Raw genomic sequence first — 429,359 nt, forward strand, 5'->3', positions numbered from 1 at the left:
GAGTTCTGGCCTTTGGTAGGGAGTGGCAGCCACTTCAGTGACGTGGAATAAATCCTACCTCACCACCTCCTTCCAGAACTTGTCTCCTTGCTCTGCCTGCCATGGGCCAAATGCAACCAGAAGCCACATGGTCGATGCAATGCAGCCCCTGGGGCCACCTTCCCAGGGAACAGAGACTAGAGGGCAGACTGTGCACCTGGAGGGATGAAGAGGAGATCCAGCACAACCTGTCTTCGTGTGTTGCCTCATTCTCGCCCACCCCCCACATTTCTAAAGCCTAATTCTGACAATTTCTTGCTCATCTTTTTAAAATCCAACCAGGTTCCCTATTATTCTTGGGATAAGATCAGCAGTTTTATAATAGCTCACAAGAGCTGGTTGTTAGCTTCTCTTTCCAATTCTCCATCCAGTGACAAGTGATGTCAAGCTTGAAATTCGCTATGGGGAAGTATTTACACCATGGAATTGACAGAAGTTACTCATCAGGGTATGTTTTTTCTTTCTTTCATAGAGTTGCACATATGAGGAGGATAAAGGCATTTTACTTAAAAACTTGTCTTATGAACTCAGGAAATGTTCTCTTTAGAAAGAGAAACCACCATTTCCATTGAAAAAATCTTAGAAAACAATGCCCAACTCAGTACCAACGAGCACCCCGGCCCCTGGGCACCCAGACCATATTCTCTCCACACCATTTCCCAGAGAGAAACCAGGGCTCCTTGGAGAAATGATCGACTCCAGGTCTCGGGTGAGAAATGTAATGAGGGTGAAACATCACATGCCAGAGAGCGAGGAAGCTACCAAATACAGCTAGGGTCATCTCCAATGACTCAATCATCACTGTGAAGGTACTTCTACTGCCCAAAAGGGACAATTTGAACATAAAAAAAAAAAATCTACAGTAGCCCTGGCTGGTGTGGGTCAGTGGGTTGGGCATTGTCCTGCAAACTGAAAGGTCACCGGTTCAATTTCCAGTCAGGGTACATGCCTGGGTTGCAGGCCAGGTCCCTGGTTGGAGGTATGCAATAGGGAACTGATGCTTCCTCCCTCCCCCTCTCTCTAAAAATAAATAAAACTTTAAAAAAATCTACAGTGGATTGAAAGACATCAAATATATTAAAAATCCAGTCACATTAAAAACAACCACCTCATTGGCCACCTTTCTCAGGTGTTAGGTCACCATACTGCTCTGAAAACTGGCAAATAAAAAGAAGCACACATCTTTTCTTACATGAATGTTCTTTAGCATAACCAAACAGTTGATGACAAGAAACTTTTTAGAAGCTAACTGAGAACGGAGGAACGATAGACTTAGAATATCACTGTTTTGCAAACCCTGATGAAATAAGCAATCTCAGCAGTCATTGGTGGCTGCTGAACTCACGGAATCTGCGATGAAAAGCTGACAAAGGGAATCTTTCTAACAAAGGGGTAGAGCTGGCAACATCTGGACACAACGACCAGACTGTTGTACATCAGAAAGAGATAAGACCCTGATGTGATGTAATAGGAATTCCAAAATAGACTTGCCAAAAGGTTGAAACTGTCCAATCCACAAAAACGTAAGAAGAAACCTAGAATGTAAAAATTCTACAGGATCAACATCAAATAAATTGCACAATGAAAAAAAAGGAGAATTTATAGCTTAAGGGAGTTAAGAGGCCTATCAATTAGATGTAATGGGTGGACCTCATTTGCCACCTGATTCAAACACATGAATTATTTAAGCAATTATATGATGACTGGGGAAATGTAAACACTGCATGTTTGACGGTTTAAAATTATTTTTCAGGTATGATTATGGTTTCGGGATTTTTTTTTAAAAGTCCTCATCCTACGGAAAGAGTGGGATTTCTCACCTGCTCCTACGGACACACTGAGTCGTGGCCGCGCACTGTGAGGCGCTCGGCGGCAGCATCCCTGCTCTGCCCTGCGGATGCCAGGAGCATCCCCTTCACCGGAGGGGACAACAAAAAATATCTCCAAACACTGCCAAACGCCTCCTGGGGGGCACAACTGCTCCCTGTTGAGAAAAATACTTAAGTATTAATGGTTGAAATACTACATCTGGGATTTGTCAAAATAACCAGGCACGGGGGGTGGGTAGGAGGGAGGTGCTGTGTGGAGATGATAGTTTGTGTGTTCCCGGTTTATAAATTAGAAGTGTTTTGTAATGAAGATGTTTAATATCTGTAGTGCAAAAGGAGCATTCCAGTATTTCTATTTTCCCAAAGCATCTTTCACATATTGGGTTAAACAAAGTTGACTCTAAAAGTCAAAAGGTTATGATTGGTCATAAAAAAATGGGTGACTGCTGTAACAAAACACCTCCCATTCCCGTATGCTCATTTACTACAACTGCAAAGTTCCTCAGTTTGCATTTATAAAAATGGAAACTAGGAAGAGTTGGTTGTGAGCCTCATGTCATTCTAGCAAGTAGTAACATTTATCCGTAAGTTTCTTAAACCTTCATTTTAAAAAACCTTCATTTATCTCATTAAAAAATGCATTTCAAATCTTTTAGAATTCTTTGTCAAGACAATACATTACATTGCTTTGATGGAATACGTACTAACAATAATTATGATGCAAAATATCTTCCTGGACTGAGTTAAACAGCCTTATGGTCACAGGAAACAAAAGTTTGTAGCACATAATTGTAACAGGATGACTGAAAGTTAAGACGTATGCTTAAAATATTACATGAGGATAAAATTCTGAGGAAAGTGGACCAGAAACATGAGTTTGAAGAGAAAAAAAGATGTCAAGTTTCCAAGTGACAAAGACTTTTTGCTCAGGTACATTTTACAATGCATGGAGGGGGTCAGGTCTCATTGGATTCCTTCATAAGTGAGGTTGTTTTTATCTCAAAATTCACAATATTTTAGCAAGTACATTTTACAATTTCAACATAAAAAACCAAAATTAGAGGCCATGGTTAAAATGGTGGTGGTGGTTCTCCCAGGTTCCTTTTGCGCTTACCCGGGCCTGGACGTGGGAGCAGCCATGCTGTGCCTTCCCACCAGGGGCAGGGGACCCTCCCTGTCCACTCATCTCTCCAGGCCCTGTCTCGCCTTCCTCCTATTTTCCCTTTGTTCCGATTTCCGTTATTTAACATCGGGAGGCCTTAATAAACACCCTTCTAACTCCACTGCCTTCTTTGCAGGACAAGGTAGAGCACAAAGTGTTAACATACAGTTTATTTCAGGTTGCAGGAACACACCTACCAGGCAGCATCACCCCCGTTTCCGAAGGGGGAAACCGAGGCTCAGAGGTATAATTTCCCACAAGGGCCCACTGCCAGGAAAATGCACATTGTCACCATCTTGCTCTTCCTCAGAGGGCCATGGGGTCATCCCCGGACATTCACACAGACCATCACATCCAAGTTTTCTCTTATGCTTCCTTGAGAATTATTCCGTTTCCCCTTATTTCATATTGTCATTTAACATTAAATGCTGCTGCAATTTAAAACTTTCAGCCACTGGCCAATCAGTACTCAGCTATGCTATGATTGTTCTCCACATCCCCTATTTCTTTTTATGTTGAGGTTACTTCAAGCATATTACATTTAAAAAGGCTACTACTCACGTGTTCTAAATCTCTCTGAGGTAACTCAGTGATTTGGTAGCTCAGTTGTGTTTGCTCCTTCAAAAGACTATAAAGGGTTGCTTTCAATTATTGCGTCTCACTCTAATCAACACTGTTTAGCAGGAACTGCAAACAATGAAACTGAGAAAAATAAACACAAACACAGACAAAAGACCTTTTATTTCATACAAAGAGATACAAAGGCAATTGTGTGCTGTGACAATCTGATGGGCAGTCCAAATTCTTGGAAGGTGTAAATTCACGGTCAATGTCACGATGGCTGGTGGAGGAGAAGGTCAAAAAGGAGGAGAGAGACCAGACAGAGAATGCTACAGCTAATAAATAAAAATAATGGCTACATGCTTGCAATGCACTTGGGTTCATCCAGGTTTTCTCAATGGCACTAAAACCATAATTCCATATACAGTTACCATCTAAATTCTTGAAGTGCATTTTGTATTAAAAGTTGTGACAAGGGAACTACAAAGTTTACACATAATTGCAAAGACACGTAATATCAAAGGCTTGTAAACTTGGCTCAGTGTCTGTCATGGATGTGCCCTTTGGGGCCAAATGAGCCTGGGATGAGTATCCTCTTTGAATGTAAACGGATCGACACTTTGGTTGGTCCCAGTTTTTGAGATGATGCTACCTGTCAGAGCATCTTCTTTTAATCTGAGGAAAATATTTACTAAAAAAATTATCTGAAAAATACGACAGGAAGCGGGTCAGGGTGTGGAGACTCCTTCCACGGCACCCGCCACCTTCCTTCCTCGCCACCTGCGGGCTGCCGGGGGTGCGTGAAGACACACCCAGCATACATCCGCAACCCGGCCCTGACCACGGTCCATGGGACAGCCTATCATGAGAAACACGTCTCTAATACTTCCATCTGTAAGAGGGACACATCACATAATTTGTTATCGACAAAACAGTTTATTGGCTTTAAATATACATTGGTAAAGTTTTAATTGTTAGTTTACTTTGTGAAGTTTTATGACTTATGATCATAGAATACTGAACCAAAACATCAGAGACAATGGAGGCTCAGTAGCATGATTTAATACATTTTCCTGGATAAACAAAAAAAAATTTTTTTTTAAGTATGTGACTTTTTTATCTGAGAATAAAAACGTCCTAAAAATTTAATGTTTAGAATTGAATTGTTTTTTACTAAACCCAGAAAACTGGAGTTCACAAAATAAAAGCAGGGTGTGGGCTGTGAAAGAAAAAAAAAAGAAATGGAAAAAAATAGATTTGAGTATCAAGTGTAACATCAGTTGGCTGAGTACTTAAAATAATTTTTTTCAGTATATTTAAAACAGGATTATCTCTCTGCAACTCTGCAGACACATCCTAGTGTTCTAGCTATAAGAAAGTATTAAGATTTCAGATATACAGATATGCCAATTTTTAAAAACCTTTTCTTACAGTACTGTAAAGACTTTGAAGCATTATATAAATCTTTAAAATTCCTATCACCCACACTTTAAGAAATAAATCTACACTTTAATAAGGCACTCTTGAGATACCAGTTTTGAAAAAATTACATCCTATGCTAGGCTAACGCATTTCTTTGCCACAGGGACGGAGGGGGTGGCTTCGTGATCTACTCAGCCGCTGTGCACCAACGCCAACACGCAGGTGCCTCGGACAGCCTCAACTTACCTAAATGGCTGAATGTTAATCAACGGGACCCTCCCATCCACTGACTCCCATCCACAGAATTGTCAAAATCTAATGGTGAAGCTGAAGAACATCATTTCCCTTTTCTGGAACACAAAAAGCTTCCTTTAAACACAGAACAGTGACCTCTATTAGCTCCTGCCCATAAAGGGAAACAGAGGGAGGGGGACCAATAATGCCCCCATCCTTCAATTTGACTGACATAGAAGGAACTTCACTTTTAAATGACAACCTAATAGCGATAGGTAACCTGACCTTTTTATTGTGTCTTTTATATATTTATGTTTTTGGTGCTGATAGCTTCCCCTTTATATCACAAGACTTCAAACCCTGCCATCACTACTGCTGATTAAAACCAGCACCAAAGCTTACAGTATAGTAACGCAACCTCTAAGCTCAAAACAACACAAAGATTTTAGTCAAGTGCCCATTCTTTCCTAAGTGCAAGGAGAAAACAAAGGAACAGAAGGGTCACACTAAGCCCGAAAAACAATTTCACTATTAAAAAAGGGGGGCTGTGAATGTCCAGTCAGAGAGGGGGGAGTTGGAAAGGTGAACCTGGGAGTGTGGCAGGGTGAGGCGCCACTGGGGCGGGGCCTTGGCTTCCAACGGGTGAAGAGGGGCCCAGGAAGCAGGAGTGAGGTGCTTCTTCCGTCACCCTCCGGGGCCGGCGGCAAAGGATCGCTACTTCCCGTAGAACTTCTTGTTGAGAAGGAAGATCAGGAGGTTGACGTTTACTTTAGCTCTGTCAAATAATTTCATGACTGCAACTCCTTCGTATTGCAGCTGCAGCAGGTCCTGTTCCGAAAAACATTTTGACAGTTAATCAACTCTGTGGGACAAGAGAAGGAAGGACACGTGTGGACAGGGTCCAGAGGGAAGGAGGTGTTCCTCGTGGGCCTGGGGTGATGCGGGCTGACACGGAGCCGCCGCAGCACGCCGCCCTGCGAGCATCAGCAAAGCGCACATTGGTCAAATGAATTTTCTGGTACGTTTGGAGTTAAGAAGTCACGTATGTGGCTCATACCAAAATACACAAAAACATGCAAAGAGAAAGCAGCATGTTCAGTCATCACACACAAGCACAACTTTATTTCACAAGCATGTCTCCAGTTCGTGTAAGTGATGGCTCAGGCTGGAGAAGGGGAGGGTGTTTCGATCCCTGATGAAACCCACAAATCACTGAAAACAGGACACGGCCAGCAATGTGGACTCAACAACACGGACCAGGGCTCAATTTCTGTTTCACAAGAAAGATCTTTTATACGCTGAAGGCAAGGGAAAGAGAGAGGGCAGGGTGTTTATTAGGTGTCTGCCATGTGCTCGACATCATGTCAGCACATTATACAGTGTCTTTTTAAGTCTGACAAAAATCCCCTGAGGGGTGATCATCTCAAGTTTAAAGATGAGGCCAAGGGATGGTGAATGACGTGACCTACAGTTCTGAGCTGGGCGTGCTGACTCGGGACCTGCCTACTCGGCCGCTGCTGTCCCACCACCCTCCATCCCCCACCATCCAATCACACTCAGGAAGCCTGCTTGGCCTCAACTTCTGAAGAACAGTGGTGAGAAAGTAAGAGTCAACAGGCTTGAAAGGGCCCCAGAAGTTCAACCGGTTCCTCTTTTAAGGAAAACCCTAGCAGCTCCATGAAGACCAGGCCCCGGGCGCGTTGCCTGTACCTCGTGCCTGCAGTTACCCCCCTTTTCATGAATTTGTACCCAGAGGAACACATGACCTGAGGCAGACTGGTCAGTCTGTACGAATTTGGGGAAACGGGGGTGGGGAGGGACGGGACACACTAACAGGATCTTTTTGTGTAAGCACTTGAGTTAGCTGTGGCATCAGAAAACCATTTCGCATCTGCTCTGCTAACATGTTCTGAGGGTCTGCGAATCACTGAGAAGGGCACAAAACAACACTGGGTGTTTGCAGGTGCTCACAGCTTGTGGGGGGTGAGAGGAAACCAAGCCAGCACCTACAGGACCAGAGGCTCCTCTGAGGGCTGTGGGGCAAAGAGGAAACTCACCGTGGCCCGGCTGACCCCAGGCTCTAGGGGCGGCACCACAATGAACGAAGGAAGAAGAGGCGGGAGGGAAGGGATGGCTCCTGGCTGGAGGACAGCAGCCTGTGCAAAAGTGGAAGTGCATGTGCCAGGAAGGCAGCCCAGCAGGGCAAGCAGCACAAGGGATGGACGGGAACCGACTCTGAGGCCTGCGTGCACAGCTGCACATTCCCCGGGCCCCCTCCCAGTGCCCTGCTGTGTCTGAATGCCTAACATTCAGAGATAACTGCAGAATGAAAATTAGGAATGATTACATTGTAAAACAATTCACCGCAGCGTTCCGTTTGACTCTACAATGGGATTCAGCTCACAAAGATGCAGTTTATGCACACCTGTCAGAAATGGTCCTTTAAGCACCTACACCGAATCGAAATTTTAAAAGAAGGATGTCAAGCTACTGAGCAGGCTTACAATTCTGTACAGTCAGGACTTGTACTTGAGCCTTCTGTTCAAGCCCAAGGTATAAGCTCAGTTTCGTGGTATCACGAAGCGGGAGCTTCAAGTCACTGCTCTTGGAAGGTTCCCACACCTTGGAGCATACAGACCAAAGCAGACGCCCAGACGCGGGACACAGCCCTCTCCCCACAGCGTGGCGCCCTACCCCCCCCCCCCCCCACCCCGTCACTACACACAGGCAGCTCTTCCCACGTGGGTCTCTTTCCTGTCTATTCTCTGACCTGGACAAGAGCACGACCACCCCAGACACAGTGCTTTCGCTTCCACCTGGCGCAGACCCACCTGATAATGCAACATAAACGTCTCCATCTGAACGCCCATGAATTTGGCTTTCACTTCAAAGTCTCCAACTTCTTCTGTTGGACTTATTTCAAAGATAACGTTTTTAAACCTGTTGAAACAGGACATCATAAGGGTGTGATTTTTTTCATGGTCTCATAAAAGTATCCTGAAGGCAAAAAGGAGATGAACAGTACCCCACCCCCACGCCCACCCCCGAGCGCTCGCTTTCTCTGGCAGAGGGGCCACTGAGGAACGTCACCAACGGCCTCCGCAGGGATGCTGTCAGAGGACCTCTCCTGGCTCCATGCGGCCACCACCGAACCCTGGGTAAGAGGAGAATCAGGAGCAATCCAGGCTGAAGGAGAGGGTGTCCAGAGTGGGTGTCAGAACGCATGCATGCGTAAAGACCGGAAGAAGTGAGTAAATCAACACAAGGGGGTCGGAACAAAAGGAACTAAAAGGTTTTCTGGAAGGAACGGGTGCTACCACCATAAAGGCACTGAGTGCCAGCACAGACACACTACCAGTGCCAAATACACTTAAGATATCATTCATTCTCAACATGCTACGTGGCCATAAATTTTATGGCACCAGAAGAAGGTGGGACAGTGCCGTTTTCCAAGCGATCAAAGCGTGTCACTCCAGATTTCCAGAACTTACCCAGGGAGCAACCTTATCTATTCTGAACTGCGCTGAGAGCCACAAAAGACACAGAAGCAGCAGTGAGAAGCTCAGAGTCATGAATCCGTGCGCTGAATGTGAGCATTTCACTTAACAGGAGACCCTCACACAGTGTTCCCTAAAGACAGCTATTTTCTGTAATAAATAATTCTATTTTAACCGACTTCATTTGTTATTTGGTTTCTAAGTCCACAGTAGCAAATTAAAAAAAGGAAGAGAAGCAAATAATGGTAGGCACTTGAATAGCAGTAGAAAATGATTACAAAATAAGAGATAATAAATATTATGAAACTAATTTGAAAAATGCATAAAGTGCTCAACCAAAAAAAAAACAACAACAAAAAAACCCCCCCAAAAGACCATGATCCCCAACTGAAACAATGGCCAGAGAAAATACAGATAATGAGCCGCATTTCTCTCTCTGTCACACACACACACACACACCCCAACCAGAATTTAAAGACATGCAAAATTTAAAAATGAGATACCTTTTTTAAAATGTTCAACTTAAAAACATCAAAACTTATTATTCAACGATAGAAAGAAAGTAGCGAACTAAGTAGGTACACACTTCAGACACTGTTGGAAAATATTTTAGCAATACACATAAAATTTTTTTTTTAATATCCCACTAATGTGGAAAACAATACAGCAGTTCCTCAACAAATCAAAAGCAACGATCTAAGGACCCAGCAATGCCTCTCCTGGGTGTGCGTCTGACAGAACTGGAAGCAGGACCTCGAAGAGGCGTCTGCGCATCCATGCTCACCGCAGCATCATCCACAGCAGCCACGAGGTAGAAGCAACCCAAGTGTCCACCGATGCGTGAGTGGATAAACAAAGGGGGTCATCCACAAAACAGAGCGGCATTCCGCCCATGTTACAACACGGATGACCTGTGGACATCATGCTATGTGACACAAGCCAGTCAGAACGGTGGCTGCCAGGGGCCGAGAAAGGGGAATGCGTGTGGATGAATGGGTACAGAGCTCCAAGTCTATAAGATGTCTTTGTTTAGAAGCAGAAGAAATGGCAGAAACGGCTTCCTGCTGTGAAGGGGAAAATTAAAATGGTATCCGCATGGCAGGGGTGCAAACGAGGAAAAGAAATACTCCCTGTGGGTAACAGACCACAAACTCTGGTTATCAGGTCTAACTCTGCACAAGAAAATGGATAAATAGATAGAAAAATAGAAAAATGATCATCCAGCCAAGAGAAATAAAGGCAGCAACAGAAAGATGTGATAAAGGCAGTGTTAAAAAAAAATCCACATACAAAACAAAGTAAAAAAGTAAATACTCACTGATTCGCTTGTAGTTCCTCAATTTCCAGAAGAACTCCTTTTTCGTGTAGTCTTGCTGCCGTATATTTCAGAGAAATCTTTTTGCTTTTCTTTCCTTTCATTTCCCTAGGCTTCTTGGAGACCCTGTAAAAATGATGTCATGTCACTTTCTATAAATAACAATCTCCCTCAATTCTGTTGGCAATTCGAGGATATGAGGTCAGAAAATGAACTTCCCATACACGAGGGTAACACACCGATTCTAAAATGGTGTGTTACCATTTAATCAAATTAAATGTCAGGATTTGCTTAGGCAATGTTGTTGCAAACCAGGGGAAGATTACCAAATCGATTTTGTCTTTAAATTACATTTGAGAACCCCTCATGAATTTGACAGTGTCTTAATCTTTCTACGTCTCTCACAGAACCTAAGCCCCTACCAGGAAGCATGGGGCCTGTGACCCCAGCCTGAGGTCTCTAGTGAACCCTGGGGGAGTCACTGAAAGTCCCTCGGCTGTGCAGGGAAAAAATGGAGATATCTCAAACTAATTCTTTTTGAGAGCTTAAGCCAGCATAGCGATTACAGAGGAATGGGAGCAAGGACAAGAAACAGACGTTAGGAGCAATTGGGATAATTGAGGCAAGAAGTGACAATAAAAGTAAGCAAAGGAAAAACAGAGATAAATGGAAACCAGGGATTTGGGACTCCAGGGTTGGGGGTGGGTCTCAAGAAACGGGGCAGAAATGCTGGTAGGAGTGCGAAAGGGAACCATCCCTACGGAAGGCAACAGAAATATCTGCCCCAGTTACAACTGCACAACACTTCTGACCCAGCAATTCTACTTCTAGGAATTTATCTTTAAAAATATGCCCACATTGAGAAAATGACATATGAACAAGAGGCTATTTGCTGCAGAATTTTTTATAGTAAATAACGGGAAATAACAGAAATGCCCAACAATGGAGAGCTTATTGAATCAGTTGTTCTACCCATCCACACAATGGAATACTACGCAGGCATTAAAAAGAAGTGACAACCTAGCTCTCTGTCTCAGCAGGCCTAGAAGCAGTGACGACTCCATAGCAATGTACCCACTTGGTGCCCAGATCTTGGTTTCTAAATACCATTCTTCATCAAAGGCAATCAGGAAGGTTTGGAAAAACAGCTAATTCTAAGCCTGCGGCAGCAGGGAGAACAAGAAAGTACAAGTTGAACCAGAAGCATCTTGGTACTATGAATAATGAGGGCATGTTGAAAGGACACAGGAGCCAGCCCTGCAAGCTGGGTGAAATGGACCTGATTTCTGAGAGAGAGAGAGACAGTGGATTCTGTGGCAAAATGTTAAAAACAGGCGAATTTAGGCAAAGGGTATATGGGTGTTTATTGTTCTATTCATTCAACTTTTCTGAGGTTTGAAAATTCTTAAAACGAAAAGTCAGGAACAAAAACCAAACTAATCTGCAAGGGGAATCCATACTTACCGCCCCACCTCCCTGGGTTTTCAGTCCCCTGCCCTATAGAACAGGCAGACTCGTGGTTCCCGGCCTGTGCCAGACTTTCCTCAGTGGCCAGGGAAATCAGGGGCTGGCTTTGTCTATTTAATATTCCCGGTGTGACTTTGAGGCACAGCCAGGTTTTGGGACCACTAGATAATCTCCACCATGATTGTTTAATTTCTAGGACCAGGACAGTGTTTTGGAGTAAGGAATGCTTAGACGTAAGTACCCGTGAGGTCCCCCACACAGCGCTCATTTGCATCACGCAACGACAAGTGGGACCAGGAACCCGCACAGACGACCAGAAGCAAAATGAAGAGCTAATGCGATGAAGAGGTCCAGTGTGTCTTAAGTAAAAAGTTCCCATGTCGCTTCAGTTGCCTCTGCTTCTTTCCCCCCCGTCACACGGCTTCGTTGAAAGCAATACTCACTTGCCCTTGCTGGCCAGGTTATCCAGGCAGGTTTTGATATAGCTTTTATAGTAATCCACCTGCTCTCCATAGAAAGTGGCCTTGGAGTTCAGGGCAGCGTATGTTTGCTGCAGTTTTACCAGCTCGGCCTTCCTCCTCTGCCGGTACCTCCGCTGATTCCGGATATCCTGGGACACGATGATCAAAGTGAGGAAAATAACGACAGATGTCACATGCTTCCTGAATCATTAACACGAGAACCCAGCAGTGCTTCATTTCACCCTGGTGACCACCCATTCTTCACAGGCAGGACGAATTCATGTTCAATAATTAACAGAGAAATTCAGATCTCTCTATTTCCCCCCCATTTTATTTCTTACAGGTAGGGAACTGTGTTACTTTTATAGACTTCCTTCCAAATTTCCTTGCAAAGCTGGTTTAACTCTTAAACATGTTGTCAGAAGAGGGAGAAAATGATAAGGATTTGAGGATCAACTAATGTGAACTTATATTACATAGAAATCATGAAAAAGACCCGGAAAATTCCAGAGAGACCAAAGACAAATTAAATCGAGACACAGGAAGTTCTAGTTCTGTCTTCTTGCTATTAATTTAGGCTCTGAAATAAGTTATCACGGGGCGGGCAAGTGCTCATGTTAGAAGAATCAGACGCGAGTCTTCAGAGGAAAGGACATTAGTTTGCCCGTGAACTGAAGGCGTGTGGTCCTCTGAGTAGTTAGTGTCTCTCTACAAGCCTCTGAGAGAGCTGTGAACACGGCCGGGCCACCAGCGCCCCCCAGTGTCGTACCTTGGCAATGTCGTTGATCAGCTCCTGGTATCTGTTCTTTGGGTTCACGGTCCCAAGCTCCGTTAGCTTCTTCAAGCCCGACTGGATCTTTTCCTTCTTCTCCTCCAGAGTGAGGTTGCTGTCTTCCTTCACAAATTTTGACTTTTTCATCTTGTCAGGAGTTTTGGCATCACGGATAGCACGCCTCTGCATGGCCCGCTGATGCTCTGTTTCCTACAGGAAAGAAAAAGAAAGAAGCTCCTGGTAAATCCAGCACACCAATCCCAAACCGGAATTCACGCAGCATATCCGCACCTGAATTGACACAGCTCCCAAACCGCAGTCTGGGAACAAAGGGAAACAACTTCGCCAACAGCAGACAGACAAACCGCACGAAGCAGAGGCAGAACTTTTAATCACCTGGCTTCTCAGGGCTTCTCTTAAATTCTCAGGTATGATTAGGAGACTGGGCTCTACTGGCTATAAAATCCCTCGTTTTTTCCCTATCACATTTTGGAACATGAAAGACACTTAATTTTATTTGAAACACAGCTCGCAAAAGTGTTACAACTCCACCAATGTAGCACCAGTGCCCAGTAACTTTTTGCTGATACTTTTGCCACCTTCTCCAGGCTGAATCATACTCAGGCCTCCTCTCTGCTTCCAAATAAGCTGCTAATGCCGGTAGCCCGAATATACAAACACGTTCCCTTAATTCTTCTGTCTTTCCCAGTCGATACCCAACGTTTGCCAGTATGTTCCTCCCGACACATGATCCACCCCTGCTGTTCAATTCACTCAGCACTTTCATCTTTATCTCTTTGCCGGGGGGGCTTCTGCGCCTGCCACTCTCATCCCAATGACCACCCCCCACCCCAAATCGGGGCCTTTTCTCAGGGTTGCCTTGCTCATCTCTGCATTTTGCTCTTGCCCTGAGCATGGCTTTGGTACCTGCAAATGGCCTGTGGTCATTTTTCTGTAACATTCCCTCTCAGGGCTTCAGAGACCACCTGTGCTGAGGGATCCCAAGCCTCTGCCTCTAAGGCTCCAGGGCCATACTTGGAACTGTCTGCACTGGGGCGCTCCAGCGGGGGTGGCTGGGCCTCCTCGAAGACGGGAGCATTTCCCTCCCCACGTTGCCTGTGCTCCCCCTGGCGTCAAGGCAACTCTGCGCCACGGAAGGCAAAGAGTGTGAACTCTGGAGCCAGACAACGGGGTCCCAGTCTGGTTCTGCTGCTACAAGCAGATGACCAGGGCAGGTTAATCACCTCACAGGGTCTCAGCCTCATTGCCTGTAAGGTGAGGATGAGGGGACTCGCCTCGCAGGGAAGGTGCGAGGATTAAATGGAAGAGCATTGCTGACAGCACCAAACCAGCATCGAGTTCTCGGTAAAGACGCACCCCCACAACTTGTAACTTCCTTGCAGGTTACATAGGTCGCAGTTACTGGTTATGTCTCTTTGCCTCTTTTCTTGCCCCTGATACGCATCTATCTATTCAGCAATCAGTCACAGCTTCTAAAAGCGGAAAATCCACTTAAAACTGTCATTTTTAAACAGTCCTCTGTGCAGCCCGAAGGGACTCCCACAGGGGCCCCAGTCCTGCTGCTGTCAGAGTAGCTCCTGCTCTGCCTGCTTTATGTGTATGGCTTCCAAGTCAACTGCCACTTCATGGAAAGGATTCTTGCGTTCAAAATCTGAGGACAAATCACGTGACCTACTTTTCTCATTTCACGAGAACGTGAAGCAGGAGTCTTAACCTTGAAGTGATTCATCCACGTCTCACCGCGGTGCCGCCTCCCCACCCAGCTGGGCCTGGGACCTTATCACTCGCGGAGATGACCCATGCCCATCTGCTCTGATGGCACCACCAAACCAATCAGCATCAAACGGTCCCCGGGGTCACAAAGGCTCTTTAGCCCTGACCTCTCCAGTGCCAAGCTTGTGCCCAGGGCTGAGGTTCTGCATGGTCTGTTGTCGGGGGTTAGCTACTCACCTTCACCCAGGCCTTCGCTCAGAGACATGGCCTGGTCCCGTCACCCCGTCCCTCCTCCGTGCCTCTGGCTACAGGCCCCTCTGGTGCCACATCCCATCCATTCTTTCTAAGTGTGGTTCAAGCCCCACTTCTTCCTGCTGCTTTGCCCCTCACTGGCCTCCTTCCTGAACTTTTGGCATTTTTACAGCCAATACTACAGTTAAACTTTAAAGGTTTCCTCATTGTTTCTGGCGCATGTATCACATTTCCCCGACCAGATCAGGAATTTGTTGAGTTTAGGAGCCACATCCTGTGCTTTTATTCTGTCTACCAAGGCCCTTAAAGTTGTAACCACATAAAATTCAATAAATCACCGGGCAAACACACTGATTCTGCCCCGGGTTAAATTAAAATACATGCACACTGCATGTAAACGTCACTCAGCAAGCCTGAACCGCCTTCATCCTCGGGGCTGCCCCCAGGTTACCGCCTCTCATTACCTGTGGCCCCTGCCCCGCATCACAGGAGCATCTGTGCACCTCATTACATTGCACGTCACACCTCCACATTTTACCTGTTCACTGGTGGCTGGTGTTTCTAGGATTTCAGTCAAGGTCTCTCCTGGCTGGAACCGGATAACATCCACAATTAAACGTTTTGTGCTGAAAGGAAATGGAGGAAACATGTAAATATTTATTACCAGGTATTCTTCTTCCTCTCGATGGACGTAAGCAGCAGTGGTACAAACGCCACTTCCCAGAGGTCCCACTGGGCAGCTGCTAGCACCAGGCAGCCAGGCCCCAGACTCATTTCTACATATCAGAGCGCAGGTGCCAGGGCCAGGATTTCCAAGATGTAAATTTCACTTCAGCATCTTATTGGCAAAAAGGCAGATAAGTCCTACGGCACGTGTGACACGTGGAGTGACCACCAGTATGACAGGCTTACCAGGCCAAGGTGACCGTTTCAGGAATGGACAGAGACTCATTCACCAAGGCCAAGGGATCATTGGTGTTCACTTTCTCCAGCCTTCCCACACTCAATACTCACTTCAGTAAGATGGTCCGAGCGTCCATTTCTGCATTCTCATCCCCAGGCACGTCAAACTTGTTGGTCAGTGTGAGAGACACTTCCGTCTTAGCCAGCGCCTCCTTATTTGGGTCATTTAAATTGCCAGCGCCTTCCCCTAAAGTTTCGGGAGGGTAGAAAGAATGAGTGTCATAAAGGCAGGGGACAGGGAGAGGAGATACAGACACAAGTAGAAGGTCACCTAAGTCTAAGGAGATACTTGACCAAGCCGACATGTGCATGTGGCAAGGACACCGCTTACTGAGCAACAGAGGAAAATACACGCCAAACGATAAAGGTGAAGGATCCATCACGAAATAATTTCACAGATGTTTGATGATCATTTCAACACTGCATTAGAATTCTCTCTCTGTTCATTTCCTTTACAGGACTTAAAGCTTCTAATTAAATGATCACGTGTATACACATTTACAATGACCTCTTCCCCTGGCTGGTGTGGCTCAGTGCAATGAGTGCTGGCCTGCAAACCAAAAGGTCTCTGGTTCGATTCCCGGTCAGGGCACATGCCTGGGATGTAGGCCAGGTCCCCAGTTGGGGGTATGTAAGACGCAACTCATCGATGTATCTCTAGCACACCGATGTTTCCCTCCCTTTCTCCCTCCTGCCCCCTTCTCTAAAAATAAATAAATAAAATCCTCCACTAGACATCAGCTCCTCACAGACAGGGCATGTGGATTTTCTTCCCTGATACATATCCAAGCTCATCAATCAGTGCAGACACAGTGAAGTAACCATTACAACCCTCCTCTGTCAGAGGTTCCTCCTCCCTCTGGGCGTGCGGTCAGAACAGTACCTATCAGGGACTCTATGGTGGGCACCTCGCCGAGGTCATCCAGCAGCTCGTGGATCGGGTCGTTGTGCTCCGGGGCAATGGCATCCTGGTGATCTAGCAGCAGCTGCACCAAACACCGAGGGATCAGTTCCCTGCACATGCTCAGCCCGTCCCTCCCGTCCCCACCCGCACTGCCCAAGGGCACAGAAGGTTAGAGAACAGCGCTCCAGCATCCAAAGAACCAACCAGCCAATCCTCCGCAAACCCACCCGAATCAGCAGCACAGAGAGCACCCCGCTTTGCATGTGTTGGACAGCTTACGATATGTGGACAGAAAATGATGGTACTCTCAACCCTACGGGTACGAGCAATTTAAATGTACTGCACGGGAGAGAGAACAAGGAAGCCCACAGACTCCCATATCTAAACCCACCAGTGTGCCCTCCGACCAGTCCAGACAGCTCGCAGCTGCACCCGCCCTTACTGCTCCCAGCATGCAGTGCCTGCTGTTCAGAGAGCAGGGCGCCCCGTCGGGGCTGCTGTGATCCGGGAGGCACACCGAGCAAAGCCTCTATGATGCTATGATGCCAAGTGACAGCCTTGGAAGTGATGATGCCTATCATTTCATTTATGTTTTACATGCTTCCTCATTTCCTGTTCTATATGTCACCAAGAGGGGAAAGGACTAAATCACAAAGTATTTGGGAAAAAAGGGAATACACAAGGGAAAAGAACTCTAAGGCGACACAGAGGAAAAAGCTGACATTCTATTTACGTGAGGAAAATAACCCCAAGGAAAGAGCGGTAAAAGCCGGGGTGAAAAGAAGAAAAGGCTGCACTCCGTCGGGGCCCCAGGGCAGGGCTCGCAATGGAGGTTCAGGTGTCCCGCGTGGGGACTCTGGCCCAGGAGGCCTGCACGGGGCTCAGCAGCTTCATTTTTAACAACCAGCCCAGAAGACTGTGCTGCAGGTGGCCTGGGTCACTCTGAGACACGCGGTGCACACTGTTAAGAACAAGCAGCAGGCGGATGTGAAGGCAGTGAGATCAAAGGAAGGTGAGTAATCGTGCTTCGAGAGATAGGAAGGCGCAGCCAGAGAAGGCTGTCCAGGGCAGAGCCCTGACATTAAGTAATTAAAGGAAAAGACTGACCGTGTGGGTGTTGATGATTTCACCGATGGAAATGTAGATCACGGGCTTGGTGAGGGTCACGAGATCCGAGTACTCGTCCACATTAAATTTATCCTGCAGCTCCGGGACATCGCAAGCAGTTTGGAAAAACCGCCTGGAGAGAAACACAAGAGCCAGAGCCCAACGCGTGTGAGAAGCTGGCGAGTGCACATCCCACAAACCGCTGGAGCAATGTGTTCAAGCAGAAGCCAGTGCAGACAGTTGACTCCAAAGACAAGTGCTGCAGGTCTGCCATGCCGGAGGGCCTTGGGTCGCTGGCTCTATCTAGGATCCTCTCTCCCAGCGCCGCCCCCCACCCCATGTTAGCTCCACCACAAGAACCTGCCCACCAAACACCTGCATCATAACAGAAGGAGAACCAAGTCCATTCCTGACAGGGTGCCTTGAACTCCCAAGCGCACATTTTATGTACAGATTACTGAAAGTGCTCTCTGACTCTCCCCCGGTTACAACGTGACACGGGCCTGAGGCAGGACCACTGCTTTCCTGTGCGTGCCGTCTCGTCCACAGCAACGGAGTTCTGAGCACAACAAACAGGGACCCTACAACACGGCAGCCCCGTGAGAGCAAGGCGTGGCTCTCTGTCCCATCTTTGCCCTCAGCGATGGAAGCACACCTGCAGGGCCCTTCCAGTCCCTGATCCCTCTCCCCTTACCTGAATTTCTGGTAGGACTGGGAAAGGTACTCGTTAATGATGCTTAAGTGAGCATTATCTCCCAGAAACATCTTATTGGAAGCGGCGTGCTGCAGCATCTTGGCGATGGAGCCCAGATTTCGGCGCTGGTCTGTGGTGAGCTGGCCCCCAGCCGACAGATCGATGATGTCAAAGGCATCGGGGGCAACAATGGCCGGATTCATGTAGCGATAGTAAAGCAAATTACCAATAATCTGGGAACAGATGAGAAGGAAAGATGGGTGTTAAAAGCCACCCCACCAAGGAAGCCGCAGATGATTCTGCAATAGCCAAGAAAACCAGAAAACACAGACCTGTGAGTAGAAAAATAAACACTGCACGCACAGACACACATGCAGACATGCACGCACACCTTCTCTCAAGGTCTGAACCCAAAATGGCCAGACGCCCCTTGTCTGGATGCAGAAAGGAAGGAAGCAAGAACAGAACTGGAAACCGCTACGGTAACAGCACAGACTCAGAAGGCAAAAATGAGACTTGGAGTCTGGTCCTGCGCACATTAGGGCATCCTCTGCTCACACACCATGGCAGCAAATAAGCCTGTTGCCATGTACACCATTCGCTTCCCTGTGGGCGGGCTTTCACTCTAAGAAGCTAACAAATACAGTTAAAATAAACCCTTAAACATGGCCTAATTAGCATACTCTGTCCAACCCCCAGCGTCCTCATGCTGCACACTCCCAAGGTATCCAAGTTCATGCATCTGAAATTAAAGTCACTCAACACACAACTCTTCCACAGAGAATGCAAGGACAGTCACGGCATTCTCCCTAGAGCATCATTCAAAACAAAAAAATTAATTCACCTGAACAGAAAGTCTAGAATCGAGGCCTCACTGTAGGAAAGCACAGAACTACGAGAGAGAAGAAAAAAGTGTTCAGATTAAGAGGAAAAAAAAAAAATAGAAAGGAGCATAGCCAAGTGAGACAGTTACCAGCGACAGCCTTAGCAGAAACCGTTGGGCTTGCTCCCATTCACCCGGCCACCAGCAGAGGGAGCAACTGTCCAGCGAAAAGACAGGACTCAGAAATGTATCTCAAGACAGGAAAAACAACACAAAGACTTGGTGGATATGGGCCATTCAAATGCTATAGAAACTCAGGGAGGTGTCATTTACTATTTACAGTGGCTTTCAAAATCTCCCCACCAATGGCGAGCTACTGCCGGCATCTACGTTTAGGTATCACTAAATGGTCTATGGTCAGGCCTGGGTTTGTAACTTTTTCCTGAGTTCTACTAGAAGGCAAGGCTGTGCCAGCCTGCAGAGGCTTACCTTCAGCAGCTCGTCCTCACCAGCATCGGGGAACTTCTCATGCAGTGAGTCCTTCAGCACTTTGGCGATGAAGCGCATCCCATAGCTGTGAGACGGACAAACCCGTGAGAAGGGCCGGGGGAGCAAGAGGGCACTGACACAGGGCTCTTAGCGGGGTCCCAATGGGCGCACTCACGGGATTTTGTCCACAGAACTGATGATGGCCGAGAGGAACTTGTCGGTCACAGCCCGCATGTTCCTGATGGAGTTGTCTAGCCGCGTCTTAACCTCTTCGTGGGCCAGAGCCTGCTCAGGAGTCACATCATAGGGGAGTTTGCTGGGAAAGCAGAAATGACCCTCAGTAATGTCAGACCGAAAGCCAGGGACTGCCTGAGGCAGGGCTCTGTCTTTCACAGACAGAAAGACCCAGAGAGATTAGGCAACTTGTCATGTTCGCTGGGCTGGTGAACAGTGGGGCAGCACTTGAACTCAGGTCTTCAACTGTGAATTGGGTGCCTTGAATTATGTGCCAGGCACCACGATGGGCACTTGGGATAAGAGGTAAGAGACAGGATGGCTTCCTGAGTCTCTTACTATGGTGGTGGAAGAGACACACAAACAGGTATTTATTTAAAATGTATTGTGCCATAAGTAAGAGGCTGACCACAAGAGCTGTGGGGCCACAGAAAGGGCTTCGCCTTAGACTGGAGGAATCAAGGAAGGCTTCCAGAAGCAAGGAACATTTGAACTCAGGAACAAGGATGGAGGGTCTTCTAGGAAGGAAGATCAAATGCAAAGAAAATGAGGCATAGAAACAAGGGTGGGAAAGGAAGCAGGGCCAGGTCCTGCAGGGCCCTGTGTAGGATACTAAGCAGTGTGGACTGCCCTAGATGCCGGGGAGAGCCATGAAAAGACAGCAGATCGGAGATCTGGTGAGGGTTGCTCTGGCTCGCCATGAGGAATGACGTACAGAAGGACAGCCAGTGATGAAGGAGACAGGAGACTAGTGCCTCAGCCAGGTCAAGGAGTGATGAGGGCATGAACAAGCAGGTAGGGGTGGGGACCAGGGAGACAGAGCAGAGAGATACTAAGGCAACCCAATCACTGGACTAGGTGGCCCTGTGGGTACTGAGGAGGGAGGTGACAGTTACAGGAATTGAAGCAAATGAGCTGACAAGCTCACTCAAAGACAGGGCACCGAGCAAGAAGAAACTGGAAGGAGAGTAGTGGACATGCTAGAATGTGGGCCTAGGCTCCATCAGGAAGGAAAGAAGACAGAGAGAGGAAAGCCAGACATCAAAGGCGGGGTCAGGGTCTGGTACTTTCAATGAGGCCAGAAGGCAGTAATGATGATCTCAGATGATCTGGGGGGCCTAAATCTAATCACAGTGTCCTAATAGGAGAGAGCAGACGGAGATGTGGCACACACAGGAGAGGAGACAGGGTGACCGCAGGGACAGAGACTGGAGTGATTCAGCCCCAAGTCAACGAGTGCCGACAGCCACCAGAAGCTGGAAGAGGCAAGGAACGAATTCCCCACTGAGCCTCTAGAGGGAGCCCGGAGGCTTGTGCTCATCTGTAAGCGGACCAATAGGAAACCAGGAAACCGACTCAAGAAGTCAGGGATACCACTCTGTCCATTATACCCTCACTGATTCACAAGTACCCTCACTGATTCACAAGCATGGGGAGACTATGAAAACAAGAATTCCACCAAAAGCAACAACAGAGAAAGGCTTGCTGTAAGACAAAAAGGCATCTGAGCTACGCAGAGCGCTCAGTGACGGCAACGACTGTGAGTTACTGGTCCGTGGACCACATCTGGAGCAGCACTGGTACAGAGAGCTACTCCTCCTGTCTTGTCCATTTCAGTTCCCTACACAAAGCCTCAGGAAAATGTTCCTCAGCTTCTAACTCTGCTTTCATTTCTGTACAACAATAAGCTACAAAGAGGCCAAGGAGCTGTTTCACTCATTATTGTATTATTGTTACGTGCATCTAACACAGTGCCTGGCACACAGTAAGTCAGAGCTCCATGAATACGTGCTACGTAAGTGAACATATTAGCAGGTCAACAATTTGAAAAAGAGGTTTCTTAAGGAAAAACTATTTGAACAATTATTAGTTTGTAAATCAAACGTCAACTGCTTTAAAGAAGAGAGAAAAAATAAATAAAAACGTGACAGAAAAGGGGGTTGTGGTGGCCGTACCTTGCCTCTCCCGTCTGAGACTCCATCTGATTAACCCACGATTTGTAAATGTCCACGGGGTCGGTTTTGATGTTGAGAGATTTGTCATCCATAATCTCCTTCACAACGGGGGCCAAGATCTGTCTCAGGGCATTCTGACCCCGAGCGCCACGGTTGAAACTTACAACCATCTTAATGACTGTAGGATTTCCTGTCACGATCTCTTGAATCTGGTCTACTTTTGACCTATAAAACATCAGAAGCAAACTCAGTTTACACTAGTCACAGAATATATGAGTTTAGAGATTCTTCCTATTTAATCCCCGGACACAGAAACAGCGGGAGGGAAGAAGGCACTTGTTCTTTCTCCGCAAAACGTGCCAACCCAGAATCTCAGATGATCTGGGGGACCTAAATCTAATCTAAAACGTGCCAAACGTGCTGAACCCAGAACGCCTTCGGCTGCTGCAAACTCAATCGTGGGAGTGCGAGCAGCTCCTTTATTAGATAGAAGTGTGGAATCTTGGTGTTCAGATCAACTTCTTAAAAATTGTATCTTAATATGGAAATGTTCCTAAAATTAATTCAGCAAATGTATTATTTCAGCACATCCCCAGAAGCAGCAATGCTGCAGTTAGTAATTTAATGAGTAGATGCTTCTTTCAAGTACTTCACACAAGTCGTCACAGCATTAACCGAGATGACTAAAAGGTAGGGCAGCCTGACTCTCCCACTCTGAGCCTCTGGCAGCGGGCAGCCCCTCCCTACTTGATTTCCTCCTGCAGCGCAGTCTTGAAGAGCCGCAGCAGCAGGTACTCCTCTCGCTGGTTGGATGCATAGTTGTAGAGGGTGAAGATCACAGAGTCCATAAACTTGGTGGACTTGTTTTGGGGCATCTGAAAAATCAGCTTGGCCAGATAGGTAGGGTTGGTCTGAAATAAAACCAAGGGAGAAGTCATTTCGAGATAATGTAAAGGCTGGAAAAAATATTCAAGGGTTTTTTTAAGTTGAAGGATTAGAATGCATATAAGTAAGGAAATAAAGAAAATGTCAAGAAAGACAGAGAGATAAGACAGCCCTTTGCCCCTCCTCAGTGGAAATCAGAAAGAGCTCCACAGAGATTTGCAGGTGATGTTTTCTTATGCAAAGTAACTGAGCTGTTCAGTCAGTTCCATCAACACCACTTCCGGGAGCCACTTGCCTGCAATAAATAAAACAGGTGCTGATAAGCTTCCAGCTTCTCTCGCTTTTCCTTGCTCAAAGCCTTGAGGCCTCCCTTCTGTTTATTGAGCATCATCATATCAGACAACTGTTCCTTATTCTTTTTGGTCAGTTTTTTACTGTGGGAAACCACATCCTGTAACAGAAAACAACACACAAATCAGAAAGCTCTCAAAGCCGGAACCCTGGGCACAGTGGAAAGGCCTTCCGCTGCACTGGTGGGTCCCAGCGCACACAAGGGACTCACTGCCCCATGTCCCGCTCTCGGTGCACCTCAAGTGCGGTCCCGTGAAGACCCTGACCCATAAAAACACCTGCTGAGCCCGGAAACCAGCACCTAGGAATCTATCTGGAAAGCGAAGCCTCAAATATGATAAAAGCTACATATCCACTGAGACATTAACTGCTGTGTTCTTTGTAATAACAAAAACTTGTCAAGCAGTTGCAAACCAAAAGAGGTCAATTACAGTGTACCTTCTGATGAACTATAATGCTGCCATTAAAAATAATATTTATGACTATATTTACCATATGGAAAATATTTTATCCTTTAATATTAAATTAAAATGTAGTATGCAAAATAATTGTGGGGTGGTGGAATTATGGGATGGTTTTTATCTTCTTTTCTCTATTTAAAAGTTTGCTATTAAGTATTTCATTTTTTTATATAACTTTTGAAAAACTTATGGCATTCGCTGAGAAGAAAGCCAGCCTCCACCCTCCCCACGAGTCAGCAGGGGAACCCCGCAGCCCCGCCGGGCTCTGGACGGTACCTGCAATGTAATTTTGTTTTTAACTAGCAGTCCGATTTTGATGTCCATGAGATTGAGGTCATTCTCCAGCTGCTGGTTGGAACGAATGAGGGTAATGACCTCTTCCCGCATCTTCATAAGATCCAGCTCCTCCTGAAAATCCTGGTCACTTTGGTCGAGCAGGTGCACAAATTTCCGGACCACGATCATTGGAGGATCCTCGGCATTAACTGACAAGAAGAAAGCACGTGTCAGACAAAGAACGAGCTTCCTGGGAAAAGCTCTAAGTCTCGAGACGCTGCCTGGAAGAAGCTGCCGCATTTGCAGATGCTTGTTCATTTTTGAGATGTGCAGACAACCGCCACATGCAGCCCTCCCAGCCACGCTGTTGCTGTTGGGACAGAGGCCAACGCACGAGGGAAAGGACACATCGCCGCAGGTCAGCAAAGCAGGTTACATTGCAAGCAGCACCCGCCCCCAAGCCTTGCCTGCAGGACAGAAAAGAGATCCGGGAGAAGACCCAGAACCCGACGGCCTCAACTCCTTCTCCGCTGAGCCACAGCTACTCACTGAGAGTCTTGTAGTCGTCACGAGCTTTGTTCGCCCGAATAAAAGCCTGAATTTTGATAATGTCATTTATCTAAGGAACAAAGAAGAAGAAATTCTTTTGGTCATTCCTCCACCCAAAATATAGCAAAACAGATTCTACCGGCCCTTATTACCAAAAAGTACTCACGTGGTCTCGGAAATACTGCAGGCGGTCTCTATAGCGCTTTCTAGCTTGATGCATCCTCGCCAGGGACTGAATCTGTGGGAAAAGGACCCCAGAAATTATAAAATCCTTCACCTCAACCCTGGTCATGCTTGTACCCCATGCTGAGAGACCCTGCCGTACCTTCACTACTTCATCTTTATGGGCACGCAGGTACGCTAGGCGATCCTGATAGGCCTTCTTCTGCTTGTATCCTCTCCACTGTGACTGAAACCATCAAATGTGATAGTGGACCCGTTATTTCCAAGGATCAGAGGACGTTGGAAAGTCTCCTCTTCATATACCATCCAAGTGCAATTCATGGCAAAGCTTGAAAGAGGACCTTGTCCTCCAGTGACGGGAAAGTAGGCGGGGGCTGTGCCACCACCAGCAGAGCGCACTGGCCACCTCCCCGTCCCCGCCAGCGCTTCCACCCTTTAGAAATGCCTCCACACAGCTTTTTGCTGGCCCTGTACAGCTGAGGAAGAGAGGCTCCTTCTGACAGAGGAGCAAACAGAGAAAGGCCCACCACTCCCTGGCAGTGGTGGGGCCGTCATTCCTCGCTCAGGATTCTTTCCGGGACATTGGGCTACCCCACCTGAAAAGCTGCCCCTGGGTTGACAGCTCACCACTAAAGGCCAGAGTAAGCACACTCTGATTACAGGGGGAGGGAAGAGGAAACACTGTCAGAAGAAGGGTGGGACTTCAGAAGGAAAAAACATCCAGTCGTAAGAGCTGCCTGTTTATTCCCCCTGCTCTAGGTGCCCACCTGCTGTCTGGGCCCTAGGCCCTGACATACCTGAATGCAGGTGATGGCAGGAATTTGCTTCTTCAGGAAGTTCATCCTGGACCGGAACTCCTGGCGGACTAGATAGCCGCGGCAGCGGGCCTGCAGCCTGGTGATCAAGGCTTCGTTGGCCAGCCAAAGCTGCTCTCGGTTATAGGCAGCTGTCACCCCGGAGATGGAACTCTGAAAGAGCACGTGGCCACATGGGAGGATGTGCACAGGCGAGAAGAGACACAGGTCTTAACACAGTGTCGTCCACAGTGCACGCACTAGCCCTCACTGCTTTCTCAGCCCATACCTGACCTTTGAGCGACAGGCATGACTTCAGGCCCGTTTTTCACAGCCAGGTAGTTCTCACACCCCAAAACGCCACAGCCAGAAACTTGATCTTTTATCTCCTATGTACCCACTCATCTATCTGCCCAACACTGACGGTACCAGGGACCATGCCTGGGCCGTCACTGACAGAAGACAGAGTGACAGAGGCCACCAAAAGGCTGACTACCAAGTCCCAGAAGCCCTGGCATGCCGCCATGGAGGACACTACAGGGAAATGTCCGGGCTGCACACACAGCCTGAACATACGGGTTATGACCTACTGCAGTGCAGCTTGGAGTTTGTGGAATAGTCAGAAAAGAGGTTGAAAATGTAAAAATTGGGAGAGATTAGCAGTTAGAGCAACTTTTCATTTTTGTTTTCTGGGTCATCCGACTTTATAACAGGCATACAATGTACCTAACTTAATTCTACAATCCTGATGTTTTCCTAGTTTAGGCCTTAGTCCCTCTCCCAACCACTACAAAAATAGTTACTCTAAAACAGCTGATCATGCAGCCTTAACTTCAGTTTTGGGCTCCTGACCACACGCCCTCCCCTCCTCACTAACATTAGCTCTAACACACTTTCTTTCAGCTTCCTCTTACGCGAAGAAAGGGGACCTACCTGGATCTCTTCCCGTGCGAGGTGCAGAGAATTTTGCACAAAGCCTGGGGGCTCATCCCATCCTCCTTCCTGAGTCTCCAGGTTGTGGTAATAATAATATCCACCTTTCACCCAGTGCTTCACCCACTTGCTGTTGTTATCGCCTGGCAGACAAGGAAGGGAAGGTTCCAGAGACCCAGAGCCGCACCCCCCACGCTCACACGCCCACTCCGACAGGATGGTTCCGATGAGGCTGACAATCTAAATGAAGCCCACTGTACACACCTGCGCCTGCGATCTATGGGAACAAAGGGGCACCCTAGTATCCTCACAAATGATGGCTTTGTGGTGCTGCCTGTAGCTCGCTCGCATCTACATTACAAAAAGAAAATACCTACAAGGTCCAATTGTAGAACAAACTTTGATTAGCTTTGTTCCTTCCAAAGCCAACATCTATTACTTCGCGTATCAGAACACTACTTTTCGATTTAAAAAAATCTGCAACCATTTCACCTAATTAATAAAAAAAGGCCATATAAAGGGATGAAAAATTTTTGTTTCCCTCCTTTCGCAGATAAACTACTTTTATCTACCTAGAGGCTTAGAAACCACAGGAGCTACTGACACCCTATGAAAGATAAACAGTCAAATATCTTGATCCTTCCTGCATTTTCATAAAATTGACCTTTTTAAATATAGTTGCCCACAAGGGGAAAAAGTATATTTTCAAAAGTAGGGATATTATTGTCTCCTCATGGTATTTAAAAGCCGCCCAAATACCGTACTTCTGTATGAAAGTGTCTTTCCCAACATGTTACCCTTTCATCTACATCGGTCCCCTTGCACGCTCAAGTTCTCAGCTTCAGGGCACACATTTATGCCCCTGTGACTCACCCGCTGCCAGCTTTCTCTTCTTGGCTTCAGCCAGGTCGCTCAGGTACGTCTCCCCACACTCTGGGATCACCCCGTACAGGCCGACATCCGGGGACCGGAGGGCACTCAGTGTTCTGCTAACATCACTGCTCTCCACGGCCTCGTTGATGGCAAAGATTCCTAAGGCAACTATCGTGGAAGACAACCGTTACTGGAATAGCTAAGGAAGAACCTAAACTTGTACACTGGTTCACCTAACTACGCCTACTGCCCAGCTGTTCCCCTGCCCCGTCTCCATCTCCGTCTGGCTGAGGGACGAAGGCCGCGACCTAGAGCAGCTTGCCACCCCCGCCCTCCACTGGAACAGAAGTGAAGCTGCCGGTACGTACACCTCTGGGCCTCCTGGGTGTCTTTGTTGGACTGCCAGATTCCACCTTGAATTTCATCCAACCACAACACAGCTGACTCGTCCTGGGTTTCCTACAATCATGAAAAGCGAAGTAATAATAAGAAGCATGAAATCAGGGCACATGTGACAGAGGAGCTTCTGAGAATCAACCGGACACAGAGGGGGTTTCAAACACACAAGACACATGGAACAGTCACGTGGAAGAAGCCAGGCCTCAAAAAACTGGTGAAAGGTTACGAGAAACTCCTCAAATAAAGCGATAAATACATGAAGAGGAATTCAGGTGGTTCAGGGGGTCAAGAGCAGCCAGAAGGGACAAAAGGACCAGCCTGGGAAGGAACCCGGGAAATGTAAGGAAATTTCTGTGTAACCATTAGCTGACCACCAGCTAACCCACAGGCACTCCAGTGGACACACATGAGGAAGAGTAAAGGATATAAGAACAAGGTCTCACCAGAGAATTATCAACAAAGAGACAGAAATCGTGTTTGGAAAAGAAGGATCAAATGAAATTTTGGAGTTGTGAAGTACAGTGGCTGAAATGAAAAAATTCCCAGAGGGACACAGCAGAGGTGAGAAAACTGAAATGATCCAGCCTGAGGAACAGTAAGAAAAGAGAATGAAGAAAAACGAACGAAGCCCCAGAGACCTGAGACACCATCGATGACACCATATCGGCATAATGGGGTTCCCAGAAGTCAAGAAGGAGAAAGAGGCAGGAAGATGACTTGAAGAAAATTTGAAGAGAACTGTAACAAATATAGAGATGGAATAGTAATCGAAAGATATCCTACAAAAAAATAAAACCAAAAACACAGGACCATATGGCTTCACTGGTGAATTCTACCAAATATTTGAAGGAAAATTAAGACCAGTCCTTTACAAACTCTTCTAAAACACAGAGGAGGAAGGAAAACTTCCCAATTCATTCTGTGAGGCCAGTAGAACCCTGACACCAAATCAGACACAAAGAGAACTATGGACCAACTTTAAGATCTTTTGCTGGCTAAATTTGGAACTCAGATGATTATTTTTAAAACCACTTCCAAGATGGCCCAGAGAAACTTAGAAGCTGAGCTGAGGCCTTAAAAAAGGTGATTCCATCGAACATGCAGTCAACCCTGCAGGGCCTGGCGGTGTTAGGCAAATTTCCCTCTCACTCCCCCCTTCCTTAGCCTGCGATGAACTCTGAGAAGCTATTCCACAGCAAAAGGAAATGCTTCAAACTCTAGTCACATCCTCTAACAGCTTAACTCCCATGACGCACCGAAAGGAACCATCGGTCGGAGCAGGAGTACGGGCAGGTACCGGTCCACCCTCCATCCACTTTCCTTTTTTAGACAAGGGACCAGCCTAGTCTGTTCGCCCAAAGCCTACTATCCCCTGTCCATCAAACTGAGGACTCCGGCAGGACTTATATGGCAGCAGCAACAAACACTGCCACCGGGGGCCTCTGCAGAGTCACAGCTGCCAGGCCCCCGTCTGATGCTCTGAGTCAGCAGAAAGAATATAAATCTCAGGAATCTGTGTTTTTAAAGTGACCTTTTCAAGTGCTCTAATGGTTGGCCAAGTTTGGGGAGCACTGAGCCCACTGATGCCAAGTTGGTTACCAGAGACGGAGACCTGCGCTGACAGCTCCCCCACAGCCAAGAACCTCCCACCCACGTGAGTGGGTCAGCTCATCTCTCTGTCACAAATCCCTAGCTACGAAACAGAGGAGTCGTGAGTCCCCCCTCCCCACAGGATCGCACTCACACGCCCCTTCTCTGAAGCCTGGTACTCGCTATGTTTACATGATGGGAACACGGTAACGTCAACGACTCTGATAACAAGGGAACAGAAGGAGATGTATCACAGTTGTTACCCGTAATTCCTCTATCTGCACTGTGGGTGTCAAGGCCTTGAACACAGTAGCCCTGGCCTGTGTTTCTGCCTTTGGATTTCCAGAAAGAACCTGACTCCCTGAATTAAGAATTTCTTTCAGCTCCCCTTCTTGCTACAAGAACCTCACTGTAAGGATCTTTTAAGTATATTAAAAAAAAAAAAACCACACTGATTCCTCCCTATCTAATTGCTGTTGGTTAAGAAGAACTTAAAAGCAGATTAATCATAATTAGAAAAACAGAGGTATTTACCCTTTCATCACACAACTAACACCTGAGGGCCTACTACACACACACTAACTTCCGACTCAGCAGCAGCATAAAAAAAAGGTATAAATCATGTCCATTTCCTCAACAAACTAGCTGAGAAGCAAGACAAACTTTCTCAAAGATGGCTTTCTGCTGCAGTGACGTGTTCACAGCGGCACTTTTCCCAACAGCCGAACAGTGGAAACAACCCACGTGTCCATCAACTCACAAATGGGATAAAACTCCACATGACGGAATATTCTTCGACAATAAAAAGAAGTGAAGTGCGGACACATGAAACAACTTGGGTAAAGCAAGCCCAGGGACAGACACCGCTCTCACAGGGCCACCTACTGCACGAATCCACTTGTAGGGAATGTCCGGAGCCGGCAAAGACGGCGGCCTGGGGCAGCCTGGGGCTGTGGGGACCAGGGCCCTGAGCAGAGATGGCCACGGGCACCAAGCTGCTCTTGGGGCTGACAGAAATGTTCTAAAAATAACTGTTGGTTATTTTCAGACACTTAGATATTTTAGTTATTTAGATATTTAGATACTGTTGGTGGCACAATTCTGTGAACAGACTAAAAATCAGTGAATTGTATACTTTAAAACGGTCACTTGTATTCTATGTGAATACCTCAATAAACCTGTTATAAAAAAGTTTTGTGAAATGACCTACTAAAGCTTATATGTATTACATTGTATTTCAGATATGTATTCCCTATGACCCACACATTTCCCTTCTAAATATATATCTACTAGAAATGCATGTATATTTCCCAAAGCCATGTACTAGAATACTCACAGAAGCACTATTTGCAATAGCCAAAAAGTGGGAAACAACCAGAATCTCACCAACACTAGAAGAATATACAGCCACACAATGGAACAGTACACGACAATGACAAAGAAGGAACAAACACATGGGCAAATTCCACCAACATTAACATTGGGCCAAAGAAGCCAGGCACAGAAGAGCACGTGATGTGTGACCTCACTGACCACAGGTCAGAAGGAGGCAGAAATCACCTGTGGTGTCAGAAGCAGGATGGCTTTTACTGACAGAGGGGGAGGGGCTTGAGCATGGTAGGGTGTATGAGGAGGGTTCTGTTAATGTTTTTTATTTCTTTTACTTTTTAAAAAATGTACTGACTTGAAAGAGAGAGAGAGAGAGAGACGTCAATTTGTCGTTCTGTGTATTTATGTATTCACGGGTTGCTTCCTGCATGTGTGCTGACCGGGGATGGAACCCGCAACCTTGGTGTAGCAGGATGATGCTCTAACCAGCGGAGCTACCTGGCCAGGGCAATGGTTAATGCTTTTCACAATCTGCGCACCAATTACAGTGTCTTACGCATCTTTTGAATCTTATATTTCAATACAGAATTTACTTAGCAACATAAAGACGTGTCGACAACAATTACAACAAAAAACCAAAATGTGTAAAGCAGCGAAGCTTGCAGAAGGCAGAGCGCTGCACTCCAGGGTGCCCTGGAAGAGTCGCTGAGCAAATCAGGGGAGACGCCCCTCCTGTGTCTCGGAGCTCGGTTCTTCAGGGCGCAGAAACGCACCATTGCTACGCCACTCACCTGGGCCTTCTCCCTCTTCGCGCGGATCAGCGTGTCTTGGTAGTGCTGGGCCACTTCTGCCAGGACGCCCTCCAGCTTGGCGGCAGGGATCTGCAGGGCCTGCAGGGTCTTCTGGGCATCTCCTTCATCCAGGGCTTCATTAATCAACCCGATGGCTAAAATCCCTAACGGTGAAGAAACAAAGGTCACTTGTTTCATCGAGAAATTCTATAACCAAATCAACCTTTAAACATGCAAAGGAAGCATAAATCCACCCACAGGCATTGCCATGATTCAAACTATAATTTGTCATCCGTAATACTGAGCAGCACTGACTTTTTAAAATTTAGTGTTTGTTTCATTCAAAGTAAACACCTTTATACCCATATTCCTATGGAAAGCTCAAGCCCTCCAGTTTTACTTGTAATGGCTCTAACTTACAAGCATGAACATTTTGATGAAATTGGCTTTATGGTATACTTTTCAGATCTACCTCAATGTGTAATCAAACTATTCTTGATTTATAAAGAGTCAGAATTCAAAGGATCTTAAAAAGTCACCTAATTCAGTATTATCCTGGGAAAGACGATAAGGCTTAGGGGTTTCTCTCCCAAGGTCACACAGCAGACAAGTGGCAGACGGAGGACCCAGCCTGGGCTCTCCTCTCCAAGGCAAGGCTCTTTCCGCTAAGTCAGTTGAATGTTTCTCACAGGAAACATAAACTAAACTAGAAATGCTCAAGCCCACAGTATCTCAGTCAGCTGTGCTACCTTTGTAAGAATTATACTGTGTAATAAAAACGTTGGCTGGTCTTTGTCTCTAGTTCCTGAGAAAAAGCCTCTGAACCCCTGGAACTTCCCGAGTGAGAGGATTACACCATTACTCATGGTGCACCCCTTGGCAGGGTCGGGGTGCAGGCTGGCCGCGCCGCAACGACCTGCCAGCGACTAGAAGCCTGGGGCTCTGAGCCATGTGCTGGGTAAGCCCAGTCTCCCCATCTCCAGGGAGGGGAGATGGTCTGGAAATCAAGTTCAATCAATGGCCAGTGACACAATCAATCATTTGTGTGTAACGACGCCCCAATAAAAACTCTGGATACCCCAGGTCCGGTGCTTTCTCCTGGCTGTGACACATGAGGACGTGCGGGAGGGAGGCACAGAGGACACCCTGTGGATCTGTTCCTTTGGCTCGTCCCAATTCATATCCTTTATAATAAAACTATAATCATAAGTATAGCACTTTCCTGAGTTCTGTGAGTCAATCTAGAAAATTACTGAACCTGAGTGGGTAGGGGAAACGCTGAATTTATAGCATGTTGTTCAGAAGTGGGGTGGCCTGAGAGCTCCGGCGCTTGCTTCCAGCTGACGTCTGAAGTGGCAGGAGCCCCAAGAGCACCAGTGTGACGTGACCCAACTCCAGGGGGTTACTGTCAGAATGATCTGACATAACAGAATTTAAAAATAATAGGTCACATTCAATCTATCTCCTGAAAACTTTAGTTATTATCTGCATACCTAATTATAGCAGTTGCCTGGTGTTTTGAAAATAATAGCCAACCTCAGCTTTTTGAGTTTTATATATATATACAGATATAAAATTTCCATTTTCAAAACTCCCTCCAGGGGTAGTTAGTGTCTAGAACCAGCCCCGGCAATCACACCACCTTCCACTGAGACGCTTGGGGAGTGGGAGTGGGTCACTCACTCTCGTGCTCCTCCTGCACCACCAGATTCACGTGGTCCACGCAGGCCTGGATGTCATTCCATGTAATAAATTCGTTGTTCTCCATGTGTGCCTGAGCTTTCAGCTTCATCAGCTCATCGAGATACCTGGCCCAGACGCCCAACAAAAACGACAGTGAAGTGCAGCATGAGAAAAGAAATGAGGAGAGTGGGGGCAAAGTACCCAAGAACCCAGATGGTCAAAGTATTCACTCCCTGGGTTGATACATTCTAGAGGCCAGCATTGGGACTGAGGAGCTACCGCAAACAAAATGTGAAAATGTAAGGTTATCCGCTATTCCTAACAGTCTCTAAATTCCAGGTAAGACCAATTCTAGAATCAGAAAGAGGCAGCAACTCAAGCAGTTCCTCTAAAGACAAGAACACAAGGCCATAGATCAGCTAGGAAACGCAGACGGAATGGCAGATCAACATGTCATCACTTGGCGGCTCTTACTGAAAGTGCTGATTTCAGCAAGAATTATCAATTGGGGTTAAAAATATTAAGTCAGTGGTTAATGGGGAACTGGACATTTTGATGGGGCGCAAGGTGCAAAAAGAGACTATGGTCTGGTGAGGGATAAACACAGGTGTCAGTGGGAGGGATAAGCAGTCTCCCTAATCCAAGGATCAGCCTTACTATCCTTGATGGCAGACAGATTTCATATGAGCATCGATGGGAAAGCATGAGCTACGCATCAACAAAAACGTTCAAATGAATCTTTAAAGCCTTTGGACCTAATTTCCAGTTTATAGGAATAAGACAAGTATTAGGAAACAGCCAGAAGCAGGACATGGGACATTTTGTGGGACCAGTGACCCCATCTCTTTAACAAGTCAGTGTCATGAAGAAAGGGACAGTTCTGGATTAAAAGATACCAAAGGGACACAGCAGACAGATGGAACGCATGGTCCTGGACCGGATCCTGTGTGGCTGAACCAGCTGAAGAGGGTCCTGGAACAAGGGAGGAGGTGTGGATGTAGAGGACACTGAAGAAGCATCTCTGCTTTTGTCGGGATATAAACGAGTGTTCTTCTGGCTACACAGCACACATCCTCACTGTTTTAGATAAACGTACTTCTCTATTTCGGAGTGGAATGACACAGTATCTGCTAATTTACTATAATCTTTCAGGATAAAAAAGTATAAAATGAACAAAAATAGGCAAAGGAAAAAGATGACCCCGTGAGAGCCACAGTGCCCGTGCAGAAAAGAGGAGAGTGGGCACATGAGAGCGGGGACAGCCACGAGGGCTTCGAGCACCCCCCCCCGGGGGGTTCCCCACCTCTGACAGTTCTCCTCCTCGATGTTGGTCAGGCCCGTGACCGAGCTGCTCAGCTGCTTCCACACCGTGTTCATGTCCCCCGACTCCAGCGCCCTGTTGATGAGGGCCACCGACGACAACATCTCCACTGCAACGGAGAGCTCGGGGTGCGTGAGGCTATGCTGGACACACGGGATGGGGACCACAGTGAGGAGAGCCATGCGGGCGCACCGCGGGGGTTAGACATTGGAGAAAACTACAAGGCGTCTAAGTTCCTGGTTAAAGTTAAAGAACTTGGTGCCCCTAACCACACCTCCAAGTGGGTGTTCCACCCCCTCCCACCGAGTTGTGCCCCAGACCAGACGGGCCCCGACAGCTCACTTCAGGGCTCTGCTGCTGCAGGGTGGCCAGCTCCTTCTGGTACAGGTCAGCAGCGAACGGGTACACCTGGGGCAGCTGGGCTTCGGGGTTCATTAGTTCCAGAACAGTCTTCTCAGCAACACCCTTCTGGATGGCAGCATTGATTGCTGCCACTGCTGCCAGCCCTGGCAGAGAACGGGGTCAGAAACTCAGTTGGCTGAGAGCTGTGAGGGGAAGGAGCCACCAGCTGTCCCAGAACAAAGTTACACTCTGTGGATACACTGTTAGCCATGCTGCCTAAAGTGCTGGCTTCTTTGTGGGAGGGTGAGCTGCATGGTATACACACTGTAGAGCAATAAACCTGTTTAAAAAGCCTCCTCATCTCCTCTCCCATACCTTCTCTCCAATCCAAATCACCTACAGCCACGCTACTCTACACCTGGACACCTCTTCCCTCCCCTGAGGCCAGCAAGTAAGGCACCAGCTTCTTCAGCTGCCATTCAGAGCTTCCCATACTCTTCTCGAGACTTTTGCCTTACACAACCCAGCACAAAACATCTAAAGAAACTTTATTCTAACCACTGTCCCTTCTATACACCTTCCACCTTCGGGCACTCTGCTCACGCTTGCTTTCCCCGTTGCCCATATTAAGAACATCCCTCTCTCTCCTTTCACCATCCGAACCTCACCAATCACTCCCTGATGTCTCGCTGGCTCCAGATGTTTCCCTAACCAGCCACAAGGCTTACTAGCCAAAGGGAGCCACTGGCAGGAGAAGCCCCACCGCCAAAGACGCATGCTGGTGGGTTCTGGTGAGGAGGCTTGGGAGGCGTGACGGGTAACAGGCTCCAATCTCAGACCCCCGGTTACATGAAGCCACTTTCCTCCCCTCCTTAGTGTTCCCAGATACGCTGCTAGGGACCCGTACTTCTCTGATACTGCTGGGCGGCACTGTTGGCGGCATCCACGGCGGCCTGGAGCTCCTCCTTCTGCAGGGGCTCAGCCTGACCACCCTGAGGGAAGCAAAGAGCATGTATGTCAAGCCAACTCCCACCTCTGCCTCGGGGCCTGAAGGTCTCCAGCCTCCATAGCAGTCACTTGGGACAGAAGGCCACCAGCAGAAGTGGCAGCCCTGGCCACGTCCAGGGTGGAGGGACCTTCTGGACACCAGCACATTTAAAGAAATGTTTTGAGAGAAGCAACAAAATGCCGTTAGCTAGGAACTATTATAAAGAACACATGGACAAAATCGGGGGAGATGGTGGGGGTGGGGGAGGGAGGTGGGTTCAGCTGGGTGGGGGGAGGGAAGGGGAGAAAAGGCATACAACTGTAATTGAATAACAATAAAAAATAAATTAAAAAAAAATGCCATGAGATAAAATGTTTACAGGATCACTAGCACATGATGCTACTCACTCTGGCCAATACATGCTGGGAATTAGTAAAATGTATACTTGCCCATATTTAGACAAAAAAGACCCTCATATTTGTTCTGATCAATCCCACAGAGCCTACTCCTGCACAGGGAGGACCACCCAGTGCCGGCCACAGGGCACTAGCGAGGGCTGGATATTTAAAGGGGAAATTCCTGAAGTGAGAACATAAAAAGCTCAGGTTTCCTCCAAAGGCTTTCAGTTGGGGGACTCAGGGGAGTGCTTCAGATGAAGGGTGGTTAGATGGGGAGGGCGGGTATTATTTATTTTAAAAGAGGACTTACAGCTCTAAAACCAAACAGAACTAAAGACAATGTGTACTTCACTGGAGGATATTTTAAAGTCCTAATTTATACGTAGGAGGAAAAGTTACACTAAAACAGAAAGTCTCATAAGTATACACGAAACGACAGTGCGTGATGTAAATGGGCGCGTAAACCCTTGCAGGCGGGACCCGGGTTCTCTTCACCTGTCGCTTCTGCTGCCGGTCACTCAGGAGCTGCTTGAGGTACCAGTCGCTGTTCTTCTCCTGCAGCCCTCGAAGGCCCAGCGCAGGGGACTGCAGGACCCTGAACAAGCCCAGGGCGGACCCCTTGTCCAAAGCCAGGTCCACGTTTGCTAACGCGGAAAACGCTGTGGAGGAAAAGGGCAAGCCTGAAAGAAAACGCCGGTGAGGCTGTAACCTAGGCTGCGTTTCCTTCCCCACCAACCCCGGTTCAGGCGGGGAGACAAAGATCAGGCCGCCTGTACCGTGGACCGCCACAGAAGCCTAAGGCCTGGGGATCGTACAGGCACCTTCAAGCCATCAAGTCCCCAGGGGCTCCTGCCAGGCTGGTCACCAGGTTTAACAGATTCCTGGGCCATGCCCGGGACTACCAAAGAGCTTCCAGATGTAGACAGCGGGCCCCAACATGGGGAGCCAAGTGCGAGGCACCAATCTAGACCAATACGCACCTAAACTCCCTCTAAGATGCCAGGTTGTTGTCTAGATTAAACTACTCAGCAAGAGCATGTGTCTCCCACAGAAATGCACCCCACCTCCAGACAATTCGGTCTCAGAGAGCATTGTTAGGGGGGATGACGAGCGTGGAGCGGGGGGTCTAGACTTCGGGTGCTGAGCACCCAGTGGAGTGTACAGATGTCATATTACAATGTTGTACACCTGAAACTTACACAATGTGATTAACCAGTTATTACTCCAATACATTTAATGACAACATCTAAAAATTGTAAAAAATTGTTGACGCTGTCACCCTAGAGGACACCTGAGGACAGACAGGCCCGCCCCCTGACAGTCCACTCCGGGCTGGAGCGCCTCTGTGCCCTTAGCCTCTTCTCACAAAGCAGCATGCCGCCTCCCTCACGGTCCTGGAGTGTCCTGAAGGCACCCCACTCAGCGCAGTCAGGGCCCGACCCCACGGACGGTCTGGCCCTGGTGAATTCCAGGTACTGTCTACTTCCTCTTGCCAGTCCCTGCCTCCAACCTGAGGTCACACACACAGGACTTTAATATACTGTGGGAGGGTGAGAACGGGGAACTGAACCTGCCACCCTTTGGTAGCTCCAAGCTACTGCGCCACCTGGCCAGGGCTGAGACCAAATGAGGTTTTGAGTTCTTCTCCGCTCCAGAGCCAGACTCTTACTGAGTCACGAAATGAACAAAATGAATACAGCAGACGATTAGGCAAGTGAGTTTCTGTAGAGTCACACGCATACAATTCTGCATAAAAAGGGGACAAAATGGTAAGGGGAAAAACACAATAAAGATAAAAAAAAAGCTCTGCATAAAAGACTCCACGGGCGGGAGACCTGCACGTGGCGTGTCAGGTCAGAAGGGACCAACGCAGGCTGTTTAGCAGAGGAGCGACAACATGAAAACGATGCGTTCAAGAAAGTAATTTCTCAAAAGTGTTTTAACACATATATACAAAAATCATTGTGAATGGTATGATCTCACTTTTGTTTAAAATACTCTGAAAGGGATATGCATAAAAAAATCAGTAGAGGTTATTTCTTCATAGACAGGGGTCTGATGTCTCTGTTTATTGCTTACCTCTGGATAATTTGGACTAATCGTCAAAAGAAAAACAAAGCTACTGTTACACTACTTTAAAAATAGAAAAAATAAAATTCCTGTTCAGATTTTTTTAAAGTGTGTAACAGGGTGAAAGAGTGAAATAAGCCAAAAAGACCAGCCCAGAAGCCGCAGCCCTGAGGGTAGACGGAGGAGGGAGGGCTGCCTGAGGCCACGGGCGCTCCAGAAGATGTTTGAACGTAAAACAGCCAAACAGAGCAACACCCCATTATTCTGTGTCATCCCCTTAGGTACCTGACGCAGGGCCACACTTACTGTTCACTTTGTTTATATTGCCTTGAATTTCAGCCTGAGTGAGCAGCTCCTCATAAACATCCCTTTCTCTCTCCGAGTTGTCTGTCTAGAAATGAATTAAAAGTGTGATCAGATTAGCTCAGGTCTCTAAGGAGACTTTGGAAATACACGTGAGCTTCTCCCCCACAGTAACAGAACCAAGAGCAAGTCAAGGTGTGACTTAAAATCCTTAGTCAAGAACAAAGTGGAGTGCCACACGGCTGTAACTAAGACAAAAAAACCAGGTACACTTCCGAAGGACAAGCCCCGGGTTCTCCCGCCGGGGCAAGGAAGGAAGCACCGGTGGACCCTGCCTGGCCTCCCACTGGGCAGAACTGCACGCAGGGACCAGCTCGCAGAGCCTCTCACTGGTTTGCATCAAATTTAAGGAGGAAGTAGAAGTCACAGTGCAATCTAAAGCCAAAAGACTAACTATATCCTGTGTAATTCCACTTAATTTATATGAATTTCTCGAAAAAGAAAACTATAGTGATAAGAACAGATTGTTAGCTGACTGGGTTCAGGGGTGAAGAGAGGGGGACAGACTGCAAAGGGGGGCCTGGAACTTTGGGAATAACGGTTACAGAACCACAAATGCTTGTCAAAACTCCTCAAACCATACACTTAAAGGGTGAGTGTTACCGTACATAAATAAATAACGGAGGTTCTATTTTTACCCTGTTTTTAGCATTTGTCATCTTGTCGTGCTTGGCCTGATAGAGGACATCCTGGTAAGTGGACGCCAAGGACTCTTCGAGATTTACGAGCATGGCGTTGGGGTTTTTCAAAGCTGCAAATGTGTCAGCTGGAATCCTACGGTCCACAGCTTCGTTAATAGCTATTACGGCAGCATGCACTAAAAATAAATTCAAAACACACCGCTGAGGTTATACAGAATAAAGAATACACATTACACATACAAAAAAACCCACACTGCAGCACACTATTGCAGAGAGGAGCTGGTTTTCACAGCGCAATAGCGGCTGGGGTGGGAGGAGTAGCTCCCTGGGGCCTGGAAGCCTCAGGCCCTCCTTAGCACATGCAAAGCCGAAGCTCCATATTCCAGATGCCAGGTCGGCAAACTAATGGGAAATACTCATCAGAGAGCCCTGCAAGGAGCTTTTGCCATGGAAATGCTCACCCTTCATCATCATGTAAATGCCATAAAAATAATAATCATCTCAAAGAGACACTGAAATGTAGAACTCACTTTCTTTTTTTTTTTGATATATTTATTGATTATGCTATTACAGTTGTCCCATTTCCGCCCCTTCACTCAACTCCATCCTGCCCACCCTCTCCCTCCCACATTCCCCCCTATAGTTCATGTCCATGGGTCATACTTATAAGTTCTTTGGCTTCTACATTTCCTACACTATTCTTACCCTCCCCCTGTCTATTTTCCACCTATCATTTATGCTATTTATTCTCTGTACCTTTCCCCCCTCTCTCCCCCTCCCAATCCCCTATTGATAACCCTCCATGTGATCTCCATTTCTGTGGTTCTGTTTCTGTTCTAGTTGTTTGCTTAGTTTTCTTTTGTTTTGGTTTTAGGTGTGTTTGTTAATAACTGTGAGTTTGCTGTCATTTTTACTGTTCCTATTTTTGATCTTCTTTTTCTTAGATAAGTCCCTCTAACATTTCATATAACAATGGCTTGGTGATGATGAACTCCTTTAACTTGACCTTATCTGAGAAGCACTTTATCTGCCCTTTCATTCTAAATGATAGCTTTGCTGGATACAGTAATCTTGGATGTAGGCCCTTGCCTTTCATGACCTGGAATACTTCTTGCCAGCCCCTTCTTGCCTGTAAGGTCTCTTTGGAGAAATCAGCTGACAGTCTTATGGGAACCCCTTTGTAGGTAACTGTGTCCTTTTTTCTTGCTGCTTCTAAGATTCTCTCCTTCTGTGTAATCTTGGCTAATGTAATGATGATGTGCCTTGGTGTGTTCCTCCTTGGGTCCAGCTTCTTTGGGACTCTCTGAGCTTCCTGGACTTCCTGGAAGTCTATTTCCTTTGCCAGACTGGGGAAGTTCTCCTTCATTATTTGTTCAAATAAGTTTTCAATTTTTTAGAACTCACTTTCTAAGTGTTTGAATTATAATCAAAATCAATCACTTATTTCCAAGTAATTATGGCATAAAAAAGATTATAGCAGTGTTTAAAACTAGATGTACCGACCCAAACTTGCTAGCAAAACTCCTAATGTCCAGGGTCATCATCAGAGTATTAACTATTGGGAATGGTAGCAATGACCCCGTATGAACCCCTCAAATTTCTCTCTTACATGCAGCTTCATCCACTGAGAGCTCGTTAGCCAGGATGCCCCCGATCTTGCTGAAGGCGGGCATCTGGATCCCGTACTTCTCCAGCTCAATCTTCATGTTGTTGATTTCTTCCTCTACAGGAAGAAATGAGACCAAAGTAAGCACCTTTCCCTAACTCAGAGAGAGAAGGAGATTCCTCAGCTACAAAACCCGAGATAAAATGGCACCTGCCCCTCCGGCTGTTAAAAGGATTTAATGAGCTAGTACACACTAGCCCTGAACACAGCAGCTGGTACATAACGTGTGCTCAGTAGACGTTAACTATCACTGCTGTTTTCAGGAGCCTCAAAAATAACTACAGCATGAGAAGAGCCCCACAGAAACCAGGCTTTCAAAACGGCTGCCTATGGCATTTCCCACAGTGAATGTGTGGATGGAGCCGCATCACAGGAAGCTCAACCAGGAGTCAGTGACACGCCAGCAGGCTATCTCAGTCTTTAGAATCCAAATCACTAGCTCCGGTTTCATTGCTAAGGCAGGAAACCAAATGATAAAGAAAACAACCACAACCGGTAAGGTCAGGCCCTTCCCCCAGGCCTGCTGAACAACTTCCCTGGAAGGAAAAATATCACAGATAAAAAGATTTATCACCATTTTCACAGTTCCCAGGCCTATAAAATATCACCAGGGTGAAACATCGGACTCTGTCTCTGTCTCATCCCTCACCAATATCTCCACTGTCCTTTCCCTGCCCGCAGGCCCCCATCTCTTCAAGCATCCGACTACAGCAAACACTCAGAGTTAGCTAAATAAACTAAGTTTTAATACTAAATAAGCTAAATTTTTGCCTTGGCCGGGTAGCTCAGTTGGTTAAACCGTTTTCCTGATAGACCAAGATTACAGGTTCGATACTGGTTGGGACACAGACAAGAAGCACAAATAAGTGGGACAACAGATATTTCTGTCTGTCTATCTTTTCCTTCCTCTCTCTAAAATCAGTTTTTAAAAGTAAGCTAAATTTTTTAATGAATGTAAATTTTTTTAAAAAATTACAAAATTATCATCTTTGCCACATCTCACCCCCACACCCCCTTGCTTTGCCCACAATAGCAGCTACTCTCCGGAGGGGAGAGGGAGAGGCTGCCATAGTGTTTTTTTCACAGTGCATGAACACTTAATGTTACATGTTACTACTATAGATTTTCTTTTATATTATGTGTTAACATTATTCCCAATTTAGACATAAGAAAACTGAGACTCACTAATTTTACGCTCTGTCGTAACTGACAGAATAGAGCCTGAAATTCCAAGTTTCGTGTTCTTTCCCCCACACCAGGGAAGCGAGTTATGTATACTTCTTTCACCTCTGCTGCCATGGTATTTTTCAAGCACTACGTCACTAAGATTGATTTGTTGACTCTCCAGGCTATTTCCACATAAACTGAGTATTTCCTGCCGGGCTTGTCACTCCTTACCAGTGAAGTCAACCTTTCCATACAGGTCTTGAATCTGAGGAGCCAGGCCTAGTTTGAACAGGTACAAACTAGAAGACAAAATATGCAAAAGATTTAGACCTCTCAGCCATATCTAGCTGCTTCTGCTGCTCTTAAAGGAGAAAACCAACATAAAGAACAAGAAGCAGCTCTAGCTTGTGTGGCTCAGTGGATTGAGCGCCAGCCGGTGAACTAAAAGGTCTCTGACTAGATTCCCAGTCAGGGCACATGCCTGGGTTCCAGGCCAGGACCCAAGTTGGGGAAGTGCGAGAGGCAACCACACATTGATGTCTCTCTCCCTCCCTTCCCCTCTCTCTAAAAATAAACAAATAAAATCTGAAAATAATAATAATACTTAAAAATAATAATCTTAAAAAAAGAACACAAATATTCTGAACACAGAGACTCCCAGTACAATACAATATTCCCCTTTGCAGCTACAATACGTTACCTCACATCCTTATTTCAGTTTTACACAACAACATTGTCCTCAAAGTCATATAATGTAATGGAGAAAGTACTGGGCTGGGATTCAGTAGACACAAGTTCAATTTCAACTTCCAGTATGAATCCAGTGTGTGATTAAATGTTTGAAGTAACATTTTAGAAAAGTCTCATGAAAATTATTCAGATGAAAAATTTAAAGTGAATTTATATTACTGATGGAAAGTTTCGGGTTATTTTAGAGTTTTCAATTGAGTACATAGTATATACTTCCCTCTTTAAGTGAAAATCTAATAGACTCTAAGGTTCTCGAATGCAGGGACAATAAGTAGGAGTCTTGTTTGCCAGTGTCTACTCAGAGCCTCGCATATGTTAGTGACATTAATCACTGTCTCAGAGGTGGCTGGTGAATGAGCGTCTAGGCCTGAGTTAGGATGACTGGATTGGAAGGCCCTGCAGATCAGATTCAATACATTAGACATCGGAAGGGCACTCTACGGATGGACGTGAGCAGACACTGACAGCCGAGCAATGAGGGAGGGTATAAAAAGTATCTTAAGAAAAAATTGAAAAAGTGTCACAGAAACAAACCATAGAAACTCAATCAAGTAGTCTACAATTTTTGCAGATAACCTGTAAACCTCAGTATTATGTAAACACAAATATGTATAACACATATATTCACACAACTGACCAGAACTTAAATTGTATAAAAAATATATATACAGTCTAGCCACCCCCCCCCCAATGTTCTGAACACATATCCGAATTTATGCATCCACAGTTGCTAACAATTTTCTCTGCTAAGTACAAGTGCAAATCATGGTGTGATTAAGTGCTTTTCTTTAGAGTAAAACGCTGAAGACAGAACCTACACAAGAGTTCCTTTCTCACAAGGTTTTGTATCTATTCAATAAGTTTTCTGAAGCAGAACAGCTACGTCTTCTCCACGAATTTCTTCCTCTTTTATTCCTACTTTATTTAAAACAGGGAAGTGGCCGTCTGATCTGATTTTGCCAACAAATGACTTTGAGCTAAACTTAAAACTTAATTTTCAGAGCTTTTAGGTTTCTTTTGAATTTAGGATAAAGATTTGTGGGTCTATTTAATCCCAAAGTCAGTTCTTAGAAAAATAATACACCAGGGAACATTGAAATAAAGAGTATCTATCTGTTAGGAATAATGGAGAACTGGGGTTCTTATCGGGGAGTGGTATGTCACCCACCGGCATCCTGTGGCATTACTGAAGTGCGAGGACCAACTCTGGAATAGTGCCATCAAGACTTAACAAGGAGGGGGCGGGCAGAGAGGGAGAACATGGGGAGGTGAGGCTTCAGTGTTCCTGCTGATCCAAAAGGGAGCTGGTGCCTCATTGGGTACAGTGAGGTGGGAACCTGCCTCTAAAAAGATTGGCTTTTATGGCAGAGAGGCTCCAGGTACACACACTTCATACATATTCTCAAGTGCTGCCAACCCCCGCTTCACCAAAAACACTGTTAACGGAGGAGAGAAATCAGAAATCGTCGAGCTGAACACAGTGCTCTGCGTATACTTTCTAAGCCCAGAGTGCATACTGAAGAGAAACGGAAAACAATAGCTGACTTCCTTTCTCTCTCTGACTCCGTCACCAGAAAGGCACAGCTAACTCTTCGGCTCCATTTCCGAGACTGCAAGGACCTGGGACCCAGGTCACGCTGCAGGGACGAGTGACTGCAGAGAGGAACCTGGCCAGCTCAGCCTCTGCACTGCCAAGTGCAGGGACCCATCGTGGCTGCAGCCGCCCAAGGTTATCCACACAGACAGACCGCTGCGAGAACCGATTTTATCGGAATTATTCTGATTTTGGCTCCGACACATACTTTCCAATTGCTACAATCTGAAAATCCCCCTAGGTATCACCCATTCCTCAAACTTTTTAAAGAATTCTCCTGTTACCATTGTTTGTCCAACATCCTGCTATGTGCCCTGGAGGGGAAAATGTAAGACCTGACCTCTGTCTCTAAGAGGCTAATAATGCAACAGGGAGAAAAGGTTAAACACATGGAAGAAACAACATATAACTAAAAAACCAAAACTAATAAGACGAACAAGAAACACAGCCAAAGGCATGAACCGGAGTCACTGGTATCACAGAGCCTCACCCAGCCGGTGGGAATGGGGCTGCAACTGCACTGGCTCCGCCAAGAGCAACAAGGTCTCTGATGAGGGAAAGTGCCACTTCCTTTCTACATTTATTTATAGGGCAGAAAATATCCTCTGGAGCTGAAAGAGGGGGGTAGGAAAATTTGTCACAATGTATGATTTAGACACACATTCGTGGTTTACCAACTATGTGCCAGGTACCTAAGTGCTAGAGACAGAAAGATACGGGAAGAATAAAGGAAATCGTTCTTGCCTCCAAGGGGCCCACAAAAAGCAAGTTCTGTGTAAGAAGAAGCAACCAGAGTACAATGTAACAAGCACTACACTTGAAGTAAGAGGAGCACAAAGACGGGAAGTAGCTAATTCTGCCTGAAACATAAAAAGTTACAAAAATGTATCAATGGAGAGGAGTGCTCTGAGCTAGCAGGAGAAAGGGCCTTGGGGCAAAGGCCCCAGCTTGGAGCCGGGGGTAAGAACACTAGAGCACAGCTGCGGAGGAGGGAATCGCTAGAGGTGAGGCTGGAAGGAGCGGTCAAAATATTTTACGGAGGGTCTGATGTGAGCAGGGCTGTTTTGGAAAGATAGCTCAGGGGACAGCATGGCAGAAGGCCCAGAAGGAAGGGAGCCTACAGGGGGAAACGCCTAGAAAGGAAGTTAATACATTAGTCCACAGAAGAGATTCCCTAGTTAGTCCTCAGTTGTATTTTTCCTTTGTGGGTTTCACATGGCTTCCAGGGAAATCGAGGCTCTGGCACGAGTCTGATCACACCGAAGGGAACAGGCTTCTTATGGGTCAGTATTACACATGCATTGGTATCAATATAATTAACACTAAGCACACAGACAGGATGCGACACAGAATGGGAAGCCCTAGCAAGAAATCTCACGCTCGGTCCTGCCCGCTCGTCAGTCCACGGCTACCAAGTAGATGCTAGATGCGGACGCTCTGCAATGCTATTGCTAACACCCACTCCCATCCCACCCCTCCCCCTCCACAGACGGCCCTCTTCTGTCCAATTCCGTACTTTGTCGATTCTAAGAATCAGGAATCTAAAATGAAGACATCTTCCAAGTTTACTATAAAATTGTGGAAAAAGTATACTTTGTGTCCGTTCCTATTTATTTGTGTTGTCATAAAAATTATTTAATGAACAAATGGCTTGGTGAGGATGCAGATAACTAAATGAATTATAAATCAACCACTTGGTATTTAATGGTATGATTTGAAGATGTTGACAAAATTGGATCGAACTACCAGAGTATCAAGACAGTCTATTTCGTAATTCAGCTTATCGGCTTGAAACAGAACGGTAAACCATAACATTTTTCAAATGTAAATGCTTTGTATAAGTTTAAGAGATGTTTAGTTACAAAGAACGAGCCTGTGCTGTGCATCTGCGTGCAGGGTGAATTCTACCAGGGAAACGTACTACCTGAGCGCGTGGATGCAGTAGATGCACCTCGGCATGTTCTTGCGGTCGTAGATGTCTGTCGTCTCCGGGTAAAAGATCTGAGGAGAAACAAGAGGCTGAGTAAGGTGTCCGTCCACTGGTTTTCTGTTGATCTTTTCACCAAGCATCAGTAACATGAATAATACACTGGACAATTTGAAAACACTGTTGCATTCAGCAAATAACGTCACTGGGGTGAGAAGCCATTTCGTCCTAAGTCACGCACGGGATAAAGTGCCAGAGTGCACAGTGAAAAACACTACCTGAAAAAGCCTTCTTCGGTCAACCCACCGAACCTGCGCTGGTGCGTGAAAGTGACTGACTTACTACAGACTCAGACGAAGGCAAATCAAAGCCAAGGTCTAGTCCCGTTTAAAACACTGGCTTTGAAGGACTGCAGTCTTGCTGGTTACTAGCTACCATGCCCAGACTGAGCAGTAATTCCACAATGAACATTGAGTAAGTGCTTCAGTCTATGCAAACCGCTACATTTAGACATTGGAAAACACTCCAGAGTATTAACATGTGTTAATGCTTGGGGGAACCAGAAAGATACACAGGTGGAGTAGCCAGAATAGAGGACGAGCAGGGCAAGGACTGTGGGAGCGGGGTGATTTCCCTTCGTAGCCCTTAGTACAACTCATCAGTTATGGGGGTTAACATCTGTCTGACTCTCCCCACAGACTATAAGCCACATGAAGGCAGAGGCCAGGTCTGAGTAGCTCACTTCTATATATTCAATGCCAAGCCCAAAGCCAAGGTCATGGAAGGAGCACTATGTCTGATGAATTTATGAATGAGGGCCAATGGAAACAGAGTAGGTTTGGATTGGGACATCCTTGAATTTCAAAACCTATTCCCATGGTAACGAGGTGCCACACAATTCATTCTGTAATTTAGAGGGAAAGAAGGAATACCAATGGATTGGAGAGGTCAAAACCGTATTATGAGGCAATTAGTAGGATTCTGACAAGGCAGTGGGAGAGAACTGCAGCCCTCAACAGCCTGTGCTTGATTCTGTGTTTTTAGGCTCTTCCCACAGTAGCCCTTCCCACGTGGCTCTCCACCACAAAGAACCTCCCTCCTTGAGAAGCAGGATATATCAGAACCATCCTTTTAAAAATTCTTTATGTATTTATTTGTATAGAGAGGGAAGGGAGGGAGAAAGAGATAGAGAGAAACATCCATGTGACAGACAAACAGCAATTGGTTGCCTCTAGTACATGCCTCAAGCGGGGACTGAACCCACAACCCAGGCACGTGCCCAGACTGGGGAATCACGCCGGGGGGCCTTTCACTTTGCGGACCGATGCCCAACCCACTGAGCCACACCAGTCAGGGGAGAATCATCTTTTGTGATACATTTTCCAACTATCTACATGCTCCCTTCCCAAGACAGAGCTGTCCTCTCCCGAAAGGTGAAAGTCACAGTCACAGTGAGCCAGCCTCCCCGAAAACAGTAGGGAATACACTTTAGACCGTAATAGAAAAATAAGGTTGGTAGGTAGGATGGAATCAGATTACGAGGACCTTGAAAGTCAGACAAGTTTGAACTTGATATGCAGGCCACAGAGAAGTCCTAACTCTGGAGCCAAGGATTGAAAACAGAGCCTCAGCGCCTCAGGAAGACTGACTGCAGACCAGACACAGGGTACAGTGAGTAGCGGGGAGACAGAAGCTAAGGAGGTGGGCTGACAGGCCGGGTGGACAGATAAAGGAGGTGCTCCAAAGAAATGAGGAAGGCTTGGGGAGTAACTCCATTTAAGGCACCAAGGAAACTCCCCGGTTCTGAGACGGGACAGCGGGAGAATGGTAACCAGGCTCCACCTACTACAGAGGAGGGGACGTTAACGTAATGGAAAAGGCAGGTTTAGTTTGAGAAACAAGAAATTGTGGGTGATAGGAAGCTATCGCAGGAGAAATGTCCAGTTGAAGATACTGTTTATCTTAAAAGAGTTTTCAAAATATCTGAAATCTTGAGAATCAGAGAAGGTAGCCAAAATAAGGATTGTATCTTAAGGAATGCCCACCACCAGGATATGGAAGGCAGAACAGAGGGCTTCTGGGGCAGACTGGAAACAATTTAAAAAATTAAACTCGAAATAACTAAATATTTCATGGAGGAGGCGGTCAACCAGTTATAATAAACAGTCAAAAAGGGTAAGAGCCAAAAAACTATCACAGTGAGTTTCTCCTATTAACTAGTATGTACCATACAAAGAGATTAGGGAAGCCATCCCAATAAATTCTATATACGTATTGTTGATTACATGTCATACATTACATTATGGCCAACACCAGGCTGGGTGCCTTTAGCCTACATTACTCAAAAGTCTGCGGGACCTGAGTCATGGAGGGTGGACGTTGCAAAACAGAGCCCTGAAAACCTGTTGTCCCTGAAAGCCTTGGGAACCCCTTATGTGTTGCAACTGTGGCCCAGGGCAATTCACTCCCGTTAGTAAACAAAAATGCCAAGCAAATTCCATCATTAAAAAAGCATTTTATAGTAACAATACTACTAGCGATGGCAAATATCAACAAAGCTCTTAGAACCATTTAGAAGAGGTTCAATGGTCACTGCCCAGTGGGCAGACCACGGGAAAAACAGGAAGAGGAAGTTGCAGGTGCCAAGTAGCCATCACAACTTGACGTATTGCATTTCCTGACATTTGTGGGGCCTAATTCTCAAACCTACCAGAGCAAGGAAGAAAATGCTAACACTTTGCTCTGGAAAAAAAAGAGGGGGGGGGCGGTGATAAAAGCCTGTCTTCTACAGAGACTCAGCTCTGGACTCAGTCCCCCTCACCACACAGACGTGCAACAAGCTCGGTCCTGCGCACACCGACCGGCCTGTCACTCCCCAGCGCTTTCGGCCACTTCCCAACTCCTGACATCTCTCACTTTTCCTTTCTGACGAGGTCGGGCACGTTCAGGGCGGCATGGCTGTGACACGATTTTGTTGTCTTCATCTTCCTTTTTTGGTTACAAAAATTCACAGTCTATAGTAAAGTATGAAGCAAAAAAACCCCCACCCCCTAATCTCATCCCACAGCCATGAAAACCGCATCTCCTTACAGATTTCCCCAAGAATACCCACTTTATTTTTACACAAAAATAGTGATCGCATCGTAGTTGAAACACAAATTTGTACAACCTTGGCCTATTGTGTTTTCTCCACTGAGCACTCAGAGACAGCGTCCCTTGTCCCGACGGGAGATGCCAGCCTTTTCAGTGGCTGTGCCACCCCTGACCGGCGGCGGCACGACGAAGACCCCTCATGAAGGAGCATGTGGCTTGCTGTCCGTTTTTCTGCCGTAGGCAAGGCTGAAAACCGCTCGCCTCTACATCTCCCTTTTTGGGCTTGTCTGAGCTTTGGGTGGGGCGATAAATTCCTAGAAGTGTGATTCTCGGGACAAAGGTAGGAGGCGGGTGGTGGGGAAAGGCGTCCGTGCCTGTGAGAACGATAACCCAGCTCGGCCTGTGCCACTGCGTGGGGGGCGCTGGCAGCCAGAGGAGGTGGCCGCACTCAGAGCTACACAAAGTAAACCCCCGAGCTAGGCACTCGAGGACACGCTCTCCCGTTGTCAACACTGCAGCCACCATGCCACGCTCACCGAGCTGCACACACTGCGTACAGACATCAATGACACCTCAGTAAAGCTGGGGAAACCCTGCGGCCGTCACCAAAACTACACGGGAGTAAATGTCATTCTCTTGCCTTGATAATTTGAAATACAAAATGACCCTTCATACTCCGTACAAATGTGGCTTTCTGAAGCTGGAAGATGACATTTCTAAAGCACTCCTTTATATTTCCTAAAGTCAAATTTTGATGTAACAACTCTGTGAATAATAATTTTTAAAAAAATGACTGAATTGTCAACTTTAAAATGGTGAATTTAATGGTATGTGAATTTCAGTGTAAGTCTAAAACTTGAAGTAAAAGGCATCACAGGGAATTTCTCTAGGGTGAGGTGAAGCAGGGATGAGGAATATGAAAGAAAAAGAAGAAAAACTATTTTCTAAAAGAAACAAGAAATCTTAAGTACTTTTTAAAAAAACAGTCACCACAGATTCAGTTGAAAGTAAAGAACGCTTTCACGGGCAGAAGGAGAACCTTAGGCCCACACAGTCCCAGCGGAGCCAGAACCGGGCCTGGCGTGGCACGCACCTTGGGCAAGCCGATGTCGTCCATGGCGTTCAGCCACTGAATCACGTTGTCCGTGTGCCGGAAGTGCAGGCCAGTCGCCTGGAAGGAATAAGAGAGGGTGAGGCACAGTTGGCAAGAGTGACATAGAAGCTAAATAAAAACTCTCTGAAAAAGTTTCCCTGTGAGAATTCCTAAGGTCCCCTAAAATCCGATGTCTGTCTACAGCATTATGCTCACGTTCCAAACCCAAAAAGCCAGGCCCACAGCATCGCTCCCATCACTTAGGACCGATCCGGAGGGTCTCCCTCCATCTAGCGCGCGACACAGAACGTGGTCTTCAGAACTCAGTCGTCTTGGGTTCTGTTTCTTGCTTGTCCATCTACTAGTGGACTCACCCTCCTGAGTCCAAGGGTCCACCTGTAACACCCACTTTACCTGTCTGTTGTAAAGACTAAATGAGAAAACATACACAAAGCCCTCGGCGTGGTGTCTCCAGATGATACAAAGTGATACATGTGATTAATAAACCTAAACATCAGGGTCTGCATGCGACAGAAACAAACAGTCCCCTCTAAACCTCTATGTCTGGCATTTTTTAGGAGCATTTACCCTCAAGCGGGGCTGAGGCGGGACTATGGTTTCATTGTTGCTGCGGTCTCCACTCTTCCTTCACGTCCAGCTATTCTGTCCCAGCTTTTCCAGACTCTGACAGCACAGCTCCAGAGCTGTCTTCAGAATAACTGCTCATTTAAAAGTCAATATGAAGTATTTGCTTTTTGATAATGAAAGTTTCTGTTTGAGATTTTAATTTGGCTTAGGGTCTATACCTTCCTTGTTTTCCTTTAATTTTAAACATAAAAGTCTCTTTTGATTGTATCTTCATCCTTAGCTCATTCTGAGTTCTGGCCAAATACTTATAATCGACCCCTGTAATATTTGCTCCTGGCTTTGCAGTCTCCCACTGTCTTTTAACAGGCACCCTTTTTCAATGAGAGCTCAATGGGAAAGCTCCCCACAGAGGCCTGCGGACAACAGATTTAGGTCCCTGTCAACCTAACTAAGCAGTCTCCTTTTCCAGGGCCTTGGGCCACACCAGCCAAACCCTGCCACTTATCTCAGTGTTCTGAAACCGGATCGTTTTCCCCTTTTATCTCGAATTCTCATATCACAGGATGATCTTTTTTCCTAAAATTGCTTTCAATTTGCCAACAAATCTCAGTGCATGGTTAAAATTAGATTTAAAGTAATAGTTCCTCTAGTTACTTCCTCTACCTTCTAAGAAATAAAAAGTTTCACTAAGGACCATGTTGATACCCACCACCATAAGAAATGTGCCAGAAATACAGACGGCGAATATTCTTTTACTTCCATATCCTCACTTTGTGCTATTTTCCCCACTCAGCCGGTGGAGAAAATACACCTATTTCTCAGTGAGTCTTACGCACGATAAAGAGCGCCAACCTTCTCTCTTAAGTGTGCAAACAGTTAAGCAGCAAGCAAGGAAGGACTCACCTTGTACCTAGTCTGCTCCCGGTCGTAGATTTTCTTCAGGGACACCACTTTGGGAGAGAAGAAGTTTCCTAGCTTGGCAAGGTAGACCCCATTCCGAAGCCCCTCCTCCAGCTCTGTGGTGGGAGGCAGGTCTTCCCCGAGACAGGCTTCCATCCACCTGCACAAAGGGAGAAGGGACTTGAGAAAAGGCAGGAAGGTCTGAAGCGTTCCTTAGAAAATTCAAGCTTCATTTCCATTCTCCTTGGAGAAGCTTAAGATGACCACAAGCAACAGTCTTTTAAGATCCAGTTTCACACGTATCCTTGAATGTAGGAAAACTCCTGAGCCACCTTCGTCTCTACCCTACTCTCTGCTCCTGAGCAGCGGAGCCGCTGGCTCCCCAGGGCCCGGCTGCCCCGTGAACCTCGGATCCTTTCCCTCGGTCCTTAGGTTGCTCCTTAGGAGTTCCTCAGACAAACTATTTGTGACTGAAGCCATCATCTCAACTGTTTGGATATTTAAGTTTATTGCTGAAGTTCTCTTCTGGTTTTGTAGTTCAGAACCCACAGTGAATTTCTTGGTCCAAGGTTTTATGGTTGCTTTGGGCTGCCAAAATAATCAATTATCTCAGCTAAAATAGCGAAGGTGACTCTAATGGGAGGGATAAAAATGAATCAAGTGTTTTTCAGAGGACAGGAGGTTGGAAAGGGAAAAGAAAAACTGTACTTCTCCCCACGAACACCTCTCACAAGATTTCAGGGAAGCCCCCCCCCCCAAAACAAATCACAGAGTTTAATTGCATGCGTTTTCTACAAACGGAAAGGTATGTAACTGAAAGTTATTCAGGGCAATGGTTTTAAACCATTTTTTGAATCATAGAAACCTTTAAACATCTAAAAAATGCTATAGATCCTCCCCCAGAAAAAATATACAGATACTTAAAATATATATTTCAGAGATTTCACTCACACCCAGATTAAAACCTCTAATTTAAAATTTTTCTATTCAAATTTTACAAGGCTGATGTTAGAAAAACAACAATTTCCCTGTTTTTGTCAAGTTCTACAGAATAGTCCCTCAACCTCATTTTCTAATCCATTCTGCTTTCAAAGCAGGAAGCCCGCTATCTGACGCATAGCAGATTCTTGAATAAACACTGCCTGGATATAGGAAAGGACCAGAGAATTTGGGGCTACTTCCTAAATTCAACGATAGTAAATGAAATTTTGTCTTCTGACTTTTCTTTCAGGTAGAACTTAAATGCTGGGAGGTGGGAGGGGAACAAATGAGTTTTCCAGAAGCGACACGACAGTAACTGAATCAGATAGCAGTGTGGGACCATCACAAACCCTCCCCACACTTCTGGGAGGGCCTGCAGACCAGCGGGTGATGTGGAGGCCACGCAGGCTGTCAGTGGGGAACATCAGTGGGGGTTGCAGTCTCACAGCAAATGTCGAACAATAACCCCTCGGATACTTTCCTGCTGAAAGGACAAAGGGAACAGCTCCTGGCAGCCCTGGCTCTCAGGAGGGGGGGGGCAGGGGTGGGGAACGGTCTAACTCGTGATCTCAAGGGCAGGAGCAAACCTGGGGTGACGCTAGCGTAAGTCAGCAACAGATCTTTATGAAACAGTATGAGGAAAAGATTACTTTTCTTCTCAAAATGAGGTGAACGCATAGGGAAGGCGATGAAGGAACACCACAGGAAGAGACTCTGCCTTGGACCAGAGCCAGTGTCCGAGGCTGTGCAGGCTTTCCGCTCTTCTGGGTTTACTCGGTAAATATCCAAGTGGAAGGAGGGACCCACAACATCTCCTGCCAGCCTCTGCCTGTGCCTCCCCCAGTCTAACTGCCACAGGACAGGCCTGATGACGAGCTACAGGAGGACGGTCACTACGGTGGAGCAGAACACCCTACGCATCACACAAGTGTGAAGCCAGAAGAGAAGCCGACTGCAGTGGAAGCGGTGAGCAGAGTCAAAGGGGCCAGAGGAAACGAACAGGCAGGCCAGGCCATCAGCAATGAGACCAGCGGCAACAAGTGTTGGGGAGAAGTGGAGAAAAGGGAACCCTCGTGCACTATCAGGGGGCATGTAAATTAGTGCAGTGACTATGAAGGAAACATGGAGGTTCCTCAAAAATTTAAAAAAGAACTGCTGTAGGATCCCGCCTTTCCACTTCTGGGTATGCAGCCAAGGGAAAAGAAAGGAACTCTGGGTCCCAAAGGTGGATCTGAACTCCCATGTCCGTTGCAGCATTATTCACAATAGCCGAGATATGGAAACAGCCTGACTGTCCATCAGCATGTAAATGGGTAAAGGAGATGTGGTGTGTGAATGTGTCTGTGTGTGTATGTGAAATATCATTCAGCCATGAGGAAGAAGAAGATCCTGCCACTTGGACAAATACTGCATGGTATCACTTATATGTGGAATCTTAACCCCCCCCCACCCTCACACTTCACAGAAACAGCAGAAAAACCTCAACTGTGTAAAACACAGTTACTACAGTGGATAACACTGTACTGTGTAACTGAAATTTGCCGAGAGTAGAACACAAATGTTCTCACCAAAATAAATGAGTTCGCAAGGTGCTGGATATGTTAATTAACTAGACGGTCCTTTCACAATGTATGTGTGTAACAAACCATGACAATGTGCACTTAGAATACCCTGCAGTTTTGTGTGTTAATTCCCGACAAAGCTGAAACAAAAAATAAAACAATCTGCACAAAAGAACAATCATTGGCCAGCACCACGTTTTACCGAGTCTCATGGGTTTTTTGGGGGGGGATTTATTTTTTTTTCTCGTTATTCAAGTACAGTTTTCTGCCCCTCCCCGCCAAGTCTCATGTTTAACGCTGCCTTAACCACCCTCACAGAATCTCACGGTCGGAAAGCTCACTGAAGCCCTGCTCGTCCACACCGACTGCTCCACTCCCCTGGCACCTCCCACTCCCCTCGCACTTTAACGCACCAGTGCTCCCAAAACATCTCAGGCAAACCGCGACCCAGGCTCAGCACTGCCACTGCGGGCAGGTCAAGTGCACGAGAACCGCTGGGAGGCTTGTCTGCAAGGCTGTGACACCTTCCATTCACCCCAGTCATGGGGGCACTGAGGGTTTTCAAAAGGGGGATGACCTGAGCAGATCCATGTGTCAGAACATCATTCTGACAACAAGGTGGGTTTGCACACTTTGCTGCAAATACCAATGTTTCTCCAAGTACAAATGTTCTAACAAATAAGTCTCTGAAAAAAAAAAAGAAAGGTCTGAGAACATCCTACCAAGCGGTGATGGGACATCAGCATACTCCACCCGGGATCGGGACTCTCAGCCACGGCCGCAGCAAAGCTCACAGTTCTTTTTTTCTTTTTTTTGAGACCCGGGTCCCCACGCCGGAGGATAGAACTGGCAGACTGGAAACCGTCAGCACCGAAGACGTGACGCCGAGAGGCTGGAACCCTTTCCCTCTCCCTCCGTGCATTACGGGGACCAGGACCGCACACCCGGCCCCTGCCAAGAAGAGGAGGGTCAAGATTCCCATTTCTTACAGCAATTCTCAGAAGAGTGGGAGCGAATGAGAGAGGAGTTCTTAGTCCTTCCTCTCACAACAAGGGAGAGAAGCTTTCAATATTTTATCCTCCTCGATGGCTGGTTTTACATGTAAGTAACACTAAAAAAACCCTCCAACACCACGTGACAGATACTAAGCTAAATCCTTGGCGTGATTTATCTGACCTGACACCTACAAAACCCCCACAAGGGAAGTAGTATTATGGGATCCTACAACTAATCTGTCCAAAAACACCAATCTGTTTTGCAGGTGGCTGAGCTCACTCTTGAACCCAAGTTGGTGTGATTCTGAAGGTGCAATGCCATTGCTACAACACGCTGCCGCCTTCACAAAGGACAGCTACCACCTAGTGAACACCCATGGACCAGGGCTCCATCCTGCAGCTGGACCCCGGAGGCCCCGCGCACCACAGACCAGAGCCTGCTGTACCGAGCACCAAGGGACCGCACAGTGAAGAATGCACCCCGGGAGGGGGCACAAGTAGCGTGACAATGAGTGCTTACACACAATCGCCTACCTGTCGTATAATCACACAGTTCTCGTAAATCATCCTTATCCATCTTTCACATGTAGACTATTTTTATAAAGCTTTGTTTTACACATAGTTTAAATCAATTTACCCTCCCCCCCCAAATCATCTACTCTGACAGCTACATATCCGTTCAGGAAACATTTTTAATGGACCGCTCTGGGAAATACATACTAAAGGCGCTGAACACCTGTCCCCACCCTTGCGGAGGTCACCTTCTTGGAACAGAGATGCTTAACCAACTGGCTGCAGTAGTGAAGCAGGGTGCAGCCAAGAGGAGGGCCCCAAGAAGGGATTTGTAATGGGGTCCAGGACTCGGGGTGTCCAGGAAATATTAGAAAAATGTGTGTAGGATGTCCTCACCCCCACAGGCCTGAGCCAGGGGGGATAGGACACATGGAACAGGGCCATTCAGAGCTGTTTTGGGTAGCAAGAGCTTTGCAGCTAACCCCTGGCACAGTCATTTAACATATCTATAACCTTTAACTGGTTTCATGGATGTGTTAAGTAGCTGTGGCCATGCTTTGAGCCATGGGAATGGGACCAAATTCCACCCAAGATGGGACTGGGAAGCAACTCCCCCTGGTTACAGGGCCTGTGGGAGAGCTTGGAGATGATTGGCTCCATACCAGGGGGCCACACCTGCCCAGACTTACTATGGCAGCCCAGTAAAGCTGGAAGAATACGGGGATGCTGGCAGGTGTAACTGACTGTAGGAGGAGTCAGAAATGGGGCTGCAAAGGAAGATGGGCACTGGGATTTAAACCTAGGCACGGCAGCCATAGAAGGAGAGTGGAGAGAACCATGAGGTTCTGAGGGGAAAGGAAGAGGGCCATGAGGTTCTGAAGTAAAAGGAAGAGGAGGGCCACGAGGATCTGGACTAAATAGGAAGGACCACGCGGTTCTGAGGGGAAAGGAAGAGGACCACGCGGTTCTGAAATGGGGAAAAGGACCACACGGTTCTGAAGGAGAGTAGAGAGGACCACGAGGTTTTGGAGTGCTGCTTCTTGCCACTCGGCTTAGGCAGCAGGAGAGACTTTGCTGGGAAGAAAAGGGGAGAAAGGACTCTTTCTGGTGGCCGTGAGAAGGTGCCGCATGGCTTTGGATTAACTGGAGATTGCAGCAGCCACACAGCTGATGGTGCCGGGAGCCTGAATCACGGACTTCTACTTCTTTTCCTGAGACACGATACCCCGGACTGGGCACAGGGAGAGGGAAGGACTGTGCATCTGTGGGTATTCTAGAGGACTTTAGTACCTTATTGAAGTCATTAAGCCATTACTCTAAGTCTGTGTAACTTTTAAATAAACAATTCCTTTCCTTTTCACCAGTCTCTGGCATTGAGAGACGTCTTTTCCTCTGGCGGCGGGCATTGCAAACCTAACAGGTGGGTGTGGGGGGGGGAGGAACCTCCAGAGACAGAAAGGGGGGAATCCTTTCTGTAATAATTTATCATGAACCACCACCCCCCTTGCTCTGTAACAGTAGGAGATGACATCTGAACTTTGTAAGATCAGCTGTATTCAGGGGTGAAAACTGTGAAGAGGAGACAGTTAAGATAAAGGAAACAGCTTAAACAAAGCGCAAAAAGGCATGAAACCGAATGGCAAACTGAGGGAATGACAAAGCCCGTGCTGGGGCACTCAGGGAGATGTGTCTGGAACACTATTTAATCCACAGGCAGTGGGGACCCTGCCGTGTTCAGACAGAACAGTAACCGGGACAACAGCGCGGAAGGATTCAAGACGGAAATATTGGGTGACTATTTCAGGAATCCAGGTGAGAGAGGATAAGGCCTTTAACTAGGGTAAGGTTGGAAACAGAGAGAAAATGATGACTCATTACAAAGGAAGAACCTCTGCCGGTTCGCGAGATCCCTTGAGGGTGGGGTGAGCAGGGTGCAGGGCGGGGGAGGGCTTCACAGAGAACTCAAGGACGAAGCAAAGTTAGCTCCTGACCTCACGTGCTGCCACTGACATTAAACCTCCAAAGCATTAGAGATTTTAAAAATAAAAAAATAAAAGGAGGGGAAAAATATAGATGAATGGTTGTACAATCTTGAAATGGGAAATGTCTTTCCAAACAAGACTGTGGAAGCAGAAATCATGAAGGAAGAGGGGGAAAAAAATTGCTACACAAAAAGCAGTTAAACTTCTATAAGGCAATTTTAAAACAAAAAAGAAAAAGAAACAATTAAATGGAAAGATAAACTGGGGGGAAATTTGTAACACATAACAAGTAACTAATAATTTCCTATAATCTTTGTAATGTATACATAGATTTTAAATGCTTGAAATAAATAAAATGACAAATATTTCCCCAGGAAAAAAAAATGGGTTAGAAACACAAAAAGTTCACAAAAGAATACAAATGGCCAGTAATTACAGGAAAAAAATTCTTAAACTCATTACTAATCAAAGATATGCAAATTAAAGAAACAGTAACGCCATTTTTAGCTGTCAGACTGGCAAAGATAAAAAAGAACGACAGCAACTTAGTACTGTCCGTGGTAGTATTGTCTGTGGGGAAGCTCCACATTCTCACACGTTCCAGAAGAAAATCTGGCAAGGCGTACCCTCCATAGTAAACTTGCAGAAACTTCTATAAAAGGAAAAAAGCTGCTTTATTTTTAAACGATGATTTGGTGACTTGTGGCTGGATGAGTAAATAAAAGATGATGCCATGAAGCAAGGCTGGGGACACCAGGAGTCGCGGGCCAGAAGGACAACAAATTCGTGCCTGAAACCTCTCAGGCTGATCCTCAGGGCAGCTGGCACTGTGCCTCCGGCGGGACCAGGGTGGAAACCCAGGTGTGAAGAATGGCCCCACGGGCGTGGCTGGGCTCCCTGGAGAAGGAGGCTGTGCAGAAACAAAAATGGTCAAGGACTGCGCCTCAGAAAAGGACCTTTAGGAGACAAATAGGACAGAGAAAGAACAGTCACTATAGTAAGTGGAATGGAAACCATGAGAGAACCACATGATGGCAACCAAGAAGGAAAACGCTTCAAGAAGCTGGACGAGGTCACCAAGTTCAAATGTTGCCGACAGAAGCAGTGGCACCCTGGGTGGCAAAGAGAAAAGATTGTGGCAGTAAGGAAGAAGGTCACCCGCGACCCCACTAAGGGGAGTCTCGGTGCGGTGAGGCAGGAGGAGGCAGGTTACTATAACTAGAGAAGCAACTAGGAGTGGAGAAGTGGAGACAGCAAATGCAGACTTCTTTTCAAGAGGTTCAAAACAGAAAGAAAGGGTTCATCTGAGAAGACGGCATGTCCAAGGAAGGAGTGTCTGTCCGTCTGTCGACCTGTCTCTCTCTCTCCTTCTCTTATGACCGAAAAAGAGACACTAATTTGCAGCCTGTGAGGAAAGAACAAGCGAAGGAGGAGGGGCTGAAGACACGACCAATAAAGAACAGAAGGAAGTGAGGTTCTACAGCTAGCTGTGGAAAGGAACATGCCCACTTCTTCCCTGAGAAAAGAGGGAAGGAAATGAGAATGAGCAAGAATGCCATTTATCTAACTAACCTCTCTGAACTTCAGTTTTCCATCTATAAAACGGGATTAGGAACAGCACCTGTTCTCGTGAGATTGTTGTAAAGTGAGCTAATGCTCACAAGCACTGGCAGGCTCTGAATAACCACAGCTATGTGTTTGTGTCCGTATGTGTGAGTATGCGTGTGAGATAGCTAGATCCTAGAAACGAAACCTGCTTCAAGAGCCTGACGCCCAGGACCTTGCGTAACAATACCTGTCTACCTTGTCCTACTGACATTTGTCCAAGGCAGAATATATGTGTGGCCCTACCCATTCCACCACTCAGCAGGACAGGGGAATGGCTATGTGGAGAACTCCACTGTAGTAACCCCCAAACAAGCCCAGACCAAGAGCACACGGAGAAAGGCATCCGAGCGTGAACTGGGGTCTGTGAAGAGGAAATCCGTTGAACAAGTTCTGCAGAGCACATGACCTCAGTGGTTTCCAGCTCTGTGCAATACAGAAGGGGAACCTACCAATGCCGGAACTGACTACTCCAAACCACTGACATTCGGTTCCCCCAGGAACAGCCGCCCTGCCACCACACCCAGCAGGCACAGCAAAGGCCCCCAAATGCCAGGGCTCCTCACTGCTGCAGCCTCCCCCAAGTGGGGCCATCTTTCCTCGCAATTAGGATTCCACTTCGCCATGAACACCTCTGAGCACCATCTAGGCACGGGAAACAGCGTAGCAATTTCATTAGTGTGGTAAGAGCAAGTCTGGACAGAAAGGAATGCAGAGCATTCAGTAAAGGATTCCTTGCCATCTGAAGAGGGAGGGGCACTAGGGCTGGTTTCCCAGAGAAAATGGCACTGAGGTCTTGAAGGGCTCTGTGTGTGCATGTGTGTGCGTGTGATGGGGGAGACCATGTCCGAGGGAGGAGAGTGTGCAGACCCTCCAAAGGATGTGAAGCACAAATAACATGATGGAATCTGACTTGGGCAGGCACTCCGAGCAGGCTGGGCTAGGAGGAGGGGCCAGGAGGAGCTGAGAAAGTACTGAATGCAGTGATCCCGGTAAGAAAGAATACAGGCTTGCTTCCCAAGCCATGCAAGCAAAATGAGAAAGCTTATTATCTGCTTTTTAAATAAACTTCTGAGTATAAATTAAACCAATCTGATCAGCTATAGGAACAAGTGGAAAACAAAAGGAAACTCTTCTTAAGTAACTTATTTAACCTCTGTGCGTCTTGATACCGAATGCAGACCCATCCCTGAGCAAACCACTGAACTCTTTGAACTGGACACAGTATGTCAAGTCCACTGGCCAAAATTAAACATCCAATTGTTACCGCATTCCCAAAGAGGCCACTGGAATGATGGAAGCTAGATGATGATGACAGTTGTGCCGCTCGGCAAATTTACTAAAAATCATTAAATTGTATAATAAAGATGGGAGAATTTCATAGAAAGTAAATCATAGTTCAGTGAAGTTTCTAAAAAGTCCCCAGGCTAGAGGTCAACTCCTCACTCCCTGACCAAGCCTTCAGATGCAGAGCCTGATGAGACATCACCACGTTGGAGCGATCTTTCCATGTATAAGACCTTTTAACCTCAAAGGACAAACAAACAAACAAACAAACCCTTCAAACTGTGTTAAACCTCAGTGATAGCTCACATCTCAGCAGTTACACCCTAATCACTGCTGGTTCTGAGAGGGAAACAAAACAAACCGGTCCTGAGTCCCCTGAAAGGAGAAGATAGGGCTGCACTCTCTGCATGCAAAGCCATCCTCTGAGTTACCGCCCAGGGCAGCTGCAGCAGCTGCTGGAGCCAGGGGGACAGGCAGAGCCTGCAGAGCGAGTGTCACCTCGAGAATTTACCTTTCAGATCTGGTGCTCGGTAAGAACACGCAGGGAGAGGTTAACTGCGACACTCATCACAGAGAGTCTGTGCCCTCAGAGGCTCACAGTGCTCAGGGAGGAGAAACATACAGGCGCTTACTGTAAGAAGCTGTAATACAGATACACCTGCGCGTGGGGGGGCGGGGGGCTACAGAAACAAGAGACGAGCCTCCAACTCAGACCTGGGGGAAGGGCGGGGTCTAGGAAAGCTTTTTGGAAGAGGTGCTAACCGAATTTATTTTCCCAGATAGGTAACATATTTATCTACCCAGGTCAAAATTCAAAAAGTATAAAAAGGAAGAAAATTTCATGACGTGAACAGACAAGAGTGTGTCATATGCTGCTGATATTAGGAAAGAAAGTGCTGAAAACTTTCCAGTGGGTGCAGTAATTAGGTCATGAGTGAGCTGAGCAGGAGACACTTCGGTGGGGGAAAGGAGGGCCCGTGAATCACTCCCACACTAGGTGAGGCAAAGCAGCGAGGGTACAGGGAGTGAAGACGAGTTTTCCTTGACGGAAAAAAGAAGAGACAGTAATCACAGTGAGGTCTAGTATTAAGAGTGTATCTTGAAGTGTGTGTGTGGGGGGAGCATGTTTCTGTGCTAAGGAGAGATAATTGGAAGAAAAAAGTGGAATAGGGGCATGAGGAGAAAAGAAGGCAGAGCCCAGACTGCAGACAGAGGGGAGATCCTTCTCCCATTGCTACAGGGAAGGAGGCCAAGATGGCACAGGAAATTATCTGGGACAAATCTGTTAGACCAGAAAAACTGAGATCGTTTGCAGAGAACATAGAAGTTCATCAAGCTGTAAACATGGGCAGCTAGGGATGGAGATGCCTACTGAGAATCAAAATTTGGTTAAAAGTTTTGATCAGTCTCACCCATCTCTGACAATTGAAATGTTACCTTCAAAAATCACTTCCTCCATGAACTCTTCCATGATCTACCACTGGAAATGATCTCTCCTTCCTCCAGACTTCCTCTAACTTTTCCTATGGCACTTTGTACTTCCCTCCTTCTCTCTCTCTCTCTCTCTCTCTCTCTCAGATTTTATGTATTTGTTTTTAGAGAGAGGGGAAGGGAGGGAGAAAGAGAGGAAGAAGAGACAGGACCAAACTGTATCTTTGTGTCTCTTTACCTCTTAATACAGTTATTTAAATACAGAGGAGTAGAACCCTTTTCTGATTTATCCTGGAAGCTCTGGTGCTCTGCAAATAACTGTGGAATGACACAAACTGTCCCTGGCCTCCACCATGACCAAACAATAAAAAAGAAAGACATGCCCCTAACCTGTCGGCACCATGCCCCTGAAATCCTCTTCAGCACCACAATCCCCACACTTTGCACCAATTCAACTGCTCAGTATTCCCAAGCATCGACTTTGTGGAAGGAGGTGTGGTCAGATCCCAAGTAGAAAAAGACCTTCTCGACCCTGAAGGAACGCGGAAGAATAAGGCAAACACCCCTGCAGCTAGGCTTTCCCTTCTCCCCCGCACCTTTCCACTTATCTTGCCAAACCCAGTCATAAAATAATCTTTCCTCACCTAAACTCTCACACTTCCACTGCAGCATTTCCTTAGCAACCATTTATTGCTGGTGACATTAGCTACACTTTCATCCTCTGATGCTGAGTAACTTCTCAAGCGGACCCGCGTCGTCTGCCCAATCACTCTGTAAGGCCCCTAAAGGCGGGACTGGGCCACACTTTCGTACTTTGGCATCTTCTCCAGTTCCACCAGAAAGTCTTCAACAGTGGAGGAGCTCAACACTGGTTTTTACCTGTTTTATTTCATTGAAAGTGTTTTCTCCAACCTTTTTGGCCATGTCAGGAAAGAGAGAGAGAGAAAGAGGGAGAGGGAGATGAGAGGGAGGAGGGGAGAGAGAGAGAAAGAGCAATGGAATATCATCAAACCATTCATAATACTTTATAAGGACAACACAGGAAATGAAAATAAAAATTGTTTGAAGTAACATGAGTAAGTACTGAGGTTAGAACATAATCTTCCATTAACTATTATACAGTCTATGCTTGAAAATCTGCAACATGGGTTTTGCAAAGCAAATTCCCTTTTGCAAAGGGAATTTTTTATTTTAGGAATTTCTTATTGTTATAAAGTTCTTCCTCATATTATGCACATTTCCGCTGCCTAGCTCTGTTCCTCTGACACCACACATGATAAACTGAGGCCCTCTCTTCCAGGTTCCAGGAGTTTTTTTAATAATGTAGGCACTGTGTTAACAGTTGAATGAACTCTTATACCGGACGATGGCTTCAACTGAGATTCTATGTTTCTGCGTTCCCTCTCAATCTCGTTTCCGTATTACGTAATCCCAGTCCTTTCAATCACCCCACTTCCGTCAGAATGTACAGACCCTTGCTGACCCTGGGCATGCTCTGGTGCTGCGGCCATAGCCAACCCAACTGGTGGGCCAGCCCCACTGGCTGGGAGCAGCCCCACAGGCTCTGTGTTGAAAGTGCCTGCCGTGGGAGTGTGAGATTCCCACGGCACACCTCCCCTCCCTGCTCCAGATGATCGAGGTCCCTTTTAAAGCATGGCCTCCAGCTGAAGACAACATCAGGGGCCTCTGATCAGCCCACAGGACAAGGGAAGCATCTCTTCCTTTGTTGCATTCTCCGCATTTGTACTGAGGAGTGAACACACGCACATCGCAGATTTGCTTCATTGTCTTTTAAGTTCCCGCTAATCTTACTTCTTGAGGAACCATCCCTCAACGACAGTCCAAGCCTGGGTTGGATCAATACATCACTGATGCGTCCTTACATCCCACTAAAAATGCTTTATGTGGAACAGGCCCCACAGAGCTTCCTTTGAATTAAAAGCCTAGTAGCTCCTTTTTCTATCGAGATAAAATTCATATAACGGAAATTCGCCATTTTTAACCATTTTAAAGTATGAAATTCATTTATTTTCAGTATCTGCACAATGACATGCTGCCACCACAAGTCTCTAACTCCCAGGAATTTTCACACCGCCCCCCCCCCCCCAGCAGTCAGTTCCCATCCAGCAGCTCTTTTTGAATACAGTTTATTCGGCTGGTGACAAATCTTAATTACATGGCACTCTAGCCCGCTGGGTGTATGCAAAAGTATCATAGGACATACTTTCACGGGCCTTACTGAAATCTAGACCTGAGACTCCAGCGCTTCTCTAACTCACCCATCTGGCCACCCTGTCCAAAGGAAACGATGCCAACGTGGCAGGGCCTTCGCAGGGAGTCCCGCTTGGCTCCGAAGCATCACTTCTCACAAGGGCCCATAAGAAATCCACTTAATAACATGCAATGAAATGTTCCCAGAGACCGACCAGTTCACTAGACTATAGAATCTGCGATTATCTTCTTTTCCTTTTTAATAATAGGTACATTTGCACTCACTTTAAATATATATATATATATCCCTGTTCTTCACCATGACGTTAAGATTTGGCAACAGTTCAGCAATCATACCCATCCAATTACTACAATAATGGCTTTCATTTAAGCTCTACAAGCCAAGAACATGAGAACCCAATGGCGAATGGAAAGGAACTACAGATAAAACATAAAACAGTTGAGAATTGAACAGGAACATGTCCCACATTCTTACTTGAAACAGTCCCTGAAATCCATTATTCTGACGAAGAAGAATGTTTCCCAAACCAGTGTGCCCTGGAACACCAGTACTAGGGAAGACGATCTGGGAGAAGAGTCGGACAGGATATGAGGTTTGCGGAGTATCGATTACACTCCCGTCATCCTCAGAGACTCAGAACTTACAGCCTATAATAAAGAATCTAAATAATCCGTCAGTGAAGCAATCTGCTTAACTCAATTTAATCCAGTATTTCTGATACCTGTTTGACCACTAAACTCTTTCTTCCTTTCAAGTCAAGCACTCATTAATAGAATAAGCCTCAAAAACACTGATGCAGAAAGTCAGCCACGCAGTTTTCAAATCCCAAGCTGCACGTACCCTCCTTTAACAAAAAGAGTAAGTTGTGTTAGTAGTGAGTGCTGTTCCTCTCTTCACAGTACACGCATCAAAGCGGTTAATCTAACACCTGTTCTCTCAGCGCCAACTTCACTGCATATTATTAATCTTTGCAACATCACAACACATCTTACTTGAAAGCATTCTGAAAAATTCTAGCCAATTTCTCTAAAAGGAAATTTAAGCCATATGTTACAAAAATCTCCAGAGTTGAAACGGCCTTGTTCTGGAAAAAAAAAAAAATTAAGGTCTCATTGGATAGACTACAGAGTATGGCGAGCTCCAGAGCATGTTCACAGGACAACCGCTGCTAACGTCCAATATTTAAGATGCTCTCCAGGCCTGGCTGGGTGGCTTAGGTGGTTAGAGTGTCGTCTGAATGCACCAAGGTTACGGGTTGGATGCCTGGTCAGGGCACTTACAAGAATCAACCAACGAATGCATAAACAAGTGGAACAACAAATTGATGTTTCTCTCTCTCTCTCTCTCAAATCAATAAAAATAAATAAGGTATCCAAATATTATTGAGATAAAAAAATAAAGTAGAATCTCTACCTCATTCCTCACACCAACATAAATTCCAAATGGATCAAAGGGTCAAATGTTAAAACTCTTTATATAGTAAAAACACCAGAAGTACAGGGGAATGTTTTTGTAAAATCTCAGTATAGATTAGAACTCTCTAAAAGTAGCATAAAGTCCAAAAGCTAAAAATATAAAATATGTTTTAAAACTCTAAGCAATTTTGAATACTTTAAAGTCAAAAGTTACAGAACAAACTGGGGTAACTGTCTCACACATACGGCATCCAAAGGGTCGATCTCCATAGAGAAAGACCTCTTTCAAGTCAACGAGGAAAGACCAAAAGCCCATAGGAAAATGAGCACAGGATTCTGCCAAAACTGACAGAAAGGGAAATACAGATGGCTTTTAATCACATGCAAAGATGCTCAGCTTCACTCAAAATTAAATAACCTAAAAATAAAGCTATAACAAAAAACTATTTTCACCTATGAAATTCACAATTAAAAAAAAAAAAAAACCCAAAGCCAGATTCTCCGATTGATGACATCACGGAGAAAGCAGCGCTCGTGTATTACTGAGGGACATGTCAACTAGCACTACTACCCACGCAGACTGCAAACTGGCCACAGTTATCAACACCAGATGCACAGATTCCCTTTGACTTGGAAATTCCACTTGTAGAAATTGACCCTGCAAGAACGCTCTCAAGTGCAAGTACAAAGTTGCTAGCTACACACTATCCATCAGAGCAAAAGCTGGGGGCGGGGAGAGGATGCAACTGTGAGGAAACAAACGAGGCGCTATGAATGAGGTAAGACAAGGCAGAGTGGACAGAGTGCTACCAGTTCTAACGAGCAAATCAAAGTGACCTGCATGTGTGTGCACGGACCAGCTCCCACAGGGCGCAGACCATGACGGTGGCTGCACCTGGGGCAACTGGGTGGCTGGGACACAGGACTGAGGAGACGGACTTCTCTCACTGTACATCCCAGCACAGCTTCTGCATTAAGTATCAGGCCCATGTATTATCTTATTTTTTTAAATGATTACAAAAAAGTTTTACTTTAAAAAAAATAAAACTACACCCTGGCTAGTGTGGCTCAGTGGACTGAGAGCCAGACTGAAAACCAAAGGGTCGCCAGTTCGATTCCTAGTCGGGGCACATGCCTGGGTTGCGGGCCAGGTCCCCGTAGGAGGCGCTCTGGAAGCAACCACACACTGACATCTTTCTCCCTCTCTAAAAATAAATAAATGAAACCTTAAAAAATAAAAAAATAATAAAAATAAGAAAATTAAGACTAAATCTGCCTAAAAACAGTTTGTGGGAATTCTCAAGTTTTTAAAGAACAAACCCCCAAGTCAAGCCATTGCCGAGCAACTACTTTTCAAAGTATCAATGGTTAAGAAGCACTGTCCAAAGTAATGATGTAACAATATGTCTTCAAGGCAGAAAAACATTTTGTTGTAATAGTCACGCAAGTAAGTTAGGTTACTTTTGCTTCCTTGTACATGTTTTAAAGGTCATCTGAGATGTTATTGCTAATAAAATGATCTACATTGGGAGACTTCCCATTTAAATTTTATTTTTATATAATTTTCTACTTTTTTAAAGATTTTTACTTATTTATTTTTAGAGAGACGGCAAGGGGGAACAAAAAGAGGGGGAGAAACATTGATGTGAGAAACATCCACCACTTGCCTCTTGCCAACCAGAGGACAGAACCCACAGCTCAGGCACGTGCCCTGACTGGGAGTCAAACTGGGGACCTTTCGCTTTGTTGGGCGACGCCCAGGGCTACTGAGCCACACTGGTCAGGGCTCATTTTCCACCTTTAATGATCAGCTTTTCTTTCTTACTTTTTTATGGAACGCTTCACGAATCTGCGTGCCGTCCTCGCGCGGGGCCATGCCGGTCTCCTCTACGTTGTTCCCGTTGCAGCGCGTGCTGCCCACGCAAGCACATTTCCCTCTTTTTACTTTTCTAATTTTGCCCCGTTCTCTCTTTGTATACTTCAATGCCTTCTGTTCAGTTTTTAGGAACACTCATTAATCCTACTCAAGAAAAAGACTTTTAGACTTTTATGTTGCTAATTAATGATCCCTGGCAACAGACTGGTAAGTTCTGCCTTATGGATAAATACCTAGCACAGTAACAGTGTTTCCTTCTACCACAAACGTCTCACAGCTTTTTCTGAAAACCAGCATTCTCTCAGCCACCAAACATCTGTCCTAAGAGAAGCCAAGCCCTGGGCTGGCAGCTGCCTCTCCAGTGCTCCCTTCTGCTTTTCGTTATGATTTCCAATGAGTCAACAGGAAGGTATTCTGAGTAAAGGAGAAATAAAGGCCTTCAGACAGCCTTTCCTCCACCCATAACACGAAAAAACACAGTTCTCGCCAAATGATCCAAGGCAATTTCCAATCCAATTTGCCACTCCTGTCTGCATGAGGTCATTATTCAAAAAAAAAAAAAAATCAGCAATTGGGAAGAAGGAAAGCCTTTCTAAACTGAATCAAAAGCAGATCCCAGGGTATGAAAAGGAAACCGATGTGGAGCTCTCTGGCCTCCGCAGAGTCACTGTGTATAACTACATAACCTCCACTGCATCACTTCCACTCCCAGGGAGACCCACCCGTGAGCAGGAGTTAGGTCAAAAAAGTTAAATATACACATTTATCACAGGCCAATTATCATGTTTCTAGACACCTATAAAAACCACATAACTGAGATACTGTGTTTTACAGTATTTCTTATAAGCATGGATGCACAAATCTTTCACCTATCAACAAATACTGAACAGCTACTCGGGCAGGTCTATCACTGTCTTCAGCTCTGCAGGGAGGAAAAAAAGTGTAAGACAGAGTCCAACAGTCTACATACAGACACACACAAAAATACACGAAAACCGAGACTTGCCCTCATGCAGTCGGAGGGGCAGGGGAAAGCCCGTCTGGGCCGGCAGAGGGACAGTACCAGCCGCTGGTGTCAGCCAGGCCTGGGCCGGAGTTCCACCGACAGCTGTCTGACCACAGACAAGTGATACTAACTCCTATTTTCCCTCTTTGAAATAAAAACACCTGCCTCACAGCGAGGTATGTAAAGCACTACAGCATCGTTCTGTGTAATCACTGGTAGCTGGGGCTGCTGTCACTAGCATTTTCACAGAAGCAGCAGCAGTAGGGCGGAGGGCTTGGGAGTCCTCGCCAAGCCTGAGATCTGCACCCACCACTGACTACATGGGCGAGTCCAGCTCCCTGAGCTTTGCTTTCTTTTCTGCTAAATGTAGGTGAGAATAAGCCCCTCCTGGGGGCTTCCAGAATAGCTACCGAGACAATGCATATAAAGCGCTTAGCCCTGTGCCTAGCACATAGTAAGTGCTCAATAAATGGTACCGATGATGGCAGACGGGGACATTTGATGCGGGGGCAAATGGCAGGGTTGGGTTTTGGGGTTTGGAGGGGCTTTTTTGGCATCCTTGTAGCTGTTGCAAAGGTACTTGAAGAATTAGGGTTTCTAAAATAAAATACCTGCCCTGGCTGGTGTGGCTCAGTGATTGAGCACCAGCCTCCAAACTGAGGGGTTGCCCGTTTGGTTCTGGGTCAGGGCACATGCCTGGGTTGCAAGCCAGGTCCCCAGTTGGGTGTGCAAGAGGCAACAGATCTATGTATCTCTTCCACATGAATGTTTCTCTCCCTCTCCTTCTCCCTCCCTTTCCCTCTCTCTAAAAGTAAATACAGACAAATCTTTAAAATAAAATGCCGTATTGAAAAATAACAAATTAATTTTTCCCAACATAGATTTATCAGCAAAAAATTTCTTTAAAACATTCAAGCTTAAGCAAGTAAACTCTTTAAAATAAACCATTAACCAGATCTTTCATTTGTATGTTTAACATTCTTTGATTCGCATGCTGGAAAGGCACAGGTGTCAAGCAGGTTACCAAGAGCTCTTCCAGGAGAAAAATCAAGAAGCAGCGTCCTGACTTGGGCAGGTAGGCAAGGGCACCTCTGCAGAAGTAGCACTTCACTCAGCTTCCTCAATGATAGTCTCCTGGCAACCAAGTCACACATTAAACAAACAGCCCCAGTACTGTGAATCACTTCCGGACTGTCTCCCTCTGCCTGCCAGCCTTTCTTACAAATACTTCCTGTGAACGGGTTTCTTTAGCAGCCCCAACTGGAAGCCACCAGGGGCCCATCGAAATACCACAGGGCTTAAAAATGTTCAACAGTTCCTGCTACCAACAGGTATCCCCGAATTGCTTAACTGTGAAGCAGAAGGAATTTTGCAGAAATCAGAGAGACAGGGCACCATGCAAAGCCATAAAATTAAGTCCCTAGAACATGCCAACTTAGGCCCTAAAATATATTTTTCACTCTGTTTTCACATGCATAATTGTTGCTCTGACCCCTAAGGACAAAAGAATTACATCTATGCTAAATTAGCTCAGATTAATGGCTCACTTAGTCTAATCAGACTTTCCCCACCTCGACAGGTAGACAAATCATGCACTCAAGCTGGCCAGTTAACACTGTTCCCAGGGGTCCCACTGACTCCAAGACTTACTGAAAATATGGGGAGTTGGTCAAGTATTAAACCCAATTCTCCCGGCTACCAGCTCCTTTTTTCCACCTGAAAAGGACCGTATATGTGTCACACTATTCTTCATGAGCTAATCACAGATCACTTAATCTATTATCAAGAGTAGAGAGGGGGGAAAAGTTAATAGTTAATAGTCCAAAATGAAAACTGCAGTAGGACAAATCAACCAGCATAAACAGAACCAGTGAAAAAGATCAAGAGAGAAGAAAATTAAGTCAGTAAAGCTGAAGATGTATGTGAGACACCTGAATGCTGATTTAACTAAGATTAAAAAAAAAAAATGAGGAACAGCCATAAAACAGACTGTGCTGATCTGACCTAAGAACAGGCAGAACTAATGAATCAGAACCAATTAATTATTCAAGGTGTAGCAGACAAGTTCTTAGAGCTAAAATAAACAGAAAAGATACTATATATAATTTGGGGAAACCTCAAGAAATGAGAATTGTACAAGTTTCAAATCATGAAAAAGTATAAAAAGAAGCAACTTGCCATGGAGCTAAAAACAAGCTAGGTTCACATGTTATTTCTCAATAACGACAGTAAGAAAATGAAGTGATACAGGCATTTTCTCTAGAAAGATGAAGCACAGTGCACCGTAACTAACCAAAGCATCCAGAAGTAGAACTGGATATAACTTGCCGTCTGAGGAGGCAGACATCAACTGCTCATAGGTAGTAATAACATTGTTCTTAAATGATATCAGAATAATTTACAAATACCATGAGAATTAAAGACTTAGATTCTTAAAAAAAATTAAATCACTATATCCAGGAAAAGGTAACAGCAAATAAAACTTCAAAATTTAGCAAATCTTTACAGAAAATAAACTATCTACACTTTGAATTTATAGAAGAAATTATAAACAGAAAGATTAACATTTAAACACCAATAAACTTTAAAAAACTATAGAGTGAATAAAAGCATAAAATGGAAAATGAAGGGAAAATATTTGTAGCAAATATGACTGAAGGTTGCCATTCATATTCCTTTTTTAAACTGAGGTATTCGTGATATTTAGCATTATATTAGTTTCATGGGTACAACATGATTCAATATTTGTATGTCCTGCAAACCAATCACCACAGTAAGTCAAGTTAACATGTGTCCCCACACATGGTTACAAATAAAAAATTTTGATGAGGACTTTTAAGATATACTGTCTTTGCAACTTTCCAATGTGCAATCCAGTGTCATTAACTGCAGGACATCCGCACTGTAAGAGCACTCACGAAGGCTACATCAGGACCCGGAGAGCAGAGACAGACAACCATCCACAATTTGCAAGCTAAATAAAACTGGTAAACAAATATGTGGGGAAATATTGAACCTTTCCAGCAATCAAAGCAGTATAGCATTAAACTGGAATAAATAAATTATGAACATTATGTTCCCACTGGAAACGGTCATTAAAATGACACTTTAGCAATGTTAAAAACCTGAATTTCTGATTACAGCAATCTAAAAATTATGTACTTAGATAGTTTTTCCCTTTTCTTAATTCCTTTTTTCTTTATTATAAAATTCATAATCGGCCCTGGCTGGGTAGCTCAGTGGGTTAGAGAATCATCCCAACACACCAAGGTTGCAGGTTGGATGCCCAGTCAGGCCACATACAAGAATCAACCAATGAAGGCAGAGATGAGTGGAACAACAAAGCAATGTTTCTCTCTCACAAATCCATAAAAAATTTTTTTAAATTTTCATAATCGTTGCACAAAGCATTTTAAATAAACAGAAGGGCATTAAATAAGAAGAGTGGGTCACACCGTCCACCCACACTGTACACCCTAGAGGCAGTCTCTCTCTGTGGCATTTCCTTTTTAAGACAAAAGCCTTAGAGTCTGAAGTGAAAACACAAGGGCTACCAACCTTCAGGACCTTGAAAGTGCCCAGAAAATTGCCCAGAAAAGTTTATTAACACGTCATCATCTTGATAGTAAATCAGCTTTTGCCCTCAAGGACCAGGATAAAGAACACATTCATTGAATGACTACTGTATTGTAGACACCGGGTCAGGCAACTCCTCACAGCAACTCCTAAAATGCATAGTGTGTCCATTCTGCAAAGGACAAATTTAGACTCACTCCCTGAGGTAAAGTGACTTGCAAAACCAGACTCAGAACTCACACCTGCCAAAACCGAAAGTCCTCATTCTTTTCACGTCACGTATCATTGGAGTCAAGATTTTCAAAGACATTTTCATCAGACTTTTTCAAGTTCTCCTTTACTTAATTATTAGCATTATGGGATTAGAGTCATATGACTTTTGTTAGTAATAATGATAGCTACTAACTAGCTAGCTGACTGCTAATGTTTACCAGATTACTGTCCACAATTTGTAAGTGTAAATTTTGCTATCTGTTACTAAGGGTAAACAAAGCTTTTGGGGGCGGCACTAGGAACTAACTTCTTCCCATCTGTAACATTGTTACTGCGGGAAAGTGCTCTTGGTTTGAATCACTTTATAACAAATACACTTTTACAGGCAACCCACTTCTTACCAAGGAGTCTGTCTAAGGCAGTTGCACTAAGTTTCAAAAAAGAGAATAGAGGTTTTTATTTCTGTCACCATTGCAAGAGTTAAGAATAATCCCACCCCACACTTCCTCCTTCGCCAATTATGAATGCACCGATGCATCCAGCTGGCTGTCCCAACGTGCCACTAAGTAGCCAAGTGCCATGTAGCCCCTTAATCACACTGGGTCTCCCCAGACAATTAAAGTAGTTCTCTCATCTATAAAAAGAACTTGAGTCACCTCCTAAAAATGATCCCCCTCAATGTTTAAGTGATATTCCTCCACTGGAAAATTCTAGAAGTTGCTGGGCAAGCTTCCTAGTCACCTCACCTATCCATTTTATTTTCTCGCCTCTTCAGTGTCTTTAACTCCCATTTCCAGGATCACAGTGGGCCAGCCTGGATCTGTTCAGATGCCCCGGGAACTGTGGCCCCACTTGGACAGGAGATCTGAAGAGCCCATCCGGGAGAATGTTCCATGCCAACAACAAGGACATGTGCACAAAAGAGAATTTGTTCTTAAGACCTGATTTCTTTCCAAGACTCTTTTTCAACTCCCCTAAATTACAGAAGCTAAAGTGCTTCTATTCAGTGCTAAGCTCTTGTTAACGCTGTGTAGATTCTGACAGTCACTAGCCAGTCACAGCCCTTCCTTGCCCTTCTACAAGGGAGGGCGTGCCCTGCCCCTGGCACTGGGGTTTGGAGACTGAGCAGGAGGAAGGTGGCCCACGACAGGCTAACTGGGAGAGTGCAGGAATCAACCTGCTTCCTGCGCCCCATAACCTAACAGAGTTCAATCCCGCCTCCAGTACTACTCTCCTTCCCTTTAGGTTGCCCTACCTGATATATGCCCTTCCTTGGTTTTTGTCACCTGATCTATTTTTTTCTGATTTAGTACTTCTGCCTGTGCAAGAATATCTGCTATACCTCATGTATTTAAATCTTGCCTTCTTCATTCGAGTGAAAATGCCATTCATCGCTATTACTTCTTAACCAAAACAAATGTAAAGCCCATTTAGAATAGGCAAAAGATAAAAGCAAGCCCATATTTAAGCACAAACAAGTAATTTAAGATGTCTCCCTTTATAAAGTCCTTGATCTGCTCTGTAGCTCTTAGCAAACAGCCATATATCCTTAGATGGTATTTCATTAGAGCAGCAACTTATTTTCCACATTGAAGCTACTCTCCAAACGGTAAAGGAAAGCAGAAACTCCGTATTTTCTATTTCCCAACCACTCCCAGTGCACGCATTTAAGGAATCTCTCCTAAATTTTCCCAGTTAACTTTCTGGGGAAATACCCACACCCACAACACGCTCTCATGTGTCTACACACTTACACATACTGTCTCCACACATTCCCACTCACTCTCTGCACACTCTCCTCTTCCTACTGAAGAGCTCTGTCACAGGTACAGGAGAAAACAGAGTGTCCTAAGCAACACAATGGGGCCACTGTGCTACAAGGTGGAGCTTTCAGTGGGAGGAGTAGCAGTCTTATAAATAGAACTAAAGTGGGGAAACTTTTCTCCCTGGGATCTCTCAGATCTTTCTTCCTGGCCTTGGAGCTGGTGTAAATTCCAGACCTTGAGCCTCCTCCAATGCAGGAGGGGTGAAGGTCAGAAGGAAACAGGGTGGGGCCAATCCAAAAAGGCAAATCGGGCTTGTGCTGGTGGGGAAAGAAGGTCCCAGCAGCACAGAAGGTACAGCCCAGCTCTGCGAGGTAGGAGACTCCCCGGGAACTGAAGCACCAGGCTCAAGAGGAAGAGCATGTGACCTGTCTGCGCTGCACTTTGAGCACTTTCTTGGGGGTGGCAGCAGCCTCCGCAGCAGGTGGCCCCGAGGGACCCAGTCCTCTTTCCTCAGCATGACATTCCCAGGCTTCTTTTCCTAACCCTGATGAGTTGTAAAATGTAAACAGGTGCTTCCGAAATCAATTTCTAATCAAAGCTTTAAACAAAAAAGATCACCATGTCCAGGTTTTGTATGATTGCCCCAATAAAATTAAGCCAGCACATTTCCACAATGTCAGGCCAGCAGGCAGAGTATACCAGGGCAAATATGCCACTATTACATCCTCCCTTATAATCAAAGCATAAAAAATAAATACTATCACAAATGTCTCATTGGGTTAGTCACCTCGTAAGTATGCAAAAACACCCAACTGAAAAACATTCTAGGGGCTCGTGGCCCCCTGGGTGGGTTTTAAAGGAAATGGGCACCTCCCCAGACTGGAAAAGACACCTGACAAATGAAATACCTTGCTAGGGCAGCAACTGAAAAAGAAATGTGATTATAAAAGCATCATTTTATTCAGGCTATAATATCCCAGCATCGAAATGAGATGGTTGAACTAGATTAGTGGTGGCAAGAGCGTGTCAGCCAAGATACCCTCTGTAGCAAGGGAAGTTCCCTGCAGAAACCCAATATTAAAACAGAAGCAGAATGGGGTGGGGTGGAGGGATGGGGAGAAAAGGCATACAACTGTAATTGAATAACAATAAAAATTAAAAAAAAAAAAAAACAGAAGTAGAACTGCTCGGGATGAGGGAAGGAAGGTGAGCTGAGGCTCCCCCTGCTCATCTCTGAGGCTTCACAGAGCACAGACTGGTCTCTCAGACCAGTTGCATCTTCAAATTCCTTGATGTTCCGAAACTAGATCTTGTCCAGAATTGAAGGAGCAGAGGACTTCATATTTTTGTTCAAGGGGCCCTTACAACCTTTGTATAAGAACCAGCTGCTTCTATAATAACATATCTGTCTGCTGCCTAACCCTCCATTTAGAACAACAGTTGTCCCCACCTAAATCATCGCTAATCCCACCTCACCCCTCCCCCAGTCTCCTGAAAGGGCTTCAAGCCCAGAAAACCCTGGATGCGGGAGGACAAGGAGTCAGTGGTAGCCCCAGGGACAGGAAGAAGGGGAATGGAACCAGGGAGGGGCACAGCGGGAACTCCACTGTGTCTTCTTGAGAGGAAAGGGAAAGATCTGAAGGGCTAAAGTTCCTCCTGAAATACACGGATGTGTACTGTATTGTTCTTAAACTTTCCTGTAGCATTTTAATATTTTGAGAATTTTTTTCAAAACTTGTTTATCAGTAACATTTAAAACCTCCATGATTTTTATTAGACTGTGGATCACAGATACCTTTCATTTTCCCTCGCTGGCCTTTCCCACCAAAGTTCACTTATGGGAAACCCGATCTGTAATTTAGTACATCTATCTCCCCTGGGCCATTCGGGAATACAGAATCAGAACAACAGAAATGAACACGGCACATCGACACTCTAAGCCCGCAAGGTCTTCACACATCTGAAAAAGGAAAAGAGCAGCTACACACTCACTTCACAGGGAATGCAGAGGACACTGCCTTGCGAAGCTGTCTCTGAATACTGCCAAATGGGTGGACCCATACCCGCTGCACTTCCAAGGAGAGAAGGAGCCCAGTTCATATATAAATCAAAACCAGTGAAACATTAAAAGCAAGAACTTTAAACTCTAAAAATGTTATTTCTTGCCCATAGCTGGTAGTGCCCTAAACATGCAGCATAAAGCAGAACACAAATGCAGACATGTCTCAGTACACAGAAATGACCATCAGGGTCTCAAGAATAAAGTGCCATCACGATTACCTGCTCCCATGAGTAAACACCCTACCCACACTCATTCCTTCAAATCCCCAGCTTCCCTCAGGCACATCTACAACCTACTCAGAGAGACCTCCATCAGTATTCATGCCGCATGGGCCCCCTTCATCCAATCTCCTTCCCAGACCACCGACCATTACCTCTTTGCTTCTTCCAAATGACAGAGGTATTCGTAAGCCACATTCTGACGTCTCCTTTCATCCATCTCCTCTGCAGTGAGTCTCTCATTATCCAGGACAGCTAAAAGTTGGAAGATTGTGAACAAGAGATTCTGTCACCTTTCTGAGCAATACGAGACATCGAATTCCTGCTTTGCACCTAAGAGTCAGGGTGATCTGCAGGTGTGTGGCTAGCCAGGACTGAAAGGACTTCCCTAAAACAGGAACTATGGGGTTTCAGCCATGCCCGTCTCACCTTTTTTTTTTTTTTTTTTTGAAGTATGATAACATGAATATGTACTATATTTTAGCTTAGCTTGAAAAATAATGACATGAGATTTGGGGCCAAAACTCCATCTGCCAGACTCTTTCTAAATACAGAGCTGATCAGGCTGTGTCCCTCTTTTATTAATAACCAGAGTCAGCAGTCTGTCCAGTCACTGAGAACAAAGTGGCAGGAACTGTGCTACGCATTTTACATGCACTCTCACTGAAGCCCCATAACAATCGTGACTATTAATCACATTTTACAGGTGAGGAAATTGAGGCAGGGTGACCTTAGACCCACAGTGAGTAAGCAAGCGGCGGGGCCTGGATTCACACCTAGGCAGCCCATGTCAAAAGCCTGTGAGCCTGACCTCAAAGCAATTGCCCTCCTGCATGGGCACCCAGGGGATGGAACCGATTCCTAACTCCTTGGGATGGCATTCAAGGCCTTTCCCAATTTAGCTCCAACTACTTTTGGAAACTCTCCTCCCTCCCACCCCCGGGCACTCCACACCGCAATTCCCGGCGCCTTTCTGCCGTCGTTCAACACCGTGGTTCATACTCTCCCCACTTCGAGTCACCTCTCCGGCCCCGCCCTGCCCCACCAAACTTGACCTCATACTTCAAGCCTCTGTTCAAATGTCACTACTGTGGGTCCCCTCTTTCCTCAAGCCTGTCCTCAACCATGGTGCTGTTTGTTTATGCTGAATTTGTTCACACTTCTTTTATCTTTATTGCACCTTATCATCATTGGAGTGTACACCTGTGTGTGTGTGTCTCTCTCTCTCTCATTAAAACGTTCTTTGAAGGAAGGGCCTGGTCTTACTCACTTTTAATTTCACAGACGTGACACACCACCACTAATATAACTGTTGATGAGTGAAATTACCCTGAAAACACAACATTACTCCCAGAATATAAAAGAAATCGAAAACCTCAAGACTTCCAAGGACTCTCCTTCGGCCAGTACTAACTACACTGCCTGCACTTCAATGACGTCCCAGGGACAGCTACAGAAATGAGGAAGTCAGAGGGGTTTTCTGTTTGTTTTTTGGAATTTTTTTTTGCTGTTTTAGTTTTTATTTCTGAAATCCTGTCGAGGGAACTGAGACGGAAAAAGCTGAAGTGACTTGCCCAAGGCCGGGGAGGTCTGGACCCAGGGTCTCCCCCACCAGCAGCACAAGGGCAGCAGCTACCCTCCGAGAACGAGCGGAGCCCTCGCCTCGGGTCCCGGGACACGCCCTGCACGGTCCTCCTGCCACCTCACCCTAGGCCGGCCCCCTCAATCACGGCCGAGCTGGGCGGTGGGCGGCGCTGGGCGAGGCTCTCCAGCAGCAGCGCCCCGGCTAAAGCGTGGAGACCTCCTGGGTCCCCCTCGCCGCCTCGGAGACCGAGGGACGCGGGCTGGGAGCCTCGCCGCCCGCCACCCCTCCCGCCCACCGCCGCGGCTCTTCCGGGTCCGCGCGGCCCACAGCCGCCCTGCCCCACCCGCCCTGCCGACCCCCTCCCGGGAAAACGGCGCCTAGGAAGCAGAGAACCCAGCCCCGAAACCCCCGCGCTGCAGATCCCCGCACTCACAGCCATAGTGCGGCCGGGACACGCCCAGCCCGTCAACCTCGTCCGTGGCGGACATGGCGGCTGAGCCCAGGTCTCTGCAGAGGAAGCGGTGAGACCTTAGACGCGCGGGCGACGGAGGTGCCGCTCCTACAGAGTGCGCGGGCTGTCCGGGTCCCGAAGGCCCCGCCCAGTGGCCCCGCCCCGGCGGCCCCACCCTGCTGCGCAGATGGGAGCGGGCGGAAGGGGGCGGAGCCCGAACAGGCTTGTCCCGCCCCCAGCCCCGCCCCCCGAGCTCGCTAGGCAGCTTGGCACCGACTGGAGGCGGAAGAAAGGAGGCGGGGCCAGCGGCCAGTCCAGCTAGCGAACACCTCCTCAGGCAAGGAAGGCCCAGAAGCCTTAACCTTTCCGGCTCCCCCCTCATCCTCTCCTCGGACAAAAAGGTCGCCATTGTCAGCCGCCTGAAATAAAACCCGTGGACTCCTTCCCCTGCCTGCCGAGCTAAACTCTGCACCAAAGGGCTCAAGGAGGGCGTCCTTCGAAGTGGGTCAGGGTGTTCTTATTGGACGCCAGCAGGACCCACACTGTCATAAGGGACCGCAAAGTCTGGCAGTGTGGCCTCAGCTCTCTCCTAGATTCACCAGCAGTCGCCGGATTGGAACCTCTCGACCCTCCTAATATTTCAGAAGTGGATGCTAAAGCAGGAGATGTGTTTGTCCAAACGTCCTTCCATTAGATTCCCTTTCACTGGTCTTTGCAAGTTCTTTTTAGGGGAGACTCTGCCCCTTTGGGGCCTCTTCCCCTTGCACCTTGTCCGCTGCCCTTAAAATAATTGGCATTTGACAGAATTCTGTCCTCAGCCCTCTTCCGTTTCTTTCTTTGTGCACTCTTTCTTAGTAACTTTATCCACGCTCACCTTAAAGTGGTGAAGGGCCCTAAATACATCTCCAGACTAGACCCTCTAGAAGAAGTCCCCACTCAGCATTTTCAGCTGTGTAATGGGCATTTTCACCCATGAATCCCGCGCATACTTCAAATTTAACGTGCCCAGAGCTGACCCTGCTCCTGCTATAGCCTCTATATTTTACCCATCACTTTTCAGAAACTTTTAAGAATTTTGGGTCCCATTCACAAACTGAGTTAATTCAACATCTTCAAACATTTAAAGTCATGCCTATAAACTTACTAGATTTTCTTCTTAGTTTCTTCAATTGTCCGACCTAGAAACTTTTCAATGCTTAGTAACCCTTATAAATCAGATAAACTTACAAATACAGTGAATCTAAGTTCTCTTCGTCGGCCCAGTTCCATGTGTAAGCTTAGTAAGATTTCAACTCGAAATCTTAAGTCTAAAACTAACTCAAATATACATTTAAAATAAGAATTTTAAGGTTGTCACTCTTAATAAGCCAATTTTCTAATCATTGCAAGTGCATAAAGTGTGAAATATGAACATATTTCTTCTTAACCTCCATATATTAATCCCATCGTTCTTACCCCATTCACCCCTCCTGTACTTAATCTTAAAGAGTCTCTAAGTCAAAAGACACTAAACTGCTAAGGAAGCTTCCAACGTAATGAACTAAGGTTATTTTTTGTTACAGGTTTGTACAGACATAAGTCCTGCAGCTGCGGACTTGCAGAGCCATCCTTCTCGCTGTGCCAAATGTCATTTTGAGCCCCTTTTTATATTATGTCAGCTACTTCAAAACTCTCTCATCTGACCACTCTTAGAAATCTGCAAGTCCTACCTACCCAGTTTATCTTTGGTTTTATTTTATATTTCTTGCCTTTTAAGATATGTACAAATGTTTTTATTTTAATTCTAAAGATCTTTATAATAGTGCATGCTATCCAAATAAGTAAATATATTTTCTCTCAGACGGTAAAGGTTATGAACCTAATGGACTGTTGCATTCTTGCTTATTCCTAGGAGTCTACGGTTCTAACTGGTATTTGAATCAACATCCCATTGAGTTCCAGATATCTCCCATAGCTTTATCTGGTGGCCACAAATTGAGTCATTCTTCACAACTATAACAAGTAAATGTATAGAGTTTTCACTAGAGTAATACTTTTGTAGACTAATAGTTTAGTTTTTACTAGACTATAGTTTTGTATCTATCTTCTTATCTAAGCCTCATAATAAAACCTACAAAGTCAGAAGCCTCATTATCTCCAATTTACAGATGAGACCATAGAACACTAAATAATTCAACCGAAGCCACACAGCAAAAGGCGGAGCTGGCACTCAAACCCCAGTCTGTCTGACAGCAAAGCCCCCACGTCCGGTCAATAACCACATTCAGAGAAATGCACATGAAGACTATAACTGACCACTTACCACTTCTTGCCCGTCAGCGTTGCAACATTTTGTTTTGTTTTTTTAATTAGTACTATTGGCAAAGGGGTGAAAAATCAGTCACTGTCATGTCCTGCTGCTTGGGCTGTCAACTGACTCAGTCTTTCTGAAGTCCACCTTGGCATCACACAGTTCTCCTTCAAACAAGGAATTCCACCTGTTGGCATAGATCATAACAAAATTATTTTTCATCGTGAAAAAAATCAGTGATGAAGATACTCATTGGAAACGTCTTCGATGCCTGTCCCTGGGTTTTTAAATCAGTGACGGCACCTCCACACAGGCGATGATGGAGTATGGTGCTGGCCGGGCGCACTGGGTGCAGAAACAGGGACCCACTCATTTCAGCTCCAAAGGAAAAAGGGCCAGAAGGGAGGCATTTATGATAAATACATACGTGGGCCCAGAGCGGGAGAAAACAGGACTAGTGGAAGATTGAAGGCATGGGTTTGGATCGTCCTGCTGTGTATGGCTGCTTCTCCATGGATCTGCTCTACCCTCCTCTCTTCGACAACCAGCTTCCTCCATTCTAGTTGTTTCTGCTCCCTCACAACTCTAGCTCCTCTTCGTCTTGCTGTGGCCTTAATTCAAGGCCATGGACCCCTTACACCACCAGCTCCACTGAGAATGATCTCAATTGCCCAATTCCGTAACACAGGGTCATATGACCGACACGGCTCATTTTTGCACCCCATGGGCATGTCTGTGACTCAGATACCAGTCTTGGATCAGATACCAATCGGTTAGCTGAGTCAGGAGATGCAGCCGGTGAGGGACAACAAACTGTGAGACAGGCATTATACCCTTCAGTGGGGGGCTGGGTTGGCCAACAATGACCAGTATTTCTAATGTAGTGCCTAAGTAGAAATAATAAATTATGAACTAATGAACGTATTGTGATACCATGGGGTGCTGTAAAAGCGCATAGATACAGATGTGCAAAGGAAAAAAACCTGAAGCACATACGCCAATATATTCACAGTGGTTTCCCAAGCTGAGGAACCTAAAGTGGATTTCTGTGGGATTAGTTTGTTTATTTGCTTCTTTGTATTTACCAAGATTTCTAAAATGAGCTACTCGAAATACTATTTGTCAGCAAGTATAAAGTTAGCAAATATGAAATGAATAAATAAAACTAAATGGAAATAATGAGCTAACTGGTCATTCTGGGAGACAAAATTGATCCATGACCTCAAGAATTTACCAGACTCACGGAATGGAGCGATGTGAATAGGACAGCTTCAGGTAAGCACCGTGATACACATTTCTCTGGGCCTGGGACACCTTTTAGCCTCTTAACTGCCTGGGAAATTCCTAGTCAACTTGCCAGACCCAACTCAAATGTCACCTTCTTCCCCAGGCTGAATGAGTCACTTCCTCATTTATTTTCTAGGAGCACTTTAAAAACCCTATTTCTTCAAAAATAAGTCCAAGTTTTTTTGCATTGTAATACTTCTGAAATCGGGATAGGCCTTACAATCAGTATGAAAGAAACTGGCCAGATACCAGGTAGACGGAAAATCCAACGGAAAAATAACAACTGTCATTGCTTGCAGATGTGTGACTTGAATGAAATTCTCAGTAATGGTCAAAAAACTTTCAAAAAGCTTGTCTCCAACATCGATTTAGAGAAGGGACTAGTAATTCCAGTGATAAGCGTCTGCTGTTGTCTATTAAGTTTTTAAAAACATATGCACCTGATAAGATATTCTTAATGTCCCAAAAGGCTGTTGGCATTTGACGGTGCATCCCACAATCAAAGGTGTCTTCAATTACAGGAAGTGTGTGACCTCATACAACTCTATCGGAGCATTTACCTCATTGAATTACAATCAGCTATTTGCCTGTCCATCTTCTCAGACAGATCATTAACGCCTCACAGACAGAAAAGTGGGTAAATAAACTCAGTGTGAATCATTAACAAATGTAACACCCTTCCTGTTGGATGTTTAAGATTTGCTTCCTATGTATTTTATGTGGAAATTTTCCAGAAGGAAGGATTCCCTAGGACAAACGCTAGCACTTTTGACTGACTTGGTCTCTCGTCTTGAATGAGAAAAGGATAGAGCTTTGGATACCAGCACCTTGTGAAAGAGGCTGGGAAATCAGAGGCCTCCGATCAATGAGCCACATTCCGGGCAGCTTCTCAACATTCAAGAAGATCAAGTGTCAGGGTCCCTGAGGGGTAACTTTTCAGGGGATTGCAGCTATGCTGTGGCAGGCGTAATTCTAAAACGGCTACCCAAGATCCCCAATCCTTGGTCATTCAATCAAACACTAATTCCGGGTACTGTTTTGAAGGGTTCTTGACAATGTAATTAAGGGTACTAATCAGTTGACCTTAAGATAGAGATTACCTGGATAGTCACTTAAGCCCTTTAAAAGCAGAGAGTTTCTGCCCTGGCAGGTGTGGCTCCCTGGGTTGTACGTTGTCCCACAAACCAAAAGTTCCATAGTTCGATTCCCAGTCAGGGCACATGCCTGGGCTGTTAGCCAGGTTCCCGATTGAGGGTGTGCAAGAGGCAACTGATTAATGTTTTTCTCCTTAAAAATAAGTAAAATCTTTAAAAGCAGAGAGTTTTTCTCCAGCTGGTATCAGAACTGTGAATAAAAGAGACTCAAAACACTGGAAGAACTCAATGGGCCATTGCCTGTTTTAAAGATGGTGGGGGCACATGGAAAGGACCTTGAGGGGGTGAGAGCAACCCCTGCATGACAGCCAGCAAAGAAACAGGGACTTCAGTCTATAACAGCAAGGAACTTGATTCTGTCAATGACCTAAATGAGCTCAGAAGCAGCGTCTACCCCAGACCCTCAAGATAACAGCCCAATCCAGTAGCCACGTTGAGTTTCCCCTTGTAAGACGTGAGCAAAGAGTGCGGTTAAGCTTGCCTAGACTGCGGGAGAAAACTAATACATGTGTCCAAGGACATCTGGGTATATGGTGGGGCGGGGTGAGAGGGCTCACAGGTTAAGTGTGGTCAAATACCCTGCTGATAAAACTTTTGCATAAAAAAGAACTGTGACTAGCTGGGTGCCCTGCTCCTCTCAAATAGGACCAACTCCATCCACTCAGTGAGTCCCTTGAGCAGATGTAGCCAGGAATAAAGGGAGTACTCCATCTGCTCTATGAAATCTCCAATCTCATTTCTGTCTGTCCCTTGGCTAAACCCGGGCTAGACACAGAACAAAGCGGGCAACACACAGCACATTACTAACTACAATCCAGGGGGTCTCTGTTAAGCCCTGGTTTTCATCTTTAATGAACTTTAAGTGTTACCTACCACTGTGTAACTCCCCTTTGCTTCTTCACATGAAGAAAACCTACTTTGTCTCGTATTGCAACCATTGAGCTATCCTGGGTCTTTGTGAGCATAGTTCCTGCCAGCTGGTTTGTCTTTAGACGCCTCTTCAACCTCATCATTTTCCTGAAAGGAGCAAAAGTTTTTAAACTATCTATTCATAATTGCAGTCATGTGCCAACTGCTTACCACATTCAAGAATGGGCTAAATTCTCTCTATTGTCTCATTTAATCCTCACCATAGGAAGAAGATAGAATTATCCTCATTTTCTAAATGAGGAAACAGGAACAAAGAGGTTTGGTGTTTTGCTCAAGTCATAAGATGCAGAGTTAGGAGTCAGGCCTAGGGTTTTCTGATTCTGAAATCTCTGGCATCTCACTATTCAACACCCTATCCTAGTCTATAGTTAGCCTACCATCGAGAAGGTGTTCACTGACTTCTTGCACAGGCCAAAGTGCCTCTGAAAACCCTTCAACAAACATGTGTGAACACCTGTGTCTTGGTCTAAAGACCACTGATGACAGAGGCATGAAAGCTGTGGGAGGAAGCCAGGACGTCAGCCCGGAACGAGGATAAGGGATTGGTTTCCGCTCTGGGGTTAGAATAGGCCACAAGGCGCTAATGCAGACTCAAAGTCCCAGACAAAGGAGAAATGGACGGACCCATCAAGAGACACAGTTAGGAACCACGAGCCAGATCTAAGTGGGTAGAAAAGAGAGGCAGATGGGCAACAGAACACCAGATTCCTTCACGAGGCTGGGTCCTGAGCCGCACCTGCACCAGCCGGGCTCCCTCATGGCACGCATTTAAGCACCTGTGGAATGGCAATGCGTTACTAGCAACAATAGCCAACCTGTGCTTAGTACACCAATGACAGATTCAGAGCAGAAGCCGTGCGTAGGAATAAAAAGAAGCCTGTGGCTTCAGGATCCCCAGCAGGTCTCTTAAAGAATCTGATGGGCAGCTAAAACAGGTGGGATCAACCTGCCATCCTGGCTGCAGGGAGACATTTGCAGACTGGGCCCTCATTGTGGACAAAGCCTAGTATCTAGGGCAGAAGGCAGGTCAGACTGGGAGAAGCAGCAGGAAAGGAAAGCTGATGCCCATGTGAGGGTCTTAAATTCTGCATTAAAGAGATTCAATTCTCTTCTGTAGATGATAGGAAACTATTTAAGTCTTTAAAAGCAGGGGAGAGTTATAATTGGACACAACAAAGATTTAAGAAATGTTTGCTTTGCTCTAGGTACTAACAAGGCCATAAAGTTGAATTAAATATAGTCCCTGCCCTCTAGAATAGTACACAAGTGACTTTACAAGATGAAATAAAAAGTGTAATCTAAGATGTGCCATAGAAAAGGTTACAGAGATCCAAAGGGGATCCCATCTGCCTGATGGCAAAGATCCGGAAATATTCCACAGAGGGGGAGGCTTTCAAGGGGCCCTAAAGAATGAGTACTTTATGAACACAGAATTCCCTGAAGAGGTCAGATGAACAACCAACAAGCTTGTAAAAAGCTGTTCACCTTCCCTGACAATCAGAGAGATGCATATTAAAACCACAATGCAATGTCATTCATACCCTCAGATTGGAAAAATTTTGAAGTCTGACAAAACAAAAAGTTGACAGGAAGAATAATTAAGGGAATACCTACTGTGAGAATGGAAATCAGTACCATGACTTGGGAGAAGAATTTGGCACTAGGTAGTTAAAGATGCACTTGCCCTGGCTGGTGTGGCTCAGTGGATTGAGCTCTGGCCTGGGAACCAAAGGATCACCGGTTCCCTTCCCAGTCAGGGCACATGCCTGGGTCGTGGGCCAGGTCCCCAGTTGGGGGCACACGAGAGGCAACCACACATTGATCTTTCTCTCCCTTTCTTTCTCCCTCCTTTCCCCTCTCTCTAAAAAATAAATATATTTAAAAAATATATTTATAAAAGATGCACTTAACCTGTGACCTCAGCATTCCATTCCTAGGTATATGTACCTAGAGAAACTCCTACACGTGTGCAAACAGACATATCAAAATGTTTGTCGCAGAAATGCCTGTGACAGCAAAACCCAGAAATGATCTAAATGGGCTATCATCAGGAAAACAGATACATTTCACTGAGATTACACAGTGAATATTAAAGCAAAGAAATGAATGAAGTACGCCTACCAACATGGGTGACTCTCACAACTATAATACTGAGGGGGAGTGCAGAATACTTACCTTGATACCCATTCACAGACAGTTTAAACAAGTTTTTGCAAATCAATATTATACATGGCTTAGGGACCTATATCAATATCTCTTTATAAATATGTAGAGAGATAAAGCATAGATAAGCATGAAGGCCTGGGAGTGAGAACCACCGGACTCGGGAGGGTGGAATAAGGGCTGGGAAGGGGCTGCAATTGAGGAAGAATTCACAGGAACCTTTAAGTGTATGAGTAAAATTTACTTTATTTTTTTAAATGAAAGTGGAGTTGACACAACTTTATTTCTCAAGCTGAGTGGTAGATACATGGTTGTTCTTTGCACTCCCCTTTTACCTTCTGTATATCCTACATATTGGATTTTTTAAACGTTGAGTGGATACCGGTTCGGTAGGCAAACCTGAGGCCGGAAGTCATTTTAGAGAGAAGAGACTATCCTGGAGAGGGAGGCTGTGTCCGGGGAGCAGGTGTCATCATCTGCTGGGCACAGCAGAGGGTATTTTAGGGCATAAGAACAGCAACTGCATCCATATAACGTCCTGAGCTTCATAAATCACTTTCACGTTCACTAGCTCTTTTAATTATCAACTTGAGAGACCAATATTCTTGTTTTTGTTTTTTTTAAGATTTTATTTATTTGTTTTTAGAGAGAGGGGTAGGGAGAGAGGAAGAGAGGGACATCAACGCATGGTTGCCTCTTGCACACCCCGAACTGGGGACCTGGCCAGCAACCCAGGCATGTGCCCTGACTGGGAATCAAACCAGTGACCCTTCGGTTTGCACGCCAGCACTCAAACCACTGATCCACATCAGCCAGGGCATGTTTGTTTGTTTTTTAAATAGATAAGAAAACAGGTTCAGAAAAGTTACATGATATATTTATATTTTTGTTGGAAAATGTTTCCAAAGATAGACAGTAGATGGTAGCATTTAGCTCTGGAAGGCAGGATAATAGGTGATTTTTTTGTTGCTGTACTTTCTGATGTTTCTAAAACGAACATGTATTACTTATGAACTAAGAAAGTAACAAAGCAGCAGCGAGGGAAAGGGGATGGAGCAGGAGGAAATAAAGTAAGCAACTCCTCGAAGCCAGTCAATAAAGTTTCTGGATTCTGACTCTATGTTCTAAATGCACAAACGACAAACAGAAGAAAGTCAAGAAACAAGCTTACATATGAAAAAAAACATCCAACTCAGCAAATCACACAAACGCCATGAAAACAGTGTGCACAAACCCCGTCTCTGGCCCCGGCTGGTGCGGCTCGGTTGGTTGGAGCGTCGTCCTGCACACTGAAAGGTTAGGGGTTCAATACCCGGTGAGGGCTTCAAGGGTAGAAAAGTCTATTGTTTATGCGTCTACGTCCAGTTGGTATAAGCTGGAAAATAAATAAGTATAGCATAAAGCCTTTTTAAAAATCCTGTCTCTTAAATGAGCAAAACTTGATTTTGAGAATGAGGGGGTGGTAAAACTTGCAGTCCTTAGCCGCCAGCAGCATTGTAAGTTAGCACAATTGGCTCAGAAAAATGACTTAGCAGCAAGTAAACAGGAGCTATAAAAATGTTCACACCCTGTAGAAATAATCAAAATTGTGGGAAGATGTTTTTTCTGGGAGGAAAAGAAGAGGTATTTACAAGAGCCTTATTTTTTTTTCCTGCAAAGCTGTTTATTTTTTATTTATTTATTTTTAATAACACAAGAGCCTTATTAATGTAGCAAGGCGTCCTGCATTCGGACAGGTGGTCCAAGTTTGGCAGATTACAGAAGCCTGGGGCTGTAGTCTTCTGGACATTTATTTGTACTGTATAGGGGAGCGTTTGTTTCTTAGGACTCACATTTTGAGAACCACTGCACTGGATTAACCAAATTTGTTTTTTCTTGGTCAACTACCTAATATTCCTGTCAAAGAGCGAGCTTAGGGTATCAGCGAATTCCGTCCCCCTTGGGTTAAAGCCCGCAGACAGCATTCCACACGGAAGGGAACAAACTGGATTTCCAGGCTGATGTAATAATTTAGTCTGTGTGAACAGCTTCAGGCAACCACTTTTCTCTCTAGAGGGTTAAACACTGAGCGCCCTCTGTGACCCCTCCAATCCCCTGCATCGGCCCTTACCTGTCCACTCTAACTGCTCGAGTATCAGGGACCCCCAGCCCAGGATCCTGTAAAGCTCCTGGGAGCATAGGCTACATGCCTCCATCGTTTCCGAATTCGTGGTGGCTTGAAGGACATGAGGTAGGTCCTCCAGTCCTGCAGCATTTCAGAGACCACGACAAATTCCAGAGCGGGTCTGGGCCATGTTGATGAGGAGACCTGCAGCCAAAATCTGGCTCTTCGGGGAAACATGTGACCCACAATGAGTTGTTTGGCCTTTACAGGCCTTAGGTTTTCAACGGATGAAAAAATAAGTCCCTCATCGTGAGAGAGAACGAGACATCTAGAGAAATGTTATCCAGAGTTCCTTGGGAAAAAAAGACTTCAGCAACAGTGCTGTAACATCAAGCGTCACAGTGTAACAGGAAAGCGCTCGCGGCGCCCACGTAGGTATTCGACCCTGAAGAAGGTGGATGTGTGGCCCGAGCGAAGTGTTAGAGACAGGCCTCAAACAGCTCACCTTTTCAGTGATGTTCACATTCTTTTCAACACGCTGCCCTCCCTCAACGCATTTCAATTAAATACAGGAATGTACCAGTGGGTCATATGAATGACCCGCACAGGATCAGAGAGTTGCATTAACTTAAAAGGAAAAGGCAATGACCCAGCAAATTGGAAAAACAGGAGCTGTTTCCCACAGCTGAATGAATGCCAGGAAACATCCCTGCAATATTATTTACCGGTCTCAGTAGTTTTGTTTCCACAGCCTCACTACAGTCCTCTTCCAGGTCCCTCTTGCTTCTTCGTCGCCGGATATTTCCTGTGCCTGAGATGGCAGCAAACCACCAGGGGCAGGGCCTTGGACACTGCTGTACCAGAAAAGCTTCTGAAATTGTTTCAGCTTCTTAGTCACAAGACTGCAAATGTCCTCTGAGGTAATTCTGCCCTGCTACGGCAGTGACACATCTGGTGCCTGATGCCTGCATAGCACTTGGCTGGGAGAGAATTCTCCGTTTTATTAAATCCGTGTGCTCACACCCCAAATGTTCTAATGCCAGCCTAATTTCTTGCAAGTCCTGGGCTGCACTAATTAGCGCAGGAGTGCACTAATAAATTCCTTATTGAGTAATAAGTCTGATATAAGCAACCAACTTTGTATGGAGTATCTTTTAAGGAACAGACTCTGTACTGAGGGCTTTATATAAGATCTCAGATAGTAACCGTCATAGTGATCATCGGACCGGTTGGTTACTGAGCATCTGCGTTGTGCCCAGCACCACGACAGGCGGCTTACACGAGATCTCTAGGTGACCTTTAGCTGGCTTCTCTTTCAGTAACCAGGCATCAATCATGAAACTCCCATTTCCCTTGCTGAGAGTCTGTCGAAAACACTGGAGGGATGCCTTTTGTGTTCAAAACATTCTTTGGATCCTACGGTTTCATCCTCACCATAAAATACGGGGAAAAACAGAGTGAAGAGATCGGGGCCCCCGGGGAGCCGCCCAGGCCCAGGTTCGGGTTTTCTCTAAGTGGGATGCTTGGAGTCAGCAGCAATGGAAATTTGGGAGGGAGCAGGAGAACCACTGAAGATTACTTCCTAAATCAGATGAGTGTTTTGATGGCATAAAAGGTGTGCTTTCTGATGGAAGCTCCTGTCACACTTACTACAGTGAAAAGGTTTTTCTCCTGTATGTGTTCTATGGTGTGTCAGGAAATGCGAACGCTGGTGGAAGGTTTTGCCACACTCGGGACACCGATGGGGTCTGTCTCCCACGTGGATGCACCGATGCGTCAGGAAGTGGGAGCTCTGATTGAAGCTCTTCCCACACTCGCCACATCTGTAGGGTCTTTCTCCCGTGTGGATCCGCTGGTGCTTGAGGAGGGCAGAGCTGTCAGCGAAGCCTTTTCCACAGTTGTCACACTTAAAGGGCCTCTCGCCTGTGTGCATTCTCTCGTGCGTGACCAGGTGTGAGCTCTGACTGAAACTTTTGTGGCAGGAAGGACAACTGAAAGGCCTTTCTCTGGAGTGAGTACTCATGTGAGCTACAAAATGAGAACTATCTCTAAAGCCCTTCCCGCACTCTGGGCATGTAAAGGGCCGCTCCCCTGTGTGTGTTCGCCGGTGCTTTATCAAATCTGAGCTTTGGCTAAAACTCTCCCCGCAGCTGTCGCACCTGTAAGGCTTCACTCCCGTGTGTGTCCTCTGGTGGGTGATGAAATTTGAGCTTCGACTGAAGCTTTTATGACATCTGAGGCACGTGTAGGGCTTCTCTCCCGTGTGGGTTCTTTGGTGCATTATGAGGTGTGGCTTCCGTCCAAAAGTCTTCCCACACTCGGGGCACTCATACGGTCTCTCCCCGGTGTGGGTTCTCTGGTGTTTGATGAGCGTGGAGCTGTCTCTGAATTTCTTCTCACAGCCATTGCATTGGTAGGGTCTCTCTCCTGTGTGGGTTCTGTGATGGGTGACAAGGTCTGAACTCTGTTTGAAGCCTTTCCCGCACTCAATGCACTTATAAGGCCTCTCACCGGTGTGGGTTCTTAAGTGTTTTATGAGATAGGAACTCTGGTTGAAGCTTTTCCCACATTCGGCGCACACAGGCTTCATTCCTACATATCCGTCCAGGAGCTGGTTCAGACCTCTGTCCTGTGAGAAGGGCTCCCGATGGCCCTGTCCTGGGTGGCTGCCACGCTCTTCCAATTCAAGGTCCCTCTCCCAGGCTCCTCTCCAGCTGGGAGTATGAGCAATATTTTTATTGGCCCTTTCTGCGAACGTTCCACATTGTTCTGCTGTTTCAGAAATGTCCTCATGGAGCTTTTCTACCTGATTCTCAAAGTCTGAGAAATGAACAGAAGTTGACAGAGAATAAAGTTATCAGGGACGAACATCAGAAAACAGCAAGAAGGATTAAAATTAGTGTTTTTGCAACAGACTACACTTAATTTGACTACTTTGGTTTTCACTTTGTGAAAAGTTTATTGAAGGTCATTAGGCTTACAGGAAACATGAAGGGAAGTTTACATTCTTCAGGAGTAAGCCACATATTGTCAAAATCGGGCGAGAGATATTATAAGAGATATAGTCAAAACAAAAGTGAAATGCTTCCTTAAAAAGAGACTGTAGCTGGTCAATTACCGACTGCCCAGAACTCAAATTTAAACTTCTGATAGGAAGACAAAAGTCTAGGGCAGCACTCCCAATTCTTCTCCCACCAGGTGACACTCACATCTCACCTGGGTGACCTTCCCCTAGGATCTTCCTTGCCTCAGAAGTTTGGAGTGGTAGAACCCACGGCTCTTCTTTGTGTTCCAGCTGGGAGATGACACTTGGTCTAGAGATCCTGTATGGGAGATGAACACGGGATGTTAATCTGAGCCGCTCACACTAGTTCTGGCCAAAATTGAAGACCTCCTCCTTCCCTAGACAGAAGAGAACATCCAGAGAAACTCTTATATTTGTTTGGTCTCATTAAAAGAGCAGCCATGATAAAGTGATAAAAGAGGGTGATCTCCCCAAGAGGCTACAAAAAAGCCCTTTACTTCTTATCAACAAACAAACAAACAAACACCTGATTTGTCATTGAAAGTATAGAGTAAGTACAGTAACTCATCTCTGATGACACAAGGCTCAACCCACGGGAGAGATAACTTCATCAGACACCAAGTCACCATGACCCTAAGGAAGTTAATTATAATATTGGACTTTAAAATTTCCCCAGAAGGGCAGCAATAGATACAGCTATGACAGCGATTTTCAACTGCTGTGCCGCAAGAATTTTTATAACATGCAAATACCTGACTATTTAGTCAGGGGCACTGACCTACTGACCTCTTTTCCCTTAGATGTCAAGTAAAAATATGACAACAGCCAACACAACACTAGCTGTTTGGTGTGAATGAATTAAAATTATACCTATATTTTTTCAGATCGTCAAAAAATATACTTTTTGGTGGGCTGCAGAATTTTAGTAGTTAGTTTACATGTGCCGTGAGATGAAAAAGATTGAAAATCACTGAGCTATGAGAAAAAAGGTAGACAATTGTCAGGGGAAAAAAAATGAACATAGGACACGAATAGGCAATTCACACACACACAAAAGTAGCCTATAAATATACGGAAAACCTTTAATCATACTACTAACCAAAGAAATTAAAATTAGAACAATGATACACGTAGGCAATATAGCACAGAGGTAAAGAGTGCAGACTCAAGACTCACACTGCCTGCGTTTGGATCCTAACCCTGCCTCTTACCAGCTGTGTGACCTCAGCAAAGTTACTTAAACTCTATGTGTCTGTGTCTTTATCTATAAAATAGGGATAATGATAAGACCTATCTCACAGAGTTATAAGGATTAAGTGGTAAGTGCTCAATAAATGTTAGCTATCATCATTAATTAACCTAGACTTATATTAGAGTATGCACTATGATGGCAGAAATGGACACTTTCATATAATGCTTGTGGGAATAAATAAATTGATCTAATCTTTTTACAAGGCACTTGGAGAAAATATCAAATACCTTAGAAATGTACCTATTTTTTGACCTAGCATTTCTCATTCTGGGAATTCTAAGAAAGTGAAAACAAAAAGTTGTGTCATAGATAATACATACATCAAAGGGTATGGGGAAATATTAACAAGACAATGAAGATCAAAGACATCTGCAAACCATAAAGTGCCATGAGAAAGAAAGTCCTCTTTTTGCTGCCAGGGAGGCCATAGCTATTCTCACAGGGATCTGGAGCTCTCAGCCACCAGCATCCCCGGAGACCACTGAGACCTGGGCCTTCTTAAAATATATGTATTAAATCTAAAGGAGAGCAACACCCTTACCCTTTGAGAGCCCATTCTTCTAACTGTGCCAGGTGGTGTCCCTGAAGAGGATTCTCTAAGCAGTGCCCACTCTTCCCTGAAGTCGCCAGCCACATCATTAAGTGTCATTAGGTGCTAAAGCGAGAGACCTCGGTAAGTATCAGTAGCTCTCTGGATGTCCCCCCAACACACACAAAAGACACCCGCCAAGGATACCAGTGTGCTCCGACAAAGCCTGCCCCCCCCAACTCTAGTAGCTCTCAGAGAGATTCTGTCAACCACAGGTTTGCTTTTCTCATTCTCTTTTTACATAATCTCTCCCTTGGGCAACTTTCCTATTACTAGAGAGGCTTGCGCCTCTCAAACACACGAATAGAACCCTGCCTTTGGACACACTAACTTTTTGAGGAACACATTGTCCACAATAAACAAAGGAGAGGGTGTCCAGGTATAACTCGACTTCTGGAAAGGTTTAGATTCTCTCCAACTACATTTTCCTCAGCAATGAGCAAGTGCGGACCTAATTCTACTCATATTAGTTATGAGAACAGTTGACTTTTCCAGGCTTGTAGATTTGGTGTCAAACTCAAGGGACAGACCAAGCAAAACCCCAAAGAGAAATGCCCTGGGTACCATTCTATTTCAAGGTATTTTTTAATGATTATTTTTTAATTTGTTGATTGAGAGAGAGAGAGAGAGAAACATTGATTTGTTGTTCCACTTATTTATGTATTCATTGGCTGCTTCTTGTATGTGCCCTAAATCGGGGAGGGGGGGGAATGGAACCTTATTGGGAGGATGCTCTAACCAGCTGAGTCACCTGGCCAGGGCCCTATTTCAAGGTTTAAAGGTGTGAAAAATGAGATGTAAAAGGACATGGATTTTAAAAATAACAATAAAAAGATAGATAAGCTGTAAAATTAAGTAAACCTCAATGGGGATAATATATGATTATCTAATCACTATGCTGTACATCTGAAATGAATAAAAATACAAAAAGAAAAAGAAATTCAATGGGGATAAGCACAAAACAAACCCTAGGGGCTGAAGATGATCATTACTACATTAATAAAATTGACAGCAGTATCAAGAAAAAGTTCTTTTGGGGGAGATGACCAGATTACTGGATGGCTCAGTAATTTATTCATTAAGTAATATATTGTAAGGCAGCAGGAGTTCCCAAGAAATAGAAGATAGACCCCCTCTCCCTTTAAAGAGTTTCCAGCAGAAGCAAACACAAAGCCTGCTACAAAGAATTTTTGGCGTTCCAGCGCAGGATGGACCAGATGGGGGCGAGGAAGTTTGACTCTTCCACACCTTTGCCTTCCCGATCAGAGCACCTAGAACTTCTAGAACACACACACGAACACTTCTCAGGGAAACATCCACTTACAGCCACTAAAACCCGTCGCAATACATGTCATCTGCCTGGCTTAAAACCTGCACGAACAAAAACACCATCACTAAGATGGAAACACTGGGCTGAGCTTTGAGCATGAATTTTATTTCTACGTCCATTACAAGACACAGCAGCAGGGCCCACCTGCAGGGCACAGCGGGAGTGAGGGGACCGAGTTCCCAGCGACGGTCACTGAAACCCTGTCTCCCACGCTGTCTCCAGCGCCCCCTGGAGAGGAGACCGCAAAGGCCCTAGAGCGCCTGGCGCTGGGCCTAAGTGCCACTGTGAGAAGCACCGGTTTGTCACTGGATTTACTAATAGGAACATGACCGCCCCGGTCGGCCGCCACCCATTCTCCCCCCTCGCCGCGCTGCAGGCCCTAATCGGGGTGTGGCGGTCAGAGGGTCACAGAGCTCAACTGCGACCCCGGAGACCACCACCAAGGAGCAAGGGAAAGGAGACGAGGGTCGCTATCCCGACGACAGCACAGAAAACCGCAGCTACCTCCGCCCACTCCTCAGCAGACCCGCGGGCTCCGCAAGGCGAGCGCGAGTACCGGGCAGAGACAGCGTCGGGGCTGCAAGGCGAGCCCCCTCCAGCTCCTCAGCAGCGCCCCGGCTGTCTCCCTCCCCGCACCCACTCGCCGCCCCAGGGCCCAGGAGGGGATGGAGCAGGGAGGAGAGTCTTCCACCGCCGAGCCGCTCCCGGCCCACCACACGAGCCGGTCCCCCCCTACTCAAATCCTAGCGGGATTCGTGACAGGACTGTGTACACACAGTTGGGGCTCTGAGCTCCAGGGCCAGCCGCCGGAAAACACCGCCCACGTCCTCCTGCCATTAGCTCTCAGCTTCCGCGACGAGAAATCTTCCCCATCCACAGGCTGAGCGAGCTTTCAATCACCGCACGGCCTTCTGGGAAACGTAGTCCCGAGCAAGCCCTCAAAAGATTCAGGGTCCCGGGACGCCCAGTTGCAATTGGTGACAAATGCTAAACCCAATTTCCCAGCTACCCGATTGCGGGAACCGCCTCTCCGGAGCAGAGAGTGGAATCAAAGACTGTACTCCCGGAGATGAATCTACACATGCGAACCTCCTAGCCTTTCCCGACAACCGCGGAGCAGCAGGGTACCAAAGGCGGCGTCTCCGGCTCTGGCACCCAGCCCCTTCCGGCGCGCGGAGCAACTCGCCGCTCTGACGGTGCAGAGCATCCTCCTACCGCCGCTTCCCCGCCCCACCTCCGGCGGCCGGAACGTGAAGAACGTCTTCCACTGCCGACTTCAAAGCCAAGTCAGACTGCGTATAAGAAACCCCAAGCAGAAACCGTTAGTGGAAGAGAGATGTTCTACTTCTTGTCATTAGTATCACAATTCCCAGGCTATCCCCTTTCCATTTGTTAATACACCTGTTGGTAGCCAGAGGAGGCAGGCGAAGGAGTCAAGAGTTCTAGTAGGAACCGTGTCCTTGCGGGTGCCCCAAAGTTCCTGTTCTTCAACTCTCTGATCTATCCAGTGTTTCATTCCCCAAGCTGGGGCTTCCCTGCCATCCACATCTGCAACGCTCAGGCTGGCCGAAGCGGTCCCCACACTGCCTAGCTAAAGGGGCCTGTCCAGCCAGCACAGTTCCCAGACCAGCTCCATCCGCCTTTCTCTTTGCTCCCCGTTGTCCTGGTTCCACCACCTGACTGGCCTGGGGAGTGGCGAGGAGACTGGAAAGACCCAGGAGGGACACAAACGTTCGGGCCTCTCTGCGCTGGGCTACCCCACCTAGAGGAGATTCTTCCCCTTCTCCTGTTCTTCCTTGAGGCCTGCCCCATATCCTTACAGATGCATAGGAACTTTCACATCGCTAGGGAAATTTCTTATCTTCACAAATGTTTTAGGTCATCTGAGAACTTATTGCTAGAAATGAATGAAAATAGTGTTCGACCTTCAGGAATTCCCCAACAGCTCACTGGCTCCTTAAGTTTTAAAGCCTTGAGAAGACTCTAAGGTGGCAAAACAAGCAAAGAAACAAACAACAACAACACCCAGAAAGACCGCAGTGTATGCACTCTACCTTGTTTTATTGGAAATTTGGCAATGTAAATAAATTTATTATATTTTCTAAGCACAAGAAGTAATTCTATCTTTTCTTTCTTTTTAAAAGAAAGGGTTTATTAGGTCATTGCTAGGATACGGAAGGAGAAGAGGAGGGGGAGGAGGAGGGAAGGTGAGAGAGAAAGAGGAAGGAAGGAAGGAAGGAAGGAAGGAAGGAAGGCAGGCAGGCATATTGGGGTATGGAGTCAAAAATTACCAGTATCATGATTCAGTTGGAAAAAGAACATGTACCAATTCTAGCTTTTCCTGATGATTCATAATTATGAACTGTCAGTCCTGTCCTAACCCTTTTAAGTAAATTCAGTTTAACTTTAAAAATAAACTGTTTGCTGAATGAATCCAGACCATCAGCTATTAACTCATGCCTTGAATATGGGCAATGCTTAAAGATAATGTTTTAGGCCCTGGCCAGGTGGCTCAGTTGGTTAGAGCATCATCCCCAATATGCCAACATAGTGGTTGGATACCCCCAGTCAGGGCACAAACAAGAATCAACCAGTGAAGGCATAAACGGGTGGGACAACAAATCCATGTCTCTGTCTCTCTCTCTCCCTCCCTCCTTTCCTTTCCCTCTCTCTTCCTCTCTGGGAGTCCTTGGGACTTTGACAGTCCTTGGGAACTGTCAAAGGATTCTGCATTAGCTGATGCTGTGGGAGTGGAATTTTTCCTGCAAGGCACTTAACAGGCCAATGTCTAAAGGTCTAAAGGAACGGACTACAGCGTCAGAATGATTTGAACGTGCAGAGAATGACATCTTGTGGTGGATAGGAGCAATTGCAGAAAGAGCCACAGTTCAGAGCTTAAGAGGAACGCTTTGGGCTTTTCTCCCCAGGTGTGAAGGTCCACAGGGCAGCTTTGGGTGTTACATAAACCCCAGGGTCCTGGTCAGTCCAGGAGAACTGACAGCTCCAAAAAGGTTATTAGCTAATTCAGTAGTTAGAAGCTAGAGCTACTTTTAGTTTCCTTTATTTTGGAAAAAACGTTAAAGGCATCCTGATGTTGTGGTACAATTCACATTAGCTACACTCATGTGCATAGAAAAAAGAATGCAAGAAAACCCACCACAACAGTAAGAGAGATTATATTTGGGTACTGAAGTTTTACATAGATTTTTGTTATCTTTTAAAGTTTTCTGTATTTTCCATAATTTTGACTATAGCATATGTGTATATTATTACCTTGCTTTTTTTGTTTTGTGTGCAGATTTTTATGCGGACATAGATTTTTGATTCCTCTGGGTACATGCCAAGGAGTATGACTGCTGGATCGTATGGTAGGAGTATGTCTACATTTTTAAGAAACCACCAAACTGTCTTGTAAAAGAGCCTGTAGTATTTTGCATTCCCACCAGCAATGGCTGGGACTTCCTGTTGCTCCATACCTTCATTAGTGCTTTTTTTCTAACACCAAACGTTTTCAGATGGCCCTGGATGGTGTGGCTCAGTGGATTGAGTGCTGGCCTCCGGAACCAAAGGGTCTCAGGTTCAATTCCCAGTCAGGGCGCATGCCTGGGTTGCAGGCCTGGACCCCAGTAGGGGGCTCACGACATGCAACTACATATTGATGTTTCTCTCCCTCTCTTTTCCCGCCCTTCCCCTCTCTAAATATAAATAAATAAAATCTTTTAAAATGTTTTCAGATGAAATATCACAAAATTCTTCAACTCCATTATTATTATATTTTAGAAAAATAAATGCATGCACATGGGAAAACATTAAAAACTTTAGGAAACTATAAAATTAAAAGTAAAAAAAGTCCCCATCCTGGTTTTCAGTCCCTCTTTGTATAGCTAATCACCATTCACACTTTCTTGTGTATGCAACAAGAAAAGTTTATTAGGTGTCTCTTAGCATATATGTTAAATGTTTCTTCCCTTTACATTTTTTCACAAAATGCATGATACTGTCAGGATGGGTGGGGTAGGACAAAAATGGCAGCCGAACTACAACCCGGAAGAGACGGCTAACGTCAAACCAGGGAACCACCAATGATGGATGGTAGCTTTGTTCCAGGAGACCAATCCCTAGCCCCCACGTAGAGAGCCAACCAGAATTTGGTGCATAAAACCCCGCCATATTCCCTGCTTTGGCACGATTTCCCTAGGGCCACTCGCCACTCTGTGGACTGGGGAACCTCGCCCAGGTGCACAAACCCCAATAAAGCTCTGTGATGCCTAATTTTGTGGCTGATTGCCATTTCTTCCTCAGCGGAGCCTAAGAAAACCTTTCAGATACTATATGTACATTGTTTTGGACCTTGCTTTTTTCACCCATCTGGAGATTTTTCTCTATTAGCATATAGACATCAACCTCATTTTTAAAAAAGCTAACAGGATTCCAAGGGTAGATGTTCCAAACACTTTCTATATTTGCTTTGATTTGCATTTTAAAAATCATTACTGTGGTTGAGCTTCTCTCCTTCTTTCTCTCTGTCTCTCTCTCTGTGACCTACTCCTTCTTATCCTTCAGCCATTTTTCTATTGAGTTTTTGGTCTTTTTTTTTTTTTGCTCACTGGGATAAACCCATAGTAAATTAGAAATTGGCCCCTGGTTTGTAACATGTATTACAAATATTTCCCCCATTTTGTCATTTCTTTCTTTCTTTTTTCTTTTTCTTTTTTTTTTACCTCACTTAGGGTCTATTCTGGTATGCAGACATTTTTAATTTTGTGTCTTCAAATTTATCTTTATTTTTCTTGCTGACTTCTGAGTTCATTGGTTTTATAATTAAAAAAAATTCAAGTTGGTCGTGAGAAAGAGGGAGAAAGAGAGAGAGAGAAAGAGAGAGAGAGAGAGATCAAATGCACAGCAGTAAAAGCCCATTAGGGGAAAGTCCATGGCACCAAACCACCCCCAGGGGACTGTCTCTACCTCCCTGGCCATAGATCTCAGGAAACTTCATAGTGAGTGGCTTCAGTGTGTAAAGGAATAGCTTAGGAGCAGCACCCTGGTTTGACAACTCAGTTAGGGAACTTATCTTGAAGCCTCGTTTGCACGCCACCTGTATTGCAAACTTTTACTGAAGCTTACAAGATTTTATTTTCTCTTTCCAGTGGTCAACTAACTAATCTAGTGATAATTTTCTTCCTGTGAACTAAGCAGCCTAAAGATTGTGTATGATCATGTGTATGCATGTATTTAAATTTCTTCCTTCTCTTTTTTTCCTTTGCTATCTTTATAATTTCTTTTAATTTGTGATAGCTTGGCAGACATTGAAATTTCTAGTGCTAGATCCCCTCTAAAACACACACTGTCTCAAGCCACCCCTGTGCCGCTGGGGCCTCACACTGGGGCCGCCTCCTGAGGCATTCTGTCCAGCCCGGAGCACCCTTGGTCTTCCCAGAAATACCCTTGTATAGAACAGTCCCGAATAGAGCGTGGGAACTGTCTAGAGGCTATAAATCCACTCTCCTCCTTCTTCTTGGCACGAAGGGGCTAGAGAAGCCCAGGCTAGCCCAGGACCTCTGAGAAAGAGAAAAGCTAGTGTCTCTTGGGGAGCAACACGAGGTCCAAAGGGCCTCCCTCTGTGACACTAAATAAGTACAAACCATTCATTTAAAAAAAAAAAAAAAGGAAAAGGAAAAGGTACTGGCCTTGAGGAGTAAAAAAAATTATCCTAAAAAAGAAAGTTCTGTTTTAGCTTCGTTTTACTCGGGGTGGGCATATGATTGAGGCTCAGGCCACCAAAGTCTGCCTCCCTGGTTTGGAACCCCAAGAGGAAGGCAGGCAAGCAGGCATCGCTGGAGCAGTACCAAGGTCCGGGTGGGCAGCCTGGGCTGTTTCTGCTCAGAGATTTCTGCTGTGGTTCTTGGGGCCTTATTCTGTTTCTTGGTTCCCAACTTCTCCAGCCTGATCCTTCAGCTCCCATGTACTCTGTGAGTTCCCTGATATTCTTAAAGGAAGTCCCGTTTTACTTAAGTTAGCCAGGGTAGTTCTCTGGAGCTTTTAACCATGATGCTCACTGGTAGAACAGAGCCACTGCCACCCCTCTGGTTTGGAGAAAAGAATCAACCACAGGAGCAAATGGCGCTGTGCTTCTAGGCTTGGCCGCTGACCTAGGCTGATCTTAGGGCACTGGCTTAGGGACCAGGTTATGGCAGGAATTGGTTTTAAGTGTGACTTACTGTCTATCTAAACCTGGGACAGTTGACACTGTCCAGGACCAACTTCCTTGAGAATCAGGCACAGGGCAGAGATGGCTGATACCCCAGGATTTTCCTGTGACAAGATAGTGACAGTTTCTTGTGGACCAGGGTTGGCTTGGGATGGATAGAAGCAGAGGTAAATGCACTCTTAGGCGGCTGGAAAGTTTCAGCTGTATCACCACCCCAAACCCAACCAAATATCTTTTCGCTTTTCTGTAAATTTACATCCCTATTGAGGATGAGAATGTGGAGAAACAAATCTTTGTTAATACATGATCATCCCCCAGAATTATCACACTCAAACATTTTGGATATCTTGCACTTCTGAAATGCTGACTTCTGGAGAGGTGATGGCGGGGAATTCTGCATTCAGGCGGCCAGCGTGGACTTCTCAGGCTAGCCTGGAGGTGGCGCTGTTTGCATGTGGTCCCTTTGGGCTAATCAATTAAGACACTACCAGGGACGAAGGAACAACAGCAGAACCTCACTTTGCATCTTTAAACTTGGATTGGTTAAAGGGGTTATAATTAGTGAAAAATGAGTGAAACTCAAATAATGTCTGGAGTGGTGCAGAAAACTTTCTAAGAATAGCACAAAACTCAGAAGCTATAAAAAGACAAGATTGACAAAATTGACGTCATAAAAATGTCAAAGTTCTATGTTTAAACAAAACAACAAAAAGCAAACAAAAAAACTGAGAAAAATCGTAGCAATTTCTGTGACAAACAAAGGAATCATTTTCTTAGCACACAAAAAGCTCTTACGGGTAAATTCGATATAAAAAATGGGAAGAAGATATAAACAGGCGGTGCATAGAAAAAAAGATTTAAATCACCAATAAACAAAATATTTCTCAAACATCCATGAAATGAAAATTAAATCTGCATGAAGTGAAACTTAAATGAAAATTAAAACAACACATGTAGTCATTTGTGTGTGCGTCCAAATATTGCTCTGTACAAACATACAGGATTGTTCTACCCCCGATCTTTTAAGAGTGTCTTTCTCTCCGCTCTTATATTTTCCCCCTTGGATTTCCAGGCAGTTACTTACGTGTTATCCAGCGTCGGGGAAGCCTCTTCTTCAAGAAAACCAAGCATGGGAACACCACGATAGAGGCCCACCTTCCACACTCGCCTTTCAGTGCTGAGCTTGACAACAGGGAGAGACGAAAAGTGTGCTGAGGCCGGAGTCTCCGCCTGGGGAGCTGCTGATGGAGACAGACGAAAGAATGGGAGTTCCTGGCAGAAGAGGCAAGACAGGTCTTTCCTTCAGGCACAGGAATACCGCGTGTAAAAACAAAGCTGTGTGCAAAGGCCAGGTGCACCTGCACGTAGAAGGAGGGGTGCTGGGCTGAGGCGAAAGGGGGCTTTTACTATGCAGATGGCTTTCCTCCTCCGGGGCTGCTTTTGGTCGTCTGAGGGGCCTAACAATAGCTGAAAAGGACCTTATAGTCCCTCCACCTAACTTTCACTTTTTTATAGACAAATATACAAAAACCTTAAAGAAATGTAATGACTGACCTGTTCCAGGTCACAGCTCTGGCCGACACTGGGGTCCTGATGGCCAGTCCTCAGCTTTTCTGCTCTGGCTCTCGGACTCTGCCCAGGCTATCAACCCTAAACTCCGCTCTCAGGCCCGCAACCCGGGTGGTCTGAATGGATGGACTACAACTCCCACAATGCCTTCAGTCCAGCCTCTTTCCCGCCGCGGGCTGGGAGCTGTATTCGCCAATAGAAAAGCAGAGCTCCAGGGGCCGTTCTCGGCAGCCAATGAGAGCGGTTGGGGGCGGGCCTCTACCGTCCATTGTTCTCGATGCCCCTCGGGCCAGAGCAGTCTGGACTCCGGAGGGGCAGGTCCCTGGCCGGGGTGCTTTTGCACGCGAAGCCGCCGCCGGAACAGTATCTGGCCTCCGGAGAGGTGAGCCTGGAGACACAGGCCTGGAGCCTCGCGGCCCACGGGAGTAGCGCGAGGCGTGGGAATAACGGGCCTGGAGCCGCTGCTGGAAGCCCGCTGGGGGAGGGGCGTCGGGGGCGCTGTCTGTGGCCCGGGGACCTCCGGGTTTACGCGCTGGTTCGCTCGGCGAACGCACCCAGGCGTTTCTCCCAGCGATGAGTTCCTAGCACATCCGACCGGAGGCACAGGGTTTGGACGGAAGCACACTGGACGACACCCGGCACAGCTCCCCATTTTACCCGTGGGGAAACTGAGCTTAGAGGGGGAGTGTCTTGCCCCGGGTCACTCAGAGAATTAGTTGCGTGCTAGGAAGAGTTTACCCGGGTTCCTGAGTGAGAGTTGTCGTCCCCATGTTTCTTCTAGGCGCCGTACAGACACACTGGGAACTTCGGTTTTCCCACTAGTATTTCTGTTTTGTTCTTTAAGTAAAGTTTTTCCTTTTGTCCCTTTCTTCCTTTCTTGTGGAGGGGGGACTGCTATCTGAATCTTTATGATACAGTAATGATTTTTAAAAATAAATTTTCATTGCTTTTATAGCATTTATAGTCTTTAAATAATTTGTAATTTCACTGCTCTCAACATGTAGTAGAATTTCCGTCCAGACCCCCTTTTTTCTTTCTCTCACGTATGTTCATTTTTAAAGGGAATTGGAGTCATAGTGTATCTATGGTTTTAAGGTCTTGCTGGTTTTGTTTTTATCCCTAATTTTCCTATTATGATGATTATCTTAAATCTTTAAGGATTAATGATCTTTGCCATCATGATTTTAAAATAGTTCAAAACATGTAGAGCACACAAATCTTAAATTTCATACATACGCTCTTGTGCAACTACTGCCAAACTAAGATACAGAACTGAGCCCCTTCTTGGTCATATGTAGCCATTTTCATATCAACATAGTTTTTAATACATTTTACTGTATGGGTGGATGTGCCATAATTTATTAACCATTCCCCTGCTGCTGGATTTGTAATGTATCGATTTTTTTTTTTCAATTAGAAAGAATCCTGTGTTAGGACGTCCTTGCAAATAAATTTCTCATTGCAAAGATGGTTATTTTAAAAGATAGATTCCTGAGTGGCCAAGGCTGAGTTGAAGAGTATGAACACTTTAAAACTGCATGCTTTGAAATATGATAATAACTCAGTTGAGATGTTACCTTGTTTCTAATGAGGCTCAAAGTCTCCTGACATCTGATCCATTGCTAATCCTTACTTAAGGTGTCCTCGTAAAATAGGAAGGATGGACGTTAGTACCTCTACTTAGTGGAGGTTGGAGAGGTTGAGTATGTCAGGTCAAGGTCACTGACTTAGGGCGGGAAAACTCAGTCCTGGATTCCTGCAAGGGCTTTGAATTTCTTGGACTCATGCTTCGGTCTTTTGGAAAGGAAAATGCGGTATATGTTGTGTTTATGATTCTTCTTAACTTCTCTTGCTATAGAGATAGGTTTTCAGGAATAAGCTATCTTTCCTTTAAGAGGGACAGGAAACGTGTGTTGCCTTGTGGATGTGCGAATCACTTGGTGGTCCGACCCGGGCGGGCTGGTGTCGAGTTAGATCATTTTAGGGCACTACACTTGCTGATTCTTGTTCTCTTTCTCATTTCTCCGCCAGGCTGCTTGTGGACATTTGAGGAGGGAGGTGTCTTCTCAGAGAGCGTGGCTGGAGAAGACTGAAGTTAAAGGCTAGAAGCCTGAGTGATTGCCCCAAGAAAGTGGGTGATGGCTGCGGAGGGGCCTAGAGTAGCCACTCCCCTGAGCCCTGTGGTCGAGGTACCTCAAGAGGAAGACGAACGGGAGGAGGAGGTCACCACCATGCTCCTGGAGGATGACTCTTGGGTACAGGAGGCTGTGCTGCAGGAGGAAGGCCCTGAGTCCGAGCCCTTCCTCCAGAGTGCTGACGCGGGTAGCCCCCGTGAAGAGGCAGTTGGGGGGCCGCAGGGTGCACTCGGCCGCCTTCGAGAGCTCTGCCGGCGCTGGCTGAGGCCAGAGGTGCACACCAAGGAACAGATGCTGACCGTGATGCCCAGAGAAATTCAGGCATGGCTGCAGGAGCACAGGCCCGAAAGCAGCGAGGAAGCAGTGGCTCTGATGGAAGACTTGACCCAGACCCTTCAGGATGGTGGTGAGACGCCGAAACTCTCAGGGAGAGGGTGGGGCCGCCCTCAGAGGTAGAGGAGGAGAAGGTGGTATCCAGGGCAGAGTCTGGGACCACCCCATGCCTCTACACTGTGGAAAACCAGCACACTGTCACCTATTTAAAGTTCCTGGGGTGCAGGGAATTGCGGTACAGGAGGGGCATAGAGGAGTGTTCTTGGAAGTGTATTTACATAGTACGCGTGGTTTCTACTTCTGTGTTCATCTGAAGTGTTAGGAAGCTGGTGGAGGTTTGGGGGAGGGGCTGAAGCCCCTGTAAATCACTCCTTGGCACCTTCACTTAGTTGTGCAATAAACATCCAAATATTAGAAGTCCTGGCAGTTAGAAAGAAACGAATCCTAGTTTTAGAAAAGGGATTATTTTTAGGAAGCTGAGATGAATGACGAGTACACCAGCGGATAAGATAAGTAGGGACTTTCTGCGGCACAAAGCCATGCTGGCCCTTAAACGAGGAATTACAAACTTGAGTTCTTTGCAACACTGAATTCACTGGTCCCCTGTGTTATTAATAAATGGTGGCATGCAGGCACGCCACTGAACTGTCTCCATCCTGCTCTTCACTTGTAAACTGGACTCCCCTGAGTCCTGGATACTCGCTTCCAGCCTACCCTTAGGACGGGCTCAGGGCCCACGGGCTGTGGCCTCTGTGCGCTGATGAGAACAGCAGAAGGAGAGGTCAGAGAGGCTTCGTGGAGGGCATGGACCTCGAGCAGAGTTGCAGGCAGGGGTAGAATTTAGAAAGGTGTGGGGCAGGCAGAGGGTGGCCTCCGAGAGCGGCTGTGCTAGGCAGAGGCTCGAAAGGGGGGACTGGCAGGGCCCGGTTTAGGGACGGTAGGGAAGGCTGGCGGATGGGAGTGGAAAGTGCGTGTTGAGGAAGTGGTGGGAAGTAGAGTTTGGGGGAAGGGTGGGTGGAGGCTTGGACTGTCTGTCATTGGCCTCGCAGGTTCTTGAACTGGGGCCTGAGGGGCAGGGGAGGAAGCCGAGTTTGGCAACAGGATGTGGGTTTGATTAGAGTAGGTAGAGGCTGGAGGCAGATCAGCCAGGAAGCCACTGAGACATCAGGTAAACTGGGGTTGGGCCAAGGCGGGGACCGCAGGGGCAGGGGAGGAGACTGGACACCAGTGAGAAAGAACTCAGTAATGAGAGCTAGCATTTATCGCTCCTTTTCTGTGGGGCAGACAGCGTGCCTAGCACATGGTATGTGAAGCTGACGGACATTACCACCTTGGGAGAAAGCGAAATTACCATCCCTTCATCACCCTTTGAGTTAAGTGGCAGAAGTTCAGAGACTCCCATGAGATCATGCAGCTAGTATGGGGCTGAGATTCGAACTCATGGCTCTGAGCATGGAACTCACATTCACCTCCTCTGTGATGCAAAGTGGTAGTTCCTGGGGACGGGGGTGGGTGTTGGAAAGGGGGCTGCAGAGGAGGCCTGAGACAGAGGTGACTAGCTCAGAGGCATCTAGTCTGGAGAAGCCGGAGAACTGGGAAGAGACTAACTGAAAAGGGCAGAGGTTGTGACAACCTTCAGGGACTTGGGAGATAGGAGGAAAGCCATCTTTTGGAGAAAGGGACTGCCATTGACGGCCTCCTATGAGCCCTGCAGTGGGCACCTTCCCTGTCCCTCACTAACAGTGCTGTGAGGCGGGCTGTCATTTTGCAGGTGAGGACAGGGAAGTGCAGCAAGGTCAGCCCTTACCTGAGGTCACACCATGGCTAAGTGGCAGAGCCAGGACTGAAACTCCAGTCTGTTTTCTCCCACATGTGTTGGGGGAGATCCTAGGTTTCATCTGAAGCAAAGTGCCTGCTTTTCTTTGGCCTTGAAAAGTAACTTTTAGCCCTGACTGGTGCGGCTCAGTGGGTTGGATTGGATGCAAACTGAAACGTCACTGGTTCGATTCCCGGTTAGGGCCCGTGTCTGGGTTGCCGGCCAGGTTCCTGATGGGGGTGTGCGAGAGGCAGCCCATCAATGCATCTCTCGCACATGGATGTTTCTCTCCCTTTCTCCCTCCCTGCCCTCTCTCTAAAAATAAGTAAAGTAAAATCTTTTTTTCTTAAAGTAACTTTTAATTTTTCTTTTCCTATTTAAAGAAACTCAAAAGCCTCTCATCCTGTTTAAACACTTGGTTTACCTGAGTCCTGACGGATGGGACTAGCCTGTACTGAGCTGCAGAATCTGCCATCAGACAGTGCAGGGAGGGAGGGGCTGAGGGCTGCAGAGAGGCCTGGGGGGAGGTTTGGTTGGGAGGTCACCCAGCAGAAGGTTAGGTCTCAGCAGGCGCTACAGGACCTCAGGCGATACAGGGCCTTCCTGCCCTAGTCTGTCCGGGACATTGGAGATGTTTGCCAGTCCTCCGCTTCTGTTTTTGAGGTCATCTTTGTTGGTGTATCTGTAAAAATGCTCCTGACCTTCCTCATGACTACGCAGAGGAAGCACACATCTACCCGGCAGGTGGGTTCGGACTGACGGGCAGGCACCGCTAGGTGCTCACAGTATCTCATTATCGCAATTGAAATTGGACCTCTGTTAACAGGTTAAGGGATAAAGCTCCTCTCTCTTGGTGCTGCCCACATTTTAGTCTCTGGGCCTAATTCAGGCTCTCGGATTCCACCTGAACTCATGTGGCAGCTCCAAAGGGGACCTGCCTTCAGCCTCTTTCATTACAGCTGCTCCACTCCTACCTTAGTGGCCGGTCATTCTCCTGCTTAAAAGTCTTCACGAGGTGCTGCGTGTCTCCAAAACTTCATTGAGCTCCGCAGTGTCTTTAAATCAGCTGGGACCTCCTTGTTCTGCGTGGAGCCCGTGGCCCTGTGAGACCTGGCTCGGGGGCCCTGCAGCCAACCGTGCTCTTGGCGCAGCTCCTGCTCTGTTCAGACCTGGTCTCGCAGTTTCGTGAACTTTCTAGTGCTTTCTAGTAATCACCCGTGCTCCTGAATTTTCACTTGGAATGGTTTTGTGCCGTCCCTGTGTGAGAACATCCTGGTCACCCTTGGGCTGTACACCGCTGGAGACCTGCTCCGCAAAGCTGTCCCCACTTGGGTCAGTTTTCCCCGTTCCCAGCCCCCCCCCCCTCCCCATGGGAGCGCCTGGGATCACCCCTGCTGGAAGTCTTCTGCCCAAGCATTTTGATTGGCCTTCTCTCCTGGCTTTTTATTGTATTCCATCTTGTTTTCTAGTTCTTTGAATACAGGTCTTATTTTTTTCTAGGAACCTATAAAATTCTGGAAGGGAAAGAACCTGTCTCTTTTTCTTTCTTTCTCTTATCTGTAGAGAAATGCAGATTGTCATCTTCAACTGTGCTCTGTCCCAGTAGGTGAACGGAACAGGCACAGCTGGGCTCCCCAGCCACCCGCAGCATCACCTGGCTTTCTGGCCCAAGCACGCCACAGTTCACCGACTTTGAACTTGCTGCCCCAGCAAAATGCTCCTGCTGGGAGGAACCTCCATACTGTTTTCCATAGTGACTGCACCAGCTTATTAAAGTACATTCCCACCAACCATGCATGAGAGTTGCCTTTTCTCCACATCCTTGCCAACACGTACTCTCCTGTAGTAATTTTATCCTCATGTTTATTTTGTACTATCAGTTCAGTTAGTAACTGAACTTAAACTTCAGTTACATGATTTGTCAATTTTAAATATCCTATATTCCATGTTCTTTCCCGAACCCCAGTGTTGATTAGAGTATCATTTCTACATTGCTGTGTACCATTTATAGTCTCTCTTTTTTTTTTAAATATATTTATTGATTATGCTATTACAGTTGTCCCATTCCCCCCCCAACTCCACTCCATCCTGCCCACCCCCTCCCTCCCACATTCCCCCTCTATAGTTCATGTCCATGTGTCATGTATATAAGTTCTTTGGCTTCTACATTTCCTACACTATTCTTACCCTCCCCCTGTCTATTTTCTACCTACCATTTATGCTACTTATTCTCTGTACCTTTCCCCCCTCTCCCCCTCCCACACCCCTCTTGACAACCCTCCATGTGATCTCCATTTCTGTGGTTCTGTTTCTGTTCTAGTTGTTTGCTTAGTTTTCTTTTGTTTTGGTTTTAGGTGTGGTCGTTAATAACTGTGAGTTTGCTGTCATTTTTTACTGTTCCTATTTTTGATCTTTTTCTTAGGTAACTCCCTTTAACATTTCATATAATAAGGGCTTGATGATGATGAACTTCTTTAACTTGACCTTATCTGAGAAGCACTTTATCTTCCCTTCCATTCTAAATGATAGCTCTGCTGGATACAGTAATCTTGGATGTAGGTCCTTGCGTTTAATCTTGGGTAATGTAATTAGGATGTGCCGTGGTGTGTTCCTCCTTGGGTCTAGCTTCTTTGGGACTCTCTGAGCTTCCTGGACTTCCTGGAAGTCTGTTTCCTTTGCCAGATTAGGGAAGTTCTCCTTCATTATTTGTTCAAATAAGTTTTCAATTTTTTGTTCTTCCTCTTCTCCTGGCACCCCTATAATTCGGATGTTGGAACGTTTCAAGATGTCCTGGAGGTTCCTAAGCCTCTCCTCATTTTTCCGAATTCTTGTTTCTTCATTCTTTTCTGGTTGGATGTTTCTTTCTTCCTTCTGGTCCACACCATTGATTTGAATCCCAGTTTCCTTCGCATCACTATTGGTTCCCTGTACATTTTCCTTTGTTTCTCTTAGCATAGGCTTCATTTTTTCATCTGTTTTTCGAACAGATTCAACCAAGTCTGTGAGCATATTGATAACCAGTGCTTTGAACTGTGCATCCGATAGGTTGGCTATCTCTTCCTCGCTTAGTTGTATTTTTTCTGAAGCTTTGAAGTGTTCTGTCATTTGGGCCATTTTTGTTGTTGTTGTTGTCTTGGGGTGTCTGTTACTTTAAGGGGCGGAGCCTTAGGTGTTCACCGGGGCAGGGTAATGCTGGTTGCTGTGCTGTGACGCTGTACGTGGGGGAGGGGCTGAGAGGGAGCAATGGCGCCGTTTCACTCTCCTCCAGATCTCAATCTTTCACTCAGCTACCCACAATCAAACTGGGCCCCTCTGGTGCTAGTTCCCGAGTGGGTGGGCTTGTGCACACTCTAGGCCCCTGTGGGTCTCTCCAACGACCTCTCCCATGAGGCTGGGAGTCTCTCCTGCTGCCGCCCCAACCCCCACGGGTGTTTTCAATCAAAGGTTTGAGGCTTTATTTCCCCAAGCTGTAGCCCTGGGTTGCGCGGTCTGCTTCGCTGCCCGCTGTTCGTCCGGTTTATCTATGTTCGAATGTGGAGCTGCGGTGTGCTACCTGCACTCTGCCTGCCCCGCTCTCCGCCACTCCGAGTCCGGCCCTCTCGGTTTATCTGCGCGAATGTGTGGCCGCAGGGTCTGCTAGTGGTCGGACTGCCTGCCCCGTTCGTCCCACACTCCGCCAGTCTCGGTCCTGCCACAGCCACGCGAGTCCTCTCCACCCAGGTGCCCGTCTCCGCGCCTCCTACCGGTCTAGATGAATGTTTATTTTTTATTTCCTTGGTGTCGGACCCCCTTGCCGTTCGATTCTCTGTCAGTTCTGGTTGTGCGAGGAGGCGCAGTGTGTCTACCTACGCCGCCATCTTGGTTCTCCCCTATAGTCTCTCTTAACACCCTCATTGCCACGGTCGTTTTAGGCTTCTGCTCTGAATTTGTATTATCAGGTGTTCACTTCCAATCTCTCTGCTGTCGAGTTCCCCTTCTCTTAGTCGACTGAAATTCATCTCCTGATGGTTTCTTCAGGAAGGGCTCCTAGGACCGATGTTCCACAAAATTGTGTATATTCAAAACTGTTCGCCTACAAACCTTATAGTGGAAGGACAGTTGTGTTGAACATGAAGTCCTCGGGCACTCATTTCCTTTTCTTGCATGCCGTGGAGCTGTTGCTGCAGCGTCTGCTGGCTTTGACTGCAGAGAAATCCGAGACCACTTGGTTCTCTTCCCCCGTGTAAGTGATCCGATGTTTTTGCCTTATTGCCCTCTGTGTCATTATTAACTGCGCTGGGTGGTTTTCCTTGGCACACAACATGCCTTTCAAGGGTTCTTACACCTTTATAGATTGAAGCGTTTGCTCTGGTCCCTTGGTTTAGTGTCCTTTTTTGAGAACTCTGGTTACTCTCCTGGAGTTGTTCTCCTTGTGTCTAACTTCTGCTTCTGTCATCCTCTCTCACCCTGTCCGCCCCTACGTTTTCAGTTCATTGCTTTCCTCACTCCATCCTTCCTCCGTTTCTGCACTGTCCAGGGTACCCGTTTTCCTTCGTGTTCCTCCCCATTTGCGTTCACTTCTCTGGATTTTTCCCTCCTTTCTTTAGTTTCGCCAGCTCACATTTCATTGTTTCACCGTCTCTTCCTCAAGTTCTACTCTAGGGTCTTTGTTCATAGAGGTGGTTGTTGCTTCATGTAGCTATTTTTATGGATGAAAAATGCTCCCTTTTCTTCATAATGATAATAATTCTCACGATTAATGACTGAGAGTCAGGCACTCACCCGTCTGTGCAGTTGTGGCTGTAGCCTCACCTCCTTTGCTTCTCTGTGTACCCCAAAGGCCCTGCTGCACTTGAAGGCAAGCCCTTACCTTCGGGAAGCGATTTTCTGGCTGAGCTTTTTGAGATCGCCTTCCCTGAGTCCCATCCCTCCCCCCACACACTCTGCATGCTAGTTCTCCTTCATCCGCCCGCACTGGCCTCTGCCCGGCCTCTGCTGTCTTTGGAAGCCCTTAACATGCATTAGTGTCTGCAAGTCAATTTTCTTCCTAGTCTCACTGAAACAAAGTTTGAGTGTTTGCTTGCTTTCCGCATTGCTTCTGAGCTCATCCCAGAACATACCAGGGCTTCTGATTTTCAGGCAGTGAAACCTTTAATGGCTAAGGTCCCTAACACAGAAAAGAACAGTTACTAAGAACATGAAAAAATGTTTTGGGTTGTGTGAGCTTGTAGGAAATAAATCAGGGCCTCAGCCTGGGGGCCCCAATCTGTAGAAGGGGTATGACAGCACAGCTCTGTGCGAGAAGCTTGTAAAACACTGCTACAAGAAACTGGGGAACCTGCGACCTGCTGGCCCTGGCCCTGCAGGAGCCTGCATGGCGCTCCTCATGCCTAGGTCCTGCCCCTGGAGACCTGGGGGAGGGGCCAGAGGGCAATCGTTCGAGCTCACGGATTACCCGTAGCATATGTTAGTGTGAGCACAAAATGTAGTTACATGCCTATTTGCAAGTTTAAATACAATCGTACGTTGACTAAAGGCACAATGGAACCCAGGTTTCACCTGAAAGATGCACATCAAGGCCCTGGCTGGGTAGTTCAGGTCAAGAGTGTTGTCCCAGTAGCCCAATGTTGTGGTTTCAATCCTGGGTCAGGGCACATACAAGAATCAGTCAATAAAAGCATAAATGGGTAGAACAACAAGTCAATGTTTCTCTTTCTCTTGAGTCAATAAAATTTTTAAAAATATTTTTTAACAGATGTGCATCAAATTTAATCATGCACATAAGTGGAAATTTACATTAAGTCATAGAAACTAATCACTGAATTGAGCATTACTATAAATAAACAGTTTATTAACTTTAATAATGGAAATGTCACTAGGACTTTGTGTAATTATTTTGCTAATTGTCTTCCCTGCTATGGACAGATTTGCTTTCTAAGGGGTCTGATGTTAGGTCTGAGGAATAAACAGGCTGTCGTGTTTATCAATAAATCATTGACTTACTTTTATATATGCTACAGACTAAAATAAAGGATTTAACATACCTTACAGATAGAGTGCACGAGGAAATTACAGTAGAAAAGAAAATAATGGGAGGGAAAAACGCAAGAACACAAGTTGCATGCTGTAAAGCATTCGGTGTTCTTACTCTGAGTTTTTGGCTCCAAACGTCTAGACTGGCAAGGCAGAGAGAGACAAAGCCACCCCACAAACTGGTTGCCTTCTGGTGTTTCCTCAGGAGGAGATTTCCTCCTTGGGCTCATCAACAGGACATTGTGGCAGAAACAAGAAACAATGTTGTCAGCAACTTCCTGGCAGCGTTAATGTTCCTGACATCCATTCAGTACTAAGGACACTCCTTGGAGTGCCCCTGTCGGCCAGGGCCATTGAACCAGCACACAGTTCAGTTCGCTGGGGTCGGAAAGTGTGGTCCAGGCTGTTTTCTGCTGCTCTGGCTTCATCCTGGGGTGGATGTGTCAGTCCCTGGTCTAAGGAAGGGCGTGTGATTTCTTTCTGTAGCTTTGGGTAGCAGAGCGTTTAACCGGCTCTGGACGGTAGATACTTTGTATTACTGGTGGGAGGTATGTCTGTGGGCTTTCGTAACTGCTCACCTCTCGTTTCCAGTCACCTGGGAGGTCACAAGGGTCCTTGTTGCAGGGGTCCTGGTCTCTGTCTCACAGGCCAATGAAGATTATAAATATGAGATATATTTTTAATGCATGAGATTACTACATAAGCTCCTTTTGAAAGGAGACTCAGCTTTAGAGAAATTTCTGTAACCAATAAAACCCTCATTCATCAAATTTAATTGAGCACCTACTAAGCAGGAGGTGGCACCATGGTGTGCACTGGGGGTCGTGTACCCCGTTCCTTTCCCTTGATTAGGATCCCCAAATTCCCACCTGCCCTCATTGCCCAGTGGAGGAACAAGTAGAGACAGAACCCACAGCTTTAAGCCTTAGACATCCTGGGTGATTAACAGAAAGTTTGAGACCAGTGAGAAGGAAATAAACCTGGTTTTTAAAAGTTTCAAGGATGCTTTCGCTTCCTCATTTTCACTAGCAGTTGAAATTTTCAAAATTTCTCCTTTGGTTTCCTTTTCTCATTGTTACAGGGAATTGAGTATAAACTGTATATTTTTCTTCATTATTCCAGATTTTGAGATCCAGAGTGAAAACGGGGAGAACTCCAATCAAGACATATTTGAGGACGGGGAGTCGCAGGAGATCTTCTCAGAAATGCCGGAGGGGGAAGGCACTAAGCAGTCTGACTGGGAAAGAGACTTTGAGAGAGGCTGTGGCTCCCGGGGACCCCGGAGAAAGGCCCCAAGTGAGGACCACGGTGGGGTGCCAGCGCAGCGCAGGGAGGCTGGGCAGCTCATCGGCCTTCAGGGCACCTACCTGGGCGAGAAGCCGTACGAGTGTCCCCAGTGTGGGAAGACCTTCAGCCGGAAATCCCACCTAATCACGCACGAGCGGACCCACACGGGGGAGAAATACTACAAATGTGACGAATGTGGGAAAAGCTTTAGTGACGGTTCAAACTTCAGTCGACACCAAACGACTCACACTGGGGAGAAACCTTATAAATGCAGGGATTGTGGGAAGAGCTTTAGCCGGAGCGCAAACCTCATAACCCACCAGAGGATCCACACGGGCGAAAAGCCCTTTCAGTGCGCTGAGTGTGGCAAGAGTTTCAGCAGGAGCCCCAACCTCATCGCTCACCAGCGAACCCACACAGGCGAGAAACCATACTCCTGCCCCGAGTGTGGCAAGAGCTTCGGCAATCGGTCCAGCCTTAATACACATCAGGGAATCCACACTGGAGAAAAGCCCTATGAATGTAAAGAGTGTGGCGAAAGCTTTAGTTACAACTCCAACCTGATCAGACACCAGAGGATCCACACCGGGGAGAAGCCGTACAAATGCCCTGACTGTGGGCAGAGGTTCAGCCAGAGCTCAGCCCTCATCACCCACCGGAGAACGCACACAGGGGAAAAGCCCTACCAGTGCAGCGAGTGTGGGAAAAGCTTCAGCCGCAGCTCCAATCTCGCCACGCACCGCAGAACCCACCTGGTGGAGAAGCCCTACAAGTGCGGGGAGTGCGGGAAGAGCTTCAGCCAGAGCTCCAGCCTGATAGCCCACCAGGGGATGCACACAGGCGAGAAGCCCTACGAGTGCCTGACCTGTGGGGAGAGCTTCAGCTGGAGCTCCAACCTCATCAAGCACCAGAGGATCCACACGGGGGAGAAACCCTACAAATGTGGCGAGTGTGGGAAGTGCTTCAGCCAGCGCTCCCAGCTGGTGGTGCACCAGCGGACCCACACGGGCGAGAAGCCCTACGAATGCCTCATGTGCGGCAAGAGCTTCAGCCGAGGCTCCATCCTGGTCATGCACCAGAGAGCCCACTTAGGGGACAAACCCTACAGATGCCCCGAATGTGGGAAGGGCTTTAGCTGGAATTCAGTTCTCATCATACACCAGCGAATCCACACAGGGGAGAAGCCCTACAAGTGCCCCGAGTGTGGCAAAGGCTTCAGCAACAGCTCCAATTTCATTACACACCAGAGAACTCACATGAAAGAGAAACTTTATTGATGTGGGAAGAGGGACAGTGAGGGGGCTAGCCCAGGAGAGGGACTTGTCACAGTGCAAGACAGCCTGGCCCACACTCCGTGGAGTCCTCAGAAATGCGGGAAACCTGCTGGCGCAGCCGGGTGCTCGGGCTGCTGCTGTGCTGGGCTGAAGTGCCTTCAGCCCACGCTGCCAGCATTCCAGGCCCTTGTCAGCACCAGCTCCTCTTCCCGGCTCTGTGCTGGGCTTTGATTTCAGGTCAAGGTGGGGAGGCTTCTCCAATTCTGAGTCACCACATGAGGGTCAAGTCCTTTTCTCTTTCTAGAAAGTGTCAGAAGCACCGACCATGGGGTAGGTCCTGAAACCGGTGTCCCACTGATAAGAGTCGGGCAGGGGCTGCCAGGGGAGGCATGAGTTTTTGTGGGGTTTGGTTTTCTGAGTGTGAAGGCGGAGAGCCCCAGCTGTGTGCCCCTGGGGGACGGCAGGTTCTCCCTCAGTGGGGTGAGGCAGCCCCACACCCTGCAGGGTGGGCTGGGTCTTCACCCCACAGGCACAGCGCTCCACACTTGGTGGTTCCCTATTCATTTTTTTTTAGTCTTACACATGCAGAGCTAGAATTCTGTCCGGTAGCTTTTGTATACTACGAAGGTTATTTTTAAGGAAGTGTTGATTTTGAGGACACATCCCCTGTCCCCAGGGGAGCTCTGGGCTTGAATCAGGGGTTGTCCTACAGAGGTCGCACTTGATTTCAGGGTGCCAGCAGGCCTTTGTTTGTGGGTCCTTGAGCCTTGAAGCAGTAAAGATGGTGATGAGAGCAGGTGAAGGGGTTTGCTATGGAAGAGAGCAGACAAGCATTTCTGGAAAATGTCAAACTGCCTCTTCCTACGCATGGGGCCTGTGCTCAGAATGGGCCTTGCTGCTTACAGGGTGGATGCTCGGTGTTCCCCAATAAAGTCAAGTCCCTTCTTTTCCCGACTCTGTTATTTATTTATTTACTACTTACTAGCATGTGTCAGTCAAAAAACCTGAACTTGACTGTCATTAACAAACCCACACCTCACTTCTCCACCATCCCACTTCCTGCTCCAGGCTGAAAATGGCCTAAGGCCTTCCGGGAGAAAAATCAGGTGCTTCAAAGAGCACACTTCTGGGTGAGCCTGGATCTGTGTGCGCCCAGTGCTCACACCTTCCCAGTGTCCTGTGCTAGCTCTGCCCAGTCTGTCAACCTAGACTTGGGGTGGCAGCTTTGGCTGAGGAGCCGGGTAGCCTCCTGACTATGCAGTCAACTAAATCACACATGAGGAGGAGGTGCCTGCCCTAGGCTGTGACCGCTGCTAAACCAAACCACTCTGGCTGTGAGATCCCCATCCCTGACTCCGTCCCTGTGCTAAGTACTCCAGGAAGTCCCGTGACCCATCTGTATCAAGTTTCACCAGAAGAAAGTTCCCCATCGATTGTCCATGAGGACTCCCTCCATGTCTGTGGCCCTGCCCACCACACCCTGCCCTCTCTAACGTCAGTGCCTGGCCTGGCACACAGCTCTCTCGCGTGAGTCTTCTATTTCTTACGTTCACACCCACACTGCGGTTCCCAACTCTGTCTCCAGCACCCAGCTCAGGGCTTGGGATGTGACAGGAGCTCGGTAAATTTTTGCGAACTGAGTTCTCTTCATGGAGATATAAAGTGCAAGAGGCAGGTGGGGTCCAAAATTCTGACCTGGAAAAGACTAGGTTTCCTACGCTTCCCCTTGGTAGGAAGACACGTGTAAGCTAGCTTTAACCTTGGTGCCCTCTCACCGAACTTGTGATCTTCTGCTATTGTGAAAGGAGACAAAGCCGATGACGTAAAACCACCAATATCCTAATGAAACAGCTTGTATTTCTGAGATGTCACAGATCATCAAAAGCCACTCCGCCAGGTAGTACTGCGGCAGGCCCGTGTCACAGAGGAGAGAACTGAACAGAGCCAGGACTCGGGTCCTGGTCTGTCCAGCTCCAACACGAGTGTCTTTGTCACAGTGTCATGCCAGCCTCCCAAGTGTACAGAGTGCTGGGAGCCACGCTGCATGGGGTGGGCTGCAGAGTCAGCGCACAGGGAAGAGTGACTGTGCATGGTCAACGTGACTCGGGGGCTGTCTCCCACAGTCGGGAAAGTGTCACTTGTGCCAAAAGCCTGTGGGGTTTGAAGCTGCTGGGAGCAGCAGCATACCACCACTCCCCAGTGCCCAGACCCGAGTAGCCACCAAATCTTTGTATCAAGCACCCTACCTGGTGGTTTTCCATATACTTCTCCTAGCTTCCTCAACAACCCCGCGAGGTAGTTACTACTATTCTCATTTTACCAATAAAGGAATAGGCTAATGAGCTGCTAAACCGGCCCAAGGCCCCTCAGCTGCTAACAGAGTCCTAAAGCGGTACCCTCATGGTTCGTACAGCAGCTCCCCTTCCCCGAGGGCGGGCAGGAGGATGCTGGCGTCAGCAAGAGGTGCGGAGGTCCACCCAGTCCCACACGTGCAGAGAGGCATCACTCGCTGCCGATAACAAGGTCCTTGGTTTGCTGGGGTGCCAGGTGTGGGTGGTGACCAGCGGAGCAGTGTCTGTCCTGTCGCCATTGAGGAAGATGTGACCTCTGTGAGTGAAGACAGGTTCTGCTCGGCCCTCCATTCCATCCCAAGACGTGATGTCATGGACCTGGACTGTCCCATCAAAACCTGAGGAAGGACAAGCAATGAGAAGACTGACACTGGATCTGAGGTGGCTGTTACAGTCTGCACCCTGGAACCAGGCAGGCGCCGGGGGAGGGGATCTAGCAGTGAACCAGAGCCCAGACGGTCACCCAGGCGCGGAACGCCTGCCCTCTGCCAGCAGCTGCCGACTCCAGCGGCAGGTGACGACGACAATCTGCTACACATCTGTCGCATGCCAGGCCCGAGGTTAATCCTGGACAAACGTTCTTTTAATTTTCACCACTGTATGAAGTAGGTACAAATATTCACCCCAGGAACCTGAGGCTGAAGAGACTTTTTCAAACCTTTCCCACTTGCCCCAAATTCTAGCCAATCTGAGTCTTTCTCAGAAGATGGCTTTGGCTCCCTCCTCACGGGGGAAGAGAAGCCTTTAGAGGAACATCCTCAGGCCCCCTGTGATCTAGCTTTATCCACACTCACACCACCCGGCTGACTTGTTAGAAGCCGGTCCCTGCACCCAGGCTCGGTGCTTCCACTCTTTCTGCATCCTGCCATTATCAGTGATCCTTTTTTGCTCTTTCAACCTCCCTCCCCCTCAGTGGATGCTTCCCACTGGCCTTTAGATGCCCTCATTAAAGACCCCCACTCAGCTAGACACTGCCAGGCCAGGCCCAGCAGCCTGCTGCCCGAGGGGCTTGCTATAACTCAAAAAGCAAGGAGACCAAGAGACACCCTTTTGACCCCACCACCTCATTCTGGTATAGCCCCAGTGTCTTCCCAGGCCTCTCGACCAGCCTCAGAACTGATCTGCTGCTGGGACAGGAAAGCCTGCTACCCGTGTATGAAGGTTTACCAGCCAGAATGGGGGAAGCCTGGCCCTGAAGAACCCGGAGAGTTAACTTGGAGAGACTCTGGGCACCCCAAGTCCCCTGAAAGAGAAAGCTCAAATAACAGATGCAACGTCCTGCTCAGCAGTACCTGAAACAGCCAAGCAGCTGTCCAGGCCTGGGGCCCAAGTCACCCGCAGCAGCTCCGGGTCGGGGCTGGGTGTGGACACCGGGCACTGGACTGAGCTCACAGGATGGCAGAGATCCCGGGGGTCCAGAAGACAGAGCTGCCCATCTGAGCAGAGGCTGGCGATGTGGGGCCCAGGGCCTGGGGCCTTGCCTCTGACTTCTGCACACCACCACCCTCCAGCAGGCCCAGCGCTCGGGCTGACAGTCTCAGCCGGTGCCCACTTCTGGCGGGTGTCAATGAGCCCCAGCCGGCCCGAGGTGCAGCAGAAGGCAAAGGTGTCTGCCCCCAGGACCTGCAGGCTACTTAGCTCCCCACTGTCACTGGCACCTGGAAGACAGAGGGTGGAAGAGAAAAGCTGCTGGAGTCACATGGGTCTGGCAATGTGGCAGGGCTGGCTGGTCACAAGTCCCTTCCTCTGGGGAACCTCCCCAGTCCCAGGCGGAAGGAACCATGTCTTCCCTCCCCTGTTCATCTCGCCATTCTACACAGCTAGGTGGGTGCTGGCCCTGGCACGGCCCTTCCAATCCTGGAGCGGGAGCCCCTTGAAGCCAGGGCTCGACTCTCATTCATCTCGTGCCTCCAACCTCATGGCTGGAGGGGCCGGCAAGGGGCCCAGTGCGGCCGTACCTGAGGCGTACGTGGTCTTCTGGGATTCCAGGTCCACAACCTTCAGGTCGCTGAGCCGCGCTCCGTGCAGGACTCTGGGTGCCCCTGATGGGAAGATGGAGACCCTAGGCCAGAGGCTCCCCTCTTTCTCATGCACAGCAATGGTGCTGACAGCTTTCATGACATCTAGGGGGAAGGGAGGCGGTGAAAATCCACAATGCTGACGAAGGCCTGAGTCATTGCATGGAGAACGCCAGCCAGCCTTCCCCCCACATTTGAAGGAAGAAAGGGGACTGGCAGTTGGCAAGACACGATGAGGAAACATAAACTCTGAGTTATGTTCACATTTTGAAACTGTTAGAAGCGCTACAATTTCTTCATAATTTGTCTTATGAACTGTTTTGCAAATGGGAGATAATGAATCACAGCCACCATCTCAAAAGCCCCAAAAGCAGTTCTGGCTTTTTATAGTTTTGTGGAGTTCAAAGAAAAGAAGAGAAAGGAAAGAATACACTGACGGTGTCGCTTACACCTTAAGTGAAAATAACAGGTACGGGGTTCATGAACTGGTATGAGTTCTTCAAAAACATATCCCATGACCTCGGCACTTTGCTGAAGCCTTGCAGGCGAAGGTTACGATGCAAACATCCTTGTCTTCAAACAAACTGGACAAGAAAGTACGCGTCCTTTTCACACTGAACAGAGACATGTGACCGCAAGCTGAATGAACCTTTAGTCTTCTTTGTTTGCCTCAGCCTGTTCAGGGGGCGGGCAGGCTGCCTCTGTGTCTGCAACTGCGGCTTCTCCTAGCAGATGCCATTTACAGCCTCGTTCAGAACAAGTGGGCTGCTGTCCGAACTACTTAACAGGGAGACGCCTATTTTGCTGCTCCAAGAGAGTGCTCATTATTTGGTTCCTACATTCTCTGAAAAAAAAGGGAGATCTATGTATTTTTTTAAATTCTAAAGGACAGGTAAGTCAGGATGTGAACAGAACAGATGGGAAAAGGAACACCAACAGGACTTGGGCAGCGAGCCCGTGAGTACGGCCCGCGAGGCAGTTCACAAGCAAGGAGTGCACAGAGGGAGCCGCCTGGGCTGCGCGAGAGTGCCCAGGGCCTCGGCCTTACTGTTCCCAGGCCTGCAGACCCTCGGTGCACCAAGTCGGACTTGCTCCACGAACCTACTCCCACCACAGCAGCTGCAGAGGGTCACAGCAGACACAAGAGCTGAGCCTCGGGACCAGAGTCTGTCTCCAGGAAGTGCCAATGCGGCTGTAACTCAACCCAACCCCAGAAGAGCTTTCTGACTCCCCTAGGCCACACCGAAGCAATGCAGCTCCTTCCTCCCTTCCCACTGCCTCTGAGGAGCCTGCAGCAGATCCCCCAGGACTGGCTGCTCTGAGCCAGGGCCTGGTCCCAGACGTGAGTTGTCTCCTGATGGGGGAAGGAGGAGGCCAAGGGGGAGGCTTCAAAGATGGATTTCAAAGATGCAGTAGAAAACAAGGGCTTTGGGGCCTCGTGACTAGAGAGCTGCTCTGCAATCACAACAGAAGAGAAACAAAGGCTGCCTCCTCCTCTCGCTCTAGTCACAGGCAAAATGCCCTCCTCTGGGAAAATGCACAGCCCGTTTACCAAAGCAGCCCCAAACCACACAGAGAAACCACCGATCAAGGCAAAAGACACAGGAAGGCAGCTCCGAGAACTTGGTGATAAAACAAATGAAGGTTGTGTCTGAAGATTAAACTAACACAGAACAGCTCAGCGTGGAGCAGGGCACCCCTCCAGGAGTCTGGACGGCTCCTGTACCTGCAATACTGAGCACAGGTACCCGGATCTCAGAAGCGCTGTCCCTGAGAAGGGCTGACCAGCCAAGGAGTCAAATAAGATGCTGAGAGCTGCCAGGGAAGAGGGGGCCATGCCAGACAGAATACTTAATGTCAAAGGGGAAGCAGCAGCTGTCTTGGAGCTGGGAGGAGGCCTCTGGTCCTGCCAGGGGCTGGGACAGCGGGAGGAGGCCTGGGCAGTGCAGCCTCCACAAGGTTCGCACTCTCCACCTAAGGCAGCTGTGAAAACGCACTCTGGGAACCTCCGTACTGAGCCCTCCCGTTCTGATGCCACGTGTATCACGCAGCCTGTGGTCAGGTTAGGTCTTATACGGGCAAAGAATAGGGACCCGGAACATCCCCCTGTTAGGGGCACTTATGTCTTCGCCATAAAGTGATACACTTCCATTCTGGTCTGCACGGCAGTCCTGTGGGCCTGATGAGTGCGTCTGCCCTGTGAACAGGCCAGATTTGTCTCAGACGTGCTGACAAAACCAGGTTTTCAGACACCGAAGCTGGGGGTCAAAACTGCACCTTGGAAAATTCTCCGAAATAACACCATGCTTTTAGGTTTCTAGGAAAACAGCTGGCTAGCTTTCCCCAGGCTCTAGAACATTCTGCACTAATATGGAGGGAAGTTGACCCTTTATCTGATTTCCTGCTCTCATATGAGTATCAGAGCAAGCCGCCTGGGAGGGGCTGCAGGCTCTGCAGGGACCCTGGTACCCTGGCCCTGGGCAGACCAAGGCAGCTGCGAGGCGTCTCCCAATGGACAGCAAGACCCCGCCCCCTCATCTTCAAACCGTGGCTGCGCCGCACAGCCTGCTTGTGCACCAAGGCCAAGTTCCTGGCGTAAGGACAGATACAAAGGTCGACGGAACAGAACGGAGAGCCCAGAAGGGAATCCCTCTGTTCGTGGCCAGCTGCTGTGCAACACAGGCGCCGAGGCGTCGGTGGAGGAAGGCTGGGCTTTCTGACAAACGGTTCTGGGGCCACCTTTACCTCATACCACACACAAAAGTTAACGCTAAAAAAGAGCACAGATTTAAATGTGGGGGCAAAAATATCAAAACTTTTGGGGAAAAAAACACAGGGGAAAATTGGTGAGTTAGGGAAAGATTTCTTAGCTATGTCACGAAAAACACAGTCCCTAACAAGGAACAGTGACAAATCAGACCTCATGGCCCCAGAACCTTGCCCAGTGCTTCATGTGGGAGGCACACAATGAATATTTGTTAACTAGAGGAGATGCTAGCTACTGCTGCGAATAACAGCAATTATTATAATAAACGTGCCCTTTCTTCAACAGATCTGCCTCCAGCAACCAGTTCCAGGCAAAGTGTGGGCACAGTGCACGCCGCTGGCCAGTGAAAACGCTGGCACCTTTCTTGGAGCCCCACGTCTATGCTGAGGTCAGCTATTACTACCGAACTATGGTCACTGCCTGGCAGGTTATGAGCAGACTCTGAAGTCCGACCTGAGTCTTGGTTCGGCTACCGTCCTTGTGAATACGAACAAGTTAGCCTCTCCAGGACGGACTCTGTCCTCGACTCAGGGGAATGTAATGAGATCTCGCACACGGAAAGCGCCCAGTCCAGTGCCTGGGGTGTGACACGCACCCAGGAACATCTTGGGTTACATATTACAGACTGTTGATTAATCTGAACAAGTATCTGTGAAAACGTACAAAGCGGGATATCAAAGGGCCCGGGACGGCACACTGTCTCAGCTGGGGAACCAGCAACTTCACCAGAGAGCTCTGAATAGGCATTTCACCAAAGAAAATGTACGAACTGCTAACAAGCACAAGAAAAGATGCTCCACAGTATTAGTCATGAAGAAAATATGAATGAAATCACAATGATATACAATTTCACACCCATTAGGATGGAGACATGGGAATCCTCATACACTGCTGGTGGGGATGTACATAATGCTACCATTTTGGAAAATGGTTTGGAAGTTTCTAAACATATCGAACATAAATTTACCGTATGACCCAGCAATTTCACTGTCTACCCAGGAGACGTGAAAACACATGTACGTCCACAGAGACTTATCAGTGAGCGTTCCGAGCAGCACTATTCATAGAGCTGAAAACCCGACCCATCAACTGGCGGACAAACAGATGAGTGTGGCACATGCGACAACAGAACAGCTCTCAGCCACAAAAGGGAACAAGCTGCTGATACACGCTGTGACGGGTATGACATGCAGACCTCGAAACATCATGCTAAGTGAGAGAAGTCAGATATGACACCACATGCTGCGTGATTCCACTGACATGAAAGGGCATTTACAGAGACAGCCGGTAGACGAGTGGTTGCCCGGGGCAGGGTGTGGGCATGAGATCAGCAGTAAAGGGCATAATGGACCTTCCTGGAAGTTATGAAAATGTTCTAAAAATTGATTTATAATGATGGTTGCACAACTTGTTAAACTTACTGAAAATCACTGAACGGCACACCAAAAATGGGTGAATCTCAGTAAAACTATGTACAAAACAATTACAACTGCCAGAAAGTGATGCAAGCACCTGGAAGTGATAGGGAAGTGACAAAAGGGAACGATACAGGAAGGTACACGGGGCCAGCGACCTCAAAGCGAAGGAGCACGCGACTGCCTTTCTGCGACAATGACTCTTGGAAAGGAGCCAAGCCCTGCGGCCACTTTCTGGGAAGCAGCCAAGTGAGGTGGTGTGGGGACCCGCCGGCAGGCAGAGAGTCAATCACCCGAGCTGGCCGACAAGCCTCTGACTGAAGAAGGGACGCAGGGGCTGGATCGGCACTGCGGGCCCCGGGACCTCAGGAGAGTGCCTTCTCTGAGGGAGCTGGGTCAGCCAAGCCTCCCGCTCACACCCGTTTTCCTGTCCTGAGACTACTGGGCCAGCAAAGAGGGGACCTCCTGCTGCCTGCGCCCCCTCCATAGCTCTGTCCTAGCCGCTGCCACTGTACCTGCTTGGGGAAGAGGCAGTTCACTACGTGCCCTGTGTACGACCTGGCTGGTAAGCTCAAATCCTGAAGCAAGTTACAGGAAGCTCCATTTGGGGCTCGTGTGCTACGCTGTGGTTGCGGATTCATTTCCGCCTGCATTAAAGTAGACACTGAACTTTAATTCCCACTTGGCTCTGGGTCTACTTCTTAATTGGCTCAGATTAGGGGATGGAGGTGTGTGTGCCAACCCGAACCAAGTCAAACCCACTCACCACTGTCCTCTGCGACCTGCCACACCTGCAGATGACAATCTGGAAGGCCACTGGTCACCAGCAACCTATTCAGGACAGATATGCAATCTCAGGTCAGACGGTGGGGAGCTCACCCACATACCCACCGGCCTTCCCCCTCTCCAGCCCGCTCAGCCTGGGGGTCCTGCACCCTCACCTGAGGAGAGTGCACTGCAGGAAGGGGCTGCCCAGACCGGTCACCTCACTCTGCTCCCGGGGCAGGGCCACAGCTGTGGGGAGTCACGGGACTGAGCCCGGCTTCCACGTGGCACGGAACGTCCTATAGAGGACGCCAGCATGGAGCCTGAGCACACAGTCCGGACCCAGACTCTCAGCCTCTGCCAACCGAGCTGTTAGCCCCCGTCACCTGCCATCAGCTCTCTGCGAACCTAACAGCATCCTTCCAGTCTCTGTCTATCTGGAGCGGCCCCAGAGATCTGTGGGTTACAGTAGTCGAAAGGTCTTCTGAGGGACCATGAAGCCACCAGGCAACAGATTCTCTGTATTCCAGTTTCTGTGTGTGTGTACTGAGTGGGGAGGGAGAGGGAGGTGACACAAGTAGAACACCCCTGACGTTTCCAGCCACTCCATCCTGAACAGAGGGTCCGGGTCACAAGCTGACCATACCTGGTGTCTGGCACGTGCTTCAGGTCAAAGACGGGCCTGTAGGAAAATCCTCCGTGGCATACCTTGAAATCTCTTTCTGGGAATAAGCCCTGAGATACAGAGGGGTGGCCAATCAGATGGAGCCTGCTCACCAAAGGAATGCTGCAGCCGAGCTCGTGGTAAGGAGCCAGATCCCAGCCTGGCGGGAAGCCAGGGAAGCCGCTCTGCTGGCAACAGATGCTTCTCCCTGTGGGGCCTCGTGTGCTGTGATTTGTCAGTGTTGGTCTCAGCTGCCTACACGGACAGCTTCCTTGCTTTCCTGCACATCCAAAACCTCCTTACCTTTCCCAGCCCCTTTTACTCTAGCACAAGTGTTACACTCCAGGCCTTCTAAGAGGAGTCACAGAGGCTTAACAGCGTCACAGAAAAAAAAAAAAGCTGGAAGTTATCAGCCAACTAACATATTCCCATTTCTCCTGCTACCTCCCATTGGAAGTCAGGTGGGTTCTTCTGGCAATAAAAGCATAGCTACCAATGATACTGCATTTACTATATCAGGCACTGTGTTTAGTGCTTTACCTACTTTATCTCATTGAATTCTTACAAACACCCTGTGGGATGTAGGTGTTAGAATTATCCCTATTCTAAAATGACAAAACTAAAGCACAGAGAATTTAAGCAAGTTTTCTAAGGTCACACAGGGTTGTACTGTGAATCTGAACCCAAGTCTGCCTACCAAGTCCATGCTCTTAGCCACTAGACTACTCTCTCTATGTAAGGAACTGGAGGCAGGGAAAAGGAAGTGGCACATGAGGAAAAAGGAAAACCCAGCGGTGAGGTGGGAGGTAAACCAGGTCTCCCATAAAGGCCCAGTCTGGGCTCAAGCTTGAGCGGTAGGGACGGGGAGATCAACGGCACTCAGTAGGAAACTTCCCCCAGGGCAACGGGAACCCGGCTGCCCTATCAGATGCGTGACAGTGATTTTATAGCAACACCAGGCAGCTACCAACTCTTTTCTTTTGACATACTCTCTTCTCTTGGCTTCTGAAACACTGACCTTTTCTGAGACTCCTCCTACTTTAAGTATTTCATTTTTAATTTTTGATCTAGAGCGAGAGGAAGGGGGCGAGAAGGAGAGGGAGAAAAACATTGACTGGCTGCCTTTCACCTGTACCCTAAGGGACCAAATCAGCAATCCAGGCATATGCCCTGATTGGGAACTGAACTGGCAACCTTTCAGTGCGAAGGAAGATGCCCAACCAAATGAGCCACACTGGCCCAGGCGCTCTCCTACTTTAAGATTATTCCTTCTTGGTATTCCTTGTGGGTTCCTCTTCCTCCGTCCGATCTGTCTGTAGCCATCTTCCCCTCATATTTCTTATACCTTACACGTTCATTCTTGGTCATTCTAAGGGTTTTAACCACCCTCTGTACCTTAATGGCTCCTTAAGTCTATTTTTGATAAACTAAAAGTGACCTCTTCCTCTAGTAGCCCTCTAAAAATCACAGGACATTCCTCAATACATATCTCTGTGCATTTTGCCTCCCTCTATCAGACCAGAAGGGCAGGCTCAGGGTTTGTCTCTCCGTCTCTCTCTTTCCAGTGTTCAGGACAATAGCTAGTCGACAATAGGAGTTCCATAAAGGTTTAATAGATGACTACAAGTAGACACATATACACAGCATTTGTATTTCAAGTTACCTGGTTTTCTTTTGCAGACAGTCTGAGAGGTAATATCAGATGAAGAATTTCATTTTTTTTTAGGCTTTCGTAGCCTGCAATAAAAACTCCTGGAAAAAGAAGCAGACGTAGCTGTGACAGATTGCTAGAAAGATTCTGGGCCATGGCTGGGTCTAGAAACTCCGCCAGGCCGGCTGAATTCCTTTGTTATTGATGAGCAGCTAAGTACTGGGGGATGGGACCGACCCCCGTCTTAGGAAGTGCTGGCAGGGCACGAAATTGCCCCGAGTGACCAAGAGGCTCTCAGAAGAGTGGGCTGGGTCCCTCTGGGCTGAGCTCCTGAGTCCCAGGCTGAGTGGGATCCCATTTCCTCACCTTTGTCACCAATCCATTCAAGGACTCGGGTGGCACCTGAGAGGTCGAATGCATGGAAATCCTGGTACCTGCATGATAGGGACACAAGGTCACACGGCGCAAAGCCCTTCACAGTTGTTAAAGAACTCTGACATGGTTCGGTGTTTGGGGACCCAGGCCAAACCCAGGATCAAATCTTGCTACACATTTTTCTCCCAGTGTGACTGGAACCAGGCCAGTCACGATTTCCCTGAGCCTGGGAACTCCCAAAGCACCCAGACTCCCCCAGGTGGATATGAGGAATCCATGAGATTATCTGGGGTTCAACTCGGAGGCTGGCGCAGAATAATCGCACCCTTATTACTACCCTCCACAAGCACTGTTCTTACTAGGACCTTACACCACTCGGCGCACACGAGAATGTGCCACTTCCAAAGACGGGAGCCGAGGCCCAGGCGGAGTCCTCGGTGCGGCCCCGCCCTGCCGCCCGGGCCCAGAACAGGATTCCCTACGTACTGCATCTCGCACCCGACTGCTCGCCAGCCCAGCGGCGCAACCGAGTGCCCCATCCCAGGCCCACACGACTTACAAGCGCAAGGATTCCACCAGCCAGTCTTCCGCAAGCTCCATGGCAACTTCCGCTTCCGGTACCCAACTTCCGTCTCGGAACCTTCCGGGGTGGAGCAGTCTTCTCGAGAGGACTGGGAGCGGCCTGCTCGGACGCAGGGGGAGTGGTCTCACGTCAGGGGGCGGGGCCTAGTCTTGCCGGAGCGCAGCCACCGACCTGCTATGTGCTCTCTGCCCGCCTAGGTTTGGGGTTCTCCCGGCAAAGGCTCCAGAAAAATGACGTAGAATTAGGAATTCCTAGGCTGTCAGCTCCGGGAGGGGCCTAAGGGACCAAACACCGACCTTTACGACCGGGTTATTTGAAGCTCAGATGGCCAGGGCCAGGTAAGATACAGGATGCTTGGTAAAATTCCAACGTTAGGTAAACTAGTAACTTTTTCCTAAAAGTATATCCATGCAATATTAGGCCATCTTATACGGAAAAACGATTGTTTATCTGAAATTCCAATTTAACTGGGTGTCCTGTACTTTTTGCTAACTCTGGCAATCCTACGGAAAGCCAGGGAAGAGTTGAGAGGGCAGCGGAGTTGGAGTCCCGCTGGGCTCTCACCCTCGTATGTGCCGGGGGTCCCCCTCACTTCCCTCAAAGCTTGGCATGATGAAATGAATGGGATAAGCAAAGCCCCCTGTAGTGTAGGCAACACCCTTTGATGGGCAAGGAAACATAAGACTTGCCTGTGCTGGTAGGTGGCAGAGGCCAGAGTAGAACCAATTGCCTGGCACGGGACTTGGCACTCAGCATGTGTTGAGTACCTGCTTGCCGAATGACCGGCCAGTAGTCGTCCTGGGTCAGTCCCTGGCTGGTGCCATGGACTGTTCTGGGTTTTTGGGAGCCAGCCCCATCTCACTTGAACACCCCATTGTCCAGACCCCTTTCCCTCCCATCCCCTCAAACATGCTGGAAGGAGAGGACCAGACGTTCTATGTAAAAAGCAGGGCTTTTTATTCACCACTTCAACAGGGACGCAAGAGATACAGCAGGAACGTAATTTGTGTGTGCATTGGTGATATTCCTGGTGACCTGACCAGAAATCACAGTAATGGAGTAACAGAGATTTGAGCCCAGGACTTACAACCAGATGGGGCCACTACCAGGATCCCATTCAGCACCTTCCTTGGGTGGGCACAATCTAAGCCACGTGGTCGCATCTTCCTCATTAATGGCATCACTTCTGCAGCACTCGCACCAGCAGCCTCCTGTACTGAAAGGGAACACAGAGGAATTGACCCTGGCGGAGGGGGCAACTGATAGGGGCATCCTGCCATTCCTAAGCTGGGCATCCACAGAGTCACATAGGGACAGATTGTCATCGGAGGCCCCCCTGCACCTCTCTCCCTGAGGAAGGGCCTGGAAGGGGTCGGGGCAGTGGTTTTCTCACAGTAACAGCCCCACCCGCACCGTCACGACAGTGAAGGGAGATCATGGAAATAAAGTCCACTCTGGTGCCTGGCCCTCTGCCAGGGTCAGTGTTCTCACTCCCCGACTCACTTCTGAAGCCCGTCCCCCAGGGCCACATACAGTGTCGTCTGAGATTTTCTAGATGGTCTGCATGTTTCAGGCTTTCAAGACCAACAGACCCAGAGGTGACATCGTCTCCCTTCAGACTCGGCCAGCTCTAGCTCTCAGCTGATCCTTTCATCTGAGGTCCCCAGGGGTGGGGTAGTTCTGGGCATTGGGAGGGTCAGGAGGGTTGACTGAGCTGGACATTCTCTATGGCATGCCCCTCCCTTCTTTCAAAATGTATGCACTCCATGCTCGGCACAGTGGGGGATGCAAAGGTGAGTCAGCAACAGGCACTGCCAGGGAGCTCACGCACTATACTGGCTCCCATTTACTAAGCACTCTCTATGCACTTGGCATCACACTAAGCACGACATGATCTCATTTAATGGGACATGGGCACTATTACCCCCATTTTATGAATGAGGAAGATGAGGCTTAGAAAGGTTAAGTGACATGTCTAAGGTCACACAGCTACTAAGAGCTAGGTTTTCAGCCTAACACACTGTCACCCCTATCTACCACCTCACTCTGCCTTCTGCACACAGCAGCAGAGTACCAGGGCCAGTGGGGTCCATCATGCCTGGCCGGGCAGGCACACCCTAAAGCCAGTGCTGGGCTGAGGGGCAGCCCTGGCTGAGAGCGGGGTGGGGCCTGGCTCGCCTGGGTGCGCGGGGGTGGGCCGCCGGGGCTTGTGCCAGGAGGTCTCCTCAGCAGGAGGGTCCTGAGCAGATCATGACTCAGCTGCAGTGTCTGATCCCTCGGGAAGACGTGGGGGGCTGTCCCCAGTAGGGGCAGGCTGGGGGGCTTCAGACTCTTCTTGCCCATGAAGTGACCTAGAAAGGAGGTGCCGAGGCACAAGGAAGTCAGGGAGCGAGGATCTTCTCAGAGTGGGAAAGCTCCAGGTCTCGCCCATCTTTTAGTTCTCATGGCAGGAATATATGCAACCTCTTTCTTCTTCACTGAGGAGCCATAAGGATCCCTGGCTGGTGGCCAAGCCTGCACCTCACCTTTTCCTGAACAGCTGGAGGGGGTGGAGAGGATGGCGCAGCTAGGGAGGCGGTGGGATGGGCCAGGGCCCACTTAGAGAGGGTGGAAAAGGGCAGAGAAGGAAGAGGGGTCTGGGAGGTGGAGGCGCAGGGAGAAGACACACAGAGGTTAGAGGGTCTTGCTTAAGGGCAGGGCCACCAGCTGGCAGGCAGGAGTAGGGTCCAGCCTCAGCTCTGCTTGAAACTGGCTGAGGGACCTTAGCCCCCTCGCTGACCTGTCTGGGTCTCAAGTTCCCCATCTACTAAATCAGATGAGTTCCAGGGTCCCCGCCCGCCCAAACACTCTGTCTGTGACAGAGGGGCAGCCAGAGAAAGAAAACGGGTTGAGAGCACAGTGGTGAGGGGCACCTGCCCAGGTCCCAAAGACTTACCGGTGGCCCAGAGGTTGCCCCGTGGGTGCACTCGGATTTTGCTGGCCCGGCTGCGGGGCTCGGGGAGATCCCAGCTGAGTGAGGCGGCGCTGGCCGTGAGCAGAGCGAAGAGCAGGATGCTGCCTAGCTGCCGAGCGCCCCACGCCCGCAGGGCCATGTCTGTGCCCAGGCTGCGCAGCCGCTCCGCTCTGTGTGAGCTGCGAGCCTTTCCTGCGGTGCCCGCCTTCTCGCTTTTAAACCCGCGCCCCAGGGCGGAGCCTGCCCTGGGAGCCGCCCCTGCTTTCCGCCCTGCCCTGCCAGCCCTTCCACAGGGTCCCCCACAACCTGCACACCCAGATTCCCGCTCCAGTGGGCAACGCTCCCGTGGGGTGTTCGGCCTTCCCCGCGCACGGCCCCCTCTAAGCCTCCTTTTGTAAGGGTAAGAGCGGGGCGAGGATGCTCCCCCAGCGTCACACCTACGTCCGAGCAGGCACAGACCAAGGTACTAGGGGGCCCCTCTCTCCCTCCCGCGGACTCAGGAGCTCCAGGTTAGCACTAGGCAGAAATCGCAGCAGGTGCTTGGGGCGGGGAAGTAGAGTGATGACGAGATAAGGTGCCCCACCCCATAGGGGCCCTGCTGGCCCCGCCAGGGCTGGTGGGAGGTGGCGGACCTCTGGGCCCCGGGAACCAGCACTCGACCAGGAGTCTACGTGCAAGCGGTGTGACACCCTGGAACCTCACTCTTCTTCGACAGAAGATGGGAATAACCACACTGCCCTATTTTTAATACTTTTACATTTTTAGTTTTCTGTTGCAGAAAGCAGCCGTCCTATAGCACTGCCCACTCACACTCAGCACTGCCTCCCCCAGGGGAGCAGCCCAGTCTTCCTGGGAAAGAACTTTTGAGTCAGTGGCATCGTTTTATGAGTAGGCACTCCAAAACAACACATTTCCTTTAGCTTAAATGTTTACTAATCCCCAAAGTTCAGGGCGCTCTGCTGGGCACTGAAGGAAGGGAAACACAGGTGAGTCTCACGGACAGACAGAGGGCACGGAGTGATGGCGGAGGGGTGGGGTGCAGGCCAACCCCTGGGCTCCAGATCCTGCCTTGGAACACCACATGCCACGGCTGTGATGGAGCCTGCTCGCCCCACCAATCACCACCCCAAGGGGAAGCGTATATGAGGAGCTGCCTCCCAGGAGCAGGACACACAGGACAAGGTCACTCCACTTCCGGCCCTGGCTTTCCCCCAACCGCATTGCTTCTCGTCTCCCCACTGGCATTTACACCTCTCTACATTCTCATCACTGCTCAGCCATGGTGTACAGATATAGCTCTCGTCACCTTCCCGTAACAGTCACCCCCTTGGTGACCCCCTCCTTCTCCTCTGCATCAGTCACACGCCCATCCTGTCTTCTCCAGTCCTCGGAAGCAGTAATTGGTGGGAGAACACAGGAGCTGGCCTTGAGTGCTGCCCCACTGAAACAACTGCGGGGATCTTTCTCAGGAGGTTTGCCTCTCCCTTCATAGCTGGAAACGGGCTCCAGATCAGGTCCTTGGTCCAGATACCACACTGGAATCAGACTCGGGTCTGTTGGGACCACTCTACCGGGGCAGGGCTGCTTTCCCTAAACCATACCCACTCCGTTTTACCATCCCAATTTTAAACACCAAGTTGGTTTAGATTTCGCAGGGGCAGAGGGAGCAGGTGCTGACTTTGGGTTTCACCTCCCTTCTGCAGGAACCTTGGGATGCTGCTCTGAGTAGGCCAAGCCTCCTCTGACACAGCCTGGGCTCACCGCTCCAACCGCAGCTCTGAGGCTGCCCCCACATGTCCCTGGGATCATTTTATCTGTCAGCCTAGCACAGGAAAGAGGAGCTCTGAGGACCCTGGAGAACGCAGCAGGGCAGCTGCTCCAGAGCCAGCTGTGAAACGCTCCTCAGGAATGAGAAGCATTAGGCACAGCAGAGAGGGTAGCTTGCCGGAGACAGCACTTAAGGGATCTCCCGGAGGTATAAGGCTCTGGGTTTAGGACAAGGACCTCAACTGCCTGTTCCCCAAGTTCACTGTGATGGCCAGGGAAGTCCGAAGGCCCCCATCCCTCCCACTGGGAAGACACAGCGAGGCACACGGCGGTGCATGCAGAAGCTCATCCGAGCTCACTGTTGACTCTCCCCAGGTTTGTACAACATTCAAGGACATCCATGGGAAATGTGGGGAAGATTCATAAGATAATCCAAAAGATGACTAAAGGAGGGAAAAATACATGACAAACACTGTTCTAAGTAACACCAACAAAACATTTAAACTGCACCCTGGCTGGCTAGCTTAGCTGGTTAGAGCATCATCCCAATGCGCCAAGATTGTGGGTTTGATCCTGGGTCAGGGCACATACAAGAATCAGCCAATAAATGCATAGATAAGTGGAACAACAAATCCATGTTTCTCTTCAAAGATTTCTTTAAAAAACACTATGTTTTTAAATCAAAGGATGCTTAAAATAAAGGACACGTATTACTGTTTGCTGTATTTTCATTAAATGAGAATCCATTACAAGTAACACCTTTCACAACCAAGTCTTTGTTGTTTTCCAAAAGCGCACACACAGTCCTGTGATCCCCAGCACTGCTCCGATGCACTGAGGACTAGTATTCCGTCCCTTTTACAGAGAAGCTAACTCATGCACAAAGCAAGTTAGTTTCACGGAAATTAAACAAATGGAGAAAACGAGAGTGTGGACTTCAAACAAATGAAAGGTACAGAGGACAAAAGAGAAAGTGAAAGCGGAAATTTAAATCCGACATCAATGAGCCTAGTACAAAGCAATGACAGAATAGGATGCTGTAAAACCACTCTGCTGGCTAACCTCCGGGGCGCTGGTGCCCTTCTGTGTGGCTGAGATATCTCAGTCTTTCTCTTCAGAATAAGGAAGGGGCTGTCACATCAGAAAAACAGCAGAATCTTTTTTAAGAGATGCAAAGGTAGGATCAGGGATATTTCATACAATTTCCCCAAATAGGAAGGAACACAAATCATAAGGAAATACTTCAGAAACTGAAATGGTCAAAATACAATTTTTTAAAAAAAGGGCATCCTATACCTGTTGCGACAGCATGGATGGAGCTGGAGAGCATTATGCTAAGTGAAATGAGCCAGGCGGTGAGGGACAAATACCATATGATCTCACCATTAACTGGAACATAATCAACAAAAGAAAAAAGCAAACAGAATATAACCAGAGACAATGAAGTTAAGAACAATCTAACAATAGCCAGAGGGGAGTGGGGAGGGGACAGTGGGGAGAGGGGATTACAGGAACTACTATAAAGGACATATGGACAAAAACAAGGGGGATGGGGGAGGCGAGGGGAGGGAGGTTGGTTCGGGCTGGGGTGGGGTGGAAGGGTGGGGAGAAAAGGCAGACAACTGTAATTGAAAAACAATAAAATAATTTTTAAATTGACAAAAAAAAAAAAAAAAGGCCACCTCCACTGACATCCAATGAGAATGTGATGACAACCCCACAGTGGCTAAGAAAGCTCAGCTGCTCCCAGGGCGACCTCAGGGCAGCAGCTGAGGCCGTGCGGAAGCGAGAGGCCTGGGCCGGCCTGAATGATTAGTTGGGTGTTAACAGTCGTGTAGAGCAGGGGGCATTTCAGTAACTGAAATAAATACTCTTGAAACGTCAAAGAGGTTTAACTGCTTGGAAATCTGCCTGAGAATCTCACTGTACCTAGGAGATTTACTAACCTGAGCAAATCCACAAAAGAACCACCCAGAGACTCTAAAGAACAATTCCCAAGGGCTTTGATATTATTGTGCAGTTTATTTCAAATAAAAGTCTCACCAGACTTTGCAAAGGCAGAAAATGGGTTACAGCTCAGCACTGTGACATGATCCTGCAACCGAATTCAAGTCCTGGCTTGTCATCCAGGAACTGGAAGGTGCTGGACAAATCTCTGAACTTCTGTTTTTTCTCTTTTGTAAAATGGAGCTTATTTTGAGGACTAGGTGAAAGAAAATAAAAACCCATATAAATTCAAAAGTACTTAGCACAGCACATGGCATTCTAAGTCCTCGATGTTGTTAGCTGAGTCCCAGGAAAAGCAAAAGCAAAGCCTGCAGTGAACCCCAAGCCCTCACAGGGCGGAAACCTTCCCTGGATAGTGGCAAAGGCGTGGTAGCGGCGGGGCAGTCCACGAAATGCCTGGGCAGAGTGCCTGTGCCACTGGGAGCTGCCTGACTCACTGAAACGCTAGCACAGCTCCGTCTACTTTTGACCAAGTGCAGGAAACACATTCTATACAAGGTTCTCTCTTTTCCACATAAATCGGTTGTCAGGAGGGCAGCTTCTATCAAACTCAATGCCAGCCGACTGGCTGACTTGCGTGATGTGCGTCCTGAGTGCAAGTCCTTTTAACTGGACTCCTGGAACCAAAGCTTACCAACCCACGTGAACAGGCCAGCTAGGGTGAGGGTTCAAGAGAAACGATTCTTAACCGAGAGTAGGTGGCATTCCAGAAACTCCTAGATTGGTAGAACAAGAATCTACAGCTTGAATGCCATATTCAATATGATAATATAACTCTATATGAGAGTAACTAATTTTTGTAATACCAAGTGCAGGAAAAGCAAGATAAAATATTCTCAGCTGGTGAGGGTAAGAGGTTGGATGTAACAGATCCACGGGAGATTTTATCAGAATGAAGAAGAGGCATGAGAGTTGTCCGTTTGTTCAAAGAGGCCATGAGTTGTAAAGATTAAGGAGCACTGTGTTACAGAAAAGCTAGTTGGAGACTCCAGGCCGATCACGCGACCAGCTGGTCTCCCGTGAGGCGGCTCTTGGCAGAAGCTGCCAAACTCACCCACGCTGAAGGCATGGGGGTTACTGAGTGGCGCCCTGGCGAGGAGGCCCTGGGAGGGAAACTTCTTTGTCCTCGGTTTCATTACCAGTAGTTGTCGTTTTGTCCCATTAGACCTATTCCATAAGGCACAGACACCATCCTGTCCCTGTTTACATGAACCCCATGCTGTATGTGTGGGGCTAAGAACCAACACACATGACAATCTTTTGATGCATCTATCACCTATTTTCTTTTCCTTTTCTCTTTCCACTTACTTCAATCCCAAATTCTTCAATTATTTTATACCTTATCACGTATCTTGTGTCGTACCTTTATTAGTCACTCCAAACCCCTTTTGAAACAATGCAAGGCACAGATAAATCTAAAACGTGCAGAGCAGTGCAATGGGGACCACGAGACGCACAAGGGTGCATCAGAGGCTGGCCTTGCCTTAACACATTCCGGGAACTGGTTAGGAGCAGGACACACATCCCGCGAGGCCACAGAGGAGCGTGAACAGAGCCAGGCAGCACCGAGCAGGACGTGAGCACACGGTCAGGAATAAAAACGCTCCTCTTCTGAGCTCCCTGTGCACCTCGCTACTGCCGCACCTAGGATCCCATGTGGGAAGGTTCTGTTTCACGTTGCCCCCGTTAAGGTGCTGAGTTCCTGGTGGAGGAGGAACCTGGCCTCACTCATCTTTGTATCCCCAGGGCCTAAAATCTGGCACAGAGTAGATGCTCAATAAGTGCCTGCTGGGTGAGAAAGCTTTCAGCAGGTGGGCAGTGGGCTGGCACTCCTGGCAGAGCAGCTGGCGTGAGTGAAGGCTGGGGGTCCACACAGTGAGGCCAATGGTGAGGGTACAAGAACGTGGCATCTGCTGAGAGCTGAGGCTGGAAAAATCCTGGGCGCTTGGAATGATACTTTGAAGGCAACGTCCTCACTATTTCTGTAACATTTTTTATTTATTGATTGTGAGAGAGAGAGAGAGACTTACTGTTCCAGTTATTTATAAATTCAATGGTTGGTTCTTGTACATGCCCCAAATGCGGAACGAACCCACAACCTGGGCATATCAGGACGATGCTCTAACCAACTGAGCTACCCCTCCAGGGCTCTTCACTACTTTTTGATTGCACCTGTGTATTCTAATCTCGCACACTTTTTGGTTACACAGAATTCTAGATCCAGACTCACCATAGGTGTATGTGAAGGGTCCTATTTGTTATTTTATTTCTAAAAGCCTATCTGCTACTGCTTATAGTCCTAGGAAGGGAGGACGGTGCCAAAGATATACCCAACCAGAAGACAGCCTGAGAAGGCGGGCTGACTGAGCATCGTGAGGATGGTGGGCAACCCATTCGGCTGCTAGAACCAGCTGGATCATTTCTGAAGCTCAGCGGAGTGACACACGTTATGGAAAGAGCTACCTCAAAGGCTGAGACAGCCCCCACACCATGTTCTAAGGGGTCACTTGGACTTGGAGACACACTTATGCAAACTACCAACATATGTACTCAAGAATAACAGAGGCTTTAGTCCAAGAGTAGGCTCTCCGGAAGCCTGAGACTCCCTAAGAACAGTGCCACTCACCGATACCGCTCCCACCGGGAAGAGGCACACAGAAGAGGCCAAGGACACCACACAAAAGAAGAAAACAGGGTGCACATTAACGATTCTGGGAAGGGAACATGCTGCTCAAATGGAACCATGGAGAGAGAAAGTTTGCAGATTCAAATTTGGCAAGACCAAGATAATGTACTTAGTAATTAACAGGGAAGTACAAATTGCTTTAATGGTTCATATGCTCTGCCCCAGAATAACAGTTCAATACTAATGCTAGCCTAAGTTATTGCAGCCTCTGGTTCCCAGGCATAGTTTTGTTGAACATTCAGTCCACGCCGCTAGATGCTGCAGGGAAAAGAGAGTCATCTCTACAAAATGGAACTCCGGCACTGGAGCAGCTTACCGTTGGAGAAGGGAACTTGAGGCTGTGCCCCAAAACTCACACAAGTAGCACTAGGCTGCAAATGCAGGGCGAGTGAGGGAGGCAGAACGATGACCTCCGAAGACAGGGAGACACAGAGAAGTGGAAACAAGAGTGTAAGTGGAGAAACGGTGGCACAGCACATGGGAGCTTCATGGTTGCTGAATTCAAAGTCTGAACTTCACATGTACATAATACTTATGGTAAACAAAATATATGGTCCAAAAGAAATACTTCTCAGAGTAAAGGGGGTTCTAAAATAAACAGGTGGACATGACCTAAAATAGGCAGAGACCGGCATGTTGCAGGGAAACTGGAAGATACAGTTGCTCTAGGGATAGGGAGCCAAGGAATGCGCTCCTGGATTCAGGTGACAGCAATGACAGCAGGAGGACAGAGGTAAATGCGGGACTTGTAAGGACTAATTTGGTGGGAAAATGAAAAACCCAGCTGTATACACCTTTGTGAGTGTAAGCTGAAAGATCAGCCAATCAAGTGCGAGTGCGCAGTGGGAGCAGAGAGGAGAGGAGGGACCGGACTGAGCCCAGGCATTTGCAAGCAGGTAGTGGGAGTAGCCAGAGTGGGTGAGCTCCAGCCAGGAGACAATCCCATTATCAAAACCTCATCTGAGGTTTTATCGAGTCTTACTCTTCGGTTCCCTAGGCTCACAATGATTAAGCGCTCCCAGATCTCAGAGAGCTTCTCATTCCATTAAGACATCAAATTAAACATCTCTGGCATTTACATTACATTTTCAAAGAGCTTTTAAAATACATTGTGTTACAAGTACAACATCCCAGTTTTACGCTATATGTTTTAGCACTAAACTAGATAATATAAAACCTGGGAACATAATACCTGTCTCCACAAAAAAATTTTATTTTTGGCTAATAGAGCAATTCAAATGTTTGTACACAATTTCTTTACTTTTTGGAGAAATTTAGCTGTTGATTCCAAGTAGAGCACCCAGGCAAAGGAGGAAAAACAGTAATGTCACAAAACTGAGTGTGAAAATATGCAAGTGGGAAACATATTAACGTTTTCCCTCCCAGGCAGTGTACGAGGAGGAGGACCCTGGGCAGCTGAGGGTGGAGGGACAAGGCCGCCATCACTGAGGCAAGATGGGATCTCTGAGACTCCCTGAGGCTGGTCTGCAAACAGAGCCAGGGCATTGATTCTGTGAGCGGTAAATCCCAACCCCTGCCCGCCAAGGAAAAGGGGGAGGGAGCGGCCACTCTCTGCCATCGACACATGGGGGCTATTCAGCATTCTCCTTGGCTCAGGAGAAAACAGAAGCCTCTCAGACAGGTTCAAGGAGGCACTTGTTAGCTGTGACTTGCCAAGTTTCACGCTCTGTTGGGATCATTAAGAGCCCATATCCAAAGCTTGAAGGCTGAAGCCTCAAAAGTGGGCTCCGGACGGCACTGCGCCGCACAGGGGCCCCACGGTCCCTCTTCTCATTCCACTAGCAGTACAGTATAAACTGAGGTCCACCTCAGGTGAACAAATACTAGAAACTGCACTTAGCCCCAAACAGAATACTTGTTTGAGATTTCAGATTAATACAAGAAGAGAACAAAGTATTCAAGAGTATTTTGTGCTTAAAACACATCAGCTTTCCCTACTTTTTTACTTCCCTCACTGCCTCAATAGTGAAAGAAAAACAGATCTGGGCTTTGCTTTCACCACCTGGAACCCGGCCTCCGAAGTCTGCCCAAGCAAAGCCAGGAACTCAAGAGGGCAGGTCCAGGCAGATGACAGCTCACAGAAAACGACTGGCCAGTGTGCCCTCCAGCACGCTCCGCAACCCTGCCCCAGGGCCAGGAGCACACACGCCGGGAGACAGGGCACAGTGTCTCAGGTGCAGAGGGGATGAGGCTGTAGCGCAGGGAGGCTCAGAGCCTCTCATCGGCTCTAGCTGGGTTTATACACATTTGAGTCACATCCTAGTGAAGAATCAACTTTGTGACTCAGACTTCCTATGAACACGACAGCTTCTTTGGCTTCACGAAAACAACAACAAAAAAATGCAACAAGCAAACAAAGAAACAGTTGATAGTGTGAGGACGACCTTCTCAGCTGAAGGACTATTCACATTGAAGCCTGTTTCTCCCCCGAGGGGCGCTGAGAACCAGCACGGAAGGCAAACTGCGTGAAACTTTCCCGGCAAACACAAGTCAGGGATAAAGGGTTCAATATGCAAAGTCTTTTATTTAAAATTTTGAAAAGTTAAGACTTCCGACCACCTCAGTCTATGCCATTCCCATCATGAGGAGGACTGGCGACTTCGAACTCGGGCAGAGCTGCGTGCTCCCTGACAGAACTCTGTAGGCACTTTAGAAGTGAAGCCTGGCTTCAAAATACAAACACTGGGGGCTTTGGCTCAACCTTTTAATATAAAAAATTCACCGATGTACAAAAATGCTGAAGTGTGACAATGACAACATGAAACCCTGTGATTGAGAGTCCCCTCAAGTGCACGCCGAGGTGCACACGCGCCCGCCCACAGATTCTGGCGTGGAAACAGAAACTAATGCAAACCAGCGCTACCAAAAAGGGCCAGCATGTGCGCTCCACTCCAACCCCAGACCAGCATCAACTCCAAACACCAGCAACGAAAAGGAGGGCATCTCCCAGGAACAGCAAGGCAGCTTCTTACTCACGATGGACCAGCACAAACAAACCCAGCAGAAAGAGGACGGCGTACTGCAAAAGAAAGATGGAGCGAGGTCAGAGGGGCCTCCCAAGCGCAAGGTCCTCAGAGTTAACAGGCCCGTGGCGTATTACTCACCTGTCCGCTTAGTCTTCTATCTTTGAAGTGGAATCCATTTAATAGTTTCCAAAATTTAGCAAAAGATCACTTTTCAATGAAACATAAAGCACAGGATCTTACCTTAAATTTAGGATAGTCATTCATGAGGATTGTCACAATCCCAATATATGGAACAAATCTAAACAAAGAAAAAATTGATCGTCAGAGAGCTTCCTAAGTGGTTACTGTCATTTACCGAACATTCTCAGTACCTTCCACAGAAAGGCATGTTCAGTCCACAAAGTCTGTTTGCATACGCTGCCGTCCTACCAGCGCCTTCCAACAGCCCGCAGGGAGGGAAGGCAGGGATGGCGTCACTTCATAGATGGGGCAACAGGCTCAGCCGACAGCCTGGGCTCCTGGGTGGTGGAACCTGTACCAGATCGCAGGTCTTGGGCCTGTCTGGTGACCCGTTCTACCTGCTGACTCAGTGCTGGGGGCAGGGCTATCACCACAACCTTCAGGGAGCTATCCATCTCGTTGGGGAGCCCAGGCAAACGGAGCCAGAAGGCTACAAGGCACTTCACGCTAAGTGTCCGAGAGTGGCTGTAAGAGCCCTGTCCCCATACTTAAGATTCCTCACCCTCTCACTCATTAACCACCTGCCATCTGGCTTTGGCTCTCTCACTCCTGCAACTTTTGGGAACAGCTGAAATCCCTCTACGCAGCAGACCGCCTCAGCTCCCACCTTCCTTTATTCCCCAGCTGTGGACTCCAATGACCACAAACTTGCCCTTGAAATCCCTTTCTCCTTGGTTCTGCCCCCCATGACTGACTTCTCCACCCACCTCTGGGCTGCTGCATCTTTGTGTTTTTCAATAGTGCTTTCTTTCCTCTTGCCCTTGACTTTGTCCCCTCAAACTAGGTAAAACCACCTGTTCGATAATCTCATAGCACCTGACATATGTCCTTTGAAGTCTTCACTCACAACTGAATGACACAGATGTATGACTAGCTGCACAGTGCCTGTCTGTCTTACTGGCCTCCAAGCTCTAGAAAGGCAAAACAGTGCCAATCTCGGTCCCCACTGAATCCTCAAGGCCAAACACAACACCTCGCACACAGTACGCATCCTGCAGGGACTGCCCAATTGAATGTTTGAGTGTCCAGGCCTCTTGTTTGCCCCTCGGGGATCTCATTTTCTCCCAGGACTTCAATTCTTCCCTCAATCCAAAAGACTCCTCAACATCCTAAGAACTCAGCGGAGAAAGAGGAAGTTAGCAGGGTACCACCGCTGTGGGAGGAAAACTGCACTGACTTGGGTGGACTGGGTGATACTGTCCTTGACTCTAGAGAGGCGAGGTTGAGCTGAAGGACAGAGTGACCTCCGCGTACTTCCAAACAACCCAGATACTTTTACTCTGAACATGCACAACCTCTGCACCATTCCAAAGGTGCACAAACAGAAATTACCTCCCATATAACACTTCCACCATCAGAGCCTCAGGCAAACCTGAAAAACAGAAATTTTGTCTTCCGTACATTTTACTGCCCTTTAAGAACTCCTCTTACTTCCTGTCTCCTGGCCTCACCCTGCCCTGCCCCCTCCCTCTGAACAGCATCACCCAGCCCGTCTCTCTCTCCCTGCTCATCCCCAAATTCCCATTCTGGAGGTGGAAGTTCCTTTAAACGTAGACCTCCTTGTCAGAATCACTTGGATAGCTTGTTAGAAGTGCAGGTCACTACATCGTCCCCAGATTTACTGAGTCAGAGCATCCCTGGAAGGCGTGGCCCAGCAGACGTCTCGGCACACTGTTGTACGAGCAGCACGGATGTAGCACGGGGCACGCATGGAACAGATATGTGCTGGCAGAGTGTCCTCCACAAGGCCTACCCTTTGGTTCCTACCCCTGGGACCTCTAAGAGCTGAAAATGATGGTCACCACTGGCAGGCACAGCTAAGAAAGGAGAGCAGGTAGATGTTCTCTATACCTTCAATACACATTTTTCTTTTTAATGTGGTAACTCTTTGATGTAATGTCTTTTGTCTCACTTATAACACCTTCACAAAGGCCACAGCACTCAATAAAGGTAAATCATCAAATTTAAGAATGTGAAGGCAAGTAAAATGCAGATTCAAAGATATAAAAGCATCTGTGATTTCTATTAAGACAGTACCATGCTGCTAATTCTGATCTGATGACCAGCCAGCAGCCACTCTCACGGGCAGAGCCTTCACCGTTCCCTCCTCACCACGACATTTGGCTCCTAGTAATCGCACAGTCTGTTTGAGGCACCCATGGACACACTCCCCCGAGGTTGGTTTCTCCTCGCCACCCTGAGTGCAAGGAAGCACCTCGATCTGCAGGAGCAATGTGAGCAAAACCTAAGACCCAGTCTGGCAGGCAGTGCAAAGTCACACAAAAGACTCAACGATCTCTTCCACCATCTCCCCCCAGGGACAGAGACAGCGGTGCTGCCATCCTCAGGCATCTTCACGCAAGCCAGGTGGCACTTTTCTAAAGTCTGCTAACGCAGAGCTGTTAAGCAGAAGGTTTAACATAAGTAAACCAGATGCTGTCCCCAACGCCACCTCCAACAGCAGCCTGGGCCCCATCAACGCCTAGAGGGCAGAGCGTGAGTGTGTGCGTGGCCTGGGTGCTCTGGTCAAAGTGCAGTTGAGGAGAGCTTGCAGCAGAAAACTCTTTTGTCAGATGTTAAAAGGGATCTATGTCTGCGAAGCTTGTACCCCAATACCCAACTTGGAAAGGATCATTGTTTCTATCCCAAAATAACCTGTTTCAAGTTAACTGAAGAGTACATTTCGAGCTCAATTACATCACTCCTCCCGTCCGTGTCCAAGCTCCACGCTCCCTGACCCACCAGCTCGCACTCTTTCCTCCTCCTGCTGCCAACTTGTCTTTGACCACGGGCCCTCCAGCGTTTTTGACTCCCTGAACTTAGAATCTCCCGTTACGTCGTAGTTGGTTCAGTGTTAGTTTTATTTTCTAAAATTGTTTTCCTTACATGTGACAACATGAATGAACCTTGAATATATTGTGCTACAAGGAAGAAGCCAGCCATAAAAGACCACACAGTGTAAGATTCTGTTTATATAAACTGTCCAGAGCAGGCAAGCATCCACAGAGACAGAAAGCAGATTTGGCGGTTGCCAGGCGCTGCAGGGCAAAGGAGACAGGGAGTGACTGCAAACGAGCAGCGAGTTTCCTTCCTGGGGTGTGGGAAGGTTCTGGAATTAGACCGTGAGGATGGCTGCACACACCTTGTGAATACGATAAAACCCCACAAACTGTACATTTTAAAATGGTGAGTTTTATGTTCCAATACATGTGAATTATATCTCAACAAACTTTTTTAATTTTAGTTTTTTAATTTTATTTACTTATTTTTAGACTAAGGGGAAGGGAGGGAGAAAGAGAGGGAGAAAAGCATCAATGTGTGGATGCTTCTCACACGCCCCCTACCAGGGACCTGGCCCACAACCCAGGCGTGTGCCTTGACTGGGAATCTAACCGGCGACCCTTTGGTTTGCAGGCTGGCACACTCAATTCACTGAGCCACACCAGCCACGGCTTTTTAAACTTGTTTTACTGAGGGTCTTTGGCCTCAGTGTAAAATTTTTTAGTGTACAAGCAGCTGTTTGAAAAAAATTTTTTTAAATGCACATTGACATTTGTACCACAACAGTTACAGAATGATCTGCAAGAAAGCTCTACCTCAAGGTCTGGGTACAGTCTGCCTTTGAAATATCAGTTTAGGGTTTTATAAATGCAATTTCCACAAACGGAGCTGATATGCCCATTACATGCCAAGGCTACGCAGTGGTACAATCAGCAGAAAGTGAATTTGCGGGGTGAACACCCCGTGCCCTGCTGCTCGTGCCCCGACAGCCGCACCCCAAGGACAGTCTCTCACGCCAGAGGGCACCGGGCCATCACAGTCTTTACTAAAAGCCACAGGAAGGTCCAAATCTTCAATGTGGATTTTAGAAACAACACTGTATGGAGTTTACAATTTTTCAAAAACTTGTCAGAAGACAAGTTATTTCAGTGCAAATCTCTCCCCTTTCACAGGCTGATGTGTCTGGTGTGAATGAATCAAAATTATACCTATTTTCTTTTGTCGGATTGGCAAAAAATCTATTTTTTGGTGTGCTGCAGAATTTTAGTGGTTAGTTTACATGCTGTGACAGGAACCACCTGAACCCACACTGTCCGTTCCAGGCCAGCGGTCCATCTGGGGAGCAAGGACCAGCCACTCCCCATTTTGGGGCTGCTGTGCCTATAATTTGGGTGTGGTGGCTAAGAAAGTGGCCTGTGGGGTCAGCCAGCCCCTTTCCATCAGTGCGACCTTAGAGAAGCAACCTAATTGCCTGCGTTCCCTCATCTATAGAATGGAAATATTAGGGTTGCTCTGAAGTTAAAAAGAAGTAATACTCGTCAGGCTAGCACAGAGTAAGTGGTAATGGATGTGAGTACGGTTAGCACTATTAATGACATGAAGGCAGTGTCAGCCCCAGACTCCTCATACCAGTCGCTGGCAATTCCTGGCCTCCACTGATTTGTTCTCCTGATAAAATCTGAAACAAACAGGCTTCATATAACTTTTAAATTTCATTTGACCTCAATAATTTCAAGACTAGAAATAAAACAGTACGAAATAAATTAACATTTTCAGTTGCTGCCTTGGTAAGCACTGGCAGACACAGATGTCGGGGTGCGGGACGGCACCCCGGGATGTGTCCTGACTGAGCTACATAAACAAATGAGTTCTCAGCACTGCCGCTCCCATCCCGTCCATCGTCCCATCCCGTCCATCGTCCCATCGTGGTAGTGTTGACCATACCTCCTTCCCCGCCCCCTGGCACAGTGAACCTGAAGTTTTAGATGCATTTTCAGAAGCACACTTTTTCAAAGCGCTCAGTGATCTGGCTGAGCCAGCACCCAACCCTCATGTTCACGAGTGCACGGTGAGACGCTAGGACCGAGCGGCCATGTTTCAAGGGGCGTGAAAAACTCAGCAAACGCCTCCCTCTGTACTTACCCCCTTGCTCTCCCCACGACATCTTTTTTCTCTAGCCAATGCTGTCCGTGCTTATAGAGGCCCCGGTCATCGACTGCATTATTGTCTCCTTTGGTCAAAAACTTGATATGCCCATTTTGCCTTAAAAGAGTAGGAGAAATCCATGTCATCAAATATCTTGATGTCATTTGAAAGCATAAATTTGTTAGCCAAAAATTCCTGTGGAACTGTGGTATTTTACATCACTGTTCCCAAGATCAAAATAATTATTTGTTTAGCTAAAAGGATGTTTATGGCTATGTAGTTTTATAACCAGGAAAAACTGGAAAAAAGCCAAAAGTCTAACATTCAGGAGCTGAGTGTACTAAGCAAGCATTAAGGACATGTTACAGAAGACTAATGACATGGGAAGATCATACAAATTGTACTAAGTGAAGGAAAGATTACAAAATAGCATGCAGCATAATCGTATATTTGTATTAAAATAAATACAAGCCACCAAGTTTTTTGAAATACAAAGCGCAAAGGAACACATTAAACTATCCCACAGGATGTAACAGGCAAAATGAAGGCTATGTGAAACTACAGAATGACCCAACTTCCTCAACCAGTAAGTTGCAAAGAACAAAAATAACTGGAAAAGTAATTTATCTACTAAATAAAAGACTATAAAAGCCATTATCGACCAATTGTACCCGAGGACCTTATCTGAATCTGGATTCAAACACACTGTTAAGAAAAAGCTCAGTGATTGATTACGTTTCACAGATATTTACTAAAATATTTACATATGACATGACATTTACCTATGATCTGATTCAAAACAATACAGGCAGAGGAGGGGAGAAAGCGGTGCTGCAGGTGAGACAGACCGGCCACAGATCAGTCGTTACTGGGCCTGAGTGACAGGTGCACGGGAGCTCGTTGTGCTGTCTCGTCTACTTTTTGCATGTTAGAAATTCTCCATATTTAAAAATTAGCAAAAATAATGCTAATTTTTAATCAGAAATGTACTTACTTATTCAGAAATGTCCTAGATTAATTCTTCTAAAGAAACATGAGGTTTTAGTAATTTTAAAATTTAATTGAAAGCAAAAGATATTTTACAGTTGATAAAAACTATCTTTAAATTGCCCTGGGTGCTGTGGCTCAGTGGATTGAGTGCTGGCCTACAAATCAAAAGGTTGCTGGTTCAATTCCCAGTCAGGGCACATGCCTGGGGTTTTTTGCCTGGGTTATGGGCCAGGTCCCCAGGTGGGGGTGTGCGAGAGGCAACTGATGGATGTATCTCTTGCACATCGATGTTTCTCTCCCTCTCTTACCCTCTCTCTAAAGATAAATAAATAAAATCTTTAAAAAGTTTTTTAAAAAAACTATCTTAAAATTAATTCAAGTGAGTTTGCATTACCCACTATACTAGAAAAAAGAAAATTAACTTCAGGCTCCTACTGACTAATATCCACTGAGAAGCTAAGCCAGGAACTGGCTCACTAGACACTAAATCTGCAGATGAAACTAAATTGAGAAGTGTTGCAAACACCAAAAGGAGCTAGGTGCCAACAGTCACATTAAAAATAAGATAGCAGTAAGAAAAAAATGCAGAGAAAAATAATCTGCAGCTGACAACTCAGTAAGTGAAAACGAATGTCTGAAAAATGATGGAAGGCGAAGAGGTCAGGGGCGGGGCCTGGTGGCTGCAAGCCTGCAGGTCAGGAGCTGCAGGAGGTGATAGTCACCTCAACCATGAGGACAACAGCACCCAGAGAGGCAGGAAAACGACATCGGATAGGAGAAGGAGACTGGGAAACGGAAAACACCCCAGGAAAGGAAAGGGATGCTACAGGAGACCTGGGCTGTCCCCTAAGGCTTGATTTGCCAACCAACCAACCAAACATACCCAATCCTTCCCCCTCCCCCGCCCCAACATAGTCAGGAGAGACCACTACAGGAAAAAGCATAGGTCTCCTTCCTCTACTTAATAGTGTAACCGATATTCTCTGGGGGCAGCCAGCTCCTACTAGACCTATTCCAGCACCTCACAACTCCTAGGCCCAAAATACCTACTGAGTGCTGTCCCCGGCTAGCACAGAGACCAAACCCCCGATACGGTCCACCTCTGCCTCTAAGGAGCTCAGCACGTGTACAATTCAATCTGCCATCACAACACTGTGATGCAGGAAGGAGGAAGTAAGCACTTTCTGGGTGACTGAATATAAACTGTGCAGTATGTTTATAAAACAAAAAGAATTATCCCAAATTTAACATTATCTCTGGGTGCTAGGATTACATGTAATTTTGTTTTCTGTATTTTCCAATTTTACGCAGCATCACGTGTAACAATACACATGTAATGAGAACGTTCGTAAGACGGAGATATACGAATAAAACAGCTTTGTGTGACGTGTACAGATTTACAATGGAACCTTATGTAAGGAGTGGGTGGAGGAGGAAAGGAGGCAAAAACAGAAGAGAGAGGTCAGCTGGACAATTCCTACCTCTATTCTCCGTAAAGCTCAGGATTTTATTTCTTCTGAAAGAAATGAACAATGCAAAAACGAGCCTGAAAGCATTCAAGACAGACTGACTAAAATACTTAATTCATTTTGCTTGTTATTTGGTCCCATATTTAAAAACAACGTTAATACCATTAAATCAGATGATTATTACAACCAGGTATCTTAGTTTCCCTGACAGAAAAAAGGAAATTGGAAACTTTGGAATATTAATAACAGTCCTGCAGGTTGAAGGCATCTCAAGAGTTGAAAATAAATCTACAAAAACTCCAGATTGCAAAGTATCATACATCTTAAAATATTCAAAATTCTGTTAAAAAATTACTTTCAAAATTTAAGGACCTGCAGTTGATATAACATGACCCTGCCCTGAAACAAGATGAAGTATTTTAAAATTAAAAAAAAAAAAAAAAAAAACGCTCCCTGGTTGCAAAGGATCACACATAAAAATGGACAATTTCTGTTTTCCCTGAAGCAGGGTCCGGGTTTAATTTGATTTTCTCTGATAAATGCAGGAGAAATTGGTTCTGCTTTGTTCACACAGGCAGGGCTGAGAACAAACAACACAAAATCACCTGAAGAATCTGGAAAATGCTACCCGTACTGAATAAACCTTCACAATTCCAAAAAAAATTCCAAAAAATTTAAGTCATTCCTTCCTAGTCAACAGTAGAATGCCATTTTCAAATTATCTCCTTCAAAATATATACTCGAGTCTGAAGAAAAAGAGCAGTCAGATCTCTATTTCACCAGCGAAGAAAACTCTTCTGAACTAGGATGCTCACGGGGATTTTCAAAGCGAGCACCAACAGTGGCTCCTCTCGCGGCGGGCACTGCGTCAGAGGGAGGGAAGAATAATATGGAATTTACTCGGGGCTTCCTCATACTCAGGAGCCTCGGTCACCTTCCTCCTTTCACTTCTCCTCTGGGTGTCCTCCAGGACACCTGCTTTATCCATGACTTCCTCTTGTCCTTCCTTTCTCCAAGGGTCCCTTAACTAGAAATACCATAGGTTTGAAGGGTGGGGCTGGGGACTATGTAGCTGGACAGAGAAGTACAGGTTTAGGACTCAGAGATCTCATAATGCCTTTTCCTAAACCTCTTTATATTAGAAATAAGGAAACCGAGGCCCAGAGAGATGAAGTTTTTTTGCTTATTCTCACGTTCTCCCTCCACCCCCAAAGGACTCTGAAGGTGTTTTCACACAGCCTTTCTAATTCTAAAACGCAAAAAGTCTATGCTTAAAAGAATAACTCAGATTTTAGAAATTTTCTTTGGAATTTGAAAAAGTTGGTAAATTTATTCTTATCTGAAATATCTGTTAGACTGCCTTAAAAGGTATTTTTTTGTTTTTGTTTTTAATATTTGGGCTTCCTCATTCATTATATCATAAGATTCTGTAATACCTGGGCTCTGACTGGTGTGGCACCTCCCCACAAACCGAAAGTTGGCTGGTGAGATTCCTGATCAGGACACGTGCCTGGGTTGTGGGCCAGGTCCCAGGCTGGGGGCATGCAAGGGGCAACCAATCAATGTTTCTCTTGCACATCAATGTTTCTTCCCCTCCCTTCCCCCCTCTCTTCCCCTCCTCTTTCTCCCTCCCTTCCCCCTTCTCTAAAATACATATAAATAAAATCTTAAAAAAACCCCAGAAGACTCTATTTGGGACCAACGTTTATGTCATTTGGGGGGGATTAGATGTATCACTCACACACACACAGTACAGCAAGCTGTTCCTATGGCCTTCGTCTACAATATGGACAACTGATGTCACAAAAAGTGAGGACTGCTCCTCCATCCCCTCAGAGGCACAGGAACCATCCTGGAAGGAAGGGGCGTGTGAGGTTATAGGAGCCGATCGTGAGGTGTGGTGTGTTAGGCCAAATGGTCCCGGTGCTTGACGTAACCAATGCTATTTGAACCACGTTGCTCTGAGTGACCGCCTGGCCCCCTATCTCTCGAAAGGAATGTTCTTACATAGATAAATAGGCCCATTAGTTGTTTATTGCTTTGGAATATACAGAGTTAATGGTCTGGTTGGGAAGCAGAAGAGAACCAAGAGAACCAAGAGAAAAGTCAGAAAAACCTCAGGGAAATAAATGAATTAATAAATAACAATTTAGTCTTCACATGTTCACCAAGCCTTCAGACATGCATAAAAACGAACTAGAAGAAGGACCTACGAGTTTCCCACCCTTTCTTAATTTTTAGGCTATCAAAATTAAATACTTGTAAACACCAAAACATACAAATATTTAAAAACAGGAAACATATAGTTTGCACGTACTTTTCATGAATCTTCAAGACTCGGTGAACTATAGGAATCTCTCTTCCTTCTATTCTAAAAACAACAATTTCTCCCACTCGTATGGGATCCTCAACTCGATTTGTCAGGAAGAGAAGGTCTCCTCTGTGAAATGCAGGTTCCATGCTGCCGCTGGGGGTGGGAGGGGAGAAGAACACAACAGCAAAGACAAAGTCTGAGATTAAATTTACTTCCAAAATTAGATAGTCAACAAAACAATCAAAAGTACCACCTTTGAAATATACTCAATACCTTAACAAATATACTAACAACAGAAATGTATGTTGTTCTGAAAATATGGTGTCTTCAGACTAATGAGTTATACAAGTTTTCTTCAGTTATTAGCATTCATTAAGTAGTTCCATTTCAAGCATTACCATTCAAAGGGGCTTAAATTTTTGAAAAGGGCAATGTTACTAATTCTTTAACCTTTCAAAATTTCAAGTGACAAACAGAATATTAAAGAATGAACTTTATAATCACTGCCCTTATTGTCACTTCATCGGAAAACGCTAAACATATTAAAATATTCAAATGAGCACCGGATCACCCACTCCTGCCATTTATAAAGATGCAGACCCAGATGACCTTATGATTCCCCGCCACGAGGAAGGGAGACAGCTCCTCAAGTCACAGAACAGTCAGCTACCAAGATAATGCTCGTGCTATCACTTTATTTATTTATTTTAAAAAGAGAAACAAGAAAGAAAACAGGGACAAGAACAGAGATCTTTGCCTAAAAGATTCAAAAATGAGCAAAGGATTCGATTCCACGGTAATTAGTGAGGACAGACTCCTTACCTCTGACCTGTTCTACCTGATACCGAGTGCATCAAAGGACCTCACTAATTAATGACCCTTTTCTTTCTATGAAGAAGAAGCCCATCAGTATTATTTTCAGGAACTCAAGCTCCAATTTTCAGTAACAACAGATTTAGTAAAAAGAAAATGGATAGATGGGGAATAAAAATCAAGACAGGAGGAGCAACAAAGCCCAAACACTTGTGCTTGAAGACTCTGGTCCCTCTGCGTAAGGAGACCAAGAGTTAGGAAGGCCTAACGCTACACGTCATGGAAATGTTCAAGGTGAAGTCTGAACCACGGGAGTCAAACAGAATCCACTCTCACTGTGCGCAATTGTTTCCGAGCCACTCTAGAATTTTAAACAGGAAGTTTCATACTAATATTTGAAGTTAAGAAATATCACTTTAGAAGCTATACAGTGTATAGACGACATTTAAATATTTATTGAACTAATAAGTAAAGTGGAACAGATGAGAAGGCAGACTGGGAGACCAGCTGTCCAGGCTATTGCTTATAACTGAACACTTTACAAATATTAAGTGTTATTTAAAAAATGGACACAGGAGAGGAAGGGGGGAAATACAGAGAAAAGAATGTAGATACAGAGTTACCTCAATTATGTAAGAAATAATATACATGAAAAAAGACCAAGATGTTAACAATGATGATCATCCCGGAACTATGGGCGACACAGTTTCACCTAGACTTTTATGCTTTCAATATTTCATATAATGAAAATATATTAACTTTTCCCCTGATTTAAAAAGCATTTTTTTTAAAGGTCACTCCAACAGCCCAGGCAGGAAATGACGAGGGCCTGAAATAGCACAGCAGCAGGGGGCAACCCGCCTGGGCAGAGCAGAGATGGGACAGAACAAATATGATGGCCAGCGGGCTGCGCCATGGTGACTCCTAGGCTTTCAACACCCAGCAGACGGCAGTGACAGCCGCAGAAAGAGAATAAAGAGCAGGTTTGTGAGAAAAGGTTAATTTCATTTTTATTCCATGGCTTTCAAGTGCCTGGTTGACACCCACACGAAGTCCAGGTTAGGGCGAAAACAAGTTTAGACTCAGGGAAGAAATGTAGATGAGAAATAAAAAGATTTAAGATTTCAGATAGGAAACCCTGGCTGGTATAGCTCAGTGGATTGAGTGCGGGCTGTGAACCAAAGGGTTGCCGGTTTGACTCCCAGTCAGGGCACATGCCTGGGTTGTGGGCCAGGTCTGCGGTGGGGCAACTACACATTAATGTTTCTCTCCTTCTCTTTCTCCCTCCCTTCCCCTCTCTCTAAAAATAAATAAATAAAATTAAAAATAAAAAAGATTTCAGATATGGATGGCAATTAAACAGAGATAAGTGAGAGGACCATTAAAGAAATAAACCAGGGAAGACTTTTTGAATGTTAAATAAAATTATTAGTAACCTTCTTAATATTATCTGATCAAATTATACTTTTAAATTTAAACATCAATCATGATAAATTTTGTAAGATATTATATATAAATCACTTAAATATTTTTAAATTGACTTCAGTTCTGTGAAGGGAAAATTTCTGAATGTCCCCTGAAACTGCAGTTAATAAAATAAATAAGAAGAAAGTATTTGTCCTTGTCCCAAATGGCCTCACAATAGCCCTAAGAGGGGCTTCTTAGCGGCCTTTCTCGAACGATAGCTCCTCCGTCCAGCGAAGACCAGACAGACCCCCTTCAGTCTGAGCTGGTCTCTTCTCATTGCTTTCCTTTATTCCACATCGGCAGTCAGAAAAGCTTAGTACAGAAATAATCTACCTACCAAATAACCTATCCAAACACCACTTTTAAACCCCAACTGATAATACAAATTTTCCAGCTGTAGCAAACGGTCTGTCTCTTCAGAACCACCAACGAGCAAGTCCTCAGTTGAATCCCCCACCCACCCCAACACCCGGGTTTACAGGTCATCAGACTGTCCTCAAACCTCTCTGCTGAAGGCAAGGCCACCTGAAGTAATCCTAGAGGAATCGCCCCAAGAAGCCTGCCTGGGTCCTCTCTACATGTTTCCCCACAGCGTCCCTTAGCACAGCTTCCCCTTCCCTTGCTGCTAGAGCTCCACACCTGGAGCTCTCCACTGAATTCGGACAGTCGGGAGCGCAGGACCAGGTGATGTTACACTGGAAAGGTCTTCTGGCCCCATCTAGTTCTAGCCTTCTTTCTTTTGGCCTTCGTTTTATAGATGAAACTGTGGGTCAGTGAGTACGTGATTCACCCAAGGTTGTCGTTAGACGTGAGAGAGACAGAGATTCAAGTCTCCATACTCCCAGAGCAGTACATTAAACGCCTTCCCTGCTAATAAGATCCATACGTTTCTTTGGATTGCTAAAATTACTGTTGCATTTGATTATTAATAAAAACAGAACTAAGGCACAAGTAAGACACTGGAGACTCAGTGCTTCCGACCACTTGTTGCTGCAAGTATATCTCATATGATAATGGGGGAGTCAAGTTCATCTTGTTAAAAGTAATGTACTATTAACCAGACTCAAGATAATGTTAATGATTTGGTTCATTTTATGTTTATATTCCATTAGCTCCAGAAAAGACTTGGGAGAGCTTATATAATTGAACCCAAATTAAGGCAGAACTATAATGATTCGATTATGTAACCAAGTGGTAATTCTCCAAAAATGAGTAAGCTAGGTTTTTAAAGCACTAAGAGCAGGAATCTAAGGAGGGAGAAGGAAGTACAGTGGAGGAAAAAAACTCAGTACTACGAGTATTTGTCACTTTAAGAGATGGCATTAGTACATTCAGTCTTCCTGAGGTCTATTTAAAGGTCAGCGGAAACGCGGAAATAAAGAGTGAGGCTTCTGCACTCAAACTGAAAACATGCTGCCCAAAGCTCCGGCAGTCGGGGTGCACTCCAGCTAACTAACAACTAAACACCCGCCCTGCTGTACCGAAGTCAAGAGTGTAAGAAGATATTTCAGAAAATAAAGTACATCTTAAGAGATGTGCTGAAAATAAAGCTCACAGAGTAAATGTTTTGAAGAGAGGTCACGAGCCCCTTTGGGGTCTGAATGTAAAGGGTCTGACATGTTGAGAGTTTCTCACAATTGAAAATAGTAACTAATGTTCTTCCAGGTCCTCCTCTGGGAAGGAGTGGTTTGGAGAGGGATGATACAACAGTTATTCAGTATCTCAGTTTCCCTCCCAAGCAGTGCCATGCAATCCATGCCTTGGAAAGAGCGACTCTTACCTGAGCACCACTACAATGGGACTTTCACTTCCGGTTATGACCATCAACCCCTTCCAGATCATTAGCGCCGAGGAGACGATCATCCCAAAATTTAGGACCTGATAATAGAGCTGTGAGAGCAAAGGAGGAGAGGTCAGCTGTGTGACTGTCCCTGCCCAGGAAAGCGAGTAAGAGCAGTGTCAGTGTCAAGGTTTCAAGGAGCACCACTAGGGCAGCTGTGGTTCTGAGACAGTCTTTCAACTTCTGTAATAATTACACCCTCGGCCTCCGGGAACATCACCCCTCTCTCACCCCAAGTACCGTGTTCCTTTTGGTTTGCTAAAGTGTGTTACACTTACACAGTTACTGCTTCCGAACCTTTCACGTAAGGTACTTCATTTGGACTTCACGGCCTTCAGCGTAGGTTTAATCACATTCATGACATTCCAGCCAATGGGAAAACCTAATCGCAAACTCTTCTAGTACCGCATGCCCTGCACTCTCGCCCCTGATATTCACGGGCTGTTTGATGGCTTTCAGTCCCACCCCTCAGTTTACAGCTGAGGGGGCAGTCGCAGAGAGAAGAAGGGACTTCACCAAAGTCACAGAGCTCGTCAGTCACATAGCTAGGACTTGAAGGCCAGCCTTCTTTCTGCCTTAATAAACTTCTACTACTTGACAAATGACAGAATTCTATGACCAGAGTAAGCAATACCAGAAAGGCATTTCCAGCGAGGGGAATGATGTGAGCTAATTGTGCTGGACTGAGGCTTGCTCGTGGGTTACCAACAGCGGGTGGCCATGACCTGATGGCCCTGGACAAAGTGAAGCATGTTCAGAACGGACAGTTGTTATGGCCCAACAAAGTCGCTGCTGGCCCCAGTGAGAATCTTAAATGGTAATGACAACAACCCTGAAGAGTCAAACAGGCATGATATTACCAGGAACAGTAAGACACATTTCGTTTTAAAAAATCTGGTAAACTGTTTTAAAATCTAACAAATGAAAACATATCTATACAACACAAGTACAGCAGCTTCATTCATAATAGCCTCAAGTGGCAAAGAAAAGTCCACCAACACACGAAATAAACAAACTGCCTTACTTCCATGTCATAGAATACCACTCAGGAAAAGCACGAACTACGAACACACACAGTGTACACGAATCTCAAAAATGCGCTGTTTAGGCCAAGTTGGAGTAACAGGGACCAAATTCACCTCCGTGCCTGAAATAACTGAAACACTGGATGAAAAAGATGAAACGATGGTTTTCAGAAACTGCACACAAGACTGTGATTACTCTGGAAGGAGAAACAAAGAAGGGAGGCCCCCTGAGTGCTCCCACTTACAGACTGGAGCGTTTCTGCAACAAGGGCAAAGGGGAAATGCAGACAGAGCCTGCAAGTCTCCGTGACCTGAGGATTAAGAACAGGGAATTTGGGGAGCAAGGGCAGCTAAGGACCCCGGGGCAGCCCAGAGTCAAGAGCTGCACGAAGGTCTGCGGAGGGTCCCTGCTCAAGTCCTCAGCTGAGATCCGATCGGCCACCATCCGCACAGGCATGTGAGGGAACCATCAAGGGCAGAAAAGAACCGTCTAAAAGGAGCAGATGGAATAATTTTCAACGCTCATATGGAGCAGGAATAGCTTGAGTTCTTGAAATAACAGCAGACTTCTTCGAAGTACTAAGAGAAAAACTATCAGCCTGAAATTCCACACCCTGAGAAATTTCTTTCAAAAACGAAGGCAAAATAAACCCTCTTTAAAGACACGAAAACTAAAATAATTCATCACGAGCAGACCTACAATACAAAAAAAAAAAAAAAAGTTTTTAAAAAGTCTTCCAGGCAAAAGGAAAAGATCAAATGAAATCTGGATTTACACTTAGAAATAAGCAGCATTAGGAATAGTATATGTCGGTAAATATAAAATATATTTTTTCTTATTTAAAGTTTGTGGGAAGCACCTAAAGCAGTAAGTAGAGGGAATTTTATAAGCAGTAAAAGGCCTCACATTACATGCCGTGTTTCTGTTTACACTCAGTTCAAATTATTTTGTAATTTCCCCTGTGATTCACCTTTGACCTATGGGTTATTTAGAAATGCACTATTTAATTTCCAAATATTTGTACATTTCCCAAAGTAAGCTTCCACCTTAAAACACTAGGAAAAGTGGCCCCGGCCAGGTACCTCAGTTGGTTAGAATGTAGTTCCCAATATGCCAAGGTTGCAGGTTCGATCCCTGGTCAGGGCACATACATGAAGCAACCAATGGCTGCATGAATAAGTGGAACAGCAAATCAATGTTCCCCTCTTTCTGTCTCTCAAAAAACAAAACAAAAAAAACTAGGAAAAGCAAATGAAAAAGTAACTCACAGAAATACTAAAAATAAGAAGAGAAATAATGAAACAGAAGACAAAAAATAAAGAAAATCAATCAAACCCCAAAATTGGTTCTTTGAGATCAATCAGCCAGACTAATCAGGAAGCACTGAGGGGGTGACATCAACAGAACGATGTATGTTAACTCGCGCTGATACACAAACATGAAAGGAATAGTAAGTGTTATGGATGTCATACCGATACATCACCAATTCCTTGAACGACACAAGCTACCAAAGCTCACTGAGGAAAAAATAGACAACCTGAACAGACCTACATCTATAAAGAAACTGAATCAATCTATCATTTAAAAACCTTCCCACAAGAAAAAACTCCAGGCTCAGATGGCACTCACTGGTGAATTCTACCAAGCAATTAGAAAAAATCATGAACAATTCTACATCAACTCTTCCAGAAAATTTTAGAAAACATAATACTTCCCAATTCATTCTATGCAGCCAGCATTACTGATACCCAAACCAGACAATGATGTTATAAGAAAACTAAACAACAGTCATCATGGCTATAGATACAAAAATTATTAGCAACATCTTAGCAAATCAGACCCAACGATATACGTAATACATTATGAGCAAGTAGGATTTATGGCAGGATAAAAAGTTGGCAACTTTAATATCCCTTTCCCAACAGCTGACAGGAGACAGACAGGCAGCGAGGACGTGGAAAACCATCAAACAAACAAGAGCTACAGAACACTCCCCTCACCACAGCAGAACACACGTGCCTGCCTGCCTTTTATTCAATTTATTGGGGTGACATTGGTTAATAAACATATAGGTTTCAGGGGTACAATTCTATAACACATCATCTGTATGTTGTACTGTGTGTTCACCACCCCAAGTCATACTCCTTCCATCACCATTTACACCCCTTCCACCTTCCTATCTACCCCCCCCCAATACACGCACTCTGTTCAAACACACAGGAAACATTCTCCAGAGGCCAGGTTCTAGGTCAGCAACAAAGGGTCTCAACTTTTAAATTATTGTAATCACACAAACTATGTTCTCCAACCGCAGTGGAATTAAATTAGAAATAAGCACCAGAAAGAAATTTGGGAAGCCCACAAATATTTGGAAATTAAACATTTTCCTAAGTTACCCATGGATCAAAGAGGGATCACAAGGGAAATTACAAAATATTTTGAACTGAGTGGCCACAAAAGCATATCAGAATTTATGGCATGCACCTGAAGCACTGCTCAGAGGGAATTTATAGCTTTAAACACATCTATTAGAAAAGACCTTAAAACAATAACCCTAGAGTCCACTTTAAGAAACTAGAAAAAATAGTTAACTAAACACAAAGAACCAAGGAAGAAAGGAAAGTCTAGGGCAGAAATCAGTGGAATAGAAAATAGATGAACAACGGAGGGAAAAAGCAATGAAAGCCAAATCCAGAGAGACGGAAAGTAGAGTGGTGGCCGCCAGGGCCGGCCAGAGGGGAGAAGGGGGGTTTTTAATGGGTATGGAGCTTTAGTTTTGCGAGACGAAGGCTTGAGGACTGGCTGCGCAGCAATGTGGTTGCACTTTCTACTACCGAACCCTACACTTAAAGCATGCTTCTGCCCTGGCCGGGGGCTCAGTTGGTTAGAGCACTGCCCCTGATACACCAAGGCTGCGGGTTCTACCCCCAGTCAGGACTCGTACAGTGATCCACCAATGGAAGCACAGGTCAGTCAAACAACAAATTGATGCTTCTTTCTTTCTCCCCCCTATCTCCCCCTTCCTCTCGCTCTAACACAAATTTTTTAAAAAAGTATGTAAGAACCACAGCAAGTAAATGCCTTAATTCTTACTACAGTGCTGTATTCTGTATTTTGCTCTAAGTTCCACAGGGTAAAGAATGATTTCTGGGTGTTTTCTGGGAGAAGAACGTATGTTTGGATGGCAAGCGTAGTTTATAACATAATTTTAGTTGTACTTTCCTGTGTGTGTCACGGAGACTGACGTTAGTATTTCTGCATCAACCCCTGACATTTCATCACTGAATGCTGACACCCTGTCAGAGATAAAGATGCTCCTGATCCCTAACAACACCAGATTAGTTTTCAAGAATCAGAGGAGGTAATGGGTCTGAGCACGGTGTTGCTCGCACCTCCTGTGTGCTGCACACTCAGTCACATTAGGTCCAAGTGTAAGGCCGATCTCCTAGGTTTCTGTTTGCTTGACTAAAGGGCCAACTTATTGCGCAAAAAAAAAAAAAAAAAAAAAAAAAAGTCACCAAAGATCCCCAAAATTCAATCAGATATCACTGCAACAGCAATAGCAATTAAGAGTTAAGTGATCCTAAGAGATAGGAAGATATAAAAAGAAAGATTCTGCCAAGTCCTGATGTCATTTGATTTAGGCACGAAGAATACAGTCAGAGCAAGCCCATCACAGGGCTCCAACGTGGCTCTAATCACCTCCTGGCCCCTATCTACTGGTCATTAAGAATTCTCAGAAAGCAGAGGAGACAAGCCCAAGAATTACATATGAAAGTAATATAAAAAGTATTTGGCATGACATATTTCCTTAGTGAGTAAACATTTTTTACCTTCCCCTCAAATAATTAAGAACAGAAAAAAATATGTGTAGTGTTAACATTTCAATGTTAAGGACTTTGTGCATATTTGGTATTTTAGTATTTGTAAAATTTAAGAGAATCTGGACTATTAAAGTAATAGGTCAGGTTTGTAATTCCAATTTACAATGTATAATCAATTGTTGTGGATGTATTATTTTAAGCAGAAACTATGTTACCTATATAGTGTTGAAACATTTGAGAGAACTTAAGAGCTCAGAATTTATAAAAATTACGTAAGTAATTTATTATTACCGAGGCAGTGAGAAATGGCAGGCTGCAAAAAGCCTGGGCCTTACAGCAAAGGCCTCTCTAGGCAAATGGGGAGCTGCTGAAGGTTTGAGGGAGAGAGAGGAGATTAATGTGGCAATATTGTATAGAATGCAATGAAGGTAGTGAAACACCTCATTTTTGAAAACTGTGAAACAAGCTTTGCGCAGTGGCAGTATCGTAGCCAATGAGGTTTATCCGAGGCGCGATTATTGCTAATTGAAAACTGTGAAACAGACCCCAAAAGATTACACTACATATAATAAAGTCTTGAGGAAGTCATTAAAAATCAATTATACCTCGAAGCTCAAAAGAATGCATACTCTGTGATTCCGTTTATATAAAATGCAAACCCATCTATAGTGACAAACAGCAAATCCGTGGCTGCCAAGTGCTGGAGGACAGACAGATGATGAAGGGGCTCAGGGATCTTGTAGGGGATCGAGCTCTTTATCAGGGTGTCCAGCCTGTGGCCCACATGCGGCCCAGGATGGCTATGAATACGGCCCAACACAAAATCCTACATTTACTTAAAACACTACTTGGTTTTATTACTAAATTTTATACTAAGCTGTATTACTTAGATATGTACATTTTTTGTATTAGTGATCACAAACTTGGGACCTGCTCGATGATGTTAAAAGATTATCAAAAGGGCCGCTGCATAATTAGGGTTATTATGTGAGGACTTTTTGCTTATCTGTGGTGATGGATATCACGAAAATTATGCATGGACCTTTTTTTTGCTCATCAGTTTCCGTTAGTGTTTGTGTATTTAATGTGTGGCCCAAGACAACTCTCCCTCTTCCGGTGTGGCCCAGAGACACCAAAAGGTTGGACACCCCTGCTCCGTATCTTGATTGTGATGGTTGTATGTAACTGTAAAAATTTATCAAGTCCTATACTTAAATGGATGGAGTTTATTGTACTAAACTATTCCTCTATGAACCTGATGAGAAAAAAAAAATTACAACTCAAACATATTAATCAGACATTTGATGATATGCATTTAGGCGTAAATGGAAAAGTTATGCAATGACAGCAATTTCAGAGAAGTACTGTAAAACCAAACTTCCAGTTTCCCTTTTTCTTGTGATGAGCTCTCAGTATCCATAGTCACTGCCAATTCTTTTTCCCAGAAGTTATGTACAGGTGAAACCTCAATTCACTATGTTCCCTCACCCCAGTCCCTCCCGTTTCCTCCTCACAGCCACTGGGAGGTTGTCCATTTTCTGAATCTGCATAATGGGAATAAGATTCCCTACCTCACAGCTACACAAAGCACTTTACACTCAGTAAGAGCTCAAAGTAGTTATGGTTTTGCCTTAACCATTTTCTACACATTTATGCCCCTTGAAGGCACAGCCTCTCTTATTTACCTTTGCATTTTCTCTCACTGTATCTAGCATATGGTACAATAAACAGTAGGGGGAAATACTTCTTCAGAGCAATGTTGGTGGCACCTACAAATTCAGATAGAGATGAAAAGACACTATACAACAAGCAAGATTCTCAAGTGTTATCTTAAAGACATGACCATTTTGTGCAATTTGAAAAGTGTGATCAGATATGACTGAAGGAATTAAGAAACCTAAGAGAAGCTGACACTGAGCTGAGCTAGCTGAAGTCTGAAGTAGACTAAGGGGAGGCTGCATTTCTACTTCCTTAAATCAGAAGTCCAAGAGAGAAATCTTTAATAGTGACATCAGGACAATTGTTAACAGCAAAATACCGTAAAAAAGGCCCGAGGCAAGAAAAGCAGGCTCTGCAGGCAGGCACACAGGAGATGAAAAGGAGCAACCTTTCCTACTGACTAAATAATCACAACAGCATTTCCAGTACCATTTGGTATACGATCTGTAAGTTCAAGATGGAGTAAGATTTAAGGACAAAATCAGCAGATCTGAACTTCAAGATTCCTGTGCCACTAATATTGGGCAGTATCCCCGAGGATTCGGAGGGCTGCCACCTTCATGCTAAATGGACTCGAGGGCAAGTATAGCATCTGTTCCAACTCCAGTCAGCGGTGGTCCAAGGAAAAGTCAGTGCAGGCCGCTGGGGCCCAACTGTACTGGAATGGTTGCGACCGGCAGAAAGCAGCAAGTGGGCTTCTGTGGGGCCTCCCAGAAGCAATGAACTAACTCTAGTCTCCGAAATCCCTCGAGAGCCGCTGCGACTGGAGAAACCCTGAGTTGGCCGCCTCACCGAGTCTAAAACAATAAGCAACCCCAACTCCCACTTACAAAGCGCCCTCCGGTTTCCATTAGACCCTCTGCCTCACTGGGGAGAATGGTAGGTGAAGACTTGACTTCTTGCTCCGCTCCTAGTAGGCCCAGAAGTAGCTACGGGCTAAAAATAATAAGGGGCGGACAAAGCGACCTCTGGCCTCATATTCCACAAAGAGACGGTCCAGGAGTCAGACTCGCTCATGCCCTCACACAGGGGTCCAGAGACCCGCAGGACCCCGCAAGGGCAGCGTCGAAAGAGCAGGGGCAGCGTCGAAAGGACAGGGGAGCTCGGAGAAACAGCGGACCGACAACCTCACCTGCCGCTTGTTCATCCGCCGCACATCGTCCAAAAAATCTAGAGACAGCATGGTGGGGCCGACGAGAGAGAGAGCGAGCCGTGGCAGAAAGGGGTGCACTGTGACCGGGAGGCGGAACGACTGACGCCGGGCCGAGCTCGCGATGGACACGACCCCGCGGTGCCCTCACTTCCGCTTCCGGGGCGGCAACCGACGCGGCCCGGCCCTTCGCTGCGGTGAGTGGACGAAGGGACTCACAACCTTCGAGATCCAGCCTCCCGGACAGGCCTCGCTGTAGAAGGGCTCTCCCGCTCCGAACCTCGCCTACCAAGAACCTGAAAACCGACGGGAACCCACTTCCGCCCTCGGCCCGCGGCCACTCAAGGCGGGATTATAGGGGAGGCCGTCCTGCAACTTCCGGAAGGCGGGCGTTTGTGCCTCGCCAATGGAGAGCTCAATCTCCGGCGTCTGAGGGCAGAAGTGGCCCCTGAGTGGCTGGCGCGGTTAAGGGGCGGGTCTGGGTGTGGCCCTAGAGGTGTGGCCTGATCTTGCGGTCTGGAGTGGGGCGAGTCACCTACACTAAGGGAAACTGACAGCTGAGGTGGTTTCGTAAGTGCTTTTCCCGTAAAGGTAAAGGGTGCGAGAGGCTTTGAAAGCACTACCTAAATCTCTCAAGTTTAAGAAACTCTTGGCTGGAGAGAAAAACCATTAGAAAGCTACCGAACCATGCAACAGTGTGATGACGACACTAGCGGAGCGAGTAATCAGGAAGTCCCTTTCTCCCTGAACTTGACCTCATTTACAGGATCTGACTGCCTCCTTGAACTCTACCTCCTGCACCTTGATGTGACTCTTCTCTCGCTGCCTTCGGTCATGCTATGCTATCAACAGCCTTTGCTGTGACTAGATGAAATTCCTAATATGCATCTAAGACAGGAAGGACAGAGCTGGTCTCTTGCTATTATTTGTATTCCTATCTTTGTCAAAATACTGTTTCTCTCACACTGGGGGACAAGCACTTCTTACTAACCTGTTTACCCCCAGTTTCTTACATGAAATAAACACTCAAAAAACGTTGTCAAACGAAGGAATGGAGGTCTTAAAACCCAGAAGGCCCAGCCCTCCCAGACAGATGCATCGAGCAAGACTAAGGATAGGACTATCCTCAGATCAGTAGGGATGGTGGCTGGCAGTGCTTGCTCAAGGCTGAAAGAGAATTTATCAAACTAAAAAGCAGAATAGCCATAGTCCTCAAAGAGCTTTCAGTATCTCTTGCAGCAGGGGAAAAAAAAAAAAAAGAGGTATCTTTATGAAAGGAGACAACAAATTAAGGTGTAACTGCTAGCCTATACATGCTATAGAAACTCAGAGAACGAATCTTCCAGGTATGGCCTTAGTCAAGCAGACGTCCGAGGGAAGCTGGGCCGCGGTTGGGCGAGCTTAGCATTATAAAAAAGGAAGCACAATGTCAAGCACAGATTAGAAATGGGGTTAAGTGTGGGAAGGTGGCTAATGCTCAGGTTTCATTTCTGGAAGTTTACAGTCTTGAGGACAAGATAGACTGCGCGAGAAATAATTGGAGTGAAAAGAATGCATTAGGAAGGAATAGGTCCGGGAAGGATTAATATAAACTGGGTAGATCTGGAAAGGCTTAATAAGGCTTCCCTGCAGTGCTGGGGAGGAAACAGTGTCACTCATGAAAATAATTCAGATATTTAGGACAGGTGATCCCAGACTACATAAAGACATAAAGCCTAAGGAATTAGATTTTCCAAATGTGGGGCTCTGACATGCTATTTTCTCTGCTCACTCGGCTGCCAATCTTCCCAACACAGAAGTCTTTTGGACTCCATCGGTCACAATGGCATGTCTGGTATTTCCCTTCATATACAGACCACTGGCCTGCCTAAAGGAGGCACCTTATTATAGAGATTAAGTCAGACCTACTCAGCTTTGAATCACAGATCAACCACTCACTAAGGTGTGTGATCTTGGGCCAATCAGTTAACTCTTTATCCTCAGTTTTCTGGTGTGTAAAGTGGGAATAAAAAGTAATTTATATCATTTGAACATTAAACAAGATAGTACACATTAATTCAGCAGCTGGCACAATGGATGACAAATGGTGAGTGAGCAATGTTATTGAAAACAACAAGTGGATTCAAACTGATATCCCAACACTGGGGGTTAAGAAAGTGGGTCATTATAGTTGAGCCCTGGTTAAGGCTGTGTCTACCAGCACAAAGTAGACTCCATTTTAAAAAATGCTACTCAAAATAACCATGATCTCCCCAGTTTCTCTTTGTCCTTCAGAATTAAGGAAGTGGTGGGTGGAAGGAGAAGGTCCCCTTATGACTGTGCTGGGAAAGGAAGTGGCCCAGGTGTAACAGGGCAGGCCACTGCACAGGCCACGCTGGAAGCTTAGCTCTTCCCTGGCACCGTCCCTCCAAAGGATCTCACCCACCCTGCCTCTCCTTGGTCGGTTAGGAGTGAAGGAGATGGGACTCTCTGCCTACCAACCCAATAGCTATGGACTTCGGAGACCATGGTTTTTTTACAATGCAGCAGCTCTAAAACAACTATGGGACATTTACACAGTGGAATACTACTCGGCTGTAAAAAAGAAAAATTTACCCTTTGAAGTAGTATGGATGGACATGGAGAACATTATGCTAAGTGAAATAAGCCAGTCGAAGAAAGACAAATACTCTCACTCGTGTGGAGTCTAATGAACACACGGAACTGCTGAGGAAAATGGGGACAGACTCAGCAGGATGACAGCTAGTGGGGGGAGGTGAGGGGATGGAGGGATTGAGCAAAAAGGAAAAAGGAATCATGGGCATGGACAAGTATGGTGATTGCTGGGGGGGAGGCGGATATAAGGGGACCAAAAGGTAATGTAAAAAATATGTAAGAAAGATTAAATAAAAATAAAAATAAAATGCAGCAGCTCTTTGTAACATGGGAAGAAATCTCATTCCCCCAAATCAAAGGTGTCTGCTATGCAGAGAGATTACTGGAGTCACTCAGGTCTCCCTGGAAGGTTGTTGGAGAGCTCTCTTTAAAAAGCCCCGGACAGCTGCAGAGGCAGCTGCGGGAGGGAAGCACCAGGGTTGCTTCTGGGTTGGAATGTGTGTATATGCGGTACGGGGTGAGAGGCACCAACTTCCTGTTTGGCCATTCTGATTTTGCTAAAAGAAGACAGGGGCCTTGCTGTTTGTTTTCTAAGTTCTCAGAGAGCAGAGAGCTATGTGGTGAATCTGGGAGTCCTGTGGGTGAAGGGCTGAGAGTAGAGGCAACCTCAGACTCTTCCCCCTGTAACTGGAGCTTCCACCATCGGTCACTGGTGACTTGCCTTTTGAACTTTTGCATCCCGGAGCTTAACGACAGGGGATTGGCCCCCATCGATAGCTTAAGGGGTCCTATGGGGAGCTGCTGCAGCAATGAATCACGCAGGAAATGTGGCTTGTGTGAATCTGGATTCAAACACGATGTTCTCTTAACGCAATCACATTCAAAGATGTGATCATTAGCGATCATTTGTATGTGCACTTAAATAATAAAAAACACTCACCTAAAGGCTACTATGGTGCTTGTGTTGAAAAGGTATGATTTGGCCACTGCCTGCCTGACCTTCCTCACCCTACAATCCTGGGCATGCGCAGCCTCAGGGTATGACAGAGGGGTCAATGACGGGAGCTCTGGGAGCAAATAGCTCTACCCCTTAGAAACTGGGATCCTAGACAAGTTACATTTCCTTTCTGTACCTCAGTTTCTTTATCTGTAAACAGGGCCTGTGGAATCTAGGGGTTTTTTATGGACATCAAGTGAGGTAAGAATGTAAACTACGAGAATAGAGCCTGACACTTAGTAAACAGTGGTTATTATTACATGAATGTCCTTCTGGGGAAGGATAGCAAAAAGCTAGGAAAATTCCTTGGCAAGTGAAATGGGGAAACTGAGACAGATAGCTGATTCAGACTGGCCGAATTCCCAGCATGACTAACCTGCCTCCTTCCCCCCATGGGTGACCACTCCTTTAAGCATTAAGCCATCAGGATGATGAAGTTCTGACCTACATCAAGTAATTTAGGAATAGAGCCTGGGATCTGTTGACCACAGAGACACAGGTTTGATCAAACCAGAGATAACACCTAGGCCTCAGGACCAGAAGCAACATCCAATGACCCCCTGCTCCAGCACTGGCCAATAAGTAGGGACCACGACTCTGAAAGGACACCCCTGGAAAGCTGATGACCATTCCATTGAGATCCTTCCCTGAGACCACTCCTAAAATTCCTGCCTTTAGAAAACAGATAAAAACCCTTAAGGCAAAGGACCCGGTGTACCCACGCTCTCCCTGGAGCAGGCCTGTGCCTCCCCGTTGTTTCCTAATGCATGTGTCTTCGCTTTCTTTCTGCAAAGGCCCTTCTTCTGCCTCTGTGACTTTCCTTCTAAAGGGCCAGGGCAGCCATACCTAGGCTCAGCCCTGTCGCTACGATCTTGCCTCTTCTGTCTTAAACCCTTTCTTTGCTTCACTGTCCCCAGCTTCAATAAATGTATTCTCAAAATCCCCTGAATTCACGTTATGAAATCTTTCCTGCAAGACATCAAGAACCGAGAGCCCACATTGCCACTAACACTTCCACCTGCTTAAGTGTTATCTTCCGTGTAAAGCCCACCCAGGTCTCCCCTGGGCAGAGCTCCCATCCCTTCACCAGGTCCACTTCTGTAGTTTGTATGTACTTTTGTAAGTCCTTTATCACATGGAACTTCAATCATGTTCGATTTTATGAATCTAATCGAATCATAAGGCATCAAGAGAGACTTGACGTAATCTGCAAAGAAGATGATCACTGTACAAGAGATTCTGGCTTTTATAAAGAACAGCCCTTTAACCCATGTGAGTCCGGAACTAGTGAACTAGTGAACCGAATGGTGAGGGAACATTTTTGGGGTGGAGTACTTCCTGTGCTGGGCCTGCCTATTCCAGATTTGTCAACATCCTGCCTTCCAACTCCCACCAGTAAGTAGGCTGCCAGGGAGTAGACAGACATACCAGCCTGACCTCTCATCCTGGAGGCCCCACAACACTGCTCTCAGTTCCACAAATGGCCTCCGAGCCTTCCCTCAAGCTGCTCTTTCTGCATCCAGCATTTTCCAGTCCTCCCTCCTTCCTTCCTCATTCTTTTAGTCAATCTTCATTCTCTTATCTCCCAAGATAGTGAAATTATTTTCCTAGGCAGCAGCTCAGGCCCTTATCCTGCCCTATCACACTTAACTACATTTTATTGTAATTACAGGTCTCTTTTTCGGCTAAATTGTAGGGTTTACAAGCCAGGAAATATGCCTGTAAAACTAGCCCGAGGCACAGTCCCTGCCGATAGTTGATGTTTAGTAACTGTTGTTAAGACAAAACAATGAGATAAATAAATAGAAGGAATGAATGTTCGGGAGCAGGCACCCGCATTCCATTCCCCTGCCTTTCTTATCTTCCCCGGGCATTCTGTGTGCCCTGGGGGAGAAAAAAAGCCATCTCTGGGCACAGTAAGAAAACGGACTGGGAGAGCTCGCTCGGAAACCTCTAACGGGTCAAACTGGAGGCTCTCAGAATATGAGTGTTTCCTCCCATTTCCTTCAAAATCCAGCCTTATCCAATTCAACATGTTTGAAAGAAAGAGAAAGGGAAAGAAAAAAAGAATACACAGACAAAACACTTTAACGCCAGCATGTTAAGTATGGTTTTCTCTGAGCCTGTGCTATCTGACACAGAAGCCAGGAGCCACAGGGGCCCCAGAGGTCCTGAAATGGGGCTCGCCGGATGGAGACGTGCTGTGAAACACACCCCAGATCTTGAACACTTAGTATGGAAAATGGAATGTAAACAACGGAATGATAATATTTTCATATATTGAGTTAATGAAAATATAAAATACATTCAATGTAACCTCACCTGTTCCTTTTCGGTATTCCATAGGACTAGGAGATCATTTAAAATTGGTTTCGTGGGCACGTAGAGGTTAGTGTGCCAGCTGGATGAGGTAGCTACCTCCTTTCTGCCTGGATCTGCTTTTTTTCCGTCTTTCCCTGGTTCAACTAGTCAACTAGATGCCCTTGGACCCTGGCATTTTCTCCGCTGTCCTCGGTGTGATCTGTGGGGGCCGGACTTTGGTGTGGCAACAGGGTCTGCCCGCTGCGTCCTGATCTTGGGTCCTGTTTGCCCAGTCACTCAGTGCAGCTCTCGCCTTCGCTCTCTGGCCTCCCCCTGCAATCTGACCTTAACACTCACTATCCAGTTCCCTTTGGCCTGTGGTTTGTTTTTTTCCCTCTGTGTTCATTGCATATGGGAGTTTGGCAAAAAGAGATGAGATTTGTTCTTTACGCAGATAGTTTGAACTAACCTACAGGAAAATATTGATAGATGAGAAATATACCACAAAATGTTTCCAGATGGTAATTATAGTAAACAACGTGTTAATATGTGCCAACTGGCTTCTCCTCCATTCCCTTGAATTAAAGGAAGGCTGATTTTCCCATGAAGCAACTGTTTGGGAAGAGGGCTGGGTGAATCAATTGGCCACACGAATGCCCTGAGTCTTCAGCTGGAACTTTCTGGACTATGTCCAATTGTCTCACTACAGAAAGGTCATCTCAGTTCTCTGGCCACAGTTTTCTTTCTTTCTTTTTTTACTTAAAGATTTTATTTATTTTTAGAAAGGGGAAGGGAGAAAGAGAGAAACATCAATGTGTGGTTGCCTCTGGAGTGCCCCCTACTGAGGACCTGGTTCGCATGTGCCCTGACTGGGAATCAAACCCGCGACCCTTTGGTTCACAGGCCGGCACTCAATCGACTAAGCCACATCAACCAGGGCCAGAGTTTTCTTCTATGTAAAGTGATGCTTTCTCAATTATGCCAACTTTAAAAGTTCACATGCTCATGCATGTGAGTTGGGAAGGAGAATAATTCTAAATAAATGCAGATCTTTAGCACAAACGTCTCTTCCAACTCTTTCTTCCTTCTCTCAGTGCCTGCAGAAGCATTCTTCCTCCTCCTTAGTTGTCCCAGCTTCTCTGCTTGTCTGTGGTACAGAAATGTATCTGTGAGGGGGGACCCCGAACAAACTGGAATTACTTTCTAGAGGGCGGGCCCCTTGTAGTCCAGGCTTCCCCTGCGATGTGAGTGTCCTAGGAACCCATCTGTGTCAGTGCACCAGCTGGTGGTGTTGTGAGAGGCTGCATTTGGCTTCAGTGAAATTTTTTTGAAGACTCTCTCAACGTGTTTGCCCATTTCATGATGGGTGATTTAGGAGTACACCTGCCCACACTGTGCTGAGTGTTCATCAGTTTTTGACCAAAAATGGCCATGACCCCCATGCCCCACCTCCCTCTTCACCTGATCTCTCCCCAAGTGACTTTTTTTGTGTGTTTGTTTCCCCAGATGAAAATAGCTCTCAAAGGGAAACGTTTTGCTGATGTGGAAGAGGTGAAACAAAAAACGGCAGAAGCACTAAAAGGCACCCCCACTGACAAGTTCAAACACTGTTTGGAGCCATGGACAAAGCATCTCTATAGGTGTGTTGCATCAGCTGGAGAGTACTTTGAAGGTGACTGAAGTTTAAACATGTGAGAATACACAACTTTTTATAAATAAATCCTGGGGTTTTTTTTTTTTGGTTCCCCCTCGTATATCTAGATCTCCTGGCTTTTAGGGAGAAGGATACCCCTCACTGGACCCAGTTACTCTCTCTGGTTAGTGTCTTTTCTCTTTCATTTCGCACGAGTGCGCTTGGGTGACACGTGGTTTACTGCGTCCCCATTCTTTCTCTGCCACGTGTCACCTGCTCTGACACTGTAGCGACCCTCAAGACAGGCTTCAGTAATGGCCAGCTCCTCGGCAAATCCAGCGGTCCCCATTCTTCCTGACTTCAGCAGCCCGGCACTTGCCGCTGCTTCTCGTGGCCCTTCTCCTCCTGTGGCTTCCACCCTGCCAGGAGTTGTCCAGGCGGGCAGGTCAGTATTCCTATGGATTTCCTAGCCCTGAACAATCCCTGGCAATCTTGTCTCCTTCTTCTAGTCACTATCCCCTCTTTAAAATGTATGTCACAACTTTTCGTCTCTCCTCAGGCCTCCCAGGAGCCACCGTGTCTTGCTCTTCCCCCACTGGTGACATTCTTTCTCACTTGCCTGTGGTTACTTCAGAGCCAGCACCTGCAGCCACACCACATTCAACTCCTCCCTGCCAGCTCACAAGCGGAAGTGGCTTCCCAGCCTAAGCCAAGCCCCTCCACCTTTGCCCTAAAACCCGCCCCTGCTGCCATCCGGGCACCTCCAGGGGAAAGACAGATCCTCAGTGCTGGGTCTTCATCCTCCCTGTCAGCATTTGCGATGTCTTCCATCTTAAAAAAAAAAAAATCTTCCTTGCCCTCACTTCCTCTCTCGTTACCGCCTTTTCCTCTTCTTCCATTTCAGCTAAAGTTCTTGTACTCAAGCCTATGGTCTCTGCTTCCTCCTCTTGCTTTCCACTCAGGTTTCTGCCTTAAGGCTCCACAGAGAGCTCCCTCCTTGTGCTTTTTGGGAATGTAGGATGCCCTTAAAGATTACTGTGGGGATATTACTGTCTCTGTAAAATAACTACAGAGTGCAAGTCGCTTTCTAGTAAGTTAGCCAAGCTCACCAGGCAAGGGTTTAAAATCAGACAGTTGAGCCCTGGCTGGTGTGGCTCAGAGGATTGAGTGCCGGTCCAGGTCCCCAGTGGCAGGCGCATGAGAGGCAACCACACATGGATGTTTCTTGCCCTCTCTTTCTCCTTCCTTTCCCCTCTCACTAAAAATAAATAAATAAAATCTTAAAAAAAAAAAAAAAAAAAAGCTGGTCTCAGAGTCTGGGCTCCTGGTCACCATGCCCTTCTGCCCCCTGCCCCCTGCTTCAGACTGAAAGGGCTTGTTCTCAGCACTCAGCACAGTGCCTCGCATACAGCTGGGCAGCAGTAACTGTGCCTGAATGAACGAGCACCTATTGCCACCAGGGTTCACATTCTTATTCTCACTCTCAGAGTGACTCACCGATCAACGGTTCTGAAAAAGTGCATGGGCTTCGGTGTGTGTCTATCTTTCTGAAAGAAGGTATCATTTTCATGAGTTTTTCACAGGAGTCTGTGTCCAAAAAAAAAAGTTAGTAAGTTCTTGATTCGTTCATTTTTCTGTCTTTGGTTTCATTTTCACCAACCTCCTTCCCGTACATCCTGTACATTGCCATTAGATACCTAGGTTGTCAATGTTTTGTTTTAATTCTGTAACTCATACAAAGGCAGAGACAAATGACTTCCTTCTACCTGAAAATTCCGACTGCCTTCCTGGCTGACGGCATCCGAGACAGAAATCACAAGCCTTCCTCAGCAGCCAACATGTTCAGTGATCCAGCCCCAGCATGTGGTACCAGCAACATCACCCGTTTTTCTCCTCTATTCCTCCGGTCTTCCTATATTTTCAAAACTTCTGTTGTAGTCCACCTTTCAGTATTTCATTCAATAATGTACGTATTCCGTTCCTGAACTAAGCCAGGCACTATGCCTGGGCCTGAGGACACAAAGATAAACACAGCACAGTTCTTACCCTTGGGAAACCATCAGTCCAGTTTGGGAGAGAGATGTGAAAACAAAATCTCCCCAAAGTGGGATGACAAACTATTCATGGAAGTTATTCCTGCTTACAGGCAGGATGGAGCCGAGAGTAAAGGAGGCTTCCTCTTTTGTTCTTTTCTTTTTTAAAAAAAGATTTTATTTATTTTTAGAGAGAGGGGAAGGGAGGCAGAAAGAGAGGGAGAGAAACATCGATCGGTTGCCTCGTGCCCCCCTCTGGGGCCTCGTCAGCAACCCAGGCATGTGCCCTGACCCGGAATTGAAGGGGCGACCTTTTGGTTTGTGGGACAACGCTCAACCCGCTGAGCCACTCTGGTCAGAGAGAGCATAGCGGGGGTGGAGGGTGGGGGGGCGTGTTATAAGCAGGGTGCTGGAGGCAGGCAGATGAGGACTTCAAGATCTTAGTCCAGGACAGAAATACTAAAGGCCTCATTGACGCAAGAGCCCTGGTGTGTGTGGGCCTGTGCGGCCTAAATCAAGAGAATTTTAAGTTGAATGGGCATAATTTTATTTCCCTGTTGTCCTGTGTTTTTCTTTATAGCATTTATCACCCTTGACACATTTACCTACCTGCTGTCTGTTTCTCCCACCAGCACGTAAACTCCAGAAAAAAGGGATGTTCATTTTGTTCCCTTGATTCTCAGGGCACACGACAGGTATTAAACAAGTATTTGCCCAAGGTCTGAAGTGTAGCTAGGAAGGAGAAATATAGGGTAATATTGAAATAGGGGGGAGGATTTCTAGTGTGCCGGTCTAAAGTAGCTGAGACATACCTCCTCTAATGTCTCCCAGAGCTCAGACTCTAGCTTAGCCTTTTATCGCAATAGGTTCCCTCTCCAGACCTCCTCCTTACCTCAGCCTGAGTTAACAATCTTTCCTGACCTTTACCGCCTGGCCTGCTCTCTGCTATCTCCACTTTGCATCTCTAAAAACCCTGGTTTCCCAGGTTGCCTGAAGGTCCTTGGTCAGGTGCCTGGACAGTTTCCACATTGTTATAAGATCGCATACCTGCTAGATATTTCTGCCTTTGTTCCTCCAGATTCACTCTCCACCCTTCTGCAGGACTGACCTTGAGGAACAGCATCATCTGAGCTCACTTGCCCTTAGTCTTCCTCTTGGGTTCAGCCACAGGAGGTCTGAGGGCAAGAGAGGGAGAGGTAGGGCTGTATTCCTCTAAGTTGCTATTGGCCCTCCCTCCCATTCAACTACTCCTCTCCCAGAGCACTGGTTTGTCTCTTTGCCGCTTCAGGCCTATGGCTGATAATGGCTCTCCTGCAGATGTTAGCCTCGGGGTGCTTCATTATCCGTTATGGGTGACCCTCACCCCCCAGGGCAACTTTGTATTCAGTCCAGTACACATTCTGAGCCAGCCACCTGTGTGCTCTGCTGCTGATCTTCGCTGATACAAGAACAAAAAAAGGCAGACTGTATCTTAAAAAAAAAAAAATTGAGATAGGAGCCACAAAATTTCCTTTTTTCAAGTGTAGGATCCAGTGGTTCTTAGTGAAGTTCAGCCAACTGTATCTTTTTTTCTCATTTAATATGTAATTACATGTTTTCCAAGTCACCAGTTGCCTGAGTTCTGATTGTTAAGTTGTACAATGTTGCACATCCTAAGTTACTTAATCATTCATAAGTTTCAGACTTTCATTATCACAAATAAGGCACTGGTAAATACTGTGCCCATTCTCTTTTGGGGAGGATTATTTCTCAAGGGAAAGTTTGTAGATACTGATGAGTCAAAAGGGAGTCACATCTCTATTAAGGCTCTTGAGAAGTACTGCTTTTTAAAAGGATTATATCAATTCACAGGCTACAGCTTTCTCTGAACTACCAACTACATCATCTCATTAGCACTGGGAAGTACTTAAGGTATATACATTCTGCTAAGGTGGTAGGTGGTATTACCACTTAAACTTCCTGGATAGCCAGTACTCATCTGAAACTATTTAAAGCCATTGCTAGCTAAATGGGAATGAAGGGGCAATGATTTTGAGGGGGTGGGGCGGAGAGAAGGTAAAGGGATTTGCTCCTCAATCTTCCTCCTTCTCCACCCAGTCTCTCCATCCTGTTTGCTCTCACTTTCTTCCTCTTCAAGGAGCTGTGCATCTTCAGGGCCTACCTAGCACAGTGCCTGGCAACAGCCTGAATATCCATCCATAAACACTTATAAAATGGATCAATCTTGGGAGAATGTTAAAATGTACGCACGCAGCGTCGGTCACACTAGTTTATGAGCATTAATGGTTTTCCTTTTAATGGACTCTCTGGAATCAGCGCTTTCCAGTCCCTGCCAGTGAGCATGCGCACTACCACCCATACCCTTCGGCGTGCTCGAGAGTAGCGGTTCATCGCGGGAACGCCTGCACATTTCTTCCTGCACACTAGGTTAGATGCCGAGCAAGAGTCTGCTGTGTTTGGTCCCAAACTTGCTTATGACAACTGTATGCCATAATAGAATTAATTTAATTAAAATTTACATAAACTGTTGAAACGTGAGCATGAAAAGAAACAGTTGTTGCTGTGAGATGTCAGTTGAATGCTTTGGAAATATTAACTAAAGACAAGTTGAAAATTACTATCGAACCAGATGCAGGTGAGATGATTAGAAAGATTTTTTTTCTTTTTTTAAAGATGGAGCCTCTTTTTTTTTTTTTTTTTAAATATATTTATTGATTATGCTATTACAGTTGTCCCATTTCTCCCCCCACTCCACTCCATCCTGCCCACCCCCCTCCCTCCCACACTCCCCCCCATAGTTCATGTCCATGGGTCATACTTATAAGTTCTTTGGCTTCTACATTTCCTACACTATTTTTACCCTCCCCCTGTCTATTTTCCACCTATCATCTATGCTACTTATTCTCTGTACCTTTACCCCCCTCTCCCCCTCCCACTCCCTTATTGACAACCCTCATGTTCTAGTTGTTTGCCTAGTTTGCTCTTGTTTTTGTTTTAGGTGTGGTCGTTAATAACTGTGAGTTTGCTGTCATTTTTACTGTTCCTATTTTTGATCTTCTTTTTCTTAGGTAACTCCCTTTAACATTTCATATAATAAGGGCTTGGTGATGATGAGCCTCTTCAACTTGACCTTATCTGAGAAGCACTTTATCCTCCCTTCCATTCTAAATGATAGCTTTGCTGGATACAGTAATCTTGGACGTAGGTCCTTGCGTTTAATCTTGGGTAATGTAATTATGATGTGCCTTGTAGTGTTCCTCCTTGGGTCCAGCTTCTTTGGGACTCTCTGAGCTTCCTGGACTTCCCGGAAGTCTATTTCCTTTGCCATATTAGGGAAGTTCTCCATTATTTGTTCAAATAAGTTTTCAATTTTTTGTTCTTCCTCTTCTCCTTCTGGCACCCCTATAATTCGGATGTTGGAACGTTTCAAGGTGTCCTGGAGGTTCCTAAGCCTCTCCTCATTTTTCCAAGTTCTTGTTTCTTCATTCTTTTCTGGTTGGATGTTTGTTTCTTCCTTCTGGTCCACACCGTTGATTTGAGTCCCAGTTTCCTTCTCATCACTATTGGTTCCCTGTACATTTTCCTTTGTTTCTCTTAGCATAGGCTTCATTTTTTCATCTGTTTTTCGAATAGATTCAACCAAGTCTGTGAGCATATTGATAACCAGTGCTTTGAACTGTGCATCCGATAGGTTGGCTATCTCTTCGTCGCTTAGTTGTATTTTTTCTGGAGCTTTGAAGTGTTCTGTCATTTGGGCCATTTTTTTTTTTTTTTTTTGTCTTGGCGCGTCTGTTACTTTAAGGGGCGGAGCCTTAGGTGTTCACCGGGGCGGGGTATTGCTGGTCGCTGTGCTGTGATGCTGTACGTGGGGGAGGGGCCGAGAGGGAGCAATGGCGCCCGCTTCACTCTCCACCGTATTTCAGTCTTTCACTCTGCTACCCACAATCAAACTGGGCCCCTCTGGTGCTGGTTCCCGAGTAAGTGGGCCTGTGCACACTCCAGGCCCCTGTGGGACTCTCCAACAACCTCTCCTGTGAGGCTGGGAGTCTCTCCTGCCGCCCCAACCCCCAGGGGTGCTTTCAATCAGAGGTTTGAGGCTTTATTTCCCCGAGCTGGAGCCCTGGGTTGCGCAGCGGTCTGCTTCTCTGCCCGCCGTTTGTCCGGTTTATCTGTGGGCGAATGTGGTGCCGCAAGGTGCTATCCGCCACTCTGCCTGCCCCACTCTCTGCCACTCTGAGTCCGGCCCTCTGGGTTTATCTGTGCAAATGTGGGACCGCAGGGTCTGCTAGTGGTCGGACTGCCTGCCCCGTTCGTCCCACACTCCGCCAGTCTCGGTCCTGCCACAGCCACGCGAGTCCTCTCCACCCCGGTGCCTGTCTCCGCCCCTCCTACCAGTCTGGATGAATGATTATTTTCTGTTTCCTTGGTGTTGGTCCCCCTTGCTGTTCGATTCTCTGTCAGTTCTGGTTGTGCGAAGAGGCGCAGTGTGTCTACCTACGCCGCCATCTTGGTTCTTCCTCAAGATGGAGCCTCTTGCTTATATTACTTTGCAAGAAGCTTTAAGTCCTCAGTCAACTTTAAAGAAATGACTTGGAAAGCAAAGAAAATACATCATGGGTATGATTTAAGTAAGAAAAAGAGCTTGAGAATTCTAACTAGTACTCTTGCTCATAGAAAAGGTTTGGCATGATATAGAAAATTTGGCAAGTGTGTTTTCCTGATAGTTTTTAAGTGAAAATAAAATGTTAAGATGTGTACATATAACTTTTTAAATAATTCACTGTTTTAAGCCCTGACTGGTGTGGCTCAGTGGATTGAGTGTGGGCCTGTGAACCAAAGGATCGCTGGATCAATTCCCAGTCAGGGCACATGCCTGGGTTGTGGGCCAGGTCTCCAGTAGGGGGTGCCCCAGAGGCAACCACACATTGATGTTTCTGTCCCTCTCTCCTTCCCTTCCCCTCTCTCTAAAAATAAATAAATAAAATCTTTTAAAAAAGTTCACTGCTTTAATATTAACTTTTAAAATTAACTGATCTACTTTGGGGCCAGATCTGATTTGCTTGGGCAGGGATCAATCTTATTTCCTAACCCTTTTGTTGTCAGAGGAGGGCAGGCAGGGGAAAAGTTGTCCCAGACCTTCCAGCAGGAGAAGACTTGCCTAACTGGTGAATTCAGATCTGCCCGCCCTCAGAACAACTGCAGTCTTCTCTACTTAGACCTAGTTAAAGTTGCTAGACGTTGGCAAGGGGGAGGTTGAAGTTTTCAGGGAGCTAATTTTAATTCAGGGAATATTAAACAGCCTACTGGTCGTCATCCAAGCCACATCCTTCAGCTTCACCTTATGTGTAATAAGGTTGATATTCTCGTCTTTTCATTGGCCCCAAACTTGTGAGAAAGGAGTGGTACTCACTGTCGCTGTAACACTCCAACAATGGTGGATAGGGCGGTCTCTATATACGATTGCAATCAAGACTCATTGTTCTCCCTTTTACTTCGGTCCGTGATTCTATCCGCTCAAACAAAACGTCGCCTCTGGTTTGCAGGTGGCAGTCTAGTCTCGTCCAAAGTCCGATCTGTATCTCACTCTGGAAGCCAGACAAAGAAGAAAACATTATAGCTCCTGTGAAAGACGGACATCAGGAAGTACTTACTGAGAAGGGAAGAGGCTCCTGCCAATCCGTCCATCCCTCCCCCACCACATCCTGAGAGCCTCACGTGTCCTGGTTTCGGGAACAGGCCAACTGGGCAGGCTTCAGAGCCCAGCCTGTGTGGCTATTTAAATGAGAAACTGCAAACACAGCAGGGAGTAGCCCAGTCTCTCCTCAATGGGCTTGCAGGCATTTTGTTACCTTCTAGCGGGTCATAAAAATCAATGGAGTAGGTCTTGACCAGTATTGAAAAAGAAATCCAAATAATAAAGTTGAAACTATCAGCAGGCAATGGGTGTGTACATGTCAAAACAAAAAAAAAATGTACACTAGAAGTACATGTGGTGTATTGTATGTTAACTGTGTTCCTCAATAAAGCAGTAAAAATGCCCCCCAAATCCTTCTTAAAATAAAGAGGAACTTGATGTAGGACAACAACCCATCAGCCTGCATTGCATAAAATAAGGGTGAGGGTAAAATAAGACGTTCAGGAAACTTCTCTCTCAGACATGTGTGCATTTGTGTACGTGTGTGCCTACATTCTGGGGGGAGAAATGGACTGTACTTCTTATGGAGGGCCACAGTCGAAGAAGCTTGCAGAGAATATTAGTCGGCTGCAGAAAAGGAAATCCAGCCACTTGCAACAACATGGATGGATTTTGAGGGCATTATGGCAAGTGACGTAAGTCAGACAAAGAAGACAAATACTATATGATTGCAGTTGTATGTGGAACCTTAAAAAAGCCAAGCTCATGGAAAGTTGGAAAAAAAAAAAAAATTGCAAAGCACTGGTTTAAGCTGCACATTTCTTCTTCATTTTTGCTCTTCGCTAATTTGCTCTGAAACTGCTGCCTTGTGACTAAAACTTGTAATTCACAACCAGAAAGGCCAATTCCCACTCTGTAAACAGCTGGAATGGAAAAACTAGTGCTCCCACCTTACTGCTCTGAGTGACTCCAATGTCCAAATACCAGGAAGATAGAAGGGCTGAGATCTAGAGTCTCCTGAAGTAAGAAGGGACATGAAAATTTACTTTAAAATTTACCTGCACAGCTCAAGTTCCAGTGGTTCTTCCCAGCTGGCAAATTACAAAGGGTTCAGGCTGGCATTCCAGGACCACAGCCCTAACTTACCTTTCCAGACTGACTCGCTTACTTACTCTTCTCCCTGTGCTCCATCCAAATTGACTTCTTGGTGTTCCCAGAACACTCCATCCACTTATTCTGTCCTTGATTGCACTGTACTTTATGCCTCGGGCAGCCCCTTCAACTGGCCTGTCTCAGCTTGCCACAGTCCCATCCATCCTTCAAAGGTCTCTGTTCCATTTCCTTGCTGGATTCCTAATATCTTTCTTTTAAACTCCAAAAGTATCTCTTAAAGAACTACTCTCTTGCACTGGCCAGACCGCTCAGTTGGTAAAAGCATTGTTCCAATGCACCAAGGTTGTGGGTTTGATCCCAGGTCAGGGTACAGGCAGGAGACAACTATGAATGCGTCAATAAGGGGAACAGCAAGTCGATGTTTCTCTCTCTCTTACTTTCCTTTCCTCTCTCTCTCTCTCTCTCAAGTCAATAAATAATAATTTAAAAAGAAATGCCTTTCTTAAAGATACTTTAATAATATACTTAAAAATACCATTTTCCTGACTTTAAGAAACATTAATGTACTGTAAAAATAAGAAAATACAAAAGTCACAGAAGAAAAAAAATCCCATTCTTTTAGGATATGTAGATGTATAGTTGTATATTACCAACTGGCATTCTATCACCTTAATCTGTTTCTCCAACATAACTTTTAATGGCTACAAATAAACTATAATTTATTTAACAATCATAACATTGGGCATTTTGCTTCCTTTCGCATACGGTGCCATATTTGGGGGGAGTATATCCATATTTGGGGGGAGTATGTACGGGGTAGGAGTAAGAGTACAGGGACAAATTTCCTAAAAGAGCACAGTGGGGTGTATTTTGGGAAATAGGAAGTTGGGGTCGGCGATAATTAGGAGAAGCGTAAGTTCCCCCAGGAATCTTTGGAGATATTTTGGTGGAATAGGGGTTTGAACCAACTGCACTTGTTTTAAAGGGCAACCCCAGCATTTCTATGGATGACTGGGGGCGGGGGGTGTCACCCAGGCAGGCATCCATGGAAACACGCAGGGCTCAGTAAGCAGACCTCCCAACCTCAAGACATGTCTATCTTTATGCATCCTTTAAGGCTCCTCGGAAGAGGTGTGCCTTTTCCCACCCATATATATGGCACCATTAATTATCCTATCTCTTATCTCTTATTCTCCTCTCTCAGCTCCTTGAAAGCTCTCCTCAAACTGAAACAAAACACCTGTCTCTTTTACTGTCACTACCCCTTGAGCTACAAGCCTGCTCCCCACCACCCCACCGCTCCCAAACTTCTGGAAAGAATCACCACAGTTACTGCCTTCAAGGCTTCAGCTGCGCGTACTCCTTACCCAAGTGCTCAACTCAGCTCAGGGGCGGAAACTCAGCTGCAGCCTCCAGCAAACGGGCTTCTCTTCCCTGCCGAGCGGTGGGTGCTCATTGCTCCACTCCAGGGCCTCGCCCCGCGTTCCCGCGCCCCGGCCTGGCTGCCGCCTCCTTGCCGCGCGTTCCCAGGTGCGCCTGCTTCTCGGAACGCCCTGCCCGTCACCCCGCCGGCCTAGGGGCGGCCGGTCACCTCGCGCATCCCTCGCTTCCCAGAACCCAGACCTCCAGGTGCGCGCCCGGGAGCACCCCCCCCCCCCCCCGCGCCAGGCCGTTCTCGGCCAGTCTGCCTCGGGCACTGCGACTCCCGGTGGCAGCGGCGGCAGTCCGGCGGGGTCCCTGCTCCCTGTCACGGCCGCCGGCCTTGGGCCCACCGCATCCGCGCTCCAGGGGCGCGGCGGCGGCGCACGCAGCTCGCGGCCCCCTAGCGGGCGACCTCCGCCGCGCCCCGGGCCCATGAGGCCTGCCCCGCGGGCGCGTCAGAGCCCGGCCGGACCAGGGCGCGGGGCGCCGGGCCGTGCAGGGTGCTCGCGGGTCCGGCGGGGCGCGGCCCTGCACCAGGGGCCCGGGCTCCAGCCGCGCTCGCCGCCGCGGGGCCCGCGCCGAGCAGCCCGACCCGGGCGGCAGGCGGAGGCCGGGCCGCGCCGGGGCAGCCCCTCCGCCGCACCGCGCTGGGTCGGTGCCCAAGTCCGAGTCGCCTTCCGCCCGCCGCCCCGCCCGCGGCCCCAGCCGGGTCCCGCCGCCAGCCCGGCTCCCGCCCCCGCTCCGCCCCCGGAGCCGCAGCCCCGCCCGCCACCGCCGTCGCCATGTTGTGGCTCCCGCAGCCGGCGCCGGGGACGCGCGCGGCCGAGCCCGGGGCCTGCCGCCGCCGCCGCCGCCGCCAGGTAGGCGCCCCCCGCGGGCCGGGCCGGGCGGGGTCGGGGCCGAGGCCGCCGCCGAGGCCGTCGGAGCGCGGGGCCGGGGCTGCGCGGGGCCGGGGCGAGCGCGCGCCCCGCGCCGCGGCCCGGCCCTGCAGCCGAGCGGACCCTCCCCGCTGCCCCAAGCGGAGCCGCTGCCCCGACCGCCGCCTGGCGGGCCCGTCCGCCTCTCCCACCCCGCCCCCGCGCCCCGCCGCCGCCGCCGCCGCCGCCGCTGCCTCGCCGCGCACGCTGCAGCCCGCCGCGTGCGGGGCCCCGGCCGCCCGGGCGCCGCTAACAGGGCACGTTCCCCGCCGGGACGCCCTGTCAGCCCGCCGTGCCCGCCGCCCGCGGAGCTGGCGCCGACAGGAGGCAGGCGCTTGGCGGAGCGACCCCGTCGGGCGCCCCGCGGTCCCTCCCCCACCGCCGCCCAAGTTCTGCGCCGGGGGAGGAGGGCTCGCGAGCGCGCAGGTACTCCTGCCCCGGAGCCGGGGGTCCTCCCAGGCTGGCCGGGCCTGTTGGAAATTGTCTCCGTGCGGAGGCTCTTCCTGCCAACCTGGGGGTGAGGCTCAATGTGACCCGCGCGAGGGCAGAGGCGCGTCTGCCGGGCAGATGGCCTCCTGGCCGCGGATCAGCGCGCGTGAGGGGGAGGGGTCCGCTGACCTTCGGTATGCCTGCTCCTGAGAACCCCGGGCCGCTGGGAGCTGCCCAGGAATTTTTTATCTTTTTATTTATTTATTTATTTTTTGAGTAGGCCAGAGGTGGCATTAAAAGTCCTGGATTGGAATAAATCCACAGGCCCCTCCAGGGAAGCCTGTGTGGCACCCAGGCCTTACCTAGAACAGGACGGGCAGCCAGAGACCTGGACTCGGGGCAAGACTGGTGCTGGGCCTGGGGCGGCCCTCTCGCCCTCACTTCTCGCTCACGCGGGGGCCGTGCTGCGCATCTGCTGGAGTGTGTGGTGTGGCCGAGCATACAGGATGTGCACAGACAGATGCCTGCCCTGGGCATGCTGGGTGGGAACCCAGGGGTCTGTTTCCTTCAACTCACAGGTCCCTTAGACAGTGAACGAGAAGAGGAAGTATGGTGTGTGTACACATCTCCACCATTTTCCAATGTTTTTTTTTTCCAGTTGGTCGTGGCTTTGATTCATTCAGTAAATTTTTACTGAGCACTTTCTATGTGCCAGGCACTGGCCTAGGTGTTGGGAATACCGCGGTAAACCAGCTCATAGCCCAGGGGGCCCGGTTCTGTAACAAACAAATAGTCTCAAAATTACATCCAACAAGTATTGATTAATAAGTATGTGCTAGGCATTGTGTTAGATGCTGTAAAGAAAGCAAACAGAAATTACTACCCTTCTGGCACTTTCATTTTCTTAGGTGGAAAGACAATACAATAAAATATGTAATCAAAGATAGAATCTGTTAAAGAAAAAAGTGCTAAGTGCTAAGGAGAAAAATAGGGAAGGAGGGTATGAGATTTCTGGTGGGGGCTTAAATTTACATTCAAATGCTGTGGGAAGGCCTCCGAAGAAGGTATCTTTTGGATGAAACTTGGAAGGAAGGGGTAAATGAACCATTTCGAATTGTGCAAGGAAAGAAAGAGGAAGCAGAGAGCGGTGGGAACGTGGAATGGGCCGCGATCTGGGTTAGGGGCTCGGAAGGAAGTGATGTTCAGGCTGAGACCTGGAGGAGGGTGAAGAGTTAACAGTGTGTAGAGCAGCCCGGAGCTGGCAAGTTGGAGGAAGTGAAAGAGGCCTGTGTGGCTGCCGGGGGAAAGGGAGAAGGGAGGTAAGTCTGTGGAGAGGTGGGTCAGGTCCCAGGGGGCCTTAGGGACACGCCTGCGTTTGCATTGTATCCCTGGCGTTATTAGGGACCTGGAAGGGTTTTAAGGACGTGACACGATGACATTTACATTTTAAAAGGTCTCTGGCATCTGGGAGGGAAATGTGCTTAGAGATAAGCAGGTAAGGCCAGGCTTTGGGCCCTGAGTGGCCTAACTACTTGCTCCACTTGGGAAAGTCTCAAGCAGTCTGGGGGGAGATCCTTTTCCTGCGTGAGTCTGTTCTGCCCAGCTTTTTGGAAGGGAAGGGAAGGGAAAGTATTTATGGAGCGTACGCTAGGCGGAGTGATTGATTTTAGAGACTTGGGCCTACGTTATATTTAGTCTAATCCAGGGGTGTCAAACTCATTTTCACCGGGGGCCAGCCACATCAGCCTGGTGATTGCCTTCAAAGGGCTGAATGGAATTTTAGGACTGTGTAAATGTAACTACTCCTTAAGAGTTAAGCAAGACCTCAGTGCTGCCGCGGGGTAAAAACAAGGTGCTGGGCCGGATAAAACCAGGTGGAGGGCCGGATTCAGCCCTCAGGCCTTGTGTTTGCCCCCTGTGGTCTAACCCTCTCTACACCTTGAGAGAAAAGGGTTGTCCTAACCCTGGACAGATACAAACCCAGGGCAGACAGAAAACAAGCCCAGAGGGGATAGCCAATTTATCTAAAGCCACCTTTGTAACCCAATCTGCATGCACACCCAGGTCTGCCTGATTTCCAGAGCCTAGTCACTCTAGAGCTGGGCTGCTGGAGTTTGCGTCTGGCTTCCTCAGCTTGCTAACTGAATGATCCTGAGTTTATTTTTTTTAACCTCTCTTGTGCCTCAGTTTCCTGTTTGGGAAAGCTTCCAGCTTTCCCCGGATTACCTAAAGGCAAGAAGGACCTAGCTCATAAGTTTGTCATGCAGATCACATTAATTAAGCCACGTAAACATTGTAGCAGTCACCTCAAATATTAGTTACTGTTATTATTTAAAAATTTCAAACACCCATGCTGCCTCTCAGCATACTGCAGTCATTTTGGATAAGGTTAAATATGTGGATAATTACATTTTTGAATTTTGTGAGACTTTTTCCCTCCTTTTCCCTCTAAATAACTTATTGCCGTGTTCCATGTGATCAATCATTCAACATTGATCTCCCATTTCATTCTTTATACTGCGCTAGGACCTATGGCTGCAGTGGACTTAAGAGGGTTCTAATGCACCTTTAGTTAGAGACCTGTTGGCAGAAGTAAGCACTAAAGGCCTGGAGAAGTAGGGAAGGCTTCAGGGAGGGGGTGACTTTTGAACTGGGCTTTGGAGGAAGAATAGGAATTTTATGGGCAAGATTGGGCAAAGGATGTTCTAGGTAGAGAGAACCATGTGTGAAAACATGGAGTCACCAGAGGCTTGCTTTGTCTGGCGATGAGGCTGGAGAGCTGAGTTGGAGCTGTGAAAAGCAGGTCAAGAAGTTTGGACTTTAGTCTGAAAACCACGGGGAGCTACCAGGGGAGCATCCAGTACTTAAAGCGATGGGTGTTGCAATTAGATAGCAGAGGGAAGATGTCATCCTGAAGGGTGGCTTCATTTTGCCAGGATCGCTACGCTTCAGGGTCTAGTTCTCAGTTCTGTAGGCCCAAAATTTAGCTTTTGGTAGGGCGTTCAGAACTGCTTGGGTCCCGGGAGACAGACTTACGAATCAAACTTGGAAGAAACTGATGTGTAAACTCAGGGTATTAACTGGCCATGAGAAATGAAACTGCAGAATGACAGATGTTTCTGTCCTCCGGCCATTGCCTCCCCACCCCCACCCCACTTCAGGCCAGGCCTGGGACACGCTAACAAACTCTTGCTCCTCAATTCCTGTTTGTTTTTCCCAGGCTCCATGAAAACTAACCCTTTCTGTTAACATAACTTTCCCCTCCTCAAGCTCTGTATACCGTAGTCAGCAATGATTATTAATTGATAGGATGAATGATTCTATATCGGCTGGGTGTTTGTGAAACTTAAGGAAGAGGAGGAATAACTTTTATTTAGAAATCAACTATTAGAAAAACGGGTTCCCTTGAATTGTGTTCCTGGAGGAGGTTTGCAGATTCTTATTTATTTATTTTTAATGGACTTTATTGGGATGACATTGTTTAATAAAATGATATGTCATAGGTTGCAGGTGCGCAAGTCTATAACACATCATCTGTACATTGTATTGTGTGTTTGCCACCCCGAGTGAGGTTTGCAGATTCTAAGCGGCATGGGTCATGTTGTGGCTGGGGGCAGGGGTTGTGGACAGATGCATTGGAAGTTGTTCTGGAAGCAGAAGCCTGTGAACTTGTGGAGGAGGTGGGGAGGCTGGTTTAGAATCTTCATCTTCCATACATGCTGGACACAGAAAAGTAAGTAGTGGGTCCTGCCCTCTGTTCAGCCTGGCGGTAGGTAGCGAGCTTCCTCGTTGGGTTGCAGTGTTCATGGGGTTCGAGCCCCTTCCATTCTTTCTGCTTCTGTGATGCCGGGAAGGGTGGTGGGCCTGCTAGAGTGCTGAATCTGTGTTTTTCTACAGGGAGAGACGAAATTCAAAGAGACCAACCTGGATTGTGGATTAATTACTTTTCTTTTACGACTTTAAAATGAGTCATACACTCCCCAAGAATATTCATGTAGAATGCTTAGCAATGGCAGACAGGTACACCAAGGAAATCAAAGTAGCTGGACCTGGAGCTCCTGCCAACATTTGCATATTTAGTGTTTGTATTAGACCTTTCTCTTGAGCTCTGTCTTTCTGTGTAGGTTTGTTTTTAACTTTTTCTTGTCCTGAAAGAATGGGAACACCCTGAACAGGAGGGAGTTCTGTGAGTGGAGCAGTTGCACGCACCCCCAAATCTCTGTGTTTCCATTTGTGGGCGTCCGGGCCGGTGTTCTCCCTCTCCCTCTCCGGGAGTGCAGGGCGCGATGCCCGTTAACTAATTACTTCTGAGAAGTGTTTTCAGGGGATGAGAGTGTTGCTTCTCCCAACCATTCCCTTTCATTTGACAGTGGGGAGGGCGTATGTGCGTGCTAAAATGTCATAGCTGATCCTTGTATGACTCAGAAAAGTTAATGAACACCTTTCAAGGTTGGCATCACCACGGAGTCATTCCTGAAACCTGCTAGCACCATAGGCTGCCCCTGTTCACTGTGTGACTTTTGGAAAATGCTTCTCCTTCTCCATGTCAGACGCTGAAGGTGCTGTACCAAGAGGTAATGGTGGCCCCCTTCCTCTCGTTAATGCACTCCAGGAGTTGGAAAGGATGATGAAGTCTTTATACGTGACAGGTTAACTCCTGGCCTCCCATGTGAGAGCGCCCCAATTATTGGAGCCCCCTGAAAATGTTCTGAGTAGCCCACAGGTGGCATTCAGGGTCTTTTGCAAGAGTAAAGCCACAGACCTACACCCCAGGTATAACTCAGGATGGCTCACTTCGCTGCAGAACAGAGTTCACCGAAAAGTTTCTCACCATTGGGGTGGTTTTTACTTTTTTAGTAATGTCTTTTTCCTGTCATAGGAGTTTTCTACAGGCTCATACATCATCTTTATGAAAACAAACCAGTAAGTGGTAAATCTGTCTTCATTTTAGAGTCAGACGTTGAATGCCCTACAGCTCAGAACTGTGTCCCTATAGAAGACATGCTGTCACAGCTGGCCACCCCAAGTTGGTCACATCTCCGAGAAGACGCCTCTGTTGGCTGTGCCCTAGACACAGCCCTTCTTCTAGGCAGGACAACTAGGCTAGGACTTCTGACTGCGGGGGGCCCTGTACCCGCCTGGGAGTCACTGACAGTAGAGTCTGTCGGGCTGCTGCTGCTTCTTTTCATTCAACCGTTGAACAGTTAAATTCACCCTCTGAATGACTTGGCTTCTAGCTTCATTTGTTGGGTGTTTTCTGTAAGAGTGCTTTTAAAGACAGCACTCCTTTTTGGGCGTGGTCCTGGGCTTGCTTCTGGGGACCACAGGGCCTGATGGGCACACGGACATGGAAGATGCTAGAGGCCTCGGTGTCACAACCCGGGGGCCATCAGACTCTGCAGATATGGGCTTCTTGTGTGTAAGCCTCATGGGCATTCCTGGGATTTGTCCCCTTTGGGGGCTCAGCCTTTCTTAGGGGTGAGGCGGGAGGTCATTCCTTCCTTATATCCATCCAATCTTTGGGCATGGGAACGCTTTGCCCACGTTGCCCTTGGCAAGCTGGACCTGACTGTGGACCAGCAAAGTGGCCTGGCCCCCCTGTGCCTGCCCTGGTTTGCCGCTGTTGACAGCGTTATTCTACTTGCTGCCAATTCAGTGTCTGAAGTTGAAGGTGTTCCTTCAGCAGGCCGATGAGCAGAGTGAGACCAGAGCGGGAGGGGGCTTGAAGGTAGGTGTCCGCTGTACCTCGAGCTTCTCTGTGCCGTCCCAGGGCCTGCAAACACCTCTGACTGAGGCGGTGCTTTGGCATTTTCGGGGAGAAAGGAGCTCAGGGGTGGGCAGTGAGCAGCTGTTCGGAGTTGTCTGGGGTCTGGCCCAGCCAAGGCTCGGTCTGTATGGGCAAGGGCTGCTCTCTGCCCTCGCCGGGGCAGACACATTCCCCAGACTGGCCCAGGACCAGCCAAAGCTGTCAGGGCTGCCTCGGTGTCTGGTACTGCAGTGGGCCTGCACATCTCCCGGCACTCGCGGATGTTTGACGTGTGACTAATGCCACGGTTACTCTCAACGAGAATGTTTACTTGCGTTTAAGATTCTGTGCAGCATGTTTGCAGTGGGGTCATCACCAGTCAATGATCCACAGTTGCTTGTGAAAGGTGCACCTTGGGCCCTCACCCCGCCCCGGCAGGTGACCGAGGAACGTAAAAGAATCACGCCAGACGAACTTTGCCCTCCAGGGGTCCCCCACAGAGAGCAATTAGAGCACACTCTGCTTCCGGACCAGAAGTGTCTTACCCTGGGGGGCTTTTCTGTCTGAGGGTGGCCATTACTTTCACACAGGCCGCCCCTGAGGCTGCCGGGGTTCCCTCTGGGGAATGTTCTCTGGTACCCAGAGTGGCTTGAGTGGCCATTTGGGAGGAGGGAGGTGGTGGCAATGATGTCATCTCATCTTCCCTTGTCTCCCTGTCACACTGCCCCTCTGAGCACCTGCCCCCTCAGGAGGAGGCAGCCACCTGTCCACACAATAGGATCCCCAGGGCCCAGCTCCATTCCTCCTGAGTCTAAGGCTTTTGCATTTCCACGCAGAGTCCCCTTTGAAGCTATTTACACCCCTCTGGAGAGGTCAGACTCTTAGCAGTTTATCACCAAACAGTCGCTTTAATTACCAGGAATTAATTAAGTCAACAGAGAGAAAGACAGGGACCCAGGAGGGCACTTGGGGGTGAGGGTGCCCAAAGGGACATAGTCCTGCCGGATAGGAGAGGAGTCAGTGGCTGCCCGTGGGTGCTGCTGAGCCCAGCCCTGGTCGCCCTGCGGGCCGGGCTGAGCATGCAGCACTGGTAAATGGGGCTTGGAGCTGGGGCGGCGGGGCAGGGGGTGGGGTGGCTTCGAGCAGAGTCTTACAGGGTTGGGGAGGTTGGGAGGTTGTTTCTGTGCTCACTTTAGGAATTTTTGGAGCATTCAGGAAGAAAACAAATCCCTCATAATTTTGTACCTACGGATGGACAGACAGCAACAGGGGAGGGAGGGATCTAGGCCTCAATGACGGAGGTTCTCAAAAGCCTGGCCGTAGGGTTGAGGCTCCTGTAGTAGGCTGTGGGAAGCTCTTTTAGGTTTGTAAACAGTGAGTGATGAGATTACGGAGAAGGCTGGTCTTAGGATGATGGTGGGGAGCCTGGAGGTGGCAGTGAGGAAAGAAGTAAGGAGGACAGGGACAGAGCCATGGAGTGGGACCGGCGACATCAACAAGATGTGGTTGAGGCCAGAGGCACCCCAGCCACTGTGCAGCCACCAGGGCGAAGGGTTCCAGGGCTCCCAGCCCGGTGGGGCTTAACGCCCTGTCCACAGCTTTGGGTGGGGTGCAAGGAGGAGGAAGGGAGGGCAGGGGCCTCCTCACTGGGCCCACGTCTCTGACTGCAACCCTGGCTAGGAGCCCGTCTGCTCTTCCTGGCCTGTCCAAAAGTAGCTGTGATCACTCCCGGGGCTTCCTCCTGAACCTCCACACATCCAGGGCGGCGTCTGAAATCCGTGTGTCCGACCACCTTTCAACCTCATTTTCTGTCACCCAAGTTTTATCTGTTTCTCACAAATCGTCTTTGACTCACAAACCCATTTGGATTGGTTTAGTTGACTGGAAATACTTATTATTTCTAAGTGGTTTCTGTTTCACTAGGCTTCTAGCCTGTTTTCAAAACAGCTTTTGCCAAGATGAGATTAGTGGAGAAGTGATTTTGGCATAATCAGCTTCTTATGGTCTTTTGGTACGAGGTATGTTTTGAGATTGGTGTTTCTGTTGTGTACATTTCTTTAAAAAATTTTTTTTTTGAAAATAATTTAAAAAAATATTTTATTTATTTTTTAGACAGAGGGTAAGGAAAGGAGAAAGAGAGGAAGAGAGGGAGAGAAACATCAGTATGTGGTTGCCTCTCATGTGCCCCCCACTGGGGATCTGGCCTGCAACCCAGGCATGTGCCCTGACTGGGAATCGAACCCGCGACCCTTTGCTTCGCAGGCTCGTGCTCAATCCACTGAACTACACCAGCCAGGGCTATTTCTTTTTTCTTTTCTTTTTTATTTTTTTAAAAGATTTTATTTATTTATTTTTAGACAGAGGGGAAGAGGGGAGGGAAAGAGAGGGAGAGAAACATCAATGTGTGGTTGACTCTCCCACTCCCTGTGCTGGGGACCTGGCCTACAACTCAGGCACGTGCCCTGACTGGGAATGGAACTGGCTACCCTTTGGTTTGCAGACTGGCATTCAATCCACTGAGCCACACCAGCCAGGGCCATTTCTATTTTTTTTTAATCCTCATCTGAGGACATATTCATTGATCTTTAGAGAGAAAGAGAAGAAGGCAGGGAGGGAGAGAGAGCAAGAGAGAAACATCAGTCAGTTGCCTCCTGTATGTGCTCTGACCAGGGATCAAATCTGCAACCTTTTGGTGTACAGGACAATGCTCCAACCAACCGAGCCACCCAGCCAGGACTAATGTATTCATTTCTAGAATAAATATTTGAGTGGCCGCTGGGGGCTGGGCACTTCTGAGGAACTGGGAATATGACAGGGAACAAAATAAAGAAAAATCCTACCTCCATGGAGCTCCTAGTCTAGTGCGTGCGGGCTTATAGACAGCAAGGAAAACACAAAGTATGACAAATGGAGAAAAGTATTTTGGAGAAAAACAAAGCAGGGACGGAGGACAGGGAGGCTCGGTGGGGAGGGAAGTCAGAGAAGTCTCGCTGATTTAAAGACGTTTGAGCGGAGATCTGAGGGAGGTGAGAGGGAGGTATGCAGATATCTGAGGGAGGAGCTTGAAGAATGCCAGAGAATGCTTGAGAGTTTATGGAACAGCAAGGAAGTCGGAGTGGCTGGGGCTGGGCGTGAGGAGAGGGAAGGTTGGGCGAGGGGGCTGGGCACCAGGGAGCCAGGAGCACTGCATGGGGCTGTGCAAGGCACAGCGGACCCCGCCTCATCTGGGGGGGTTGCCTGGGCTGCTGGGGGCGGAAGCAGCCGGGCTTAGCTCTCAGCTAAGAGTGGGCATCAGAGTGGGCATCATCTGAGAGCCTTTCCCAGGCCAGCTGCAGGGGGGCCCACCAGGACTCAGGGTCAGCTGGAGTTCACCATGCCCTTGTTCTCTGACCACCGGCCGGCTCTCAGGGCTTCTGACTCCTGGGGCTGCCCCATTCCCTAGCCAGGCCCCAGGTGGGCCCACAAGTCTGGGTCGTTTAGCTTTTTGGGTGATTTTTGAGGCCAGTTGTTTTCAACACCGGACAGCATCAGACACCTGGGTGATTTTTTAAAAAATGCCTGGCCCCCACCCCCAAAGATTCTGATTTAATTGGTGTAAGGTGGGGTTAGGCATTAGTATAGCTCCCAGAGGTGCATCCAGGGCTCGCATCGCTGGTCTGAGGGTTAAATAAGCCTCACACATGGTGTTTGGTGGAGAAATTCAGATGGGTGGGTGCCAGCAGGAGGCTTCAGCCCCTCGGAGAAGGCCGAAGCAGGGCCCCCCCCCCTCCCCCCGCTGGGAACAACAGGAGTCTTTCACAGTCCCGAGTACTCTGTTCACTGACGTGCTTTATCTCATTTGATTACCTCCCCTCTCTGGGCCTCCCTGTTCTCGGCACAGACTCCGTGACTTACATCTAATGGTTTCCTAGGGCCTCCTTGGGTCTGGCAGTTCTTAATCTTTCTGGTATTGGAAGAACCGCTAAGCTAGAACAGCGTTCTGGAACACTGTCTTCCAATCTTGCTCTTCAAACCCCCGGAGGTGTGTCCTAACTGTGGCAAAGGCCACAGCGACTGTCTCCACACCCCACGGCGGGAGAATGTGTGCCACCTGCCGCAGCAGCTTGGGACAGCGAGGGTGTTGGGAAATCTGAAGTGAACTCTGACCTCCTGGTTCAGAGTCTCCAGTGGGAGGGCTGCTCGGCCTCCAAGGCTGTGCAGGGGGGCCTGAGCGCTGGTCCTGGCTGAGCCACACCCTGGAGTCCCCTGTGAAGGGGGGATAGCGTTTTGCACACTCTAAGGAGACAGTTCGAATAACCAGCAGAAGGCAGTGGCCGCAGGAGCCAAGGTTAACCCTTAACAAATCACCAGCCTGGCTGTCTGGGAGGCTGAGAACTCACCTAGGACTGTGTTTCTGAGACCCCTCTGCCACCACGGCCCTTGGTCTCTGACTTTTGCCCTCATTTGCACAACATTGTGTCAGCTTGTTCGTTTGTATTTTGAAATGTGAAGGTTGAAATAAGAACAGGAAACACTTCAGGAGAAAATACGTGTTTTTCCTATTTTCTTTCTATAGAGTTGGGGTCAGGAGTTTTCATCCCTTCCCCTCTAGATTTTTCCTTTAATATTGTCTGTATCTCTATTTAGAATCCGAACTCAATGCTGGTCTGTCAAAGTTAAGACAAAAATGAGGTTGTCAGTGAGGAGTGCAGGGTGAGAGTGAGAGTGAGCAGAATTAGAAATGAAGCTTTTTATTCCATCATCAGTGGGTACATGTGCCCAACGGACTGTTAACCAGGCTCCCCACGCTGGCCGCGTAAATCAGAATCTCGGGGCTTGTGGCTGAGCTTCAACCATTTGCAAAGTGCCCAAGGGGGTTCTGATGTTCAGCTCTGGCTGGGGACCACCTAGCTTTAAAAATGGGTTCTGCCAGCTTTTTGCTCATCTTCTCTCTGCCTCACCTGCTCAGTGCTGTCCCTTCCCGACCTCTCCCCACCTGTGGGTTTCCCCTGTTCACCTGCCCCTTGGTCCCATGCGGCTCCTTGACCTGTGCTTCCTCTGCTTCAGTGGGCCTCTGCGCACTGGCGGGTGAGCTGTGTGCCACGGTGTTGGCCCTCATTTACCTGGTCCCTGTCCCTTGTGCATACTTCTGATCAGCCTGCCACTTAGAGGCTCAGTGGTCTGCTGGGACATGCCGAGAAACTGTGAGGTACAGCTTGCTGGCCACTGAGGTTGGTGGCCTCATAATGAACCAACACAGGCTTGCTACGTGGAGGGCATTGTAGCGAGATCCTTACAAATGTTAACTCGTTTAATCTCCGTAACACCTGTTTACATATTACGACACAGACACAGACATGAACAAACCTGCCTGAGGTCACATGGCTGGAAGGTAGTAGAACCGGGATTCAAACCCAGGTTGAGGCTGTGCTCTGAACCACCACACTGTGATGGGGAAGGAGGCAAGGCCTGGGGCTGGGGCGAGAGTCGTCTTTGACTGTTTTGAGGGCCTGCGTTGAATTTACGTTGGAGATTTTTCTCCGGGTTTGACTTACGCTGTTATTAGTACGATTATCCTCTTAACCTACTTTAACATTTACCTTCAAGGCTATTCAAACACTTTTCTCTCTTTCTTTCCTTAGGTGGTGTTTGGACATTAGACATGTGCCTCGGTGGAAGCTGTTCCTTTCTGCACAGCTCTGCGCCCCCAGCGAGGCTGCCCACGCCCTCGTTCTGAGAGCCTCCCCGAGGTACGGTGTCTAGGCTGAGCCGGGCCGGCCGTCAAAGGCTCAGAGTCTGGGCACCAATAACTTCTGTTGTTGTTGCTTTTCCTTGGTAGTTGTTATTTTAAATTATGGTAAAATACACACGACAACATCGACCCTTTTACCCTTTTTTAGTACTGTTCAGTGGGATTCACTACATTCACACCACCATCCACCTCCAGAACCTTTCATCTTCCCCAGCATAAACCCTGTGCCCACTAAACATTAACTCCCCCCGCCCCCAGTCCCTGGCAGCCACCCTTTACTTCCCTGTCTCTCCGAATCTGACCGCTCCAGCTACCTTATGTGAGTGGAATCCGATAGGATTTGTCCTTTTGTGACTGGCCTCTTTCCCTTAGCATAATGTCCTCAGGGTTTACCCACGTTTAGCCTGTGTCAGGTCTTTGCTCCTTTTCAAGGCTGAATAATATTCCATTGTCTATTTGTAGTGCACTGTGTCTGTCCACTCATTGGTTGATGGACAGTCTGGTCTGATTCCGCCTTTAGGCGATAGCGAATAATGCTGCTGTGAATATGGCAGTAAATACCTCTGAGACCCCACCTTCAGGCCTTTCGGGTCTGGCCCTGAGGCGGAATTGCTGGATCGTGGGGTAATTCTATGTTTCATTTTTCTGAGCAACCACCGTGCTGTTTCTCGTAGTGTTTACACCATTTAACATTCCCACCAGCCAAGAACAGGAATTCCAATTTCTCTACATCCTCACTGACACATGTTAGTTTCTGGGGTTTTTTTTTTTTTTTTTTTCCTTTTCTATTTTGGATACTAACAGTCATCCCAATGGGTACAACCTTGGTGCATGTTGTGTTTCAATGTGCAAATGTCGAGAAAATAATATGATAACCCTCCATGGACTCCTCACCCCGACCAGCGGTTCCAGCAGTTCGCGGCCAGTGCTGTCTCACTTCTGCACCCCCTCCCTGTTCTCTCCCTCTTGCCCTGTGTTGTTTTGAGGCAAATTCCAGGCATCACATAATTTTATCTGTAAACATTTCATCGTGTGTCTTGAAAATAGGAGGGCATGGATATTTCATTTTGTCTGGTGGCAGGAGGGCGTATAGGGATGTTCCTTTGGACACTTTGTTCCCGATCATTCCCAAGGGTCAGAAGGGACCTATGTAGTGGACACAGAGCTGGGCCCCTGTCACCACTCTGTGTGGTTGGTGAAAGGCTGCGGTGGCCGGGGCCCAGGTCTCCTGCAGAGCACCAACTGCCCCTCGGTCCAAGAAGCCATCATGGAAGAGGCCACCTAGATCTCAGCTGAGAGGGAGGTAGGTGAGAAGAGGGAGGAAGAGGGGGGTGAGGAAGAGCATGAGAGAGAGAACAAGGAGGGAAGGGCAGGCAGGCATGGAGGAAGGGATGGGAAGGAGAAGAGTGTGTGGACATGTGTGGAGAGAAGAGAAGGAGGGAAAGAGAAAGGGAGTGAGACACAGAACCCCTGGGAGAGAGAGCCTTTGCCAGCTCCTAACCTCCTGAAGTCATCTAAGGGAGCCACAGAGACACCCCAAGACTAATAGCTTGTTCCTCACGTCCCCCCAAACCTTTCGAGTTTGGATTCTTTGGGGGAGCATAGTTTGCCTGTGGTGGACAAGACTGGCGGCACCCTGGGAGTCACCAAACACACAGGTGCCAGTGATGGGGAAGGAGCGACTCACCCTGTGGGATAAAGCCCTGTTCCATTTTCTGGGGCCCTTTGGTCAGGGAGTGGAGGCGCGGTGCCCAGCAGGTCCGAGGCTGCTGGCTTCTTGCTGAAATTTGGGAGTCCTCACCACCCAGAGATGACACTTGTACAAAGTTCAGTGGGAGGGACTCCTCAAGGATGGTGTGTGAACAAGAGCTGTCCTGTGGCCCTTTCCATCGCAGTCTGTGGGTCTTGTTGCCCCCTAACAAGGTTCGGGGCCCAGTTAGTGCTGAGATCCGTTTGTTGGGAACGGAGGAAAAGGGGGCACTGGTTACAGTGTGTCCGTTTGTGTCTCAGTTCTCAGTGCAGTTGAAACTTTGTTGGCTATTCCTAGCTTCCGCTCCCAGCATCGCAGCATCTCACTCAGCTCTACAGTCCTGTGTAATCCCAGCTCCCTCCCGTCCTATCCCCTTTACTCCCTTTTTGTCTTTTTAAAAATAGATAACAGCTCTATTGAGACAATACTCACAGATGCACAGTTCGCTCATTTAAAGTGCACAGTGCAGGGGCCTGCAGTATTTTCACAGACCTGTGGCCCCGGCACCCCCTCTCTCCCCTGGCGTCACCCCGATCCCTTCTCAAGACAGATGGCCTTGTTGTGGGGACACTTTGCAGCAATAGAATGTTTCCCTCAGTTACCCCCCAGGAGCCAGGCTTCATAGACATTAAACGCTAAACACAAATAACAGTGCAAATTTGCCAACTGCTTGACTGGTAATAGACCTGCTTAGCAGTCGGTGAGTAGGCACGACCAGTCTTGGTTCTGGGCAGGTGAGTCTGTCAAGCTGCTCTCCCTTTCGGATGGTGGATTCCCGTCCAGCAAACACACTGGAGCCTATAAACAGGCAGTGAAGACACAGGTCCAGGAGGAGTGGAGGGGCAGAGGTTGATGGTGGGCATGGGGACTGGCAGCTTACGCACAGCAGTCACGGGAGCCTCACTGACAAAGTGGCATTTGAGTAAAGACTGGCAGGAGGCGAGGAGTGAGCCCCTGAGTCCCTGAGATCTTGGGGAGAACGTTCCCAGCAGAGGGCGTGAGACATGCGTGGGCTGTGAGCAAGGTGCCCAGCGTGCCTGGGGAGCTCAGCTGCTGTGGGAGGGCAGGAGGGCAGTTAACCGCCCCCCCCACGCCCCCGCAGGTGGGCCTTGGTAAAAGCTGGGTTTCACTCTGCGTGACGTGGGGGATAGTGTGGAACCACACGAGCTGACGGGTGACGGGCGGCACTTGGGCTGTTCTGTGGAGAATGGGTAGCAGAGGCAAAAGGGGGAGCGGGGAGGGCAGCTGGCAGGCGATCGCGGGGGTCAGGGGAGAGAAGGGGTGGCAGGGGCTGTTAGCAACGGCCCGCTTGGATATAGTTTGGGGTGGGTCCCCAGGATTTGCGTGCGGATCGGATGGGATGCTGGGTATGGAGGAGAGGGGAGTCAAGGATGCCCAGGTTTTGGCCCAAACCCCTGGAAGGATGGAGTTGCCACTTCCTGAAACAAAACAAGGAACCCGGGAAGGAAATCGAGGGCTAGATTTTGGACAGAGTGGGTTCAGATTGCCTGTCTCAGGAGATACCCACATCTGGACTCTCAGGGATACTAGCTAGTAATTTAGTAAGTGCCTGTGGAAGGGCTTATGAAATAGCAGAAGGCAGAAGGTTTTCCTGAAGCAACTATAGCAGAGGTAGAAAACCATGCCACACGGAGGCACAGGGGAAACAAGCACAAGGGAAGGTGAGGTGGCTTGTGGCCGGTGGGCAGGGCAGCTCTCCTCGCTTCCTCCCTGCAAGACGCCTGTGCCCTGGGTGAGCCTTCAGTGGTACTGCTGAGGCGTGGCCGCCGGGGTTTCCAGTGTGGTGGGGCAGGGACTCAGGAACAGGGCCTGGGTCGCCTTCTCCCCAGGTCCTCAGTGCCAGGCATTGGTCTTGGTGCTTGGTCACATCTGATGGGTGGCCCTCCGTTGCTGAGGCTCAGTTCTGCATGTGTAAGATGCAGAGGTCAGACTAGGTCAGTACACTAGGATCAGGTGGGAAGCTCAGACAAAAGCAGGGGTCCACCCCAGACCTGCTGGGTCAGAACTCTCAGGCTGTGCACTGGGTTGCTGTGCTTTAAAGCCACATGTTGTTCTTTTGCAGTCCATCCAGCAGCCATCTGCAGACGGGCACTTGGGAGCTGCCGGAGCAGATAACCCCTGAGGTCCCCTCCAGCTCCAACGTCCTGTGAGTCTGGTTAGAGGGCTTGTGGGATCACTCTGTTCTTGGGAAATGGGGCTTTTGGCTGGGGCGGAAGGGCCTGCCTGGGGAGAGGAGAAGCTGCCTCCGGGTGAAGGTCAAGGGCGCCTGGGGCAGGGGCATCAGCCAGGGCTGTAGGGAGGCATTAGGAATGGACCTGGGAGGGCTGGAGGCAGTGACAGCCAGCTGTGTTAGGTCCTGGAAATAGAGGTAAAGGGTATGATCCAAACTTTTGGAGAAAATCAAAGATGGATGGGAAGTGCTGCCACAGAGGAGGCAGGGAGGAGGGCAAGGCATGGGAGGGGAGGGCAGGGAGTCAAGGAGGGGCCCTGGGGCTGTGGAGGAACTCTCAGGAGGGAAGTTAGTGTCTGGGGCCAGTGGGGTGGGGTGTCAGATGATCAGGCCCAGACACAGAGGCATGAGAAAGGCCGAGAGAACCACCAAGGAGCGAGAGGGGCCTGGGAAGTGGCTGGAGGTGGGAGGTGGAGCGGACCCGCCCTGCCCTGTGGAGACCTGGAGCTCTGTGCTGAAGGTGAAGGTGACTGGGATTTTGAACAGGGACGTGTCTGGGACCATATCCGCAATCCTGGCATCTGTTGGAGCACCGTGCACATGGGAGAGGCTGAGACCAGATAGAGGAAGAGGCAGCAAAAGCACTGTAGTTTTGCCTGGGTCCATGTGCACCTGTTTTCTTGTCTGTTGCTGAGAATCTCTTTAAGCTGTGTTCTGCTCATGGTTAGAATACGAGCTGCCTCATGAAATGAAACTTCGGCCACTGAGCAACCCAGAACTCGGGTGACTTGGAGTCACTCAGACCTGGGAGCGGGCCCTCCAATGCATATGGTGGACGGAGGGACAGTGAGAGGGATGAAGGAGGGAGTCTGCTTAGGTTGTCTCCCCTCATTCGCCCAGCCCTGCAGCCTTGCCTGTTGAAGGACTGAGATCCTTCGAGTTACTTTAATTTTACCTATTAAACCAAGACCTGCCCCAAGTCTCCACACAGGTAATTGGTGAGAGCACAGGGGTGAAAGCCAGCTCCTGTGTTCCCAGTTCTTATTTTTTTAGCTCAGCCATTCCCAGTAGGGGGCTTCATTCTGGGTCCAGGGATGTGGGACTCCTTTTTTTTCCCTGTTGCCTCTGATCCAGCTACAGTTTCTCCCTTCTCCACCACCCTGGGATGCACTGTCTCTCTGAGCAGTGTTCCAGCCACATTCTACACAGAAGCCCCCGCAGGTCACAGGCTCTTTCCCCTCACAGTGTCCCGTCCCGCTGCCCAGTGGCCCTCCCTGGCAGCCTACTCACGCACTTGCTTCTGGTCCCAGCATCTGCTAAGTCATCGCTCTCTGTCTCTCTGTTCTGTCCTTCCTTCTTTCTTTTTTTCTTTCCTTTTTTCCTCCCTCCCTCCCTCTCTTCTCTCTCTCTATCTGTCTCTCACACTTCAGTCATTCTTTGATCTCTTGCCCCCGCTGTGCTCCTCGTTCTAAAATACAAGCTGAGAGGGAATTTTCATTAACCCATTTTTAAACCCTTGCCTGTGGAAACCTGATTCTATCACCGTGTCAGCCACAGTCAGTGGGGGGCCAGGGGAAGAGTCCCTCCATGGGTTATAAAACACACACACACGTCCATTCTTCTAGTGTTTTGCCAAGAGACGATCGCAAGTTCGAGGCCCCGCACCTCTGTTGTCTCGGCCCAGTGCAGCCTCTACTTTCACTGTGTAAATCCGGGCCGTGTACCCCCTTGTTTTCGTCAATGATAGGCTGACTGCACCTCAGATTTGTCTTAATGCTTTCAGGGTGCCTCTGCCCTCTCGATGTCCTGTTGCTGAACTTCTGTTAATCTGCTGTTTGTTGATGACCTTAATTAACACTGCAAAGAAAAACAGATGACCAAGTTCAATGTCACTTGAAAGTCAGCAGCTTTGATACCGAGGGAAAGGGAGCTCATTGGTGTAGTGGCCATTTCTTGTTTTCAGTTCCTCAGAGCCTTTTATTGTCTTTATTTCTAAATTTGAATAAGTGTGGACATTCCTACATTTATAGCTTTTACCTCCAACAACGTTAGTATATTTTCCGACTAATGGATGAAGTGATCTTATATTCGTCTACATCTTTTGTTTTAAACTTCAAAATGCTGCCCTCCCCTGTCTCGTATTTTGAAGTTTGATGAACAAACTTGGACTTCGGTTATGCCCCCTGGCCCCCAAATCTTCATCTCCGTGGGGTGAAACAGAGTGCGATTGGTGAAGGCTCTCATCAGAAAGCTCTTCATCTGCTTTCCAACCTCACGCCTTTCTCAGCCGCTCTGCCAGCTCTGGGGGGTCCTTCTCAAGGCGCGGGGACCCCACACCGCCCGGCGCCTTCAGCCAGGGACACCAAGTGGTTTGAACAAGGGCAGGGTCATGGGTTTTATGTTGTTTCCAGTGTCCTTTCTGGTGATGCCCACTGTTCTCTGGGCCTTTGGTGACAAAATGTGTAGCACGGTGCCTTCCGAAAATGGTCTAGGCTGATTACACTAGTTTTGTTGTAACTTCCTGTAATGATGGTCTTTGTCCTGTGCATTTCGATGTCCTTAGGATAAGTTTCTGGAAGTGGGATTATTGGGCCTTATGTATTGCTAACTTGCCCTGGGTTTTTTTGTTTTCTTTTTTTTTCAGGAGGTGGTTATAAAACATTTTTTTTACTTAAAAACAAGGCCTCTCTGGGGCTGTCCACATGGATATATGTGTTACACGTGACTGAGCCTAAGCGAAGGCATGAAACATGAGTGACATAAGATCATACTGGAGGGTGTTTTATAAGAAATAAACATTGCTGTTTGTAGCCACAGCGGTTCTCTGCTGAGGCTGCATCCTGGGAAAGGAAACGCCTTCGGGTCGGGAGAGCATCCATAGCAGCAGGCGGAGCGAGACGGACTTCTTGTGTTAAATGGCTCTCAGCACAGGCTATATCAATTTATGTTACTTTCAAAAGGCTTGCTTTGCCACATGTCTGCCAGCACTAAGGATTATCAGAAACCAGGGTGGATTTGGTAAGCCAAAAGTGGTTTCTCATGATTTTAATTTATATCTCTCTAATTTTATTGGTAGGCAGTTGGTTTTTATTGGTAGAGTTGTTCTCCACAGTTCCTTCCTCTGCTTTTGTAAGGGTTCATTTGGATGAATGTCTGTTTTCTACTTATAAGCAGTGTGACGCGTTAGAGCAAAGCGGGAAGAAATACACTTAGATGCCCTGTGAGGCCCTTAGTCACTGCTATCGATCGCTCGTGTTTGGGGCTTTCCTTACGAGGGCAAAATAGAAAACAGGACCGGATCTTTGGCTTTAAAAAGCATCATCTTTGGTATTTGAAATGAAAGGGGTAGAAATGTTTTTCCTGCTGCCGACAGTGAGTAGCCACCCCATTTACTAGCTCTCATTTTCCCAGCAAAAGATACCGTACCTGCCTCCAACTGTTCTGAGCCAAATCCCGAGCTTTCTCCATGTGGAGGACATTGCTTTCTTCTGATGTAATATTTCTCTGCTTGGAGAGTTAGACAATAGGAGGCTCCCCGCTACTTCCCCCACATACCACCACCAACCCCTCCTCCCCACACGCTTTTCCCAGCTCCTTAAAAGAGACAAATCTATTCTGCCTTCTCCTCAGTCATTTTTTCCCTAGACAGTTAAAAAAAAAAAAAAAAGGAGGGAGGTGGAATAAGCTTATAAGCAAACATCACACAGGTGTGCCCTTGGTATTGGGATGCCAAGATCTGTCACTGATATTTGGTGCCTTCCCCTCGGTTTGGGCTCCCGCTCCGCCTGCTGCAGTGCACGCTCGCTTCCTGTCCGAAGCGTCAGACTTCAGCCAGGTGTCCTGCCAGCTGTGTGTGGTGTAGCTACTTCACTTTAGTATTACCCACCATCGTTAGGGAGCTTTGCAATGGGGAGGGGGGTGGTAATTTTATTTTCTGTGAGAACTCCTAAGCAGATGAGGTGTGTGTTGTTGGTCGGAGGTTGGGAGGGGGAAGAAACCAAACCTGCAGGCCTGTTGGTCCCGTGGGGTGGTAACTGTTATCCCCCTGCCGTGCCACCTGCTTCCCTGTGGCTCTAAGTGGTTTTTTCCTTTATTTTTCCCCTTTTAAAACTATAAAAGCAGTCTCTCTGCACACACACACACAATTTTTTTGAAAAAAATAACCCACTAGTAATCCTACCACCCTGTGTAATAATAGTTCTCTGTCTTTTAATCTTGGCTCAAATGCAGTCTTAGATTTACAATTGTTACCATCTGACATGACAACACTTTGTGTTAGTTTTTTAAAAAAAATTTACCACTCTTAAGTAATCGTCCATGTTGCTATGCAGATTTCCTAAGTAGAATTTTAAAAAATTAAATGTATTGGGATAACATTGGTTAATAACATTTTATAAACTTGAGGTGTATAACTTTATGATGCGACATCTGTGCTTTGCATTGTGTGCTCACCACCCACGGTCTGGGCTCCTTCCGTCTCCATATATGTGACCCCATTTGCTCTCTCCATCCTCCCTGCTCCCCCCGCTCTGGCAGCCACCACTCTGTTGTCTGTGAGTGTGTTTGTTTGTTTGGTGCTTTTTGTTTTATATGCCGCGCAGAAGTGGGATTCTGTCATTCCTGCCCTTTTCTGTCCACCTTTCTGCACTCAGCGTACTGCTTGCTTTCACCGTCCATCGCGAATGGTGTTTCGTCTTTTTTATGGCTGAGTCCTGTTCCATTGTCTGGTCTTCTGTGGAAGGACACATAGCATAATCAGGATTTTTTTTAAAGGTTATGTTTAGAGAGAGGGGAAGGGAGGGAGAGAGGGAAACATCAGTGTGTGGTGGCCTCTCGTGCGCCCCCCTACTGGGGAACCTGGCCCACAACCTAGGCATGTGCCCTGACTGGGAATTGAACTTGCAACCCTTTGGTTCTCAGGCCAGCACTCAATCCACTGAGCCACACCAACCAGGGCTCATAGTTAGGGTTTTTCTGAGTGTATAACAGTCTTTCAGTTAGTCAACCACTCTCTATCCTTGGACATTTAAACTGCTTGAGTGTGTCTTTTGTGTTATTTTAATAATGCTGTATACTTCTGCCTATAGCTTTTGGGAATTTTTGTTTTTAGGATAAATTTCTGCCAGAGGGCTTCCTGGACCCAAGGATTTCCTGCTTGTCTGGTTTCTAGACAGCTACTATAGTGCTTTCTACAAGAATTGTGTCAGCCTGCCCTGGCCAGTGGCTCAGGTGGTTGGAGCATCATCCCGTGCACCGAGAGGTCACAGGTTCATCCTCAGTCGGGGTGCACATGGGAGGCAACCGGTCAATGTTTCTCTCTCACATGGACGTTTCTCTTTCTTTCCCTTCCTCTCTCTAAAAATCAATAAACATATCCTGGGGTGAGGATTAAAAAAAAAAGAAAAGAAAGGAAAAAAGAAAAAAGAAAAAGAATTGTGTCAGTCTGTGTCCACAAAGACTTTGAGTATAAACATGCTTTAAGAAGTACGTGAGCCAGTAAGGCTCTGGGACGTGGGGCAGGTGCAGGACTTGCGGGCTGGGCAAGGGAGGCAGTGGGTTTTCTTCCCCTGCCTGGAGGCCTGAGCTCGCCAGCTTTGTGTCTCACTGGGCGTGTGGGGGCGGTTTCCTACGCAAGGCCTGTTTCCAAGGGCTTTGGGTTTCCTCCACTGCCATAGGTCTGTGGCTCTGCTTTTCCAGATCATGGAATAAACTGGTAGATTTTCTTTTCTTTTCCTTTCTTTTCTTATTAAGTTAAAAAAAATTCAGGGCATCTCCAAAATGGTTCCCTGGCCGATTTGATAACCGTGCGTTTCTGTAAGGGTCCCCCTGCCCCTCAGGTTCAGTGGTCTATTCACCAAATCAATAAGAGTTTTAGGGTGAACATTAAGGAATCATGTAGATGCTGACTAGAATAAAAAAGCACCCAGGAGCTGATAAAATCTTCTAGAGTGTATGTATGAAACCGCATACATCCCGGCAATAGCACGTCATTTTGAAGTTGATTGAGTTTTATGCAGCCAAAAATGGGAAGTTATACAAAGTTAACGATTACTAAGAATTTATTAGCAGAACTTGTAGCCAGGTCACATATGTGAATCCGAAGTTTGCTAAGGAAAGGAGGTGCTGAGTCATGCATTTTTTTAAGGGGCCGAGTGAGCGATAGTTTGGCCTGTGCGCTGGACCCCAGAACAATGCAGCTCCCTGACAGATGGGGCGAGTGTGCTATGTCTGCGCCCGCTTTTTGGCTATGCAGCTAGCCGGGAATTTCTAAGTATGGAGGTTTAGGGCCTGCCAGGCCTACCACTACGTAGAAACTTTTCCCCCACTCCTCTCCCTACATCCCTAGCATTTTGGAAACCTGCTGGGGTGAAACACAAATGTGCAACCTCCAGTAGTGTAAGGCGTCGTGCGTGGGGGCGCGCTGGCTGAGTGTCGGCGTGAGAGGTGTGCAGTGAAGAGTGTGCCGGGCGGAGTCCAGCAGGAGCCTGGTGATCAGTTTCTGTTCTCTGTTTCTGTTCCAGCCCTTGCCAGCGTCCAGCCATGGGGGATATGAAAACTCCAGATTTCGATGACCTTCTGGCTGCCTTTGACATCCCAGACCCCACCAGCCTTGATGCGAAGGAGGCCATCCAGACCCCCAGCGAGGAGAATGAGAATGCCCTCAAACCTCCGGGCATGTGTATGGAAGAGAGCATGTCCTTGTCTCACCCAGGGTCGGCCTCAGATGTGCCGGCCGTGAGTGTCATCGTCAAGAACACCAGCCGCCAGGAGTCGTTTGAAGCGGAGAAAGACCACATCGCTCCCAGCCTCCTGCACAATGGGTTCCGGGGCTCGGACCTGCCTCCAGAAGCCCACAGCTTGGGCCACAACTGTGGGAAGTTCGATTCTGCCTTTATGAATGGAGACAGTGCCAGGAGTTTCCCGGGCAAGCTGGAGCCTTCCAAGTCAGAACCGCTGCCGACCTTTAACCAGTTCAGTCCCATCTCCAGCCCGGAGCCCGAGGATGGCATCAAAGACAACGGGTTTGGGCTAAAGCCCAAGCACTCGGACAGTTATTTCCCGCCCCCTCCTGTGTGCGGGGCTGTCGCGGGCCCCGTGCTAGAGGCTCTGGCTAAGTTTCCCGTCCCGGAGCTGCATATGTTCGATCACTTCTGTAAGAAAGAGCCCAAGCCAGAGCCCCTGCCCCTGGGCGGTCCACAGGAGCAGGAGCAAGGGGCACAGGAGGCGGGGGAGCCTCACAAGGAGCTGGATGCCCGCCGCTTCTTTGGGGAGCCTTTGGAGTTCAACAGCCACCCCAGCAACAGTGTTGCGGAGCCCAAGGGGCTCACGGCAGAGCGGGGAGCCTGCTCGTCCGTCCCCCCGAGGCAGCGCCTGAAGCCAGCTCATTCCAAGCTGTCCTCTTGCGTGGCGGCCCTGGTGGCCCTGCAGGCCAAACGCGTCGCCAGTGTCACCAGGGAGGAGCAGCCCGGCCACACCAAGGATCCCTCAGGGCCCATGAAAGAGGGCTCCAAGGGCAGCCCCAAAATGCCCAAGTCACCAAAGAGTCCCCGGAGCCCTCTGGAGGCCGCCCGGAAAAGCACCAAGCCATCGGACAGCCCTCGGAGCATCTGCAGCGACAGCAGCAGCAAAGGCTCCCCTTCCGTGGCTGCCAGCTCCCCGCCAGCAATTCCCAAAGTCAGAATCAAAACCATCAAGACGTCGTCGGGGCAGATCAAACGGACCGTCACAAGGATCCTGCCGGACCCTGATGACCCCGGTAAGTCCCCTGTGGGGTCACCTCTGGGGACCGCCACGGAGGCCCCAACAAGTGAGGCACTGGAGGAGGAAGCCAGCAGCGCCCTGCCTGCAGCGGAGCACTTTCCAGAGGGGGCCACCTGCGCAGGGAGCCCCCAGGGGGACAGGAAAGGGGCTGAGAGCGCGCCCAAGGCCAGTGAACCCGCGTCTCCCAGTGGCAGCTCTGGGTCCCGAGTCCCAAAGGCGGCGGCAGCCCCTGGCTCTCAGGCGGGCAAGAAGTCGCAGCAGAGCGCGGGGCTGCAGGCCTCCGCCCCGGCCTCTGCCAACCTCCTGCCCAAAGCCGTGCACCTGGCCAACCTGAACCTGGTCCCCCACAGCGTGGCCGCCTCCGTGACGGCCAAGTCCTCCGCGCAGAGGCGGAGCCAGCCACAACCCACGCAGATGTCAGTGCCCCTGGTGCACCAGGTGAAAAAGGCCGCCCCGCTGGTCGTGGAGGTCTTCAACAAGGTCCTCCACAGCTCCAACCCCGTGCCCCTCTATGCGCCAAATCTCAGCCCGCCCGCTGATAGCAGGATCCACGTGCCCGCCAGTGGCTACTGCTGCCTGGAGTGCGGGGACGCATTTGCCTTAGAGAAGAGCCTGAGCCAGCACTACGGCCGGCGCAGCGTCCACATCGAGGTGCTGTGCACTCTCTGCTCCCAGACGCTGCTCTTCTTCAACAAATGCAGCCTGCTGCGGCACGCCCGCGACCATAAGAGCAAGGGGCTCGTCATGCAGTGCTCGCAGTTGCTGGTGAAGCCCATCTCTGCGGACCAAATGTTCGCCGCGGCCCCCGCGAACTCCTCCGCCCCTGCAGTCCCGGCCCCTGTGCCCGCGCCCCCACCCTCTCCCAAACACGGCCCCACCATTCCAGCTCTGCCGCTCTACCCAGACCCCGTGAGGCTGATCCGGCACGGGGTCAAGTGTCTTGAATGTCACAAGCAGATACGCGACCACACGGTCATGGCCGCGCATTTCCAGAGGATGTCTGAGGAAACCGAGGGGCTGGTAAGTGACCCTTCCTGTGGCGGGTGCTGGGCGCCAGGCGCTGGTTCACTGGGCTCGGCGTTGGGCAGGGACTGAAAAGGTAATCGGTGGGGGTGGTGGAGGCAGTGCTGGCACCTTAGGAGAGGATGTTTGGCTTGATGCTTAGCGACCTGCTGGAATATATATAGTGGTTGGCGTTTACTGGGAAAAGCGTCCTGCCCACAACTGAGGGGAGCCCCTGAAGATTTAGTGAGTTTCTATGGACATGCTCCATCGTCCACTCAGCTCCCGCCCCAGTGTGCTTTTGGGGCCCCTTGTCCAGCCTGGGCTGGGTCCCTACTGGCTGCTGTCCTTCTCTCTGGCCGGTGTCAGCTCAGGCCTCACCTGTGCCAGGAGGACCGAGGCAGTGAGCCTGAAAACCTGCCTTGACTTCGATCTGCTCCACCCACAGTGGACACAGCTCTTTGTGCCGAGTCCCCTGGGGAGGCTGCCGCAGGCGGGGCGGAGGCAGGGCCAATGTGGAAAGAAGGAGAGCGCACGGATTGGTGGGCCCTTTCCTTCCTCCGTGTTCTCGCCCCTCCAGCAAAGCAGCCACGGGTGTCTGCTTCCCGCTCTTGGTTATGTTTGATGAGCTCTGGCTGTATTTAAAGGAGAAAAGGCGTCTGTGCCGAAAATACCTTTGGGCATCCTCTGTGGCAGTGGCTGTCTGTGTTAGCACGGTCCTGTGTCAAATCGGGGCTCCAGACAGGCCTCCAGAAGGCTCTCCTCTTCCTCCTCCTCCTCATTGTGGAAGGAGTCTTCATGAGCTCCCCGGCCCACCTGGTCCCCAGCCTCACCCAGCCTGGGCCGGCAGTGCAGCAGCTCCTTTCCTTCAGTTCGGGAGCGGCAGGGGCAGGGGGCTGCCCCCCTGGCCTGGGAAATGAGCTGAGCACATGCTGTGGGTACCCACAGCGTGTGTGGAGCCCTGTGCTGAGTGCCGGAGTGCCAGCAAGAGGGAGTTGCCTGCTTCCTGCTGGAGCTCAGGGTGGCACAGCCGGGGCAGGGCTCACCCCCACACAGCCTCCCTGTGTGCAGACGCAGCGTTGGGTTGTCAGAGCTTGTCCATGTAGTTGCAGAGGGTGCCTCAGAGGGACTAACTCATCGTGATGGCACAGGTGACCTTGGAGCCTGGCCAAGGGAGATGGCAGGGTGTTCAGGCAGAGGAACAACAGCATGTGGAAGTGCGGGGTGCATTTGGGGATGGGGAGTTGTCGGGAGCGGGGCCGCCTTAGAGAGTTGGGGTAGAGACGGGAGGAGGAATGGGTGGGACTGTGGGGCTTCTGCAGCTCCAGAAGGGGCCAGCAAGGTGCCACAGGGTCGCCCCTGTCTCTGTTTGTACTTTCCTGCTGATGAGTCCTGTGCGGCGTGGCCACTCCACCCCTCTCCTCTGGGGCCTCATGTACCAGCATGGCTGACTGGATCCCAGACCGCTGCTTCCGAGTCACACGCTCAGAACCACGGCTGGTGGAGGTCTGATGCCTGGGCCTCCGGGTCTGTTCCTACACCGTTCCTCACCCGTCTTCTAGAACGTGAGCCGATGCCTGGCTGTAGGATCCCAGGCTGGCACCTTTCCCAGCCCACATGTTGCCTATGTCATTCTCCTCTAGCCATGGCTGGACAGCAGGGAGGGAAGGCAGGGACAACCCAGGAGTGCTATCAGGCTTCTCAGTCTCGTCCTAATCCCTCAAAATCTCCTGCCCGGGAAAGTGGCCTTTGAGTCTCAGAGAAAGGGTAAGGCTGGAGCTGGGGGATCAAAACCTCACCCGGATGGCTGTTGGGCTTGGGTCTCCCCGGAATGGCACCCTGACTTCAGGTTACCCCCCAGGGCAGGGGGTGGACGGGTGGAGTGGGCCTCTGCCCCAGGGCAGGGACTGTAGGACCACAAGTTCGGGCCTTTGGTCTTTCCCTTGGGAGCCGGCCCCCCCCCCCCCCCCCACCGGATCGGCCTCCCTGGGCAGTGGCTGGAGGTGTCGGTCCTTCACCTGACCCTGTGGGGCTGGATGTCAGCACAGAGAGACTGTTTCTTCCTGTTCTTAATATCATTGTCATACCTCACAAAATTAGTAACAGTTCCGTAAGACGTCCTAATACAGGCCCATATTCAAATTTTCCCATTCATATCAAAAATCATCTTTGAATCAAGATCCAAACGTAGACCACACTTTACATGGGTTTGTTGAGTCTTCTAAGCTTCTCGTCCAGAGCAACCCCTCGTCCGGAGCAGCCCCTCGTCTCACCCCGCCCACTCAGATCCCCCTTTTGTCACTGGTTTGTTGCGGGAACTGGGTCACGTGTCCTGAGGATTTTTCCAGGGCCCTTCTGTGTTTGACTGATTACTTCCTGCAAATTTTGCAGGATCATTTTGAGTGCCCAGTTGCTTCTGCATACAATTAACTCGTTCTTCTAGAATCCTGCATTTTACCTGTAGCCCGGAAATTAGCAATAAAGACTTGATTAGCTTCAGGTTTGGTATGCAGGAGGCACAGTCCTGTGTTCTTCACATTTCGTGACATCAGGGAGGTGCAAAGTGCTTGACGGTCTCAGTTTTAGTGATGCCAGCCTTCTGTGGGAATTGAGACGGTGGCTTTCTGATCCCTTCATTGACAAGTTCCTATCTTTTACCCAATGATTTTCATATCCATTCATAATTGCTGCCTGAGTCAGTGACATTAAGAGTTGCAGAAGGGCGTTTTCCTAATTTTATTATTTCCTTTTGTCTATGAGCTGGGATTCTTTATAACTTATCTTTCCCTCCTCCCTGAGGGCTGTTTGGTTACCCTGAAAGATAGTTTATGTTGGAAAATGGGATGAATACATAGTTCGTTCCCCTTAGTGAGCAGTGAGTGGTTTTTCACGGTGGCTGTACCGATTTACAGTCCCCGCGACAGGGGCTTCACTTTTGCCTCATCCTCACCAACATCGTCATTTTCTGTTTTTATTAGTAGCCGTCCTACTGGGTGTCAGGTGACCCCCCCCCCATTATTTTAGTGTTATATGAACTCACTCATTTTTATGTATTCAGAATGCTTCTGTATTCAGTCCTTCTTTTTGATGTTCAAGTTATCCCATCGTTGGTCGCGGGGAGCTCCTTCAAGCTGACTCCCTTTGACACGAACACATTAAGCCTTGAGGCTCTTCCTTCCTTTCAGCCCTGACAAGAGGCCCTGGGTGCATTTCTTGGGCTAAACCTAGGATCTTCCATTTTCTCCAGGACCCAGGCTTCTTTCCGTGAGGAGTGGTATCTAGAGGCCCCGCTCTGCACACGGAGGCGCTCGGTGCTGCTGAGTGCGCTAACTTTGTTTCAAGGTATTTGCAGTGGCCAGAGCTAAGAAATACACATTTTTAAGAAGAGGAAAGAAAGGTCCTGAGTTTATCCTGGTATCCAAATGTAAGATGATAGAGTTTTTATGGAACTGATTTTATCCTGAAAGTCTTGGTTCCTGCGATTTTCCTACTACACACACACGTTCATAGTGTCAAAGGCAGTAATATCTGTAGCATTCGGGCGGCAGCACACGGGTGAGGGTGCACTTCTCGCCCTGACACCGCCTCACGTTAAGGATGTGTAGGTCACACTAGTGTGTTTGAAAGGCCACTGGGAGGAATTCTTTTTTTGTTTGTGGTTGCTATATAGTTACTCGATATGTAGTTAGTTATGTACTTGATATGTAGTTAGGGTACTTGTTTCTGTTTTTCAATTATTATGGAAGGCTTTTGTTTATTTCATGTCCTATCGTTTAAAAATTACTTAAAACACTTGATTCCCAAGGTAAAACTACATAGCGAGGTGTGTCCAGAGAAGCCCCGCCTCCGCCCCGTCCTTGCAGCCCGTTTGCTGCCCCCCTCCCCTCCTCGGGAGGCAGCCGTTTTTATTCACTTTTGGTTTATCACTGCCTTGCTCCTTTTTTTTGCACATAAAAGTGAATACGTGTGTGTGACAGTCTCCTTTTTCTTAGAAGACATACTCATTGACTGTTCTGCAACTAAAGTAATACTTAAAAAAAGTTATCATCATGGAAATGGCCCAGACACCATGTAAAAGTGGGGAGAATGGTCTCACGAACTCTCCTGTTACCGTCACCAACTCATGGCCCATCTTGTTCTGTGTATTTTCTTACCCCCCTCCTCCTCCAACAGACTGTTTTTAAACAAAGCCCAGCATCATCATATCTGTAGGTATTTCAGTATGTGCGTCTAAAAGATAAGCATTTCCCCTCTGAAATAGAGGCATAATATCATTACACCTCAAAATTAATAATTACTCATGATCAAATCTTTTTTTTTTAAGATTTTATTTATTTTTAGAGAGAGGGGAAGGGAGGGAGAAAGAAAGGGAGAGAAACATCAATGTGTGGTTGTGTCTTGAGTGCCCCCTACTGGGGACCTGGCCTGCAACCCAGGCATGTGCCCTGACTGGGAATCGAACCAGCGACTCTACTTTGCAGACCGGTGCTCAATCCACTGAGCTACACCAGCCAGGGCTCATGATCAAATCTTAATGTCAAGTGTCAAATGTCCCAATACTGTTTAGTTTTTTTTATGATATAGTTACTTTTTTTCTTTCAATTTTATTTTGTATTGGTTTCAAGTGTACATTTTAGTGATTAGACAATCATATACTTTATATAGTTTGCCAAGTTAGTGGTAGAAATAAGAATAATAATAATAAACTTAGTGTCTCATTCCTTTTTTACACTTGGCTTTCTTGAATCAGAATACAAATAAGTGTTACTTGGATTCTGATTGTTGAGAATTTCTTGTTGAAAATTTCTCTTCAATCTCTTTTAATCTATAACTTCCCCCTCCCTTTCTCTCTGTCTTTTTTTCCCTTGTAATGTGTTTATAGAGAAAACAGGGTTTGTCCTGTCGAGGCCCCATGTCCTGGACTTGGCTGATTAAAGCACAGACCCTTTCTTGTCCCCCTGACAGCTTGTCCCTCCACACAGCTGCTCTGACCCAGGTCAGGGCCCCTCCAGGTGTGGGTGCCAGCTTGGCCGCCTGTGGCTTCCCCCTCTGGCTGTCAGCACTCTGCCCGTTAGAGCGTCTGTAGGCCTGGCTGGAGGACTCGTGTTCCCTTGGTTCCACCCCCTACCCACCCAGGCTGAGGGAATGGGAACTGGCAAGGCCACACTGTCAGTCCCTCAGTCCTCACTTGGGGCTTCTGCAGCCAGTCCATCAGGGTAGGCTCAAGGCCCCCAGGAGGTTACTGACCCATCTGACTGCAGGTGTTGAGTGGGAGGAGCCACCTCTGTCCTGGTGGGTCCGGCGGTGAAGTGAGATCTTAGAATTCAAGAAGTGCCTTACAGAAGGAAAAGCTGGCCTCTGCTCAGCCAGGAAGAAGCACTCAGAGCCTGTGAGCAGATTAATCTTTGGGTAAACCGGATCAGGTCTGTCTCTGATTAAGAATGTGAGAGTTGAAGCTTGTGTGGTGAGGTCTAGGGCATCCCAGTGCCCTAAGACACTTGGAAGAGAGACTGGCCATGGGGGTGGTTCATCCTGACCCACATCCTGGGAGAGTCAGCCGCCTGCAACAGGAGAGCCACGGGCCCGCGGCACCCGCGTCAGCTGCTTTCTTGCTGCTCTTTCCTAGACTTGCCCGGTGTGCCAGATGCTGCTGCCCAACCAGTGCAGTTTCTGTGCGCACCAGCGGATCCACACGCACAAGTCCCCTTACTGCTGCCCAGAGTGCGGGGCCCTCTGTCGCTCGGCCTACTTCCAGACCCATGTGAAGGAGAACTGCCTGCACTATGCCCGCAAGGTGGGCTACAGGTGGGTGTTGCCCAGCTTGCTGTCCCGTCCTGTGCCTCCCAGTGGCCGGTCCTCCTCCTGGGCCAGCACTTGTTTCAGCTTGGGCGTGGTCTCCAGGGTCCTAGGCCCCAGCCTACTAAGGCAGGCACGTGGGTGGGTGGGTGGACGGACATGTTTATTTTCTAGAGAGCAAGAAGAGCAAGAGGGAGAAGAATGAGTTAAAAAGAATTAAACATTAGCAAAAATAGCTTTGAAGGGGGAGGATTTGGGGAGATTGGAGGGTCTGTAACATTCACTTTGTTAGCTTGTTTTTTTAAAACTATATACATTTAATTTGCTCACAAAGTTACTGTGTGGCCTACCAAATTTGAAGTACCATTACGCTAATAAAGTTACTAATTGCAGCACTTTGAAATGTTCTCCATTTTCATTAACCAGTGGAGCTGCCAGACTCCAAACTCAAAGGGCTCTAGTTGATTAATTTCTGTCCGTTTGTGAGAAGCAAGCAAAACCCGAGAATGGAAAAAATGATCAGCCTTATAGTAAAAACAAGAAAAGTTTATTGTAGATGGAATCTCCTCCATTGTGTCAAATGTATAGAAACAAGAAGTCATTTTCAGGAAAAAAGATCAAAATGGGGGGGGGAACTCCCCCCCAAGCTCATTGATCTCTGCCGTCCACATTGACCCGGTCAGGCCTCCGGCACCGATTTGCTGCATTTGGGAGTGTCTGTGTCTTCTCATGGTTTGCTTTCCCTTCTGAAACGTAATTCTGCCCAAATTTAGTAAGGTTTTCTTCCCTTTGGTATTTAAAAAAATTTATTGATTTAGGTCAGTGCCAGACACCAAAGATATAAAAATGATTAAGACACAGCCCCGGTACTCAAGGAGGCTGCGGTGTGGTAGGTTATAAACAAGTGCACAGTAAATGTGACTCCGAGTGGTAAGTCCTATAGTGGAGGAACGGTCAGGAAGGCTTCTTGGAGGAGATAGTAGGAGGTTTGGGCAGAAGAGAGAGAGAGAGGATATCTGGCACGGATACGGGCGGGTTACCAGCGGGCACAGAAGGGGTTCTGGGAAGATCCACCTTTCTGCAGAGGTGGATCAAGTGCATGGGGGAGTGGCAAGAAACGAGACGAAGTTGGTAGAGGCCGAAGTTGGTCAGGCCTTGCCTGACCTGGTATTCCTTTGTAGACATTCGGCCTTCATCCAGTGGACACTGAGGAGCTGCAGAAAGATTTGCGGCAGGGGCGGGTGGGGGGAGTGATTGGCAAGATTGTTTCTGGGAAGCAGACACTGTACGTGAAGGAGGGAGGAGACTGGAGGCTGGCTGAGAGGCAGGCCTGGCAGTCCAGGCCAGATGCTGAGGGCTTCTGCTTGGGCGTGGTCTTGGGATGGAGGTTGAGAGAGAGTGGAGAGAGATTCGGGAAGTGCAAGCATCAGGGCTCTAGGGTGGCTCACAGACAAGGGTGAGGAGGCGGAGGGGCTGGTCATGACTCCCAGGTTTCTGTCTTGGTGCAAACATTTCCAAATGTAGACGAGTTTCTTTGCATGTTATGGAGGACAGATAATCTAAGGGGCCTGAGAAACAAACCAACCCATGATGGGGTTGTATAAAGCCCTTGCCGCCATGTTGCATAAGGGCAGGCGTTGGCAGCCTTCCAGGCTACATTTTTAAAGCAGACACCTGACGAGTGTTTTTACAGTACCCTGGAACACTCGAAAATACCTTTGTGACTTAAGTGTGTGCTGCGTCTTCTAAGACCCACTCCGATCCAACAGACATTCGGGCAGCACTTCAATTTTTATCTTTGAATCTTAAATCCAAGAAATTTCCAATGCCACAGATGGATTGAAAGATTATTATTATTATTTTTTGCCTTCTAATTTATTTGACTTTCTTCTATAAGAAAAAAGAAACAGTCTCAAAAGCAATTTAGTTTCAAGCCTTTTTTTAAGGGATCTCAGCCAAAAATGTATTGTGATTCAGCCGTAGAGAGGTATTCCTGAAGATAATGGACATACAAATCTTCAGTTGATTGTGGCGCTCCAAAAACACACACACTAATACACTATTCATTACGGTTAAGATCTGCTGCTATTAATGTGTATTTTGGTAACAGCTTTATGCCGATATAATGTACATACCATACATTTCACCCATTTAAAGCATGCAGTCCAGTGGTTTTCAGTATATTCTGAGTTGTACAATCGCCACGAGCAATTTTAGAACACTTTCTGAAAAAAAAATTTTTAGAACAATTTCATCACCCCCGAAAAACTGCTATATTCACACCTTCCCATCTCCCCAGCCCATAAACAACCACTGGTTTACTCTCTGTGTCTTTTAGATTTGTCTCTTGGACATTTCCTATAAATGGATCATATAATATGTGCTCTCAGCATAATATTTTCAAGGTTCATCCATACTGTAATGGATGTCAGTTATTTCATTCCTTTTTCTGGCTGAACGACGTTGCATTGTATGTAAACACCGCCCACTGCTGATCCACGCATCAGTGGGCAGGCGCCTCTTGTCTACTGTGAAAAATGCTGCTGACGAATATTCACGGACGGGTTCTCATGTGGATAGATGTTTTCAGTTCTTGTGGGTACGTGCTTAGGAGTAGCATGCCTGGGTCGTACGGTAGCCGTAAGTTTAACTTTCTGAGCAACTGCCAGACTTTCCCCAGAGTGGTTGTGCCCCCGCTCCATTTATTTTCCCACCAGCAGTGGGGAGGGTCCTGAGTTCTCTACACCCTCGTCACCATTTTTTATGTCTGACTTTTGATTCTAGCCATCCTTGTGGGTGTGAGTGCTGTCTCATGATGGTTTTCATTTGCCTTTTCCTGATGGCTTATGGTGTTGAGCATCTTCTTATGTGTTTGGTTTTTTTTTTTTTTTTTTTGATATTTGTATATCTTTTTTGGAAAACATGCCTATTCAAATCTTTTGCCCATTTTTAAATTGGGTTATTTGTTGTTTTGTTATTAAGTGGTAAGGGTTCTTTATATATTCTGGATACCAGTCCCTTGTCAGATGTATGATCTGCAAATATTTTCTCCTGTTCTGCAGGTATTAATATTTTTAAATAAATCCTGAAAAGGTACCTATGTTCTGTTTCCTTGAGCTTTCCTACAGTTTTACAATATTACTTTGTTTTATGTTGTTTTTGCTTTTTCTTGAAGACAGTGTGTAAAGCCTGTACATTTCATATACGTTTTGCATTTTATGTGAAATGTATATATACATTTTACACATATAATTAGAATTGTATAAATTATTCTGCTTTTTGTTGATAATTTGGAGAGTGGCCAATGATGTCATAAGGGAACAAGTTTAGACTGTTCTAAATAATATGTTATTTTTTAATTATTCGTGATTATTAGCAAAATTGATTTTTTTTTTTTTTTTACTGCTCCTTATCTTTCCTAAAACTACACATCTCACAGCACGTGCTTCCATCACTGTCTGATTTCTCTTGGAAGACATCGGTACAGAGCTGTGTCCTGGGGCTGGATTTCTCTTCTGCACGGTTTTTGTCAGTGTGTAAACCCCGCTTGAGTCTGTCCTCTACCGAGGTGGCTCGGTGTGTATTCTTTGACCCCCTCACATTCTTTCAGTGTGCTTTCCTTGTACAGTGTGTCTACCAGGTAACTAGCATGTATTTTCCGTTGCATTTCTGAAGAGGGTATTTATATTGTTCCTACAGGAGTTTGGTCAAACTGCCCAGATAAGGCCACGGACTCACCTCACAAAACCAGGTGTGCGTGGCTACTGTGGGTGAATTTGGAAATATGTGGATTTTTTTTTTCTCCTCTTAATACCTTGTGGTATGGAAGGTACTCTGCTCTGTGTGCTAGAAGTCGGTCACTACTTTATTTCACGGGAGAGAAAATCTAAGGAAGTCAGTAGTTTGTATGGAGACTCTACAGCACATACAGAGTCAGTAACGAGTGTGCCTCCGAGTTCATTGCAAACAGCGCTCTGGGTCTGTGGGCTGCCCCTCGTTGCGCATGAGTCGGCAAAGGTGATTATGTGACCCCGTGTCCTCCAAACGCATACACACGAAAGGAAGAAAAACAAGAATGTCGGTCAGGGTTCCGTGATGATTTATGTGGATTGCGAAAATGGGCTAATCTAGTGACTTGAAGGGAAATACATGGAGTGAAAGAATTCTTCAGGGAAGGCGTGTCCTTCCTTTCGGTGCGGCCACAGCCTACCTGATGCCGAGGTTACAGGCAGCATCGCAACAAAAGGAAGAGCGGAGCTGTTTTCTCAGGTGTGGGCGGCCTGAGTGTGTTTTTGAGCAGGAGGAAGGCTGGAACACACGTGAGGGTCTTCGAAGCTGAGTGGATGCAGGGTCACGTACTGAAGAAAGGAAAGGCTGCACATGTAGAGAGAGATTTGAAGTTGAAAGAAGGAGTTCAACATGGCCTCGGCTGCAGAAAAATGGTTTCAGACGTTTATACATCATAAATAATGATATGAATAGGCACACATAGGGGAGAAACAGAAATAGAAGTGATCCACGGTCCCACCAAGGAGGCATCATGCCACTTAGGAGCGGCATGGTGCGGAGAGGCCCCAGCGATCGCATGCAGTGCAGCTGGCCCGGCGGCCACTTTACTTTGTTAATTTGAACATGAATAGCGACGTGGGCAGTGAGTGCCGTGCAGAGCGTTTCCACCCTCCCAGCAGATGCCACTGGACAGTGCTGCTCTGCAGTGTCTCTTCCTGGGCTCTGGGCCATTTATTTTAATGTGGCTGTTCCAGGGAGCACAGCATTTCCTCACGGTTCTTTACCCCGCAGCCGTCGCTTACTGAGCGCCAGCCTGAGGGAGGGCACAGCTTTCCACATCCTCCTGACGTTCCTCTTGGACTCCTGCGGTTGTACTGCGTGAAACGAAAACTGTTTGTGTCATTTTGGGGCCCCTCCCTTCCTTCTCCACCCCACCAACTTCTCTTAGCTGGCCTGAAGTTTTTGGTTTGCAGAAGAACATCCTCTGGCCGGTGAAGGGAGGGGCTCAGTTTCTCCCCGCTTTTCTACCAGGTGTGGCCTTGGGCTTGGGCAGCCCTGGGAGACCACGTTGTACCAGATGGCGGCAGGCAGGCTCTCAGGACTACAGACTGAGTGCTCGAGGGCGGGTCACGAGAGAGGCCTCTGTTCGTGCTCTCCAACTCTCCTTTTCCAGGCCCACCTCTGGGTCTGACCTCCACCCCCCACTCCCACTTCTGTCATTCAGGTGCATCCACTGTGGGGTCATCCACCTGACCTTGGCCTTGCTGAAAAGCCACATCCAGGAGAAACACTGCCAGGTTTTCCACAAATGTGCTTTCTGCCCCATGGCCTTCAAGACTGCCAGCAGCACCGTGGACCACAGCACCACACAGCACCCCGCCCAGCCCCCGAAACCCTCCCAGTGAGTGCAGCTTCAGGGCCAGCAGGCCTGTGGGGCAGAGTCAAGCGGCCCAGGTGCCATAGGGGGAGGTGTTGGGACAAACCAGGACCAGACTAGCAGCAGGGGTGTCTGGAGTCCCCCGAAGACATCCTGAGGCTGGGGAGTATCCACACTGGTTCAGAGAGAGCGGAGACAGGGGTGGAGGGCTGGTGGTTCTGCTGCAGAGCCCTGGCCACCTCACGCCCTGGGGCTTGTCTCACAGGCTCATGTATAAGTGCTCCTGTGAGATGGTCTTCCACAAGAAGAGGCAAATTCAGCAGCATTTTTACCAGGATGCCAGCAAGGCGCAGGTGGGCGTCTTCAAGTGCCCTGAGTGCCCGCTCTTGTTCCTGCAGAAGCCGGAGCTGATGCAGCATGTCAAGGTGGGCAGCCCGGGGGAGGAGGTCAGGAGGCGGGCACGCGCCTCGGACCGGGGGTCTGACTCTGTGCCTCTTTCCCCTCGCCCAGTCAGTAACCGCTCTCCCCATCCCCAGAGCGTCCACGGTGTTCCCCGCAATGTGGAGGAGCTGTCAAGCCTCCAGTCCTTAGTCGACACGTCCTCCAGCCATCCCAGTTCTCGAGTTTCCACTGAGCCCCCCACAACCAGCGTGGCTGCTCGAGGAAGCTCGCTGCCGTCGGGCCGCTGGGGCAGGTCTGAGGCCCATCGCAGGGCCGAGGGCAAGCCCCGGCTGAGGAGCACTGGCTGGACCTGCCAGGAGTGCCAGGAGTGGGTTCCCGACCGGGAGAGCTACGTGTCCCACATGAAAAAGAGCCACGGTCGGGTAGGTGCATCCTGGGCTCAAGGTGCCGCGCCACATCCTCTGGGCGACTCTCCTGTGGGCGCAGGGCCCCCTTCTGTGGCTGACCTCTGCGGGTTCCTGGCGCTTGGGGCAGGGTGGGTGCTGCAGATTTTGAGGTCTGTGCGGCATCCTCCTTCCTGCCTCTGTCCTCTGAGAAGGAAGGTGCACGCAGAACTATCTCACAGTGCTGACGCTTTGCTTTCCGTGCCACCTGCAGACGCTGAAGCGGTACCCGTGTCGGCAGTGCGAGCAGTCCTTCCACACCCCCAGCAGCCTGCGCAAACACATCCGCAACAACCATGACACCGTCAAGAAAGTCTACACGTGTGGGTGAGTCTCTGGAGAGGGGAATCCAGGAGGCCCGAAATCCAAAAACTGTCCGCAGCACGTCGGGGCATCTCTCTGCTCAGATCAGGGGTCGAAGGCAAGAGATGAGCAAGTTTCTAAGTGGAAAATGCTGTGGCTGGGTCAGAAATTAGGGCAGGTCAGAAACCAGCTTCCAGAATCTGGGCGCTCCCAGGCCCTCCCCCTTCCCACCTCCCTAACCCCAGGCTGCACTGCCCGCCCGTCAGTAGCAAAGGGCCCTGAGGTTCACGAGGAGGGGTAGTGTGACCATGAGCCCTCCGCCCCGGCACCGCCTGCCTGTGCTTCGACGCACACGCTGCCTCTCATGCCGAGCCCAGCCCAGCACTGGGGCCTCTAGGCAGTGATGTCAGGCAGTGGAGAGTAAGCTCATGACCGGGGCCCCGTATACGTGTTCTGACTTGCTGTTGTCGGTTGGGTTGCTGGCTAGATTTCTCTGGGGAGGACCCAGCACCCCCAGCCAGCCTGAGGACCATCCTGCCCGCTGTCCATCTGCATCAGGCTCTCTCCCCTGGAACCAGCAGCAGCGTCTACCTCTACCTCCTGCTAGGCCTGCTGGGCGCTGTGGCCCGTCCTCTGACACGACTGCTTCGGCTGTCCCTTTGCAGGTATTGTACAGAGGATGGACCCAGCTTTCCTCGGCCCTCCCTCTTGGAGAGCCACATCAGCCTTATGCATGGTATCAGAAACCCTGATTTGAGCCAGACGTCCAACATCAGACCTCCAGGCAGACATTCCCCTCAGGTGAGTGTGGGGCTCCTGCCCCGCGTAGCAGCGTGCTCAGTGAGGCCTGGAGCGGAGGGGCACTGGGAAGGCCACAGGGCACCTGTTTGTCACTGTGGCCATGCCACAACCCGCGGCAACAACTGTCCTCGGTGTAGGTGAGCCCTGGGGACCCCTGTGGAACTGCACTCAAGTGAAGGCCGGGGGCCGAGACCCGTGAGGCAGCCCGTCAGCCTCTTGTTTCTGCTGCTTCCCTGTCACTGTGAGCCCTTCCTTAGGGGCGGACTGCGCTCAGTGACAAGAGAGAGAGAGTCCCACGTACCTGTGTGCTTCTGCCTCAGTCCTGGCAGTGGGCGAGGGGGGCTGGCTGCCGGGTGGTGGTGGCCAGGCTTGGCTGACCCCCCACCACTAGCTATGGGAGGAGCCACACTCTGACCACTGCTTTCCTGCACCCTTGTCCTGTGCCCTCATCCTTGTGCCATGCCTGTTCCTGTTTCTGGGGAACTTTGGGAGCTGCCTGGCCTCCCTCCTCACTGTAGCTTCTTCTCCCCCCAATGCGAGGGGCCACTCCTCAGAGGGCCCTGGCGTGTCCGGGACATGCTGGGAGCTGTTGGAGTTCCAGGACGTTCTTTCTGGGCTCTTCAGAGAACGTGTCTCACTGGTCAGTGAAGGCCCTCTCACACCCGGCAGGCGGGGTGTCAACATCTGTCTGTGATTAAAATGCGCTCCCTCCTCTTCCCACCAAAAGTGCACACCCTTTGATGCAGCAAGAATCAGCTTCTTGGGTTTATCTGTCAGCTATCTTTGGCCTTGGGCACAAAGAAGTGAGTTCACAATGCTTACTGCAGCGCTGTGTGCGTGGCAAAGATGGAACTCGGCTAAGCGTCCACCAGTGGGGACTGTCCATCCCCACGGTGGGTTTGTGTGCCGCTGTTAGGGAGGCGCGGCTCTGGCTAAGCCTCACGGAGACAGGCGCCAGTCCTGTTGTGCCATGAAAGGGGCAGGGCAAAGAAAACTGCATGTTATCGTTTCGTAAAAGGAGGCAGTTTTATTTCTGTGCACACACACAGTATCTCTGGGGGGAGCCGCAGGGCCTGGGGGACACGGTGTTCGCCAGGGGCGTCGGCTGGAGGGATGTGATCTCCAGGCCCATTGTGTATCTTTGGAATGTTGTGCCACCAGCACACATTACATTACAAAAGCAAAAAACAAAACCAAAACGAAACAAAAAAATCCAACCCAAACCAACCAAAGCTAGACCAGCGGTCAGGGCTGAGGGACCCTGGCCTGCGTGGCGATTCTGCGAGGTCTTGGGTGGCACTGGTTGTGTCTGGGGGCTCCTGTCCCGGGCTCGGCTCGGCCTGGACTCGGCTCACGCTGTGTCCCCTTCAGGTGAACCATCTGAAGAGACGGGTCAGCGGGGCAGCGGATGCTCCAGGCACCAGCAACGGCGTGACTGTCTCCTCCATCAAGAGGCACAAGTCCCTTTTCCAGTGTGCAAAATGCAGCTTTGCCACAGACTCGGGGCTCGAGTTTCAGAGCCACATACCTCAGCACCAGACGGACAGCTCCACGGCCCAGTGTCCGCTCTGCGGCTTGTGCTACACCTCCGCCAGCTCCCTTGGCCGCCACCTCTTCATCGTCCACAAGGTGAGAGAGCAGGAGGATGAAGAGGAGGCGATGGAGGAGGCAGAGCCAGAGGAGGGCTCCGGGGAGGAGGTGTCCATGGACACCAGGGAGAACGGACTGGAAGAATGTACTGGCGAGCCTTTGTCAGGCGACCCCGAGGCCAGAAGATCACTGGGCCTGGTCCCTGAGGAGGACGGTGCCCAGGAGGCTCAGAGTCAACCACAGGCCTCTCGGGATCGGGACAGCCGTGTACCGTCCCCTCAGGTGTGACCGGAGGCTCGGCAGTGCGTGCGGTCAGGTGTGCCATGGCGTGCTGCTCTGGCTGTGTGGACGGTGGAAGAGAAGCCGCTCTGCCCGGCGTGAGTGTGGCAGAGAGGCTGGGCCCTGGAGCAGTGTCTGCCCCGAGCTGCAGGGAGCTGGGTGTGCCCCAGCCCCAGGAGATGTGGGTTGCCCAGGACGCTCACAGATCTGAATTTACTTCTGTTATTTATGGCTTTGTGCTGCTTCTCAGTACCCCAACTCCTGTCTGTGTCCATCCAACCCCAGCGCTGCCCACTGTGCTTGAAACCGCTCAGTGCTGCGCTCTTCTGGGAGGCTTCCCACTTGCTGCCTTAGCCAGGGGCCCCTCCGAGCTGTCTGGGAGGTCAGAGCCTGAGAAGGGGGGATGAGAGGGGCCGGTGCTCTCCCTCTTGGAGTGCTCTGCCTGGCCTGGCCTGGGTCACCTTGCCCTTCCCTCCTGTTTTCCCTGATTCTTTCCCTGCAAAACAGTCCCGGAGGGTTGATTGTCACACTGGCTCATCCCATCTGTGTGTGGGAAGCATCGGCAGCACACCCCTGTTTGGAGGCCGGGGAAGCAGAAGTGCACCCCGGCAGGCAGGCAGGCAGGCAGCGAGAGCAGACCCCTCAGAAGGAGCGTGAGTCCTGTCCTGCTGCTGTCCTGCCTTTCCTGACGGGACGGGTGTGGGGCACACAGATGCCGGGGTGTTTGTATTCTTCCTCTTGTGCCACTGGAGGCGGCCGCCCCAAGCAGGCAGCCCCATCCTCTTGGCTACACTCATGTTGCTCAGACTATATTTCAAATAAAAAATTCATACCATGCAGGTGGGCTCTTGTATTCCTCTTCAGGTGAGCCTGGCCCCACCCTGCTCCACCCAAGGGTCTTTCCCAGATGTCCCTCACTGTCCCGTTTCTGAGGGAGAACAGTGTTCCTGCTGTCCAAGGAAGGCCCTCTAGATTCTGGAGCCGGGGCTAGGAAACCAGGAGCCTGGGACGGCCGGATTCTCTAGACACATTCTGAAGGGGGAGGGATGTGCTCGGTGCTGGTCAGGGGTCACCTCCAGGATCTCCCCAGGGCTAGCGGCATCAGCTTCAGGGCTTATTGTCATTTTCTGGGCCCCACCATCTCCCCTCCAAATTGATTTTCATCCTTAAGGGAACCCTTTCCTGGAAGGAGGAATCCTATAGTTTTCTTGCAGTGTTCAAGAGGCCTTAGTATGATTGCCACCCTGGGAGCTTGGCTGTGACAGAACTGGGGCCAGATATTTGGGGCTGGGCTGTCTTTTCACTGGTGGCAGAGTTAGGGCCTAACCCATCACAAGGAGCAGTGTGGGGAGTGTCCTCTTGACCTCTGACCCATGGGGCTCCTGTAGCCCTGTCTGGGTGGGTTGGGGCTAGGCCCGACAGGATACAGAGCTGCTAAGATCTTCCCAGGGAGACAGTGAATATCAATTATAAATTATTAAGTCAGATAAGTATGCTTGACGTTTTCACAACTGAAAATAGAAACCATTTTCTTCCTCTGTGAAATGCCACATTTTTAGTGGAAACGCTAATGGCCCTGGGAAAGGTTAGCGCTTGCCTCAGCTTCAGAGAGACTGCAGTGCTTAATGGTTGCTATGCCTGGCGAGGCCACCATGCCTCTGCTCCTCAAGGAGGCCGGGAGGGTGAGCTGGGCCTGATGCCGGCTGCCTGCAAGGCCAGAGCTAGCCCCAACTTTGATGTCATCCCTTTCTTCACTCCAGTTGCAGGGTGCTCACCCTGCACCCTGGTTCTATTCCCAGGAAGAAATTAGGAGGCTGATAGAAGGGCTTGAAATGGATGGCTGAGTCTCTTCCTGCCCAGAAAGTGAGTGGTAACCTGAAGGAGGAGGAGGTGGTGACATCACAGGTGTGACCATAGGTCCTGGCCCCAGACCCGTCCCTCCTTCCTGGGAGTGGGGTGGAGTGGAAGGGATGCTGAGCCACTGATGGGAAATTGGGATGCAGCCTGGGGCCTGCCATTCAGCACCTCTGGACAAAGCCTCTAACTTCACTGGCCCTGCCCCTTCTAAAGAGAGGTGGTCATTCCCATCCAACTCGCAACTTGCTCCAGCTTTTGTGTCCTGATCAGTGTGGAAGCATTTTCTAGTTGGTGAGACACTAACGTGAAGGGTTTGTAACATGACTCCAGGGCGCACAGGGGAGAGGGCACCTCACCTGCCATTCACACTTGGATGCCAGTTACCATCCGCCTGGGACACCTGTCCATTATTTGGTAACCCTGACGACAAGAGCGCTGTCAGCCCTGCCCCTGATCTTACGAAATACTTCCCAGTGATTCTCATGTAGACCCCACAATGATCTCCCACTTGTCCTCCGTTGTACAGGGAGGAAAACTGAGGCTCGGAGCAGTTAAATCACCTGCTGGGCCACCTGTAAGCAGTGGTGCTGAGTCAGGCTTGTCCAGTTCTCAAGACCATGGTTTTGATCACTGTGCGGCCTTAGTCACCCAGCGGCTATGGCGGCGGCCAGCTCATCCAGACATCCACCTTCCTACCTCCCCTGTGGCTGGAGCACCAGGCTCTCTTTGGAGTCTGACTGTGCCTTGTCACCCCCAAGGCGGGCACCCGCACATCACCTTTGCCTGTGACAAAAGCACAGGCAGTGTCTCCATGACCTTTGCCTCTCATTTGGATTTAACTTCCCACATGAAGAGCGTCCTTTCCTGCGGGGGTGGGGGTGGGGGGGTTGAGGGGGAGGCAGCATCCCAGAAAAACCTGCCTGGCCTTCACAGGGAGCACGGTTCCCTGAGGGCCCAGGACCTTTTGATCTTTTTTTTAAGGTGTTTTCAAGGGTTGCGCTATCATTTGTTATCAGAAAATGCTTGCTGTAAGCACTTGTCTGCACATTAGCTGGAGTGCTCTCCTGATCAAGTTAAACAGATAAAATTCCCACCCTCACAGAAACTACAATTTACTATGTGCTGAGGCTTGACAAATGACTAGTATTTATTTTCCAACTTTATCTCTGTAAAATGATATGCCGCCTGACTAGCAGCTCATTGAGTGTGTAGAAAGAACTGTTCCCTTAACTTATGTAAACAGTCTGGGTTCTGAAAATTTAACACTTGTGGCTCAGCAAGTTCAACACACTTTGCTTTCCCCAAGACTGAGGACCCTACCCCCCAACCCCCTGTTCACCACTGCATATTCAGCACTAAGCACACCTTATTTTACTTGTTTTTTAGGTTTCTTTGTGTGTGTGTTTGAAAAATTAATACATATCCATGGTAAGACATCCAAATAATACAAGAGTATATATAATAAAAAAAACATAAGCGCCCTAATGGAGGTCAGCCTCCTGTTCCCCACCCCCTCTCCAGAGTCGATTGCTGTTATCTCTATCTTGTGTATCGTTTCTGAGCAATTCTATGCATTTACAACTTTATAAATATGTATATTTATATATCTATTTTTAATACAAATGATAGCATTCTATACACAGTGTTCTGAAGCTTGCTTTTTTCACTTGTTTCATGGAGGTGGTTCCAAATTCATCTGGGGGCCAGTCTCATTCTTTAACAGTCCCTGGCACAGACCCTTGCGTCCAGTGGTGGTTCACAGAGTGTTTGAGCAGATGAATGAATGAATGAGTGGAAGAATCAGATTTTCTCAGGATCTTCTAGATTCTAGAACATGCCGCTCCTTCTTCTCTAAGGGATTCAGGTCACTAGTGACCTTTTCTACCATTTGACAGCAGCCTTAGGAACTGGGAGCAGGGATCGCAGGTCCCAGGTCCCAAGCATGGGATTTCTTTGAGGTCCCTATTTAAAATTACTTTTTCCTATTGGAAATGACATAGAATTTTTAGAGGAATTAAAAAAAATGTATTTATAATTCCATCTTTGCAGTTTTCATTTCTGCATATCACTTTTCCATCCTTGTTCAATTTATAGCTGAATTTATGGTATGACAGTGGTTAACATCGAACATTTGTAAGTGACAAACATCATTCTCACATTCATTTTCTTACTTTGCCTCATAGTAAGCCTATGAGACAGATACTATTGTAATTCCTTCGGAGGTTCAGAGTGGTTGAGTAATTTCCCTAAAGCCATAGAGCAAGTGAGGGGCAGAGCTGGGACTCACACAGGTGTGAATGAGTTCCATTCACTGCACTGCCCTGGATTTTGTACCCTGCTTTTTCCTACTTGACATCATGTCTTGGACATTTTTGTGTTCCTCCACAGTCTTTTAATCATCATTTTTAATCATTGTAATCATTTTCAAATCAGCATAATTTACTTTCTTGTTTCCTGTTTACCTTGGAATGTCCCATTTCATCACTGTAGGGAATGGTGCAGAGCGTATAGCTTTTCAATTCTGCAGAAGTATTTCATCAGTATTGATCCCTACTTCTCTTGACTGAACTCACTGGCAGTATGATAGAATGATGAAATCAGATGCGAGGTTCCAGTCTGGGCTCTGTAACTAAGTCACTTGATCTCTCTTGGCCTTGGTTCTTGCATCTGTCAAACGAAGGTGGGGGGCATAAATCTCTGGGGATCTTGAGCCTGGCCAGATTTTATCTTACAGTTCTTGTGTATGTTTATGTCAAAATAGAGGACACCTTCTCAAAGGCAAGAACTCTTACTAAACTTCCTTTTATTTATTTATTTATTTATTGGCTTAGACATATCAAAAAATAGAAAAGACCCCTCCTACTCTGCCCCTCTCCTCTGCCCCCTCTCTCCAAGCCAGTATCCTATTTGCATTTATTTATATTTCCATTTGCATGAGATTTATGCCTTTTCAGATAGAGTTCTGGCTTTTTTTTTTAATGAGTGCCTACTTCTATGGGCTTTTGTCAAGCCTTTCCAAGTGTGAACTCTCTGTTTACTCGATGATTACCAAACATCTTCCAATCCTTCTGTTACCCAGGTCTCTTTTCAGTAGGGACCTAGGTCCAGATGAGTTATTGAGCTAGTTCAGGGTGTCATGCATCGGCCTTTCGAAATGCTCTGTTTTTAAAAACAACACTTACTATTGTTTGCAAGGTTAGTTTTTAGTGCATGGATACTAACAAATCAACAAACGTGGAATTGATTGCATAGAAAATGGGACAAAAGGACATGATAAAGCCATTTCAGTGAATTCTAACTGGGAAAAGCCCCCCACCCTAGAGAGTGCCCAAGCGACAGGGGATCGGCAGCACCATCTCGTTTTGTGGTGGGCATGTATTGTATGTATACAAGAGTCTAAAAGCTACTAGATCTTCTAAAACTTAATCCCATAGCCTTTGCTCTCTTTTCTCTGAAAATGGGGGGTCATTGATTTTGCCTTTGATGTTTGAAGAGAAGGATTAAACTGCTCTTCTCTTCGATCTGGCTCTCACTAAACTGGCAAGCTCCTCCGTTTCTAGGCCTCCCCTTTCAGGGACAGCCCAGGACCCACTGCATACACTTGCTATTTTCCTCTGGGGTTTTCTAGTCTTTAGACCAATTTGCTTGGAGTTTTGCCCTAAGACTGGTTGTGCATAGAGAGACAGGGCTGAATAGTTTTGGTATCTGAGGACGGTGGGTTCTGCCTTCTAGGAAGCTCTTTGCCTATGAAGAAGACTTCTTATTTCTACCCTAGGCTGGTTCTGGAGAGGGCTTTGAATAAGATTTTTAAATGGGGACAAGGAGAGGACATGTGGAGGGGGGAATGGAGGAGATGAGGGTTAGGAAAGGGTTAGAAAGTTGTGGAGAGACAGTGCTTGGCCTCTTGTCTCAGAAACTGGTGAACGATGGTTTTTCTGGGCCTTCGGACTCAGCCTCCTTTCCCCTAGGGTGCTGGGAAATGGAGGCTGAAGCGGTGAAGAAGGAGGTTCAGTTATTCCAGAAGCGTTTGTAAAGCCCCTATCTGTACTAGATAATGGAGGAAAGACACATACCCCGAGGACTTGTGGCCTCCCAGGCGACTGAGGTCACCCACAGGTGTGTGGGTTTTGTCCAAGTGCGGGATCCACAGCCCCAGGCTAGTCGAGGGTCAGTCGGGGCTGCTGCCGTGCAGTCCGTCCCTCCTGGCTCTCCCGGCCTCCAGTCTTGCACCCTCCACTCAGCTCCTGGGGACTCGGGCACCTTCCGCCTCACTCGCGCCCACAGGCTCAGCCTCCACGTCTGCAAAGTGGCCCCGGAGCAGAGCAGGAAGGCAGGTACCGCCCGAGCCCCGGAGCTGCGCCTCCGGCTACCAGGGTCCTCTGCGCCCCTGCCCCGACGTCGGGCGGCCCGGAGCGTGCACGCAGTGCGCACGCACGTCGGGCACGTTGCTGCGGGCGCCCAGGCGGACAGCGGTTGGCCCGTCAGGCAGGGCCCGGAGCCCTCGGTGTCTCAGAGGCCGCTGTGGGCCCGCAGGCCTGTGGGGGAGGGATAGCAGCAGGTGACAGCCGGCCCGGGCTATAAATAGGGGCGCGAGTCAGCCGGGCGGGAGCAGCGACCAGCGCTCAGGCAGGAGGGCGCGCAGGGCCTGGGCCAGGCGGCGGTGGGTCGGGCGGCAGCATGGGCTCGCGGAGGGTCCCCAGCGGAGCCTGGGGCGCAGGGGGACGGGCCGGGGCCCGGGGCTACCATGAGGACGACGGGCCCATGTGGACCCCCAGCCCCACCAGCCGCAGCTACCTGCTCAGCGTGCGGCCGGAGACCAGGTGAGTCGCGCCCTGGGGATCGGCGGGGGCGGGAGGACCGAGGCCACACAAGGCCTTCGGTGGGGTCCCGGCCTGTGGAGGCCCACCACGACCTTCACGTCCCTTCACGTCCCTCACGGTCCCTCACAGCCTGTGGGCCTCAGGCCTCGCGTTACTCGAGGTTGCCCAAGAGGAGAAAGGGCCTCCATGGGGCGATTTTGGAGGGGCCCAAAGGCTTCTTTATCTCTCCCGCCGCTCCCCCGCTCCAGGGCCCCTCGCCCGCCTGTGCTGGCTACTCCCAGGGCCTGGATGCCACAGTGAGCGATAAGAAAGCCAGAGCGCCTGAAATTCCTCCGGGCTGGAAGGGAGGGGAGAGCTATACCAGGTGGGGCGCGGGGGAGGAGTGGGACTTGGTGGAGCGGCCGGAGTGGGGCTCCTAGCTGGGGGCTCCACCACCGGGAGGAACTAAACCTGTACCAGGGAGGTTCTTCCTCTGGGCCCAGGACTCGGGTCTCCCTGGGATCTTTGTGGGGGCTGGTTTGGGGAAGGGAAGACGGGGTGGGATGGGGTGCTAGTTGGCCCTGTCTGAAGATTCCTAGTGTGTGGCTTTCAGGGAGCCAATTGCCCTGCCCAGTTTGGGGGAGCGGGCTGCCAAGGGAGGAGCTGAACTGATGTGCCCTTTACTCCTTCCTCTTCCAAGAGTTACAGAGGTGTGGGTACTTTGTTTTAGGACCTGAGTTGTCCCAAATATGGAGACGCACAGATAGACAGTAGAGAAGCAGACAGGCACTTGGAGGCACACAAGACACACAGGGCTGCGTGCATTGCCACGGCAGCTGGCATTTCCTGACCTCTCTGGGCAGCTCACTTTCCCTCCAACTCCCCAGCATATTTTCCAAAGGAAACTGTGACGGTTGGCTACTGGGATAGTGGTGGTGTCACAGCCACTTGGAGAAGCTGTCTGGATACCTCTTGTCCTCAGTTCCTAAAACAGCACAAAAATAGGCATCAAGAACATTTAGGAAAAGTCCCAGGCACTTCCTCGTGAATTGGCTGAGTTCTGTTGACCTTGGAGTCGGAAAAGTTCAAATGTAACCGGAACCTGTTTCTGCATAAAACTGGACAAATGGTGTCACATGTCTGGGGCAGGACTGAGGGCTTGTGTTAATGACTGAGTCAGACTGGACAAGGCCCCTGGCTGCCAGGAAAGAATGCCCCTCGCTCCCAACTACCAGCTCTATGAAAAAAATTGAAACAAAATTTGGCTATTTATTCCATCCAGTCTGTGGTGGAGCCCACTGCCTTGTAGGGGGAGCCTCACACTTGTCTCACACTTACCACAGGGACTTAGGTCTGAGTTTTGCCTCCCACATCTGGCCTTTGTCAATACCAGTGGAACACGTAGGCGAGAGAGCAGGGCCTTTCTTGGAGACAGCAGCAATGGAGGGTGGAAGACAGGGTGGCTTTAAAACCAGGCAGAATGGGGAGGGCCAGGGATCTGAGCTATTAGGAAAAAGACTGGAGAGCAGACGCTGTGTTCACTCTCCAGCTACCTGGCTGAGCAAGGCGTCTTGGCCCAGGTCTAGTGCCTTGCACACTTGCAGGTGGAAGGTGCGAACCTGTCATTTTCCTCTCTGAATTAGCTGATTCTCTCCCTCTGCTTCCCAGGGAAGAAATCTAGACCCAACAAAGGAAAAATCTCTCGATTCTGAGGAGAAAGGCAAAGGAAGTTCATGGTCAGGAAAGGTTGGAGTTGGCCAGTGCCTTGGAACCATGGGAGGTTCCTCCCATGCTGCCTCGGGAGGATTTTTAAAGCTCTGAGCAAAGGCAGCTGCATTCTTGCTTTCTTCTCTTCCGGAGCAGCAGTTCCTTCTGGGCGTGGGGCAGTACCCTTCCTGTTTGAAAGATGCACTTCCCTTCTTTCCCTCACTCCTGTCTTTCTGTCTCTTCATTCTTTCCATGACATATTTGTTGAATACCCACTGTATGCCTAGCACTGTGCTAGGGGCCGTAGAGGCTACAAAAAGAGCTAGATTTGAAGGCTGGGTGGTCAGGATTTAATTGAGCAGAAGGACAGAGGGAGGGCTTTCCAAACAGGCAGGACAAAAGTGAGGGCTCAGAGGCCAGGAGTGGATGTGTCATGCAAGTTAGGGACATGCCTGGTTACAGGTGAATGTTGGGAAGCAGAGAACCATGGTTCTAGTGGGGGCAGGAATAGATTGAGGGCCTTACCTGCCCAATCAAGGAGTAGAAACTCAGTATAACATACGGTGGGAGGACTGCAGCATTTTTTTCAGAGGAGGAGTGTGATATGAGGGGTGGAGGAGAAGGGGGTTGAGATGGTCATCAGACACGGAGCCATAAGGGTCTAGATCAGAACACGGTAGCGGGAGTCGAGAGAGAGGGAGAAAGAAGGGCCAAGAAGAGTTCATCAGCTGAACCTGGAGGCTGGTGGAGAGAGAGGCGTCCAGAATGGCAGGTTCAGAGCTTTGGAGTTGGGGCGAGTGCTGGTGGTATCCACGTAACCACTGGGGCAGAAGCCATGTTTTTGGCTAGAGGATGAGTTTAGTTTTTGGGTTTTGAAGAGAGAGGCTGTCAGTGGAGCTTTCCTGTGGTTAGAGATGTAGACCATGAGTGCCATCGAGCAGGCTGGGCTGCAGACAGTGAAGGGACAACTAGTCCCATGGTACGGACGGCGGCAAGGAGTGAGTGTGGGTGGGGTGGCCCCTGCCATCTCCCAAAGAGCTGTGGGATTTGGTGGCCCTAGACTCCACTGGGGGTATTTGTGTTAGGAAGGTGGAGGGAGGGGTAAAAGTTGGCTCATATCGAGTGGGCTGGATCTCCACTAAGGGGCAGCCCTAGGTGGGACCTCTCACCCTGCAGTGGCCTACACAGCCCCTAGCTAGTGTCCACTCTCAGCTGCCCCAGGGCAGAAGGGATGTCCAGGGCTCTAGGCATAACGGGCCTTGTGCTGGTCTGACCGAGCTGGGTGCCTCCTGGCTCCTGCTGAATTAACCGCTTTATTTTCTCTCCCTCTTCTTCACTGTCCCAGCTGGTGTGCCTTGTGTGGCCTCTTTAACCGAACTTTAACACATTAATGGGTGTTCTCCAAGCCACCTGTCTCCTTCCCAGCTTCTTAGAGGATTTCCAGAATGGGGGCTCTTTTCCCCCAAAAGGCTGAGAGTTGAAGCAGGAGCTGCCTGGAGGCTAGTGTGCTGCAGGCCCAGGAACCATGCCAGGCATCTGGAAGCCCCACTCTTGGGGGCAGTGACTGAATTGCCTGGGACACACCTTTCTCAAAGTGCAGCCCCAACGGACCTCCTTTCTGCCTAACCGTTTCCCTGGACTCTGCTGCATTTAACAAGCTCTTGGTTTCAGGCAGACTGGTGTGCAGTGGGGAGGCCACTTGCTAACCGGAGCAGGCCAACTAAGACAGCTGGTCCCTTTTAATAGAAAGGCCTCTGGGCCCCAAATGATGGCCGGTTAATACTTTGCAGACTTGTTGATTTCGCCTCCTCCTCCTTGCTTTTTGGGCCTAATGATTCCATTTGCTGTTTTTGCTTAGCTTATCAAGCAGCCGGTTGTCTCACCCCAGCTCTGGAAGGTAAATGCATATTGCATTACATTTCTCTGACTGCTTTTTTCTCGGGTATGGACGCTGAGGGGCCTTTGGGTGACTGCTTGTGCACTAACCAGGCTGCATGGGGTGAGGGGAGGGCTGGAGGGTGGGTGGCAGAGGGTGTGAGAGGCACTCACACGAACATGGGTCTCACAGGAGCCACACTCGATGCTTGCATGGACCATCTGAAAAGGGTGCAGGGGCCCAGAAATAGGCAAGGGTTCCAAGATGCCTGCACTGTGTCTCTGTGCCCCCAGGAGAGGCAGTGTGGGACCAGAACAGGTGACCTGCTTCTTGATCCTAGGTTTTCATGGTTTTTGTAACCCTATATCTAGGTGTGACACCTTATTGCCTATCTTCTAATCAGGACTATGGCCTGAAATTAATTTTCTTTAGTCCCTTATGTTATCCTGCCACCTCTCACGCTGAATTTTCCTTTCCTTGGACTCCTCTCCACCCCCACAGACTGTGATCTCTGTGAGGTCCGGGGACACTGTGTCAGTGTCTTCCTGCATTAGCTCGTTCTCTGAACCCACCACAGAGCCACGGCAGGGCCTGAGCAGGCCACAGATGAGTTTGCCCCGGGAATGACTGTCCTCTTGCGTCCCAGCTGGGGGCAGCTCTCTGTCGCTGGCTGAACTGACTATTATAGTCAAAGTTGGGAGCATTTCCTAGCTGGTCCTCATCTGAGACTGGTAGATTTGGGGAGTGTTGGCTATAGTTTCTTTACACAGACAAGGATTTCTGAGTAGCTACCTGGTTTCGATAGCTAATGATGTCTACGGAGGTGAGGAGCACCTACTGCGTAGGTTTCCTTTGATAGGGAGAAGAGTGCGGGACCTGCTTCTGGCTGGGAGAAGGACTATTGCCATTAGTTCAAAGGGGAACATTATCAGTGCTGAAAGACATGATCTTGGAAGTGCCTTTAAAGCAAGGCAAAATAGCCAAACCGAAGGGCACGGCTGGGTTCCTGTGGACATCACGTAAACCAGTGATCCTGGTGTTCTCTGGAGAGCACATGACTAGGCTGTGACAGCCTCGTGAGGTCACAGAGTTGGAAAGACTTGGAGGTGTCGGGCTGGGAACAGACCATTTCCAGATGTGAGGACTTCTTGGCTTTCCCGGGCACTGGAAGCAGGCAGCACACTGACTCCATCCCATGCCCCCATAGTTTGGGGGACGGGGACAGGAAGCACGTGGCGTTCGGTGGAACTGGACAGTGTCTGCAGTTACTGTTCCCCCGGCGTGCACCCCAGACCCACCCTTCCCGGAGGGCTCTCGTTCAGGCCTGCCTCTCAGTTACCGTGATTTTCCAATGTAAACCTCTTTTCTCACACAGCTTAGGACCTAGTGTGCGAAGGCAAGTGTTCTTCCCCATTCAAAACAGGTAATGAGATCAAACAGCTACCTGTTGCTGAATATCTAGCACGAGCACTTGTCTCTGCAAATTACCTTGAAGCTTGATTTCCATGGTTTCTCGCTTACCCAGTAGTTGAACTTGTTTTCTTAGACTTGCTCAAGCAGCTTAATCCCTAAGAGCCTAAACTGAGTATTAGATCCAGACTCACGACCGTGAGGAAGGTAGGGTTCAAACTAAGCACAGAGGATGTAATTAGGAATGTTTTGAATTAGTTGCAAAATCATGGAAGTGTCATTGCTTTTGGCATGGCAGCCTTCTCTGGAAGCAGCTGGTCAGGGTTTAGTCTTCCCCAAAGTCAGGGATTGCTGTTAGTGTCAGAGCAGCAAGGGGCGTTTCGGCGGTTACATCTCCTGAGTGGCAGGGTGGACGGTCCGGGTCCTGAAGGCCCCTCTGTTTCTGGGTGGATTAAGGGGAAAGGAAAAGACGTATATGGGCAGATGGATTGTAGGTGCAGGTGTCTCAGGGAACGTCCTCGAAGTCTAACAGCACACCTCACTCAAATGTTTGGTTATGGGAGAGGCCAAGGTCCCCTGTCTAGGTGGTCTTTGCCCTCCCTAAAGGCCCAGACATCGGCATTCCCGCTGAGAAGGCAGGTCTGCACCCTTGTTGGTCCAGAAGTCTTGATTCCAGATACTCTCCCTGAGATGCAGCCCACCTCCTCCAACTCAAGTCCAGAATGACATGCACAGCAACAACAAATTGAATTGGAAGGCGCAGAGCTGTAGTTTCTGTCTGCTTGTCCCATAGGCTCTCCATCTGCCCACTCCTGGCGAGGAGGTTGGGGGGAGACACGCACTGCCTGGGGGTGACCACCCCCTCCGAGACACAGAGAAAGGCAGCTTTGAGTGATTTGTCTTTCTCATCACAGTTGCCCCTGCTGCTCACGACAGGGTGTGTGAATTTGGAGGGGGGAGGGCTGGGCACGGCTTCTGCACCAAACAACCTGGCTGTGTGGTTACGCTTCATGCCTGGGGACGCACTGAGTCTCTGCTGGCCCACGAAGAGGTTTGGCACGGCGGTTTGCTTCCTGTGCCTGGGAAGGAGAGGACTGTAAATGCTGGGCAGTGTTGATGCGTCTGTGCTGGACTAAGTGTGCCTGCAGATGCCTCTGAATTCTGGGAGACGGACTGTCACAGGGAACTGAAAGTCCTGTTTGTAGTTGGCAGTCTTGCTGGCTGGGCTGGAGCCACCAGCCGTGTGTTCCTGTGAGCATGTGGTCTCCAGGAGCGGAGCAGGGGGCTGTGGCTGGCTGCCCGCAGCAGGTCCAGAGCCTTGTTTAGGGTTAGAATTCATGTGAGTCTCTCTTTTCCAATAGCCCTAGGAACTGGGGTCTAGACCTTGGTATTGGCTGGCTTATTCTTTGTCTGCTCTGGGTCTGTGCTCACAAATGCAGGGTCTTTTTATTTTCCGAGCCCAAGCTTTAGGATAGGCTCCTGAGCTCCTAGGACCTATGTATCCTTAAGGGTTGACCAGCTTTTCCCTCTTTGGCCTGCGTGGCGGCTCTGCTATGTGGGAGTCTCCCCCTTGAGGCTGGGTCTATCCACGCATGAGCTTCCCTGTAGAAGGTGGAGGGTGAAGCAAGTCCCCTAATAAAGTTGGGATTGGGACGCCAGGCTGGTGTCTGGGACACTCAGCAGTCTGGCCTCTGGTTAGCAGGCTTCCTATTGTGATGGGTCTGGGTCCGGGTTCCATCCAGCGCCTTGGTGCCTTGGCTGCCAACACCTGGCCAAGAGGCCTAGGCTTCCTTGAAGAAAGACTTGATCAGGTGCTGGCCATGGCCCCGGATGACAGATGGACACGGTAAGACTTAAGCTGCCTTGGACACACCAGGCTCTGGTATATTGGAGGGAAGGTTCTCTGAATAGTTCTTTGCCTTTCCTAGGAGCACCTTCTGCTCCATCATTGCTCAGCTAACAGAGGAGACCCAGCCATTGTTTGAGACCACGCTCAAGTCCCAGGCTGTGTCCGAGAACAGTGACGTCAGGTTCACCTGCATCATCACAGGTAATGTGGCCATCTCTCTGTTCCGTCCACAGAGCAGGGCCCGAGGGGGCTGTGGAGATGGGGCATGGAGGGGGTGGGCTGTGTGCACACTGTGGTCTTCGTTTTCTCTGCGGTTTCATTTCCCTGTGTGGGCTCCCATTCTGGAGCCACACACCCTGCTCCTCTTCCAAACCCGCCTTCAGTAAGGGCTCCTCACCCTCAGGCACATGCGCACGACTGATGACTCTGAGTTCCAAGAAACGGAGCCATTCTTTGAAAGACTTCTTTGAAGCCCTCTCTCCAAACCTCCCTATTTTACAAGTTGAGTAGTTGAGGCTGGGGAGTGTCAGGCCTGGAGACAGTGATGGACAGTGATTCTGACGGCAGGCCCTGGAGACAGACGGCCTGGCTTGGAGTGCTGGCCGGCCCCCTTTTCAGTTACGTGGTACGGAGTAGGTTAAATAACCTCTCAGTGCCTCATCTGTGAAGTGGGGATGATCATAGCATGAACTTCATAGGTTTATTGTGAAACTGAATGCACTTTACCTGCAGAGCATTTGGAATAGTACCTGGCACACAGTTAGTACCATAAAAGTGTTAGAAAATAAGCCAGTATCATTTGCATTTCATGGAGCTCCATGGTAGGGTTTGAAGCAGCGGGTTGGTAGGAGAGGAAGCAGAGTGATGCTCCTTGCAAGGGGTTGGTAGAGGACTGGAAAGCAGAACCAGGCATTGCCCCTCCCCTAGGCCTCCCTGCAGACCCTCCCATTGCACCAACCTGACCCACTTCAGGTTGTGCAGGACCCACCAAGGGATGCCTGCCCCTCCCAGCTGTGTAGCCAGTAGGTCAAGGGCTCCAGGTCAAGGTTCCCTCCACAAGTGCATATTTTGTATCAAGGGCATTGGTAGTTTCCAGCCGTGGCATGCCCTGATTCTGCTCCAGCCAGCTAAACCACTTCTCTGGGACTGGGTTCCCCTGGGCGGTTCTCGCCCGTACCCAGGACCCTCTGAGCTCCAGTCTGAGAACACTGTCCCTGCCAGGGGACACAGAGAGGTGCCTGTATCCCTCACCTTTCTACAGTGTAACACATTTTGCAATGTTTGTCTGTTTCCATCATCGTTGAAATTTTACACAACCCCATTAAGTGCTATTATTTGTTGAATTTTACAGAGAAGGGAACCAGAGTAGTTCCCACAGAGCTGGGGAGGAGGAGAGACCACTTTCACTCTGCAGCCTCAGATGCTGCCTGCGTACACCCGCACCTCCTGCCTTCCTGTGGCGCTGGCGGGTAGACCTGGCCGCATCACAGCTCCATGCTTCTGCATATGCTATTTTCCCCACATAGAGAGTCCTTAATCCTTCTTTTTAAAGAAAATTAAATTTTATTTTACCAAAATAAAACTAACACATACACATCATTTAACACTCCAAATTATACTAAAAGGCATATATCAAAATACAGCACTTACTCCTTCCTAGAAGCAACTGTTTTCATCTTTTAGCTGCTGCTTCTGGTGTGCGTACATTTCTGTAATACTGAGTAATGTGTGAATGCTGCTAACAACTTCTTCTTTTTTTTTTTTTTTAACATCCTCACCTGAGGATACGTCCATTGATTTTTAGGGAGAGAAAGAGAAAGACAGACATTGATGTGAGAAAGAAACATCAATCAATTGCCTCCCATACACTCTCTGAACAGGGATCGAACCTGCAACTTCGGTATGTGTCCTGACCAGGAGTCGAACCTGTGACTTTTCAATGTACGGAACAATGCTCTAACCAACTGAGCCACACTGGCCAGGGCAATACTACTAATTTTTGAGTCTTCAAGTTTAGATGCTACCTAGTCTTCTTTTTATGGTAGATGAGGAATTAGTTCTCTACCATAATTTTCTCTGCTACCCATATTTATTTCTTCAATATAGTTATATCATAATTTTTGCTCAAATCAATATTTACTTTGAACCTTATTGTACCTGTGCATTATTATTCACAACTGGCATTGTAGTATACTACGATTGTATTTCTTCTGTTTTTCCTGAAGTTAATACTCTATAGAAAGTACTAACTAGTTTAGTACTAACTAGTTTTTCATTTAATTAGTTCTTGGTATCTATTGCTGATTTTTCTTAGACCCTCTGATAGCCTTTTAATACAATTTTTTGCTAGGTCATTGCCATTGGTACTCTGTCAGTTACTTCCTTGGAGACATTCCTCTTGCAGATTTCTAGTCTTCTGTCTGAACTGGTGGCCTGTGAGGCCTGATCCACAGCTATCCTCCTGGGTCTTACCTTTGCCTTTTCCCTGGGCCGATGCAGATTCCTGGATCTCAAGTCTTCCTTTTTCTTGGTTTTCTGTACCGCTTCATCAAACAGCATCCTCCAGTAGTTTCTGCAGGGCCTGAGGGTGGTGCAACAGCAAGACTTGTGATGCCCACTCTCAACCTATCTCTGCTGAGTCATTCTGCTCCAATGTGACTTAGTTGCTCTGTGTCCAGTGTGCAGTTGACGTCCGAGGATCTCCCTTCACCGTTATCTGGTAGATTCCCTTTATTTCTCTCCTAGAATGGATCTCCTGTGTTTTGTATTCCACGTTTCTCTCTCTCTCTCGATTTACATTTTTGTTTCGGTAGTTTCTTAAGAAGAGTATATGGCAAGTAGATGTTAGACAACTTATGTCTGAAAATGTTGTTTTCTGTGTTTCACTCACGATAGTTTGGCTGGGTATAGAAGTTGAGGTTGAATTGACATTAATTTTCCTTCAGAATTTTGAAGAGATTGTTCCAGTGCCTTCTTGCTCCTAATGTCAGTGTTTGGAGCAGGAGAAGAGTTTGGTTCCAAATTCTTTGCATGAGACCATTCCCCCCTCTCTCTGGTGGCTTGTAAGGAAGCTCTGCTGTTTCACAGGGGCGTACCTTGATACGCGTCTCTCTTCCTCCTGGAGCGTGCCTGGGCACTTTCAGTCTGGAAACTGAACACCTTCAGTTCTGGGAAATTTGAGATTATTTTGATGTTGGTTCTTCCTCCTGTCTTCTCTGTTCTTTCTCGAACTCCTGCCCGTGTGGGCCTCTGCTCCCAAGGATTTACTGTCTTATTTTCTGATCCTTTCCTGCCCTTTCATCTATTTTCTTTCTGCTCTACTTTCTGGGATATTTCCTCACTGTTATCTTTCAAGTCTTCTAATTTTTAATTTCTAAGAGCTCTACTTAAGTCCTTTTCTATAGTATCCTGTTCTTTTCACAAATGTGATATCTTCTGTGTACTCTCTGAAACTAGTAATGATAATTTTCTAAAAAGTTTCCTTCTCCCTATGTAACTTGTGTTTTTTACCTTTGACTTTTTCTGTTTATTTTTGGTCCATAATCTTCTATTTACAAGCTTTCCTCAGATATCTAGTAAATGACTGGCAGAAAATGACTAAAAAGCTGATTGGAAGTTCTAAGCAAGTCGGAGGGCCCTGACAACTGGGATCTTCCCCGCGGAGTGATTTGGGTGGCCACTGTGGAGAAGTGCCAGTGTTTCTGTACTCCCTTCCTCTCGGACCTCACGATTCCCTAGCAAACAGTCCCCCAGCATCTTTTCTGGAGGGTAAAGGCTTTATGGGAAATACACAGATTAAAGGGTTGAGCGGGCTCTCTGCATAAAGCACTTATTTTCTATGTATGGTTACTACATTTTTCTGTTTTCTATAGATAGGTAATAGGCATGCCCTTAACTGGCTGACCCTCAGGGCAGAGTTTTATCTTTCTGGCTATAAACCTCACCTTTGACTGTGGTGGAGAAGCAGCTGTCACCCAGTGGTGCCAAGTGGGTGAGGGGACCCAGAGATCTGGTTGTTTTTCAAGCACCTTTTTACCTTTTCCCTCCTTCTTTACCCCCAGTCCTAGATGCCCCTAGTGGGCAGTTCTTACACCCTTTGGGGGTTTTCTGGTGTTTGAAGTGGGGTTCTCAGTTTTCCTCACTGCTGGCCTAGGGTTTGCTAAGGAGTTTCTCCTTGTCCCTCTGCTTTCCTGCTCTCCCACTGTTGTCGCCCCTGTCACTCTCCTCACCTGTTCTCCTCTTACTTGTGGTTTTATGTCTTTAATAAAAAACCTCACTAGTGTAGTCTTGGTGGTTTGGGGGAGAGAGTGAAAACACAGAGTCTGCTTATTTGGCCTTTTCACCTAGAAGCCCACTCCTTCTTTGCCTGGCAGATTCCTTCTCATCTTGCAAGGCCCAGCTCAGAGGGCTCGTCCTCCAGGGGGTCATCTTCAGTGTGTGCACGATGAGCTCTTGCCCTCTCCTCCGTGACACAGTGTGTTTGCACATCTCTCCCTCCACCAAGACTGTGGGGTCAGAGCACACGTCCGACACATGGTGCCTCTCGGGAGCCGGCACGAGGAAGGTGCTCAGTATGTTTGCCAAATGGCCGTGCTGTGAACAAAACCCGTATCTCTTCTGCTTTCCACGCTGCCTGTTCATTCCAGCTGCAGCTTCAGTGCCTTGGCAACAGCACCTGCTGCGGGGGCCTCAGGCCACTTGAGAGGTGCAGGCTCAGGGATGGCTCTCCCTTCCCCACTTTTGTCCTCTGCCCTTGTCGCCATGGACTCTGAGAGGAACACAGAGAACCTGACATGAGCCTGATTTACAGAACCTCGGGGTATTTTATCGAATACACCAATGTCATAATGGGAGTATGCATTTCCATTTCAAGCCCCAACCCAAAGGAGCAAACGTTTCTGCCCCCGAGTTGCCATGACACCCATTTCTCACACCAACCAGCCAGGGCCAGGGCTTGTGCACAGGAGCCCCTCCCCTGATGAGATCTACAGCCTGTCACCAGGCTGTCAGGTCGCTGCTGCGGCTCCACCTATCTCTGACCTCCGCATCCTTGTCCATTGCTGTGCCTAACCCCTCCTTCCCCCTCCTCACCTCCACACATATAAAAATCCTCAGGCTACCTGAGTTTTATGCAGCAGATTAGGAAAGAGTTCTCTGTGGCCACCATAGCACACTGTAAATAAGCCACTTCCCAGTAGCAAGGAGAAAAGAGAAAGAGTAGACTGGCTAGCAGAGGGGGAGGTGGGGGAAGGGTGATGCAGAACAATCAGAGCACACAGAGACCAGGTCGGAAATCGGCTCTCCATGCGGGGGGTGAGAGGGGGTGGGTAGGAGAGGCTAAAGAGACGATCAATGGTGGCGGGAGGAGACGTCACTTGGGGCGGTGAGCACACAGATGATGTGTACAGAACTGTACACCTGAAACTTATGTAATTTTATTAACCAATGGTACCCTGATAAATTCAGTAAAAAATTTTAAAGATTAAAAATAAAGAAAAGTAATTGGCTCTCCAGAGACTGGAAAGGTGGGTACTGGATGGATGGGTGGGTGAGACTGGGCTCTGGGTGAGACTGGCAGGGCAGTCCTGGCCCGTCTCCATGGAGACAGCAACCACACTTGCCTCTCTTCCTCCCACCCTGGCGGCAGCATTTCTTACACTGGGCTGTGATGAGTCAGCCCCCCCAGCACCCTGCCAGGAGCAGGGGATGCCTTCCTGGCGGGTCAGAACCTGGTCCAGGTGAAGGAGAGGCGTCTGTGCTGATTCCCTGCTGGCTGAGCTGTGAGGGATCCCCTTGGGGGTTCAGAGAGGAATAGTACGACCCTGAGGTTCTTCTCTCTCATATTGGACACGTGGGGGGATAGTGGACCTTGACTGGCCTTTTGGCTCCTATCTCCTCCAGGACCTCCTCAAGCCAGAGTGCTGCTGTCCTCCTTGAGGCTGCCCATTGCAGTCCAGCATGGAGGTCGCCTTCTACCTTCCCTTACCCTCCTCAGCACTGTTGTGGGTTCTGCGTTGGGGTGTGTTGTGTGTGTGTGTGTGCGCGCGTGTGCGCTCGCACATATATTGGGGCAGGAGGAGGAGGAAGTACCAGCAACAGGCCAGATGGATAGAGAGACTGAGCCTTTAGACAGAACCAAGTTCCTGAAGAAGCTTTTTAGAGACGTGAAGTGTAACTAATGACTGCTGTGTGTAAAAACTTGCGTGTTGGTCCCCAAATCCCCAGCAGGAAGGGCATTAGAAAAGGGAAAAGGAAACCAGGGCTGTGTCATGGGCCGGCTCTGTGACCCTGGGCACGTTCCTCAGTTTCTGGCAGCCTCATCTTCCTTTTGCACGAAATAGGGATTAAAATGCTGTCCTGTCTGTTTTGTAGAAGAGAGGGATTTGAATTTTGGCTCTTCTTCTTACCAGCTGGATGACTTTGGGTAGGAGTCTTCATTTCATGGGCTTTGATTTCCTCCTCCTCAAATTGGGAGTTAATAACATTCTTTGCAGGATTTTTGTGAGGATTACATGAGATACTACACAGAAAATGTGCAGCTCAGTGTTTGGCACATGATGAGTCTCCAGGAAGTGTTAGCAATTGTTTTCACAGGATTGTCACGAGGGCCAGAGGGAATTCTCTATTTGAAAGCCCTTTGGAAACTCTAGATTTCCATTCATCATGATGTTTCTCTGGAATCTGAGCTTCTCCAGACCCGGAATGGTCGGGACGAGGCTGCCTGTCTCCAAGTCGGGTTCCAGCCTCAGGCCTACTGGCCGTGAGGCAGAGAGTGCAGGGGGCAACAGGGAAGGGGACAGCCGTAGGCTCCCGGGCCGAGTGTGTGCGTGTGCATGTCTGCCTGTGGGTGCACACTGGGGCGAGCATGTGTGTACGGCAGGGAGTGAAGGGCCCCTCCCACGTTTGTTGCTTTAGAATACAGTCATAACATCCCGGGACAGGGCCATGTTCTCTCCCCAAATAAAGTGGTTTCCAGAACCCGCTGCTGCCACAGAGCCCTAAGCTGTCAGGCCCCGACTTTGTGGTACCAGTGGGTGGCGTGGGGTTCACTCAGTGACCTCTTCTTTCCCCACCCCTGCCCCCTTGCTCCAGCCTGGTGAGCCTCAGATGCCCCGGAGGCTGAGGCCCTGCGGGGCAGGTCATGGGGCAGGGAGGCTCTGAGCTGGGCGGGCGTTGCAGGGGTGAGATCATCCCACAGGGCGGTGAGGACACCTGCGCTGGTCCTGGCCGCACACACAGTGATGTAACCAGGGGCTTTAGCTCACAGTGGAAACATGGGGTTCGCTTTACAGTCAGGCTGCCCAGACTTTGTCCCTGGCCGTCCCGACTGCGGCCTTGACTCTCTTGCTCCCTGCTTCTGTACACAGTTCCCCCCACTGCCACACGCTGCTGTTGTGTTCCTTCACCAGGCATGCCCTTCCCGCCGCCTCTGCTTTGCTTGTGCGCTCCTTCCCATCCTTCCTCATGCACTCACTCACCCAGCCGGTCTCTTCAGTCACCACAGTGTGTCAAGCACTGTCTTAGGGGGCGGGGTGTAGCAGTAAGGAAGGCACAGTTTCTGCCCACAGAGGACGTAAGTCAGGGAGGGGAGGCAGACGAGGAAGTGGTCCACTACAGTGCTGTGAAGGGCCAGTGCAGGCACTGAACCCCCATTCTCTGGCCCACACTTCAGGGCCAGTTCAGAAGCCACTCCTGCCATGAAGCCTCTCCTGACTCCCCAGCCAGGGGTGCTTGCTCCCTTCCCTGCACCCCGAGCACTTGGTGCATTGCTTCATTCATTCATCTATAAATACTCAATGAGCGTGATTCCATACCGGGCACTATTCTAGGGACTGACGACACAGTAGTGAAGAACGCAGATAAGTCATGCAGCTGGTATCTCCATGGGCAGCTGGCGAGGATGGGCATAAACTAACAAACTCACGGTGTATAACGTGTCAGGTAGCCATGCATTCTGTGAGAATAAACATGGCATGGGGATTAAGAAGTGCAGGGAGGGAAGACTTCTCTGAGGAGGTGATGCGAGGACAGACAGGGAGTTGCAGTGTGACGTTCACATGGTGTGTGAGAGCTGAGCCCGCAGGGTCCGCAGCTCGGTGCAACAAGCAAGGCGGAGAGTGGCAGGAGGGGAGGCCATTGAGCTAATGGGGCCCCCAGACCAGGAGGCCTTAATGAAATGGAGCTATTGAGGTGTTTTGAGTAGAGGAGCCCCTTGGCCTGCTTTACTTAAAAAGCTTCCCTCTGGCTGCTTTGCTGAGAATGGGCTGAAGAGGCCAGGATGGGAGCAGCGAGACCAGAGAGGAGGTTATTGCAGAAATGCAGGTGTGAGCTGATGGGGATAGACCAAATTGGCAGTGGGAATGGCAAGAAGTGACCCATCCTGGATGTGTTCTGAAGGGAGGGCCCTCAGGGTTGTCCGATGGAGTGGACGTGAGGAAAGGAAGGAGCAGAGATTACCTCCGTGTTTTCACCAGAGCCAAAGGAGAAGGATGACGTTTCCATTTACGGAGCTGTGTGCGAACTGGCTTGGGAGAGAGAACAAGGAGCTCCGTTTGGGCCATGTTAATTGCAATACCTGTTAGACCTCCAAGGGGATGCCAAATCCACAGTCAGAAACAAGAACCAGGCATCGGGGAGAGGGCTGGACTGCAGATGTGAACATGGGATGGGATTAGATGCCCTAGGTTGTATGCAGGAAGAAGGGAAAATGGTTTGAAGGCCTGAGCCCTGGGGCATCTCTCATCTACAGGCCTAGGTGGTGAGGATGAAAGAGATTAGGAACAATGGCCAGTGAGGCAGGAAGAGCTCGCCAAAAGGAGTGGTGTCCAGGAGCGAGTGAGGAAGAGGTCTCAGGAAGGGCCGGGGGTGGGGGGTCAATGTGACAGATCGGGAGGGTAAGACGTAAGAATAGGCAGTGATTTTGCACCTTTGGAGGCACAGGTGCCCTGGACCGGAGCAGTTCTTGGGCAGTGGTGGGTACAAAAGCCTGCTTGAAAGAGAGGAACTAAGACAAAGGAGTACAGACAAGTTTTTTTGAGTTTATTCTGTGAGAGCGAGAACAGAGAAATGGATGCAGGGGCTAGAAGGGGACTGGGGTCAAATGGAGTCTCTTTAGAAAAGGGGATGGTGCAGCAGGCAGGCCTGTGTGCAATGGCGATGAGGAAACAGAGGAGCAGCTTGCTGGTGCAGGACAGAGCAGCCACAGCTGTTGGAGAGGCATCCGCATGAGACAGGAGGAGGTGTGCTCCAGTGTGGGGGCTTCCGGGAGGCATCAGGGCAGGTTATCTGTAGACAGTAGGGCAGGGGGAGCAGGTGTGCACAGAGGCAGGTATGTCCCTCCCTTGTGTGGGGACCTATCTTACCTTTTTTGCTGAGCAATAATAGTTTGGCTGGGAGCAGAGACCCTGCCCATCAAGCTTCTTGCTTGGCAGTCAGCACACACTGAATATATATAATTGAGGGGACGTATGTTAGGAGTCTCAGTTTCCTAATAAATGTTGCAAATCAGTTGGAGTTAGTCAAATTCATTGGTGAGGCTAGACAGGCTTTTTATGGAATTGACAGGAGTACGGCTGTGCCCAGGCAAGGAATGGAGCCAGGGTTTGGAAGGACGCTAGGGCTGTCTCTGGCTTCCAGCTCATTTTCTATCCTGAACACCGACTTTATTTTTTCCATCTTCCCACAGACCAGCTTTGTCTGCTTTTCAGTCCATGTGGCAGAACATGGTTGTGCCCCTCTGAAGTTATATTTCCAGACACAAGGGTGGACTGTGTCTGCGTTCTAATTCCCAAATCCTAGATCAATGATCGGATTAGCTGACTGGGTGTCTATTACTGGACCACTCAGCTTTGTGGCCAGGGAGGCAGGGACGTGTGACTCTTAACAGTTAGAATCTCTTCTGTGGGTCGTGCTGGAAGTCCCCCAGGGGCAGGGCCTGGGAAGACACTTCAGTCAGCCTCACAGCAGTGGATGGGTGGGTGTTTTAGCTGTGCCATCAAATACTAACTCAGGTCCTGAGAATGAAAGGAGGGGGCTCTTGCCAGTGGTGTTGGTTTTGGGGGACACCCAGTGGATAGAGCTGTCAGTACAGTTGAGGGTATAAAACAGGCCATGGAAGAAAGGAAGCTTATTGCTACCAGCCAAGGCTTTCTAGAAACTTCTTGCTTCTCTTCTTACTGGGAAGCTAGGAAGTTTCTCCTCCATATCTCCCTCCCAGCTGCTGAGGAGGAGCGTTCTCATCTGAGCCCCTTCGCAGCCCGCTCTCCTGGGGCCGGGGGGCCAGGCCAGTCTCTTCAGGTGGTTTTCAGGGAGCCACGGCATCCTGTTCTCACCGCTCTTTTGGAACTGGTCTTCCTGCAACCCAGTCTCCTGCTTCCTTCTTAGGGTACCCAGAGCCAGAGGTGACCTGGTACAAGGATGACATGGAGCTGGACCGCTACTGCGGCTTGCCAAAGTATGAGATCACTCATCAGGGCAACCGCCACTCACTGCAGCTGTACAGGTAAGAGAGGCGGGGCTGCCCCGCTCCACCTGCCCTCCTGAGTGTTTTGTGGCCCAGGCCTGCCCTCAGAAATGGAGTCATCTGCATGAGGGTGCCCAGGCAGACCCTAGGGGTGGAGGGTGGGGCTCTGTTGCTGAGTTCAACCACCTGGTAGACTGTGTCTGCCCACCCGTGTCTGAGATCTCCTGAGGCCAGGGTGGGGGAATCTGTGACAGCCAGAGAGCCGACTGCAACCGCAAGAGGTCCGGACCCACAGAAACATTTTCCGTGAGGTCAGCTGCCAAAAAAAGCTCCTGTGTCATCCTTCCCAAGGGGCTGTATGGGTCACCTGCTTCTGAAGGAAGCTCTCCTGTGCTCATCTAATCCCCCCTGGAACAGTAAGATCTTGGTCAGCTCCCACCCCCTTGCTGGCCTCAGTTTCCCCTACTGTAGTGGACAGTGTGGGGTGTGGTGCTGTCTGAGCGGGGCGTGGCCCTCAGGGCAGGACATGTTGAGACTGGGGCAGCTTACTCAATTATGACAGGCTCTGGCTATGTGGAGTGGGGGAAGGGTTGGCATTGCATGCTCCTGCCTCCAGGTGTCAAGAAGAAGATGCTGCCATCTACCAGGCCTCTGCCCGGAACACCAAGGGCATTGTGTCCTGCTCGGGGGTCCTAGAGGTGGGCACCATGACTGAGTATAAGATCCACCAGCGCTGGTTCGCCAAGCTGAAACGCAAGGCTGCGGCAAAGATGCGAGAGATTGAGCAGAGCTGGAAGCATGGGAAGGAAGCAACGGGAGAGGCTGACACCCTGCGCAAGCTTAGCCCCGACCGCTTCCAGCGAAAGCGGAGGCTGAGCGGGGCCGAGGTTCCTGTCCCCTCGGTCCCCACCAAGGAGGCTGAGGGCAGGACCTCAGCCGCTTGGCAGGAGAGGGAGACTGAGCCTGGTCAGCACCCAGGTCTAGGCCTGGTTGACAGTTTTTCCCCTGGAGAGGTGACCACCAATGGGGATGCTGCCCCTGAGAATGGGGAGGATGGGGGTCATGGCCTATTGACCTACATCTGTGAGGCCATGGAGCTGGGGCCTCAGAGAGCCCCCCAGAAGGAGTCTGGGGCCAAAAAGAAGAAGAAAGCCGAAGAACCTAAGCCTGGCCTGCAGAAGCCAGAGTTAGAGAGGGCAGCTCGAGGCCACCTCTCTGAAAACTGTGTTCCCAGTTCAGACAAGCCTGACCCCTGCGGGACAGAGGGGCCCATGGGTGTGGAGCGAATCCAGACTTGGCCCAGAGATCGGGCACCCGGGTCTTCGGGAATAGATGCCACCAGGGAGCTGGGGTCTGCCGTATGCTCTGCAGGCCAGCCCCAGAAGGCCCCGGCCCCGGCCCCCGGCCCAGGCCCAGGTCAGGATGTCTACTTCTCCCTGAAGGACATGTATCTGGAGAGCACCCGAGCAGCCAGGCCTCAGGGGGGCGATGGGTGCCACACACAGGGTGGCAGGGCACCTGGGGAGATGCCCTCAGGGGAGGTGCCCAGTGAAGCAAAAGGTGAGAGGGGGCCTGCTGCCCCTGGCCAGCACGTGCCCTCGGCCCCTCAGCCAACGAGGCCTTTCAACAGGAAGAGATTTGCCCCTCCAAAGCCCAAAGCAGAGCCCACCACCAACGGCAAGCCTGATTCTTCCCTGAGTCAAGCTCCAGAACCCAGAGCCCAGAGCTTAGGAAAGGCTCCACCTCAGGTTTCTGCCCAGGTGCCTACACCCCCTTCCCGGCGGAAACACAGAACGTGCGACAGCCCCTTGCAAGAGCAAACAGGCCGCAGGACCCCAGGAGAGGCAAGTGTGGGTACTCGGGGCCTGGGGGTTGCTCTGGGAAGCTGACTTCATGGAAACTCTTGCTGCAGCAGCGCGGCAGCCAGTGAGCAGTGGGGTATTTATAGCAGGGGTGGGGTGGGGTGGGGTGGAGTGCCAGCCTGGAGCAGGGACCACAGGCCTGGCCCTTGCCCCAGCCAGTCTCCTGAAGCCAGGCGTGTGGGCAGCCCAGTCTCACTGTGACCGTCTCCTCTGACAGTGTGGGAGTTCACAGCCAAGGGCCCGTGCCCCAGAGGGAGGTGGAAGAGGACAATGCCATTTAGAGGAGGAGAAGCCAATGGAGAGTTGTCTGGGAGCTTTCCTAAGGCAGCCGTGTCATGGGGGAGACGCAGCAGGATTGTGTGCCGTGTGCCGAGGGTCTCGACTGGGACGCTCGTTAGAAGATTTAAAAACTATAAAATGCCCAGGAAATTCTGGTTGAATGTGGGTTTTTACCTGAGATTTTGGAGTCAGATGTACCTGTGTGCAAGTCTGACTGTCCTTAACATTGTGTGATCTTGGGCAAGTCGTAAATCAGAAAAATAGTAAAAGCTACTTCACGGAGCTGTGGCAAGAAGTAGAGTGCTCAGCACAGGGCCCGGTGCTTATTAACAACTAAAGAAATGGCAGTGGGTAAAGGCACACTATGGTGGGCTGTTTTGCCTTGGAACGGGAGTGTCATCGCTCCTGGGGATCAGGCAGCCAACAGGGGTAAAGGTGATGTTCTGTGTGGAGTTGGGTTGAGAGTCTCCCCTCCTCAAAGAAAGAGGCTGATGGGTGATGGCCTGAAGGAGTTTGATGGGGGTGGATGGCGAAGGTGGACAGAAGGGAAGGGGTTTGTCCCGTTGGGTCTCTGTTCCGTGGTTCAGGGGGCAGAAGGCAGGAAGTGTCTCACAGGAGTTCAGGGAGACAGTGTTCGGTAGTGGGGCAGAAAGAAGACAGCAGTATTTTTTATGAAGGGCAGAAAGGAAGCGTTTCAGGAGTGGAGGTGGGGTGGGTAAGAGAGATGGAACATACTGATACTGAGACATTACTGGGTGTTTATCTGAAATTCAGATGTGACCAGTGTCCTGTATTTCTTTTTGCTCAATCTGGCAGCCCTGAGCAGAGAGGCATTTTGGCGGGAACTAAGCTAAGACTGTTTTTTGGAGGGAGCAGGAGCCTGGGCCCCAGGGAATGGGAGGAGCCCCTGAAAGCCACGTGTCACAGGGGTTGGGCAGAGGACAGAGGGCTTCTTGGAACTTCGAGGGACTCACGTGAGGGACAGCCTGCTCTAGCACCTCGTGGAGGGTGAAGGGACAGGCATACTTCATGGACAGCAGCGAGGGACTGCCTTTCCCATGGAGAGACCTCTGGGGAAGGAGGGAGAGAGCAGTTTCCAGGGTAAATAGGGGGAATGGTTTTATTTCAGTGGGTGCTGAGGTCAGTCTGTGTGGACAGTCGTTCAGAGGGCTTTCGAGTGGGGCCAACCTCCAACCAGAGTCTCTGGGATCTGCTCACCACCCTCACACTGGGTCTTGAGACTTCAGCAGCTGGTGTGAGCCCTGGTGGCCCGATGGGGCTGCTGCGTGGCCCTGACAGCCTGCAGGCTGGGCAGCAGGGGCCCACTGTAGAAGTGACTCTCACGGGCCCCTGGGGAGCTCCTGTCTGGAGCGACCAGGCTGGCAGCCAGGTGTGGGCGTGCATCTGGCTTCTCCTCCCGCAGGGGTTGCGGCGCACCCTAGCAGCATCCTGGCAGGGTCCCCCTTGCCTGTCAGAGGTGAGGGGAGAGGGCTCTGGCCATGCCAGCATTGGGAGAGGCTGCCAACAGTGGTTCTGCTGTTCCTGAAAAAGGGTGTGTGTGGCTTTAAAAAAATTTTCTTGTACTTAAATAAATGTGAAGTACACATGTGAAAAAATATATTTCACATCTGTGTACATTTTGAAGCTGTAGCTTTTTGGTGGCTGAATTTGACTGGTTTTTCATATTCTCATAGTAACAAATCATTTTCTACTATTAAAAAATTATTTTAAAAATTTTAATTCCATTACCATTTATCCCTCTTATAACCCTCACCCTCCCACAATCACTACACGGTTGTCCATGCCCCTGAGCCCTTTTTCCTTTTTGCTCAATCCCTCCACCCTCTAATTGTTCCCCACCCCCACCCCGAGCTGTCACCTGCTCTCCGTCTATGAGTCTGTCTGTATTATGCTTGTTAATTCAGTTTGTTCATTAGATTCCACACCTGAGTGGAATATGGTATTTGTCTTTCTCTGACTGGCTTATTTCACTTAGCATAATGGTTTCCAGGTCCATCCATGCTGTCACAAGGGGTAAAACTTTCTTCTTTTTTCACGGTCGAGTCGTAGTCTACTGTGTAAACATCCCATAGTTGTTTAATTGACTCATCTACTGATGGACACTTGGGCCGCTTCCGTGTCTCGGAAATTATAAATAACGCTGCAATGAACATAGGCTTCTGTTCCCAAATCTTTTTTTTAAATACCTTGTTTTTGGATTATGAAAGAAATACATGGCTATAAGAGCAAAGATGGGGTAAAGCCCTAAAAATTCAAAGGAGAAAATTAAAATTCATCTATAATTCCAACATACAGAAGAGACGTCTTGGTCTGTCTACCAGTCTTTTTGCATATGTAATTTTATTAGTTTTTAAATTTAAGTTGTGCTGTTACTCTGATTCAGTTTTTGTTCTGCTTTCTCTGCTTCTCATTAGTTCATGAGCATTTTCTCATGGTTCCTAAAAAGTATCTGAAACACTTTATTTTTAATGGTTTTATGTGGCCATGGTATGCATGTTTTAACCATTTCTTCTGTAGTGTTTATGCTTTCCTTCCCTATTCTAAGGTTAAATATTAATCCACATATTAAAATAATTTTTATTGTTTGAGTTGCTTTATTTGACTTTTAATTCAATCTGAAATTGATTTGGGTGTATAGTAAAGGTGCAAAGGTGACTCAGACCAGGTCCTTGATCTCTGAGAACTTAGGGGGAAGACAGAAAGACGGGGTGGAAAGTTAAACTACCGAAGCATCTCACAGAGAACCAATGAGGTTCGCCCAGGCTCATGTAATTTTTATTTCTAAGAAATACATGGCATTCCCGCCCCTATCTCCACGCAGTTCAGGTGCAGGCACACACATGCCAGAGAGTTAGTGGTTGTAGAAGCACAGGAAGCATTCAGTCATACCATGTAGTGCTGAGCCCCAGCTCCGGCCCCGGGCCTGTGCTGGGCCCTCTGTGCAGGCAAAGGGCTCGCAGGTCGGCAGGCGACACGTAGCCACGTGGAACAAGTAACTGCCACCAAGAATGAGGTGATGATGGAATGGGGTACGTTGGCTCTGGGTGCATGGGGTGGGAAGCCACTAATGTTTTGGGGGTGGGGGGAGGAGTGAACTCAGAAGTCTTCATAGAAGGAAAGAAACTTGAATGAGGTCTTCAGCGAAGCGGAGGAGCCCTCCAGGTGGGCGAGGAGAAGGGTGGGAATGTCCAGTGGGGAAAAGCAAAGTGGTTGTAAAATAGCACAGTAGTTGCTGCAGTGAGTGAGTGCGGGTGGAGGGACCCAAGAGGTGAACCTGGAGAGACAGACCTGGGACCTTGCTAAAGGACAGGCCTCATTGACTATAGAAGCGTTTACTTATTTCCATTTTTAATTGGATTTCATTGAGTAGGTGTCATATGTGTGTGGTATAAAACTGAGAAAGTATCAAAGGTATTAGAGAATATTAATTCTTCCCTCATTCCCTTGCCCACCACCCAGTTCCTCTTCCCGAAGCCAGTTTCCATAACTGGTATCTCGGACATCTTTCCAGAGCTATTTTCTGTGCACTTAGAAATATGTTATGTTTTTGTGTATTTTCTACATGAAAGTGGCGGATGATACTTTCTATCTTGTACTTGCTTTTTTATTTGTACGTTTTATTTATTTATTTGGAATAGGGCTGTATCATAATTTATTGGATCAGTCTTGTGTTGATGGAATTCAGATAACTGCTAGTCTTCTGTTACTGCAAACTACGCCGCAGTGAATACCCTGTGCATAAGTCCATTTGCATGTGAAAGGGTATCTGTAGGATAAGCCTGGGAAGGGAGTTGTTGGTCAAAGAGCAGAAGTATTTTGGTTTCACAGTTTTGCATAAAGCCAAACTGCTATGTTCAGAGGCTGTGTCCATGCCTGTGTCCCCCTGCCGGGCCCACAGAGACTGTTCTGGAACTTTCTGCTCTTTCAGGCGAGGGCTTTCATGCTTCCTCCTGTAAGTGATGATAAACCACCGGGAGGTTGTCTGTCCGGGGAGTGTCAGCATCAGATGTGTTTTGGAAAGATCACTTGGGCTGCAGTGAGGATATGAATTTAGCAGAGGTGATGAGTAGAGCCCTGGGTACCAATTAGGAGGCTTTGCAGTAGTCCGGGCAAGAAAGGATTGCCGGCAGTGCGGATTAGCTTGCTGGCAGAGGAGACAGAGAGAGGCCACGGGGTTGGATGCTGAGGATGTGGGCGTGGTTGCACTGGGGGGCGGACCGCCTGGGGCGAACCGCCTGGGGCGAGGGAGTGAGGATAGCGGTAGCCAAAAGCTCTGCTTTCAAGCGCCTTCTGTGCAAAGTCAGAATTTTCTTGTAAATTTATAGATTTCATGTCCATGTTACTATTTCCTAATCCTAGAATATCAGAAGTTAAAAGAGGGTTCTCATATGTTACTAATTGCTGTGTGTCGGCCCCAAGGCCTTTACGTCTGTTAGTATCTTGCTGGCTGTAAGAGTGGTTGGAGAAACATTTTTATTAAAATTCTTTGGTCAGTTGGACTTAGATTTGGTGGCTCCTGATATTTTCCAAACTCATCTATTTTTCCCTGCCCATACCATTGATTCAAAGTTCTGTATTCAGTGAGGTAACTTTAAATTCTCTAATTAATTTAAATATATTTGAATTATGTATTTTTAAAAGTCATTATTATATAATCTGTTCGCTTTGGTTTTGTATGTGGTCCTTTTGATACTTAGAAGTATTTGTGTATAGCAATTTATAATTTAAATTTTATGTGATACTAAATTACCTATTCATCCAGTGTCTTTTAATGTTTTATGAATGAGCACCTGCCTTCTGTGTCTTCCGCTTGGTTCCCACCCAGCCCTCCAGCAATGCACAGCTTTCGCAGGTGGGGTTTGGGGCCTGTGAGCCCGGGGGAGTCCTGTATGCACTGGAGCTGTGTTGCTGCGCGTTCGGAGACCTGCTGAGCAGTCTCACTGTCTGTCTCCCCCTCGCGGCCCCTCAGTCGCGTGTGTCTGCTTTCGACAGCCCTGACCCATTGTTTGAAACTGTGAGTTTTATTTGCCTCTAGTCTCAGTAGGAGTGGAGTTTGCTTTTTTCTTGTTTACCTTGTTGGTTTTGATTACATTTAGGAGGAAAGAGACGAATGACTGTATTGTACCACTATGTTTAGATAGTAAGTCCTTTGATTGTAATTTAAGTGGGTGGCACCACAGTATAACAGCAAAGAGCATGGGATTTGGAGCTGGACACACGTGGCTCCTAGACTACACCTGCCACTTACTATCCGATAACAGACAAATCAGACCATCAGTGCTTCCATCTCTTAAGATGGAGACATTCTCACAACTATTTCGTATTGTTGTAAAGAGTGAGGTTATATATAGCTCTCCATCCTCGCTTCACCCATAATTCTCTCCAGGGCAATGGGTACCCCCAGAGAGGGACACATCAACTGCTCGGGAGCCCCGGGGCAATGACACTGTCCTCACAAGGCCGGGGTGTGGGGCAGGATAGCACATGAGCAGGGTCTCTCAGGAAAGGCAGGATTTCTTCAGGGACAGGGGAGAAGGGCCGGGACTGGACCTGGATGCTAAGTACTCACTGGTCTAGATTCTGGGGTCGGGGGTAGGAGTGGGAAGCTTTGGCACTTTGTCACATGTCCTTTGTCTCCTAAACACCTGCCAGCCCCAGATGCCAGGTGGTAGGACTCCCATCCAGGCCATTCTGGATGGTGTCAGAGGAGGCTGGGATGCCAGGCTGGAGACAGATGCTGAGGCACATGAGTTAAGTTCTTGCTTTTGTCCACGTGTTCTCAGGTCCTGGAGTCCCAGGTGACCGTGGCTTCTACCGTATTGGCCAGTGGCAGTGCTGAGGTAGCCTCTGCCGGCGGCAGCACCCCCAGAAGTCAGAGTGTCATTGAGCCCATGGATACAGAAACCCAGGAGAGTAGAACGTATGCTGACCGGAGACACGAAGGCAAGAAGAACACAGAGGCGGATGGGAAGATGCAGGTGGATGGGAGGACACGGAGAGATGGAACACAAACAACCACGAGGACACAGGCAGACAGGAAGACACAGATGGACATTGTGACACAGGAAAGTGAGGGAGAAGAGTCAGTCAGGAGTTCCCAGGAGGGTGTGGTAAGGCAGGGAAGGTCAGAGATGTGGGTGGAAAGGATGCAGGAAGAAAGGAAGACCCAGGCAGGTGAGAAGACCCAGGAGAACAGAAGGATACAGGAAGACCAGGGAACACAGGCAGAGGGGAGTATTCCCACAGCTGCTCAGGTTCCGTCAGAGAGGAAGTCAGGGGGCAGCCTTAGCCCACGGCCCTGGGCCCCTGAGCTCTCACCTTCAGAGGATCTTAGGTCTCCTCCGATTATGGAGGGTTTTGAGCAGACCCCAAAAGGGTCCTCTGTCCCAGGGAAACCCAGTTTCATGCTCAGGTCTGAGAAGGCAGCAGTCACAGCCTCTGGTAACCAGGAGCAAACTCTGCTGCGTCCCCTATCAGGGGGCCCCACGCTGCCTGCACAGCTGCTTCCTGAAGGTAGTTTGGAGCAGACAGGAGGAGAGAGATGTTGGGTGCCAGAGTGGTCAGACCCGGTCAAGGACACGCCACCAATGAGCCTGTCCCAGGGCCCCGTGCAGGAGCAGCCTGGAGAAGTACTGTCTGTGGGCCTGGGGAGCTGTCCTCCCGCTGGCCTGAGCCTGGAGGTGCCCACTCCTTCTTCTCCTGGGACTGGCCTGACGGATAGCCCACAGCAGGGGCTGCCTAGCACCCCCAATTCCCAGCACACAGGTACAGCTGCCTTCTTGCCCTCTGGGGACCCAGCCTTGCTGAGCTCTGCTCCCGCACTGCACACGAGGCCGGGGACCCCTGCCCAGAGCCACCCACTGGAACCCACAGCAGCTGGCAATGAGGGGGCCTGTGCCAAGATGCCAGATGAGGAAGGGACGCCCTCAGGCCTCCGGAGATGTGACCCTGGCCTCATAGACTCCCTGAAGAACTACTTGCTTCTGCTGCTGAAGCTATCCAGCACAGGGATGAGCGGAGAGGGCACAGAGTCCCGGGGGGGAGCTGCGCCCGGGGGTCCGGAACCCTCGGCCACACTGGCCCCCACTGTGGGAGTGGCTGGCCTGAGTCCGCGGACGTCACGACGCATCTTGGAGCATGTAGAGAATGACCATCTGGTGCAGAGTGCACAGAACCTGCTGCTCAGCCCCTGTACTACCCGCCGCATCACTGGCCTCCTGGACCAGGAGGTGGAGGCTGGCCGGCAGGCCCTGGCTGCTGCTCGGAGCCATGGTCCCAGCCCCCTCAATGTTCCCACCATAGTGGTGGGTGAGGAGGAGGGCCCTGGGCTGGCCTCAGAAGCATCCAGGAAGGGTGAGAGAGAGGTTCCCTTTGAGGGGCCTAGCCTCCTAGAAACCTCCCAGGAGAGCAGTGTAGGGGGTCTGCTGGGAGAGGCAGGTGGGCAGGCAGCCTCTGGTCAGGGACCTCTGTCTGCAGAGAGCACAACCCAGGGACCCTTCCGGGAGGAGGGGTTCCCACAGGAGGCGCCACCAGGGCTTCCCGCAGCTACCCCTGAGGAGCTGGCTCTGGGTGCCCGGAGGAAGAGGTTCCTCCCTAAGGTCAGAGCAGCAGGGGATGGGGAGGCAGCCAAGCCTGAAGAAAGGGAGAGCCCCACGGTTTCTCCCCGGGGACCCAGGAAGGGCCTTTCACCTGGGTCCCCCGGGACTCCAGGGCGGGAGAGACGCTCTCCTACCCAGGGCCGAAAGGCAGGCCTGCTGGAGGTGCCACGGGCAGAGGAGGAGCAGGCAGCTGGAGACCTGGGCTCCAGCCCCAAGGCCAGCGGGCTGGATGCAGAACTGGCCCTGGATGAAGGCAAGCAGGAAACCGCAGACAAGTCAAAGAAAGCCAAAGACCTGCTAAAAGGTGAGCAGTGATGAGGACAGGGTGCAGCTTCCCAGAGAGGGCTGCACAGCAGAGGACATTCCTGCTGTGGTCAGTCAGTGTGGCACAGGCCCATTAGGGGTTCGCTGAGAGCCTTGTGGAGCTATTCTTGTGTCACAATCCCACGCGCTTAAGAATCAGGAAGGCCTGCTTCTGTCGGAGTTGGTAATGGCGCCAACTGTTTAACATTGCGAGGGTTAAATAAGACAGAATAAAGCAAGTGCTTAGCACAGGAATTGGCTTCAACAGTGTCCTGCTACCTTTGTCTTTGTCACCACCATAAGCCTGTCTTTGCAGATGCATCCCACGAGTAGAGTTGTGGGGATGGGCCTCAAATGCAGGTTCCTGGAGTGGGGCCTGGCATGCAGACAGGACCGCTGACCTCTCCTGACCACTGTGTGTGTCCTCAGCTGGAAGGCTTCCCTCAGCCTGGGGAGGGGGTGTGGCAGCGGGTTCTTTCTAGCTGGGATGTGTGCTTTGGGGGTCAGGGTAGACACATCAGAGATACAGGTGGGGCACAGTGGAGGGCCGAGAGGAGTGGATTTGTGCGGAGGCCTGAGTCCTGTTGTCCCACAGCCTGCTCCCCCAGGGACACCCAGGGAAGCACGGGTCAGGCCAGAGAGGGCCCAGATGGAGCAGAAGGACTCAGTCCTCTTACCCGGGCCCCTGCTCCCAGCCCCACAGGTGATTCGCAAGATTCGGGTGGAGCAGTTTCCTGATGCCTCGGGCAGCCTGAAGCTCTGGTGCCAGTTTTTCAACATTCTTAGTGACTCGGTTCTGACCTGGGCCAAGGATCAGCGCCCATTGGGCGAGGTGGCCAGGAGGTAAGCTGTCAGAAGGCCGCCTCCCCTGACCTGGCGCCTCATTAACAGCAATCGTAATGTCGGGCTCCATCCCAGCACTTTGGGTCTGTCACTTGTTTAATCCCCACTGTGACCCTACGAGAGATTATAGCATTTCACGGTAGACAGGAGGAAATCGAGGCTTCGAGGTGTTGCGTCCCTTGCCCAAAGTCACATAGCTACTGAGTGTCAGGACTGTGAACCAGACCTGTGTGGTCCAGCACCAGCTCTTGGCCTTGCTGCCTGCCCCAGGGCTCCCAGCAGCCTCTGCAAGCCGGCTCTGAGGAGCCTCGAGCCCTCGTTCTGGCCCTGGCTCTGCTGAGATGACGGCCTTCACAGGAAGGGTGTCCCCTCTCTGCAGCGCAGGGGATGAGGGGCCGGCAGCCTTGGCCATCGTGCAGGCATCCCCCGTGGACTGTGGCGTGTACCGCTGCACCATCCAGAACGAGCACGGCTTGGCCTCCACGGACTTCTGCCTGAGCCCTGAGGGTGAGTGTACCCAGCCTCTGCCTGGCCTCGCTCCTGAGGGAGGGCAGTGGTCATCTGCAGAGATGTCACTCCCTCTGGGCAGACCACTTGAGGCAGCTGCTTTCTCTTTTTTCTCTCTGCACAGTGTTGTCAGGATTCATATCCAGAGAAGAAGGTGAAGGTATGGAGCCCTTTGGGCGAAGAGTGGGTGGCCTTCATCCCTGCCTGGCCATCTGTTGATGGACCTTCTCCAAGGACTTGGAATCTGTTCCAAATGCCACGTTCACCTCCCCAGACAACTGCCTTTGCCTCCTAGTTCAGGACGCTGTTTCAGAGGGTGGTGGGGCAAGAGGTGGCTAAGGGGGCCCGTTTCTCAAGGAGCCCGTTCAGCTTATGCCCTTTGCCTGTGTCCGAGTGCTTGACCAAGGGCAGGACGGGCTTCCAGGGGACACCTTCCCTGCCAGCTCCCTCCCAGTGTTTCTCACAGTGCTCTGCACATTAGGTTCCCACGGGGGCCCTGCTGAAAATGGGGTTTCTGAGGCCCTACTGCCAATCTCCCTACTCACTGTCTCTGGGGAAAGACCTAGGAAAAGCGCATTTCCAGTGGGCTGCCTGGTGACGGTGATGCAGCCCATCACTTGATGAGTGTCTTCAAGGTCCACACATCCGAGGAAGAGTGTGTTGCTCCTACAGAGATGTGCTCAGGATTAGGGCTGTGAAGGCAGCCGGTGATGGAAGGGTTCCTAGAGTTCCTCGGCCAACTAACGCACTAACTCCTCCCTCTATGCACTCATTTAATCACTCCTCATGTAACCAGTACTCTCTGCTGAGTACTGGTCATATTCCATCAACATCATATCTAACCTCGTACCTAAAAGCTCAGTACAGGCCTACCTTCCTTTACTGCACTTCAAAGATGTTGCCTTTTTTGCATCTTGAAGGCAGGAGTCTCCACTAGCAAAAAGGTGGCGGCCCCCCTTTGTGCGGTACTCCCTCTGTTGTGGCGGTCTGGCACTGGACCCACAGCATCTCTGAGGTGTACCTGTAATAATTCTTTAATATTATCAGATATCCAACCCCATTTTCCCAGCTGTCTCATAAGCTTTGGTGTATTTGACTTAGAAACCACTCATGGCTTTGGGCTGCCGTATCTCACAAGTCTCTCTGATGTGTAAGTTTTTCCGCCCACATCTGTTTTCCCTCCTTGTCATTTATTTGTTGAAGTTGCTCGCCGTGTAGAATTTCTTGCATTCTAGATTGTGTTGACTGTGCAGTCATTCAATGTGTTCCTCTACCCCAGTGCTTCCTCTGGACTGCCATTCAGACCACGAGGCCCAGACAGACGCAGGCGTTGCACTTGTAGGCAAGGCCCCGCTCACGGGCGCAGTGTGTTTTTTTTGCATCCTCTCTGGAGTCCCGTAACATCTGATTGTTTTACTTTTAGTGACGTGAAGACTGATCATCAGGTCCCTTCAGGTGATTTCTGCCTGATTCATCCCGTTTAAAAGTTTAAAACGCTGTATCTGATACACCCATGTTGTTACTCGGGGTTTTAACTGTCACTGATTATTGTCTAAATCCATTATTTCATTAGCTTTTGCAACATGGAGTATTTTAATTCTATCCTTTTTTCTTCATTCATTTGTCGAATTCCTACTGCAAAGGAGCAATGGTTGTTTGGTTACTCTGAGTTGGTGCCCTAGCATCTTCCAAAGGTCACCAAGGAGGCTCGGTTTTTTTGTAGGGATGGGAGGTCAATTACAGTTATGAACGTAGGGATTTTTGACATGTTTGATATGTTTAATACATTGCAGAAATAACTGTTTCTGTGGTGAGGTGATCTGATCTTGGCCAGTGGAAGCCCTGTCAGAAGGTTGGCTCCTGTGTCCTGGCGACAAATCTCCACTCAGTTTTAATAGCTTCTTTCCCTTCTGTCTCAGGTCTGTTTAGTGGGCTTCCTGCCCTACACCCAGAATCAGCCCTTTCTTCAGGGAGCCCCGGCTCCTTGTAGTGGGAAATGGTATTTAGTGATCACAGTCGGAACACTGAGGGGCGCCCTGCTACGGGACTGGCCCTGCACACTTTTTGTTTGAGTCAAATATGTTGGTTGAGATGGAATCATTTATTCATCTGATCAAAATGAATTCTAAAGCAAAGTAATCCATTGTTGCCACTCCCACAGAAACCCCTGCTGTCCACAGGCACTGACCACGTTCTCTCTGCGAGGGGCGCTCACAAGCACTGTCACAACAGGCATGCGTCAGATACAGTTGTCCCCCCTCAGGAGCTCACACTCTGCTAGGGGGCCCACGGTGTGCACCAGACAGCAGTAATGGACGGAGCGAGCACACGGGGGTGCGGGGGAGGCCACCCCAGCCTCTTCCTGCCCTGCACACCCCAGTCAGGGAGGGGGGTTTCTGGTTCTCCACATATGTCTTGTTTCCCTTCAGTTGGAGAGGAGATTGAGATGACTCCCATGGTGTTTGCCAAGGGTCTGGCTGACTCTGGCTGCTGGGGGGACAAGCTCTTTGGGCGCCTGGTGAGTGAGGAGCTACGAGAGGGAGGACATGGGCACGGCCTTCGGAAGGCTTCCCAGGCCAAGGTCATCTATGGGCTTGAGCCCATCTTCGAGTCGGGCCGCACGTGCGTCATCAAGGTGTCTAGCCTACTGGTGTTTGGGCCCAGCAGTGAGACGGCCCTCCTGGGCAGGAACTACGACGTCACAATTCAGGTACTGTGTCCCATCCCTGTTCCCACCCTTGCACTCTCCCACCTCCTCCCCCTTCCCAACCTGGGTCCTGTTGGGAAGCCAGTACAGAGGCAGAAGCCATCAGCCTCAACCTTGTTGAGGATCCTGGGCGGTCCTTGAGGGGAGCCTGAGGCATAGCCCAGGTGACAGCTAGGGGCCCATAGTTTCCAGACTACAGTTTTGCAGCAGAAACCTTTCCCACTACCCTCAAACATATCTGGCACAGAAGCCTTCTGTGTGAGGTGAGGGGAGTGCATGTGGGCGAGCAGGTCCATGCCCCACCCGTCAGCGGCCCCCTTGCTGTCCACAGTGTGGCCCTGGGCACTGGCACTTACCCCAGGGTTCCCTGCAGGCCTCTTGCCAGGGCCTCTCCCCCCTAGCTGGGCCAGAGAGAGGACGGCAGGCTTTCTTGCTGATCAGTTTGGGTTGTCTATAATCTGTAGGGTTGCAAGATCCAGAACATGAGTCGGGAGTACTGCAAAATCTTTGCGGCTGAAGCCCGGGCGGTGCCTGGCTTTGGGGAGGTGCCTGAGTAAGTGCACAGGGCTGGGGGGAGCCATGACTTCACAGCCCCTCAGGGGAGGCCTAAGCCATGGCTGCGTGCAGAAGGGCCCACGGCTAACCTATGTGCTCAGCTCAATGGTCCTACAAAGACCATAAATGAGGATTCCCTACCTGCTTCAGGAAGGCCTCTGCCCTGGTCTTCAGTCTTCCCTCACACACCACAGATCCCTACGCCTTCGCCCAGTCTCTGCTAATGGCAGAGTGTAGGCCAGCAGGTTCTGGGCCCTCTAGAGGTCATGGGCTGGGCTCAGCTTCTCGGCACACGGCTCAGGACTCCACTGTGGTGGCGGCAGCAGTCAGTGTAGGGCCTGTAGCAGTCAGCGCTAAGCAGGAACTGTTTCCGCTGTGACACCGGAACGCCTGCTCTTGAAGACTGGGGTCTGGCTGGCACTGAGCCACAGTCTGGCTGAATCCTCTCTTGAGGGCTCCTTTCTGCTCCTCCCCCAAGCTCGGAGTCCTCCTGGGGCCATAGCATGGTTCAGGTCTACCCCCAGCCTCAGAATGGACAGGGCTCCGAAGCCAGAGACCTCTGTCTCCTTTCCCGAGCTTCCCTCCCTTGCTGTCTTTCAGTCCCAGAGCTGGGGGTTCTTTCTGGGAAGGGCCCTCCTTTTAGATCCAAGAGTATAGAATTGAGAGGGAGGGGGAGCTCTCTGCCACCCTGCTTCCTGCTCACTGCAGGGTGGCACTGTGTTTAGGATCATCCCACTATACCTGATCTACCGGCCTGCGAACACTATCCCCTACGCTACGCTGGAGGAGGACCTGGGCAAGCCCCTGGAGCCCTACTGTTCCCGGGACTGGGGCTCTGCCGCGGCGCCAGCACCAGGCAGTTCAGAGGCCGTGCAGAAATGCCAGGCCTTCCAGCACTGGCTGTATCTGTGGACGAATGGCAGCTTCCTGGTCACGGATCTGGCAGGTAGGAGGGTGCACACATGCGTGCGTGTTTATGTGTGTGAGGACAGGCGCAAGGCAGAGGACAGGCTCGTGTGCTGGTCTGTAGCCTACTTTCGTGTCTACTCCTGTTCACAATAACCTGTGGAGTGGATCAGACAGGCATGGTTGTGTGTGCAGCCCTAGTGCACACTGGGGCCTCCTGTGGCCTAGTCGGAACCGCAGCTGCACTAGAAGGCACGCACACCAGGCTCCACGTGACTCCTCGCAGTGCTCGCCCTCTTCCTGCGCACGCAGAGGCCAGTCTCACCCAGTGTCACGTTCCTGCTGGTCCACCCTGATTTCCCTCCCTTTCCACCTCCTCCCTCTTGCCCAAACAGACTCATCTGTTTAGAGGAAGGAGAAAGCTTTAGCTCAGACCCAGAGGCCAGCCCAGCTTGTGACCCGGTCTGACCCAGCAGGGGCAGGGTTGCATGGCCGGAGGAGTTTTGGATTTAGGAATAAGAAAAATTGAACTTCTCCTTTGACTCGTAGTGCCCAGTGCTCCATTACTGAATGAATGAGTACATGTGACTTTGCTCAAGTCACTGAGCTCCGAGACTAGCTCCTCACCTGTAAAAGTGGGAATGTTATCACTACTCTTAATACAGAAGTGCCCACGCTCCCTGCGAGACAGGCCGGTGGGGACGACCCTGTGAAGGGAGGCCTGAAGGTGTGCCCTCAAACCTGCAACTTTCTGCCCAAAGGGAAGCCTGTCTTGGACACACGGGGGCCCTAGAACCAACCCAGGCTGCCATCAACTCAACTCCCAATGTTCTGTCCTTTCAGGGGTTGACTGGAAGATGACCGATGTGCAGATCGCCACCAAGCTGCGAGGGTGAGTACATCGCAAGGACAGAGTGCCTTCTGAGAGTCCCCCAGGGTCTAACGTGTCAAGGTTCTCCTGGTTCTTCATCCCTGAGGTGCTGGGCCTGGGACCAGGTGGTCCCAGTTGCACCTGCGGGGTTGCCGATGCCCACACACAGGGTCACCTGCCGTTCTGGACTCTGCCTGTACCTGCTCCTCTTCCTTCCCACTCACAATGCAGATGAGCGTGGGTGCCGTGAGCAGAGTGATGCCCTGAGGTCTGCTCTAATTTATATTAAAAAGGCAGATTGTCCTCGTACCAATTAGTGCCCCACATGATGAATTCCCTGGGCCAGGGTGTAATGAGACCTCAGTTCAAAATTGAGGCTTCAGATCCTGCCACCTGAGGTGGCACCAGGAAGAATCCCCAGCACTCCTAGGTAGGGCAGTCTGTCCCGTGGCCACGATGCCCTGGCCATGGCCATCCCAAGCTGGTCCTCCAGGATCTTCAGTCTGGTTGGACTCCCACTCAGCTCTCCCTGTTTGGCTGCAGATACCAAGGCCTCAAGGAGAGCTGTTTCCCGGCCCTGCTGGACCAGTTCGCCTCCTCCCACCAGTGCAGCACCTTCTGTGAGATGCTGGGGCTGAAACCCCTCAAGGGCCCTGAGGCTGCCCCCTCCCAAGCCAGGGCCAAAGGCTCCAAGAGTCCATCTGCTGGCAGGAAGGGCTCCCAACTGAGTCCTCAGCCCCAGAAGAAAGGCCTCCCCAGTCCCCAGGGCATCCGGAAGAGTGCCCCAGGCTCCAAGGCCACTCCTCAGGCCTCAGGGGCAGTCGCCACCCAGTTACTGGGACAGCCTCCCACCCAAGAGGGGAGCTCGAAGGCCCAGGGCACACGGTAGCCCCTGCGAGAGGCTGGGGGCCTTCACCCAGCAGCAGACCAACAAGGAAGCAGCTCTAACTGATGGAGACTTTCCCAATGCAGACCGACCAGGAAGGTGCACTGAGCAGGTAGCCCTTGGGGGCCTCTCAGCGTAGCCTCTCAGTCAGCTCCTCACCAGATGGCTCTGGTGCATGGCACACAGCCCAGTGGCCTCTTCTGGTGCCATGTCACCCAGGGCTCCCAGGCCCCACTCCCAGTGCCCCCGGGAGCTGAGGACCTCCTTGAAGTTTACACTGGCCACTGCTGGAGGCTCCCCACGTCCTCTGCATGAGTTTTGCACCCCGACCCTTTGCCCCAGCCAGACCCTGCCATGAACGGTGTCGCCTGGGGCGTGGAGGCCAGCACTCACCCCCTGCCTTTGCTCCACCCCAGTCTCTCCCTGACCACAGGGCTCTGGGCTTCCTCTGCTGTGTGACTCTCAGGGTGTCTCCTCCTTCAGGCTACTTCGCCTCATTTATCCCAGCTTAGCCTGCAACTAACCTGCCCCGGAGCCCCACTTGGGGCCTGTTCTGACCTTGTGTGGTGGTCTTTGATGACACGTGTTCTTGTTTTTCCTTTTTTTTCCTTCCCTCATCTCTCAGGCACTCACTTGCCTGCTTCTCATGCTGTCTTGCACCCCATCCCCTATCCCTGGCATGGAACCCAGTTGCAGACTGCTGCCCGCCCTTTACAACTCCGCTTGTCCCCTTGCCTGATAGCTTTCCTAGCCTGGCCCACCACCCTACCCCCCAGGACCCAGGTGAAGAGCAGACCCTCTGGCCTCTAGTCCCCCCAAGTCCACTCCTTCCCTACTTTTCCACACCCTCCTCCCGTGAGGTGAGAACTGGCACGAGGGTGGTCAGCAGCTGGGGCCAGAGGGAGAGTGTGGACTTTGAGGGACTGTATGCTCCATACTGATGGTGGTGTCTCGTGTGAAGTTCGCGTCTCCTCCTTGCTGGGATGGAGGGTGGGAGTTTGGGAAGGATGCCAGCCATCTGCCCACTGCAATGGAGGGCTGTTTCTGTGCCTGGGACTCAGTACCCCTGTCCCCAAGCATAACTCTCAACCTGATTCTCTAGTTCCAGGACCTAGTATGTGAGCTCCCAAGGAATTGCTGTGCTTGGCCCAGGACCCTGTGCCCTTCCTGGGAGCCCCTCCTGGAGGCCCTGGATATGGGGTGCGTGGGGGGTCTGGAGCTAGCCTGCTCCCCTTGGAATTCAATAAAGGCAGCAACTGTGTTTCCTGCTCACCCTTGTCTGATGTGGTTGTAGGTGTGTGGGCTCCGGGTCCCCTCTCCCAAGGCTGGTTTTCCGAAGCGACCTACAGTCCCTGGGCACACTGGAGAAATGAATCCGTGTTTTGTTCCTGCATTGACATTCAGTCTCAGCCTTCTGTGGCCACAGATAGACAGCCTGTGCTTCTTGTACAACTGGGCTGATGGCTGTGCCCCTTAGCAGGATGACCGTGGACTTGGGGCCAGGCTGGCATCGCTCCTTCATTTGGGAGAGGAACACAGAGAAGGAGCTCAGGAGGGTAAAGCTGAGCTGCGGTTGGGGGTGAAAGTTGTAGGATGTGGTCTCAAAAGAGATCTTTTCCATTAGGTTTCTCATCCCTCTTTTATCACAATCCCATTTTGCAATCTTGAAACTTGTGGATTCGCTGGTAAAAATTAACCATTTTCAACCCAAATTATATAACCTAGCAAGAAAGTAAGCATAGATAACAGCTACCACCTGTTTCTATACCAGGTCATGAGAACTAGTGTTCACGTCTAGGGGTTTTTGTCTGTCTGAGGGGCCCAGATCTTCAGTTCTGAAGTCCAGCTCCTTAGTGGTCCCGTGCTCCTCTGTAGCAGCTTTCCCCGGTAGAGCTGATCATCCAAGCTATGCCCGTTGCCTCTTGGTGTAAGGAGCCTGAAATGGCCAGGTGCCTCAGCGTCCCGTCTCCTTGAATCATCACTGTGATTTTAGAGGGAGCATTGGCTCGGGGACTGAAACCTCTCTCCCAGCCTGGTCCCGAGCCTCAGGTCCGAGGAGAGTTCTGAGAGGTAGCGATAACAGACCCCTCTCTACTCTGCTTCCCTGCCCATAGGAGAAACAGCACCATGAGTTGCTTGCCAGTTCAGAGCTGGTGCTACATCCTGCGGGCCTGGCCCAGCCATGAGAGGGATGGTGTGTCGGCTGGGGCCATTGTTGAGTTTTTGACAAACCATCTCGTTGCGCTGTCAGGCTGACAGCGTCTGCACCGGGGGTCCTGACAAGATGAGTTACAGCCAGGGTTACCAGCCCGTTAGTTTAGCTGCACTGTCAAGCGCACTCTTTGGTGATGTTTTCAGCATTTCGTCATTCTGTAGATGTTGGTGGTGGGTCAGGTGTGACGGGTGAGGAAAGCACGTCCAGATCCAGACGGGCCCGTGGTGGTCAGGACAAACTCCTCCTGCCCTCTTCAAGCTGTGGCTGTAGATTGAGGGGAGCTCGGCAGGAGGGCAGGAGGGGTCTTATGGGAGCGTGAGTAGGCAGCCCACGTGCACAGCTTTCGTGGCCACCTGGTGTGCTGCAGCCAAGCACTCAGGCTCTCCCAGAGCCCCAAGGCCAGCCAGAGGGCCACGGCTCAAAAGGATGATAGCTTTTGGCCAGAGAATCACTTGGTTCCAAACCCTGGGTTCCCCTGTTTCTAGTCAGTACTGGCCACAAGCTTCATACCGCACTCGCTCTGCCACTGGCTCTATCTAAGTGGCCCCCAGTGCGCCTCAGACGCACAGAGACCTCGAGCACTGTGGACCTTGCCAGGCCATGTGGCCTGGTAGCAGAGCCATTTCTGCTATAGGCCTTCCCTGCTGGACAGCCTTCATTTGCTCTAGGCCCAACCCAAAGCCGGTGGCCTTTCTAGGTCACTCAGTAAATGGCTTGGAGCAAGATACCCCTGGGTGACATTTTTTTTTATAACCAGAATTGGGCCTTAGTGGTAAAGGATTCAAAATGCAATAATTCATTTTACATTATGGAGGAAATATTCTGACCTGAACAGACCCCTTGAACTCGGGGAACTTTATTGGGGGTAAGCCTTCGCATTTTAATCTGATTTATCTCCTACCTCTGACTCACATGTGCCTCACTAAGGCATCTAGGGAAACAGGTGACCTCCAGGCCCTGTCAGCACGATGCTGTCAGTGTGCTGGAACGTTGTGGCAGGGAGGTCAAGGTCCCTGTGAGCCAGATTCCGTGTGTTTAAGCCAGGACAGCTGTGGAGCACTGCGTCCCCACCAGGTGAAAGTGACGTGCTTCTGATGCTCTTTGTTCATCAAAATAGAAAAAAATGAATTCACTAGGTCAAAGGATTTATGCCAGATACCAGGAGATGGATGCATTTGCTTCAGCAAGAAGACCACCTCCGGAACAGCACCTGCAGCCGGAGTCACTTCCAAAGGTTTCCATCAGTCCAGAGGCCTCCCAGTGTCCTGCACTGGCCACGCTGCACTGTAGTAGGAAGCACTATCACTTCCCTGTCAAGCCTTTGGAGGCAACACTACTGTCTGCAATTTCCCCAGGAGTGTGGTATTACTCTCCATTTACCATTTGCTGGAGAGGGGGAATTCTGATGGCTTGTACTCGTCCTGTCCTATTAGAGTCACGCTTAGCCCACAAATCAGAGAGTCAGCATGGGGTTCATGCCTATTTCCAAATACATCCATTTCCACTATACACTTAAAATAATCCCCGGTTGGCTTTGAGATTCCTCTGGGCCGACGGTAGCATAAAATTCGGCCCACGAATCATCCTCACTGAGTGGCAGACCCCATGCTTTTCTCTTGTTCCCAGAAACTGGGCTTGGCTTGGAGCCGGTGTCCTAGAGAGGACCCCCCTCTCCTCCAGTTTGGGTGTGTGCCCTTTCCTCCCGTAGTTCCCAGATCCCTTTGGAAAAGGCTGCAAGGAAGGTTTACAATGGGCCTCTAAGCGTTAAAACAAGGTTTTTCTTAAAGGTACTTGACTTCCTTTCTGTTGACGGTCTGGGAATGAAGTGGGAGATTTTGACTCTCGGAGCATCCTGAGACGGCCCTGTTTGCCCACCCAGGCCATTTAGTCCCAGTGATGACTAGGCGCTGTCTTAGGGGATGTCTGGTCTCTCTCATCCCTGGGGCCTAGGGGTTGGTTCGCACGGCCGGAGGTCTGGTGTTCGTGCCCTGTGCGTTGTCATGACCCCCCTCCTCTGTTTTCTCTCTCTGTCTCTGCTGCTGAGGTCAAGGGCTCGTTTTCATGGCGGCTCTCCCCGCCAGCACCCCAGGCCTGGAGAGGAAAGCCCGCAGAGCTTTGCCGATGCATTTCTCTTTGCCAGCAGCACGCCCACCGGGGCAGAGAGAGGGTGGATGGACTGCATGCATGCCAGGACCCAATAAAGCATTCTTGTCTCCTGAGCCTGTGAGTGCCTGCTTTTCTTGGATTTTTGGCCTTTTGATATAATTTAGCATGGTCAACATTTCGTTCAGATTTGTATCATTCAACCTGCCCCGCCCCCGCCAAAAAAAACAGTAAAAAATGTATCCGGCTGTTTGAGCTTCCACTTCTAATATAAAATCTCTGGCGAATGAGCCTGTGAACAAATACAACCTGCACCAAAATTATGTTCTGCTACTTGCGTCAAATAGCCTTAAAAGAGTTTCCATGAGTTTCCTTGTGTTTTCCAACAATGTATCTACTTTGTACCGTTTCTTCTGGGGTAACTCTCCTTTTTCCTGCTCTGATTCTGCCTCTCATCCCCTGGGTATGTTGAACGTGGATTCTGGTGCCTAGCAGATCAACAGTGTAGTGTGGGGTGGTGCCTGGGTCTCACCTTTGTCACTCGGTGCTGCAGACACACCTGAGCTGACCGAACTCAGGGAGACCCATTCATTAAACTTACAAGAAAATGGAATTTGTACACCAAGTCCCGCCACCTTGCTAATTTTTAGTGAGAAATGGAGCCATCTGGGAAACTGGGCACTAGTGTTCACCTGTCAAGTAAACTTGTCCCTTCTTTCCGGAAAGGAAAAGTTTCAGGGAAGCCAAGTTGTGAGAAAGTTGTTTGGTGAGCTCCGAACAAGTCAGACAAAGCTCAGTTCAAATCCAGCATTACTGGCCATGTGCACTTGAGCTTGTTGCTTAACCTCTCTGAACTGAGATGCCTCATTTTTTAAAAAAATCCTTTCACCGATAGTTACAGATCGCCTATTGTATGCGGTAATTACAAGTCCTCGGTACATAATAGTGAACAAAACAGACGTAAACGCCTCCCTCATAGCACTTGGTCCAGCGGGGGAGACAAACATTAAACAAACACGCCAGTTAGTGTATAATGGCAAACACAGTATTCAGTGCTACGGAGCAGAAGAATGGGAGAGAACACCAGCAGGGCGTGGGACCTACATTAGGCTGGGGTGGGGGGTTCTTAGGAGCTAGTCTAAGATTGTGTGACACTTGAGTGAGGACCTGAAAGATGCTGGTCAGAGGAAGGGGACGAGAGTGCCAGGCAGAGCAGAGTCCGAGAGTTGTTCATGGCCAGGCTACAGTAGAGGGGCTGGAGGCCTGCTTGTGGGCAGTGCGTGTGGTGGGCAAGCGCACTGTGGCGCTGCAATAGGAGGTTCAGTGAGGGACGGGCCAGGCGTGGGGGCCCCTCTGCACTGAGCCCTGAGAGCAGTGGTGTGTCAGTTAGGATCGGCCACAACTGGAGATTGTAGAGACACCCTCGGATGGCGTGGTCCTAACCAAGGGAAAGGTTCTTGGTCCTCGGGGAGAAGTCCCTAGGCAGTAGGAGCGCTGGATGGGAGTGATCCAGGGTGGGCGTGGCCCCTCCAGGATGTCGTTGGAACCGAAGCTCCTCTCTGCTCTGTCCTGTCAACCCAAGCCAGAGTCGTGATTGATCCCGGGCGCAACGTCATGAGTACAAAACTGAAATAATACAATTGTCAAACCTCAGACAGCTACATTTTTGTTGTATGTAGTGGAGTCCACAGATAATGTCTAGAGTTAAAAATAAAAAATAGTATCTATACTTATATTGCTGTGTCATCTGTCTGTTTGTCTGTCCTTCTATCCATTCATCCATCCATCCACCCATTCATCTGTCCATCTGTCTTGCATTTGTCTGTTTATTTGTAGAGGTTGCTGCCAGAAGTGAGGAACAAGAACAGCTTGTTTGTAGTTGTCGGGGTGGCGGTTGGGGAATGGGACTGCTCTCTAGCTTCGCCAGCCCCGGTCTCTCTGAGACCACCCAGTGGTGAGCTTCCTCTAAGTTTCCGTTGCTGCTCACTCACTTGGGTGTTTCTTCGAACCGGCCCACAGAGAGACCCAACTCCTTTGGCTTCAGGAACTGCCTATTGGTGATTGGGTTGTATCCCATTCAACTGGGCAAATTTGAGCCCCATCGTTAAATTGCAAGGGCAAATATGAGACTGAGGGAACTCAGCCAGATGAGACAGTCTGTCTTCAGGAGGCTGTGGTTGGATGACTGGAGCCGGCTCTGGTCAGGGGGTGCCTACTGACACCCAAAGGTCCTGGAACCCATGAGGTACTGTCCTCACACCTCAGAGCTGACGCGGTTCAGAGATGGCTCTTTCCTATTATTTCCAAAGGGCTTCGAGGGGCAGCAGCTACCAGACCCTGAGTCTCAGGGGACAGGCCACACATGAGGAAGACCCTGGCAGCGCACACCTGGATGGTAGAGTTCCAACAGCCAACAGGACAGGACTGTATGGATTCATGGGCCAAGGTAATGGTCTAGTCAGCTCCTCTGGCTGCTGGTTTTCAACGATGCCAGGAGTACATCCAGGCCCGGGATGGGACATGTGCTTGTGGGTCAAACCGCCTGGCACTTCTTTCTTTTTGTTTTTCTCTTTCTTTCCTTTTTTTTTTTTGCGAGAAAGCTCAATAATCAGAGGCTGTATGACATGTAAGGATTCAACACTGGGTAAATACAGAAGGGAAAGCCTTTCAATTGGAAATACTTCACCTGTTCATACAGCAACATTTAGCAGTGTGCCATTTTGACATTTAGAAGTCAATAGAAATAGTGCTACTCTTGTATCCATTGGTTTCCAGTGGCAGACAGTGCAGCAACAATGCCTCCGGTTTTCAGTTCCTCTTGGATGACATTTATTAGCAGAGGGAAACCTGATGCTTTAGCAGAAATTTGGCAGCCCAGGAAGTGCACCAACTGCTCCAAAGTATCACTCATACTTGAGAAACAATGCTTTCAGCTGACCTTTTGACCAGTGACCCGGCGCACACGCCAACAGTTTCGTCGAGAGAGGATTGACTCTTAGAAATTGTCCAACAAAGACTGCTCTGTTCATTTGCTCATGCATAGCACACACTAGTGCCACAGGACCCACGTCACTGGTGACGGTAGCTACAGGAGCTCTGCTAGGTCTTCGTTACTAACCGATTCTCGCTTCTGCTTATGAATCCTGTTGCCGGAACTTGATGCCACGGCCCGACCTGGCAGCCCGAATCTCTCATCATCTCCTCATGAACAGCACAAACCAGCTTATCAGCTCAGGTGCTGTCACCTGTGGATGCATTTCAAGAGCCTCTTCAAAACCTTCACAGCCAGTCAATAAGCTGCACGAGCAGGAAGGCACCCCCTCCAAGGCTGGTCCTAGCTCCGTGTCTATAGTTGTCTCCAGAGCGGGCTGCTGAGATACTCACTCCTGAGCCAGGGTCTGCTACCAGCAGTGGGTGGGGGTCGTCGTCCAGGTCAAAGGGCGTCTTTTGGCGTAGCTTAGGTTCTGAGGCCTCAGAAAAACGATAGGCCTCTGCTTGTCCATTGACACAGAATCCGCGTGTAGCCAACCCTTTACAAGACAGTTAAGGTCATCCATCTGTGCAGGTGGAGGTTTCCAATTGTGCAGAAATGTTTTTTACAAATTTGTAAGCATCCCTCCTGTAGCGCATAACATCATGTGTGATGTTGAGAAGTTTTGTTTTTGGTTTTTTTTTTAATGTCTTCCCATTTGGATAAAAGTAGGCATGTCCTGGGTTGGAAATCTGATAAAGTGCAGCTTCCCTCTCCAGCCAGAATGTGTTTAATCTTCAGGTCAAGGTGTCCCTCCCCAGTACCAGTGGATCCATACACTATACTAGTTAGAAGTCAGACATTTCCGATGCTTCCTAAGCTCTCAACTTCTTGTTCCTCCTCTGCTGGGATAGCAGTAGGTTCAAGATATGAGAGCTTCACCAGAGTTCCCCCATTGTCTGTGCCAAACCACAAGAAAGATGATTTCTTGGCATCCTTGATCCTCATGGCAACAGCCTGAGGGTGGGGGGCAGCCTGGGGTTCGGTATACAGAGGGTGCTGGCAGCTCTGGAGGTGGCTGGGCCCAGCCAGGAGGGGCAGGCCTAGAGTAGGGTGGTGGCATCTGAAGCAAGGCTGGCCGAGGGGGTGCCCTGCCCCCAAGGGGTGGCCAGGACCAAGTGAGCTGGGACAGGCTGTTGGCCTTGCTGCTCTGGTACCACCCCTACCCCTGCAGCTGTTTCAAACTAAAAGCCTGGGGTCCCCTGCTGCTGCTGCAGCCCTGACTGACATTTCCAATCAAATGAAACGCCCTGGGTTCACACTAAACCTCTTCGGTTCCACACCCCTCCCCTCCAGCCCATGAGAGTTCTCATTGGAACAGGCTGTGGACAAACCCAGAGTTCTCTCTCTCATTCCCCTGAAATGCACAGAGTCATAGTATCCAGGATGTCAGGGAGTCTGACCACAGAAGATAATTCACAGCCATCATGTCTTAAGTGTGGGCCCAGAATCCGTCCTGCTCGCCAAGCTGCAGGTAAAGTGGACCAATGGGGTGGACAGTGGACAGCTCAAGTGTCAGCTCACGTCTAGATCTCCCAAACATGAACATTCAGCACAGCGGCCCGTGCTCCTACCTCAGCCCGTTCAACTTCTCCCTAGTGCTCCATTTATGATGCTGGACTCCCCAGCACACACCTCTGCAGAGGACAGGCTCTTATGCAGGTTATTCAGGATACTGCGGTAAAACTCCGAGCCCAGCTTGGCATACACCAAGCTCCCAGCTGTGCCATAGTTGTCACTGTCTCCTGGAACTACAGGACCCATCTCGGGGCCCACTCACATACCACTCTTCTCCAAGTTGGGAGACACTGGTGTTTCTGCTCTCACTCAAGATGAGGTGGCTAGCAAACACCTCTCTCCCCCACCCTTGAAAGTCATCTTCCCAGCTCTCATGCTGTGTGAAACAGCACCGCCTCCCAACCCACAAGCTGGCCAGTGGTGACCTCCTGCATGGCGCCAGGTTCTCCACGAGCCTCCACTGTCATGGGACTAAAGGGAATTAGACAGGACCTTTGGAAAAATGAAACTCGCTCCTACGGGCACAGTGAAGTGGAAGGAGGGTTCGGAATGAGTCATGGTATATGTTGGCAGGTCCACACAGGAAGAACAGTTGGCACCAGTCAGAGGAGAGTCAGAGACGAGCCCGTGCCTTCCAGTCCACGGCACAGCGCTATCAGCGGCATTCCAACTGTGGGGAGGGCGGCAAGGTATGCCCAGAAAGGTTCAATGTCGAGATGGGACACTCAGGGGTGTCCATTTTTGTTCTTCCTGACAATGTATTTAGTTTGCGGTGCCCCACGTGTCAGCACCTTCCACATGGACACAGCAGGGCCATGCCAGACCGCTTCTCTGACAGGGAGAGAAGACGGAACAATCAAGGAATTATTTTTGCCTATATAAATAGCCAGCTTATCAGCCGTGACCCTCAGCATCAGGCTCTGGGCCGACAAGGCCCTGGAAATCCAAATGAATAGTCCTGTAGCCCTTGCCCGTGGCTGGAGAAAAACCATGCACCTCAGACGGAGGACAGAGCTTTTGATTTGAGAGCCACAAATGGTATCTTTGAACCCAATGGGATGACATGAATTAAGAATGACTTTGGTTTGTAGAAAATCTTAACCTGGATCCAACAGAAAAGGGAAATCTCACACTCTCACTATATAAAAAGCTAATATGAGTTGGAGAGGCAAGAAGGATAGATGGTGAAATAGCAAGGGAAATGTTCTTCACAAAGGAGAGACCAGTTAAATACTTGGAAATAGTGACCTCCTATCCGCTTGGGGAAAACTGCCCCTGCCTTGGGGGCCTTGGGCCCTCTTGGCTGTCGGACCAGGGCTCCGCATGTGACCAGCCCTTTCTTGCTCGCTGCAAGAGATAAGCCCCAGACCCACTCTCCTGGTTTGCTTTGGATAATGGCCATTCATGCCCATCTGTTCTCAGTGAATAGAGAGGCTCAAGGGGTGGACTGTATCAGGTGAAGCTCTTGGGTAGTCATGCCAGACAGTGCAGGGCAGGGGTGTTGGATCTTTTGGGTATTGGAAAGACAGACGAGGTCATGTTAGTGGCCTCGGAGGAGGAGAGTTGACCAGGGAGGAGATTCTTTTTGGCCAGTGCGCGGACACACGAATCAGTGCGATGAAAGAGACCTGGCCCTGAAAAACTGTGTAAAATCATTGTGACAATACCCAGTAGTTTGTAGAAGGAATTATCAGCTTGTATCTTCCCCACAAACGACTCAGAACTGACCATTCATTCCCATGATGTTGGAATGTGTTACCGTAGGTACTTAACATGCTGCTTGTGCAGAATGTAAGAGAAGGGCAACGGTAATTAGTTCATACGTGTGTGCTGGCTGTAAATGATGCTGACCATAGTATTTTATGCCATTAAGGGCTTATGGAATGTTACAACTTCTTTCTTTTATTGGTAATGAGGACTGTCTGCACCACTGTGATTCTCTTGCTTCTGGGTGTGAGACCATGTAATTACTTCCGCTGTTACATTAAGTGCCACAATTTTAATAAAGCAAAATGTACATGTAAAAAAAAAAAAAAGAGAGAGAGAGACCTGGCCCATGAGGAGCCAGGCGATGAGTGCGGGCAAGCCTGTGAGAAGAGGGTAGGTTGCTGAGCAGTCTTTCTGACAGTGGCGGCCTCTTACAGTCCTGAATGTTTCACTCACCACTTGTAACGACGTGCTCTTTATCAAAGCTGGGCGAGGAGGAGAGGCTCTTCCCCACTCTTTGTCCAAGAAGTCCCCTGCAACAGGAGGTGGCCCCAAAGCACTAAAACCAGAAACAGGTACGTGGTAGCCTCTGAAGAATGGAATACCTTTGGGACAGGCGGGGCAGCCTCTTCATCATAAATCCTTCTAAGTGCTCTTTTCTTTTGATTGGAAGGCAAATACATATATATTTTAAATATATAGTCCCCGCCTCCCTCTGTCCTGGACCCATTGCCCTGCACTGGCTCAGTCCCAGGCCTCACTGCACCATCCCAGTGGGCGGGACAGGCGTCAGAGCTCAACTGCTCAGGAAACAGGCCATGGCAGGGGGTGGGGGGTGGGGTGGTGTCAAGGATGTGCTGAGATCACGCAACTGGATGGGGCAGAGCCAGGGCCCCCGAGGGCCTCCAGCTCTCGGTCTTGCCCTGGAGCCTCAACCCAACCTAACCAGCCTCCCGACTACGCAGCCTGTGGTTCTCAGCCAAATGCCACCTGAAAAGAGCGTTTGGCTTCTGGGGCCAGGATTGCTGCTGGTCACCCCTCCCTGAGCGGGGGAATGGGAGACGCACAGGGTCTCCTGGCCCGGAGGAGGAAGACAGTGTGTCAGGAGAGCCCTGAGATGGGACCCGGATGGTGCCAGGCTGTCTGCTAAACACCTCATGTGAATTAGCTCACTCAGTCCTCATGAATATTTATGTACAAGGTAGGTACGAGTACTCACCCCCACCATTTTGCAGACAAGGAAACAAGCTAACTTCGAGAGACCAGAATGAACCTAGGCCTTTCAGCTCCAAGCTCAGGGTTTTATTTCATGGTACACAGCCTGTGAGATCCTTGCTTTGGAGATCAGGGCACATCAGCGTGTCCAGGTTGTACGCTGCAATGCAGAGAAGGCTTTTTGAAACAAGCTTGGCTGCTTCTGGATGTGTGGAGCTTCCTGGCTTCCGTGTGGGCACCACGAGAGGAGGGGAGAGGAAGGGGGAAGACATCAGAGCAGACACTGTCCCCTCTGCCCTTGACTGGGACTTGACAAGGCCTCCTGGGAAGGCAGCTCCGCACCTGTCCTTGCGGAGGCTGTCCACAGAGGCAGGTGTCCTACTTGGGGTGAGCCAGATGACGTTCTGGGCACCGAGTTTTCGATTGTGGACCCGAAACAAATAGGCAACCGGATATTTCGCCAGCGAAATGGATTTGTTTGGAAACAACAAAGAATTGTAACTCAGGACATGCAGCCCAATAGCAAACCACAGGAAGCCCAACCAAGAAAGGGAAACTTTTCTAGAAGAATTCTGGAGAGCTAAAATTGAAAAAAAAAAAAATACACAAAGAGTTCTTCCTGTTGGGCTATGAGATGGACGTAAGCACCTGAGAGCTTTCCCTTCCTGCCTCCCAATTTCATCATAAACCAGTGCAGGCGAGACTGAGAGGAAAATGGATTGCCGAGCAGCTCTTCTGACGGCGGCCGCCTCTTGTCCTCCTGAATGTTCCACTCGCCACTTAGAAAAGTGTCCTTTTTATTATATCAAAGCTGGCCAAGGAGGAGAGTTCTATCCCACTCTTTGGCCAAGAACTCCCCAGAAACAGGAGGTGGCCCCAAAGAACTAAAACCAGAAATAGGTACGTGGTTGCTTCTGAAGAATGGAATACCTTTGGGACAGGCGGAGCAGCCTCTTCATTATAAATCTTTCCAAGTGCTATATTGATTGCAAGGCAAGCATACACAAATACACCCCCCCCACACACACACATGGTTTTCATCTCCCTCTGCCCCTCCATGGAGTGAAGGTGGCAAGGAGTGGATCTCTGCCCAAGAAAGCCAATTGTGAAAAAGCTGGTCGAGTCCGAGCCCCTTTTGTAGAATGAATAACATGAAGCAGTATTCACTTAAGGAAAGAAAAAAGCGTCTGGACAAAAATACCACAAACTCCATGGCAGTCATCTCCAGAAAGTTCAGATTACAGGGATTTTTAACTTCCTATGTTTTGTATATTTCTACAGCGTTTCAATGTGTAATAAAACATGTGTAATGTTTTGCTAATCAGAATGGCAGACAAAAAGTTTTTCAGAAGAGGGAGTAGGCCCCGCTCTCCATCTGTCATTCTCCACTTTTCCAAAACAACAAGCACGTGCAGGCAACTCTGCTCTGTGTTTCCAGGAAGCATTTATGCACCATAAAGGGTTCTGTCCTGAGTGCGTGTTTAGTTATTAAAGAGAGATTGTCAGTCCTGTCTGATAGGTTTTAACATTATGTTTGAGAACTGAGACACCAAACCCTTGACTTTGCATGAGGTTGCTTGGGTGTCAGTTACAGAGAAAAAAATGGAACAAAAGGGCAAATTGTGTGATTTTGTTTTGTTTGCAGGACTGTAGTTGATGCTTAACCTGAAGCTCTTGCTCTCTGTGGCGGCTGCACTGCTTCTGTCACCTTCAAGCTCAGGAAAATAGACTCAGTGAGAAAGGGAGATTGGAAAAGAGGTGAAATGAAAGGTAAAAACACACGGTCTGAGAAACTGGGTAGCCCTGATGGCAGGAGAGAAGGAGGCCACACAGGAGGGCTGTGGGAAAGGTGAGGACAATCAGGGTGGCCTTCCCAGAAGGGGTAGGAATGTTTGGGACAGGGGACAGTGAAGAGGAGGGCATCTTAGAGGAGGAAGGCAGATTAAGTAAGAGGGTAGGAGAGCTCAGCTCATCGGCCCAGGCCTGGAGTGGGGCCCATTTGCCCTGTTCCCCTTTGCCCTGAGAGAGGTTGTGGTCCCCGCCTGGGCTGTGACGGAGCTGCCTGGGTGGCCCAACCTACTCCAACTCTGAACTCTGCCCAGCAAGTTCCACTGAAATGAGAAGGCAGTCCAAAGGGCAAGCAGGTTAGATCCAGCTTGTCTTCACGGAAATCCACGCTCCCTGCCATCCTGGAGAGTGGCTTGTTTACCGCAAATACGTGAGTAGGCAGAGGCGCCCGCCCTGCTCCGTGCAGCGGTGTGTCTGTGTGGGTGTGGGGAGCAGGGCTTCCCCAGGCTCCACCTGTGTGCACACTTCCACTCGTGTTCCTGCTCTTGTGCGCACACAGCGGCATGCACCTCTGGGCCTAGGAGCTTCCCCAGGCTGGGGTTCGGGTAGTGTAGGCCACTCCCCTCGGGGAAGAAAAAGAGAGGGGACAGGAATAGAGAGAGATGGGTCCTTAGGGCTCTTATTCACGAGAACAACCACAACAAAAAACTTGGCTCTTGGAATTGAAAAGTCGAGGGCTGTGGCTGACTTCAGGTGCAGGGGGACACAGGGAATAGAGAAAAGTCTTCAGGATGTAGTGTCTCCATCTTTCAGGGGTGGGACCGTACGATGCAATGAAGATGCCATTTAAGGGCAATGGTTTTAAGCAATAGTGTTGTGGAGAGCATTGAAAGCCAGGCCCCCCTTCGCGACACTATACCTGTGTCAGGTACACATCCCTGCCGTACAGAGCTCGGTCCTGTCCATCCCTGTGCAGTGGGCAGAATTGCCCTGTTTCTGCCTGGCCTCACAGAGTTATGAGAACTTGCTTCTCACAGGCTCAGCAGTGCGTGCAGGAAGGGACGCCTCCCTCTGACACTGGGGAGTCCCGCCCCTGCCCCCAGACAAAGTGCAGGCTGAGCTCAGGGGCTATAAACTGTGCCGGGTGTCTGGGCCCTGCCCCTGGCCAGCCCTCTCCCTTCTCCAGGCCCCTCCCTGGGCCCTGCCTGGCCTTCCCCTTTCAGCTTTCAGCCCTGACTCTGTCTTTCAGCTGGAAGGTGTGGCGCATGGAGGACAACACACCTAGACCCAAAGAGTCCATCTGTCTCACATCTGTGTCCAGTGGTCTGGATAACATGGGGGCTGAACTCTTGGAAAGCCTGGTCTGTCTGCTTCCCCATCCCCATCTTGGCCCCTGGGGTGGGGGGGGCTTTGTTCACCCATTTCCTTCACTCCACTCACCCCTCTTCACTTAGCTAGATGGGACTGGCACCCCATCCCCTCCATGTGTCGGCCTCCTCAGCACAGGGCAGCCCCTTATGTCGCCCACTGAACCCACAACGCGCCGGCACAGCCTGCCCTAGTCTGAAAGGGCCATGAAGGCCTCAACCAGGATGAGCCATATGAGCTGTGATTTGAAGGATGAGAAGGAGAAACCAACCACACGGGAGGCGGGGGCGGGGGTCTCTGTGGAAGTCTCAGCCTTTGAGGAGCTGGTAAGCATGTCCTTGCTCTGCATGGCCAGGTGGGCCCGCCACCCAGAACTCATGGAGCCTAAGAGGACATCCCCTGAGAGCACCCACTCCCCTTCACCGCACTGCACAGCCCAGGGGGCACCTTTCATGTTGTGATCTGCACATCAGAACAGAACTCCACAGACTGGGGCCACTGGTGTCCTGGGGCTGTGTGGCCACCGGGCAGGGTGTGTCTAGCACTGAGCCCAGCACGAAGTAGGCACTCAGTGCATGCTCTGCAGAATTTAACTAGCCCTCTAATTACCTCCTATGCAAAAGCCCAGGCCCCACCCCAGCCTACTCCTAAGTTGCCTGTGGGTGCGCCGGTGGCAGCCAGGGCTTCTCCCCACTCCGGGTGCCCAGCTCTGGTTCTCACTTGGGGTAGCAGATACACTGTGGTTGCTCTCTGGTGGCTTTAGGAGGAAGGCCGCACCCCTGGCAGCGACTTGAGCCCCACAGACAGCAGGAACAATTGGAGCACAGCCGGCCAGAAGCCCTCCTCAGTATGGTAGGTGGGGATGCGGGCTGGCTTGGGGAAGGGGCAAGCCTGGGGAGCAGGGGTGTTGAGGGAAGGAGAAAGCATGCTTCCGCCAGTGAATACACTCTGCTGGCCTCTTCCTCAGGTGAGCCAGGCCAGAGGCTCCCAACCTGCTTTGAAGCAGCCAGAGTGAAATCCCATGGGAAACCCCAAAATGTACTGTGGGGCTGCTCTGGTTGAAGTTGGATGGGATCCCCAAACCAGACTGGCCCTCCTCTCAACCACCCCATTCACCTTCTACCGCACGCAATCTCTGGGCACCTTGGGGAACATGGAGGCTTAGTTTGAAAACCCCTGGACTTGGCCAGGCCCCTGTTTTCACTCGAGAAGGCTGAAGCCCAGAGAGGGAAAGGGATGCGCCTGTGTCACACAGCACCACATTGGAGCCTGGAACTTGGCCTCCCGATGCCTAGGCCCACTGGGGTCCTCACTGGCCAGTCCTGAGTTGAGGAGATCCTGAAGGCTTGGGGGGTGGATTCTATCTTCCTGCCTTGGGGGGGCAGAGTGAGGAAGATGCACTGGAGAGGTGGGAGGTGGGGGCAGAGAGAGGGAAGAGAGGGTCCTTAAAATGGCTGCTGATGCCTAATGAGCTCTGCCTGAGCATCTCCTACGTGTTCAGCCTGGGGGACCCCAGAGGCTATTCAGAGTCCAGCCTTCACTGTAGGCATAAGCCAGTGACCCCAATGACCAGGCAAGAATGGGCATTGTCAGGGGGCCTGGGAGGCTGTGGGGCCACCACTGCTGGGTGCAGGGCGGGCTGTTCACGCATCCTCTTGGGGAGGAGCTGCTGACTCAATGACAAGTGTCCCAGGTTCCAGGGGAGTAAATGTGGAGCCAGGAGCTCCCACCTTGCTCCATGGACAGGTGGCAGGGCGATGGGGAGGGGGCAGCCAGCAGGGTATGCACCTGTCAAGCAGAGGCACCGAGCAGCAGGAAGGCATGGGCAGCTGGAGCCTTTCCTCCGTTTGCCCTGGGCTGGGGTTGCTCTTCAGCCCTGTGGGATGTCAAGACCAGTGCCTGGCTCACCCCATGTTGCCCTTTTACTGGGGTGGCTTCCACCTGGAGGCGGTGAGGATCCCCACAGGGACAGGAGTCTGAAGGCCACTCGTGGACCCTCTGGTCTTCTCCCCAGGAGGAGACTGCAGCCAGCCCTGAGAGTGAGGGGCTTCTGCAGGGAGCATGCACAGCTGTTTCGATGGATCTACACAGGCCTGCTCTGCACTGGTGAGCCCAGCTCCTCCAGGGACACTCCTGCCCCAGCCCCTCCCACCCCACCACCCATGTCACCCCCCTCCACCCCAGCCATCCATGTCTCAGGGCAGGGTCATCAGAATTAAGGCAGACCAGACCTTGTTCCCGGGGCACTATGACCAGTAAGGGAGAGGGCAACAACTAGTACCACTTAGTACAGCAAGCCATCTGAGAGCACCAAGGAGGGATAGTGGTGATCAGGGAGGATGTCCAGGAGGAGGTGACATATGAGTCTCACAGTCTGAGTAGGAGTTAGCTAGGTGGAGAGGAAGGATGATAAGGAGTGAGAAGGCACTCCATGCAGAGGAGCCCCAGGAGCAAAGGTCAACAGTCTAGTGTGGCTGGAGGGTAACAGGAGTTCCGGAGGGCGAGGCTGGATGGATAGGAAAGGGCTGGTATTGTGTCAATGCAAGAACGGCCAAACCTGTAGAGAACTTTTATAATAATTTATTTCAACCAAACAGAGAATACACCTGGTAGCAAGATCTCAACAGACTGAGAAAATTACTTCTGAGAATAACAGTTTGCAGTTTCTTTGATGCGTTTGAGATTAAAGAGGGAACATAAGGAAGAGCACATAAAGGTGGGCGAAAGCCAAGTGGGACCCTCCAGCTAGTGTCCTCCAACTCGTCCGGCAGCAGAGGGGGTGGGGGCGGGCTTTACATTTAATGATGTTTCATCCCACATTTTTTATCCAATGGAAAGGCGCTAAGTCCTTTCCGTTCTCCCAGGGCCCCAGCTTTTGAAATTTGTAAGTCAGGCAGAGCTATTTCCCCCTCTGCGATCCACTATCATTCTCTTTTCTTGAGGCACAGACTGGCTTAGCTCCTCAAAGGGGAGAAGGACAAAGTGGGGAGAGGGGACTCCAGGAAAAAAATGGCCCCTGATTAATATTTCAGAATGGGACCTGGTCACACACGAGTGCACTCTGTCCTCTGTGGGACCCAGTAAGCTCTGGGATAGGCAAGGCATGCCTTTGATACTTAAAAAATCCATGCTGTCTAGCTTCCTCCTCACACGTCCCCCTCATGTTTTGCCTGCACTTGACACTTCGCAAAGCCCTTTCACACACAAACTGTGCATGCCATCACAGCTCTCCGACATAGGAGGGGCGATTGTTCTCACTTCCAGGTGAGGAAACTGAGTCTCAGAGGGGTTGGGTGAAATGCCTGCCCTCTAAGTTCTGGGTGGAGTATGTGGAGCCTGAGGGTGGAGCTTCAGGGGCCTGCAGAGGCTGGGGGCTCCCTCATGGACCCCCTTCTCTGTCCCTGTCCCCCTACTCCCAGCATTCGCTGCCTTCCTGCTGATCGCCTGCCTCCTGGATTTCCAGAGGGCCCTGGCCCTGTTTGTGCTCACCTGTGTGGTCCTGGTCTTCCTGGGCCACAGCCTGGCGAAGAGGCTGCTGGGGCCACAGCTGCTGAGGTGTGTCACGCCTCTGGGGAATTCCTGCCTGAACCTCTGGTTTAAGAGGTAAGTGAGCTCACAGCCCCCAGGTGGGGTGGGAAGGAGTGGGGCACATTGCCTGAAGGCCTCTGAGTCAGCTCTGCGGTCACAGCCAGGGCCGAGTTAGAGGGGCTACCGTCTACCCCACCAGATAGTTTCTCTGCCCTGGACACCATGTCCCACCCCACCTGCCTTTTGGAAGCCCCAGGACAGGTGTTGGTGGATAGCTTCATTGGTGGCAGCAGTCTTTGTGGAGATTTGCCAGTCCCCGTCTAGTTCTCTGCCCTATTCACAAAAGGTCACAATGACAGCAGAGAACAGGACTCAGTAGTTTCCTAAATGAGAGATCCCAGCCCATCCCAGCAGGGAGGGCCCATATCAGTGCCTCCTATCAGACCACCCCCAGAGTCTGAGTCAGCAGGCTGCATTGGGGTCCAGGTGTCATTGTGCACTAAGGTGAGAAAGAGAAGTTAAAAGACATGTGGTTTGGAGGGGAAGAAGGCAAGCTACCTTTATTCACAGACAGCGTGATGTTCTGCATAGGGAATTCTGTGGAGAACCAATAAGGGGTTTTAACAAGGTTGCAGGGCGCAAGATCGGCATACAAAGAACGATTGTATTTCTACATACTAACAGCAATCATAAGTTTACGTTATAAATACTATTTAGAATAGCATAACATATGAAATGCTTAAGTATAAATGTGACAAAAGACCTGCAAACCTGTGCGTTGAAAACCACACAACATTGTTGAGAGAAATGAAAGAAGGAAATGAAGCAAATTGCCACGTCCATGAATCAAAAGGCCAATATTGTATCAATTCTCCTCAAATTAATCTGTAGATTCTAATAATGTCTCCATCAAAATTATAGCAGGCTTTTGGGGTGGAAGTCTAAAAATCATGTATTGAAGAGAAATGCAAAGACCTGGAATAGCCAGAACGACTTTGGAAAAGATGAGCAAAGTCGATGAACCGACATCACCTGCCTTTGAGACTTGTTACGAAGCCACAGTAATTGAGTCAGTGTGCTCGCAGCATCAGAATAGACAGACGGCTCAATGGGAGAGAATGAAGAGTCCAGAAATAGATCCACACACATGTGGCTAATTGATCGTTGACATGGGTGCTAAGGCAATTTGGTGGAGAAATAATTATCATTTCAACAAAATCTGCTAGAATAATGGGATATCCATAGTCAGAAGACGTATTTGGACAGGCATTTAATAAAAAGAGACATGTAAGTATAAATAAACAAATGGGAAGATGCTCAACGTCCTTAGTCATTAGGGAATGCAAATTAAAACGCAAAGAGGTACAATTGTCTTCTCATTAGAATGGCTAAGACTCGTAAGCTTGACCATACCCAGTGTTGGCAAAGATGTGGAGGAACTGGAACTCTTATGTGCGGCTGGTGGGAATGTGGAATGGCACGATCACTTTGGGAAACCGTTTGACAGTCTCCTAAAAAGTTAGACCTACCACATGACTCACCCATTCCATTTATAGTATTTACTCAAGAGAAACGAAACCATATATATCCCTGCCAAGGCTTTCACGTGAGTGTGCAGATGTTCATAAGCTGCTTTGTCTATAACAGCCCAGAACTGGAAACAACCTAAATGCCCATTCACAGGTGAATGGAATACTACTCAGCAGGAAAAAGGAAGGAGCGATTGATACGTGCAAAAATATAGATGAATCTCAAAACCATTGTGCTGAGTCAAGGAAGTCAGGCAAAAAAGAATATGTGCCGTATGATTCTATCTGTATAAAATTCCAAAAAATAAAGACTAATCTGGTAAACAGATCAGCTGTTGCCTGGGGACAGGGAAGCAGGTGAGGTGCTAAGCTCCATACATGTACTCTCTCATTTAGTCCTCTCCCAACCCTGAGAAATGGGGAGTCTTTGGCTTTCTTTTCTCACTGAGGAGATCAGACTCGGAGAGGCTAGGTTGTTTGCCTGAAGTCACACAGCTTTGTCTCCTCCCACCAGCCCTGCGTGTGCTTTCCCTGGGGCCAAAGGGGCTATGGTGTAGGGTGTGGGAGATACTGAGGACAATGTCTTTCTGCCCTTCCCCTGCAGGGGTCTAGCCCTCGCTGCTCTCCTGGGCCTGGTCCTGTGGCTGATTCTGGACACCTCCCAGCGGCCTCAGCAGCTGGTGTCCTTTGCAGGAATCTGCGTGTTCATCGGCGTCCTCTTCGCCTGCTCAAAGCACCATCGTGCGGTCAGTGCTTAGTTGTCGGGCCCAGAGTGGGCTGCAGCCCCTTCTCTCCCTCTGCATCCTTGGCGGGACAAGCATCCTGCTGTGAGGTCCCCTCCTGGTCTCACAGTGTGGCTAACGCCTTCCCCCAGGCTGCAGCCAAGCCTCCAGGCATCCTGATGCCCTCCTGAGTTTGGAATCAAACCACTAAGGAATCACCACTAAGGAATCATTAAATGCTGAGTGGGGGCATGGACAGGGTGAGGTTAGGACAGCTGGGGACTCTGCCTATGGAGGAGGGATATGGGGGAAGGGCCCAGGCAGACGGAGGTTACACTGAGGCCAGACCCTGAGGCCATGACTCTGCCCACCCAGTGATGACCCAGGACCTAGTGCCACAGTGTGCTCAAGGCTGTGGAGTCTTACCTGGGGCCTTAGCTAGACCTTGCCCGCCCCTACCCACTGCCCTAGGCTCATTGCTGCCAAGAGCATGGCCTGTTATGAGCTCCAGGTAGGATGTGACCACTGTCAGTAGGTCCAGACCGCTGGCTAGGCCCAGCCCCATCCTACAGGCACGCCGAAGCCCCTGTAGCTCCTCAGAGCAGCCCCGTGCCCTCTGCTCTCACCCTACCCTGTCCCTGTGGGTCCCCCAGGAGCTGAGCTCACCAGGACCTTTCTGTATCGGCGGCAGGTATCTTGGCGGGCCGTGTCCTGGGGCCTCGGGCTACAGTTCGTACTTGGACTCCTCATCATCAGAACAGAACCTGGATTTATTTCATTCCAATGGCTGGGCAAGCAGATCCAGGTGTGTCCACGGGGCCCAGCTGCCCGTGGCATCTTGGGTTGCCAGGGAATGGAGAAGCCACTGTGTCAGGGGGAAGGTGGGAGGTGAGGGATTGGGACCAGGATGGTTGGTGGGTGGTGGGCCCCAGACCAGGGGGTCAGCTGGGGGCTGGGCTGTGCGGCTGCTACTTCCCTCAGTCCCGGCACCACCTGCCTGGACAGCGGTCCTCTAGGAGGCTGGGGCTGATGCGGGAGAGAGCCTCAGCGCAGGGAGCTTCTCAGGGCGCCTGGGCACGGGGCTCTCAGCAGTCACCAGTGATGTGGACCTTATCGTAGTTACAAGTGCTTAAAAAGTTACAAGTGATTTACTGTGTGTATGTGTGTGCTTAAAGATAATGCTTAGTTTGTTGAGGTCACACTTTTATAATTCCATTGTTTTATTGCAGTAAACACACCCAACACAACAGCTCCCATTCTAACCATTTGTAAGTCATTAAGTTCATTCCTGTCGCTGTGCATCCATCATGATTCACTTTAAAATATAAATTACAGGAGGCGCAGGCCGTTGCTCCTGGGCCCTGCCCCTCTCCTCAAGCAGGCCCCTGTGCTCTGTGCTCTCAGGGGGGACCCCCCTGCATGTCTGTCTAGGCTCCCCCGCCAGTGTGGCTGTGGGGACAGAGAAAACAGAGTTGCTCCTCTGGTCATGCCCCCCATTTTACAGACAGGAGAAGTGACTTGTCTCTGCAGTCACAATGCAAGTTTGGGACCTAAGTCAGTCTCCTGTAGAAGGGTGGCCAGATTCAGACACCCACCGAGGGGCCTGGGATGGGGGGGACAAGGTGGGGTCTATGCCCTTGGTCGGGAGGCAGGGAGCCGGTGGCAGGCACAGAGCACTCCCCTTGACGGCCTTCTCGCCTCTCGCTGTCTTGCTCCCTTGGTTGTTTCTTTATTATCCAAACAACTCTCATGTCAGAGTATTTCTTTAAGATTTATCAAAAGGGTGGGCCTTCTGGAGAATGAGGTTAGGAGGGGAGAGTGGCCACAACTGTGGCTTTAACGCAGTGCTACTGCTTCTGTGAGGCCAGCCTGTTCTTTCCAACCTGCTGGGGCCGGAGGGCCTGTGCCTGGGTGTCCCTCTCTCCCCCTGTGCAGCGGGACCTTCCAGCTGCCTCTCCTGCCGCGGTTTCCACCCCCCTTCCTTCGTGGCCTCCCTCCAGTGTTTTGTTTTGTTTCTTTCAGATCTTCCTGAGCTACACTGAGGCCGGCTCCAGCTTTGTGTTCGGGGAAGCTCTGGTCAAGGATGTCTTTGCCTTTCAGGTCAGCTGACTCTTGATCCATGAGGCCATTCACGGCCTGCCGTTGCCAGGCACCTCCAGCTAGTGAGGAGTCCGAGCATGCTGTGCGGGCCAGGCCTGGGGTGAGGGGGTGAGAGAACCCTAGAAGCTAATGGAACTTAAGCCTCAAGCCCTGGGAGGGGCCCTGGCAATGTGATTGCATGGCTTGGCGGTATGTTTCGCTTATGTTAGTTGCATCCTTTCTGGAAGAAGGTGCACACACCTGTTACTTGCATCTCTCCCCTAACCACCCTTTAGAACCACGAATTCATAGCCCGTCAGGCTACAGGGATGCTCAGCGATCTTGGGCCTTCCCTTTGCATTGCAGACGGCCACACCAAGCCCGGGGAGTTTGGGCAGAGCCAGGCCTGGAGCTGGGTCATTGGGTTTCCAGTCAAGTAATGCGTCCTCCTTATAGTCTAAGCCAGTGACATCTTGCGCCCTCCCAAAGAGCATCCCTAGTAACAGCAGTAATGCGTTTATATCACATGAATGGTTGCTACAGATTCTGAGTTTGGACATTCTGTCAAGAGAGAGAAACTGAGGGGTGGGTTTATCAGTGATCAGCCTCAGCGTTTCCCTGTCAACACTGAACTTTTCCCCGGCCCCTGGGAGGCCCTGTCCTGTGGACGAACCCTGGTCTGTGGATGCGCCAGGGGCTTTCCGAGCAAAGGTGGGGCAGGAGAGGGAGCACTTACAACAGATGCTCCATGGCCACGAAGTTCCCTTCCTCACAAGATGCACTCATCACAGATTTTCATTCATAGCCCCCTTCTCTGTGTCACGAACATTCTCACACACACATGCACACATTCACATGCACGCACACACAAACATCCACACACATGCAGACATACTCGCATGCATGCACACACACTCATGCGCACACTCTCACACACAAACATTCACACACACATGCACACTCGCGTACACGTGCACACACACACTTGCCAGGACTGGGACTTGTCCTCCGTGTAGGAGTGGCTTTGTTGGTGCTGAGTTGAACAGAAGACTCAGAAGCTTTCTTTCTGTTCTTTCCATGAATCACGTGGACCTAGTCCAAGGTCTTTGGCCCCAGTCAGCCTGGGGAAGTCTTCTCTGAGCTTGCTCTGATTTTCAGAGTCCCACCGGCTTCCTGCTGGCCACAGTCTGGCTCATCACCCCTCCAGGAAGCTGATCCCCAGCCTGAGGCTTCTTCAGCCACCCCCACCTCCCTGGGCCTGCAGTCCAGCCCGGTTGCCGTGGCTGTATCCTAGCTGTATCCTAGTCCTAGCTGTATCGTTTTGATTAGTCATTCCACCTTGGCTCTATCTCCCTTCTGGTAATTTTCCACCCCCATGACAGCTCCCCCCGCCCCCTGCCAGACTCCCGCATTCTTCCTGGGCCTGGCTGACCTGGAGCAGAGGGTCACTCACTCATTCATGGACACTCTGGCCTCTGCTGCTTGCCCCCGCTTCCTAGGTTTAGCACTGCTACCCACACGGTCTCCCCCAGAAACCCCGAGGGGGAAGGGACATGTTCTCATCTCCCGAGGGTTTCAGGGTGTCTGCCTGATGCAGCCCCTGCAATCCCCAATGGTCAACAGTGCCAAATTTTACCCCCCCCCCAAAATCAAGTAAGATAGGGACAAAAAAAACAAGATAAGGACTGAAAGGTGCCATTGGATTTAGTAATTAAGGGGTCACTGGTCACCTTGGCACCATTTTCAGAGGTAGGACTGGGAAATACATGGAGACTGAGCCAGGATGAAATGGGGGGAGATGGGACATTGACCCACGAGGGGCCGGTAAGAGTGTGGCACCTGCAGAGAGGTCTCTGGGGGACTTGGACAGGCAGAGACAGGCGGAGGGGCTGGGTGGTGAGGTCACTCTGGGCAGAGGGGTGGCGTGTCCAACGTAGCCGCTTTCCCGTCACGGTGGTGGTATTGTGGCCGTCACCTCTGAGGAACCTGCTCTGTGGACTTTGGGGCTCTGTGGTTTGTTGTTGCCTGGGGCTGGTGACCGGGCAGTCTGCAGTGCTTGGGCCTTGGGGCTGGGGACATGAGGGCTTGTCCAGACGGCCTCTGGAGGTCATGGAGAGCCCGCTCAGCACCCTCCAGGGGGAGAAAGGGCGGGCCTTGTCTGAGTGGGTTTTGTCCTGCCTTTTGGGCTGAACCTGTTTCCTGGTGAGGGCGCAGCGTCCACTCAGAAGGTGTGGCTCTCAGAGTGTGGTGTCCCGGCCAGCAGCGCCAGAAGCGCCAGTAGCCTCTGGGAAAGCCAAATTCCCAGGCCCACCCCAGACATACTGAATCTGAGACCCTGGGGGGCAGGCTCAAAATTTGCACTTCTGGAGAATTCCCGGGCCATCCTGCTGGCCCAGGGACCACACTCGGAGATGGAGATGCACCGGCTGAGGGAGTCTAGAAGTTTCGCCCCCCTTGAGTTATAGGTGAGCGTTGGTACTGGCATGGGCAGCCTGCTCTGAGTTTCCACAAAACGGCAGTCAGGACCTGCCGGGGGCAGCTGCGCCCTGGCCTCAGGTTCTCCATGGAGGAGGCACGTGTTGCCCCTGGAGACCGAGAAATGAGGCCCCAGGGCAGGCACAGAGCAGAGCTCCCCGGGGTCAGGGCAGGGGCTCGGCAACCTGCTTGGTGGACAGGGCGTCCTCTGTGTCTTTGCAGGTGTGTGGCCTTGGACAGGTAGCCAGCATCTCACAGTCTCAGCAGCCCCATTTGTGGAATGAAGTTTCCTGGCTGGGAGATCACACTGGCCTTAGGGACGTTCTTTAGGGTTAAACGTCCCACCTTAGAAAATTGGGGCCCCCTCTCTTCTGTTCCATTCACCTTCCCTGCCTGGACAGTCACCATTTAATCCAAAACACAGCTTCCCTTCCCCAGAGAGCCAGCCCCATGTCAGGTAGAAAATGTCTCTTGGCTGCTGCCTGCAGAATGTCTAATTCTGCAGCTGGGTCCCAGGCCCTGGGGACTGTCCCTCCTGGCTCTGGCCTCCCCTGCAGCCCTGCCAGCCTGCGGAGCAGTCCCCTCGCATGACAGATTGGACAGGCCGTCTAGACAGTACGTGACCTTCTATGCGTTTCCCTCCCAGGGGCAGCAGAGTGACGTCAGCAGCCCTCTCGTGGGGGGTGTGCCTGGCACCAGGCCGTCAGGGGCAGTCACGGGGCAGGAGAGGCTTTCTCTAGCCAGTGCCCGTGTTCCCTGTCAGGTGACATCCCTGGCCTCCCCTCTGGGCTCCTGACCCACTCCAACTTGGATATCCTGCAGGCATCTCAAACCAAGCAGGTTCAAACCGAGCCGATGAGCTTGCCCCATACCTCTCCTCTCTCTGCCTGCTCTGAGCTCCCTGTAGCTGGGTCCCAGCTATTCAGAGCTCCCTGCTCTGAAAAGTGTCCACGTGTTGCAGAAGATTAGAGGAGCAGATGAGAAAGTAGACGTAGAGAAAGAAGGAAACAAAACACCCACAGTCCCAGCACACAGAAGCAACTACTTGGGCTGTTGGGGTGCCCTGGTTCCAGTGTCCTTTCGGTGGCTTAATGTTCTGGTTTCCCCACTTCACATCTTAGCATAAGAATGATCCCGTGTTGTTCCCAACTCTGCATAACTTACTGTTACCTTATTGTAAACTTCACTGTTCAACCTGAAACAGATAACACATTCCAACAGAACAAAAGGGAATATGGGAAAAAGCAAGTCTCCCTCCCACCCCGAGCCCCAGGTCACACCATTCCCTCTGCACTCGCAGATCCGTCCAGCACTGTTGCATCCCCACTCACGGGCCCCTTCCCTGTCCCGCTGAACAGCCCCTCTTGGACGTCACTGCAGAACTGCCCAGTGAGGGCTGCCTCGGTTCTTGCTTCCCAACTCTTCAGCTCCGCTGTATGGCCATTCGTTGGGTCATGAAACTTGTCCTTTCTGTCCTCGTTGCTTGTGCTGGTCGCTGTAAATCAGCCTGCAGTGAGGCAGCCCTGGGGTGGGGCGCTGGCTCGGAGGCCAGGCGGTGGGTATGAGAAGTTTTGAAAGGCCACATACGTGATTCCGTGCACTGAATTCTGAGCTTCTTCCCTGACCCTGTCAGGCCTCAGGGGTGGCTACGCCTGGGTTGGAGTGGGCTGTCTAGTGTCTCCGAGGCCCAGCCTGGCCCCCTGCCACCTGCCTGCCTCTAACCCGTGGCCTCTGCTCCTTCCCGGCAGGTTCTGCCCATCATTGTTTTCTTCAGCTGCGTCATGTCAGTCCTCTACCACGTGGGCCTCATGCAGTGGGTGATCCTGAAGGTGAGTCCCAGCACCGAGGCCCGGGCTCTCCCAGAGGCACCTGCCCACAGGGCTTGCACTCTCCCAGAACGCTGTGCTCCCAGGGCCCCTAAACTATACTCTCTCCAACCTACAGCTGCCCAAACATCTCTTCACAGAGTCTCTTGTCATGATACCAAGGAGAAATGGCACCAAAATCCAAGGGGAAGTTTGTGGCATTGAGGCTACGCTGAGAAGAAATGTTAGGGGAAAAAAGTAATTTTGACCAAAAAGATCTTGCAAGACGAGCAGGGGGCCACATCAGCTAGACTTAGCTGGTGTGCATGCGGAGTCCCGTGCTGCTGGGCAAAAAACCTGCTGCACAAAACCAGGATGCAGGAGGCAGCCTTGGACCTGGCAGAAGATCCTGAGATTTTGGCTGACAGAGCTCAGAATAAACCTGCTCCATCAGGTGGCTGCCAGGAATGCAAAATCCACCTGTGGTCATGTTAACAGTCACAGTGTGTGGCATGCGGGAGGCAGTGATGCCCAAACCTGGAGAATGGGTTTAGCCAAGGGGCAGTGACAAATCTATGGGAGCGCGACAGCGCAGAGCATCATGCCCTCCTGAGAACGGCTGGGGAGGGGAGGGATGCTAGGCCTGGGAAAGGGCAGGCGGGGTGCTGGCTCCGGCCGGACAGCTGCCTGCAAACACTGAGAGGGAAGTAGGGAGGGCAGCCTGGGAGGTGCTGGCGGTGAGGAGAAATTCCAGGGAAACAGATTTCATCCTGATGGAAAGGATGAATTTTCTAAAATAGTGCTCCCCAAAGCCTTTTTTTTTTTTGGTGAAACTCGAGTTCCATGGCAGGCTAGTAAATGCTGCTAGGTGAAGGACCCCATGGTCAGATGATTTCGTGAAGCTGAGCAATGTAAAGGAGTTCTATGCAGGACTTGTCAGAGCCTTTCCTGAGCTAGCACGTGTGGGTTATCTCCACGGTGTGCGTGTACAGTAATGCCCCATACACTCGACCAAGGAACCCTTCCTCCCTCCCCTGCCCCTGTGGATGATAAGCCCCCATCGATGGAGGTTGGGAACGGGAAGATGAATGGACCTGATGGGGGAAATGTAGGTTGGGAGCTGCAGGGAAGACGTGTAAGGTAATTCCACCCCTGGCTCTATCTGCCTCTGGGGCTCGAGGACAGCACCCCCCAAGTCCTCTGTTTCCTTCTAGATTGCCTGGCTGATGCAGGTCACCATGAGTACCACGGCCACTGAGACCCTGAGTGTGGCTGGAAACATCTTTGTGAGCCAGGTGGGTCCTGCAGCCTGCCATCCTCACACTGGCCGTCAGCCTCCCCAGGGCGCTGGGCGCCCTGGTCCCTGGAGCTCGGGCTCAGGCAGCTGCAGAGCCGTGTGAACCTTCCCCCAGGGTCACCGAAGGCAGCCGCCCCCCAGGGATGCACTTTGGCTGAGTCCTGCCAGGGAGGAGGGTGTCCGTCTGGCACCTTCATCAGCCTAGAGACTCGCAAGCCCTCGAGATGCGGTCCCACTCTCTCATTTTGTACACGAGGAAACTGAGGCTCGGTGGGGATGACTGGCTGAGGTCCCACACGATAAGCCAGGACTTAGAATCCCAGTTTTTCCTTCCTGATGAGGGTTCTCTCCACTACATCATTTTGTCTTTCCCCCCCTCCAAATCTTCCTCTTTCTGACAACGTATTTTTCAAAGTGAATGTGGCTCTGAAAGCACTGTCAGTCCTGAGCCCCTTTCAGAAGCCCGACCCTCCTGCCAGTGGGGGTCTCTGCAGATGGCTCCAGGGTCCTCACCCATATGGCCAACATTTCTGACGCTGAAGACATACTTGCCTTTCTGGTAACCCCCAGGCTTCATTAAAAGCTCCAGCCTGGAGTTACATCTACTTAGGGCCCTTTGCATGAGAAGAGGTCATTCTCTGAACATCTCTTAACCTCTGTTTGTTCCCCTGATAAATGGGGATGCTCTCTTCTTTCTCAGAAGTTTATGAGCACAAATGTGCTCAGTGGGGTGCTTGGATGTGGGGGGCACTTGACAGGGGAGCATTGTCAGGCCAAGTGGGAGGGCTGGGGGTCCTCGCACAGAGCCAGGCCGATGCTGACGTGCAGAAAGGCTCCGTTAGGGACAGACCACAGCCCTCACCCCACCCACTGTCTCTTCCCCCAGCACTCACACAACCTGCCCTCTCCTGGGGAGGAGGGAGATCCGCAGGGGCCCGTGCTGGCCTGGCCAGTTCTGTTTGTCCGACGTCTTCCCTGTTTGCAGACGGAAGCCCCTCTGCTGATCCGGCCCTACCTGGCAGACATGACCCTCTCTGAGATCCACGTTGTCATGACCGGAGGCTACGCCACCATCGCCGGCTCCCTGCTGGGCTCCTACATCTCCTTTGGGGTATGAACACATTCTTGATGGCCGTGCAGCCTGCCGCCATCCTTTTGGAGAACGTCTGTCAGTTTTATGAGGAATATTATGATGCAGAAATGTTTTCACAAGTGGTCACAAAATGCAAAATTCCATTCTTATAGTAGAAACACAATATAAAACAAGAAACAACCCACATGTCAATCAGCAAGGGGCTGCGCGGGTAAATCCATCCGTGCCACGAATGCCGGTTACTCCTGCAGAGAGGGAGGTGGGCCGGGGCTGGCCTGTACAATCCCTGATGCTGTGCATATACAGGTCAGGGCGGGGCGACAGAATGACCCTCCAGTCCCGTTCTCTGGTCCCAAATTGCACCTGTCCCTCTCATCTCTCTTGTTGGGGGTGGCTGAGGGGTGGGCTGGAGGACAGGCCAGCCTGCCCCTCGGTCCCTCCTTTGCTCAGGATACATGGGTGGCACCAGTTCGCTCAGCTCCACCTCCCTCGGAGCTCCCTGCGCAGATAGGCGGCTGTGGGACTTTTCAGGAAGGCCTCTTGTCTTTGTCCCCTGGCCTGGCACCCTCCCATCTAGAATTTTAGAGTCTCCTGATTCACACCTTGTCTCACTGAGGCTTAGGAAGGGCCTGTCAGCGCTGGTGTACCCCACCCCCACCCCACCACCAACTGTTGGAGGAAGGAGTTCAGTATTTCAAAACTGTTCCTAAAGCTTTTTTCATGGTGGTGTATCAGGGGAGGGAATGCCGTAATATTTTCAGGACTTAGGGGCTTTAACTGTCGTAACCTTGTCCCAGGTCTCGTGGACAGTTTAAAGAATGGTATTCTTTCTACTGCACGCATGTGGGCACCGTTACTTGAGACTAAGATCCTGGAACAACTCTGTTCTTTTTCACAATCTGCCTTACAACTCACCCTGCTTTCTTTGCCTTTCTCAGTCAGACCTCCCGGCCTAGCCCCAGCCAGTAGGGCCTCCCCCACTGAAGGGGCCCACTCCCCTGTAGCTCAGCAGAGTGTGCACAGGCTGCTAGGACCAGCCAGGTGGTTGTGGGGCTCCATTCCCAGCCTGAGGTGCAGCAGCCCTCAGGCCACCACCACAGCTGCCCAGGTGAAAAGTCCGGTATCAGAGAAGCTCTTTTCTGCCCCCACCTGGCTCCTGGCCACCACTGCAGCAGCCTTGGGACCTACAGCGCTGCCTTCTTCCCACCCTCTCCCCTGGCCTTCCACTCCCTCCCCAAGGCACTTCCTCTCCGTATAGTTCTTGGCTGTGCCCTAGCCCCTGAATTCCAGGAAGATCCCTCTTGCTCTCTCCTCCTTTCTTTTTGTTGCTGAGCTCCTGGCTCCTTTTGCCCTGTACCCCTCCTATTGCTAATATCCGGCTATTTCTAGATGTGCGCTGACACACCAGCCGCTGCCCACACATGGCTATGGAGCACTTGGAGCATGGCTGGTCTGAAATGAGACCCACTATGAGACTCCGTGTGGAAAACATCAATCCACCTTATTAATGTGTTTAATACTGACTGCATGGATGGAAAGAGAATATTTTGGATATATTGGGTTAGATAAAATATATTATTAAAATTAATGTTAGCTGTTTCTCTTTATTGTTGTAATTGGCTGCTAGAACCATTAACGTCCCAGACATGGTTCACATTATATTTGCCTTGGGCAACACTGCTCTCGATCGTCTCTCTGGCCTGAGGTCCCTGGGGCCACTTGACTGAGTCCTTCCATGGTGGCTGCCACATACTTCTCCCCTTTCACCGTGTTTCCCAAAGGTGCTCAAGCCGGCACCAGCTCTTTCCACTAACCCCAGAAACTGGTCTCTCTACCCACCCGCCTGGTTCAGGAGCCGCCGTGAGAGCAGGTTTAGATGTGTGCCTGGAGCTGTGGACAGAGGCTGGGCGGGGAGACATAGAGCGGGTGGGCCACGGATGCTCCTTAGTCAGTGCTGCAAGAGTGGGAGCCCCTGGGACAGATCTGTAGGGTCCTGGGCAGGGCCAAGTGAACTTCTAGCACTTCGTTTCTGCATCTGTAAAATGGGCAAGATTCCTGCCCACCTCACAGCAGCTTAAGAATTAGATGCAATAATAGACAGAAAGCATGTCGCGTGGTGTTGAAGATGTGGTAGTTATTTCTCTGGCATATGAGGGTCAGAAATCCATCCTTTGGAAACAGGCCTGTTTCATGCTCTGTAGTTGTCTGGAGGTATTTTCTTTCTCAGTAAAGATCTTTTGGAAAATTTGAAGGGAGAGCTCACGCCCTGGGTTCCTCCGTGACCCTGGCCTGGGGACACTGGAACAGAATGTATTCCTGACCCGGTGTCTGGCAGCAGTGCCTGGGGTTGTCTCAGCCTCGGGGAGTAGCCTGCAGCGGGGAGGTGGTGTGTGGGCTGACCCAGTGGACCAGGGAGCCCTGCCTGCGCAGGACACACCCCTGTTCCGGGGGAGCAGGAACTGACTGACTGGGGCATTTGAGTCTGTGGCCACAACGGGCTCACAGCGTCCAGGAGTAGAACTGTGGTAGGATGTGTTCCCTGCTGGGACTCAAGGTGACAAACCAGGGGTAACCTCCAGGCTGGAGGAAGGGGGAGGGTCCCGGCTGGTGGAGGGACCGTCCTAAGAATACCCAAGAAGTGCTGCCCTGGGCTGCACTGTTTGGCCCCCCACACATTCCCCCCCTCAGTAACCTCCTCCATTCTTCTCGCAGATTGACGCCGCCTCCTTGATTGCTGCCACCGTGATGGCCGCCCCTTGTGCTTTGGCCCTCTCCAAGCTGGTCTACCCGGAAGTGGAGGAGTCCAAGTGCAGTAGTGAGGAAGGAGTGAAACTGAGCTCCGGGTGAGCACAGCAGGCGTGACTACAGAGGGGCTGGTGAGGGTGGGGAGGTGGGGACAGGAGCAGAGGCGGGAATAGCAGTGGACCCCATTTTCTCTGCCCTTCCACCAAGCCCAGGCCCACCACTCCTGAAACTGCCCTCAGGGCTTTGCTTAGAAAAACACAGCCTCCAGTTCTTAGATCTTAACCTCCATTGTGGGACCAGCAGGAAACAGTGGGCTGGAGAAGGCCTGGGTCTTGGGGCTGTGGGCTGGAGTGTGTGGTGAGGAGGCTGTGAAAAGGCTCCGCGCCACCTTCTCCACCCGCCTTGAGCTCCGACCGCCAGGGTGTTGTCACATGCTCATGTATTGAGTGCTGTTGGGAACTTCACTCACCTCCTAATGTCTGGTCATCACAGACTTAACAGCAGCCATGTAACCTCTAACCTTTTAAACACATTGGAAAGGCGCCACTTTGACGAGGGTGCTGGGGGCACGGTCCACAGCTGCAGCCTCCCGTCTTCCTGAAGGCCCAGAGCAGTGTGGCCCTGGGGAAATACGATGCGAGGCACATCTATCATTTTAGAACTTAAAAAAAAAGATATTTATTTATTTTTAGAGAGTGGGGAGGGGAGGTAGAAAGAGAGGGAGAGAAACGTCCATGTGTGGTTGCCTCTCACACACTTGCCACTGTGGACCTGGCCCACAACCCAGGCATGTGCCCCGACTGGGAATCAAACTAGCGACCTTTCGGTTCACAGGCTGGTGCTCAATCCACTGAGCTGCACCAGCCAGGGTCACATCTATAATTTTAAATTTTCTAGTTGTCGTCTTTAAATAAAAAGTAAAAAGAAACAGATGGTTTTAATAAAATACTTTATTTAACCTAATATATTCAAAATACTATTACTTCAACATGTAAAAAATAGAAATACAATCATTTTATGAAATAATAATTTTATTTTTATATTGGTTTTATTTTGTACTGAATATGCAAAGTCTGGCGTGTCACTTATCCTTACAACATATCTCAGTTCTGAGCAGTATCCTTTCAAGTGCGCAGGGGCCACGCGTGGCTGCCAGCTCCCACCTCGGCCACCCTGTGCTGGAAGTCTGGGTCTCATCCTGGGGCTGGGCCCAGCCCTTCTCTTTCTCTGGGCATCAGAGGGGAAAGAAACAAGGACCTGTGGCTCAGGTCCAGGGCTCTTCTCTGACCCCCATAGGAGGAGGGGCCCTGCAGTTGGTGGGGACAGGCCAGTGAGATGGCTCTTGATCCCAACAACAGAGATACGCAGAACCTCTTAGAAGCTGCCAGCACTGGGGCCGCCATGTCCGTGAGGGTCGTGGCCAACATCACAGCCAACCTGATTGCCTTCCTGGCGGTGCTGGCCTTCATCAACGCTGCCCTCTCCTGGCTGGGGGACCTGGTGGACATCCAGGGGCTCAGCTTCCAGGTACAGTTCTGGGTGGCCTGCTGGGCCTGTGGAGGGGGGCAGCCTGTGGAGGGGGCAGCCCGGGCACTGGGGGTGGGTGCCTGGCTAGCCCAGGTCCCAGCAGCTCCTCTTGCCTCGTGCCTCAGCTCCTCTGCTCCTACATCCTGCTGCCTGTGGCTTTCTTGATGGGCGTGGCTTGGGAGGACTGCCCAGTGGTGGCTGAGCTGCTGGGAATCAAGCTGTTCCTGAACGAGTTTGTGGCCTATCAGGAGCTCTCCCAGTACAAGCAGCGCCGCCTGGCAGGGGCTGAGGAATGGGTTGGCGGCAAGAAGCAGTGGATCTCGGTGAGTGTCCCAGTCCTGTCCCTGAGGCGGGGCATGACGCCTGCAGCTGTCTGCCCTGCTGCCTGGGCCCAGCTGAGACTGCCATAACATTCAGCCTCTCATTTCCTATCGCCCTGGGCTCGAGATGGCCTCAGGCTTCACTGCCACCACCTTAGACCCCTTAGGAGGCGGAGGTGCAGGGAAGGCTTTGCTGAGATATGTGAGACCTGGCTGTAGATGGACCACCCTCCTGTGTGGCCTCGGGCCTGCCACTGCCCCTTGCCTCTCCTGCAGGAAAACTGGTTGCACACCCACCACATCTACCCCAAAGGAGCAGATGTGAGCCCCCAGGGAGCCCTGAGAGTGAAGCAGGGGGACCTCGCCACCATATTCATTGTCACTCAGTTCACTGTCACTGAGTATAGTGCACTCAGTTCGGAGGTTGGCTCTTTGTGTTAAAATTTTTCAAAACTATAACTGTGAAATGAAGCTGTCTAAAAGAACAAAAGCTCTATGTAACATCCTCAGGAATGAAAAAGTTCCCCCTCTCACCATCCTAAAGTAACAGCTATTGTTGTTTCATACATTTTCTTCTACTCTTTTTTTTTAAAGATTTTATTCATTTATTTACTTATTTTTAGAGAGAGGGGAAGGGAAGGAGAAACAGAGGGTGAGAAACATCAATGTGTGGTTGCCTCTTGCATGGCCCCCTGCTGGGGACCTGGCCCACAACCCAGGCATGTGCCCTGACTGGGAATCAAACCAGCAACCCTTTGGTTCGCAGGCCCACACTCAATACACTGAGCTACACCAGCCAGGGCATTTTCTTCTGTTCTTTTAAAGAGAGTTACATAGTGTTCGTTTTAGTATCCATACCTTATCATAGCCAGGTTTCTTCCCCGTCTACTATTATGACATAAGCATCATTTTCTATGTCTGTATCCCTACATATTTAAGCAACCCCTGCTGTTCAGCCATTCAGGATAAATCCATTACTTTGTGATTATTCACAATGCTGAAAGGAATAGGTTTGTGTACAGAACTTTTCCCTTCTCTCGGCTCACATCCGAGGGAGCTTTCCCAGATGTGGGATGACTGGATCACACGGCATGAGTACTCCTGTGGTTGCTGCCAGCGACTTTCCCAAAGGACTGAGGCAGCTGAAATCACCCCCAGCTGTGCCTGCGAGCCTTGACTTTCCCACACACCGAACAGCATGGAGGAGCCTCTTCAAAAAAGAAGTTCTGCTATTTGAATGGGCAAATAATAGCTCGTTGTTTTAATTTGTGCTTCTTGCAGTTACTAGGAACTTTTAACATGAATAATTTTGTTTTTGTCTTTCAAGTTATATATTTTTTAATTGTAAAGGAATGTACTCTTTAAAAAAAAAAAAAGCTTGCATGGAGTGAAAATCCCAGATTTCCCCTCGCTGCTCACCCTCATTTCCTGCCACACTCTCTCCCCTGGGTGCCCGGTGCTCCCCGCACACGGTGCCGTCCTCACCACGGCCCTTCCAGGCCGGTACTGTCGCCCCACGTTCCAGGCGGAGACACGAAAATGCAAAGAGGCTGTTGTTCAACCTGATCATCCCTGGGGCCAAGCCTGGAACCCAAGTCACTTGGGCTCCACGTCCCTCACTCCCCGCCCTCAGCATGACAGCGCCTTGGGAGCTCTCCTCCTGAGAGGTTCCCTGGAGACAGAAGTATGAGCCTGCGGAGTGTCAGGAAGGGGTCGTTTGCCCAGGTGCCCCCTGAGTGCAGAGCTGGGTAGGACTGAGCAAGCCTGAGTCACACCTGGAGAGGCTCTAATCAAGCAGATTGAAGGGCAGCTGACGGGGCGCAGTTTGAACTGACCTATAGGTGGGTGTGCAAGGCCTAGGCGGGGGGAGCACTGAGTACGCTCAAGGTCAAAGACACAGAACAAGTGGGTGATATTAAGGCCAGGGTGCCCGGTGGTGTGGGGTGCTCCTGTCCCATCCGAGGGGAGCTGCTCCCCGCTCATCTTCTGTAATTCCAGGTCAGAGCAGAAATCCTCACAACGTATGCCCTCTGTGGGTTCGCCAACGTCAGCTCCCTTGGGATCATGCTGGGAGGCCTGAGTGAGTCCTGGGGGGCATCTGAGCGTCTGAGCTGTTGGGACCTGGACTCTAGGCCTGGCTGTGGAGCAGCCTCCTGGGGATCTGTAGGCCTCAGCTCCCGCTTTGTCTAAGTCGAGGTCTGGGCGAGGTGGCCATGGAGGCTCCTCCCAGCCGGGGAGTTCCCTGATTTCCCTGCTTCTGGGAGCGGCCCAGGCCACGTCTGGCCCTGGGATCTGGGAGGGGCAGGAGATGAGGTGCTGGCCTGTCCCGACACTCTAGCCTGCCGTTTTCCGAGTCCCCAGGGTACACAGGCAGGCCTGCAGGGGACACAGGTAGGCCTGCAGCGCCCAGGGAGGAATGCTCTGCCCAGCTCTCAGCTCTCCAGAGAGACCATTCCCCCTGCTTAGTGGGGACACTGCCCCATTTTACAGGCCAGGACACTGAATCTCAGAGAAGTGAAGTGATTGCCTAAGTCACTCAGTGAGTAAGTGGCTAAGCCTGCATTTAATCCCAGGTCTGCCTGACTCCAGACTCAGGGTCTTTTCCCGCCCCGATGACATGTGTGGGGTGCTACCCAAGTCAGGCCAAGGAAGTGATCCTGGACTCCCAAACTCAACCAGTGTCAGGCGAGGAAGGGGAGTCAGTAGACACAGCCAGAGGTGCAGAACATGGGCAGAGAGGCCCCTGCGTGCTGGCCCTGAGCCTCCCCGTCTGCTTGCAGGCTCCATGGCCCCCCAGCGGAAGAGCGACTTCTCCCAGATCGTACTGCGGGCGCTCTGCACAGGCGCCTGCGTGTCCCTGGTGAATGCGTGCGTCGCAGGTGAGCCCCTGCCTGGCAGAGCCCGATTTCCTAGCTCTGGGCATGGGGGCTCTGGTCTCTTCCGTAGTCCCTGGGGGTGTGGCATGGAATGCTAAGCAGCACTGCTCACTGACTGCTTTCCCTGCACAGGGATCCTCTATGTGCCCAGGGGTGCCGAGGTCGACTGTGCGGCCCTCCTGAACACAACCCTCAGCAGCAGCAGCTTTGAGGTGTACCAGTGCTGCTGCAAGGCCTTCCAGAGGTGAGGGCCTGGGGGATGCCTGGGGCACCAGGGCCAGGGGTAGAAATGTTACCACTGTAGTTCATGTGGCCGGGGAGGGAAGTGGGGTTTGAGAACCGAACTTGGGGAGGAAAGATGGACCAGAGACATGGAGCAAGTTTCCCAGGGCGGTCCAGCCTGGGGTAGCCCAGCCCTGGGTGGCCTGCAGGACCAGTGCTGGCGCTCAGTCTGCAGCCTCTGCTTTTTTTCAGCACCAGCCCAGAGGTCAGCCCAGGGGCCCTGGACAACTGCTGTCGATTTTACAACCACACGGTCTGTGCATAGTGGGGACAGTGCGCCTTTGTGCCTTCCAGAGACTGTCACCCCCCAGGAGGCAGCTGACCCCTCCTTCTCCTCTCCGGGCCTCTCCATGGGGAAGCCACAGGGTTTAGACCCACCACGGTACCCCCCTGGGAAGGTGTGGTGGGGTGAGGGGGGCGGAGAAGGCTGAGCAGGTATATAAGTGAATGAAGGATGCTCCCCACTCCTCACCCCTGGGCTGCTGCCCTATTTCCTGCCCATAAATGTGAATTCTCAGGGTCACTTCTGCCTCCTCTTGTCTCCCCTCCACACCCAACAGCACCCTGGTCTTCTCTACCTCCTGCCCTGCCCTGGGTCTCTCCCGCGAACCATTCCCTTTCTTTACGGTCCCTTACCCCCGGCGTTTCGGCCGTCCTCCCCTCTTCTCTGGGCCCTAGGGGCTTACCCCTGCCCCTGGTTTCTCCCAGAGACCTGTCCCCCACTTGCAGAGATGCCCCGCTGCCTTCCCCACAGCACTGCCCAAACTGGGGCCCATGGAATGCTGTCCCACGGTGTCCACTGGGGAAGCACTGTGCTCAATACAGTTCAGTTTGGTTTTCTTCTTCTTTTAAAACTATAGACATGTCAGAGCTCCTTGTGGATTAGATAGGAGACATTTTCCAAACTTATTTGACTGTAAAAACCTTTTTGGTGGAAGTTAGTTGAAGCTCCCAGAGAACACAATATGGGAGATACTGATTAATGTTGAAACTATTGTATTTCACGTAATTGTGCTGCTCACACAGGTTTGCATAGCACACGTGCCAGGCTCTGTGCGCAGGGCCTTGCACACTCGAACTCAATGTCTGCAACAGCCCTGTGAAGGCAGGTGCTAGGGCTGTCCCCAGATGAAGCCCAGAGTGACACAGCAGGGGAGATGAAGAGGATTTGAGCCCAGACCATCCAGTCCCACAGGCTGCAGTGTGTAATGCCCTTGCTGGGCTGCTTGCAGTCAAGGAACTTGGGTGTAGCCTTGCACTCACCTTCTTCCCCTGCCCTTCCCCTCACCCCAGCCCCTGGGACCAGCAGGTCAGGCTCTGCTGTGTTCTCCTTGCCTCCAGCCTTTGCCCCTGGAGGCCTGTCACACAGCAGGCCCCGTCCTCTCCCTTTGTCTCCATGCTCAGCCCCAAGGCTCAGCTTCCCAGCAGCTTTGGCTGACCTGCGATGTCCCTGTCCCTGTGGTCACTGGGCCCTGTCCCCTCACCTGCTCAGTCAGGCTGGGCTTCCCCGTTGGGGCCAGTGCTGGCCTGGGGCAGAGGTGTTATGGAGCCTGGTCACACTTCCCCTGCTTAGCCCCCATCAGCCAGGGGCTGCTTCTGCTCCTCGTGGATTTTGGTTTTACTGGACCATGGCCTTGCTCCTTGCGAGCCCCATAGGCTACCCTGGGGTCCCTGTCCTTGGTGCCTGAGTGCCTTCTCTTTGCTCCACAGAGCAGGCTCTTGGCCTGATTCCCACACCCCATGGCCAGGCCCTTGCCTTGCTCACTGCAGCCCCCCACTGATCCCCTATCCCTGCCCCAACTCCCTCTGGGCTGTCCCAGGATGTCCTGCTGCTGTGGACAGCACAGCTGTCTCCCAGGATTGCACTCTGGCCCCTTCCCGGCCTGACTGTTGGGCCATGAGTGGCCTGAGGGCCCCCTGCCCTCATCCCTGGCCCCCTGCTCGCTCGGCACCTGGCCAGTGTCCTGTTCTCGCAGTGCCCAGCCTGGTGCTGGGCCCAGAAATGTGCTGGGCAAATGCCCATGGACTTGAATCACATGTTCTCTCAGTGTGTCCGCCACTGTAGGAGACCGAATGTGATACAGTGTGCCACAGTGTGTCATATGATGTCCAAGTCCTAACTCCTGGTAGTTGTGAAAGTGAACTTATTTGGAAATAGAGTCTTGCAGGTGTAATTAAGCTAAGTACCTCAAGATGAGATTATCCCACGTGTACTGTGGGCCCTAAACCCAGTGATTTGTAGGAGAAAGCAGGGGGCGATTTGAGACACAGGCACAGAGACAAGCAGCGAAGGCTGTAAAAGGATATGGAAGCAGAGATTGGAATCCTGAGCTCCAAGACCTGGTCCCGCCTGGGGACCAGCTGAGGGACGCCTGGGGCCACCAGAAGCTGGAGGAGATGCGGGAGGACTCAGACAGAGCGGGCCCTGCAGGTTTTGGACTTCTGACCTTCAGACTGTGAGAGAGCACATTTGTATTGTTTTAAATGTTTGTGATGATTTGTTAGGGCAGCCCTGGGAAACTGATGCAGGTATTTTGAGTGGGATCCTGGTACAGGGAAAATGGCAGTAGGGGAAAACGTAGGAAATCCAAGTGAAGTATGCCATTTAGATGAGAACACATTGACGTGGGCCTGTTAGTTGTGAGCGTGCACTGTCGTCATGTCGGATGCGAACAGCAGAGGAAGCTGGGGGTGGGATATATGGGAACTGTGTGTTATTTGCTCAGCCTATTCTAAAATTTAGAAGTTCGTTTTAAAACTGTGTAGGGAAAATCCTGCACTGACACAGGTCGGGTGTAACTTGTAATTCAGCCTGTGGCGGCGGTGGCAGTAAGGGGTCCTGTCCTAGACAGTGTGGGTCCCAGCAGGCTGCATCTACTCCCTTCCCACCACCTCTTCCCTCAGCCCCACTGTCCCCTCTCCCGTCCCCTCACTTTAATTCATGTGCTCACCTTCAGCCGAATGTGAATTAATCCTGACCTCTTCACAACCACATGAAGAACGGCATCTGCTTAGAATTACTTTCGGTTCAGAATGAGTGAGCCCTGAGTTTGGTCAGGACCGTAACCACCATTTGGAGGGCATCCGCCCCTCCCAACTTTTCTGAGAGTTTTTACACCCACAGCATGGAGGTCTCTGTCACCACACTCCTCTGTTCGAGTCCCAAGACTCCACCCCCATGACCACCGTGGATCAAACCACCACGGAACTCCTGACTCAGATGAAACCAAGCCCGGATTCTCGAGAAAGATTTGAACTATAAGCACCGAGGCCCAGATTTGGGAGCTGAGTTGCTGCCGTGGGGCTGGCCCGGAGCCGGTCTCTGTCCTACCCTTCCTGTAGCCACGTCGCTCAGGTTTTCTGTGGATTCCACGAGAGCTGCATTCTCTCCAGAAATCCTGTCTAACCTGAGCTAATGTAGGAAAGTCGCTCTTACTTTGTAATCTAAAGGAGACTGACTGGGAGAGCCACGGTGTTGAACTCCGCATTCCTTTTGGGATGCAGGACTCATTCATCGTTGATTTGAACACCATCAGAACAAGAACCTCCCTGTCTCGCCACATTTCCTACTGGGTAGCTCCACTTCATAGACGGTTCTTCTTGATTTTGCATCAAAAAGTGTTGCCTTTTCATCCCAGTTTTGCAATTCTGGGCCATCTTTATTGTTCATTTTTATTACTTACCAAAGTGATTCTTGCTCATGACTTTTAAAAAGTGAAATCATATAGAAACCTTACAGAAATGTTATGATCCCTTTTCTGCGTGGCTGCCCTTCGATGGTTTGAAGATGGTGAGCATCCAGGCTTCTCTCTGAGCGGGAGCCGTGGGGGTCCTCCCGTTTCTCACACAGCACACGCTGATTTTGGACCTTGCCCAGACCCGATTCTTAGTTGTTCTGCACTCACGTGCAGATAGTCCACGAGTCACAGGCAAGTCCAAGAGTGAAGCCGGAACCCGGGTTGGGGAATGTGATTTCACGGGTGTAACCACCCTGCTGTGCTGGGAGCAGAGGTTGAATGTAGCCTCTGGAAGGTGTTCAAGAGAGGCAGGCCAATGAGGAGAGAGGAGTGTGAAGAAGCTGCATGCCTGCTTCAGGAGTCCGCAAAGCTGAGGGCTTGCATGTTGAAGGCGAAGCATGAGGAGTTGTCATTGAGGGAGAGAATGGGAGGAAGTCGACCAGAGATAGGATATGGCAAGAAAGGGGCAGGTGGGAACTTATCGTTGGGGCCCTGTGCTGGGACTCATGCTTACCCACCATCAAAAACGCAACAGGTTCCTTAGTTGCCTGGGGCAGGGGGTGGGGGAGGGTGGCGGGTGGTGCTTTCCATTCCCAGAAGTGGAGGGGTATTTCTGCTTTGCAGAGTCCTGACTTGGGTGTGGAATGGTGGAGTGGAGTGCTCACACCAACAGGGAGTTTGTGACTGGAAGTAAAGGGGCAGCTGACACAGCTGGGCACGTCTGCACTTGAAGAGAAAGGCATTCAGGAAGGAGACTCTAAGAGTCCTGTCAGCTCTTGAATGGAACTCTAATTCTGATGTCCCAACGAGGAAAGGAAGGCGGAGATGACAAAAGAAATCAACATGTTTATAAATGAATATAGATAGGAACCTGGCTTATAAGTTCAGAATTTTAAGAAAACAGGCACCAAAGTCTGGCCAAAGAACAGTGACGCAGCAGAGGAGAGGCACCTTGGGTGTGTGGCAGTAGTCATTTCCCTTTACTAATACCTGGTCGTCTAGATGGGCCACGGGCCACCTAGCATCAAGACTATGTTTCTCAGCCTCCCTTGCGGCTAGGTGCGCCCATGTGACCAAGGTCTAGTCCGTGGAGTGTGAGCAGAAGTCAGCCTCCGAATGCCCTTAATGAAGGGGCCAGCCAACTTTGTCTTAAAGGGCCAGAAAGTAAATATGGTAGGTTTTGTTGGCCATATTATATTATCTCTGTTGCAACCGCTCAACTTAGACAGCAGTTAAGCAAATCAGAGTGGCTGTGTTCCAATAAAACTGAGTTTACAAAAACAGGTGGCCAGCCCATGGGCCGCAGGGAATGGGCCCCTGTCCCCAGTCCATTTCAGAGTTCTGCTCCATGCTGGTTGGATCACAAATGAGAACGTGAGCCAACTTGGACCGTGGAGACAAAGCAACACCCTGGGGATGGGGCAGCCACCAGCCAGGAGGAGCCTGGGCCCATGGCGTCTTTTGCAGAGCAAGGCTGCAGTGACAATGCTGTGTCATTATTTGGGATCTCTGGTACACACAGCCAGACCGTGGCCCCCAAAAAAGCAAGACAGTCTTCTTCTCTGTGGGGTTCCCGATGAACAAATGGGAAATAATTATTAACTGGGGCTCATCACCTGGCTCTCTGGTTCATTCCCCTGGAGCCCTACCTAGCGCCATTCCCTCTGACAAAGTCCACATCTGAAACATGCCACCCACTGGCCACCAAGACCTGAGAGAGGAAGGAGAGTCCTGATACACGTGCGAGGAGACATGGAGCAAGAGCGAGTGAGGTGACCAAACTGCAAAGTTTCCCAAATTAGCTTCATGACAGGAGGGCACGAGAGTGGGAGAGAAAGGCAGGAGGGTCCTGTGGGCTCCACGCCTCAGGCTCACAGGAGCAGGAAACAGAAAAGAGGCTGGTCTGCTGTGCAGACCTGTCAGTGTGGCCCGGCCCCCAGTGTGGACTCTAGCCAATCAGATCCGGGTTCCCTCCTGCTGGTGAACTACATACAGGGTGGCACTAGAAGAACATCCCTCCTCCCTTCCCACCTCCAAGCACTGCAAATTATGTTCAGGGCAAAAATGAACAAGGACGGTTTGGAATAGACTTCCGATCCTTCTACGGGTTATGTTGGTATCGGACTTCTTTCCATATGGACACCTTTTATAGCCTTTCAAGATGGGACTCCTTAGTTCTCTTCTACAAGTAAGATGGGCAATGAGTGACAGGTCAAGGCTGCTCAAGGGAATGGCCCAGGGAACGCTGCGAGCTCTCCTGCGTGTCAGTAAACTCCACGTGCTCAGTGACTGCGTGAGCGTAAACCACGGAGACAGAGCCCAGCGAAGCTGAGAAACCACAGCGTAGGCTGCTTCTGTCACTCAGCTCCAACGGACAGGATGTGTTTTCCCCAAGGAAAACTTTTTTGGTTTTCTTTCTGAGAGAAAAAGGCAATTCATTCAGGGATGGGATGGGAATCCCCCTCTATAGACTAAAGATTGCTTTTATCTCTGGAAACTTACTTTCTCATTAAAATTGTTTTCTACTTCCAGAGACATCACTCGCTTATATTATAACCAAACTATTTTTTTGTTCAAAACCAATGACTCAGAGGAGAAATAAACTGAATTGAAGCACATAGCTTTCCAGGGATCTTTTCTTTGGCAGTGCCCCCGGGCCAATATCTCTAATCTCTTCTAATCTGCAGTGCTTGGGCTCGGGGCCAGCTGTTAGTGCCGCTGAGTCAGCGGCTCTGAGCCAGAATCAGAGGCTGGGACCAGGGTGGACTCAGGAGGAACCAAACACAGTAGGGATGTTGCGGGGGCGGTGGAGGAGGGCAGTAGGGTGGCTGGTTTTCAGGTGGCCCTCCCACTGAAAAGTTTCAATCCAATAGTTTAGAAGTGGCGGGAGGGGGCTCCTGCGAGTCACAGGAAGGACAGGGGAGCAGCTGTAGGCAGCAGCCCCGGGGCCTGCATGGCTCCAGGGCCCTGTGCTGCTCAGCCCCTGCTTTTTACTGTGTTCGTGTCTTTCTGCACAGTGGCCTTCCACTGAGTTGGCTTTCTCCGTAAGTCTGGGATCGTGGCCACCAGAACATCATGGGTTTTCATGGTAGTTCACTTCCCTGACAGCCGGTTGAAAAAAAAAAATACCGTATATTTTGGACTATAAGACACACTTTCCCCCCAAATTCGGGAGGTAAATGGGGGTGCGTCTTATAGTCCGGATGTAGCTTACCTGGCTTGTGGGGGGGCGGGAATATTATGTTATTTAATATTTTACCACATTTTTTGCCTCAATTTTTTTCCCCTGTTTTCCTCCTCTAAAACCTAGGTGTGTCTTATGGTCTGAAAAATACGGTAATCTCCAAGCGTGTGATGGATCCTCCAGAGTCAGGTAACACTCCTCCCATGGAGAGGCCAGGCTGTGTCCCCTCTCCTCTCACCCGGGCAGGCTTTGACAGCTTTGGCCTCGTTCACTGGCATGCCCCCCTTGGCACCCTGATTTACAGTGTAAGAGGTCTCACTGCCCTGATGCTGCCACACTGTGACCAAGCCTAAGCTACGTGAAGGGTAACAGGTAGGCGCTGAGTCAACTGTCCCGGCAGAGACCAGCCTTCAAGGCATCTCTACCAAAATGCAGGGTACGAGTGAAGCACCCAGCCTTCCAGGTGGTTCCAGCCGTCCGCCACTCTAGTCTTCCCCGCGGAGGCCTCAGCCCTCCCAGAACAGAGCCCCGCCATCTGTATGGTACCCTGTCCAGTAGACGGTGGTGGTTTGATGCGACTGGGTTTGGGATGGTTTATTACGCAGGATCAGATACCTGGGAGAGCCCCAGACTAGGAATCGGAGATATCTGGTCATGGAGTGCTTGGAAGAAGAGAAAGATGAGATTTAGAATAGTTTTGTATCAAGTGCCAAAGTAGGGAAGCTATGGCAAAAGTTCGCCCAGCATCAGGCTGCAATCTGCCTTTCTCCACCAGGTGGCGCGGATGCACCAGCTGCTGCCTCCGCCGCTTCCCCACAGCAGTACCACCACCAGCTCTGTGAGGATGGGTCCCTGGTGTCGCAAGACTGTGAACAACCCCACCCCAGCCTGGATCCCCGGCTCCTATGCTGCAGATGGCAGAGCCCCAAGAGGTCACAGGAGGTCAGAGACTCTGAAGGAAGGTAGGACCTGAAAACAAAATTCTCCTTACAGGAATCTAGCATCCCACCGCAGGTGCCACTCCCCGGTAAGGGGAGCCCTTTCAGTCTAGAAGGCAGAGGAAGAAAAGGCAGGTCCTTGAGAGCATCAAGGAGGAAGGAGTGTAACTGGGCAGGGAAGAGTGGGGAGAGCCCCATGCCCTAGTCCTAGGCAATGTCCAGTAGCTGACAAGGCTTTAGATGGAATGGCTGCCAAGTAGACCCAGGGCGGGTGGACCTTAACACAGATCTCACCCCCACCCCTCAGCCCCCATACCCCAAGGGGCTCTCCAGGTCAGCCAGGCCTGCGGAGCCACAGAGGGTGCAGGGCTGGGATGGTGAGTGCTCCTGCAGCCTCCGTGTGACCCAAGGGCCACCCTGCACCTCACTCTGCCTGCGACCCCGGAGCCTCGATAAAACTTTGGGGTGGGAGGCAGGCAGCTCAGGACGTGCCTGAGATGGAATTCCAGTTCAGTGGGATAGTTACTTGGAGTCAGATTTAAATTGAATTAAAAAAAAATGTGCCAGAGCAATACAACTTTGCAATCTCACAACCATAGTGCTTGCTCCCATCCACCGGCCAGCCAGTGGATGGGCTGTCAGGACGGTTGCCAGAGGAGGTAGGGAAGCAGGGCCCGGTTCTGCAAGGAGAGGGTGGGGCTTCAGTGCCCAGTGCCAGGCCTGTGACAGGGGCTGGGACATCCTTTCACAAAGTGAAAGCAGCAGAGGCCAGGGCTGGCTCATCTTCAGCTCTGACGTGAGCGGGGAGGCGACCTTTCAGGGGCCCAGCTGCACTCGCAACCTCGACAGCCAGTACACCGCAGGCCACTGTGTGAGGGGATTGACCCAGACAAGCCTGGACAGCAGCGGGGCTGTGCTCTGGCACCCGGTGCCTCAGAGTTAGTTGGCCCGGTTAGGGCTTCCAGGCAAAGTGTCAGCTACTCATCATGTCTCATGAGGATGGTGCAACCCAAGCCCTGATAGCTGCCCATTTCATCTCTAGCCTCATCCCAGCACCGCCCCTCCCCATCTGAGCTCCAGCCTCACGGAGCTGCCTCCAGCCCCTCAAAGGAGTCACGTTCTCTCCTGGTGCGTGGCTCCACCACAGGCTGCTCCGCATGCCTGCACACCTGCTTCTCTTGCGTGGTCTGTCCTACTCCCCCTCAGGCCCAGCGTGGTCAGCTTCTCTAGGAAGCCCCTTGAACGCCCAAGTCTGGGTTGGGGTTTGTCCGTTTTGTTTATTCTGCTGGCTTCAGTACCTCATGTCCGGTGAGGGAGGGAGGAAAGGGAAAGGAAGGAGAGGTTGTTGCCTCCTCTTGGCCTTCCCCAAAGCCTTGAGGCTTCCTTGTCTTTGAAGCTGCTCAATAAGGAAGCCCAGAGTCTGGACTGGATGGAGGTTTGGTTGGGGTGGAGGAGGCTATGTCTCCAGCAATCCATGGAGGTCTTCTGTCTGGATTTAGGATGGGTTGCGGTGAGGATGCCCAGGGTGGCTGACAGCCGCATTGCTGAAGAGAAATTGTAACTGCAGCCGGCCAGAAAACAGAAGATCACGGCCAAGGGAGAAGCCTGCATCCGTGTGAGGTGAGATGAAAGAAACATACTGTATGACTTCCAAAAAGCGTACTTATTGGGGCGTCTGTGCATTTCTTCCGGGGTGACCAACCTGTTTGCCTGAGTCTGTCCTGGTCTCAAAACTGGAAGTCCAAGAGCAAACTAGGCAAACAACTAGAACAGGAACAGAACCATAGAGATGGAGATCACATGGAGGGTTGTCAATAGGGGAGTGGGAGGGGGAGAGGGGGGGAAAGGTACAGTGAATAAGTAGCATAGATGATAGGTGGAAAACAGACAGGGGGAGGGTAAGAATAGTGTAGGAAATGTAGAAGCCAAAGAAATTATAAGTATGACCCATGGACATGAATTATAGGGGGGGAATTTGGGGGGGAGGGGGTGGGCAGGGTGGAGTGGAGTAGGGCGGGGAAATGGGACAACTGTAATAGCATAATCAATAAATATATTAAAAAAAAATAAAGTTGGATGGGAAAAAAAAAAAACTGCAAGTCCCACACCCTGGGGGATCCGTCAGTCCTGGCACACCAGGAGAGCTGGTCACCTCCCATTGTCTCTGTGAGTGTGAGAGAAGGCAGCTTGGAACCATGAGGCGGCTAAGCTTCTAGCATGGCGCTGGCAGAGTGACTGTCAGCGACTCCAACTGTCCTGAGCCTGCGTCTCTGGTGACTCCCTTTGGGCTTTGTTGACTGAAGAGAAAAATAAGCTTCTATGTTGTTTAAGCTTCTCCTATTTCTGTTTTCTGACACACGCAGATGCACCTAATCTTAAGGATACAGAGTGGGCCTAAAGCCTTGGGTGTCAGAGTCCTGCTTTGTTCTACTGCCGCTTCTGTGTGGTAGGGGTTCTGTCCTGAAAATATGCAGGACTTCCCACGGAAGCACCTCAGGGGCCGCTCCTGGGCAGGAGGGGCTGTCAGCAGCGCACCTCTCCAACTGCAGCACTGCTTCCCACTCTCGTTTCCTTTGACAAAATGCCTAAAGAGCAATTTGTTGTTACCGTTTTTATTTTCCAGTTATAGCTGACATTCCCTGTTGTATTAGTTGCAGGTGTACAGCACAGTGGTTACATATTCATGAAGTTACTGTGAGGTGATGCCATTTGAGAGCGCCTGGTTCTTTCAGGAATGCTGACAGCCTGACCCGCTGTCCTGCTCTGGGCCTCTCCTCCCGGCTCTTTGGCCGCTTCTCAGCCACTTACACATGACCTGCATGAAATCCATTCAGACACGGACATAAAAATGGACATGGAGACCAAAAAGCAAAAGATTAAATCCTAGAAAGAGTTGCATAAGCCTAAGCCCTCAGGGGAGGGCTGGCACCAGACGGTGTCCCCTAAACCCTGTAGGGGACTTACTGCTATGGGTACCTCTCCAGGGGCCACCTTGGGAAGAGAATCTACTGCCGGGAGTGTTGCATCATGCCCCGAGTGGCCTGTTTCGTTTCTTCGTTTCTAAGAAAGCATCTCCATTCCTGGAAACATGGGCCTCAGGCACTCCTGTGCAACCCAGCACTGCCTGGGTTTGTGAGCTAGGCTGAGGGTGGGCTGTCAGGCCAGGGAGGAGGGGACGAGGCAGGATTGTGTATAGACACAGATGCAGTGAACCTAGCAGCCGAGATTTCCCTGTGGCCCCATTGCTGGGTGGTTTGGAGGCCCTGGCAGAGGCCTATACAGGAATAACTGGGGCCAAAGCACCCAGGGCAGGTGGTCTGGAGCAGGGGGTTTCTGAAGGACTTTCAGGTAAGCAGAGCTGGGCCGGCTCTCCCAGCCCAGCCCTCAATCAGAGGGCTTTGTTATATCTCACCTTGGCCATGCCTCAGTTTCCTCTTCTGCAGCACGAAGACATAGTAAAGCCTACTTTGTGGATGTTTTGAGGGTGGGATACATAAACTCAGTCCGAAGCCTGGTGTGGTGTGGCTGAGATGGTAGTTCTGGCCCAGGTTCTCTCGAGAGGTTGAAGTCCAGCTGTTGGTCAAGGCTGTGGTCCTTCCAAGGCCTGATGGGGAAGGAGGATCCACATGCAGGATGGCTCATTCACGGGGCTGGTGGCAGGAGGCGGCCCTTTCTACACCGGCCTCTTCTAGAGGTATAGGGCGCTGTCCCCACCCGCAGCTGACTTCCTCCACACTGCGTGATCCCAGGGAGGAACCAGGTGGGAGTGGCTTTTATGAGTTGCCACAGTGACTTTTATGACCAGCCTTGAAGTTACACATGGTCATTTCTGCGGTTTCCTAGTGGCTATACAGTCCAGCCCTATTTTTACACCAGGGCATGAGTACCAGGAGGTCGGGATTGGGGGGCCACATTCCAGGCTGGCACCAAAATGACTTCATCGAGCTGCTGAACCGATCCTGGATCACCTGCTGCCTGACGTGTTATGTGGTAACTGCGTTACCTACTGCCATGGCGTTATTTGTAGCCCAAAGTATCCTGATATCTCTCCCCAAAAGCTCCCTCTTGGCTTAAGCTCGCCAGAGTTGATTCTCTGACTCATATCCGATACCCTTGCCTGGTAGCACAGAGTAAGCCCAGACGGTCAGCCTTGCTGAGGGAAGACAGGAAAGTGGGCTGTGGGGCTGTCGCTGTGAGACCCACAAGCGTGCCCTGGCCCTTCAGGGTCCAAGAGCAAGCACTATGAGGGGAGAGAAAGCCCAGCTTTGGCATTCCTAAGGACGCCTGGCAAGTTAAAAATAAAAATGGAGGAGGAGCAATGCACGCTATAATGATATGACTCGCTCTGTCTGTGTCTCCAGCGAGTGCTGTGGCCGCATCTCTGTGGAGGAACTGAAATCTTCTCCTTCTTTCTCTCTTGACTAGCTTTCCCGCTTACCTTTGGGACTGGACCCTTTCCAGAAGAAATTCCCAGCTGTGTCCCTTGGATGGCAGGAGAATCTCTCAAGTTGCCACCGGGGTCTGGGAGAACGTAGTTCCTCCCCTCCTGAAGGTAGGCCAGGAAACGTCTGGCTTCCCTGAGCTCCACCGCCTTCATGTGGGCACTGGCCAGCTTCCCCATTTCAGAAGGATGTGGAGCCTTTTTGAACTCAGCCCTTCTGATCTCCTGGCTCAGCTGCAGCTGGGAGTGCGGTAGCTGGGTGGCCCACAGAAGCTGGCACCCCTCCACCCCCAAGCTTGCTCATCGCGTGCTGGGCAGGAGCCCTACCCTCCAGCCAGACTTCTGGATTCTGCCAGGCCCCAGGGCCCAGACGCAGAGGGGCAGGCTGCAGGGTGGCGAAATGTCTCACGTCATCTTCATCCAGTCCCGGACTCCCCTTCAACCCGGAGAAGGGGAGGTGAGTGGGACAGAGCATCATTTCTCACAAATGTGAGCTGCTTAGCGCTGATCCCCTTCCTTGTGTAATGGGACAGAGTGCAGCAGACTTGGGGGGCCTGGCTCTGCCACACCACTGTGGTGTGACCTTGGACAATTCCTCTCTTGCCCAGCCTTGGTTTTCTTCTTCGAAAAGAAAAGTTGCATCATAAACTGTTGGAGCTGTAAAGGACAGGTGGCCTTGCATGTAAGGCAGAATGCTTTTGTCTGCAGATAACAGAAGATCTAACTAAAAAGAGCTGAAACAACAGAAATTTTATTTCATCACATGACAGGGCATTCAGAGGGCGGGTGGGTCCCGAGCGGGTTAACTCAGCAGCTCTGTGACTGCGAGGCCTCTTCATCGTTTTCATCCTCCCTCTCTGCATCCTCGCTGTTTACGGTGGCCTGGATCTGAACACACAACACCTCCGAGGTGTGCCTGGTCACCCAGGGATCAGGAAGCTGCTGTGTGTACCCCAGAGGCCCGCATGTCGCACGGCCGAGCTGCAGCAGATGCTGCCTTCCGCACCCGCCCCACAATACTGCGGCCACCGCCAGCGAGGCTGCCAGAGCCAGGGCGGCGTTTCCTGTCCAGTCTCTTAGGTGCCTGCCCTGCTGAACCCTCTAGCAAGCAGCTGGTCAGAAAGGTGGGATGGGAAGGCGTGGACCGAGGTCCCGATGGGACACATGTGAAAAAGAACGTCCAGGAGGAAGGTCGACAGCCTAGATTTCAGAGGCAGGGAGTCCCAGGTGTGTGCCTTTCCTCTGTGACCTTGAGCCAGTCGCCTCCCTTGTGTGAGACTGAGTTTACTCATTGGTAAAACAAAAGTGGCAACACACCTATCTCAGAGTATTGTTGTGAAGGCTCAAAAGAAAATTATTGTAAAGAATTCTGAGCACAGCGGCCGGCAGCTTAGAAGGGGCTCCGTTCCTGAATGTACCCTGCTCCTTCCTCTTGCTCCGGGGCCTTTGTACTCTGTACTTTCTCTTACCTCTGCCTGGAATGTTCTGTCCTATGTTTCTTATCTCATTACTTATGAGTCATTCTCCTCGTTCAGCTAGGACACTTTTGATTGCAAGAGACTAAAAACTAGACCCAAAGAGGCTTAAGCAAAAGGAAGTTATTTGTTCTTGAAGCTGAAAAGTTCAAGCTCAGTGCTTTCTTCAGGTGTGGCTTGATCAGGGGCCCACCCAGTGACATCAACACTCATTTCCTCTGGGCTGGCTCCTGGGCCCACCTCTGAATCCATTTCTGCGGCCAGGGAGGTGGTGCAGGCTGGGCGTCCCACCCGAGTAATGCGAGCTGACCCTAGGGTCGACCGGGGTTTAACCCCGGTCCAGTTACAAGGATGCATGGGTGCTGGGCATGGCAAACAGCTGCGCACTCCTGTTTTAGGTCGGGACAAGACTTCCTGGTGCTCACTCTCCTCTGTCCACAAGTAAGTCACTTCCTGCTGTCACCGACCCGGGGCTCCCAGTGCGTCACAGCAGTAACCAGCTTGTGACTACACTCGTGTGAAAGTGGGTGATGCCCATCTCCCGCCCCAGACAGTGAGCTCCAGGGGCTATTTTGGTCATCGTCCTATCTTCAGGGTGCAGCCCAGTGCCTGCCAGAGCTGGACACTTGGTGGGTTCTGTACGTGAAGGGGTGACTCTGGGACTCTGGGTGAGACGTGGCCCAGCCTGTTACCTTGACTTTTCCCAGCTGCGTTGCCTCTTAGATCAGAATCTCCCCCCTTCAAAGTCGTCTCCCCCTGCAGGCAGGCCTGGGGACACAGCCACAAGACATGCTCCCTGGAGAAGGACAATTTCCCCGGGGGCGGCCTGAGACCTAGGACTTTGGGCAGGCGGTTCAGGCCTGCAGAAGTGACTTTGCAGATCAGGAGAGGAGTCAGGGGAAGGGAGGGCGACTGTGGGATTCAGTGCTATGAGACCAGTGACTCACGATCATCATTGCGGCTGACATTTAAACAGCCCTGCATACTTTTGGTCACCAGTGTGCCACTTTACACGGCGCCCCCATGTGTCCTGGGAATGTCCTCAGCTTCTGTGGTGTACGTAGTATTTCACTTTCTGCTCTCAAGCACCAGTGGTGTCTGGCTCCTCAGTTACCCGTGTGTGACTCCTCATTGTCCAAGCTTATTTGCGTGGAAGCTGTTGCACAGTGGAGGATAGCTGGGCTTCAGTGTCAGAATGTGCACCCTGCTTCTGCCTCCTGTGTGATCTCAGACAAGTTACTTAACCTCTCAGCCTCTACTTCCTTCCCAGTAAAGAGGGGATAATAGCGCCAGCCTCACTGGGCATCAAGAGGATTTAGATGGGGAATTTCCTGTGTGGACGTTACTCCAGGTTTCACCTGAACTTTGTCAGGAGGAGGGAAGGAGTGGGACGAGACCCGTGTGTTGTGTGATGGAGAATGGGGACACCCCAGGGCTCTGTTCTCTCTTCGTTCTGCCCAGTGGTGGGCATGAGTCTGAGTCTCCAAGAGAAAGTCTGTGTGCAGAAGCTGGAAGAGCTCCTTGCCCAGTCATTAACCCTGTGAGACATAGGGCACAATCAGTGTGGGCTTGGAGACGGTGTGAGACATTGTGTGTTTGCATTTGTGTGCAGAGGGGAGGTGACGCGGGGGTCAGGAAGGATGTGTAGGGTGACCAACTGGCCTGGTTTGCCTGGGACTGAGAACCTTCACTGTTGAAACTGGGAGAGTCTTGGGCAAAGGAGACACGCTGGCCACCCTGTGGGTGTGCCTTGTCCTGCGTGTGCCTGGCGCCCAGAGGCGCTGCAGCACCTTGAGGATGCAGGGCCTCAGCTTTCACAGCACCTGGAGTCAGTGCCAGGAGCCCGGCAACAGGGGGGTGTTGGGGTGATCTCACTCCCTGACCTTCTAGCCCTTCAGACACTCTCAGAAGTAACTGGGTGAGGCTCTGCCGAGGCTGGAGGCCTGCCTTAGTAAAGGGGGCGGGGGAGGAGCCAGCGAAATGTGGGTTATGGCCACCACAGAGACCTCAGGCAAGGCCTGGGGAAACTTGGCTTCCATACAAGGGCCGGCCCAGTGCCTGGCACTTCCTGTGACTTTTGTCATTGGATTTTCTGACTGGTCACAGACAGTCTGCAGCACTACATTTTTACTTTGAATCCGAGCACTTTAGAGAAATCATTCATTGTAATAACTTTGGAGTTGATCTTAAGTGTCTTGGGCACAGCACCGTGTTACCTGCTCAGAATGATGCATCGCACCTCCAGTTCTGTTGTCTGTACTCTACTTTCTAAGTCACGTCTCATTGCCCTCTTGGAACACCTGCACCGCGCTGAGCAACAGCAGTGATGGGGCTGCCCTGCCTCTTGTCTCAGGTGCCATTCGTTACGTTCCTGTCCAGTGCTTCTCGATTTTGGGAGGCTCTTCAGAGGTAGACTTGCTGAATCCCAGCCCTGGGGAATGTTCTAGTGCCTCACTATTAAATATCTAGGAAGCTCTTAGCTGGCAATAAATATGCTTCATTGTATTAAAGAAGCACCCTTCTATTTTTAAAAGAGTCTTTAGAAGGGGTGGTGTTGGGTTTTATTAAAGCCCTGTATCAGCTTTGTTTCCAAAGCACCTCAGCGCCTTCGTCTGCCAGCGTCCCCTAGAGGGAAGAACGGTAGGGATAAGCAAGTCGCAGGACAGGGTCCAGAATTCGGGTGCGCACCTGCATTTCTCTTCTATTTGGCTCCACACCTTTGTACTTGTGCTCCACCTAGGGACTGAGATTGACAAACCAGTGTGGACACCCTTCCTAAAAATGGCTTATTAACTCCTGCAATCCCAGGCTCCGTCCCTTCCAACAAAGCACGGAGACCACACAACTGGATGGAGCAGAGTCAGGACCCCTGAGGTCCTCTGGCTCTTGGCCCTTCGCTTCGGCTTCGTTCCAACCAATCTGGTCTCCGGACTGCCCGGTCTGTGGCTCTCGGCCACATGCCACCTGAAAAAAGCATTTGACTTCTGGGGGCCAGGATCGCTGATGAGTGGGGGACGCAGGGGAGAAACACAGGGTCTCCTGGTCTAGGGAAGGAGAAGAGTGTGTTGCGACAGCTCTGAGATGGGACCGGTGACAGCAATGACACCTGCCAGCCTGACTGTTACGCGCTCTGCTGGACACTTCATGTATATGAGCTTACTTACTCCTCATTCATGGTCCCACGAAGTGGTGGTGACTGTCATCCCCCATGCCACTGCCCCTGCACCCGTACTCCCTTCTGGAGCAGGCGTGAGGGAGAGTGGGGGGAGTACATATCTTTTGACCAAGCAAATCAACTTTTAGGAGTCTACCCTAGAGAAAAAGATGTATTCACAGATGTTGAGTGCCCTTCTGTCTGAGATATTGTGATAGCTGTGTGTGTGTGTGTGTGTGTGTGTGAGAGAGAGAGAGAGAGAGAGAGAGGGAGAGAGAGAGAGAGATTTATTTAACACAGAAACAGGTCTGGATGCATATGGTCCAAACTGTAACCTCCACAGAAGGAAGGGAGTGGGGAAGGAAGACAAACTTTCCTTTGCCTCTGCTCACTTTATCTACTTCTGCTTAGTGTGATTGTTTGTTCTTTTACTATTTCCCAGCACATATTCATTTGTAAATTATAGAATGTGTCATTCAAAAACAACACTTAACAAACTACATCTTAGAAAGTTTTGAAAGTTAGAGGACTGACCCGGATGAAGTCTGATGCCATCGGTTTGTAAGGGCCTACATCCCCAGTGGTTTTCAGCTGTCTGTGGCAGGGGTCCCCAACCTCCGGGCTGCGGACTGGTACCAGTCCAGACCTTGTTAGGAACCCACAGCACAGGATGTAAGCGTGAATGTAATGCTCTTGAATCATCCTGAAACCATCCCCCAACCACCCTTGCGCCGGTCCGTGGAAAAATTGTCTTCCATGAAACTAGTCCCTGGTGCCAAAAAGTTTGGGGACCACTGGAACAAGTGATGTGGGACGGAGCCAGGGGAAGGTGGTGAGCTAAGGAGTGGGGGATCAGTAGTTATTCCAGGCACTTAACATCAGCTAGCCCATCGTGTCCGTGAGCTAGATAATGTTAATCCTAGATTTACGAGGAAGGAAAGCTGCGCAGAGAGAAGATGAACAGCAGGGCCGAGTTTCAGACCTCAGGATGCAGGCGCTGTCCCACTTTCGGCTGTTTCCAGCCCAGTTCAGAGGGGAAATGCGAGGGGACAGTGGCGCAGTCTTTGAATGCCGACCTCTTGGTGGGGACGGCAGGACAGCTGGGAGGGAGAATGGTTGTGTGACCAGCTTAGGTGGGAGAGGTGCAGATCAAACAAGGTCTGGATTTCAGATGAACAAAGCGGTGTGGGACCGCACATATTCACTTCTCCAGAGAGCCGGGGAGGGGGTGTGAGGGCTGAGGGGGCTCCTGGGAGTGGCCTGTGGTAGTGGGGCGGGGCCGGGCGTCTGTTTCTTGGTTGGACTCCTTTCCCAGCCCCTCTGACCTCATGCCTGAGTCATAGGGGCAAGAGCTGCCGCCAACATTCAACTACAACTCTGAGCCTTGTGGGGGTCAAGCTGCTCTGCTTGGGGGTCCCCACACCCAGGGAGAATAGACTGTGTGCCACAGAACTCCGAGGTGCCCACATGGCTGGCATAGTGGGGGTTCCTCCCCACCAGCAGGACTAAGATCATTCACGGGCTCCTGAGATAACCTCCAAGTGGTGGGATTCTGGGTGGGGGCCCGGGAGTCCAGGGTGAGCCCATGGGTGACACGTGGTTTACTTTGGTCAGTGGGAGCTCTTTTGTGTCCACTGTCGCTGAGGCTTGGAGACTGGATTCACCAGGTAGAGAAGTATTCCAGGACCTCAAGATGCAGGTTATGGCCAGGGAAGGAGGGGCGGGGTGGAATTGATGTCAGGCAGTTGAGACTGACTGAGATGGGGGGCTTGTGACTTCCTGGAGTGTCCCAGGCTGAGGTCCTGGGTCTGAATAAAGTGTATGTTGAAGTGTTGCTCTCTATGACCCCAGAAACAGGCAGAGATGACTTCTACCTTTCCTGTCTGCTCCTGTGTTGTTCTGGGCCTTAGGTCTCTAAGCCTAGGGCCCCTAAATCTCAGAGGTAGAAATCAGTCTATGCTGCTATCCACCAGTTCTCTGGGAACAGAGAGGGTAAGTGACCGGCTTGGGCTGGCGCAGTGCAGCCCAGAGGGCCAGTGAGGTGGGGGCAGGGAAAAGCATCCTCACCCCCCTGATTAGCACAGGGCTCAAGGATTTCCAAGGGGAGGCCAGGGCACCTGCGGGGGGAGGGCCCAGAGGGTTGGAGCAGCCGGGGCCCCAGGGGAGGCAAGGTCAGTGGGAATCATCAAGGCCGGACTCCTCAGCAAGGCGGGGAGGGGAGGACAGAGGGCCCAAGGTAGAATTCCATGCACTCGTGGTTCCAAGCATTTTCTTTGTGAGTTATGCTTTATTTAAAAGGGTCCAGATTCTGCCTGGAAAAATTACTTTCTAAAATCTGCAGAAGGAAGATAGAAAAGACGCTGCAATTTAGGTGGGATAACAGGTGATAGTAAAAATCTTTTGCTGCATTTTCCAAGACATCTTCATTGACCAGCTGCTACTTTTATAAGGTAGGGAGGCATAAATGTCACTGTTGCTCAATGTGCTTAAACTTGATAATCATGTGCTGGTGGTCTGGTCCTCCTCAGCAAGTAATGAAGGTGAATAGCACACGCTGCCCTCGGTTCCTGGCTTTTCTGCTGCGCTGCTGTTGGGGAACTGCCCAGGGTGCACCTCAGGCTGGAAGAGTGGGGATTGAGGGGCTCTGGGGTTGCGGATCTTAGGGTCCCTGGGGCCTCAGCCACCACCAGAGACCCCGCACTTGGGCTGTGCTGCAGTCTCAGTGCTGCAGCAGGGACTCCAGCCTGGAGCCGCCTCCGGGTCTTCACAGCAGCTGGCCGGAAGCCAGAGCTGGCACCTCTGAGTCTCTCCAGGGTCCTGTTATGAAAGGCGTGGACTGCAGGAGGGGAAAGGAAGGGACCAGCCCTGTGGTGGTCTCCGTGGACCCACAGCTACAGGGAGGGTGGGAGCAGGGGTGGGTCGGAGGTGGGCCGCTCTGGGGTATGATGCATTGGACACTCAGGGTTGAGGCCCTTTTGGGCACAGAGAGGTTAGGTGACTCACCCAAGGTTAAACAGCAAGCTGGTGAATGGGGTAAAGTCTGCAGTCTTCACATGTCTCTCCCTGCACAGTAGAGCCTGGCTCTGCTTCTGCAGGCAGGAGGCCTCTGAGATCTCCAATGCCCGAGATGACCAGCCCTTTGAGGAAGTCCTGAGAGGAAGTTGGGGCTCCCAGCCTATCACAAACACAGCCTCTTAGCATGGCAGCCTCCCAGTCGCAGGTGCTGCCAAGTGGGGTGCTCCAGGTCTTGGTACCAGAGGTAGTGCACATGGCTGTGGCCAGGACAGTAACACTGAGACCCCGACTAGGATGGGACTCCGAGTGAGGGTGCCCTCAGGTCCCTCTCACTGCCTCCCCAATGGGTGTCCTTCCACCCGCCTCTTTAAGGACTCAGAGGCCTCATCGAAGTCAGCTGCTGAGGTGGAGAGCTGGGGCTTGAACCCGGCTGCTCTAGCTCCTGGTCCAAAGTCTGTGTGCCAGACTCAAAACAGCAGAATTTTGAGTATGGAAAGGTTTATTGTTGGAGAAGGTGCCAAGAATATGGGAGCCCTGCGAGATCCTCAAATCTGTCTTAAGAAAGTACCGAGTTCAGGCTTCTCTTAGGTCCGGAAAAGGGGAAAATGGGAGGCGCTGTTTATGTAAAACTCAAGCGAAGATGATGGAGTCTGAGGACTATTTCCCAGTCACAGTCAGGGTTTTGGTGGCCCGAGGTCACAACCCGCGTCCGCGCGGCGGTTCGTCCTTGGGCCAGTCCCTTCTCTGCTGCAGGCGGAGGGCCCGGGCTGTGCGCCTCTCGGACCGCGCATGCCCAGTGGCGGCGGCGCCCCAGCTGCTTTGCATTGACGCCAGCTGCCGGGGGTTACAGCGCGGGCTGGGCGTGGCCTGCTGCCTTCGAAACCCCGCGGAGCGCGGAGCCGGCTCCCCGCCGCCCGCAGCTCCGGGGGAGCGCAGCCGCTCCTGCCGCTCCCGACGGCGCGGCCCGGGCCTCCGCCGCGTCGGCGCTCCCGACCTCCCACCGCGGCGGCCGCGGCTCACCGCCCCGACGGGCTTCCCTCAGCCGCGGCCCTTCACGGCGGGAGCCTCTAGGCCAGCGGGGCCGCCGCCGGCGCTCGGACGAGGGGCGGCGAGGGTGACGGGCGCGGCGGGGACTCCCGGACTGTAAGAGCGCCTATCTCCTCCCCCGAAATTCCCCGGAAGCGCGGCCCGGGCGCGCCGGCGGTGTGAGGGCGGCCGGCGCTCCGACCGCCTCAGGAAGGGCATGTTCGGAGGGGCGGCCGCGGCGCGCCGCCCGCCCCAGCGCCCCCTTCGCTCCGCCGCCGCCGCCGCGCCCGCACCGCGATAAAAGCGCCGGCCGCGCTTCCTGACTGGAGACCCGCGCTCGCCGCCCGCCCGCCCGCCAGCCCGCCCGCCCGCCCAGGCGGCGATGACACGGCGCCCGCGGCGGCCCCGAGGCGCCGGGCGGGCCGTTTGCTGAGCGGATAGCGGCCGCCCGCCAGCATGGGCTGCGCCCCGAGCATCCACGTCTCCGACAGCCGGGCCGTGTACCGCGGCGGCAAGGAGGCCGAGGACGCGCCCGGCCCTACCGGGCCGCGCCTCCCTCCCAGCCGGGAGACCCCCGCCGCGCCCGCGACCGGCGGCCCCAGCCTCGCGGCGTCCGAGCCTCGCGGCGGCAGCGGCCAGACGGTAAGGGGCGCCGGGCGGGCGGGAATTGCCCTCAGGGCCGGGCGGGCTGCCTGCGGGCTGCGGCTTTGGGGGACTTTGACGGACGCCCGCAGCCCGTCCTGATTCGGGGCGCTGCGGCGAGGCCGCGGCGCGGGCCGTCCGCGACGTGCCAAGCCTCGGGGTCCCCCGGTGAACTTGGGGCGCTCGAGTCGCTTCCCTCCCACCGGGCGGGACGAGAGCTCGCGGGACGCTGGGTCCGCGCGGACTTTGTTCTTTCGGTTCTCGTGGCGGAGGGGGGTGGGCGTCCCTGTCTGTCTGTCTCTCCGCCCGCGCGCGCGGCGGCCTCCCCGCCGCCTGGGGACGGAGGCGCGGCCGCTTTGTGCGCTCCGGCGCCGGTGTCGCCGCTGCGCGCTGACGAGCGCGCACGTGCGGCCGTAGCGCAGGTTGCGACCTCGGCAGTTAATTTGTTGTGAAGCAGCGCACGTTTGTGACTTTTTTTTTTTTTTTTTTTGGTAATTGCATGTCTTTAGCGCGTATTGTCAGCTTCTGGGGCGTAATCTTTGTTAAGGTTTATTTTGTGTGTGTGTGTGCGTGCGGTTTTTTGTTTTGTTTTGTTTGTGGGTGTTTTCATTTTCAGGAAATGCTTTTCTTTCTTTTTTTTTTTTTTAAAGAAAAGGAAAAGAAATGCTCAGTAGGGCAGACAGCGGCAGTTTTCCAGTTCTTTGATTTGAATGTTACAGCTGGGATTTAGGCGTTTGTGTTTTACTAAACTAGGGAGGGCAAGTCCGCGTGTGTGGCCCCAGGTGGTTCCCTTTCACCCCTGCCGCTTAAGGGTCATTTGCAAATTAATTTGCTTTTCTCTAGTACTGAGGACTGCTGGACAACCGCTCCCCCCTCCCCCAAATTTCAGGGCTATAGTTTTCGTAATACTTTTTCTGTGTGAAAGTGAAGTCACCTTCAGTATTGCACGACATAGGTGAAGCGATGTCACCCCACCCCCGCCCCTCCCGTGCTCCCCGTGAAAACTCACCTTTTTCTCACCTTCTGAACGTAGTCAGAAGCTACGTTCATCCTATAGATTCCTGCGAGCCGCAACCCCAGCAGTGGTTTTAGGCTATTACCCCAGGCTGCTGTAAATGCCCGCCTAGTGCTTTGTACATTAAGCCTACTTGACTGGCTGAAAAAAGAAAGAAAGAAAAAAAAATCACGCAAGTGCAGTTTGAATGTGAAAACTTTTTACAGGTTTCAAGTTGTTTGGCCCAAGCCTGTCAGCTACCTTGCATTAACTAATACGAAGCGTTTGGGTCACTAGAATGAGGCCTTGTGTCTCGTCGGCCTTTCTGTGGCGGTGTGTGGACGTCCTCAAACTCACCGAGGTGTCTTGTGAGCATCTCCAGTGCAGCAGCCTGCTCGCCCGTCACCCACAGTGCCTACACGTCTCCTGAGTCTCTACGAGTCTTAAATATTCCGTCCTACTATCAGACCGTTGTTTTGATTTGGGTTCCACAAAAATCCATTTTATCATTACAGTGCTTAATCCAGTGGTGTGCATACAGTAGGGGCCAAATAAGTGCTTACTGAATGCGTCTCGTTTTGTTTTTGTTGTTAGTGGAATAATGATACTTTTCCAGTCACTAACATTTGATTCCATTAAGCTTCCGATACATAAGCTTAAGACTATGATTATGTTATTATATCCAGAGGAAGAGTGAGATTATCAGGGCCAACACCACAGCCACACAAATGCCAGCTCATGCTTGTGATTCACGAGCTGTACGTGTTGGCGCCGCATCTCAGTTACAGATATCTGCAATTAGACATGTCAGGTAACAGGGCAGAGGCGAATATTGGCCTTTTTGTTTGTTTGATATTGTTTCTTTAAGGGAATCTATTAAACATGCTCCAGAGATTTAAATGTACGTGTTTAGAGTAGAAGATAAACTTCCAGCAATTTAGCAAAATCACATTTTACAGTTATTTTGAGTTCCTTTTGTTAATGTATCAAGATCCAATTTAGTTTATTAAAATTTTTCTTCTTAAAAATACAGCAAGTCAGCATGTTGTTGAGTGATTTTCAAAAAGAAATTAAGTGGGGGAAGTTTTTATCTTCCAATAGCATATAGTAAACAGTTCTTCAGAATGCTTGGGAGATTGACATTAATTGCATTTTCAGGTTAATTAAGTGGTGTATCCCCTGCACTGTGGTGTATCCCACTTGTGTTCCCTGAAATAATTTCTGTACTCTTAAAAGGTATTAAATTTTTTAAAAAAGGTTTATGGTCAAATAAGTTTGGGAAATACTGGCTCAGACTTAAGTTCTGCAGATGTCTTTCCTGTAGGAGTTGTAACCAAACTGAATATTCTAAAGTACATGAATCCCCAAATGGTTTACAGCATGCAACATTCCCCAAACTTGTTGGGTTATGGAGCCCTTTTACTGAGATGTATCTTAGGCAGACCACATGTTAGGACACGAGAGACCACAGTAGTCAAAGAACTATACTTAGCAGGAAAGCTCAATAAACATAATATGCTTCTTAATGGTTCCAAAGGTACTTTAGGATCTTGTAATACATCAGTCTGGGTCATCTTTATGAACTTACGTTACATGTAACTAAAAATACCCTGATTTTGGATTCATTTCGGGAGTTATAGCCTGTGTGGTTACAGATGACTGTCACGTTCAGTTTGAACACTGAAAGTTTTGTTTTTAATCAGAGTGAGCCTTCACTGTAACATTTCAGTGTTTTCTTGTCAGTCTTTGGACTTCCTCTGTTTTCCCTTTCCTTAGCTAGGACTTGAGTCACCCTTGAAAGAGCTGAGTGTGGGGCAGGAATCTCAGAGGAGACACTGTATGCTCACCCTCCCACCCTGTTCGCAGACACGAATGCACTGCCCATGATTGACGCCCTCCCCACCCGGCTCTGGGAGGCCACAGTCCTGTGGGTTTCATTCACTGCTGTCTGCCGCTGCCCCCCCCAATGGCCTTCCAGAACCATTGATTGAATTGGACACTTGTGTGAACCAGGCTGAGGAAGTGCAGAATCCACCCAACCCATAAAAAAGGAGAAATAGAAACCAGTTTTAACCAGAGTGGAGGCTGTAGAATTTGGATTTGGTTTTGAGGAACTCTCTGGTTATTTGCACCCAGGGAACATTCTGTTTCTACCCTGGTGAGCAGAGCAGATGTCCCTGTAAAGGTCGAAGGATTAGTGCAGCTGGATGAGCAGGAAGCAACAGGTGACAGATAGTAGTGTGGCCACACTAACCGAGGATCACCACCTCCAGCACTCGGGATCCTTCAATTTGTCTGTGTCTAGTCTTTGCTTCCCTCATTCTCTTTTCGTTACCTCGCTTTCTTTTTCTTTTTCTTTCTTCCTTCCTTCCTTCCTTCCCTTCTTCCCTTCCTTCCTTTCCTTCCTTTTCTTTGTCTTTCCTTTCTTGTCTTTTCTTGTCTTTCTTTCTGTCTTTTTTTTTTTTCCTCCCACCAGCATCCCTGTCCTGCTTTTTCTTGCCAGACCACCTTCCTTCACAAAACTGGCCAAACTTAACATCTTAGTCAAGTAAAGTTGAGTAGTTTCTCAGTGTTTCTTAGCAATGGAATAAAATTTGTTGCCTGCTTTTAATCTTATCAAGTGGATTAATCAAATTTTTATATTTCCCTAAACTAAAGCAAATTTTGCTTTGTGTGTGACCTGACTTGTTCCTCACCCCCACTTCACAGATTATATGGAAGTACTAAAAGCTTCTTTGGACAGTGTAGTTGAGAAAATGAGATCCTCTTTCTGTTTCTGAAATAAGTGACTGGAATGGATCTCTCCAGCTCAAAGGCTGTGAGTTTTCTCATTATTGTGTTCTTATGCCTTTTGGTATATGTATAGAATTTTATTTTGCCAGGCCTAGCTATAAAGATTTGGCTTTCTGTGTGTATAGAATACTTTGCATTTGTATTACATATTATTTTACTGCTTAATATTACCACAGGCCTCTTCTGGCACAAATATTCCCCGTGAAGCAGCTTATGACACTGTTTTCCCTTGGATGGCTTGCCCATTTGGATTGGGTTCTTCAATAGGGAAAGGTTGGTGATGTGAGGCAGCCATCTCAGAGTAACCTAAAATGCCTTAAAGGAACAAATAGTTTAAAAAATTAAAAATATCAAAGGAGAGAGAGAGAGAGAGAGAGAGAGAGAGAAAGAGAGAGAAAGAGAAGTTACTTAGGACATGACTAATCCCTTGGTCTTGTCCAAGGTCAGTGACTTCAGCCTGGTTTCTCAATATACTGAGAACAGTAGGAGGCATTGGACTCTGAAGTTCTTAGAGTGCAAACTGTTCATATTAATAATATCCACCATTTCTTGGATGCCTTCTCTGTGGCAGGCGCTGTGCTGGATGCCTTACAAATGTTACCTCATTTAATCCTTGGAACCCTGTGAGGTGCCTGCTACCACTTCCCTTTTGCAGACAGGCAGCTGAGGTTGGAAACTCACCCAAGGCCACACAGTTAAGCTGGGATTCAGATCCATTGTTCCTGGCTTCCGCCCCCTGGGCTGTTGTAGCCACCTCTCTCCATCAGGTCTTGTGTTCTCTGCTGTCCTCTAGGCTATAGGTGTCACAGGTCACCTGGGCTTTAAGCAGATGTCCTAAATCTACGCAAGTTGTCAGGGTTTTCTAAGTCTTGACTTCCTGGGGAACTTGCTTCCAGGCCTACCCGAGGTTCCCATGTTAGGAAGTCGCAGCTATATTCAGCCCGTTGCCAGTTAACTCCTGGTCAGGCATCTTGTCCTCTTGCCTCTCTGAAATGAGTTGGCATGCATCCCACTCCCTCCTGCTCAGGCTGCAGGCAGCCTTCCTTGGCCAGGAGCTCCCTTAGAGCCCGTTCTTCCCATCTTCAATTTTTGCCTGGAGTGCAACCCCCTACCCACTGCTGCATGTACAAACCTTCCCGGGGTCCTACAGGGCACAGCTGAAATCTTTCTCGAGCTCCTGGCTGTACTTGTACTCTTTTTTTCTCTGCTCTCAGGACCGTCCCCTTCGTCCCCTGTAGCCCTTGCGGGCCTAGGATTTCTGCCGTAAGTGTCCTGCTGGATCAGAGGCTGCCTGAGGGCGAGGTCTGCGTTCCAGTGTCATTGCAGTTCCCCAGATGGTTGGGTTACTCTGCGCACAAAGTAACGTTTGGGTAACTACACTAACCTCCGAGGTTGAGAGGGCTTTCATTCACGTTCCACGGGTCTATCTCACCTTGTTTAAATTTAACAAAAATTGTTGGGGTGTGTTGTTTATGTTTTAACAAAAAGCCAGTAAACCCTGAGCCAGCGATGACTCTGTGGGCAGTTAGTAAAGCGTCGCCTTTAATTTTGGCTGTGGTTGGGTTGCGCATTGTTCTGGGTCCCCACCTTCTCCTCTTCTGTTCTGGTGACAAGGGTGGTTGGATATGATGTCAGAGAGCTGCTTTGACACTTTTATTCATTTTTTTTTTGACACGTTTTATATGGCAGTTTCTCAGCTGCCGGCATCATTTGCAGTTTGCTCATTCACACAGACAGGAAGGATGTCATAAATTTCCCCAAATGTTGAGGGTGGCCTTTAAAGAACTCAAGGAGCAGGGCTTGCCAGTACTTTTATTGTGTATGGGTTGGAAATAAACTTTCGGTCTGTTGAATTCATGTTCTTTTACTGTCTGGGTGGCTCTCCCTTTCACATCCTTCTGGTGAGTACAGCAGCCACTTCAGTTTTTCTCACGCCGCTCCTGGGACAGCCCAATGGGCTGGTGGCACATCAGTGCCATGTTGTCCTCAAATGTTTAGAATCGATGGCAGCTCCCCAGTGGGGGTGTGTTTGTAAGGATACTGGGGAAGGAGGAGACAGAGGCATTGAATGGTTTTGGGTCCAGCTCCATCAGGTACTGGTTGTGGGTGTTTGCTAACGTCTGATCCTGAGTTTTCGCAAGGATAAAATGGGGCTAGCATACCTAGGTTCTGGTGAGGACCACTTACAATAACCTGTGAGAAACTGTGTTGTAAACTCCAAGGCACTGTCACATGTGAGGATCGGTCTTTTCTTTCAGTTACCTTTCTCAAAGGCAAACTTTGCTCAGTACCTCTGCTTATTTTTTTTTTTAAAGCAAATCCCTTCTTTTTAAAAAATATACATAGTTTTGTCTTTTCCCTAAGGTTTTATTATGAAAAACTTCAAACATGCAGCAAAGTTGAATTACCTATTTGCTGCCTGCATTCTTCAGTTAACAATTTCCTGTCATTGCTTTATTATAATTCTCCACTCCTTCATCCATCCAGCAGTCCATTTAATTGTTGGATGCATTTTAAAGCAAGTTCCACACATCAGTATAGTTAATCCCAAAGCACTTTAGTATGCACGTCACTTAGGGTTCAAATTTTGTTTTGTTTTGACGAAGGTATAACATTTGTGTAATGCATATCTGTCAAGATACACAGTATTACCATTGCCCCAGAAAGTTCTCTTCTGCTTCTTCCCCATTCCTACTTCCACCCAGCGGCAACCACTGTCCTGATTTTTTCCATTATAAGTTATTTTTGTCTATTCTAGGCTTCTTTCACTCAGCGTAGTATTTTTGAGATTCACCTATGTGGCATGAGTCAATAGATTGTTTTTTCTTTTCTTGCTAAGTAGTATTCTGTCTTATGACTAGATCACAGTCCAGTAACGCATTCTTTTGTCGATGGGTACTTGGGGTATTTCTATTTCTGTGGGCTGTTAAGAATAAAGCTGTGGCCCTGGCCTGGTAGCTCAGAGAACCGGCCCTGACGCACCAAGGCTGTGGTTCCCATCCCTGCTCAGGGCACATACAAGAATCAACAAACAAAGGCATAAGTAAGTGGAACAACAAATTGTTTCTTTCTCCCTCTAAAAAAAAAAAAAGTTAATAAATAAAATTTTTTTAAAAGACCAAAGCTGCTGTGAATATTCTAGTGGGTATTATTTTGTGGTCATGTTTTCATTTTTCTTGGGTAAAGACCAAGAAGTGGAATTGCTGGGTGTAGGATAGTTATCTGCTCAGCTTTTTAATAAATCAATTGGCCTTTTTCTAAGTAAATTATGTGATTTCACATTCTTGCCAACAAATGGGTTTGCCAAAAAAGTCTATGTTTTTTTTCCGATAAATAAAAGACACATTTTTTATTTCCACCAATAACTTTATTGATTTGGATATTTTGAGTATGTTGGCTGTCTCCTGCTATTGGCTTCTAGTGGGTAGAGGCCAGGGGTGCTGCTAAACGTCTTCCAATGCATGAGACAGCCCACAGCAGAGAATTATTTGGTTGGCCAAAATGTCAATAGTGCCAAGAAACTTCGCAAACCACTTTTGACACATTCAATCAGTCACATCACCTTTTCCACACCCTGCACGAATCTTTTCTTGTGTCTCAGTTGCATTTTTATCTTTCTTGAAATAATAAAGCATAATATTCCAAAAATGTTCTGTTTTCTTCCATCTTCAATATGAAAATGGCTCTATAAAAATTCACCAATTTTGATAAGTTTTTTTAAATGCACACTGATGTGACAGCTGTCACAATACAAGCAAACAAAATTATTTTGAATGAAGTTAAAGACAGCTACTAGAGCTATTGTATGGAAAACACATGATGGATTTTTTGTCCAACCCATACCCCTGCCACCGTTTAGTGTTATCAGTCTTTTAATTTTAGCCATTCTGGTGGGTAGGTGATGGTGTCTCATGGTTTTGACTTGCATTTCCCTGATGGATAATAATTTTGAGTACTTTTTATGTGCTTATCGATCATTTATATAATTTCCATTTTGAAGTTTTAATTTGGACCCTTTTTTATTAAAGGGCAATATAAATATTGTCATGACCTCTGGGTGGGGAAGGACTTACTAAACAAGTTACACAAACTATTTGCCAAAAAGGAAAAGGGTGATAAATTCAACTCCCTTACCGTAAAGAACTCATCAAAACAGAATGAAAATAGGGGGGAAATGGGAACATCTGTAATAGTGTCAACAATAAAAATAAAGGAAAACAAAAGTGAGGATGAAGGAAAGCCGTAGACTGGAGGAAGAAATTTGCAACACAAAATACCAATAAAGTAGGAGTGGGCAGAGTAAGACAGGGCCCGGCAGAAGTAAGGCCTGCTTGAGTGTGGTTGGCAGGGTAATAATAATATGAGTGTAATACTTTATAGTTTTACTTTGAACATTTCACCTAAAATGTCACATGGTGTGCTTGACTGTGATATTGTTATGTTATAGAATTACATGCTTATGACTTTGTAATAAAAGATTTTGTAATAAAAAAGGGACGTTATTTGTGCCAGACCCTATACGTAGAACTCCTACAAGTCAATAAGAAAGAAACAGTCCGTTTGAAAAAGAGGCAAAGACTTGAGCAGGCATGTCACTAAAGAGGAAGCCAAGTGGCTAATAAATGTATGACAAGATGTTCAGCTTCACTGGGGACGTGCAGATGAAAACCACAGTGAGATAACATTTTACACCCACCAAGCTGGCGGGCGTTTCAGAGCTCAGCAGTATTTTGAGGAACTCTTCCACACCATAGGCAGAAGTGTGAATCAGTGCTACCCCTTGGGAAAACCATCGTCATTGCAAAGTAGAGTTGGACGTGTGACACTGTGACCTAGCAATTTCACTCCTAGAAACCCTTACACAGGTGAGCTGGAGACACGTACAAGAGTGTTCACAGCAGCATCACTTTTTATTAGCAGATGTTTTGATTAAGCCCAAATATCCATCAGCAACATAATGGATAAATAAGCTGTGATAACATGTATGCAATGGAATAGTTTACAGCTTTGAAAATGAGTGGATTGTAGTCACAGGTATCAACATAGATCAAGTTCAAAAACAATATTGAAGGAAGGAATGTACAGAAGAACTTATAAATTATAATTCCTTTCATTTGGAGTTTAATAGCTACACAGTATATTATGTGGGAATATATATGATATACACACAGATATTAGAGTTATAAAGAAATAATTACTGTAAAATTCAGTTAGGTAAAGAAAGTTTATTTTGAGGACCAAAAATGATTAGTAGGTAATTTGAGTGCCTGGTATAGGGGGGATCGGAGGGCTATACCAGGCCCTGTCCTCGGGCCTAAGTAGTCCTCTGTATGACATGGGACCTCTGACCTGGCAGTGACGGTAGTGCCAGAGGGATGCAGGGTGCTCCGAGAACAGCCTGGAGCTTGGTCTGGATTGGTCCTCAGGTATAGAGAGAGGAAGGGAGGGAGGAGTTTCACCTGGGCTAAGAAGACTGGGAGGACCTGGATAGGCAGACTCGTGTGGAGAGGGGTGGAGGCGGCTGGCTTGTTCTGCAGAGGCTGACCAGGGACAGGATGAAGGCCCTAAAAGCCACGTGGAGGAGTTGGAAGTCCATCTGGTAAACCTCAGAGAACTCCCAAAGGCTTTTTATTTTCATCAGGGTAGTGAGAGGATGTAAACATGTTTTAAGAAGATTAAGTTCCTGAGGAAATTGCAGTGCCTAGTGTGAGGAAAAGCTAGAGGTGGGGCACTGCCCAGGGGCCTACTACTGCGGTTCAGGCACAAGGTATGAGCAGGTATGACTTACTGTAGCTGGTTTGGGAAAGGAGGGAATGAGGAAGGAAAAGCTAGAGGCCAGCCTGGATTTGGAGAGTGACTCAGGAGGCTGGGTTCACCAGCTCAGGGCTGAGATAGCACGCCACAATTTGTGCAGCGCTTTATGGTTTACCAAGTGCTATTTTTATACACTGTCTCCTTTGCTGTTTCCCCAGCTCCTGTGAGGTAGGAAGGAGGGATTTTATGTTCCCTGCTGAAGACATAAAAAAGCAGAAATTTAAGGAGACCAAATGACCTGCCCAAGTTTGTGGTGACCGCTTAACAGAAACAGGTTCACTGTAATAGCACAGGACAGAAGCCAGAGGAAAGAGAGCTCAGGCAGTTCTTTAAAAAGCCTTTCTTGTCTGTTGGTTCTGGACTTATTATATATAAGTACACTTTTATTTCTCCTTGTTGTAACAGTAATGTTCGTTGTAGAAACTTGAAAAATACAGAAAAGAACAAGGATCACTTAAATTGCACAATTACTTAAATTGCATATTAGGGAGAGAGCTTCCCATGAAATGGTGGTATGTTTCTTCCCTCCATGTAGGTTACTTTAAATAACTATAATTAAAAATGATTTTTGTAAACAGTTTTTTTCTTAGTTCTAGGAAACACTTAGCTGTTATTTCCTCACATGTCCCCCTTCCATTTCCTCATTTTCTGTCTTCTGAAGCTCCCTCCGAATGACAGGGTTTTGACATATCTTGGTCTGCGCTCTCTGTCTCTTCACTTTTCTCTCACTTCCCATGTCTGCACCATAGCCCGGCAGGGTTTTGCAGTCTACTCGTCCAGCTCACAGATTCACTCCTCAGAGTCTGCTCAGCTCTCTAGCCCATTGCATTTTAAATTTGGACAGTTTTTGTGTTCAGGATTTATGGTGGTTCTCTTTATAACTGCCTACTCATGTTTTTTGGTTGCAGCATAGTCCCTCATCTCTTTGAGGATATTAATTATCCACACTTTAAAGTCCTATTCTGGTTGCTGTTTTATTGAAAACATTTTTATTAGGCTAAAAACACAGAAAAGTTACAAAATCTCAAAGCGCACAGCTGGGTAAGATTTACTCATGAGTGCTGTGTGCAATCACCACCCAGATCTACACAGAACGTTTCCAGCACTCCAGAAGTTTGCCTCATGACTGTTTGCTGTTTTTTAGTATTTTAAACATTTTATTATGAAAAATCTCAAATATACAGCATTCCTGAAGGAATTTTATGTTAGCATTTTACTGTACCTACTTTTTATCACATATTCATCTGTCTGTCCTATCTAGCCACCTCCGTTCTCTTTCATGCATTTTAAAGTAACGGCATCATCAGCACGCTCTCCCTTCGGTATTGCAGTGTGAGTAGTATTAGAGTTCAGTATTTGTTTAGCATTGTTTTCTTTTGAGGTAAAATTTACATACAATAAAATGCACAAATATTTATTGTACATTTGCCGAGTCTTGGCAAATGGGTACATAAATGCCTATGGCATCAAAACCTCTCTCAGGTTGCAGAACATTATCGTCACCCAGAAAGTTCCCTCGTGCCCCTTCCCAGGCAGTGTCTCCCCACCAGCCCTGCTACCACCCTTCTTTCTTCCTCTTCTGTAACTGCGAAACATGAGGATGATTTAATCAGCTATGGCATATGAAATAGAATTACGTATTATCACCACATAAAATATATGCAAGTGAAAAACACTTGCATACACACCAAAAAAAAAAGATAACAGTTGTTATACTTGTGTTAATTTTTTACCCATTGTAGATTAGCTTTGTTTGTTCTAGAACTACATATAAGTAGGATTATATACTATGTACTCTTTTATGTAACACTTATCTCACTCAGCATTATGTTCGTGACATACATCTGTCTGATGCATCAGTCTTTCACGGTACTTCCACTCTCAACTTTGAAAAGCTGGTGATGCCTATTGTTAAACTGCCCACCAGATAGATGTGATCAGATTTCAGTGTCGCAGCTGCCTGTGAGTGTTTGTACTGCTTTCAAGAATGTTACTGAGAGTGGTATTTTAATTTGAATTTATTTCATTTATTGTTTCCTTCCCCCCCACTCCCAAGTGTGTTTTAGACACTTTTCATCTTCTGTGAATCATTGTTCCTATTTCTCTTTCTGGGTTTCAGAGTTTAAAAAAAGCTTGTAAGAACTTTGTAGTGTGTTTGGGAGTTGTGTTCTGGTCTGTCGTGCTTATTGAAAGTCTTTTTCTCTAGTCTTTTTATTTTCGTGGGTGTATTATTTCATAAATTATGGACATTTCATATTTTTATGAAATCAGATCTAGTACTCATGTTTTTGATTTGCTTTATACAACATCTTTTATTACAGAAGCAGTACGTGTATTATAGGAAGTTAGCAAATACTGAAATGCAGTCTTCACCACCTAGAGATCATTTGTTATAACATGTTAGTATATATCCTTCCACATTATTTATTTGTTTATGTATTTATATATAAATATTTATATATTTGTATCTATCTATTTATATATACATATATATATATATGCACAAACATTTTTTACTTAAATTAGATCATATAGTACATACTGGGTTTAAAAAAAAATTGTAGTCCAGTACCAATAACATAAAGTTGCATTCACATGGCAATTTTATGTCACTCACAACGTAAATAACGTAACATTCATAAGTATGTTCACATTGTTGGGCAACCACCACCACCATCCACGTCCAGAACTTTGTCATTATTTGCCACCTGAAACTTGGTGTGCGCTGGACAATAAATCCTCGTTCCCTTCTCCCTCCGGCCCCTGGCAGTCTACTTTTGACTCCCCCGGGTACCTTATCTAAGTGGGGTCATATATGTGTGTACTTTGGTGACTGGTGTATTTTACTTAATACTGTCCTAAAGATTCGTCCACGCTGCAGCATGCATCGCAGCTTCATTCTTTAGGTGTGTATGTAGCACCCTTCGTTTACCCATTTGTCCATTGATGGGTACTTGCGTTGTTTCCACTTTGGGTTGTTGTGAATAAGGCTGCTATGGACATGGATGTGCAAATCTCTTTGAGTGCCTGCTTTTAATTCTTTTGGGAATATATATAGACATGTACCCAGGAGTGGGACTGATGGATCATTATGGTTATTCTATTTTTACATTTTTGGGGGAGGGAGAGAAACATTGATGTGAAAGAGAAACACTCATCAGTTGCCTGCCGTACACATCCTGACCTGGACCAAATCTACCACATAGGCACGTGCCCTGACTGGGAACAAACCCATGACCTTTGAGTTCACGGGACGATGCTCCAACCAGTGGACCCACACTGGCCAAGGCAGCCCTTAGATTTCTTTAGATTTTCTTCCATGTTTTTAATTAACCGACTTGTTAAAGAGACCTGACGAGCATCAGTACTTCTGCACTGAAACTGGTTTTCAGAGACTATGAGTTGGAAAGTGTTTCAGTGGCCTTGTAGTCTCCCTTCTCCCCATTGCTGGCCTCCTGTCACCAACTTTCCATCATAGAGAGGGCTCCAGTTTGGTAAGTTTTGTGATAGGGATGTCACTAATTCTTTATTGGATCAATGAAGTATTCCTTTGTTCATTCAACATACATTCACTTAGTGCTCACTGTGAGCCAGGAGCTGCACTTGGCTTCTGTAAGTAACGTGAAGATGTAACATTAGCCTCCTTTTTGGGGTGACGCACTCTAGAGAGTAGGCTTGCCTCCAATTGTGTGCACCTCCCTGCCCCCCAACTCTCCAGGGCCTGTTAGAAATATGAGCATCCTGTTGTCGTGGGGCAGTCAAAGAGGGCAGGGGAGAGGGAGTCAGAAGTGCTGGGTTTGAATTCTGGCTTTTTGATACTTGTTTCACTGTGAGTCGGGGCAAACCACGTCGCTCACCAGAGAGCCCCAGGTCCTTGTGTGTGAAGTGAGCACGTGCGAGAAGGTGTGGGAAGAGGCCGTGGAAGTGACAGGCTTTCCTTGTTTCCCTTTGCTTATTAATCAGAACCATTTTCCCACCGCCGGGTCATTGGAGAAGGAAGCTCTGTTACACTGTCAATGCGGCTGAATACACTGATAGTGGAAAAATAAACAGGGGTGTTTTGCTTTTCTGGCCTGTAAACCGAAAAACAGTTTTCAGTGCCAAATACTGTGTTTGTCTTGAGAGGCCAAGAATGTTTCTGCCATGTAGGACAGCCTCAGATCCCACAGTGACTCTCTTGGGTAATCACATGATTTTGATTTAGGTTCAGTTGTTTCCAGGCTGGCTTTGCTACCCTGTAGGGTTTGCTGACCATGCTCAGTTTCGGTGGGAGTACAGTGATATATGCTGGTTGGAGGTGGTCTCTCTGGTCAGGGGTAATGTGAAGTGAACTTGGTCTTCCAGCAGGCAGGCCCTGGCCAGTTGGAGCAGCCTGTCTGCCCCACAGCCAGCTCCTCCCCACCAGGTGGTTTTGGAGTCAGTAGTTGCTAAGTGAGACTTTTGAGAGCTTTGCCCCTGTCCCCAGGCATTCTTAGCCTTCTCTGCTACTGTACAGCCAATTGCTAAAGTGACCTACTCATTATTGTTTCTCCCGCACGAGGACATTTTCTGGAATTCCTGCCCCATCTAAGCTATTCAAGAACGTATCTTCAGACCTCATTTCACTAGTTCCCAGACAGCCAGACCCCACCTGCAGAGGTCCAGATCTTCTGCTCTGTAAAGCAGAGGTTCGAAGAGAGGAGCAGAGCGATCAGATGCACACCCAATTGTGCCATTTCTTACTCAAAGACCTCCCATGGCCAAGTCCAGATTCCTTTCCTTGACCTACACAGTCCAGCCTGATGAGGCTCCTGCCACATCTCCAGCTTCAGCCCATGCCTTACACACTGAGTACCTCAAGGACTCACATGTCCAGGGGCTGAATGCCTTCTGGACTTTGGACGGTGCAGGTTCCTCACAAACACTCTGCTGAGAAATTCTCCAGAACTTCGTCAGCAGTATTAGGAAAAGAACCTTGGTGAAGGCAGAGCTCTGAGAAGGAAGTAGGTAACTGCAGGAGGAAGTATTTTATATCTGGAACAAATGCCCGTAGATTTTTGTGTTTGTGGCATTCATTCCATTAAAGAAATATTAAGATAGGATGAAGGGTTCAAACTATCAAGGTCGTGTGTGCTCAGAGGATGGAGAGGTCCCTGTGGGCTGCTCTGGGACAGTGTTTACACCGAGGATCCAGGGAGCCGAAGGACGTCAGCAGAGAATGGACATCCTGGGGACCAGAGGAAGGTGCTGCCGGCTGATAGAGCTTCTCTTTGCTGACCACCTGGGGGGAGCCTGCGCTGCAGAGCTAGGTTACCCTCCGTTACAAACGAAGGAGCTTCTGGGTGTGACGGTGCGCTGTTGAGAGTCAGATTGTGTGGGACAAACACGCTTTCCTGTGACCAGCTGGGCACCTATGTTCATCAGGCTTGTTATACTGTGACCTGCTAAAACATGGGTCACCTAGAAATCAACTAAGATACTGATAATAATAAAGTGATTTCCTAGCTGGTCACCTGGTTTCTGAACACACACTAGATTTCACGCTTTCTGTGGTTTTCGTTTTACTTTGTGAGATTCGTGAGATGTCATGAGTGGTTTTTTTGTCTGTCTGTTTTTTGAGACAACTTTTGTGATGACGCTGGTCAGGATGCTTTCGACCGCAGGTGACGACCATGTAGTCCTACCTAGCTGGGGCCGAGAGTGAAGTCTGCGGGTCCCCGGAGCCTGGCTCACATACCCACACCGTGGGAAGCCAGGGGCATGCCAGCCTCTGGGACAGTCGAAGCCAGGACTCTTCTCCGTCTTTCTCTCTCACTTGCTGTCATCTCCATTTTCTTGCGCTGATGTTTCTCTGGCCAGCAGGAAACAGTGCCCATCCACAGCCTCACAGTGCACAGCTTCCGCAGCAGAGAGCCTCTTCCTTTCATGCCAACATGTGAAAGTCCCTGGGAAGGACCCGGATGGGCCTGGCTCAGGACCCCTGGCCACCCCAGTGGCCAGTTAGTAGCGGCTGTGGTGGGCAACAACTTCCCCAGAACTGGGTCACCAGAGGGGGCGGAGCAGCTCTCAGAGGAAGGGAGAGTGCTTGCCGGTCAGACAGAATGACTGCGGCTGCCCCGGGGTTCAGCCCAAGCCCCTGGACAATGGTGTCTTCATCTTAAGAATTTACACCACATTTATGTGTAATGAGAGTTGTGTTAATTCTGAATTGGAGACAGTTTGTGTTCTGAGTTACCAGAGAAACTCTGCATTTATTGTGTTTGCTACAAGAAGAATGGGTATTAGCTTATGGGAAAATTTCAGCAAGTTTTGACACAGAAAGGGCTTCCCAGTTGACCCGTTCTCTTACTTGCATATTTTGCTTAAAAGTCACTTAATGACTCTGAATTGCACATTGACTCTTTTTATCCATTGCTCTCAGAATTATTACTTGTTTTCAATTCTGTTTTTGCATTCCAGGGGTGAGATCATTGCATCCCGTGTTTTTGTATTTGTTTTATCAGCTAACTCCATCTTAGTTAGGCAAGTCACCCAACCTTGTGGGCCATAATTTCCTCACCTGTGAGGATAGGCTGCAACCAACCCAGAAGCACATAAAAGTCTCAACCTTGGTGACAGGCTGGCAGTCATGTAAAATGTAAAATGAGTGTTCCCGAGCAGTGGAGGGCTCATCTCTCAGTGAGGACTCGGGCACTCAGGGACTGGGGCTCCTTCCATCTCACAGCTCTGCCACCTTTAGCCCATGGCTCCCAAGTTTGCCGTGCACGTCCGCTTGGGCGAGCTTGTGGAAGGGGAAAGAACGTGAAGGGTGGGTGAGAGGTTCCAGGGGCTGGACCTGGCGGTGGCCCATGTCAGTTTGTCCCATTGGTTGCTTGGCCACACCTAATTTCACTGTAGTGTGGGAAAAAGGATCTGTCTGTGTCGTGTGCCCAGGAGGAAGAGGAACTGGGTTTGGACAGCCAGCCATCTCTGCCACACCTCTTTGGTAACACCGGTAGTTCTTCCCTTTCTCCCCTCTTCCATGCATAGCAGTTGTGATGTCTGGTCCCAAATGTGCCGCCTTGCCCCAATTATTGGCTCAGTAATAGAGACATAACCCAGGCCTAAGTCAGGCAGGGCGTGAAATTCCTCTGGTCCCACTTACTAGTCCTGTTGACTCTTGTCTGAAGCCCACAAGATCTCACCCCATGCTTGGCATTTACATGAGCCAATAGATCTACCTTATGGCATAATAATTAGAAGTTAATTTTCTGTGCCTGTAACCAGAAGCATCCTGATTGATAGAACTTATGAAACGGGAGAGAGGGTAGAGTCTGGATCTCTGACTTCTGCTTCCTTTTGTTACTATCGTGTCTGCAGTGTTTCTTGGAATACTGGAGCCCAAGCAGGGTCTCAGTGGTCGTTTATCCTAGTGTGACCTCCAGTTTCCTAGAATTGCAGCTGGGATGACAGTCTTATTTCTTCTATTTTTAGACAGCGGTTCGTCTTTGGATTGAAGGATAGTTTCACTGAGAAATAAATGACTACATGTCATTTGTCTTCCACCAAAACGAACAGAACATAGTTCCTATGCTTTCTCACCTTTTGTTTCAGCAACTTCTCTAGAATTTGCCTTTTCATCAAGAAAGTATATGGAGTAAATATGTCATTCACATTGCAGAATGCATTTGGTTTATAGCTGGGTACTATCTCTGTTGTGTAGGAATTATTTATTTCTTGAGTTGGAATGTTGCAAGCCCTTTTGGAATTTGAACAGTTTGTCAAAGTTGTTGATTTTATTGCACCTCCATCTTGAAATAAATGCCACATGATTTTCTGAAAGAACATTTTGAGTGACTTATGTGGTATTCAATCAGGCAACCGGAAATAACCTGTTAAAGATTCAGGAACGGTTGCCCAGGAAGCTAACTTGCACGACCGGCAGCGTTAACGTAGCAGACAGACTCCTCATCCAGCTGTGATGACAGACATAAGCTGTGAAAATCCAACTGGACCCCTCCCTCTCAGGAGATGGGGACCTCAAATGGGTAACAACCTCATCACTCGAACTGCCCTTTGCAGAGGTGTATTTCCAAGCTTTCCCGGATCTGTGCCTGCGCAGGTAGTGGTTCAGGGAGGTGTCAGAAGCCAGGTGATGTTTGCTGTGTTGTGGCAGTGAAGTCTGGGTTAATTACATCCCGCCAGTGTACTTTCAGAATCCCATTCTCAGTCTGCTGATACCCATACGGTCTGCCTGGCTCCCTGTCCCTGCCTGCCTCCTGACACCTTGGCTGGATTTGCTCCCATGCCCTCCTCGTCCTAATCGGCTAAACCCCCCCTTCAGTTGGAGGAAATTAAAGTCATGTTATTCTGGTTCCACATTCTGAGGCTCAGTCCCATTTCTAATGACTGGGCCTTGTTGCTGTGGATATACTCTCATTGTAAATTCTTATACCCTATCCTGGCTATCTGTCAGCATCCCCATCTCCCCATAACTGAGGTCTCCTTTGCATTCAGCCATCCCCTTCTCTGACCCTGGCCCCAAGGATGACCTTCTGCCACCTGACATTGACTCCCCCCACTGCTGGGTCTGCCTGAATCCTTTGCTGCCACCTTTACCTCACCCCGCCTCACTCTGACTCTGCTTGCTGAGCCTTCTGCCCTTTGCTAAGTGCTGGACTTGGGCATTATTTCTACTTCTTCACTATTCTGAACGGTGCTGCTGTGAACATTCTAGTGTGCGTCTCTGGCATGCGCATGTCCACACCTCTGTCGGGCAGACACCTAGTAGTATGTCCACACCTCTCTCGGGCAGACACCTAGTAGTATGTCCACACCTCTGTCGGGCAGACACCGAGGAGTACACTTGGTGGGTGACGGAATATGCATGTGTTCAACTTTTGTAGACACTGCCAAACAGTCTTCCAGGGTAATCTCACTACCTTAGTTCCTACCAACAGCACATGACATTTGTTTTTTGTTTGGCCGGTTTTTGTCATAGCAGACAAGATAACCCACCACAGTCTGGAGAAAATCTAAACTTTTGATGAAAACTGGCCATGTAAAAACAGTGGCCAAGGGTCTCTCTGCAGCCTGAAACCCCCTGCGTGTACTCCTTCAGATGAATGTGATCATCTGTCACTCAAAATTCCCAAATCTTACAATGGGCAAGCTCTCAGGACAACAAATTCCATTACAAACAGAGCTCTTTGGCATCCTTATTTCCAGATCACAGGAAACAAATGTACAGCAGCAGTATTTTGTTGGCCTGATTATAAAACATTCTATATCACCTGCAGCCCAAAATGGCTTTCTAATGGTCATTTTCAAAAGAAAAGAGGCCTGTTTTTTTTTTTTCTTCAATTGTTTTAAGAGAAAAGGTAGAGTGGAGAGAGCTGGAATGGTCTCCAGATGGGCTCTTAGACTGGTGTGCCTAGTCACGGAGTAAAAGTTACTCCCACCCTCCTCCACTTTCAGAGCCCCAGGAAGAGCGAGGAAGAGGGGCAGGAGTTGAGTGAAGGGCGCTTTCTTCCTTTTCCTTTTACCAGACTCAAAACCTGTCCCTCCCATGTGCACATTGTCAAACAGGAGCTCTGAGGATGAAGGACAGGCTGGACTGGGAGGAGATGGCCAGGCAGCCCCCCAGGCTTACCAAGATGGAATAGGTGGCCTGGCTACTCTGACACTGGAGAGGGAGGCTCCCTGCCATCTCCCTATCAACCATGCTGGCAGATGCTGCCATAGCTTGAAGCCCCTATGAAGTTGCATGGAACATTTTTGAGACTGTGCATAGTGACTTTAATAGCCTTTAAAGCATGACCTGTAGGAAAACTCAGCCAGAAGAGCAAAGCAGTGCTACTTAATCAGTCAGTGTCCCTTAACCTAGCACTGGGGGCCCCTAGTCATGTTCCTGACAACAGTTTATGTGACTTCATTTGTTCTGGCTTTTCTCAGGACAATTCTAAACTCAAGCCTATTTTAAGCCTGAGAAATTTGTCGAGTTCCTTATTTCCTTTTTCTTTCCTTAGAATGGAAATCTTGGCTACCCTCCCCACCCCCTCCTCATGAAACTGTTCTCAGAAACAGCTCTGAAAGTAACGCAAATGTCCTTTGTGTTCATTTCTCTGCACTTCAGTTTTTCTTTTTCACCTAGAAATGGGAGAATGGCCTGTTCTCACGTGCGACTCGAACCTGACAGAATCAAGCCCAAATCAGCCAGGAGATGGCTTTGCACCCAAACAGGGTGGTTCGGGTCCCAGCCCTGCTGCTCGCTGCCTTTTGACCTTTGGCAAGGCACATAACCTCTCTGGGCCCAAGCTTTTTATTTGTAAAATGGGGGATGCCATCAAAATTTAATTGAATTGTGAATATAAAACCATCTGTTCAATTCCTGATCAAAATTATGAACACTCAATGAATGGAAGTAGTTACCTAAAATGGAAGGTTCAATTTTGTTGTTAGAAAAAGAATGGTTTTAAGATACAGTCTTTACTATACTCTAAAAAGTATACTAGGGCTTTCTTTTTAACAATATATTTGGAATTTAATTTTGGTGATTTAAGTGATTACGCAATACCCCGGTATACAATTTACCCTTGGTGACAAGGAAGGAAATAGAGTATCATTATATTGGTGTGTATGACCCTGCCCTGCCTCCCTTTAACTCTGAAAACTGAAGAGTGGTAGAGGATTTTGGAGAATCTGATCCACTGCCGACTCTAGTAATCATCTCCTGAAGAACAGCCGCGTCCTGAGCTACACAGAAATCTGGACTGTGAACTGGAGCTTTAAGCTCCTGTCATTTTTCTTTCCTGCAGCAGTTTCTGGTTGCTTAACGTTAATGGGGACGTTAAGTGATGCTGCATTCCTTGGTGGGAAAAGGGGAAGCGGAGAGAAGTTTTGCAAGAGACGTAAGATGGTATTGACATGCAAAATTTACAGATTCGGACCTTAGCAACTTTGGTCCTGAAGGGCTGGATGGAGACATTGAAAGGTCAGTAGGGCTTTTGGCATGGGGTGGAGAGGACGGACTCTCCGTATCCTGCCTCTAGCATTGTGTAACTGGAACCATTTGGTAATTTCTCAGAGGGTTACATCGCTTGATTTTCTTACATTTTACCTTGTAGATTTTTAAATAGGATTAACTCTGATAACATATGACTATCTTTTCCAAAAAAGAATTTTTATTAGCTCTTTCCATCACTTTAACCTCTTATTTGTTCTCTGTTTAAAGGATTCTCTGTAATTAGCTGATTTACTACTTTGAAACATTTTATTGTGGAGAATTCACAATATGTACAAAAGTAGAGAGCGCAGTGTTACATTTGTTGCAAAATAAATGGGCCCCAAATCCTGTGGGTCAGGAATTAGAGAGCAGCTTGGCTTGGAAATTCTGGTTCACAGTCTCTTGCAGCCAGAGGTTAGCTGGGGCCGCAATCGCCCAGCGGCTTGACTGGGCCAGAGGATGTGCTTTCTGAGTGGTTCCCTCCCCTGGGTGGTCAAGTTGGTGCTGGATGTCTTGGGGTGGGGGCTCAGCCCTCTCCACGTGCACCGTCTTCACAGTGCTGCCCGAGTATCCTCATGACGTGGTGGCTGGCTCCCCCAGAGGAGCCCGTCTAATAGGCCAAGGCAGAGCTGCAGTGTTCTTTCTGATCCAGTCCGAGAACGTGTGTGGTCAGAGCCGCCATTTTCCATCGCCACACAGATCAGTCCTGAGTCCGGGAAGAAGACAGGCCCAGCCCTATCTCGGGATTACCAGCCCATCTTTAATTCGTCAGTGGCCGCCATGCTAACATTCTAAATCATTCCTTCCTCACTTGGATAGTATCTCCAGCGTAGTGTTACACGTAGAGAGGATGGTGTTTTTTTCTTTTAGTAAAATAGAGTCTTGTTTCTAACTCTGGCAGGAAAGTGCTAGCTTTTCTCCAGGAAGATTTATCAGGCTTTTGCATTGACTAAAAGGAACAGTGGAAGAAAATTATGTAGAGGAAATGGTTTTTTTGTTTTGTTTCGTTTTTGCTCTTTTTTTTTTTTCCAAAGTGTGAGTGAGATATACTCAACATATGGTAGTAAATGTCTCTTAACAGCCAGGATACATTATCTCTACTCTCAACTCTATATTTTTTATCATAGTTATTTTAAACTACTTGACAAGGAAAATAATAAATTTAATAAGTATATTAGAGCACTGTCGCTATGTGATTCTAATTTTGAAAATAATTGCATTTTTTTCTTTCTCTCTGCTGTGTAGAATTCCATTGTGTAAATATACCATCCACTTGTTTTTGGATCCACTCGTTTGCTGATGGGCACTTAGGTTGCATTATGCTAAGTGAAATAAGCCAGGCGGTGAGGGACAAATACCATATGATCTCACCTTTAACTGGAACATAGTCAATAGAAGGAAAAAGCAAACAAAATATAACCAGAGACATTGAAGTTAAGAACAATCTAACAATAGCCAAGGGGGAGTGGGGTGGGGACAGTGGGAAGAGGGGATTATAGGAACTACTATAAAGGACACATGGACAAAATCAAGGGGGAGGGTGGAGGTGGGGGAGGGAGGAGGGTTCAGCTGTGGTGGGGTGGAGGGATGGGGAGAAAAGGCATACAACTGTAATTGAATAACAATAAAGTTAAAAAAAAATAATTGCATTTTTTCAAATAATTTCAAAATAATTGCATAGAAAAATAAGATGAAAGGAGGTTTAAAAAATGAAACACCAGAGGCTTTTTTTAAAGATTTTATTTTTAGACAAGGGAAGGGAGGGAGAAAGAGGGAGAGAAACATCAATGTGTGGTTGCCTCTTGCACGTCCCCCACTGGAGGCCTGGCCTGCAACCCAGGCATGCGCCCTGACTGGGAATCGAACCAGCGACCCTTTGGTTCACAGGTTGGTGCTCAGTCTACTGAGCCACACCAGCCAGGGCTGATACTGCCATATTGACATCTAGTTTCAGGGTTTGCTGTGGCGGGGAAAAGGTACTGCAGGGCCTGCACCTATCAGCTAAAGGCTTCAGTGACACACGGCACTTTGGCTCACAGGCTAGTCAGTGGCCTGACTGCAGGGGGTGGGGACGGTCATCCTGGGCCGAGAAGGCGGGGTGGACCAGATGTGAGTAAACATGAACAGTCCCTGCCACAATTCAGAACCCTTTTAGGTGCTAAGTCTTAAATCTTTTCAGTTTCTCCCGTGGTTATTGGCCTGTTGTGGTTTTATTCTCCTTTTATAAATTTCATTTTGTTTCCAGAACATTGTTGATTTCAAGATTTTAAAATATACTTGCAACTTATCCCGAAAAAGCCTGACTTGATGGGTATTTCAAAATGATCACTTCGATTTTATCTTAATATGTAGTAATGGCTACAGAGTGGGGGATTGCAGGGCCCAGAGGTAACAGTGTGCTAACTAACTGGAGCACCTGTGCAGCTGTCCAGTCAAAGGTAGCGCGTGTTCGGCGGTGGCGGCAGTACACGCAGAGGGCGTGGACAAGTCGGGGGTGTATTTTGGAGGTAGAATCTGAGGTGGTCGAGTCGTTTCTGTTTCAGGACAAGAGAGTTTGTACCTGATGTAAATCAATACACTGATTTCTTCATCAATAATATCTTGCTGTTAAAAATGTTTGGTGGTTGATTTGCATTCTTTACTTTATTGTGGGCTGGTAACAGCGGTGTACAGGCCATGCTTGAAGCCACACCAATCTCTTTCTGTTTTAGGGACATACCATGATTTTATTTACCAGTCTCATACTCTTGGACATTTAGATGGTTTGCTTCCCTCCACCCCCCGCAAAATCATTCCCTTTCTTTGATATTTAGAAATAAGTAATATTGCTTAGAAATAAGGAATATTTATGTAATTATCAATACATTTTTAATGATTTCTTTAGGACAGTTTCTGGAAATGGAATAAGGATTCTCGGATATATTGACAATTGTTCTCCAGAAAGCTTGTACCCACTTACAAAGACGTATTTTTGTCACCAATAATTTTTTTTCAAAAAGTCATTGCTAATGTAGATGACAAATAGCAAGTCATTATTTGAATATTTATTTGATTACTATCAAGACTGAATTTTTTTTCCTGTATATATTGCAATTGATATTCTCTTTGCTGATTGTTTATGTTCTTTGATCATTTTCATTTTGGGATACAAGTACCCTTTACACTAAGGATATTTGCTCTTTGACCCCATAGTGAAAACCTTTTCCTCCATTTAAAAAATAGATCTTCATGTTTTTCGCTTCGTGTAGAAAAATCACCCTCTTCGGAGTCTCCCAGCAGCACAGCCAGTGTGGCGGGCAGTCCGGGCTGTCTGTGCCCTTGTCTGCGGAGGCGGCCGCCCTCCGCAGGTTCACCTGCCGGGGCAGACTTCCGGTGTGAGGAGCCTGGGAGTTAAGAGCCCTTGTGTTAGGGAGACTTGTGTGGGTGCCAGATGGTGTTAAGGGATTATTTTTAAAAAAATTTAGTTGTCATAATGGAATTGTCTTTGGTAAGAAATATTTAGGGGTGAAAATGTCAGATGTGCTTTAGAACACTGTAACAACAAAGGGATGGATGTAGCAAGAGAGTCAGAATTTTAATAATTATTGTATCTGGGCCATGGGCATATAGAGATTCTTTATACAGTATTTTTGTGTCTATTGGAAAAAGTTCCTAATACAGATTTTGAAAAGGCTCTTGGGTCTTCGGAGGGCTTGGGAGGTGGTGTCTTTTGGAGTCCCTGTGTCTAGGATTCTCTCCTGCCCCTTTCTCCTGGACCTCAGAAGGGGCTGTGGTAACCCCCCCACTGATGGGGCCACCCTGGAAGTCAGCAGTGAGTCCAAGAAGGAGTCTCATTGTTGCCACTTTATCGAAATGTCTGTGGGTGTTTGCAGATAACACACATTTTTCTCTCAGGTAAAAAGTTCTGAGCATATGAGTTAAATGAGTTGATTAATCTTCCAAATCCTGTTTCTGTGTTTGTTTTGGAAGTACCCAGTCTGCCGAAGGAGGAGAGAGGCCTTTTCTAGTCCTCTACCACAGTTTTGGTTTTGGATGATATCTCTTTGTGCTTCCCACAATTTTGGGCTTAAGAAAAAAAAAAAAGCAAAACTATTTTTAAATTTTGAAATAATTTCAGACTTACAGAAAAGTTGAAAAGAAGTATAGTACAAAGAATTTGTGTATACTTTTCATACAGATTGCCCAAATCATAACATTTAGTATATGCTTTTCTCATTAAATGTCTATCTGTATCCACATTATTATTTTCTAGACCATTTGAAAGTAAGTTGCAGACTTGATGCCCCTTTACATTCAAACACTTCAGTGTGAATTTCCTAAAAAGTGGTATTTTCTATAATCAGTACAACTATCAAAGTCATGAAATTAATATTGTTATAGTAGTGTTGTCTAATCCATAGACCTTCTTCATATTTCACCAATTGCCCCACTAATTTCCTTTATAACAAAATAAATATTATTTTCTAATCTAGGATCCAATCCAAGGTCGCCATGCTATCATGTACCGTCATCTGCAGTGTGGGGTCATTGGTTCGTATTTGTCTTTTGGGATGTAGGCATTTGTGAAGAGTACCGGCCTGTTATTTTGTAGAATATTCTGTATGTAGGTTTACCTGCTGTTTTCTCCTGGCAGGTTCAGGGCGTGCATTTTTGGTAGGAATACCACAGAGGGGACGTGTCCTTCTCAGTGCATCATATCAGAGGGCCCACACTGTCCCTTTGTTCCATTGCTGCTGCTGTTTACTAGTGCCGGCTCCCTCACTATTTTTCCCTTTGAAATTAATGAATATCTGGTGGGCAGATACTTTGAGACTATGTAAGTATCCTTTTCCTCATGAAACTTGCACCAGCTAGTGTTACATTCATTGATAATTTTTGCCTGAAACAATTATTATCACAATGGTTACCAAGTGGCGAGTTTTAAATCCTGGGTAGCACGTTTGGACAGTTTGTATTTCAGTAACCTGAGGTCTGACTCGTGTCTTTTTAGTTGCGAATACAGCAGCTTTATGGAAAAGAACAGCTAGATCTCATCATGGGTCCAGATACGGGGCACTTTGCATTTCTCCTTGGAGAGAACTTGGTTTAGTCCAGTTCTCACCCCTGCTGCCTGGTTTGGGTCCCAAGGTGCCTCTGCCCGTCTGCTGCCCTTTCAGCTCCAGCACCAGTCCACAGTCGAGGCAGCAGTGTCTGACGTTGGGAGTGGTTTGTGTGACTTCTACGGCACAGGTCATAGCATATCAACTGGGATAGACCAGCTGAGGCTGCCTTTTCCAGAAAGGTCTATGGCAGGGTAGCATGTTGTGGATTTATACCTAATGGGTCAAAGGAAGATTTTGTTGAATGGGAGATGGATGGGCACGTTTACATGCTAAAGGGAAAGAGTCAGAGGAGAGATTAGCCATGTGGGCAGAGGGGCCTGTCGTTGGGATCCCTGAAGAGTTGGGCCTGGGTGGTAGGGTTGGCCCTGGGCAAGAGGAAGGACGTTTCTTTTAGGAGGACTGGAAGGAAGGAAGGAAGGGAGCATGGGAGTGAACACTGTAGGTTGGGAGTGGGTGCACATTTTAAGGAGTTACTGCCTGATGGCCTCCTTTTTCATTAAGACATGGCAAGGTGACCATCCTGGCAGGGAAGAGATCCGTCCCAAGACTGGCATCACTGGATAGGGATGAATGTGAGGTCTGCGAGCTGACGGGGCTCACCCAGGATTTCCAGCTGAGCGTGAAGACCATGCATGTTCAGTGACCTCAGTGTAAGAGGCTGTGCGATTTTCTCCAGCAGGACCCAGGAGCCTAGGTGTAGAAACAAGGAGGTGCACAGTTACGTTGATCGGGGCAGGTCGTATTGAAAAGACAAGGGGAGGTCGGAAAGCACCAGGTGGAACAAGAAGGTACATTGTGTCTGGAGAGGTAGTTCAAGTAATGGATCGTGTGGTCAGGACAGGATGGGAAAGGTGGTGAATTGGGAAGGAAGGAGAAGAAGGAAAGGATTGGGCATGAGAGAATTGCTCTAGGAGGAGTAAGTGTTTCTGAGAGCTGGCAGGACAGAGGGAGTAAGATGTTGGAGTTTAGCATTTCCAGTGCAGGACAGGCCTGGCTGATGAGGGGCTGGAGTGGGGTAAGGTGGAGGTGAAGGTCACGGGGTTGAAATGGAACTCATTGAAGGTGCTGATGGGTTATTACATGGGCATTGACATCACCATGTCAGGGCATGGGTGGGGGTGGGGGACGACTGTGCTCCGAATGTTCGGGACCTGCTCGAGTATTCAGGGAAGGAGGGAGAGGAGCGGGAATGAAGCATGAGAGCAGAGTGGCATGGACAACCTTAAAGGAAGGTGGCGTCTGTCAGCAGAGAGATCAGGAGTGGCTGGAGCTGGACGTGTGCTGAAACTGGCTCTCCTGGAGCCTCCAGAGAGGCCTTGAAGCTCATGGAGAGTAGTGTTTGCTCAGGTTTCCAAACAACAGTTGGTCTTCGGGTCTTTTTTATTATTTCTTTCTGCAGCCCCCTTCTCTTCCCGGCTAATTCCTGCTTTCTCTCAAGAGTGAGCTCTGAGATCATTTCTCTCAAGGCTCTTCCTTGAACCCTCTGGGCTGTGCTCACCGATAACAGAACAGGTAGCAGCTCACCGCATCGTCATCGTCTGCCTGTTCTCCTCCCCACCAGGGCTTCCATCGTCGAGGGAGGGACTATGTCTTTGCATCCCTGGTACAGTGTGACGTGTATTTTGTTGAACTGTATGACATTGCCACTTAAGAAGTTGACACCTAACGGGTGGCTTTTCTTTGTCAGTTCACCTTGGCTCTTTCTGAAATCACAAGGCCCTTTGGCCTCAGCCAAGTTCCATGCGGACACGCGTTGTTTCTTAAGGACCAGCTGATTTCTGTGTGTGCATAGTTCACCCTGCTTTGGCTTTTGTTTTTGTTTTGTTAACTTCCCTTTTGCCTTTCTCTACGCATGGTAGAAGACGTAAAAAGAAAATAGTTTGTGTTCTGTTTTTCCCCAGTTGCCCAGAATTTCCCGTTTCGTTCTGCCGCTGGTTATCACTGGGTGCCTACATGCCTGGCACAATTGGGACTCATTCTAGTTTCTCTGCTTCCAGGATGTCCCACGCTGGTGCTTGCTGGCCCCTGTGTGTTCAGGGGACTGCCGCTGCCGCTGCTGTGGTGGTGAGCCCCTCCTGAGTGCTGACTTGAGCTTACCAACTGCCCCAGACACAGTTTCGCAGAAACTAACAACCTGCGTGTACTACATGTTAAGGAATACACTGAGCAACAGCCCATCCAGGTTAAAAACAAAACAGATTTACCTGCTGTAATAGTAGGACATTTCCTTGATGGGCCAGGGAAGACATGCTATGACAAAATCATTTATGTTAGTTTAGGCCTTTTTAGTGGTTTCCAGTTCTCCTTTCCAGTTGGCCTTTTCTTTCGCTGTCTCAAGCTCAGAAGTATGTGTTCTTGCTTTCCCAGTCACTGAGAACAAAATGTGAATGTGCTTTTCATATCCCAAGGCCTCCATAAGTCGTGGGTCGGATTTGCGAGTTCCTCCAGCTCCCACTCCCACATCCTCTCTGATCTGGACCTTTCCTTCAGGGCGCTCCCTTGGGGCCAGTTCCTTGGGATGATGACTGGCCTCCATGAGGAGCACTTGCTTAAACATCTCCCCTGCCTATGGGGGCTTCCCTGCGCCCTCCCATTCCAGGCTGTCCTCCCTGGGAGTCCTGTCCTGGTCCTGAATTTCCTGGGGGGGGGGGTTCCCCCTCAGGGCCAGTACTGTAAAATTAGCATAACTAGTTACTTTTAAAGAAAAAACCCCAAAGCCCCATTAACCAATTAAGGTTAAGGTCTCTGGCCCCAGGCCTGCTGGGCAGTCTCCATCCACCAGAAGTGCTTCTTACTCTCCCATTTAAAAAAAAAAAAAAAAAAAGAACCTGCTACTCCTTAACAGATCTATCTAAGTTTTATATTTAGATGAAAGTTATTCATTAACAGAAAAGTTTGAAACTCTTGGCATGGCTGGCAACATTGAAGGTGGGTAGGAGTTAATAGGCAGCCTTCAGGCTGAAATCTTTTTGTGGGGCATGGGCAGCTTAAATATCTGTTTTGACAGATATCCAGGGGCACCAGGCCATCCTTAGGAAGCTGGGACTGCCCTAAGACTCAGACCAGAACGATGTGACCAGCCTTTGTACTTCAGAGTTTGGCCCTGGTGAGTCTCAAGCCTTTTCAATGCTGGCCGTTTATCTGGGCCACACCCCTTGCCGCCTGCCTCACACCTCTCCACCGGTCCTGTCCATTCCCAGTTACAAAAAGTTCAACCTGACCACACGCAGGCTCAGCGGGAGCTGGGTTGGATGCCAGGCTGCAGGTATTGAACCAGTGTCCTCTGGGCCTGGCTTTGTCACACTGCTCACCATGGGTCATGACATCAGTGCTGCGGGTTGTGCCCAGCACCGTTGTCCCAGTTACTGCCATGTGACTCACCACCCACACTAAACACCAACCACTTTATCATGCTCGTGGATTCTGGACCAGGGATTTGGACAGGGTCTGATAGGGAGTGGCTCATCTCTGTTACGTGATGTGGGGCCCTTGGATGGCAGGGAGTGACCCTGAAGACCGGTGGGGTCAGCTGTGGTGTTGACTGAGCGCCTCCCTGTGTGGTTTGGACATCTCGCAGTGTGGTGCCAGGGTTCCCAGACAGGGATATCCTAAAGGGAGTGTCTAGAGAGCAAGGTTCCCCGTTGGCTGAAGCAGGCACAAGCCTGCCCAAGTTCAAGGGGAAGGGACACAGGCGCTCAGTGAGAGAAGTGTCTTCACTTCTAACGCTACGCTAGGTGACTTTTAAATGAGATAGAACCTAAAACAGCAGAGTGCCTCCTATGCAGTAAAAATAAGTGTTATGAAACTTGTGTTTTAGCTACATGTTTCTGTGTACCAGATCTGGTTCGTGGCATAACGTGTTTTCCTTGCTGTGCACTACAAGTCTTTTTTTAAAACAGTGCCTACCTGTAGTAACATCTGATTTGGTTCATGAACACCAAACTTTGTAGATCAGTGCTGCCAGCCCTGTCTCTGCGAATAGGTTACTATGACGTGGTTCTTAGTCACTTGTACAGACGAAAACCTAAGGACTTGGTTGTCCTTTACCTGCAAGGACCGGAGAAAGGTCTCTCCTTTTTTGGACCTGTTGTCGTCGCCCAGCAGGAGAACTGCAAGGCCCCACTATAGAGCCACGGCCCTTTAGCATGAGCTGTGGTGTGGACTGGCAGCCAGACCTCCCAAATTTCAATCTAATATTTGCCAATGTCCCTAAGAGAGTAGTGAGCAGATAGGAAAGGAAGAGGATGTAACTTCTCTTTGCAGATGTGCGTGGAAGGGTCAGGAGGCTGAAGGCCACTCCATCGCAGAGGGGCAGCCTCCCTCTCCGGGGAGGGCATGTTCCAGGAGAGGTGGCACACTGTCCGGGCTGGAACCCGAGTGAAGCACTGAGACTGAGCTCGGCTCCAGCAGCCCGCCTGCCTCCCCTTCCTCTGCGCTTATGTCTGCCCTTCCGAGGACATGTGCAGGGGCGACTGAGCACTGTCACCTTACAGAATGTCACATCGCACAACAATTTGTGCTATAGTAACTGGACTTTTACTTAGATATCTTAGAAAATTTGCATAGCTTCATGTCTTTACTTTTTAATATGAAATGAGATATGTTCACTCTAGCAAACTAGAAAAGACAGATAAGCAAACGTAAAATAAAAAGCATCTGCTATTTCACCACTTAGAGAAAATTGTTGATTTTTTGGTTGCATACTTTCTGTGGCTGTAAACACATTAAAAAAATAAATGATGGTCTCTTGCAGTACATTGTTCTGAAAGCTGCTAAAGCTTAGGGAACACACTCCATGTCAGTTAATGTACCTCTACCACTGTAAACACGTTGTCACATACATTGCGTGGAGATAGTATCAGACTGCGTGGGGACAGCATTGGGCTACTATAAACAATGTTGTGGGGAACATATATGATTATATGACTAAATTTTTTCCTCCTCTCCCTGATATTTCTTAAACTTTTCCTAAACCTCTTTTTGAGTAGGCAGTATATGCACATGCTGCAAAATATCATGCCTTTTAATGAGATATGTGTATAACTTGAATTGCTAAATCAAACAGCATAAACATTTAAATAAACTTGGTGCATATACTGTAAAATTATTCTTTACACACATACCAGTTTACCTTCCCACTGAAAGTGTTAGTCTGTTCCTCGTAGGATTTGACAATTTATAGGGAAAACAGTCATTCCGTGCTTGCTTACTCGTGGTCTGTATTTGGGTTATAACCTCCTCTTTGCCTTTTTTTGCCTCTCAAAGTCTGCCTGCGCCTCAAGGCCCGTCTCCAATGCCACTTCCTACCTGGCCCCTCCGTTGCACCTGCCAGTGGGGTGAAGCTGCCCCCGTTGTCCTCTCCAGTTAGTGTGATCTTGTTGAGAGCGTTAAGCACTGCATCTTGTTTTTAATCTTCTCTTGCAGGCAGCATGTTTCATTGCCCATGTTCAGGGCACAGTAAATACTGGGTTAAGCTGTAGTCTGCTGAGAAGGACTGGTAGCAACAGAAAGTAGTTTCTCAGGAGAGAGTTGGAGAATAAAAATGTTCTTCAAGCTGAAGACCACACAGAATTCTCTGGAGAGGACAGAATTCCGGTATTTCACTTAGGCAGTACAGCCTTGAAAATTTCTGTTAACAATAACGAACATATTTAGTCAGTTTTCTTATTTTAACCGTAGGTAGTAGGATACTTCGAGCCAGGACTTATTTTTTTAATGACCAGACTTTCCATTAAAAGTTACTTTCTGGTGGGCTCAGTGGATTGAACACTGTCCTGTGAACCAAAGGTTCACTGGTTCGATTCCCAGTCAGGGCACATGCCTGGGTTGCAGGCCAGGTCCATTGTACCTTGTCTTCTGTCATCATTTTGTAACCAAATATACAGTACTTTATTTCCACTTAATCCTTTTATTCCTTCTTGAATTTTTATTTTTATTTTATCTATCTATCTATCTATCTATCTATTTATTTATTTATTTATTTTGTGGTGCAGCTCTAGCCTACTAGCAGCTGGCGTGTGTTGCCTGTTTTACTGTTGTAACCTGGCATTTGTACCAGGTTACTTGACTGCGGCACTGTTAACTGCTGAGACCTGCTGGTGAGCTGGGTTCTCTGTCACCTGCCCCTGCCCCCTCTGCAGCCTCATCCGTGGAATCTTCGTCTCAGCCACGCTGAGCCATCTGCACTTTGTGAGTATCCCATGGGGTTTCGTACCTGCCTTTGCATGTAGTGTTTTCTCTTCCTGGAACGCTCCTTCCCCCTCCTAACCCGGCAGAGGCCTGCTCCTCCTCTGAGATTTGCCTCAGAAGGCGTCGCTCTTCTGAGACCTTAGCTGGTTCCTGACCTCCTGCCCCTTTTGGCAGAGAGTTAATCAGTCACGTCTCAGTCATACTCTGTACAAGACTCTATTGTTAAACATTCACAAAGTGTTGTAATTATTTGCGAGTATTTTCTATTCTCCGATGTTTAGCTCCCATAAGATAGGATGCATATTTTTATTTCTATAACTTCAGCGCTCATTATAGGTTGAGTGCATAAAACATGCTCTATACATGTTTGTTGAAATGCATGAACAAAGGACAGTTTCACATCCAAACCTGCTGATTGAACAGCTACTTTATATCCTCCTTAGAAATCTATACATATTATAGATTTATTATTATACCATAGGAATCTGTACATATTAAAAGATTATAAATTACAAGGGTATGACATTGTTATGTTCCCTAAACCAGAACCTGAGAGCTCATTACATTTCTTTTTAAAAATATATTTTTTATTTTTAAATTATAGTTGACATACAATGTTATATTCATCTCAGCTGTACCACATATTGATTAGACATGATTATATAATCATATAACTTACAGAGTTATCACCCCAATAAGTTTAGTACCCATGGGGCACCATACGGAGTTATTACAATATCATTGATTATATTCCTTGTGCTGTACTTTATATCCCCTTGACTGTTTTTTATAGCTGCCAATGTCTACTTCTTAACCCCTTCATCTTTTTTACCCAGTTCCACAACCCTCCCTCCATCCGACAACCATCAGTTTGTTCTGTCTCTGTGAATGATGTTTGTTCCGTTATTGTGTTTTTTGGATTCCACGTATAAGTGAAATAATACGGTATGTCTTTCTCTGTCAGACTGACCAGTATTTCACGTAGAATAACTCCCTCTAGGTCCATCCATGTTGTTACAAGTGGCAAAACTTCATGCTTTTTATGGCTGAGTAATATTACACATACACACACACACACACTATCTTTCTTATCCATTCATCCATCGATGCACACTTAGATTGCTTTCATATCCTGGTTATTGTAAATAATTCTTCTGTGAACACAGCATTGCATATATCTTTTTGAATTAGCATTTTGGATTTCTTTGGATAAATGCCCAGAAGTGGAATTGCTGGTAGTTCATGTGGTAGTTCTATTTGTTCTATTTTTAATTTTTTGAGGGATTTCCATACTGTTTTCCATAGTGGATGTACCAATTTACAATCTCACCAACAGGACACCAGGCTTTCCTTTTCTCCTCATCCCCACCAACACCTGTTGTTGTTTGTTTATTGATGGTGGCCTTTCTGACTGGTGCAAGGTGAAAACTCACTGTGGTTTTAATCTGCAATTCCTTGTTGATTAATGACGTGGAACATTTTTTATGTCTGTCGGCCATCTGTTTGTCCTCTTTGGAGAAATGTCTATCCAGGTCGTCTGCCCATTTTTTAACTGGATTTTTTAAAAGATTTTATTTTTAGAGAGAGGGGAAGGGAGGGGGAAAGAGAGGGAGAAAAACATCAGTGTATGGTTGCCTCTCTCACACCCTCTACTTGGGACCTGGTCTGCAAACCACGCATGTGCCCTGACTGGGAATTGAACTGGCGACCCTTTGCTTCGCAGTCCGGGGCTTAGTCCACTGAACCACACCAGTGAGGGCTGGAATTTTTTTTTTTTTGGTGTTGTATGAATTCCTTATGTGTTTTGGATATTAACCCATTATCGGATGTATGCTGGCTAATATCTTCTTTCATTCAGTAGGTTGTCATTTCATTTTACTGATGTTTCCTTTGCTGTGCAAAACATTTTTAGTTTGATATAGTCCTATTTTTTTTATTTTTTCTTTTGCTACCCTTGCCCAAGAAGACAGATGCAAAAAAATATTACTGAGAGCATTATCAGAGGGTTTACTACATGTTTTCTTCTAGGAGTTTTGAGGCTTTGGGTCTTGCATTCAAGTCTTTAATTGATTTTCGAATATATTCTTTTATATGGTGTTAAGAAAGTGGTCTAGTCTCATTTTTTAATATATTTGTCCAGTTTTCCCAACAGCAGTTATCAAAGAAGCTGTCTTTATCCTAGTTATGTTTTTGCCTTCTTTGTCATAGATTAATTGACTGTGTAAACATGGGTTTGTTCCTGGGCGCTCTGTTCTGTTCCATTGATCTGTGTGTGTGTGTGTGTGTGTGTGTGTGTGTGTGTGTGTGTGTATGCCAGTACCAAGCTGCATTGATTACTGTGGCCTTATAGTATCATGTAGTGTGACCTCAAACTTCCTTCTTCTTTTTCGAGATTGCTGTGGCTATTCGGGGCTGTTTGGTTCCCATATAAATTTTAGGACTATTCGTTCTCCTGTGACAAAGGCCATTGGTATTTTGATGGGGAATGCACTGAGTCTGTAGGTTGCTGTGGGCAGTGCAGCCGGTTTAATCATGCCAGTTCTTCTATCTGTGTGCCTGGTGTATGCTTCCACTTACTTGTAGAATATCTTCTTCAGTGTCTTATACTTTCCCAGGTAGAGATCCTTTACCTCCTTGGTTAAAATTATCCCTAGGTATTTTATTCTTTTCGATGCAATTGTAAATGGGATTGTTTTTCTAATTTCTGTCTCTGATAGTCCATCATCGGGCTGTGAGAATGCAGCCACGTGGATGACCGTGTGCTGATTGCAGGGGGAAGGGGTGTAAGGGGGGCACATGGTAATGGGAAAAGACAGTAAAAATAACATTTAAAAATGTAATCTTTGAATATTAATTTCATATCCTGCTGTTATACTTAATTTATTTATTAGTTATAATGGGGTTTTTTGGTGGAATCTTTAGGCTTCTCTCTATATAGTATATGTCATCTGCAAATAATGACAGTTATACTACTTTTCCAGTTTGGATGCCTTTTATTTCTTTTTGCTTTCTGATTGCTGTGGCCAGGATTTCCAACACTCTGTTGGATGAAAGTGGTGAGGGGGCATCCTTATCTTGTTCCTAGTCCTAAAGAAGACACCTTCAGCTTTTCACTGTTGGCTATGATGTTGGCTGTGGGTTTGTCATAGATGGCCTATTATGTTGAAGTGTATTCCCTCTATTTCCCACTTTGCTGAGAGGTTTTTTTTTTCCTTAAAAAAATTGTAAATGGATGCTGAATTTTGTGAAATGCCTTTTCTGCATCTGTAATAGCATGTGATTTTTATTCTTCGTTTTGTTTACATGGTATATCATGTTAATGGATTTGTGGATATTGAACAAACCTTGCATTCCAGGCATAAGTCTACTTGGTCACAGTGTATGATCTCTGTAATGTAATGTATTGCTGAATTCGGTTTGCTGGTATTTTGTTGGGGATTTTTGCATTCATGCTCATCAGGGATATTGGTCTGTGATATTTTGGGGGGGGCACCATTATATTTCTTTCTTTTTTTAAAGTGACCGTGAAACTTTTTTTATTGTTTTTCAAGTATAGTTGTCTCCATTTTCCCCCCATCCCCTCCCCGCCACCCCACCTCCCATCAGACCCATTGCATTTCTTATTCAGCACCTAGACTGAGGCCTAGAGTGGTGACTCACCTCCACCCACACAAAGGCAGACGGGACTGGACTTTCTATCTGTGTCTCTCCTGGTCCTTGTTTTCCAGTTCTTGTGCCAGATAGTTTTGAGGGGAGGGGGTGTAATCGGCCTCATCTGTGGGGCTGTCAAAGACTCAGTTTCCACTCTCTTCTCCTGTGTGCTTCGGCTCCATGGACCTTTCTCTGCCTCTTTCCTACCCAAGTCCCACCTGCCTTCCCAGAGCCAGCCTGATTCCCACCTTCCCTGCTTCCCTCCGTCGAAACCACTGTCCTCTTCTGCGTTCCCGTGACCGTGTAGCACATGAGGCGATACGTGCAGTGACAAGTGTGGGCCTCAAGAATCACACAGCCCTGAATGCACGTTCCACACCCCCACGTCCTGGCTGTGTGACTGACAAGTAGATTAACCTCGCAGAGTTCTATTTTCAGATCTGTAATGAGGAAGAATAATGACAGTTTCTACTTTATACAGTTGGTGTGAGGGTTGTCAGATGCTCCCAGGTACGTAGTAAATACCCAAGTGTTACATGCTATTGGTGGTGGTGGCTCGATTACTGTTAATACATCACTAATGGCTGATTGCTGGCCTTCTCCAGCTCCAGTTCTTCTTGTGCCTGAGTGCTTATTGCTGAATCCAAGGTTACCCAGTTTCGTAAGGGGTGTATCCTAGCTTACAGGCTTCTTACCTTCACATACTTGTCAGAATAGTGGATACATTTTAGTTTTGTGGATACATTTTACTTACAGTCATTCTACCCTGGAGCCTGCCACTCTCTGCCATCTGGAGTTTGCGCATTCGTGTGGGGGATGTTTTGTGGAAACAAATTGTTGTCTGTCTGGTCTGCTGAACGAAGGAGCTGAATGTTTTCCCTCTTTACTTCGCAGCTACAGACAGCTTTGGGGTTAAGTGTTTCTACAGCTCTCAGTGTCTATTAATTTTGGAAATAGATTAGAAAGCACAGTTTAATGAGCACTCACACACTGCACGCAGTACCGTAAACTCCCTCCCTAGTACTAGGTTTGACACCCTAGTACTAGCCTAGCTCGGGCTTTAAAAGAAGCAGTCTGTGATCCTCCTGACTGTCTTCCTAGTTAATGACTTGCAGAGATTGTCCGTTCTGGGGATAAGACTGGGATAATTAGGTGGTTTGGATTTTCTCTGTCTTGTAAATGAAAAACCAGGAAAACAGTGTCTGTATTATACAAAGAACAAAGGTCCTGGAAACAGTAACTTTCAAAAAGGAAAGACCTAGCTAGGTCTGGGTGTTTGATGTGTAAAAGCCAGTGGAATAAATCCTCATTTTCTCTGTTTTTACAGGGAAACTAAAGTGAGGAAAATTTATTTGATCTTTTAAAGGGCATGATTTCTGGTTTATGAGATTGTTTATTTTAAAATCTAAATATTTCAGTGTCTCATCGTACTTTAGGTAAAAAGGAAGCTATCGTGAATATTGTGTAGCTATTAAAATTATAATTTAGATCTGTATTTCCAATAAAGTACTCAGTTTTAAGTGAAAAAAAATGGGAAAAGACTGATTTATACCCATCAGGAAATGTGCTCATATGTTAAACAGGAATTACTTTAGGTTAATGAAATTTCAGGTAATAGCATTTGACTTTTATCTTCTGCACCCTTTCTGTGCCGTCTGGATTTTGGAATTACCATGTGTTACTTTATATTCAAAGAAATTATATAGTTGTTTTCTTTTTGGAGGAAAAAGGGTAGAACTTAAGATTTGAACATGGTAAGCTCCATCCTGCCCTGGAAAATTATCCCAGGCACCTAGGAGAAAAATAAACAGAAGTGTAAACTTTATATCTGAAGAAATTAGGTATCTGAAACCCCAAACCAGAGAGTAAGTGGAAAGGGGTTTTGAAAGACTGAATTAGGAGTATGGGAGGAAGTGGACAGAAATCACTTGCAGCCACAGGTCTTGGGGAAAGAAACAAACGACCAGCAAATCACATTTTCCGAGGTGAGAGATACACCCTGGGCTTCAAATCCAAAATATCTTGTTTGAAGTAGTGGCAGTGAGTGCACGAGCTGGTGCTAGGAGCTTCGCAGGATCCAGTTTGAGACCAAGAAGCAGAGGAGGCTGGATTGAATGAGGACGCATACGAGTGACATTTGTAGGGAGCAGTTGACCTGTGGTGGCAGGAAGAAGACTCCACATTGGCACCAGCCCCACAGCTGCCTGTTGCTTGAGGCTGGGGAGAGAGAAGCTAAAGGATATCTTTGTCCCCGTGCGCATGTACACAGCCCTGCTGGAGAAAGGAAGAGCATTCCTCTTCCCTGAACATGACGGGCCTCTTCTCCCAAAAGAATCTTCAAGTAACTGGCACAGGAAAAACTGCCTTCAACAGTGAGTAGTCAAAAAATAGACCCATTCAGGATTTAGTCAAACATAATAATAAGAAAAAATGATGAAGAAACATGAAAAAACCAGAAGATGATGAACAACACTCATTAGAAAAATACTGGCACAGAACAAATGAAAATTATGACCAAACATTTCACAAATTAAAAAACATGGTCCACCCCTATAAAGAACTGGAGCACAAACCAGAAATATTGGAGGTCAGGGAAGAGATGACAAGCCGATAGGAAAGGAAGCCCGCGTTCTGGAACAAATGAAAACTGTCAAGGAAATGATGGTGAAGTTAAAAGTGAAACAAGACATGTTTCGAAAACAGGGATGAAGTGAGCCAAATGAAACAGAAATAGTTAAAAAGGGTTAGAGAGAGAATGCTAGATATAAACAAAAAGTACAAAAATTCCCTAAAGAAGGGTACAAGTAATAGAGAAAACAAACACTTTAAAGGTATAAATCAAGAAAAGTTTCCAGTAATCAGAGACCTTGAATCTACAGTTTGAAAGGACACACTGTACTCAGGGAAAACTAACATAGAACCTTGTAACATATCCCAGTAAAGCTATTGGACTTCAAATGTAAAGAATTTTTTGAAAGACAGGCTAAAAGATGAACTTACTTATAAAAGGACAAATTTTGGCTGCTTCATATCGTCAGCACAGAAGAACACTAACAAATCCTTTAGAAGAGTAAGTTTGACCCAAGGATTTTATAGGCAATGATGTTTAAAAATTTATTTTTATTGTCACCGAGAACATTTATTTTTCATTGCTTTTAGAGAGAGAGAGAGGGAGAGAGGAAGCAAGAGAGAAACACTGACTGACTGCCTCCCATCCACGCCCGGACCCGAGCATGAACCTGCGCCCTTGGTACGCGCCCTGACCAGAAATCGAACCCCAGCAAACTGAGCCACACTGGCCAGGGCAGTCAGTTAAATTTTTTTTAAAAAGACAAGTTTTTAAATGTAATAATTTGAGAGAATATTTCTCTATGACCCCTTCTTGAAGAATCTAGTCAAAGACAAACTTCAGTCCACCCAGATAAGTGGAAAAACCTACCGCAAAAGCTCTGAGTGTTGGATCTGTTTAACTGCAGGTTAAAATGAATTTGGAGATTATGCAATAGAACAGACTGGAGAGGTTATGTGACCTGACAGAGCAAAATTATCTAACTGAATTGTAGAGGAGAAGGGGAAAGGAGATGGGAGGTAAAGTAAGAATGCCCTTCCCTCGTCTTTAACAGCTAGTGTTCAAAGGGTGTCATTTAAAGCTAACAGACAAACTTAGTTGTAGATACATTTACGCATACAGAGTCAAACAGGAAGAGATAATGTGACAGACTAAAACTGGATAGTGGAGGGAAGGTGCAGGAGAAGAAAATATCTTAATTTCATCATTTCTCATAGGGGATTAAGTAAATACTATCTAAAGAAAGAAAGGTTTACAGATTACTACAGTAACTACTAGGTAAAAATATAAACCATATTAAATATCAAAATATATACAAAAAGGAAAACAAACTCCACAAAGGGTAACCAAAATAATTGGTAGAACTAAGGCCAATATCTGTCCTATCAATAAACATGAGTGGGAATTGCAGGTTGGAAAATGGCCCCCACCAGCTGGTCACCAAAAGGCCAAGCCACGCCCTCCACGGACACCGTTCCGTAAAGAGGAGCAAAGGCACCGGGCTCAGCAGGAGCGCCGCGTGCTTTCTGGGTGTTCACTCTAAACCGATTTTTTTTTTTAAACTCAGCCTACCACAGTGAGGGTACTGAGTGTCTCGTGTAGGTGATTAGCCTCATTCCTTTGAAGGAATTAAAAATCCAAAACTAAGAAATAACTAAATGAAGCCAAAAAGGGAAAGGCTAAATTATTTTTTGAGCTATTACTGGGGACCAGGAAAATATGACTTTTTTTTTTTTTTTTTTTTTTTTTTTTTGCAAGCTCCTGGAATACGTGAACGGTCCCTTAGGCTGAAGTAGCATAACAGGTGGCCCCTCACTGTGTGTGTCTAATGCTGCCGTTTCACCCTCAGGACCAAAGCCATGTGTGTTGCTTAGTGCCTGCTTGCATGGAACTGGCGGCGCGCACACACAACCCACAGCAGTGCACACGGGGGTGCTGGTTTCAGCGACATCTAGCAGTCTCTAATGCCAGCTTCCCAAATCTTGAACTCGATTATTTGAGGTTGGATGCTAACTGTACCAAAAACAGGCCTAGTAGAGCACTTTTTTTTTTTTTTTTTAAATCCTCACCCGAGGACATGCTTATTGACTTGAGAGAGATAGGGAGAGGGAGACAGAAACATCCATCAGTTGCCGCTCCTACCAGGGACTGAACCTGCAGCCTCGGCATGTGCCCTGACCAGGAATTGAACCCCGCACCCTGTGGTTTACGGACAATGCTCCAACCAACAGAGCCGCAGCAGGCCAGGGCAGGGCACTTATTAATAGAGTGTAGGATGGGTGGGACCAGATCGAAAACCCATGCCTTGCAGCAGGAATATCAACCCTGCCACTGGGAAGGAGAATTGGAGGCCATGCTGCCTTCCTCAGGGTCTCCTCCTGGTCCAGCCTGGCAGCCATCCACACTCTCTACTTCTGTGGGTGCTGCTTTGCCAGCAGTCAGCTATTGCATTCCTTTTCTCCCTCCTGCTTCCCATTGGTTCTTCATTCCGCCTCCATCCAGACTCCTGTTCTTGGTATAATACATCTGGGCAGCGAACAGAGATGCTTTCTTGGAGTTCCCTATAAGGAAAATGGGGACAAATTAAAGGACAAAATCCTCGTGTCAGGCAAGTAGAGCCACCTTACTTGAAAACCTTTTGGGCTTGAACCCGAACATGTCAACCTCCCATCCCACTAAGTGAAGTGCTAGTGCTTGGAGAGCAGAGCTGGGAGCACAGCTTGGCCTTGGGCAGGTGCTGGATCTAGGTAGCGTGCTAACCCGGGGTCCTTCTTAAAGGTTCCTGCCCTAGATGTGAGCCCGCCAGGCTGAAGGGACCCCCAATGCAAATGCTGTGGTGCCCATACCAGGGTGGAAAATGAGGGAGGATTGGGAAAAAGCTGGAAGAGAGGCACTGCTTGTCTGAAGGGAATTGTAGTGGGAGGGTCACAGCAGGAGTCTCCAGAGAAACCACAAAAGTGCTTTAAAACCCCATCAGTCCCCAAGAGTAAGGAATCGTTTAGCAGTACCAGTTAAGTGAGAACTTCTCTCTGGTCCTTTCCTCTGAGCCCTGCCTGGGACGCAGCAGAGGACAGGTGAGGGAGGAAGGGAGGGAGCGAGAAGCCACCCCCATCTCTCTCCTCAGCAGCCCCCACCCCTCTCCCCAAAGGTATGCTGCTGGGGAGAGAGGTCTTTTCTTCCAAGGAAAACTGAAGTGCTGATAAGGTGTCTTTTTAAAGCAAACTCTTTTTTACAAGTTAATGCAGTTAATGCACAAATCATTAGTGTACAACTTGATGAATTGTTGTCAGTGAACCAGCACACAGCTCAAGCAATAGAACATTCAGGGACCCTATAAGGCCTCCTTGAGTTTTCTCTCAGTCACCCCATCCCCACAAAAAATATACTCTAGATTCGTGTTGGCAGCTTTGAACTTCATGCAAATGACATGGACTGATCACTTTTAATTATCGAATTGAGGCTGTACTTGTCACTTGATGAGTGTACTGGGTCAAATGGCATCCTCCCAAACTCAATGTGCCCTGGGACCTCAGAATGTTGACCATGATGAGAGATAGTCTTTGCAGAGGTAAGTAGTTAGATAAGGTCACACTGGGTTAGGGCGGGCCCTACATCCAGTGGCTGGCGTCCTCCTGCCCTGCAGTGTCCTTCTCGGACAGGTGTTCAGCATGCAGGGTGTCTGTGGGCTTCCCCAAGTCTTTCTGCTGCAGGTTTACTGAGGACTTCAGGAAAAATTAACATGTAATAAGCGCAACCAGCCACTCTCAGAAGTGGTCTGCTTTATTAAATTTCCTGAGAGTAACTCTGACTTCATGTTTCAGATTTATTTCTTATCGCTGCCATGTATGTTTGATACCTTCTCCATTTCTAATTACTCTTTATCAGGGAAATTTTCTGTCACTATTAAATCAGCATGATAAAATTTGAGTTTCATTTCACTTGATATGTAAAGATATTTTAAGTATGGATAGATGTACGTTCAAAATCTATTACTAATGTACATGGTATTTGCTTTTATTTATTACTGGTCTTACATTTTTTATTTTTTTACAAAATTGCCTAGTCACATCTTAACATTTTTATATGAAAGTTGTGCCTTTGATTGAACTAGAACACTTCCCAATTTTTTGTGCATCACGCTTCATATCAGATTCAGCCATGTGTGCTCGAAACCAATGCTGGCTTTCGTTTATGTTACAACTTATGTGGCAAACAGTTTTTCAAAGGTGGCACATTCTGTGAAATCTAAACAAAGCATGGTTGAAATGGCAGTGGGTCTGGGGAGCCAAATGCCCAAAGTAACAACAGACAGGAACCTAATCACACAGAACTTTGTTTGAGTATTTGGTTAATTGAGGATCTACTCAACTGCAATAGCATTAGAGATTGCATTATTTCTTTGGAGACCTTTGAGAATGAGAAGGAATATCCATTTGTTGGAAAGATTTCACAGTGAAATGAGAAAAAAAACAGAATGATTTGTAATATAAACCAATCAGGAAACCCAGCCAATCTTCATTCTACTCTTAACAGTTTGGATGTGTATCCTTTTTTCTTAGCTGTTTCCTTTAGGAAGATGTATTATCAAAATATGAAGCAGTGTTGGGGATGTCAGTTATTTAGTAATGGGTTCATTCAGTCTTTACCAACACTGTACTTTCCTGGGTTCAAATTTTATGAAAGTGAGCGGAGCTCAGCAGCTACGTTCGGTGGGGGAAACAGAATATGATTCCACTGTGATGCAGAGAGGCCCCGGACCCCCTGGGAACACCTGGGTGTGTCCCCTCATCCAGATGGAGGCTGGGGCCAGAGGCTGAGGTGTGGAGGCTTGAGCATTGAAAGATGAGGAATTAGAGGAGAAGTGTGCCCTGCTGAGTGGGCGGTGGCCACAGTGCAGTAGTGAGATACTTGTGCTTCTGAGGAGTTCTGAGCGGTGGGGGCAGTTGGAGCCTTGGCTGCCTCCTCTGGGGCAACGTGGAGCCCCGAAGGGCTTTTCGTGTACCGTATTTGTGGGTCATCTGTTTGGCTCCTTTTGAAACTTGGCATTCTGGTGCTCCTGTGCTCCAGATCAATAATTTAATGCATCCCCCCCACCCAGTACCCAGCTTGTCTGTTGCATCCAGGTAGTACTAATGCAGAAGGGAGACAGAACCGCCTTTTGACTTATGGTTCAGACAAGTTAGTGCAAGAGAATGTTTAAGTGTAATAGATGCGAAATGAGCAAAAATATATTTTAAAATATTTTGCGTACAATATTTTTGTATATCCTGTAGAGAAATATGTCATTCCCTATATATTTTCAGGCACTTGTTAAATTTTGGGGGCATGAATTCCTTTTTAGGACTTGAGTGGACGTATTCTCATTAGTAATTATTACTAAAGTAAAGAGGAAATGATATCAGCAGATGTGCGGAGATTTTACTCACACTGAATACACCATTCATTTAGACAAAAAGATCATTTCTCAATTCAGATCGGAATATTCTAATTTAAGGCCTAGATCAGTTGTGTCATAATCTCTATGGAGACAAAGCTTTCCACTGTGTCGCTGTTGCATAAGTAACTCGTTTCTTCTGTGGACACACACAGGGAAGACGCAGATGCTTCTTTTTCCATTTCCCCCTCAGAACTGTCTTACAATAGAAGAGACTGTAGTTGGTGACATGTTTCTGTGTTTTATAAAATCTAAAATATCTGTTCAAATTTCCTTGTGTTTGCCGTTTAAGTGGACTGAAGGGAAAATTGGGAATAGGTGAGGGGAGAAGAAGCGGCAAGGACAGTGGGTGAGGACATACGGAGTGTGGAATGTTCCGCCTGCCCCGGGAGGGGCCGGGAGGTGGTTAGAAGCTCTGCCTCAGGGTGGGTCCTGGTGCCATCTTGTGGGTGGACCTGGGAAGGACCAAGCCGACTGACCCCAGCTTCTGTAAGGATGGCTTGCAGAACCCCAGAGTTCCACACAACACTGGTATGAAACTGCAAGTTGCACACCAGAACCCCCGGCCGGTCTGGGGAGCAGTGGATTTGGTTGTGTCCTGTCCATCAGCAAGCCCTAATCACTCTGCCTCCAAAGCACACCCCAAAGCTGCCTCCTCATCTCCATGGAAACTGCTAGGCTAAGCTGCCACCCTCTCTTCCTTGGACTTCTCTGGAAGCTTCCTTACTGGCCTCCTTGCCTCTCTTCTCTTGCTCTCACTGTCCCTTCTCCGCAAGTAGCCAAAGGGATCTTTTTAAAAAATAAAAATTACATCATATCACTTCCTTGTATAAAACTCTTTAGTGGTTCTTCCTGAAAACAGAATGAAACTCAAGTTTCTTGTCCTGGCTTAGAAAGCTCTGCACCTCATGGCCCCTGCCTCTCCACGGCCTCTTCTCCTACCCCCTTTGACTTCCTGCCCATGCTCCCTCCACTCCTGCTGTGGGTCCTATGTACCAGCCGTTCCCTCTGCCTGGCGCTCCTACCTCTGTTTCCTTGTGGCTGGCCCCCCTTCTCATTCGGACCTCGCCTTCTCCATTGCTGCTTTAGGCGGCCTTCCTCAACTCTGATTCTTGACTCTCCGTCAGGTCTCCCCCATTATGGAGGGATGTTATCTGCCTTGTTCTCTGTGGAATGCTCACTGCCTAGAAAGCCTTTTAACACAATGTGGCTGCTCAGCAAAGGTTCGTCAAATGGAGGAAGGCTGCTTTCCATGTTCTTGGGCTTATTTCAGCGAAGTACTGGTTGATCACTGGGTCGGTGATTTTAGGTCTTTTCCAACGGGGCACGAAAAGACCATGGGGATTAGATTCTCGGGAATTGTGTCCTGTCCCCACCATTGCCCCCTACCAGCTGTTTAGTCAGAGGACTGGAAGCAAAGTGTTTAGCACATACATAGTAGGCACTTTCTTTCTCTATTAAAACTGTACCTCGCTGTTGTTGTTTATGTTCCCCCCACTACTGCCCGCACCGGGGTCAGGCACGGGTTCTCTGCACTCCCATACCTGGCTCTGTGCTGGCTCGTGATGTGCTAGTGGGTGGCCCACACATGGCTGGATTAGTTTGGACTCTTCCCACCTAAGAACTTGGGGTCCCCTGATTCTTGTCCAGGCTGTGTCCCTTTGGTCAAGTGACCACTCTTTCCCCGGAGAGGGAGGGGGAGCAGGAGTAGGGGAAGGAGGGAGAGAGAAGATGGCCATTGGCCGGGGGGACAGTACCGTTCAGGACAAAATCTGATCCCAGTCTTTACTTCAGTCCCTAGGTTTGTAGACAATTAATGCAAATTGACTCCAGCATAACTCTAGCTTCTAATAACGGGGATGTAGGAAAAAGGGAGATGTTCTTTTGTGGTTCCTAGTGCATAGGCTTTTCAAAGATTCCTGATTCCTTCCTTCCTTTCTGTTCCGTATGAAATATACTCTGAATATGAAAACGCTCTGAGAACTGGGAGTTCTGTCTTATATACACATGTTCATGTAAAAGCTGGTATGAGTATAATTTTTAGGTGGAGTGATTCAAAAAGATTAGTTCTTGTGTGAACAGTCATTCAGACATATTTTTTGAGCACCTTGCTGGGTGCCAGGCACTGCTTTGGGTATTGGAAATATAGCAGTGGATAAAGCAGATAAATTTCTGTCTTCATAGAACTTACATTCTCCCACTAGATAATAAAGGAGATAAATAATAAGTAGTGTGGAAAATGGCGACAGAGCCACGGAGGAAGAAACAAGGCAGACAAAGGGACGGGGAGGGTCGGAGGGGTGGGAATTTTAGACGGTTGCGTTTATATATGTCTCCTCTTCCACCCATACGATGATCAAGATTCATAACCCAGTAACTTTGCCTTATAGAGTCACGTCTTAGTGATGTTAGGTCAGTTAGGCAAAGAAAGAAAAAAAAGAAACCTGATACATGTTTCATCAAAGCTTCTAATAATAATTTAGTTGATGTTTCTGTCAGCCATATTTACAAAAGTTACTTTAAAATATTAAGATATACACAGACATCCTAATCTGATACCCTAATGTTACAATCTTTTTATAACAATAAATTTAAATAAATACATAAATATTTAAAAATCCAAAAGACTAAACTCAACAACTTGTGTAATTACCAGTACCAGCCTATGAGCATGCTGTTTGTTTCTGTAATACCTAAAAATATCCATTGCTTTTGAAGCTAAAAGATTAAATCAGTGCTACATTATTAAAATTAATTAAAAAATGATTTTTCTCTTCCAAATATTAGTGTAAGAAGTAAATATTATTAAGAGAGCTGTGGCCTGAAGCACTAGGTCAGTTTGATACTGATTTTCATACACAAAGGACAGCCACAAGAATGCCAGTAGTTCCTATCCCCTATCCAGAGCCACCGAGAAGTTGTTTATTCTTTGAGGCCCCAGTGCTGACGTCAACTCACTGAGTAGTGTCATCAGATTTCCTGGTGGTGGTTATTTTGGGGGGTGGGGGGTGGAGAGTAGTTGCCAGACTTTCCTGGGCCGCTGCTTTGCTGAGGTCCCGGGAGCCGGATGTGCCCCGAAGACAGGATGTGAGGTTAGCGTGCAGTCTCACTGAGTAAATAAAGTGCTCAGTGGTGAAGTGGAATTGCCAGCACAGTGATGTTTAAATACGATATTGCTAAAATTGTACTGAGGCAAAATTCATAATCCTTAAAAAATTAACTCATGGCTTCTTTTGTTTCTTACAAGTGATGCGGTGGTGAGTTCTTTTTGTAAGTGGAGACATAAGGTTACGTTGTCCTTTGCCTGTAAAAGTTGCTTCGCCCCTTTCTCTCTACAGAGTCGTTCTCCCAGAGGGGGGAGGAGGCTTTGGCCTGGAACCAGCCCCACTGGTGTCTTGTCCCTCAGCTTGTGGCCTGTGCCGCATACACACGTACGTGTATTTCTTAAAAAGCACAACAGTCATTAACATTTGACATTGCTATTAACTGATGCCTTTAACTTTATTTTTCTCTTCCTGGTTTCCTTAATTTGGTACTGTGGACGTTCTCAAACATAGACTTGAAAACTTATGAATTCTTGTTTCATGACAAAAAGATTTAAGACTGTGAATTTTGCCTCTGAGTGAAATTTAGCAGTAATACTGGTAAGACAGTAATATATAATAAGACAGTAATAATCCTGTCTTATTATGTGGTATTTTCATTTTTATCATTTTCCAAGTAATCTGTAGGTATAATTTGCATTTCCCTCTCTGATCCAGCAATTATGTGCGTTAATATTTACAATTTTTCTAGGGGTGGGGATATTTGTTGTTGGTTTTGTTTAAATGTATGTTTTAATTTATGCTTTGATTGTATTATGGTTAAAGTATAAAAACTACATGTTTTAATTTTAAGAATATGTTTTCAAAAAAATATGTTTTCAGGTTTTCTTTGTGATCTCGTGTATCATTTGTTTTTACATTATTCATAAATATTTTCTTTCTTTCCCTTTAGACTTTTATCTATTTGATTCTTCTTATTATTAAAGATTTTATTTATTTATTTATTTTATTTATTTTTGCTGGCAGGAGAAGGGAGGGAGAAGGAGAGGGAGAGAAACATCAATGTGTGGTTGCCTCTTTTACACATCCTGACCAGGGGCCAAACTTGCAACCCAGGCGTGTGCTCTGACTGGGAATCGAACCGGCAGCCTTTCACTTTGCAGGACAGTGTCCAGCCCACTCAGCCACACTGGTCAGGGCTATTTGATTCTTCATAGCAAATTTCGTGAGTCTTCTGTGTTCGAGGCTGCGGACTGCCGTGCATACAGAGGACCATGAGCCGTCGACCTACTTCTGTATCTTACTCAGTAGCAGCCTCCCTCCTGCTGCTGGGTTTTTCTGCTCTCTTGTGGAACTGTCCCCTGCACCGAAGGAAATTAACAGAATGATTCTCCTTTTCTTTTCCCTGTCATTTTCCTCCTTCTCTTTCTTTTCCCTGAGTAGTGCCACTGTATTCTCCAAGCAGTAGGCCTGTATCATTCCTTGTTCTTTCATTCATTCATTGCTTTAAAATTTGCTCATTAAAAACCAAAAACCTCACCACTGAGAGTGGTCCCTCTCTGTGCCTCTGCTGTCCTCTGTGCACTGTGGGGCGTGAATGTGTAGATCAGACCTCCCTCTGAAGGCTCTTCTGTTGGACATCATCTCAGACACGCTGGCTCTGGCATCGGCCACGCCTCTCAGTGTGAGGCTGGCCCGTAGCTCACAGCTCAGGGGACTGGATGGTGCTGTGGGAGTCTGTTCTCCTCACTCTCCCACCCTGCCTGCCGCAGAGTCCTGCCTCTCAGCGTGAGGTCTGGAATAGTAGCGACCCTCATTCTCATGCCTCCCTCCTGAGAGATGACACTCCTACAAAGCGAATCAGGAACTGGGCCGGCATTCCATAGTTAGTAGACATCAGCTTCTAGCAGTTAAAAATATGCCTGGGCATCCCCGTCACGGAGCAGGTTTGTTCCACGTGTTTGTTTCCTGTGGATGGGCCACTGCCTGAGGGGAGAGGCTGGCCTCCGGGCAGCTGCAGGGCAGCATCTAGTTCTGCTGCTGCTGCTGTGTTGTGGGTATGCAGTCATCCCATCCCCCAGAGGCCCCTGGGAGGGTGCAGGTGCCTTCAACCCATGCAGTGTTTCTGGGAAATTGCAGAAAGGTGTCTCTTCCTCTGCGTAGGCACCCAGTGCCAGGGTTCGTCACTAGGGGCTGAGTTTGAAAGTGCCAACTGTTTCTCAAAGAGCTTTTTCGGGCCTGGAGGTCCCACGGCTCTGCCTGCCGGACACTATGGTTCGTGCACCTTTGCACTGTCTGTCATAGCAGAGACGTGGGCATGGAAGGCACCAGCGTCGGCCAGTGTCTACTAACGGGGCTCTTCATGTTGTGTCTCATTTAACCATTGGCTGAGCGAGGCTGAGTCTCTCACTTACAGTCACTCACAGGCAGGAAGAGAGACCCCGGGACCCCACTTGTCTCCTTCCCCCTCCTTGCTCTCCACCCATCCTGGGTTACCAGGAGATTCCCGGGATCCCTCTGTCTGATAACCACTTACTCTGTGTCATTCTTCTCTAGGGCAGAAACTTCACCTTCGCCTGTGGCTCTGACTAGAGAGAAAATTTTAAGCAAGCTTACTTTTTTCTTAATATTTAAACAAATCTTTTTCCTACAGGTAGCAGCTGAAGTGCAATTTGGCCCCATGAAATTTCATCCGGATCAACTCCAGGTAATGATATAAACCGTGCTGTGATTTTTCTCACGTCCATTTTCTTTAAAGAGGCGGGGAGGGAGAGGGTAGGCTTCTATGTCAGATACCGTGTTGGCGCTATAGTTATGCAAGGGAGTATACTTTTCTTAGAAATTCATGTTGAGGTATTTACAGGTGAAGAATGCCTGCAATCCACTTAAAAAGGTTGAGGATAAAGAAAGGAAGGGATAGAATTGTGTGTGTGTGCATGCATGTGCATGTGTGTGTGCATGTGTGTGTGTATGTGTTTGTAGGGAGAGGGTGGTGGCGGGGGAGCAAGTAAAGGTGGCAAATGTTAACAACCCCTGATGAAACCATAGGAAGGGTATCCTGGCATTCATTGTCATTCACAAACTTCTGTAGGTTTGAAATTTTCCAATATTAAAACAAAAAAGCATGTTCCTCCCTATGTTTCTGAATGAGCTCCAACAGCGAAAAATATCTATAAATTGTTTCATCCAAAATATTAAGACAAAAATAACCAATTGAAATTTAGTCCCAAAGTTATTTGATGTTTCCTGTGCACAAACACGTGTTCACTGTTACATTTTTTTTGAACATGTGGGAAAAGACTGGCAGAGGTGTGCTCTCCTAGTGCTTTGCATTTGTGCACACAAGTGAACTTAGAGGAACTAAGCATGGGTGGACAGGGTTTCAGTCAGCTCTGTAGCCTCTCCCGTGCCACCCTGGGCCCCAGGAGTCAGTCCAGGTCTAAAGGAGATGGAGCAGTGCTCCCCTGAAGCAGGCTGGGGGGCAAACAGCAGCCCCGAGCCTCACCGATGCGGGCCAGGCACAGGGACAGTGAGCACAGGCGCTGCCTCTTGTACCCGGTGCCATTCCTGTGTCACCTCACCGACAGGGCTTCGAGTGTAATGTTTTGGTCTACTTTAAATCTCTTCTTTTAAAAATTTAAAGTAACTTTTTTCAACTTGGAGGGATTACATAAAGTCTTGAGTCAAAACATTTAAATACATTATATAATGTATTAGTATTCTAGGAGTTTGACTGAAATATTAGCATTTGCCATCTAAGGACTTGCCTAGTTAACTTACTGTTAACTGAAGTAAGTATGTGTGTAGTTTAATTGATTTAGTTTCAGAATAAAGTGCTTAATCAAGCCTTTGATGGGTTCTGCCAGTGGGTTTACTAGCGAAAGACATAAGTATGTGATCCATGCACTTGGACTTGACCGAGAGCAGATAGAATAATAGCACTGCTTTCTAGGAGCTGAGTCGTAATGTCCCAGAGTTATGTGTAGGAGAAGGATTTATATCAACAGATTAAGTTTACTTCTGTGTACTTGACTTGGGAGTTTTCTGTGTCTTGTTAAGAAGTGAAATTCCAACATCTCTCTCTCTCTCTTTTTTTTTTTTTTAAGTGTTTCTGCTTTTTTGATTCAGGTACTTTTAGTGTTTACCAAAGAGGACAACCAGTGTAACGGATTCTGTAAGGCGTGTGAAAAAGCAGGGTTTAAGTGTACGGTCACCAAGGAGGCTCACACCGTCATGGCCTCTTTCCTGGCCAAACACCACGACATCATCATCATCGACCACAGAAATCCCCGGCAACTGGATGCAGAGGCGCTGTGCAGGTGAGCACGAGACTCAGCCCAAGTGGTCCCACCAGCATTCGTGATGATAAGGCAGCCCCGACATGCGTTAAGTTAAATTCAGTGCCCTTTAAGTTGCCTTCCAGGCATGTAAAATAAGCAAGGCATCGTTAGATTAGCACGCCATTATTTCTTCATCTGATCTTTATCTCTTGCTTTGTTTCACTTTGCTTAAAATGGTAAGAAAGTATGAATGAGGACCGTTAAGTGTTAAGGTGAAACCCAGTATGTAATTAACCACCACTGTCACCTGCATATTACTGCAACAAGTTGTTATAGTTTTCCAGATGTTTGAAAATTGTCTTCTACTGTTAGGTGAATGTGCCCTGTTTATAATACTCTCAGAATATCAGCATTAGGAGAGAATTCTGGGTAGCATACATAAATCTAAGAAAAGTAATTTAAAAAAAATTATTTGCTGCTGATGGAAGCAAGGCAAAGTGAGACATTCATTTTTACTTACTAGATTGGGGAAAGACAAATCATAATTTTAATATAAAATTTTATACATTAATTTTAAGGACATTTAAATGCTTGACTTTTGGGAGATAGAAGAGATTTGGTCTAAATATAACGGGGGTTGAAAACTGAAAAAACAGGAACAAGACATGCCCTTAGAAGGCTCTTTGCATTCCCTGTGTCTCTGTTGGGGATGTTCAGACCTCTTTACACTCGTTGTTGAAGGCCAGATATTCTGCGTGCTGTATTTCCAAATCTACCAGCTCAGGAGCCCTACCTTGCCCATCTTCTCAGTTCTGGGCACGGCATTTTCTATTAGAGGCATGGGGGTGAAGAAGATGGTGGTTCTTGCCTCTGAGGAACGAGGGCTGTAATTGGCAGGACGAGCAAGTGATGCCGGTACAGGCTCCCGTGTGCCCCCAGAGGACGTGCATACCCATTGCTGGAGGTGCCCGTGTCAGGGAGGACTGCACGCAGGGTGTCTGGGTTGAGTCCTGAAGGATGAGCAGGAGTTTTGAAGGGAAGAAAGGTGGAGAAAACATCCTGGATAAAGGGAGCAGCCCTTGCAGGGACAGGCAGGGTGTGTAGGGCTGCTCTGCTCCTTCCTGGTTTTTCTTTGGAGAGGCCTGCTTTCTTGCCCAGTGCAGGGTGAGTTCAAAGCGGTTGCACTGTCTAGTGGAGCAGTTTCTTTTCCTTCTTCTGCCCCTCTTTGTCACACTTATTTCTGCCCCCTCTGATCTCTTGGCCGGTTCCCATTCCCCAGGCTTCCTGGGGAGCTGCTGCTCCAGAAGGTTGAATTTACTGTCTGGTGAGCCTCTGCTCCGTGGTGTGATGTCTGTGGTACAGTGTCTCCTACTTTCTCAGCCAGCCCTCCATTCTTAACCTTTTCTGTCAGGGGTTGATCCCTCCTCTTTTAGACTGATGAGAACTTCTTGCCTTTCCTAGGTTAAATTTTCTGTTGTTACTGTTTTTGCCTACACTCTGCCTAGCAGTGTGTCTCTGTGCTGCCTAGCACACAGTGGGGAGCCGGCCCTTGCGTTCTCCATCCCACTGCACTCTGGCCCTCGCTGTGGTAATGCACATAAACTAGCACTGCCTTTGGTCGGAAGAAGCAGGAGGGAGGGAAAATGCTCCGCCCGAGACAACTAGGCCCACAAAGAACAGCACAGGTGGGAGGCACATGCTCTCAGTCAGTGGTTACAGTCGCGCTCCGTGAGTGTTAGGGTCCCGTGTCCAGTGATTAGGAGTTTACCCCCAAAGGAGACAGGTCAAGTAGCCAAGAAGGAGAATCCAGAGTGTGAAGGGAGCTTTTGTTCCTCCTTCTGCCTCTCCCCCAACTTTCATTGCTCCACCAAAATTATGTTTTTATTTTTTTAATTGTTTTAAATTTATTTTAAAATTTGTTTTTTTTAATAGGTCTATTAGATCCTCAAAAGTCTCAGAAAACACGGTTATTATTGGCGTAGTACGCAGGTAAGCTTTCACTTCTTTTCCTTTTTGACTTTGAAATTCGTGTGTCAGTGAAATGCTGGCTCTTGACAGAGGTCTGAAGAGCAGCTTGCAGTCTGTGACTGCACAGCTCTTGCTAGTTTGGCCTTTTCTTTCTTATGCTTTGCTTTCTTTGGCTTTGGCATCACCTTCATGGTGGGAGTTTCTACCCTTGTGCTTGGGTTTGTGATTTTGGACTGCCTTTTGCTTTGCCTTTAGCAGCCTTCTAAAGTCTGCTGTGACTTTAGAAATCAGCACAGCACTAGAGAATTCCACTCCCAAATGTACGAGTGTCTTCAGGACTATCTTCCTGGGGCCTGCTCACTCCAGGTATCTGTATCTGTCTGTCTGTATGGAGATTTGAGTTACACATGAACAGAGGACATCTTATATTTCACCCTTGCATTGGAAATAAGTAAGGAAAGGATAGAAATACGTGAGGAGAAGGGCAGTATTCAAATAAATGTTTTTGCCTTACATATTTTTATAGACAGAAGAAATATTTTCTTGAACTTGTTGCAGGGGGGAGAAGGGATTTATTCATTTTTATTGACGTGACATTGGCTCATGACATTATGTAAGTTTCATGGACGCAGCATTATGATTCGACACCTGCACGCACCACATCTTACTCATCGCCAGACTATAGCTTCTTCCCATCACTGTGCTGTTGACCCTGTTTGCCTGTCTCACCCTCCCTCGGGGATTTTAAAAAATAAACGGGCAGTAGAGTAAGATAGGAAATGATTTAGTTTAAATTAAAGTGTTTACATGTGATTACTCCTGTATTTTGACTGTTAATGTAACCTCTATATTTGAAGCATTACTATATGCTACCAAAAAGCTATACATGAAACTAAAACAGAAAACTATTTCTGATTTTATACTTTTGATTTGTATATTACTCTAACTCATCCAAAAGTACTCATTATAGGACAGTCGTAGTGTCATGTAAATTAGTGGATGAGGAAGTGAGACGTAATTGCTAAAAATCGTCTCCACCCGTTTGCTGTGTTCTCCTGAAGGGCGGACAGAGAAGAATCGTCTGTGATGCCCCTCATCGCTGCCGGCTTTACGAGGGTAGGTGCCCCTTCTCCATTGTGCAAGTGTGGCTCAGCACCAGAAAGAATTTACTCTCAGTTCAGAGCCAGCAAAGGTTTTGAATTAATTTGAAGAAAGAAAATTTGTTGTCTTTGTGCTGTGTTACATTTTGATTTAACTTTATAAGCTAGAAATCTAATAATCTATAACACCTCGCTTTCTCAATCTCTCAAAACTGCCTGTGAGAGTCCCCTTTCATGGTGTGCTCCTGAGCAGTTACCCCGGAGGGCATGTCATTATAGCGTGTGTTTGTGTACGTGCAACCTTGAGGTCAGTTCAGGCATTCTGGAAATAAGCTACGCAAACGTGGCTCCCTTCTCTCCACCCCTAGCTCTGGTCTGTTGGTTTCTCCTGGGCCTGAAGGCTGAAGGCATTGCCTGGCTGGTTGCGAGCGAGCCTTGGGGACTTGTGGGTCAAGGGTGAGGCTGACCCTTGGAGATATGTGGCCCAAGTTTATACCAATGAGACAGTCAAGAAACTTCAAACCATGGATTTAGTGTAGTGTTCTGGATGGTAGTTCTCCCAGATGTCTGCAGGAGCCAATACAGATCCTCCCCAGGGGAAGTCCCCTCATCTTTGGCCTCAGAGATTCTGCACAGATCATTGTGGGAGGGCAGCAGGCAGCACCCGGTCACAGCTGACCGGTGTGTAGGGGACAGGACGGCGAGCGAGAACCAGGGCGGAGGCAGCAGAAACACACCCTCGTGCTCCTGAGGCGCTAGACTCATCAGGTGTGAATTTAAAGCAGTTGAGCTTATTACGTGTAAAGAAATAAAATACTAAGCTTGGAAATATCTGCAAGGAATAGAAAGCTGTGAAAAGTGGCAAAGCCAATTTTAAACAGAACATAATGGAATTTTGAGAAATGAACACATAATAAATGAAAATCTTAAAACTTAAACAGCTCAGAAAAAAATATCCAGCATGCAGCTCAGAGGTAGAATAATAGAAAATAAGTTGGAGAGAGGCTAAGCAATGTGGAGCTAGAGAGTATGAGCCTAACGTGTACGTAACAGGAGTTCCAGAAGGACAGGAGAGAGAATGGGCAAAGGTAACGTGTGAAGCATTTTCCAGAACTGATGAGAGACTAGGCCACAGACTTAAAAATTCTAGCCAGTTACTGTTACTCACCCAACTGAAATTCTCTTCCCTGAAAGCCCTGCAAGGGAAGCATTTTGAAGCCCTATTTTTTTTAAAAAGTGAATTTGGTGCCCATCAGATTTCAGCTTTCATTTCCCATTCATCCTGTAAGATGTTTTTCAGACTCCAGTTAGCAAATTGAGAAGTCTGTTGAAAAGTGTTATTTTTGTTGATAGACACAGAGACTTAGAGGGGTGTGTGCTCTCTGTCCGCAGTGGTACGTGGAGAACCCGAGCCTCATGGCCTGCTACAACGAGCTGCTCCAGCTGGAGTTCGGAGAGGTGCGCTCCCAGCTGAAACTCAGGTAACTGTGCCTCTGCAAGGTGAAGACTTGGTTGGGACAGATGGCTGATGGGGTGGCTCCTCTCCTCACAAAAGACTTTTGGAGTCAGCCTGGGTGCTACACAAGTGGACATGTCAGTAGCTGGAGACTCACATTGAAAGGGGGACTACAAAATAATAGTGAATGAAACGCAAGATATAAAAATATGTACACTGAATTCTCTGTTTGGTTTTTAAGAAAAAATACTTTTAATATACACACACAGCCAACCTTTAAACATTGGTTATATCTCTGGTAGGTGACATGTTTTCCTTTCTACAATAATCACGTTATCATTTGCTGTTGATAAAGTTTTTTTAAAAAGTGAAATGGGTGAAAACCTACCTCCTTGTTATAAGCTTTCAAGAAAAGCAGAATAATTAGTGAAACTATATGAGGTTGACAGACGAAAAAAAGTCAGCCGCTCCCTGCTGAACTCCCACAGGGAATTAGGCCTCCACCCTCTTTCCCGAGTGGAGTGGAACTGTGGAGCCGGAGGCAATGGTAGAGCTGATTGTTGTCCAACTGAGATCCAGCAGCTGAGCCCCAGGGAGGTTAACTGACAACCAGGGTCCCGCCTTGTCCCTATATCTAACAGGGAGCCCCCACCTTTTCTCCCTGACTGCCCTAGTTCAGTGAACTGAGCATCGCCTGCCCCGAGGCCCCAGACTGAAAACCCCGCGTCTCCTTCACACTCCCCTAACTCCGGTCACACACCGGGTCCTCTTCGTTTTGCTTCCTAAGTCTCTGTGGAATTTGCCTCCTTATCTTCCTCTTCAGGCCATCGTCTTCCCTTACCTGGATCGTGAAACTGTCAGTTCCCTACACCGAGTCTTGACTCCTTGTCCGTTCTTCAAACCGCAGGAACACATCGCTGCCCTTGTGTTTCTGTTCTGCGGTACCCTCCCTCTGCCTTCAGGATAAACTTCAGACTCTAGGTGGTGGCCTACATGCCTCTCCGTGGTCTGTCCGCTGTCTACCCTCTGTCCTCACCTGCCAGTGTGCCCTGCTCTGTTTTCTGTGCGCCAGCTGACAGCCAGAGGGAGAGTCCACTGTGAGGGAGCTAGGGAAGCCTGAAGGGAGCAGGGACTGGGGGGTAGAGATTGGGAGCAAGAGAGTCCAGACTTGTTCTGCTGGATATTAAAATGCACTACACTGTAGCAAGCAACTTTGTGTCCAGCTAGACCATTGAAGTCTAGAACCAGGTGAGTGTGTGTCAGACTTCAGCGTGTGAGTAGTGTGCCAGTTTAAGTCAGTACAGACGGGGCGGGATTATGACAACTGGTTAACCCTTGGAAGGAGAATTGAGTTACAGCCCAGTCTCACACGTACCCCCAAATAAACTCTAGTGAGTTGCACTCGGCATGACAGAGGAGCCAGATTCCATGAAAGAACAGAATCAGATTAGACAACATAAAAATGTTCAGTGTGTCTACAGTTTTAAAAATAACACGCCTTAAATAATGTGAAAAATTTAGACAACTAGGGAACCCAAGTTGGGAAAAATACATTCCCACATCCATGTTTCTCTCCTGTGGCCCCCCCAACCCCCCTGCCTTCCTCTCTGTAAAATCAGTACAAGTACCCTAGGGTGAGGATTACAAATAAACGTGTCTTCAAACACCAAGGACATGGGAGCGCTCTCATGAAATGAGGCTAAGTGAACACAGCAGAAGGTAAAGCCAGTCACCCCGATGATCCCAACTTCAGAAAAGCATTCGTTTAAAACAGTGGCTCCCAATCACTGGCTGCCTCCTTTCTGCCGGGCTCTGTGTTGGGTTCTTGGCCGTTCCCGCCTGGGTCGCCTCATGAGGACTCTTCAGATGGTGGGAGGGGAGACTTGGGGAGTTTCAGTTTCGTGCCCAGGGTCCCACAGCCAGGGAAGGGCTGTGATTCAAACCCTGGAGTGTGTTGCACCCCGCCCCGGGGTCCTCAGACGGGGAGGAAGGGCACCACGGTGTGCCTGGTCTTGGCCCACGTGGTGGTATTGGGGGAGGAGGTGATCTCTTCTTTATGCTTTTTAATATTTCCTCCCCTCTTTTTTGGATTAGCATTCGTTACCTTTATAAGCAGACAAAAAGCACATTTAAGCAAGTTGATGTTATACCCAGGGATTGGATTGGATTGTGTAGTACTTACATTAATCTGTCCTTTTTTTTTTTTTTTTCTCCTACCCATAAAGGGCTTGTAACTCAGTATTCACTGCATTAGAGAAAAGTCAAGAGGCAATTGAAATTATAAGTGAAGACCACCTTATACAGGTTTGTTACTTTGGAAGTTCTGTCCTTCTGTGTGTGTTGGTTCTCATTTTTGGGACTGAACCCCTGCAATATGATTTTTTTTTTCTTTTTGAAGTTCAAGAGACCAGTTTTCTCCCTAGAGGATTATCAGAACAAAGTCTTTAAAATGTGTAACTTAAAATAAGTTCCCTATGAGTAAGACAAGGTACTAATAATTACTTTTTTGTTTAAGGGGAGACTTATCCAGAACTATTCCCGGCGCGGGTGGGTAGAGGGGACCGGTGGCACAGCGGGGATGACCGCAGGTCTGCGGGTTCTCGCCTTTCTTACGGTTTTTGAAGGTAGTTTACACCTATAGAAATTTACTAGAAACTACTTAAAACTTCAAAAATAACCTGCTAATTACTGAACAAATCACCCATTATTAGCAAAGTGGGTTTAGGTCAGTGACCCCCGACAACAGGCTTGCGCTTTTAGGTAACACCAGGAGAGGGCTGTCCCGGAGAAATGTCCCTTGTGTCTGAGGACACAGCTGCACTTGGACTGAATTCTGAGCACCCGGTCCTTCCCGTCACTCTAACTTATGACTCTCTTGATGAAGAGCTGAAGTCCACACTGAGCAGCTGGGGCCCTGAGGGGCAGCGCAGTGGGTGAGGGCCCAGGCTCAGTGTCAGACAGGCCTCGGCCTGTCCTGGCAGAGTGTCTTTGGGAGGGTTACGTAATCTGTCTGCGTCTGCCTGTCATCTGTACGAATGGGAGAAGTATTAACGCCAATGACAACCTGCCTTTCCTAAGGATGTTCTGAGGACCAAATGAGTTGCTGTGTGTGAAGTGCTTACTGTAGCGCCTGCCAAGGAAAATAGACAGTTTCAAGTGTTATTTTGTCATCATTTTTGTTATTATTAGCACATGCCTAGCTTTCCCATACATTTTCCTCTGGTCTTGTAGGCCTATTTGAAATTTAACTGTAAAGCCTCATACTTGCAGACACCTCTTCGTTCACAGCCTGCTTTCCAAACACATTGTTCATTTGCCTCACACGACAGAGGCAAGATAAACGTCTCCTTCCCACCAAACAGATGCTTTATTCCACCGAGTGTGATCTGAGCAGCCCCTGGCCTGTCCCCGGGGCTCTTCCCTCTGCTGGTGTTTCAGTGGGCGGGGACAGGGACATTGCAGAGAGGCTTCTCGGGACTCCAGGGCTGTTCAGGGGTTGCGCTCTTGTGGCTTCAGAACTGTGTGGTGAGCTCCAGGCTCCCGAGCTGCAGCGGGGAAACATGGTGGCTGAGTGAATAGTCTTTATTGTCCTTTTTTCAAAATTTTTTTATTTCACCAGATGCTTTTTTTTTTTTTTTTTTTTTGCCTCCCCAGTATGCAAATCCTGCATTTGAAACAACAATGGGCTATAAATCAGGTGACTTAATAGGGAAGGAGTTAGCAGAAGTGCCTATAAATGAAAAAAAGGCAGATTTGCTCGATACTATAAATTCATGCATCAAGACCGGGAAGGTAAGTGAGAGGTTAGTACCTTTTTTACTTTAACGTAACAGAGACGGAAGGAAGGAGACTTAGCGTTCATTGCGCATTGCCTGTGCCAGGTAATCTCAGCCTCACTCTTCCCAGCAGGGCAGGAGAGGAGTGTAGAGGTGCTTTTCCCTGTTATTCCCATTTTGCAGATGAGGAAACTGAGGCCGAGAAAGTCTGTAATATGATCAACCAGTAATCAGAGTAGCTTTCATTGACACTTACAGGCATTGTTATCATCTTTGTAACGACTACATTGATCTTTCTAATAGTTGATCCTCTAAGTGGCGGGTATAGGCGGATGGTCTGGGTGAAGGATCCCCACTGAAGGGGCACATTCTTGGGGCACCTCTGAGCCCCGCGGTTCTGTGAGCCTGTTCACTCGTGCAGCGTTTTTTAGAAATGTGTCCTGTGTGCCAGGCACTCTGCTGGATTCTGGTTTGGCAGGAAGACCAAAATGCTAAGTCCTGCCTTAGAGAACTCATATTCCAGGGAGCCAGCCAGCCAGACAGCTGAGAGGGGCCACTGCTCGGGCGTGTAAGGAGGCCCGTGAGTGCGGCGCTGGAGGGCGGACAGAGGGAAGGCGGGCCGGCCTGCGAGAAACTCTCCCTCTCTGATCTGTGGCTTCCGACACTTCCTAGGTTTTAAAATATGGGCAGAAGTAAATGCTCCTGCTTTTCATAGACATTCTCAGTTTTTCCTGCTGGGCTCACCTCACCCTTTGGAAGCTGGGTGGGGACTGTTAATGTGATCACTGAAACAAACTGGAGGAACTGGTGACCTGCTTTCCTGCTCGCTGTGGAGGCCCCCGTGGAAGCGACACCCTTTCCCCTGTGGCCAGTGCTGCCCCACTACAGAAAAGGGCAGTCTGCTGTGGGGCTGGGGCGCCTTTCGAAGCTCATGACCCACGTGCTTGGGCCCCTCAAAGACACTGTGAGTGGGTGTGTGTCTCTCTGCTTTTCCGTGGCTCTGAGCACACGATGGTGATTTCTCACTAGAAAGAAATGACGTCTGAGGTGGATGGAGGGGCCCTCAGGTGTCAGGCACACCACCCAGGTTAGAGCCAGTATTCCATCCTCCCTTGAGCAGGGTGTCCCCAGAAGCAAGGTACAGGGCAGCCATTGCCTGAGACCCGGCAGCCTGGAGGGGGCTTTGCCGTGGCCTTCCAAGTCCTGGCACGTAGGCCCCGTGCTGCCCCTGGATCGGCCTGCAGTGCAGGTGTGAGCTTCATACGGGCAGGAGCCAGGGGTGCTGGCCCTGGTGTGCCTTGACCTGACGGTAGTTACGCTCGGGTGGCCGGCAGGGGTGGAGAGGGCCCTGCGGCTGGTGAGCTGTTGGCCCAGGGTCTTCCAACTCCAGGCGAGAAGCATTTCACCCTTGAGTTACGCTGCTGGGCACCAGGTACAGGTACAAAGGGCCTGGAACTGGAACAGGAGGAGACATATTCTCCAAGCTCCCTGTTGACTGTGAGTAGAGAGGTCTGGAGATGACCACATTTCTGACCTCTGGAGCACTTTATTTCGAAGAGGAGCCTGGTTAGTTTGTGTGTGCTCTGAGCGCTTGGGAAGAGAGAAAAAGTAGCCATTTGTCCTGTGTTGGTGACTCGCTTGTTGTCTGGCAGCGCCGAGGTGGCAGGACGGGGCGTGTAGCTGGGCAAGGTTTGCAGGTGACAGAATGTGCAGCCTTTCTAGTGGCTCTCCCCAGGGGAATCGGGGCCCGGGCCAGTGGTGCCCTGGTGAGCGGGGAGAGTTCACACGTGCGCTGGAAACCCAGTCGAGGCTTAGGAAGGGGTTTTAAGTGATGGGTGGGGGCTTTTGAGTGTCAGATTCTGGGGGTGCCTGTCAGTCAGATAGTCCTGGGGGCAGAGGAGAAATTCTGACGTTCAAGCAGAGAACGCTGTGAACACCATCTCTCCAGATGCCCTCTGCCCACTGTCCTCAACAGACGGCTCCTCTGTGGGGGCTGATACTGTGGGGGCCTTTGTTTCCAGGCCGCACCCCCATGCTCCCCTGGGCCCCACATGTGTGCTCTGACCTCGCCTCCCCTCCCACCTCCCCAGGGCTTCTCCATCAGGACTATAGGACCCAGCCTCTCATCTTCTCCGACACCTGGGCCTCCACTGCTCTTCTCTTTCAGAGAGTTTGAATTTTTTGCCTCAGAAATCGGGTCTTGTAGGTGCTGAGTGAACGTTGGCTGCTCCGCCCCCACCCGGGACATTGCGGATGGCTGCGGAGCCTTTATCCTTTCACAGCTGTTCACCCTGGTCCCTGTGACTCTTGTGCTTCCCTCCCCCACGGATCCCCATCTTCTCCAACTCTGCATCTGTATCCCCCGAGCTCACCAGGGCTCTTTGACCGGCCCTCTGCAGCCCTGCGGTCTCTGCTCGAACTCCGCCCTCACAGTTGCCTGCACTTGGAGCCCTGGGGTGGCTCTGGTTCCCCTGCCTCCCTTTGGTCTCTTCCATCACATCCATCATTAAGCCTGATGTCTGCTAAGCCCCTGCCTTTGAGTGTCCACTGCCTGGGCCTGACCTTGTTCGGGGCCTTTCGCACCCTGGGCTTGTGCTGGCTGAATCCAGCTGGACTCCTGCTCCCACAGCCCCAGCCTCCAGTTTGTCCACCTACAGTGCTGAGTGACGAGGCTTGCCTGCCACCTTTCTGGCCCTGTCACCCACTGCGTATGGAGCTCATATCCCTCAGCCGGGCTCCCAGGGCTCTGTTGTCTGACCTCGGCCTGCCTTTTCTCTCCATCAGTGGAAGTTCATCTGTTCTGACTGTTCACCACAGGCGGGCACTGTGCTAGCCCTGGGGTAGGGCGGCGGCGGTTTAATTAAGGTGATGAGCACCGAGAGGGACTGTCTCAACAGACACCCGGCGTGCTGCAGCGCCCGGCCCAGAGCTGGAGGGCAGTGGGGGCCCTCGTGCAGTTCAGGGGGGGGCACGGCTGGAGGGGGTAGCCTGTGTGGAGCCCTGCGTGAGAAGCAGGCCTATGCCGAGCGCCACGACCTTGCGTGGAGTTCGTGTGCATTTAAACTACCGGGTGGCATCTTCCTGACAGCATTCTATGGCAGAGCTTGGCTATTCTCAGGAACTGAAACTTATGAATTTCTGATAGGTCAATACTTTAAAGTATATTTTTGATAAGAAATAGGATCTATGACAAGTAAATAGCTTTTGTTTCCACTGGTGACCAGAAAGCTTACAGGCCACTGTTACCCCAGTGAAGTCGTTGCTGACCCGCCCTGCTCTGAGGGCTGGACCGTGCAGCTCTGGCCGGTGGCCGACCGCTGCCCGCGTCTTTCAGAAGGGACTGGAGGAAATCCTAAAAGTGCTCTTAAAGTGTGGATTGACTGGTTGAATTGGGCTCTCGTATTTCTCCCACTCTTTTTAAAATCTAACAGCTCTTTCAAGAGACAATTCACAGCCTGTACAATTTGTACATTTAAAGTACGTGGTTCAGGGGTGCTTTATGCTCAGACTTGGGCAAACACCACCACACCCAGTCTCCTGTCTTTCTCTGGATAGAGAGCTTCAGCTGTAACTCTCAGGCCTGTCTGCTGAGGTGCAAACATGGAGATGGAGAACAGGGCGTGCGTTTCTGCCTGGGATCCCTGTTTAGTCCTTGCCTGTTTCCTGTGTGCCAGCCACCACTGAGACCTTAGTAGTGCCCGCACATCCCTCCTGCCCCTGGGCAAGTGGGCACCAAGCTGGTCTCTCCAGCTCTTTTTGAGTTCATTGCTTTGTTGGTGCGTATTGTTTTCAGAAGTATGCCAGGAAGCGTCTGTGACCGTCCTCTGCTCTGTCCGTGTCCTGGTTTCTCTCGGATCCCCTCTCCCAGAGGAGTCTGAGCATGAGACTTTACCATTGGCATTTGTGTTCAGCTCGCCACGCCCCAAGCCTGGGAGACTTCAGGGCTGAGTTTCTCTAAGGGTCTGTACAGGAGATTGGAGCTGAGCCACCCAGGCTGCCGTGGGGTGCCTCAGCTCAAGTCCTGTGGGACTCGTGATGGCTGAGGTTGTTCAGCACCCTGTGAGTTGTGTCCTTCAGTGGGTTTTAGGGATTGTTACAGCTTGAGAACCCTTGGTGACTTTTGGAGGAATTCAGAATCTTTTAGGTGGTAACCAGTGCAGGCTTCTCCCAGGCCTCTCCCACCTCCTCAAGAGCAGGGGTGCCACCTGCAGCCCCATCCCGCACGCAGCTGCTCCCGAGGCTGCGGTTCTGCTTGGGAAGAATGCCTCTGTCTTGTCTGACCTGCGAGCGCGACTGGTGCGGTGGCAGCCCTGCTTTCTAAGGTCTCACCTCTCTGTTCTGCCTGAGCCCGGTCCTGGCCGTTGCCTCCTCATCCCCACCCAGATGCAGAGGGTCCGAAAGCCGCCCCCCGGTCCAGATGGTGGTAGCAGCCCAGCCTGCTAGTGGCCACAGAACGTTCCCTTCTCTTCCTAGTCCTGTTCTCCCCTCCCAAATGCGGGGCCAGGGGCCACACGCCCCTCACCCCACTGTAGCAGGTAGGAGCCATGAGGGGAGGAACCTGTGTGGTGAAGTGAGGGGGTTCGCTTCCCTCGAGGGGCAGGGACCTCTTCTGCCAGCAAATGGGATGCACGTGCCCGCTCAGTGTGGTGACCAGCTTCTGTCAGCAGCCAGGAGGAGGTGGGCTTGGGAGGGTAAAAAAGAATTGTCAGATTGCCCAAAATTGTATTTGGGGCTAAAGATACCTTTTATGCTAATTACCTGTGCAACGGGAAATGGATTGGAACCAGGAGTGGAAAATGTTCTTAGATTCATGTTTTGAACACAAAGTGTAATGATGCTTACATTCCATTTATAGGAGTGGCAAGGAGTTTACTATGCCCAAAACGGAGATAATGTGCAACAAAGTGTGAAGATAACACCTGTCATTGGACAGGGAGGGTAAGTGGAGAAAACGAGCACTCCAATCAACACACCGTGTTTGGCTTGTGGTAAAATGTGCTTTGAATACTTAAGTTAAGAACTGCATGCAGAAATTTTAAAGAAAGACTTGAAATAGGTCAGGGGTCGTCAAAGAAGGGCCTTCCGGGGTGGCTGCCTCATGCCTGCAGCCTGCCCCCCAGGCCCCAGAACCTCCAGCAGATGTGCGGGAACGAACACCCTGGACCTGGGAGGTCCCTCTGTGAGGCCCTGCGGTCGGAACACTGACTGGCGGCTCCCCACGTGTAATCGGTTTCCATCTGATCTGATAGCCTGTGTGTTACTGCCGCATAGAGTTACCAATTGAATTAACATTCTAAATACTGTCATTTATGGGAACTCCCATAAGACAGATGTGACTACAGATTGGGAAGCAGTGTATCAGGAGCCTAAAAATCTGTGGTTTTTCTCAGAATCTGTGCTAAGTCACATAGAACAACGGGAAAGTGTGACTATGTTACAGAACACCCAGCAGTAAAATGTGCAACCATTAGAAATGATAGAAAAGTAAATTACAAGGAAAAGTGCTTATGACAAATGCAGAAATCAAACTGTAAAACCACACCTAGCGTGTGGTCTCAGACCTGAAAATGGAGAAAGGGAAAGGGAAGAGGAGGCGGTGTGGCAGCGGGGGTCCTCACACCTGCGCCTCTCGTGCCTGCTAGACAGTCCTTCACGTTGTGCTCTCCACTGTCTCCCCGCTCCAGATCAGGAAACGGAGGCCTGCTGGTGCGGGTGCGGGTGCGGCTGCCAGGGCCTGACAGAGCCAGGCTGAGGCCTCCGGGCTCACGTGCTCAGTCACCAGGCTTTGCTGCCAGTTGGCGGTGGCCTTAGGCAGATGGGAGTGTGTGGGCTCTCTGTTCTGACTCTTTGCTTTTTTATGTCCTTTCCAAATTTTTTTTGTGATAAGCATACAGGTGTTTGATTATCAAGGGGAAAAACGGGGAAAAAAAATCAAAGGAACAGTAAGTGAGGAGAGTCAGCAGCTTCTGAGATAAGGCCTGGGGGCTTTGCCGTCAGCAGAGCTGACCGAGGAGGGCCTCAGTGGCCTCCGGCTGTTCCCCTGAGTGGCTGTGACCGGATGGCTCAGGGGAGCGTGAGTGACATCGATAGGAGGGCCGTGAAATGCAAACACAGTAGTGAGGGACTGCAGGCTTCTGGCTGGTTAACGTGCAGTACGTTTTTAAACACATAGGTATTTTTTATTGTACGTTATGATGACTTGGAAGGATTTTGTCGTTTTTACTGAAGAGTCAACTTCTCTTCAGCAGACACCGCAGGGTGAGTGTAGACTCTGCTACTGGTGGTCTTGGCCACAGGCCAGAGGAGCGCTTTTCTCAGAGAACTTTGTGAGAGAGCGATGCTCTTTTGATAATGAAAGAATAGCTGTGTAACCATTAGAATAGAGTCGGGAGAGCAATAACGCCTTGTTTTCTACTTGCAGAAAAATTAGACACTATGTGTCCATTATCAGAGTGTGCAGTGGCAACAATAAGGTACGTAAGGGACCCCTTGGGCCCCCCCCGGCTGCCCCCCAGCAAGATTCCTCTTAATTGCATTCTTAGGTAATCAGAACTAATGGCTTTTAAAATTTATTTTTAGGCTGAGAAAATAGCTGAATGTGTTCAGTCTGACAGTCACACAGGTATGATGCTCCATATTCATTCTTAGGGTTCACTGAGCTTTTGAAAAAAATGAAGTGAAAACAGCCCCTTACTCCGACTGTTTCCTGGGACCAGGCAGCACCTCTCTCACCAGCTCCCCGGGCTGGTCTGCGAGGTGCAGCCCTGACCATGTGAGGGCTTTCTAACAGGTGTCCCTGGGGAGGGAACTGGTCACCCCAAGTGCGTGAACTTACATGGAAACGTGTTCAGTGAGTGTGGTTTGTCGGCCTGATGGGCGCTGTGAGGGGCAGGAGTGTCAGGTGTCAGGCTATGGACGTTAGCAGGGATGTCTGCACCCGACAGTAGTCACTGCCAGCCTACAGGGAGGGGGCTGGACGCCTTCACACTTGCCCCACCTGGTACCTGTCTCCTGGGCCTCGGACCCCACCTGCTCATCCCACATCTGTGTGACTGCAGATGGTCCAGGGAGGGGACTGTCTCCCTTTCCTCTGCTGTCAGGGACTTGCTTTCCTCCGCTGCGGGCAGCTCATTCATTCCTTCCTGGAACATGGCCCTCGCCTTTTCTGAGTGTGCGCTGTGCGCAGCCTCTGTGCTGAGTGTTGAATCGAAGCCTTGTAACACCCCGATGGGTGGGCACGTTGTAGACGAAGCTGCCTTTCTCCAGAGAAGGAGATGGAAAGGCTAACCCGTTTGCCCACGGATACCCATCTAGGCAGTGGCGGGCTGGCACTCAGTCTAAGCAGCCGGCTCCAGCAGCCTGGAGCACCCAGTGGGGTGGTTCTTGTGGGGTCCCCAAGAGCATGCGGGGCTTTCATGTGAAGAGAAGAGGTATGTTGATACTGAGGGACACGTGGCAAGTGATGGGAAGAGATTGGTAGTGAGTGACAAAGGACCAGGGCTGTCATGGCACCTCAGAGGAAGAGGGGAAAGTCCCAGACGGGGACAGGTAGCTTTGAATAACAGAGAACGTGGAAGGAAAAGCATTCCAGAAATAAGAACAGGCTCAGAAGAGGGGAAGGTACAGAGTGTGTTCTAGAAAGAGCAAGGATGAAATCTCACTGGCATGCAGGATGCTGGGAGGCAGGTGATGGTTTTCATCTGCAGGCAGCGGAGCCTGAGGATGTAAGAGCCTCAGAGTAGTGTGACGCCTGAGCTCTGAGAAGCTAGAGCACGTGTGTGACAGATTATGTGGAAGGAGGGGCCAGAGGCAGGAGTGCCAGTATTGAGTCTGGAGCAGCAGCAGAATCAGGTGGAGATGGTGGGAAGAGAGGTGGGGGGTGTCGGGGAAGATGGTGAGGGACCAGAGTGACGAAAGCAAGCGAGAGCAGCCTCAAGCTGTGCAGCCTGGACAGGGAGCGTGTGGCGATCTGGCCGGGGAGGGTAACTGGAAGGCAGTACTCGAAAGGCCCCAGGCTCACGTGTTCACTTGTCTGCTCATTCATTCTGCAAAGTTCTGTCAGGTGCTGGCTGGGCACCACAGCCCCCGTTTCTGTGTGCTGCAGAGACATTAGGGCGGGGGATGTAAGATTTGCTGCCAGCAAAGCATCAGCAGGTAGTGCAGATGTGGAATTGATGAGATTGAGCAGGGGTGATGAAGGGGCATGGACATGGAGGTGACCCAGGAGGAGGTGGCAGGAAAAGGCGGGGAGAAGGCAGGTTCCTGGAGGCGTGCACTGGGGTCAGAGGGAGCGGGAACCTGCTGGGTGGCCCTGAGTCAGGGAGGGGAGAGTGTGGACATGCCGATTGTGGTCAGGGCCAAACTGCACAGAGGAACGGGGTTGGCGAGAGCAGGGCCGGACGTGGCTTTTGCACCCAAGAGCTCATCAGTAACATGGAGAAATGCAGGTTCCGGAGCCAAGTGCAGGGGCAGGGGGTCAGGAGTGGAGGCTGCCAGCATAGGTCCAGCACAGCCGTAACCCTTACACTACAAGGTCAGGGAGTGCCTTTACTTGGATTTTTAAAAAATATTTAGACTAGCCCTGTGAGGTACACATGGCCATTACTGGCATTTCTTTAGTCAGAGAAAGACCCTGAGGTTCAGAAGGGTTAAATGACAGCCTAGCGTCGGGCAGCCGATAAACGACAGAGCTGGGACTGGAAGGCAGGATCAGGGACAAGGTCACAGATGTCCACTGGGGAGGAAGCTCTCAGACCGCAGGTGTGCTGGGCCTCTCTGTCGTTTCACTGCTCACACCCACCGGGAGCCTAGCTCCTGTCACCTGGCTGAGCTGTGGGCCATCAGTCGCCGTCCCCTCAGCAACCAGCCGGCTTTATGTCCAAAAAGACTCAGCTGATCTTGCCTTGGGAGACCTTGTTTACACACCACAAAAATCAGGTCTTAAGAAGCAATGGAGTTTACTAGAAGGAAATGGGGTGGCTCACAGGTTGGACAAGAAAGCTGCATTATTCTGAAAAAAAAAGCAGGAACCAAGGGAAGCCGGGCGGCCGTCCCTGCTGCCATAGGAGCAGCGTGGTAGGTGCCGCCGCCACCGCGGGACAGACGGCTGCTTCCACAGCCTCCCTCCTTTGCCTCGCTCGCTCGGGTGCAGGCTCTTGGGTGGAAGCAAGGGGATCTCTGGCCTCCACTGGAAAGGGAGCTCAGATTTGGGGTGTCCAGAAAAGTAACAAAATCCCAGCACATGTCCCTTTTACCTGTTCTGTATGTTGTTTTCACATCATACTGTCCCACCAAAGGCACTCGTGTGACAAGTGTCTGGGCTGTAAACCCTGAGTGGGTCTGGATCGGGCCTGAGCCTGGCCTCAGGCACACGGACACGCACTGTTCGAGGGAGGCAGAAATAATCTGAACACGCTGCACTTTGTGGTGCCACATGGGGGGGGGGTTGGGGGGGTGGTGCTTGCCCGGACGGTGATGGTGGAAATGGTGTCTGGGATAGAAACAGGTCAGCCAGAAGACAGGAAGAGCGTGGTGACAGGAGGGAGAGTCACTTCACAATGTTAAGTAGAAATTGAAGCTGGCCTGGTCTCCCTCCGTTCCCGCCACAGCCTCTTCCTCAGGACACACGCTTCTTGCTTCTCTGCAGCCACACTCTGCTCCATCTGCACAGGCTGTCTCTTTGCTTCTTGGCTCATCTCCTCTCTGCCCCCTCCCCCAGACCAGAGTCTGCCACTTCCTCCTTGTGGCTCCTCTGTGCTCCAGAATAACTGCTGTAAGAGTTCCCTGCCTTCATGCCCTGGACCATGCCTTTTCCACTTCACATCCCTAATGCCTGGCGTAGGGATGTGGTGCCCATCAAATGTGTGCTGAGTGGGCAGAGGGAGATGAGTGAAGGAAGAGTGCAGTCTGAACAGGCAGCTGTGTGGATGCGAATCTCCATGCAGTTCAGGGGGAGGAGACGTACTTGGGTGGGTCCGTGAGGTAGAGAGGAGGAGTGAGCGTGTGGAGAGGCCACAGCGTTCGCTGTCAGAGGTAGAAGCGGAGGTAGAAGCGGCAGGTGTCGGGGCTGTTCCTGAGATGGAGGGGGTGGCAGCCATGCCTACACAGCCCACGTGCGGCCCGGACCACTGAGAGAGGAAGGGCAGGCTGCTGCGGGCAGACCGTTCTTGTCCTTGACTGCCAGCGAGTCAGTCTAGGTCCCGAGGTGCTGATGGGTTTGGAGTAAGGGAGCCAGGGAATCAAGTGGTCGCGTCGAGTGGTGCCTTCATTTGTGCTCAGGCAGGCGTGTGTTAGTCGAATGTCTATTCTATGCTGGGTGCTGCTGGTCACTGAGGAAGGAGAGAGGCAGACTCGTCTGTTCTCCCATCACTCGCAGCTGGCACGGAAGACAGCACGTAGCAGGGGTTGCCAGCAGTGCAGGGTGGGCTCAGGAGGCATTGGGGGGAGATCCTGAGAGGTCAGCACACAGGTACCACCTACGAGCTGCATCTTCCAAGGAGAGTGACAGCCAGGTGAAGAAGGCGGTATGGGTGAGGTGCCCTCCCAGGTGGGGGGAGTGGTCAGTGCCAGGCACCAGCTGGGGGGTGAGCTGGTTCATCGTGAATGGTTCCTGAGGGCTGCAGAGGGCCCAGAGATCACAGGGCTCTGGGAGCCACACCCAGGACCTTAACACTTACCCTGACAGCAATGATGAACCGCTGAAATGTTTTAATTGGGAAAGTAATCTGGCCAGGTTTTCATTTTAGGAGGGTCACATGGCCGCCTTTGGAGACGGGATTGATAACAGGGGCAAGATCAGGGGCTGGGGGACCAGTGAAGGGGGCTGCTGGTAAAGCCCAGGGGGGATGACGTATTTCTGAGCTAGGACAGGGACAGATAAAAGAGGTATTTAGGAGACTGAATCATAGATTTAGCTGACAAAAGGGGCGGGGTAGAGATCAGGAAGGGAGGAGTCACAGAGGACTTGTCTCCCACTGAGCTCAGTGACCTGGGACAGAGTGGGTTTGGGAGAGGGTAGTGAGTTCATCTGGAGTGCCTGGGGTGACCAAATGGAGGTGACCAGCTAAGATGAAGCTCGGAGCTCAGGATACAGCAGCAAACCCAGAGTTACTTAAAGCTGAAGGAAGGGTGGGATTGCCCAAGGAGACTGTGTTTTCCGAGAAGAGAAGGAATCAGCACAGACATCTGGGGACACGAGGGACGGGCACTGGTTAAGAAAGAGGAAACAGTGCAGGAGGAAGAGTGAGGGATGGAAGGAAAGCCAGAGGTTTCCAGAAAGAGGGATCCGTTGTGCCGGGTACTACAGGTCAGGTCAGGCAAGAATTGAATTGTGTCCTTCAGATGAAGTGGCACAGAAGTCAGCCGCGAGGGTGACAAGTTCACAGTCAGTGCCCATGGAGAGGAGAGTGTAGCAAATAGCAAGTGAAAAGGGGTCTTGATGGTGGGCTGCATCCAGGCCCCGCTTGTGAGCAGCTCCCGGGGCAGAGCCATGACAGGGCAGTGGAAGGCCTGTGCTGGTGCGGCGGCTCCCAGTTTCCTCGTCTGTGAAATGGGGACAGGTGGCAGAGGCTCAGCACCACGCATGGCACCCAGCAAGTGCCCGGGGAGGGGACGGGAGGGTCAGTGTTGCCTTGTCATTGGTCGGTGTGGGTCAGGGAAAGAGGCGAGACAACCCATTTGGAGCCCTGAAGAATGGCGGTGCCGTTCACAGAAAGCGGGGTCAGAGTAGAAAGGTAAACCGGCATTTGGCATGTACCCCAAACCGGGGTTCTTGAACTATCCTTGGAGAGAGAGGCACGTTCTTCCCTGGGGCATTTTAGATCTTGTATTATAGAAAAAATACGTAAAAGATTTTTTTCCTTTGGAGGAAGTCTGGGTGGCAATCAAAATTTTCCTACCACTTTACTCAGTCGTATAGAACTCTAGTAGAAGTTCTGCTGGTTCTTATTTCACGTCTTGGGACTCTTAATTACATAATCGCACCAGGTGGGACAGTGTGAGAAACTCAGGCCCCCAAAACCTCATTTTCATAGTCATTTCTGTGAGGCACTGTGTTGATTTTTGTGGCAACTTAAATGGTGTTCTGATTCTTAAGTTTTGTTTTAAAATTTTTACATCAGTAATTTTCTTAATGTGTTAACATCCCTTTGATCAGGTGATTGTAATTTGTTTCCACAGATAATCAGCCAGGCAAACACAAAGACAAGAGAAAAAGCTCACTTGACGTCAGAAGCCTGGCCTCTCGAGCGAGTGAAGGTAGGTGCCGAGACAACCATACAGTGTTGGCCACATGTGGCCCAGTGCCCCCCAGCTCATCTGTGGGTCGCTGCACCTCCAGGCCACACAGGGGAGGGCCCCTTCTCGCCACCTGTGTCATTTCTCCCTCTCCTCCCACTCCCGCCAGTGGGCTCCATCCTGAGCCTTTGATTGACTCAGGATGGGGATAAAGAAAAAGGAAGAGTAAATTTTACTGTCTCTTCTGTAGTTTACTTGCTGTAATAATATGAGGCAGAGGTGCCAAACTCATTTTCACCAGGGGCTACATCAGCCTTGCGGTTGCCTTCAAAGAGCCGAATGTAATTTAGGACTGTGTACATGTAACTGCTCCCTAACTAGGGGCAAGGAGCTCAGTGCTGCCACCGGGTAGAAACAAGGTGCTGGGCCGGATAAAAGAAGGTGGAGGGCCGGATTCGGCCCGCAGGCCTTGTGTTTGCCACCTGTGGAGGAATGCATTCGGAAATTCTTAACAATATACAGCAGGTCCTCGAATAACATTGTTTCATTCAATGTTGATAGAAAAAGATCAGTTCCCGGCCGGGTCGCTGTGTGTGGAGGTGCCAGGTCTCCCCCTGTCTGCATGGGTTTTCTCCTGGTCCTCTGCTTTCCTCCCACGGGTGCACGTTAGGTGGATGAGTGTGTCTAGGTGTCCCCATCTAGGGGGTGGCCCTGTGATGGAAGGGGTCCCGCCTGCACCTTAGCTGCCAGGGGAGGCTCCGGCCACCCTTGATCCTGAACTGGAATAAGCAGGTTCAAAAATAATGATCTCATGTGTACACCGTATTTCAGTGTTTAATGTTAGAAGGGTTTTTTGTTTTTATTTAGAAGTTTGGTGATGTTTCGTGACCACACACATGCTGTAGGAATCCAACTTTTATTCATATCAATTAACCTAGTGTAAAGTTGGTTTCCTCCTATGTCCTTTTGCTTAAAACAGAAGTTTCCACAAACCTATCAATGGCATTAAGTGAGGACTTAACTGTATTTCATTGTGGGTTGCAGTTTGCCGTAGAAGCTTACCTTTTGGTGAGGAGGTGAGCTGTGTTTGGTATGTGAGGGACTTCCTAAGCAGGCCTTTCTTGCTGGGCCTTAGTGTGGTGATGTGAAGTGGCCACGCCAGGCTGTGAACACTGTGTGCTCCTTTAAGGCCTTCGGTAAAGCACGTTTGGCCTGACAGTGCGCTTTCAGGAAGACACACAGAACTCTGTGTGCGTGTGTTTTCCTGCCTGTGCACCGCCCGGGCCACGCCTCCACCACCCAAAGGAACCACATCTTGTAGGAGCAACGAAAAGTTAACAAACTCTGGAGCCTTGGCGTTGCTGCTTGCCCGTTACAGGGTTCGCCTGGTTTGTCTAGAGTAAGCGTAACAGTGGAAAACACCAAAAGATGCTTTGAAAACTGTAACCAGAAATTTACGTGTTTTGGTTCATGGTGAATTGTAGTTATAGCTCCTGCCACACAGAGAGCCTGGATGGCATTGTCTTCCAGAACATTCTCACTCCTGGACAGCAGCAAGCTGGGTAGTTATAAAGCCTTATTATTATAAAGACAAAAAGAGGCTCTTTGGCTTTGGCGTGCTGGATTGTTTCCTATTTTCTCTCTGACGTCAGAAGTTCAGGCTGGGGGTGGCACGTGCTTCCTAGTGCCTAGAACCGGAGGAAGCAGAGTGGGCTTGTCAGGGTGGGAAGGAAGCTCAGCAGGCTGGGCGGCTCTGGCCCTGAGCCCTCTGCAGCTGGGCGCTCTGAGGCCTGGGGGGGGGGGGGGGGGGGGGCGGGGACCTGGGGCCCTGGCTCGAGACAGGTGCGTGAGGCTGTGCCCACCCTGACCTCTGCTCATGTGGTCTCTCCACAGTGGCCAGCCAGAGACAACATTCCTCCATGGCCCGAGTCCATTCCATGACCATCGAGGCGCCCATCACCAAGGTGAGGTGGTCGGTGGCCAGTCCCCTGCAAGAGCAGGGACATGCCTTGTTCTCCCAGTTGACGGTCCCCACAAAGAAGAAACAGGGGCCCGCAGCAGTCTCAGTGCTGTCCTTGTCTAGGGAGCCGCTTCCCCTGGGGAGACAGGACTGGAGGTGTGACCAGCAAGCCTGGCCGCAGCCAGCTTTGCGCCCCGCTGCCAGCCTGGCTCTCCGGTGGCTTTCCTGTTGTTTTATGGTTAGAGCCTCAAGTCTGCCTTTCCATGTTGCAGGTAATCAATATTATCAATGCCGCCCAGGAAAACAGTCCCATGCCTGTGACAGAAGCCTTAGACCGTGTGCTGGAAATTCTGAGAACCACCGAGTTGTATTCTCCGCAGTTCGGTGTTAAGGATGATGACCCTCATGCCAGCGACCTCGTTGGGGGCCTGATGTCTGTAAGTGCACGGACCAGGCTGCTGCCTGCAGTCACCTCTTGCTGTTTGTCCCGTGGCGATCTGTGCACGGGCTGGGCTGCACGTCAGCTCCATCCACAGCCGTCATCCACCCACTGTCTCCCACCCAGCCACCTCGGCTTGGAGCCGAGCTGGGAGGGGCATGTTCTAGGAAGTCTGCTGAGCCAGGGCTCCACCTTTGCTTGGGGGTTCTACGAGCAGTTTATTTAAATAAAACTTAATTGTTTTAAAGATTTTGAAAACAAGGGTAGGAGAAAAGAAATGTTCTGTATACTGCTGTATCACAAAACAGAGAGTGTGTGTGTGTGTGTGTGTGTGTGTGTATATCTCTTTAAAGAGGCCCCAGGGGATGGGGCATCCCCTCCACCATACATCCTACAGATTTGGTGACTTCATGGGGGAGAATGACTTGGGACCATCTGATTAGAAGGGGGCTGTGTACCATGGTCTCTGGAGGGGCCCTGGGTGCCACCTCTAGCCCGTCTAGGACAGAGGTCTCACAAGTGGAGAACCACCTGGTAGAAAACAGATCAGTCCATTGCTGTCATCTTTGTGTTGGTCAGAAATAAAATTCACCTTCCCTCCCAGTTCCTGCTTTTTGAAGTCTTGATGTCTTAATCCTAATTTCTAAGACATCCAGTGACTTCAGAAAGGGCAGCAAGGTTCCTGGTGCCAATCCTGTCTAACATAGATCTGGCCTATCATGGCTGAGGCTCCTCCGGCATGTGGGGTGGGGGGGGGCTGAGGGGAGGGGAGAGGCGAGGTAGGGGAAGTCACCGCAGGATGGAAAGGGGGCTGCTGGAGGGGCCAGGGCAGGAGTCCGGCAGCAGCTCTCACCTGAGTCTGCTGGGCACAGAGAGGGTGCTTGGAGGGCGAGGAAGCCTGGTGTCCATTAGGGTTGAGGGCACAGGGGCATTGTTGTCCCTAAGAAACCAGGCCGTCTGGAGTGGTGGTGGGAAAGCCAGGCCTGCCCTCCCTGGCCCTTGCGTGGCCCGGTGCCTTCCCGAGTTTAGTCCGTCCTTCCAGGCAGGCTGTGTGCGTGCCAGAGTGGCAGGGGCTCCTTGGGTGCACTGATGAGGCGTCTTCAAGAGGTAAACACAGCTGTGACTTGATTGTGACTTCCCTTTTTTTGTTTCCTTGATTTTTATCAGGATGGATTGCGAAGGCTATCTGGGAATGAATGTGTTCTTTCAGCAAAAGGTGAGTTTTTCCTTTTTTAATTTTTTTGGATCACTATTAACATTACAGTCAAACTTAAGTGCATTTTTCAGGTAGTTTTCCTCATCTGTTAGCAGTTTCTGGGCAGGACATAAACCCTCAGAAACAGCACTGTCCCCGCTCAGGAAGAGCTAATGCCATGAAGCCTGTTAACGCTGTTCTCCAAATTTGCCACTCCCCAGGCCTGCACCAGGTTTCGAGCAATATAGTCACTCCCATCACCCTCCATGACGTGCCACCGCGGATAGCGCGGGCCATAGAAAATGAGGACTACTGGGACTTTGATATTTTTGAACTGGAGGCCGCCACTCAGAAAAGGTGAGTCCACGTGGAGCTCACTCAGCAAGCAGAGTGCCTGATGCCAAGGGCCTGTGGGGGAAGCCACACGAGTAGTAGGCGGGTTTTGCACAGAGCTGGTCCCTGGTCCTTGGGAGGAGGCTCAGGAAGGGGAGCAGGGCAGCAGGAGCCTCTGAATTGGAGCCAGAGAGGCCTTGAGAAGCCAGGGCAAGTCTGCCTGGTCCCGGCCCCAGAGGAGACAGCAGACTCATGGAAAGCATGAAATTGAGCAAGTGGCTATGCTTCCAAATAGCACGGGTTTTTTTTTTTTCTGTACAGATACTGATTTCGCCTGTAGGTAGTGATATGTTGAAATGGCAGCAAAGAGCTCCTACTCGGAGCCTAGAACTAAACATCACACATACACCAACACACATATTTGAGAAAAGCTGTCCCCAGATCTCAGTTGCTGTGCTGGTGACAGGCACAGGGACACCTAAGACTCTAGTCACCCTGGACTGGGTGGGACCACAGACTGGGGGAGGATTGGGATTGTACCTTCAATTTTATGCCTCGTTAGAGAAGAGCTGTCAACCACAGCAGTATGGCTGGCCTGGCACCCAGGAGAGGGATGTGACAGAGCTGAGGCTGGCCCAGCTGCCCTCCAGGTGGGAGACTCTTAACGTGGTGGACTGAGGCAGTCCCAGGACAGGTGTGCTCTCGGGGCATCACTGCGGGGTAACTCCCACCTCGGAGAACTGTCCCCATGGTGGCCCTGCCCTTGCTCACACTCACCACGAGTCAGCCTCCTCATGCACTCTACCTCTGCGTCCCCAACGTGGGCAGAGACAGTGGCAAAGAGCTCCCCACACAGGTGACGGCATCACATGGACTGGGCCAAGGCAGGTGAGTTCAAGTCCTGTGAGCCTGGCCACCCTGGGCACTGCCTCAAGCAGAGCCAGATTCCTTGACCTTCTAAGCCAAAGGCCAGATCATGGACTTGGTAGTCAGTTGGTCACCTTCTAAGGGGGTACTTCCTCACATTCGTCAGCTACCTCCAGGCTGTGGAGACCAGCACATGGCACGTGACACGTCAGGCCCATGTGTGGTCATTAGAAACTGTTACTGTCTTCAGGTAGGGCATCTGGCCAATGGCATGGGGCCAGTGGTTCCAGAGGAGAAGATAGGGTTCAAAGTGGCACAAGTTGAACTTGGCCACAAACACGCTGACTTTGAGGAACCCAGTAGTGCAAGTAGGGGTCTGAGCCCTCGTGCACCAGACAAGAGTCTGAGGCCCGAATTGGAACTGGGCTCCTGCCAAGCTTGATGCTGCCTCCCCACCGAGAGGGTGACAGAGAGGCCAGCGCCCCTTTGCTGCCCTCGCCCTCTCTGAAGTCAGACTCAGGTTTGCTTATTGGATCTGACCCTGTTCAGGGCTCCAAACACTTGGCCTCTTACTCTGCATTAATGCTATGCATGTTTTTCTTTATAGGCCTTTAATTTATCTTGGTCTCAAAATCTTCGCTCGTTTTGGAATCTGTGAATTCTTAAACTGCTCCGAGACAACACTAAGATTGTGGTTACAGATTATCGAAGCCAATTACCACCCTTCCAACCCCTACCACAACTCCACACATTCCGCCGACGTGCTGCACGCCACTGCCTATTTCCTCTGCAGAGAAAGGATAAAGGTGAGTGGTGTTTGTGCTGTTTCTGCCCCCACCAAGTTACCACCCAGTGTGACTGCTCAGGAGCAATCCCACAACTGTGCGGCCTGGCCCAAGAAGGCTGTGGCCACGAGACAATCAGGTTGGAGGCCGGGCTGCAGCTCTGGGAGGGGTCCTGTGTTCGTTCAGGACGTGCACCCAGCTGGTTCGCGGGAGTGTGAGGAGCAGGGACCCAGGGAGAAAGCCAGCAAGACAGCAGAGGGCTGTTCCTCTGGGGGGCTCACCCTAAACCTAGAGACATGTCCAGCCAGCCAAGTGTTGGCTGTCACCACTTTAGAACCCCCACCCGTCCCCCCAGAGTCCGGGAAGGGACGAGGTCATGTCTAGCACATGGGTGTGTTGACCACAGGTCATTTCCTCACCCCGAAGGCGAACCCTCTCAGAGCTGGATCTTGCGGTTGCCCTGTCCTTGTTCCTGCAGGTGTTTTTGTTTTGTTTGGAAAGAAGGACCATTCCCAAGACCTAGACAGAGTCAGAGTCCAGAGAGCAGACTAGGTCATGAAGGACAAAACTCAGCGGCAGGAGAGGGGTGTCTGTGTCAGTACGGATCAGCACACACAGACGGCCGCATTTTTGATGTAATTTATTGCTTCTGAACTACTCTGTAGATAACATACAAATATATATATTCAGAAAGCTAAATTAAAACATTTAACATCATTTACTGAGATATAACTCACATCATACAATTCAGCCACTTACTCCTCTCTGTTGAGGACACCCCGTATTTTGTTACGTCCTTAACTTGTGTGAGACTGAGAATCCCGTAATGTTTCCTAAAACACATGCAAAAATATAACTTTGACAGGAGGTAGGGAAACTGGATTTGCTCAACAATATGCTTTTCTCAGAAATGTGAGATATTCTTACATTAGAATAATAAGGCAGAAAGAAAACTATACAGAAGGTGTCCTTGCTTTCAGCTCAGTGCCCCAATTTTTAAAAGATCTCTTGTTTTCAGCAAACTTTAGATCCGGTTGATGAGGCCGCAGCCCTCATTGCAGCCACCATTCATGACGTGGACCACCCCGGGAGGACGAACTCCTTCCTGTGTAACGCTGGAAGCGAGCTGGCCATCCTGTACAATGACCTCGCTGTGCTGGAGAGCCACCACGCGGCCTTGGCCTTCCAGCTGACCGCTGGCGATGACAAATGCAACATCTTCAAAAACATGGAGAGGTAAGGAGAAGGACTGCGGAAGTATGTTAGTCTCTCTCTCTCTGTTAACAGCTCTATCGAGATACATTCATGTACTTTACTGTTCACCCATGTGAAGTGTGCGGTGGTCTTCAGTCAGAGCACTGCAACCTGGCCGCCACCACTTATAGGACATTTTCATCCCCCTGCCCCCCAATCAGACGCATGAGCAGTCACTCCTCACCGCACACCCCCAGCCCCGGGCCACCACTGCGCTACTTACCATCTCCATAGACCCACCAGTTCTGGACATGTGCACTCACCGTGCCGTCTCTGTGACTGGCGTCTGCACTCAGCACAGTGGTTTCAAGGCTCAGCTCCTGTGTGTCTTGACATTTCAAGACAAGGAAGTATGACGCTGACATTGTGAGCTCTAAGGGACTCAGAACCCATCATCTGCCTGGACAGCCCACTGCCCTCCTGCGCCCAGCGAATTTCTCATTTCCTCTGTTCACATGTCACTCCCCTGACCCCTCACACTAGTTGTTCAGTCGCAAGTTCCTCGCCCTTACCACATGTTTAAATACTCATTTTTCATTACTTGTCTAACATCTGATTTGATTCTTAAGCTGCGATCATAGTGCCTTATGTCTTTGGTTCATCACTGCACCCTCCATGTCTGGTGACAGGACTGAGCGTCAGAGGGAGGAAAACGTATTCCATCAAGAGGAATACGGGGTGGGCAAAACAGGTTTGCAGTTGTGAGTACACGATATAGTTTATTCTTGTATTGTTTTTTAATTATATTATTTTCAATATGAACAACTGTACTTATAACTACGTAATTTGGATTTTTAAGGAAAGTTTTAACATGGGATTTGGTATTTTATAAAAAGGGAATTCCTGATTTTACTAAACTGTTTTGCCACCTTCTAGAATTTCAGAGGCGGAATAACGTGGGTTTATTCATGGTTACCTGTGTACGGATGTGCACACATACCTTATCTCTGCAGAGTACACAAAACCCTGATGACTGGCTATTTCCAGGGAAAGAAACGGGGTGAGGGGGTGACTGGAGAAAAGGGGCAGATTTCATTTTTTATTCTCTGTGCCTTCTGAATTCTTAATTTATGGTTTGCATCCTCAAAAAATAATAATTTGTACATGCAAGCCAGCACTGGAGGAAGAGGTGCTGAGTGCTCCCTGTGACTGGCTCAGCTGTCAGGGGGGTCTGCTGTCCGCCTTCTGGGCACTGATGTTGCTGGGGCCTCACATGGGGTGCATTCACCATAAGCACAGACCTCCGTCTTATCTCCCCTGAGACAGCGGGCTCTGCTCTCCCCTACTGCATTTCTGTTCCGAGAACCCTGTGCCTTGCACTACGGGTGACAATGACATGGACACAGCTACAAGGTCCTGCCCTTAAGCCTCTGATTTGCACTTCTCTTGTGGTTCCCCTTGCTAAACCATGGAGGCACTCACCTAGCACTTCCACGTTTGTGGACAGTGTGCCTTCCAGTGACATTAGAACTCGGGCCGCAGTGGACATGCATCCCAGGTAACAGCCAGTTTCCGGGAGTCCCTACCTGTCCGGTCTGGACCTGGGATCCGCAGCAACCTCTCCTTTGTCGTCTGAAACAGGAATGACTATCGGACCCTGCGCCAGGCTATTATTGACATGGTCTTGGCCACGGAGATGACAAAGCACTTTGAGCACGTCAACAAGTTTGTCAACAGTGTCAACAAGCCCTTGGCAGCACTAGAAGAAAACGAGGTAAGGGAGACCGCCAAGAGAAGCTGTGTTTGGGACCCGCATCCCTGTATGTCGTTGACTCATCAAATTAATTTCCACTGGTCAATTTATGGGACAGAAACTTGGCAGGAAAAAAAAAATAGAATGTCCAAAAAGTAGATGTAATAATTTTGGAGGGAGGATCAAATTTTAGATCAATGTATTTGAAGGGCAGACCACTCCCCTGTTCTTGGACATTCCGGGGTAGGTTGGAGTCCTTGGGGTCTCTCTCCAGCCACTCCCCACTGTGCACGTGCCCCGGAGGCGGCAGTTCTCACTGGGCCTTGGTTTTCCCCTGTGAAGTGAGGGGCCTCGCTCAGTGCTCAGAGTCTGTTCCGTGAGCCCTTAAATGGTAGATCCCAGACAGTGCCTCCCTGTGCTTCCAAGTGGACCGCAGCAATAGGACAGGGCATGGTGCCCGGGAACCCATTTTGATTGCCTTACATTCCACTCAATGTTTCAGAAAACTGAGGACGATCAAGAAGCCATTCACACTATTCTCAGGACCCCGGAGAACCGGACTCTAATCAAACGGATGCTGATTAAGTGCGCTGATGTGTCCAACCCCTGCCGGCCCTTGGAGCAGTGCATTGAGTGGGCTGCACGCATCTCAGAAGAGTATTTTTCTCAGGTAGGACACGGCCTTTTACGTTCCTCATTTTTTTTTTCCTCTGATGGGAATGGTATCTGTGGGGCTTGGCAGTAGACTCCCTGTCACCGCGCAGTGACATTCCACTCAGTCAGTCACCAATCTGTCTCAGCGCAGAGGGGCCCGGCCCTGGGCGCTGCGGACTCAGGTACAGCCCACCCAGACCTGGCTTGGTGGTCTTTAGGGAACACTGGACACTCCTTGTTGCAGACCCACGATCCAGGACGAGAACACAGAGCCATAGGGGCCCCTGCCGCTGCAGTGAAAGCTCCCTGTGGTCGCGTGGAGCTGGCCTGCCTCTGTACTTTGGAAATGTTCTCAGCATGTAGTGATGTAAAGCTCAGTCATCCTTTCTTCCATCAGGTCAGTGCAGGGAGAGCCCCTTGTGTGGGACACGGTCAGTGGAAAGAAAAATTTCTAGAGTCTAAATATTGAGGCCTCAGCCCTACACACTCTCCATGTTAAACCTTCTCTCTTTGTGGGTGCCACAAAATTCCTTAACCTGACCATTGTTCCAACTTGCAGCAGCTGAAGCCAAATCGCCATCACAGTCCCTATCTTTCTCTCCCTCTCTGCATCCTGATTTCCTCTCCCTACTGGCCCTTAGGCCACCGGTCACTCCCTGCTGACAGTCACTGTCATGGAGATCTCTGCCTCACACAGTGGGTTTCTCCTCGATCCTTCCCATCAGCCCGGCCCACAGCCCTGTTTGGGAGCAGCACGGCAGTTTCCTCGTTCAATTTCTGACCCTGCTGGGAGGAAGCCGGGGAAGCACTTGGGGGCCACGGTTCCTACGGTCAGATACAGTCTTGTCCTAGACCTTCACATTCACTCACAGCAACGTCTAGTCCTGGGAGCTCCAGTCATAGGAAGTGCCCTGCTCAGGTGAACCCTGTTTTTCCTGCACCTTTTCCACGTTTAGCTGCACAAATAGTTACCATTGTTTACAATTCAAGTGAGTAACATGCTGTACAGGCATGTAGCGCAGGAGGAGTGGGCTGTGATGTCTACCCAGTATCACATTCCTTAGAACGCATCCCCTTCACTAAGCGACGCATGACTATACATTTAAAAAAATGAAAAGGGCTCTGGAATGAACAAGGCTTTTATTTAGTTATTTTTAATTATTTTATTGTTCAATTACAGTTGTCTGCACTTTCTCTCCACCCCCACCCCAGGGTTTTTATTTTTTTAACTTCAAGGATCTCAAGGGTGTTTAGAAAATTTCCTAATAAGATTCTGTGGCCTGAGATGAGCAGCAGCCCCTAGTACCTCTGCTGGGAAGGGCGCTGATTCTCAGCCTCACGTCCCTGCGTTAGGCCCTGGAGATACCCCCTGGGCAGGAGCGCGGCCAGGCTGTGCCTAGGACAGTGGAGCAGTGGCAGCACTGCAGGCACCACGCAAAAGCTTAACTTAGCGGCCTTCCGGGGGGTGACAACACATTGGGGAGTCCTCTGGGCCCTCCAGGAGGGCCCAGAGGACTCCCCACTCTGGGAACAACTTAGTGTTTGGTGGCAGGTCTGGTTGTGTTGGCTGAGGCTCTGCTGGAATAGAGCAGACACTGCAGACTTGTGACTCTGGCATCTTCTGCCCTGCAGACTGATGAAGAAAAGCGGCAAGACCTACCTGTGGTGATGCCGGTTTTTGACAGAAGCACCTGCAGCATCCCCAAGGCCCAGATCTCCTTCATCGATTACTTCATCACAGGCATGTTCGATGCTTGGGACGGTAAGAACTCTGACGGGATATTTCCTACATGACTGAACAGTAAGTAGGAAGTAGCAAATACTGTATTTGACTCTAGAGCGGGGGTGTCAAACTCATTTTCACCAGGGGCCACATCAGCCTCGCAGTTGCCTTCAAAGGGTCAACTGTAATTTTAGGACTGTATACATGTAACTGCTCCTTAACAGTTAACTGAGAGCTCGGCACTGCCACCTGGTAGAAATAAGGTGCGGGACGCATACAGCCCCCAGGCCTTGCGTTTGTTGCCTGTGCTCTAGATTATGTTTGGGGACTTAGATTTTCCAGGACTGAGGAGAACAAGAAGCCATTACCCAGGGGGCTTGGGCTCTCTGTGCACACCCTCATTAACCGCCTCCAGGGCGGATGTCATTACGCCAGTTTCATAGGTGAGAGAATTGAACTTGGGGCCCCACAGCTTGTAGTGGAGGACTGAGGATTCAAAACCACAGACTCCACAACCCCACGGTGCTCCTCCAGAAGCTCTGTGCCATGTGCTTCCAGGCCTCACTTTGGAGTAGACCTGAGAGTGAGCTGGTCCCTGATAGATGCACAAGACCCTTCAACCTTCAGTGCCAGCGAGGAGCCCGTCAGATGGAGGTGTCTCAGAAGAGGCCCCATTAATACCCCCTGGGAACCTGCTCTGCCAGCCATGGGACTGCACTTGGGGAAGGGCTACAGGGCAGACAGCGTACAGATGGGGTCTACAGCTGAGGGTGAAGGGGCGAGGCACAGACAGGAGAGATGGTCACAGCCTGCTCCCTCCTGGTAATGCCATAATGTTGGGGACTCACTATATTTCGTGTCTAACACCCCAGCCCCAAAGGTGCTGTTTGTGGTAATTAAGCAGATGAGCTTCCTGTGTTTTATTTATCAGAGTTGCCAGCTGAAAAGATCATAGAGGAGCTGCTGTGTCCCCCCTCAGGCCTGTTTAGCACTGCTTAGCTTTCTGCAAATGCCTTCTCAGATCCCCTTTCTCTTCTGAACGCTTGCTCCTTAGCATGAACCTCTAAATTGAGGCTGTCGAAAGATCTCACACTCCCCTCTTTTTCTCCAGCCTTTGTAGACCTACCAGAGTTACTGCAGCACCTGGACAACAATTTCAAATACTGGAAAGGACTCGACGAAATGAAGCTGCGGAGCATCCGACCGCCTCCGGAACCAGAGCAGTATGTAACCCCGTTCCTTGGTTTTATCAGTATTACAAGAAGAAAAGTGGGCACTTGTGTAGAGCCAGTGGGAGCCACATTGTGTAGCCAGCAATGATGTCATCAGACTCAGTGTAGGGTTTTTAGTTTGCTGGGCAGAAAGTTTGTGCCTCCAACACTATCACTTTCATGACCTTCAGCAGCAAAGTGAAGGTCATACAAGGTGAACATGGTAAATCTCAAGGTGCTGACAGTTGTGATGAAGGTAAAGCAGCAAGAAGTAAAGGTTAAAGGGGAAGCAGGTAAAGGTGAAGGATGAAACAGAAGGGAATGAAAGTGAAGGTGGTTCCAGTCAAATATAAGGAGGTGAAGGTAGACTGTCACGATGGCAAAGACGAAAATCAAGGTAGCAAATGGGAAGGACGTGATGGCAGAGGTCAAGATGAAAGTGGAGAAGTTGAAAGTGGAAGGGAAGGGGAAAGTGCCGATGGAGAAAGCGGTGAAGGTCATGCGGATAGAGCATACTGACGAGAGAAAAGCGGTGCTGCCGTAGGGAACTTCTTAGTGACAGGGAAGATGACGAAAGTGACGATAGTGAAGGCTGTACCATGGGTGAAGGTGAGAGGTGACGGTACTGTGGTAATGGTAAACGTGAGCATTAAGTTGCTGAAGTCGGAACATAATAGAACTCAAGGCGAAGATGGTGAATGTGTGAGTGGTGAAAAGAGGATGGACACGGTGCAGGTAAAGGTGGTGAGGGTAAGGGAGTGAAGGTGAAGTCGGGGTGAAAAACGATAAATTAGGTAGGAGGTGATGAAAACGGGACATGGTAAAGGTCTTAAAAGGTGGTGAAGGTGAGGGTGTAAAGGCTTCGATTAAATCACAGTGACATGGTAAATGTGCTAAGGTGAGGATAACAGTGAATATAGTAGAAGTGAAGTGGCAACATTGAAGAAAGTATAAGGAGAGGACAGACATCAAGATGAAGGAGGTGAACAATTAGGATTAACGTGGATGAAGTTCAGAAGGTTGTAAAGGTGAAACAGGTCAGCAAGGAAGGAGTTAAAAAACAAAGGACATGAATTCAGTGTGGGCATTAAGGTGACCATTGCATGGGTGAAGGTTGCACTGGTGACCTAGGTGATGAACATCAAGGTGAACATGCTGAAGAGGACAGCTTGGGTGCTGCAACAGGTATGATCAAAGACAACAGAGTAAAGATGTAAAACACTAAGAAGAATATGAAAGTATAAAGATTAATGTGAACTTGGCATGGGAAAGATAAAACTGACAGAGGGAAAGGTAGTGACCTACATGAAAGGTGGTGAGTCTAAGTGTGATGATGGTCAAGGTAGCAGCTCTGCAAGAGACAGTATAGGTGATGCGTCGAGGAGGTGACAGTGTAGGTAGTGCCTGTTGGAAGAACAACGTGAACAGGGTGATCTGAGTGACGGTGAAGAAGTTGTTGAACGTAGAGAAAGCCAAGGTGACGGTGGCAAGGCCGGTGGTTAAGGGGTCAGAGGTGCAGGTCCGGGCGAGTGTGAGTGCAGCAAAGGTGCAGACGGGCACAGTGAGGGTGCGAGGGTTAGGAGTAGGGGAAGATGAAGGTGGCAAATCAACAGCTGTGAAATGCGGAAGAGGAAGGAGACTGTGAAGGTGGCCACGGTCAGTGTCAGCGATGTCAGAGTGAAAGGGCTGCAGTGGAAACTGAAGGTGGTGAAGGTGGCAGCTGTGCAGGTGACAGGTGTAGGTGGTGCCTGCAGGAAGGACATCAAGAGGAGCATGGCGGTGGAGACGGGGCGAAGTCGGCAGTGGCGATGCAGGTGGTAAAGATCAGGATGAATCTGGCGAAGGTGAAAGATTGGGTGCTGAAAGAGGTTACATGAAGGGGAACACAGAAAAGATGGGTGTGTTGGTAAGGTCGCAAAGGTTCAGAAGATGCTCAGGGTGAGGAGGAAATGTGCTGTGTCAAATGGTGGAGGTGGTGAAGTGGCAGCTGTGCAGGTGGTGCCCTGCAGGAAGGACATCAAGAGGAGGAAGGGCGAGGATGCAGGGGATGAAGTCGGCCATGGAGATGCAGGTGGTAAAGGTCAGGATGAATCTGTGGAAGGTGAAAGTGGGGGAGCTGAAAGAGGGTAGACGAAGGGGAACACAGGGAGGATGGGGATGGTGGTAAGGTGGCAGAGGTTCAGAAGGTGAACAGGCTGAGGGTGAGATGTGGTGTGTTAAAGGGTGAAGGTGTTGAAGGTGGCCGCTGTGCAGGTGACAATGTGGGTGTTGCCTGTAGGAAGGATATGGTGAAGAGAAGGTGGGAAGGTACTGCAGGAGGTGGGTGAGGAGGTCCAGGGAATGGTGACCACGGTGAATTTCACAGTGGCAGTGAAGGGCAAGATGTCGAATGTGAAGTGAGGAATGGCGAAATTCAAGTGTAGGGAAAGGGGTGAATGTGTACGTGGTGGAGGTAAGGTAGTGAGGGTGCAGGTGACAGCTGTGAGGTGGGGAGGTGTGTAGGTGCTGAAGTAGGGGGTGAAAGTCACGGTGAAGGGAGGCAGAAGTAATGGTGGCAAGATGGTAGAGATCAAGATGCAGAGGGTGGGGACAGGGAAGAGGAATGCGGTGACCGAGCAGAAGGTGGTGAAGGTGAGTGTGAAGGTGATGCAGATGGCGGGGCCAGGAGGTGAAGGCGGAGGTCAGGGACGAGATAGAGGAAAATGAAGGTTGTGGAGTTCACACTGAGGGTGCAGGTACCGAAGGTCGCACAGGTGAAGGAGCAGGAGGCAGGGAAGGGGAAGGTGAGGGTGAAAGTGAAGGTTGTGCAGCGCGAGGTGGAGACGTTCAGAGAGAGGGTAGAAATGGAGAAAGAAAGCGGGAGTGTACGAGGTGGAAGTGAAGGTGGTGAATGTCCAGGGATGAGGTGGAGGGGAAGGTCGTGGTTAAATTTTGAAGTCCATGGTAAATGTGGTGATGTGAAGGTACTGGCGGTCAAGGCCAAGGCAGTGCATATAAACTAAGGGAGTTTAAAATAAGGGTGAAGGTGAGGGAATTTTGTTTTAGATTAGGTGAACATTAAAGTGGTAAATCATAGTATGTAGAATTATGAATTTTATGAAGGTGAAAGCAGCGAAGGGAATAATGGTTTTAAGATACAATGTGTGCAGGTCAAGGTGAAGGAGGTGAAAGTAGTGAAGTCATTGATGGTACGTTGTGAAGTTGAAGGTACTGAAAGTCAAGGTGAAAGGTGGTTAAAGTGAAGTTGGTAAAGTTGGGTAACGCATAAGTGTACGTGGTGAAAACAATGGTTAGAGTGAAGGTGCGTTGAAGGTGATGAATGTCAAATTGAAAGTGATGACGGGGAAATGTAGGTGGGTAGGGGTAAGGTCAAGGGTAGTTTAGGTCCAAGTAAAAATGGTGAAATTCAAAGTGAAGGTTTGGTGAAGGTCATGGTTAAGGTCATGAATGTGTTGAATATGAATGTCAAGATGGTAATGATGGTGGTAAAGGTGAAGAAGGTAGTGAAGGAGATGGTGTATGAAGGAGTTGGGTGAAGGGGAATTTAAAGTAGGTGAAGGTGAAGATACAGAAAGTCAACATGAAGGCTGTGGTGAATTGAAGGGTGAGAAATTGGTGAAGATGAGAGGGAAGGAGGTTAAAACCTCTCAAACTTACCTTTGTACTTGATCTTCAGACTTACCTTGAAATCCGGTCTGTATCCAGGGAGTTTCTCACAGTTGTGGTTCAGCACTACCACCACCTTAGGGCAGTCTTACCTTCACTGATTTTGCCCACATCATAGAAGGTACAATCACTCACTGTGGACCACTACTGAGTGTTCCAAATTTTCAGGTTGATTGGTAATATCAATTATTAAAATGTTTTATTTCAACTTCAATATTTTCTATGAGTTTAATAATACTTCAAAGCCAGTTTTTTAAATGTTTTTTTTTTTCTTTTAGAGAGAGGGGGAGGGAAGGAGAAAGAGAGAGAAACATCAGTGTGTGGTTGCTTCTTGCACGCCCCCTCCTAGGGACCCTGCCTGCAACCCAGGCATGTGCCCTGACTGGGAATTGAACTGGCAGCCCTTTGGTTCACAGGCCAGCACTCAATCCCCTGAGCTACACCAGCCAGGGCCACAATTTTTTTTTTTTTTTGAGATTTTATTTACTTTTTAGGGAGAGAGGGAAGGAGAGAAATATTGACCGGTTGCCTCTCTGAATTGGCACCTTTCAGTTCACAGGGTGGTGCTCAACCCATTGAACCACACTGGCCAGAGCCTGGAAGCTAACTTTAAATGTCATGACCAAGTAAACATACATGGTTCACATTCATTGTATACTTGCTGTACACTTTAATGCAAATGAAGAATATAAAATGACACTTTTACTGCACTATAGAAGTACTTGTTTTTTTAATTTTTTAAAAAAGATTCTATTTATTATTAGAGAGAGAGGAAGGAGGGAGGGAGAGGGAAACATTGACTGGTTGCCTCTCGTGAGCACCCTGTTTGGGAACCAAACCTGCAACCCAGGCGTGTGCCCTGGCTGGGAATAGAACTGGCAACCTTACCCTCTGTGGGCTGATGCCCAACCAACTGAGCCATACCAGTCAGGGCTGAAGTATTTTCATATGTTACACTTTTTTTTCTGTCTTATGCTAATCAGGAAAACCTATTTTCTACAGGAGAACGGCTCCTTCACTAGAGAAACCGGACCTCTGAAACTGCTCTCCTCGCCTGATGGACTTTGCCAGTGACTCTGCAAATTAAAAGAGATTAAGACTGAACACTTTTATCATAAAATTTTATTAATGACTTTTCCAAAAGTTTGCCTTATTTTATAGAGTGTTTATACCAAATATTCTCATAGAAACAAACAGCAAACGTGGAATATTTACTAAATTGACTTTTTAAAACCAATCTGTTTTCATCTTCAGTGGTAATCTTTAATTCCAGAGATTTATAAGGGTTCTGTATTTTCACATTTTCAATAAATGTAGTATCATAAAGTGACACATGATGACACATCAAAGTACTTATTTCATTTTAAACTTGCTTTTCTGAGATAAAAATGAAATTAAACTATTTGTTTTTAAGAATTCATGTATCACCTTTTCTTTAGTGTTTTACAATACTTAAAATATTCCATCTTTTTCTCCCTAAGTGAAGAATATTTATTGACAGAAAAGATAAATGACTATTTCAATATCATAAAAGGTCAACGACCAGGTTGAAACGCTGTCAGAACCACCTCTAATTCATTGTGTGGATATCGGACACTCTGAAGGGCGAGCCCCCCAGCTGTCTCTCTAAGGAAAGAAAGGCCCCTTTTCCCTGTGTGAGGACATGTGACCTCAAGTTGGTCAGTGTAAACTGTGGGGGGAAGAAAGCCCTCTGTTCCTCCTCCTCCAGGCGCCAGGGAAGAGCAGGAATGGCTCCCACAAGCACCTCAGCCGTCATGAGGTACAGGGAGCAATTAGGCAATGTGTGGAATTTGCACCACCAAGAACCAGGAATAGCAGAACCAGCTGAAGCAGTAACATAAGTATGCTTAATATATTTGAAGAGAGAAAAGCAATAGAAACCTAAGGCAAACCAACATAACTTACAAAGCAACAGGTAGATTCAGAAAGAACCAGATAGACATTCTAGATATGAAGAATATCATCATCGAAACAAATACACCTCTACAGGTTTAACAGAAGACCAGACATTACTAAACACAGAAGTAGTGAACTAGAAGGTCTAAGGTAGTCAACAGGAAGCAGAGAGAGATTAAAAAAGGAAATTAAGAGGAACGTTAAAATAGGGATGGTAGAATGACATGTTTCCGAATGTGTCTGAACTAGGAAGTCCAGAAGGGAGCATACATGTGGACATGCACCACCCAAGGATAGCCTAAGGGGCCCCCAGGTCTCACAGAACTCCTCGGATATAAGGGGCATGCGGATCCCGAGTAGGACCAACCAAACAAATCCACATGAGACATGAACCGCAGAGCGCTGAGTTCAAAGCATAACCTGAGAGCTGAGAAAACACAGACTGCTTACACGGAACCAGTGTCTGTCTCACGCAGATGAGAAGTCTGCTGGCAGTCTGAGTAATAGCATTCCCAAAATGCTGAAGGAGACTGTCAGCTGAGAATTACATACCTGATGAAACTAGCATGCAGAGAGAAGGTGAAGTAAACCTAATTCCAGGCATGCACACACAGCTCGTTATACACAGAGCCCGTGGGAAGAAGTGCTGAAAGATGTATAAAGTGAGTCCAGAAAGAAGAGGTGGTTACAGAAACCAGCGGTAAGCGAAGAGATTGGTAAGCCTGTGGGCAAAACTAAAAGTAGATGAGTGAAGAAAAGTAACAGTGAAGCATATTCAGGAGCTGGGGGAGCAGGTATCCAAAACAAGATAAGCTAAATGTTCAGGGGGACAAAAGAGGTATCTATATTATACATTAGAATTTCAATGTAGTCGCTTACAAGTTAAGGGAAATCGTCAAAGGAACAAAAATATGGAATTTAAAGTATTGGCAAGGATGTGAAGAAAAGGGAACCTTCATGCACCATTGGTGGGATTATCTTCAGGATCAAGCTCACAGAAACCTAGCACTCATGTTTTCTTCTATGTGTTTTATTGCTTCAGGTCTTAAGAGTCAAGTCTTCAATCCATTTTGAGGGAGTTTCTGGGTGAGGTGTCAGAGGGCAGCCTAGTTTCATGCTTTTGCATGTGGCTTTCCAATTTTCCCAGCCCCATTTCTTGCAGAGGCTTCCCTTTCTCCATTGTATGTATTAGTTCCCATAAATGTGCGGGGATATTTCTGGGCTCTCACTTCTGTTGCAACCGGTTTGTCTTTCTACCAGTACAAGACTGTTTTGATGACGGTAGCTTTGTAGTATAATTTGAAGTCAGAGTGTGATACCTCTAGCTTTGTTCTTTTTTTTTTTTCTCACAGTTGCTCTGGCTCTTCAGGGTCTTTTGTGGTGCTACACAAATCTGAGTATTTTTTGTCACATTTCTTTGAAAAATGTCATTGGTATTTTCATAGGGATTGCACTGAATCTATAGATTGCTTTGGGTAATGTGGCCCTTTTAAACTACGTTGATTCTTCCCCTCCCTGAGCACAAAATCTCTTTCCAAATATTCCTGCACGTGTTGTAATTTCCATGTACAGGACACCTCATGTCCTGTGTTAAGTTTATCCCTAGGTATTTTGTCCTTTCTGTTGCAATTACAAGTGGGAGTGTTTCCTTCATTTGGTTTTCCGATGGGAGTGTTTCCTTCATTTGGTTTTCCGATACTGATGTTTTGTCGTTATTCTGTAGGAACACTATGGTTTTGTACAGTGGTTTTCTGTCCCACACCGTTGTTTGTTTCTAGGAGCCTTGTTGTGGAGTCTGTTTCTGACTCCGTCCGAAGTCAGCCTTGCGCAGCTGCACGTGACAGGTGAGTCAGAACATGATGCCTAAACCGAGGGGCGAAGCCATTTGGAGGGGAAGCCTTTGGCTTCCTAGTGGGGGGTCCACCGGGAGCTTAGCTAATCCTGCATCAGCCAATCACAGCTAGTTCCCTGAACATTTCAACACTCTCTTAATTTTTCGTAATAGAAAAAATGAATGAATGAATGAAACTATATCAAACTAAAAAACCCTTCTGCACAGCAAAAGAAACCATCAATAAATTGAAAAGACAACCAACTGAACAGAAGATATTTGCAAACAATACCTGCAATGAGGGGCTAATATCCAAATACATAGAGAACCCATACAACTCAACAACAAATTCCAATCAGAAAATGGACAGAGGACCTGAACACTGTTCCCAAGAAGACATGCGGATGGCCAACAGACACATGAGAAGATGCTCAACTCCACCAGCTACAAGGGAAATGCAGATGAAAACCACAATGACAGAGCACCTCATATGTGTTAGAATGATTGTTATAAATACGACAAGAAAGAACACGTGTTGGAGAAGATGTGGAAAAAAAGAAACCCTCATTCACTGCTGGTGGGAAATAGCCGCTATGGAAAATGGTACGGATGTGCCTCAAAAAATTAACATTAGGCCCAGCAACTCCTCTTCTGAGTATCTACCCAAAAAACTGAGAAACATCCATGAACATGTATGCGCCCCTGTATGCACTGCAGCATTATTCACAGCAGCCAAGAAATGGAAACTGTTTTAAGTGCCTCTCATCAGATGACTGGACAAGGTGATGTGAGTCACACATGCAGTGGAATACTACTCAGCCGTAAACACTGATGAAATGCTGCCATTTCCCACAGCATGCATGGATCTCAGGCACATCATGTGACGTGAAATCAGCCAGATGGAAAAGGACAAGAAGCACAGGATTTCACTCATATGTAGGATAAAAAACAAAGAAACCAACAAACTCAGACACAAACAGAATAGTGGTGACCAGGGGGGAGGGGGGAGAGGGACAAAGTGGGGAAATGGGGATATATGGTGACAGGAGGAGACTATACTTTGGGGATTGAGCACACAACACAGTATATTCTAGAATTCTATGCCTGAAAGTTGCATGATGTTACCGCAGAAGATTTACTTTTGTTTAAAAAAGAGCTGAGTCATAAATGGACATAAGCACGTAGAAGCATCCAGTCTGAGCATCAGCAATGCTTTCCTGGCAACTTTCTGTGTGTGATGGAAGTAAGGCTCTGGGGGCTTAGGGGAGCCTCGGCAGTATGGGCTTAGGAAGACTTTCCAAGAAGCTCAGTCAAGAGTCTGTCCCTCCAGCCCTTCCATTGACAAAGCCCTTCTGCTTCCACCAGTTACAGCGCCTCCTTCCATCAGAACACAGGACTCTGACCCGGACCTAAAAGACCCACTCCAGCTTCACGAAGGCAGTCATCTCGGGGTCGGGGAGGGATTGGTAGTAGGGAGACTTTCAAAGGAAACTATGTCTACATTTCATTTTTAGAGGAAAAAAACAAAGCAGACACAGAAATATTAGTATTTATTAATTCTGGTGTGGGGTATATCAGTTTTTTTAAAAATATACTACTATACTTTTCTGCACATTGAAGTATTTCATAATCATTTTTTTTAATGTGGAGATCATGCCCAGTGACAGGGCAGCTGGGAGAATATTTATCTTTAAGTAGAGAAAGTCTTTCTCAGTAGTATACAAAACAGGGGAACCATATGAAAACATAATAATGAACTCAACTATAAAAATAAAAATATTCTACATACCAACCACAGTACTAAAGAGATGAAAATGTCATTCATTTTACAAAAAGCTTACTTCCACAATACAGATTTTTGGAAACTTTTCACAAAAGAACCAATTCAGTAGAACAAAATGATATGAATGTAAGTTCATAAAAAAACTATAAAAGTTAATTAAACTAGAGTTTAATCTAAACTTCACTGATAGTAATTGTAATGTAAGTTAGAACCAATGTACGATACCATTTTTCACATTTAAGATTAATAAAGGGCAAGAAGTTTTTTTATTGAGAAATTTAATTTATTAAATTAGCGTGTTCCTTCAACAAAGCATTTTGAAAAGTGCAGTTTTTTTGTAATAACACATTCAGAAAGTTTATTGTCATGATGAAATAACATTTTTTGCCAAGGTAATTATTATAATAATAGGCTATTTCACATTTTTTTTACTTCTCTACCCAAGTCATTTTTATTGAATTTACTGATTTTATTCACTAGTTACCAAAATTATACAAATTTCAGGTGTACGATTCCACAACCCTCATCTGTACACTGTACTGTGTGTTCACCATCCCAAGTCTCCGTCCATCACCCTTTATCCCCGCTGCACTCTCCCTCCTCCACTCCCCACCCCCGCCCCCCACAATCACCACACTGCTGTCTCTGTCCGTGAGTATTTTTTCTCTTTTGCTCATGCTCTCCAGCCTGCCAACCCCTCCCCCACAACTGTCAGCCTGCTATCTTCAAGTCTGTCTCTATTTTGTTAGTTCATTTTCTTTATTAGATTCCACTTATTAGTGAAATCATATGATATTTGTCTTTCTCTGACTGGCTTATTTCACTTAGAATGATGCTCTCTATGCCCATCACACTATCATGAAGGGTAAGATTTTCTTCTTTTTTATTTTAAAGAAAGATCCTATGTATTTACTTTTAGAGAGTGGGGAAGGAAGGAGAAAGATGGAGAGAAACATCAGTGTGCGAGAGATGCATGAATCGCTTGCCTCTCACACGCCCCCTACTGGAGACCTGGTCCTCAACCCAGGCATGTGCCCTGACTGTCAATAGAACCAGCAATTTCTTGGGTTCGCAGGCCAGTGCTCAATCCACTGAGCCACAGCAGCCAGGGCAGATCTCCTTCTTTTCTATGGTCAAGTAGTATTCCGTTGTGTAAATGTACCACATCTTTTTTATCCACTCATCTACTAGGCAACAGTGTGTTTGCTGCTGTTTAAACACATGTTAAACATTTCAATGAACTCAGTGAATGAGGGAACTAATAAGATGTTAAAACTGGTAGAAGAAGGAATGTGAAGAAGAGACATACGGGCAGTGAGAAATGTTTAAAAGAATTTGCTAAGAGATATAAAACTGGCTTATAACCTATAGGGCAATAAAATCTAAAGCGGCTGTCTTTTCTACAAAGCAGAAATCAATTGTAGTTCAGGGTCCATCTGTATCACTCTCAATTTCCTAGTCTAACCTCTGACTTTACAGAGTTGTGTAACGGCCCAGCCAACAGAAAGACAATCACCCAAGCCATTGTTAAAAAATGAGCAGACATTCATCTGCTCAGAATCTGAGGCAGATGGCAATGCATGTGCCTCCCTGGTGTTTTTGGGGGGCCAGGAGGGCAAGACCGTCCTATATAGGAGATGAACCTCAGCAGGATAGCATCCTACTGACTTTACTTAACATCTTGAACTATGTAAATTATACAAGTTACTTGATTTAGCTTGGCACTCCAAGGGTAAAATTACAGAAATATTGACTTAAGTTTTTTTATTCACCTTAAGGAAGTAATGGGAAATCTAGTGAATAGAGCTGATATTATGGGTGCAGAGGGGCATAGACCACTAAGCCCTTTGTACATCAATCGTCTGGTGAGCATTTATTGGCTTAACATGAATGAACTAAGCCTTAGGGTTTGCTTTCGTCCCAAATAACTGCGGAAGAATGAAGTAAGAGTTCGGCCTCAGGTTCTTGTCTTGCCGGAACACAGCAGGCTAAGCGCAGGGGGGCACGTCAGCAAAGCCTCTCCATAAGGACGAGGAGACTGGTAGCACAGTGGATGCGGCGATGAGGGTATGTGGGGACAGGCACCCTCCTCACACGTGGCAGCTGAGTGCGAATAAGGTCCCCCTGGAGGGAGGGCAACTTTGCCAAACCGGTCTAAGTCACAGATGTGTGCACACTGTGACCCAGCAATTCTACCTCCAGAAACAGCTTCTGAAAGGTAGACTCGCACACGTGGGAAACGGTACGCACCCAGCATTATTTACGACGGCCTTGCTGGGGACAGTAAAAGACTGGAAACACCTTACATGTCTCTGGTGTCAGAAGATTTAAGTAAATCGACGATGACAAGCCCTCCAGTGGAGGTGTGAAAGGAACAAGAAGGTTCTTCCTGTGCTGATATGAAGAGATCGCTAGCACGTATTGACATGTGGAAAAAAGCTTAACACAAAACAATCTACACTGATGCTAGCACTTGTTCAAATCCTAAAGCAGCTTCAAAACCCTGGGTGTGCACACAGGAAACGAGAGACACGGGGGCCCGTGGAGAGGGACGCGCAGGGGCACAGGGCTGGAGGGGCTGTGCGTGGGAGGCCCACTCGTCCCTTCTGAAGTCTGAATAGCGCTCTTGGAGAACACCGAAAATCTGAAAAAATGAAAGCCAAGCCCTACTTTCAGGATGAGTTAGTTTAGTAAGAATGTTACTTTTTTCTCTACATTATCCTATGAATTCAACATGATTCCCAACTGGAAGAAAAATCTTTTTAATCTAGTCAACTCATGCTTATGTTCATCTAGTGTGTGAAGGAAAGTCAGGAAAACCCTGGACGTGGAGAGAAAAAGAGAGGAGAGTGGACCAAGGTGAGAAAACAGATTGTGGAACTACGTGATGAAAATGGGGGGCACAGACCCCTGTTCAGATGCATCGATGGAAGTGAACAGAGCCAGAAGCAGGTGCACACACACACACATACACACACACAGTTCAGTGTATGATAAAAGGTCCTATTTCACACATCCCAGTAAATGGTATGGGACACTGGCTGCCGTATGAGGAATAAACCCTTAATGTGCCAGTGCCTCAAAAATTAAACATAAAAGTATTAGAAGGAACCATGAAGAAAAAAGCCTTGCCACCTCACAGAGAAAAACGCCTGACCTGAACCCAGTTTCTGCACACAAAGCCCTGCTAATGGTGCCTACATTTGGGAGAAAAGCCCAGGGCCCTGGCCAGGCCTGGAGGGGCGGAGAGGGTGCCGGGGGTGGAACGGCTCTAACTCACACCACAGTCAGCAACCAGGGCCACACAGACGTGTAAGGCTGAGAAATTCTAAACAACCAAGATACCCAACACTAGGTGACTTGGAAGACAAAAAGTTCGGTATGATTCCACAATCTTTGTTCTTTGCAGCCACTAGAAATGATGGCTTAGGAACTCATTGAGTGAAATGGGGTGACCGCAAAGCTGTGTTCCTAAGTGAAAACAACTTGGACAGTGTATACGGAATAACCGTTTGTGGGGAGGGGAGGTCTGTGTGATTGGGATGCAGCCTGGAAGACCAGGCACTGAGCATTTGCCACGGTTCTCCCTGGAGGCTAGGAATACGGGGGCTTCGCAGTCTGCTTTGTACTTTCCTGGCTTTTGCTAAACTTAAAACGTTTGATTACTTTTGCAGTGAGATAGTCCTGAGGTTTTATTAAAATATGAACGTCTGAGAAGGTGGTGTAATGAGGGCATGGGGAGACGGAATGGACTGGTGCAGGCCAACACAGCTCAGATTTGGATGAATGGAGTTGGAGGCTCTGTGGACATCCAAGGACATGAGCCAGCTGGAAATGGACCCTGGGCTCTGTGCCATTTAGCTCCAAGGACCTGACACAAGCCTTGAACTCATCAAGGGCAAGGTGGGGAGGGGACAGCCTTAGGGCACTGCTGCATCCCCGGTTGCGGGGGGTCCATTTGGGAGCTGTGGATGAGGCCCCCCAAGGCTGGCCCACCTACTGCCTGAGCAGCCTCCCCAGGGACTCGGACACCCGCCGGGGATGGACAGGGGCACGGGATCTTGGCTAGTGTGTCCCTCAGGAAGCGAGGGAGGCAGAACAATGAAATTTTCAATAGAAGCAGACGCGACCACCTTGGAAGAAGACACAGGTTTGTCTGCCCATCTCGCTTGAGCTAAACCTTTCCAGAGACAGTGGGAAAAGCTCAAAGAAAAGTAGGAAGCGGTTCGGCTCCCCAGTTTTCTTCACAGACATCATTAGATGTGGGCCACGTGGCTGCTGAGTCACAAGGAAACCCTTTCCCCCAGGACTGGGGTCAGAAACAAGGGAGGAAGGAATGATTAAAACCATCAACCCAACACAAGCTCAGGAAGAAGTTGAATAAACGTTGAACAATACTGTCTCATCCTGCTTTAAAAAAAAAAAGGAAGTTTCAGAAAGTTAGGAATCGCTACACGTATTCACTCGACTCACAGCCTGCTGCAATGAAAGAAACAGGGAGCATGCTTTTGCTCCCTCCCTAAGGCCTTCTGGGTAGTGGGGTAGTGGGGCAGCCTTCCGCCCTGCTGCCCTGGAATGTGCATTTCTGCAGTCCTCCTCCCATAGCCTGTGCACTTCACAAAATGAAGGGCCCAGCCACTAACGAGGTGTTTTCACAAGTCACCCTTCCCATTTCCTGTCACCCCCATTTCACCAAAGCCTCAAGCCCCAGCTGAAAGGCCTCATTCTTGTCCGATGGACTAAGTCCAATTAAATCTAAAAAAGGAGAAAGCTACTCAGCCGTCAGGAAGCAATAGCATTAACTTAGGGGCCAAAAACAACACTGCAGACTGAGAACAATGCAGGAGGCCGCCTGGGGAAGATCAAGGCAGCTTAACCCAGTGGTTATGGTCACTGAGAGAAAGGGGGCCAAGTGCAAATCACACAGCGGGAGGGTGGATTGTGCAGTGTTTGTAAAAATAGAAGTAATGGCTTAAGAACTTATCTGAGGATTTTCAGATATTAAAAAATTAGTTTCCTGCTGGACATGGAGACTGACCCCAGATCCTGTTCACCTTGAATCACCTCCCAAATTCTTCGTGATTTGGCCACAGGCCTGATTTACACCCCACTGTCCACAGGAGGGGTAGAGGTCCCAGAAGGAAAATTATTTCGAAAGAAAAAAAAATAATTTTCCTTCCAAATGATTTTATGAAGGGTGAAGACTCAAGTCTCCTTAAAATTAACTTTTAAAATTGAAAATTAAAAATATTTTTAATATACTCCATTCCAAGAACTTATAGTTTCCAGAATTTCACACAAAAGTAAAAATGAAGAGGAAAGAAGCTGACAAGAGAATAAAAGCAGCTACGATGCCCCATAATTACTACAGGGCGCAGCAACTTTAGCTCAGAGTTTCAGCAGCTGAATTAAAACCAGAACAAGATCAGTTCAAATTAAAACCAGAATGAAGTACCATGTCACACCAGTCAGAGTGGCCAACATAAACAAATCAACAAACAAATGTTGGAGAGGATGCAGAGAAAAGGGAAGCCTAGTACATTGTTGGTGGGAATGCAGACTGCGGCCACTGTGGAACACAGTATAGAATTTCCTCAGAACACTAAAAATGGAACTGCCCTTTGACCCAGCAATTCTGCTGCTGGGATTATACCCTAAGAACCCTGAAACACCAATCCAAAAGAACCTATGCACCCCAATGTTCAAAGCAGCACAATTTACAACAGCCAAGTACTGGAAGCAACCTAAGTGCCCACCAGCAAATGAGTGGATCCAAAAACTATGGTACATTTACACAATGGAATTCTATGCAGCAGAGAGAAAGAAGGAGCTTATATCCTTTGCAACGGCATGGATGGAACTGGAGAGCATTATGCTAAGTGAAATAAGCCAGGTGGTGAGGGACAAATACCATATGATCTCACCTTTAACTGCAACATAATCAACAAAAGAAAAAAGCAAACAAAATATAACCAGAGACACTGAAATTAAGAACAATGTAATAATAGCCAGAGGGGAGTGGTTAGTGGGGAGGGGGGTCTATAGGAGCTACTATAAAGGACACAAGGACAAAATCAAGGGAGAGGGTAGAGGTGGGGGAGGGAGGTGGGTCTGGCTGGGTTGGGGTGGAGGGATGGGGAGAAAATGCAGACAATTGTAACTGAATAAAAAATAAATTTAAAAAAAGATCAGTTCAATAATGACAAGATAAGCTGGTTGTCTAGGGGGTCTTTTCTTAATAGAGCCTTGAGAAACTGTCTCCTGTGGGTTACTCTGTAAAGCAGTCCTGCTACTTCTGCTGACCTTGTGTTAATGCACTCGTGCTGTGATGTCAAGACCCCCAGAACAAAGCTCACGGGTCATGGTTAATGTTGACCTCATTGCCGACAGGAAGGGCCCCCTGCTCCACTGACACTGGACCACCAGTGACTGCTCCAGGAATGGCACATGGCCCCTATACTGACCAATAAGCCACAAAGAAACGTCTGCGGGGATGATTCTAAATGAAGTTCTCACTCCCACCAGAGAGCCATAGGAAGAGACTGTTTTCTCCCTCTACGTAATTAGTAAACAAGAGTTCTGGGGTTGATGTAGTAATATTGGACGAAATAGACTTTATGCCCAAAATTGTTACAAGAAGAAAAAGACATCGTACATTAATAAAAGGGTCAACTCACAAAGAAGATTTAATTATTATAAACGTGGGCACTAAACAATAGAACCCCAAAATGTAAGAAGGAAAAACTGACAGAATTAAAGGGAGAAATAGACAGTCCTGCACTAGTTGTAGACTTCAGAACCCCATTTTCAATAGTGGATAGAATGTGTAAACAGAAGATGAGGAAGACAGAGAACTTAAACGACAGACACATACAGAACACCCAGTAAAAGCAAAATATACAAATTTCTCAAGTGTACATGGAATATTCTGTTCTCCAGGATAGACCATATATTAGGCCACAAAACAAGTCTCAATAAACTTAAAAAGATTGAAATCATACAACGTATTTTTTTCTGACCATAACAGAATAAAGCTATAAATTAATAATAGAAAAAAAATCTGGAGAATCCAGAAATATGTGGTAACTGAACAATATAGTCTTACCCAACCAACGAGTCAAAGAAGAAATGAGAAAATACATTGAGAGGAATGAACCTTAAGGAACAACAACAACAAAAAAGAGCAAATTAAACCAAAAGCTAATAGTAAAGAAGAAAGGGTAGGATGGGAGAGAGTGGGGAAGAGAGTAGGAGGGAAGGAGGGAGGGAGAGAAAGACAGGGATGGAGGGAGAGGAAGAGAGGAAGGAAAGAAGGAAGGGACTGAGGGAGTAAATAGAGAATGGAAACAAACGCCAAGAATCAAGAAACCAAAAGTTTGTTCTTTGAAAAGATCATTTTACCAACCTTTATTTAGCTAGACTAAGAAAAAAAGAGAGAAGATGCAAATAATTAAGATCAGTAATAAAAGTGAGAGCAATACCACTGAACAGAAATAAAAAGAATTATTCAAACAATTGCATGGCAAAAATTGGGTCACCTAGGTCAAGTGGACAAATTCCTAAAATAAACGACCTAAACTGACTAAAGAAGAAACACAAGATCTCACTAGACCTTCAACAGGTAAAAATACTGCCTCAGTATCAAAAGCATCTCAATAAAGAAAATGCTAGGACCACAATGGATTCATTGGTAAATTCTACTAGACATTTAAAGAAAAATTACCAATAATCCTTCTCAAACTCTTTGAAAAAAAGGAAGAAGAGAGAACAGTTTCCAACTCATCTGATTAGGTCTGCATTTCCGATACCAAAGCCATATTAAGACGTCGCACGAAAAATTCGAAATCAAAATCCCTTATGATTAACTATGCAAACACCCTCAACAGAATACAAGCAAACCAATTCCATCAGCACATTAAAAGGAATATACAGCCAAAATGCCTAGGAATAAATTTAAACAATGAAGTAAAAGACCTATACTCAGAAAATTATGAGACACTGAAGAAAGAAACTGAAAAAGATACAAATAAGTGGAACTATATGCCATGCTCATGGCTAGAAGAATTAACATCATTAAAATGGCCATACTATGCAAAGCAATCTATATTCAATGCAATCCTTACCAAAATACCAACGGCGATTTTCACAAAACTAAAACAAGTAATCCTAAAATGTATATGGAACCACAAAAGACACCAAAATAGCCACAACAGTCTTGAGAAAGAAGAACAGAGTTGGAGGTATCATGCTGCCTGATATCAAATCATATTATAGGATTACAGGAATTAAAACAGCATGACACTGGCATAAAAACTGATACATAGATCAGTGGGCCAGAACAGAGAGTCCAGAAATAACTCCATATGGTAAATTAATCTAAGAAAAAAAGGCAAGAATATGCAATGGGGTAAAGACAGTCTATTCAATAAGTGGTGTTGGAAAAACTGGACAGACACATGCAAAAAAAAAATAAATAAAACTAGACCACTTTCTTACGCCATATATAAGAAAAAACAACTAGATTAAAGACTTAAATGTAACACTGAAACTAAAGCCTCCTAGAAGAAAACGTAGGCAGCAAACCCTTTGACATCTCTTAGTGATATTTTTTCTGATACCTATCCTCATCCAAGGGGAACAAAACCCAAAAACTAAATGGGACTACATCAATCTAAAAAATTTTACACAGCAAAGTAAAACATCAACAAAATGAAAAGTCAACCTACTTAATGAAAAAGATATTCACAAGTAATAAGGGAGTATTATAGGAGTATATGACTCCTATAAGGGAGTAATATCGAAAATACATGATGAATTCATCCAAGTTAAGACAAAAAAAACAAACAATCTGATTAAAAAACAAGCAGAGAACCTGAAGATGTTTTTCCAAAAAGGACAGAGATGGCCAATAGACGTATGAGAAAATGCTGTCACTAATCAGCGAGATGCAAATTAAATCCACAGTGGCATATCACCTCACACCTGTCAGGATGGCTATCAGCAGTACATCAACAAACAACAAGTGCTGGCGAGGATGTGGGGAAAAGGGAGCCCTCGTGCACTGTTGGTGGGAGTGCAGAGTGGTGCAGCCATGATGGAGAAGCAGTATGGTGGTTCCTCAAACTATTAAAAATAGAACTACCTTATGAACCAGCAATTCCACTTCTGGGTATTTATCTGAAGAAATCCAAAAAACTCATTTGAAAAGACTTATGTACCCCTGTGTTCACTGCAGTATTATTTACAATAACCAAAATATAGAAGCAACCCCAGGGCCTGTCAACAGACAAAGGGATAAAGAAGAGGTTGGTTCATAATACACACACAATGGAATATTACTCAGTCATAAAAGAATGAAATCATTTGCGACAACATGGATGAACTAAGAGGGTATTATCCTCAGTGAAATAAGTTACAGAAAGACAAATACCATGATTTCACTTACATATGGGATCTAAAGAACAAAATACGTGAATGAAACAGAAACAGACTCAGAGATACAGAGAACAAACTGAGGGTTGCCAGATTGTGGGGGGCGGGGGGACTGGGTGAAAAAGGTGAAGGGATTAAGAAGTACAAATGGACAGAAAATAGTCATGGGGATGTAAAGTACAGCCCTGGGAATACAGTCGATAATACTGTAATACCGATGTGTGGTGCTGGGTGGGAACTGGGAGGGGGGATCACTTCATAAATTTCATAAATGTCTAAGCACTGGGTTGTAATCTGAAACTAATATAAATATTAAACATTAACTGTAATTGCAAAAAAATTACAAATAAAAAAAGGAATACACACCACGACAAAGTGGAATTTGTAACAGGAATGCAAGGGAGGGTCAGCGTAAGAAAATAGATCGACATAATCTATCACGGTCTTGGGAGGACAAACCACGTGATCATTTCAGTCGACACAGGAAAAGGCACTTCCAAAAGCCAACCCTCTTTCATGACAGAAACCCTCAGAAAACTAGGCACAGAGGGAAGATTCCTCAACCCAATGAAGGACATTCATGAGAAACCCACACCTAACATCATGCCCCATGAGGGAGGACTGAAAGAGCTTTATCTACAATTTCACAAATGAAAGGAGAATGCCTGCTTTTACCACTGCTACTTACCATTGTCCTAGTAGTTCTCGCCAGAGCAATGAAGACAAAGAAAAGGCATCCAGATTGGAAACAAAAAAGTAAAACTATGTCTGCTTACAAGAGATATGATCCTCTACATAAAAAATCCCAAGGAACGTGCACAAGAAATGTACGTGAGCTAAAAAGCAAATTCAGCAACTGAAGAAGAATACAAGGACATCACACAAAAATCAGTTGTGACTTTATACACCAGGAATGAACAATTAGAAAAGGAAATTAAGGAAGCAATTCCATTTACAATAACACCTATATGTGGGTTTTCCACACCAAGCAATTGCCCAATTCTCTGCAGACACAAGCTGTGGGAGCTACAGTTTACTTCAATTCTGACACTAAGTACCCAGAGTTAGCACAGACCCTGCAGGGTAGGCACTCAAAGACGGGCCCCTACTTCAGATGCCAATCACAAGTACTGGGGCCCCAGGTTACCCACACTTCTGACTTGACTACAAATTGGAGGCTCCCATGACACCTCCTGAGGTTCAAGAAATTGTTATAATGGCTCACAGAACTGAAGGAAAAATATGCCACCACTGGTTTATTATAAAGGATGTGAACGAACAGCTAGACAGGTTCAGCTCTGGCCCCAAGAAACTTCGGATGTGTCACTCTGGCAGTGTGCCAACTCAGAAACTCCCCAAACCCAAATCACTTATACGGGGGCTCAACTATAGACGTCGTTGACTAAATCAGTGGTTATTGGTGATTGACTGGATCTCTAGCCCGTCCCCCCTCCACAGAGGTCAGTGAATGGGGCTGCAAGTGCCAACCCTCTAATCACGTGGTTGGTTCCCCTAGCAACCTGCCGGCTTCCTGAAGCTACCAGTGTATGAGCCCACCCAGGGTCACCTCATTAGCATAAGCTCAGGTGTGGCTAAAAGGGGCTTATTACCACTAACAAAACACGGTCCTCCCACCTCTGTCACTCAAGGAATTCCAAGGGCTTTAGAAGCTTTTGTGCCAAGAACTTAGAATGTTCTAAGACCAAATATGTATTTCTTATTGTATCATAATATTACAACCTAAAAGAATGAAATACCTGGGAATAAATTTAATCAAGGAGTGAAAAACTTCTTCATGAAAATTACGAAACATCTCTGGAAAACATTAAGGGGAAGCCAGGAGTCTGCGGCTCTCACGCTGACTCCGGGGGTGATATTTGGTATTTTTTCAATTGCTGGTTTTATTCAAGCCTCTAGAGCACGTGGTTACAATCCACAGCGGGCAGGGCAGGGATCACAGCTCACTTTTGCAAGACCAGGGAAAGAGTGACTTACTCTGTTTTTTCTGCACAGACATCTAGAAGGATCAACTTCACAACACGAAGTTTATTCCCTTTTTAGGGTGAGTAAATGGAAGATAGGATTTTGAGAGAACGCTATTTTGTTCATTGTTTCAAAAATGCTGATCATGATAATGTAGGAAGTAATGACTGTACCAGAAAGAAAATTGTGCAGACCTCTTCCTGCCTCCCAAAAGTTAACAAATCTAGGCAGCATTATACACCTTGTGCATAAATATAACATTGGACACAAAATGAAGGAAGAAGAGATGCTTACCAAAAATTTACATAAATGCTTAAATGAACAATAACCTATCGATACATTCGTTTATCGTCCCCACTCGAAGCAGAATGCAGGCTCCCTGAAGGCAGATACTTGGTAGTTTTTAATCAAGTGCTCTCTCTCAAGCACCTAGAAAAGTGCCTGGCACTGAGTATCAATAAACACTTAGTGTGTCTTAGATAATGTGAACTTCAGAACTAATCAAGGGGATACTGCACCTCTCCCTGCATACACATCTGTGTCTATGAGGAGGAAGAGTGGGGTTTCCCACCTTCCTAAGAATATCACTGCCCAGGCCACTGCCCTTCCCAGGCTAAGTAAATAAATAAATACAAAATAAAAATAAACCTCTTGTCATGGCTGGCTGGTGTGGCTCAGTGGATTGCATGCCAGCCTGAGAACCAAGGGGTCGCAGGTTTGATTTCCCGTCCGGGCACATGCCTGGGTGGCGGGCCGGTCCCTGGAAGGGGGCTCACGAGAGGCAACCACACACTGATGTTTCCCTCTCTCCCTGCCTTCCCCTCTCTAAACATAAATACAATCTTTCAAGAAAAAAAAATAAATTATTTCAGTGTAATCAACACTGTAGGTGAAAATAAAACTAAATCTTCTGTGATTTAAAGGACACTAGCAACAGAGAGAAAAGACAGCACACAGAATGGGAGGAAATATTTGCTAATTGTAGCTGATAAAAGATTAATATCCAGAATATACAAACAACTCCTATAACTCAACACCAAAAAAACCCCCAAATTCAAAATGGGCAAAGGACTTGAAAAGACATTTCAATAAACACATTAAAAGATTCTCAACATCACTAATCATTAAGGTAAAACAAATCAAAACCATGTGATACCACTCACTTTATACCCATGAAGATAGTGGTTACCAAAGAAAAAAATTCTAGAAACTAATAATTGTTGGCAATTATGTGGAGAAATTGGAACTCTTGTTGTGCATGGTGAATGGAAATGTAAAATGGTGCAGCTGCTGTGGAAAATGGTATGGCACAGCCTCAGAAAATTAAACATTTAATTACCTTTATGATCTAGCAATTCCACTTCTTGGTATATATTCAAAATGATTAAAAGCAGGTATGGAAACAGATATTTGTACATTCATATTCATAGCACCATTATTCACAATAACTGAAAGTGAAAACCAACCAAAATGTACACCAACAAATGAATGGACATATGAAATAAGTTAGCAACTCCATTTCTTGGTATATACTCAAAGTAAATAAAAGCAGGGATTGTTACAGGTATTTGTACACCCATGTTCATAGCAGCAATATTCACAATAACTGGAAGTGGGGGCATCCAACCAAAATGTACACCAACAAATGAATGCATATAAAATGTATGTGTGCATATACAGGGCAGGGCAAAAGTAGGTTCTGCAATTGTGAGTACACAAAAGTCAGAGTTTATTCTTATATTATTACTTATTTTCCATACAAACAACTGTAAACCTACTATCACCCCACCCTGTACATACTGGGTTGGCCAAAAAGTCCGTGTAGTTTTTTCAGTATGATGATGGCTCTAGTAGTGCTTAGTTGTCTTTAACTTCATTGGAAACAATCTTGTTAGATTGTATTGCATTTAGTAAAAAACATCAAAATTGGTGAATTTTTAAAGTGCAGCCATTTTAATATTGAAGGTGGAAGAAGAAACGCAACATTTTCAGCATATTATGCTTTATTATTTCAAGAAAGGTAAATATGCAACTGAAACACAAAAAAGATCCATGCAGTGTGTGGAAAAGGTACTGTGACTGATCAAACGTGTCAAAAGTGGTTTGCAAAGTTTCTTGGCACTATTCACATTTTGGCCAAATAATTCTGTGCTGTGGGGCTGTCTTATGCATTAGAAGGTGTTTATCAGCATCCCTGGCCTCTACCCATGAGAAGCCAATAGCAGGAGATAGCCCACATATCAAAATATCCAAATTAATAAAGTTCCTGGTGTGTAAAGCATAAAGTATGCTTAGCGAAAAAAGTACCAACAGTGTATGATCCCACTAAAACAAGGTATCTAGAATAGGCAAATTCAGAGACAGAGGCAGAATAGAGGTTACCCGAAGTCGGGGGAAGGGAGAGTGGGTTTATTGTTTAATGGATAGAGCTCCTGTTGGGATGGTAGAAAGCTTTGGACACAGTGAAGATGGTTACAGTAACACTGTGAATGGATTTAATGCCGCTAAATTGTACACTCAGGAATGGTTAAAATGATAAATATCAGATTGGCCAAAAAGTCCGTAACCACAATTAAAAACAAAACTTAGCCATCATCAGTTTCATGAATTCTGGTAAAATCTGTAACAGTGAGTGTAATTTATTCTCAACAACTACTGTGCAATAATTGACAGATTCAGATATTTTTGTACACATTAGCTGCTGATGAGCCACATACTAAATAGCATAGGTTTTAAAACACTTCAGACTTTTGCAAGATTTGAAAACGCACCCAAATAAGCCTTTTTCGGCTCCACACATCCTTTCACCACCATGAGCTGCCCCAGTAGCTCAGGCAATTCCCATTTAAAATGATACTGAATTAGTGACTTCTCATCTTTAAAAGTGGTCTCACCTGGGGTGGTTCTCTGCAGACGCCAATTCTTCAAACGCAGCACGGAGCGCTGAGTAAGCAGAGCCGGAGAGCTAACGTTTTTGACTCACCAAGTGCCAAGGAAAACTATACAAAATGATTTGCCTTGTTTTAAATTAACTATTGATACCGTTTCAAATGTTCTCACCTCTTCAAGCAACCGTTCCCACCTTAAATAAGTTTATTTTTTCTGGACATATTTCTTTCAAAGAAAGTAACTCAACACTGGGAAGCAGTTTTCCATGCCTAGCGAATGAAGCTACCCATACCTTAAAAAGCACAACATTCAAAGCCCAGGTTTTTTTATAACGTGAGTATGCGCCAATTTTTAAAAAAGTCACTCGAAACTCGTTTTAAATTGTTTTTATTTTTTAAGTATTTTTTAATCCTCACCCGTGTATGGCGAATTTGTAGAGACAGAAACGTGGATCGATTGATTGCACGCTCAGACCCGGCGGTCAAACCCGCGGCTTTTAGGGCTCGAGACAACGCTCCAAGCAACCGAACCGCCCGGCCAAGACTATGTTTCTTTTCTTTCTTTCTTTCTTTTTTTTTTTAACTGAACACTTAAAAATTTCAAGACGCGGGAAGACCGTTGGAAACCCCGTTCAGTTACAAACGTGTGAGTGCCGCCCGGTCGCGGCGGTGGAGTCCGACCACCGCGTTCAGCCATCTTAGCAGCAACAGCCCGGTGCAACCTGCAGACGCGCCACAGTGCCGCGTCCCCGTGCGGGTCCCGTTCGGACACCGGCGGGAGCTCCGCGGACTCCGCGGGCTGCGCCTGTCACGCGGGAAACCAGCCTCAGCGCTCGGCTCGCACGCGCGCTGGCGACGCCCGCGGCTGGATGACAAAACGCGCTTCGCTCGCGTTCCTCCCACTGAAATCGGGTCGTTCTCCCCAAAAACCTAAGGAGGAAAAGCGGCCACCTCAAGTCAACTAGAAAGGCACCTTATCAAAGTGTCCATTTGTAAACTCGACGTTCCCTCACTCCGCTTAGTCTTTGACTTCTCCTTTGAACCAACATTGTTCTCAGTTCCCTCACCGAACTTTCTAAAAATACTTCACGTGTCCATCTTACATCTAGCTGTGGCAGTCATTTCACTTTGACAATTATCCTTTCGCACACATAACCAAAGACGATAATAAAAATTTTACCTGAGGCACTTTCCAGTCCCCGAGCAGCGGAGTCTCCGGCGCAGGAGGCAGAAAACTGTCCACCCATTTCACGCCGAGAGCCCTGGGAATGAACCCCGGAGCCTCAGGACGCCCTGCGGGTCACCAACGCAGACCCGGCGACCGCGGGCGCCGCGGCGCCTCAGCCACGCGCGCGGCCCCCCAGCTGTGCGCACCGCCCCTCAGATAAGCGCGCGGCGCGCTCGGCACAAAGGCGCCGGCCCCGCCCACCCGCCGCAAGAGACCGAGTTCCAGCTCCCGGGGGCGGGGCCTGAACAGGCTCCCAGGGAAATTAACGAGCTTGGCGCGGTTGCACAGATGAGGACTGCCGCCTGCCGCCTGGAAGATGCCCAGCTCGGCGCCTACACAGCCTCCACACGCGGCGCAGGACCCGCCGGGTCTCGCTAACGCCGCAGTCCACCCTCTGCTGCCACACCTAAGGTACCCAGAGCGCCAGGCCCCACAGGTGAGCCGGCTGATTGTGACCACACTGCCTCCTAGTGGGGAGTGTGGCTAACACACCCTCGCTATTGGTTTAGCGCCAGTTTTGTTAACCTGGCTCTCACCCACAGAAAAAGCCAACCTTTTCCTCACCCG

The 429,359-nt window shown here is 48.6% G+C and overlaps 10 protein-coding genes, 2 long non-coding RNA genes, 2 other non-coding genes and 1 pseudogene across 39 annotated transcripts; 8 read left to right on the top strand and 7 right to left on the bottom strand.

The window, feature by feature from the left end:
• Positions 1 to 3,752: 3,752 nt before the first annotated feature.
• Positions 3,753 to 78,813, bottom strand: IQGAP1 (IQ motif containing GTPase activating protein 1). Its single transcript, XM_024561901.3, has 38 exons — positions 78,652 to 78,813; positions 76,789 to 76,888; positions 51,916 to 52,072; positions 50,425 to 50,502; positions 46,236 to 46,312; positions 42,199 to 42,266; positions 40,744 to 40,857; positions 39,132 to 39,310; positions 38,437 to 38,521; positions 36,556 to 36,719; positions 35,582 to 35,666; positions 34,675 to 34,838; positions 34,315 to 34,475; positions 33,012 to 33,136; positions 31,329 to 31,492; positions 27,588 to 27,678; positions 27,220 to 27,387; positions 26,347 to 26,489; positions 25,417 to 25,587; positions 24,762 to 24,845; positions 24,603 to 24,674; positions 24,437 to 24,506; positions 23,888 to 24,096; positions 23,095 to 23,250; positions 22,662 to 22,825; positions 21,915 to 22,139; positions 19,901 to 20,041; positions 19,726 to 19,810; positions 18,414 to 18,646; positions 17,720 to 17,852; positions 16,592 to 16,694; positions 15,760 to 15,895; positions 15,284 to 15,371; positions 12,757 to 12,969; positions 11,970 to 12,136; positions 10,063 to 10,185; positions 8,079 to 8,187; positions 3,753 to 6,075 (listed from the first exon to the last, which is right to left on the bottom strand). Exons 1-38 carry the CDS (start codon positions 78,704 to 78,706, stop codon positions 5,962 to 5,964), a joined length of 4,974 nt encoding a protein of 1,657 aa, XP_024417669.1. The 5' UTR covers positions 78,707 to 78,813; the 3' UTR covers positions 3,753 to 5,961.
• LOC112306198 (small nucleolar RNA SNORA57) lies at positions 55,276 to 55,423 on the bottom strand. The gene has a single exon (XR_002974937.2). It is a non-coding gene; the product is annotated as a small nucleolar RNA SNORA57 (small nucleolar RNA).
• Positions 78,814 to 86,762: 7,949 nt separating the features above from the next.
• Positions 86,763 to 95,628, bottom strand: ZNF774 (zinc finger protein 774). 5 transcript variants are annotated; one of them, XR_006655687.2, is made up of 5 exons: positions 95,298 to 95,563; positions 93,416 to 93,529; positions 91,814 to 91,920; positions 88,604 to 91,417; positions 86,763 to 87,868 (listed from the first exon to the last, which is right to left on the bottom strand). XR_006655687.2 is itself a non-coding variant. In XM_045196657.2 (4 exons), exons 2-4 carry the CDS (start codon positions 93,511 to 93,513, stop codon positions 90,180 to 90,182), a joined length of 1,443 nt encoding a protein of 480 aa, XP_045052592.2. In that variant the 5' UTR covers positions 93,514 to 93,529; positions 95,570 to 95,628; the 3' UTR covers positions 86,763 to 90,179. The 5 variants fall into 5 exon arrangements, 4 of the variants coding, with proteins under 4 accessions (XP_045052592.2, XP_024417377.2, XP_045052593.2 ...); XM_045196657.2 differs by lacking the exon at positions 95,298 to 95,563 and adding an exon at positions 95,570 to 95,628 and having other exon boundaries at positions 86,763 to 91,417; XM_024561609.3 differs by having other exon boundaries at positions 86,763 to 91,417.
• Positions 95,629 to 102,840: 7,212 nt separating this feature from the next.
• ZSCAN2 (zinc finger and SCAN domain containing 2) lies at positions 102,841 to 115,444 on the top strand. The gene is made up of 3 exons (XM_024561729.4): positions 102,841 to 102,952; positions 104,602 to 105,111; positions 113,989 to 115,444. The coding sequence occupies exons 2-3, from the start codon at positions 104,709 to 104,711 to the stop codon at positions 115,428 to 115,430; spliced, it is 1,845 nt and encodes a 614-aa protein (XP_024417497.2). The 5' UTR covers positions 102,841 to 102,952; positions 104,602 to 104,708; the 3' UTR covers positions 115,431 to 115,444.
• On the bottom strand, positions 115,406 to 128,134 carry WDR73 (WD repeat domain 73). 3 transcript variants are annotated; one of them, XM_024561730.3, is made up of 9 exons: positions 127,993 to 128,134; positions 127,425 to 127,492; positions 127,071 to 127,159; positions 125,390 to 125,478; positions 124,745 to 124,809; positions 119,737 to 119,901; positions 119,071 to 119,436; positions 117,839 to 118,116; positions 115,406 to 116,237 (listed from the first exon to the last, which is right to left on the bottom strand). In XM_024561730.3, exons 1-8 carry the CDS (start codon positions 128,031 to 128,033, stop codon positions 117,881 to 117,883), a joined length of 1,119 nt encoding a protein of 372 aa, XP_024417498.2. In that variant the 5' UTR covers positions 128,034 to 128,134; the 3' UTR covers positions 115,406 to 116,237; positions 117,839 to 117,880. The 3 variants fall into 3 exon arrangements, with proteins under 3 accessions (XP_024417498.2, XP_045052448.2, XP_045052447.2); XM_045196513.2 differs by having other exon boundaries at positions 115,406 to 118,116; positions 119,737 to 119,820; XM_045196512.2 differs by having other exon boundaries at positions 115,406 to 118,116.
• An 829-nt stretch (positions 128,135 to 128,963) lies between these two features.
• Positions 128,964 to 139,849, bottom strand: NMB (neuromedin B). 2 transcript variants are annotated; one of them, XM_024561906.3, is made up of 3 exons: positions 130,952 to 139,849; positions 130,195 to 130,367; positions 128,964 to 129,227 (listed from the first exon to the last, which is right to left on the bottom strand). In XM_024561906.3, exons 1-3 carry the CDS (start codon positions 131,106 to 131,108, stop codon positions 129,063 to 129,065), a joined length of 495 nt encoding a protein of 164 aa, XP_024417674.1. In that variant the 5' UTR covers positions 131,109 to 139,849; the 3' UTR covers positions 128,964 to 129,062. The 2 variants fall into 2 exon arrangements, with proteins under 2 accessions (XP_024417674.1, XP_024417675.1); XM_024561907.3 differs by having other exon boundaries at positions 128,964 to 129,259; positions 130,191 to 130,367.
• A 105-nt stretch (positions 139,850 to 139,954) lies between these two features.
• Positions 139,955 to 180,342, bottom strand: SEC11A (SEC11 homolog A, signal peptidase complex subunit). Of its 2 annotated transcripts, XM_053912521.1 has the most exons (11): positions 179,869 to 180,342; positions 177,164 to 177,338; positions 172,801 to 172,928; positions 172,363 to 172,485; positions 171,487 to 171,730; positions 171,218 to 171,307; positions 154,416 to 154,525; positions 150,359 to 150,508; positions 145,580 to 145,699; positions 140,657 to 140,714; positions 139,955 to 140,469 (listed from the first exon to the last, which is right to left on the bottom strand). In XM_053912521.1, exons 7-11 carry the CDS (start codon positions 154,496 to 154,498, stop codon positions 140,419 to 140,421), a joined length of 462 nt encoding a protein of 153 aa, XP_053768496.1. In that variant the 5' UTR covers positions 154,499 to 154,525; positions 171,218 to 171,307; positions 171,487 to 171,730; positions 172,363 to 172,485; positions 172,801 to 172,928; positions 177,164 to 177,338; positions 179,869 to 180,342; the 3' UTR covers positions 139,955 to 140,418. The 2 variants fall into 2 exon arrangements, with proteins under 2 accessions (XP_053768496.1, XP_024417392.1); XM_024561624.3 differs by lacking the exons at positions 171,218 to 171,307; positions 171,487 to 171,730; positions 172,363 to 172,485; ... (1 more) ...; positions 177,164 to 177,338; positions 179,869 to 180,342 and adding an exon at positions 162,177 to 162,407.
• On the top strand, positions 159,790 to 159,928 carry LOC112306159 (U4 spliceosomal RNA). The gene has a single exon (XR_002974902.2). It is a non-coding gene; the product is annotated as a U4 spliceosomal RNA (small nuclear RNA).
• Positions 162,379 to 171,022, top strand: LOC123479856 (uncharacterized). 2 transcript variants are annotated; one of them, XR_006655634.3, is made up of 4 exons: positions 162,379 to 162,764; positions 169,594 to 169,759; positions 170,011 to 170,165; positions 170,280 to 171,022. It is a non-coding gene; the product is annotated as an uncharacterized lncRNA (long non-coding RNA). The 2 variants fall into 2 exon arrangements; XR_006655633.3 differs by having other exon boundaries at positions 162,545 to 162,764; positions 169,594 to 169,778.
• ZNF592 (zinc finger protein 592) lies at positions 180,327 to 221,289 on the top strand. 6 transcript variants are annotated; one of them, XM_053912516.2, is made up of 11 exons: positions 180,328 to 180,783; positions 192,637 to 192,744; positions 196,580 to 196,663; positions 203,209 to 205,468; positions 211,077 to 211,255; positions 216,480 to 216,656; positions 216,898 to 217,057; positions 217,169 to 217,456; positions 217,692 to 217,804; positions 218,446 to 218,581; positions 219,953 to 221,289. In XM_053912516.2, the coding sequence occupies exons 1-11, from the start codon at positions 180,356 to 180,358 to the stop codon at positions 220,457 to 220,459; spliced, it is 4,440 nt and encodes a 1,479-aa protein (XP_053768491.1). In that variant the 5' UTR covers positions 180,328 to 180,355; the 3' UTR covers positions 220,460 to 221,289. The 6 variants fall into 6 exon arrangements, with proteins under 6 accessions (XP_053768493.1, XP_053768491.1, XP_053768495.1 ...); XM_053912520.1 differs by lacking the exon at positions 180,328 to 180,783 and adding an exon at positions 181,014 to 181,029 and having other exon boundaries at positions 192,635 to 192,744; XM_045196575.2 differs by lacking the exon at positions 180,328 to 180,783 and adding an exon at positions 181,039 to 181,357.
• A 5,627-nt stretch (positions 221,290 to 226,916) lies between these two features.
• ALPK3 (alpha kinase 3) lies at positions 226,917 to 265,091 on the top strand. Of its 4 annotated transcripts, none has more exons than XM_045196503.2 (14): positions 226,917 to 227,127; positions 230,672 to 230,710; positions 234,028 to 234,149; positions 244,332 to 244,449; positions 245,027 to 246,254; positions 252,356 to 254,474; positions 255,169 to 255,316; positions 255,696 to 255,823; positions 255,948 to 255,983; positions 258,253 to 258,533; positions 258,995 to 259,083; positions 259,811 to 260,031; positions 260,835 to 260,883; positions 261,406 to 265,091. In XM_045196503.2, the coding sequence occupies exons 1-14, from the start codon at positions 226,985 to 226,987 to the stop codon at positions 261,749 to 261,751; spliced, it is 5,067 nt and encodes a 1,688-aa protein (XP_045052438.2). In that variant the 5' UTR covers positions 226,917 to 226,984; the 3' UTR covers positions 261,752 to 265,091. The 4 variants fall into 4 exon arrangements, with proteins under 4 accessions (XP_045052438.2, XP_045052436.2, XP_024417537.2 ...); XM_045196501.2 differs by having other exon boundaries at positions 261,386 to 261,642; XM_024561769.3 differs by lacking the exon at positions 230,672 to 230,710.
• Positions 265,092 to 268,375: 3,284 nt separating this feature from the next.
• SLC28A1 (solute carrier family 28 member 1) lies at positions 268,376 to 303,233 on the top strand. 5 transcript variants are annotated; one of them, XM_071219463.1, is made up of 19 exons: positions 268,376 to 268,512; positions 275,183 to 275,307; positions 276,575 to 276,686; positions 277,457 to 277,545; positions 278,708 to 278,799; positions 280,113 to 280,296; positions 282,355 to 282,496; positions 283,164 to 283,277; positions 284,495 to 284,572; positions 288,775 to 288,855; positions 290,046 to 290,126; positions 291,114 to 291,239; positions 293,934 to 294,064; positions 295,325 to 295,493; positions 295,619 to 295,816; positions 297,812 to 297,893; positions 298,594 to 298,692; positions 298,822 to 298,933; positions 299,164 to 303,233. In XM_071219463.1, the coding sequence occupies exons 3-19, from the start codon at positions 276,591 to 276,593 to the stop codon at positions 299,234 to 299,236; spliced, it is 1,947 nt and encodes a 648-aa protein (XP_071075564.1). In that variant the 5' UTR covers positions 268,376 to 268,512; positions 275,183 to 275,307; positions 276,575 to 276,590; the 3' UTR covers positions 299,237 to 303,233. The 5 variants fall into 5 exon arrangements, with proteins under 5 accessions (XP_071075564.1, XP_045052441.2, XP_053768692.1 ...); XM_045196506.3 differs by lacking the exon at positions 268,376 to 268,512 and adding an exon at positions 272,882 to 272,897; XM_045196505.3 differs by lacking the exons at positions 268,376 to 268,512; positions 275,183 to 275,307 and adding an exon at positions 275,327 to 275,755.
• LOC112306136 (pantothenate kinase 3 pseudogene) lies at positions 268,922 to 270,045 on the bottom strand (annotated as a pseudogene).
• A 74-nt stretch (positions 303,234 to 303,307) lies between the features above and the next one.
• Positions 303,308 to 312,679, top strand: LOC128779472 (uncharacterized). The gene is made up of 4 exons (XR_008425433.1): positions 303,308 to 306,081; positions 306,668 to 306,854; positions 308,330 to 308,450; positions 311,256 to 312,679. It is a non-coding gene; the product is annotated as an uncharacterized lncRNA (long non-coding RNA).
• A 313-nt stretch (positions 312,680 to 312,992) lies between these two features.
• Positions 312,993 to 409,146, top strand: PDE8A (phosphodiesterase 8A). Of its 5 annotated transcripts, none has more exons than XM_024561685.4 (23): positions 312,993 to 313,187; positions 369,790 to 369,843; positions 371,265 to 371,455; positions 373,349 to 373,405; positions 374,446 to 374,500; positions 375,877 to 375,965; positions 378,166 to 378,244; positions 379,595 to 379,732; positions 384,572 to 384,654; positions 386,138 to 386,189; positions 386,296 to 386,338; positions 391,894 to 391,971; positions 393,844 to 393,914; positions 394,183 to 394,347; positions 395,517 to 395,565; positions 395,766 to 395,901; positions 397,352 to 397,550; positions 398,548 to 398,765; positions 400,365 to 400,497; positions 400,979 to 401,146; positions 402,763 to 402,892; positions 403,965 to 404,076; positions 408,733 to 409,146. In XM_024561685.4, exons 1-23 carry the CDS (start codon positions 313,098 to 313,100, stop codon positions 408,767 to 408,769), a joined length of 2,427 nt encoding a protein of 808 aa, XP_024417453.3. In that variant the 5' UTR covers positions 312,993 to 313,097; the 3' UTR covers positions 408,770 to 409,146. The 5 variants fall into 5 exon arrangements, with proteins under 5 accessions (XP_024417453.3, XP_045052345.2, XP_053768380.1 ...); XM_045196410.3 differs by having other exon boundaries at positions 313,168 to 313,187; positions 371,243 to 371,455; XM_053912405.1 differs by lacking the exon at positions 312,993 to 313,187 and adding an exon at positions 319,748 to 320,583 and having other exon boundaries at positions 402,763 to 402,871.
• Positions 409,147 to 429,359: the final 20,213 nt, after the last annotated feature.

The sequence above is a fragment of the Desmodus rotundus genome, chromosome 10 (assembly GCF_022682495.2).
Source record: "Desmodus rotundus isolate HL8 chromosome 10, HLdesRot8A.1, whole genome shotgun sequence".
Lineage (NCBI taxonomy): Eukaryota > Metazoa > Chordata > Mammalia > Chiroptera > Phyllostomidae > Desmodus > Desmodus rotundus.

Coding starts and splice junctions, on each gene's coding strand:
- ALPK3 (XM_045196503.2), top strand. CDS start 226,985: ATGGGCTCGCGGAGGGTCCCCAGCGGAGCCTGGGGCGCAGGGGGACGG. Junction 254,475..255,168: donor AGCCAAAGACCTGCTAAAAG/GTGAGCAGTGAT, acceptor CCCTGCTCCCAG/CCCCACAGGTGATTCGCAAG. Junction 260,032..260,834: donor CCTGGTCACGGATCTGGCAG/GTAGGAGGGTGC, acceptor CTGTCCTTTCAG/GGGTTGACTGGAAGATGACC.
- NMB (XM_024561907.3), bottom strand. CDS start 131,108: ATGGCCCTGCGGGCGTGGGGCGCTCGGCAGCTAGGCAGCATCCTGCTC. Junction 130,368..130,951: donor GGGCAACCTCTGGGCCACCG/GTAAGTCTTTGG, acceptor CCTCCTTTCTAG/GTCACTTCATGGGCAAGAAG. Junction 129,260..130,190: donor ACCCCCGCGCACCCAGGCGA/GCCAGGCCCCAC, acceptor CCCCTCCGCCAG/GGTCAATTCCTCTGTGTTCC.
- ZNF592 (XM_053912516.2), top strand. CDS start 180,356: ATGAGGCCTGCCCCGCGGGCGCGTCAGAGCCCGGCCGGACCAGGGCGC. Junction 196,664..203,208: donor CCCTCCAGCTCCAACGTCCT/GTGAGTCTGGTT, acceptor TTTCTGTTCCAG/CCCTTGCCAGCGTCCAGCCA. Junction 216,657..216,897: donor CAGCCCCCGAAACCCTCCCA/GTGAGTGCAGCT, acceptor CTTGTCTCACAG/GCTCATGTATAAGTGCTCCT.
- SLC28A1 (XM_071219463.1), top strand. CDS start 276,591: ATGGAGGACAACACACCTAGACCCAAAGAGTCCATCTGTCTCACATCT. Junction 282,497..283,163: donor GCTCAAAGCACCATCGTGCG/GTCAGTGCTTAG, acceptor TATCGGCGGCAG/GTATCTTGGCGGGCCGTGTC. Junction 291,240..293,933: donor GCTCCTACATCTCCTTTGGG/GTATGAACACAT, acceptor TTCTTCTCGCAG/ATTGACGCCGCCTCCTTGAT.
- WDR73 (XM_024561730.3), bottom strand. CDS start 128,033: ATGGAGCTTGCGGAAGACTGGCTGGTGGAATCCTTGCGCTT. Junction 125,479..127,070: donor TGTCTGCAAAAGAAAACCAG/GTAACTTGAAAT, acceptor TCTGTATCTCAG/GGCTTATTCCCAGAAAGAGA. Junction 119,437..119,736: donor GAAGACCACGTACGCCTCAG/GTACGGCCGCAC, acceptor TCTGTCTTCCAG/GTGCCAGTGACAGTGGGGAG.
- ZSCAN2 (XM_024561729.4), top strand. CDS start 104,709: ATGGCTGCGGAGGGGCCTAGAGTAGCCACTCCCCTGAGCCCTGTGGTC. Junction 105,112..113,988: donor CCAGACCCTTCAGGATGGTG/GTGAGACGCCGA, acceptor TCATTATTCCAG/ATTTTGAGATCCAGAGTGAA.
- IQGAP1 (XM_024561901.3), bottom strand. CDS start 78,706: ATGTCCGCCACGGACGAGGTTGACGGGCTGGGCGTGTCCCGGCCGCAC. Junction 52,073..76,788: donor CATTTGGAAGAAGCAAAGAG/GTAATGGTCGGT, acceptor CCCTTTGTGCAG/GTGGATGGAAGCCTGTCTCG. Junction 25,588..26,346: donor TCGCACGGGAAGAGATCCAG/GTAGGTCCCCTT, acceptor GTGCTCTTTCAG/AGTTCCATCTCCGGGGTGAC.
- ZNF774 (XM_045196657.2), bottom strand. CDS start 93,513: ATGATGTGGCTGGCGACTTCAGGGAAGAGTGGGCACTGCTTAGAGAAT. Junction 91,921..93,415: donor GAAGAATGGGCTCTCAAAGG/GTAAGGGTGTTG, acceptor TCTCCCATACAG/GATCTCTAGACCAAGTGTCA. Junction 91,418..91,813: donor CCTAGGGGAAGGTCACCCAG/GTGAGATGTGAG, acceptor TTCATTTCTCAG/ACTTTGAGAATCAGGTAGAA.
- PDE8A (XM_053912404.2), top strand. CDS start 320,398: ATGGGCTGCGCCCCGAGCATCCACGTCTCCGACAGCCGGGCCGTGTAC. Junction 394,348..395,516: donor TCGTTGGGGGCCTGATGTCT/GTAAGTGCACGG, acceptor GATTTTTATCAG/GATGGATTGCGAAGGCTATC. Junction 400,498..400,978: donor CAGCACTAGAAGAAAACGAG/GTAAGGGAGACC, acceptor TCAATGTTTCAG/AAAACTGAGGACGATCAAGA.
- SEC11A (XM_024561624.3), bottom strand. CDS start 162,227: ATGCTGTCTCTAGATTTTTTGGACGATGTGCGGCGGATGAACAAGCGG. Junction 150,509..154,415: donor CCCATTGTAGTGGTGCTCAG/GTAAGAGTCGCT, acceptor TCCCACCCCCAG/CGGCAGCATGGAACCTGCAT. Junction 140,470..140,656: donor ATGACTATCCTAAATTTAAG/GTAAGATCCTGT, acceptor TTTCTTTTGCAG/TACGCCGTCCTCTTTCTGCT.